The sequence below is a fragment of the Leptidea sinapis genome, chromosome Z (genome assembly GCF_905404315.1).
Source record: "Leptidea sinapis chromosome Z, ilLepSina1.1, whole genome shotgun sequence".
NCBI classification, from domain to species: Eukaryota; Metazoa; Arthropoda; class Insecta; order Lepidoptera; family Pieridae; genus Leptidea; species Leptidea sinapis.
The window spans coordinates 8,962,411-9,446,566 of record NC_066312.1 but is presented as its reverse complement, the minus strand read 5'-3'; the positions used below and the strand labels follow the sequence as shown (position 1 = coordinate 9,446,566).

The 484,156-nt window shown below is 34.4% G+C and overlaps 7 protein-coding genes and 1 long non-coding RNA gene across 12 annotated transcripts; 4 read left to right on the top strand and 4 right to left on the bottom strand.

Annotated features, from left to right (window-relative positions):
• Nucleotides 1-47,014: 47,014 nt before the first annotated feature.
• LOC126978370 (uncharacterized) lies at nt 47,015-322,318 on the bottom strand. Of its 3 annotated transcripts, XR_007732616.1 has the most exons (6): nt 322,068-322,318; nt 313,857-314,297; nt 313,447-313,589; nt 312,664-312,777; nt 309,008-311,413; nt 47,015-47,244 (listed from the first exon to the last, which is right to left on the bottom strand). XR_007732616.1 is itself a non-coding variant. In XM_050827131.1 (5 exons), the coding sequence occupies exons 2-5, from the start codon at nt 314,237-314,239 to the stop codon at nt 311,370-311,372; spliced, it is 684 nt and encodes a 227-aa protein (XP_050683088.1). In that variant the 5' UTR covers nt 314,240-314,297; nt 322,068-322,318; the 3' UTR covers nt 306,862-311,369. The 3 variants fall into 3 exon arrangements, 2 of the variants coding, with proteins under 2 accessions (XP_050683088.1, XP_050683089.1); XM_050827131.1 differs by lacking the exon at nt 47,015-47,244 and having other exon boundaries at nt 306,862-311,413; XM_050827132.1 differs by lacking the exon at nt 47,015-47,244 and having other exon boundaries at nt 306,862-310,425.
• On the bottom strand, nt 105,153-126,032 carry LOC126978347 (RING finger and SPRY domain-containing protein 1-like). Of its 2 annotated transcripts, none has more exons than XM_050827099.1 (10): nt 125,844-126,032; nt 125,034-125,215; nt 122,238-122,418; nt 118,319-118,489; nt 116,987-117,197; nt 116,453-116,712; nt 113,017-113,237; nt 112,603-112,747; nt 109,926-110,041; nt 105,153-109,208 (listed from the first exon to the last, which is right to left on the bottom strand). In XM_050827099.1, the coding sequence occupies exons 2-10, from the start codon at nt 125,210-125,212 to the stop codon at nt 109,121-109,123; spliced, it is 1,572 nt and encodes a 523-aa protein (XP_050683056.1). In that variant the 5' UTR covers nt 125,213-125,215; nt 125,844-126,032; the 3' UTR covers nt 105,153-109,120. The 2 variants fall into 2 exon arrangements, with proteins under 2 accessions (XP_050683056.1, XP_050683057.1); XM_050827100.1 differs by having other exon boundaries at nt 109,205-109,349.
• LOC126978335 (myb-like protein Q) lies at nt 151,089-300,249 on the top strand. Its single transcript, XM_050827075.1, has 17 exons — nt 151,089-151,663; nt 184,281-184,430; nt 222,545-222,607; nt 235,941-236,077; nt 245,828-245,997; nt 252,317-252,448; nt 261,148-261,268; nt 267,408-267,698; nt 268,471-268,663; nt 270,871-270,999; nt 273,416-273,650; nt 281,783-281,959; nt 289,369-289,565; nt 290,662-290,888; nt 294,947-295,033; nt 297,344-297,508; nt 298,810-300,249. The coding sequence occupies exons 1-16, from the start codon at nt 151,186-151,188 to the stop codon at nt 297,494-297,496; spliced, it is 2,940 nt and encodes a 979-aa protein (XP_050683032.1). The 5' UTR covers nt 151,089-151,185; the 3' UTR covers nt 297,497-297,508; nt 298,810-300,249.
• On the top strand, nt 282,878-284,366 carry LOC126978368 (serine protease snake-like). The gene has a single exon (XM_050827129.1). The coding sequence runs from the start codon at nt 282,916-282,918 to the stop codon at nt 283,846-283,848; it is 933 nt and encodes a 310-aa protein (XP_050683086.1). The 5' UTR covers nt 282,878-282,915; the 3' UTR covers nt 283,849-284,366.
• On the top strand, nt 305,466-306,407 carry LOC126978379 (uncharacterized). Its single transcript, XR_007732620.1, has 2 exons — nt 305,466-305,703; nt 305,835-306,407. It is a non-coding gene; the product is annotated as an uncharacterized LOC126978379 (long non-coding RNA).
• Nucleotides 322,319-327,107: 4,789 nt separating the features above from the next.
• Nucleotides 327,108-352,335, bottom strand: LOC126978349 (zinc finger CCCH domain-containing protein 13-like). The gene is made up of 10 exons (XM_050827101.1): nt 352,302-352,335; nt 346,642-346,722; nt 346,240-346,356; nt 345,578-346,087; nt 344,715-345,425; nt 337,103-337,222; nt 335,568-335,650; nt 333,479-335,415; nt 332,999-333,326; nt 327,108-331,024 (listed from the first exon to the last, which is right to left on the bottom strand). Exons 2-6 carry the CDS (start codon nt 346,697-346,699, stop codon nt 337,104-337,106), a joined length of 1,515 nt encoding a protein of 504 aa, XP_050683058.1. The 5' UTR covers nt 346,700-346,722; nt 352,302-352,335; the 3' UTR covers nt 327,108-331,024; nt 332,999-333,326; nt 333,479-335,415; nt 335,568-335,650; nt 337,103.
• A 10,050-nt stretch (nt 352,336-362,385) lies between these two features.
• On the bottom strand, nt 362,386-471,935 carry LOC126978332 (uncharacterized). The gene is made up of 89 exons (XM_050827066.1): nt 471,749-471,935; nt 471,492-471,615; nt 470,955-471,074; nt 469,771-469,948; nt 469,325-469,388; nt 467,462-467,646; nt 466,942-467,080; nt 463,970-464,169; nt 461,881-462,056; nt 460,055-460,237; nt 458,420-458,557; nt 457,748-457,884; nt 457,172-457,302; nt 455,487-455,703; nt 454,220-454,452; nt 453,758-453,889; nt 452,319-452,438; nt 451,697-451,754; nt 451,291-451,445; nt 450,874-450,947; nt 450,089-450,211; nt 449,107-449,306; nt 448,571-448,671; nt 446,198-446,469; nt 446,040-446,113; nt 445,219-445,243; nt 444,386-444,508; nt 443,214-443,338; nt 442,566-442,669; nt 440,423-440,606; nt 439,780-439,899; nt 439,398-439,461; nt 438,345-438,487; nt 434,970-435,075; nt 433,830-433,876; nt 432,636-432,756; nt 432,116-432,216; nt 431,437-431,607; nt 430,850-430,968; nt 429,823-429,973; nt 428,238-428,394; nt 427,160-427,279; nt 426,633-426,743; nt 426,199-426,343; nt 422,534-422,649; nt 422,054-422,135; nt 420,769-420,863; nt 419,047-419,165; nt 418,696-418,873; nt 418,117-418,250; nt 417,093-417,231; nt 415,644-415,767; nt 414,749-414,858; nt 413,133-413,317; nt 412,252-412,392; nt 411,297-411,489; nt 410,015-410,184; nt 408,826-408,902; nt 408,427-408,602; nt 407,615-407,727; nt 406,205-406,296; nt 403,977-404,107; nt 402,861-403,018; nt 401,817-401,942; nt 400,239-400,350; nt 398,358-398,534; nt 394,884-395,036; nt 393,398-393,499; nt 393,083-393,180; nt 391,883-392,075; nt 390,692-390,859; nt 389,229-389,379; nt 388,139-388,281; nt 387,267-387,347; nt 386,630-386,666; nt 385,038-385,141; nt 384,456-384,579; nt 382,602-382,688; nt 381,033-381,190; nt 379,696-379,927; nt 378,715-378,932; nt 378,017-378,152; nt 377,409-377,616; nt 373,755-373,825; nt 371,978-372,165; nt 370,993-371,163; nt 369,148-369,243; nt 368,621-368,689; nt 362,386-362,925 (listed from the first exon to the last, which is right to left on the bottom strand). The coding sequence occupies exons 3-89, from the start codon at nt 471,039-471,041 to the stop codon at nt 362,752-362,754; spliced, it is 11,724 nt and encodes a 3,907-aa protein (XP_050683023.1). The 5' UTR covers nt 471,042-471,074; nt 471,492-471,615; nt 471,749-471,935; the 3' UTR covers nt 362,386-362,751.
• Nucleotides 471,936-473,947: 2,012 nt separating this feature from the next.
• Nucleotides 473,948-483,815, top strand: LOC126978339 (speckle targeted PIP5K1A-regulated poly(A) polymerase-like). 2 transcript variants are annotated; one of them, XM_050827083.1, is made up of 5 exons: nt 473,948-474,175; nt 475,703-475,883; nt 478,599-478,841; nt 479,325-479,480; nt 480,698-483,815. In XM_050827083.1, the coding sequence occupies exons 2-5, from the start codon at nt 475,721-475,723 to the stop codon at nt 482,143-482,145; spliced, it is 2,010 nt and encodes a 669-aa protein (XP_050683040.1). In that variant the 5' UTR covers nt 473,948-474,175; nt 475,703-475,720; the 3' UTR covers nt 482,146-483,815. The 2 variants fall into 2 exon arrangements, with proteins under 2 accessions (XP_050683040.1, XP_050683039.1); XM_050827082.1 differs by having other exon boundaries at nt 475,694-475,883.
• The last annotated feature ends 341 nt before the right edge of the window (nt 483,816-484,156 follow it).

The window sequence follows — 484,156 nt, the reverse complement described above, 5'->3', positions numbered from 1 at the left end:
GAGTTGAATGCAGACTTCAGGAATGTGATAGTGCTGTGACCTATTTATAATTGATGACCATATTCATGAGTGTGTCGATAAATTTAAACAACGCTAACTGTACCATATTAAAAAACTCATACTGTAACAGCTGGTGTGTCCACACCATAGACATAAGATATTTTAAAATTCAATCAGTCAATTTACATGTTCAGAACTAACAGACTCGGGATATCATTCAACACCTTAGTCCATATTCCTTAACTTCTCACCATACGTTATCTGTGATAAATGTATGTTTAATCAGTCTCTTTATAATTGTGAATGAAATAAACGAAATGCTTTTCTTACTAGGATACAAACTAAAACGCTCTCTGTTATCCGGGTCTCAGTTTTTATAACGAACATGAAGCAGAATGCCTTTGCGTATGCAAGGGATCTCAACAATATAAATCAAACCCACGTCTGGTAGTCTGATAGTGATATTGACAGTCAAGTATTTAATTACGCAGACTAAACGTAGTAGGCAATGGTCTCGCAGACCGGAAGTTACTAATGTGACGATTTTGGATACGTGTGATAGATACAGAAAACTCGCGAGTTGAATGCTGTGTTGGTCTCGCAGACCATAAGTTACTAATTAATGTGAAGATTTTCGATACGTGTGATAGAAACAGATAACACGCGAGTTGAATGCAGAGTTCACGAATGTGATAGAGCTGTGACCTAATTATAAATGATGACCATAATAATCATGAGTGTGTCGATAAATTTATTGTTCTTCCTTTCTTTAACACACATGTCTTAAATATTTTTCGCCATTTCTCGTTCTTTTTCGAATGGAATTTGATGGACTCGGAGCAGTCATTATTAAAATCAATTAAATAACACGAGATCGCAACTTTAGTATTAATGCGATAACACGGTAAGCGACGACTACGACACAGCACTACACTATAGGCGCTCGAGGCGAGGCGTGCAGACAAGCGGGGGGAGATGTTCCCGCTCTTTACCCCAGGCCCTGACTGATTTCAACTCGCGCGCTTACTGTACCATATTAATACACTCACACGGTAAAAGGTGGTTTGTCCACACCATAGACATTAGGTATCTTAAAATCACTCAATTTACATGTTCAGAACCAACAGACTCGGGATATCATTCATCACCTTAGTTCTTATTCCTTAACTTGTCACTTTGTCATAATACTTTATCTGTGATTAATCTGTTTTATCAGTCTCTTTATAATTGTGAATGAAATAAACGAAATACTTTTCTTATTAGAATACGAAATAAAGACACCCTCTGCAAACCGGTTCTCAAAGTTTTCATAACGAACACTGAAGCAGAATGCCTTGTGCGTATACAAGGGATCCTACCAATACAAAGCAAACCCACGTCTGGTAGTCTGGTAGTGAAATTTATTGTCAAGTATTTAATCATGCAGAATAAACGTAGTAGGCAATTGTCTCGCAGACCGTAAGTTACTACTGTGACGATTTTGGATACGTGTGATAGATACAGATAACGCGCGAGTTGAATGCAGACTTCAGGAATGCGATAGTGCTATGACCTAATTATAGTTGATGACCATAATCATGAGTGTGTCGATAAATTTAAGCAATGCTTTAAGTGTACCATTTCAACCTAATAATCAAATCTTAGATTTTTGGTCTTCCTTTCATCAATACAACAATCTTAAACATTTTTCGCCATTTCTCGTTCTTTTTGGAACGGAATTTGATGGACTTGGAGAAGTTATTATTAAAATCAAATAACACGAGATCGCAAATTTAGTTTTAACGCGATAACACGGTAAGCGACGTCTATATATATACAGCACTACACTTGAGATGTTCCCGCTCTTTACCCCAGGCCTCGACTGATTTCAACTCGCGCGCTAACTGTACCATATTAAAATTCTCACACTGTAAAAGCTGGTTTATCCACACGATAGACATTAGATATCTTAAAATCACTCAATTTACATGTTCCGAACTAACAGACTCTGGATATCATTCAACACCTTAGTCCTTATTCCTAAACTTGTCATAATACGTTATATGTTATAAATCTATGTTTTATCACTCTTTTTATAATTGTGAATGAAATAAATGAAATACTTTTCTACTAGAATACGAACTGAGACGCCCTCTTTAATCCAGGCCTTTAAGTTTTTCATAACGAACACTAAAGCAGGATGCCTTGTGCGAATACAAGGGATCACATTGATATAAAGGTTACTCTCAGGTCTGGTAGTCTGATATTGAAATTGATAGCCAAGTATTTAATCATACAGAATGAACGTACCAAGGATTTTTCATCACGCTTACAAAGAAGCACCTTGCCTTCCCTGCGTATATTCCGTCAGAAAATACGGATTTTCTTCCTAGCAATATACCTACATAATTAATGTACTTATAATATTTCTAATACTTATAAATCATAACTAATAGTAATACTTATACAAGTAGTGTCGTTATTTCATAAAGCTAGCTAAAATACTAAATTTTAAAAGTTATTCAGGATTTTGTTACCGACCCACTTTCTTAGCGGCCCAGGTTCCCATTATATATACTAATACAAATTACAAAAATAATTATATAATATATTTTTTTTAAAGTTTACTACTAGGCATGAGTTATATAAAGTAATCGTCCAACAACGATTAGAAAACCAGCATCTGGCCTTAATTCTTCAATCCATTCAATATTAAAATAAAATATTAAAAAAGTTTTCAATGAAACGAAAAATTCTTTCGATTAATACTTGTCGTCACAATATACACGCGTCATCCAACACTCTTCAGATCATACTACCTCTACTTCTCTTAAGTTTACCTTATAGTAATAATAAATATGCACTCTGCGAGTATACTAATACTTTTTTTGTCTATAATATATCTTCATACATTTTCTAGAGGGAGGCAGATAGTGCCTAACAATTTTCCACAACTTACACATTTTACTGGTGAAGTCCCTTTGCCACTACGTACTATTGAAACTACGGGCGGTGTGGCAGCTTGGCACGTGACCGATTGTTATAAAATCTAAAATACTTGGCAGAAGAATTGAATATTTAAAATAAAGAGCACTTCAAAAATTTGACAGTTGTTTCATTTTATTCATAAACACTATTACATCACGTTAAGTAACAAACATTCATTGAACATACAGATGTTTGTATCTGCTGGGATTCGAACCCCATCACACAATTATCTGTGCTCTGCCCTTTTCCTATTTACCCTTTCTAGAGTACCATAGTGTCACGATTTAGCTCCATTTCTCTTGGCCTCTTATGTGCCCTACCCATTGCCATTTGATCTTCTGATTTTGGATGTTATGTCGATGGCCTTTGTCTTTTTTCTGCTGACTTGGGTTTTTATTCTGTCTGACCTTTTCACATTCAGCATACTTCTTTTCTGCATGGCAGGTTTCCAGTTTTCGTTGTATTTTGTTTTAAAGGCCATGCTTGGCTGCGATATATTAAAACAGGTAATACGCAGATGTTCAAAAGTTATTTCTTTACTTTAATTTAAAGAGTTTTGTCTTTCATAACTTCTCTCAGACTCCATAATTACTGGTCAATACAGGTGGCTAACAAATAGACCAGAGCAAGATCATAAATATGCGTAGGAGTGCTGCAGATAGAAAAAAACCCCCGAAGTATAATAGCATTTACTACTAGATGTAAAGTTGTGGGTATTATAATTCAAGGAAAAATAATGTAAATGCAGATACATACTATAGGTATAGTTAGTACGTGGTGAATTGGAAATAACAAATGTAGTGCCGATATTTAAAGCAAGTGATAAAAGTAAGCCGAGCAACTGTAGACCAATATCGATTTATACAGCTCTTTTTTAAATTATATAAAGAGTTGTCAATGTAAATCAAATGGTCAAATATTTAGAATCTAATGAGGTACTAGCTAAGAATCTGTATGGTTTACGCAGATCCACAGTGGATGCAGTAGTTGCCTAGCTAGTGTTGTGACTATATATGAATTATATGGTGATAGTAATTAGCGTGCATCAGCATGAGTTAAGTGCAGACTGCTCTAATTTGGTCCCAATCGTCTTGGAACTGTCTGATGGAATAGATCGTGGTTCACAGGTTGATGCTATTTGTACGGACTTCAGCAACGCCTTCGATAAAGAGAACGCTTCTTGTATCGTAAAGTTCGCTGCTCAAGTGGTTTGAGTCCTATTTATAGAATTAACTTGAGTGTTTTGTTGTTGACGGAAATACATAAATCTTGTTTTAACTGGTTTGCCCCTAGGTTCCAGGGTCTTTACATTCTTCCATATTTATAAATGATATTACAAATAACTTCATTGAAAGGTACTTAAGTTCACCGATGATCTCAAAATTTTTCGTTCAGTCAAACTCACTTCGACTGCACCTTAATTCAGATTTTTGAATGAGGTACACTATGAAGAAAGAAACACGTTTGTCGGTACGATTTTGGAAGAGAAGAGGAAGTGGAAGAAATTAAAGATTTAGGCATTATCATTGATAACAAGCTGAATTTCACTTCTCGTACAAAACACTGTGACACAAAAGCAGCACAGATTTTGAACCTTCATAAAAGATATAGCAAGGGTTTCAAATTCCCTCAAACTAAAATTTTACTCTACAACTCGCTAGTTCGCAGCCATCTCGAAACAGTTGTTGTGTGGTGTCCATTTTATGCAAACCAATCACACCGAATTAAAGGTATTCAGAGAGCAGAAGTAAAATACCACAATAGCTACATAATAGTCTCCTCACTATTAATATTTAAAAAAAAATGTAGTTTTATTACATCCGCACGCTCTGCACCCAAATAATCTCTAGATATTTATTTCTACTATTCCTGCTTATCAGGAAATGCTTAAAATATACAAAGGAACATTGTAATAGTCGCATATTATGATCTAGAACATGTGACATGTTATTCTACTCTATAGTCGATAAATTAGCATATATTCTGCTCTAGATTTACCCATATCTGAAATTAAACACAAAACCATGAAAATTTAATAAGCTTAGTAAATGCTTGAAAATTAGACATATTACTTAGCGAAAAACAAAAATATCCGTGTTATTATTTATTTTTAATATCGAGGAAACTTTTTTAATGACAATTTAAAATATTATTTTGACAGCGACACGCATCAACCTTAAAGTTTCTAAAAAGATCTGCACTAAAATATTTTTTCAAATAATTCCAAGTATTACTTACTTGCATATTATTGCACATAATACAGATGTTACACATACAAAATTTCCTGTTGTGCACCAATTGAAAAAGTCTAATAAAGTATCTAGGCGTGTTACTTGATGATAGGTTAACTTGGTCATACCATTGATACACTACTCAAGATAATAATGTCGCAAACGTCAGAAAATATGAGGATCCTTCTGTTACTTTTCACTGTTACTTTTGTGTTACAGTGATGCGCGCGCATCTTAAAATTTCACTCTCATCTCTTCATAACGCGCCTAAAGAAGTACAACTGCAAAATAGCATTAAATAAGCCGTGGGGATATATAACAGGTGTCTGTTAGGTCTTGTTGTTGTCAGTAGAGGGTGTCCTCTACTCAGAGTTTAACCGTCTTCAAATCAGGCAATTATTGATCTCCTCTATATTACTTAAATTCCACAAAACTGCAAAAAACAAGTACGAGTCTCTGATATGGCGCTAATATGGGATCCTCCAAGATATTTTCTTCTGGTGCTTGATGAAAATATTACTTCTATGGGCCTTACCTGCATAGTAAATTATATAAGCAAATTAGCAATTCTATAGATAATACGGAATGCAGTTGTAAAGATTTAATATTTGAATGGTTAAAAATCTTAAAATGTTTAATGTACAAAAGTAAAAATCGTAATATTAATTATTGTCCATATGTCATCCATTTTTCAAGCTTAATTTTATAGTGAAACTTCTTTAGAATCTTTGTTTGAAATCAAACCGGATGCAACGGAAAAAATGACAGGTAAGAGACACAAATACAAAAATGTGTAGGATGAAGCCGGCAAAGAATGAGACAGAAATATGCATACTATTGAAGTGAAAACTTCTCTATCATCGTTGTGATTTGAAAGTCGATGAAACGAAAAAGCGACAGTAAAAAGAGCAGTCACATCAATTCTTAATATTTAACATGTTAATGAGATACGAACCATAATACAATGTTTTGGTACCAGGCGATCATAGTTAAAGAAGAGATTGTCTTAAGTATGGCGCGAGTATACCTTAATATATTCTGACTCCAAGCGCACGACGTATTACTACATAGACACCAGGAGAACATATTATTATATAATATATTAGTGGTGGCAGAAACGTCTTTCATAGTGGTTGAAATCATGTGTCATTTTAGATGTGCAGTTTAGAGGTTCACATCACACCATGCAGGATTCACTTCTGACATGTGTACTTTGTACGCACGCAATGTTTTTTTTTTTACACTTTTATCGGAGGTGTGTATTTTAAGGTTAATTCCTATCGCTCGCCTATTTTTAAATGTGATTTAAAGTTTCTTCGATATAAAAAAAAGCGAATAAAACAGGTAATTTTGTTTACTTTCTTGTTTGTAACTCTAATATTAAAAGTAACACTTTTATGACAATCCGTAAAAATGTTCGTCCATCAGTCAAAGTTTCACTTCTATCGTGGTTTCATCACACAATATTTTATTTTTTAATTTTTAAACATAAAAGCTTAAGATTTAATTAGCATGGTAAGGCTAATTTTGATGATTTTGTGATATGTAGACATGGGAATATCAGAGCGGAATATATAATGTGACATTGTCTGACAGTATATAGGGGGGGTTTTAGCATTTCCTGTTAAGTGGCAATGCAGAACACTAACGGTTGTGTATGTGTAGAGTGTGTGGATTTACTAAAAGCTACATTTTCTTTAAATATTAATAATGAGGAGGTCATTTATGTAGATCAAGAAGAACGTTGGTCCCAAAACACTTCCCTGAGCAACACTATAACAGATGTAATTTGCTAAATTGCTAGTGTGTTTGCCTATACACACTCTTTGTTTTCAATTCTTAAGCCAAGAGTGGAACCAGTTTAAATCCAATCATCTTACCGTAAGCCTTTCAAGTGTTTAGAGAAGTATTGGTTGGGAAACAGTATCGGAAGCCATGGCTAGATCCAGGAACTAGCGCATTTACATTTAATATCAATGTTATAAGTCACAAAATCAGCTAAGCTAATTACTGCGTCCTCCGTGGATCTGCCACTAAATATTTGGGCAGTCTTGACATTGACTAGTTTTTCTATAACTTAAAAAAGAGCAGTAGAAAGAGATATTGGTCTATAGTTGCTCATTTGAGTTGTATCACCAGCTTTAAATATCGGCACAACAGTTCTTATTTAAATTTACCAGGTTTTTTTACCTATTGATATACTTAGATTACAATAAATAAGTGGTGCAGCTAAAACATATTTGGCTGCTTTTATAATATTGTTGCAAATATAAACGAGAAACGAAACCCGTAAAGGCTGTTATACTTGAGGGGTTTGTTCTATCTGCAGCACTTCCCTGCTGCATATATTTTTATGGCATAGGAGTAAACAAGAGCGTGTTATGATGATGTTAAGTGATCACCACCGTCCACATTCTCTTGCAACACCAGAGGAATCACCGGAGCGGCCTTTATTATCTTTTCTTGTTTTATTTGTTTACTAGCTGTTATTAGTCAGTGATTAGATGACCCTGAATACTAAACCAAAAGGTCCTAAATCTTAAGTAGGTACCAACGTCTGTATGTTGAATGAATGTTTAATTTATGTAACATTAGAGTGGTTATGAATGGCATGAAAAACAATAAATATATAATGGTTTATTATAAAATAATCAAAGTTGCATCGCAGTTATTTTATAAACAAAAGATGAAAATAAAACAACATATTTTTTTGTAAGAAATTATGTATTGTTCTACATTTCTCTTATAATTCACTTATTTTCATAATATTGGAGACGTCAATATAGTAGTACAACGGCATAACGAAACTTCTCGACTCGGTGGCGCACTTTGCCCAACCTGAAAAGTACAAAAATATGTTTATATACTACAAATATTATTAAAAGCTTTACCCCATAGACATTTTTTCAATAACTATAGCACTTACGAAACAAATAATAAAATAAAAACATATATATAATAAACATGTACATAATGGCGGCGTCTTGGATACATGAATACGGCCGCGCTTGACCATCCATAACTATACTTTATAGACGAAATTCATTTTTTGTTTTTATTGAGTAAATCAAATGCTAATTGACCAAATATCTTGAATTGATATAAAATTATTTCACAATTTGATTGCTGTTTTTACTTTTATCAAAATATATCGCTAATAGTGTTAAGTCGTTATATGGAATATTGGGATTATAAATGGACGCCCACGTGTAAGTATCTAAGTAGTTTACGTGGTAGTCGTTGACTGGTATTTTGTTCTCAAATTCACGAGTTTAAATTAAAAAACAAAACTATTTCTTCCAAAAAAAATAAGAAGCCTATGTCATTTCCTATAACATCTTAAAGTAAAAGTAAATGATTATAAATATATAGGTATTTGCAAGTCCATAATATGATTATAAGTACATTAATAAAAATAAACAAACAAAAAACAGTTAATAGTTACAGTTTGAGGGCGACATCGAGATCAGTTGAGTTGCAGGCTTGAGCGATAGGAAAGTCAACAAAGCTGGCTGTGATATGGTAGAGGGTATCATCTCACAACCACTTTGCTTGCTTACCCCACGCGTCTACTAGATCCAATTCAATCCACAATCACCCGCGGCCACAATGGCGCAATGATGCTTGTCGCTCATCAAAGCTGGCTGATAAAAATATACAGATAAAAACATACATATTATATAAATTTATGAAAAAGTAAATAAAATAATAATTAATCACATTATCTTATGATAATTTCCAAGTTAAATAAACAATAAATGAAGAACTCCTGCTTGCATTCTGAGCGAATACCTTGAGTTTGTTTTTGTAACCTTCAAAGTATACAATGTAACATAGCATTTAAACTTAAGATAAACACGTCCTCGATATTTATGTAAAATTCAATTAAAAAAACAGTATTAAGCCTAAATTGGCGAGCCAAACTTGATACCGTAATAAACTTCCTGCTTTAACTTTCAATAACCGATCTACAGAACTTATTTCTTCAATTCATTTGTGAAAGTGAATCTTATTAATGTTACAAATAAAAGTTTTCTATATTCTATGAACTTGGAATTAATGATTGACATATTGCTATGTAGGTTCACGATCGATTGAGGGAGTCTAGTGATCTTAAATTGTTTTATCACTAGATATTATAAAACTCCGCCGCGTATGTCTGCCTGTCTCTTTGCGATAAACTCAAAAACTACTGCACCAATAGCGTGGTTCTCGAGTAAGGTTTTAATATATAATATGTTAAGCTTTTAAATATTGTTATATAATTTGTCTATGTATATTATTTAATACATTAATGACTTTTGTTGGAGGTGTCGGAAAATATTAAGCCGTCTGGGAGCTTTCAACGAAAACGCTGTCAAACCCTTTGAGATATGTCAAAACAATGTATTGTGGAATTGTTTATCAGTCAGCAATGGCATATATATCTATCTCTGCAAAATAGCCTAATACTTAAAAAATTGGAGGTAAATAATGCGGTAATGTGAAAGATGTATAAACAAATGCGATATTAATCCTCAACATATTAAATGACTTAGATATTTTACTCTTTTACACAATATAATTGTTTGATACGATACGAACCTCCCCTCGTACGTTCTTGCATATGCAAGGAACGGTTGTTAAAGGGTATGATCATTAAGAAATACGTATTTGTTTCATTGTGAACTAATTAAATATGATAATAGTTTTCCGACGCCTTTGGACTACATTATTCCCGAATAACTAACATCATATTTTTTTTCTATTAACAGAACAGCGTTTGTCGGGTCAGCTAGGAATATAATACTTACAATATTACTTTAGGTAAGTAATCGTAGGTTGACTTGTAACTGAGAACTTTGAATAAATCACTCTGTACAGATTTTGTTACGAGAGTTGCTCTTCGCGACCAATCTTTTATACAATGAGATTGCTACAAAAAATAACCGCATAAGTGTTAGTTGGACTCGGCCACCGAGGGTTCCGTACATATTAATAGCTACCTACCTGTAGTTATAAAAAGTGAAAAGGTTATAAAAATTCATTCTTCGACAGAAGTCGAAATCTTAAATCATAAAAATAGTTAAAATCATGTGCCAACGGTTATCTTAATTAAAAATTTGCCGCTGCTTCTTGCAAAAAGACCCTATTTTTTTTCTTTTTTTTTATATGGAAAAAGGAGGACAAACGAGCGTAGTCAAGAGTCACCTGGTGTTAAGTGATCACCGCCTCCCACATTCTCTTGCAACACCAGAGATCACAGGAGCGTTGCCAGCCTTTAAGGAAGGTGTACGCGCCTTTTTTTGAAGATAACCATGTCGTGTCGTCCTGGAAACACCGCACAAAGAAGTTCATTTCACAGCTTTGTAGTAAGTGAAGGAAAGCGCTTTTATAATTTAATTACAAGTGTTCTAATAAAAAAAGAATCATCAAATTCAGTTCACCCAGTCAAAAGTTCTGATCTAACAAACATAAAAAATACAATTGAATTGAGAACCTCCTCCATTTTTGAAGTCGGTTTACAAAGTTAAATCAAAGCTTGTAATATTTGTTGGGTCAAAACATAAACTTATATAGCTAGAAGAATAAATTATAGTATAATAAAATGAATTATCTCAAATTAGGGTAGTTATAAGATTATTATTAAATACGTCTTATTTAGAAGTAAGTCTGGCAACGTTTAGTGAGGATTAAACGATATTACCCTACTTTTCGCAAGAATAAACATATTTGTAGTTAGTATAACAAGCATTATTATACTTCGCGTCCTTAAATCTATCAATATTTCAAAAATATTCACTTTTGTATTGTTTTATTAAATTCTTATTCATAACAGACTATTATTGTTTATGAACTGCGCTGTCAAGGCCACACTGACCGATGCCGTTCGACGCTTTGTTTACATAAAAAGAGCGGAAAGTATGGAGCCATGTATGCATACTTTCGTATCGCTGTAGCGGCCTTGTGTTTCACTCCGACGGGGATTGCCGGCAATTCGTGATCGGTCATCGGCGGGTATAGACGGCGACCGTAGGCGGCCGGACGCTGTCTTTTGTTTTGATTCAATTAATTGTTATTTATATTTAAAAGTTACGGTTTCGTTAATTGAATCGAGTTCAAGAGGTACGAGAGTTTTTCTATGGGGTTAATGCTAGGGGTGAGAACAGATATAAAAGTCACAGGTAAGTATTGAAATATCACCGGTTGTCACTGTGACAGGCATTCAAAAATCACAGTGACAAATGAAGAACTGTTACTCAAGGTATAGTAGTAGTACTTAGTATCGAGCATTATTTGAGTAGGTAACAGCTGTTACTGGACAAGTGATTAGGAGTGTTTTGCAGACCTGATTAATAATCGGAAAGCGCGAGGCCCGTCGCAAATTATTTCGAAGAGCGTTTGATCTATTATTTGTTCTCAAGTATAAAGTGGTAAAAAAATTATTAAATATTCAAGACGTTTATTTTCAATCCTACTTTACAATTATCTGGGTAAGTAAAAGTCTAGTAAATGATTATAGCCTGCTAGGCTTTGAAAGTACAAAATGAGACCAGAGATGAGACTTCCTATCAATTTAGCATAATTTTGATTAAGAAACCTACAATTGAAAACAGATTATACTACACAAACTAATATTTTTCAATACATATTTCAACGTTTGTATTTAATACTAAATATTTCATATTTTTAGAGATAGCTCATATTATTACTGTTTATTTATTATAAATAAATAAATAGAGAACCATGCGGTGTCGTGGGACAACGGATAGGAACAAAGTTCTTTATTATAAAAATATTAATTTTACTGATTTACTAAAAAAAAAATGGGCAGTTTCCACTGAATTCCACTCTCTAAGTGTGTGTATACTTATGTATTATTTATTCGTCGTGCTATGGAGACAAAAATAACAATATTATAAAAATTGTGAAATAAATTATTGAATATTAACGAATACGTCTGTATTGGCTTGAACTCTATGGATGAAGAAACCAAAATAATTAATTAATATCACAAACGTCAGAAGATTTCTGAAAACTTTTATTTTTAGATGTCGTTGTACGCGCGCAACGGAATAGTCAAAGAAATTTATCTTCAATAACATCAAAAAGGTATATAGTAATGTACATGTTTTTCTTTTGTGTCAAAGTAATTTTGCAGTTATAAACCTATTTAAATATGATTTAAATATTCGTTTATTGTATTATGGTTTGGTTTGGCCTTGTTACCAATGCTCTAAAGAAATAAAATAAACAATCAATGTAATTTGTCAGAAATGTGTCAAATGTCAATACGTTCCGGACGTTATTTTCCGGTTAGGGTACCCCTCCGCATCGTCCATAAGGAACTTCGTTCCAATAAAAAATAAACTGCACTAATTCGTTGCCTAGACTGACTTCCAAATCATTTTCTTATGCACTGACAATAACTTATAATTGGTGTTTTTTTCGGAATCTATTTTGCGTTCTTCATGCGGTTACCTAAGCCGATAGTGTGTTATCAATAAAGACAACAAACAACTCAATTTCAAGCTGTTTACCGGGTGTTTCTTTGTCAATACATATGTCAAGTGTAGGTACTAGAACCAATGATGTTCTATATAGAACGTCATTGACTAGGACCGTTAAAATCATAGTATTTTGTGTATCGCTTGGATTGCCTTGATGTCTGTTGCTGATTTTCATGACAGCCTAACAGCTTTTTTGCTTGTGCTTCAATATTTGAAAATGTAGATCTAGATATTTTAGATATTTTATACGCTACCCACCTATTTCGTTGTTAATGTATGTACCTAATTAGTAGTTGGTAGCTAATAGAACTTTATTTTAACTGGCATATTGTTTGTTACGATACTCGATGGAAATGTAATCCCTGGTTTATTTTTCAGCGATCATAAAAAAAATGCGGTGTTCCTTTTGCTAAATTTCAGAAAGATATTAATATTGATATTATATTATTTAATGTCCAAGTGTCCATTGCAGAGTTAAGGGATAGAATACTTACTATTAGTTTAAAACACGTATGATATCGTTCGTACCTGGAATTTAATCTTATTTGGATAACTGAAACTGAATATAGTTTATTTTATGTATCCCTGTTTATGCATTTGGTAATAATCTTACTATATCATTATTTCGAAATGGTTATGAAAAATTGAATTCAAGGAAATCTCTCTTAAAGTAATAAAATATTTTTTGTTATAACTACTATAACTCAATATAAATACCTACTCATTCTAGAAAATAAATAAGTTGATTATTAAATTAGATAATTTTAAATCGAATTTCAATTCTGCTACACATTTACACTAATTGCATAAACACAGGTCGGTTTTGGTACGGTTGGACCATCCGACGGTACGGAGGTCTCGCAGCTATTGGTCCGGCTTCGTACTTGGTACGGTCCGGACGTTAATAATAATTATTGTTTTATGCGATGTACAATGCGACATAACATTGAATATCGTCCGCTACTATACCGCGTCCGATGGTTCGGCTGTACCAAATCCGATCAAGTGCTTAGGCTGTAAGTGTCAGGTAAGACCGCTTGCATAAGACAGACTTTTTGTAGAGCTGTTTACCAGGCCCACTGAAATTATACAAATTCTGCAACTTTTTGTAGAACTTGGGCGCTTACCATAATATGAAATTCGATGTTTTTATACTCGAAGGAAATAGTCGGTTATCGAGTGTCTAACGTGGATTGTCTTGGAAGTTTCACGTTTTTATGACATCAAATAAATTCAGTATTTCACATTTTAATATGTTTCACTCAATGATTACGCTGAGTGATTTTAAACATGCGAGGCCCCTTTCACGTGGGGCCCGTAGCTGTTCTAGCTACATGGTTACTTCAGAACTTTTATTTAGTTAGTTATTATTTAGTAACAACTAGCATTTTGTATATTTCTTATATCACAGCTATCATGCAGTTTCAATAATATATATATATAAATAATAACTAAATTCGTATATTCGTTTATAATAAATATATAACTTTCATGCATTTAAAGTTACATATTATAAATTTCAATTAAATTCCTGTCTTTATTTCCAGTATCTACTTAATATTATATAATATTCGTCACAATTATTTTGTGCCTACGAGTAGAAAAAGACGGCTCAACGTTTTGTAAGAAAACCTACATATATAATTTGATAGTACCTACTGTATATTATATTTTCTGTGATCTTTATTTATACTATAATCTTTAATATTTTGTAGGTCTATAATAAGGGCAAACTTGAACTAAGTTACTACTCAAACTTTTTAAACTACTGGTTAGATTCACTGTTTAAGTATCAACAAATAAGTACTGTTACCGTATAATAAACAGAACTTTAGAAGTTACCAAGTGAGTATGTACCAGTAGGTACGTAGTAACGTAACCAAACCACGAAAAGTATACGCTTTCTTCCTTAAAGGCCGGCAACGCTCCTGTGATTCTTCTGGTGTTGTAAGAGAATGTGGGCGGCGGTGATCACTTATTACCAGGTGACTCGTACGCTCGTTTGTCCTCCTTTTCCATACAAAAAAAGCTACGAATCTTAGAATATTAACCAATATTGTAAGCTACGAATATATAACCACAGTATTAGTTTAAATATTGTAAGTATTAAAATTTTAAGTCACAATCACCGTCATACCTACAATTACATTTAGCCCTGAATAAATACCACTGGACAGGCTGTTTCATATGTTTGACAATAATATTTGAAGCGCCACTCGCGAGCGTCCGGAGAACTAATATTGACGTATAATAAAAATGGTTGCGAAGGAACGTACAATACTCTGAAGTATTTAGGCATTTTGAATTAACTTCATTCGTTTTCCGTGCTATTTATACATCAAGAATCAATGTTATAACGTACATACTTTTTGTAAATAGTTTACCCACCTTCTATCGATGTAGAGGTCAGTGAATTAACTCTATTTTAATATTTTTAAATATTCAAAATCACGACTGTCAACGTGTTTGAAACATTTTGCACTAGCCTAAGATGGTAAAAGTACTGGGCAAATGAGACTTAACATCTTATTTCTCAAGGTGAAGAGCGCAGCTGTAGTGCCGCTCAGAATTTTTGCAGATTTTCAAGAATCCTGAGCGCCACTGCATTGAAATGGGCAGGGCGTATCAATCACCATCACCTGAAATGCCTGCTTGTCTCGTCCCTTATGTTCATAAAAAAAGATGTCATTAACTAACTAAGATGTGATTTGTGCAATCATTATATCTTCTTCTTATTCTTCATCAGAATGTATGTTTGTATGTTCCCTAATAACTCCTAAACTATTCGACCGATCTCAATGAAATCTTTTGTAATAGATTCGTTGAAGCTCAAGGAAGGTTTACATATAATTTATATGGCAAAACAACGTTTGCCAGGTCAGCTAGTAAAAAATAAGTGAATAAGCAGTATTCATATTACATATGCCAAAACATACAAGAAAGTTGTGTTACCTTTATTAGTAACCCGTTATAAAAATAATCACTGTGCAGTTTCCTTATAATTATGCAATGTTATAAATGTGAACTTTTGTAAGTTCTGCTAGTTACTAATAGAATTCCTAAAATAATAATTTAAAATAATATTTAAGTATCTGGATAGCCCAGTCAGTATATAAGCACAGGATAGCCATCTAAATACTAACAACTTACAACAACAATTTCAAATATTTGTGTTAGCTACTAGTACGAGTATTAAATGTTTTCAATCTGTAGGAATCCTTCTATATACATTGAGATTATAATTGACGATAATTTATGAAGTGCTGGGCTGTGACATTTAAGTCGATTTGTAGTTTCATAGATGACGACACAGCCAGGTTTGATCAGTAAGTTTCCATTTTCTGCCACGGTACGAGCAATAATTCAAAGTGGTTGTTATTTTTCTTGAGCCTAGCCTGTCGATGCGTTTGTGGCGTGTTTTCGTCTTTATATTACAGGGAAATTAACGTGGTTGGTTAACGAGGACCAATATCTTAGTGTAGTGAACGAGGACCTTTCGTCAAAATGGTTTTAGATAGTCAATATTGTTCATAACACACGCACTTTTGACTAGATTAACTGCACGATAGAACGTCCATGTATATGAAGATCATAAGGGTGATGTGAATTGTTGAAAACTGAATAAATCGCATGTGACTCACAAAGTGGTTTTTGTATGTATGTTACTCATATTAAAGCCAGCTTTCATGAGCGACAAGCGTTATTGCGCCATCGCAGATAAAGCTGATTGTTGGATTGGATCTAATACAGAAGTAAGCAAGAGATAAGCAGACAAAGCGGTTGGGACGTGATATAATATATCGCGATGCGGGACTCCCTTAGCCTCTCAAGCTGACACGACTCCCGCGTTCCATTTTTTGGTTCTTCAATGGAGAAACATCATGCATTGTGAGATCAAACAATCCCGCTGGGCGTCCGGCTCTTGTTTCGCTTAAACTTGAGCGACTACGCGCGTCAATTCGAACACGTCCATACAAGTAAACTGACACAATCGGCGCGAACAACTTCCGTTATTCGCCTCAGTTTGAACAGAGCTTTACTAATAAGTATGTTTTGTTTATTTATATTAATGTAATATATTCACTGAACAAATAACACTTGTTGTATGTTGATATCACATTTATTTCACATATATTTACATATATTTCACATTTCTATAAACTTATGCTAGATACAAATCTTATAATTACGTAAGTAACTAGCTGACCTGACAGACCTTAGAATAATAACACACTTAGAACGTGAGTAGGCCCGAGCTAAATGAAGCAGTTTCAATGTTGTCTTTTATGACCACATTCGTTTCCCGCCGCGTCAGTGTCAATCTGTCAACTTCCAGGTCGGTTTTTTTAAACGTAGTTTTTTTTTTACTTTTTAGTGTCCAAATATATACCGAATTGCTCCGCTGGGATAGTTTTTTGTGTTTAATGATAGATATTGAAAAGAGGCTATAATTTACGACGCCACAAATGATGTTATAAGTATTCAAAGTAAAATAATCTTAATTCAATTAGGCTTAAACTAAGCGCTTTGAATAATCACTATAAATATTTCTTTTAAAGTACTGAATTTACCATATGTTTGGAAAAAGTTGAGCTTGTGAGAACATTAACAGCCACTCTTTTTAACCGACTTCAAAATAGGAGGAGGTTCTCAATACGTCAGTATGTTTTTGAAGTGAAACTTCTTTATCGACGTATGAGAGATGTCTCGATTTAAGGTTACGCGTAACTTTGTTTTTTAAATCAGAGATGGCCGCCGCGCATATATTATTTAAACAATATTGACATCGAATCCCAGGTTCCCGAAGGTGCAGAGAACGAATTTAGCATCATTTTTGAAATTCAAGATGGCTGCCGCGCAAATTAATGATTTCAACAATATGGATATCGTATCCGAGGTTCTCGAGGGTGCAGAGAACGAATTTGGGATAATTTTTTAAATCCAAGATGGCCGCCGCGCAAATTTATTATTTCAACAATATGGATATCGTATCCGAGGTTCTCGAGGGTGCAGAAAACGAATTTGGGATCATTTATTAAATCCAAGATGGCCTTGGTGAATTGACGCCATGGAATTTGGTGAATTTTTTAATACATTAAAAAAGAAATTCAACATTCATTTGTGTATTAAAAACATCATCTTCTTGAAGCTGATTATCACACTCACTTCCACTCCACACAATGCAGGCGGGTGAGCAATGCAAACCACTTTTTCTGCAGCCAGACTCAACCGCATCCTGTTTTGTAAGAGCAAAATATGATATTCGAAATGTTCATTGGTGATGCGGGTTGTGTCATTCTGATTGGTATTGGTATATACCATTTGTTGTAGGTACACGTAGGTAAATTCTTTTAATGTGTCCTTTTGCTGCATCCACTGTTGGAGGATCTTAATTGTACGCTCTTGTTTTTTGAAGCTAATGCCCTAAAACGCTTGTATCGCAGTTCTCTCATGCTTTAGGCAATTTTAGGACCAAACTGAATGATCGGACAGCCTGGGACTAGATTGTGATTATTTTATAGCGATAGAAATGACTGTACAATATTTTTATTGAAAAGAGCGCAAAAATGAATGCTGGGAGAGTTTCTTGCGCCGCTTCTTCTCTCTCAGAGCGCCATTTGTTTCCGAAGCAGTAGTAGTATCTAGTAGTTATTAGAAATGACATCAAAAAGAATTATAAAGGAATCAATTTTGAGAAAATTAATGCCTTTTATGCATTTTAACATAGTGAGACTACAATAAATATTTCCATTAAAAAGTATTTCTTCAGCTTGATCTTCAACCAAAACTTCAGCTACTGCACGTAATTTCTGATCACTTATAATTTTAATATAATTATATTTTCCTTTAATATAAAAAGCGGATGTAGTGTCACATCCAAAGTGTTTTTGGTCATATTTAGATATTTTAATAACATGGTTCTTGTCGAATAAATCTAATAAAGGTACAAATGTAAATTAAAATTATTATGAATTTTTTCTTTATATTTGTGTTTATATTGTATTATATTTGTGTTATTAAACTATGTGTTGCTTTAAAAAAATGAGTTCTTTAAAGCACATAAAAATCCAAGAGCCACGTGAAAGGTGGTTAAAACTGTTACAAATTCAACTCGCAAACCAGAGTTATCACAGGCTCTCCTTACAATAAAACAAAAACTCCTCATATTGCAATATGAGGATCATCGTGTAAGGTAATGCAGTTAATTAGCACTTAACACTTTGTGAGTTTAGCTAAAAATCTAGCAGCTAAGATTGTTCCCAATAACACAACAATGGAGGCACTAACAACCTCCACATAATCCGACTCCCTTGTTCTCCTTCTTTCTGGTGTTCTTAGTCGGACTTATTGACAAAATACATGTACTAATATGTGATTACTAAATTTAGATATTTTATCATAAAGAACACTATATAGATAATATTAATTGTCCTTTAAATCAGTAAAATCTGACCATTAATTTAAGAGATAGTAATGTACCGAAATTCCATGAAACGGGCTGCTGATTAGTCGAAAGTCCAAAGCGTACAGTACAGTAAATATAAATTCTAACTCTTAAATTCAATCTCCTTTTCTTTTGAAGGAAAAATTATCATAGTAATAAATAAAGGCAAAAATGGATTATTATAAAAAGTAAAAAGGTGGTATAATATATCTGGATGCACCTGGCGGTACTGGAAAGACATTTTTCATTAATTCATAGCTTAAAATATGCACTCGCCCATTATCAGGAATAGCAGCTACACTTGTGGATGGCCGACGAATAATACATTTTGCATTTAAATTACCTTTAAATATTGTTGGCTGTATTTTTGATGTGTCATTTCAAAATTGAAGACAGTATCAATACAGTGCAAAGCCATGATATGGGACGAAGGCTGGGAAAATGGCTCACCGACAGTCTTTAGAAGTACTAAATAGAACACTCCACGATCTACGAGATAATACGAGCTTAATGTGAGGTGTGTTGTTAACATTGTCAGAGGATTTTCGTCAAACGCTACCTGTCATTCCAAAATAATGAATGAAAGCAATGCCTACTTGAAGAAATCACACATACAGCAATATATATAAACAGTCAAGTAAACATTAAATATGAGAGCAAACATTTCAGGAGACAGGAACACAATTTTCCGAAAATCGGTGAAAATAGATGAAAATTGTGGCCAAATTGTACTGACAAAGAATTTTGCAATGTTGCTAAAACACCTGAAACCCATAAAAAAGGTGTAAATTAAAGAAAAATGACAATTGTACTAATTCAGAATTGTTATACGAAAGAGTTATTTTAGCAACGAGCTCAACAGAAATTCTTAACGAAATCAACAGCACTATTCAAGAAATTATTTCAGGGCAACAGAAAACTTAGGTGTCTGTCGAAAAATAACTAATGAAGATGAAGACGATAAATTCCCTACGGATTGTTAAAATTTTTGATAAATATACCAGGAATACCATTACACTGTCTTAATTTTAGTGTTGGTGCATCAATGGTTTTACTGATAATCTTAACTGTGTCGAAACTGTGTAATGGTACGAGACTCTGCATCAAAAAACTATCGAATAACATCATCGAGGCCATTATAATAACAGGTTAAGAAAAAGGACACACGGTATTTATACGAATACCTTTGCGAATACCAATTGCGAATACTTTTAATAACAACTGGATAACCTTTCAATTTGAAGCGATTAAAATTTCCAGTCAACTTGGCTTATATATGACCATCAATTAAGCACAGGGCTAAACGGAGAAACATGGTTTTCACACGGTCAATTGTATATCATACGCACACGAGTTGGATCTCCTCGATGATTATTCATTGATAGTCCGATTAATAAAAACAAAACAATAAAAGAAGATATATGATCGTTTTTAAAACTGTAAATATATATATGTTCAATAAAAGATGATTAATCACTTACACAAACATTGAAAATAAAAGATTTCGAATTTCTCTCTTATCATATACATGTGTTCTAAACTATTTTATGCACTTTTTGTAGGTTTTACATTTTTGTAAGATTCTATTATTTATGCCTCAACAATGAATACAAATTCAAATTCAAAAAACTTTATTCAAGGAGCTTTCTTCCACGTACTACAAAGCTGTGGAATGAGCTTCCTTGTGCTGTGTTTCCGGGACGATACGACATGGGTACCTTCAAAAAAGCGCGTACACCTTCCTTAAAGGCGGCAACGCTCCTGTGATTCCTCTGGTGTTGCAAGAGATTGTGGGCGGCGGTGATCACTTAACAACAGGTGACCCGTACGCTCGTTTGTCCTCCTATACCATAAAAAAAAATGTTAAACTCGCGTCAGGACACGTGACTTGATCGAAAATTTGTAAGACAGTCGTTGATATTATGGATTAAGGATTTATAATTGTAAATTAAAGTTCGGCTATTTCTACTTAATGATCATAATACATAAGGTCATTGGACCAGTGCTTGAATCATTGTGATTGCGAAGCCGAAACACCGCGAGTTCGAGGGATCGAATCTCAGCCGTGAAATATTTTTACAGTTTATTATGGATGCAAGTTGATTTCTCTGAGAGATAATCTTTTTTTCTTTGGCGTAACAAAATAAATCCTTAAAATTATATATTCGTCGTGCTATTCTACGTTTGAAGAAAGAACTATATTGTAAAAATCTTGAAATCAATTATTGAATATTAACGAATACGGCTGTATTGGCTTGAACCCTTTGCCTGTCCTAATAATGGACGAAGAAACCAAAAAAAAAAAATAATAAATGTCGCAAACGTCAGAAGATTCTGAAAACTTTTATTTTTAGATGTCGTTGCGCGCATTCAACGTTTAAAAGTCAAAGAAGTTTATCTTCAATAACATCAAGAAGGTACTGTAAAATTAATTTGTCAATGTAATTTTGCAGTTATGAACCTATTTAAATATGATTTAAATATTCGTTTGTTATATTTTGGTTTGATTTGGCCTTGTTAACAATGCTCTAAAAAATAAACAATCAATGTAATTTGTCAGAAATGTGTCAAATGTCAATAATTGTTACTTGTCAATTATTTATATATAAATAATAAACAGCAAGATATTGTCGCGTAGCAACGCTTCGACGTACGTGAAGGTAGTTACGTTCCCTACGTTTTTCCCCGGTTATGGTAACCCTCCGCATCATAAGGAACTTTGTTTAAAAAAACTAATCTAGTGTTAAATTAAGTTTATACTAAACCAACTTTGTGATATGAAACAAATATTCCGTCTATATTATTTTTTCCGTCAGTTAGCTCTTGCTTGCAATGGAATGCAATATTCCATTCCAATAAAATACCAGTTGTATCAAAAAGTGAAATAAAACATTTTCATGTGGACATAGAAATCTCCTTAATTGGAGTCAAAGTCAATAGATTTTTCCTGTGTAATCCGAATACACTCTTTTAAATTTGGTTTGCATGTGAATTGCTTTTTACACGGTATGTTAGTCATGTTATATGCAAAGCCCAGCCCAGAATGTAGCTATCAAACATCTTGTTATTGGAATGCTATAGAGTAGTTAATTAGTAAATAAAAATCAATATACGGTCAAACCGACATTGTTATACTACGTATGCAAATGTTTGCAGATAAACCAATGCATCATACTTAGAAAAACAGTAGATTTATAACTACTGCCATTATTGGACGAACCTGAGGTTTACTTAACGAAACACTCATTTCAATACGATGAATTGAAAACTCTATAGTAATTTGTATTCGAAAAGTAATTTGACAGGTAAAAAAACCCGGTAACAACTATAAATTGCATCTCTTATGGGTATTATAGTCTATAGATCTAAACTTAAAATAAGACAAAATACGACATGCACTCCAGGAGTGCTGGCAGAAGTGAAAACTTGAACATTAATGTTGGGCGCTTTTTAATTTTGGAATGGTTAGGGAATAATTTCCCACGAATTGCTTTATATATCAGTATAAAAGTACTAGCATTTTTGTTGTTAAATACAATATCCATTTATTGCGCTATCGTACACATACATGACAATATACTTTAAAAAAAATTAACACTTCAGAACTATTATAATTATTTTTACATCAAAAAGTTAATCTCTCGGAAAACAACTTTCATCATTTCAACGACTGCCTTACGGATTTTCGGTCAGGCCACGTGTCCTGACGCGAGTTTATTATTTTATACCTATCCCAAGAAAAGTGCTCAACGCTGCTTAAAAAGTTTTCACTTCAAAAACTTATAGTAACGATTTTGGTTGTTTGAAAAATAAAATAATAATGAAATAATTATAACGCTTTGTTCTACACGACATCTGTGAATAACTTTAATATTGAAATTTTAGACAACATCTGTGGACGTAATTTTTAAATTCTTTCTATAAATTTCACCGTATTAATCTTTTAATTATTTATCTGTAGACTGAACCATTATGAGCATGATTCTATTCCTCTTCACCACAGATGTTATTTAAGATTAACTTCAACGCGTTCCTGAGAAAGGAAAGATGTACAGATAGACAGACGTACAGAGAGCTGAAACCTAAAGTTAATAATTTGTTATAAAATATTTATTATATTATAAAATTGTTCTAATTGTATCATAATGTGAATATATTTTATAATATCATACTTAATTTGCTTAACTTGGCATTTTATAGGTAACGATAAATTTAACATTGTTAATGATTAAAGTTTATCCTAGTTCGCAATTTCTTCTTCACCGATTTCTATGTACAGGAAAATATTTAAAGGAAACTTTGATTTTATCCGTCCAAATAATTTTAATGATCAACTAATGGACAAGTAACTTCATAGAAAAGTGACAGTGAAAGCTTTGATTGATAATATAATTTCTTTTACAATAGAGCTTGAACTCTCTTTATTTTAAAATCTGTACGTCTTAAAGGGTATTTCTTAATTATTTTTAACTATAATTTATTAATTAAGTTCGCAAACAGCGGCGCCTTTTCTGCTCTCAAGTGGAGCAATGTAAAAGCATTCACGTGTTTCGGTCTGAAGGGCGCCGTAGCTAAGGAGTGGGCATCTTCTGTCTCAATCAATGACGTTCTATACATAAAGAACGTCATTGGTCTCAATGAAACATCCTGAGCGGTAAGGAAAATTCGTAAGACAGTCGTAGAAATATGGATGAAGGTTGATTTTCCTGAGAGATAAACTTTTAAATGTAAAATATTTGTAATAGTTCTGAAGTGTTAAATTATTTATATATTTATTGTTTATATATTTAGTGTTAAATTATTTATATAAATTGTAATTTTTGTGTACGATAGCGCAATAAATGAATATTGTATTTCACCACATAAATGCAAGTACTTTTATAATGTTAAATAAAGCAAATCGTGCGAAATTATTCCCTAACCATTACAAAATACTCAAAAATGCACAATGTTAATGTTCAAGTTTTCACTTCTGCCGGCACTCCTGGAGTGCATGCCGTATTTTTTTTGTTTGGTTCTCAACGTGGGAGTTGTTGATTTGCTTGTCTTGAATTCATCGGCAATTTCATTTTGAATTTTGAAGTTTATTTAATTTATATCAGTATTTTTGATAGTCAATATAACACGTAATAATGATTTTTGTAATTTAGAACTACGCTTGGGAATACCTTTTGAATGAGCTTGATTGCCGTTTCAGTAAACTGACAAAAATGGACGGTAAATGTGATACAGTCTATCGAATCATCAACATGGGTTTTGCCATTACCAAGGTCAATGAGTTATTTAGAATATATTTCTCCAGATCGATAATTTTTAAATTCGACACGCATATTCTTGTTTAAATTTATTATCTTTACGTATTTCCATAAAATGAAGGACTTTAAACATGCATTGGGTTCATCCGCTGGCGTTGACGGTGGAATCACTGGACTGATGGAATGTTTAACGGAAATCACCTGCTAATAAAATAATCGCTCCACCAAATCGGTTTCGCTTGTTTCGCATATCTATCATAGTTGCCTCCAAAGACTTAATTACTATGTGCCACCATGCATTCATCTCACACTATCAACTTACATTGCTCCAAAACCTTTGCCATAGCTGAGTTCTTCGAAAGGTTCGGAGTTTCAATATTCAACGGTAATTTTTATTTATATAGTTACTTATTATACTAACTTACTAATATAAATATAATTTACGTCAACTGTTTGACTCAAGTTTGATAATTTACATCAACTGTTTGACTCAAGTTTGACTGCTAGTTTTTATATGAAAAGAACAGTGTTTTTTTAACTATTTTGCACGTAACTTTTATTTTTATTTTATTAAAATCTTGTATCCATGTAACCTAAGTAACTTCAAAAAAAAATTAGCCGAATTGGTGGACCTATTCTCGAATTTTGCGGTTAGCAAAATTAATTTTTAACAATTTTGATTGTGTTTGCTACTAGAATTTAATGTTTTATTCTGTAAAAATCCTTTAATATACATTCTGTTAACTCACAATTTATTTAGATGTTAATGTGTGATAATGATTTATAGAAGGCAAAGGTGAAATGCTGGGTCTTGCCATCAAAGTCAGTTTGTGATAGATCACAACTATCCAAACCAACTTTGATGGACATGTCTCCATTTCTTTCACTCCAGTTCAACGTGGATGTTATGTTTTTCCAACCCAGTCTATCGGAGCAGTTGTGACGTCTCTTCGTCTTCAAATCACACCCACCTTGATGTGATTAGTTTACCGGGATCAATATCTTGTTGTAGTAACGTATGTAACTCGATGTCTATCAATACGTGGCCCTTTCGTTAGAATATTTGTGGATTATTATTATTGTTCATATCACAGCCACTTTTGGAAAGCTAGTACGCTATAGAACGTCCATTTTTATGAAGATTACCAGTATGGTATGATTTGTGAAAAACTGGATGTGTCACTTGTGTCTCATGAACATAATCACAGCCAGATGAGCGACAAGAGTCATCGCGCCATTGCAGTCGCAGCTGATTGTGGATTAGTTTGGATCTAAAGGGCATCTTAAGTGAGGGGTAAGCTGACAAAGTGGCTATGAAATGATATCTTTAACCATTTCATAACCAGATTTTGTTGCCTTTCCTATCGCAAAAACCTGCAACTCAACCGCTCACAGTGTGGCCGTACACCTTTAATTAAAATTGTATCGACTACATTCCCAACATTTTCTACAAACACAAGTTGTATGCTGCCATCTATTAACATGAATTTTCTTTTTATCAGATTTTTTTACGTTTTTATCTAATTTAGTTCTGGCTAAGTCCAACTGGACTTTCACTTAAGGATGTTTATTTTATAAGTAACATAGGCTACGTATTTTTTTTTATAATTTGATTTCATCATACATTTTATGAATTTGTAATCAAACAACGATGTACTCAGACTGCCACATAAACAACTCACACATGGGCAATCACTTATAATACCAGTAATTGAAAATATAGATTTAATATTTTATACTAGTGAAAATTTAATTAAATATATTCAAGCATTCATTTCTTACGATATTATTTTTTTAACAGTCTGATCGCTCAATTATCCTTTCCGTGGAAGCATTTAGAAAGTCATTTATGTTATTACACTGGCCTTCAAAAGTAAGTATCACACTTTTAATATTGGGATAACGTTTAAAGTTCACAAGATATACTTTCGAAATAAAAAGGACTCCAAAGAGAGTTTAATTTTGTACATAAAAACTTTATAGTCGGTAACCTTCTTTTAAGAATTGGCTGAAAAAAAACTTCAAAAACAAAACAACCATTCCTTTTTCAAAGTGGACGTTTCCGAATAACAATTTTACCATTCACATTTTTGTTTCTGTTTTAAATTTTTTTCAAGATCGATGGGTCTTGTTTTAAAAATTTATGCTAAAAAGCACATAACATTTATTTATCATGCCTCTTTCAGTTGAAGAATGTGCTAGGATCATGGCTTTTCTGGAACTAGGCATCAGTATGCGTCGCACTGCAAGAATGGTGGGTGTGACGGTACGAACGGTCCAGAAGGTAAAGCGAAGGTACGAAGAGACTGGACACTATATGAGGAGACCTTGTAACGGCAGACCCAGGTGTACCAGTGCCCGAGAAGATCGTTATATTATTTCCACTGTGTTAAGAAATCGCCACCAAAATGCAGTTGAAGTCCAGCAACAGCTACTTCAGACCCGGAGGGACTACATTAGTGACAGTATAGTGAGAAGAAGACTTGCTGAAGCAAATTTGAAATCCCGAAGACCAGCGAGTGGCCCAAGACTCGAGAGACAGCATCGAGTAGCGAGACTGCGATACGCCCGTGAACACATGCAGTGGAATGAAGAAGAATGGTCAAGAATTTTGTTTGCAGATGAGTCTCGATTCTCCCTTTACACTTCTGATGGAAGGCGAAGTGTTTACAGGCGACCTGGTGAGCGATACCTTCAAGCCTGCATCTCAGAAAGAGTCCAATACGGTGGAGGCAGTGTACATGTATGGGCTGGCATATCTTCAGAAGGTCGCACAGAGCTAGTAGTCATAGAAAATGGCACCCTGACTGGGCAAAGATATGCACAAGAGATTCTCAATGAGTATGCAGGGCCGTATTTAGCAAATATGGGTGATGGATCGATGTTGATGCATGATAATGCCCGGCCACACACGGCTCATATCGTACAAGAGTATATTCAGGAGGTCGGTATCAGCGTGATGGCTTGGCCATCAAGAAGTCCTGATCTCAACCCGATTGAACACGCCTGGGTTGAGCTTGCAAGGCTAGTCAGAAATCGCAGACCACCACCTACTACCCTCAGGGCACTAAAGCAGGCCCTGGTAGAAGAATGGGAGAATATTCTCCAACATCGGCTCCGAAACCTAGTGTTCAGTATGCCAAACCGGCTCGAAGCCGTAATCAGAGCTCGAGGAGGCAATACCAGTTATTAAAAATTAAATAACATGTAATACATTTTAGTTGAATTTTTTACACTAAACTAAAAATGTCTATGCCTATAAAATTTGCAACAAAAGGTTTTTAATCTTAAATCTCTTCCTTCTATAGTTAAGAAAAAAAAATAATTTGAAAAGTGTGATACTTACTTTTGCAGGCCAGTGTATTATTCTAAATTGGTTACACATTTGTTTTGTACATTTTCTGGGATCATGTTGTAAAAGCACAACATTCAGCTTACTCACAAATTATTCAGAAGCTGTGATGACTTATAGAAAGCGAAGATGAAGTGCTGGACCGTGCCATCAATGTCGGTTTGTACAACGTACCAGTCCGAGAGCTGGCACCAATTTTTGGGTAGCTATTTAAGGCAAACTGAAAACTTGTTCCATACCTCTCCTATTATACCCCAACTCAGAGCTGCAGAGGTTGCTGATTGGTAGGGGGGCGAAATCGACCCCTAAAGTGTCTCCATTTCTTTCAACGTTACGAACGAATTTTGTTTTACGGGGATGAATGAGTAGCGTACGTGTAACTTGACGTATTACAGTAATCCGTTGCCCTTTCGTTAAACTGGTTGTGGAATGTTATTATAGTTCATCCAACAGCCACTTTAAACGAGGCTGGCTGCGCGATTGAATATCCATGCTTATTTAAAACACCGGATGGAAGAATGGATCTCACAAATTGATTATTGTCATATCTATACAGACAGCTTTGATTTGCGACAAGTGACGTCGCACCATCGCAGTTGAAGCTGATTTTGGATTGGATTTGTTCTAATGGATACATCAAACTGGTTGTGAGATGATGATCTTCTACCATTTCGTTTCCAGCTTTGCTGACTTTTCTGTTGCTCAAGCCTGCAACTCAACTGCTCTCCCTGTTCACAAGAATGAATAAAAAAAATGTACTCTGTGCTCCTGTCAAATCAAACAACAAGAGAGGTGCGTTCATAACTCGTTATTATTACGAAAACACCTAAGCAAACCTATAATTTGTAATTCAAAGAACTATATATATTTATATTACTATTATTTAATAAGTACTAAAAGGCTTATTCGTTTATAATTTGACGCTATAAATCGCAATTTTAAAATGTATTTGTAGTAATTTGACCGAAAAAATCATTTTAGGTTTTGTAACGCAACGCATAGGTATGGTTTGAGTAAGAGAGACAAACTTATGCAACGACTGCAGAGCGTCATCTCTTTCTCACACCGCGGACCACAGACAATTTTATTTCATTCATTCTTCATAAGCGATTCAAACGCCATACAGTAAAAGGCACTTCATGGTACGAATTTTAGCGATTCAGTTTAGGTACCTAAACTGAACTGCATTGGAATTGAATCAGTAATTAAAAGTTGAGGGTAGGCCCTCAGATGGTGAAATAATTTTATTAGAATATAGTGATATATATGTATATAGCTGTTTGAAATCATAGACGATATAAACCATGTCTATATAAATACCAGCAATTGAAAACAAACTCAAAAAATCTTTGGTCATTACACTCGTTTGTCCCCCTTTTCCATAGAAAAGGGTTTAAGTTTTGTAAGCAATCCCAATACCATTAGTAAGATTGTCGTTTGTTAAAGACATTTCTCGGAAATGTACATTATGGATGCCTCGACTTATAAAAGGATATTAATTCATCATCCATTGATATTTGTTTGCAAAAAAAATCATAAAGAAAAATAAGCGTAAAGAGCACGTAGAGAAATATTTGCAGATGAATATAGATTAATTCTTAGAGCAAACATACAAAAGAATATATTATAATCTTCAAATAAGCCATGTTATTAAGCGTCTTCTTTATTTGCCCTACATACGCTATTTATTAAATAAATAACTTTTATTAAGGATGACTATTTCGAATATGTGTGTTTGTTTCTAGTATTTAAAGCTTATATTCTGTAACAAATCTTTAATATACATTCTGCATACTCACAATTTATTCAGATGTTTTTATGCGAAGATGAAATGCTAGGCCGTGCCTCAAAGTCGGTTTGATCACAACGTAACTATTCAAGCTTGCCTTGATGGACATGACTCCATTTCTTTCAACGTTACGAACTTCAACTTCTACGTGGGTGTGATGTTTCTCGAGCCTCGCCTGTCGAGGTGATTGTGCCATATTTTTGTTTTCATATTACATCCAATTTGATGCGTTCGTTTGACGGGAACTAAGAGCTAAGTGTATTCGTAGCGAACTCACCAGTACAATGTTTTTCACACACAAAATTCACTACTCATTTCAGTCACACCCATTTTTGAGGGAATAGGCCGGCAGATAATACTTCTATGTTTATGTAGATTACTAGGTGGACAACTGGATGTGTCGCATGTGTCTCAAGGAGTGGTTGTTGTATGTTGTAACTCATATATTAACCAGCTCGTTGAGTGACAAGCGTCATCGCGCCATCGTAGTCGCAGTTGATTGTGGATTGAATTGGAACAAATGGACACGTTGAGCGAGGGGTGAGCAAGCAAAGTGTCTGTAATATGATATCTTCTTTCTTATCACAGGAACTTTGTTAACTTTCCTGTTGCTCAAGCCTGCAGCTAAACTTCTCTCAGTGTCATCTTACATGTAATTTTAGCTTGTTTTTCGTCACCATTGTTTGTTTGTTTGTTTATATTTATGTTATTACAAAAAAAATCACTAGGTGTACAATGCATCATCTGTAAATTATATATTTTCTTTTTCAGAAATTTTGTAAAGTCCAACCGGATATTTTTACTGGACTTTCACTTACACATTTTATAAGAAGTAAGATAGGAAATAAATTTTACAATCTCAGTAGTGATATTAACATTAATTCTCCATCTGAAATTATTGTTGAAATAGTAGCGAACAAGGGTCAATTCGGTTCTGGCACTGGCCGCCCGCTGCCGCGGCACGCTACGCTCGGCTCGTGCGGTGTGGTCAACAGTCTAAATTTGTTTTTGGACCTACTAGTGAACAAGGGCTGATTCGGTTCTGGTATTCATTATTTATTTATTTATTTAATAAAACATTGAAGTAAATAAGTAAGTTAGTGGTAAGCTCGAGAGTACGTAGGTATATTTTGTTTTTGCATGTACGAAGAGTGACGAATATAGTCTATTGGTTTTGTTTATGATGTAACTTAATCACTTGCTCAGTCGTGATGAAATACACTCAGTAGGTAAGGAAGCTCTTAGTAAAAATATAATATTAAGAATGATGAATTTTGTTACGGATATTAAAACATTATTTTTATTATTTGTTTGAGTTCCCTTGGTGCTTCGTCATGATCGCTTAAATGCCACAAGCTTGTGGTAGCGACGGGGGCGGGTCTTTCCCTTCCCTAAGATCGAGGGAGGCGATGGATGGTCCATACGTTTTGCAAGTGAATTAATTCACTGCATAAAATGCTTAAAACTATCAAACTAATTAGACTTCAAAGTAAAAAAATATATTGTAAATACTTACTTTTTTCCCCAAAAAGCTTTTTAACGTCGATTCACCATACAGCGGCTTAATGGCGGTAAGTGACTACTTTCAAATTGAATAGTCAGTAGTGACGTACAGAATACACTAGACATTAGAATTTAACATCGCGGGAATTTTATCGCGCTTAGGTACACATAGTGCCAAGGTACAACAGGTTCCCCTACTCGCAATTTATTCATATGTTTGTATGAGATGATTCATAGAAGGCGAAGATGAAATGCTTGGCCGTGCCATCAAAGTCGGTTTATAATAGATCACAATGTAACTATTATAGACAGCAGCTTTGATGAGCATGTCTCCATTTCTTTCAACGATACGAACAATACATCAACGTCGATGTTATCTTTCTCTAGCCTAGCCAGTCGAACATGTCTTCGTCTTCATACTGTGGTCAATTTACCGTGATCAATTTTAGCTCGACGTCTTACAATAATCCGTGGCCCTTTCCTAAAAATGGCTGTTGTATGTTATTATAGTCATACAAGAGCTAATTTTGGCGAGGTGGTTACGCGATAAAGTATCCATGTTTATGAAGATTTCCGGATGGACAACTGGATGTGTCGTATGTGTCTCACGAGGTGGTTGTTGTGTGTTGTTACTCATATCTCAGCCAGCTCGCTGAGGTACAATCGTCATCACCTATTTGCAGTCGCAGCTGTTTGTGGATTTAATTGGAACTAACAGACACAAAGCGAGGGGTAAGCAGACAAACTGGTTGTGAGATGATATCTACTGATTTGCTGACTTATCTGTTGCTCAACCCTGGAACTTAACTCTACTGTCACTTTTTACCTAATTATAGTAATTTAAGTTTGATTTTCGTCTACATTGTTTTTTTATTGATATTTTATTATTTTAATGGTATGGACTACATTCAAAAATTTTTTTAGTCGTGTGATATGTGGCTGTCTATTAATTACAATAAATAATTTAATTAAATATATTTAAGCATCCTTAATGTAAATAGTGTAGTAATATTCGTTACTATATTATTTATTTTCAAATAGATGGATCGCTCATTACTCAATGTGTGGATACATTACTAAAGTCATATTCTTATTGTTATAAAAATAAAAAAATATCAAAAAGTAAAAAAACTTCTATTTGAATGGCTGAACACTTGTACTACACTGAAAGTAAAACTTTCTTAATATTATAACACTAAAATTTGCTACAGCACATACACCAAGTCACTATACATACACACACGCACACACACACACACACACACACACACACACACACACATAACCATCACCCACACTAAAGCCAGTTACTTTCCTTGTCTAATTAAATTTTCTTTATTTAATTAGGCTTCAGTATAATATATTTTTTTTGTATATCCTTTCCATCATAATAATCATGTGCTCAGGAGCCTGGTGACTTGTAGCATAGGTATCCATTACCTATTTCAAGCACTTGTCTCACGAATCAAACAATGTCTAAGTATCGATATTTATATGCTGTGTATACTATGTGACTATGAGAGAAAATAAATATATTTTGAATCGAATGTGACTTCGTGAATTGCCCAACAAAAGACTTGCTGTTTGTTATTTACTTGTTATTGTGAGCCATAGCTTGTGAAATTACAGTACTACTGAAACTCAGCTGCTCAGAATTATACAAAAATCTGGCACGAGAGTCTCGTGCCAGATTTTGGCGAGACAACACGTCCTGAGGATGCCTCGTGTAGAGGCGAAACACGTGTCGAATTGTTTTAAAGACAAATATTGGCGGAATTAACACTGAAGAAAACTTAAATAATTTGTATAATTATGGATTTCCGCAAAGTAACGCCTAATTCAATAAATTTTGCTCAGAATTGTAGTTTCATAAGCAGACCATTCATTCATCCCTTGTATACTTAAACAAAGTTATGTAATTAAGCGTCTTTATCTTTAATATTGTCACGAGAGTGGGTCAGGGATTAGAAAGTAATACAATATATCCAGCTTAAAGGAACGAGCCTTTATTTGCGTTCAATTCGTCGGTCTGCCGCTGTTCCTCTTCAGATGGCGGTGCCTTTAGCAGATCACAGCGCACTGAATACTTGTTGTTATCTTCTATATTCTCCTTACTGAATCACATTCCACTTTTCATACTTTGCACTACCTCTTCTTCTCTTCCTTCATTTCCTTTTCACTTTCGAGTCTGAACTAGAACTGCCGTAGGCCACGCTTAGTACGGCTTATATGCCCCGGGGTCTGCTCTATCGTCAAAATGAATAATATATTATAATTTAAATTGTACTAGAACTCTCGTCATAAACGTCGAAGCGTTGCTACGTGCTTATACTTTAATGACAATATGTGTCCTATGAGTAGGTATACGCGTTTTGTTAAGTATAATGCGCGCTGTACACACCCGGTGCGAAAGGCCGCGAATGCCACGGCATTCGGCCACGGTCTCACGAGACGCATGTGTGGATGGCTTCGCGCCTTCGCGATGGCATTCCATGGTGTTCCTCGGTGGATATCGGTATTTTGTCCCGCGACAAAGTAATTGCGCTTGGTTCACATTGCGTGAACGCGAACGTCGCGCGAGCGCATCTTCACTCGCACTATTTTCGCACTTTCGCATGACCATTCTTTTACAAGGCGCCTAACCATCCCAACATCTTGATTATATTAGGAAGGCATGTGAATACACTCCGCTTCACCAGAGTCTTAACCCATTAAGATGTCCCCAGCACTTAACGGTAGATATCACGATATCACCATCGTGAACGCGACACCCACACAAACACCGACACAGACGAACACACACCGCCTTCGCAGGCGTAGGCGCGGGTAACCGCAGCAAACCGCTGGCACTCGTCATCCTGACGATGGCCAGGCCCTCAAATTAGATACAACCAAGCACACACATTGTTTTGATACCCGACGAGACGTTAGTCCTCGTCCTGTAATCGTTTCACTCCTCTCACACTCGCACATGGACTGACTCACAGACTGACACACACCACATACACAAACACAAACACACTCCACAAACAGAAATAGACACAAACATACATGAACACAAACATTTACACTACTTACATACATACATTCTCACACACATACATACACACTTACATACATTATACAATACATCACCGCACTCGTCGGCGAGAGTGCTCTTCTAATTTTTTCATATTTCATATTAATTTTCTCTCCTTTCCACAAGCACACAGCCTGTCTGAGGTTCGAGTCTCCTTAGGAGACGCACCGCGACTATCGTTGCGTAGTCTTTGCGGCCTCCACGGCCCACGTCCTGTGTCGCTGTAAAAGCCTTCAGGGCTGACAGCATAGAGGTTTTTAGACGGTAGGGGGTGTCCGCGTAAGAGGGCGGGCGAGTCCAACATATGGGCCCCGTTTCGGGGTCTTCAATACGTAAATATATTTTTCTCCTCTACAAAAAAAAATTCGCACATTCGCAGTAGCATGCGGATCGTAGTGACGAGCGAACATGACTCGTGAGTGAGTTTAAAAATTAGTTTCGTAGAATAACGATCTTGAGTTAGCACTGCCTGAATGTTATCAGTAAGGTGCATGATGCTTAGATTTCTCATCTAAGCATCATAATTACCATTATGAATATGCCTCTAGCGGATCTGAAGAAAAAAAAATGACATTTATGGTTTGCATATGAAATCATGGATTCATTTCATGGAACAACCTGGTTCTGTCGCGAAAAATTTCTGTCATCCACCATCTTCCTTTTCCACTTCTTCTTTATTCGCTTTTTATTTTTAGCTTAGATTTCTCATCTAAGCATCATAAGTACCGTTATGAATATGCCTCTAGCGGATCTGAAGAAAAAAAAATGACATTTATGGTTTGCATATGAAATCATGGATTCATTTCATGGAACAACCTGGTTCTGTCGCGAAAAATTTCTGTCATCCACCATCTTCCTTTTCCACTTCTTCTTTATTCGCTTTTTATTTTTAATATTCATAGTTAGAAGACCGAACTGTTACATGTGCCAATGGTATCAACATACTATCCACAAAACTCATTCCTTTTAAGGGCATGCAGGTTTTATAATGACTTGAATGTTAGAGACTGTAGCATAGATATAGATTTATTTAATACAACGGTAACGAAATTAAAACACCAGCTCAGCAAAAATTTTTGCGAATAATATCGACAATAACGCCTTAATTTATATAACATAATAAGTTAAATTAGAATTTATATACATTTATTATTAAGTATAATATAGTGTAGACTGAAGAGTATATGACTAAGCAAAATAGTATTCAATAAATGTCAGCCTTTATTGAACACGTGCATGTAGATGCACGTCCGTTTATGTATTAAATTTTTATGTATAATAGATAACATTCTTAAATAAACTAACGAATCTTTCTTACGATGTCGCTAGATCAGATTTTCTCATCCTCGATTTGTTAATATTAATCTAGTAACCATTTATTATGTAATTAGCTAGTAAATATCTGCGAAAACTTGTAAATAGCCTTTTATGTAAATATTTTCCTAACTATTATTGTATTTAGCTGTAAGTTTTCCAATTACAATAAAATAAAATAAAATAATTGTGGCACGCTAGAGTGAACAGAGTCACTGCAGCAGCAACTTCTTTTTTCAATGGCGCGAACGTTATGGCGAACGAAACTGTGAACGTTACGTGTGTATAGGGCATATTTTTCGCGAAAAGTTCACACGTCTGTGGACTTTGGCCGCGATATGCGGGCGAATGTACAGCCCATTTAACACCTTTATATAGTATAAAATTTTCGAATACATATGTTTGTTTCTAGTATCCATTCAATGTTTATATGCAATTTTTAGATAGCGAAGATGTAGTTCTGGGCCGTGCCATCAAAGTAGTTTTATCATAGATAACAACGTAACTATTATAGCCAGCTTCAATGAGCATATCTCCATTTCTTTCAACGTTACGAACGCCATCAATGTAAATGTTATGGTTCTGAAATCTAGTCTGTCGAAGCGTTTGTCACGTGATGCGGTTGATTTACGGGAATTAATTTCTTAGATAAGCGTACGAGTAATTCGACTTCGTAAAATAATCCATGGCCCTTTCGTTAAAATGGTTGTTATATGTTATTAAATTACTTTGATGAGCATATCTGGATATTATGTTTCTCAAGCCTAGCCAATCAAAGCGTTTGCGACGTGTCTTCGTCTACTACTGCGTCTATTATGATGTGGTCACTTTACCGGGACCAATTTCTCAGAGTAGCATACAAGTAACTCGACGTCTTAAAATAATCCGTGGCCCTTTCGTTAAAATGGTTGTTGTGTGTTATTGCTTACACAACAGCCAATTCTAACGAGATAGGCTGCCCGATAGAATGTCCACGTTAATGAAGATTACCAGGTGGACAATTGGATGTGTCGCATGTGTCTCAAGGAGTGGTTGTTGTGTGTTGTTTCTCATACATCGCCCAGTTCGTTGAGCCACAAGCGTCATCACCTCTTTGCAGCTGTTTATGGATTTAATTGGAACTAACAGACACGTTAAGCGAGGGGTAACCAGACATAGTGGTTGTGGGATGATATCTATTTCTATTTCACATCTAGCTTTGCTGACTTTCCTGTCGCTCAAACCTGCATCTTTACTCGTGTCTAGTGGCACTTTTTACCTAATTATAGTAATTTTAGTTTCATTTTCGGCTAAATTATTTGTTTATTTATATTTATGTTGTTATAGTCGTATGGACTACATTCAAAATCAATACATAAACATACATTATAATTGTTATAAAAATAATATATTATGAAAAAGTTATAAACTTCAATTTGAATGGCTGAACACTTAAGACTACACTACAACTAAAATCTTTCTTAATATTATAAATCACACATAAAATCTAAACACACATACATACACACACACTAGCTTCAATTACTTTATTTATCTAATTATTTTTTCTTTATTTAATTATTAAGCTTCATTGTAATATGATGGCCATCAGCAGATCAGACTGCACCGAAGACTCGTTCTCTTCTATTTTCTCTAGATGGAATCACTTTCCAGTTTTAATACTTTACACTTTTTCTTCATCTCTTCCTTCGTTTCATTTTCACTTTCGAGTCTGAAGTAGAACTGGCGTAGACCACGCTAATTACGGCTTATATACCCCCGGGCCTGTTCTATTTTCAAAATGATTTTCTTCCAAAAGTACTATGAATTTGAAACATTTCGGAATAATCAATGTTTTTAACTTTAATAATTCTCGTAATGTACGTCGAAGCGTGGCTACGCGACAATATGTGTCCTAAATAAATGCGTTTTGTTAAATATAATGCGCGCTGTACACTTGCGGTGCGAATACCAAGATACGCGAGTGTATATGGCTTCGCGCCTTCGCGATTGTGCTTCGTGGTGTTCCTCGGTGGATGACGGTATTTTGTTCCACGACAAAGCATTCGCGCATCTACACTCGCACTGTTTTCGCAGTAGCATAAGGCTTGTAGTGACGAGCGAACGTGACTCATGAGTGGCGAAAAATTGGTGTTTCGTGGAAAAGCGATCTTGAGTAAGCACTGCTTGAATGTTATCAGTAAGGTGCATGATGCATAGATGAGGATAACTACCATTATGAATACGCCTTTAGCGGATATGAAGAAAATAAAAGGACATTTAGAAGCATATTTATGGTATGCATATGAAATCATTGATTCATTTCAGCGAACAACCTGATTGTGTCGCAATAAATTTCTGTCATCCACCATCTTCCTTTTTCCATGTCTTCTTTATTTGCTTTTTATTTTTAATATTCATATAATTGCAGCACGCTAGAGTGCACAGAGTCACGGCAGCAGCAACGTTGACGTCCATTTTCAACAATGGCGCGAACGTTATGGCGAACGAAACTGTGAACGTTACGAGTGTACAGGGCATATTTTTCGCGAAAAGTTCACACGTCTGTGGACTTTGGCCGCGATATGCGGGCGAATGTACAGCCCATTTAACACCTTTATATAGTATAAAATTTTCGAATACATATGTTTGTTTCTAGTATCTATTCAATGTTTATATGCAATTTATAGAAAGCGAAGATGCAGTACTGGGCCGCGCCATCAAAGTGGTTTTATCGTAGATCACAGATATCTATTACAGCCAGCTTCGATGAGCATATCTCCATTTCTTTCAAAGTTACGAACGTCATCAATGTAAATGTTATGGTTCTCAAGCCAAGCCTGAAGCGTTTGTGACGTGTCTTCATATTGCAGCCACTTTGATGCGGTCGATTTACGGGAATTATTTTTTCACAGATTAGCGTACGAGTAACTCGACTTCTTACAATAATCCGTGGCCCTTTCGCTTGAATGATTGTTGTATGTTATTATATTGCTCATATAACAGCCAGTTAGGCGAGGGAGTTGCGCGATAAAATATACACGAATATGAAGAAAGATTACCGGGTGGACAACTGGATGTGTCGCATGTGTCTCAAGGAGTGGTAGTTGTATGTTGTAACTCATAAAACTACCAGTTCGTTGAGTCACAAGCGTCATCGCGTCGTCGCAGTCGCAGCTGATTGTGGATCGAATTGGAACTAACGGACACGTTGAGCGAGAAGTAGGCAGACAAATAGATTGTCAGATGATATCTTCTGCCATTCGAAAGCCAGCTTTGTTAGAGTTCTCTATCGCTTAAACCTGCAAGGAAACTGCTCTCAATGTCGCCCTGGCTGTCCATTAGTGTCACTAGCCACTGGGCAATATACCTAGATAACAAATAAACCAAGGCAAGATCATAAATATGCAACGGGAGAAGTATTGCAGATACAACAATTACCTGAAGTACAACAGCCTTTACGGCCCATAAATCAGTTGAGTAGCAAATGAGGTGAGTAAGAAGTTATGTGTACAAAGGTGTATGTATATGTCTGTACTTATGTGAATTAAAAATAATTCTCAAGCATCAATTTAAGTAATTGAATAAGTTTTGGAGGATGGAGGTGGGCCCTTTCCACACGATACCCGCCCACCTACGCCCCACAGCATAATATGCATGCGCTATATTTTTCGTTTTGCCTTCACTAGCTATGGCACCCTGTAGCTAGTGGAGTTACTCAGCTAACGAGGCTTAAGGCTGCGAACTATTGAGCGTACTAAGACTTTGCTCAGAATCTACTTACGTTAAACTTATTTGAATGTAAGCTTACCATAATCTTTTATTTCGTTAATAATAATATTAAAAAAAATAACTAAGAATAATTTCGCACGAATTGCTTTATTTATCAGTATAAAAATACCATCTTGCATTTATCTAGTAAAATACAATATTCATTTATTGCGCTATCGTGCACAAAAATGACAATTCATATTAAAAAAAAAGTGTATCTCCCAAAAAAATCAACTTTTATCTCCCATTTCGACGGCTGTCTTACGAGTTTTCGATAAGGCCACGTGTCCTGACGCGAGTGAAACATTTTAGACCCATCCCAAGAAAAGTGATCAATGCCGCTAAATAAGTTTCAGTTAAAATTTTTAGTACAGAAAGTGTACCAAATTATAACAGTATCCAAAATTTATTTGATTATTAATTTTTTTCAGACTTTTCTTACGTAAAATTTAGCTGACTGTAAGCTTACCATACTCGTTTATTTTTTTAAGATTAGCATAATTTCAGCTGTCAGCTTCGAAGATACTTTAAGGTTTAGGTTTTTGGGGTACAGCAAATGTATGCAATAAAATGAAATTACAAATGTCGCACGAGTTGAATGCAGAGTTCGGGAGTGCGGTAGTTCTGTGACGTAATTATTATTGATAATTATGGTAATCATGATTGTATAAATACATTTATACAATGCTTCAGGTTTACCATTTTACATAGTATGGGTAGATTGCAAGGGTAAGATATGAAGGTTACATGATGATATATTAAAGTTGAGATTTTGATTACGAGTGTTATATCACGTTAGATAAAAAGCTTCAGTGGAGTCCACATATTACCCATCTAGCAGATAGACTCAGCTCTGAGTACACGAATGTTGCGACCGCTAGATTAGTGTACTTTAGTTATTTTCACAGCATCATGACGTACGGTATATTGCTATGGGGTCATGCTGCTGACATTGATATAGTGTTTGCACTGCAAAAGAGAGCTGTTCGTGCTATATATCAGCTTGGTTATAGACAGTCTCTCAAAGAAAAATTTAAAGAAATAAATATTATGACTGTTCATTGTCAGTACATTTATGAAAATTTAATATATGTTCACAAAAATCGTCACCTTTTTGCTCTTAATAGTGATTTTCATTATTATAACACTAGAAATAAGGGATTGCTTGTAAATAATTCTAGTAGGCTTCATAAGATACCTAATAGCTTTAAGGGTAAATGTATACACTTCTACAATAAAGTCCCAGCTACTGTTCAGGCATTATCTATAAATAAATTTAAATGTTTTATAAAAAAATGGCTCTGTCGTAAATCCTATTACTCCACTGCTGAATATCTAAATGATCGGACAGCCTGGGACTAGATTGTGATTATTTTATAGCGATAGAAATGACTGTATAATATTGTATATTTTTATTGAAAAGAGCGCAAAAAAAAGAATGCTGGGAGAGTTTCTTGCGCCGCTTCTTCTCTCTCAGAGTGCCACTTGTTTCCGAAGCGGTAGTAGTATCCAGCAGTATAAGAAATGACATCAAAAAGAATTCTAAAGGAATCAATTTTGAGAAAATAAACGCCTTTATGCCTTTTTATAATATAAGAGATATGTATTAAAGTTAATGTAATGTTTCTCAAGCCAATCCCATCGAAGCGTTTGTGACGTGTCTTCTCCTTCATATTACAGCCACTTTGATGCGGTCGAGTTACGGGGATTATTTTTGTACAGATTAGCGTACGACTAACTCGACTTCTTACAATAATCCGTGACACTTTCGCTAAAATGGTTGTTGTGTGTTATTATATTGCTCATTCAACAACCAATTTTGGTGAAATAGTTGCGCGATAAAATAAATATCCGTGGATATTTAATAAAAATTACCAGGTGGACAACTGGATGTGTCGCATGTATCTCAAGGAGTTGTATGTTGTAACTCATAGAATGGCCACCTCGTTGAGCCATAAGCGTCATCGCACCATCGCAGTCGCAGCTGATTGTGATCTTTGAGCGAGGAATAAGCAGATAAATTGATTGTTCGATGATATCTTCTACCATCTGACAGCCAGTTCTGTTTTTTTTTTCTCCATTGCTTAAGCCTGCAATGAAACTGCTCTCAATGTCGCCCCCGCTGTCCGTTCGGGTCACAAACCACTGGGTTACTACATAGTTAACAAATAAACCAAGGCAAGTTCATAAATACGCAACGGGAGGAGTGCTGCAGTTAGAACAATTGAATAGAAACAGAACCCTGAAGTACAACAGCGTTTACGGCCCATAGATCAGATGGGTAGCAAGTGAGGTGAGTTCTTAGGTTATGAGTATAAATGTGTACCTATTGATAATTGAAAAAGCTTTGGAGAATGGAAGTGGGCCCTTTCCACATGATGCCGCCAGCATAATATACAAGCACTATTTTGTTTCGGTTTCCTTTCACTTGCTACGGCACCCTATAGGTCGGCTCGCAATCCTGAGTGGCACTGCATTTCAATGATAAGGCGTTTCTTTTGCCATTAGATGAACGCAGATAGTTTCGTTACTATTTTTAGTATAAAATATAAAGCTCCAAAGCTACTACAAGATTTAGGTTCTTGAGGTCATAGCAAATGTATGCAATAAAATCAAAATACAGATATCGCACGAGTTGAATGCAGAGTTCGAGAGTGCAATATTTCTTTGACCTAATTATTATTGATGACCATAATCATGATTGTGTCGATAAAATACAATGATTTAAGTTTACCATTTTACACTAGGTTAAAATAATAACAGTAATATTCCAAATTTTTGTTCTGCCTTTCATCAAAACTCATTTCTAAAAACAATTTCACCCTTACTCATGCTAAATGATGAATAAAACTCGTTTTTTTCGAAACAAAATCAGATGGACTCGCATCAGTCATAATTAAAATCAAAAAAAGAATACGTGATCGCAACTTCAGTATTAACGCGAGTGACGACTGCGATTCAGCACAACACTGTAGAAGCGCGTGGCGACGCGTGCGGACAAGTGGGGGGAGATGCCCGCGCTCGTTACCCCAGGCCCCGGTTGCATTCAACTCGCGCGATACCTGTACATGTATAATATATTTTCTGGGATCTTGTTATAAAAACTTATACATCACTCAGCAAATGACCTACTGTTTGTTAGTTACTTGTTATTGTGCGCCATAGCTTGTGAAATGACAGTACTACTGAAACTCAGCTGCTCAGAATTTTGGTTTCTTAAGCAGACTATTCATCAATCCCTTGTTTACTTGAACAAAATCATGAAATTAGGCGTCTTCATTCTTAATATTGTCACAAGAGTGGGTCAGGGATTAGAAAGTAATACAAAACATCCAGCTTAAAGGAACAAGCCATTCCATCCACATTTATAAAGATTACCGAGTGGACAATTGGATGTGTCGCATGTGTCTCAAGGAGTGGTTGTTGTGTGTTGTAACTCATACAATACCCAGCTCATTGAGCCACAAGCGTCATCGCGCCATCGCAGTCACAGCTGATTGTGGATTGAATTGGAACTAACGGCCACGTTAAGCGAGGAGTAAGCAGACAAAGTGCTTGTGAGATGATATCTTCTGCCATCTGACAGCTAGCTCTATTAGATTTCTCAATAGCTTAAGTCTGACAGGAAACTGCTCTCAATGTCGCCCTAACTGTTCATTCGGGTCATATATTGTTAACAAATAAACCAAGGCAAGATCATAAATATGCAACGGGAGAAGTGCTGCAGATACAACAATTACCTGAAGTACAACATCCTTTACGGCCCATAAATCAGTTGGGTAGCAAGTGAGGTGACAAAGAAGTTATGTGTTCAAAGGTGTTTTGATGTATGTATGTCTCTTTTTAAGTTAATTAAAAATAATTAATTAAAAAGCTTACCATAATCGCTTATTTCGTTTTTATAATCATTCGACAGCTGAAACTATTCTGAGTTAAGCTCAGCGTAATCTTTGTTTTTTAAGTTTGTTTTAAGCTTGAGCTCGGCTAAGTTTTCTTTAGTAGAGTCTGAGCTAGGCCTATAGATCTCACTTTAGAGGTCGGCTGGCAATCCTGAGTGGCACTGCATTGCTATGATAAGGCGTTTCCCTTACCATCAGATGAACGCCTTGATACTTTCATTAATTTTTTTAGTATAAAATATAAAGCTCCGAAGCTACTTTAAGGTTAAGGTTTTTGAGATTAGCAAATGTATGCAATAAAATTAAATAACAGATATCGCACGAGTTGAATGCACAGTTCGAGAGTGCGATAGTTCTGTAATTTAATTATTATTGATGACCATAATCATGATTGCGTCGATAATATAATGCTTCAAGTTTACCACTTTACACTAGGTTAAAATAATAGCAACAATATTTGAAATTTTTGTTCTGCCTTTCATCAAAACTCATGTCTATAACATTTTTCGCCATTACTCGTACTTAGTGATGAATAAAACTCGTTTTTTTCGAAACGAAACCAGATGGACTCGCATGAGTCATTATTAAAATCAAAAAAAGAATACGTGATTTCAACTTTAGTATTAACGCGAGTGACGACTGCGACTCAGCACTACACTGTAGAAGCGCGCGGCGACGCGTGCGGACAAGTGGGGGGAGATGCCCGCGCTCCTTAACCCAGGCCCCGATTGCATTCAACTCGCGCGATAACTGTACATGTATAATATATCTTAAGAAAATTTATTTTGAATAGTAGTATATCTATAATATAATAGTAGTGTAATATATCTTAAGAAATTTTATTTGAATTATTAGTGTTTGAAACAATCACAAAATATGTCAAAACTAAATACACTATTGAGTTTTCTATGATTATTATGATGATGATTGAGTGCTTGCTACAAAGAAAATTCGAGCTGCTTTGGAAAAAAGCTTCGCTAAAATGCGTGCTTTGTATTTTTTTTTGTTTAAGAGGATGGTATGTTATCGCCGCAGTTCATAACTCTCTTATAACACCAGAAGAATCACAAGAATGTTGGTGACGTTATAAAGCGTTCAATGTACATAACATGAATTCGAAAATCGAAAACACATTGGTAGGTGGTGGACGAGGATCAAACCGAGGGTTACGTTGTGAAAGTAAACGTTTCAGCCTATTGCGACACTGACGCTTTTCATATTCGTATAATCCAATATATATAATTCTCGTGTCATGGTGTTAAAGATTGAACTCCTCCGAAACGGCTTGACCAATTCTCATGAAATTTTGAGTGCATATTGGGTAGGTCTGAGAATCGGACAGCATCTATTTTTCATCCCCCTAAATGTTAAGGGTGGTCCGCACGAATTTTTTTGACATTTTTTTTTTAAGTTTTTTTGATTATGAGTCAACATTAAAAATACATACAACTTCAAATTTTCACCCATCTACGATCAACAGTTACTTTTGTGTCGCGATTTTAATATCGGCAATATAACGTTTGCTGGGTCAGCTAGTCTATATATATAAAAATGAATTGCTGTTCGTTAGTCTCGCTAAAACTCGAGAACGGCTGGACCGATTTGGCTAATTTTGGTCCTGAATTATTTGTGGAAGTCCAGAGAAGGTTTAAAAGGTGAATGATGAAATAAATATGAAAATTCTCGAAATTAAATAAAAACAACAATTTTGCTTTTCCTTTGATGTGTTCAGAAATCAAATTGAAAGAATAGTTTAAAATGAATGTCGAATTAGAATTTATATCTTTCTAACATTCTCAGGAGGTAAAAAATAAACTTTATACAGAGCAACGTCTGTTAGGTGTAGCTAGTGTAATATAATATTGACACACTTTTACACAAATTATTTTGCCCCAAACTAGGCCTGTCTGGTACTATGGGTGCAATACAACCAATGATATTTAAAAGTATAGATAGGTTACCTAGACAACATTCGGTGTTTGTAAATGATACACAAACGCACACATGAATAATTTAACATTGCAATAGCACACTACATTACGATTCAAAGAAGCATAGTAAATGCAATAATGGCAAGCGAAAAAGAGATAAGTCTAATTTGCTAATTGCTTCGTATTTGAGTAACAAAAACACAGAATAATTCAACAGATATCATTTTCTACCGTACACCGTGATTTATGCCTCAAATACGATTCATTCATGAGTTCATGTAGTAAAAGTTATAAAGTAGTAAAACTACAGTGAAATTAGGTTAATAAAGTGTTATTAATTTTATAAAAAAAAATATTGATTTTAATATATAGCCATATTGATTATGTAAATTATTTGTACATAAAATAATAAAAAACATACAGACATATCAAAACAAAACCGAAATGTATTAACAATACGGGTTCCATTTTTACAATTTTACTAAAGACGGCTCCCAAAAAGTTTTAAGATTATAATTATTATTTTTTGTATCTTATATTATTTATGAATGTCTTTTTGTTGAGGGTTTCTAACAATAAGGTAATGGGAGAAGAAGAAAATGATCTATTGATTCTTCTGCAGTTAGCAAGGGATATACTGAAAGGGACAGAGTTACTGAAAAAACTCCTACGTAAACAAATAGCACTCATTGTCTACATCCGCTACCTACCCTAAAACTTGTTTTAGTAGTTTGATAGTTCAGCTACCTATATACGCACATGTTTATTAAAAATTATTACATTTCGTATTACATTCACTGCAACAACGACTTTTTTACATCATTTCCTAAAATATTCTACCTCGATCATCCCGCAACAGACAGCATCAATATATTGTCATTTCTGTACGTTAATCTGTGATCGGCTTGGGGGCGATCGGCGTTGTCATGGCGACATATTTATTTTGTTAGTTAAATAATGAAATCAAATAAAATGTTATAATTCATGATTTCTTAACTGTGGTATGTAATTCTATGAATTTTTTTCTACTTTCGTATTTAGTGCATCTTCCCATAACACAAGACGGCATTTTAATGTTGTACCTATGCGTGTGTACCGTTTTGGTATCGAGAGAGTGACTATGACCAAAGGAACCAATTGACTAAATTTGGGCGATTTATTTTCAGTGCACTAGTGACATGTCTACCTCTTTTAATACTATAATATATTTGAAGACAACAATATATTTAATACGTTATACTTACTTAAACATACATAAATACGTATCTGCATCATACATATATACATAAATCCATGACTCGGAAATAAACATTCATATTTATCATATAAATGTCTGCACCTACCGGGATTCTAACCCGGGACCTCTAGCTCAGTAGACAGGGTCACTAACCACTGGGATATAGGGGTTGTCAACCGACGTTGGCAACAGTGTGCAACAAATGTGTCTCAGTGTGTTATAGTGGATCATAAGAAAAGCAATCCAAGTACAATAGATTTTGGCGTCCCCCAAGGAAGTATATTAGGCCCCACGTTATTCCTTTTGTATATAAATGACATCAAAACTAAAGTATCCAGCTCTGACGTCATCTGTTATGCCGATGATACAGCTCTTTTATTTTACGGGAAAAACTGGGATACTGCACTACACACAGCGGAACAAGGAATGAGGAATATTGCAACTTGGCTACAAAATAATCTTCTCACTTTAAATCTCACTAAAACACAGTACATCTGTTTCCATAAAACGAAGACTTCATCCCCTTCCCACATTTTTGATATTAAAGTCCACACATGTCCTGTTGCTCTATCTGGCCCTTGCTCTTGCAATAGTATAAGTAGAACTACTCATATAAAATACTTAGGAGTCGTCATGGACGAAAACTTAAACTTTAAGCAACATCTTAATACAACAGCGAAAAGAGTTCGCAAGCTGATCTATATTTTTAAGAACTTACGCGCTTCAGCATCTTTAAATCTGCTAAAAACCATTTATTTTGCAATCGGTCAATCTGTATTATCTTATTGTATCACCGTTTGGGGAGGGGCGGCTACTTCACACATGATACTCTTAGAAAGAGCACAGAGAGCTGTCCTTAAAGTGATTTTTAAAAAACCTATTAGATATCCAACACATAAACTATATAAAGACTTAGAACTTCTTTCTGTCCGAGGTATATTTATCTTGCGTGTTATGACAAGCATGCATAAGGAGGTCTTGAATTTGCCTAATTATAAAAACCTACTAGATAGCCGTTCGTACAAGATTCCAACACCAATAATAAATACAACATTTGCAAGTAGATTTAGCCCATTCTTACATACATATATATACAACAAGGTAAATTTAAAATGTTCTTTTAAAAATTGCTCGGTCCATCAGGTCAAATTTAAAATACAGAGATGGTTACACACACTCACTTATGCAGACATGGAAGCTATTCTTAAAGTGATAGCTTAGCATTCATATAATGTTAATACTTTGTAACTTGATTAAGCAGATACTAACACTCACTCACACCCACCCTCACACACACACACACACACACACACACATACACACACACCCAGAGACACACACGTGTACACACACACATATACAGAGTGCACTTTTTGACCTTTCGGTTCATATTGTTAACCTTAGGATGTAAATTGGTTGCCTACAGGACAGGCTACGCCTAGTGTAGGGACCAAATATAATGTAATATTATGTGATAAAGTGTCTGTATATAATAAATAAATAAATAAAAATAAAAAATGTAACTATTCTGTGTGTAGGTATGCTTTGGATACGAGTACGTACGTACGTACAATAGTTTGTTTGGAGAACTATAAAAAAATAATGTCAATGCATATAACACTAAGTAATTTCATAATATGAATATAACCTACAATAAATTATAATTAAACGCATAATTGGGTATTCGTGTTCGTCTTTTTTTATGGAATAGGAGGACAAACGAGCGTACGGGTCACCTGGTGTTAAGTGATCACCGCCGTCCACATTCTCTAGCAACACCAGAGGAATCACAATAGCGTTGCCGGCCTTTAAGGTAGGTGTACGCGATTTGAAGGTCCCTATGTCGTATCCTCCCGGAAAAACCGCACAAGGAAGCTAATTCCACAGCTTATAGCTTTTCTTTTACAAAAATTACCGTATCATTAACATTAATAGAAAAACACACGCAAAATATATAAAATATATTAAAAAGTAAATTAAATGACAAAATAATCACAACATTATTTTAAAGCTTAGATAAAAAAAAAATATTCAGTCCTGCTTGCGTTCTTAGCGAATGCTTTATGCTCTTGTTTGTAAGTAACGGTTGAAGATTACAAAAAGTTTTACTTGTGTACATGACATGTCTCTAACAGATATATTAGATCGTTTGTGATCTTCTCTACATCCAGCCTAGTGAGCAGGCAGTCCGAGGTTCGAGTCTCCTTCCGAGACGCCCCGCGCCTATGAGCTACATTTTCAGCCTCCAAGACCCCCGCCCGGCTTCGCTGTAAAAGCCTTCAGGGCTATCAGCACAGAGGAGATTTTTAGTCGGTAGGGGGTTTTATACCCGAGACTGACATATGGGCCCCGTTTCGGGGTCTTCAATACGTAAATGTATTTTATATAACATTTAAATGTGAGACAAACACGCGCTCGATATATACGTATAATTCAATTTAAAAAAAAACAACCTAAGCTTGAAATGGCGAGCTGAACTATAACGCATTTCCTGCTTTAACTTTCATAACTAATCTGCGGAACTTATTTGTTCAATGATGAGGTTAGTGAGTTTTTATTCCTAATTTGATATTCTTATGAATGTGATTGATAGAGAAGCGTTTTTTATATTGAACTAAGGTTGAGATCAATAGAGCCTACTTAGACTTTACTTACGTAAAACTTAGCTCAGTGTAAGTGTGGCATTTGATCGCTGAAATTATACTAAGCATATGCTAAGATTGATCAATGCAATAGTCGAGTATGCGTTTAATCACACTCAACTAAGTCTTGCGTAAATAAAGTCTGAGCAATGTCTAAGTTCGCTCTCAGCCTTAGAAATGATGATTGACATATGGTTATCCAGATTCACGATCTATTGGCGTAGTTACATTATATAAGAGCTTACTTATTGAAATCGGTCATTAATTTCATTTCTAATTAGCTCTTAGGAATAAAATTAAACATTTTTCGATCGAAACTTAAAAACATCCCACAGAGCAACCATGTTTGCTTTTCCGCTTTAACTATAGAGGTATATAACAATACATTTAATATCACTTAAGGTAAGTAATAAATGAATAAATCGGTTGGTAGGCGATTTGTGACAGATGTTTTCTACGGTGAGATTTCTATAAAAATATCAAACATGATAAAATTACCTTATTTAAAATATGAAATTTAAAAAAGTGTGTATCTAGCTCATCAACAAAAGGATAAATATAGAAAAAAATCTTTAAAAGAAAATCGCATGGCGAATCTCGCACAATTTGTTTGTACACGCGGTTACCAAGAAGAGCTTATAGGCGTGATAATTGCTTTCGAGAGGCATAGGCAGAATGTTTAAATTACAAGAATTACTCCCTTAGCGTTAAAGATGTCAAACATTAATAACCTTAATAATTTAAATTAGTAATTAAAGATAACCTTAGCTAAGCCTTCAAAAAGTAAGAGTAATTCTTTTATGCCTGTCTTGCCAATAATAATGGTCCACCACCAGCACCGGTACCAGATGATCATCACAATATAGTTTCATCAACAATATAGTTTCAGCATTTGGTTTCGATCAAAAGCTTTCAGCTATCTTCATTGTATTTCTTGGTGCAAACGCTTGAATTGAAAGGAGAGTCGTTAGCGGTAAGTCTACATATAGCGAAAGCCTTCGCTCGAGTGTGGCACAAACCGCTTATAGATCATGAATAGAAACAATCTTGTACGTGTAGTTAACAGTTGCTATCACAATAGATAAATTTCGTAGCGGTGAAATAGGGTTGCATTGAATTGTTTTAAGCCGCTTTACCAAGCATAAACATAACCATGGAAGTAAGGAATGAAGTACGCTTCCGTACGTATTGCAGCAGACGCAATCCGTCCCGCTCCGGCGGCAATTGGAGGCAAAACGTGATCGGTCGTCGGCGGGCTTAGACGGCGACCGTAGACGGTCGGGCGCTGTCATTCGGTTTCTTTGATTGTTTGAAAAATATAAGTTAAAATTACGGTTTCGTTAAAACTCCTGTCCATCGTGTTCAACAGGTATGAGAAGTTTTTATGTTATATTATAAGATTATTATTCAAGTCTGTGTAATAAACCAGATCAATAAAAGCTGGATAAAATGCATTAAAAATAATCAAATATATGATATAATAATGAAAAATATGGTACTGAAAGAATACACTGAAATTTGGAACTTTATATGATATTTTTAAAGATTTATATATGCTTGGTAAAAATGAAAGTTCTATAAAAGCCCAGTTTTTCTTTTCATTCTTTACATTGTTGCAATTCGCAATTATAAGGTATTTTTAAATATTCATAACTAGCTGACCCGGCTTCGTACTGCCTCCATGGATAAATAAAAGACCTAAACTTTTGCATAAAATAAAGTTCATACAAACTGTATGTCTGAAATTTTATTATTATTTTCTAATAATTACACACGATGTTGCTTACTTACAAAAAAGAGTTTTCCTAAAATACTGGCTATTTATAAGGTTTCAATTTGATATTGACAGACACACAGAGTTATGATACAGTCTGTTAGTCAATTTCTTATAAACTTTCTTATAAACTATAGTTTTTGTTTAGTTTTGTGGTGCGATTAGATTCAGAAATTTTATTTTTTGACAAAAATCTACATACATCAAATTTGTTGTAAAATGTCAAATAAAATTGTTTGCGTTCAGAAATTTAATTTGTGACAAAACTTAAGATTTATCATTATTACTATATAAAAATAATCTGATAGATAGTTAACAACAGCAGTTATTCTACCTACTATAGTTACCTAAAATTAAGTTTATTTTCTAACTCCTGAGAAAGTTAGTAAGATAATAATTCTAATTAGTTATTCGTTTCAAACTATTATTTTAATTTGATTTCTGAACGACGAAGGCACATCAAAGGAAAATAAAATCGTTGTTTTTATTTAATTTCAAGCATTTTCATTTTTATTCACCTTTTAAATCTTCTCTGGACTTCCATAATTAATTTAAGGCCAGAATTAGCCAATTTGGTCCACCTGTTCTCGAGTTTTAGCGAGATTAACGAACAGCAATTCATTTTTATATAGTACTAGCTGACCCAGCAAACGTTGTATTGCCCTCATAGTTAACAGGTGTAGTTAATTCACTAAGTAAAGGTAGATAGAATAAAGTTCGTTTTTTACCTCCTGAGAAACAAATATTCTAATTATTAGTTACTAATTTTAACTATTCTTTTAATTTGATTTCTGAACGACGGGGGACATATCAAAGGAAAAACAAAGTTGTTGTTTTTATTTAATTTTATTCACCTTTTAAACCTTCCCTGGACTTCCACAAATAATTCAAGACCAAAATTAGCCAAATCGGTCCAGCCGTTCTCGAGTTTTAGCGAGACTAACGAACAGCAATTCATTTATATATATATATATATATATATATATATATAGATAATATATTATATAGATTACGACTGTCGATTTGGTTGAAACGTTTTGCAGTAGCCTAAGATATCATTAAGTGTCATGTTTACAGATTTTTCAGTGATTTAATAAACAGTTTTCATGTTACATATGCCAAATTATAATAGGAAACTGTTTTGTTTTACAAATGCGACGTTTTATGTATTAATTCCGACTTCATATTCGTTTTTAAACTATTATAGTTTAGTAATTATAATTTTATTTATTAAATTTAACTGTCAGACGCGTCAACCTCAATTCAGTTTTGATATTTCGATGGGGTTTCTTTGGTTATTATTTTATTAACCATTTTATCTAAATTTGCGTGTGCCAAGTATAATTTGCGAGCGACAAGTATACTTTTCGCACTCAAGCAACAGTTTCATTTACGAAGAAACTCACACGTAATTTTAAAATGGGCAAACGGCTCTTTCGCAACCGCAAAAGCGAGGGCCAAGATACTACTGTTACCGTATGAGTAATACAAATTTTTTAAACCTTTAATAAGTAACCCTTACAGAACTAATAATTATGCAGTTTACAATAAACTTTAACGAAAACGAATTAAGATCAACGAAATGTGTTGGTAAGATATGACATATCTACATGAAAGTATAGAGATTTGTGCCAAAAACTAAAAAAAAAAAAACTACCAAAATTAAACCGTCGTCATTTTTGATAACTACTTACAGAATTTATAAATAATATAAATATATTTTAACAGCAGAATAGCCCCGTTTCTAAGTACAGCAAAGCCATGTTTATATACAAACTAGAAACTCTCAATAAACAACTGCCTTAGTTTTTGAGACTTCAAACTCAAATTGAAATAATTTTATTCATAATAGGATTTTAAAATACATATTGTGCATCTTGAAGTACCATCGGTATCCATTTTCATTTAATACTACATTTTATTCTAAAACATTTTACTATCAAGTATTATATGAGATTGTATGTATATTATTCGATATTAGAGAATTGTATATACATTATAATGAATTATTTATTATATGTATAGAGCGCACTGTATCTCCAGAGTTAAAGGGACAAAGCTAAAAATCAGTGCTATTTCATAGCCACGGCCGTATCCGAAAATCCTAAATTGGTGAATATTAATTCAATAACTATTTCAATAACTACGGTCTTTTTCGGCTTGTTTTTTTGTACCTTTATCTATTAAATGTCTCATTATATAATTGTATAATTATATGAGTGTTTTGTGAAATAAATGTTTTTTTTTTTTCTTTTCTTTCATTCGAATGTATGCCTCAGACCTGAGAAGAACGAGCGCACGGAATTCAGCCGGCTTCTTCTTTGTTGTTTATTCTAATTCGTTTCAGTAAAATTTATTATTTCTCTAATGTGATCGCTCCATTCCTATTCTGTGGAACTATTATGAAAATTATTGGAACCCTTAAGATATTTTTTTTTTAAATTCGTGACACTTTTGTTTTGTATATTTTCTGGGATCACGTTTTAAAAACATCGCCCAACTAAAGACTAACGATTTAACTTGGTATAAAGTTATAACTGATGATAAACAAAGAAAATGCAAAATGTTTACAATATCGTTGACAACACTGTCAATACAATGATAATTCTGAAGTTTTCCGAATGACAAGCTGCCTTGCAAATAAACGCGGGAAACGTTATACGTCCGAACAAACCATTCGTAAGCAAAATGTCTATTTGTAAACATTTTACATATTCTTGGTTTATGCTTAGTTATAACTTTATGCTAATTTTATTAGTAAGGCCGTTAGTGTTTGTAAGTTACTTGTTTTTTATTGAGATTCTGTCTAGTGAAATCACTAGACTATTGACACACCATCAAAGGCAACGTCGTGCCGCTTCAAATTTTAAGTTTTTCAAATATCTTCATCATGAGTATCGCCTAGGATCAGGTGAATGTGTTATTTCGTCATCTCATAAAATAAATCAATTCTTATATATTGGAATATGCATGTGATCTAGCCCATTTTATACTTCCTATGAAGGCTTTAAGTTTTGTAAGCAATATATACGTTACGGGCAATTTGATAAGTCCGGGCAATATTAATAATGGCCGGTCTGTATTTATACTGCCCGACTCAATTGGAAAATGTGATTAAAACAGCATGATTATTCACTTTTCCCGGCCATTATGAATAATGCCCGCCCTATCATGGGCAAAGAAATAAAATAGGTGAACTGTAGTGTTTTTGTTTAAAAGATGAAATTAAACTCACAAAATTATCATGAAAAATTAACAAAAAATAAACTATTGAACATAGTAGTTAAAAAATAAACATTTAAAAATGTAATAACATCATTTGTTACCTACTTTTATTTTGACCAAAATATTACTTAAGAACAATAGTTTAAAAATTTGTAAACTGCGAAAAATCAACAAAAATATCTAATAATTAAGGAGTGTGCAAGAAAGTTATAAAGTTTAAAATTATTTACTCTTGCAAGATGAGCTTTTGCAACATTTGGAGTTGCAAAGATTGTTTGATTTCTTTCATTTACAACGTTTTAAGTTACTTCAAGTTACTATCAAATTATAAAAAGAATTCCTAGTGATACTCACTGCTCTAATACTTCTATTATTGTTATGATTGGGAGAAGAGGGAATTTAAATAAAAATGTTCTACAAAAATTATACAATGAGTTAAATACATAGTTTAAAAATAGAAAATCTTATAATATTCACACTGCCATTCATACAGGATTTGCCACAGGAAAACAAAGCAAGAGACAATTTAAATAACATGTTAACCCTATTGTCTCATTCAAATTATGTGACATATAATGGTAATTTATTATGTAGTTACATACACATAATTAACATTAATAATATAATTAATCATAAATGTAAAATATTGACATTTGATAGGTTACACCTATCTAATTTTTATAAAAGACACATAGCTAAATCGCTATCTTTTTATTTATTTTATAACACAGCCAATTATTTGGCAACCCGGTCCCCTGCTTCTATTGAGCAGTGTAATAGCTTGTTGGACTCTGCTCCTATTGAGCAAATTAATTATTTGATTAACACTGCTTCTATTGAGCAGTCTTATAGTTTAGTTTCTGGTTTGGAATATGTTCCAAATTATTTAAATTAGTCAATAAGACAATAGGGGACTCCTCTAGCAATATAAATACACAATGTACAAATAATAGTAAACATAATAATTGTGTAAAGTCATAAACCTGATGCACCAAAATATGCAAGGATTGTTAGGTAAAGAACTGGAACTGGAGTTACTAATGAACCATGAAAATATTGATATCTAATCTCTTACTGAACACTGGCTTAGAAAATATGAGCTCATTTTTAACTCCAGTGGTCATCGGGTGGCAAGTATGTTTAGTAGAGAAAATGCAACACGTGGCGGCTCTCTTATATACTTATAAGTAAATCATTTAAATTCAAAGACCGTAAAGATATTATGGGCCTCTCTGTTGAACGTACCATTGAAATAGCCTGTGCAGAGCTTGAGTGTGCCATTGTTGTAAGTATATACAGACCCTTTGTCGTATCCCCTCAATTCGAAAACACTCCTGTAACTGCAACAGCCTGTATTGGCATACTTGGCGTCGATATATCGAGCGACGTTCAGTTCCGTGGTCACTTGGAAGAGAAGGCCAAACTGGCCTCAAAAAAGCTTGGTGTACTCAGTAAGGCGAGACGGTACTTCACTAAAAGCCACCGCCTGCAACTTTATAAGGTGCAAATTCGGCCTCACATGGAGTATTGTTCTCACCTCTGGGCGGGTGCTCCCCAGTACCAGCTTCTTCCATTTGAACGCATACAACGAAGAGCTGCTCGAATCATCGACGATCAAGTCATCTCCGATCGGCTTGATTCTCTAGCATTGCGTAGAGATGTGGGTTCTCTCTGCATCTTCTACCGCATTTATCACGGGGGGTGCTCAGAGGAGCTGTTCGGGTTGATTCCAGCGGCTGAATTCCACCACCGGACATTACGTGCAAATTGCCATCCGCATCACGTAGACGTCTGGCATTCCACAACCGCGTGTTTTGTCCAAAATTTCTTGCCTCGCACAGCCACTTTGTGGAATCAACTACCGGCAGCGGTCTTCCCGAACAGATACGACTTAGGGACCTTCAAGAAAAAAGCATACTCCCACCTTAAAGGCCGGCAACGCATTTCTTGACACACCTGTTGTTGACGATTTCCATGGGCGGTTGCCTCACCTCTCACAATCCCGTGAGCCTCTTGCCCGTTTGCCCCCTCTATATAAAAAAAAAATGTTTTCCCTACCTAGCCTGTCGGAGCAGTCGTGACATGTCTTCGTCTTCACACCAGAGCCACTCGGATGTGTTCAGTTTACGGTGACCAATATCTCATTGTAGTAACGTCTGTAACTCAACAATCCGTGGCCCTTTCGTTAAAATGGTTGATGTATGTTATTTATCACATAGCAGCCACTTTTAACGAGAGAGGCTGTGCGATAGAATAACCATGTTTATTACAACACCTGGTGGTGTGAATTGTGGAAAACTGGATGTGTCGCATGATATTGACGAAGTGGTTGTGATGTGTTGGTACTCAGCAGCTTTGATGAGGCTTCTAACCGTGGTCCCACCGCTAGTACCCACTGTGGTTACCTGTGGATAGTGCTCAGAGGAGTTGTTCGGGTTGATTCCAGCGGCCGAATTCCACCACCAAACATTACGTGAAAGTACCATCTGCATCAAGTAGACGTCTGGCATTCCACAACCGCGCGTTTTGTCCGAAATTTCTTGCCTCGCACAGCCACTTTGTGGAATCAACTACCGGCAGCGGTCTTCTCGAACAGATACGACTTAGGGACCTTCAAAAAAAAAAGCATACTCCCACCTTAAAGGCCGGCAACGTACTCTTGACACACCTGTTGTTGCGGATGTCCATGGGAGGTTGCCTCACCTCTCCCCATCCCGTGAGCCTCTTGCCCGTTTGCCCCCTCTCATATAAAAAAAATATACAGACCCTCCGATGCATTATATGTGTTATTTGAGAGTGTATTGGAGGAGGTTCTATCAAAATTATCAGAATCTAAGAAATATATTATGATTTGTGGTGACTTTAATATTAACTTATTAGAAAAATCCACCGCAAGTATTAGATTCAAATCTTTGTTTAAATCATATAATTTATCAAATATTTTCTTAGAATCTACTAGAGTAACCAGCACCTCTAAAAGCTGTATTGATAATATTTTTACTAATTATAAACCTATTTCTCAATCAATAATAATTAGTAAACTGAGTTCAGACCACTTTGGTCAATTAGCCTCTTTTAATATTGAAGTAAACAAATGTACTTTAACTAAAAAGTTCATGTATATATCAGTACTCCAAATGAGATATATGGTAAGTTATCTAAAATAATTAAAACAGAGTTTGCTTCTATATTTACTTCAAAAACAGTCGGGTGGTCTCTTGTCATTTAACAACTGGGCAACAGCTGGTATTCATAGGAGCAGCCAACGGTTATATGAACTATATAGTGAGACATTATCATGTAATCATGATGTATCTTTCCTTGTATATAAGAAAAAATATTCAAAATTATTTAAGAAAATATATACTATTGTTAAGTCAATGCATATTAGAGAAATAATTAAAAATGCTTCAAATAAAATAAAAATGACTTGGAAAGTTATTAACTGGGAATCTGGAAGAGCGAAAGACTGCAATTTTGAATATAATCTAATAATAAACAATACAAAAATCCACTCTGAGCAGTAAATAGCTTCTGCTTTTGAGAAATTTTTTTCTGACATTCCAGTTTCCATCTCAAGCACCCTTGTCTCCTCCACCAGTGTTGCCGAGTCACTTCTTTTGGAAAATGTTAAGGAATGTAAATAAAATTTCAAATTCAGTGTTGTTAGCCCAGCAGAAATAATTAAAACTTTCAGATCCATAGAAATAAAAAAACTGCTGATATATGGGGCATATCTGTAAAAATAATAAGTTCTGTTATTGATGTCATAGCACCATATCTAGCACTAGTTTTTAATAGCTGTATTGAACATGGCGTGTTTCCTGACCTTCTGAAGTATAGTAAAATTACGCCAATATTTAAATCAGGACTCACTTCTAACCTGAATAACTATCGCCCTGTTTCAGTGTTGCCGACCCTAAGTAAAATTTTTGAAAAAAATATTTTAAGCCAAATGCTTACTCACTTTAACATTTATAAGTTACTTCATATAAAACAATTTGGCGTTACTAGGGGACGCTCGACTACGGATGCAGGTGTTGAACTCATCAGGAATATTTTTGAGGCGTGGGAGGGATGCACTTGGTATCTTCTGTGATTTATCTAAGGCTTTTGATTGTGTTCAACATTCAACACTGGTCAGGAAGCTATGTCACTATGGTATAAGAGGATCTGCACTCGATTTTCTGATCTGATATTTAAATAATAGGATTCAGAGGGTCGAGGTGAATGGCAGGAGATCTCATGGGACTGGTAGATTTTGACGTTCAATAAGTGATTTTAAATCCTATTTTGAATAAAAATATTTGAATTTGAATTTGACTCCTCTCGGTATGGGGGTACCACAAGGGTCTGTTCTTGGACCCTTCCTCTTTCTAATTTATATAAATGATCTACCTAACCTTGTAGGAAAAAAAACATAAGATGGTATTGTTTGCGGATGACACTTCACTTATATTCAAAGTGAAACGAAGCCAAGTTTTATATGACGAAGTAAACAATGCTCTATTTGACATCGTGTACTGGTTTAGCGCCAATAACTTATTGTTTAATAGTCATAAAACCAAATATATTAAATTCACCGCGCCAAATGTCAAAAATGTAAATGCGAATATTTTATTAAATTGAGAGGTGGTAAAACCATTGGAAGTTGCTGTATTTCTTGGCATTACTCTTGATTCCAAATTGCAGTGTGGCCCCCATATTGAAGGATTGGCGAATAGGCTTAGTTCTGCAGCATATGCGGTTAAGAAAATTAGACGGTTAACTGACAAAGATACGGCGAGATTAGTATACTTTAGTTATTTTCATAGTATTATGTCCTATGGTATATTGTTATGGGGCAGTGCGGCCGATATTAATACTATCTTTGTGCTGCAGAAGAGGGCTATTCGCGCGATTTATAACCTAGGTCCTAAAGAATCATTAAGAGAAAAAGTTAAAGAAATAAACATTTTGACTGTTGCTTCTCAATACATTTTTGATAATGTTCTGTATGTTCATAAGCACATTGAGGAATTTTCTAGAAACTGTGACATTCATAATGTTAACACGAGGAACAAACATAAACTTGTTATGCCTACTACTCGGTTGGGCCGAGTTTGTAAGTCTTTTGTTAGGCGACGTATATGCTTCTACAATATGATCCAAGAAAATGTACGAAACAAATGTGTTACGAAATTTAAAAGAATTGTTAAAAAACGTTTGTGTGGGAAAGGTTATTAAAGCATAAACGATTTTCTTAATGACACCACGGACTGGGAATAAAGCGATCACCCTCAGGCTCTTTAATTATAAATGTTTACTGTACGATATTACATTGCAATCCATATTTTATATTAAAAAAAAGCCCATTGAGTTTCTTGCGCCCATTCTTCTCAGGTCTGAGGCAGTCTCTTTTGAATGGGTGGTAATTTTTGACGTTCAATAAGTGATTTTGAATAAAAATATTTAAATTTGAATTTAAATTCACAGTCACCACTATAGTTACAATGCTGGATGGAAGCCTTGAGCCATCAAAATGACATTCTCTTCGAGCACAGTCTCGAAGAATTATATCAACTTTTGGAACATCGTCGATCGAAATGAACTTTTCTTTACACACAGTAAACTGATTTCTGGAGTACATTTGGTTTAATATACCGTGTATAGTTCCAAGTTTGTAAAGATTTTCTTTTTCGACAGATATAATTATAGCAAGTATATTACGACTATCCTTATCGGCCCGATCTAGATCTGGTATCCTTACTCGAACGCTTTGGCCTATTTCTGCAATAGGAAATATGCATTTGAACGCGCCAACATTTTATCACATTGCCTGGTCCAAGTGATAAATTCAAGCTATCTCAAACACTGACTTATTACATGGACCACGAGCCGTCGGGCATTATTAATAATGGCCGGTCCTTATTAATAATGCCCAGTTAATCACGTTGCCCGTAACATATATATATATAAAAGTTAGTAACTCTATCGTTTGTAATAAATTTCTCTATCATGAACATTACGGGGTTGTAAACTTCAAACATCATCACTGATTCGTTTGCAAAAAAAAGTATAAAGATAAATATTTTTACATGAATATAGATCCTTTCTCAGAGCATAAGTACACAATATATTACAACCTGCAAATGAACCATGTTATTAAGCGTAATTTTCCATTCTGTTGCCGATATAAAATGTTAAAAACCACGGACGAGTAAAAAAATAAGGACTCTGTGTCACCTAAGATAACAGTGAAGCATCAAAACAAGCCAGTTAACGTGTAAATACACAGCCCCACGCACACATTTACATTAAAATAAGCCGATCAGCCGTCATTATGATATCTGCCATCGTCTGTGACGGATCAGTTTACGTTGCAATAAATTATTTTAAAATGCTGCCGGGTATTGAGAAATTGTGTAAAAAGAATGCTAGGATACAATAAAAGTGTCAAAGAATTACCTTTCACAGATAGAACAGTTTTTATCACACTATTAAAAATAGAGTAATCCATTTATGGTGTTCTAAGTACATAAATCATTATGTGTTTCAAGATACAAATATTAAAGCTAACAGAACTGTCTTAACCAACATTTTTTAAAGTAGTGTGGAACACTACTTCAATACGAGTATCGTTCTCATCTTTGATCTGGTACATCCCAGTATCAGTACTAAACATTAAATCGAGTGCAACACAGAGCTACTTGAACTGTCGGGGATCCAGTACTCTGTCAAAATTTCCATCACTTGTGTATTAACTTAACAAACAAATCACCATAAAGCACTTGGTTATTTGTTCTTTATAAATGCACTTATTTGATACCACGTAAGTGACAAACAAACGGATTTAAAAATGAATTTTGTGTAGGTATTCTTAAAATAAGAAATGTTGCGTGAAATATACTACAAACAAAACATGGGCACAGGAATGAAACCCACAATCCTTACTTTCAAGGTGTTACTGTTTTTTATGTAATTTATTTATTTACTCATACTATGCCTGCGATATTTATTTTATTTTAGGAAACAATCTGACTAACAGAAATTAAAAAATCGGAGATAAAAGTAATGTGGCGGCTATATAATAAATAATATGACTAATAACGGGGCATAATTTGTATTATCTGCTATCCTTACTTGCATCTATCTGGTATCCCCCGTAAGCAGTTACGGGGGATACCAGATAGATGTGTGTGTGCAGACTTGCATTATATCAGTGGCGTGGAGTCCTTATTTATTTACTCGTCCGTGGTTAAATACGACACTTTTATTTAGTATAAAATTTCAAATTTGTCTCTTGGGTTCTAGTAGGTATTTATTTAATGTTTATATTCTGTGAAAAAATATAAATATACATCCTGTTTACTCACAATTAATTTCAACGTTAATGTCTGATGATAATTTACATAAGCTGAAGATGAAGTGCTGGGCCTTGCCATCAATGTCAGTTTGTGATAGATCACAACTATCCAAGCTGCCTTTGATGGACATGTCTCCATTTCTTTCAACGTTTCGAACAACAATTCAACTTGCATGTCATTTTAGGAGTGGTAGTGCCATGTTGGGTCCTCACGGACTCAACCGAATTGGGCCGGTACGCCAGGAGAAATACCACTCCCCCACTCGAAACCGGGGTGAAATAGCGGCTATGCCGCTGTGTTTCGTCCAGTGAGTGGGGTATCCGGAGGCCTACACCCCCCCTCCCAAATACAAATGGCAGCACGGACTAAAAATAGACTACTCCAGGACGGTACCAGGCTATGCAGCCCTGGAGAATCCGTCCCTGGCCGTCCACAATTAGGGCCTGTACCTAATAGTGGTTGCCCAGGCTGCCCCGCGTATTCTGGAGGGGGCAAATCTGCGCTGACTCGGGGCAAACAGAGCAGGAGGCTCAAACCACCCTCCACCACACTCGCTGTGGATTTTTGCAACATCAGGGGGCTTCGCTCAAATTTAAATGCCGTCCACTTTCACCTGGAGACGGCGAAGCCGGCCCTGCTCTTTTTAACCGAGACACAGATATCCTCCTTAGCTGATTCATCTTACCTCTCATACCCGGGGTATAATTTGGAACACTCCTTCATACCACGGGCTGGCGTGTGCGTTTACGTCAGGGAGGATGTCTGTTCTCGACGCCTGAGTTTTCTTGAAGGACAGGACCTATCCATCATCTGGCTGCGTGTAGACTGCGATGACCATCCGCGAATCTACGCATGTCTGTATAGGTTCCATAGCGGTAACGCAGAGACTGACCGGCTCCTCGAACACATCCAAATGGCTACAGATTCCGTGTTGGAGCAGATCCCCACTGCAGAGATCGTGTTTCTTGGCGATTTAAACGCCCACCACGCCAAATGGCTAGGCTCACGTACCACCGATCATGCAGGGAGATCTGTTCACGACTTCGCCTTAGCATATGGTCTGACGCAACTGGTTATTGCGCCAACGCGAATGTGCAAGATCATACACCTTCACTGTTGGACCTTCAGTTGACCTCACATCCAGACGGCTACCTAGTTTCCGTTGACCCTTTCTGGGATCGTCGGACCACTGTCTGATCCGGAGCACCGTACCGATCACGCGCCTAACACGGCCCCGATCGTTAGGCTGTCGCCGCGTGTGGCACTATAGGTCAGCAGAGTGGGACGAGATGCGGTGCTTTTTTGCATCCTACCCCCACGGGTAGACTGCCTCCACAGGCAGATCTGTTTTTCGCTGGGAGATCCAGATGCCACTGCTGACGCTGTTGCTGATGTGGTACTGCAAGGTATGGAACTCTTCATTCCATCCTCCTCAGTGCCTATCGGTGGCAGGTCCCGACCATGGTTTGACCGCTCCTGCAAAATGGCCTCTCGCCGAAAACAGGAGTGCTATCAGGCTTGGGTCAATGCGGTGGTATCTAAGGATGTGAATTCCAGCGAACTTAAAAAACACTTCAATCATGCCTCCAGGTCCTTCAAAAGAGTTATTTCTGACGCGAAGTCGAAGCACATTGGCAGAATTGGCGAGAGACTTGCACGCCTTCCCTCGGGAACTCGTGTGTTCTGGTCGCTCGCCAAGGCTGTCCAAGGAAAGCCATTCCACCACTGCACAGGGATGATGACTCGCTGGCCCATGACGCGAAAGAGAAAGCTGATCTCCTGGGCTCCCTCTTCGCATCCAACTCGACTCTGGATGACCAAGGTGCACCACCACCGCATATTCCGCGGTGCGAGTCATACATGCCGGGGGTAAAAATCCGGCATGGCGCCGTGCTTAAGGCGCTTCTCACCTTGGACATTCACAAATCGAGCGGGCCCGATGGCATTCCCCCAACAGTGCTGCAGACATGTACTCCGGAACTGGCGCCGGCCCTAACCCGTCTTTTCCGGCTCTCCTACTCATCAGGCGTAGTCCCGAAATTATGGAAGGCGGCTTTAGTGCACCCGATTCCTAAACAAGGAGTACGCTCAGATCCGTCCAACTACCGCCCCATTGCCATTACCTCCATTTTCTCCAAAGTAATGGAGTGAAGGCCTTCGATCGGGTGTGGCATAAAGCGCTTATAGCGAAACTGCCATCCTATGGGCTTCCCGAGAAATTGTGCAAATGGGTCACTAGCTTTTTGGCTGATCGGAGCATCAAGGTTGTTATCAACGGTGCATGCTCCGACTTAAAACCCATAAACGCTGGTGTCCCGCAAGGCTGCGTGCTATCCCCTACGCTGTTTCTTCTGCATATCAATGATATGCTGCAAATCAGCAATATTCATTGCTATGCGGACGACAGCACAGCTTCGTACACCGGCCGTGCCAACATGTCCCGGGATAGCGTCGATGAGAACAGGAACAAACTAGTGTCTGAAATCGAGACTATGCTTTGCAAAGTCTCGGAATGGGGCCGACAAAATTTAGTCCAATTCAACCCCAAGAAGACACAAGTTTGTGCGTTCACCACAAAAAAATCTCCCTTTGTCGTATCCCCTCGATTCGAAAACACTCCTCTAACAGTTCAGTTCCGTGGTCACTTGGAAGAGAAGGCCAAACTGGCCTCAAAAAAGCTTGGTGTACTCAGTAAGGCGAGACAGTACTTCACTAAGAGCCACCGCCTGCAACTTTATAAGGCGCAAATTCGGCCTCACATGGAGTACTCTCTGTTCTCACCTCTGGGCGGGTGCTCCCCAGTACCAGCTTCTTCCATTTGACCGCATACAACGAAGAGCGGCTCCAATCATCGACGATCAAGTCATCTCCGATCGGCTTGATTCTCTAGCATTGCGTAGAGATGTGGGTTCTCTCTGCATCTTCTACCGCATTTATCACGGGGAGTGCTCAGAGGAGCTGTTCGGATTGATTCCAGTGGCTGAATTCCACCACCGGACATTACGTGCAAAGTGCCATCCGCATCACGTAGACGTCTGGCATTCCACAACCGTGCGTTTTGTCCAAAATTTCTTGCCTCGCACAGCCACTTTGTGGAATCAACTACCGGCAGCGGTCTTCCCGAACAGATACGACTCAGGGACCTTCAAGAAAAAAGCATACTCCCACCTTAAAGGCCGGCAACGCATTTCTTGACACCTGTTGTTGCGGATGTCCATGGGCGGTTGCCTCACCTCTAACAATCCCGTGAGCCTCTTGCCCGTTTGCCCCCTCTCATATAAAAAAAAATGTTTTCCCTACCTAGCCTGTCGGAGCAGTCGTGACATGTCTTCGTCTTCACACCAGAGCCACTCGGATGTGTTCAGTTTACGGTGACCAATATCTCATTGTAGTAACGTCTGTAACTCAACAATCCGTGGCCCTTTCGTTAAAATGGTTGATGTATGTTATTTATCACATAGCAGCCACTTTTAACGAGAGAGGCTGCGCGATAGAATAACCATGTTTATTAACATCACCTGGTGGTGTGAATTGTGGAAAACTGGATGTGTCGCATGATATTGACGAAGTGGTTGTGATGTGTTGGTACTCATATCACAGCCAGCTTTGATGAGGCTTCTAACCGTGGTCCCACCGCTATTACCCACTGTGGTTACCTGTGGACTCTACAGGTAATTTTTTTCTCCAGTACTAAACATTTAACTATTTAATTTTAATTTTGAATATCTGCGGGTAATTTTGATTAACCGTTAGTCCCACTGCATTAGAGAAGTGACGCGAAGTAAAAAATATATAAAAGTGATTTTGTATATTCTTTTCTTATGATATTATAATTATGTATAATAATAATAATATAAGTCATGTCAAACAGTGGACGTCAACGAGCTGCTATATAATGAATTTATGGTAACATTATGTAGGTACAAATTCAATACCATTAGGAGAATGAAAATTTATAATTGTATTCAAGACTATTTATTTCTTACGGAGTTCACCACAACTTTTATAATGCAAGTCCAACCGTAATGTCAGCCGCAATGAGTTCCATTTGTTTTGCGCGTATTAAATTGTCGTTCTCTATTGCGAACCTTGTTCTCGGTCGAACGCGTGTGTTTTGATTTTGAAATTTGTCAATGTTTTCAATTAATTTAATAGCCTCAGGATATTGGTGTATTTTTCGTTTAAATCTTTATTGATATTACTGTGCCATGATTCGTACACATTATACGTCTGCAATTGAACCATGTTATTAAGAGTCTACTATAAGGTACCTATATAAGGAATTGTTAAATACGACACTTTTATTGAGTATGAAATTTTGAGTTTGTGATATGGTTTCTAGTGTTATATATTCTGTAAGAAATTGTAACTATTCAATTTATTCCGATTTTTATGTGTGATGATGATTACATAAGGTTAAGATGAAGTGCTGGGCCATGCCATCAAAGTCAGTTTGTCATAGATCATAACCTAACTATTGAAGCTGGTTTTGATCAGTATGTCTCCATTTCTTTCAACATTACGAAGAATACTTCAACGTGGCTGTTAAGTTTCTCGGCCCTTGCCTGTCGATGCATTTGTGGCGTCTTCGTCTTCATATTACAGCTACTTTGATGTGTTTGATTAACGGGGACCAATTTTTCAGAATAGCGTACGAGTTATTCGACTGCTTATATCAATCCGTGGCCCTTTCGTTAAAATGGTTGTTGTATGTTATTATTTTTCACACACTACCAGTTTTGACGAGAAAGGCTGCGCGATAGAATAAACATTTTTATTAGGATCACCGGAATGTATGAACTGTGGAAGATTGGTTGTGTCGCATGTGTCTGACCACAGAATAGGTAATAGACATCTCTTTAAACTGTTCTGTGTGTCTGACAAACACCCAGCTTGTTGAGCGACAAGGGTCATCGCGCCACCACAATCGCTACTGAATGTGGATTGAATTGGAGCTCATGGAAATATTACGCAAAGTGAAATGTGAATATAGATCCTTTCTTAGAGCATTAATACACAAGAATATATGTCTGCAAATGAGACATGTTATGAACCTATGAACTATAAGGTGTTGTGATATATGACATTTTTATTCAGTATACGAATTTGTTTTATGGTTGCTATTATTATTATATTGTGATGTTTATATGTGATGATGAAGTGCTGGGGCGTGCCATCAAAGTCAGTTTGTCATAGATCACAACGTATCTATCAAAGGTGGCTTTGACGTGCATGTCTCCATTTCTTTCAACGTTACGAAAAATACTTCAATGTGTTTGTTATGTTTCTCGAGCCAAGCTGGTGGCGTCCCTTCGTCTTAATATTACAGCTCCTTTGAGGTGTTTTGTTTCCTGGACCAATTACTAAGAGTAGCGTACCAGTAATTTGACGTCTTACGACAATCATGTTTATTAATATCACCGGGTGGTATGAACTGTGGAAGATTGGACGTGTCTCACGATGTGGTTGCTGTCTGTTGTTACATATATAACACCCAGTTTGTTCAGCGACAATGGTCATCGCGCCACCACAGTCGCTACTGATTGTGGATTGAATTGGAACTCATGGACATGTTAAGCAAAGGGTAACGTTATACAAATCAGAAATATTTGAAGATGAATATAGATCCTTTCTTAGAGCATAAATACACAAGAATATAAATCTGCAAATGAACCATGTTTATTTATTTATTAAGAAGCCAACGTGCATACAACTATCTTAATCTATAGATACATTTCAAAATTATTTTATAATGTTGTATACTCTTATAACGTTATTCAAAAAAATTGTTAAAAAACGTTTATGTTATAATGGTTATTATAACATAAATGACTTTCTTAATGATACCACAGAATGGGAATAGAGCGACCGCCCCTAGGCTGATAAATAATAAGTTTAATTGTACAATAATACTTTGTAAACATATTTTTTGATGAAAAAAAAAAAAGCCCGCTGAGTTTGTTGCGCCCATTCTTCTCAGGAGTGAGGCATTCGTTTTGGAATGCGTGGTAGTTTTTGACTTTCAATAAGTGAAATCACATTGTATTTGATTAAAAATATTTGAATTTGAATATTCAGCGTCTTCTTCTTTTGTGTTGCCGTTGTAAGGTATAGTGATATATGATATTTTTATTCAGTATACGAATTTGTTTTATGGTTGCTATTATTATTATATTCTGTAAGAAATTTTATACATACATATTATTCTGATGTTTATGTGTAATGATGATTTACACAAGGTGATGAAGTGCTGGGCCGTGCCATCAAAGTTAGTAACGTAACTATGAGAGCTGACTTTGATGCGTATGTCTCCATTTCTTTCAACGTTACGAACTATACTGCAAAGTGCTTATTATGTTTTTCGAGCCCAGCTTGTGGCGTCTCTTCGTCTTCATATTTAAGCTACTTTGATGTGTTTGGTTAGCGGGGATCAATTTCTCATTGGAGCGTTCGTGTACTTCGACTTGTTACAACAATCCGTAGCCCTTTCGTTAAAATGGTTGTTGTATGTTATTATTTTTGCATTCGAGCCAATTTTGACGAGAGAGGCTGCGCGATAGAATAACCATGTTTATTAATATCACCGGGTTGGATTTGTTTAAGACAGGACAGGACAAAGAAGATTTTTTCATTATTATAACACTAGAAATAAGGGATTGCTTGTAACTAATTCTAGTAGGCTTCATAAGATACATAATAGCTTTAAGGGTAAATGTATAGACTTCTATAATAAAGTCCCAGCCACTGTTCAGGCATTATCTATAAATAAATTGAAATGTTTTATAAAAAAATGGCTCTGTCGTAAATCCTATTACTCCACTGCTGAATATCTAAATGATCGGACAGCCTGGGACTAGATTATGATTTCTTTATAGCGATAGAAATGACTGTACAATATTGTATATTTTTATTGAAAAGAGCGCAAAAAAAAGAATGCTGGGAGAGTTACTTGCGCCGCTTCTTCTCTCTCAGAGAGCCATTTGTTTCCGAAGCAGTAGTAGTATATAGTAGTTATTAGAAATGACATCAAAAAGAATTCTAAAGGAATCAATTTTGAGACAATAAATGACTTTTATGCCTTTTTATGCCAGGATGTGTCGCATGTGTCTCACGAAGTGGTTGTTGCATGTAATAACTTATATAACACCCAGCTTTTTGAGCCACAAGCGTCATCAGGCCACCACAGTCACAGCTGATTATGGATTGAATTGGAACTCAAGGACATGTTAAGCGAGGGGTAAGCATGCAAAGTGGTTATGAGATGATATCTTCTACTATCTCACAGCCGGCTTTCTTGTCTTTTCTGTCGCTGCAAGCCTGCAAGTAAATTGTTCTCAAACCTTTCACCTGTCAATTAATATAATTTTAAAAATTAAGTAGTTATATGTTGCCATCTATTTTCATATATTTTGTTATTATCATAGTTTTTTGTATGTTTTGATACTTTGTATTTTTACACTGGTCTCTCACTTACAGGTGTTATCAAAAGTAACATAGGTATGTATTTTTGAGAATAGTAATAGTTTATTTTGAAATACGACAGACAGCAATATTAAAATCGGAATATTGAATATGAATTCAGTACCTACGTGCGTATTGTATTATTTTGTAATTGTAATTTTTACAAAAAGAAGTTCTTGAAATTTTTGGGTATACATTTGATGATGACATTTGATACGGATGATTTACAGAAGGTGAAGATGAAGTGCAGAGACGTGCCATCAAAGACGAGTAACTCGACGTCTTACAATAATCCGCGGCCTTTTCGATGTACTGGTTGATGTTTGTTATTATTGCTCACACAACAGCCAGTACTAACGAGAAAGGCTGCGCGATAAAATGTCCACATTTATTAAGTACACCGGCTGGTATGAATTGTGGAAGACTGCATTATACAACCAGCTTTGATGAGCCACAAGCGTCATCGCGTCATCGTAGTCGCAGCTGATTGTGAATTGAATTGGAACAAATGGACACGTCAAGCGAGGGATAAACAAGCAAAGTGGTTGTGATATGATATATTCTACTAAATCACTGCCGCTTTGTTGATTTTTTATTGCTTAAGCCGGCAAGTAAACTGCTATCACTGTCATCTTACACCTGTAAATTAATATAATTTTAAAAAATTCACTAATTATATGCTTGCAGGTCTATACTTGCAAATTTTCTTTTTAATAGAATTTTATATCTGTTCTGACTAATTCCAACTAGATTTTGGTAAAATATCCCAACATGTAACTAGATCTCGATGTGCAAACTGTTAACAACTCTACTTGGCATAAGCAACATCAAGAATTATCGGGGATTCTGCTTACATCAAGCTCCATGCCATCCGTGGCCCTTTAGTTAAAATGGTTGTTGTATGTTATTATTTTTCATATAGCCTCCACTTTTGACTAGAGAGGCTGCGCGATAGAATAACCATGTTTATTAATATCACCGGGTGGTATGAACTGTGGAAGATTGGACGTGTCTCACGATGTGGTTGCTGTCTGTCGTTACATATATAACACCCAGTTTGTTCAGCGACAATGGTCATCGCGCCACCACAGTCGCTACTGATTGTGGATTGAATTGGAACTCATGGACATGTTAAGGGAGGGGTAAGCAAGCAAAGTGGTTGTGAGGTAATATCTACTACTATCTCAGTGCGGACTTTGTTGTCTTTTCCATCGCTTAAGCCTCCAAGTAAACTGCAAGTAAATTGTTCTCAAGCCTCTCACCTGTACATTAATATAATTTTAAGAATAAAGTAGTTATATGATACCATCTATTATTATATATTTTATTATTATCATAATTTTTTGTATGTTTTTATACTTTGTATTTTTTGACTGGCTTTTCACTTACAGGTGGTATCAAAAGTAACATAGGTATGTATTTTTGAGAATAATAATAGTTTATTTTGAAATACGACAGACAGCAATATTAAATCAGAATATTGAATATGAATTCAGTACGTACGTGCGTACGTTATTTTTTTGTAATTGATATTTTTAGCTTTTACAAAAAGAAGTTCTTGAAATTTTACACACACATTTGATGATTTACAGAAAGTGAAGATGAAGTACAGAGACGTGCCATCAAAGACGAGTAACTCGACGTCTTACAATAATCCGCGGCCTTTTCGTTGGAATGGTTATTGTTTGTTATTATTGCTCACACAACAGCCAGTACTAACGAGAAAGGCTGCGCGATAAAATGTCCACGTTTATTAAGATCACCGGCTGGTATGAATTGTGGAAGACTGCATTATACAACCAGCTTTGATGAGCCACTCATGTACTCAACTCATGTACATGTTATTTTATTTTATTTTTATTTTATTTTATTTGGAAAACTCACAGTGTTACAATAACTTAATTACTAAATAATAGTGTGAACATTTTACACCATTTAATAGTTTTCGCATATTGTTTCTAATAACACATAGAGTAATATAGGTACATCTTTTTTATTTATTTTTTCTTATACAAGAAATTATTAAATAATAATTTAATCTTATTTCTTTCTTTTTTATATACATATTATATATAATATGTTAATAATTACATAGGTATTATATTTATTATGTTCAGAGAGAATTTCAACACTACGTTCAATTATGTTTATAGTAACAGTTAGGGAAACACATTAAACCAGTTTTTAGTAATTTTTGATCTGATAGAATTTGTGGATGAATTAAACAGGTCAAAATCAGGAAAGCCTTTAAGATTATTTATGCAGTGAGATGCTCTTGAGAAGAATGAGTTTTGTTTGTAATTTGACGCACAGTGGGGTATATGTAAATATTTAGGATGTCTTGCAGAGATTCTGGGAATATTTAAATTTATATTCGAGAGAAGATGGGGAGCGTCAATGTGACATTGTGCTATTTTTGTTAAGAATAGAATATCAGCTATTTTGCGTCTCTTGTGGAGTGGTAATATATGATATCTCCTGCATCTTGAATCATAATCATTGTCGTATGTCTTGCACTTATATTCAAGGTATTTAACAAATCTGCGTTGGATTGATTCTAATCTGTTAATATATATATCATACTGAGGGTTCCAAATTTGTGTACAATACTCGAGTATGCTACGAACATATGTACAATACAACGTTTTTATAACCTTGATACTTGAGAATTGGGAACAGGATCTCTTGATAAATCCTATACACTGGTTGGCCCTATTAGCGATGTTTTCAATGTGTTTATCATATGAAAGCTTAGAGTCGTGAATTACGCCTAGATCACGTATCTCATTTACAATTTTGAGTGGATGACCATTAAGTGAATATTGAAATTTAATAAAATTAGGCTTACGGGTAAATGTTATAGCGTAACATTTCGGAACGTTCAGGTCTAGTTTGTTGATGCTACAGTATTTTTCAAACCTGTGCATGTCTTGTTGTAATAAAAGACAGTCATCTACGTCACGAATTTGTTTAAATATTTTCATATCATCTGCGTATAGTAGGAATTTGGAATGTTGAAAACAAGCAGCGATATCGTTAATGAAGATATTAAACAACAATGGAGCCAACAAGGATCCTTGAGGGACCCCAGAGGGCACGAAGTTCCATTCTGATGAGTATCCGTTGAGAACCACAGCCTGTGATCTGTTCTCAATGTACGAGGTAAACCACCTATATAAATTACCATGAATTCCTGCCGAAAGAATTTTCTGGAGTAGTATTTTATGGTCAATTCGATCGAATGCCTTGCGAAAATCTGTGAATATAGAGTCTACTTGACCCCCAGAATCCATGTTAAATGTTGTGTAATTTAGGAATGATAGTAGATTAGACGTAGTTGAGCGATTTCTAATAAATCCATGCTGTTCGAGGATAAATAAGGTTGATACACTATTATAGACTTGGGTGTAGACTAATTTTTCAAAAACTTTAGCGAAAATGCATAACTTTGAAATTGGCCTGTAATTTTTAATGTCATTTCTGCTGCCATTTTTGTGTATGGGGGTGATAAATGCAGACTTCCAGATTTTCGGAACTACTCCTTCCCGTAATGAACGTTTGAATAATATAGTAAGAGGTTCCGTTAGTACATCTGCGCATTTTTGTATAAATAATGGGGGAATTCGATCAGGTCCTGCTCCGTTAGTAAGGTCTACAGATTTGAGTTGTTTATTAAGCTCATCTGGCATTATTTCTATTTCGCTTATTGAGAAACTAGAGTCTGGCTGAGTCCTGTTCTGATCGCTTTGGTTAGTAGTGGGTGAAAGAAACGTCGATTGAAAATAATCTGAGAAGAGACGACAAACTTCTTCTCCTGTGTCTGCCGATTGATATTCATAAAAGAGATGGGAGGGAGGAATGTTAGAATTGTTTTTTATAGATTTTGTGAATGACCAGAATAATTTGGGATTTTTTGTTATTGATTCCTCGCATCTTTCTATATAGGTTTTATAGCATTGGTCCTCTAGAACCTTCGCTCTTTTGCGCAGTATAGAAAATGTATTGTAATCAGATGTATTGCCGTAAGTATTGTATTTCTGAAGAAATTTGAATTTTTCTTTGAGGACCTTTTTTAGTGATGCGGTGTACCATGGTGGAAAGTTATTGGGCGAGTAAAATTTGTGAGGAATATATTTGTTTATAGTATCATATAGATTTTTGTAGAATACTTCTATTGCTTCTTCTATGAGATTGATTAGTAGATAGTCGTCCCAAGCCATTTTACCTAATATTAATTTGATATTATCGTAATCACCTTAATCATACATGTATTTCTGTCTTTTGTTTGTCTTTAGATGATTACGATTTTCTAAATTTAAGATTATTCTTAAAGATTTATGGTGGGAGTCCTCTGGTATTAAGGGGTCATCACAAGAAGAAACTGCAAGTAAGCATTACTTAGTACTAAATCTAGGACTCTGTTATTAATATTATGGCATAAGTTATATTGTATGAGGTTACATTCAGACATGGTATCAACAAATAATATCTGTGCTTGCCTTATTGTATTATTTTGTAATTGTAATTTTTACAAAAAGAAGTTCTTGAAATTTTTGCGTATACATTTGATGATGACATTTGATACAGATGACTTACAGCAGGTGAAGATGAAGTGCAGAGACGTGCCATCAAAGACGAGTAACTCGACGTCTTACAATAATCCGCGGCCTTTTCGTTGGAATGGTTATTGTTTGTTATTATTGCTCACACAACAGCCAGTACTAACGAGAAAGGCTGCGCGATAAAATGTCCACGTTTTTTAAGATCACCGGCTGGTATGAATTGTGGAAGACTGCATTATACAACCAGCTTGATGATTTTATATCTGTACTAATTCCAAGTAGATTTTGGTAAAATATCCCAACATGTAACTAGATCTCGATATGCAAACTGTTAACAACTCTACTTGGCATAAACAACAACAAGAATTACCAGGGATTCTGCTAACATCAAGCTCCTTGCCATCCGTGGCCCTTTAGTTAAAATGGTTGTTGTATGTTATTATTTTTCATACAGCCTCCACTTTTGACCAGAGAGGCTGCGCGATAGAATAACCATGTTTATTAATATCACCGGGTGGTATGAACTGTGGAAGATTGGACGTGTCTCACGAAGTGGTTGCTGTCTGTTGTTACATATAAAACACCCAGTTTGTTCAGCGACAATGGTCATCGCGCCACCACAGTCGCTACTGATTGTGGATTGAATTGGAACTCATGGACATGTTAAGGGAGGGGTAAGCAAGCAAAGTGGTTGTGAGGTAATATCTACTACTATCTCAGTGCCGGCTTTGTTGTCTTTTCCATCGCTTAAGCCTCCAAGTAAACTGCAAGTAAATTGTTCTCAAGCCTCTCACCTGTACATTTATATAATTTTAAGAATTAAGTAGTTATATGATACCATCTATTATTATATATTTTATTATTATCATAATTTTTTGTATGTTTTTATACTTTGTATTTTTTGACTGGCTTTTCACTTACAGGTGGTATCAAAAGTAACATAGGTATGTATTTTTGAGAATAATAATAGTTTATTTTGAAATACGACAGACAGCAATATTAAATCGGAATATTGAATATGAATTCAGTACCTACGTGCGTACGTTATTTTTTGTAATTGAAATTTTAAGCTTTTACAAAAAGAACTTCTTGAAATTTTTACACACACATTTGATGATGACATTTGATACGGATGATTTACAGAAGGTGAAGATGAAGTGCAGAGACGTGCCATCAAAGACGAGTAACTCGACGTCTTACAATAATCCGCGGCCTTTTCGATGTACTGGTTATTGTTTGTTATTATTACTCACACAACAGCCAGTACTAACGAGAAAGGCTGCGCGATAAAATGTCCACGTTTATGAAGATCACCGGCTGGTATGAATTGTGGAAGACTGCATTATACAACCAGCTTTGATGAGCCACAAGCGTCATCGCAGTCGCAGCTGATTGTGAATTGAATTGGAACAAATGGACACGTCAAGCGAGGGATAAACAAGCAAAGTAGTTGTGATATGATATCTTCTACTATATCACCGCAGCTTTGTTGATTTTTTTTATTGCTTAAGCCTGCAAGTAAACTGCTATCACTGTCATCCTACATCTGTAAATTAATGTAATTTAAAAAAATTCACTAATTATATGCTTGTCAATATATCTATACTTGTAAATTTTCCTTTTAATAGAATTTTTACACGCTTTTTTAGCTTCACTTGTATGTTTGTATATTGGTATGTTTGTAACTGACTTGTTTGGGCGCGATTTTGACCCACTTTAAACGGCTAGAAATTCGTTCAAACTTTGTACATTTATCGAGGACCGATGACATTACACTAATTTGATAAACTTTTTAAATTTTTTAATTGCAAAATATGATTTTTGTTAATTTATATAATTTTTAAATAAATGCATCACTAATAAGTGCAATCTAGTAATTTATTGTAAACTACAAAGGAATCGCGCGACATGTCAATACAGTTCTACAAAATTAAAGTATCTAATTGGTTTAGAAGAGAATAGATGGCGGTGAATTTATATTTCCATTATAAATTATTAATGCGTGATTTAACTGAGCTAATTATTATAAGAGCTAGTTCGGGGATCTCGGGCTAGCTTAATTAAGAGATCATTCAATATAACTAGAATATTTCTATTCGCAAATATTAAAATCCTTTCATTCAATCTAAAAAAATTAACTAAAAAATGAAAAATAAATAATAGTTTAAAAAAACTTAAGAACAAGCATTATATAAAATTCAACTAAAAAATAGAAACTAAATTTAAATTGAAAAAAGTGTAAGAAAATATTATATATTTCATTATAAAAAAAGCGTGGGTTGCTTTTTAAGATATTATTAAAATAATAATTATTCTACATCCCATGCTTTTTTTATAATGAAATATATAATATTTTCTTACACTATTTTCAATTTTAATTTATTTTCTATTTTTTAGTTGAATTTTATATAAAGCGTGTTCTTTAGTTTTTTTCAAACTATTATTTATATATCTGTTCTGACTAATTTCAACTAGATTTAATGACTAAACTTTCACTTACAGATGTTGTAAAAAGTAACAGAAGATATTTATTGGGCGATGTATATGCTTCTATAATATGATCTCAGAAAATGTACAAAACAAATGTGTAACGAAATTTAAAACAATGGTTAAAAATCGTCGGAAAGGTTACTATAGCATAAACGATTTACTTAATGACACCACAGACTGGAAATGAAGCGAACTCCCTCAGGCTCTTAAATTATAAATGAATATTGTACGATATCATATTGTAATCCATATTTTTATATATATAAAAAAAACCCGCTGAGTTTCTTGCGCCCGTTCTTGTAAGGTCTGAGGCAGTCTTTTTTGAATGTGTGGTATTTTTTGATATTCAAAAAGTGATTTTGAATCCTATTTTGAATAAAAAAAAATTAAGTTGAAATTTGAATTTGAATGATGCCAATTTGGTAAAATATTCCAACATGTAACTAGATCTCGATGTGCAAACTGTTATCAACATCTCTACTTGGCATAAACAACAACAAGAATTATCGGGGATTCTGCTTAGAAAGAATTTTCATGCCCTACCAGCGATTGCGTGAAGAGTAAACGTAAAATCTGCATAATTAAACACTTGAGTCTCCATTTCACTATCACATTAATACACGCGAAGGAGCTGGAAATTGTTGAGATCCTCATCTCTTCCCGTGATATATGATGTACAAGATGCAGAAATTCCACATCTCCAACTATCGCCAAAGTATCAAGCCGATCGGAAATGACGTGATCGTTGATGATTCGAGCTGCTCTTCGTTATATGCGGTCAAATTGAAAAAGGTAGTACAGGAGAGCGCCCGCACAGAGGTATGAATAGTTTCTATTAGGCCGAATTCGGCCGTTTCTGTTCTGTAGAAATTTACATATACTGTAATATATAGATGATTTACAGAAGGTTAAGATGAATTGCTGGGCCGTGCCATCAAAGTCAGTTTGTCATAGATCACAACGTAACTATAAATATACATAATACTATAATAGTTTTTGAGCCACAAGCGTCATCAGGCCATCACAGTCGCAGCTGATTGTGGATTGATTTGGAACTCCTGGACATGTTATGCGAGGGGTAAGCAAGTGGTTGTGAGACGATATCTTCTACTATCTCACAGCCGGCTTTCTTATCTTTTCTGTCGCTGCAAGCCTGCAAGTAAACTGCATGTAAATTGCTTTCAAACCTTTCACTTGTCAATTAATATAATTTTAAAAATTAAATAGTTATATGGTGCCATCTATTATTATATATTTTCTTATTATCACAGTTTTTTGTATGTTTTTATACTTTGTATTTTTTCACTGGTCTCTTTCTTTCACTTACAGGTATTATCAAAAGTAACATAGGTATGTATTTTTGAGAATAATAATAGTTTATTTTAAAATACGACAGACAGCAATATTAAAATCGGAATATTGAATATGAATTCAGTACCTACGTGCGTATTGTATTTTTTAGTAATTGTAATTTTTAACTTTTACAAAAAGAAGTACTTGAAATTTTTGCATATACATTTGATGATGACATTTGACACAGATGATTACAGAAAGTGAAGATGAAGTGCAGAGACGTGCCATCAAAGACGAGTAACTCGACGTCTTACAATAATCCGCGGCCTTTTCGTTGGAATGGTTATTGTTTGTTATTATTGCTCACACAACAGCCAGTACTAACGAGAAAGGCTGCGCGATAAAATATCCACGTTTATTAAGATCACCGGCTGGTATGAATTGTGGAAGACTGCATTATACAACAACCACAAGAGTCATCGCGCCATCGCAGTCGCAGCTGATTGTGAATTGATTTGGAACAAATGGACTCGTCAAGTGAGATAAAAACAAGCAAAGTGGTTGTGATATGATATATTCTACTATGTCATCGTCGCTTTGTTGATTTTTCTATTGCTTAAGCCTGCAAGTAAACTGCTCTCACTGTCATCTTACACCTGTAAATTCATGAAATTTTAAAAAATTCACTAATTATATGCTTGCAGGTCTATACTTGCAAATTTTCTTTTAAATAGAATTTTATATCTGTTCTGACTAATTTCAACTAGATTTTGGTAAAATATCCCAACATGTAACTAGATCTCGATGTGCAAACTATTAACAACTCTACTTGGCATAAACAACAACAAGAATTATCGGGGATTCTGCTTACATCAAGCTCCATGCCATCCGTGGCCCTTTAGTTAAAATGGGTGTTGTATGTTGTTATTTTTCATACAGCCTCCACTTTTGACCAGAGAGGCTGCGCGATAGAATAACCATGTTTATTAATATCACCGGGTGGTATGAACTGTGGAAGATTGGACGTGTCTCACGAAGTGGTTGCTGTCTGTTGTTACATATAAAATACCCAGTTTGTTCAGCGACAATGGTCATCGCGCCACCACGGTCGTTACTGATTGTGGATTGAATTGGAACTCATGTACATGTTATGCGAGGGATAAGCAAGCAAAGTGGTTGTGAGATGATATCTTCTACTATCTCACAGCCGGCTTTCTTGTCTTTTCTGTCGCTGCAAGCCTGCAAGTAAACTGCAAGTAAATTGTTCTCAAACCTTTCACCTGTCAATTAATATAATTTAAAAAATTAAGTAGTTATATGATGCCATCGATTTTCATATATTTTGTTATTATCATAGTTTTTTGTATGTTTTGATACTTTGTATTTTTACACTGGTCTCTCACTTACAGGTGTTATCAAAAGTAACATAGGTATGTATTTTTGAGAATAGTAATAGTTTATTTTGAAATACGACAGACAGCAATATTAAAATCGGAATATTGAATATGAATTCAGTACCTACGTGCGTATTGTATTATTTTGTAATTGTAATTTTTACAAAAAGAAGTTCTTGAAATTTTTGCGTATACATTTGATGATGACATTTGATACGGATGATTTACAGAAGGTGAAGATGAAGTGCAGAGACGTGCCATCAAAGACGAGTAACTCGACGTCTATCAATAATCCGCGTCCTTTTCGATGTACTGGTTGTTGTTTGTTATTATTGCTCACACAACGAGAAAGGCTGCGCGATAAAATGTCCACGTTTATTAAGATCACCGGCTGGTATGAATTGTGGAAGACTGCATTATACAACAACCACAAGAGTCATCGCGTCATCGCAGTCGCAGCTGATTGTGAATTGAATTGGAACAAATGGACACGTCAAGCGAGGGATAAACAAGCAAAGTAGTTGTGATATGATGTCTTCTACTATATAACCGCCGCTTTTTTGATTTTTTTATTGTTTAAGCCTGCAAGTAAACTGCTATCACTGTCATCCTACACCTGTAAATTAATGTAATTAAAAAAAATCACTAATTATATGCTTGTCAATATATCTATACTTGTAAATTTTCTTTTAAATAGAATTTTACACGCTTTTTTAGCTTCACTTGTATGTTTTTATATTGGTATGTTTGTAACCGACTTCTTTGGGCGCGATTTTGACCCACTTTAAACGACTTGATTTCGTTCAAACTTTGTACATTTATCGAGGACCGATGACACTACACTAGTTTGATAAACTTATTCAATTTTTTAATTGCAAAATATGCAATCTAGTAATTTATTGTAAACTACAAAGGAATCGCGCGACTTGTCAAGCCAGTTCCACAAAATTAAAGTATCTAATTCGTATAGAAGCGAATAGATGGCGGTGAATTTATATTTCCATTATAAATTATTAATGCGTGATTTAACTGAGCTAATTATTATAAGAGCTAGTTCAGGGATCTCGGGCTAGCTTAATTAAGAGATCATTCAATATAACTAAAATATTTCTATTCGCAAATATTAAAATCCCTTCATTCAATCTAAAAAAATTAACTAAAAAATGAAAAATAAATAATAGTTTAAAAAAAACTAAAGAACAAGCATTATATAAAATTCAACTAAAAAGTAGAAAATAAATTTAAATTGAAAAAAGTGTAAGAAAATATTATATATTTCATTATAAAAAAAGCGTGGGTTGCTTTTTAAGATATTATTAAAATAATAATTATTCTACATCCCATGCTTTTTTTATAATGAAATATAAAATATTTTCTTACACTATTTTCAATTTAAATTTATTTTCTATTTTTTATTTGAATTTTATATAAAGCGTGTTCTTTAGTTTTTTTCAAACTATTATTTATATATCTGTTCTGACTAATTTCAACTAGATTTAATGACTATACTTTCACTTACAGATGTTGTAAAAAGTAACAGAAGATATTTATTGGGCGATGTATATGCTTCTATAATATAATCTCAGAAAATGTACAAAACAAATGTGTAACGAAATTTAAAACAATGGTTAAAAATCGTCGGAAAGGTTACTATAGCATAAACGATTTACTTAATGACACCACAGACTGGAAATGAAGCGAACTCCCTCAGGCTCTTAAATTATAACTGTATATTGTACGATATCATATTGTAATCCATATTTTTATATATATATAAAAACTCGCTGAGTTTCTTGCGCCCGTTCTTGTGAGGTCTGAGGCAGTCTTTTTTGAATGTGTGGTATTTTTTGACGTTCAAAAAGTGATTTTGAATAAAAAAAAAATTAAGTTGAATTTTGAATTTGAATGATGCCAATTTGGTAAAATATTCCAACATGTAACTAGATCTCGATGTGCAAACTGTTATCAACATCTCTACTTGGCATAAACAACAACAAGAATTATCGGGGATTCTGCTTAGAAAGAATTTTCATGCCCTACCAGCGATTGCGTGAAGAGTAAACGTAAAATCTGCATAATTAAACACTTGAGTCTCCATTTCACTATCACATTAATACACGCGAAGGAGCTGGAAATTGTTGAGATCCTCATCTCTTCCCGTGATATATGATGTACAAGATGCAGAGATTCCACATCTCCAACTATCGCCAAAGTATCAAGCCGATCGGAAATGACGTGATCGTTGATGATTCGAGCTGCTCTTCGTTATATGCGGTCAAATTGAAAAAGGCATTACAGGAGAGCGCCCGCACAGAGGTATGAAGGTTAAGAGGTTTCTGTTCTGTAAGAAATTTACATATACTATAATATATAGATGATTTACAGAAGGTTAAGATGAATTGCTGGGCCGTGCCATCAAAGTCAGTTTGTCATAGATCACAACGTAACTATATATATATATAACACCCAGGTTTTTGAGCCACAGGCGTCATCAGGCCATCACAGTCGCAGCTGATTGTGGATTGATTTGGAACTCCTGGACATGTTATGCGAGGGGTAAGCAAGGGGTTGTGAGACGATATCTTCTACTATCTCATAGCCGGCTTTCTTGTCTTTTCTGTTGCTGCAAGCCTGCAAGTAAACTGCATGTAAATTGCTTTCAAACCTTTCACCTGTCAATTAATATAATTTTAAAAATTAAATAGTTATATGGTGCCATCTTTTATTATATATTTTCTTATTATCACAGTTTTTTGTATGTTTTTATACTTTGTATTTTTTCACTGGTCTCTTTCTTTCACTTACAGGTATTATCAAAAGTAACATAGGTATGTATTTTTGAGAATAATAATAGTTTATTTTAAAATACGACAGACAGCAATATTAAAATCGGAATATTGAATATGAATTCAGTACCTACGTGCGTATTGTATTTTATAGTAATTGTAATTTTTATCTTTTACATAAAGAAGTACTTGAAATTTTTGCATATACATTTGATGATGACATTTGACACAGATGATTACAGAAAGAGAAGATGAAGTGCAGAGACGTGCCATCAAAGACGAGTAACTCGTCGTCTTACAATAATCCGCGGCCTTTTCGTTGGAATGGTTATTGTTTGTTATTTTTGCTCACACAACAGCCAGTACTAACGAAAAAGGCTGCGCGATAAAATGTCCACGTTTATTAAGATCACCGGCTGGTATGAATTGTGGAAGACTGCATTATACAACAACCACAAGAGTCATCGCGCCATCGCAGTCGCAGCTGATTGTGAATTGATTTGGAACAAATGGACTCGTCAAGCGAGGGAAAAACAAGCAAAGTGGTTGTGATATGATATATTCTACTATGTCATCGTCGCTTTGTTGATTTTTCTATTGCTTAAGCCTGCAAGTAAACTGCTCTCACTGTCATCATACACCTGTAAATTAATGAAATTTTAAAAAATTCACTAATTATATGCTTGCAGGTATATAGTTGCAAATTTTCTTTTTAATAGAATTTTATAACTGTTCTGACTAATTCCCACTAGATTTTGGTAAAATATCCCAACATGTAACTAGATCTCGATGTGCAAACTATTAACAACTCTACTTGGCATAAGCAACAACAAGAATTATCGGGGATTCTGCTTACATCAAGCTCCATGCCATCCGTGGCCCTTTAGTTAAAATGGTTGTTGTATGTTATTATTTTTCATACAGCCTCCACTTTTGACCAGAGAGGCTGCGCGATAGAATAACCATGTTTATTAATATCACCGGGTGGTATGAACTTTGGAAGATTGGACGTGTCTCACGAAGTGGTTGCTGTCTGTTGTTACATATAAAACACATTGTTCATATTGTTCAGCGACAATGGTCATCGCGCCACCACAGTCGCTACTGATTGTGGATTGAAGTGGAACTCATGTACATGTTATGCGAGGGATAAGCAAGCAAAGTGGTTGTGAGATGATATCTTCTACTATCTCACAGCCGGCTTTCTTGTCTTTTCTGTCGCTGCAAGCCTGCAAACTGCAAGTAAATTGTTCTCAAACCTTTCACCTGTCAATTAATATAATTTAAAAAATTAAGTAGTTATATGATGCCATCTATTTTCATATATTTTGTTATTATCATAGTTTTTTGTATGTTTTGATACTTTGTATTTTTACACTGGTCTCTCACTTACAGGTGTTATCAAAAGTAACATAGGTATGTATTTTTGAGAATAGTAATATTTTATTTTGAAATACGACAGACAGCAATATTAAAATCGGAATATTGAATATGAATTCAGTACCTACGTGCGTATTGTATTATTTTGTAATTGTAATTTTTACAAAAAGAAGTTCTTGAAATTTTTGCGTATACATTTGATGATGACATTTGATACGGATGATTTACAGAAGGTGAAGATGAAGTGCAGAGACGTGCCATCAAAGACGAGTAACTCGACGTCTTACAATAATCCGCGGCCTTTTCGATGTACTGGTTATTGTTTGTTATTATTGCTCACACAACAGCCAGTACTAACGAGAAAGGCTGCGCGATAAAATGTCCACGTTTATTAAGATCACCGGCTGGTATGAATTGTGGAAGACTGCATTATACAACCAGTTTTGATGAGCCACAAGCGTCATCGCGTCATCGCAGTCGCAGCTGATTGTGAATTGAATTGGAACAAATGGACACGTCAAGCGAGGGATAAACAAGCAAAGTAGTTGTGATATGATGTCTTCTACTATATAACCGCCGCTTTGTTGATTTTTTTATTGCTTAAGCCTGCATGTAAACTGCTATCACTGTCATCCTACACCTGTAAATTAATGTAATTTAAAAAAAATCACTAATTTGTATGCTTGTCAATATATCTATACTTGTAAATTTTCTTTTTAATAGAATTTTTACACGCTTTATATTAGCTTCACTTGTATGTTTGTAACCGACTTCTTTGGGCACGATTTTGACCCACTTTAAACGGCTAGATTTCGTTCAAACTTTGTACATTTATCGATGACCGATGACATTACACTAATTTGATAAACTTATTCAATTTTTTAATTGCAAAATATGATTTTTGTTAATTTATATTATTTTTAAATAAATACATCAGTAATAAGCGCTAATCTAGTAATTTATTGTAAACTACAAAGGAAACGCGCGACATGTCAAGACAGTTCCACAAAATTAAAGTATCTAATAGAAGCGAATAGATGGCGGTGAATTTATATTTCCATTATAAATTATTAATGCGTGATTTAACTGAGCTAATTATTATAAGAGCTAGTTCGGGGATCTCAGGCTAGCTGAATTAAGTGATCATTGATTTTAGTTATATTGAATTATCATTCAATATAACTAAAATATTTTTATTCGCAAGTATTAAAATCCCTTCATTCAATCTAAAAAAATTAACTAAAAAATGAAAAATAAATAATAGTTTAAAAAAACACTAAAGAACAAGCATTATATAAAATTCAACTAAAAAATGGAAAATAAATTTAAATTGAAAAAAGTGTAAGAAAATATTATATATTTCATTATAAAAAAAGCGTGCGTTGCTTTTTAAGATATTATTAAAATAATAATTATTCTACATCCCATGCTTCTTTATAATGAAATATATAATATTTTCTTACACTATTTTCAATTTAAATTTATTTCCTATTTTTTAGTTGAATTTTATATAAAGCGTGTTCTTTAGTTTTTTTCAAACTATTATTTATATATCTATTCTGACTAATTTCAACTAGATTTAATGACTAAACTTTCACTTACAGATGTTGTAAAAAGTAACAGAAGATATTTATTGGGCGATGTATATGCTTCTATAATATGATCTCAGAAAATGTACAAAACAAATGTGTAACGAAATTTAAAACAATGGTTAAAAATCGTCGGAAAGGTTACTATAGCATAAACGATGTACTTAATGACACCACAGACTGGAAATGTAGCGAACTCCCTCAGGCTCTTAAATTATAAATGTATATTGTACGATATCATATTGTAATCCATATTTTTATATATATAAAAAGAAACCCGCTGAGTTTCTTGCGCCCGTTCTTGTAAGGTTCAGACCTTCAAAAAGGACTACCTCAGGGCAGTCTTTTTTGAATGTGTGGTATTTTTTGATGTTCAAAAAGTGATTTTGAATCCTATTTTGAATAAAAAAAAATTAAGTTGTTGTATTTAAGTTGAATATTGTACGATATCATATTGTAATCCATATTTTTACATATATAAAAAAAACCCGCTGAGTTTCTTGCGCCCGTTCTTGTTAGGTTCAGACGTTCAAAAAAGACTGCCTCAGGCAGGGCATGTATTTTTTGACGTTCAAAAAGTGATTTTGAATCCTATTTTGAACAAAAAAAATTTAAGTTGAAATTTGAATTTGAATGATGCCAATTTGGTAAAATATTCCAACATGTAACTAGATGTCGATGTGCAAACTGTTAACAACATCTCTACTTGGCATAAACAACAACAAGAATTATCGGGGATTCTGCTTAGAAAGAATTTTCATGCCCTACCAGCGATTGCGTGAAGAGTAAACGTAAAATCTGCATAATTAAACACTTGAGTCTCCATTTCACTATCACATTAATACACGCGAAGGAGCTGGAAATTGTTGAGATCCTCATCTCTTCCCGTGATATATGATGTACAAGATGCAGAGATTCCACATCTCCAACTATCGCCAAAGTATCAAGCCGATCGGAAATGACGTGATCGTTGATGATTCGAGCTGCTCTTCGTTATATGCGGTCAAATTGAAAAAGGCATTACAGGAGAGCGCCCGCACAGAGGTATGAAGGTTAAGAGGTTTCTGTTCTGTAAGAAATTTACATATACTATAATATATAGATGATTTACAGAAGGTTAAGATGAATTGCTGGGCCGTGCCATCAAAGTCAGTTTGTCATAGATCACAACGTAACTATATATATATATAACACCCAGGTTTTTGAGCCACAGGCGTCATCAGGCCATCACAGTCGCAGCTGATTGTGGATTGATTTGGAACTCCTGGACATGTTTTGCGAGGGGTAAGCAAGGGGTTGTGAGACGATATCTTCTACTATCTCATAGCCGGCTTTCTTGTCTTTTCTGTTGCTGCAAGCCTGCAAGTAAACTGCATGTAAATTGCTTTCAAACCTTTCACCTGTCAATTAATATAATTTTAAAAATTAAATAGTTATATGGTGCCATCTTTTATTATATATTTTCTTATTATCACAGTTTTTTGTATGTTTTTATACTTTGTATTTTTTCACTGGTCTCTTTCTTTCACTTACAGGTATTATCAAAAGTAACATAGGTATGTATTTTTGAGAATAATAATAGTTTATTTTAAAATACGACAGACAGCAATATTAAAATCGGAATATTGAATATGAATTCAGTACCTACGTGCGTATTGTATTTTATAGTAATTGTAATTTTTATCTTTTACATAAAGAAGTACTTGAAATTTTTGCATATACATTTGATGATGACATTTGACACAGATGATTACAGAAAGAGAAGATGAAGTGCAGAGACGTGCCATCAAAGACGAGTAACTCGTCGTCTTACAATAATCCGCGGCCTTTTCGTTGGAATGGTTATTGTTTGTTATTTTTGCTCACACAACAGCCAGTACTAACGAAAAAGGCTGCGCGATAAAATGTCCACGTTTATTAAGATCACCGGCTGGTATGAATTGTGGAAGACTGCATTATACAACAACCACAAGAGTCATCGCGCCATCGCAGTCGCAGCTGATTGTGAATTGATTTGGAACAAATGGACTCGTCAAGCGAGGGAAAAACAAGCAAAGTGGTTGTGATATGATATATTCTACTATGTCATCGTCGCTTTGTTGATTTTTCTATTGCTTAAGCCTGCAAGTAAACTGCTCTCACTGTCATCATACACCTGTAAATTAATGAAATTTTAAAAAATTCACTAATTATATGCTTGCAGGTATATAGTTGCAAATTTTCTTTTTAATAGAATTTTATAACTGTTCTGACTAATTCCCACTAGATTTTGGTAAAATATCCCAACATGTAACTAGATCTCGATGTGCAAACTATTAACAACTCTACTTGGCATAAGCAACAACAAGAATTATCGGGGATTCTGCTTACATCAAGCTCCATGCCATCCGTGGCCCTTTAGTTAAAATGGTTGTTGTATGTTATTATTTTTCATACAGCCTCCACTTTTGACCAGAGAGGCTGCGCGATAGAATAACCATGTTTATTAATATCACCGGGTGGTATGAACTTTGGAAGATTGGACGTGTCTCACGAAGTGGTTGCTGTCTGTTGTTACATATAAAACACATTGTTCATATTGTTCAGCGACAATGGTCATCGCGCCACCACAGTCGCTACTGATTGTGGATTGAAGTGGAACTCATGTACATGTTATGCGAGGGATAAGCAAGCAAAGTGGTTGTGAGATGATATCTTCTACTATCTCACAGCCGGCTTTCTTGTCTTTTCTGTCGCTGCAAGCCTGCAAACTGCAAGTAAATTGTTCTCAAACCTTTCACCTGTCAATTAATATAATTTAAAAAATTAAGTAGTTATATGATGCCATCTATTTTCATATATTTTGTTATTATCATAGTTTTTTGTATGTTTTGATACTTTGTATTTTTACACTGGTCTCTCACTTACAGGTGTTATCAAAAGTAACATAGGTATGTATTTTTGAGAATAGTAATATTTTATTTTGAAATACGACAGACAGCAATATTAAAATCGGAATATTGAATATGAATTCAGTACCTACGTGCGTATTGTATTATTTTGTAATTGTAATTTTTACAAAAAGAAGTTCTTGAAATTTTTGCGTATACATTTGATGATGACATTTGATACGGATGATTTACAGAAGGTGAAGATGAAGTGCAGAGACGTGCCATCAAAGACGAGTAACTCGACGTCTTACAATAATCCGCGGCCTTTTCGATGTACTGGTTATTGTTTGTTATTATTGCTCACACAACAGCCAGTACTAACGAGAAAGGCTGCGCGATAAAATGTCCACGTTTATTAAGATCACCGGCTGGTATGAATTGTGGAAGACTGCATTATACAACCAGTTTTGATGAGCCACAAGCGTCATCGCGTCATCGCAGTCGCAGCTGATTGTGAATTGAATTGGAACAAATGGACACGTCAAGCGAGGGATAAACAAGCAAAGTAGTTGTGATATGATGTCTTCTACTATATAACCGCCGCTTTGTTGATTTTTTTATTGCTTAAGCCTGCATGTAAACTGCTATCACTGTCATCCTACACCTGTAAATTAATGTAATTTAAAAAAAATCACTAATTTGTATGCTTGTCAATATATCTATACTTGTAAATTTTCTTTTTAATAGAATTTTTACACGCTTTATATTAGCTTCACTTGTATGTTTGTAACCGACTTCTTTGGGCACGATTTTGACCCACTTTAAACGGCTAGATTTCGTTCAAACTTTGTACATTTATCGATGACCGATGACATTACACTAATTTGATAAACTTATTCAATTTTTTAATTGCAAAATATGATTTTTGTTAATTTATATTATTTTTAAATAAATACATCAGTAATAAGCGCTAATCTAGTAATTTATTGTAAACTACAAAGGAAACGCGCGACATGTCAAGACAGTTCCACAAAATTAAAGTATCTAATAGAAGCGAATAGATGGCGGTGAATTTATATTTCCATTATAAATTATTAATGCGTGATTTAACTGAGCTAATTATTATAAGAGCTAGTTCGGGGATCTCAGGCTAGCTGAATTAAGTGATCATTGATTTTAGTTATATTGAATTATCATTCAATATAACTAAAATATTTTTATTCGCAAGTATTAAAATCCCTTCATTCAATCTAAAAAAATTAACTAAAAAATGAAAAATAAATAATAGTTTAAAAAAAAACTAAAGAACAAGCATTATATAAAATTCAACTAAAAAATAGAAAATAAATTTAAATTGAAAAAAGTGTAAGAAAATATTATATATTTCATTATAAAAAAAGCGTGCGTTGCTTTTTAAGATATTATTAAAATAATAATTATTCTACATCCCATGCTTCTTTATAATGAAATATATAATATTTTCTTACACTATTTTCAATTTAAATTTATTTCCTATTTTTTAGTTGAATTTTATATAAAGCGTGTTCTTTAGTTTTTTTCAAACTATTATTTATATATCTATTCTGACTAATTTCAACTAGATTTAATGACTAAACTTTCACTTACAGATGTTGTAAAAAGTAACAGAAGATATTTATTGGGCGATGTATATGCTTCTATAATATGATCTCAGAAAATGTACAAAACAAATGTGTAACGAAATTTAAAACAATGGTTAAAAATCGTCGGAAAGGTTACTATAGCATAAACGATGTACTTAATGACACCACAGACTGGAAATGTAGCGAACTCCCTCAGGCTCTTAAATTATAAATGTATATTGTACGATATCATATTGTAATCCATATTTTTATATATATAAAAAGAAACCCGCTGAGTTTCTTGCGCCCGTTCTTGTAAGGTTCAGACCTTCAAAAAGGACTACCTCAGGGCAGTCTTTTTTGAATGTGTGGTATTTTTTGATGTTCAAAAAGTGATTTTGAATCCTATTTTGAATAAAAAAAAATTAAGTTGTTGTATTTAAGTTGAATATTGTACGATATCATATTGTAATCCATATTTTTACATATATAAAAAAAACCCGCTGAGTTTCTTGCGCCCGTTCTTGTTAGGTTCAGACATTCAAAAAAGACTGCCTCAGGCAGGGCATGTATTTTTTGACGTTCAAAAAGTGATTTTGAATCCTATTTTGAATAAAAAAAATTTAAGTTGAAATTTGAATTTGAATGATGCCAATTTGGTAAAATATTCCAACATGTAACTAGATGTCGATGTGCAAACTGTTAACAACATCTCTACTTGGCATAAACAACAACAAGAATTATCGGGGATTCTGCTTAGAAAGAATTTTCATGCCCTACCAGCGATTGCGTGAAGAGTAAACGTAAAATCTGCATGATTAAACACTTGAGTCTCCATTTCACTATCACATTAATACACGCGAAGGAGCTGGAAATTGTTGAGATCCTCATCTCTTCCCGTGATATATGATGTACAAGATGCAGAAATTCCACATCTCCAACTATCGCCAAAGTATCAAGCCGATCGGAAATGACGTGATCGTTGATGATTCGAGCTGCTCTTCGTTATATGCGGTCAAATTGAAAAAGGCATTACAGGGGAGCGCCCGCACAGAGGTATGAATAGTTTCTATGAGGCCGAATTCGGCCGTTTCTATTCTGTAAGAAATTTACATATACTATAATATATAGATGATTTACAGAAGGTGAAGATGAATTGCTGGGCCGTGCCATCAATGTCAGTTTGTCATAGATCACAACGTAACTATATATATATATATATATATATATACATAATAATATATATAACACCCAGCTTTTTGAGCCACAAGCGTCATCAGGCCATCACAGTCGCAGCTGATTGTGGATTGATTTGGAACTCATGGACATGTTATGCGAGGGGTAAGCAAGTGGTTGTGAGACGATATCTTCTACTATCTCACAGCCGGCTTTCTTGTCTTTTCTGTCGCTGCAAGCCTGCAAGTAAACTGCAAGTAAATTGTTCTCAAACCTTTCACCTGTCAATTAATATAATTTAAAAAATTAAGTAGTTATATGATGCCATCGATTTTCATATATTTTGTTATTATCATAGTTTTTTGTATGTTTTGATACTTTGTATTTTTACACTGGTCTCTCACTTACAGGTGTTATCAAAAGTAACATAGGTATGTATTTTTGAGAATAGTAATAGTTTATTTTGAAATACGACAGACAGCAATATTAAAATCGGAATATTGAATATGAATTCAGTACCTACGTGCGTATTGTATTATTTTGTAATTGTAATTTTTACAAAAAGAAGTTCTTGAAATTTTTGCGTATACATTTGATGATGACATTTGATACGGATGATTTACAGAAGGTGAAGATGAAGTGCAGAGACGTGCCATCAAAGACGAGTAACTCGACGTCTTACAATAATCCGCGGCCTTTTCGATGTACTGGTTATTGTTTGTTATTATTGCTCACACAACAGCCAGTACTAACGAGAAAGGCTGCGCGATAAAATGTCCACGTTTATTAAGATCACCGGCTGGTATGAATTGTGGAAGACTGCATTATACAACCAGTTTTGATGAGCCACAAGCGTCATCGCGTCATCGCAGTCGCAGCTGATTGTGAATTGAATTGGAACAAATGGACACGTCAAGCGAGGGATAAACAAGCAAAGTAGTTGTGATATGATGTCTTCTACTATATAACCGCCGCTTTGTTGATTTTTTTATTGCTTAAGCCTGCAAGTAAACTGCTATCACTGTCATCCTACATCTGTAAATTAATGTAATTTAAAAAAAATCACTAATTTGTATGCTTGTCAATATATCTATACTCGTAAATTTTCTTTTTAATAGAATTTTTACACGCTTTATATTAGCTTCACTTGTATGTTTGTAACCGACTTCTTTGGGCACGATTTTGACCCACTTTAAACGGCTAGATTTCGTTCAAACTTTGTACATTTATCGATGACCGATGACTTTACACTAATTTGATAAACTTATTCAATTTTTTAATTGCAAAATATGATTTTTGTTAATTTATATTATTTTTAAATAAATACATCAGTAATAAGCGCTAATCTAGTAATTTATTGTAAACTACAAAGGAAACGCGCGACATGTCAAGACAGTTCCACAAAATTAAAGTATCTAATTCGTTTAGAAGCGAATAGATGGCGGTGAATTTATATTTCCATTATAAATTATTAATGCGTGATTTAACTGAGCTAATTATTATAAGAGCTAGTTCGGGGATCTCGGGCTAGCTGAATTAAGTGATCATTGATTTTAGTTATATTGAATTATCATTCAATATAACTAAAATATTTTTATTCGCAAGTATTAAAATCCCTTCATTCAATCTAAAAAAATTAACTAAAAAATGAAAAATAAATAATAGTTTAAAAAAACACTAAAGAACAAGCATTATATAAAATTCAACTAAAAAATAGAAAATAAATTTAAATTGAAAAAAGTGTAAGAAAATATTATATATTTCATTATAAAAAAAGCGTGCGTTGCTTTTTAAGATATTATTAAAATAATAATTATTCTACATCCCATGCTTCTTTATAATGAAATATATAATATTTTCTTACACTATTTTCAATTTAAATTTATTTCCTATTTTTTAGTTGAATTTTATATAAAGCGTGTTCTTTAGTTTTTTTCAAACTATTATTTATATATCTATTCTGACTAATTTCAACTAGATTTAATGACTAAACTTTCACTTACAGATGTTGTAAAATGTAACAGAAGATATTTATTGGGCGATGTATATGCTTCTATAATATGATCTCAGAAAATGTACAAAACAAATGTGTAACGAAATTTAAAACAATGGTTAAAAATCGTCGGAAAGGTTACTATAGCATAAACGATGTACTTAATGACACCACAGACTGGAAATGTAGCGAACTCCCTCAGGCTCTTAAATTATAAATGTATATTGTACGATATCATATTGTAATCCATATTTTTATATATATAAAAAGAAACCCGCTGAGTTTCTTGCGCCCGTTCTTGTAAGGTTCAGACCTTCAAAAAGGACTACCTCAGGGCAGTCTTTTTTGAATGTGTGGTATTTTTTGATGTTCAAAAAGTGATTTTGAATCCTATTTTGAATAAAAAAAAATTAAGTTGTTGTATTTAAGTTGAATATTGTACGATATCATATTGTAATCCATATTTTTACATATATAAAAAAAACCCGCTGAGTTTCTTGCGCCCGTTCTTGTTAGGTTCAGACATTCAAAAAAGACTGCCTCAGGCAGGGCATGTATTTTTTGACGTTCAAAAAGTGATTTTGAATCCTATTTTGAATAAAAAAAATTTAAGTTGAAATTTGAATTTGAATGATGCCAATTTGGTAAAATATTCCAACATGTAACTAGATGTCGATGTGCAAACTGTTAACAACATCTCTACTTGGCATAAACAACAACAAGAATTATCGGGGATTCTGCTTAGAAAGAATTTTCATGCCCTACCAGCGATTGCGTGAAGAGTAAACGTAAAATCTGCATAATTAAACACTTGAGTCTCCATTTCACTATCACATTAATACACGCGAAGGAGCTGGAAATTGTTGAGATCCTCATCTCTTCCCGTGATATATGATGTACAAGATGCAGAGATTCCACATCTCCAACTATCGCCAAAGTATCAAGCCGATCGGAAATGACGTGATCGTTGATGATTCGAGCTGCTCTTCGTTATATGCGGTCAAATTGAAAAAGGCATTACAGGAGAGCGCCCGCACAGAGGTATGAATAGTTTCTATTAGGCCGAATTCGGCCGTTTCTGTTCTGTAAGAAATTTACATATACTATAATATATAGATGATTTACAGAAGGTTAAGATGAATTGCTGGGCCGTGCCATCAAAGTCAGTTTGTCATAGATCACAACGTAACTATATATATATATATAACACCCAGGTTTTTGAGCCACAGGCGTCATCAGGCCATCACAGTCGCAGCTGATTGTGGATTGATTTGGAACTCATGGACATGTTATGCGAGGGGTAAGCAAGTGGTTGTGAGACGATATCTTCTACTATCTCACAGCCGGCTTTCTTGTCTTTTCTGTCGCTGCAAGCCTGCAAGTAAACTGCAAGTAAATTGTTCTCAAACCTTTCACCTGTCAATTAATATAATTTTAAAAATTAAGTAGTTATATGATGCCATCTATTTTCATATATTTTGTTATTATCATAGTTTTTTGTATGTTTTGATACTTTGTATTTTTACACTGGTCTCTCACTTACAGGTGTTATCAAAAGTAACATAGGTATGTATTTTTGAGAATAGTAATAGTTTATTTTGAAATACGACAGACAGCAATATTAAAATCGGAATATTGAATATGAATTCAGTACCTACGTGCGTATTGTATTATTTTGTAATTGTAATTTTTACAAAAAGAAGTTCTTGAAATTTTTGGGTATACATTTGATGATGACATTTGATACGGATGATTTACAGAAGGTGAAGATGAAGTGCAGAGACGTGCCATCAAAGACGAGTAACTCGACGTCTTACAATAATCCGCGGCCTTTTCGATGTACTGGTTGATGTTTGTTATTATTGCTCACACAACAGCCAGTACTAACGAGAAAGGCTGCGCGATAAAATGTCCACGTTTATTAAGATCACCGGCTGGTATGAATTGTGGAAGACTGCATTATACAACCAGCTTTGATGAGCCACAAGCGTCATCGCGTCATCGCAGTCGCAGCTGATTGTGAATTGAATTGGAACAAATGGACACGTCAAGCGAGGGATAAACAAGCAAAGTAGTTGTGATATGATATATTCTACTATATCACCGCAGCTTTGTTGATTTTTTTATTGCTTAAGCCTGCAAGTAAACTGCTATCACTGTCATCTTACACCTGTAAATTAATGTAATTTTAAAAAATTCCCTAATTATATGCTGTCGTCTATACTTGCAAATTTTCTTTTCAATAGAATTTTTATATCTGTTCTGATTAATTCCAACTAGATTTTGGTAAAATATCCCAACATGTTACTATATCTCGATGTGCAAACTGTTAACAACTCTACTTGGCATAAACAACAACAAGAATTATCGGGGATTCTGCTTACATCAAGCTCCATGCCATCCGTGGCCCTTTAGTTAAAATGGTTGTTGTATGTTATTATTTTTCATACAGCCTCCACTTTTGACCAGAGAGGCTGCGCGATAGAATAACCATGTTTATTAATATCACCGGGTGGTATGAACTGTGGAAGATTGGACATGTCTCACGAAGTGGTTGCTGTCTGTTGTTACATATAAAACACCCAGTTTGTTCAGCGACAATGGTCATCGCGCCACCACAGTCGCTACTGATTGTGGGTTGAATTGGAACTCACGGACATGTTAAGCGAGGGGTAAGCAGGCAAAGTGGTTGTGAGGGAATATCTACTACTATCTCAGAGCCGGCTCTTTTGTCTTTTCTATCGCTTAAGCCTGCAAGTAAACTTCAAGTAAATTGCTCTCAAGCCTTTCACCTGTAAATTAATATAATTCTAAGAATTAAGTAGTTATATGATACCATCTTTTATTATTGGACACGCTAAGCGAGGGATAAGGAAGCAAAGTGGATGTGATATGATTTCTTCTAATATATTACCGCCAGCCTGCAAGTAAACTGCACTTATCACTGTCATCTTACACCTGGAAATTAATGTATTATTAAAAATTCACTAATGCTGCCTTAATAATTATAAATTTTCTTTTTATCCGAATTTATATATCTTTTTTGGTTAATTTCGACTGGATTTTATAAATGAACTTTCACTTACAGATGTAGTAAAAAGTAACAGTATAAATTAATTTTTAAAGAAAATAGCATGTTTGAAATATTTACTCGTGAGGTTGAGATCATAATACGATTCAATGGTTGGACTACCACGTGAACTACTAACAAGACCATTTATAATACACCAATATTTAATATAACTACTTAATAATGTATGTACTAGGTATACATAGTGGGTGTCCTTTTCACAACAACAATATTACAATCGGAATATTGAATAAGAATTCAGTAGGTACCTACGTATTGTATTTGTTTGTAATTGTAATCACTAATCACGTTCGAGAAACTCGTACTAGCTATGTAATTCTCAGTTTGGAAAAGAAAAGTTCCAGTTTTCATATGACTATCAAGGTCACATGATCAGATCAATACATAGGATACAGTCATATAAGTACATATCAATTGAGACCTTGCAGGCCAGAAAGGACTTCACTCATCATACGTTGGAAGGTAGAAGGGGCGCTTTTCTTCCCAAACGGCATTCTTGTAAATTTAAAATGTATTTGTGCTTACACTAAGCCCTCAACATGTTCAAAGCCTATATTAAATACAAACTTATAGAAAAATCTTATTAAAAAAAATATTTGCATGATAAGAAAGCTTTGGTATGTATTGCCCTAAAGGATTTGAGCTAGTGGGGCTGTTTCACAATGTCCAAGTAAAGTTACGAATAGGCTTCTTGCTACTTATCTATCAGACTTAATAAAGACATCAATTGCGTTTCACAATATACAAATTATAAACTTGGTATACTTTGCGTAGAGACGTCGCTTCATTGTGTTTCTTCTACCGCATTTATTACGGGGAGTGTTCCGAAGAGCTGTTTAACCTGATTCCTGTTGCAAGAATTACACCTTCGCACGACACACCATAAGTTAGAATATCATTCCCACCATCTGGATGTGTGGCGGACCTCCATAGGAGGTTTTCAAGGAGGTTTCATCCACGTACTACAAAGCTGTGGAATGAGCTTCCTCCGACAACGCTCCTGTGATTCTTCTGGTGTTGCAACCGTTTAATTCATACAATATTATAATACTTTTGTGTATGCTTAAAATAACTAAATACTTAGTATGAATAGTTTTTTTAGTTATTATAATTTGGTTTTAAAACTCAATATCTTTATAAAAACGTGTACAATGTGTGCCTTTACAAGCAGGTAAGTCATGACGATAAGTCGTTAAAACAAAATAATTAATGTAGGTCATCTGTGATTATTATTTACTTTATATTTTAAAAATTAATCATTAATGTAAGAGATCTGTGATCTTTCGAGGCGAAACAGGAACAAATCAAAAAAGTTTATACGAAGTGTACCCTGTCACTGGTGGTGGGAGTGTGTACAACATTGTAAAAAATCAGTCACAAAGAAATACTCAAGAGTGACCAAAAGGTATAAACGCTTTTTGAAAATGCAAAAAAACATCGAGACCATGAAATCATAATCTGACAATTATGTGAAGTCCTACCCGGACCCTCTAATTATTGTTTTTTTTTTATGTGTGATTTTTAAAATAATGATTTATCATAATTTTCGAAGACTAATTAAAATCGGAAAAGTTTTCATAATCCTATTTGTCTCAAGGGTTGAGTATTTGTTTGATATTTTCTTCTTTAGTCCAAACTAGAATAAATATATGTTATTATGTAACAAAAATTTTAATAAATACTTGAATTAAAATATTATTAACCGACTTCAAAAAAGGAGGAGGTTCTCAATTCGTTGGTATTTTTTTTATGTTTGTTACCTCAAAACTTTCGACTGGGTGAACCGACTTTGATAATTCTTTTTTTATTTGAAAGCTGGTGCTTCCCGTGTGGTAGTTGTATTGTAGTTTGGACCAGATCTGACAATGGTATTCATGAGAAAAATCATAAAAGTCTTAAATTTGCTAATCATACGTATAACAAATTGGATGATAAATTTACGTATAACTCAATATCGCTTCAGCCGATTTCGATGATTCTTTCTTTATTGGAAAGGGTATACTTCAAAGATAGTTTGGTGAGAGTTTGGTTCTGATAACGGAATCCATGGCAAAGTAACGGAACTATTCAATTAAGCGCTTACATTCATTGCTGCATTGAAAAATGTTGTATATCTGCACATATCTAGACAAGTTGTTAGTTAATGTACTTCAAATTCACTCAAAATCAAAAAATAACAAATGTCTTTTTTTTTTTTTTTTTTTTTTGAGAGGAGGAAATACTGTTACGTATTTACGCCCCGGAACGGGGCGTAATATGTCGGACTCGAGTGTCCGCGTAAGCGGACGCCCCATACCGACTAAAACCTCCTCTGTGCTGTTAGCAGCCCTGGCTTTCACAGCGAAGTAGGACGTGGGCCGTGGAGGCCGCAAAGACTACGCAACAACAGTCGCGGGGCGTCTCCTAAGGAGACTCGAACCTCAGACCGGCTGTGTGCTTGTGGGAAGCAAATGTCGGTGTGAAAGATAGGCTTGTAACTACATACATAGTTATAGGTGAGATGTGCTTGAGTCGTGAGGAGGTGAGAGGCGAGAGCGGGTCGCGGCGGAAGGACACCGATTCCAAAAATTACAATAATCGTAACTAGAATTAGATTGCATAAAAATACGCAATTAGTTTTATACGTTTTAGTGCATATTATATCTATTGTTGTGGAATAGTGTTTTTGAAGTCGGTTTGCTTTTTTGTTATTTTATTTGGTATTTTTTTTATTATTTTTAACGTGATTACGCTATTAAATACAGTTAAGAAAGAAGCATGTCTCTTGAGCAACTATAAACGACTCTTGGGCAACCAAATTGTTCCCCGATTTAGGATAAACGTTAACGATTTTTTAATTGAAGTGATAGATAAATAGATACTCTAAATAAATGTATCAATAAGTTAATTTGTGCTTAATTTCAAACTTAATAACTGATTTAAATAAATAAAAAAATTGTGTATTTTTACTCATTTTTTGCTAGTCAGAAGTCAACAGTTGTCTAATATACATTACGTAGGTCACATAAAAAGTTTTCCGTAACTTAAAAAAACAACATGTTATAACCAAAATATTATGATTTTTGCTTTTTAAAATACTCTTCTTTACATTTTAAACATTAGTCATGCGATCGAACCATTTTTTAAAACAAGAGGAACACAGATCTGTAGGCATGTTTTCTACGTGCTGATTGAACGCTATCACTGCCTGTTCGGAATTGGCAAAGCGAAACCTCTCATCAAATCTTTGATTTTGGGGAAAATACAGAAATCACAGGGTGCTAGGTCGGGGCTATGTGCAGGATGGGTCACGAGTTCGGAAGCTAATAATAACTTAGTTTTGTTGGCCGTGTGTGATGAAGCGTTGTCATGATGTAGGAGAACGCGGCTTTTTGGTCGTCTTTCCCGAACTTTTTTGAACACCCTGGGTAAACAAATGGTAGAATACCACTCGGCATTAACACTCGTTTGATCTTAAAGTGGAATAGTGCAGATGGAACCCGTAGCTGAAAAATAAAATGCGATCATTTTTTTACCAACGTTTCTCGCCTGCCTCACTTTTGTTGGCCTGTTCTCATTACCAAACCTCCATTCACAAGATTGCTGTTTATTTTCGGGTTCAAAACAATAAATACACGTTTCGTCTCCTGTGACAGTGTCATAAACAGCATTAGAATGATGTGGTGGTACTTCATTAGCATCTGTGAGCACCATTCCACGCGAGCCCACGGACGGCAGTTGAAAGCCCTTCACGAAATTCGTCATGTAACGAAACCCGACCTCTCTCAAATTGTGAGTGCTCAAGCATCTCTCCCAAAAGCATTTTGAAGACGAGCGGCACAGTCTTGCGGAGAGAGATAACTTTTAAAATCATAAAAAAGTCATCGCTCTAAAATCTTTTCGACTTAATTGTATTTTAGTTGCGTACGTAGAACTTTGATGTGTGATAAAAAAGCTATTGACAAATGATTTCGCGACATTAATAAGAAGGTTGTAACGTTTCAAAAAATATAACATTCAAAATTCAAATACTTCGGATTAGCTAGAACTGCAAAACTTTTAGTGTGCCCCATGTATAATCACAAATAATTCGAAAATTCCAATGGACAGACTGATGGCATTAAGTTGAATAAAAATTTATTAAGTTTGAAACAACTTCTTTTCGTCTTTCTTTAAAGCAACATTCCGATCGTTAAAAAAATAATACTTTAGGTTGTTCAAGAGACACAATAAACACCTTATTTAGCATTTTAAATTAGAAGTCTGTTTTAAATAAAAAACAGTACACTGCTAATAGCGGAACCTAAAAATTGAAAAAACTAGATATATTTATTGTTATACCATCGGAATCCGAAAAATAATAACTTAATTTTGTTTCTAAACAATTCCTAGAATGACAAAAAAGAAGTTGATTAACCCTGAAAACATAAATGTCATTTCATTGACCAGATTGCATAAAGTGATTTTGATTTGATTTATTTTGATTCACGATAATAATACCATTTGAAATGTTGCAAACTTTCAGAGACACGTTTAATTGATTGCTTTGCCATATTTTCCATCACAATCGTTGCTAGGTAATAAGCTCTAGTCTGAGCTTCTACCCAACACGATTTATATCGCAGAAGCTTACGAGATTATTTTTATAACTGTTATATTATTGGCCCTAATTGGTACTCCAATAATATTTTACATTTCATAAGCCTTTAAGAGCATCATTGTATACAGAAATATTATGATACTTTCAGATTTTTCCCTTGTTAAATTTGTACTCAATAAAAATATTTAGTTTTTTTCTTATGAAAATAAGGGACGAGACGAGCAGGAAGTTCAGCTTATGGTAATTTGCCCATTAATTTCACTACGGTGCCTTTTAGACCGAAACACAGTTATGCTTGCTTAGTTGTTAGCGAATAAGAAATGCAGTTTGCTTTCGTATAGTTAGCGCTTATATATTATTAGCTCACCAGGCAGACGTTGTTCTGTTTATAATAAAAAAAAAAACTCTTGCGGGCGGAACTTCATAAACTCCGTTCATAGCTGAGCTCAACTCGGAAAATAAATTTCAAGTGTATCCGCCTTATGTTTTCAGCGATATCGTGATGAGTCAACACACAGGTGGAAATTTCGTATACATATCTTATTGTATCATTGGTGTGAAGTAACTGGTTAGACGAGTTAGGCTTATATTTTTTTATATTAGTCTTGCATTAAATATCTCCTTATATGTTAATTAAAATATTTTTTTGTCAGAATATAACTTTTACGCTATTCTCATATTAATTTTCTTTAATAAACGTGAGTTTTAAACATGACATTTAAAAAATACTTTTTACAGCGCCAAAGCGCATGCAATTAATAGTTTATTTTAAAATTAATACTGAAAAGTTAGCAAAACGTCAAAATTAATAAATAATATATAACTACGAATTATATTTTGTAAACTTGGACAAAATGGTCAATTTGTAAGAAGAGTTATGCATTAAATTATGTAGTTTAACTTTCTTTTTTGTTATTTGGTTGAGTTTTCGTGACAAGCTTCATCATACTCGCTTAAATGTCACTGCTTGTGGCGGCGACATGCGGCGGGTTATTCCCATCCCTAAAATATGGTCGAGCGATGGCTGACCCATGCGTCATGCTACCTGTGGCAGGATGATCCTGTTACTAGACACTTTGCTTCTTGTTTTTAAAATTAAACTTATTATATTTTTATAATCGCTAGTAAAATACCTTTATCTGCTGGATCACTTGGGGTTGTGTAGAGACGTCGCTTCATTGTGTGTCTTCCACCGCATTTATCACGGAGTGTTCCGAAGAGCTGTTTAACCTGATTCCTGGCGCCGAATTCCACCTTCGCACGACACGCCACAAGTATATCATCCCCACCATCTGGATGTGCGGCGGTCCTCCACAGTGCGCTTTTCAAGGAGCTTTCTTCCACGTACTACATACAAAGCTGTGGAACGAGCTTCCTTGTGCGGTGTTTCCGGGACGATACGACATGGGTACCTTTAAAAAAAGCGCGTACACCTTACTTAAAGGTTACGCTCCTGTGATTCCTCTGGTGTTGAATATGGGCGGTGATCACTTAACACCAGGTGACCCAAACGCTCCTATTCCATAAAAAAAAGCTCAACGTTTTCCAAAGTGGTGGTAACGTCATTATTAACGTGATAATTGTCATTACTTTGACCTACCTGTATATAAAAGCATATATATCTAATATAATATATCTAAATATTTTGAATGTTCTAGCTGGTCTAAGATATTACATTAGAAAGATGAAAGAGTGATGGTAAGCCTCCGAAACGTTTTCTACCCTCATCAGTCCTAGAATTATTAAGGCACAGACAACTAATTCTGATATATGTTACAAAACAATTGCAAATAAACTCTTATTTAACTACATTGTATTATTACATCCGCAATTGATGAGTTGTTGAAGTTAGGTAGGCAGGTAAGTAAATTAGGATTACTGCGTTTGTAATTATTATATTTACTATATTACCCTCAATTACAATATTATTTATATGGATACGAGTTTTTCAATATAGGAAATATTATTAGGTACCTTTGTACCTTGAAACATTTTTTTCAAGAACATTTTTGCACAGATACTAACAGAAGAGAAAGTTGCCAATACGCCCTGCCCATTACAATGCAGTGCCGCTCAGGATTCTTGAAAAGCCCAAAAATGCTTCAAAGCGGCACTTTACTTGCGCTCGTCACCTTGAGACATAAGAAGTTAAGTCTCATTTGCCTAGTAATTTCACTAGCTACGGCGCCCTTCAGACCGAAACACAGTAATGTTTACACATTACTGCTTTACGGCAGAAATAGGCGCCGTTGTGTTATCCATAATCTAGCCGGCATCCTGTGCAAAGGAGCCTCCCACGGGTAAAAGATAAGAATACAGTACGAATTAGAAACGTTTATCGTGTCATTTAAATAATTATGTGGTTTGTACAGACAAGGGACCGAATCATAATTTATTTTATGGGACTATCATAAGTACCAACGACATGAACATAATGACCGAGGATAGGACCAGCATCGGCCGGTATATGACTCAGACTTGGTGCATCTGAACTTGATAGAGCTTTCGACAATCGATGCGCAGTTGTTTATTTATAAATTGGCGACAATCACTTATCAAGTGTCCAAGGTTATTGCAATATGCGCATTATTATTTGAGTCAATTGCTGAGTTATTACTTTGTTGATTGCAAATATAATTATTTTGAGGATGGTCTTCTTTTTTGTCTGCAGTTTTTACCAGAATGAAGCTTCTTTGCACAGGAAGCCGGATAGATTATGGATACCAGAGCGTCTTTTTCTGCCGTGAAGCAGTAATGTGTAAGCATTATGTTACGTGTCAAGGCAACGAGCGAATTTTTAGGTTTTTCAAGAATCCTGAACGGCACTGCATTGCTCTGGGCAGGGCGGCGTATCAGTACCATCAGCTGAACGTCCTGCTCACCTTTTCCCTTATTGACAAAAAAAAGTTCACGTGGTGTAAATTCGGAGAAGTTTTGGGAATATTCCTAATTCCAGCAGCGACATAACCAATTTTATTAAGTAATGACTGTTTACAACTTGAGCGAATTTATATTTTAATTATGCCGATAGGTCCTATATCATACTCTATAAAGTGTTACGGATTAATGATTCAACTTTAAAATTTATTAAAACAACATGATAAAGAAGCCTTCCCTTCAAACTGTTTCACCTGATTCCTGCCTCCGAATTCCACCTTCGCACAACACACCACACATTAGGATGTCATCCCCACCATCTGGATGTGTGGCGGTCCTCCACTGCTGGAGGATCAAGCTGGGAAATGAGATTCCTTGTGCGATGTTTCCAAGACGTTACATCATGGGTACCTTCAAAAAACGCGCGTACACCTTCCTAAAAGCCCGGCAAAGCTCCTGTGATTCCTCTGGTTGAAAAAAAGTTGTGACATGATAGATATATGTAATGAGGGCGTTCTAATGATCTGTAGGTACTTGCATTTTCACTATTCGATACAAATGCAGGAAGTAATACCCGATCCCCACTATGTATAGCGATATCGTAAATCAGGGGGCTGTATATGTCATTCATTCTAGGTTTTGGTTATCAATAAATATGTAAATAGAAAATGTTAATAGTTATAGTTTAAAAAAATAATAAGTTGTGGAAAGACTAAATTTATATATATATATATATATATATATATATATTACAAAATACCCCGTAAAAAATATAATTAATTAACAAAGCCAAAAATTTTATCAACCCTAGTAAGCTGTCATGTCAGGGAACCAGATTATTAAACAGAAAGGCCTACGTACCTATTTTACCTAATAATTGTCTACTTTAATAGTTTTTTTTATTTTTCATTCATAAATGTTTGCTACCTCAATACAATCTACTAAAATAAAAAAAAACATAAATTTAAAACACACAAACTATAATTATATCCTACATATTATAAGTATAACATACAATAAAGCGAAACTGATAAAAATTTCAAAAAACATAAATATGTAGCACGTAAAGATAAGCTAAGGCTCTAATAGGCGCAGAGTGTCTAAAACTAGCCGTCGAAAACTACACAGACTTAGAAAAAATTTTTATATATACAGTTATTGATATTTGCTAAGTCATTATATGAACGAGATAATCTATTAACTGGTGCATTATGTGATGTCCACAAGCGAGAGGTTGGAACAAAGAAAGTCCTTACATTTCTAGTCCTACAAGGATTACAGTATAGAGAAAACCATAAATATATGTTTATTTTATTTTAGTTAACAAGTTATATGCATTTTCTTAAGTCGTGTTAGTAATATAAAATTATTTATTGTTTTATATAACTCTACATTTATTTAAGTTAAATATCACGCCATCATAGGTGTTTCCATTTAATTGACGTATATGTTAATAATGGTTTAATTATACTAGCGTTATTTTGTAATTATTAATACATGTATGTTGTATGGGAACCAATAAATAAATTAATGAACAAGGATTTCATTATACTCTGGTTATGTGAAGTGAAGAAATGGTTATGTAAAGGACAGGAAGTATTTTTCCGATTGCCAAACCGTTGCAACGGTTGTTGTTGGATATGGAACAGCATGTTGGATCGGTTTTCGCATCAGTAACACCGACGATGGTGCAAAATGCCACACAAGCCATATTATCCCGACGAGCGAGGTTGAGCAAGGCGGAGCCCACTTTGAGCCGTTTCTGTAAATTTAACCTTTATTATCAAAAAGTAAGTGATCGTTTAGGTTGATTCGTTAGTTGAGTTATTCTTTTAAAAAATTTGTCGTTCCGCGAATTAGGTAGAAATATATGTACCTTCTGCGCAGTTGGCTCTTTAATTTTATTGAAATAGGGTTTGCATTACAGGGAAAATATTTTTTTTTTTGTGGTGAATGGACTCGTTAGAAGGCCCCGTTTAACCTCCTTTCGTCTTTACGAGTAGTTTTGTAACATCCTGTATATACAAAATCAATCTAAATGTCAGAAACGGCTCCAACGGTTTTAATGAAATTAATTATACAGGGGGTTTCATATTATAATAAATAATTATAATTGGGTCCAAGCGAAAATACTACTGAAAAATTGCCGCTTGTGACAATCTCGACCTCGTCTTTTAATTCGAGCCCTCAACTCTCAAAAAACAGGCGACAAATCTTGTAATTCTCCAGACTTCAGATGCATACACAGCGGAACATGTGCCGTGTATAACGCATATATTGATTCTGTATTGCTCTGGGGTTCGTTATGGTGTCAGCAAATATTTTGCGTGACGTGTGCACGGCCAAAACCAATTTATAAATTTCAAAGCACCATTTAAATTCTGTCAAGTAACTCTCCCAATTGGCAGAAAATATTAATTTTAACGAGTGCTTAACTTAAACTTTGATAAGCTGTAAAATGTCAACTCATTTATTTCATATTCACGCTAACCCTGAACTCAACCTTGTCAATTTCGAAAACTACCCGCAGACCAAATATGGGAACTATGTATTGCGCATTTTTTATGACGAGATTGCGGGTAGAACAGTTGCATGAAGGGAGATAATTACCGCTTACCATTTACCACAGGAATCATTGGACTCATCATCACTCAGAGGAATAAAATAGGCTTGTCAATTTCATACTATCATAATAAACAAAATTAATTTGGACATAAAGTCTGTCGGATCTATTAGTAGCTAATAATTATGTGTTAGAAGTAACTAAATAAAAAACGGATGGTTTTGTTTATTTCATTTATTTTCTCACGTCTAAATACACCAATATAATGATTCATATTTTGTAACAAAGATATAACTACAAATAGATGATCATAGCTTTATTTCTAAGATTAACAATCAATATTAACTTCAGTTAAAGACCAAAACTTATGGTTTAATAGAAGTAGCTGTTACAAACTGTGTTGGACAGAATCAGTTACAGATATAATCTTATCTAAATAATAATAAAGAAAATAATGATAGTTATTTGTATAATAATTAAGGGTATCATCATTATTTCGTTGAGTAAACACATTACGTATGCTACACTGAGGTATATTTATAGTAAAGAATAGAATTGTGAACATCGTTGTACAAAAATAAATGCTTTTAATACAGATATTTAGGGAACACATGATTTGTTTAAAACGTTAAAATATCAACAGGGTATAATAGCACAGATGTGTGCGTTTTAAAAAAATATGTTTGCGACACAGACTAAGATAAGGGTCGAAAATGGAACCAAAGCTATCGTCTTGCAAAACACTATCCGCTTAGGTTATGTAAATGTTAAGAAATTGTATTATTAATTCCACGTTATTTTAACGAAATAATGTGATAAAATACAAAAATGAATTATTAATGAAAACTGAAACATGTTCCCAAGTGATGGTGCTTTATTAAAAGTACATAGGAAATTTGTTTGTATATTTGAACCAACAGTGAAACTTGGAGTTATTTAAAGCAATAACTACACTAACCATACGTTTAGAAATATACACTTTCATAAAGTTCAATTTTCTTTGATAAACTTCCGAGATTATTCTTTTGTATACGGCCAGTTAGAGCTGCTAAGATTAAAAAAATAAGTCCAGCCTGGAATTATATTACAGCAGTTCACTTTAGTAATCAAAATACTCTCTTTTTTACAATCATTGCAGTATTAAAAATATTTTAAATAGATTTTGTATTATGTACATATTTACTGATAAAATATATACATTTATTTTTTCGTAATAATAATTTTGTATTAACATATTATCAACTCAATCGGCAAAGTACGAAAAAACTGTTCTCTGAAGGTATATTTAGGGGCATTTCTTATCATAAATCAAAACTGCCATCCAAAAAAGAAATTGCCCTTTTGATTTTGGGTCATTTTAAGCAAATAGGAACGTGTCCCAGAAAGACTGATGATGAAGTCATGATTTCACAAGGAACTCTTAAGCAAATTTTTATTGTTAAAGTTAGTAAGCTCATTTTTTATCAGCGAGCTCAACAAGTAACAGCAATAATATGCCATTTTCTATTATAGTATTTTATAATAATTACATATATAAGGAAAAATATTTTTTTTATCTAGAATCACATTAAAAGAGAATTTATTACTAGACAGAGTAAGAGACTAGTAGACCTAATGACTAGTTTTAAAATGGAGTTGGTCTAAAGCAACTTTCTGGCGAATTACATACACTTAATGAAAAACTAAGAAATCAATATAAGAAAATAAAACAATTAAATCCAATTGATGTGATGAGAGAAAATGTAGTAGAAGAAAATAAGAACCCGACAGTCGCTTTCCCAGCGACTAATTGTATATTTTTCCTGATATATAAAACAAAAGAATCAAATTATTACTGTTATATGAAAGTTTACATTACTCTTACCAATTCTCCTAACTCGCACACTCATAGAGAGCCAATATTTCTATAGGTGTAATTTATTATACCTAGCAGTCTTTCCATACAATATATAACATACAATTGAAAATTTGTAAATTACACATTAACAACTCAAATTATGATGAGTACAATGAAATCTATATGTTAACAATGGTAAATAGTATTTGGGATTATTTTAGTAATTAATATTTCACATTTAGTCAAACATATATAATGTAGGCCTGTTTTGAACCTAGATTGTTCAAAATTTGATGACAGTGAAACGAGAAGTGATTATCATTAACATGATTACCTTAATATGATCTTATTATTAGAAGTTATAGTAGCAATAAATTGTTAAAAGCATACATTCACAATAATGACGTTTATTTCTTCTTTAATATCTAATAGGCCTGAAAGTTTTAAAATTTATCTTACATATCTATAAGAAATAAGTATAATAAAAATAAGATTAACCTAATCTACATTTAGAGCTGATGCAACATTTAAATTTTACGTACTCGTACACATGAAACAGTACAACGGTGGAAACATCTACCCGGCGCGATTTTTCCAATTAAATTTGACAAAAACCAAAAAGTATAAAAATCAGTCACTCTAGAAATTACAAAAACTTAAACACCTGCGATTCGTGCAGTCTGAAAGTATAACGAGATATGCAATATCTATTTTGAACAAATCCAAAAAATGTAGATATAAGAAAAAAATATTTTTTCTTTCAAATATAACTTATATAAATGTGAGTGTTCTTATATGTATCAAAAATATCAAACGCAGACCATAATTGGATTAATAGTAAAAGCTCTCAGTTATGTTAACATAATATTTATAACCAATACTTAATTTTAGCAGCACAAGTAAGGGCCAACAAACGCAATTTTATTTGGGTATACATAGCCTGTATTATTAAGCTGAACATCACAATCATAAAATATGTAAATACCCTTTATGTAGAGTTTGTATTAGTTTTATAACTTACTTTAATTATTTATAACAAATTAAAAGTTTATAGCTGAGCGGACACAACACTAATATAGGAATAAAACAAACAATCGAAAAATATTCGTGAATTATTAGTCTTAAGGATTGTATATAAAAGCTCTTTTATGTATTGTTTATTGAACACGAAAAAAATCTATAAACACAAATGATTTATATTGTGTTCTATAGATGAATGTATTAAATTTAGATTAACCTATTGATTAGTAAAAACTATAATAAAGAATATAAGTACTTAAAATAGTTAACGCTGTCGATCGACAAACAAAATGTATAAAAGAGCAGGTTCATATAAACATGACAGATTTGGCTTCGTCTTAATTAGCCATGACCGAACGATGACGTAACAAAGGTGTCCTAACAGATCACGGGATGCCTGCAGCACTTTCAACTCAACAGCGCCATTTTAACTTTAGAGTTTTTGCTATCATGTTGGGCAATATTGCTTTGAAAATTAGACCACATAAGTAATTTATAGATATCCAGAAATTAGCGCACTGAACTAACGAAGTATACGAACGAAGAAAACTTTAATGATTATTTCTCCGTGACCTACATAGAAAGATTTGGTTACATTTGTAATGGAATACATACCAATTAGGATACTCAAAAGAGATCGATGTATTTCATTACGTGATCGAACAATTAAAACCATAGTGCGATCGGTATTAAACATTGCCTTCGCTCGTGCGACGGCTTACAAGCAATCACTACGACACTTCCGAATAAATCTGTATGTTTGAACGAGAACACATCGTGTCGTACATTTGTGGCCAATTAGAAGGACGCCTAAAGATAGGCCGCGTTTAGATTGTTGTACAATAATTTTGACGAGATACGTAAATATGAATATAGACTACTAAAGACAGTTAACATCATACGTTTAAACATGCAGAGACTACTAATATCTAATGCTAATTATCTTTTATTCAGAAATGAAATTGAAATGAAGAAGATACTATTAATTAATCAACTTCTACGATATATTTTTCTCTTACACTATAAAGAAACATTGAACAATGAACTAACTAGGATATAATTGTTCAACATTGTTTAAATGCTTACAGTTAAGGAAACAATCCTACAACAATAATATGCACATACAGATTAATAGTTACCATTGAGGACGTTTTCTTCCTCGGTTGATTCGATCGATGAATTAGAAATGGATGCGACGTAGTCAGGGATGGATGACAGTGATGTTTTGGCGGGTGGGAATGTCTGGGCTTTTTGGATCGTTTGATCCTGACTGCTGCCTGGTTGGATATCCTCATCGCAGCTGCTACAAGAGGACATGGAAGCCTCATGTCAGATCTGTTCACGGCGCACATTTATAATCTCGCCACGGCACATTGGACAATCACGCAGCAGGGAAGTGCACAATGAACAGAAGCCTCTGAAAGAAAATACGGTGTAAGGTCCTAATTTCATCCGCATCCATGTAAGGTCCAAATTTCATCCGGCGTCTGAATACGTAATGCATGATTACGAATCCTTTGATTATCTCTTCTGTGCACAACTTTATTGTAAGTGCGAGCTGAAGTGAAAATTGGCATTCGTTTAAGTCATTATTACATTTTGATGCTTTTATTGAATAACATAATAAGTATAATCCTATTACATATGATACATAGTAACTATATTAAACAATTTGTTGTTTAATTATAATTTTAATAGCTTATGACTGCAAAGCCCATACGTTACCATTACTAACAAAAACAAAGCGCACAGCATAAAACAATGTAAAAAAGAGCTGCAGAGGTTAGAGCAAAATAAGAAAACATAAAAGCAAAAATACTTAAAAAATTTAAAAGCAAAAAAAGCGTTATGCATAACATTATTGTTCTTAATTTAAAACTAAAGTACTGTTTGGTAGTTGTTGTTTGTTGTGTAAAGAAGATGACACAGCGTCATGCCCTCTGGTGATCCATGAAGTAACTAACTTTAATAAGTGAGAGAAGTATAGTGACATGACAGCGGTCAGCGATCTCGCTTCGATGCGCCTAGATAAAAAACCTGATATTTTGAGTACTAAACGCGGTATTCCAAATATTATTTCATCTATCTATTCTGTTTTAAATAGATTAAACTATTAATGATATTCTTCAATCACCTGTGTCCACATGGCTCCAGAACACAACTAGCAGTATCATCATAGCACAGTGTGCAAGAATCCTCGTGAATGCTTGAATTGCGCATTTTTTCCAGATACACTCGCTTCGGTATAACCTGCAAAGTGAGATGCGAATTAAAAATATGACGACTAAGTTGACCAGAAACAGATCGACCCAGCATTTGCTTGCGGCGGCGTCGTATGCCCGGGTCGTCTCCTTTCCTCAAACATGTGCGAAGATAACGATGGGTGGTCCATGCGTCGACCCGCAAACGGGTGATGCTTGTGGTGCCAGGTCGACCTGTTATAAAACATTGTATTATGATGTGATTACTAATTAACCATGCATCCTTACACAAATATTGAATTCAAGCTCTAAAGGTTGATGCATCCAATATACGATAGTTTATATTTATTCAGTTTAGTCTTTATTATTTTTTATGAAATATGATATTTAGAACGCTTTTAACTATGAACACGTTTCATATTTGGGATGCATGAAACTGTTTTGTATATTACAGCCATTGTAAAATATTTAATTGATTGAAAATAATGGCCGTTCAGTTTGTTTATGTTATTCTCACGAGCTGTTTTAGTTCAGATTTGGTTATTTAAAAAAAAATCCATAGTGTCGATTCAAAAGCGCTTAGTTTAAGCCAAAAATTAAAAATTATTTGACTTTGATTTTGTTGAGCGGAAAGAAAATGCAGACCAGGTATTTAATTATTAATTTATTATAACTGCCTCTGTGCTGAGAATATAGTGTCAGTTTGAAGGTCCGGAAGCCAATTCGTCCGGGAATAGTAGCCGCTGCAGCAGTAGTTGAGTTCGGGAGCGAATCAGATGTAAAATATATGTTGACTAGGTGATTCGTGCGAATACTTCACACTAAATAATGTAGGTCACACTGAAATAATCTTACAAAACGTAAATGCAAATATAGATGACACATCCTTGAATTTTAATTATCCATTTTGTTTATAAACATTTTCAATTATCTTATTTGTAAATCGTAATTAATTTATTGTAAAGTAAATTGGATCAATTCTCTTCACAAAATATTGTTTCGTCGCGATGCTATTTGTAATCCACTTCTTATAATTTTAAATATATAATTTGAAATTTTTTTAATAACGCCAGTCACCTAACTCCCTTGCAGATGAAATTAAATAAAATTCGTTCTTAGCCGACCTCTACTCGGCGATTCCTACCAAACTTCAACTGGTCCTTATGGTTCCAGAGATATCGTGATGGTAAAGATGGTACATCACATTAATGGTGGAAATCTCATGTTTATATGTCGTAGTCATGAACATCGAGCCAAGGAGAAAATTCGGTATTTGTGTTAGCTCGGGTGTAATCAACGTGCGGTGCGAGTGCGGGCTAGATCGGGCGTCACGCGAGCGCCGAGCAGGCAGTCAGAGAAGAACTATTGAACGAGGTGGTTGTGTCGCACGCGCTTTACGGGAACATTACGTTCTTATTACATAATCTATTATAGATTTGAAGTAAAGTTAAAGCTTTATGAAGTGAAGCTGTCGTGTTTAATGCCTACAACAAAGATACTGACCACGTGACCGGTCTTCCCCAGTCATAGAGAAAACTATGACTTAAAAATAACGTATAAACTAAATGATGTAGTTAGTGGGCTTTAAAAGAACTAACACAAATGTGAAAGGCGTTTAAAAAGCACGCGTTTTCCTTGAAGATTGCACGTTTTATCGTACTGGAAACACCGCGCAAGTTTCTTGTATAGTTTGGTTTGATAGTATGAAGGAAAAGGTTACTTGAAAACCAAAAGGGAGCGTAACAAATACAAATGTGTGCACTGTGCATTGCACACCAGCCGCATAGGTATGGAGTATTTCTCTCATTTATGGTCTGGTGGAGTATATTAATAATACTTTATTTTTTTACCATTGGGAGTTACATTAACATAAACTGATGTGGTATCAATTTATATAGGGGCTATGAAACGAGGAGAAGAACTGATAAGAAACTCCCAACACATTTTTAAGTCATTACAGTTAAGCCTATCTAATTTATTAGTATACAATTTTAGGTGGCCTATGCAGAACCAGTCAAGAACCATTCATCATTATCCTCTTTATAATCTACTGTACTATAATAAGCCTTCTTAGTCAACGAAGCTATAATATGTTTCTTGAATTTGTGGGAGTGGGAGACTCCTTTGCACAGGATCCCGGCTAGATTATGGGTACCACAACGGCAAATATTTCTGCCGTAAAGCAGTAATATGTAAGCATTATTGAGTTTCGGTCTGAAGGGCGCCGTAGATAGTGAATTAATGGGAAAATGAGACTTAACGTCTTATGTCTCAAGGTGAAGAGCGCAGTTGTAGTGCCACTCAGAATTTTTAGAGGGGGTTTTCAATAATCCAGAGCGGCAATGCATTGTGATGGGCAGACCGTATCAATTACCATCAGCTGAACGTCCACTCGTCTCGTCTCTTATTTTCATAAAAAAAAATGTGCTCAGCGAGTTCTAGTATAGCTTGAATTATTGCAGGTTCCAAGTGTCGAGGATCCAGTACTATATCATCGGCTCGTCGATTCCTTAGCGTTGCGTCTCTAGACGTCATCGATTGTGGGTCGACGCTCTACAGGATAGTTTACTTTCTTTGCCTGAAATATCTGGCTTAATGTGTGTGTCTTACCTTTTTCTGGTCTTCGGCGAGTTCGCCAAAATCATTGAATGCGGCAAACAGCCTGTCGTCTGGTGGGTAACGGAATGGCTCCAGACCAAAGTTGAAGTGACACTGTTGGTAAGCCATGAAACTTGCCGCTGCGTAGAAACCGTATCTGAAAGTCGAACAGTTACAATTCAATGCATATTATTTAAAAATTATGGATCTTAGTAATATGCCCTTTCTCTTATGACTTAGTACTATGAAATTTAAAAAAAGTAGGTTTTTTCAAAACATAATAGAGAGTAGTCATTCCTTAATACAGTTATACATAAGGAGATTTGAATAGTTCATAAATTACAACATATTATAGTGCAATTAAATCAAATTTATAAATATGATTATTTTATTTTTAATATAATATATAAACTACTACTTAATTACCTATTGGTTTCGAAGATATCATTGTAAGCAGGGAGCCTGTTGCCATTCAGGGAGAAGATAACCTCCTTGGATGTGAGGTCTATCAGACAGCCGAGTATATCACCGGGTTGCCATGACTTCAGCAGTGGCGTTACGAATGTCGGTTTCGCGTTGTACCATACCAATCTGCGACAGCCGTCGTATGACAGAGAGTAGAGGTCATCACCGATGCCGAAACCCTCCTGATGACAAAATATATTCGGATCATGCGCATGATACCATATCTTGGACAGGAGTTCATTAAAAGAAAGGGCATTATTCACATCGTCAGCATTTGCGGCTTGCCTATTTAGCTCAAAAATTAGTGCCATCTGCAAATAATATCGTCTCACAGAATTTGTTTACATAGAAAGGCATGTATTTATAGAGTATGGATTGCATTTATATGAAATAAATGAAAATACAAGTTATACCCGTCCACAGAAGTATAGTAAAATTAATTATTTAATTAAAATCCCTATATTATAAAAGAGACATAATACCTTGAGCCCTGGTGCTCTGGAGGAGCGGCAATATAGCACACAAACGGCAAATCGGCTTTTATTTCTCTTTTCGCAAGCTCTTAACAATTACGGAAGAAATGAAAATTGATATCAAAAGTTCAATTAATCGATACAGTCAGTCACTTGAAACAATCGCGCAGCAGCAGCTATGAAAACCCCCAGACACCCACTTGGAATCCCTGAAACTCGGACGTAGTTCGGGCACATATTCCGGAAGCTCGCGGTAAACGGAATCAAAGACACTCAAAATGGTAAAGAAAATAAAGTCTAATACTAGTTTATCGATACTTTTTTTACACTTACTTACCAACAACCTAAAAAAGGCACTAGAAACTAGTATGTTTGTGTTATTCGAATGTTTTAATATTTTTAACAATTAATAATAAACTTTGTAAAAAAGAGTTTATTTATGCAAGTTCAAAACTTACGGAATTACTGTTTTCTGAGTGATTTCCTGAGCAGCGAACAGTTAAGTTGGTACGATTTTTGATAGGTTGCTTTAAAATTACGTAACATGTGAAACAAGTAGAAAATAGTTATTGTTTAGTTCTTCCTTATTCACAATCATTATCTCTAAACTACTCCATAACTCATACAAACAAAATTTCGAATCTGTTTAGCTTTAAGTATTTAGGGTATAGAATTTTTACAATAATCATTTCAGAACAATTTTAAATTAAACTCAAACAGCTTTTTTTATCGATTACATCACCCTTAAAGCAAGGTAATTATCGATAGAACATGTCCTTACCCTACGCCGTACGAAATTCGATCGTTGCCTTTGAATAGCGCCGCCGGCCGTCAAAGTCAGACCGCCTCAGTCCGCTCGCACGTGTAGGTATTATAGCCTTAATATATGGTCGGATTTGGTACGGCCAGACCATCGGACGCGGACCGGTACCGGACCATATTGTCCAACGCTCAAAATTAGTTCATTATCCATGTGTTTAGGCTATTAAATACGCGTGTTTTCTTTGAAGGCGGTGCTATTTAACTTTTGCGCGGAAAACTGGCAATGCCGCTTTGTGACCAATATTCAAGTTAATGAGTTTGAATCACTGACCTAGTGACCCAATTCTACAGTACGTTCAAATTTGCACAAAATTAAAAGACTACTTTTTGACAAAATTAATGCACGGATTTTTTTTGTATATGTCAGCAAATATGCTAACAAGTATGTACCTATATTTATTAATAATACTACTAATAATACTTACTGGTTTGTAAAGTAGTATTAATCAGCTTTAGATTTTTTTAAGTATCTTATGTATTTTAGAAATGGAAGTTTCACCCCCCACAAATAAAACTCGGGCAGACTTGCAGACTTACTTGCAATATCGTTTATAATTCGTATTAATATCTGCTATTTATTTCTCCATTTAATGTATTCCGAGAAGCTCGCAATCCTACTTTCGCAAAGATAATTGATATAAATAAAACACGGAAGTTAGTGTCGCGAGCATTAATATCATAATTAAAATTTTATTCGTATGACCGACGAAGTAAACAAAACTGGACATTCGTTTACAAGATTATATATTAACAATTCCCCATCACAATTGTATTTCATGAAAAAACAATTGAGGGAATTGTCTTTAATAAAATTCGATGCGAACACGTTTAGACCTATATCTGTTGCTTTCGCAACTACCCTCAGGAAGTGTTTGACTAATTGTCGCAACACACTTTTTACGGATTTACACTTCAAAGGTTAAAAGCAAGGTTCTAACGGACTCACTCTCGCACAATTCTAGCGGAAGTTTACTTGCAGGTGGAAACAGCCTTACAAGCAAAACTATTTGAAACCAGCGTTATCGATAACTGGGCTTTTATGTTTATGTGGAAATAGGGAGGGAACTCAATACAAAACAAGTTTAATTTTGTACCAAAAATTTATTGACGTTGCGGGATACAAACTCGTGCATCTGGAGTTACAACGTTCTTGAATCAATGTCGCTCTTTCTATGTAAAATGAGATGAGCAGGATCTTCAGCTAAGTGTAATTGATACGCCCTGCCCATTACAATGCAGTGCCGCTCGAGATTCTTAAGCAAACCAAAAATTCCGAGTGGTACTACAATTGCGCTCGTCACCTTGAGACATACGATGATAAGTCTTCAGACGAAACACAATAATGCACACATTACTGTTTCACGGCAGAAAAAGGCGCCGTTGTGGTACCCATAATCTACCATCCTATGGAAAGAAGCCCATTGGTAAATGCCCTTAGTTGCTTCTTACAGCCCTTGGGCCTGGGACTTCCCTATTCTTTTTATATCTCGGGCAAGCACAGGGCAGTGGCTGAGCAGGCTGCTAACTGTCAAGCCATCAATGGAGAGTAGACTAATATAACAAGATTTATGGAAGATGGGTAAATCTTTAGAGACATTCAAATCCCGCATCAAAAAGAATTACAAAGCAATAAATTTTGAAAAAAAATATAAAAAAAATATGCTTTTATGCCATTTGTTATTCGCATCACAAAATGGACAAAAATTGAACTCATATATCGTAGGTAACAATTGAGAAGTGAGGGAAATCACTTTAAAATATAATAAATATTAATAAATTGTTTTTAATATTTAATTAAACAACAATATTATTTGACAAATCAATAATAATAGGACAATTGATATAATTATTAAAATTTTGATTTGATTTATATGCAAATGGCGCTTGAGTTATTGCTTACTTACCACATATAATGAAACACAGGAATGAGGTTTAACAAAGAAAATAACTATTATTAAAAACTAGCCAAGCCCGCCTATGCTTCACTATGCTTATAACGTTTGCGCAAACCAGTAGTTAAATATATAATTAGTTAATCTTTGCCTTCGCAGAGCATTAGATATGAACAAACACACATTATTTAATTATTATAAATAACTTACGTCACTCAAAAAGTGGCTGTTCTTAGTAGCCCATCCAATTTGCATGACTCCCGGCGTCACAATCATAACTTCGTAGTACCAACAGCCATCATCAACTTGGAAGGTGCAACGAACACTCTCAAATGAAAACGAGTCACACCTTGCCTCCAAACCCTTGGGTGACAGTTTTAAGTACTCGCTCACATCGTGACTGTTTAACATTGCGTTTATATGAGACATATCTTGAATCTCATAAGACATCTTACGACCCTCGATCGGAACTGTAACAAAAAATATTAGTAAGTTTTCAAAATTGAAACAATTATTAATAAACAAAAATTAATTATTAATTCACGTACCTACAATAAAAAGACATTCATGTTTGTTTTTTAATTTAGTTAATAATATTATATTATGATTATTTTATTAGCATATTTACTATATTAAGGTCTAGTTACACGTACAATACGATTTGCGTGATAAATATCTATTTTTTAATACATATGGTTAGATTATCTTAAATACAGATGAAAAAATATAAGTATTAAAACTTACATAGATTGTCAAGAGCCCAGTTAGCGCAGAATCCAACCTGGCGCCATAAGTAATTCTCCGTAAAATTGCCATATTCCTCCAATTTCAACAGAGGATGTATTTTTTCACTCTCAAATTTTTTCTTTATAACGATTTTATTCTCCATTGTATGAGCGAACTTTTCAAGAGCAATCAACGAGTAGAGGCATAAGCCTGCTTCACGGGCCTCCACCTATTAACAAAAAAACAGATTTAATCTTAAAATTAAGCAAAATTACAATCATACAAATAAATTATTGAATACCTGCTGTTACCATTAAGTAAATCTTACGTACGATAATATTACGAATAAATTTGATACGTCAAATTTTTTATACTACACACAAACAAATGGAACATACCTGCAGATAGTTTCAAGGTGAAGTAAAAGTATTAAATTATGAATTTAATGTACATTTTTCTCAATTATCTGGCTTTACAATACAATATAGTTACTTAAACATATATATAAACATCCATGACTTGGAAACAAACATTCATATTTATCATATAAATGTAATAAATGTTTGCACCTGCCGGGATTCGAACCCGGTACCTCTAGCTCTGTATGTTGGGTCACTAACGAAATAACTAACAAATATATTATTGTTGCATTTAACTGATAACACTTTTCATAAAAACATTAACATAACAACAATATTATAATAAGGACATTGTGAGTGGTCTCACGTGTTTGTCCTACAAGTAAACAAGGCCCTTAAAATAATTGTATGCAATAATAAGATGGATGAATTTCATATAGCATTTTAGTTTATATACAACAAATTAAAAGGCAAAATAAGTATATTTTTATTAAATTTAATTGCTGAATCAATTGTGTGTGTGTGTGTGTGTGTGTGTGTGTGTGTATGTGTTACCCTACCGTCCTATATATATACCTTCAAAGGTGTGTATAGTTTTAAGTGGCTTAGGATTCTTAGGTGGTTCTGGAGAGGACAAGACATTACACTCTCGCCTTAGCAATGTGACGGCCTCAGACTCCAGTAGGATATGTGTAGCTTCTTCAAAATTATAATAAAGGATGAGGACGTTCAGCTGATGGTAATTACTACTACCCTGCCCATTACAATGCAGTGCCATTCAGGATTCTTGATAACCCAAAAATTCTGAGCGGCACTACAATGGCGCTCGCCACCTTGAGACATAAGATGTTAAGTCTCATTTTCCCAGTAATTTCACTAGCTACGGTGCCCTTCAGACCGAAACACAATAATACTTACACATTACTGCTTCACGGCAGAAAATGGTTTTCTCCAGTTAATAAATACTGATTGCAAAATATCTACAACTCACCAATAGACCAAATAAATATTCGAGTGTACTTTCTGACAGCATAGCAATGCTGTTAGGACCCACTAACTTCTCAGCAAGACATCCGAGAATCACACAAATATTCCTTTCACAGCTCACATGATATTTTCGTTCCCTTATTCTCTGAGCTGATAGCTGGAATATCTGTGACAACTGGAACGTACAGAAACATTGAATAAAAATAACGATAATAAACGCAATCAGAAGTTACTCCAAGTTTAAAATTACTTCTCCCTGTCATATAATTCTGTAGTGTCAAAGGTAAGATAAAGACGAAATATTTTTTTTACCTCTCCAGCACGAAAAGGGCGCTATTGCTACGTGAAAACAAGCGAGCGTGAGGCAAAGTTATTTAAATTTCGAACCCCACGTGACCACACATCCGGGAATTACTCCGCGTTAAACAAAATAAACAATGCGATGTGATTTAAAGTCAGCATTCGCAGCAAAAAATAACTTTGCTCACTTGTTGAACAAATAACTATTAAATTTGGAATAACTTTACTTCGCGTTTATTAATAACTAGTTAAATAGATAAATAATAAGGTAGACTACAATCTCATGTACCTCATACAACAATAGTGGTTTAAAGTATGTAATTGCCATTTCGGCGTACTGGCTACTTTGGATAAAAATAAAACCACATAGATGCTATATATAATTCATGATTTAACACGGAATTTTCACATGACAGCTAGAACTTTCTACTTATAGTTTAACTTTGACTAGAATGTTACTTTGAACCCCGAGGAAGATCAGAGAAAGGTAAATTATGATCGCACCAAACTACCAATGAGTTAGGTCATGATTTGAATTACCCTTTACATTGACCCACTTGCATCAAAACGGTAAAATAAAAAACCACACAAATGCAACCGAGGATTCCGTACAATATTTTCTTATGATTATTTACACGTGTATTTTTTTCAGGTTTTTTCCAATACTTTTAGTATAAGACGGTATTACTCGCGAAATTTTATAGTTCTAGGCAGCCTAGCGAAACTCTAAGAAAAAAGCGATTCACATTGATAGATTGATAGATCACGGCTATAATCGTGTCTAAAAACGTATGTTTTGTACGTTTTAAGCAACTGTTCGCTTTCAAACTTAGCCGGATTATACTTTGTCGCCAATCGCCATACTGTAACTAATACTATTTCAAACTACCTTCAAATCTCTACACATTTCATACTAAACTAAATCTCAATTACTTAGGCAGTCCAGACTCCCTCTTATTCGTTAGAGAGTAGTATATTCTTTGTAACGTTGTATTCACATCCTCTTTGGGTAAACATTGTAAAATCAATGAAGAAATAAAATTAATTCTTAGAAAAAGAGGATTTGTAGTTGTTGTAATTGTTTCTGTGTGTATTACCAATTGTATAAAGATAAAGGTTATAAAAACAACTGATCCGTATGGAATTGCAGTGAAAAACAGGTCTACGGAAAATACCTTATAATTTTGATTACCTTAAGTTACGAAATAATATTCGTTTTTTGCAGTATAAACGGGTGTATTTTACGTTAACTTAGAAGATATTTATCATAACTTCAAGAGGCTGTAACACTTGAGTATGCCAAACGTTATAATTTTACTCGATATCTCTTGACAGAGAGGTAGTCAGATAAAAAGACCCTACAGAGAGAAGCACGCGATGAAGTTTGGCTTACAATATTGAGCCAGAACAGAAATTAATGGAAATGGACGGAATAATGGAAGGCAGTGATGATGACTGTTGCTTCTCAATATATCCTTGATAATGTAATGTATGTTCATAGGCACATAAGTGAATTAGCTAGAAACTGTCATAACTATAATGTTAGCACCAGAAACAGACAAACTTATAATGCCTACTACTCGGCTAAGTCGAGTTAGTAAGTCTTTTGTAGTGCGATGTAAATGCTTTTACAACAAAATCCCAGAAAATGTTCAAAACAAAAGTATTGCGTTATTCAAAATAGTTGTTAAAAAACTTTTTCTTTTGACTTAGACTTTCTTAATGATACCAAAGATTGGGCATGGAGCGACCGCCCTCAGGCTGTTAAATAATAAGTTTAATTGTACAATATTACTTTTTAAACATATTTTTCGATGAAAAAAAAGCCCGCTGAGTTTGTTGCGCCCATTCTTCTCAGGTCTGAGGCATTCCATTTGGAATGGGTGGTAGTTTTTGACTTTCAATAAGTGATGTCCATCCTATTTTGAATAAAACTATTTGAATTTCAATATAAATAAGTAATAATGTTGCATGTCAGAACTAGTAGTAACTAGATAATTCCGCAATTATTTTATTACGCGTAGCAGCAGTAACATATACTCCTAACTAGGTATCAATGACATTAATACTGATCATTAATAACACACCAGTATCGCTTGTTATATTTAGGTCTCGTCCAGAAACTTTGTTGACTTTATCGCTCAGTTACAGAATGTAAATTATAAGTACTTGCATACAAGTTAAAATAGGTATCGAATATTCTTGAACAGTCTACGAACAACAAGTAAACATGTTTTTGTTTTCAACTCTGTTTATAAAACAACTTGGTATGTCAAGGGCAGGGTACCTTTGCGCCGCTAAGTACGTAGCGAGTTCTTTAACTCTCGTTCGCCGTAGGGTTCCCAACCACACCGTTAAAAACAGTATTTTTTTCTTTCACTCGTTAATACTTCTTACATTTCTATAAAGCACACTAAATACTATTTCAAGGCTCTGTAGTTCATATAACTCACTGGCCAAATCGCAGAACATTGATTTATTCATTCCGCTTGCTCAATATAAAAAGAAAATACTTAATTTACACACGTGACTTAGAAACTTTGTTTTCATATTTCAGTTTTATTTTTCTATTATATATTACAATATATATAGATTTTAGTTTTTAAATAGTTAAAATTACTGTCTTATAAACGTAGTAACAATTATGAATGCTGTGGTTTTTATAGGTGAATTAACTCTTATCCATATCATTATTATATTTTAAGTATAACCATGTAAAGAGTGTAATTTGTTAGTTGTCCAAATAAATAAATACTATTTTTATGTCCTGGTACGCCGGAATGTATACAACTTAGGGTATGCAAGCTAACATACCAGTCTTTCAGTCAACGGTTCTTGTTTTTGCACACATTGTGCAGGAAGCTCCAAGCAATATGTTTTAAAAAATTCAAAAAAAAAAAATCTCGTACAAAAACTTGGGAACCCTAGTTGGCTGTGAGCTTCGAAACAATCATAAGCGAATACCGCAATGGCCGACTCCATATTAAATGCCTTAATATTGCCCTAAAGCGAAGAGTGACAACTATTTGGTGGACACTTGAAACTGTAATTAATTATAACATGCTCAGATCTGGTCAAGTAATAACAGCAGATGTTTACTGTACTGAACTTTGAACAATTATGACGAAGATCGCAGAGAGATAACCCCGACTCGTTATGATAACGCAATACGGCTCCAGAAACCGTTTTAACTCTACAGGTTAACATACACTTACCCTACAACATACATTTAGATATGTTCTGGCGGATACCGAGAGTCAGATCTGTCCCAACTGGTAGTCACTAAGGAATTTATTGCTGTTAACATGATGCAACCACAAAAATGGCTAAGTGAAAGTCAAATGTCAATCTATATTTAATAAGGAATCTTTAGATCATTTACCAATGAAAACAGGCCAGGTTTTTTACTGTAGTGTATGTGACAAGCTACATCTTACACTCTTGATATGTTTATCATTTCGTATTAGGGTGTGTCCATTGCTCAAAAAAGATGTTAACTGAAATGTTTCGACCGTTTTCACAGCTATCAAAATCTATCTAGACATAGAAGATATAAGAAGGAATCTGAAAAAATACAATATGTTGTGGTTGGATGGCATTTTTTGAAATTTAAAATTTCCTACCTTCATTACAGTCTCTTTTGATGGTAATGGGCAGGCATCCAGCACAATAGAGATGGCAGTAGGTCCAAAGGGATCTTCTACCGGTATTACATTTACCATGGATGACATCATCTGAATCCATCCTTCTTCTTTATCGGCTATCATATGCAATTTCATGAGAGACACAGGAGATTCTTCCTCCCTAAAAGAACATTGTATTTTTCAAGATAATAGAAGTTATTTGAAGCTTTGTAATATTTGCCTGAAAATCTATATTATGCAAATCAATCACAACAATTTGTCAATCAGAAGATTACTCTAATTAAGTATCCTATTACACAATAGAGAACACAAATTAAGATTACTTGTTAATAATTCATTAATTAACAATTCGCAGTGTTTTGCACATCTTTAAGCTATCACATACATTAGCAAAGCTTTATCTTAAAATTAATTTGATCAAGTGTAAGTGAGGTGACCTGCACATGGTTCTGTACCATTATACAATTCCAAAGATATTAAACATGTGGGTATGATGAAAAAAAAATACCTACCTTACATACCCACTTTTATTATTTGTTAAAGCACCAATAGTTATACAGTATATAAATAAAAGACGAAATCAAAAGTATTTTTATTCATTTTAGTACAAATTTCAATTTTAGTTCCATTGGAACTATTTACCAGCAATTCGGCAAAATGAGATTAATGTGAAGTGGCATTATGAATCCCATTGCCACTATTTAAATGAAAATATTTACACTTTCATCATTTTATTATCTATGTAAAGTGATGCAACTAAATACTCAAAGACCATAACCTACTTGAGTAAGTAAAAAATCATCAATTGTTAGGTACAGTAGATGCATCAGTCTACACAGATTATACATAAATAAAGGTATAATTTGAGCATTACTTCAATATTATGAAGATATGTATCTACAAGGGGTGGCATTAATTAAATTGGTGATCAATTAGTGACCAATGTCATAAATTTTACCATAAAAAATGTAATTTTTATTCTGGTCATCATCAATTTGGTACATTTCTTCATTTGTTATAAATTGGCATTCCCTTAAGTTTTTAAAATGGAAATAGTCACAAGGTGCGAGTTCTCGTCTAAAAGGTGGTGATTGATAACTGTGAAGCTGCTGTTTGTTGGCTGTGATGACCACACTTTAAAGGCCACAAGGATCAGCATATTGAATTGCAAAATCCAAAAACCTTTGCTACATTTGTCCTTCCCTTCTCATAAATTTTTTCATGAGTTGATAAAGCATTCAGACTGTATTAGGCAGAAAGGCTATTATCAGAATCCCTTCACATCTTAAAAACTGATTGCATTTCATTTGCCTGCTGATAGCCGGACTTAAAATTAGATTGCATTGACTCTTGCTTGCTTTGGATGGAGAATTCCAGGCAGATCACTATTTGTTCTATTTTCACTATGATTAAAAATTATGGCAGCATTCCACTCGTGTTTGATTAGCAAACAGGGTAAATATTCCAAGCACCCAACTCGGTCCTCACCAAATATTAATAAATATTTCATGTACACATTCCTAACTGATTCAACTTATCTTTTTTTTTTATGGAATAGGAGGACAAACAAGCATACGGGTCACCTGTTGTTAAATGATCACAGCCGCCCACAATCTCTTGCAACACCAGAGGAATCACAGGAGCATTCCCAGCCTTTAAGGAAGGTGTACATATCTAGTATCTAGCTAGATTTGCCTATAGGCAAGTGTCAATTGCTTCATTAGTCATTCATTCATCAATTATCTGTAGTAACTGCAGTAATAGGCCTTCGGTATCTAAATTTCTTAGACCAATATTTTAAAATAAATTCTGATAAACATGAATCCTCAAACACTTTTGCCATGTGTTCCCTCCCATATCTAAATACAGGCTAAATAAATAAAAAGTTAAATACTTCTTTACTTAGGAATTTTAACACAGCATGATGCTTTATTTTCAACATTTTGCCAAATTCTAACCACATGATGAAAACAATGATGTGAGAAAGAGATGAGCTTGCAAGGCGGGCTTCGGCAAATATAGTGTCTGGTCCATTGCCACTTCTGCCACTGCCCTTCAGCCAAATGCGCTCATGGATACGCTTTCTCACCAACGACCTACACAACACCCGATGGATGAATGTCTCAAGCTGTAGACAGTCGAAGGTGGCGATACCTGCACTATCGCCCAAACGGACACGTAGCCTCAACAGACATGACATCCGTATATTGGTGGGCACCCTAACGGGTCACACATCACTAAACAAACACCTTTTCACAATCGGCGTAACGGACAGTCCTAAGTGCAGAGGTTGTCTGACCGAAGACGAAACAGTCGCTCACATAATCCTGGAATGTGGGGGGGTGGCCAACCAACGGGCAAAAACCTTAACCAATACGAGGTCGCTCCAAGAAGTCTGTGAACACCCCAGGAATGTTCTGAACTTCTGGAAGGAGCTGGGCTGGTTGGAGTTACCGGCCATTACTGCACGCAAAATGGACCCATGCTAGTGGTTTAATTGCAGAAACAGGAGCCCCTATACCATACCATACCATAACTGTCTCTCATGTTTCATGAGATAGTCTGATGACAGATAGAGAGATGGGCAGACAGCGGAGTTTTAGGAAACCATTCCATTTTAAACCTTTCGGTATGGTACAATTAAAAGCGTTTAACAGAGAATATAAATATGATTTCATATCAGCCACCCCAAGTACCAAAAATTAATAAATTTAAAATATTTAAGAAACTGCTACATGAAATTAATGCATTTCTATTGTGCATCAATATACTCACGTGTCCAATCTTGATGCCGCTATGCTTAATGTTTCAAGCACCAATTGATCCACCAGTGCTGAATCAACTTTTTGAGGGCCATGGTACTGTTCGTCAGACAGTGGCTCTGCTAACTGTACCGGAGGTGATGTATAGACAAATACATCTGGCACCTGACTTTTACAACAGCAATCTCCCATTTTCTAAAAATACCGACATTAAAGCTAACTTTTTATAAACTTTATTGTTAATGCAAAGATACTGTTATTTTATTATTTTCATAGGTGTGTAATATGTTAATAAAGTATTTTATGCCATACACTTTTATAAATAGTTGTTAAAAAAGTGCTCGATATAATTTATAATTAATATAGTACAGACTACTATCTACCCGCATAAATAGGGGTACTGGAAACCCAAGCGCTGGCAGCTACTTCAGTCAATAAGTCAGCAATGCGTTGCTATCCAACACAGTAATGCTGCCAGTATTCTTGGTACATGTCCCCGTAGTGACATTATTATAAATTTTGATTACAAATTTAATTTGTATAATTTATCCCACAAGTGAGGGATATCACTTTAAAATAACAAATTGATCATATATATAGAATAACGCATTGTTTTGATTAAATAAAAATAACTAGTACAATCGATAAAAAAAATATGATAAAAATCTCTAAAAATTAAATCAGAAACAGATTAAATTTATCGTATATCGAATAACATACCATTAGGTATTCATTTCTTAAAATAATAATGTTTTATAGTCGAACATATGCTACCAAATATAATTTAACAGGGTCTAAAATAAGGCGTAGAAAGGATACATACGATTATTCCAAGCACTTTTGAAAACAATTACACCATGTTAGAGAAATAGTAAATATATGATTATAACTTTTAGTTCGCAACTACCAATAACACTAATTTAATTTCTTAAACACTGTATACATAATGTAATATTCATCAATATTAATCACTAATCACAAATTATATCCCGGAATTCATGCCAACCATACTGCACACTTACACAGGAATAATGACATTGACAATTGACAGATGATATAGATTTGCTTTTTTTATTTTTTATTATTTCGTTCTTTCGAACAGGCTATAGCCAGAGGCCTTACTGCCTTATCTTTAGTATTTTCATTTCTTTGGTATTTATTATTTTCACTTTTTTGTTTTACAAAGAGTCCAATCAAGTTTTCTCATTTCATCTTATATAATTTCCATTTTCCTTTCCTAATTATGTATATTCGATAGCGAATATTTATAGTAGTTTCTTTCATCAAATCCAATCCAGTCTAGTCACCAGTTATTTTACCATTTCCGATAATGTATAATTCTCTAAAGAATATTTTCCATATTTTCCTTTTAGTTAGTCCAAATGCAGTAAGTAATATAGTCTCTAATAATTTCCCCCTTTTCTTAAAGTCAAATCCAGTGTAGTTTTCATAACTATTTAGAATAATACCTACCTATTTACATTATCTATTCAGTTCGTGAATTGCGCTATTACTAGTTGTATATGTTCATGTTATACGTATTTACAGAATTATATACAAATTTACAACGTATGTATCTACAAATTACAACGTATTTACAGTACTATATATAAATTTATACAAGGACATATAAGTTGAAGTGTCCTTTAAATCTGTTACTGAGAGCGGGATTATATTGGGTGCACCATACATTTCCAATAGCTCATCCATCAGCACATGGCGCTGTATGCCAAAGGACGAACAATCAAAAAAGAAGTGATCCATAGACTGATCTTGTTGCTTATTACAATGGTCACAAAAAGGAGAGGAGACAATGTTTTTGCGATGAAGGAGAAAATTCAATCGATAGTGACCAATTCGTGTAATTGTAGTATAGAACTTTCCGTGAGCGTAGTTCTTAAACCTACAAAACCAGGGTGTGCTATTAACAGGATTATCTAAAAAAGTATACGAATGAGCCTTATTTTCAACTTCTGTACAATTATACCAATATCTTCCCCAAAGAACAGTCATACGCTGTTTTCGATTACTTATTATATCTGTATATGGTATGTTAATATCTATCCTTGCAATCAGGATATAAGGATAGATCGGATATATTAACAATAGTTCTAGCTAGAAAATCAGCGCTTTAGTTTCCTGCTACTCCTATATGGTATGGAACCCAAACGAAATCCACTTTAATATCGATTAAACATAGTTCGAACCACAATTCCTTTATAGCAAAAATGAGGTAATTGATGCTAGCACTCATTTTGTTGTTTGACAAACTTTTTAACACTCATACTATCACTAACTATTACCCACTACTTATTAAGTTGATGTTGTTTCTTAATATGTTTTGAAGCAAAAAGAATAGCAACGGCTTCAGCAGTAAAAATACTGCCATATTTATTAATCTTTAAGCCAATTATACCCTTCCTAATTTCAGGATGGTAGATTGCAAAAGAAACACTATTATTGCTTTTTGCGCCTTCCGTATAAACAAATTAACAATTAGACCATTCTGACAATAATACACGAACCTCCTCTTTTGAAGTTAAATTTGGATCTATAACAACATAAATTGCAGAATATTTACATCGAAAAGAACCTGCATGGCAGGGAAGTATATCATTATTCCGAAAATGAAAGCAATAAGATTCTTAAGGAGATTGTTCGTCGGCAAGCTATAGAGCTTTAAAATAAATCTTTCTTTCAGATAACTAAATCTAATACACAAACGAGGAAGTTTGGCCCAATTTCCATAGCGGCTATGCGGCTAGTTTTAAGTGCACCTAATATTTTACGCATATTTTGTATTTTATCCAGACTATTAACAATTTTGCTGTCTGCGGCGAAACAATGAAAGCCATATTCAAAATGACTACGAATAAGCAATTTATACAAAATTAACAATATGTTAGGGTCCGCTCCCCACGAAGTTGCACACAAAGATTTTAATACATTATAAGCTTTATTCGCTTTAATTATAACACAATCTGCATATTTTTTCCAAGAAAGTTTTGGAGTGAATGTTACACCTAGAAATTTTATATCAGCGCCATCTATCGAAAACCGTTATGTTGTCGTATTACTCGACAGATTCAGTGTTGGATTTGGAAATACGAAATAGTAACTTAGATGGAGTGTCTGTGGTTCAACGCCATCTAAATCAAGCTAAGGAAACTAACGTACATTAGCCACAACACATCACAACATGGCAGTCAGGAAAATTTAATGCTAATTGTTGCCTTATTTGCAAGCAGACAAAGTCTGTTTTTAGAGGAGTAAAATACATTTACGTATTGAAGACCCCGAAACGGGGCCCATATGTCGGGCGTAAACACCCCCTACCGACTAAAAACCTCCTCTGTGCTGATAGCCCTGAAGGCTTTTACAGCGAAGCCGGGCGGGGGCCTTGGAGGCCGAAAATGTAGCTCACAGGCGCGGGGCGTCTCGGAAGGAGACTCGAACCTCGGACCGCCTGCTCACTAGGCTGGATGGAGAGAAGATCACTAACGATCTAATATATCTGTTAGTCCAGTGGACTCTAGGTTTGAAGAGATTTCGCACTCGCCGGCGAGTGCGGTGATATATGTATGTAAGTATGTGTGAGTGTATGTAAGTGTGTGACTATATGTGTGTAGTGTTATTGTAGGTGTGTGATTTGTGATGTGAGTGTGAGTGGTGTTAAACGATTACAGGACGAGGACTATCTCGTCGGGCTTCTATCAAAGTGTGTGAATCGTATAATATTAGGTTGTGGCCGCTGGAAATCGTCAAAGTGACTAGTGGCAGCGGTTTGATGTACACGGCCGCGCCTACGTCTTCGAGGGCACGCCGCCCTCGAAGACGTAGGTTGGTTTGGTGTCGGTGTTGGTGATGGTGTTGGTGTCGCGTTCGCGATCGCAGTGGATATGGATAGTGGTAATTGATCCGAGTGGCTCTATAATAAAGAGCCGTGTCGTCCGCGTATTGTGCGATTTGCACTTTCTGAGGCTTCGGGAGATCACTCGTGAAGAGTGAGAAGAGGGTCGGGGACAGAACTGAGCCCTGAGGCACTCCCGACCTGATGGGTCGGGGCGTGGATAACGTGCCTTCTACTCGATAGCGGGAGCTTTGATCAGTAAGGTAGGCTCGTATGATGCGCACAAGCCTGTCTGGCATACCCAGTTCATACAGCTTAAAGATTAAGCCGATATGCCATACCTTGTCGAAAGCTTTCGCGACACCGAGAAATACGGCCGCTGTAACTGTACGGTATTGGATTCGTTTGAGAATATACTCAGTGAGTCGATGGGCTTGTTGGGGACACGAGTGAGCAGTCCTGAAACCAAACTGATGGTCGGGTATCATGTTCTGCTCCGCGATATAATATTTGAGGCGCGCGAGAATCAGACGTTCGTATAGTTTACCTAAAGAGTTAATTAAACTAATGGGTCTATAACTACTGGGACAAGTTTTACGTTTACCAGGCTTGGGAATACCGATAACAATGGATTCCTTCCATTGTTCGGGGAACGCGCAATGTAATAGCAGTATTAAAAACGGTTACTAATAAATTAATGAGTGTGGGAGGCAGGATTTTAAGAACCCTGTTATTTATAGAGTCGGGCCCCGGGGCCTTTTTGGAGTGAAGCTCCCTAATAATTCCTTTCACCTCTATACTAGAGGTGGGTTGTATTGGCTCGCCTGATGGGCTAAGTGAGATGCGACGTTCAACTTCACAGTTTACTTCATTAACATGGGCTGGGTTGGTAAGTGCGTTCGGGGTGCACTGACTCTCGAGACTGTCGGCAAGGCACTCCGCCTTGTCCTCGTTGTCGAGGGCCGGCAGCAGTCCCGGTCTGTCCAAAGGAGGCATTACTGTAGGCGGTTCCTGTTTGAACGTGCGAGGCAGCTTCCAGAACGCCACGTGCGTCGGCTTCAGGTCCCAACGATCGCCGCGGAGTTCCGCAATCCGTTCCTTTACCACTCGCTGTAGATATCGGAGGTGACGCCTATTCTTGAGTGTTGGGTACCTATCATATGCTCTAGTGGCTGCGCTTCTCAGTGAGCAGCTCTCTGACTTCTGGTGGCAGTATTAGCCGATGCGGTTGTATTGTAGGCACCTGCCTGGTGCAGGCCTCCATCTTGTTGTGGATGTGAGATGTCACACAGGAGATAGCACTCTGGGTATCTCTACTTTGCGACCTTCATCACCCTCCGGGGAAGGTTGCATTGCCGAACGCTGCAGCGCCACAGCAATTGCCTGCAAAAACATTCATGGCGTTCAAATCTGTTTGCAGAAGCAGTGCGAAAAGATTTAGAATGGTGGCTAGTCAATGTAAGCCAGAAAACTCCAATTCGTCCAAAAAGGTTGCCAGTCAACTACGTAGTAACAGATGCCTCGGACATTCAATGGGGTGCTCTAGTAAACAACCACATGATCAAAGGTACCTGGAGCAAAACTCAAAGAAAGTGGCACTGCAACTTGAGAGAAATATATGCAGTCATCGCAGTCATCTCGTCAGAAGCTATAGCCCTTTAGAATTCAGTAATTATGTTGCAAACCGACAGCAAAACTGTAATTTCTACATAAAGAACGCAGGCGGAACAAAGTCAATGAAACTCCTAGAATTGACAAAAGAACTATTGGCACTGACAGATAGACAGAACGTTGTATTGCTCTCACATCACCTACCTGGACTATACACGGAAGCCGATCATCTCTCGCGCAACCGCGCCGGCTCAGAGTGGCATCTGCTGAGCGAGGCAACGGCAAGATTATTCATGTTGTGAGGCACTCCAAGAATAGACCTGTTTGCCACAAAAACGCTCACGTCGCGTCGGTATAAGTCTCGCTAGACTTATCAGACTCGAACGCTTGCTTTCACGACGCGTTCATCAGATATTGGAGATACGATCTAGCCTGGATCTTCCCTCCACTAGCCTTAATTCCACGAGTGCTACATCATCTCAACTCGTCCGAAGGACAGTTCATCATAATAGCACCCAAGTGGAAGAAACCCTTTTGGAGACCAGACCTAAAGAGCCACTGCTTTACACGTCCTGTAAAAATTCAGCAACTGAAAACATTTTTGGTAGATACAGTGACAGGCCGGCCTCCACCACAAATACAAAACCTACAGTTGGTAGCCTAGCTCATTTCGGCTGGGAAACTTTAACAGACCATTGGTCAACTTAAGAAAGACAGCTACTGTCTACGTGTTGGAGAGCAACTACTATTAAAACATATGCCCCCATATGGAACAAATGGTCACAGTGGTGCCGTCAAAATAATTTAGGTTTTCGTGATCCGGTAGCAGCAAATGTGGCTAGATATTTAGATAAACTCTATATTACAGACCGATGTATATTACAGACAGACGTGAAACGCTATCCTATATAAAAATTTCCTAAAATCCTTTAGTTAGGCACATAGTTACAGTCATATCTGTAGCTAGACCAACTAAACCTAAATTACCGATTTGGGATTGGGATTGAGAATCGTTATTCATTTTTTTTTAAGTAACAATCCTAATCTAGGTAATATATTTGATGTCTCCCGGCGTACTGCCACGATTCTTTTGCATACTTCAAGGCGTAGTGTACATGACTTGACGCTTTAACATTGTGGCCCTAAGCATTTAGTTGATTATGGAGATTCAATCACATAACACCCTGTTTTTGGCTCTAAAACAGATTCAGCGTCATACCGTCAATCAAGTTGGACGTTCCTGACTTCACCAGACCGAAATACAGATCCATTAGAAAATTATTGCAGATTTCAATGAATGTTAGGGGTTCTCTGACTAATTTGTTTATTACTACCAGAGAGCCTATCAAGCCAGCCTCTGCGGTGATTATAGGTGGCTGGGTGAGATGAACTCTATCTGAAGCTGGGATAGAGGCTTCGCCTGGTAGGTCAGCAGTATCGTCACTTAATTTTTTAGAAAAGTACTCTGTAACCGATAATCTTGCAAAAGCTAAATGGCGCCACGAAATGACTTAATAAATAAGAATGAAAAAATATCATTATCGAGAATTGGATTGCAGCGAAAATTGTACTCAGTCAGAAAAGTAGCTTTTTCAATATTTTTAGCTACCGATGAGTAAAACTTTCTGTGGATTGGTTGGGTGACATGTTTGATTATTTATTAAAATAGGTACGCACAAAAGTCGTCACCAAAAGGTCCTATTGCCTCAATAGATAATTTTAAATGTAATTACTTTACGAGTGATTTTGTTTTGCCACAAAATAATACAGACAAAATAGATCACATTGTTGCGTTTTTTTTTTATGGAATAGGAGGACAAACGAGCGTACGGGTCACCTGTTGTTAAGTGGTCACCGCCGCCCACAATCTCTTGCAACACCAGAGGAATCACAGGAGCGTTGCCGGCCTTTAAGGAAGGTGTACGCGCTTTTTTTGAAGGTACCCATGTCATATCGTCCCGGAAACACCGCACAAGGAAGCTCATTCCACAGCTTTGTAGTACGTGGAAGAAAGCTCCTTGAAAACCGCACTGTGGAGGACCGCCACACATCCAGATGGTGAGGATGATATCCTAACTTGTGGCGTGTCGTGCGAAGGTGGAATTCGGCGGCAGGAATCAGGTTAAACAGCTCTTCGGAACACTCCCCGTGATAAATGCGGTAGAAGACACACAATGAAGCGACGTCTCTACGCAACACCAAGTGATCCAGCCGTTCACAGAGCACTGGGTCCCCGACAATTCGAGCTGCTCTGCGTTGCACGCGGTCAATGGATCGAGCTGATACTGGGGTGCGCCAGACCAGAGATGACAGCAATACTCCTTGTGTGGCCGGACCTGCGCTTTGTAGAGCGCTAGTATGTGGGCCGGCTTGAAGTATTGCCGTGCTCTATTAATGACGCCCAGTTTCTTTGAAGCCAATTTGGCTTTGCCTTCAAGATGACCACGAAATTGGCAATCGCTCGAGATTTCGAGACCCAGTATTCCGATACTAGGCGAGGCTTTGAGGGAAGTGTTGTCGAAGAGCGGTGATACGACAAATGGGGTTTTTTGCAAGCCACCAGGAGATAGCAAACAGATCTCTCATAATGGACTTCGGACGTCAAACGGAACGCATAATATAAAAAATTTTCCTTCAACTAAATTTGTATTATGCTTCCAGTCTTAAGTCCCAGAAATGGCTTCCTGGTGCTAGGCCATTATGAGCCGAACAATGAGGAACATGGCGGCTTGTATCAAGTAGAAACTTTAATTGTGGGCGCTGTAGGCGTATTTCAGTTGAGGGCGCTGGCTCATCAAACTTAGCCCCCCAAAAAAAAATTTTTTTCTATTTTTGAATTTTCAATATCGCATATCGTTAGTTCGTAGTTTGTTCTTAATTGTTTGCTATAAATAATTGTTTGTTCTTTTGTTGTTTATTTAAAAACAATTAATTAAAAATGGGGGAAACGCCTACTATTTGGTTCTGGCATGTTTTAACTGGTCTAACATAACCTAACCTAACCAATTTTAATGAATTGCAAATTTAAAAAAATAAATAAATCGATAACAAACAAATGTTTATAGAGAACAATCAAGAACAAATAGCGAACTAACGATGTAATAAAAAAAAAATCTGGGGGGCTAACTTTCTTGAGCTGAGGGCGCTGTTGGCGCGTATTGGGAACGGAAATAGCAACATCTAGCGACCAGGCGAGGAAACGGAAGCGATGTATTCTCATAATGGACTTCGGACGTCTATGGAAGCATAATACAAATTTTATTTGAAGGTAAAATTTATATATTATCGAATCATTAATTATCATAACTGAAACTACAAAAATAGCTAATAGAAATTAAATCATAATAACTTTAAAAAATAATAGATATTATATTATAGAAATACAAAGCACACAATATGTTTATATATAAGTATATTGTTTGGTAATAACTCTCATAATATTAGAAATAAGGACCTAATTAAAAATATAGAAAAATTAATTAATATTTCCAATAACACAAAATCTAAAGTACATTTCCATACTCCTCGGATTTGACACAGGAGCAAAATAGAAAAATATTTAAATTAATTACAACTATGTATAATGCGACATTCCACAACAATGAAAATTTAATTTTATTTGACATAAATAAATTCATTAATTATAAACTGAAAATAACCTATGGTAACCTACACCTACCATTTAGAGTTAAGCGACAGCTGGCTACTTTAGTAGTTTATAGTCTTAGTCAACAAACTACTTCCTCTGTAGTATTATTTAATAAGCATGCCTCTATTGGGCAAAATTGTAAAATAATCGACATACAAGCCTCTATTGGGGAATGTATTAGTACTAATGTACAAAAATATAACAATGAAGATTTTTCTTCAATTAATTTAAATTAAGTTATTTGACAAGGGAGGACAACTCTTGCAATATCATACAAAATAGGCAACATTCACCAAATATCATAAATATTGCTTACCAGAATATACAAGGTATCTCAAGTAAATTAGAAATTGAACTGTTTTTGAGCTGCTGTAATATAGATATATTATGTATTACAGAACATTGGCGTAAGAGTCATCAGCTCCAGTTTAGTTTTACAGAACATAAAGTAGTCAGTTCGTTTTGTAGAAGTAGGGCAATACATGGAGGTTCCCTAATTATTATTAATAATAGATATTGTTAATCTCTCTATAGAACAACTAATTGAGATAGCTTGTATAGAACTAGAGCAATTTATTATTGTAAGTGTATACCGCCCCCCCACTGCATCATATGAACAATTCCAACATAGAATGGAGGAGATACTATCAAAATTTAGCAAACCAGCAAGTCAATTATAGTGTGTGGAGATTTTAATATAAACTTGCTTGAACCTTCGGCCAATTGTACTAGCCTTAAAAATTTATTTCAAAGTTTTAATTTGTTCAATGTATTTTGGGAACCTACTAGAATCACTTCTACAACAGCAATCTGTTTAGATAATATTTTTACAGATATACTATTACTAGTATACTCATAATTAATAATCTTCAGTCCGACCATAGTGGGCAACTTATAAAAGTAAATACAAGATTGGACAATGTCAGACCAAAAAAGGTGACGATTATACCAGTTACGGGTAGCCGTCTTGAGAGGTTCAGAAATAATTTGGTAAATACGATATCATTTTTACACTGTGGTGAAACTGCTAATTTTCACTATAACTTAGTCTTCAATTCCTTCTGTGAGGAATTTGACAGGATTTTTACTCCAGTAACGGTGACAGTAAGTAACAAACATTGTTTTAATGATTGGGCAACAATGGGTACAAAAGTCGTAAACGCATATATGACATTTATTATGAGAAGCATTACAATAATAGTGAAGAATTTAAAATATATGAAAAAAAATACTCCAAGCTCTTTAAAGTAGTTTGTCATGAAGCGAAAACACGTTTCATTGCAGATAAAAAGTAAAAGCGAATTGGAGTGTAATTAACAATGAAACTGGTAGATCGAATTGCCGTAACACCTCTATCTGTTTAAAAATTAATAATCGCGTTATAAATTCGCAAATAGAAATTGCAAATGAATTTGATAAATACTTCTTCGAAATCCCGATTGTCATGACCAAAGACCTTAACTCTTCGCCAAAAGCAGCATATGATATGCTTAAATTACACGTACCAGTACCTTCCACTGATTTGAAATTTAAGTATGTTACAGGTAGCGATATAATAAATATCTTCAAATTAATTAACCTAAGAAATACAAAAGACATATGGGGCCATTTGACTAATATTGTAAAATACATACTTGATATTATAGCACCTGAATAAGCAATAATATTTAATGAATGCATAGATGAGGGTGTGTTCCCTGATCTCATGAAATACAGCAAAGTTATACCTTTGTTTAAATCGGGCAGTTCTTTTGACATTGCTAATTTCAGACCTATTTCAGTGCTGCCTGTTTTTAGTAAAATTTTTGAAAAACTATTGCTTCAACAGCTACAAATGCATTTTTGTAAATTAATGAACAAAAATCAGTTTGGTTTCACTAGAGGCTTATCAACAATTAATGCGGGTACTAGACTTATTAAGCACATCTTTGACGCCTGGGAAGAGTCACAGGATGCATTGGGCATTTTTTGTGATTTGTCAAAAGCATTTGACTGCGTCCACCATGAAACTTTACTCCTAAAACTAAAACATTATAGAGTGAAAAATAGAGCCCTAAATCTGTTAAAATCATATTTAAGCGAAAGAGTGCAGATAGTCGATGTAAATGGTAAACGGTCTTCGGGTAAACCTGTGGGAATAGGTGTTCCACAGGGTTCTATTCTCGGTCCTTTTTTGTTTTATATATGTATTAACGATCTACCGTTTGTGGTAGATGATAGCCATGAGATTGTATTGTTTGCTGATGATACTTCACTTATTTTTAAAGTGAAGCGACGTGCGGATATTGATGACGAGGTAAGCAATGCACTCTCAAAGATAGTGCGTTGGTTTGTACAAATAGTGGTTGTTTACACCCGAACCCGACATATGGGCCCCGTTTCGGGGTCTTCAATACGTAAATGTATTTTACACATCTCGAAAAAAAAAAGTTAATAATGATTTTTCTTATGGTCAGGTACCTAACTATTAAAAATCTGTGATCAGCGCCATCTATCGTAAACCGTTATGTTGTCGTATAACTCGATAGACTCGTATATCGATAGATGAAAGTGACACTAGATGACGTTTAATCTAGTATTATTTGTTTTTAATTTGAACTTAGATGGGGTGTCTTTGGTTCAACGTCATCTAAATAAAGTTTAGGAAACTAACCTACATTAGCCTCAACACTTCTTTTTGCAAAATATAATAATTTTCAAAAGTAACGCAAGGTGGTCGACAGGAAAATACATTGCTAATTGTTGCCTTATTTGTTAGAATAGAAAGTCTAGTTTTACTTAAATGAGAAAAAATTTACTATCCGATTTGATGAGTAGATTTTACCATATTTATCTCATACCGAGCGCCATAAATAAAAAGATTCTTAAGGAGTAAACTCCAAAAAGTATAGGTCAGCATGGTTGTTACGCCTTCATATTTACAGTTCAAATAAATTTTCTATTAAATTAATTATCGACGATAGGTGAAAAAATTCAATAAATTAACAAAAATGTTATTTTGCAATTGAAAAATTGAATAATTTTATCAAATTAATATATTGTCATCGGTCCTCGATAAATCTACGAAGTTTGAACGATATCTGACCGTTTAAAGTGGGTCAAAACCGCTCCCAAATGAGTCGGTTACAAACAAACATACATACAGGTGAAGCTAATAAAAAGCGTGTAAAATGCTAGCTTTGGAGATCGATGTATCAGCTCATGAATTGATTAATATTAATTGATTGATACTTTCAACATAACACTTCACTCAACAAGAGAGTGGTTTGTTGTTGCAATAACTTGGTAAATCAATGAGATCAGTTAAAGAAAAAAACAAGAAAAGAGGCCAGAAAAAGAAAACGTAATACGAGTGTTCTTGATGCAAGAAGAGGATATATCATAGGCCTAATTATCTAGATTTGTCTTAGCTGGAAGCAACTTTATATAGACCGGTCTAATTACAGATACGTTAGGTAGCTACTGTAAATGCCCATCCAATAACTTTTTTTTTATGAAAATAAGGTACGCGACGAGCAGGACGTTCAGCTATTTTATACGCCCTATTCTTATGCCCTACCCATTACAATGTAGTGCCGCTCAGAATTCTTGAAAAACCCAAAAATTCTGAGCGGCACTGCAATTGCGCTCGTCACCTGGAGTTATAAGATGTTAAGTCTCATTTGCCCAGTGATTTCGCTACGGCGCCCTTCAGACCGAAACACCGTAATCTTTACACATTAATGCTTTACGGCAGAAATAGGCGCCGCTGTGGTACCCACAATCTAGCCGGCTCCCTGTGCAAAGAAGACTCCCACCAGTCATAACTATTGCCACCATATCCAAGTGTATCATTTGTAAAACCAAATTTTCAGTTGCTTAATATTCCAAGATTTTTATAAATCCCTTCAATACGATTATAAGCTGATATCTAGCAGCTTCTGTAATTATAAGTGGTAATAACGGTAGGATATCAACTTTATCTTGTTTAAAGGTAAATTAAACAAAATTTTAAACATTTTAAAATCCACCAAACTCGTGTGAAGTATAAAGTAGACGTATTCTACGTAATTTAGAATATTATCGTTATTTTTTACTTGCTGAACTGTACGCGCAGGTGACTTACTAAGAGAATATTACAGTAAACAATTCTATAGTTTGTGGAAAATACAATTATAACACATTCCAAAATTACATTTCGACATTCTGCGAATCATGTTGCCTTAAACCTTAACCACACTCAAATTCGAAACTAACAACCTGTTATAGAGATATTTCGCTTCCAATCGCAGTATATTCAGCGTAACTTGATTTTACGATTGTTTAAGTAATTATTCGAAGGACTCCGTTTCTGAGTGTGTTGTTATTGCATTACATTTATAGTTCTGTTACAATACATTTTCCCCAATTTAAGTGCATATTTTCGTTTTACAGTTAACATATTTATATATAATTATAACTTAGTTAGTAAAAGATTTTATCTCGGGAGATGAAGATAGCATGTCGCGTATTTTATAAGATGACTTAGGACTTGCAGCCTATAAGAGACGTACTGGTCATTTCTTAACTGATAATATAAGAATTAATAAGGTGGTAAAATCTAAACAACTAGCGAAGTAGTGTAGCGGTCCACATAGAAAAAAATTCTTTACGTTACGTTAAGCTTCCCAATTAGTCGACAGAGTGCAACGTGAGTACTATCCGACTTCAGTGATGGTTTGGTGGGTATTAGCTATGAAGAGATATTATATATATATATATATATATATTATTATATATTACTGAGCCATACTTTTGTGAAAAAAGTCTCAAAACTTTGGCCTTAATTGTATCAAGACACCATTATTGAGAAGGAGGTGAAGCCCCTTAACAACACTATGTTCAATAACCAAGAATTGTCCTTCCAGTAAGACTCGGCGCCGGGTCATAAAGCTCGGTCTATGCCGTTTTGGTTGGAAACGAACGTTTCAGACTTCATTAGAGCTGAAGACTGGCCGTCGTCTAGTCCCGATCTTAATCTGCTGGCTTATGAGTTATGATCAGTTTTAGAGAGTACGGCTTGCTCTAAACGCCATGATAATTTGGAGTACCTAAAACAACCGTACGATTGGCAGTGAAGAATTTTCCTATGGAACGAGTGCATGCAAAATTGATAACTGGCCTCAAAGTTTAAGTGACTGTATTGCAGCCACCAGGAGACCACTTAGAAAAAGCTGTTTATATTTTTAATTATTTTATATTTATGGATTAGGTATTTACAACAAAATAAAGCATATAATTATATTAACAATCTAAACATAATATTATCATTGCGTCAGCATAAGCATTTCTCTACTTTAAATATTTTAAAAACATAAACACATGGGACATAATATGATACCTAGGCCAAAAAAATATTTTTGGTTATTTTTCTGTTTGTCGGTTTGTTTGTGCGTTAGTGCACATTAAAAGGCAGATACAGAAAACTCGATTTAAAAGCAGTTTTCACTGATGTATTAAGGCATAATTCTTGTAAAAATTGTGAGTAACTTTTATTATGAGTGGAGGTATTTAGTGAGCTAATACACTGCTAAGGCACTGCTCGTAGTGGCATCGTGGGACAGGTAAGATATTATGTGCGTGGGATGCGATGGCTGGTCCATGCGTCATCCTGAACAGCTATTGTACGTACGTACGTAGCGTATATTTTTTTGTTGTTTGGTGTTACTTATTAGCGCCATCTTTACGTAGTACATTCTCTTGTGGTAACTTCGAATTTCCAAAATTCTGTTTATCGTGGTAAAACAGAACTTACATAATTCTTTTAATAAATTTGATGTAATAATCATAATTATTAAATACTTTCGTATGTTGAGTAGATGCTTAAACTGTGATTCTAAACTAATGCCTACAATATTAAAATTTGCCCTTCACAAATGATTTAACATTATAATAGAAATAAATATCATATATATATTATTCAGTACCCAGGTACGTTAGATTATTGAAGTGGTAACTATTATCAAATTACTCGTATTAAGGATTTTCTAACGAAGCGTTAAACCGTATTATACTGCTCGAAGGCACAAGATATCTGTGAATGAATACGAATACGAAAAATATCAGAAATAAAAATTATAAGTAGTTTAATATTTACTGTAAATAAAACGGTTTTATTTGTAATGTACTTTAATATTGTAGGTATTTACCTACATTTATGTTTTGGTTATTGAACAAGATACTTAACGTTTGTTATGTCTTCCTGAGAAGAATTGGGTTTAGGGACTATCTTTTTTTATGGAATAGGAGGACAAACGAGCGTACGGGTCACCTGGTGTTAAGAGATCACCGCCGCCCACATTCTCTTGCAACACCAGAGGAATCACAAGAGTGTTGCCGGCCTTTAAGGACGGTAAGTAACTTAAGTAGTAACTTTAAGTTCGCACTTTTTTTGAAGGTTGGGTACCATTTTAAGGTTCTCGTATCGTCCCGGAAACACCGCACAAGGAAGCTCATTACACAGCGTTGTAGAACGTGGAAGATTGCTCCATGAAAGCCGCACTGTGGAGGACCGCCACACATCCAGATGGTGGGGATGATATCCTAACATGTGGCTTGTCGTGCGAAGGTGGTATCTAGAGAGAGCGTCAAGCGCGGAATTTGATTCGTCCTTACGATAGTTTACGATAGTAATTTAATATTCATATTCTTCGAGTTTTTACCGCCTTGTTTGTAGTTTACTGCTGGAGTATTTGTTTTTAAAACCATTTTAACGGCCTATAGTCAGTCAGTCAGTTACAATTTGAAATTTATTGCCATAGTGGGACGTCGGATATGTTTTAAATGAAAATTGATTTATATTATATATATCCATTTTCATTTTTATTATAAGAGTAAGGGATAAGATGAGCAGGACGTTCAGCTGATGGTAATCGATACGCCCTGCCCATTAGAATGGAGTGCCGCTCAGGATTATTGAATAACCCAAAAATTCTGGGCTGCACTACAATTGCGCTCACTAATAAATAACTCGTCAATAATAATAATCTAATGGTATAAAAATAATTTAACGATATATAGTAACACATTATTCAAAAAAAAATAATAATTTTATTTTTTTAATTTTCTTGTTGTGATGTATCGAAAATCATATCATCAAGAAAATCAAACAGAATAATTTGTTACTGGGATTAACGTCTAGCATAAATAGATAAACATACCGACAGAATATTTTATTATGTGTATACCCACTGATAGTTCTAGTGAAGAAATACAGATGGCGCTTCAAAGTTTCTTGGTTGTTGCAAAAAACTTAAAAAAAATATAATGACAGACGAAAAAAACAATAAAACAAATTAATTTATCGAATCAAAAAACATATAGATGAGACATAATGCGATAACATGTAAAAAATTGTTTATTCTTTTAAAATAATCAATTATCGAACAAATAATAATGTTTGACAGAAGAATTATGAAAAACGACATACAAACGATTTGCTTAAAAAATAGTTTAAACAATTGTTTCAGCCGCCAGATTCACGGAAGTGCCTCACCTTATACCTCAAATTAATTGCCTGGTTTTCAACAGTAAATTGCTTAAAATATTGTTAGGTACTAATTTATTCGCTCCTGTTCATTTACACTTAGCTAGTATTCATCAGGCTCTGTCTGTTATTTGCTTCTCACCATAATCAGGAGCTAGCTTCACTCTATGAAACTCTCTTGTGTAGGATGACAAAATTTAAATACTTGGGCCAATGGGTCACTGAAAATGTAAATGATAATGTCGACATCGATTGGGAACGTAGGTCGCTGTGCGCTGTAACATGTCGGCTCGCAGGTTTGCACGGTGTACGAAATCAGCAAAGATTACACTTGTAAAGGTATATTGCCAATCTTTCCACACCTGCAGCCTGTGAGTTGACTACACGTGATGATCTACGTGTGCAATATAATAATGCGCTCAGGGTTCTGCTGGGGCTGCCGTGGCGTTGCAGTGCATCAGCGATGTTCGCAGAGGCGTCCAGTTATGGTTTCACAGGCATTATACGAAAAAGATGTGAATCTCTGCTCGTTCGAGTCCGCGACAGCACCAACACTATCCTGAGTGGTTTTGCAGATCGGTGGGAGGCCCCCCTTTTACAAGGAGGGATGTGGCATAACACCAATAATTAATAATTTTGATTTAACAACTATCATTAGTTTTTAAGTAAAACATTACTAACAGAGATATGGATCTGATCCGAAATGAATGTCTTATTATTTTTGTTATTATGTGACTAGGTGACACTTGCGAATAATCGAATACTTCGCAGATAGAAGTCTATTATACAAACCGGGGAACAATACGCGGGAGGAATAAAACAGTCTGACGCAGAACATTTCACATAATTTTATTAAATTTTATATAAAAAACTCACTAACAAACTCAATAACTAAAAAATAAAGTTGAAGCTCTAACAAATTCCATTGTTATCATCTGAGATACAAAACATCTTGGGAATTATCTGATAGAGGGTGAGATTAAAATATAATATTGCCGTGTTTTAAAAGCAAAGTAAAATAAAACAAAGCTTAGAAAAATATTATTAAGGGTAACAGTATTATAAGAAAGCTTAAAAAGATAATATTTTTCTAATTAGAGGAAATAAGCTAATTAATTTTTAATGTAACATCGACGATAAAAGAAACGATAAACAACGTTTGATAAAAAGTATTCCATACCTTTGTGCTTACTAACATTGCGGTGTTCAGTAATTCTCGCTACTAACTACTAACTCGCTAATCGAACAACAAAAAATCAGGTCACCATTTTAAGGATAGATTTCAATCATAGTATTCATAGAAATATGAAGTATTTATTTATATCTATAATAACCGTAGCAATGATTATTATTTATATATCTAATACAAAATCGACACATAAACCTTATGAATTTTTTTTTTCATTTATTATCAAATGTACCTTAATCTTAGAATATTAAGATCTTAATAGGATTGGCCAGAATATTATTATCATCTGAGTTTTTTTGTTCGCTCCGTCTAATCGGGAGCGAGTGGCGAGGGTTTAAAGAAAGCGTTGAAAGAGGATAATATGACTCAAACGAATATAATTATGAAAAAAGAGGAATGACAGCGCTCCTCGGTATTCAGGTGTTTTTTTTTATTGTGTGATATAAGCCTTAGCCACATAAAAGTTGATGAAAAATAAAGTAGATACATAATATATTATATTCACGAAATAGTTGAATATAACAATATACAGAAAACAATCTCTGTTTTCAAATAATTGTAACCATCCTTCTGTAATGCCTTGAAAATATTTTTTTTCGCGGCAGCCTGTGGCGACCATCTGACAAAATATTATATATCTATTTTTTTATTTTTACAGACCTAATTTCAACGATTCATTTGGCAATTGACGTTAAGTAGAAACTACTTACGATTATCTGTGTTTACACAGAGTTACTAATGAAAAATTAAAAGCTTCCACGTGTAAAAATAATACTTCTCTCATGTCACGATGTATGTATGTATGTTCATTCACAATACAGCCAGATCTTAAAATAGATTTAGGCGAAGGGTAAGCAGAAAAGACGCAAAGATGGTGTTTTTAGACATGTTATATGGTGAACATATACCGTTGGAGCTATGAACACTACTTTATCCTTTTATACGTCATAATCTTGTCTTATTTGTAGGTTGGGAATGTTGGTTATACCATTTTCCTTTACAGTCAAACAAGTTTTCCCGGGCAAGAGGCATTTGTTTAGTACGAAACTCAGAAGAGTTATTCTTATAGCTTGTAATTTTTAATTTTGTATCTAAATTAATACGCTATAAATGGATCAGTTAAAAATACATTTAAATTCAAATATTTTTTGTCAAAATAGGATAGGATAATATCACGCATTGAAAGTCAAAAACTACCACCCATTCCAAAAAGTGTGCCTCAAACCTGAGAACTAACAGTAACAGAAAGCCATTTACAAGTTTTTACATATATGATTCTAATGAATAAAAACAATATTTATTAGAGTATTTCGAGATTTTATATGCTATTACAGTACTTTTATTATAGTATAATAGTTTTAGTAATTATTTAAATATATAATAAATACATTATTATTGGTATTTTACACGTGGCTCAAGATAATGCAAGGAGTTTACATTTATAATGTATATAGAACAGTGGACAAGCATTCAGTCTAAGCATCGAATATCAAACCTCAATCTTCAGGTTATTGTTCACTAAGCCTTTCAATTAACTTCGACCGCAGCTGCAGTTAAACGAGCCACCATTCAGGTAAGTCTAGGTCCGTTCCGGAACCTGTTAGATTGAACGCAGATTAATTATAATCTGTCGAGAAGACAAGCGGCAGCTATGAGGACGATATTAATTTAAGTTAGAACGGCTTTGCTTATATGTTTGAATTTAGATAGCAAATATCTGGACGACCGAGCCTAGCTCGGATTTTTAAGTATGTACAAAACTTGAACAAAATAAAAAACTATTAGGATTATTATTATCTGGATTCGAACCGGGGTCTTCTGCTTTCCGGATCACCCAATGTCCCAACTGAACTTTTATAGTCTTGTATATAGTGGCGAAATTTACCTTTGTAATCTAATGTTTTTAATGTAATGTAGGTAATGTTTCTCATTAAAACAAGGACAAAACGATATTTTTGAAAATTGAAACCTAGCTGGATCGATTTATCGCCCCCGAATCCCCTGTATACTAAATTATAAGAAAATCTTTGGAGAAGTTTCCGAGATTCAGATTATATATATACATGAATTGCTCGTATAAAGATATAAGATTTAATGAAACTATTATATAGAATACAATATAAACCAACTACAAAAGATACCGACATGTTATTTTTAATAGTAAGACAAAAGACGTTTAGAGGCTAGTTGTAAAGCAAAGGAATTCTAATATTAGCATTGCGGTTGAGCTGGATAAAATAAACATTGTATATAAATTCAAAGATGTGCTAGAATTAAACTGAATGCATATAAATCTTTATTTTAGGTAGGTATACCTAAATTACTTATAACAAATAAAATAAAAATAGTTAAATCGAAGTGTATTTATGCGAATAAGATAATATTATAGAATTAGAATATAAAAGAGAGCTTATCCTTACCAAAAACTCATAAATAGATAGTTTGAAAAATCCAAATGTGCACGCACACCTCATAACACATCTGTCTTCAGCATTTTTGCTTACGCAATTTCTTATTATTGCATGTATCTATCTAGAACTAAGAATAAAAATAGAAAACATGGGAAATTTAAAAATCAATGAAAATACATAGAAAATTGACATAGCGGTGGTTTGTAAAATGATACTGAAATTCATTTATGATTTTTTTACAATAGTTGTTTTAAAAATTAACGTTAAAACGATAAAAAAATAACAGTTTTACTTTTCCTGTCAAGTTCAGTAGTTTTAGAACCCCGAAATATAGTCTCCCATCATTCTTTCAGTATACTGGCCTTGGTACCGTCTCTCAAATTCCATTATACCTTGATGCAAGCGTTTCCCTTGTTCCTCCGGATAAGCTTCCTACAAATACTTTAAATTTATCCAAATGAGAATTTAACATCTTTAAATACATTCTACATCCCATGATGGAAAATTCGTAATCATATCAGTGCTTTCCTACAAAGATTTCAGCTTTAATTTTCGATCTTGAAAGCTTTTGAAAAAACTCTTCAAATCATGATTTAGCTTTACTGGTTGTTTAATAAGACCTAATTTAATATGCAATGGTGGCAAACGGAGAGACTGATGGTAATTGATACGCCCTACCCATTACAATGCAGTGCCACTCAGGATTCCGAAAAACCCAAAAATTCTGAGCGGCAGTACAATTGCGTTCGTCACCTTGAGACAAGATGTTGTCTCATTTGCCCAGTAATGTCACTAGCTACAGCGCTATTCAGACCGAAACACAATAATGTTTACAAATTACTGCTTCACAAATAAAATGGATGCAATTTTTGGAAAAGTAGAGCAAGATAGCAATAGCTACTACACAGCTGAAGAATTGGGAATTAACCACAGTACAGTTTTAACCGATTTAAAAAAGCTAGGTACTAAAAAAAGGTTGATACCACACGAACTCACTCAAAGAATCTTAATGAACCGTATTACATTAATAACGTTAACCTAGCCTAATGAAACTCATTTGCGATAACCAGTGATAAAGAGTTGAGCAAAACAAGAACGTCCAAAGAAAAAGGTCGTGGTCAAAGATCGGACAGGCTTAGTGGACTGTAGGATAACCCGGGCTAACACGCAATATGGTGGAAACCGTCTGTGTGGTGAGATGAGATGGGCATTGTTTTTTAAGAGCTTCATGCTTCTAAAACCTTATTGTAAATTGTTATATCTAATAGATCTTTTTACATTTAATCTTGGTATATACAGATACGAAGTATATCTCATTGTGTTTTCTGTATCTATCCTGTTTTCATATACAGACTTACGACGTTAAGCATCTTGTCTTGTGATTAGATATCTGCCTTTTCGATATCTGCGAAAGATAAAGGTAATGTGATTAATTAAATAATATTTTGAATTGATTTTACTTTCCAGATATCATCAACCTGCGGAGAACGAGCACTCTAATTTAATCAGCTACCACATTTTCATCATTCGACGTATACTGCACAACATAATATTTACAATACTATGTTGGATGCAAATCGTTGTAACCGCGATGCTGTGGTTACCGATATACCACTTTCGTTATTAAAAAAGATCAACTGTGGTTTACTGTCACTTTTTAGGGTAAAAGTTCACTGTGACCGTGCAGATATTGATTAAACCTGTATAGTGTTACACTACAAACAATATAGCTGTTGCTTCAATGTGACTTTGGCTGCAATCATTCAAAAATTCATTTTTTTTTAATGAATGACGAGACGAGCAGAACGTTCAGTTGATGGTAACTGATACGCTTTGCCCATTCTAATGCATGATTCTTGAAAAACCCAAAAATTCTGAGCAGCACTACAAATGCGCCCGTCACCTTGAGACAAGATGTTAAGTCTCATTTGCCCAGTAATGTCACTAGCTACAGCGCCCTTCAGACCGAAACACAATAATGTTTCACATTACTGCAAATATATGCACCGTGGTGGTACCCATAATCTAGCCGGCATAAGCTAAAGGAGCCTCCCCCTGGTAAAATTCAACGACAATTGCTTAAATTTTCTGCGTTGTGATGCCGATTCTATGATGGCCTGCATCCATTGTAATTATTAGCACAAGCGGCGGCTGTAGGCTACTCACTCTATCGCCTGCCACTTTGTCACGTGCTACCCGACCTAAGTAACTTGAACAAGTTCATAAAAATAACATAATAAAAGTTTACCAAACCATACATTAGTTGGTTATGTAGCGTTCACTCATGCCTCGACTGTTTCAGGCATGCATTATACAATTTATTCGTTTTTACTTTTTATGAAATATTTCATGTCTAAAACGCTTTTAACTTTGAACACAATTCATATATTGGATGCAGCACCTTACAAACTACTTGTTTTGTGTATTACTGCCGTTGTAAAATACTCTGTTGATTGAAAAGAGTGGCCGTTGAGTTTCTTGTGTTCTTCTCACGAGCTCTACTTTTTCCAATCATATGGTAGATTCAGATAATTAAAAGTAATATTTATTTAAGCCTAATTGAATAAAGTTTATTTGACTTTCACTTTGACAGGCGGGCAATCTATTCTTATTAGTTACGTAGGTACCCAATGCAAAGGTCATTGTCCTGAAGTAATTTATCTTTACACACATTTATCTATTTGAAAACATATCATTTTACATTATCAAATCGATTGATTTTTCTCTTTTCATAAAACATAATATATCCTCGATTCAGTAGCTGACTCTACCTTACCCCTTAGATTTACCCTGATTTTTGATATATTGCTGGTGCCGTATTAAGACCGTACACCTTGTAGTATATATAAATACTAGCTGTTGCCCGCGATTTCGTACACGTGGTAATAGTTTTTTTTTTTATTCTTGAGGAAAATCTTTTATGTTCTAGAATAAAAAAATAACTCGTATGTTAATCCAGGATATAAGCAATTTTTTTGACATGATAACCATTTGGATTTCGTGTTTATATTATGTTCATCTATATACTCGTATATAAGAGATTCCAAGTACTCATCACGATATGTCCGGAAACATAAAGCCCAGAGACTTCAAAATTTGTTTGGAATATTCCTTTCGTCAAGTAGAGTTCAGCTTAGAATTTTACGAAATTTTAGGTGCGGTTGCGGGTGCGTTTACACAATATATTAGTACGGGAGGTGGCACTAGTGCGACAATTGACGCTCACTTTACTGATTTCTGAACATTAAACAACTGTTTGAAATAAAATTCATTCGGCATAAAATTTCTAGATAAATTGCAACCCGTATGGATCATTCAGAAATACGTTTTTATTTTATTTCGTTCAGTTGGTTAGATTTTCTATTAGACATTTTTTATTGTGAACAGAACAATGTCAGTGTAGCGGGTCTGCTAGTGATTAATAGTATTTCAACCGTAAGCTCTGCAAACTATAAGGAGATGGGCATTTTCCAAATAGGGACCGAATTAATCGATTAAATTACATAAAGGGAGGTAATAAAATCAGCCCTTAAGACATTGAATCTCGTCACTAGTTGTATAAAGTGATTTTTTTTATTAAAAAACTTGGCTTGAACTTGGAGATCTCATACAACTTGGCAACTCCTCTAAGGCTGAGATCTACAGAGCGTACTTAGACTCTGCTCAGACTTTGCTTACGTAGCACAATCTTTGATTTGGTATTTAGAGTAAAATAACAGCTGAGATTATGCTGAGTTGAGCTTTAAGCTTAGACAATAATTACTACATATTATACCGACATTATTCCAGATACTCTCTATAATTCAGAACTTCAGATAATTAAAGGATTATTTACATTTATTTAAATCTGAACCCCGCAATGTCCACTATTCCATGTCATTCTAGATTAAGTGGCTTCACCGATTCATGTATTATGCAGATATTTTAAAAAGTCGAACAATAGTTCGTCGAGTTAGTCGAGTGATGACGCAAGGAATCTTTGATCTATTTTCTGTTCGGTTTATAGTCTTAGTTCTTCCTAAGTCGTTGTTATGTTGGACTAGTGCGAGTTTAAGCTTAGCGCGCCCTCAAAGCCATGTATACAAATATGGACTTCAACTCTACCTACTACTCTACCTAGATAAGTCTGAGCAATATCTAAGTGCAATCTATACATTTCAGCCTAAGATCTGTATTCCAGAATATGATTGTGGCCATACGTAATGTTTGGTGAATTATAATTTTTAATGTCTTTATAATTGTGTATAAAATAGACAACAGTTCAAATTCAAATAATTTTATCTAAAATTGGATTTAAAATCATTTATTGAACGCAAATGAACGGGGAAACCAAGCGGGCTTATATTTTACCTTAATTAAGTTTTAATATATTATGTAGTTAGTATAATAAAATTTATAACTAAATAATCTGAGGGCGTTTCTGCAATTCCCACTCTGTGGTTTCATTAAGAAAATCATTTATGTTATAGTTAGTATTGATTGGACAAGGTTTTAACCACACAGACGTTTTTATTAATACTTTTGAATTTGGTAACACATTGGTTTTGTAGATTTTCTGAGATGATGTTGTAAAAGTCGCAATGTAAAAGATATTTTAACTCGACTTAACTGATTAGTTGTCACAATAAGTTTATGTTTGTTCCTTATTTTAACATTATGAATGTCGCAATGTCTAGCAAATTCGTTAATGTGTATATGAACATTAAGAAGTTTATCAAGAATATATTGAGATGCAACAGTCAAAGTTTCTTTAAGTTTTTCTCTTAATTATTCTCTAGGATACATTTTACATCTTTTGGCATTCATTAATTCTGTACATCTTTCTTTAATCACTTATACTCTCGCAAGTTTTATTCAATTCAAATATAAGGTTTTCCACAAACGAACATAGCATTAATATTGATAAAATCTCTATATTGGTTCGATGGGCTGTAAACTATACATTTGTCTCATTTACATTAATTGCCTTTTTTGTTCACTGACTACGATTTCGTTTTTCTTTTGCACATTACCATGCCAATAAATAATATGTAGGTAATAGTCAGTATTAGAATTAAATAAAGCTAGTAAATATTTCTAAAAAATTAATGACAAACTTTTAACCCTGTGTTTCCTGGCTCTACAAAACTTGCACTCCTGGGTTCGAGTCCCGGTAGGTGTAAATTATTAATGCAAAGTATAGATTTTAATAGATTTATGAATTTATATACGAATGTTTATTGTATTAAATATATTTTCGTCATGCATCAATAGTTTTTAAGTTTGGGGCTGTAAAATTTGTTTGAAATTTTATTTAATTATTTAGTAAATTTTACACCTTGAGAATTACCAATTTACTAAGTGGGTATTCATTCTGATTTTAATTTTTTTTAAATGCTTAATTATTTTTAATGTAACTAATATAATATAATAAAAAAGGACTAAATTTTCAGTGTAAAAACCAAAAAATAAATAAAAATATCCTTATATTCCATTAGCACTTAACGATGTTACAATTTGAAAAGGCCCTAATATAAAGGGTGATCTAGACTAGAGTAGAAAGTACAGTTGCCGCTTAGCGTTTACAAAGGAACAGTTTGCATATTCTAGTGCAGGAGTTGGTGCGGTGAGTGTTGGTGGTGATAGAGCGTGGCGTCGATTAACGTTTTCTTTGGTGAAGATGATTGAGTCGGCTTTCTTCGACGTGACGGTGGCAGCGGTTCGATCGATATACGGGCGCGGCGCTGCAGTCGTGCCCCACCATCTCTCGTGCTCATTCTACCACTCGTCGAGTCTGCACTCGGCACTCGGCACAAGGCTTGCTCACTGTACTACACTGAACAACCAATAGTCAGACATTCAGGCACGAGTCACGACGCGGCACGGGCGTCGCATTCCGCGAGTACCGACTACCGAGTACTCCGGCGATCGCTCGCGCCGAACGCACACGTGTCCTGTCAACGGAAGTCACGATGCGGGGCGATCGCGCCGCTCGCGACACCCGCCATAACAAAGATCATGATAACTTAAAATCATCACTTAAAAAGGGCACTAAATCTAAAAAACACCGAGTTGTGTTTGATGAAAGTGCAAATGAGTTTTTCGAAGCCGATTATATTATTGTTGTTCGGGATGAGTGCGGGTATTCTGATGAGGGTGAAGGCGATGAGTGCTCGGGTTGCGGCGCCTGTGAGCGCTTCCCGGAGCAGGAGTCTAGGGCACTTAGTCCCCCCGAGGGATACAAAGATATGGGACTGTTTAATAGAGATGGTACTTTACGTGAGCAAGCGTGGTGGGAAGCTGGTGACGTGGTCTTGGTGGGGGAGAGATCCGGCACGGTGTTTACTCCTCAGCACCTGCAGCTCTTGCGACGACTGCAGCGTGAACGAATGCTTCGCTCAGCTGTATGTTCAGACTGTGACGCGCAACCACCCATCCATCAGCCTCTCGGTGAGTCATACGTTTTCGCCCTTGACAAGGACAAATATAAGCGTCATAACAATTAAGAGGAATTTGCTAACACAAGTTGCGACCTTAAGCACCTTAAATAAAATGTAGTATCGCATCTAACAGAGATGTAATACTATATTTTATTTAATGATACATGCCATACTACAATTCAGATAATTTTATAGCACGATGCTAATGCGAGTTTCTTTAGTAACGCTCTGCGAATCTTTAGGCACAATAGTTTTAAATCTTGCGAAAACGTTTGCGGAGCGATACAGTGACTGTACACAATTTTAAAATAGAGCGCTTGCTTCTCCCGAAATTGTTCAGAGTCATCTTATTTAACGTCTTTATTACAATAAATGTTGTCAGCAGAAACATGTTATACAAACACTCCGCGCTATTCGAAGGCCAAGAGGAATACAAAAGACTGAAACAATGATTGTAACCTTCATGTCTCATGGTTATTGTAAAATATTTCATTACTTTGTGTAATTAATAACTCTGCATCGTAACAGATCCAAGTGTGATTGACCTGTCATCACACATATATTTAAATCAACCTATAAATAATAATAATTTTTTTATTAAAACACTAGCTCTGCCCGCGACATCGTTTACGTAAATTACACCCTATATAGGTATGAATGCTTCTTTTTAATGTTAAACAATTGAACAAGATATTCATCATATTATGATGTCAACAGTCATATTCATTTATATTCTCCGAGCACCGATTTTGATCAAATACACCGTAAATGTCGCTCCAGGCATTTGTGAATGTTTCATGAAGGTCTATCCAGTAGTAGAGATAGCGTACAAAATAACATACAGAGGAATTTTTTTTTGTGTTCAGCTACATACCCTTTATCACATAAAAACGGTTTTTTGAAAAAATATTTAATATACAGGTCGTCTCTACAATTTTACTATGAGCTAAATCGGCGTCTGATTAAAAAAATATGCAATAGATTCAAAGAAAGATTATTTCGTCATTCAAAATCAATTTTGCCTGCAAACAATATTTATTATGAGTCCATATTGATAGTTAAATCATAATCATCAAAAAATTATCAAAATCATCAAAATTTAAAAAAAATCTGCATTTGTTTTCGTTGCGAGTTAATATTCACAACCAGATTGGTTGTGAATATTTAATAATAGTGCAGATAAACTCAAACAAATGTAAAATGAAACACCAATATTGATATTCACACCTGAATTGAATTATTTCAGTAAGCCAATACAATATTCAACATTTCAATACTGCGCCGCATACATTCTCAAGTAATAATGCAAGTCAATACCCGACGCGTCTAGGAATCCAAATCAAAACACCGAGATATTTCAACATATACCACAGTGATTTTGTAAATCAATAACACATACCACTGTGGCATCAAAATTACACAAAATTGCATTCTACTCATTCATTTGTTATTCAATAACATATAATTGCAAAAGTAATGTAATTTCATCTTCATATTTTTAAATTAATATTAAAAACGCTGAAGTAACAATAAGTACATTTAAATAATATTTAACTTAATTACAACTTATTTTAGAAAGTTCGCAAACATGAAAATAATAAGCAAGATTCGATATTTTCATTTTTGAATTTGCTTTTGCTTCCAGGTTCGATTATTTAAAAAAGCGTTGATACGTAGAGTTGTATAAAGAAAAAAAAATCTCATATCATCGTCATCATCTCAAATCATTTCAATATAATTTCAAAAAGCATGCTGTTTTGTGGCCGTCTAAAAAAAAATACCTTTTAGTTTTTTTCAATAATAATAAACATTATGTATAGGGTATATTTATAATTGAAGTCAATAGTTCTACGAAAAAATCTCTATCTAAATAGATCTAGTAAGACTATTAATTAAGTACGGTCAAGTCCAATTATTTACGAATCAAGTGTGATTGGCTTAATTATAACGCGGAATACCATTAGAGTCTTTTAAACGGGAGATTATGGCAACAGTACTTCTCATATCAATTCCAAGAAGCCCAACAACAAGGATACATGGTTTGAAGAAATACCTATAATTGGCAAGATATTGTATTTGCGGTCTTCTTCTTGAGTTATGCTTGACCGAATGAGATTTTCTGTATATATATTTATTTATAAACGTTGAAAAATCACACACTTAGTGTAAAAGTAAACAGTAAGTATTGAAAAGTTCACTCGTTTACTAAAAGTCTGCATTTATAATAACTGAATTTTGGATGCAAAATAATAATAGTATATATGTTTTACCCTTTCAAGAGATTCGGATATAATTTCTGCTTTTAAATTATCTACTATCTATCTCGAAATAGACAGCCAGGTATAAGATTGTGATTATCTTATTGCAATGACATAAGTAGGTAGATAATGTACAATTATGTAGAATTTGGAAAGGCCGAAAAAATAATAATGGGATAGTTTCTTGCCCCATTACATCCCATTTGTGTCATATGATGTCAATAAAAAATTCAGGAAAAGGAATGCCTGTAATGCTAATAAAATCGAAATTGAACTTTTAATTACGGATTCCTGAGGCGACTAACGTAAAAATACAGGCGATGATAACGAAAATGAATAGAAAAATTAAAACGTAAACTTTCTACGTAAACTTTCAGTTGTGTAAAATATTGTTTGAAACCGAGAATAAAAGAAACTTTTCTGATTAAGCCGAATGCTAAAACATTCACTTTTCATAGCAGCGTATTTTGTAAGGCATCGAAAAGTAGGTAAAATGCCTGTTATTGTTTAGGTCAAGGTAACCGAGCGACTTGAAATGAATTAAGGTTTTAATTTATATTTCCACTAATAATATCTTCTAGCATTTTTTGAAGCGTTATAAAAACATTGCGAGATATTGCGCCTGCTTCTTTAATAAGATTAATGAAATATCAACTATATATATATATGTATATATTATATATATGGTGGTTACAGTATGAAATTGCCGATTTGTACTGAAGCATTGAAATACGTTATTTTTTTAATTTAACATATTTATTTAATCAAAATACCCATTAATGTCTATACATTGCTACCTACAATTTAATAAATATCCGAGTGATCCCGTATTATATATCCCCGTATTTTATTTATATTTATATCTCAAAAATAAATAAAAAATACGATAATATACAAAAATAAGTCTTCTATTTCGTTGACTGCAATAATTTATAATCTTGATGATACTCATTTAAATGCTTTCACGGTACCGCATTTTGTCCCTGCATTTAAAGTCTGTGATATCTTCGAAAATATTCATTTAAATTACATGCTGTAAAAGGCTAAATTGAGCTATATTAAATGTGCAATATATATAAGATACTTGGATAAGGATTAATAATGTATTGCTTAAAATAGTTTCGTAAATAAGCCGTTATTTCTCGTAAAAAGTAAAGGATAATAACTAGTTATTGTGGGTTATCTGTAAAAGATAGATATATACCATCACAGACTTTGGTGTAGACCTTTTTAAGGTGTACAATACTGTAGTACATTATTTTGATCTATCTCGTAGGGTTCAGCCAGCGTGTGCAATGTAAGCGCAAAAAATTGTGTTTATTTACGACATCACATTAAAAACCTCTAAAATTATCAGTTTTTCTCTACTATCTTATGCATGTATAATACATTCTTACATATCTTGAAGCATTCTATCTATTAAAAAAGACGGATCAAAATCTGTTGCGTAGTTTTAAGGATTTCACGCATCAACTTAATATTTGGAGGAACAATAAGAAGCTGTTATGAAAGAAAGTAGATCACTAGTCGGAGACTTCATACAAAACGTTATAAATAGTCCGATGTTGTAGAATTAAAAAAAAAATAGTTTAAGAAGGAAAACAAAAGTTCTTTTATTCTTAAAAAAAATATACACTCTTTTTAAACTTGAAATGTTACTCTCAGTATTAGCGATATAGCCATAAAGTGCTAGAAATACTAAGGTGAAACAGTTTCTTTTTTTTGCGCATTTAAAATTTACGTTAACGGTTTTACTGTATGGTAACCACGCCATTCATTACACTTTTGCAATATATATGTCAGAATAATGTAAATTTATCTTTTTTTTAATAATATCAGTGTGACTTTACTGAACGTAAAGCACAGAAATAGAAACTATTTGGAATATCCCTAAGCAACAACTTGCAATTTTCGATTTTTTGTTTTGAGATATTTTCCTTGTAGCAATATTTGTGGCAAGACATTGAAACAATATCATGTGCGATTATGACGGACATCGATATAATATCTAGCAACCTTGTAAATATAATATTGGAACTGTAATGTTGAATAAGCTTTAGCAGAAACAATTACTCAATTTAATACAATGCTCAATATATAATTTGCCACGTTTGTTAAATATATGGATTGTGGTTTTGTAACAAGTAAAACTGTGAATTCAAACTAAAATTCACAAAGCATGATTCAGTAAATATAAAAATTTGAATAAATATTTAATTTGATTTTTTTTCAAATACTTTAATTTTACAAGTTTATACATATGACTATTATATCGTCATTGCTAATGAATCGCCATACCTGTCAGAGACTGTATCGTGGGATCAGATAAAACTTGTCTATGTCAAAAAATAAAAATTTATAATTCACATTTACTTTTTTGTAAGTATTGTTATTATTTATCCCTTTACATTTACTTCCATATTTTAATTGAAATGATTTGTAAAACGACGAAGCTGTAAATATTGTGAAGTGTAAAGAGAAGTAGAAAGTGTAAAGAGTTGCAAGGAGTTTCTTAATACTTCTTCTAATTAAAGCTTGACCTTTTCCGAAAGGAAATTTAAATTTTAATGAATTATAATTTAAACGAAGAAATGTAAAATAAAAAATAAATACATGTGTGTGTAATTAACTCCTATCATTAAAACTCTTCCAACTGCCAATAACTGAATGCAAATTATCAGTCAAATTTATTTTATCTGAAGGACTACTCGGGTCGACTTAGTAAGACTTTTGTGGGGCGTTGAATATGCTTTTACAACAAGATCCCAGAAAATGTTCAAAGCAAATGTATTACGAAATTCACAAGAATTGTTTAAAAACGTGTGGTGAAGATAATATAAACGACTTTCTTATTTATACGACAGATTGGGAATGGAGCGACCACCCTCAGGCTATTATATAATAAATTTTATTGTACGATATTACATTTTAATCATATATTTATTAAAAAATGAAGCCCGCTGAGTATATTGAGCATATTTTATAGAATTGGTGGTAGTTTTTGACTTACAATAAGTGATAGTATATCCTATTATATTACATCCGTATGTTATGTTTTTTTTTAAATATATATATATATATATAAATCTATATAATATATATAAATTACGTGACACGTTGTTTGTCCGCGATGGACTCCTAAACTAATGAACGGATTTAAATGGGGATTACTTCATGGAGTGCAGTTTAGTCCAAATTGAGAGATAGGATAGTTTTTATTTCGATTGTGGACCCATAATTATTTTTATTTTCAAAATTTGTTTTGTATGCACATATTTTCTATGAGAGAATTTTATATAAATGACGCACGGTTTGACAGTTCCGCTGTGAAACAATTTCATTATAACAACAGGGAGCATTATTACGAAATAATTCTTGATGTTTTTAAATATTATTGGCAAATTCCTACAAAACTGTATTTTTTTTTATTATCTACAGAACAACGTCTGTCGGGTCAGCTAGTGTTTTATAGTATTATATAGACTTAAGATTTAAAATTACTAGTGTCAGTGACTTCTGTTATAAGGTGACCGTCACACAGAAGAACGTTCTTCACTTTGTTTATATGAAATACTTACAGTTTCAATGGCCTTTTACTTGACATAGCCCAAGGTTGTAGATGTAATTTTATAGCCAATTCTGTATTAAAAAGCAATCTCAAATTAGTTAGCAAAACTTGACATTTGGATGTCTATTCAGGATTTAATATTGCGTTTTTTTTAATCTTAAGATTTTATGACGATACGTCACTCGAACGGTTAGCTCAGTTGGCAGAGCACTGGCGCGGAACGCCAGAGGTCGTGGGCTCGAGTCCCGCATCGTTCATAAAATTTTGTGTTCAAATTTAATTTGTGTATTAATCCTAGAAGTGAGGGTTATCACTTTAAAAACAAAACAAAATCTTTTTGATCTCTTTCTTAATTCATCTATTGGTATTATACATTGGTATTTTTAGATTTATAATTGATATGAATAAATAATAATAATTTTTAATATTATTATAAACCTATTTAAATAGAGATTGAAACCTTTGGAACCGTCTAGATTGTACCACAACGGCGCCTATTTCTGCCGTGAAACATTAATGTGTAACATTACTGTATTTTGGTCTGAAAGGCGCCGTAGCTAGTGAGACTTAACATCTTAGGTGATGAGCGCAATTGTAGTGCCGCTCAGAATTTTTGTTTTTTTTTAATAATTCTAAGCGGCACTGCATTGTAATGAGCAGCGCGTATCAATTACCATCAGCTGAATGTCCTGCTCGTCTCGTCCCTTAATGTCATAAAAAACATGAAATGATAAATTTCACATTTATATTTCATCAAAAAAAAATTCTTGCAGATGCAATGTGTTCTGAAAAGTAGCTTGCACATCTCTAAACTATCAATATAAACACAAGCGGTAGAATGTCGTCGAAGGGATTTTATTTCAATATTTAAAGTTGGCACCTAATATGTATCACGAAGATTTGCAAAGATATAAAAATTCATAAATAAATAAATTATATTATTAACACCTTAAAATAGATTTATAACGGAAAACAAGTTGTTAAATAAGAAATGCCAAGTTCAATTCAATTAATTGATACAAAACGGGTAACGTGTTCGAGGTTGCTGAATCTTTAACCTTGATACATATTTAGTACTAATAGTTATGACGTAGGGCTGCTAATGCTTTATGTATGTAAAAAATACTTATTAAAATTTTTTAATAATGTAAAGAAATGTATCTTATGCTCATACAATCTTAATCTATACATCTATACATATAAATAAAATTGGAGTGTCTGTTTGTAATATTGAAATAACCGTTTTTTACTACATGTGTATGAATATATATACACCAAAATATATTTTTTTTACAATATTTGTCTGTCTGTTTGTTCCGGCTAATCTCTGAAATGGCTGGACTTATTTTGACGGGACTTTTATTGGCAGGTAGCTGATGTAATGCGGAGTAACAAAGGCTACGTTTATTTTAGAAAAATTCTTCTTCTTCGTGAAAGTACTGGGCAAATGAGACTTAACATCCTTATGTCTCAAGGTGCCGAGCGCAATTGTAGTGCCGCTCAAAATTATTGGGTTTCTTAAGAATCCTGAGCAGTACTGCATTGTAATGGGCACAGCGTATTACCATCAGCTGAACCTCCTTCTCGTCTCGTCCCTTATTGTCATACAAATGTTCTTAAATGAATACTCCAGTTAGAACTCTTTTAAATACATCCGATCCAATCTGAAGCTTGATGTTGATCGTTGATATACATGCCATGCCTTAAATCGATCCCTAAAGTTAGAGAGTGTCTCGATGAAATCGCTTCCTATCCCGATAAGCGGTTAAAAAGTAAAGAAATATCCTCTTCACTGATGGAAAAGTTTTCACAATGAAGAGCAGTACAACAAGTAAAGTGAACATTAAAGCAAACAAACTGAACGCTCATAGTTCCGAAGAAGCAGAAGCAGAAGTTCACAAGTGTTCGGAAAAGTGCAACAGTTTGGGTGTCGCGTAACAAAGAGTCACACGGCTTCATTTTAGTGAAAAAGGAGTGAAGAATTTAGTCCAAGGTTATAAAGAAACTGTTTTAGGTAGTGTTGTGAAGCCTCAGAACAATATGCTTTTTAAAATTTATGTTGGACTTTCCAAAACGAAGAATCACATGGACAGAAGACACGAATTACTCACGCCACAAATTAGGATATCATTCCCACAATGTGGATGTGTGGCGTTCCTCCAAAGTGCGGTTTTCAAGAAACATCCTTCCACGTACAAAAAAGCTGTGGAATGAGCTTCCTTGTGCGATGTTTCCGGGACGATTCGACGTGTGTGCCTTCAAAAAAAGCGTACACCTTCCGTAAAAGCCGGCAACTCTCCCGTGATTTTTATGTTGTTGCAAGAGAATGTGGGAACGCTCGTTTGTCCTCCTTCTCCATAAAAAAAGCTTGGCTGGAAGTAACAAAACATTCCAGACTTTATAAGACCTAAAAACTAGTCCTCGTCAGCGCCGATTTCAAAATATTAGAGTCTATTTTAGAAGACATGGCTTTTACTAAATATTCCATCAAAACGGTCGGTAAACTCATGATGAGACACATGAATTAATAAAGGGTTTTATTAAAGCCAAAGGTACTTATTTCAAAAATTATATTTATTTTTTGTTTAAGATTCCTAAAAAAATACGTATAAGATTTATTAAGATTACAATAAATAACATTAATAATAAAAATAAATTAGCAGTTGTAGGGACTGCCGATAGAAGTGAAAACTTAGAACTGCTCAAAACCAATTAAAATGTTTATTTAAATTTATTTTTTAAAACTTATATTCAATAATATATTAATCAAACAAAAATACTATTTCAACAATTAAAAAATACTATTACATTGAACTTTTCACTCAATCCATTCAATTTCACTTATAAAATATACTCAGCATGAATGTTACACAATACGTCAGCTGTATAGCTACAGATATACTGCTATAAGAATTTCGATGACATGAACTCACGAGATTTCACCCATCCAAAATGTGTCCGACTATATATATTTTTATTTTTTAATTATTTATTTATCGCGTGCACCAGTCATGAGCATGTCGGTGACCATAAGATGTTCTCCTATTAAAAGTGCCCAAAATGGCTAAAGAAGTTATGCACTTCAATAATGCATTTTTTTGCATAACTTGTGGCCGAGGTATACATATTATGACGGGATTTCTCCGGCAGATAGCTCAAAGGATTAACCTCGGTTTCTCTGCCAGATTTCTCCTTAAACGTACACTAACTACGTAAACTTAAACGTAACTTATACACATGCACAGTTCAATTTAGTTCAAATATTTTTTATTCAAAACCCCATATGAGAATAAACCCCATATAGAGTATACTGTAAGTCTATAATATTGCTTTTTCCCCAATGTAACCAAATTTAACCACTCTTAACGGAATTAACTCACACTTAAAATATTTTCCTGATTTCACACACAGCCCTACAGTCAACTATAACAAATAATTGTCTATTAACGCGTGCATTCTACAAACCGCTGGATAAAATATGGTGCTAATAATTCCAACAACAACATTACAAGTTTTTAAGGTCATTTTAATATGTTTAATTATAAGCTTATAACTAAAAAGTGGCTTAGTTAACATTATCGCTCATCTAAACGCTGAAAACAATACATAAAAAAAATGTCACTCAATTCTAACTAGCTTCTTTTCGTTGCCTTTATTACCACAGAACAGTCCTTAAAACAATTTGCTTTGCTAAAAATAGTAAATTTAAATCAAGGTTTTAAGATTATAGGTATCCAAAACACTCACCAAATATTTCAATTCCAATAACGATAGGACCAACGCATACTAATAGTAATCATTCGAGAGCTTTGTCATATTACACACAGATTATTCATATACTTTGACGCCAACTTTTGTTTTATAAATATTAATTGTTATTCAGCAAAATATTAATAATAAAAATCTATTTAAGATATAATCAATAATATTGATTATGATGAGGTGTCTTTTCCTGTTCTGTGGTATTTGGGTAATACGACAAAGGTACGAATGAAATGGAGGTATGAATATATTGTTATATACTTTCTCAACGGCCAGTTACAATATTTTTATTCCTCTGAATTCTTCTGGATCATGTGATTGGATGATGTATCATTTTTTCAACCTTTAACTGACAATGACAGCTGCCATGACTTTGTAAGTAAGTATATTATACTAAATGCAGTGTCGTTTTTGTTAAAGTTTTTAATGCACTCAATCTCAATATTCTAATTTTCAAGACTAACATCTTACATGTGTGTTAAATTCATTATATTCATTTATATAATACTAGATGACCCGACAGACGTTGTTCTGTGGATAATAAAAAAACATACTGTTTTATAGGAATTTGCCAATAATAATTTCAAAACATCAAGAATTATTTCGTAAAAAATGCTCCCTGTTGTTATAATCAAATTGTTTCAGAACGGAACTGTCAAACCGGGCGTCAATAAATTCTCTCACAGAAAATATGTCCATACAAAACAAATATTGGAAATAAAACTAATTATGGGTCCTAAATCGAAATAAAAACTATCCGATCTCTCAAGTTCGACTAATCTGCACTCCATGAAGAAATTTCCCATTTAAATCGTTCATTAGTTTAGGAGTTCATCGCGAACAAACAACGTGTCACGTAATTTATATATATTAAGATTATAAATGTTCCGCGCAGCTTACTAACATTATTACATTGCATAAAATTTCTGTAAAAACAAATATTAAGTTTGTTATCGGTAAACATAAAGAAATATTGAAGACCGTACCAATTTTGCAATTTCATATAACTACCTAAGTAACGAAAATTAAAAATCTCTTAATGATAATGAATTCCATATCATATCAATAAAATTCAAACGTATTTTAGACTAATTGAATGTTTGTACATATAACTTAAATCTATTTATAAAAATGTCTTTCCGTTGTTTTTGTTCCGGCCAATCTCTGAAGCGTCTTATCTGATTTTGACGGGACTCGCGAAGCTAATTGAATAGCAGCGATAGAATCAGAACTATCTATATATAGATTTCGCTTTGTCCACCCTAAATGCCTACGCCTCTAGGAATTAACCGCATCTGCCCATTCATGAGTGAGGTATACCAGAAGATTAATAGCTGAGCGACACTGTATTGCTCCACGATGGTAAGATAGTCAATAAAAGTAATTCTGCGCGAGTAAAAACTCCAGCAGATATTATTTAAAATTAAAAATATCCGTCTGAAATCCCTATTCCATACGACGAATACAAGTTAATTGCTTTCACAGTTTCTATGCACGGGGTTGTGTTGCACAAGATTTGATTAGGTCCGTCCGGAACGCGATATTATAGAGCCATTCGGAATTTAAACTCGATGCGTGCTTGTAATATTATGCTATGTAATATTTTAAAGCTGAAGAGTTTTTAATGAATAACTTCTGTGCACACATTGTGTCCATTGGAACGCAATATTATCTGATAGATATCAAATCAAAATCTTGTTAATTCATCAAGTATCAACTTTAAACGAACTGGATTGACGAAGCACTAAAATGCTACTAAATATTTTAAGCAAGTGATGAAACGACAATTTTAATTATACAAAAGAAAAATAGCGTGCGTACAAAGTGCACATGTCAGAAGTGAAACCTGCATTGTGCATGAACCTATAAACTACATATGATGTCCTGGTACATGTTGCTAGGATGACACATGATTTCAACCGCTATGAAAGACATTACTATCACCGCTACCATATTTATGTTCTCCTGGTATTTATGTAGTAATACGTCGTGCGCATGATGTCACAATATATTAAGGTATACTCGCGTCATACATAAGACAATCTCTTCTTCGACTATGATCGCCTGGTACCAAAACACTGTAAAATGCTTCCTATATATTTTACCACGTTAAATATTTTTTTTTATTTATGTTTCTCGCTTTTTCGTTTCATCGACTTTCAAATCACAAGGATGCTAAAGAAGTTCTCCCTTCAAAAACATCTTACAATACAAAACTTAGTTTTATTTTTTGCTAATACACCTTTTGTGTTCCTATGGACAAGTATGGCAGGTTGTGTTAGCCTAAAATTGGATCTTTCGTAAGATAGTGATAATTTAAATTTTTTCTGCTCAATTTTTGTATTTATGATGTAAATCTGTTGGTGAACTATTACATAAATAAATAAATTAAATATTTTCACTGTGGCACTCTACAACACAGGTAGCATTAAACGTTTGACGCAATCTTGTTGGAAGTCGCATTATAAAGGTTCACTTCAAAAACTCTGTATTCAATTACAGTTGTAGATACTCTGGGCACTCAAATTACCGTGGTATTTTTTTTTCTGAACAAGCGTTACATAGCGATAAGAGATCATTTTCATTCAATACCCACAAAATAAAGTACTAAGCATCCCTAAGGAAGTTTAGATATAAAAAAGTATTATTGTGACAGTTTCCGCCTATTTTAATTATGTCGTGTCAATCTATGTTAAAAAAGCTAAGGACTTAGCAGGCGGGTGCATATATTGTCACGAGAGTTGGTCAGGGATTGGAAAGTAATACACAGCTTAAAGGAACGAGCCTTTGTTTGCGTTTGCTTCCACGAGTTTGCACTTCGCCAGTCTGCCGCTGTTCCTCTTCGGATAGCGGTGCTTTGACCAGATAACACCATACCGAACTTTCAACTTTTCACTACTTCTTCTTTTCTCCCTTATTGTTCTAGAAATTTTAGTAAACACTTTTCTGCTGAGGTACGAGTGTTGTTGACGAATGCCTTGAAGTCTGACAACTCTCGTCATGTACGTCGAAGCGTTGCTATGCGACAAAACTTTCGTGTGGCCGCCTGGCGTCATGTGAAACAGTAAAGGTACAATCCTGATATCTACACTACCAATATGGTTTAAACCTTTACTATCAGGTACCTACACTTCTTATTTTCTTAACCACATTGATATTATAATTCTGAAAGTATTGAGACGTCTAAAACCTAAATGGATGACAATTGCCTGCTAACAATTGCCCGAATTATACATATCCAGTATTACTTGACCTGTGAAATATGAACAGTTCCAAAAAAATTGATTAGTATTGTATACATTTTGTATCAATATAGGTACTTTAATTTGAAAATTATTAAATTTAATACTTAATAACGCTTATTTAGAATAGTTGGCTGTTAAATGATCTTATTTCGTATGAAACACTGCGGGCTGAAAAGCAATCAACAATTATTAAATATTGAAATTTCCAATAGCAGGTTCTAAAATGCCGAGGTAATATTGAATTTATAAGCTCGCCAACACACGATTTCACAATCAAACACCAAAAATATTACAATATTAAATGTTTGATTAACAAGGGATGAATTTTGTTGACTTATAAATATAATTATTTTATTATTTAAATACGCAAAATAGTGTTATGTTTTATTATATTGAGCACTACTTTAAATCATAATATAGAGAGGCTTCTAAGCACTAGTATTATGAAGTTTGAAGGTATCGTAGGCACTTAAATCACAAGGCGACGAGTGCTTAGAATTTTGGGGGGGGGGGGGGCAAGTGAATGCCTTAATCGTGACGTCAGTACATATTATAAAGAAAATCATAATAGCACAGTAGACATAATAATAGCCAGCTTTTTAGTCTAGTCAACAAGTGCCTTTTGGATCAACTTTTTTCAGCAGTCTCCGAAAATTATGATTGAGGTGTCATTCGATTCGGAATGGCATCTAGATGGTTTAAAAAAAAAAGTAAGTTCCGCTTCCAAAAATTACAAATTATTAACAATTAACTAAAAAAAGGGGGTTTAGTTTTTTGAAAATATCTCATAAACTAATAAAGATTTTACAAATTTGAAAAACTACTCAGAAAAAGAGGGGGAAATTTCTACAGACTTGCTTACAGACAGAAATGCTTACAGACTGTGGTGTTGTTCTGTTTAAATCGAATTTTCAAAAAATATAACGGCTATACAACCTTCAAAAAATCCGCCAATATATACTTTCTGCAATATAAAAAATAATCTGCTTTACAATTCAAGGTTAGGCATTCAATTTAAATATTATATTGTGGTGTAAACGAAAAGTCTAAATGTGTATACATGTATACAAAGCGTATAAAAATAGCTTAGCTATAAAAGTTTGTTGAATGTGCGTATAAAATATCTTGTGGGAGTGCTGGGAAAACCATTAAAAGCCTCCCTTGTCGTCTGTCTCGCTTTTTCACACTTGCCTTGGATAGGGTTCGGTTTTTCCGTTCTCCATCTACCCGAACTCTACCCGCAATGTAATATAACAGTAAGTACTATTGATGTATCCCACATCTCGTTTTAAAAAGCGTATTTTAATTAATTTTTCACACGGTCACATGTTGTATTATCACTCTTGACAACACAAAGTTTTCAATGCACCTAATTATATATATTCTAAGTATACATACATACAAATACTTTACATTATTCGAACATTATGCATTTTATTACAGCTTTATATGAGAACAAGTGATTTTTTGCCTGTCTGTTCGTCCCTTTTAATATCCAAAACAGGAGAAGCAATTTGAATAGGGCTGCCTCAAGATCATATATATATTCGGAGTTACTCGCCTATTTTTTGAGTTTAGTTTCCACTCTAAAAGATCAGAACCATAAATGAAATCAAATAATATATATAGGGCCTAGACCTAGCTTAAGTAAGGAATATTTATATATTTTAGTAATTGTTTGTGCATGTATTTAACTGACAACGTCAAGCAAGAAGGGAAAAATTGTCGCCCAGGTACTTAAAACGGCCGGTGGCATTTCAATAGCAATATAAAATTTTATATCTTTAAAAACTTTTCAGAAAACTAGCAGTTTATATTTTCTGCTAAAAGGCAAACGTTTAAAATATATTGCAGCATATAAGCTCGAGTCAGACGCGAGGTAATCCCTTTTACACCGGTAAAGGTAGAAAGTAGCATAAAATCGCAGATGCTACGTTAGCGCCAATTTTATTCAATGTCGAATAAAATAAAGTGTTTTCTTGCAAAGATTTAGTAAAATATAAAATATTTATACAAATAAATTTGTAACCAAAATGTATGAACGATGCGGGATTCGAGCACGGGACCTCTCGGGTTTCATCCTCGATCGTACTCGAATGGTTAGCTCATTTGGAAAAAGCACTCGGACGGAACGTGAGAGGTCGCGGGTCGATTCCCTGATCATTAATTTTTGGTTACAAATTTAATTTGCATAATTAATCCCAGAAGTGAATATATAAATTTAAAAATAACAAATTGTTTAGAGAATAGATCTACCAGATGTAACTTTTAATCTAAAATATTAGGTAATAAAATGATACTTAAAACTCGTGCATAAGTATAATTTAGTACTTTTTTTGTAACGAGATAATTTATTTAAGTGTGTTTTAGCATTGTATATTTTTAATAATAAATAAAAGCCAAAACCTATCAGCTGAACATAATGAGAACAAGAGAAACTTTCGTGAGACATTATAAACCCAAACTAGAACTAGCTAGGGTGTTAATAGAAGCATTCATTCATAAATAATTAAGGAATTTGAAAATTATTTTATGCAGTACACGTACATACATTATGTTAATTTGAATTTTATCACTTGAAATACTTCAACAGCAAAGCAGAGATTCGCAATAATGACGTAATTATGTTTTGTAGATGAACATTAATTACATGATATAAAACATGGTCAAAGAAGAAGCGAGCCGTTTAACTCATCAAATTAAATACTGTATAACTTTTTTCCTTAATGACAGAGGAATGTTTTTCTATTTACGATTAATAAAATTTTTCACAGATACTATTACAAATTAAATAGATGCTTCTCCTATAGCTATGAAAAATTTGAAGTCGATTGCTTATAGAAATTGTTTTGCTCTATTTCCACAACCAAGCGAAGTCACACAATACTCATAGGCTTCTTAGTAATAAAAATTGTCAATTATTTAATGCCCAAGACATGTTGGCCTCTTTGTCATGGATAAAAATGCAATACAGTGGCTTACTTCTACGTTGATCATGTTTATATTGTGATTAATGTTTAGAATGTTCAAATAATGAGGTTGTATACATACAGACAAATCACATCGTAAAATAACGAAGCCGACATGTGGTACGGTCCACTAATTAGACCATAACAAGCGTCAAGTCTCACGTCTGATGAAATCCTTCAAATATGATGAATAAAGTTTGAAATATTTGATTTTAAATTTTTTTACACCTTTATTATTCATGAAACAAAAATAAAAAACGAACCCAATAATTGTTGTAAATGATAAACCAGAACGAGTGCTAGTTATTTTCGGCCGATGTTGAATTTTTTCGCACTAAAAGCAAAGGCATCAATGTTTTCAAAAATATTTCATGTAAATTTTATCCCGCTATTGATAAAACTCCACTCAACGTCGGGCGATGTGTCGAAATTATACTCACGTAAAATTTTAATTGATTGGCAGCAACGTGTCCATCTGAAATGCAAAATTGAATAACATGGGAATGAATAATAAAATAAACCACGATACGTCCTCTAATTGGACTTCAGACATCACTTTTTCACTTCATATTATTTAAGTCCTGAACACATGAAGTTCTATTATAATCTAGTTTAATTTGATAATGATTTAGTAAAAGGCATAAAGAGGCATAAAAGGCATTTATTTACTCAAAATTGATTCCTTTAGAATTCTTTTTGATGTCATTTCTAATAACTACTAGTAGTTAGTATCTAGATACTACTACCGCTTCGGACACAAATGGCGCTCTGAGAGAGAAGAAGCGGTGCAAGAAACTCTCCCAGCATTCTTTTTTTGCGCTCTTTTCAATAAAAATATACAATATTGTACAGTCATTTCTATCGCTATAAAATATTCACAATCTTTAGATATTTGATAGATTATAGATAGATAGATTTTATTTATTTAGATTATCATCAGTGGAGTAATAGGATTTACGACAGAGCCATTTTTTTATAAAACATTTAAATGTATTTATAGATAATGGCTGAACAGTGGCTGGGACTTTATTACAGAAGTGTATACATTTACCCTTAACGCTATTATGTATCTTATGAAGCCTACTAGAATTAGTTACAAGCAATCCCTTATTTCTAGTGTTATAATAATGAAAATCACTATTAAGAGCAAAAAGGTGACGATTTTTGTGAGTAGTATGTAGTATACTCTATTACCAATCAGTACGTTCGTCACCACTGTCATTAGGTTAATAATACTAAAGGATAATCCTTCTCAGAAACATTGAAATATTTCTGTATGTTCGTTGGAGTCTCCAGATTAAGATGCCTTGTTTACAATTCTTATAAATTCTCTGATTTGGCAATAGGGTACAGAAGGCGGTTCAATGACATCCGTGAGTAAAATTAACAAGGTCTTTAACAAACGTCCAAAATATATATACCAAAGAGTTTGTAAATACCAAACGACTGGATGTAGTTACTAAAAACTGTTATAAAATTATCACTTTCAATATTAAGCATAGCATTAAGTAAAGCGAAATAATGAATTTCAATAAAATTTAAAAGTACGAACGCTTTCTTCTGTTATTTTGGATAAAAGTATAATTCAAAGTTGTTTGTATTACCTGTCTTTACAAAACGGAAATTCCCCCGAGGTAGCTCTTTCAATTATTTTCTTGTCCCAATTTGTAAAATTTTCCCAACGTAAGACTTTTGTAAACGTAGGGCGTGGTAATACTTTTCAATTTAGTATAATATTATAAAACTCTAGTATATTGACAGAGAAAAGAGTAGCTGAACAAACATTAAAAAAAAACCGTAGCCATTACGCACGGTAGTATTGTCAATATAATATGACTGGACTAGGAAACACGACTATGACAGTTTTTTAAGAGAACGATGGGTACAGTCCACTCTTTTTGTTTTGATGTCCGACTTGAGGGTGTATAAAGTAGAAGTTCGATGAGCCTCAGTATAGAATAGAAGAACTAGCCCTGCAGTAATTCACTAAAAATTGGTTAAACCTGAAATTTTTTAAATAAAATAAATTAATAATAAGGTAATGAATACTTATATAATGTTCGAGTTGTTTTGGTATAATACAATTTGCGACCAATTCGTGTCTCTTTCATGTTTACATCTTAAATAATAAAATTTAACAATAATTTTATTTGACTGATGATTTACTGTTCATGATCATCCAAAGGTGAGATAATAACGTCATCAGGAATAAAACCTATAAGATATTTTGTGCATTTACATATTTTTTTATGTACTATAATTAAGACACAGTACAGAATACAGTAAGGATAGGTAAATTAGGTACACACAGGACACGTTAGGTATTTTTATTTACCGTACGAAATCGTGTAAAATGTTGACTGTCGTTGAAACCGGCTTTTGATCTCATCAGACCGAAAAACGTCTCCAAATTATCTTGGCTAACTTTACAAAACGGCAAAATTATTAAGTTTTCCGTTATAATCAAATCATTAAACATATTAATAGCACTTTGAAGACTAATAATAAATCCAGTAAAACCAGTTCTGCGACCAGACTGTACGATTAAATTACCATCTAACATCTTTAAATTTGATAAATATTCTTAACATTCTTTAGAAAATGTGTACCATTTTTGTATATTATCATTGGCTATTTAAATTATCAAAAGTCTCACCAATCATGATATTTATATCTACAGAAGAAGCTTCACGAAATTTATCAAATTTTACAATAAATTTGGAATATAGAAGTGCATTTGCTATCGATCTACTAATCTATTTAGTTAGTCTAACTTTCAAATGTTGTTTGCTGTAACAAACATGTGCTTGCATAATATGTTTAGTAAAGTATTTTCTAATATCTTAAATATCTATTATCATTATAATATTCATATTCAAATTTAATTTTACTGCCATTCTTATCCACTAATATTTTATAAGTAACCAGAGTACTTCGTATAAGTATAATCATGTGACCTGGATCATTAAAAAAAATAAAGCTGTATTTTAAAAGTAACATATGGCTTTAATGATATTGGTTTATGGTGACTATATTTATCCCACCTTTCCTTCGTTTGCTTTAAATTTGTTATCGGGCATTTTCGGGAAATCTTATAATTTAGGGATATCAATGTTTATACCTATATGACCCTACCGGATATGTGCGTTATTTAAAGTGTGTTTTATGCAAGTTTTTACCGCGATATCACTTCTTAAAGTTGAATTAATTTTTGTTATCCTTTTGAAGTTATAATTCTTCTAACTAATTAACTTCTGACTAATTCGATACCCTGACGTAAGCTGGTCAATAGACCATTTGTATCATACTTCAGCTACCAAGCCTATTGTAACTCATATTTCTACTGCATCACAACTAATATAAAGTATACAAACGTGAAATAAAAGAAGGAATAAGAAAAATTAAGGATTTTTGTGCTTTTACGCCAATTAAGTATAACTTGCGTGCGTACAAAAGCACACACACACTTATTTTATTTGACTTGTGTTTTGATAATACATAGACGTTTTATTAAGAGTTATAGATAAGAAGACATTGGTTGCGGTTTCATGTACACAGGTCATCTACAACATTATTAATTAACAAACACCAAAACAATGGCGTAAATTGTCATACTAACCGACTAGCAAAAACATGTTGCCTTTCATCTTATTTTCACTTAAAGATCAAAGCATTGAACACAAGTATCTTCATTCATTTAATTAACAGTGTGTTTAATATTTCTTCAAAACAAAACAAGTCTTATAACTATATCCTTAGAATAATAACGCTTAGAACGTGAGTAGGCCCAAGCGAAATGAAGCAGTTTCAATGTCGTCACATACGTTTCCCGCCGGTGTCAGTCTCATTCTGTCAACTTCCGGGAAAATGAGTGCGCGAAATTTAATTGAAAAATTACTAACTGCGCAGTGAAAGGGTGTCACCAAGCGTCTTATAATAAAGATTATGATAAGAAAATCACATTTAACCATCTAAATACTATTTCGCCAATTTCAATTTAAGCTAATACATTCGTCAAAACTATGTAACTTTAAAAAATATGTTGCCAGCTATGAAAGTACTATATACCCCAAGTTCCTCCGCTGTGATTTTTTTGTGTTTATTGGTAGATATTGAAAGGAGGCTATAATGTACAACGTTATGTATGATGTTATAAGTATTCAAATATAATCTTAATTCAATTAGGTTTAAACTAAGCGCTTAGAATAGTCACAATAAATATTTTTTTTAAATTACTGAATTTACCGTAGGTTTGGAAAAACTTGAGCTCGTGAGAACATTAACCGCCACTCTTTTTAAACGACCTCAAAAAAGGAGGAGGGTCTCAATACGTTGGTATGTTTTTGAAGTGAAACCTCTTTATCGACGTATGAGAGAAATGTTATAACAAATCGTCACGATTTCCGGTTACGCGCCATTTTATTTTTTTAAATCCAAGATGGCCGCCGCGCAAAATTATGATTTCAACAATATGGATGTCGTATCCGAGGTTTTCCAGGGTGCACAGAACGAACTTGGGATCATTTTTGAAATCCCAGGCCTTTAATAAAATAAGATAGGTCTTTAATAAAATACTAATTTATATATACATTCAATGGCATAAGGATAATTACAGAAGTATGAATAATATGGCTAGATTATTGTCGGCACTTTTATCAACTTTTTAAATTTTAAAAGTAGTTATAGTGGCATTACTAGTAGCTAGACGTATGGTATCGCTGACTAATTTGTTGATATTGATAGGTTCTATAAAACTGTAGATTTTTTTGTTTTATCATCAATAGTTTCCGCAGCGCATGCGATGACAAAATTTTTATCACTAATTTGTTCACACATTGGTTTATATTATTAAATTTTTATTAGGGATTCCATTTTTTTTTAAATGTAATATAAACTCTGTCGCTATGTGAAGATGTAGAAATCAGTTCAGTAGGTTTTGTCTTTTATTACAAACATATATAATTATATATTTTATTATAAACATACTTTATAATATTAGTTTAGATAGGAAATGTCGGGTGAAAACTATTACTTTAGTAAAATACCCGTTTATTTGTTTTGATGAATTAATTTACATGGTTTTAATTGAACTAAGTGTATGCACATGCTTATCTATTTTTGCAGTAAAATTAGACTGTATTAGTTTTAATAACATAGGTCATCTTGTACTCCTCAAAGACCTTTGTTCTGTCGAACACATACCTACAGATACATAAAAATAGTTTAAAAAAATGATGTTCTGATATAATATGTACCCAGCATAAATAGAACAGCACTAAAATACTATTTTAACTTACAATAAAACACAAAGTTTAAGTTGTAATATAAATTGCTTTTCGTAAGCCTTCTGAAGTAGGAAACGAATGTCGACATCTGATAATTGCTTTGGTAAACTCATTTCCCTCTCATCACTGTATGTTTCTTAACTAGACTGGTCTATATATACACTACATATCTGTTTATTTGAAAATGCATGTCTAGAAAGTACTGATAGTGTTCTTTATTTAAATTTTGGATATTTGCAATTATTAAATACAAGCGGGTGTCCGCGACTTTGTCTGCGTAGGTTTATTTTGTAAATCGATTTAAGCTACTGTTATATAGGCTCTACTGTATCTCTGTAAGACCGTTTAATTTGAGAGACTGAGGTAGTAGAGTTGCAGATACCAACTGCATCGAGAGCATTGAGGAGGCTTTAATGCTATTCTGGATATGGGAAGCTACAGAAGGCATTCGTTGGCCGAGTCAATGACATCATCTAACTAATAGTTATCCGGATAACACGCCCAAAAATTATCAAATTTAGACTAATGACAAACATATTGGTTGGTCCTCGATTGTCACCACCACAAAATAGTGCTATCTCGAATCAAATTAAATCAAATCAAAATCACTTTATTCATGTAGCTCACGGATGACACATATGAATATTAATAAAAAATTCTTATTAAATCTACTGCTACTTCGTGAAGTAGCAAGAAGCTCATGCCACTCTTTTAAATCAAAATTTACATTTTCATCGTTTTACAAATCATTTTAATTACATATTATATGTAAGGTGATGCAACAAACATACTCAAATGTCAAACAGTCAATTCTTTACACGAATAAGTCAAAAAGTAAATGTAAATTAATACAAAGCAAAGTTATTGAGTACAGAAGCTGCATCATCCGCACACGTTAATAAATAAAGGTATTTTAGCATTTTATAAGCGATTATATATATAATAAAATATAATAACCCCCTGCGCCTAAAGCACCCGTTCACGAGCATGACGCATGAAACGCCAACGCCTCCGTCAACCATATTTTAAGGAAGGGGACGACCCGTCCCATGTCACACCACAAGCAGTGTCATTCAAGCACTCTCTATAGTATCTATTTAGTTGTTTTACTGTTGAATATATTTAATCATTTTTTTAGATTTTTATATGACATTTTATTGTGACTAATATTATGATTATGAAAAAATATCCAAAAAGCTCCAAAATTCTTCTTCGTCTCCAAAATCGAACGATTCTACGCCAGTTATCTCTGGCTGTTGCTTCTCCGGCACATGTGTTGAGGGGAGTATTGGTTATGGCTTTGATCTGGTCTGTCCAGCGCATAACATCGTCTTGACCTACTGCCGTTACGTTAATCCCTATACCTTTGAAATCCCTATCGAAGTAAATTCCTAGTTAATTTTTATGTGTTAACAAAAAAAAATATTTTCTATATACAAATACCTGATTAGTTTGTGAAATTTGAGTAGCTTCCTGAATTAGTCATGAATAATTCCAACATCAAAATTGGAAATTTTTACTCGAGACAAATAAACATTCTTAGCAAAAGATATCAATGCGTAAATGACAAGTTAAAAACATGGTTTGAATATATCTAAAACTAATTCGTTAAAAAATATCACGATATAAAATCAGAATATTTATTACGCTGAATAAACCTTCCTATTTGTTCGTGTTATAAAATTGGGAGCTGCCGAATGCTTTTAGCTTAAACTAACACCAAATGCGTCGACCCATACCGAAAATATCGCATTGCATAAAATTGCCAATATCTTTCGAGTTATGAGATTTGTTTTGCATGATGATTGGTTTTTTTTTATCAATATTTTACTTCTCTATAATCTTCACTTATTAATGTTTAAGTTTCATCAAATTAGTATTACTTTAGCCATTTGTAACAAAGAGACGGTACTTATTTAAAAATCAGAAGTCTTTTTTTTATGACAATAAGGGACAAGACCAGCAGGACGTTCAGCTGATAGTAATTTATACGCCCTGCCCATTACAATGCAATGCTGATTAGAATTCTTGAAAACTCCAAAAACTCTGGGCGGCACTACAACTGCGTTCGTCACCTTAAGACATAAGTTGTCAAGTCTGATTTGCCCAGTAATTTCACTAGCTACCGCGCCCTTCAGACCGAAACATAGTAATATTTATACGATGTGGGCGTTTAATACCACAGCAAGAAAAAGACACTCTTAAAAACACACGTTATTATTATTAGCAACAAAATTTACAATCGTAAAAATAGGAACACTTCACAATTAACACAGCAATTACGATTACGTAGAACGTGATGTTCCTGGCATGCGCGTGCAACTCAACCACCTCGCTCGATAGTTCTTCTCTGACTGCGTGCTCAACTCTCGCCCGGCCCCCGTTCTCGCCCGCACTCGCTCCACATGCCGATTACCGACCCGAGCTAAGACTAACACCGAATCTTCTTCGTGCTCAACGTTATTGACTAAGACATAATACTCGTATAATATAGCATTAAATTGAAATAAAATTATGAAGAATAGTTAATCAGACTTCACAGGTTACTTACACTAGGAACCACAAGTAGTGCCTGTAAGTAGTCCCTCGATCATAATTACACCCCCTTCAACAAAAACTCAACCAAATAAGAAGAAAGAATATCAAATATTATATAAATATAGATATTGTTGTCAACTTAAATCAGTTACTAACGACACCTACGTGGTTAACTTACTGCAATGCAGATATTTTGCATAAAGTCTGCTTGGAAAATAAATTGAATTAGAACGGCGCGCGAACGATATCTATATTAGCATCATATTATGTATGTATGTTCTTTGTCAGACATGGGCATTGACAGAGCAACTAGCCAACAAAATTAAAATTTGTCAGAATGGATTAGAAAGAAGCACATTAGGAGTAAAAAGAAAGGATCGTGTGAAATTAAAAGCAATTAAAAAGAAGACAAATTTTAAGAATGCATACAAAACATTCAAACAATTAAAATGGAAATGGACAGGTCATATGATAAGAGAAAAGACAGAGAAATGGGCAAGACTAATAACTGAATGGCAACCACTAGATAGCAAAAGAAATAGAGGTAGACAGCCTATGAGATGGGAAGACGACATCAAGAAAATAGCGGGGCAACTATGGACTCGTATAGCAAAAGATAGGACAGAATGGAAATCTTTGGAGGAGGCCTATGTCGGAAGACAAGCTGTACCACAGTAAAAACCGTTTGCCGATAGCATTTAGAGGCACTTTTTTACTATTTTAGTACCTAGTATGTAAAATTTGTACAGTAATAAAGGCTTTTTTATTTTTATTTTATTTTATTATTTATTTTATTTATGTTTGTATCTTCATTATCTATATCATAGGTTCTCAACATGGGCGATAATGCCCCCTTGTGGGCGTTTGAGACTTTCGGGGGGGCTGTAGAAGACCCAGAGAAAATTAGGGGGCTTTGAGATGGCGCAGATGGGGCGTGGGTAGATTAAAAAATATAGTATAAAAAGGCAAAATAATACACGAAAATACTCTAGAAAAAAACATATTCTCAAAGTGGGTGGTGAGCAAAATAAGGTTGAGAAACTATGATCCATATGTAGCACATTGTAGACTTACTCTCACATATCAAGTTTATGGCACACATTTCTTTGGTATCCCCATAGAAATCTATATGAAGACTAAAGATGTCCCCTTAAAGGTCATCTATTCACCAACGGCGAGTACATTGTGATTTAGTATTAATCGGAAAGGCAGACGTCAACTAATGCGTAAACATGTGGTACATCAGTATACAGGGTGTAATTTTCAGTATACAGGTTGTAATTGTTAAGTGTGACCAATTATTGGCATTTATTCCGTAACTGTTATAGATATCAAAGAACTATTAGCTTATTATATTAACTTATAAAGATTAAAACTTTAAATTAATATTAACTTATAAAGATTAAAACCTAATCAGTAAAATGACTAAAAAATTAACTAATAATAATTATAATCACAATTTTTTATTCACAATTACTTGTTGAACGTCAAAAACTCCTACAAATTTTAAATAGACTGCCTCAGACCTTAGAAGAACGGGCGCAAGAAACTCAGCGGGCTTTTTTTTATAAAAATATGGATGACAATGTAATATTGTATAATAAATATCTATAATTAAAGAGCTTGAGGGTGTTCGCTTCATTCCCAGTCTCTGGTGTCATTAAGAAAATCGTTTATGTTACCTGTTACCTTTCCCACACAAACGTTTTTTACCAATTCTTATTCGTAACACATTTGTTTTGTACATTTTCTGGGATCATTATGATTGTCATAGTTTCTACCAAATTCCTCAAATTGCTTATGAACATATAGAATATTATCAAGAATGTATTGAGTAGCAACAGTCAAAATGTTTATTTCTTTAAATTTGTCTCTGAATGATTCTTGATTCAAATCAAACGAGAAGTATCCAAAATATTAGTAGAGAGGTTTTAGTTTACTTAAAATATATAAGGACAGGCTATGGCTGCGGGAACGATTCCACGGCAAGCAACTATACAAATAAAAATATTACACATACTTGGTGAATTTTTTTAACTAAACTGCTATATTTTTTAATAATTTATACATTCATATGGTGAGCAATGTGCTCACCATATGAATATTAAGCAAATAATATGAAACATAAATAATATAATATAAAAAGCAGTAATATGAACTTTAAGCGATTTATTCGTGTTGCCGTAATTATTCACACCATTACTGCACAAGTTGTTAAATAGGCAGAGAGTTCCAAGCGTACGCAGTAATGTAATGTAAGAACATAATTACAGTCGTCCCGCAAGAAATTATATATTATCTCGCTAGAACGTCAAGCCCCCTCCCGTTCCCCTTTCACCCCATCGCGTATGTCCTATTGTACCAGTACGGTTTGCAATTTTACTACCGTCAGGTACATGTCGTGATATTTTCGTGCTGTTACTGCTTTTTTTTGAAGTTTTTATTGTTAGGTTTTGACTGTTGTTATTAACAGTTCTGTAGCTTCTGTTGTTCTGTGTCGCTTTAATTGTACTGCCATAAAAATAAATATTTTTTTACACTACTCAGGTTCATTCATAGATTATTCATCATTATAATAATAATAGTCAGCATCTTAACACAACACCTTAACATCAATCTTTAATACTTATAAAAAAAATCGTTACATATTTAGGGATTTCAAGAATTCTGAACGGCAGTGTTACATTGTGCGCAAGGATTATCATCACTTCTTATTAAAATGCAGTCACGTCGGAGTTTCCACATTAATATGACTTGCATAGAAATAAGTTTTAACCACGTACTTTACAGGACGATAAAACTTTTGTAATAATATATGCTTCTATCCGTCCACTTTAAAATGGTACAGTTTACTCTCGAGTATTCGGAATATCGAGATAAATTTAAATATTCATTTTTTTTTGTAACCCTGACATCGTGTGAGAACGTGATAGTGTAACGTTAAGCCCTGCCCATTACAATGCAGTGCCGCTCAGGATTCTTGAAAAACCCCAAAAGTTCTGAGCGGCACTACAACTGCCCTCGTCACCTTGAGACATAATATGTTAAGTCTCATTTGCCCAGTAAAATCACAAGCTACGGCGCCCTTCAGAGCGAAACACAGTAATGCTTACACATTACTGCTTCACGGCAGACATAGGCTCCATTGTGGTACCCATAATCTAGTCGTCATCCTGTGCAAAGGAGCCTCGCACTGGTGAATTGGTTGAATGAACTTTTTATTTCTTATTTTAAATTATAAAGCGTTTGTGTATGCAATATGAAAATCGATTAACTATTTTCGAGTAAACAAACAAACAGATAAATGGACGGGATTACTACTTACTCAATTGCAAAATTACATTTAATATTCATTAAAAGCTTTCGGAGACTATCGTGGCTAAACTATGTTATTTACGTCTCGTCTCTCAGACTGAATCGATTTAAATCATCACATTTGCCCCAATTCAGTGTACATTAACGAGCATTTGTTTTAACTCAACTGAGTTTTGTGCATTTTATATCTCGACAAGGCTTCGACCCAGCCTATTTTTGTTTTAATTTGTTTTCATTAAAAGCGTGTCTAAACTTATAAAACAATTTTTGTGTTTTTTTTTGTTATTTGAGGCTTTTTGAGCAAGATGAAATTAATTTGCGTATTTTCGATTTTTTCACTGAATTCAGTTGAACTTTATTCGTTTACCGACTGCATTTGGCTGTTTCTAGTATATTATAGATATTGAATAAAAACCACGCAAACTTATTTTAACTTATCTCACAAAACGTATAAAGTTTAAATAATTTTTTATTCAGTACCTTTTCTTTGTAAATGCAACACAATAGATATTAAGTAATATAAAGAGTATAAGTATATTTCTTAAGACCTTTGTTAAATGTCTAGACTTCAGTAATAAATGCTGTTAAAGTAGAAAGTATTCTTTTAATTTTATCTCCGAGAAATTTCAAGAATTGAAACCTAAGATTGTTAGATATTTTTTTCCACGAACAAACCTTTTACAGGTTGAGGTAAACAGAACATTATGTTTAATTTACAGTACAGATTAAGTAGCGTTCATAAAACGTAATAAAAATTTAATATCCAATTCGAAAATATTTGAAAAAAGGACTAAATAGAAAAATAAAAATATTTTCCACAACATTTTTAAGTTATTGACTATTTTTTATTTTTTTTTATGAAAATACGGGACGAGTGAGCAGGACGTTCAGGTGCTCGTGATTGATACGCCCTGCCAATTACAATGCAGTGCGGCTCAGGATTCTCGAAAAACCCAGAAATTCTGAGCGGCACTACAATTGCGCTCGTCACCTTGAGACTTAAGATGTTGTCTCATTTTCCCAGTAATTTCACTAGCTACGGCGCCCTTCAGACCGAAATACAGTAATATTTACACATCACTGCTTCACGGTAGAAACAGGCGCTGTTGTGGTACTCATAATCTAGCCGGCATCCTGTGCAAAGGAGCCTTCCACTGGTCTTCCCCTTAAGGCGCTAATACATGCCATTGAACTTGGTCATAAAGCGAGGGTGAACCGGGTTATTTAAATAATGTTATTTTGAATTATATTAACGAAACCGAATTAGTATTAAACAAAATATTGACAAAGCACAGAATAATAATTAATTAATTAATATAAAAATACATAATTTAATTGTTTTTAAATATTATGAAATATAAAAAAAAATATTTCACTGCAGGCTCACTATCGGCAGCCTCTTTATATATATATATATATATATATATAAGAGAATATATATATATATATATATATATATATATATATATACAACTGCCAATTTATGAAGATATTTATACATTATATGTAGTATAAATTTATATAACTGTTCGTCATTGTATAACACTTATTAAAATAACATTAATTTATTAGTTTGTAGAGCTGCAAACCTTTTCTATTCACAGTTTCACGATTTACTTGCGGTGTCTGCGTCTGACAGATTAGTTTAATGGAAAATTCTACAACTAAGGAATATTTTGTAGCCTTTAGAAGTGAGCGGTAATATGTAAAGTTTACCTGCCCTCACAACACCTTTATATGAATCGCGGTGAATTGCTGTTGTTGAACGCCCGTGCGAGTATTACAAATAACCTAACAATGTAAACATTATACATATACAAAACTAAATAAATAGTGCATTCTATATATCTTAGGTTTTAATAAACCTGCGTTAATTACAAGGATAACCAGAAACGACTGCTTGTAGAGTGTTGCCATAAATATCGTAAAAAAATGTACAAAAAACAGCAGCAACCAAAAAATTATTTCAAAACAATATATAATTCACTAAAAGTAAAAACAATAATTTCTGATGGATGCCATTGTAAAAACAGGATCTTGACATGGGACCTCACGGAGAGCACCAACGTTCAAATAAGAAAAGATTCATCAAAATCAGTTCTGAATTGAGTATCTTCTCCTTTTTGAAGTCGGTTAAAAATAAAACGGAGGACAATAATTGGCTGTATATAATATTCTCGGCAATTGTAAACTTTATTAATTGAAAATAATGGCCGTTCCGTTTCTTGTATGTTCTTCTCACGAGCTCTACTTTTGCCCAACATATGGTAGATTCAGTAATTTATAATAAATATTTATAGAAAAGATTCAAAAGCGCTTATTTTCGGCCTTATTGAATAAAGTTGATTTGACTTTGACCTTGAAAGGTGTTTTTGAAGGCCACAACTATGGCTCTGATTGCACTTTGTGATTTTTTTCGTAAAAGTTAAGCTATATACATATATATACACACACATATATATATATATATCACTAATGAAGACTGCAACCACTGCATTTACAGAAACAGCACTACCCTATAAAATTGTCTTGAAATTCTAAAATGGAAAGTATTTTTAATTCTCGACCAAATTAAAATGCTTATAAAATTAATGCTTCATTTTTCATTATGAATGAAGTAGCGAAAAGTTGAAATTTAATATAAGGCTTAACGGGTCATCAAATAAATTTTTTTCCTTAATTTTAATTAAGGTTTTTAGTATCATGGGCTAAATAAAAATATAAAAAACTTGGCAGTTGTAGAGACTGCTGATAGCAAATTTTTGAATTAACATTAATCTGTTTTCACATCTATTGACACTCCGACCAACAATTATATACATGTATATACGTTTTTTTTTATTTTTCAAATATGTTACGGGCTGTATAAGATCATGACATATATAAATACCATTCAATTAAAATTAGAATTAAAATACAAATTTCATTTCACCTATAAGATATACACAGCACTAATGTTGCAGAATACGTCAGCTGTATAGGCTACAGATATACTGCTATAAGCACTTCAGTGACGCGAACTCTCGAGATTTTAACTATCTGAAAATTGTCTAACTATGTATCTATATTTATTTTTTTTTGTCGTGGGCATGTTGATAACTCGAACCCATTAGATTTTCCCCTACCAAAAAGTGCCCAAGTTTGCACTGCAAAAATTATATATCTAGTTATCGGCTATTTACATTTTAATGAATATTAATAACGAGTCCCGTAACACGGTTTATTGACTACATTATTCATAAGGCATTATTAATTTTAATGTTTCAACCATAATTATTATATTGCCTACTCATATTGGTTTCTCTATATGCGACTCCGCGAGCATAGATAATCCATCCATCTTAGAGGATGGGATAGTTTCTTGCTCCGTTTCTGATCCCTCAGAGCGCCATTTGTTTATATGCCTAGTTCGGCTTTGCCTAGTTTGAGTAAGATAAATTGTGTTAAAGTGTGTCAATATATTTATTCGATACGTCGTACGTAGTATACGAACCTTGGCCAGAAAGACCCATATCTTACTATAGATTATTGTTGAATTTTTAACTTTGGCTAGTACCAAATTTGTACGTTTGTATTGTTTGTTCTTTCTGTTTTGTTTTTATCTCTATTTGTATGAATAAAACTATCTAATACTGTATTGAGCTGTATAAATTTTAAGTATGTGTAACTGACACAAATTCAACTGTTTTACAAAATATTTATATACGATGAGTACATATGCACACGCAAATGGATTGCTAATTTATTTGAAATCGGTTGATCTTATGATGTCAATTGATGACTCCCAATGTAGGTTGAGGATATGAATGAATGAATGAAAGAAAATTCTTCATTGCACGTTACAATTAGTACATAATAGTTATGGAAGCACAATTAATTATGGTTATTCATTAATTACAATTAATTAAACACATTTATCGCTATTATTTGATCGTTTCCAAGTAACATGAAGGTATAGGAGATTTGTTTATAACTTCACATAACGCAATAAGTTAACATAAATAATATAATATATACCCACATAAACGTACATACAACTTTAATTTATACTGTACGAAATACGCGCAGAAGAGGAGCAATAAAAAAGAAGATAAAAGAACTTCCAAAATTATAAGTTAAAGTATATATTTATGTAATACTAAACATTTTCAATGGATGAATTGTATTAATAAATAGTTAATTATTAGGTTTTTGAATAAATTGAGCGTCTGAGCTTTTCTTATTTAAATAAGTTGAGCATTCCACAGTCTAATAACCACAAATACCTATGTTTCGTCATTTTAATTACAATATAGCCTTAGGCTACTAAGCATTTTAATTTTAACTTAATTTACTAAGGTCCCAGCCACTGTTCAGGCATTATCTAAAAATAAATTTAAATGTTTTATAAAATATGGCTCTGTCGTAAATCCTATTACTCCACTGCTGAATATCTAAATGATCGGACAGCCTGGGACTAGATTGTGATTATTTTATAGCGATAGAAATGATTGTACAATATTGTATATTCTTATTGAAAAGAGCGCAAAAAAAGAATGCTGGGAGAGTTTCTTGCGCCCCTTCTTCTCTCTCAGAGCGCCATTTGTTTCCGAAGCGGTAGTAGTATCTAGTAGTTATTAGAAATGACATCAAAAAGAATTCTGAAGGAATCAATTTTGAGAAAATAAATGCCTTACTATAGGGGAAGACACTATGTTCTTGTGTTCTTTAAACTTAGCACATGTTAGTTACACTATTCACTTCACTATATCAACCACAAATGAATTGAAAAAAAAAGATTGATCTCTGTAATGCAGGTTTATATATTTAATTAAATAAAATTAAAATTACTCTCAGGTATACGTGATTTAAAGTCAAAACAATAGATTTATCTACACTTTGAGCATTTCAAGCCTCAAATAAAGATGCAATTATTTTGCACGCTTTTTATTAGCTTCACCTGTATGTATGTTTGTAACTGACTCATTTGGGCGCCATTGTGACCCACTTTAAACGGCCAGATTTCGTTCAAACTCCGTAGATTTATTGAGGACCGATGGCTATATAGACCAGGGTCGATAATTATTGAAACCAAAAAAAAATACAGTAGGATGAAACCCATTGGTAAAGAACGAGAATATAACAAAAATTAAGGGAAAAATAAATTACGGGCGATCTGAGGTCGGGAAGTGGAAAAGCGGGGGTGTTTAGGGTAAAAAACGGTTTATCTTGATTTCCGGCAAAACTACAAGTCCTATGGCAAAAAGTTACTTAGCAAAGTTGTAGGTGATAAAGAGATCTACAACTTTTGTAATTACACTTTTTTCACATAACCTCAAAATTTAGGTGAAAAATTCAAAAAATCAAGTTTTTGGTTTTTTATTTATATCTTTATCAAAAAAATTTTTTTTTCTACGTAAACTGGTGAAAACTTACCTTATTATGTCCCAAATACACTGTAATTTATTTGATTTAAAATATTTATTTTTTCGCCTTATTTTAACTTAATATAAAAAAAGCACCCTTATTTTCAATCGAAATTTCTGACGTCAAAATATCAGCATTTTTCAAAAAGTTTGAGGGCTTTTTGTTCGTTGAAATATCTACTATCTGATGGTGTAAAAAAATATAAATTACAATTGTAAATGTTCGGAAAATTTAAGTCCAACAAAAGGCATATTTTATTATTTTATTTAATCTTGTTACAGAGTTAGAGTACTATTATGAAGACGAAGAGAGCAGTGATGCTGACCGCGATTACCGACCAGTGCCGTTGGCGCGTCGAACTGCCAAGCATATCGCAGCTGGAGAAGAGCGGCCCAGGATTAATTCAAGTCAACAAACCACACCAACTGACGGTATGATTATTTTAAAAGATTTTCGAATCTGTCATATATAGATAGACACTTTTTTTTATAAAAATAAGGGACGAGACGAGCAGGATGTTCAGCTCATGGTAATTGATACGCCCTAACCATTACAATGCAGTGCCGCTCAGGGTTCTTGAGAAACCCAAAAATTCTGAGTGGTACTACAATTATTGCCCTCTTTACCTTGAGACATAGGATGTTAAGTCTCATTTGCCCAGTAATTTCACTAGCTACGGCGCCCTTCAGACCGAAACACAATAAAGCTGACGTATGAATGAATGAATTAAATGAATGAATTCAAGCTCTTAAGGTTGATGCATCCAATGTTGGATAATGTATATTTATATAGTTTTTTTTTTAAATATTTGATATTCAATTGTTTTTAACTTTGAACATGATTTATCTGTTGGACGCAGCACCTTACGAGCTTATTTGTCATGTATGTTACAGCCATTGCAAAATACTCTATTGATTGAAATGTTTAAGTTTGTTGTATCTTCTTCTCACGCGCTCCACTTATTCCGAACATATGGTGGATTCAGTAATGTAAAAGAAATATTTATAGTCACCATTCAAAACCTCTTCCATTGAAACACCAGAGGAATAATTGTTGCCTGCATTTTAGGCATATAATCTCATTGGCCTGGAAACTTTGTACATGGAAGTTAAACTGCGAGGAAACATAACACGTCACGCAAAAGTTCCTCGCGATCTTAACGCTTCGCCTTGTACAGAGCTACTATTTTATAAAATTCTGATGCTGTAAAGTTTCAGTAGCTTAGACGTGTGGCATTTTATTTCTTGACACATAGAATCATTTTAAGTAACTTAAAAGTCTTAAAGTCAAAACACAACTTTTAAATGAAGTTATAACTTCCGTTACCAAAACAAGTTACGGAAGAAGAAGCAGTATCGGTAGTTCAATGGTTCTTTCATTTCCCAAGAAATCCGAATATGTATCTATTCACAATATCTGTACATACTTATATAATAATATCCGAACGAAAGAGCCTTGCTCGGATTTTTAAGAATGTACAATACTTGAACAAAAAAAAAGTAATAGGACATCTGGATTCGAACCGGGGTTTTCTGCTTTCCGGATCACCTAATGTCTAAATCACCGAATCTGAGCTATTATAGTTTTGTATATAGTGGCGAAATTTACCTATGTATTCTATTGTTATTGTAGCTGTTTCTAAACTACATTTTTTTTTAAATGAAACCTAGCTAGATCGATTTATCGCCCCCGAAATCCCCTGTATACCAAATTTTATGAAAATCGCTGTAGCCGTTTTCGATTCAGATTATATATATATAATCTTTCCTATATATATATATATATATATATATGACGAGGAAAGAACCTCTGTATTGTTTTTAAAAGGTGTGACGTCATTACTGTTGACATCACAATTGCTATCTTGCTGAAGATCACTCATTGGTTCTTCTAAAGAAAACTACACGAGAAGGTATTTTATTACTTTCGTTTATTCAACGGGCAGCGTTACGACGTCCCAGAGCGGTCCGTACCGTACGACAGCCCGAGCACGACTGACTCAAGTGCCTTTTTTTTTTTTGCGCCCAAGCAAGGGAATGGGCTACCCTCCGGGATAACGACGGGAGGGAGGTGGTGAATGCTAATGCATACCAATGCAGCCTAAGTCTGCGTTGGTTATGTGGGACTCACGTGCAAACCTAGGTGCCTACCCACTAAACACCACCTGCAGTTGGCTGCGGGCAGGTGCCATCTAAGCCTACATCGAAGGTGACCTTCTCTTGGGGAGAGAGAGGCGCACACTCAAGTGTCGACCGTGCGGCTGTATTTATAGGACCCGGCGCACGTGGTTATCCACGTGTTTTGAAATGCGGCCGTATTTATCGGGCTCGGTGCACGTGCACGTGTTTTCAATTCATGTTGTTTTTACAATAATTTCACCTCACAATGTAATTATGAACTAATTTTAACTAAAATTAGTTAAACTGAATTATTCTCGTTTTTATAATAGGTGTGTTGTAGTATTTGCGCAGATATATATATATAATCTGAATCAATCCAAAATATCTGTGTATCTATCTACGTACATATCTGCCCAACATATCTAAAGAAGTTTTCAATTTAAAAATGTTGTTTAGTGAAATAGGCGGGGATAATTTTTAGCACCTCAACGATGGCTGATAATTAATGTATAAGTTAGCATGATTAACGTTAACGAATTAAGAACATGCCAAACAATGTGAAATAGTTATAAGAGCTTATCTGATAACAAGCCTCTCTAACTACGTGATGTAATTAATGCAATCTGTATGACGTTCCCTAGGCTATTCCCACTAAAGCAATTACAGGTATTAAAACGTTTGATCTAACTCAGATAAATTCTATGCTATTAATTGGACGTATCTCTTCATTTATATGTATCAGATATGTTTTTAGCGTTAAAAGCATATATCAATCAAGCAATATAAACTATATCAAATGTCAAGAAAATTAAAAAAAGTTGAATTTTCACGTGACAGAAAAGTATTAATATATATACAAATGAAATCCGACAAACAATAGAAATCATAGAAGCATAAGACAATAACAGCACAAACTGAAGCCAAAATAAATAAGGTATTAACCTAAGAATTTTATAGTGTGAATATTCTAAGATGTTAATATTATGTTCTTCTAATTAACGGATTATTCCACTCTTGTGTACGATATAATTCAACAGTTAGAATAAGTGGAATAAATAATGTATGAAGGCGAGCACTTGATTTTGAGGACATTGAATGCGACTGAGACGTTAAGGTAGCGTTCGTAATAAACGTTTACGTTCGATGATTTTTTTTCGACTTTGAAAATCCGTCCTTCTTAAAGTCTTTCTATTATTCGGGTTAATAAGCAATGAAATTCATTACCAAGGTCACTTTCCATTGGTAATATACTTTTCAATATCGTTGCCGTAGACTCAGAGAGAACGCCGAACAAACTCACACACTTTATCTTTTTATAATAGTAGTATAGATGAGTGGAATAAAGTGTACGTTTCTATTAGTAACGCTGTAAATATTTACAATAGAAATGCTTTAATCCCGCCCTTCATCCGCGAGATTGAAGTTGACACAAAAAATTGTGAGATATATCATAAACAATAAAAATTGTATTGTTTGATCAGACAATAAGAATATATGTTGTTAGCTCCGTCGCGCAACTTGAGTTTACTTCTTACGAACGATTGTTAAGAAATAATGGAAAAAACGGGTGAATGAACGCATCTTTTGTAATACTGAAAGCAAAACGTGTGTACATTTATTTATTCCTGCTCTCTTTGTATTGTTCACGATATGATTACTATGTCATTTATAAATCGTATCTCGCTCTGATAGTGGAATGCATCAGCAATACAGTTGTATTTTTAAAATTGAATACGAGAAATTCCTCGTCCAATAACATGTGTTTTTTATGTATTGTTGCTGACTGTTTTTGAATTCTCTATTATTTCTCATATTTTCCAGTTATGTTATCTTTTTTCCTAGTGTGGGACATGTGAGTATTTATCTAGCACGGGGCACGATGAAACTATCAAAATAACATTCTGGGGATTTGAAATTTCCGCCCTAGTTTTACTTGACCAATTGGGTTATTCTTTTATAAAAAAATGAAGTTTGCATTGAAGACTAGTGTAGCGTGCGAGTTTTGGTAGATTTTTTTATAGTCCAAGCATTGGACTTTGGACTCCAAAGTTTAAAGCAGCTTAGAACAACATTTAGTTTTACTCAAAAACTATTGGTTTTGTATATTTCGTTTATCCGTAAATTGCATATGTCGGGCTTCTATTAATATAATTGCGTGCGTGTGCGTTAGCTATTCGGGGCACTATGAAACGGGGCACATTTAAACAGTGTTTAATTGTAATCTATCCCGTCCCCATAAGGACAATCCCAATCCGGGTAAGACACACAACTCACAAACTCCAAGCTCTGGGCATATTCGTGTTTTCCATTTCAAACCTACTATAATTGTGCAGCAGACTCATGGATGTATCACCACCCAGAACAAACCTTGACTATTTAAGAGGTTGCAAAAAAATTATGAGCGTGGCATTTGTCAAGTCAACGACACATTCTAATATTAAATTTTGATTCAGATGTTTTTACGGAATATGGTTTCTTCCAAAGTGAGGTGACAAATTGTCAAGAAAAGCCCTAACCAATTTCGCAACAAGTCGATGATCTTTCTACGTCTATCGACAATATAAATTCAATTTCTCAAGCGAAAACCGACATTAAAGGCTACTACGGTTGGCGTTCAAAGTCCAATTGGATGTAGAAATTTTTCAAAAGCACGATATCATAAGTTAGGTAAGAAAAGGAAGAAAGGCAAGAGCTCAGTGCTGATGGAGACGCCCGTGAAGACTGAAATAAGACCTTGCACGTCTAAGAGAAGAAAAGAAAAGCAAAAAAATTGTCCTAAGGCTTCTTAAGCCAAGAACGATATACGCTGAAGAATCATAATAAATTTTCTTTTCAAGCGATAACGATAACACCAAAAAATATCTAATAATTGAACTTGTTAAAGAAGATCGCTGTGAAAACACCCACGGTTCAAGACTTCAACTTAGTTCCTATTTCAGGAGAACAAATAAAGTTTTTCATAGGACCATAATAATCAACGGCTGATGAAAAAAATCTCTACGATATAAGACTTCTGCGACAAAACAGAGAAAGAACACAGAGAAGAAAAGACGACAGTTTTTATTTCCCTGTTGAACCTGAACTAATTTTAATTCTGTTTAAAAGACAACATAGAATTAATTTTACCCTCACCAGTCTCTACTCCGGTAAGACTAAACGACATGCTAATACTTACACATTTCGTTTATTTAAAGAAAAGATTTTTAAGTTTAAAAAAAAAATTTTTTGATGCATAAAAATGAATGTTTTATTCTGCCCGATATGTTTTATCGACCCCAGGAGGTGTTCTAATGTACAGACCTATGGTACAATGAAACAGCGGCAAGTTCTTCGCAAAAAAAAAAAAATAGAGTTAGGATTAACTTTTGATCTCGTTCCATGACGGATTTTTAGATGACTATCATTTCATTGCACCCCAATTGTCCTTCTATATGTTTCTAGTTAGATTATTAGGATTTTAGAAGTGAAAACTTCTTTAGCGGCGTTGAGCACTTGTGTTGGTATGGGTATAAAATGTTAAACTCGCATCAGGACACGTGGCCTATCGAAAATTCGTAATACAATCGTTGAAAATATGGACGAAAGTTGATTTTTATGAGAGATAAACTTTTTAATCTAAAATGAGTGTAATAGTTCTGAAGTGTTAAATTTTAAAAGTAATATAAATTTTCATTTTTGTGTACGATGGCGCAATAAATGAATATTGTATTTAAATGCTAGCACTTGCACTTTTATACTGATAAATAAAGCAATTCGTGCGAAATTATTCCCTAACCATTCCGAAGTATTCAAAAATACACATCGTTAATGTTCAAATGTTCGGCTCTTCGGTTTAATCCTTTAACTATTATAGTTGCGCTTAATCTAAGGCACAGTTCACATATTATGTACCAGTACGGAAACTACGCCTTGTTGACAAAATACTTACCTACACTTGCGTAAACTCCATTGAAGCAATAGGGTTGTCAGGTTATTTTTCTAACCGACTTTAAAAAAGGAGGACGTTCTCAATTCTACTGTATTTTTGGAACGAAGTTCCTTATGGGGCGTTACGGACCGTAAAAAAGTAAAAAGCGTAAGATTTTTATGTATAGCGTATGTATGATGGCTATACAGTGTCTTATGCAATATTATAGTCTACATGATGACTGTTATGTAATATTTAAAAAAAAAAACATTTTATTTAATGTTTTTCTTAAAAAAATCTTGATTAATTTTCGTTGAAATATTGACGGGAAACTTTGTGTGTGTTTTTAAACTTTGTCCATTGCAGTTTCACTTCTACCACGAACATGTCTAGACGGGGACTAATTATCGTTTTCGTAAGTGTCAATTATTAAGAACAATTAACATCTATTTCGGGATACAAGATGGTTTTTTTTATGGAATAGGAGGATAAACGAGCGTACGGGTCACCTATTGTTAAGTGATCACCGCCGCCCACAATCTCTTGCAACACCAGAGGAATCACAGGAGCATTGCCGGCCTTATATGACTTTTTAAATATAAATATATATATAGATTATAGGTAGGCAATGTTTCATTTTCTAGGGATTTTTGGGCAACTCTTCTTCAATTAGGTCCTATTGTCAATTTTATTTCATCTTCTCACCTTGTGTGCTGTCTTCCTCGTTTTCTTTAACCGTCTCTTGAGTACCATTCTGTAACCTGTTTGCTCCATTTCCCCACTTTATCTCGCATCATGTGCCCCGCCCATCTCCACTTTTGTTCCTTAGGTCAATGTTTTTAATCTTATCCGGTAGTTTATAACCGGCTATACTCAAGTTTCGCAATATGTCAGGCAAGGTATTATGCAGGTATTGAAACTTCTCGTTTTTATATACACACTTATGTCTTAATGACTTCATAATTTATTTTAAAGACCAGTATTTTTTTCAAGTCGTTGCGATCCTGAGCTTGATTTCTTTCGTCTTTTGAGCTTCCATAGGGATGACTTGGCCTAGGTATATGTAATCTTCCACATTTTATAGAAATTCGTTATTGATTTTTATATTAAATTTTGCGAAGTTAGTCATTATTTTAGTCTTGCTGGTGTTCATTTTTAATCCAACCTTCATGCTCTCTTCTTTCAAATCATTTATCATGTGCTCAACGATTTAGGGCACTCTGCAAGCAATACTAGGTCATCGGCAAATCTAAGATGGTTCAATTTTGATCTATTTATACTGCTGCCAGATTTGTCCCAGTTTAAATTGGGGAAGATATTTTCCAGAAATGCTGAAAACAATTTTGGGAATAAGGAGTCACCCTGTCTCACACCTTGTATGCAGAATTATTTTCCTAATGTTTCTAACAGAATTTTGACCCTCGGTATTCCTTGTTGATATAGTCTTTGCCATAATATATATTCGTGATTCAGGGTGTCTTTGGCATAATCTATAAAAGCTACATACTTAGATGTTATTAATGTATTCGTTGTATTTTTCTAATACCTGTTTGATCGTAAGGATATCATCAATAGTTGAAAACCCTTGCCTAAAACCTGCTTGTTCGGCTGATTGCTGTTCGTCTTGTCGTTTGTTAATTCTGTTGTTCTTTTATAAATAGCTTATTATTTTATATATTACGATGCGCATTTAAAAATGATTATTTTAATGAAAATTAATTCTATAGGAATGCACTTTAAGTTGACTCTCACCACGGAGCCCCTGGTTTGATTCTATATATACAAAACCCAAGAGTGTAACACTTTTCACTTTGTAACTACGAACAATGTGAAAAATGGCAGGCATGCGTTTACGTGCTATGAGATAATATGGTGAGACCCCTGTCCACTGCCCCTGTCACTGAAAATTTAATTCAGAAGGGGTGTGTGTGTGAAATTTGAATCTATTCCATCCAAGGCAGGTCAGCTACTTTATAACGGAAAATTTTACCTAAAAAAGTATTTGCATCTATACTACTATAAATACTGCAGGGTTTATTTAGTTTGTGTAAAAAACTTTATTGTCAATTTTATAATAAACTAGTTGATCCAACAGACGCTGTTCTGCTTCTAAACGGTTTATTTTTTACTTATTATTTTTTTAATTAAGTTAATTTTTATAAAAACTTAACAAATTATATGCTAAAAATTCCTTGAGAACCACGCTATCCATTGGTGAAAACAGTATGATAATCGGTGCAGTAGTTTTTGACTTTATCGCGATCAGACAGCCAGACAGACGCGGCGGAGGAGTTTGTTTTATAAAATGTAGTGATGATATCCTTTTTGCGACTCACCGACAACAATTCAATCTTAATAAAGTTGTGGTGTATATAGTAAGCTATATAATATGTCAAGTCTCTACCCGTGACTTCGGTTCTTCTCAAATTCGTGTCGCGTTCCCTCGGGAACTTTAAAAATTTCTCGGAAAGTGTTATACCTCCGGAACGGCTTGAGCGATCTTGTTGAAAATGATGAAATGAGAGCAAGAACATGTGATTACGAGAATGATAGGTTATATAATATGACTAGCTTCTTCTCGCGACTTTTTTCCGGATTAAATGTGTAAAGCGCTCCCTAGGTAACTTTAAAAAAATCATGATAGAATAGCCATATGTACTTGATGTGTGTGCAAATATTCATAATATTTGGTTGAGTTGATGTATTAAAACATTATTAATAATCTCACGTGCGTATTCATACTATTATAAATAGGTTTAAATCATTTGAATTCCTTTTTTCACTGTTATCGTTTATACGCTAATAACAATTAGCCTTGGTTCAATAACAAAAACTAGATGTGCCCCCTACTTATCACAAGAAATTTCAATACAGTCATATCATTTATTGCTTACTTAAAACCAATTTCACCTAAACCATTCAAGCCGTTCCTTAGATAGGAGATACAGAACGAGCCTTATATATTTACAAACAGCATAAACTTATAATATTTTATAAAGCGTGCTAGAGGGAGTAGAACATGTCCTAAGGACGCAGCATCATAGGAAAGGAAAGGGAATCAGTTGCTTATGCAATCAATTTTGATGGACAAGTCGTAAACACTCAGCCACACGTGGTCGCTACCGCTAGTATTATGAATATTAAACCACTAGTAAACGCGTAAATTGACAAATCAAATCTGGTTAGAGCACCGGCACGGAACGCCGGAGGTCGTTGGTTCGAGTCCAGCATCGTTCATAATATTTTGATTTTCAAATTTTATTTGTGTATTAATCCTAGAAGTGATGGTTATCACTTTAAAAACATAATAATTGTTTAGATTTACAAGAGCGACATCTCAAGTCAATTTCCTTTTATGCAAATATTGGGGTTGAGCAGGTTATCAACTGTAAAGTAGATCCTGTAGATGAAACCACATCCTGAGAGTTGAACAAAGCATACAAGATTTTATGACGACAAATTACTCGAACGGTTAGCTCAGTTGGTTAGAGCACTGGCACGGAACGCCAGATGTCGTAGGTTCGTGTCCCGCATCGTTCATAAAGTTTTGCTTTTCAAATTTATTTGTGTATTAATCAAAATTGGACACCCATTATCGGGCTATAAGGGCATCAATACGTAGTAGAATAACAGAGTCGGGATGGATCATCATCATCAGCCAGAAGACGTCCACTGCTGGACAAAGGCCTCCCCCAAAGATTTCAACGACTTTTAATTTCCACCCGCATGCCAAGCGTGGTGATTATGGCAAAAAACTCCCCAAAATATGACAGACGCAGACGTGGTCGCTAACTATGGGCCTTATGAGAAAGCTCGTGGTCGCTCAGAGGGCAATGGAGAGGGCTATGTTCGGAGTTTCCCAGCGAGATCAAATTAGAAATGAGGAGATCCGTAGGAGAAAGTAAGTTACCGACATAGTCCAAGTGATTGTGAAACTGAAGTGGCAGTGGGCAGAGCACATAATTCGACGGACAGATGGCCGTTGGAGCAGTAAAGTCCTCGAATGGCGACCACGTACCGGAAGACGCAGTGTTGGTAGGCCCCCCACAAGATGGACCGACGATCTGGATCAAGATTACTGGAATACGTTGGATGAGGGCAGCGCAGGATCCAACCCTTTCACGAGGATCGGCCTCGTGAAAGGGTTGGATTCATATGTATAAATTAGTATCAATAGATGTTGGTAAAACTTATGGTGAACATAAGTAAATAATTTTTATCGCCTCCAGCTCGACAATGTCTAATTCTTTGTCACAAAATGTAAATAGTACAGTCGTAACAGTCAATGTTACAGTTTAGTAATTAGCACCTTTCAAAATGTCGACGTAAAAAATATCGTAGAAACTCTCTAGGGAGTAAAATTGCTTAAATTTGCAACATTGAAATTCGTTTAAAAACTGTACGTGCGGGCATTGCAGGGAAGTTTAATTGAAAATTCAAAGTATTTTTAATTGCCTTGTCGTTTAATATCGAACAAGGCGTGCGAAATAGAACACAAAAACAACAAGAGAATTTTGTTTATATATACATATTTCACATTACATCTTATGTCTTAAAGTGCGAAGCGCAATTGATGTGCCGCTCAGAATTGTAATGGGCAGGGCGTATAAATTCCAATCAGCTGACCGTCCTGCTCGTCTCGTCCTTTATCTTCATTTAAAAAAGTGTGTGTGCTTATGTATGCACTCAAGCAGTTAACTTCTTTGGCGTAACAAAGCACAAATCCTTAAAATTATTTATTCGTCCTGCTATTCTACGTTTGTAGAAAGAACAATATTGTTAATATCTTGCAAAGGTGGCTTTGACAATTAATTATTAAATAACGAATACGGCTGTATCGGCTTGAACCCTTTGCCTGCCCTAATAATGGACGAAGAAACCTAAAAAAAACGAATGTCGCAAACGTCATAAAAGTTAGGAATCAACTTCACACTTCACTTTTGTGTTACAGTGTTACAGTTGTTTCATATCGCGCCTAAAGAAGTATAATTTCAAAAATTTCACGTTGCGTTGTGAATTTAAAAGACTCCTCTTCCGTGCAAAAATACTTCTGTTTATTTTCTCTATTCAATTGAGTATAGTCGATATCTCTCAGGTCGGTCTGAGGCATAGTTTTGGAATGGGTAGTAGTTTTTGACTTAAAATAAGTGATATCACATCATCCTATTTTGAATAAAAATATTTCAATTTGAATATCAATCAGCTGTTTTCCGCCTGCATTCCTTAAAACGATTTTAATAAATGGGCTCTAAGCCAACAAAACATAATTTAAAAAGGATTGTGTGTGTGTGGAATAATATTCCATTAAGGGTATAAAAATCACTTTATCAATCTTAATTTTATACTTGGAAAATTGGAATGATAATGGGAAATAGTAAAAACAAACAAAATAGCGTGGAGCACTGGCACAAATGAGTAATAGTCTATACACTACACGGTCATATGCCGCGAACTATAGGCGCCTCCCGACCGTCATGCGACATGCAACAGACAGACGAAAAAGTTTGAGACGATGTAATAAAAGTTTCACTCAAAAACTGAAACAAAAGTATTTTATTAAAAATGTTTGTAATTTATTTGTATTTTAATTTTAAGAAGCTTTTCGAAAGTTAATAAAAATATTGTAACCGAATATTGATATTAGCTGCGCTGTCCTGTAATGAAACTTTATTTATTGAATACAGCGTATCAGTATCGACTGAATATGTTCGTTACAATCCATGAATGCAATACCGGGGAATATGATCAAATAGAAAGATGATAACAGAATGTGAGCGTAATATTGAATTGCATTTTATTTTTATTTCTATCTATTTTACCTTTGGTCTCCTTTTTCGACAAATAGGTAAAATATTTTTCATATTTCAATTTATGTGTCGCTGTTATTATGAACGGGCTTCAACTAAGACTGGAGACAAATTTGAATGTTACCTTTGAATATTTTTTTTGTCTATTCATTCACAGTATTGAATATATTTATTAAAACGTATTGAAGATATTTATTAATTTTTAAAATTAAGTAAGATGTATCTCTATATATCTATTTTACTCTTGTTTTGATTTATTTATTTATTTTATTGAAGTGAAAACTTTTTAGCTTCATTCGGCAATTTTTGGTAGGGGAAAAAACTTACAGGTTCGCATCACCAAAATGCCCATGGCGCACTGAGCATTGTTGAAATAGTGTTTTTGGTTGATTAATATATTATTGTAAATAAGTTTTAAAAATAAATACAAATTAATAATTTTATTATTTTTAAACGTTATGAAATTTTAAATATAAAAATTCTAAAAATTCTAAGTTTTCACCTCTATCGGCAGTCTCTACAACTGCCAAGTTTTATTTAATATGTACACGCAACAGAATTACAATAAATACATAACTAACAAGAAAACTATCAGCTGAATATAAGATAGGCTGCAACTCCAGGAGGGTGTGTACACAGCATGTTATGCAACAATAAGTTACAATTAAAATACAATGATAATAGCGATCTTAAAATTAGCTTTAGGTAATGTAATATTATGAAAGAAAAAGAGTAAGAAAATATGTCTTTGAACAAATAGACGTGAATAATTATGGTATATCATTTTTGATAAATTGAAACTAATTAAGGTATTCATTTAAACTATACATTAATTTATAAACAGTAGAACTGTGAATGTCAGGTACTCCACTATTTTCGAGGAGCAGGGCATTGTATTGACGAAAAATTCTATGGATAGGATTGTGGAAGGACGCGTTATTACTACAGAACGGAATGGTAAAAGGGTATTCATGTCTTGAAGACCGATTGGGTACGCTTAGATGAATATCCGACAAGAGGGTAGAAATTGTGCTTTTGAATATTTTGAATAAGGTCGTCAGGCCATGCAATTTGCGACGACTCTCAAGACTCACTAACTTGAAGTAACATAGCCTTTCTTCGTATGTAGTTAGCTCCCTAATAAGACAAACCTAACCGTGAATACGCGAAGAAGACGTTTTTGAATAGACTCAAGTATATCAGTATGTATTATATTGAAGTGACCAAACAATGGAGTCGTACTCGAGTTGGCTTATGATTAGCGACATATAAAGTTACATTAATCTATTTGGTGACTTGAACTTTGTAGAATTTAGAATTACTTTTCATGACCTTTGCTTCATAGTAATAGTAATAGTAATAGTTGAAAGTAAATTTAGAGTCAAAAGCAACACCAATATCCCGTAAAAACAAACTTCCGCTCAAGTGGCATAGTATCATTTTTATAGTCAATCAAAATTGGGTTTTTAATATGAGTGAAAGATATAATGGAGCATTTTTTATACTCAGGCTCATGTTTTAGCACTACAGCAATCGAGTTGAGTATCAATATCCAACTAAAATAACTCACATTTTAAATTCGACTAAAGATTCTAAGTTCACCCGGAAAAAGCAGGGAAATATTTCTTAATCAGGTCATTAATATTTATAATAAACATCAATGGGCTGAGATAGGATCCCTGAGGGACGCCGAATATGATAGAGGCTGATGAGCCTCATGAGCAGAGTCCCTTTAAAGCCACTAAATGCAGACCCATAGTCTATAACCTACAGGCCAATATTCTTTGATTTACTCTATCAAAAGCCTTTTGGAAGTCACTATATTTTATTATTAGATTCATATATTGGATGCAGCGGCTGTTGAATTTCTTATAAGTTCTTCTCACGAGTTCAACTTTTTTGAACATATTAAATGTAAATTCAGTAATTTAAAAGAAATATTTGTAGTGAGGATTCAAAAGTGCTTAGCTTAAGCCTAATTGAATAAAGTTTACTTGAGTTTGACTATAGATAGAGTCAACTTGACCATGATCGTAGTATAGGTGTTAGTAAACTAGAGTCTAATATTTTGCGAAACTGGACAAGATTCTTATAGGCCTATAATTAGTACAGTTGCTAATGTCAATTGATTTGTGTATTGGTATACGCTTCTTTCCAAACACGAGGGATAACACCTTTTTGTATAGATTTGCAAGTAAATCAAGTAAAGAGGCTGTATCAGAGCCTCTGGGCTCTATGCTTAATAAAGTAATGAGGAATGCCATCTGGCCCCGCTCCTTTTTAAGACCCAATGCATTGAGTTTCTTTAAAATGTCTTCTTGGTGGCTGGGTCGTCCTTTTCACCAACAATACAATGTAAAGGTTCTCCTCTTGTTTCGAATTTCAAATATCCCACTATACCCAGGATGAACAAAGTTGGATACAGCAACGTATTATCAGGAAATACCACATACAACCTTATATATAAGTGTATTTTGGACCTTGCAAATTTATTTTGGATTTTCTTTATCATCTGCTTATATTTAATTTAATTCGGTGGGTATACAGCCGAATCATGGTCTAAATGACTCTTCACCGTAGCACGCAAGGTTATGCCCTCAGGTTAGTGAAACCACTTGACTGCCTCAATATAAAGCCTAGGTTATATGTTATATGTTCTCGAAATGTGAGATTATCAGTAAATTGTACCCCATCTATTACAATGAATCGCTTTTCAATGGCACGCAATTGACTTAGTGCTGGTGGTGGCGCGGGGCGCGCTTACGTAAAAATGTCAGCACCGAGCACTTTTTTACATTGAGGAGTAGCTTATTTTTCTCGCCCCATTCAACCACTGTATCTATATCTTACCAGGTTCTATCATATTATGATATGAGACGTCACTTATTACGCCTAGCAATTTGAGCTCGTCAGCAAACTAAAGGCAGGTAGATTCCTGAACCATCTCAGATAGACCATTTATCATGATCACAAACTGAAGGGGGCCTAAATTAGTCAGATCTTGTCCAGTACTAGTTCGAATAGCACCCGCCATATTCGACATACGGACGCCTGTCCCACGGTTAGCTAGCAAAAAACGTCAGCGCACGTGGCTTACATACCACGCCGGCCAGCTGCGCGAGCAAGATAACATTATCCAGTGTGTCGAACGCTTTTCAGCGTTCAAACTAGTTTAATTCAAAATATGCGAAAACTACCTGACCGCTAGCATCCACAACCGGCATCAACTTGGACATTAAATGCAGTAGGTTATCTGAAGCCCACGCCCGCGGCAAAAGCCATACTGTGCATCAGACAACTGTGTATATCTGACTCGAACACCTTGGCAGATATGCAGAGCAAACCTATCGGTCTATAGTCTTCCGGTTCGGAACTTCCTTGTCTCTTCGGAACCGGCACTACTCAAGTAACTTTCCAACAGTCCGGAAATATCGCAGTTGCAAGACTGCCATTAAATATGTGTTGCAAAGGTTTTTCTAATACAACACTAAATAAGCACCAGGAAGACATTATTTGGACTTTTATTTTCAGGTAAAATTTCTATTGTGTTCCGTTATACATCCTAAGTTTAATCATAAGAAATTTAGAGAGATATGTTGTCATTATAATAACTTGTATATATATGAACTTTTTAGGGTTTGGTGTATAACAAACTTAATCAATCAAAGACTCAAAGGTAATAAATAATATTATGATTTATACCCTATAAAATAAATAATAAATAAGTAAATCTAGCATATTTAAACGTAAGCACGGTGAAATGGCAAAAAACTTTCTTTTTATATACGATGTAATCTTTCCGGGAAAGTTTCACAAGCTGAAGCTATAACTGACATATATTCCAGAGAGGTACGGTATGACAAAAGATCTTCAAGGAAAAATTAAGGTAAGTACCTGACTACACTGGCTGGTGCAGAATGACGATATTACACTTTATTTTGCTTCCACCATAGCGATCAGTTGTTCCAAATTGGCGTATTAGTTTTAAGTGTGGATTCTCTCCAAGATATTGACAACTTGATTTTCCTCAGCTAATTGATAAGCCTCGAGCTTCCAATTGTAGATTGGGAACTTGAGCTGGAGGTATTTCCCTGTAACTGTGTCCACTAATGCTGTTCTCAGATCCCGAATTTTGATCGGATGGGCTAGGTCGCGACTCTTCAAGTCCGAAAGGGTTTCTTCCACTTAGGTGCTACAATTATGAACGTTCCCTTTGCCGTGTTAAGATGTTGTAACACCGGTGGAAGTACAGCTGGTGGAATATACCCAGGCGATGTCGTAGCTCCAAAATCTACTGAAATCGTTGTGAAAATAAGTGCTCGAGCTAACAAGCCTTGAGTACCATAACATGACACTACGTAAGCCTTGCGCAAACAGATCGATGACTGGAGTTCCCCACCGGCCGAATATGTGTTGGTTGCCTCGTCTGTTAGGTGCCACTCATGATATACATATGTACAGAAATTTCAGCAAACTACCTTATAATAAATAAAGAAAATAAAACAATTTTTTCAAAGGTATGCTTGATAATATCATATCTTTGGTAGTGTATATTTTTACCAGTGGGAGGCTCTTTTTCTCAAGATGCCGGCTAGATTATATCACAATTGCGCCGATTTCTGCAGTGAAGCAGTAATGTGTAAACATTCCTGTGTTTCGGTCAGAAGGGCGCCGTAGCTAGTGAAATTACTAGGCAAATGAGACGTAATATCTTGTGTCTCAAGGTGACAAGCGCAATTGTAGTGGGCAGGGCGTATCAATTACCATCAGCTGAACGTCCTGCTCGTGACGTCCCGTTTTTATATAAAAAAAAAACAACAATATCTAAAAATAAAAGTGGTACGCTTTGTTAAAAGTTGTACGCTTTTTTAAAAGTAGAACGAAAATCCGTTTAATTAATTGAAACTAAGATCGTAGAAAACTTAATTAAATATCTTCGCAATTATTTTTACCTGAGTTAATAATAAGTTTAAGTGGCGTCTCTTAATTAATTTGTTCTGACATGCTTTTATATCTTTGTTGTCGTACTCGTTTTAATTTGCCTGAATTTTCTTGATCATTTTTAATGCTAAGACGATAAACATTGGAAAGAATGTCTGTTTGTTTGATACGTTTGCTTATAAGCCTGAACCAATAATTATGAAATTTTTCGAGCACTTAGGGGTATCGCATCTACGAAAAAATGTTCAAACAATTTCTTTGTTCTTAGCTTTGGTAACATTAAGCAAGACACACGTAATTTTCTGTGACCTAACAATTACTTTTTATTATAAAGTAACTATCCTATCAAATTATTACACCTACAAATTATCTAAAAATGACATAACAATGGCATGAATAATATAATTTGATAGGAATTATATTTCAGATTCTTTTTGATAAATGTTTATATTATATATTAACACTTCCTCGCTTAGATAGATGCAGAAAACGAAATCGAAATATTAAAATATTTCTGCAATGTTATTCACATTTTCATTCATGTTTTCAAACATTCAGTGTTTGGAAATTCCACATAATCTTGTATACACGCCACAGTACTGTCGGTTTTATCATGTTACTGAATGAAACTTCACAATAATTTCAAACAAAAGTAATATGAAACACATTCGTGTGTAATTATTTGTTGGAAAATGGAGCTTTTCATTTATACAATCACTGACGATTTTCATTGTTATTATTCTAGGAGATATCACATATCATGAACCTTGTTGTGTTCATGATATGACTGCACGTGACTTCAATAGTAATTGTAATAAATTGGTACTCGTAATAATATTAAAACTTAAAACGTTAAATGTTTTTTTCTAACCAATTTTATAATTTTCATAAATTTTCTTGACGCAAAAAAGAGTTGTAATGGAATTTATTTTGAAAAAATAAATGACTTTTGTGTCTCAACGTAATTAAGCTCAATGCCACTCTTCCGTTTCCCACTTTTTGCTATTGCAGTGAAATACTTTCTGCTTTTTTTATAGTTATTAGAGATGATTAGATAGCTATGATTCACAAACTGACTGCATTGCATTTTTATTTAAAAAAAAAATAAAAAAAAAATTGTGTCACATAATATTTTAATTTTGGAAATTTTGAAAACTTCAATTATTGTTACTGTACATTTGATTCAGATTTATAAGAATATATCAACTAGCTGCACCTTTCTACGTTTCATCGTAGTTCATTCTAATAGTGATTTATTTTATTTATTATTGTTGTATAAACAGCTATCATTCAGATCACGTAGTAGTAATTAAAAAGAATTTCATGACACATTAGTCAATAAAGATTCGACTAATTTGTGAGAGCATTTAAGCATGGTTTATATCACCTACATAAAATATTTTCTTATCGCTATTATATAAAAATGAATTGCTGTTCGTTAGTGTCGCTAAAACTCGAGTACGGCCGGACCGATTTGGCTAATATTGGTCTTGAATTATTTGTGGAAGTCCAGGGAAGGTTTAAAAGGTGAATAAATATGAAAGTGTTCGGAATCAAATAAAAACAACAATTTTGTTATTCCTTTGATGTCCCCCGACGTTCAGAAATCAAATATAGAATACTTTAAAATGCAATGTTGCAACCGATAGCAATCGAATATAATAATAATTATTGTAGTACGATATATTTTATGTTCAATCTAATATTTGGTAGACATCTGAGAATCGGTCGTCATCTATTTTATACACCCCAAAAAATTAAATTATTAATTTTTTTGCTAGGTCAGCTAGTAGATTTATATAGAAAGTATATGAGTTTATCTTTGTAAGGAATGTATTTCAGATTAAAACGATAGCTCAACATTAACGTAAGCTTTTTAGTGAAACTACTTTATAGACGTTTGATAGAAAGTTTATAGCAATATCGTCATGATTTTCGGTTACGCGCCATGTTGTGTTGTTGAAGTGAAAACTTCTTAAGCGGCGTTGAGTACTTTTCTTGGGATGGTTATAAAATGTTAAACTCGCGTCAGGGCACGTGTCCTGATCGAAAATTCGTAAGACAGTCTTGAAATTGTGAATAAAAGATTTATACTTCTAACTGGTTATAGTTAGGCTATTTCATTGGACTACTTGTTAAATTGTTTATGTAATATTAATTTTCATTTGCGGCTATGATAGCGCAATAAGCGAATATGGTTTTTAACCACATAAATGCTAGTAGTTTTATAATGATAAATAAAACAATACGTGCGAAATTATTCCCTAACCATTCCAAAATATTCAAAAACGTACAACGTTAATGTTCAAGTTTTAACTTCTGCCGGCACTCTTTTTTTATCAAAGTTCAGTATGGTGACGTACAGAATAATATATAGTTTGAAAGTGATAAAATTATAAGACTTATTTGTATGCATGTTTATAATAATAAAATAGCTTTAATTTAAAACGGATTTTTTTTCCTTAAGCCGTTAAATCTATCCAATTTCTGTGAAGTTGTAAATAGTAGGAAAATAATATGTCATAAAGAAATTTCACTCTCAGTACTCTGGTACGCATATTCTTTTTTTACAAGAGGAAGCATATTCTATGACTTGACTAATGATTGATAAAGTGTCTGTAACTCTGAAAAAAGAACCTACACCTAAATAGGCTTTAGAAGTATTTTTAAATGCTTGTTAAGTTAAATTAGAAATAGAGAAAGACTCGTAGCTTGGATTACAGTAAATCTGCCATTAATTTATAATTTAAGTAAATTTGTCCTCGTTGCTTAGTAGCTTACATGAATACATTGATTATTGAAAGACAATATACAAACACCCGGATAAGATTTATAATAGCTCATGGACCGTGCAGAACTTGATCAGCGAGAGCGACGGATCAATATGAAAGCAATTATTTCAGAAAGTTGGAGTAGTAGTAATCTAGCTGTATCCCAACAATATGAATTTTGCTTCCAAAGTTTAGCCTGGGGAACTCAGATTGCTATTGTATAACTATATTCTAAGATTTCATCATTAATATCGTTAAAACAGCCTGAAACTCTCTATTCATAATATTTCATTATTTCGAGTCAATTTTGTTTAACCATAACAAATGTATGAAACACTTATTTCCCTAAAATGAATATCGGCCATTCACATAATATTTTCATACATTCATGCCGTGCGACGCGACGTCCCGGAAAAGTCTACATCCGTTAGTTTTTCGAATGACATTCGGCCTGAAACAAGAATTGAAAATTTATTATAGTTCCAAATGAAATACTATTTTTGAAGTTAAACTTCTTATGTCGTGTTAAGGAAAAATTATGATAGTGAATTTATACGATGCACACCGACACGCAAATTCGACACCCTGACGATAGCTGGTCAACTATCTAGTAACGCATACGTCTACTGAACCACAACCAACAGACTTAATTATAAAATAAATTACAATTTATTTTACAAGTTTTAAAATAATAATTTTTTTTTTAATATTTTTTAATTACACGTTATTTAACTAAATTATGCGGTATAATAATATTTTATTTGGTTGTATTTAATACCAAACGTAAAATAGCATGAGGAATAGATTATTGTTTAATACGTCAAAGACCAATAACTTCCTGCGTGCGTACATAAGTACATACAGACATACTTTTTTTCTATTGCATCGGACATTTATTTAGAGAGTCCGTTAGTTACATATTAATATTTAATTTTTAAAAATATCTTAATTCTATAAATACGATCTGTTTCCGTTAGCCTTGTTACAATATTTTATAGGGCGAGGCCCCAGAATCAAGCGGTTTTACTTTGCAATTAGATGACGCCGAGTCTTTTTTTTAACTCTGATGAAGTTAGACACTTTCGTTTCCAGCTATGCTTGTGTGGGTTTAACTTTATTACCTGTGCTGTCTTCTTCGAGCTTAACCAACTTCTCAAGAATTGAATCTTGATTATAGACTATTTTACGTATACAGCCGAAACTAAAAAAATCATCTAAATATTCATTAAATCATTTAAGTATTTAAACCTCACTATCTTATGGACATAATATAATTTTAATCTTGAATTTTTTGTGCGGTTTGCAAACGATGTCGTGGGCAAAAAATAGTATATTTAACAAGGGTAATAAATATATAGTCTTTGCTCTTGTAAGCTAATAATACCCCTGCGAAAATATAAATTTGAAGCAGTTCCATATTTACTATGATTTCATGACGCTGTTTTAAAATATACACTGGCCTGCAAAAGTAAGTATCACACTTTTCAAATTAAATTTTTTTCTTAACTATATATAGAAGGTAGAGATTTAAGATTAAAAACGTTTTGTTGCAAATTTTATAGGCTTTAATTCTTAGAAACTAAAATTATACATTAGTAACATTTTTAACTTAAAAAAGATAAAATAATGAAAATAGACATTTTCAGTTTAGTATAAAAAATACAACTAAATTGTATAACATGTTATTTAATTTTAAATAACTGGTATTGCCTCCTCGAGCTCTGATTACAGCTTCGAGCCGGTTTGGAATACTGAACACTAGGTTTCGGAGCCGATGTTGGGGAATATTCTCCCATTCTTCTACCAGGGCCTGCTTTAGTGCCATGAGTGAGGTACAGTAGGTGGTGGTCTGCGATTATATATATTATATATATAGCCTCCCAAGCTCATCCCAGGCGTGTACAATCGGGTCGAGATCAGGACTTCTTGATGGCCAAGCCATCACGCTGATACCGACCTCCTGAATATACTCTTGTACGATATGAGCCGTGTGTGGCCGGGCATTATCATGCATCAGCATCGATCCATCACCCATATTTGCTAAATACGGCCCTGCATACTCATTGAGAATCTCTTGAGCATATCTTTGCCCAGTGAGGGTGCCATTTTCTATGGCTACTAGCTCTGTACAACCTTCTGAAGATAGGCCAGCCCATACATGTACACTGCCTCCACCGTATTGGACTCTTTCTGAGATGCAGGCTTGAAGGTATCGCTCACCAGGTCGCCTGTAAACACTTCGCCTTCCATCAGAAGTGTAAAGGGAGAATCGAGACTCATCTGCAAACAAAATTCTTGACCATTCTTCTTCATCCCACTGCATGTGTTCACGGGCGTATCGCAGTCTCGCTACTCGATGCTGTCTCTCGAGTTTTGGATCACTCGCTGGTCTTCGGGGTTTCAAATTTGCTTCAGCAAGTCTTCTTCTCACTGTACTGTCACTAATGTAGTCCCTCCGGATCTGAAGTAGCTGTTGCTGGACTTCAACTGCATTTGGATGGCGATTTCTTAACGCAGTGGAAATAATATAGCGATCTTCTCGGGCACTGGTACACCTGGGTCTGCCATTACAAGGTCTCCTCAGATGGTGTCCAGTCTCTTTGTACCTTCGCTTTACCTTCTGGACCGTTCGTACCGTCACACACACCATTCTTGCAGTGCGACGCATACTGATGCCTAGTTCCAGAAAAGCCATGATCCTAGCACATTCTTCAACTGAAAGAGGCATGATAAATAAATGTTATGTGCTTTTTAGCATAAATTTTTAAAACAAGACCCATCGATCTTGAAAAAAATTTAAAACAGAAAGAAAAATGTGAATGGTAAAATTGTAATTCGGAAACGTCCACTTTGAAAAAGGAATGGTTTTGTTTTTGATGTTTTTTTTCAGCCAATTCTTAAAAGAAGGTTACCGACTATAAAGTTTTTATGTACAAAATTAAATTCTCTTTGGAGTCCTTTTTATTTCGAAAGTATATCTTGTGAACTTAAAACGTTATCCCAATTTTAAAAGTGTGATACTTACTTTTGAAGGCCAGTGTAGTTTAAAATGATTTTCAAATAGACAGGCGAGTTGTACACTAGTCATATTCGTCTTTAATAGTTTTTACTTTACGTAGTTGATATGTTACTATTAAATAATGGAGTTAAAATTAAGCCTTTTAAATTCCTGTATAAAATTCAAATGACAATGTTAGTATGTAACATTAAATTTATGTAATAGCTGTTTTTCGCAACTTCTTCCGCATAGTTGGTGTTTGTATGCTGCCACATGCATATATAAACATTCATATATCCCTCATCGTTAAGGCAGCGTTCGTAAGAAAGTACTTTGCAAATCCGACTACCACGAAAAATACTTTTATTTTTTCGGTTTCAAACTGCTGTGGTAAACACATTTTTATAATCTGCCAACTATGGAACTTCATCCCCCTTTTTTATCACCCCACACAGGTCTAAATTTAAAAAAACGCTAGAACAAATATTTATTTATTTTTTATCAAGTGCCTAAATACAAATTTTGATGGTGTTTTCTTCGATAATGACGGACTTTCAAACAAATTTCTTCCCCCTATTTCAACCCTGCCAAGCCTTTTATTCACGATAATAGGTAGCCTATATCCTTTCACAAGCTCTTGTCTATCTGTGTAATAAATTTTATCAAAATCGCTGTAGTGGTTTAGGCGTGAAAAAGTGACAAACAAATATTTATAATAGTAGGGATGACACTCAAAAATAGTGTGAATTTCTATTGATTATAGAATTTTTTAAATTGATTCATAGGATCCAGAAATTACTTCTATACACAAATTGTACCACACAAACTTTACCTCTTTAAAATATTAGTGTAGATATAAATAAATTTCCTCGTTGTTCTTGAAGATCACATTTATTTGTCGCTCTGACCGAACAAATAATATGTATTTTATAATTTCGTATTTATGCCGTATACAGAACTAATTCATTCTCTCCAATTATTACAGCTGAATTTAAATCAGTTTATAGTATTATCATTATCGACTCAGCTGTATGCCTATCAGCCAGACGAGCAGGTCGAAGACGTTTTCTTTTGGTTGGCAGCAAATATGTTTATTATAAACTAATCAGTTAGTATCACTCAAAGGAAGAAAGCCAGAAATGGATATCAGTGATGGTTCAAATCAAATTAAAAAACGAAGTCCATTTTACTAAATTTTCAATGAATCGCCGAATCTGGATTTGACAGACACTTTGGAAGTATTCCACGAAGTCAAATTAATTTCTTGATTAATTATTAAGTTTACGAGTATTGGAAACAAAGGTATTTTTATCAACTATTATATATCTAAGATAAGATTTCTGATTTTCTATATTAAAAATATTCGACATACGTAACTAAACAAAAAATTTAATTTAAAATTTTATGTGGATAGAGAGGTAACGAACACTACGGAAAGCTCACAATTAATGTTCTGTAAGAGGGCGGGGGTTTGGCGTACTTGGGGTTGCTGTAACCTTGACCTACCTATTTAGGTCAAAAAGGGACATGTTGCGTTCTACTCGGGATACAACCTTCAGTTATGCTTCCTTATTACTTAAACACAATATAATAAAAATAAATCATTTGTTAAAACCTCAAATTGTAGATACTGAAAGTTGATTCTGCAGTACACAAATATAACACTATTAACAATTGAACAAATATAATGAAACAGTATTTATTTACCCACATAGCTGTACGTGATACTTCATATATTGTTGTATTAAAAAGTACTTTTTGCTTTACGTGAGAGCGTTTCATTTTGGCAGTTTTCCAAGCGTCTCCGTCACCGACTTTCATCGACCAGCTAACGAAAGCTTCCGTCGCTACCCACCAATGTCCTAGTCAAGGATCGAATGAGAACTGTCACACGCTGAATATAGAGTTCTCATTCAAATGGCTATGTATTGCTCTATATCCCAGCTTTTGCTTTTGTCATTAGAACTATGCCACTATGCCTCGACAGACAAATTATCTCGGTGGTAGGTTTTAGACTCTGCGTTGTATACAGGTGATAAAGCCGTACCTCGACTTTAATTATTTTCTTTTATAATGAAACTTAATATGAATGTGCTTAAAATCACAAATGAAAACTTCATGAAGTCGCGGTTATAAATTCAAAAGAAATAAGTTAAAAATTTATGGATTAATTTTTGCCCACTACAGCATACTATAAAAGTATGTTTGTCGTGATGGTCGCTGTGATATGTTCATCCATGTTGATACTTCACCGGCGGGATCCCGCAATGGCCATGCCTTTGAAACTAAAACTTTTGCTGGCTGGTCAGCATATTACGAACGTCCGACATTTGCCCACGCTTTGATACGAAGTACATCAAGTCCAACGTCGTGGTGTACATACGTAAGCCACGTCATCGTCGTTTTGGTGCAAGCTAGATATTGTTGGAATTTTTGGTGTTGGAAGATGGCAACTCCTAACAAGCAGTAATAAACCTAAGCTGAAGCAATCTTTGGTACATGCCCAGTGTACCAAACACGATTGAAAACGTGTCCAGAAAAACTGTCATGCGAGCTCATTTCAGTTATGATATTATTATCTTTCTATATCAAAATTTAGTGTGACGTTGTTTGCAATTGCACAATAATCTCCTAAACTACTAAACCGATTTAAATCAATTGAGAGATAGGATAGATTTTATTTCGATAGTGCCTAGTCTTAATATTTTAATAATTAATATTTTAGTACCCATAATATTTTTATTTTAAATTTTATTTCAGTGACAATTGACAGTTCAGTTGACAGACAGAAATGATTACATATTGTAATGATTCAACTTCTCTAAATTTCATAATTAACAAAAAAGATTTTAAATTTTAGCGAATTACGATTGTAGCGAAGCGCACCGGATATACACATTATACCCTATTTTATGGGATGCCATTTAATTTGTAAACAAAAGTTATTTATTTATGTTTTTTTTTATTCAAATTGACTCCTAAAAGAATTTCGTATAGACCAATTTTGTGTATATTAAAATTAAGGCTTTATGAAATTTACAAATAAATATTTCTAGTTGGTCACTGTAAGATTATAATAGATATTACAAGTCAAGATAAATGATTGTTAGTAAATGTTGAAGTGTTTCTATACTGAAGGCACTTGTGAAACTTTCAGATGCTGCCTTGTGTGGTAAAATAAAAATAGCACAATGAAGAGTGCTCGGCATAGTGCCTATGTGGAAACTTTTGCTTATTCACTTTCTACTGTATCAAGCCGGAGGACGGAGCTATTAGAATGATGTTATAATTTAATAAGCTGCAACGTATTCTAAGTACATTAACTTGATACTTATTTGTCATCGCAAGTATACATTCAATTTAATCTGAAAATTCTATTAAAGGATTCATATCATCATTCAAATTGATTTCAAATATTCCTTAATTCATATATTCTTAGTAAACATACACGACCATGATGGACTATGGCGTTTTCATTTCTTGTGGCGGCGTCTAGAGGCCGGTCTTCATTGCTCTATTGATATGGCAAGGGATGTGATGTTAGGTCGCATGCATCATATTCATGAATGGCTTTGACTTTGTGGCTTGTTAATTGAGATTTGCTTTAGCCTTTGTTAATTGGGAACGTACACACTTGATCCAATAATAGTCTGCATCAGTGAAGCCAAAACCAGTGCTAAGTAATTAACGTTATCTGTTATTATAGTGTGACAACATTTCCGTGTATAAGGTTATAGAAGCATTCATACATGCATATGTACATGCCAGTCTTGCAAAGACGTAAGCAGATATTACGGATTATTATTAGCCATGATTCTGACACACTTGCCTGGCTTCTTGCTCTCTACTCTTACATCCCAGAACTGATAGTGGAATCTACGCTTAGGTCGACCTTTGCCAAAATTTCCATCCACTTTAGCTGTATCAGATTGTGCAATCAAACTTCTTTAATCTATCCACTGTACTATCTTCAACACAAGAACGAAAGATGTCTTATTATTATGGGTTTTATTTTCGAGGTCTAATTAGCTCAATTATAAATAAACATTTATTTTACAGGATTTGCATATATAAAATAATCACTGTATAAAAAAAGATAGCTTAGACTCTATTAATTCTATTCTTATCTTAATTCAAAGATAATACGTACCATCTTACTTTTGACAAATTAATAAACAGCTTTTTTTTTATCAATATTTTACTGTATCGGCCTTATTCACGTTCAATCGTTGTCGTTGTTGTAATAAAGATTAAACTTCGTGTCTCGCAAGCTTTTTAAAGCCATTGAAATTGACCGGGGGCCTAATTTTAATAGAGAAGTGTTGGGCTCTGTCACCTACTTGGAAACCCAATACGGTCGAGCACATTTCGGAATTATACCCGAAATGCTGAAGATATTAGTGGACATCGTGAGTACATTTTGTGCACCCGTAAATGCAAATATTTATTCACCGTCAACGCACCATGCGCTCCTTGACATGCCATGCCACGCACTAGGAGCACAAAATATTCGCAATTCTAGACGAGTCGTAACCGCGAACTCACAAACCCCACCCTGACGAAGGACTTCCGATTGATCCAAAACCAGCCGGTACCAAAACCAATTAATCGTGAGTTAAGCCAATATGGATACTCCCAGGTGTGGTCGCTAACTATGGGCCTTATGCGAAAGCTCATGGTCGCTCAGAGGGCAATGGAAAGGGGTATAGGCTAACTGTAAGGACACATTATTTACAATGTTTTCAACATTGTGCCTTTAACCATAACACTATCACTACTCAGGATAAGTTGACTAATAGTTATCGAGTTGGTTTTGATTAGGTACACACAAAATATCTATCAAAGTCACCTCGTATTTAGATTTACGTGTAACCGTCGTGATTTCCACGTCTCGAATATAGTATTGATATTACATTTCAATTTGCATGCGTTTACTGATTTGCTGCAATAATCTCGATGATATTCGGTGTATTACATGTATTTTGTATCAAGTTTACTTCTTACGTCATATGAGTGTTCAAATACGTGGTATATTATCGGCATAAACGGCTTGTTTGCTATAATTTTCACTCAAACGGCGCCTATTCCTGTAGGGCGACGTAACTATTGAAATTGCTGCAAATGCAAATGAGAATAAACACCTTGTCTCAAGGTGACGAGCGCAATTGTGGTGCCGATCAGAATTATCGGGTTTTTCAAGAATCTTGAGCGGCCCAGCATTGGAATGGGCAGGGCGTATCAATCACTTTAAGCTGAATATCCGGCTTTCGTCCTTTATTGTCATAAAAAAATCAAACACAGCCGAAAAAGCATCGATTTCTGAAATTTTTAATGACCATTCTGCTTGCATTGTGATTTATAATGTACGTTCACAATGGTATTTGATTTTTCTAATTTTTGTATTATTATATTATATTATTATTAGAATATTAGTGATTGAACAGTCCTCTAGTCGAGAAATTACTTGCTGCTTCTGATTTATCGTTGCCTCTTAGATTGTTCAACTTCGAGTCGCTTATTATAGATTAGGGGGATTCGCTATATTATGTTCTATCGATAGCATCATAGAGAAGGATTTTTAGGGAAACTTGCCAGCATTAAACGGATGGTCCACTTATCTTTCACTACAAAACCAATTCGATGACATTACATTACATTACTTAATTCTTCAATGAATCGAAAATACCTCGAGGATTTAGTTTATTCGGAACCCGGAACCATCTAAAATACATAGTTTGCAGTTTTTAGTAGATTATCTATACTTGAAGCAGCTTTGATGTGTACGTACAATTACAATTACATGTAGGTACACCTGCACGAATTAACTTGGCCCTCACTTTTGTATTATCTGTGGCTGCTTTACTTGCACCTTTTTGCTTGATAATACCTACTGTATCTTCTAAGATAAGCAAATTCTACGCTGCAAACATCCTCTCATAATTCTCACCTTTCTTTAGCTTTGGCACATTTCCCAAGAAATATGTGATGACGACCAGTTTCGTCAAAACAGTACACACAATATTGACAATCGTCTAGTCAAAATCTACGCTATTTCTACCTACATATTTATCTAATGAAATCTCTATATCTCACAAACAGTCTATTATAACAATGTTATTAATTAGAATACTCGTACGATTGTAGTGACAGATCTCGTTACATGTCTGTTTGATGTGACCAGTTGTTAGTAATCAATATTACTAACACAATCACTAGAGCAATAGGGCACACAACCTATACCTTCGTTTGAATCATTAATGTTCTTGCCTTTGTGAATATTATGCAATTACCCCATTCAAATCGAGCCATGCAATCAACAAATCAACTGAATACACGGGCTGTCTAGGGATGATATGATCTCTGGCAACAAACGGGCGTCTATCCTTGCATTATGTCGTATTTATCACTCTATCAATAATTCCAATGCAATCAATTCAACATGTTAATAATTGTGTTCATTTGAATTTATATGAGTTGAAAATGATTTCATTTGACAAAAATACTAGAATTAGAATAGCTGGTATCTTATAAGCGTAATCGTATATAAAATATATGAATTTAGAAAAAACCTGATTAATGGGTCTGTGTCAGGTCTTATTACATAATAAGTATTTATTAGGTTAGTAATAATAATAAACTAAACAACAAGAACAATATTGAAATAAAGAAGGTATTAAATAAATCAAAAGAATTCGAAAAACTGATATTTTGAAACTCACAGTAACTTCAATTTTATTTACATGAATAGAAGACTGCTTTAAGGGAATGTGCAAAACCACATTCTTGAAATGAAAACTTCTTTAGCGGCGTTGAGCATTTTTCTTGGTATAGCTATAAAATGTTAATCTCACGTAAGGACACGTGACCTGATCGAAAATTCGTACGACAGTCGTTGAAATTATGGATGAAAGTTGTTTTTCTGAGAGATTAACTTTTTAATGTAAAATAATTGTAATAGTTCTGAAGTATAAAATTTTTATGTTACATAAATTGCAAATGTTCGTACGATAGCGCAATAAATGAATATTGTATTTTTAACCACATTAATGTCAGTACTTTTATGCTGATACATAAAGCAATTCGCGCGAAATTATTCCCTAACCATTCCAAAATATTCAAAAATGCACACACAACGTTAATGTTCAAGCTTTCACTTCTGCCGACACCCGTATGATTGTCTAAATTATAGGTAACTATGTTTATTTTACAACCCTTGATTCTATTACACTTTCGCTTCGAAGTCTACATGCTTTTTTAAATTTTACACTTGCATGGGTTAGCTGTATGCGTCTTCTGTAAGCACGGTATTGCGAGCTTTGCGTAAACATTAACCTGGTGGTGCAGTTAAATAAAATCTCAGAATTCACGGACAGTTAGTTTTCTTTGATATTTAGAGACTTCCACATAATTTTATTTCAAATTAATAGAAGTCATATTAATTTATAAAAATAAATCTAAGCTGGAAAGCAAGGCTATCTATATATAAATCTATATTACTAGCGGTGTCAAATCTGTTGCTTGTACTATTTTATGTAATAATTATTATTGTTTTTCATTTAAAAAAAATTTCACAATTACTGGGCAAATGAGACTTAACATCTTATGTCTCAAGGTGACGAACGCAATCGTAGTGCCGCTCAGAGTTTTTGGGCTTTTCAAGAATCCTGAGCGGCACTGCATTGTTATGGACAGGGCGTATCAATTACCATCATCTGATCGTCCTGCTTGTCTCGTGCCGAATTTTCATAAAAAAATCTTATCGAGATTCGTGAATACTTTTTATATGTATGTTGTTATTCCAAATACTTTATTTATTATTAAAAAATTATAAATCGCACGTAAGCCTTTAAATGAATTGAAATCATCATTTTTACAAATATTAAGACCAATCTTTCGTTTCAAATAAAATAAGAAGAAAATACGCTTTTAATATTGTAGATACAAAGCCGAGATAACAAATCTATTACAATACAAATTGCCTTTCTCTCTGTAATTCGATAATAAGAGCCTTAATAAACGTTCAACGAAATGAAATATCACAATTCAAGAAATAAAATATACGCAGTTATTGAAGCCAATATATTTTATTGGCTTTTTGTTTTTACAGAACAGAGACTCATTGAAACCGCATTTACAGTTGCCAATAAATAAACTTTATTTTTCGCTTGACCTGTTAAATTTATGAAATGAGTTAATTAAACACACATTTTCAAGCACATCACACATCATTGCAAGAATCAACAAAGCATTAAGCTAGGGTAAACTCTACCTTAATAGGAAAGCTGATGAGATGCTTGCGACCAAAGAAAAGAATATTATGATATCGTTTGTCAATCTTGTTAAAACTCCAATTAATTTGGCAAGTTATCAAGTTTGCTCGACACTTCAACTATTCCAGTCTTCTATTGGATTTTACAGATTTTATCGGAACATTCATTTTCATTGACGCAAGGCTCCATTCATTGCAACCGTTGAAAATCGCTTTATCTATTGATATCTTTCTAACATTAATTTAATGCGATATATATGTAATATATATAGCGTAAGATCAAACATTAATTTAAAGTTAGTTTTATCAAAAAAACATGTACCTGAAGAATCGTGCAGTGGGAACTAGTACTAATAGATATACCAGCTGACACGACAGATGCTGTTCTGTAAAAAGAAAAGAAAAACCATGTAATTATTCGGGTATAAGGTAGCCTAAAGTCATCGGAAATATTGTGTACCTAAAATACGAAGACGTATTTCTGAATGATTTTATAAGATGTAGTAATAAAATTATAAACTTTAGTATCTATATATCTTATATAACCGCTTTATAATTGCCATATTATATAGTATGATACCATTAAGAGATAGACTTATGCCATCGCGACTTTTCTGTAGACCTGTATAATATACAAAATTCCACCATACATTACTTGGTTATATCTCAGACAGCGTTATTCATGGAAAAATCCATTAGTGAAAACAGCATGAAAATCGGTGCGGTAATTTTTCAGTTTATCGCGAACAGACAGACGGGGCGGAGGACTATTTATTATAATATTTAATGATACGACTATTATACGTGACACAATTTTATAATTAATGATGGCGATCTTTGTGATTGTTTTTTTATTTGTGCGTTGCTTAGCAACCTAAAATGTAACAAACTTTTATTGTTTTATAAAAATTATCGATTTAAGTTAAAGATATTTTAAAAATAAGTGAATATCGCTATGTATAATGACAATTGTCACAAAATTATTGATGTAGGATGCGTCCACTGGATGTAAGCAATGACATTCTATATACATATAAGCGTAATGCGTATAAGGACTTACTATTCGCAGTCTGATAGCGGAACGGCAAAAGTGTGCTTTAATACAATGTAAGCACACTATTCTCCTTAGTGGTGTGTCAAATACTGTCACTGTTCAAATCATACCTGAACTGAATAAATGTTTTACATTGCTGCTAATTGACCAAGAATATTTTAAACAACTGGAGTAAATGCGGCAATGTATATAGATAGCAGTCGAAACTTGGTATGGTGTAATAAGAGACATGTTCTATATTTCAGCTTTGTTTTATAAGACGTTATTATGTTCTACACGTTATTGGATGTAGGTATACGGTTTATCATTTTTTCGCTCGTATCGTAACCATAGCACAGTATGAGAAAACGACTCAGAAAGAAAAGAACGAAACACATTGACTGTCATTTCATGAGGCAAAGCCCCCATGTAACATATCCTATATGTAACTTGCTTACGGTCCAAAATGCTTTACTGACAGAATCTTCTTGTTCTTTTTTATGGATTAATTACCTTGCAGTGCCGCTCAGGATTCTTGAAAAACGCAAAAATTGTGAGCTGCACTACAATTGGGCTCGGCACTTTGAGACATTTATGTTTAGGTTTATTTACCTACTAATTTCACTACAATAATCCTTACACTTGCTGCACGGTAGAAAAAAGGCGCCGTCGTGGTACCCATATGGTAGCACATAATCTAGCGGAATCCTGTAAGAATCCCAAAGAAGCACTGGTAAATGCCCTTAGTCACCACTTACGACACCCTTGGCCCTGGGAATTCCCTGTTTTTTTTTTAAGTCCCGGGAAAGCACAGGGCCGTTACAGTTACCTATTGTTCTGTTCCGTAACAACGAGCAATAACCGACGCGTGATGTGGTTTTTGGTACAATTGTAATGCAAGTGGCATTGCATTGTAATAGGCAGGGCGCACATAACCATCAGCTGAACGTCCTGCTCGTCTCATCCCTTATTTTCATTAAAAAAAAAAACACACTAAAAATATCACCATATTTTCTACTGTTCGTTTCGTTTATTGAAGTCACAAGACTTCTAAAATAGTAATAGATTAAAGCTTTGTGTTAAAATCCATTGATAGATTTATAAAAATATGTTTGATTGTTAATACTTCATCGCGTTCAGACAGACAGATAGCTGCTGGGCACTCACAATATAACAGTATCATGTTATACGGATAAAATTAAATAAAAATACATCAATCCCTGGCAGGCTTTTAAAACATGCAAGTTGTTATGATTTACAAAATATAGTAAACTTTAATAAAATACATTCTGAGGGATGTTACACAATAATATTTACTTTGTTAAAATTAATTTAAACATTCAACATTAAAGGTGTTTCATTTAAAGGTGCGTTACAAAAATTATGTCAGGTTATTAAATAAAAATTATATGTCACAATATTTATTTTATTTATAAAATGTTAAAAGTTCAATTCAGTTGCGAAATTACAAGAGCCGGACGACGAATGACCACGTCAACAGAAGGTCTAATTCACCGCAGTAGATGTTGCACATTAATATTTCTATAACTGTGTTGCATCAACTAACTTTAGCAATAAACATGTTAAAGTACCGGTTAAGCAAAAAATGTGTGGCACCATTTGATAATTTTTAGATGAAGTCATAGCCGTAACCGTCCAATCTTCGCGGGTTAAAGCTATTGTTAATGTTAAGCAGCTAAATGGCGACCTGTCAAAAATTTCAAATACATATTCGATATTGAGTGGATATTTCACTTTTTAACTTTAACTTTCTCAAGTAATACGATGGTGCAGTACGTCAGGATGGTAAGTCAGCGCACGTTATCGTTAAATGTGATATAAACCTTAACTATAGCAGCTAATTTGATGCAACATCAAGTAAACAATCAACATAGTAAGAATCAATCAACTCAAACAAGAACCTTTACGGATCAATTAAAAGTTTATGCACAATTTATTTTGAGATCAATCGCCGTGAATGAGTAAACATGTGTGATGTGCCTCTCTTGTTGACAAGTTGCTTTATATAGATCAGTGCACAACAAACCGTGGCAACACTGCAGCCGCCATTACAGTTTATTAAGTCCATTGAGAATTTTTCGTAATATTAACTTCTTTGAGCACTTTATTTTATCGATATTGAATGAAATTGAGCTCTCACGCAAGGCAATGTAACTAGAGCCGTGGTACATGGTAACATATGGTCTTTATTTAATTGTAAGAAACCAGTACATTAGAATTAGATGAATTTGGCAAACTCTTGAAAACTGTGCAAAACTGCAAGACAGTATGTTACAATGAACAGCCAGCGAGCCAGATAACGCGCGAGTTGAATGCAGAATTCAGGAATGCGATAGTGCTGTGTCCTAATTATAATTGATGTCGATAATCATGTGTTGATAAATTTAAACAAAGATTACACTAAAAATTAATGAATTACAGTTAAAGTAATTTAAATTAATAAAATAAAATTTTCATCATTTTATGATTAAATCTCACATCTTCTCTTCAACATACTTGCCTAAAACAATTTTCGGCATTTCTCGTGCTTGACGATAAATAAAAAAATCGTTTCTTTTGGAACTGAACATGACCGGGCTCGGATCAGTCATTCATAAAAAAATACGGTTTGCACTCACACCGGCAAAAGTAAAAACGTTGTGCATTTTTAATATTTTGGAGTGATTAGTGAATAATTTCGCACGAATTCCTGCATTTATCAGAATAGAAGTACTAGCGGTTATTCATGTGGTTTAATACAATATTCATTTATTGCACTATCGTACATAAAAATGACAATTCATATTACATAAAAAGTTTAACAATTCAGAACTATTACAATTATTTTACAGTAGAAAGTTTATCCCTCAGAAAAATAAATTTTCATCCATATTATACTGTACAAATATTTAACGGCTGAGATTCGATTATTTGACGTGTTTCGGCTTTACGATCACAATAGTCCAAAGACCGCCCGAGCATTAAGTTGAAATAGCCGAATTATAATTAGTTAGAAGTACAAATCTTTTATCCATAATTTCTACGACTATCTTACGAACTTTAAATCAGGTCACGTGTCCTGACGCAACTTTAACATTTTATACCCTTCCCAACAAAAGTGCTCAACGCCGCTAAAGAATTTTATACTTCAAAAACACGAGATCGCAACTCAGTATTAACGTGATATTACGGTAAGCGTACGACAACTGACAAGGATGGCACAGCACTACACTGCAGGCGCGCGAGGTGAGGCGTGCGGACAACGGGGGGAGTTCCATCTCTTTACCTCAAGCCCGACTGCATTCAACTCGCGTATATGTCCTCTATCAATGCCGACATTTTCACTTAAATTTTCAGTGACCCAGTGGAACAAAAGTATTTAAATTTTGGCACCCTATAGAGGGGAGTTATCATAATTCATACATTGAAGTCATCTCATAGCACTAATGGATGGATTCAGCAGCACCATTTCATCTGCCTAGTGAATATTATTTATATAGAGTCCATAGTTTCTTAACCTTATTTTGCTCACCGCCCACTTTGAGACTATGTTTTTTTTTGGGTTTTTTCGTGTATTTCTTTGCCTTTTTAGGCTATATTTTTTAATCTACCCACGCCCCATCTTCGCCATCTCAATCCCCCTAATTTTCTCTGGGTCTTCTACTGCCCCCCCGAAAGTCTCTAACGCCCACAAGGGGGCGTTATTGCCCACGTTGAGAACCTATGGTATAGACCTTTGTCAATAAGATATCCTTAGCCTTGCGGAGTTCAACGATGAGTTGATTCAAATACAGAATATAGAAGTGAGGTTAGCTTAATCCTCCATGATTCACGCCACCTTCCAACCGATATACATCCGATAATTAATCTTTCCACCGTACACAGTTTCTTTGATTGCGATACCAATACTTAAATATTTATATAACCTCGTGTGGGAGAAATTATTCAGATTCTAACTAGTGCCACTAGACATCAACCAAACAAGATCGTCGATCGGGAGGACGTCTACCACTTTTATAAACTTTGTTTTCAGACCCTGTGTACGTTAGAAGGTTTCTTCTTTCGAAATACCTATCAGACTACCATACATTTATTCCAATAGAAAGCTAGCAGCAGTGACTAGCATCATCATTCTAAGCAAACATTCCCTAAGCTCTGAAGGAAAATCTATTAAACATAATATAGAATAATTCAATAGTTACTAGTTTGATCGCTGCCTTTTTCTCCCCATATTATTTTATTTGTAGAATAAGAAGTGTTTAATGATTTAGGTATTATCAAATTAAACATGCATTCAATTATCAAAGTTATGTGGTCTGACGAGTAAACATTATACAAAACAGTTTACTACTATGGATCTCGCTGCACTACTCGTAACACAATGGTCTAACCAGCGAAGTGTGCCGTTAGCTGCAGTGCTCTTAAGCGTAAAAGTATCCTCCGCTAACAATTCGATGTCAATACATGGGGCACACTAAAAGTTTTGCACTTCTAGCTAATCGGAACTATTTGAATTTCGAATGTTGCAACCTTCGTAGTAATAAAAAAATCAATTGGCGGGAAATAATTTGTCAATCAAAAGGGAATTAAGTCGAAAATATTTTAGAGCGATGATTTTTTTATGATTTTTAAAGTTCTCTCTCTCCGCAAGACTGTACCGCTCGTCTTCAAAATGCTTTTGGGAGAGAAGCACTTTGCTTAAGCACCATGAGGCGATGGTTTGCTGAATTTGAGAGAGGTTGGGTTTATTTACATGATGAATTTCGTGAAGCCTTCAACTGCTGTCAACAAAAATAATGTGGTTACTGTTAAGGAGCTACTTGAAGAAATTCCGCGGATTACCTATGACAATTCAGAAAATTTTGGTGAGAAAACGTGCTAATGAAGTGTGACCACGGACATTCTAATGCTGTTTATGACATTGTCACAGGAGACGAAACGCGGATTTATTGTTTTGAACCCAAAAAAAACAGCAATCTTGTGAATGGGTCTTTGAAAATGAGAACAAAAGTGAGGCAGGCGAGAAACGTTGGTAACACTCTTTTGATCTTCAAGTGGAATTATGCAGATGGGACCCGTAGCTGAGAAAAAAAATGCGATTATTTTTTTACAAACGTTCTCGCCTGCCTCACTTTTGTTGGCCTGTTCTCATTTTCAAACACCCATTCACAAGATTGCTGTTTCTTTTCGGGTTCAAATCAATAAATCCACGTTTCGTCTCGTGTGGCAATGTCATAAACAGCATTAGAATGTCCGTGGTCGTACTTCATTTGCATCTGTGTGCACCATTCCACGCAAGCCCGCTTCTGTTCTGCTATCAGTTCATGAGGGATCCAACGACAACAAAGTTTCCGAACTTTAAATTCTTCGTGTAAAATTTTATAAATTTGACTCATACCAATCTCCAGTAGTCCTCGAATTGTCTAATAAGTAATCCACGGTTTTTCTTCAACCTCTCAAATCCGACTTCTCTCAAATTCAACAAACCATCGCCTCACGGTGCTAAAGTAAGGTGCTTCTATCCCAAAAGCATTTTCAAGACGAGCGGCTCAGTCTTGCAGAGAGAGAGAGAACTTTTAAAATCATAAAAAATCGTCGCTCTAAAATCTTTTCGACTTAATTCCATTTTCGTAGCGGGCGTAGAACTTTGATGTGAAAAATCAAATACGAATATTTCTCCCGATATGTTCGAAATTCAAATAGTTCCGATTAGCTAAAAGTGCAAACGTTTATTACGTTTATTAAAAAAACACTTACCTGCATAATCGAACGATGGGATCTTCGAGTGCTATCCAAGTACATACAAAAGTTTTCCATTATTAATTAAAACTAGATAGTCAAGTCATTTCCTTTTCTATAAGTTTTACTAAAGTTTTGCTTTACCGGCAAACAACAATTTTGTTTTAGTTCATAGAGCTTCAACTTTTTACTGAACACTGAACAATTTCATAGAAAATATAAAAAGAAAATTCCCTTAGGGAATACTTGTAAATACAGCTACAGGGTCGGTGAAATAATTATCAGATAAACTTTTAGACTACGCTATCAGAAGGCTGTCTTGAGCTGTGTTCGATAATCTACTCATCTGGCCTTTTCAGACAAAATACTATTACTCTCAGGTGCGTGCATTGGTTTTCTAGCAAGGTTAGCACTATTGATACAAGTACCTAATAATATAATATTTAGAAATTTAAGTATTACATATAACGCGAAGAGGTTAACGATGTGATTTACTTTCGAGCCTCGATATCAATTTGCCATAAAGCACTTACACGATCGTATGAGTTAGCAAGCTAAAACTTATTGGGTGGGTGTTAAATAGAAATTTGATTGAAAAATAACGAAACGATTTAGGTTCTTATTAAGGTAGGCATGGCCTCATTGTACATATGGAGTGCACGCCCCTAAACATTCTCTTACTTATAAAGACTGCTAAGGTCTTAAGGTCTAAAAGTAGTCGTTGATACTAACTAAGTTATAAATTTTATGTCTTGCCTCTGTAGTTTTTGTGTTCATATTTAGAACGTTTTCCTTCCTATGTAATATTTATTTGATTTAAAAAGTGTACAAGCACTTGCAAATACTTTTAAAGTACTTTAAAAAATCTTACACTTGAATTAAAACAATACCAAATGAGCAAGCTAACTCGATATATTATAGTGTCACCTATTATTTTATTTATATTTGTTTTTGTTGCAGAATGCCCTCCAGACATATGCAACGAAGAAGTTCAAGCGGATTTAACGACGGCACCACTAACAAGTAAGCTTGTATTTTTCGTTATGTTATTTTGTTCCTTTTCGTTAACTTCGTCGTTTCTACAAATGAGCACAAATAAGTCACTGAAACTTTGAACATTTCAGTTTCAGATATTCTACGAGCTGCTTTTAACAATGCTATGATATCTTACAATTTTATATTTACTTTTTATGTTTGTTGTTTTTACAATTATAATATTTTTTACACCCATTTTGTTATTTTAGGCGCGTTGATTACCATTTGGGGGCTTTTTACTTACACGTCTGCGCTATCATTATCGGTTATGCAAAACTTATTTGGGTTAAGATGACTTGGTTATTTAAAGTTAGGCTTACATTTATTTTAAATTATTGTATAGAAATAAATAAGTATTTCGTATCGTTAATCTTCACTTAATAAGGTTTTCAATAATATCATGTGATCGTTACCACAGACTGCTTCTCAAGTACAGATTTGACAGAATATTATTGCTATAAATTAAGTTTAATGAGTTTGAACAGAAACTTCTTACTAATCGTCACTTTGTAGAAGTGAAACTTCTATAGAATCGTTGTTATTTGACACTAGATGAAACGAAAAAGCCAGATGATAGAGACACAAACAGGTAAAAATTTATAAGAGCGACATCTCAAGTCAATTTCCTAATATGCAAATATCGGGGTTGAGCAGCAGATGAAGCCACAGCCTGTGAGTTGAACAAAGCATACAAGATTTTATGACGATACGCCACTCGAACGATTAGCTCAGTTGGTTAGAGCCCTGGCACGGAACGCCAGAGATCCACATCGTTCATAAAAAAAATTGTATATTAAATTTTATTCGTGTAATAATCCTAGAAGTGAATGTTATCACTTTAAAAATATAACAAATTGTTTAGATTTACAAGAGCGACATCTCAAGTCAATTTCCTAATATGCAAATATTCGGGTTGAGCAGGTTATCAACTGTAAAGTAGATCCTGTAGATGAAGCCACAACCTGAAAGTTGAACAAAGCATACAAGATTTTTTGACGATACGTCTCTCCAACGGTTAGCTGAGTTTGTTAGAGTACTGGCACGAAACGCCAGAGGTCATGGGTTCGAGTCCCGCATCGTTCATAAAATTTTGTTATTCACATTTTGTTATTGATTGTATTATTAACACAGTTACCACAAATTAAGATATCATCCCCACCATCTGGATGTGTGGCGATCCTCCACAGTGCGGTTTTCAAGGAGCATTCTTCCACTTACTACAAACCGGTGGAATAAGCATCCATGTGCGGTGTTTCCAGGACGATACTATATGGGTACCTTCAAAAAAAGCGCGTACACCTTCCTTAAAGGCCGGCAACGCTTCTGTGATTCTTCTGGTGTTGCAGGAGAATATGGGGGGCGGTGATCACTTAACACTAAATGACCCGTACGCTCGTTTGTCCTCCTTTTCCATAAAAAAATATACCTTCGAAAATATGCGCCAAATGACAAGTGCAATGTATAGATATTTATGTGTGACTAGTAGACTGGTGTGATTAAAGTGACACTTAAACTTGTGGTCACCAATATCTCTAACAAAGTGCATGGAGAACTGGGGCATGTGTCCGACTTACACCCACCCTATAACTATGTTCGATACTGCTGCAGATAATGTCAAGATACATTTTGCTACAATATAATGTAGTGTATGTAGCTAGACTACAGCTTATTTATTTATTAGGTTTATACAATCACTTATGTGACGAATTCTCACAATCAAGTTACTGGTGTATACTGTATGTGCTTGCTACGTGACAACAATTATATTATTATTTTTTACACTCTTGCTTATTACTTACTTATACTTCTTACTCAATTACTAATAATTGCACAACTTGACTTATTCAACGTCCGTCTCCGACTAGACGCTCGATCAGAATGCCACCACTTTTTCAAAAGAATCGAATATATACCTTTCATTTTTCATGGACTACCCACATAACGGCATTACGAATCGAACAAATTACTAATATTGATTAAAACGTATAAATCAATTATAATCATAAATAATAAAAATAAACTTGATTTAACCGACTGATTTGTAAAACAATAATAAATTCATTACACTTTCAATAATACACATAAATATAAAAAGTAGAACTAAAAACTAGGAACTAAATGTAGTTGTGATAGTGATAGTGATAGTGAATAAGTTAAGAATTAAACAGTTTTTTTAGTTAATAAATGAGTAGGTTACATAGTTATACACAGTTACATTAATTTTCAGTACATACATATACAGATAAAATACACGTAAATAATTAATTTATTATTTCCTACACAAGGATGTGAGAAAACTGAATTTCTTAGTTAAGAGCCATCACGCCTAATATTAAAAGTTCAATAAAATTAGACATGTATAGTTTTTGAGAATATGTCAATGTCTAGTTTGTTTTCCATACTAAAGAAGCAAACACAGAGATTATTCACAACAGATTTTATTGTCTATGAAAATATTTACGGGTCATTTTATAATGTAATCAATTATTTTATGTAGTCACTATATATTATAAAACAAAGTCCTCTGCCACGTCTGTCTGTCTGTCTGTTCGCGATAAACTCAAAAACTATTGCACTGATTTTCACGCTCTTTACACCAATGGATAGGATGATAGCGTGGTTCTCGAGGAAGGTTTTAGTTTATTATTTGTTAAGCTTTTGTAAAGATTTCGATGGTAGGGTTATTTAGGGGATTGAGGAATTGGGGTATTTCAACGGAAGCGCTGTCTAAGCCCTTTGAGATATTATAACAAATTAATATATGGTGGAATTGTGTAACTTATATAGGTCTACATCCTATAGCCAATAGCCTACAGCGGCATATGTATCTATCTATATGTACGAGTATATATCTTCATGGCATCTTAATACTTTAAAAACGGTAGTTGAAGGGTATGATCATTCAGATATAGTTTTTTGTTTCATTTTTAACTAATTAAATTACAAATTTCCGATGGCTTTAGACTACATTATTCTTGAATACATAATTTTTTTTCTATTGACAGAAAAGCGTCTGTCGGGTCAGCTGTATAACAATAGTAATTATAAGAGCCGTTGATAAGTAAGAGAGAACCGTTTGAATTATAATGAAAAACATATTTTCGCTTATTAAGGTTTTCAATAATAATGTTTTTTCCATTATTATCCAGTATCTATAAATAAATTGTAGTATGTATAAATACTGATATAAAAGAAGCAAAAGTATGACAATGGAACCGAATGTTTTGCAATGTATGTCGAAGGAAGGGTTGTTGTAAAGAAAAGAGGGTAAAACAGAAATGGGCCATGTGTGGTTTGCCGCGGCCTAGAAGATTGCTTGCGGCGCAACAGTAGCCAGCCACTAACCCGCTTTCTAGCTACTCGTATTATGTCGTTTAGTTTTAAAGCTAGACACAAAATATTGTATTTTGTTTTAGACGTTATGTTATTATAAAATAATTGAGTTATGTGTGTACTAGGTAATATAAATGTTATAATATTATATATATAGTGTGTATTGTATTAGAATCATTATTTAGAAATCAATTAGTCATAGTGACTACATAAAATTAAAACTATCATTACGTGGAAGCGTACCAAGAATACTGGCAGCATTTTTGACGGTATGTTATATTTTTTTACTGCCTAACTGAAGTCACTGTGATTTTTTGTTGCAATCATACACTGATAGCGTATAGATAACCAGACAGCGTTATAATACGTGACCAAATTTGATTTATCAATATGTGCGCTAGCTTGTTATTTAATATTCATTAATGCTTAGCGTGGCGGACTGTTTACTACTTGTCAATCAAACTCGGTTATAGTTACAAAATATTACCATTTTTTTCTATCTTGCTCTATCTCCGTAGTTCTTTCTTGCGCACTTTTTTGTCTATGCGTTAAAGTTCCGTGTATAAAATATATGAACTATTTTGTAAAAAATTGTGTTTATATTAACTATTTCGTAGGTTAAAAATTACCAAAAAATACTGTTTTAAATATCAAAATATTTTTCAAATAGAAAACAATTTTTTGTAATAAACTTAAATAGGTACTCATAGCTAGTGATAATTTTATCTCGATATTGCATAATATCTTAATTTCCATTTTTTTTTTCAATTATCTCACTACATTTCTTCTTAGTTTTAAAGATAAATATAATAATAATAATAATTATATCATATAATTATTTTATTTTATGTTGATTTCAAATTATTTACAATCTCAGTTAACAGGAATCCTCCATAAAATCCAAACCGAGTAACAGATAATTATCGTTAGTAATATAAATTTAGCCAAATATTTTAGAAATTAATTAGAGAAAAAAATATAAACATAGAAATGTCTTGTTTACTATTATTGTTAATTGCCTTGTCTGTCCAAAAATGTATACGTTATACCAATAAATATGTACAGGGCGTCCCACGGCTATGTCTCATGGAGGGTAAGAAAGACCTTAAATATTGTAGATGTAACATTTTACGTAAAGACGACTTTAAGATAATTTTCATAAAAAAATCAGTATTCATCGATTTTTAAGTAAATGCCTGATTGAGCCCGCTACACGAGAAAAAAATACCCTGTAGCTTTATCATTCCGATCTAAAGGCTTCATGATAAGGGCATAATTTTTGCTACATAAGATTGCATCAGAAATAAAAGGAACATAATGATCTTTAACATCTTATATATAAAATTCTCGTGTCATGGTGTTAAACATTGAACTCCTCCGAAACGGCTTGACCGATTCTCATGAAATTTTGAGTGCATATTGGGCAGGTCTGAGAATCGGACAACATCTATTTTTCATCCCTCTAAATGTTAAGGGTGGTCCACACGAATTATATTTATTAATTTTTTTTAAATTGGTTAATTATGAGTCAGCATTAAAAAATACATACAACTTCAAATTTTCACCCATCTACGATCAACAGTTACTTTTGTATCGCGATTTTAATATCGGCAATACAACGTTTGCTGGGTCAGCTAGTTTGATATAAAATATTGTTTAGAAAAATGGAAAGCTGACATTGCCGTAAGGATATACAACAACTGACATTATCATGCATATACATTCACCATATTACAATAAAAACGCAAAGCATCTTAACATAATAGAACACATAATATGATTGTTTACATAGGAATAAACACAATTATAATTGTATGATGCTGCAATACGAGTATGTAACAAAATTCAAATATTTAGGTCTCAACATTGAAATAAACTTTAACTGGGCAATGCATAAATTGTAATAAATTGAGATTTGTACTAGGAAAATATTACCACTAAAAGAAAATATGAAATTTAGATACATTAAAAGTCGTATACTACGCGCTTGCAGACTAATTTTTAATTATGGTTTGGTAGTGTATGGGCGAACATTTATATCTTACACTAGTTGACCCGACAGACGTTGTTCTGTATATCTATACTAATATTATAAAGGGGAAAGATTTGATCGTTTGTTTGTTTGCATTGAATAGGCTCCGCAACTACTGAACCGATTTGAATAATTCTTTCACTTTTGGGAAGCTGCATTATCCCCGAGTGTTATAGGCTATATAATATTTTCAAAAAAATTAGGGATCCCTACTAAAAGTCCAGTAATGTAACCCAAGGTGTAAAAATACATACGCGAACGACGTCGCGGGGTATCAGTTAGTAATAAATAAAATAATCTAAACAATTTGTTATGTTTTAAAAGTGATAACCCTCACTTCAAGGATTAATACACAAAATATATTTGAAAAACAAAATTTTACGATCGATGCGGGATTCGAACCCACGACCTCCGGCGTACCGTGCCGGTGCTCTAAACCACTGAGCTAACCGTTTGAGTTTGTTATAACATTCTGTTTGATTTGTTCAACTCTCAGGTTGTGGCTTCATCTACAGGATCTACTTTACAGTTGATAACCTGCTCAACCCCAATATTTGCATATTAGGAAATTGACTTGAGATTTCGCTCTTGTAAATCTAAACAATTTGTTATGTTTCACCTTCTAAACCTTCCCTGGACTTCCACAAATAATTCAAGACCAAAATTAGCCAAATTGTTCCAGCCGTTCTCGAGTTTTAGCGAGACTAACGAACAGCAATTCTTTTTTATATATATATAGATTCGAGACATTAAGAATCTACGAATTTGGTTGATTAAATATTTAGTAACTAATTAAATAAATAAAGCATGCAAAAAAGAGAATCATAAGTTATTTTATATATATAAAATACTACCGATAGAACAGAAAGTCGAATATTTAATAGGCGTAGAATGCTATTAAAAGTATAAAGAGACTCTGTATAATAAATATAATACTTAAAGGGTTAGGGAAGAAAAGCTAATTAACAATAAAAAATATAAAATTATTACGATAAACGTACATATATATGGTACCCTATGTATTTAATAATATATACATATTAAGACAGACACCCAAGATAAAGATTGGATTACTTAAGAAATTAGGTAATAGGTATAGAAATATAATATATCATAATAATATAGTTATTCGCAGCTTACATTATTTTACTTTAATTTTAGAACCATTTTATGTTATGTTTGCACATGACTAGTTTATTAGTAGGTTATGTATAAAATCAATGACAGCATCTCACCGATAAACGTAACGTTTGGCGTGTAAATAAACGTAAGTTAAATGTAAGTAGATACATGTAAATAAAAATAAAAAAATGCTCAATTACCGGTACAATCAGGCAATTGTTTAAAAATCTATGGATTCAGTTTCAATTGTTTTTTAAATTCAAATTAAGTGTTCTTTCAGTAAAATATTACATCTACAATATTTAAGGATTTTCCCCTCCATGTGGCATAGCCGTGGGACGCCCTGTATGTATCTATTGTCTTATAATACATGTCAGAGAAGTTTAGTCACGTCCGCTGAAAGTTCGTCACGTATGACAGGGCCATAAGCAGCTACGTCGGCACATTGGGTATTCGTGGGGCCGTTAGTGTGTGGTAACGCTATTGAGCCGGTAATCCTCCCGTCGCCTTCACTCCACAGTATTATGAAGACTAATTAATATGCAATTCTATTCTTTATACTGTGGCTATTCACACACACCACAAATTTGCCAGTATCACGTTAAAGTAGACTACCAAACTTTGAGTATGTGTTTCCTAAGTTTAATCATGATCGGTGCTAAGATTAAACAAGGTCTTATTTTTTTATAAAATGTGAAACAGGTAGTAGTATCTAGTAGTTATTAGAAATGACATCAAAAAGAATTCTAAAGGAATCAATTTAGAGAAAATAAATGCCTTTTATGCTTTTTAACATATAATATACATGCTATTAGACTATAAAGGACACACACAGATAAAATTAATATAAGTTCTTAGTGATATTTGAAACTTAATCTTATTTGATTTAATTTTATGCTCGTCGAAAATGGCTTCATGTTATTTTATGTGCTGAATTTCTAGATTACAAATACACAGTCAGAATACCAGAATAATCTTTGGCGCCAACTGCGCTACCCCTCACTTATATAAAGAATATAATATAATAAATTCAATCCGTTAATTGACATTAACATTGAATACCATAACATTTTTCCAGATTAATTATCAGTAATCCACGGACTAGTAAAAAAATAAGGACTCCGTGTCACCTTACATAACAGTGTAGCACCAAAACAAGCCGATTTACGTGTAAATACATAGCCATACACACACTTACACTACTACAGGCCGATAGGCGGCCATTATGAGAATTGTCATCGTCTGTGACAGATTAGTTTGCGTCTCGATAAAATATTTTAAAAATCCGGCGTGCGTTGTGAAAAAGTGTAAAAACGATACTATATAAGTATTAAGTGTTATGAAAAAAATTGTGTAACTAGTATCCCCCTTAACACACTAGCATAACCGTGCTTCACTTCCTAATATCACGGCGCGGAGTCCTTCTTATTTTACTCGTACGTGCAGTAATCTAGTCAGCCAGTCCTAAGTGTAATAATCCACTTTGTCGTGTAATATATATTTTTATTTTTATTAAGTTTCCTTGTTTTATTATATATTTAGTTACGTTAGATTCAGATTTTTGTTAAATCTAGTTGTAATTTTAAATATAAAGTTAAACATTATATTGTTCCCCTAATATTTTTAAACAATTCTAAAATTATAAGTTTGTGATTTCAATTTCAATAAGATATTTCATACTCTTAAATTAGTTTTTTATATTTTTTTGTTTTTCTCTAGTTTTAATTGATTCCTGTTTTTAACTCACTTTTAGATTTATAAAGTAATGATAAGCTAAATTGGCATTGTAGTTGTACCTTTAAATGATTTTGCAAACCCTGTGCATGTGATGTAAATTGTAAATAGTTTAAGAAATATTATTTATGTAAAATCGCTGGTAGACCCAATAAATAAATAGATAATAATAATTCTTTCTAATTATAAATGCGAATATGAGTTTGTTTGAAACGCTTACACGCCGAAATTTTCCGTATCAATAAAAACGCTTCTTATGATCGTTAGGGAAATCAAATGAAAAATATTTAATTATTAATGAAACGCCATCTAGCTTTCCATCTTAAAATTAAATATACAGGTTAAAAATAAACTTTAACCTTCTGTTTTATTTTACTATTCAATTGAGTTTTGTATCAGCCGTTTACAAACTGTATTTTTATAATCATATTAAAAAAACGCTAAATTAACAAAAAAAAAACAATGAAAAAGTTAATGATTTTTTAGAGTTAACGTTTTGTTTCAATTCTATTTTTCACTATAATTTATATTTTTCTTCAACGCCATCTAGCGGTTTCAATAAAATAAAAATAAAAGAGGTTAGGTATCTCCTTCTATTTATTTTTTAATTGAATTGGGTGAACCAATCAACGGTAAAAAGCAGCTGTTTTTAGTTCAATTATGCTCTTTTGAACGCTTTATAATATAAAACACGCAATTACGTTTGAAAGCTTATGAATTAAATGGTTAGTTATTTTTTAATTCAATTTTATTGCTAGGTTTTTTTTTATTTTTCTGTCGGATCTAAGCATAGAGTAGGGATGGTTACTTACATAACTATTAGTTTTTGTGGTTAGATACTCAATATTTATTTTCAGAAGAGTATCGCAAAAATAAATCCAATTATCTAAGAATTAAACATGGGCAGCAGGAATATATTTAATAGAATTCAAAAATTTTAAAATGCTTTTACGGCTTGTAACGAATGAAAAATAACGAAAACATTATTAACGTTCGAAGGATTTTTATCATTTATAAGCATAGCCACAGGTAAAAGCTAGTATATTATAACTTACTTATTATGCAATAGATATGCCATATACTCACAGAACAACACAATTTATGCTTCTTGCTCTGGGCGACGCATACCAAAGAAATATTAAACTAGGGCGCCTTTGAGTAATTATGCTATGTACACGCTAATAACACTTCCGCTCCCTTTTAATATTATATATCTATAAAAAACACGAGGTCAAAAGAAATGTTTTTAGAAACTTTGACTGATTCTCTGTTTTTCTCGAAAACTACTTAACTTACTTAAATGTCATGTGTCCGTATGGTGTTGTTTCAAGATTCTCGTAGCATAGAAACAAGAAAGTCAGTCAGAAAGTCAGAAAGTTAGTCTCGTGCCAGAGTTTGGTGGGTCAACATCTCCTGAGGATGCTTCATGTAGAGGCGAAACATGTGTCGAATTGTTTGTAGACGAATATTGGCGGAATTAACACTCAAGAAAACTCAAAACATTTGTATAATTATGGATTTCTGCAAAATAATGCCTACTTCAATCAATTTTAAAACAAGAAAGCTGCCTGGACAAAGTCACTGATATAGTTTTCAATAACCTATCTATCCTTAGTCTAACTTACTAGACGTAGACAAATCTATCCTTTTACGCTTACTTACATTTCAATAACCTATTGACAGATAAGGTTGGACTATAACTATATTGGACATGACTATGGATAGATAAGATCTTGTTAATAAATAGTGACAGCAATGTATCCGTAAGTTAAACTAAGGGTAGATAGGTTATTGGAAACGGCCGTTATAGTCTGAGCACGTGATTTTATTGCATCCAATACCAGTGTTCAAACTCTATCGAGCACTCTTTCAGTCATACGTAGATCGCTCGTTTGACATTTTATTGGATTGGTATTTGAACTCTTTGTACGTAGGTCCGAATTAAAAAAGGCGGCTCAATACATAACCCGTGATTAAGCATGTTTTGTCTCCGTTATGAAAGTTATGAAGACAGTGACAAAACACGGATAATTTAATGAGATGCTTTTTGGAATAAAAGGCATAAAAGGCATTTATTTTCTCAGTATTGATTCCTTTAGAATTCTTTTTATGTCATTTCTAATAACTACTAGATACTACTACCGCTTCGGAAACAAGTGGCGCTCTGAGAGAGAAGAAGCGGCGCAAGAAACTCTCCCAGAATTCTTTTTTTGCGCTCTTTTCAATAAAAATATACAATATTTTACAGTCATTTCCATTGTTATAAAATAATCACAATCTAGTCCCAGGCTGTCCGATCATTTAGATATTCAGCAGTGGAGTAATAGGATTTACGACAGAGCCATTTTTTTATAAAACATTTAAATTTATTTATAGATAATTCCTGAACAGTGGCTGGGACTTTATTATAGAAGTGTATACATTTACCCTTAAAGCTATTATGTATCTTATGAAGCCTACTAGAATTAGTTACAAGCAATCCCTTATTTCTAGTGTTATAATAATGAAAATCAATCAATATGAACTGAATTGTTAAAGTTTATTGTGTTTGTATCGTTATGTGGAAGAAAATTACCTATAAAGAGGCAAAAAAGATAGATAAATGAAGTAAAAAATTCTCGCTGACTATCATGTCGTGCCTAAGGCAATTTTGTTCCGAATGAAGTTCCAATGTTGAAAAATTTCATTAGCACTACGTTCACAACGCGATTCGTAAGAGTGAACTCGTTGAGCAAATATTATTAACGAATATAATATCAAAGTAGGGCGAGACATTTACGGCAGCGACGTGGGGCAGTTAATTTATGATACTTTGACATTGATTAATTAGGCTTACCTGTGATAATTTATCAAAAGAAGAAATCACAAAGCAAAAATAGAAAAGAAACTGTTTATATAAGAGAGTTTTATGATCTTTCGTGTATTCAACATGCGGCCGCTCGCTACTTCGCCTGTGCATATAAGAATTTATTTTTGTTTGTTTCATTTTACACAATAATGCGTCACTTAATTTATTTTCAAAATAAAAGAAGCATTTATTGTTACTCCTTAAAATGAAGTTATCTACAAGGTAAGAGTCCGGTATAATTCGAGATTACACAGAACAAAAAGATACACGTATGCAAATATTTAGTCAGAGGCTCCTTTGCACCGGATGCCAGCCAGATTATGGGTACCATAACGGCGCCTATTTATGCCGTGAAGCAGTAATGTGTAAGCATTACTGTGTTTCGGTCTGAAGGGCGCCGTAGCTAGTGAAATTACTGGCCAAATGAGACTTGACATCTTATGTCTCAAGGTGACGAGCGCAGTTGTACTGCCGCTCAGAATTTTTGTATTTTTCAATAATCTTGAGCGGCACCGCATTGTAATGGGCAGGGCGTATGAATTCAGCTGAGGGACTTGCTCGTCTCAAAAAAATGCAATAGTATAGAAAATTTGCCTATTCATAATCATATTATGCTCATTTTATTAAACAAAATATTGTATTGTTATTTTCATATTACAAACAGGCATCTATTTTAATTTATATCAATCATGGCATTCTGTGTTTCATTTTGAAATGGTTTCTTTGAAATTAATTCTAAATATTTATTTGGAATGGTGATAATATAATAATGATAGGATGGTCCATACGATTAATATGTTGATCAGTCTTGTTTTTATCTCTGTTAAATACAAATTTAATTTATTAAATACAGATCTAAAGAGTGTTAATGCCAAGTGGTATTCTATCATTTGTTTACCCAGGGTATTAAAAAAAGTTCGCGTAAGACGACCAAAAAGCCGCCTTCTACTACATCATGACAATGCTTTTTCACACACGGCCATACTACATAACTAAGTTATTTATAGCTTCCAAAAAAGTACAACTCGTCACCCATCCTGCACATAGCCCTGACCTAGCACCCTCTGATTTATATATTTTCCCCAAAATCAAAGATTTGATGAGAGGGTTCACTTTTACAAATACCGAAGAGGCAGTGATAGAATTTAATCAGCACGTAGAAAACATGCCTTCAGATCTGTGGTCTTCCTGTTTTAAAATTGGTTCGATCGCATGAAAAAATGTTTAAAATGTAAAGGAGAGTATTTTGAAAAGCTATAAACAGAATATTTGGTTATAACATGTTTTTTTAAGTAACGGAACACTTTTCGTGTGACCTACGTACACATTAATAAAAAAAATTAGAAGTCTGAACTTATCTTATCTAAAAGACTTTGTTTTCGGCTTGTCTTCATTCTTTTTTTATAACCCTTGAGAGACATAAAACGCATTTATTTTTCTCAAAATGGATTCCCTTAGAACTCTCTTTGATGTCATTTCAAACACCAACACTAGCTAAAAGTCTAAGCGTTTGTATTATTAGTAGTTGATTTGATTTAATCACTAAACGATTCTCATTACTTCATGTTGTACACAGGCGGCGAAATAATCCGACCCCTAGGGTTCTCAACGGGGTTTGACAGGGTTGCTAGCAGAATACTTATCAAAGTAATTTCAATAATTTGTTGATATCTGTACCGGTTATTTCTATCCCCACATTATTTTATTTAAAGGACTTGGTACATGTTTTTGTTCCTCAACCCTTTAAATAATAAATATTACCTTTGTTTCTATTGGAGAAAATTTTCAATGATTCAAATATTTTAAAATTAAGAAATATGTTTTATTATGTACAGGAGGCTTTTGTCCTGCAATGGACGTCGTCCGGCTGAAACAAAATGGAAGAAATACAATTGCATATCTAGAATCTTCCAGAAATAAAATTGGCATAAAGTCATAACTAAAAATAAACCAAGAATATGCAAAATGTTTACAAATAGACATTTTGCTTATGATTGGTTTATTGGGACGTATAACGTAGTCCGCCTTGGTTTATTTTTAGTTATGACTTTATACCATATTTATTTCTGGAAGATTCTTAAATATGCAAATGTATTTCTTCCATTCCATTTCAGCGGGAAGACGTCCACTGCTGGACAAAAGCCTCCTGTATATAATAAAATGTATTTGTAATTTGTATGGCCATAGAGTTTAATCTTATAATTTGCAACACTGAGGATGGTCTCTACATTTCTTTCTTCTTCTGTTAATAGGCGAAGAAAGTGACTCGGGTGACATTGAAGGACGCCTTTCAAACGAGAGCTCACCGTTAAGGCAGCGCCGAGCTGGCATTCTAAAAGGTGGAAGACTCTGGAAGTCATTGGACAATGAAAAAGATTCAAATGAAACGGTAAGTCTATTTCTATGACCAAGTGTACATAAGTTTCATGTTTCCTATTATTTTTCAACTGTCGTAGCACATAATATAAAACAAATTTGTGAGTACTTTTAATAATATACCGGATATTTTATTCGTTAATGGAAAAGTCATTACAAATGGAATGGCAGACGATAGATTCGGATGTTGTTTTTGCCTCAAGAATGTATTTTTATGAGATTAGGAGGCCAATAATCGCCTATGGGTGAGATGTTATTTCCACCCATGCTCACTTGAGAGCAACACATGAGGCAACTTTTTTATGTCCAAAGAATATTTTTTGGGTTATTTTGATGTGACAATAATAAAATCTAACAACAATATCTTTAATGCTTTAAAGAGCAAGGTGCAAGATGGACGTACATTATAGTTGTAAAAGAATTTAGATTGAAATCTAAAACATATAAAATCCGCTGGTTTGTTATAATTTAAAAATCTCACTAGATTAGAACAAACTATCTAACTATCTATGTATATATAGGAGATTTCCTTCTACATATCGACTCGTCATTACATGTTTATTTTAGTAATAATATTATATTTATTTGCAAAAAACATAGTATTGAATGGTATTATAATATTATAATAATGTTTTGATAGCACTATTCCTAGCATGAAAATATTTAACTTAATACTTTTACTTTGGAACCATACGGCGTAGAGATTTAAAATTTGGTAGGTTAGATTTTATACTTTTTAAAGAGTATTTTTAAGCTATGCTTTAATAACTTTACTTTTTTTTGTACTAACAGCATCGAAAGTAACTAAAAGGCCCGTTATATATAAGAATATAAGTCCAGGTATATATATATATTTTATATAAGATTGGGCAAACGGGCAAGAGGCTCACGGGTTGGGGAGAGGTGAGGCAACCGCCCATGGATATTCGCAACAACAGGTGTGTCAAGAAATGCGTTGCCGGCCTTTAAGGCTTTTTTCTTAAAGGTTTCTAAGTCGTATCTCTTCGGGAAAACCGCAGCCGGTAATTGATTCCACAAAGTAGTGCGAGGCAAAAAATTTCTAACAAAACGCGCGGTTGTGGAATGCCAGACGTCTACGTGATGCGGGTGGTACTTTGCACGTAATGTCCGGTGGTGGAATTCAGCCGCTGGAATCAACCCGAACAGCTCTTTTTTTTATGGAATAGGGGGATAAACGAGCGTACGGGTCACCTGGTGTTAAGTGATCACCGCCGCCCACGTTCTCTTGCAACACCAGAGGAATCACAAGAGCGTTGCCGGCCTTTAAGGAAGGTGTACGCGCTTTTTTTGAAGGTACCCATGTCGTATCGTTCCGGAAACACCGAACAAGGAAGCCCATTCCACAGCGTTGTAGTACGCGGAAGAAAGCTCCTTGAAAACCGCACTGTGGAGGACCGCCACACATCCAGATGGTGGGGATGATATGTTAACTTAACGAGTCGTGCGAAGGTGGAATTCGGCGGCAGGAATCAGGTTAAACAGCTCTTCGGAACACTCCCCGTGATAAATGCGGTAGAAGACACACAATGAAGCGATGTCTGTACGCAACGCCAAGTGATCCAGCCGTTCGCAGAGCACTGGGTCCCCGACAATTCGAGCTGCTCTGCGTTGCACGCGGTCAAATGGATTGAGCTGTTACTGGGGTGCGCCAGACCAGAGATGACAGCAATACTCCATGTGTGGCCGGACCTGCGCTTTGTAGAGCGCTAGAATGTGGGCCGGCTTGAAGTATTGCCGTGCTCTATTCAGTATTCCGATACTAGACGAGGCTTTAAGGGAAGTGTTGAAGGGAAGTGTTGTTCGAAGAGTGGTGATACGACAAATGGGATTTTTTTAGTGGTAAACGCGCAAACTTGAGTCTTCTGGGGGTTGAATTGGACAAGGTTCAATTTACCCCATTAGGCGCCCTTCTCGAGAGAGGACTCGATAGAAGACACAAGTTTCTCCCGGCACTGGTCGACGATTTTCCGAGAGAGACCTGCATGGCCCATGTATACGGCATCACCAGTGCTGTCGTCTGCATAGCAATGTATGTTGGAGGTGTCCAACATATCATTGATATGCAGAAGAAACAGCGTGGGAGATAGTACACAGCCTTGGGGCACTCCAGCATTCACGGGCTTCGGGTTCGAGCAATATCCGGCGACAACGACCTGTATGCTGCGCCCAGTGAGGAAGCTGGAGGTCCACTTGCACAAGCTCTCGGGAAGCCCAAATGATGGAAGTTTTGAGAGGAGCGCCTTGTGCCATACACGATCAAAGGCATTCGCTTTATCCAGGCAAACTGCCAGGCCTTCCCCCTTTTTTTTCAATAGCCGCCGCCCATCTATGTGTTAGGTATACCAGAAGGTCTCCTACCGACCGACCATGGCGAAAGACGTACTGTCGGTCGTTGATCAACTGGTGACCCTCTAGATATACCAAGAGCTGGCGGCTGATTATGCTCTCCATGATTTTGGAGAGCAGAGAGGTAATAGCAATAGGCCTGTAGTTTGCCGGATCCGAACTGTCTCCTTTTTTTTTTGGATCGGATGGACAAGGGCTGACTTCCATGAGTCAGGGGCTACGCCTTTGGTATAAGAGTGTCGGAATAAACGCGTTAGCACCGGCGTCAACTCAAGGGCACACGTTCTAAGCACGATTGGAGAAATGCCCATCCGGCCCGCTCAACTTCCTGACGTCCAATGAAAACAGAGCTCGCCTAACAGTTTTCTGTCTGAACTGTACTTCAGGCATAGAGCTCTGACACCACGGGATGGTCGGCGGTGTTTTTCCGTTGCCGTCAAGAGACGAGTTGGAGGCAAAAAGAGCGCAAAGGAGATCAGCTTTCTCTTTTGCCGTTTGGGCCAGGGTGTCATTTCTCATATGCAAAGGCGTCAGGGACGGCTGGTTGAAGTTACCAAGCTTTCGACAACGACCAGAACTTGCGTGTTCCGGTCGGGTAAATGGAAAGCTGCTCGCCGATTTTGACGACGTGCTTCGATTTCGCACGGGCGATTTGCCGCTTAAAAAATCTGGAGGCACGGTTATATTTCCTCTTAAGAACTTTGCGGTTCGGATCCTTTGTACCCAGCGCCGCAACCCAAGTTTGATACACCTGTTTTTTGCAGTCAGATGCTGCTTTAACTGACGCATCGAACCAGGGCTGTGATCTGCCACCGGTCGGTACTACAGAGCTTGGTATAAAAATATCCATGCCCTGTAGTATCACATCGGCTACTGCAACGGCGCAGGCACTAGGACCGTCAGAAGGGAAACAAACCTTGCCCCAAGGGTAGGATGCAAAAAGGGAACGCATCCTATCCCAATCTGCTGACTTGTAGTGCCAAACGCAGCGGGTCGCTGGTGGTCTGCGACGTTGGCGTTGGATAGGCACTACACTCCTGACCAGGCAATGGTCGGACGTTCCGAGAGGGGCGTCGACAAAGACCTGATAACCATCGGGATGTGTAATTAGCAGAAGATCTAATAAGGGCGGCATGTGGCTATCCACATCCGGTAGCCGCGTTGGCGACTCAACCAATTGGGACAGACCATACGCCAATGCAAAATTATGCACAGATCGCCCTGCGCAGTCTGTGGTGCGTGATCCAAGCCATTCGGCATTGTGCCCGTTGAAATCACCCAAGACTACGATTTCAGCGGAGGGAATCTGTGCAAGCACGTCGTCAATTGCCGCTTGAACGCAGCCCATGAGATGATCGGTTTCTGCGTTACCACTATGGGACCTGTAGACACACGCATAGATGCGGACGCGGTCCTCTAAATCTACACGGAGCCAGAGAGTAGACAGGTCCCTACCCTCAAAATTGCCGAGACGGCGACAGCAGATATCCTCCCTAACGTACACACATACCCCGGCATGAGGCAAAAAAATGTGCTCAATTTTGTACCCGGGGTACGTGAAATATGACGTATCGCTAGGACGAGATATCTGCGTCTCCGTAAGGAAACACAAGGCCGGCTGCGCCGTCTCAAGGTGGTGGTGGACGGCGTTTAAATTGGAGTGAATTCCCCTGATATTACAAAAGTCCACGTTGAGCGTGGAGCGGGGTGCCGTGGTGTTACTGCCTCGTTTGTTCTCAGTCATGCGCGGTTCTGTGCCCTCCCCAGAATACGAAAAGCAGCCCGAGCGAGAGTGCTCAGGGAGGGATTCTCCGGCTCTGGTAGAGCCGGTACCCTCCTGGGGTAATTTCTTTTTCAAGACCACTCTCATATTTTGTTGGGGGGGGGGATGGCCTCCGGTCCTCGACACTAACCTATGCGAAACATAGCGGCACTAGGCCGCTACTTCACGCCGGTATTCTGTGCGAGTGTGGTAATTAACCCGGATGAGTCTGGCCCAATTATGCTGACGTCATAAGACGGCAGCGTGACTCTCCCACTTCTAAAAAGCCCTTAGTCGCCTCTTACGACACCTATGGGCCTGGGAATCCCCTATTCTTTTTACACCCCGGGGAAAGTACAGGGCTCTTCTGAGCACTCCCCGTGATAAATGCGGTAGAAGATCACCCACGCAGAGAGAACCCACATCTCTACGCAATGCAAAAGAATCAAGCCGATCGGAGATGACTTAATCGTCGATGATTCGAACCGCTCTTCATTGTACTCGTATGCGGTCAAATGGAAGAAGCTGGTACGGGGTCAAAGGTGAGAACAATACTCCATGTGAGGCCGAATTTGCGCCTTATAAAGTTGCAGGCGGTGGCTTTTAGTGAAGTACTGTCTCGATTTACTGAGTACACCAAGCTTTTAAGAGGCCAGATGAGTGTTTTATTGTTATCGGTCCTTCATCCGTCTGCGAAATTGTAGTAAATCTGATGTCTTGAAGTGGGTAAATTATGCTCAAAAATTCCCTTACATACATAGATATAGGTAAAGGTAATTTTACAGCGTATAAAATGTATGTAAATATAATAAAAGTGTAACTGATAGATTTCTGTAAATTAATCAACATAAAATTGATGCGGTATTCGCTACTGCATTGTAATTAAGCTTGGATTAACATTTGGTGTTTGCTTAATTTCATTCGCTTCAGTAATAAAACTATAGTTCAAATTAAATAATAAAAACAAAAATACTAATGCCAAATGATATGTTCAACTTAAGTAGAGGTTAAGAAGAAAGTGTCTGAGCATAAAAGTCATAATTGGTGTATCGAGTTGCGATATATTTGTGATATTTAAAAAAAGTGACTTAACGAACTGTCTTGCTTGTTTTGTCACGTCACGTCTTGCCCTGTTACAGGCACTGCGTGTGCACTCGATACGTCTGTAGCAAAACTCTACCTACGCGTCTATTAGGCAGAGTTTTCTTTTAGTTGTGTTTCGACCGCGCTTTGAATAGAACGCCACGCAATAATGGTGTTCAGTGAAAAACTGTCCAAATTATTAAACAAACTTAAAAACAATAAAAGTTGTATTTCAGGGAAGTGCACTTTTAAATTAACAAAATTGTGTTACTATGTTGACGTTTTTAATTATTTTGCTAAATAATTCAATTGCTAAAACAAAATGTTCTTGCCTCGTGCGAGCACTAGAATATGACTTTGAACCTTACTGACTGAAATAAGGTGTTAATTTGAATGAATGTTTAATGTCATGTATACGTGTATACAATGTATTTTAATTTAAGTCAATCGTCATATGTACTCATTTTTTTTTTAATATAAGAGTATATAACACGTGATGGGTAGCGGTGAAGCAACTGCTCATAGCAATGATTATGATTATTTTGTTTTTCCTTTCATTAATTAATTCATATTAATAAAAAAAACAATAACATCACCCTATTTCCTTACGATTATCGACTGATGAGTTTGATTTATGACCCACAATTAAAATGAAAACCAACTAGTATATATACATATAAAAATGCATGTCAAGTATGAGTGTATTTAAAAACAGGCGCATGTTGACAAACTCTTAACCTATTTTTATAAATAATCTGTTTCAAGAAGCTCTCTTGTTTAATATTAAATTTTAAGTTTTCAATTATCGCACTATGCAATGAAAAATTATCAAGAACTAACCGCTATATGCCTAAAGTTAGACAACATATAAATACAGTCCTTCGACCATTACGTCGGACTCTGTTACCTTGTACGTTTATATATAGCTAAGTACGTACGTTAAGATTAACCCCCTTATTCATAATGGTCCGCTAGCTTTAAACAGCCGCTAAGGAGTGTTTTTCCTCATTCTGACTTAGGTCAATAGAAGAAGACAGAGTGGGAATTAGTTAGCAGACTATTATGAATAAGGGGGTAAATGTCTAACTATATGTCTACTTCTACAAACATCTTACCCTTAAGACCTATTAAGATCGTTATTAACAGTTAGCTCTTTAGAGTTCTTTCTTCTTAAAATTGTTTAAAGAGTTAACTCTTTGCATCCATGTCTCTAAATAATAGGTAGTACATCACTTATATCATTATGGCTTTATTACTTGCTTTGATCGAGTATCGTATATGGTGCTTCGCTCGAAATATTCACATCATGCGCTTCTTCTTCATTCCTCAACTTCCTCATTGTGTGCAGCATGTGAGCCTTTATCGATGCTTATTGTTCGTACTCTATTCCAGTGAACTCTTGATTTACGCAATGATATGTGGTATCGACTACATTACTACTTTATTGTTACTTGAAGATTGCGTTAACCCAAAAAGCACCTTTTTGTCATACCACCACACTTTAACAATTACGATGATGACATTGAGCGCGAGCGAGCCCTTGCAGTCACAGGCGACATGCTCGCTCGACGATTTGCAAAATGCAGCAAGGATGTAAAAACCACACTATTCAAGGCGTATTGAGAGCAGCTAAGCAGAGAATAAGAGTCCAGTACAATGACGCGTTCAGGGCTCTTATGCGGCACCCGCGGTGCAGCAGGGCGTCGGGCATGTTCGTTGACGCTGGTGTCCCCGATTTAATCGCGATAATCCGGTCTCGTGTTGCCTCTTTCTGGCGGAGACTGCGACGTTCCGACAACAAAATACTCATGGCTGTCTCTGACGACATCAGGAATCCCGTGTTTTAATTCGCTGGGTCTCTGTCCACATGGCTAGAACCTAAGTAGACTACTCAAATATGTGCAATATAAAGTTTTAGTTACTCTAATTTTACTTTTAAGTTAGCACCCCTTTAGAGTGTCAAAATTTTAACTATGTATCTAATTATGCCTGAAATAAATGCCTTTCATTTATTTATATTTATTTAACAACACTCATCTTCAAACATCAATTTCACGGTCATCTAAGTAGGCAAACCCAAACACACACTCTAGCGTTATTTCTTAGCTCTCATGGTCAGTTATATTTCAGTGTCAGCTGCCAGCCATTTGACAACGCCTCGCATCCAACGTTTGATTGCAGGATCCAGTACCCTGTCAATTATTCAACTGTCCCAAGCAGCAGTTTTTATACCCAACAAACTAAACTGCCAATTTGCATGTGTCATAATCCTGTACAGTGTGCTTCTGAGGGAACTTTCTTCCTCTATAATTATTACAAGTATGCATAATAAAAGTATGCATCTATAAGTTTAACAACGCTTTTGTGATTCTGATAGTATTCAGAGAAGACGTGGGCGGCCGTGATAACTCACAATCAGTCTTAATTTAATAAAATAACGTCTTTGTTCGAACACGAATCCATTGCGAGGTTTAGAAACAGAATGTCTGATAAAGAATGGCTCGACGACTCGAACAGATTTGGAGTTGATTGAATTTTCATTGTGAACTTCAAAGCTTGTTTGTGTTTGCCTACGGAATATCGAGTTTCTGAAGTCTATAGCGAACTGTTACTGGCTACTATTTTGCAAACCATTGGGTGTATTTACAAACATAAAAACCTGTGTTAAATAAAACAACTTCGTGGATAACTGAAACTGCCATTGTAAATTTAGACAAAGGTATCTTAGTTAACTATGCGTCAAACTCCAAACTTACAATAGTGTTGTTGATCATTGAACTGAATGTGAAACGTATTTTAATAGGTGCTATATTTGTCCAGATCGTGCTTTTCTATCTGGCTTGTTCTGATAACATTAAAAAAGTTACATTTCAAAAACGAAACGAATTAGTAAAATGTTTGTTTGTTTGTTTTTCTTTCTGCCAAAATGGATGTATCTAATGAAGAAATTCGATATATTTTTTTTACGTTCCATTATGGGTAAACTGCAACGCAATACGTGAAAATTATTTATTACAGAGCAATCTATGGATAAAAGGACGAAAATTTTGAAAAAGTGAAGCAAGAGCTTTGATTTCAAAATAGTTTTCACTGACTTAAAAAAAGGCGAGATACACAAAAATGCTCGATATTAAAGTGGCACTCGAGATCACCGATTGAAACCTAATGAGACGTGTATTCTTTCACGATTCTTTCATCATCATTTCAAACGGGAGACGTCCACTATTGGACAAAGGTCTCCCCCAAAGATCGCCATGACGATAGGTCCTGCGCTGCCCTCATTGAAGTTAATGATAACTATTTATGAAAAGTGATTCACATATGACAAGAACGTCCGAATAATAAATAATCTTAGGTCAGTCAGACTTGATAAACTGTGAAAAAACCCGGGTTTACTTGATAAGTCGTTGCTGTGTATGGTGGGATTGGAAGGGCATTCTTCATTATGAGTTTTGACGATAATTTAACATTAACATATTTAGCCATAGACATCTACGACCTTACAAATAAACTTGGTATAAAGTTATACCTGATAATAAACCAAGAATATGAAATGTTAACTATATCACTGCCAACACGGTCAATACAATGATAATTCTGAAGTTTTCGGAATGTCAAGCAGCCTTGCGAATAATAAACTCGGGAAACGTTATACGTCCGAACAAACAAATCATATTCTTGGTATAAAATGCGGAGTAACTTTTACCTAACCCATCAAACAGCGTGGCGCAATAATGGCGACATTAAAATGAACACACGGGAAGAGCTATCTAACCTTGTTCGTATAAAAATAATTCTAAAATTTATAGTCAATAATTTAAATTTTGAAATTTTCAGACAAAGAAATTATATATTTAGGTAATAAAAAAAATCACCCTTACGTGGTCCCATAAGACGGCACGAAGAAGGGTCTAGGCCAGCGCACGGCTATGAGATTTCTTACATGTTGTTCCGAAATGATTTTGAGCCACTGAGCCAACCATTCGAGTGACGTATCGTCATAAAATCTTGTATGCTTTGTTCAACTCTCAGGTTGTGGCTTTATATACAAGATCTACTTTACAGTTGATAACCTGCTGAACCCCAATATTTGCATATAAAGAAATTGACTTGATGTGTCGCTCTTGCAAATGTTAACAATTTGTTATGTTTTTAAAGTGATAAGCCTCACTTCTAGGATTAATACACAAATAAAATTTGAAAACAAAATTTTATGAACGACTTCCAACTAAACTAACCGTTCGAGTGACGTTCTTTTCATATTGTATTTGTGTATTGATCCCAGAAGTGAGGGTTACCACTTTAAAAACATAAAAAATTGTTTGAATTATATATTCATTTATTTTTGATTTTTTTTTTATAATTTAGTATTGTATTTCTACCCGAGTGTTTATGTAATGTCGCCATTGCAGCGCCACGCTGTATTATATATATTCTATCTAAACGAACAACTGTTTATTAATTCTATACTTGTGAACGCTTTTATTAGTGTCGCGTGTATGAATTGAAGAAAATAATTTATAATGAATCCTTGAATTCGTTTTGTTGCAGACTGATGACCAAAGATCAACAACTGCTAGTGACGAGGATGGTTCGGTGACGCCGAGATCAGTTCGTTTTGTGGACCGGACGAGTGAAGTTGAAGAACAAAAGCAGAAGGCAGAGCCGGAGCCGACGAACATTACAGAAGAATTGAAGGACCAAACCGCATCAACAAACAGGTATCATAACATATTTTCAATTAACTTCAAAAACAGGAGAAGATTCCAAATGAGCCTGTATTTATTGTGTGGTTGTTACTTATTTCCCCGCAGTTCATGGAGCGATTTGAAAATGGCGTATAGTAAGGCCAACGAGACAATATAAACAATGTAAACAAAGTTTCAGGGCTCTGCCGCTAATTCCGTGGTTAGTTTGGCTTCCACCATCTCTTTCAATTCATTGTTATTCACCTGTGTGCTCACACATGGGCGGTCTTTCACGTGATTCATTCTTCAAATCAAAGTTTCCATCACGAAAGCGATTAAACCAAAATTGCACAGTGATTATTTACGGATATTAGCAGTCCCCTTTCCAAATGCAACATTGATATTGCGAGCTGATTCTGCTGCGTTAGTTCCGTGCCGTAATTTGTATTCAAAAATCACTTGAATTTTCGAAGTATCCATCTTTTTTGTCCAAGTTGAATAAAAAAAAAACAATGAAAGTTGATAATCGAATGTCGCACAATTTTTTAAAAGTCGAACTACATTGGTGTGTACCCACCATGTGAAAAAAGGTTCACTCAAAAATCTCAAACCATGAAGGTTCTATGTCAATTCGAAGTACCCATTACAATAAATCAGCAATTTCATACTTTAGCCCCTATAATATTCTTAATAATTTAATCACATAAGCGAATTTTCATAAAAAGGTGATAATCATGAGGTTAAAATTATGGCCAAACATAAACTTGCTATACCCACTACTCGGTTTAGTCGAGTAAGTATATGCTTTCAGAACATGAGTCCAGAAACTGTACAAATATGTTACGAAATTTAAAACAATCGAATATCAATAAGTGATCTAATAATCCTATTTTGAATGAAAATATATAACTAATGAATTTTGATTGGTCCTTTTAAAAAAATAAAATCTGGTATGAAATCAATGGGTAAATAACGAAACAGCACAAAATATACATACATATTGCTTTTTGGTTGTTCAACAACAAAGCAAATAGAGAAAGTATAATTTTTAAAAGTAAAGGTGTTATACACGAGGCTTAATAATTGATGGTAATAATTACTTGTTATTAAATGAAACCAATTTATTCCGTATCGACATTAACTTGGCCACAAATTAAAAAAGTTATTGAGAAAATATATTTTTTGCTTTTTAACTACCTTGAGTGTAAATATTTTTACTGACGTTGCGGAAGAGTCTTTTAAGAATTACTATAGTACAGTGCCGTAATGGATTAGTTACTAGTATTAGTTAATACCTGAGTGTCGTTTTAGCTTTTGATCCCAATCATCTAGAAACCCAAACTCACCGATTTTAAGCTCATCAAGACCTTTTCAACGTATATCATTATGGCGGATTCATACCTAGTGTGGTGGCTTTGGATATTCTACATAGATATTATATTTAAATTGAATATATAAAATTCATCATAATATTCTATTAAAAACTTTTGATACATTTATATAACTAATCTTTCCATTAATTTAGGTTACAACTAAAAACTTCACGACATTTGTTTTCACTTTATTCAATAATAAAAAACTGATTATTTTACATATTATCTCAAAGTATATTATGTAGCCCACCCACGCTTCGCCTATTTTTCATATAAATGAATTATCTTTATAATGAAACTGCCGTCAATAGAAGAGACGTGTTTTTCTTTCAATTTGCGGACAATGTAATGTAAACAGACCAGGCTTCACGAATTTCTCATTTTTTCGCGACTTATAAAATTTCTGTTCGCTTCAGAGCCATTGTTTCTTTACTATACACTTACCAACTGCATGAATTTATTTTTAGTTGCCAGTGGGATACTTGTTTGCACACGATGCCAACTAAGTCGGGACAACAGCGTCGTCTTTTAATTTAAGATACATTTCCAATAAGTCATCTTGAAGCTTATTATAAAATCTAACGCAATAGCCGATAACTTATCAGTTCAGTTTATTGTGTCTATAAAGTGGGATTTAAATTTTATTTTTCTTTATTGGCTTAAAAAGATAAGACTAGACTAATTGCAGTGAGATGGCCATTGTTTTTTTTGCCATTGTTTCATATTTATTGATTTGACGCAAATGAGCCAATATTGTTGGTAAGGTAACTTTAAACCATGCCGCTAATTACTGGGTAGTTTGGCTCGGATCGGCTTCCACCATATCTTTCAATTCATTGTTATTCACCTGTGTGGGCGGTTTCCCACGTGGTTCATTCTTCAAATCAAAGTTTCCATGACGAAAGCGTTTTAAACAAAATCGCACGGTGCGTTCATTAGCAGTCCCCTCTCCAAACGCAACTTTGATATTGTGAGCTGATTCTGCTGTGTTAGTTCCCAGCGTAATTCGTATTCAAAAATCACTCGAATCGAAGCTGCGGATGACAAACGAGCGTACAGGTCACCTGCTGCGAAGATCACTATCACATATCATAGATCATATCACACCAGGTTACCCGTATGCTCGTGATCACATCGCCGCCCACATTCTCTTGCAACACCAGAGGAAACACAGTAGCGTTGCCGGCCTTTAAGGAAGGTGTACGTTTTTTTTTTGAAGGAGCCCATGTCGTATCATCCTGTAAACACCGCACAAGGAAGCTAATTTCACAGCTTTGTAATACCTGAAAGAAAGTTTGTTGAAAACTTGAAAAGATGGTGCGGATGATATCCTTATTATGAGGGAGGAATTCGGCGACAGGAATCAGATGAAACAGCTCGTTGAAATAATCACTAAGTTCAATTCTGCCATTTTCATATTATTCTAGCCTAATGTATAAGATATATACACGCTATTAAGTATCTACTTATGCCTAGAAAACTTTTAATTTTAGACAGCTTAGAAAAACGAAATTACTGAAAATTGTGATTATCATTGCTATGCCTACTGCTTGTAAGCCTTTTGTTTAGACGTATGTGCTTTTAAAAAATTATACCAGAAATGTACAAAATACACCTATTGTGAAAAATTCAAAACAACTGTTTATAACGATAATATTTGGTAAAAGCTATTTTATGAACCTTGAAATTGCAGCGATTCACACCTGGGTGCTTCATGAAATAAATTTAATTGTTATTCAACTAAATCTTGAATATCTAAGAATTAATTAAGGCCCTGTGTCCGTTTTACAGGACTGAGGCCTGTACCTGAAATATAAATTTTCAAATAGGACTTTCGATTATTCATATATTCAATTATTAGTATTCTATCCAGTGATTCCTTGTATTTCAAATTATATTCACCCGTTCCTTATATGTATTTAAAATTGAAATTAATTTTTTACTTTCATTTAAATTGAACTCGTCAAAACTTGTAACAGCATGAAAGGATAATCTGATACTCATTAGTTGCGAATTAATGGATCGGCGAGTGCGAGACTGATATTTAAAAGATTACATAAAATATTTCGAGATATATTGAGCATGAATGTATTACGTAGTTCAGGAAAGCTGCCTCATTGCTAATGATTTTCATAACTTATTTAATGGTTAGTTTGACTGTGATTAGTAATACTCTTTTCATAATTAAATTTTAAATTCCTTAATTGCTTTATTTGTTGGTCATAATGTAAATCATATCCTCAAAATTGATTCCTAAAGAATACTTTTTGTCAGTTAAAACATTACTAGCGAGATTAATGATTTTTTATTGCTTTAATGTTTTCGCTAAGGAGCGCATTCTAATGGCGCAATTCTGTACTAGTTGCAATATAATTATGTCGCATGTGTGGTCTTTTGGAAAATGTAATGATTTTCATTTCATCATCATTATGAATAAAGGTCGAATTATAACTTTCAGTAAAAAATATTATTTAATTAAGATAAGTAATGGATAAAATGTGAGTTCACGTCATATATAAGAATCCTGAATCCAGCGCAATCCCGCGTCTTTGCCTCCGAAATTCGTTTGCATGGTAATCTGAAATTTACACAGTATTTTTAAATCATACTTTATAGTAACCAATTTTACTTCTAATATATTAATGAGCTATTCTAAAGATTGTCGTAATGAAATTATTAGTTGTTCCGGATACTAGAAAGACAAAGACATACAAGGAGAACACATTAAAATCAGTGCTGATATATTCTATTACCATAGATCTAATGTCAAAGGTATAATATATTATCTATGCTAATTATTAATAGACTATTAGTTAGCAGCTTCTTGTATCTTAACAATGCTAACTGATCCGACGGGTAGTTTTGAGTCCATATAATACAAATATTCAAAAAGTTTGTGGTCCCACGGTGGCCCTGATTCGATCCTCGCCCTCGACGTACCTATAACTTCTCAGTTTACGAATTCATATGAATGTTTATTCGACGCTCAATAACGTCAGCAATGTTTTTGTGATTCCACTGGTGTTACGAGAGAGTATAGATATTTAAGAGGGCTATTTGCCTTCTTGCCTTATTTATAACCTAGATCCTAAAGAATCATCAAGAGAAAATTCTTAAGAAAAATACGTTTTAATTGTTGCGTCTTAGTAATATACATACAAAGGCACACATGAGAATTTTCTAAGCACTGTGATAATCATAATTTTAATAGCAGGAACAAACATATAAGATTAAGTCGAGTCAGTAATAAGTCTTTTATTGGATAATGTATATAATGCTTTTTCCGTATCCAGTACTCAGATCGTCAACGTTTCCTGACTGTTATTTCACGATAATTTCGTGATTATAAAGCTATAAAACTATGAACTTGCACTTCCTCTGTCCACAATCCATAAAACAAGTAACGAGGATTTCATCATCAGGAATTCATCTATTACATCAGAACGATAACTTACAAGTATCAGTTTGTTGAGAAAAATATGGAGAAAAATTTATAAAGCAATACCGCATTCGAAAGACTACAGTACAACAAAGATATAAATAATAACAGAGTACAGTGTATTTAAAATCGAACGCATTGTTGCGAACAAATAAAATAAAAACCGATGCCGCAAAGATATCAGAAATAAGCAAAATAATTAAAGAAACGTTAGAAAAGATACACAAATTGAAAAAAAGAATCAAACCGTTTATAGAAAATACTGGGAGACTCAGGAAAACTATGAAAGAGTAAAACATAAAGAAATGTTCGAAGGAATTCTGAAAATTGAATGAAAGAAATGAATTTATATTTAATTTCGAATTTATTCCTCTAACTTAAAGAATTGGAATTTTGAATTAGTGGTGTGGTTGAAAACAGTGGTTGTACATAGTCCAATACAAAATTGACAGTATAAATAGAATCCTTTAGTTTTCTTTAGTTGTGTGTTTTAAAATTTATCTCTATTCAAATACCTCAGAATTTGCAATTAATGTCAAGGTTCTCGCTAACTGACGACGCCACTTCAGTAACTTGGAATGTGTCTGCTACTTAAAAATGTATTTGGTGTTAGTTTTTAACTCAACGTATGCAGTTTTTTTTTCAACTTATGTTAAGTGAGTTTTTGTAGAACAATCATTACATTATTGTGCCAAATGGGATTCCTGTCGCGATGGAAAGCGTCCTGATGCAATCACCCTAGTAGTTTAGGCACGGGGAAGGGTGTCGGATGCGACTTCCGTTGACTCTATGGCTCTTTCTCACGTTCAAGCTACTTCTGTTGGTGCTAGGGCTGCAGCTTCGTCTACCGAAGACAACAAACGTCGTAAACAAGTCGGTCTCAGAGAGTCTTACATCCTTGCGCCGTTTGGAACTGCTGAAAACGAGTGCGGATAGCTATTTCGGCCAACGGATTAGACTAGCTATATAAATGCTGCCAGTATTATTGGTACAATTCCTCGTAGCGACAGTTTTTCTACACGTTATCATATTAAGTATTGTAAATACAGTTATAAGAATTGCTTTGAATAAATTTTAGATTAAATATTATTACTATTTTAATACTCGTATGAGAAGAGCAATCATCTTTAGGAGGTGAAATTTTGGCATAATATTTTTTTTATACCCATTACAAGTTTATTAACTACTCCTCTTAATTTTTAATCACTAGGAGATAGAGAATAGAAACCACACCACTAATAGGTATATTTTATTATACAAATTTAATTTGAACCAAAATTAATGAACGATGCGGGTCTCGAACTCACGCCTCGCGGTTTCCTTCGAAACACTCTTACCAACTGAGCTAACAGTCTGAGTAACGCATCGCCGGAATTTTGGTGAGTATTATTCAACCCTCAGGTTGTGAATCCAACTATATTCTACAGGATCTACTTTTACAGTTTGTTATTATCGAATTCGCGTCCCGCATCCTTTTTTTGCTTAGTTTTGGTTACAAATTTAACTTGTATAAAATACATTTTATTTAATTTTTCAACAGGTTGGAGACGCCAACGGTAACATCAACGCCAAATACAACAAAGTCAAACTCTGCAGTTCAGCAGCTGTTTAACAGTAACAGACCACCACCACCAGCCATAGAACCACAACTGATCACATCAGAAACCTTACGGTAAGCGTAAAACTTAAATTTAAATATTTTTATTCAAAATAGGATAATCACTTATTGAAAGTCAAAAAGATTCAAAAGAGTATGGCTCAGAGCTGAGAAGAACGAGCGGAAGAAACACAGCGGGCTTCTTTTTATTATAAAAATGATTACATTGAAAAATCGTACAGTAAAATTTATTATTTAATAGTCTGAGGGCGGTCGCTCCATTCCCAATCTGCGGTATCATTAAGAAACACATTTATCTTATAGTATATCTTTACCACACAAACATTTAAAAAAAATTTTTTTGATTTTCGTAATACATTTGTTTTGAACCTTTTATGGGATCTTGTTGTAAAAGCAAGTACAACGCGCCACAAAAGACTAACTCGACTTAGCCGAGTAATAGGCATTATAAGTTTATGTTTGTTCCTGGTGTTAACATTATGACAATGACAGTTTCTCGCAAATTCACTTATGTACATACATAATATTATCAAGAATATATCTTTGTTTTGTTTGTTATTTTACTAATGCAGAATTATCTAAATATGGCCATTTAAATAACGCTAGGCTGTTTAATTGATAAGTAGATTAGAGAGAGCACCTCTTTATTAACCAATCACTATTGTTCGTTCATTAATATGTTTAATGAGAATTAGGCAAATAGCCGCCATATTTGCAAATATTGCGTTATAATGAGTTTAATAAAGCAAACGTGTTATAAAGGTAAAATGAATGCATAACATGTCATCTCTTGTGTAAATTTCAGTTTAAATTTGTGTAAATTTTATCTGTTTGTGGAAATTTTCGTTTATTTTACAGAATTTTGATGTTAAATATGATGGATGGATGGGTATAAAATATAAAACTCGCGTCACTACACCTGACCTGATCGAAAATTTGTAAGACAGTCGTTGAAATCATGGACGATTTTAAGTTATTATTCTATCTTTTCGTAAATATAATGACTAATATAACATGGGATTATTTGTACTACAAAGATAATCTTCGAAATCTGAATATATATAAAATCTGGTGAATCACTATCTTTTCGGAAAATGCCAACAACAACGTAGGAAAAACGGTATTGAAAGTCTGTCTCAGACATATGAATATCCTTTGTACTTGTAAAACGTTGAATTGAATGCATAGACGATACGAAAATGTTTTCTATCAACATCTGCAATGCAGTATGGAAAAAGAGCCCACTTTTAAAATTTACAATAATTTCATCCCAGTGGGCTGATGAGAACTCAGGAAAATATTCGTGCTACGGGGACCAAAAGCATACATGTTTGCTGATAGGGGAAATACCGAGTCGGTATCTGTTATGTTACCAGTTGTCTAACATAAATATATCTAATTAATTTGTTATTGTGATATGAGGCTTAAAATCAGTCAGCTGAGCACTAAACGCAACATGGTCAGGGCGTATAGCACGTGCTACGCTCGACCGACATCAGCGCTTACCGTCGGTGGAGAAACTAAATGCACCCTAAGAATGCAAGAGGCTAAACTTTTTACAAGATGGCTTCAAAAAATTATTTGGATAATATCGCAATAAAAAAATATAATTTTGATCAATTGTCTTTTTTGTGTGTTTTTTTTTTTATTTCAGAATAAACCCTAACCTAAGTTACACAAATAAAATTTGAAAAACAAAATTTTATGAACGATGCGGGATTCTAACCCACGACCTCCGGCGTTCCGTGCCGGTGCTCTAACCAACTGAGCTAACCGTTCGAGTACCGCCTCGTTATAAAATTCTGTTTGCTTTGTTCAACTCTCAGGTTGTGGCTTCATCTACAGGATCTACTTTACAGTTGATAACCTGCTCAACCCCAATATTTGCATATCAAGAAATTGACTTGAGATGTCGCTCTTGTAAATCTTAATAATATGTTATGTTTTTAAAGTGATAACCCTCATTTCTAGGATTATTACACAAATAAAATCATTCAATCAAATTTTATTTGTGTAATAATCCTAGAAGTGAGGGTTATCACTTTAAAAACATAACATATTCCTAACCTAAGTTACCTACCCTAACTTATATTAATAATAGGTTAGAATATAAATAAGCCAAAATAGAAGGTGATGTATTAAACTCAAATAAAAAGATCAACCGAGGCGCTAGAAAGAGTGCTATCTTTCAAAAAAATAATAAAAGAACAAAAGCCAGTTGAAATAGAGCTTATTAATACCATAAGGCTGAAGCCGGACCGTCACGGACTTTAACGGATTAATCTCAGAGAGTCACTCTGAAATTATTTGATAACGACGCAATTACTGAATTTCATTTTATAATGCTCCAACTGAATATAAATCCGTGCATTAACCCTAGAAAGTCGTATCAATAGCAAGCTAATGAATAATACCATACTCTGCAAACTTTGTCTAGTGCCGCTCAATCATATGAGTTTGTGGGGTCAGCACACCCTTCAGAATGAGACTTCTATAAAAATTCGTCTATAAGTTCAATGAGTTTTAAATACTTACTTTAAAATACAAATCTATTACGTTCCTTTAATTTTACAATTAAAATATTTTAAGAGCATTTTTTGTTGGAAACGAAATAAATCAACATAAAATAATGCATTAACTTGTACATGTTATCAAAAGTTAACTTAACATATGAAATTGAAAACTGAACTTACGTTGGTGGTGCGCGAATAATGGGGTACTCCGTGGTGACTAAATAAATAATCTTTTATATTGTTTCGATGAACTTAGTGTTTTTTTCCACTTTATTCAACCATACAGGGCTTTCTACGCTCTAATCTTATTGCGATCCTTCACAAAACGCAAAAAATACAGGTATCAGACCATTACGTGATAAAATAATAAAAATGATTGATTTTAATTCCAGTCTTACCAAAAACTATCTTTTATTAAGACATCTTGTAAAAAGTTTAGCCTCTTGCATTATTAAATCTGGAAGTCACACTCTCGATTCATCCAGTTATTCATAACAAATATAATGCCATTCCAGATAGTATAGCTACCTAGCTAATACCTATTTGAATATATTTTCACCTGTTATTCAAAGTTAAAATATCCCGTGTTAGCTAGTTGAAAATAAACTTGGTGTAGACAACTATAATGTAGCTTCGGCTTTCGTAAAACTCATTCGGCCTCTCTATCGTGTGTGAGCTTTTAGAATACGACAAACAAACGAGTATTTCAACATATAACAAATAACTGAAACTATTTAATTGAGTATTGTTGTAGCCTACCTTTATAATATTCGCTTTACTTACTTCATCAACTTAGATCTAACTCAGCCAATTATTATGAAACGCACAATGGTTCATTAGTATGAGAATTTATATCATTGTTTCGGAGCTTGTTAATTAGTTTTAGTAAGAGGAATTGATATTTGGATAGGTTACTCCACAGTAGATATTGTTTTTAACTCAACTCCATCTATTGAATTAGGCGTTACTTTTCGGAAATCCATAATTATACAAATGATTTAAGTTTTCTTTAGTGTTAATTCCGTAATAATAATATATACCCCGTTACAAGTGTCACAACTTAGTTTATAAACGCCTTATTTTTCGGAATTATTTAATCGATCTTTGCCATTACATATTCGACTGGACACGTTCGGAATTGTAATTGTAAAAATAATATTGTTTTTCCTAAATATTTTAGCTATTTTATCTGATATTGGACCAATATATGTCAAACTACCCACATATTTGGTATTTGATTGTGGTGAGACGGGATAAAGTTCTGAATTAATTAAATGTTTTTGTTTACTTTTAATTAATTTGTTCACTAACTGTTTTGTATAGCCGTTGGAAACCGCGATTTGGTATATTGAATTAAGTTCTTTCGCGAAGCTGTCACGGGACAGTGGGACTGACATTAATCTGTGAACATAGCAGCGGAAGGCCGCTAGTTTATGTTGTACAGGGTGGCAAGATGACGCGGGAATAGCAATATCTGTATATGACGGCTTTCTATAGATTTGGAATTCTAATTTATTATTTACTCTTGTTAATGTTATATCCAAAAAATCCGGAGATTGGTTTGATTCGAATTCCAATTTAAGCTTTATTTTTGGGTGGATCTTATTAATTTTATTAATGAAAAGACCGATTTAACGTTGGGTGCCTGTCCAGCAAATGAATGTCGTCAACGTATCGGTAATAAAACAGGATATGTGGGTCTCTCACCACGTAATTATACTCAAAATTATCCATAAATATTTCTACCATAATTGGACTTACTGGTGATCCCATTGCTAATCCTTCCTTTTGGCGATAGAATTGTTTCATACATAACCTAGTAATATTGAAGATGTCATCCTTTTCACCGGGATGTATTCTCTGTTTTTCAAACAGGTCATCAAGGATAATTAAACTTTGTTCATATGGAACATTGGTAAATAAACTATCTACATCGAGAGACAATAATTTGGCATTTGGTGGAAGGTTGGTATTTTTTACTTTATTTATCAAATCTAGACTATTTTTCAAACTATACTGAGGATTGTATAATGATTTGTTTTTTATTATAACATTAAGTTTTTTGCCAAGGTGGGGTACCGATATAAGAAACTACTGGACGGACAGGATTATTTTCTTTGTGAATTTTAGGTAAACCGAATAAGATGGGAGGTCGCGGGTTCATGAGAACTACGTATTTTAATTTACTTGGAGAAATAAATGACGTATTTTTGATGAACTCTTTTAATTCTGAAGTAAAGTTTTTAGTGGGGTCTGAGTTCAGACGTTCGAAATCGTCGGTTTGTATTATATCATTTACTTTCTGTACATAATCGTTTTGAAATATTGGCGGAATTAACACTAAAGAAAACTTAAATCATTTGTATCAACTCCATCTGTTGCACAAATAGATTCCTAATAATTTCCGATTTAAGTTAATCGTAACCGTAGAAAAGAACAAGGCGAAACTTTTTCCACTACACCTGTAAATTTGAGTTGAGTGCTCTTAAATATTGTGGAGCACATTCCAGGAAATTTAAAGTGTTATTGTAGATTATAGAAGAGATGAATCATCAGTAATTGTGGCTTCGGTTTACACTAAAATATGGCGCGAATTTACTTACTAACGGAAAATCAATGCCGTATTTCATTTTACCATAAACAAATAGGCCGAGATAGATTAACATCAGTTCAAAGCACATGTGTATGCCAGTCCCCAATACATATTTGCTTTGCTAAAAATAGTAAATTTAAATCAAGGTTACAAAATAATAGGTATCCAAAACACTCACCAAACATTTCAATTTCAACAACGATAAGACCAACGCGTACTAATAGAAATAATTCAAGTGCTTTATCATATTCTACATATATTTTGTCACATAGATTATGCATAGACTTTAACGTCACACTAAGCTTCTACCAAAAGCATTGCGTTTCGATAATTTATATTTCGCGCGTATTTATTAAGTTTTGTTTTATAAATATTTTTTATACAGCAAAACATTGATAAGAAATAACTATGACTAATAATCAATACCTAATAGTAAAGATTAAAAAAAAATTTTGAACCAAATATTATTTCATATTTCTTCTTATCCCTTTTCTATTTCCATGTACTCTATTCGTGTTTATAATAATAGAATAGTAAAAGTAGCTTTGCTTTATTTTTTATCACAGTTTCGATAAATCACAGAAAATAAGAACCGTGTTGCAAAATTGTAAAAAGCAACTTAAGCGGCTTAGGACTGCACGACAGTCTGCAGAGAACAGTGTATCAGTTTGGCTGTGGTTTCTAATTTAATTCGATACAATTAGTTACTTACATAGCTTATCATTTCCCTAAGAACATATTCTTCACAGCAATTAAACGATCAAGGCATTCCTAACAATCCCAACGTGTTAAATATGTTTTTATTTCAAGAGTCTTAATAACATTATAATATCTAGCATTTGCTTTGATTAAAGCGAGTGTTACACCTTAAAATAAATGTTACTAAAAACTTTTTAAAAGATTAAAACGCGGAGTTTCTACATTAGTTTTTGCGTATGGAATTACATTTATATTATTATTTACCCTTTATCAGTCCCCCTTCAAACGTGCTCTGAAAAGGTCACGAAACGTCGAATTAGCTAAAATATTAATAAAAATGTAATTAGTACGCAAAAACTAATATAAAAACACAGTTACAATTACACGCGTTTTAATCCTTTAAAAAGTGTTCTATTTAAACATTATTCTATGTTATTAAAATTATGAATTATGGTCGAACTACGACCTTTGGGTAGCCACTTGTGGTTATACAAATGGCCAATTACCATGGACATCGATATGTAGTTGTGAGACTGACCTCACTGCAATTCAGTTCTCGATCAAAGCCGTATTGTTCGAAGTTTAACCAGGCAAAAGCGAGCTCTATTGTGATTTAATCCTGAGCTTATTGATATAGCAGAAGTTAACAATGCAACTTTACATTCATGGCTCCCTGTTGTTTTATAGATGGATATCATACTGCAGCCTTTTTCAATACAGGCAGTTCAATATTACAAGAACTGACCTACAACTTGCAACAATATTGTCATACTAATGGACACGACAAAAGCATCTTTTTGATTATTATTTTGCTATGAAACATTTTTCAGTGAAGTGTTTGAGCATGAAATTAAAGATTACGCTTTTAATATGCTCTTTCTAGCTATTGAATTGTGGTATTATATAAATCTTCAATGATGAAACAATATATATACCTTTCTATAGATAGAAAAAAGGTGTTTGAAGTTTTTCTTTTCTTTTGTCTGTTCGTTTTTTGGTATTTATCTCAGAAAAGTCTTAACCATAAGTTTTTATAGGATTGTTGGGGCAACAATTAATGTTTGTATTATATCTGTACTAAAACAAAAAAGATACTTGAAACTATATATTTGTAACTTAGAAATTATTGAATTACTATCAGCAAATCAAATGAAATAATTGTGTTCTCTTCAATTTTCATGGAGCTACACTATAGCTCAAACAATCTAAGTAAAGGAGGTTTAACTTGTAATGTGATTACTCAGACGCCGAGACCCTTGAAGATCAAATATTATTGAACTGAGCGCTACATCCGCAGGCTACGACACCGAGTGTAGCTACGAGGCCGAGTGTAGCTACGAGACTGAGTGTAGCTACGAGACCGAGTTTAGCTATGAGACCGAGTGTACCTACGAGGGCGATCATTTCTAAGATTTGAGCTATTACTATATTCTTATTGAAGACTAGCTGACCCGGCAGACTTCGTACTGCCTCAATCGATAAATAAAATACCTAAACTTTTGTATAAAATAAACTTAATACAAACAAAAGGAATCCTTTTTTTTTAAACAAACAACTAAAAAAAATTCTCGGTACGAATGAAATATTATTGTGGGATATCCATAAGAGACAGACATATACCGTAGCGGAGTTTTCTGTAGACCTTTTCAATGTATACAATACATTATTTTGATAAATATCGTAGAGTTCAGCCTGTGTTTGCAATATAAGCGGAAAATATGTAATTATTTACGACATCACATTAAAAACCTCAAAAATAACAGTATCTCTCCACTTAAACCTTCAACTTCAATCACTCTATCTATTAAATAAAACCGCATCAAAATCCGTTGAGTAGTTTTAGAGATTTAAGCATACATAGGGATATAGGGACAGAGAAAGCGACTTTGTTTTATACTATATAGTGAAGCTGTGTCAATTCGTTTTTATATACAGGGAGAATATGGCAAGAGGCTCACGTGATTGGAAAGGGTAAAACAACCACCCTTGGACATCCACCAGGGATAAAGATGCGTTGACCATTAAGGTGGGACTATGCTCAAAGGTTGAAGGTCTCTAAGTCTCATCGGTTCTGGAAAACTGCAGTTGGTATTTAATTAGTATCAAAAAGTTTCACGCAAAAGATCAGAATGATACTACTGGAATTTCGCATTTTGACGTAATTTTATAGAGTATTTCGAATAGACCGAATACTTCTCTACGAAACGCCTAAGAATCATACCGATCAGAAATGACTTCATCGCCGATAATTCGACACAATCCTCGTTGTATGCCATCAAATGGAGAGATCTGGTACTGGGGAGTACCCGCCCAAAGGTGTAGTTGTACGCCATGTGAAGCCAAATTTGCGCAAGATACAGGATGTAGATTAAATTAAAGTACTTAGTAAACCAAGCATTTTAGAGGCCACCAGAGTTTGTCCTTTTCTTTCAAGAGACTTGTAACCGATCGTCGCTCGATATATCAACGCCCGATACCTCTAAGGTGATCTCGAATCGAGGAATACGACAAAGGAAGGCATCATAGCGTGAACTCACAAATTTTGTCAGCCCTATTCCGATACCTTGCATAACATAGTCTCTAGTTCAGAGACAAGTTTGTTCATTTTCTCGACGGCGCTATGTGTGGAGGTATGCCTCTTACACGGCTTACCCATTATTGTTTCACAGCAGAAAATAAAATAAAGATACTAAGGAAAGAAAACAAAAAAAATATAATACACTTCTTCTTTTTGCATAGGTACTCTCGTTTCTTACAAAACACAAATCCCATTTTATATGATATTATTTAGTAATTCATTCAGCTAACTTTCAAACTTGCGAAATGTATTACGAGTTTCTCTTTCATTATTAAAATACTTTCTTTTTATTTCAGAACGCGGTAAAATAATAATTTAATCCCTAAACAATGGTTTTTGCTTATTTTAAGTAAAGTCTTTGTTTACGCAGAGCGTGGGACGCTGGCGTTAGGCCAAAGTCTGAAGAAGCGGCTGTGAGACGCGTTGCTGAGAGAAACGCGCTTCGGTGCTCCCTTTTACGAAGTGAAGCAAGAAAAAAACAACAACCAAAGGTATTTTGTATTCTTACTTGACCAAGTCTTACAAATTTATTGCAGCTTTATGTGAACAGCTTTCTTAAAATGTGTGTAAATAATAATTTCCTTCAATGAATTCTCACCGTGACACATTGTTGTATTTTCTTAAATAATCCTTGTACCAGACGAAAAATTACTTGCTAACTAAATAATTCACACGACTTTTGACCTGTAAAGCAAACTCCACAATGAGATATTTATTACAGAATTTTTGACATCAACTGAATTTTTTTTTATATATACCCAGGAGATTTCTGTAGATAAATATGACAAGTGTTAGAAAATAAATCACTAAATTAGGATTTCCTCACTCATAATAGTTGTGTCATATTTTCATTTTAATTTTTTTCAATGCATCATGAACCCTATAAAGTAACATCGCACACATTATTGAGTCCTATACTGGGCAAGATGCCCACTAGTTTCTTTTTATAGTTTGACCATTAAATAATTTTAATCTCATAATTTTATCATCATAACAGAAATTTTATTTCATTGTCTTACATTTATTATATTCATGAGATTTTCTTCTCATGATTTAATTCTAATTTTGCCGTATATTCTAAGCATATTAATTCTCATTCATTCATAGTTCAAGTCTCTCATACATTCACAGTCGTATTTCCCTTTAGCTAGATAGGGAAAACACAGTTCATTATCTATGCGTATGCTTAGTTAACCACTGGGAATTATCAATTAGTCGTTTGATTAAATCTGAACTCCGCAATTAGCAAACACTACTAATAAACGATAAATACTTTCGAATGTCTCAAACGGAATGATTGCGGAATTTGTCAATATCTTTACTGTCTACGTAGTATGAGTACCTCTCACTTTTCATGCGATGGTACCATTGACTGAAAAATGAGCGTAGTTTTCTTCTGGAATCGGTTCGTTGACTTTTTCGGACGCAGCCACCACTTTTTCTGGGATTATAAAGAGAATTTATTTGGTTAAACTTATCACTCATTTCAGGCAATATTAAAAACATCAAGATCACATCAGGCTGTTAGTTGGATGACTTACCAATATCACATTTTTCACAAGAAAATATGTGATAGCTTGTCTTTCGGAGTTCATAATCTGCGAAATTGACGGGTGAAGTTCCTACTTTTTGGGCGCTTCTGAAGACTGTCTTGGAAGATAGCTATAAATTATGTCTATTTGACAACCAGTTAATGTCCATTTATCACCTAACATGGTTGCTTAACAGGTCTTTCCAAAGATGAATTCCAATCAAGTTATATATAATTTTCAAATTCCGGAGATATTCAGAAAAATAATTGGGTATTAATGAGGTTTATGCTCTCTAAATAAGATTGAATTTGTCATTAGTATTTGCCGTGAAAGGCTGTCTTTCACTAAATTTTATAATGAGTTTGCCTCGGCAACTTAAGTTATAAATATGGCACATGTAAGGCTTCGTTCCAAAATGCAATGAATGCTTTAATGACATGGTGAAGATTCTACTAGTATACTGGATATACAGCTTCAACAATCAGTTTTAAGGTTAAACTTTTATTACATCGCCTCAAATTTTTTCGTCCATCTATCGCATGTCGCATTACAGCCTACCGTGGAGATTAAGTTCAATCATTAATTTCAACTACTATTTACAAGTGTGGATAGCCGAGTAGTAAGCTTGATTTTATTGCATAATATTTTTATTGTTTGAATTGTTATGCTAATATTAATGTTATTTTGTAAAAAAGAGTTTCACTTGTATCGTGGTGTTATAAAACCACATAATTGCTTTCTTTCATAGAACTTTTATTCGAAATGTATCACTAGCGCTCAAGTTTAGATTTTTGTTATCGAATAGCTACTACCGCCCAACACTTACACACATTATTTATGAAACGCCTATCAAGTTACCGCTGAGATTCATAAATCGACGCTGACAAGTCCCTGATTTGTTGCCGCGTAGGAATTAATTAATTTAATATTCCGACCACGCCAAAAGTATACGAGTAAATAACTTCCAGACATGTGACATGGGGAAAATTGCAAAGTCCCAGCGAATACTTTCACCATTTGAACAACAGGTTCGACTAAATATTACATTTAATATTGTATATACTTCTCAACGTTTTATGCAGCTATCCGAATGTGGTGATGATAATATTTAATATGACGATGCAAAAACGTTTTTCAAACAATTTGAAGGTAATCTAAATTTAACTGCAAATTTATTTTGTTAATCTATTGTGAAGACGATAAAGTTCAACCGTAGTTTGATAGTTTTATATGTCTATAAAAAGTTTTTTTTTCTGCAGTTCTAGGAGAATTCCCTCGAATATCGAAGTTCATAAGATCAAAATTAAAACAATCTTATACTTTTGTATTTACTAACGAAACTAGTTTTTATTAGATAAAAAATAAGCCGTATAATCACTTAAAGCTTATTTTCTTTGTATCTTTAGGGCGTAAACACACAAAGCTTTCACTTTTCGTACATTAATAATTTATATATAGTATTTATAATAAATAAATAATGCTGAACTAGCAAACTTTGTATTGAAAAAAAATTTGGGTATGAGGAATACATTACGACCGACAACTAATATTGTGAGATAAAAGGCTTATTACTTTAGATACCTTAGTCTTTTGTATTAGTGTGCGTGCGTTGCTGAAAATAGAGGTTAGCTGATCGCTCCTTTTTTGTTCACGTATACTTGTACGTATGAATTATCTAAAATACTTACTTTAACATCTTCGGTGAGATGACAACGTAATTTCAGTGCTTTTTTCCATACCAGAAGAGAACAAAGTGCATAAAATTAATCAGTTAATAAATATTACGTGAGCAATATCAGAGGTAGCTAACTGTAACACATAAATAATTATAATAATATATACCCATTTACACACTTTTACACATTTTATCTTGCCCCAAAACTAGGCAGAGCCTGTACTATGGGTACAAGACACCGATATATTTATGCAATATACTTACTTAAACATAATATATATAAATACTTATAGTAATCCATAACTCGGAAACAAAGATCCATATTCATCATATAAATGTTTGCACATATCCGGATTCGTACCTAGATCTCCTGCTGAGTAGACAGTGTCTCTAACCCCTGGGCTATATGGGCCGTATAAAATAAAATTAGGGCATATTTTCGTAGCAGGGTCAAGGTTGAATTATACTTCGATGCACAATGTGGTACTTGTAATTATTCTGTGATATTATTAAATTTTTTTAATTAACCTCGACATGAATTATTTATACACTAATGACAAATATACAATAGAAATTGTTTAAGCTCAAAATTAGATCAATTAATTATTGGCAGCTTCGACAAAAGTAGCTAAACTTTAATAGATAATAACTTATATTATATAAGCTACTCTGTAATCGCTCAGAGTGGAACAAATTAATTTAAATTTTCCTCGTCAATTATGTATAATAATGAATAGAACTTAATAAGAAAACGACGGAGGCAATCTCTGTCATCCAATTAACTGAATCATGTTGAAGGTCGCCAATTAAATTATGAAAGCGATATAAGAGGTGTGAATATGTTGAAAATATATGAATATGCCAAAGAAACAAGAAGCTTACGTTGAAAGCATTAAGGCTGGAATTATTTTGTATTTTAATATGGATAAGAAAAAGTAACGAATTTCCATTTAAGAGTTGATGAATCTATGCCTTGCTTAGCAATATTATTTCGTTAGAATATGTTATTTTAAAAAGGTTTAGTATTATTTTACATTTTCTTTTATTAGTTAAATCTATATATACGTAAAGCAACAAACATTGTACCCCTTTTAGGACTCCATAGCCATATTGCAAAAACGGAACCGTTATGGATTCGTCATGTCTATCTGTCTGTCTGTCCGTCCGAATTTTGTCAGTAGATGTATTTTGTGAACCGCATTAAGATGTGCAGACAAAAATAGAAAAAAAAAACAAACTCTAAAATTCTTTTCAATCAAACCCATACGTGTGGAGTATCTATGGATAGGTCTATAAAATGATATTGAAGTTTGCAATATTATTATTTTCTAAACTGAATAAATTGCGCGAGAGACATTTCCAAAGTTGTAAAATGTGTCTTCCCCCTCCCCCCCCCCCCCCCCCGTGACTTATAAAATAAGAGAATAATAAAAAGAAGAAATTACCATGCAAACTTCAACTGAAAGTTGGTTTGAACGAGACTAGATCTCGTAGTAAGTAGTTTTTTAATACGTCATAAATCGAAAACCGCAACTTACGTTTCATACAATATCCTCAATTATAAAAAAAAAAATGTTACTTGCTGCTTCGTAACCCTTCATGGGCAAATCGTATTCACACTTGGCCGCTTTTTTAAAAAGATTGCGCGAACGGATGAACGTAGAATTTAATACTGTTACTGTCATATCAATAAACGCAATGTAAAGTTACTCCAAGTTTAAAATTACTTCTCCCTGTCATGTAATTCTATAGTGACAAATGATAAGATAAGAAAAATTAGGATAAGTATAAAAACAAACGGCCTTACGAATAAACTTGGCATAAAGTTATACTTTAGAATAAACCAAGCATTTACAAAATGTTGAATGTCGCTGACAACACTGTCAATACAATGATAATTCTAAGGTTTTCTGAATGTTCCGAAGCATCCTTGCAATTAAAGGCGGGAAACGTTATACGTTTAAATAAACTAACCGTTTATTCTCAGGTAAAACTTTATGCCAATTTTATTTATTATTCGACGACCCATATAGCCGAATGGTTAGTGACCCTGACTACTAAGCTACAAGTCCCGGGTTCGAATCCCGGTAGGTGCAATCATTTACACGATGAATATAGATGTTTGTTTCCGAGTCATGGATGTTTATATGTATTTATGTATGTTTAAGTAAGTATATTGTAATAAATATATCGGTGTCTTGTACCCATAATACAGGCTATGCCTAGTTTGGGGCAAGATAATTTGTGTAAAAGTGTGTCAATATTATTATATTATTATTATTATTTATAAGGCCGAAATAGTTAGGGAATGACGAATGAAATTTACTTAGCTCATAAGAAAAATTATAATATTAATTATTAAATTATTAATAATAATAACACAGTTAAAGTTTATACGGAGAAGATGTGCGCAAGCCTTTTTGTCTTTATAATTATATTAAATTAATTAAAATAAATATAAAACCCACTACTAACTGCCTGAATGACACACATACATTATAGAGGTATTTAGTCTTTGAAAAGTAAACCCTTATGAAATTCAATCTTAAAAAATAAATGAGATATGGTTGAATTTCGACCTTTTAGCGACCAGTAGTAATAATGTTGCAAATATTAAAACTTTTGCTAGTTTAAAAGTTACATACAGAAGTGAACAGTATGCTTTGATCTCAACAGTCGCGCTCTGCGAGTATGTGAATATAAGCGGCTTATTCGTGTTGTAAAGGTTATTTTAGTTAAAGTTTGTACGGAATAATATTTTCAACAAAGTTTATTTAAAATCAAATGTGTATTTAAACTATGAAGCTAAACTGAATGAATTTAAAATAGAATAGTTACTATGTGCGCTCTCAAATAAAATTTCCGTATGATGTATCGAATGAATCGAGCCCCTTCTTGATAAAAAAAAGATATTAATTGGATAGTAGTAAAGTCAAAGCCAAATAAATTTTATTCAATCAGGCTTGAACAAAGCGCTTTTGAATCGTCACGATGAATATTTCTTTGAAATTACTGAATCCACCGTATGTTCGGAAAAAGTAAACCCGTGAGAAGAACATACAAGAATCTCAACCGCAACTCTTTTCAATCAAATAGAGTATATTACAATGGTTGTAATATACATAATGAAAAAAGTTTGTATGATACTGCAATCATCTGCAATGCATATATGAATCAAGATTAAATAATATCAAATATTAAATAAAAATTAATAAACAATAAACTGTATATGTATAAATTATCGTATATTGGATGCATCAACCTTCAGAGCTTGAATTCATTGTTTGTGTAAGGATGCTTCGTGAACATGATGGCCGTAATTACTGTCATAATTATTAATCGCATCCAACAAATACAAGACGTAAAGTAACCTAGAATTTCAAAACAATTATTTGACATTATAATTTTGTGTTGCTCTAACAGCAAGAAGTAACTTCGCTAGCTGAACGGATACGTCTATTAACCTGTGATGTCGAGGATGAGCCTGAGGAACAGCACTCGTCACCAGCCGCGGCGAGTGTTGACAAGTTTTCGAACACGAGTGACAAATCGAATGACAAATCCAGCGAAAAATCGTTCAATGGTGTCGACAAGAATAATGAAAAGGCCTTCGGCAGTGGGTCCTCTAGTTCATCGTCCTCCACGCTCTCTGCTCCAGTGCTGACAAGACAACGGCCGCCTGACTTGGGAGATGTACATCAAGAACCACACAAGGTACCATTATAAGTTTAACAAATTTAATTTACATTTTACCATATACAGGCTGTTTCTTTAAGTGTGACCAGGCGTTTATTCCGTAACTATTATTGATATCAAAAAGCCTTAAACTGATATAGAAAGTACGTTACATAATTAGTAAAATGATATTAATTACTTTAAAAAGATCGTACGAAATCGTACAAACATTTTTATAATAATAATAGGTAAAATGATGGTTTTGCTGCTTCTAAACATGTACTAGGGATCCATAACATTGCAGAGAACTGTATTAACATAACTATTACTATTACGCCAACTCTCGCGGCAGCATTGCTTTTTCTTCTGATTAACATCAAAAATATCTATATTTAACAATATATATAAGGCCTAATAGTATGATAATCGCTATCCCTATATAAATACAAATCCGAATGGTTGATACTGATATAAAAGCATCCAAACAAAAGAGAAGTTTACTTAATATGTACATAAAAAAGAAGATAAACTTCTTTTTTTCTTTTTATTTTAACTACTTATACTTAGTACATATTGAATTTTATTTAAGTAATCGTCCATTGGTTATAGTTCAGTGGACTTATGAGTGACAAGAGACTTATGAACTATGATAAATGGTCTAGTTGACGATCTAGCTTTAGGGTGTCGAGTTTGGTATCGGTAGTTAGTTTTGTCCTAATGCGCCAATAGAAGTGTAATTTATCCGGTATTGTTATCACGAGTGTTTTTCTGAACATGTGATGTTATATGTATTGACATCATCCTCTTGCAGCCCCGACCGGAACCACGAAGGCAGTTTCTGTCAACTCTTGCCCCACTCACTGCGTGTGTTGGCAGCGCTGCTCATCATGAGGGATTTTACTACGTTGCTCCGGGAGACAGGACCTCAGCGACATCAGCAACTACACTGGATATTCAGGAAACCAATGAAGCACCAGCTCCTGATGTCGTCGCAGGTACACCAGGTAAGTAGATGAAACTGATATTTGTTTTTCTATAATAAACTTAAATTAAATTGATAAGATCTGTAATGTAATAGCTACTGCGCCTTTAAATCTGAAACACATAATAAGCCAGCATCCTGCGCAGAGAAGTCTCCCGTATATATATTTAAATACATAGTCTGACCATAAATACTAATTAAAAATAAAAATAAAATATTACATTTGAATTTGGAATCTGTCAATTAGTCGACAGAGTGCAACGTGGGCTATATTCGACTTCAGTGATGGTTCGGTGGGGTATTAGCTATAAAGGAGTGACTGATACCATACTTTTGTGAAAAAGGTATCAAAACATCGGCACGAGTATATCAAGATGCCATTCTTGAGATGTTAGTGAAGCCACTTAACAACACCATGTACAATAACCAAGAATGGTCCTTCCGGCAAGCGGGTCATAAAGCTCGGTATACGCAGTCTTGGTTAGAACCTAACGTTTCGGACTTCATCAGAGCTGGAGACTGGCCGTTGTCTAGTCCCGATCTTAATCCGCTGTATTATGATTTATGGTCTATGTTAGAGAGTACGGCTTGCTCTAAACGCCATTATAATTTGTATTGGAATGGAATGGAAAAAGTCCGTGCTCCTATTGATAACTGGCCCCAACGTTTAAAGGAATGTATTGCAGCCACATCAAATAAGCTTTTTATATTTTTTTTTTTATATTTATGTATAAAACTAACATATTAACAGTACCATGTCAATACATATTTGAAAACCTAATATTTGTGCATAAAAATATAGATCGTTTTAAAAAAAACAGTGACATTCATAATTGCAACACTAGAAATAAACAAAATCTTGCTCTGATTCACACAAGGCTAACGAAAATAGACAAATCATTCAGAGGACAATGTGTCCGTTTTTATAATAAAATCCCTGAAGAAATTTGCAAACTACAATTAAAAAAGTTTAAAATATTTGTTAAACAGAAACTTTGAAAAAAAGCTTATTATACAATTAAAGATTATATAACAGATAAAAGTGCATGGGATTAAAGCAATGTAAATAATTTTAAGGTCTGCATACTATTTTATTTTATAAGCAGTAGGACCGTATTATTCTATTATTTGTATATTTTCTTGACTTCAAAAAGTGATGCGGTTATCCTATTTTGAGAAATAAACTATTTGAATTTGAATTTGAATTTAACACACTGTAAAAGTAATAAATGTTATTTTGCAATAGAATTATTTTTCTTTGTTTCAGTATTTAAGGCAAGACTTATTTTAGACTTAGAAAACATTTTGTAACGTTTTTTGCTGTGTGGTTAGTTATATTCTATTATTTTTAATGTAAGTTAATTGAGACAAATAAAATATGTGTACGTACATTGATCGTTAACTTTACTATAACAATAGCGGCTCTAATGCCCCTTTTAACGTACCTTGGACCTTATACTTGTAATGACACAAATGTATGTAATGATATAAATTTAAATACTTTACAAAAATAAACTATATTTATTTTTTAACATCATATGCGAGTACATAGTGAACCATATGATAGCTGTTACACGCGACTTTGTCTGCATTTCCCAGTGTCTGCATGTACCATATTAATTTGTGTTCCAATGCTGCCACATGCATAATATAAAAAAGTTATCCCTCAACGTTTGGAAGAAACATTTACATCAGAGTGATTTTTTTTCTGACTTACCTACTTTGCAAATCCAGCTACCACGAAAAAGTATTTTCATGTTTCGGTTTAATATAGTCTATAACACTAACAAATAATTTGGCTTAATATTGGTCTCACAATTTTCAAAATCTGTTCAGTAGAGAGACCCCCTACAACCTCACAAATGTTACCTCTTTAATATCAGTACATATAACTTATATGTAATACCTTGCCATTTCTTATATGATATAAGAAATGGCAAAGTATTACGAAATTCAAAAGAATTGTTAAAAAATATGTATGTGGCAAAGGTTACTGTAATGATACCACGGATTGGGAATGGAACGACCGCCCTCAGGCTATTAAATAATAAATTTTATTTCACGATATTACATTATAACACTTTTTTTAATGAAAAAAAAAGAAGTCCGCTGAGTTTCTTGCGGCCGCACAGGTCTGAGGCATACTTTTTCGAATGGGTGGCAGTTTTTGACTTTTAATAAGTGATATTATATCCCATTTTGAATTTTGAAAAAATGTTTTTTGTTCAGGAGCGTCTGATAACGATGAAAGTTTAGCAGCGTTTGTTCGGGCCTCGGCTAGGCGTACAGAAAGAATTCGACAACGTTACGGGCAGGAGTCACAGCCTGTTAGCAGTGATGACGAACACGATGACTATGGTAAGATAACTCATGCTTAAACATTATAATATATATTACTAATACAATTATTAAACATATTTTTGACTATTAAAAGTATTTTTTATGGAAAAGTAGCACATACGAGCGTACGGGTCAACCTGGTGTTATGTGATCACCGCCGCCCACATTCTCTTGCAATACCAGCGAGATCAAAGGACCGCTTTTTTTGAAAATATTCATGTCGTATCGTTCCGGAATAACGGGTGTAACTCTAAGTTAATTTTAAAAATAAGTAAAAAAAAAAGATCTTGTCACCATACTATTTCGAATTAGTTTATTTTTAACTGTCCACTCCTAATCCTAAATATGTAAGTACTCTGTTTTCTTGATTTTATGCTATGATCAAAAAACGTATGTCTATGCTTATCGTTGTAAATATATCATTGTCTTGTAGATAATTTGTGTAATGGCGTGTCAATATTATTTTTATTATTTAATTTGTTATTTTGAAGTCTACGCAGACAAAGTTATGAGCAAAAGCTCGTATAAGCAAGACATTTATATTTCGGTTACTATAATCTCAGTCTTAATAAGCATTTACTGCGATCAATAACCGAAAATTTCTACGTAATAGGTGTGCTGTACTGTAAATTTCATCGGTTAATACACAATTGGGATTCTTGTCTGACACCAATACATACCTAATGAATAACCCGATATCCTGTATAACAACCGACGTATTCCTTGATGCGTTCACGATTGAATTAAATTGGACTAACAATACTTGAATACATGCATACTCACGTACTAATAGCCCTTTGTACAAAGTAAACACAGACGATGTACTTTGTGACCGACTCGTCTTCGCACAAGGGGTCAAAGGTCGGACTTACTGCGAAAATAGAGGAGACATTCCCGCGACAGATGGAGATAAAAAATAAGTTTTCTCTTTAATATATTCTTAAATTGATTTTGCTTCAAATATTAAAGCACAAAATATACGATGTAAAAGTGATATTATATTTTATGTAAGATATATAGTGTGTAATTTTCAAATGGTTTTTTAAATTAAAACTTTTTTAGACACGAGCTCTTCCAGCGTTTAAGGTGAGTGAACCGCTTTTTTTATGACATGTCGTATCGATCACGAAGTACTTTTTACTTTAGTTTGTTCTCGTAGAATTGAACTTGCGTTAGTAGATGCGTTTTTTTATGACAAAAAGGGCCGAGACGAGCATCAGCTTCAGCTGATAGTAATTGATACGCCCTGCCTATTACAAAGCAGTGCCGCTTAGGATTCTTAAAAAAATCCAATAATTCTGAGCGGCACTACAATTGCGCTCATCACCTTAAGACATAAAATGTTAAATCTCATTAGCCAAGTAATTTCACTATGTACGGTGTTTTTCAGAACGAAATACAATAATGCTTACTCATTACTGCTTCACGGCAGAAATAGGCTCCGTTGTGGTACCCATAACCTGGCCGGCATTCTGTGCAAAGGAGCCTCCCACTGTGTTTACATGCGTGTCGTGTAATGATGGGATTCAGTGGCAAGGATATGAATGAACTCACCGTGATAATTGCGGATTAACACGCACAATGAAGCGACGTCTACACGCAATGTCAAACGATATAAAAGCCTTACACAGATTACGAGATCCCGACAATTCGAGCACCTTGCGTTGCACACCATCAAATTGTTCGAGTAGATACTGGCTGCGGAATGAATGCCTCAGGCCTGAGAAGAATAGGCGCAAAAAACTCAGCGGGCTTTTTTTCATCAAAAAATATGTTTACAAAGTAATATTGTACAATTGAACTTATTATTTAATAGCCTGAGGGAGGTCGCTCCATTCCCAATCTGTGATATCATTGAGAAAGTGATTTATGTTATAGTAACCTTTACCACACAAACGTTTTAACAATTTTTTTGAATTCCATATGAGATCGGACCAATTGTCTTTGTAGGGAATTTAGCACTGTACTCCAGATCGCGAAATCATGCATTCCGATATAAGACATAGAATTAAGTGTACTGTTGTTGAAGATTGGTAATACGACAAATGGGATTTTCTTCGCGGTTCACATATATAAGCAGTTGAGTAAAGCAGTTTTAATTTTACCCCGTTTTGTGTATCTCAGGTGAACATAGGTAACATTCAAAATGATAGACATGGTCTCAGGTGAAGCTGATTAGAATATTCTGCGATAGTAATTAAAATTATCGACATAGTCTGAAGTAATATTCAATATTATAAGATAATAATATTCAAAGTTAAGGGACAGGTGTTCATAATATTTTTAAATCGGTTTAATTATGCGGTTTTCAAAGTGTAACATATAAACAGAAGAACTTTGACATTTCGTATATCCGGAAATTAATGTATTATTAAAATAATTGATACAAAATAGTAGTACATAATTGTATGTTAACGAAATGGATGGCTTCCAGGATTCCACCGACGACCAGCTGTTCGAGGAATAGCTGTGAAACAACAACTTGGTGCTTCAGATGATATACTGCAGCAGATGCAGACTGAACTTCAGCCTGCCTCCAGCTCAACACTCGCCCCAGTACCGGCACACGCTTGCCAACGTAATATAAATGCAAATTATGCTTGGCCCTATTATTCTGAAGCCAATCTCAACTCAAGGCCTCAGAGCAGAAGCAGTAGCAATACTAACTGGTAAGTCGATAGAATAAACAGTGTACATTGGTATTTTGCAATAATCTAATACACTAGCGGGCCAGAGAGACGTTGTTCTGTACACACGTCTTAAATTTTAAAAATCGGTCCAGCCGTTATGTTGAGTTCACTACCATACACATCGGCAGGAGAATAACATATGGACTGAATTGAGAATCTAAACCAATATCAAACTCACTGGAACACACAAAAAAATCATCCAAATCGGTCCAGCCGTTTTGGAGATAGTTCAATTGTTAATCTTAACAATCCTTGAATCCACTTGAACACACACAAAAAAATTCATTTGAATCGGTCTAGCCGTTTAGGAGGAGTTCACTGTCAACACACGTACAGAAGAATTATATATATGAAACATAAATGGCCTTACAAATATATAATATTTAACCTAGGTATAAAGTTATACCTGAGAATTATCCAAGAATAATCTATACATATAATTAAAATTGGAGTGTCTGTTTGTAATATTGAAATAACCGTTTTTTACTACATGTAAAAATGTAGTAAAAAACGGTTGACCGATTATGACGGGACTTTTATTGGCAGGTAGCTGATGTAATAAGGAGTAACTTAGGCTACGTTTATTTTAACAAAAATCTTTTATTTTAGAAAAATAAAGTAATGTTGCAATGTCTAAGAAACGGTCTAACTTTAAAAATAATTTATGTGGCAAAACAACGTTTGCCGGGTAAGCTGGTATAATATAAAATGTTGAATATATCGCTGACAATACTGTCAATACAATGCTAATTTTGAGATATTCCGAATGTCAAGCAGCCTTGCAAATAAACGCGGGAAACAAATAAAATCGTAAACAAAATGTGTATTTGTAAACATTTTGCAAATTCTTGGTATATTCCAATTTTATTTGTAAGGCTGAAAATATTTACATTCCCAACATTCCTCAATAACTGCCTGCGGTTATAACAAATATTTATTTAAAAACTAGCTGAAAGGAATGATGGTTTTCAGCGTGTAAAAATAGTGGTATTTTCGTGACTATTATAATAGTTTTGATAAATGTCTAAACAAATCATAGGGGTAAATTTAAATATAAATGAGAACTACCTTATAAAAACAAAGCGCTTGTTAAAAAATTTTGATTGCGAGATTGTTTTTAGACGCAAAACTGGTCTATTTTTTTTATGGAAAGAGAAGGACAAACGAGCGTACCTACCGGTCATCTGGTATTAAGTGTTAACACCAGAGGAACCACAGGAGCGTTACTGAGTACTTCCGTTCCTAAATAATGCTTTCTACGTGTATGCAAAGAATATATTATTATAGTACAATTAGTGTATAATATATTTTTCTTAGATTAATAATATACAAATAAAATTTTATGAACGATGCGGGGCTCGAACCCACGACCTCCGGCGTTGTGTGCCGTTGCTCTAACCAACTCTAAAATTTTTGTTTTTCTAATTTTATTTGTATATTAATCCTAGAAGTATGGGTTATCACTTTAAAAAAGATAACATATTGTTTAGATTTACAAGAGCGACATCTCAAGTCAATTTCCTAATATGCAAATATTGGGGTCGAGCAGGTTATCAACTGTAAAGTAGATCATGTAGATGAAGCCACAACCTGAGAGTTGAACAAAGCAAACAAGATTTTATAACGATACGTTACTGAACGGTTTGCTCAGTTGGTTAGAGTGGCACCGGCACGGTACGCCGGAGGTCGTGGGTTCGAGTCCCGCATCGTTCATAAAATTTTTGTTTTTCATTCACCACCAAATTTTTTGTCAAGACAAATCAAACGAGCTCAAACTTGATCGCATTATCTTGTTCAGTTTAGGAGTTCCTATTACCGTCTCGCAACTCCATCATCAACCAGGTATAGGGAATCATCATCTTGCAAGTATGCCAAATTTGAGCCCAATCGAATGTCTAAGCTAGTTCTAATATTACCTATTGTTCCTTGGATTATAAATTTAAGGTCGGATTTATTGCGATTTGTAATAGCGTTTTTTAAAGATATACCCCCTTATTCATAATAGTCTGCCAACTTAAAGCAATTCTCACTCTGTCTTCTTCTATTAACCTAAGTCAGAATGAGAAATAACACTCCTTAGCGGCTGTTTTAAGTTAGCGGACCATTATGAATAAGGCGGATAGAAGATAGATATAACGTAATGCAACGCTCTTGTATCCACTATGAATCCACTGTTGTTGCAAGAGAATGTGGGCGGCGGTGATCACTTAACACCAGGTGAACCGTACGTTTGTTTGTCCTCTATTCCATAAAAATCTATATTTACATAATATATTTGTAGTTAAAGGATGTTGAATTAATAAAACAACTTATTCGATGATACCATATTTATGTGAGTACCTATTTTTACTCGTATTATTAAAGTTTATATCAAACCAAACTTTAAGTTGTACCTACAAGCAATACAGACGTATTTTATATGTAATTACCCCAATATTTTTTTGTTTATGTCTTACACACTAAATAAGCTGACAGCTATTCTGCCCGTATTTTGTACATCATTCATTAAATGTCAAAAAATACCAACCATTCAAAACTACATGCCTCAGAAATGAAATGATCGGGCACAATAAACTTAGTGGGTTTCTTTTTTTAAATATAATTTCGTTAGAATAAAATTACTTAAATAGCCTGACGGCGATCGCTCCTATTCCAAGTTGTGTTATCTTTAAGAAAGTCTTTTATTTTCATTGTTATCCACGTTTTTAACATTTCTTTTGAATTTGTCAAGATATTTGTTTTGTACATTTACAGGGATCATACTATGAAAACACACCCAACGCCCAACAAAAGCGTTATTAATTCGGCTCTACAGAGTAGTATGTATAACGTGTTTATGTCTATCAGAGTCACTAGAAAAACTGCCTATGTACATAAAAAACATTTTCAAGAATATATTGAGAGGCATTACTTAAAATGCTTATTAATTCTTAAATTCTCTTTATCAAGATGAGAAATCATCTTTGTATAGATATGCTTATAGTTTCTTAAGCTCAATTATTTGCTTGGAACGCCATAGTTAATTTTCATCAAAAGTAGCTACAGCTCTCTCTATTAACTATGTGCCAATGAAACTCTCGCAAAATCGGAAACAATTTCGAGTATTAACCCAATCTATTTATGTCCATTGTGATAAATACAATTACAAATTTACTACACGAGCGTGGGTGAATGTAATTAATAAATATTGAATGGCTTAATGTAGTTTGTTATTTATGTACATGTACGATGGATATTGATCGACTTTATTGAGGATTATGTGTTCCCTTTAGGGACCCTGGAGTATAAAGACAGATTTTTGTGTCATCAAAATATAGACCCCATTGTTATCGGTAGTAGATCAGCCAAGCAATTTATATTTTTAATAATGTATCGATGATCAAGTTCTTTTAAGTTGAGGCCCTGGAAATCGTCTTAGGCTGAGGCAAGACATTGGAAAACCAGCGAGAAGAAGCATCTTTTCACATGGGTTGACTTAGGAAATATATCGAAATATATAAATGTGAAATAAAATAAATATGAAGTAGGAGTAATGTCACCTTGAATGGTGTTTTTTTATGCAACTGGGAGCATGTGCACTTGAGTTGATTTTGGTTCCGAAATGTTGAAAATTAGTCATTGTTCTATCAATGCTGTGACGTAATATCTGGATATCACAAGTCCATTGCTATTATTTTCCTATTGATATAATTTATAATGCATACATAAAAATAACCAATTACAACCGCTAAAAAGTCCCCAATCACCACTTGGATAAAATGAATAATATGACTTGAAAGTAAGTATATTGAAGTAAATATATTATTAAAAAGTGGGCTTTTGTTGAATAATTTGTAATAAGATCATTTAAAAAACAATTACGATGCTTGAAAATGGAACACTTTGTGAGTTGGTTACATTTTTGTTTGTGTGATTATCAATTGTTTTTACTTTGTGGCACCGTGAAACTTTCATAGCGACCTGCAATCAATTTTAGGCGAAAAAAATACTCGCCCTGATTTTTCACGAGTTTTGTTTTAGTTGATAAGAAAGTTGCAAATGACTTCATTTAGCACTCGGTGGCGAAGCTCAGTGTATTCGTGGTATTATGAATTCAGAGGAAGACGTGATCAATCTCTGTGATGATTTTCTTGGAGTTTATGCGGAGAATTTTGTTACTGAAACCAATATTGATGAACTAATTGGAAGTGATAAGGAAATACATATCGCCAGATTAGGACTGCTATGGTAAAAGTCAAGTGCAGAGGATTTTGACAAAAGTCAAGTGCAGATTTTGAATTTTCCCCTTGGATTTCGGAAGTTATGCACTTGAGGGATTCTATATTACTTAACAGATGACCAGAAACGACTGCTTATGGAGTTATGATGTAAAATGATTAATGAATATAAAATGTTGAAACATAAAGACTTCGAAGTGTTGCGTACGAAAAAGTTGAATAACTAACAAGAAAATTGTTGCGCCTTTTTTTGTCAAATCGGTACATTGTACTACGGTAATGCTTGAACACCAAAGGACAGTTACTGCAAATCGGTATTTCATCAAAGCTTGCAAAAATCATCTTCACTGCAAAATCGTCATTCATCACGATTCTTCTTGTCTTCATGTGTCTCCACATTCCGATAAGGTAATGAAAGAGTTTTTAAAGGCCTCAAATATAGAACGTGATTTTATTTATTTCCGAAAAATAAAGATATTAGAGCTCTACGATTTACAAGCCCAGAAGAGGCGATAAGCACATTTCAAGAGGCCATTCAAGATATCCTTCAGGAAGCTGTAAGAACTTTATACAACGGTTTCAAATAATGCAATCGTGTAGTAATAAATAATAAATCCTTTACATAATATATGTTATATGACATTCTTAAATACTGTAAGATATAGCTAAATGCCAAATACAGTGAGCAAACAGTTATAGAAACAACCACTATAGCAACGGATGTACCGTACCTTTTACAAGCATAGTGAATAAAAAGGTTTCAAAAAAGCAGAAATGCTTTTGAAACTGCTCGTAAATTGATTTGCTCTTTTTGAACGAAATTCGCTATAAAGTTTCGAGTGTCTGCGAGTGTCAATATTGGTGTCAATACTGTTTCCAATATTCTGCCAATTGCCACTCAATGAAGTCTTTTTGTAAAAATAAATCTAGGAATTTCTTGCTATTGGCCTACGTTTATTATTGAAATTCACTAGATGTTGCTTATTAGTAATTTCTCCTCTTTTGATTTTAAGTAATCTGTTACCAAATGAGGCAGGATTGTATTTTTTTATGGAAAAGGAGAACAATGGAGGGTACGGGTCACCTGTTGAGTAGTAATTACCGCCGCCCACATTCTCTAGCATTCACGCTTGAGGTTCACAGGAGCGTTGCCGGAATGGAAGGTGTACGAGCTTTTTTTGAAGGTCTTCATGTCATATCATCCCGAAAACACCTCACAAGGAAGTTCATTCTACAGCTTTGTAGTACGTGGAAGAAAGCTCCTTGAAAACCGCACAGTGGAGGACCGCAACAGATCCATATGGTGGGGATGATATCCTAACTTATGGCGTATCGTGCGAAAGCGGAATTCGTATGAATTTCTTCTACTCCGTCAGCCCGTGTAAAGTTTACTATTTACGGTGCCCATCAATACACTAACATCCTTATACAGTCGATCGTTTTTCTATCTATACTTATTTGTAATACTGTACTCGCAATCTTTTGATATAAGATTTTGTGTGAATTTGATATGAACTCTACCAGTGTCTGACAGTTTGTGCATAAAACTGTAGTATTCTGTAGCACGCGTTCTTGATGTGGTAACTGTTTACAGCAAGACAAGGATCCGCACTGTAGTGTTTTGAAAAGGATATACAACCATTACTCTTGAGTGTAGATACATTCAGAAGCATATCTTCAAGCTTGAAGAATCGGGGACCTGTCAAGGGACATGCAAATATCCATCGCCTTAATAAGTTTTTCATAACAACATATCCAGACCTTTTCTCGTGTCGTTCGTTGCACATGGAGAAGATGCTTACTAAACATCAGGTTATCTGTAAGCTCATTAGTCCAGCTCTTCCGTAAAACATCCAATTTCGCTCTCTTTTCAGCACCTACCATTGAAACTTAAGAGATCCCTGTTAGTTACAAAACTACAAAAATCTTTAGTATTTCAGGTCAAGGATTTTAAGGCCTAAGTCCATCATAGACTACAAAAAGTTCTTCAACAAGCGCAATATTAGGGTGGTTTTGGAAGATTTTCAAATTAAATTAACACAGACAATTTGCTATCACTAACTCTGTTTCTTCTCCTGTCTACGTTAGATATTCCTTAGATATATAGGGTAGGGTTAGTTGACACTGGCACTGAAACATTGTTGAAAATGTATTGAATTAGGCAGTATTTTTCGGAAATCCATAATTATCGAACTGTTGTGAGTATTCTTAAGTATTAATTCCGCTAATATTTGTTAGTCTATATGCAGAATAAACCTAAAGTCCAATGTCCGTAATCTTAGAATTAGAGGTTTCATTCATTCTCTTCCCCGCCCTCAACAGAAAGACCGAGTTAATAGTTTAATGTTTTAAATAAAACACTTTTAAAGGATTAAAACAGATCTAATTGTATGTATAGTGTATGAAAAAAAAATTTTTTTCATCTACAGTCTCCCTGAAAACGAGATCTGTAAAGGTCTTGAAACGTTGGATTAACTAAAATAAAAATGTAATTCTTACGCAAAAATCTAATGTTAAATTACAGTTACAATTACACGCGTTTTAATCCTTTAAAAGTGTTTTATTTAAATGTGTAACACTCGCGTTAGTCAAAGAAAATACTATTTTTATTTTTTATTCGGAAAACTAACAGGTTACACCAACACAGGTTTCACATATATTTATTATTAACAATAGCTATTTTATACAATAAAGTAAAATACAGTAGCTTAGAAGTAAAATACAACAGAGCTTCTATAATACTAGCTAAATCTTTTAATTAAATAGGGTTTCATTAACTACTAAAGAACATAAATTAAGGCCATGAACATAAAATAATATTAATAGTCCGAACATTAATTCAAAATTACATTAAAATTTATTAAACAAATATTTTGAAAGTAATAATTTAATAGTGTTAGACTTAGAATTAAATATATCAAACGTGTTGAAGTCAGGAAAGTCAATAAAATTGTTAAAATTACTTGCAGATTGTATAAAGAATGATTTATTTCTTATCCTTAGAGGAACTTTAAGGTTTACGAGTGAAAGGAGAATGGCCATATTATAATTTTTTTATGAAAATATAGGACGAGACGAACAGGACGTTCAGCTGATGGTAATTGATACGCCAATACAATGCAGTGCCGCTCAGGATTCTTGAAAAACCCAAAAATTCTGAGCGGTACTACAATTGCGCTCGTCATCTTGAGACATACGATGTTAAGTCTCATTTGGCCAGTAATTTCACTTGCTACGGCGCCCTTCAGACCGAAACACATGCCTACACATTACTGTTTCACGTTGGAAATAGGCGCAGTTGTGGTACCCATAAATCTAGCCGGGTTCCTGTGCAAAGGAGCCCCCCACTGGTGTGTGTGTTTCAAATATGTATTGTCAGATATTTATTATTATGAGTTATCTATGTGTTAATTCAGATAAGATCTGTTAGTCTACATACAGAATGCAACTAACGCTCGCTTGCACGGCTAGATTTAGGAATTAAATGCTTACTCCACCCACGTTCTCAACCAAACAACAGACCTCTAATGGCCATATATAAGTACTTATTACGACGTAAGTGTTCTAATAAATATCATTTATTGACAGATATTTACTAGTATTATTAAGTGTTAATAAATGAGATATGAAAAAATCTGCTTAAACCATCAAATAACTCATGACATTTTATGCCACCAATTAGAATTACACAAATAAAATTTGAAAACAAAATTTTATGAGCGATTCGGAACTCGAACCGACGACCTCTCGCGTTCTGTGTAAGTGCTCTTCCAACTGAGCTAACCGTTACTAGTGTATTAATCCTAGAACTAAGGGGTAACACTTTAAGAACATAACAATTTTCTTAGAATGAGAATTATTTTTCGTTCATAATTAATATTTTTGTATTCGTAGGTCATCAAAATCATCGGACTATGCATCATCTAGACAGTGCAGCAACACGCCCATACCCCAACAACACACAGAAGCGTGCTACTCTCATGCACAGAACATGGCTTCATATGTCCATTACCAGCAACATCGACAACAAGAGAATTTGTACAGAAACTGCGCTCTCTATGCTAACATTGGGTACGTAATTTAATGACCAAATGGTCTCAATTTCAATTATTTATGACATTTCAATCCACGTTCGGCCATATAATTGATATACAAGAAGGGTTTCCTGATATACAAGACTTAGAAGAAATTTTATTTAACATATTTAGGTTTCTAATAAATTCAAAAAAATATTTATTACCTTTGGTTTACAGTTTGAAATGTCAGCAAAACTATATTATTTTAAACTTATTTAAATACAAGTGCTAACCCGGCAATCGTTGTATTGCTATATAAAGTAAGCGCCCGCTCATTGTATTAATCGTCATTTGTGGCGAAATGTCATTGATTGAATTAATTATTTTGCGAATCTATAAGTCAACCAGATAAGTAACCAACAAACATATACTAAAACCTTTTTCAAAACACGCTGCATCTTATGGTATGAGTATTACTCCTATCGGTTCAGTAGTTTTCGCGGTATGGTTATACTGCTCTCGGAAGGAAAAACACATCTCTCCATTTATTAGTATAGATTCCAAACCTAAGTTAATGTAATTAAAAATGCACATGTATATATCTACGTACATACACAATATATGTACATACATATATACAGAGGTATCGGTGACAGAGTCACGAGTTCATTGTACGTACATTTATTTATACTTATTTTCACATGTATTATTGATGGAGGTTATATAATCCATTATTATAGATCTTTTAGTAATCGGTGTTAATTAATCATCGTTAGGAATTGCCCACACTGTAAATCAAATGTAATTAATCCTAAAAACAGAGAAGAATACGCATTGTTAGCAATAAACCATTCATAGGTTTCAAGCGTTTAATCAATTCGCCATATCTGATTAGTTTTGTGTGCAATATTACAGAATGTACTCGTGAGTGTGCGTGCCGCGTAGCCGATAGGTTCGTGTAGTTCGTTTTTGCTGTGTCTTTAGTCTACAAAATCTGAAACCGCAGATAAAATGAAATTATGGAAGATCATTACAAGATCGTGTTTTATACTCTGTGTACTACTCCCAACATCATTGTGCGTCGGAGAGCGAGCATTTGCAGCTTGTGTGAAATACGCCTCCTCTATGTTAGAGTGCCACAATATTCTGAATCCGTCACTTAGAGTAAGAGTACCTATTGACTTGCTGCTCTATCCTCATATGGTTTTGATTGGGTTCAAGAGTAATATATCTGACGATCCAGTCTGGAAGTGTGGTGGCACTTTGATAAGCGATAAATGGGTAGTGACCGCTGCACATTGTATGCAGGACCCTATGAACGGAAAAGCCGCTGTTCTAATGGTCGGCACAGCAACCTTTGAGTTTGATGAAGTCGAGGATCTGATACAACAACGAGGTATAGCTGAGATAGTAATACACCCAAAATACAATCCACCGCGTAAATATCACGACATCGCACTAATGAGAGCAAACCCAGCATTTATATTGAATAGAGATATTAGAATTGCATGTTTGCATCTAGACCATGAGCTTCCAAAGAAAAAATTGACAGCTATAGGTTTCGGGACGACCAGGTCTGGAGCGGCCCAAGGTAGTCAGACACTGATGAAGGTGGACGTTGACTTAGTGGATAGTAAAGTGTGCAATAGATCTATGAATATACTGATCAAAAGGGGGATAATAGAGCGAGGTATAACGAGGAATCAGCTCTGCGCGGGAGATTACGAGAATGGAGGGAAAGACACCTGTCAGGGGGATTCAGGTGGGCCTCTACAGTACATGGAGAATAGGATAGACTGTGTGAAGACGTTCCCACTGCATGTCCTTGTTGGTGTGACGTCATTCGGACGGGATTGCGGAAGGAAAATGGCACCGGGAGTGTATACTCGCGTCTCTGAGTATGTGGAGTGGATTGAAAATATCGTATGGCCTGCAATCTTGTGACGGTCAATAAAAGTGAGCTGGCGACTCAGTAAGTGTCATACACGATATTGCTGTGAGTGAAATGAGGTTGATGGTGACAAATATAGCAAGATAAAATAAAGGGATGTCAATGCTTAATTTATACATTTTAACTACACAAAAGAACCTACTTGAAAAAAAAAGGACAGAAAAAACTTCTCAATTAATCTAAAAATATATGTAATAATGGTAGATAAGTTATAGTTAATTAAAATAATAATCTACATTGAATTTGTGCTGAATTTAATAGTATCACACGTACAATTAGTAATAGTATTGTTGGCATCTTTAATCAAATCTTCAAGTACTGCGATTGAAACCTGTCATAAAAATACACGACAAGTATGGAAACAATACAAATGAATTTCAATTTCAATTTTCATTACTATTTGTTATTTATGAAACGAAAATGTTTTAATGTTTAATGTGTATATTACTAAAACAATATCCTGTAGATGTAGAGATTTTGGACGTTTGGTTAAATTTTACCTAAACACGGATGAAAGATTTTTGTAGTAATAACTTATTTAGGAACAATGTGCAATTTATTTTGTGGTTGTATTAGTGTGAATCGTTAGGTCAATTAATTTATAATAAATTACATATGAAGATGGTTAAGACTTTATGGTTATAGATAAAATAATTGTTGTGTTTCTTTTTATTTTGACGAGACGAGCCGGACGTTCAGTTGATGGTAATTGATACGCCCTGCCCATTACAATGCAGTGCCGCTCAGGATTCTTGAAAACCCCAAAAATTGTGAGTGGCACTACAACTGCGCTCGTCACCTTGGAGACATAAGATGTTAAGTCTCATTTGCCCAGTAATTTCACTAGCTACGGCGCCCTTCATACCGAAATACAGTAATGCACATTACTGCTTCACGACAGTAATAGGCGCCGTTGTGGTACCCATAATCTAGCCGGCATCGTGTGCAAAGGAGCCTCCCACTGGTATTAACAATGCCTTGGTGGAGTTTTTCCCTTCTATATTTATTATATATCACTAAATTTATTACTTCTAATATTATAAAGAGGAAAGATTTGATTGTTTGTCTGTTTGCATTGAATAGACTACGAAACTACTGAACCGATTTGAAAAATTATTTCGCTGTTGGTATGCTACACTATCCCCAGGTGACATATTATATACATAGGCTTTATTTTTCCAAAAAAAATAGGAATTCTTACTAAAACTCGAATTATGTAACCCAAGGGTTCAATAAAATACCCAAAATATTTTTTACATCGCGTGTGCTGCGTACACTATAATGATAGTATAAAATAATATACTAAGAATATACATATTACTTACACAAAGAGTCCCGACATCATATGTCATAAGTTTCCTTTTATTTTAAAATACCGCTAACTACGTGCTCAGTCCTGTGTATACGCGGACGAAGTCGCGGGGTATCAACTTGTTAATATTACAAAAATTAATTATTATTGTTTTAAGAAAATTTATTGAATTAGGCGTTACTTTGCGGAAGTCCATAATTATACAAATGATTTTGGCGAGACAATACGTCCTGAGGATGCCTCGAGTAGAGGCGAGACACGTGTCGAATTGTTTTAAGAACAAATATTGGCGGAATTAACACTAAAGAAAACTTAAATCATTTGTATATTATTGTTTTTATTTTATCGTTACAAGTTTTCACTTCTCTCGGTAGTCCTATTACTTGTTTTTTTTAATTTTTAATATCAAACTTTCGTATCGTTTTAATTCGATTGAAATCTATCTAGATTAATTGCAGCACTAAAATAATCATTCACTCGTCGCCCATGAAGCTCGTAAGAGGAAAACTGGAGCGCAATTAGAAGGCATTTTGCATTATAATGGGGCCCTACCACATACAAGACTCTGTTTAGTGACGTCATTGTACGTATATGTATATTACACGTCTCATATTATCTATATATGTATATTAAAATGAATTGCTGTTCGTTAGTCTCGCTAAAATTCGAGAACGGCTGGACCGATTCGGCTAATTTTGGTCTTGAATTCTTTGTGGAAGTTCACAGAAGGTTTAAAAGGTGATAAATATGAAAATGTTCGGAATTAAATAAAAGCAATAATTTTGTTTTTCCTTTGATGTGTCCCCCGTCCTCCAGAAATCAAATTGAAACAATAGTTTAAAATGAATAACTAAGTAATTAGAATCTTTGTATCTTTCTTACTTTTTCAGGAGGTAAAAGACAAATTAATTTCAGCCACCTATAGTCGGTAGATTAACTACAGTTGTTAACTATGATGGCAATACAACGTTTGCTGGGTCAGCTAGTGTATATTAAAAATTGTTGTATTTAAAAGTATATCCATAAAAATTTTTATAATATAATATAAAGTCTTTTATAATGGGACAGTATGGGGACAATCTTTCCTGAAGAAGTTAAAGGAAAACTGCCTCAGGAACCATTTTGATCTTTTTTGTTAAAACGATTTTGGCATAGTTACTTTCTTGGTCAAGCGCGAGTTGTACAAAAAAATCTTTTTAGTGAAATTATTTTAAGGCATTTCATTTAATAAAAAAAAAACTTGTACTGCAGAATTTGCTCAAATTTAATAAAATATTTTCTCATACTAAAAGCCATTTCTTGCAAAGTACCTAAACCACAGTCGATACTTACTAAGCAATTTGGTGTAACTAGCAAGTGTACTTAGACTTTGCTCAGACTTTACTTACGTAAAACTTTGCTGAGTGTAAGCTTAGCTTAATCTTTAATTTTATTTTAAAGTCATTTGACACCTGAAATTAAACTGAGCATAACCTAAGACAGCCCAATACAAAAGTCAAATTCGCGTTTCATCACATACAGCTAAGTTTTTTTTTATGATAATAATGGACGAGACGATCAGGACGTTCAGCTGATGGTAATTGATACAGCCTGCCCATTACAATGCAGTACCGTTCAGGATTCTTGAATAACTCAAAAATTCTGGGTGGCACTACGATTGCACTCGTCACCTTGAGACAAGTGAGTTAAGTCCTAAGCTACGGCGCCCTTCAGACCGAAACACAGTAATGCTTACAACGGCAGAAATAGGCGCCGTTGTGGTACCCATATTCTAGCCGGCATCCTGTGCAATGGAACCTCCCACTGGTGGTAAGTTTTAGATAAATAAAGTCTGAGTAAAGTCTAAGTACACTCCATAGATCTCATCCTTAGACCCGAACTCCGGCCACGAATTGCGTAGAATTTGAAGTCTTACTAAAGATCTAAAGTGCAAACGTAATTTAATATTTCAATATGAAAGAGAATCGACTAGGTTATTTTCTTCTAGACTAACCCGCTCAAAGTCACGCGTGGCGAGTGTAGGTACCTTTACATTCAGTTTTTGAAGTCAGTTTTTTATTTTTTACTTTTTCGTGTCTTTAATCAGGTAAACTATAAGATATAGTTGCTTTTTACTGTCATATATTAAATAGTAATATTTTTAAGTAGTTAGTATGGATAGTCTTACGAAAGGTGCCGCGTGCTTTAAAGAATATAGATCCAAAAAACGCTATTTCACGTTCTGGTTAGACACTGAAATATCGTGAAGAACGTTTGCTAGCTATGAAAGATAGGTACCCACTTATTGGGACACAATAGTAATAATAATATATAATATAATGAACCTAAATGAAAACTCCTTAGCTACACAAACATCGACTAAAACAATAATATTCATAAAATGAAAACTACTAGGCCAAACTATGTACATTTTTTATTGGACCAACATTCCGCATCAAACTAAAGAGAATCTTGAAAATCGGATCATATTCCTCTGCGTAATTAGTGTGCATACATAAAAGAAAATACTAATCGAATTGAGAACCTCTGACGTATGACGCTCCACCTAGGACAACATTGATAAATTATATTTGAGACAAGATGTTATCTTAGAAGAGAGAATTATTATAAAATCCCAGAAGCTGTGAGGTTAGTAATCCAGATCAGAAATATTGCTTTATTCAACTTAATGAAACGTATAGTATTTGTAGAGTCACGGTAGGTACTGTGGGCGACAAACATACATAATATGAATAAATAAGGTAACAAAGACTGCAGTAAGTGAAGCTGCGTTTTGATCACAAATCTTAAGGGAGCACAATAAACCTTCGCTGTTTGGAGTCCCTCGCTCTCTTCCTCACGATGGTTCAGAAATCCACACGGTGAATCCAAGAGATACAATTTATTTGGACTTTGTAATATACCTTCATCTGTCAAAGAAATTATATTGAGATATATATAAATGCTTACAAGATGATAATGCTATTAAAATCATACCAGTTTACATATAGACGTGCTTCCACATCAATGTGAATATATAGGTGGTCTTATGTAGAAGGCGATAAAGGCTAGTTTCGTCTTTGTATAGTTCGCTATTGTAACCCCGAACCAAAGATGTTGTTGTGTTTTCATAACATATTCACGTCAGTTATGTCTAAGTTTCAAATACCCAACGGCAGTACCCTACAGATGTACTGCTTTGACAAGGATCTTAATTGATGTTTTCCAGATTGCCGTCATTTTTATAATAAATACATCCATATCAATAAGAAAACTAATAAAACTACTAAATAATAGTTTAACATACTGTAAAATAACAGTTTTTACTAAATGCATATTTTATTAATAGTTCCTAACTTAAACAATGTGCTTATTTAAAAATGCTATTTTTATATTTATGTTTGCTGTGTATCTGTTTCCCCTTATCCGCAACAACTGACCCGATTATAACAGGCCTTATGCTGGCAGAAAACCAATGCTATAGGGAATAACTTTATTTAATCACCCAATAACCCTTGAAACTATTGTGTATTTTATAGAGCCTTCAAGAAATTGAAATAAGCAATTCCGTATTTCTGGTGTAGTAATTATGCATATCGATATGTGCAAAAGGGTTATGTATTCTTGTCACCGTTTATTCAATCATATTAATATTATAAATGTGAAAGTTTGTATGTCTGGATGTATGTTTGAACTTCTTTAACGCAAAAACTACTGAATGGATTTTGATGAAACTTAACAATAATAAAGCTTACACACCAGAATAACACATATGCTATTATTTATAATACTATCGCGTGAATTATACTTTATATGGCAAAACAACGTTTGCCGGGACAGCTAGTTCATAATAATAATGACTTTAACGGCCCAACAAATAAAATTGGCATAGAGTTATACTTAAGAATAAAACAAGAATATGCAAGAATTTACAAATAGACATTTTGCTTACGATTGGTTTATATGCAAGGCTGCTCGATATTCGGAAAACTTGACAGTGTTGTCAGCGATATAGTCGATATTCTGCATATTCTTGGTTTATTCTCAAGTATAACTTTATGCCAAGTTTGTTACTGTCTTTAACCAAACTGATATTATATGGCATGAACAGCTCTCTTCAGCAGCGGACTGTATTAATGTCAAGAGCATGACTCACAACAAAAGTTAGGGTTGTGAACACTCAGAATTTTAATTGCATATTTAGAAATTATTTATATTTCAGTTGTTCCGACAGTAGTCAAGAGTTGTACAGTTCACAAACGAGCTCGGAACAAACTTCCCCGGTACGTTCCGCATCACGATGCCGGCGACCGGAGTCTCCTCCACCGATTCGCAATCATCATCAGCTTCTCTACGTGCCGTATAGCGCACACTACAATTATCAGCAGGAGTATGCTCAGCAATGGGCAGCCAATGACTGTGAGTAAACTTTTATTCAAAATTTTTCACATTGTTTTTCACCGTTCGCTAGATCTCCAATGCGGTAGCCCTAAGTTGTTTGTGTTCAAATGGTTTATGCCTTTACCACACCAAAAGAAACGATACTCCAAATGCTATTTTTTTTATGAAAATAAGGGACGAGACGAGCAGAACGTTCAGCTGATGGTGATTTTTGAAAAACCCAAAAATTCTGAGTGGCACTACAGCTGCGCTTGTCACTTTGAGACATAAGATGTTAAGTCTCATTTGCTCAGTAATTTCACTAGCTACGACGCCCTTCAGTCCGAAACACAGTAATCTTTACACATTACTGCTTCACGGCAGAAATAGGCACCGTTGCGGTACCCCTAATCTTGCCGGCAGCCTGTGCAAAGGAGCCTCCCACTGGTAAATCCAAATGCTGCCAGCCCTGTAAATATTTAACTTATTTTATCGCCTCATAGTTCCACAAGTATGTAAGAAAGAAAGAGGTATGTAAGAAATCTCACTTATAATATTCTCTCCCGTCTCCCGCTGTCTCATTAAAATTTTATCCTACGCCGTTCCTATCATACTTCACATATTTTTTCATATAACTCTTAGCAAAATTTACTTCTAAGAGAAGGGTGTCTTGAGTGAACTCACTTACAGTATTTATAACTTCCAATTAAAAATATTATGAAACTTTTTAATTAACAGCATAATTATGATGGTTAGATTTTATGCTCTCAAAGAAGTGAACCTTGTGAGTTTGGATTAGTATCGATCTCTTTAAAAAAATTATATAAGGTCTAACTATGGATATTTACGGTTATCACAGCATGAAGCAATTTAGGTTTTTTGAATTGTCTGCCACAAGTTTAAGATACAAATCAATAATACGTGCATTAGAAGTTTTGGAAAATATATTTAGTGTTAAGCATTGTTTTGTTATTCATTTAGTTCAACAAACGCTAAAACAACAAGGTACATTGAAAATCGCCTATAACATAATATGATTTATGATATGAAAATATTAAAGGTTACGAATTTAACCTACTCTCTGTTTGTAGCGTAGGCGTACGTGTAGCTGATTAATATGTTTTTTGCTTCGCAGATAGCCGTATGCACTCATACTATCAGCAACAGCAAAGTCGAAGCGGTATGAGCACACCGCAGCCGCCTCAACAGCAACAGCATCAGCAACAACACCAACAACACCACCAACAACAACACCAACATCAACACCAGCAACAACACCAACAGCAACACCAACAACAGCAACAACATCAGCATCCTGTGCAGCCGCAACGAGCTCATTATACACACCCATTGCAAATACAGGTTTGTATTTTTTGGTATTATCTTTAGAGCCTACTCTATTTTTTTGTGTTAAATAATGTTGTATTTGTAAGATTTCATCAATAGAAAATTCCTTATTTTTAGGAATGTTTCGCATCATAATTATTGTTAGCAACTCAAAACTATACAAAATTTAAAACGAGTAACGAAGGTTAGGTTCTTAAGGAAGAACTAAGGATTTATGTGATTTAATAAGTAAATATAATATCTACAAAATATCTCTTTAGAAATGAACCATTTATTCATACCATAAGTATGGTAATATTCTTAAGAATGTTTAAAAAAAATTGTTGACACAATACATTGGGTATGTTCCGATATGCACTGCGAGCACTGCACAGTGCTATCACTGTAGAAAAATTCGTTCCGTTATGGACTGCCAGTATACTGCCGCAGTACCCTAGGGAAATATATGACGTCATAAATCGCCGACATATTCTACTGTGAGCACTGGCGTTTTCGAGGTAAGGTACTCGCAGTACTTTGATCACGTGATCATTCAAAACTTTTTTTTAACTTGACAGTACTCCAACAACAGTTTTTTTATGAACTAGAAAACTTTAATACACTCATTTGAATGCTGCGTCAAAAAATGCGACTGACAGTATACGGGATTGTGTTCTGTTTTAGACAGTAACCAGTATAACTCACTACAAAGGAACGGCTTCACAGTATACTAAATTGACGTCACACAGTACAGTGGTCGCAGTGCATATCGGAATATACCCATTATAAACATGTGGTGGTTGGTTTATCTTGTCATCCGGGAAATGCATTTATTGTTATAACAACTATAATATTAATCAATCATATTTATAGCTATATTTTTTTAAATTACCTTTATTTACAGTGTATGTATCTTGAAGCATCCCCTGTACTCGCGAAGTTTTTATATTTTTTCTTTCATTACTCTATTATATTTGTGCATTTTCTTGCGTAATAAAAAATTTGTGCGACGAAAAAGCTGTAAATATTGATTAAGGTTCAAATTAATTAACTGTCACTAAACAGTGAAAATAATTAGTGACAATATGTTTCTTGTTACTTATTTATTCATTTATTTCTTATTAACAAATTACATATTATAGGTAATAAAATTATTGTACACTTCTCATTAAAGCCCGACTTTTACGTGCTAAACTTTGACATTCATAAATGTTATTTTTTTACTTAAATGAATAAATAATCTTTTGCGTTTGAGTTTTAATTTTAGCTTGAGTGATTGTAGGTACTCCATTGTACGAAAAAAATCTCAAAACCATATTATCACTTAATCCCTTTGCAGTGCAGAAGCCTTTTTTGGCTACTGGCATAAGGGGCTATATATACCCCTCTTCCGTCGTTCCAAAATTATATCTATCCATTTAAATTATTTTTCAACAAAATCAAACAAGGACATGAAAATCAACAAATAATAAAAAATATATGTTATGTTTCCAAGTTTAGAATGTTTTAGTGTTGTAATAAATAGACATAAAACGTGATGTCACAAAATTTCACCCCTCCCTCCCCTTAACGTATGACGTAATTTATGGATGGCCAAGGGATGGCCACTAATAGTGCTGTATGGCTCTCTAGCTTTATATACACAGAACACAGAAAGAAAGTAGAAGTAGTATCGCATTATTATTATATTAATATATTAAAATTGCGTACCCAAAGTCATAAATTTAAACATAAACCGCTATTTTTTTCTATGGAATAGGAGGACAAACGAGCGTACGGGTCACCTGTTGTTAAGTGATCACCGCCGCCCACAATCTCTTGCAACACCAGAGGAATCACAGGAGCGTTGCCGGCCTTTAAGGAAGGTGTACGCGCTTTTGTTAATTAATTAATTTGTTAATTGCAGAAAACATCCTTAAAGTGAATGTTTCATCATATCACATGCTATATTTGACTGTCAAAATGAGAAAGAAAGTGACTGTATTTTAATGAAACTTTAAAGATAAGGATAAAAGGAGGGTCCATAGCTACTACGTAAGTCGGTACTGGCTAGGAGCCGATCTAAATCCTAGCCAACAGATATGTTTGAAGCGTTTAAGCAAAAACAATCATACATCGTGAACTTATAATGTCAAATAATTTCAAGGAGCATCCTTCTGCAACTAGCGGTATATCTCATTCGGACTTCTAATTGGCCTAGTCATCCAGTGCCAAAATAAAATACAGAATTCAAATAAATCTTAAAAGATATTATGTTTCTATTACGGTAAATTGATACTTGCGTATAAAGTCCATAAGACTGTGAAGAAGAGTACTTAAGATGTGCCAAACCAATGACGTTCTATACATAACCGTCATTGTGCCAAACATTACTCGCTTGCTGTGCTCCACCCCAGATGTCACCCAGTCTAGCTCCTCACAGAAACATAAACCTTATTAACGTATATATCAACGTATGCGTACATAAATTGCAAATCGCACGTAATATTTCATTGATATGCTTCAAATAACATAGTGGTTGCATTGGATATCGATAAAACAAAGTTGTGTAATTCCTAATTGATTTACATATTGACAGTAATTTAAGATTGTGATGAATTATAAGAAGGTTAAAATATATTTATTTAATAAAATTTATTGTATATTGTAATTGCAAGTAAAACGATTTGCACTGTTACTTTAATTATCTATTGTTTTTTTTTGTATATAGTTTCCATATTTTCATGTCTATTTATTGCGAGACGCGTTTAGTAACACTGGTTTCCAAGTTGGTGGCAGAGGCCAACTCTTGTCTTTATCAAACCCTGATGAAGGACTTCCAATCTCGCATGTTCTATATTAAATGCATAATCATGCAAATGATGCGCTTTAAAATTCTACACACGATATTTTTACCCTACTACAGATACTCCAGAGGATTACTATTTTTGACCAATATACTTACAGTATAATATAAATCCGTTCCGTATTTTAACGAAAGCGATGTGATATATATTTGATGATTCGATGCGTCTCAGAAATCCACGTGAAACAGTTTAACATTCCTTATATATTATACTTAGCCCAGACATTATTATATAAGAAATAAAAATGTATTTACGGTATTAAATACTTTTGATTTAAACAAAAATAAACTAAAACTATGAGTAGTAGTAGATATCCATTGCTTTCTCTAGAGTATTCAGAGTCTAGTACCACCGTGTTGCTTAGAAACTTAGTCCTTTAAAATTTACTAGTTTGTAGTCCAAATAGTCCAGATTTATTCTCCAATCTGGTCAAGCAATAACGACAGATGTCTACTGTGCCGAACTCCGAACAATGATAGCAAAACTAGCAGTGAAACAGCCCCGTCTCAAATTGATCTTCACCATAATTGCTCTATAATAAAGCGAGACTTCATACAGCACGGAAAACCATTTTAACTCTACAAGAACATTAATTAGAAACCTCCGTATTTGCCAGACCTTGCTCCAACGAACTAGGTACCATCTTTTTCGTGATTTAGACAATTTTCTATGTGATGAAAAGATTTTTTCTCAGGAGACTGTACAGAATGCTTTTACACAGTTTGTCGAATCCAGATCAACAGAGTTCTATCGCAAAGGCATAAATGACCATTCTTTCAGATGGCAGTAATGTATAGATTATCTTGGTAATTATTTTGATTAAATAAAGATGTTAATTAAAAAAAAATCAGTACAAATCGGCAATTTCAACTTTAGTCCCTAATATTTTAATTATGTATATAATATGTCCTATAGAAATAGTATGATTGACGTCAAATAAGACTATACTTAAATTATCGATATATCGTAATCGATATGGTTAATCTCTAGCTGACATGCTTCCGATCAAAAATATTTAATGCCCGCTCTATACTCGCGAGCGATTATTGCTATGAATTCCCGCTGCGTTTCGCGTCGTGAACTATGCGTTTAATCGTATCCCTCTACACTCGCAAATCTTTGGAGTCTCGTTCGCTTCTTCAAAGATAATGGACGATAACAACGCGATTGCTTCTGCTAATGTGACGCAATATGCTATCGCGTACTATAATTAATTAGCTTTATTTCATTATTACTATAATTTTTCAGACATTGTGTGCTGCACCAGCTCGGTACCGAACTGTGCCAGCCCCTCAACCTGGCGGAGGAAAACAAATGATTTGTTATTCAGAAAAGGTAAGCCCTAAGGTCGGTCGGCGCCGCTCACCATATGTAATAATTAATAATAATATTTTTGTGCGATGGACAATGCGACCATCGAATATGTATGTATGTATGTATCGGCCGAACCAAATCCGATCATGTATTTATAGCTATACTGAACGATCGATTTGTACTAAACAATTGATTTGTTATGCCTACTACTCGGTTGGTTCGTGTTAGTAAGACTTTTGTTGGGCGATGTATATGCTTCTATAATAAAATGTACAAAACAAATGTGTTACGAAATTTAAAAGAATTGTTAAGAAACGTTTGTGTGGGAATGGTTACTATAGCATAAACGATTTTCTTAATGACACCACGGACTTGAAATAAAGCCAAGACCCTCAGGCTCTTTAATTATAAATGTTTATTGTACGATTATCACATTGTTATCCATATTTTTATATAAAAAAAGCCCGCTGAGTTTCTTGCACCCATTCTTCTCAGGTATCAGGCAGTCTCTTTTGATGTGTGGTAGTTTTTGACGTTCAATAAGTGATTTTGAATCCTATTTTGAATGAAAATATTTGAATTTGTATGTTTATCGTCTTTATTTAAAAAAAAGCTCTAGTTAAAAAAATAACTTTTGAAAAGAATTTAAAATAAATGTGAGTCTTTTTAAATATAATTGCGGACAATAATATTATTTAGTTGATGTTTCATAGTACCGCGTTTGTCTTGCCCAATTTCAGGGGCTTGTTAAATGGAAAAATATATTAAATACGAGCAAATAATAACTTAGACTAGTTATAATTAGGTGCATTTGTCAAACAACCTTTCTATGACCAAGTTTTATATTATTAGTTTGGCACTAGGCACCTAGTCTTGCCATAAATATTGAAAAAATAATTTTCTATTGCATATAACATTTATTTCATTTACTGTGTGTTACTTTAATACATAAATATAATACGATTTAAAATGTAAAAATCTTATTTGAAGTGGTCTCCATTGGCTGCTATAAAGTCCTTTAAACGTTGAGGCCAGTTATCAATACAAAAGCACGCACACTTTCCAAAAAACCATAAATCATACTCCAGCGGATTAAGATAGGGACTAGACAACGCCCAGTCTTCTGCTCTGATGAAGTCCGAAATGTTCGTTTCCAACCAACACTGCGTAGACCGAGCTTTATGACCCGGCGCCGAGTCTTGCTGGAAGGACCATTCTTGGTTATGGTGTTAAGGGGCTTCACTACCTTCTCAAGAATAAAGAATGAAGAAGGTATCTCGATACACTTGTGCCGAAGTTTTGATACCCCACCAAACCATCACTGAAGTCGGATAGTGCACACGTTGCACTCTGTCGACTAATTGGGAAGCTTCCTTAGAGCTTCGACCATAAATACGGTCATTTTGTTTGTTAGAATGTTGTTCAATTGCAAAAAAATTCTCATCCGTAAACAAAAATTTTCTGTGACCTCCCTTTGCGTACCCGCTTTAGTACTTGATACAATTTACCACCCTATTATTTTTTAAGTTATCAGTTAAGAAATGACCAGTCTCTTATAGGCTGCAAGTCCTAAGTCATCTTTTAAAATACGCTATCTTCATCTCCCGAGATAAATCTTTTGCTTTCGGACAGGATTTCTTCCAATTCTTTCCCATACTGCTTTGTTCTCCTTTTTACGTACGAATACTGCGTGCAGGGCCAGATCTTTTTCTGTCACAAACAGAGGAGTTCTCATTGTAACTATTAATAGCCCGGTACACAAAAATTTTATAATACCAAGCGTATGGAGAGATTTTCGATTCTCTTTATCACCCCACTCCATTTTAATATCGCAAAATATTGTGCAATGCATTGGCGCCAAAATGAGAACACTCAATGAACAATCATATAAAAATAATAAATTCCAAATTAAAATGTAATATTTTGTTCATTTTTAATTGTAACACTATATTTTATGGCCACACTAAGTATATATATATCCCATAATAATTAATTTAAAATAGCAGATTTGGACATATTTTGGCACTTTGCATTGATTTCCAAAAATTAATTAAATACTCGTAATATCAATGGTCTTTGTGATAACAGTTGCTTTATTTTCTTAAGTTCTATAATAATATGTTTTTATATTTTGGTATACTTTATAATTAATATAGTAAGTAAACAAGGAAATTGTTTTTTTTTTTAAGATTGTCATTAAGTACTGAAGTAGTATTTTAATTAGTTGCATGTCGAGTTAGTCCGTAAATGGGGTACACCATGTTAGATAGTAATGGTTATTAAAGTGTAAATCTACCGTAAGGTAACACATTGTAATTTTTATATAAACAGGTGGCGCCACCTCTCTATCAGCCAGCTCCAGGCTCACCGTCACGAGCTGCTAGAGGAGCTCCCGAAGGCGCGCCTGCGGGATCGTCTGCTACCAACGCCACCTCACCCATGGCCGTCCCGCAGAATCCAGTTTACTATGCAATGAATGTGTGACGCGGGGACTAGGTAAATGTCACTCATCGTCAATATAGTCTCACAGTACCATGGACTTAGAATATACTACTGTATCGACGACGTGACAGCCCGGTATTGCGGGGATTGCTTTATTATGCCAATGCGTGCGTTAGCTAGTAGTTTAGAATTCAAAATACTAAAGAGCTAATGTCAAGACCATAGATCAATAATACGTCTAGATAGAAAATTGAGGTTTATCGTTAACCTCTATTTTGAACAACTCACGCACACTAACACAAAGTTATATACAAATCACGAGTGTAAGACATAGCTTGCCACGCACACTAAAGTAATAAACCCGGCCTGTTTTCATCGGCTGTCTAGCAGCAAGAGGCTTTATTTAGACGTATAGACTATCTAAGGTCAAGACTCGTTTCTGTTTACGACTTGTCAATCAAAATCGGTTACAGTTACAATATATTCGGTTACCTTTTCTATCTTGCTGTATCTCCGTTAGATATATTCTTCTTTCTTCCACGCTTTGTTTCTATATGCATAATATAACTCGTATGATAAATAGGTCTTAGCGCCGCGTTCGTAACTGTTTTTATGTCTATTTTATATAAATAGACATAAAACGCATTTATTTTCTCAAAATTGTATGTGTGTCTATTATACAATACTAGATACTACTGCCGCTTCTGAAACAAATGGTGCTCTGAGAGAGAAGAAGCGGCACAAGAAACTCTCCCAGCATTAATTTTTTTTCGCTCTTATTATTGAAATATACAATATTGTACTGTCATTGCTATTGCTATAAAATAATCATATATGTATATATTTATACAATAAATACAAAATGGTATTTTATTCTGTATTTATTATATAAAAAGCTTTAAGTTAAATCACTCACTTTTTATTTATATAATGACTGTAATTTTTATTGTAAATCGATGTTAAAGCGATTGTATTGGCAAGACAAAAAAAAGTCAAAATGCGTATAAAATTTTTCCCTAACCTATAATTTAATAACTGTTACAATGTATACTCTTGCCGGCTCAGGTAACTTTTACAATATAGAAATAATATAAAATTGCTTACACAAATAAAATTTATGAACGATGCGGGACTCGAACCCGAGAACTCTCGCGTTCCGCTTACTTCAACCGTTCGAGTGATGAATGACGTTGATAAATCTTGTATGCTTTGTTCAACTCTCAGGGTGTGGCTTGTGTGATTCAAATCCCGCAAAGTTCATAAATTTTATTTGTGTAATTAATCCCAGAAGTGAAGGGTTATCACTTAAAAATATTACAAATTACATTTATAAATGGCTTATTAAATTATTTCAGGTAAAAATATCTTTGACCCCTTCCGGTGAGGTCCGAATAAGTGTCCATCAGCATCATAGAGACAACAACGAGTATTAGATCTACCGCAGCAAAGGCAGTGATCAAATTGACAATTTAATGAAATACTCAATAAGTACATCGCTTATATCATCGTTAGAAAAATCATATTTTACCTATACGTGAATGATGAATGCATGATAAAAGTGAATACGTGAGGCCGTTATTTAAAATCAAATACGAAAACATACCAAAGATTTAATTTATATAACATCTGGAGATGTCGAAGATGTAATTATTTTATAAAAATAATAAATATTATATTACGAAATCGTGCTGTATATAATTGATTATACAGCTTGTAGAATGTATGTAATTTATAATACTGTCATTAGCATACAAGCTAAGCTTTTACGAAACGTCATTTCGTCAAAATAAAAATGTTAGTATGAGTAGAGTTTGTATGATTGTTGTAATTTATTTGTTATTTATTTATTACTTTAGTAGTAGGGTTTATATGTACTGCCATTATAGTAGTGAATTTATTGTAGATATACTTTGAATAGAATAATAAACAGAAGATAAGATTATTAGCGGTTAAATTATTGTTATGTGGAAATATAATGACACCAAAATATTAAGGTCCCGGTATAAATAAAATATCACCAATGACGTGCTATACATGTAGACATATCAGGTCGTTTATACGCAAAATATGGAACATACTACAAATTACATCATAAGAAGCTGCTGTATCTAAACATTGCTGCATTTACTCCAGTTGGTTAAACTATTATTTGTGAATAAGCGGCAATGTAAAACATTTAATCAGTTCAAGTTGCTTATGTTGAATTTAGAAACCGATTCGTACAGTAACATTTTATATATGTCTAAGGAGGAAAGTGTGCTTACATTGTCTTTATGCACACTTTTACCGTTCCGCTATTATGCTGCGAATGATATGTCCTTATTTGTGTATATTTCTCAAATAAGATGGACTGACCAAATTAAAGACTCGTTATCAAAATTATCTACGGTTATATGAGACGCGCCGGCGTAGACAGATCATCCGCTCCAGATGCGACCTTTATCCTCAGAAATGAGGACCCAAAACCCAGAGATAGAAATATATATGTATAGAACGTCATTGCCTCCATCAAATAGCACCATCTTTGGAGAATAAAAGAAACCCGCTTTGGTCTTTATACTTTCTTTGTTTACCTAATAGTAATATACTTATATACATTAAATTACAAAATGATAATAAACTTGCATAATCATAACAATACCGCATTACACGCCCAAATTGAAATGCCTTCTGTGCAACTACATTTGAATATATTCTAGTAAAAATGCAACTAACATTTCACTGCAAGATACAAAGTAAAACCCTTTAGATACAGGCGTTTTAGTCGAAAATGACTATAAGAGCCACTTATGCTAGATACTTTTCATGTCTAATTTTTACTTTGCGGTAATAACGATGATAAATAACAGTTACGTACAGAATTAAATCCTAGAATACAGAATTTGTCTAAATTTCAATGTCATTTTCAGTTCTAGTTCTGTTTCTCATTATCAAACGTCCATTATAGTTTAGGGTGGTTCTTATAATACGGGTCTTTCCAGCTCTGTAGGTACGGTGTGAGAGTGTCGGCTATAAGTCATTTGATTATCTTGTAAGGCCTAAGGATCGTTTATTTAACGTTTTCTATAGTTATATCGTTTCATTGTGATTTGCTCAGTTCAATATGAGATATTTTGTGCCAAAGTTTATGTGCAGTATTACTGTTATTGTCTAGTTAATTTTAGACCCAATTAGTGTTGGTCTGTATTATTGATATTTATTTTATATAATGACGTAATAATCCTATTATAGCTAATAAACAGTTACCATTGTTTACACTTATTTCACCAAGATTCATATGTATATTGTAGTTACGTATTGTATCACCGAAAAATTTGGATTAAAGTCCATTAATTAGTCCATAAAGTTAAAAAATTTATTACATCTGCCACCAACTTCGTGTTTTGTTTTGCATAAACCAGTCATGTTTTCTATATTGAAATTAATTTATAACACATTATTTTACCATAATCATCCAAAGAGGATGTAAATACTAGGTACGAATAAGAGGCGGGATTGCCTGAGTAAAAATTAAAATTCAGTTTAGTATGAAGCGTGCACTAATTTGATATAAGTTTGAAATAGTAGTAATCACAGAATATTGGCCACGAAGTATAATCCAGCTAAGTTTGAAAGCGAACTATTGCTAAAACGTAGTGAGTTTCACTATTTTACAAGATTATAGCCATTTTTCATGTTTCAAATAATCGAGTGAATCGCTTTTTTCTTAGAGAGTTTCACGAGGATGCAATCATCAATTATTATTATATAGTTTTTTAACGATTTGTTACTTCCATGAAAATTATAAATGTTTACTTTTAATTATTAGTAGGCTTTTAAAAGTTGTAAGGTCGTATAGGTTATATTAGTAGATATAACTTGGCATCGCTTACCTAAGTTTTAATGATAAGTTGAAAAGCTGTTGTTTAGTATTAAAATATTGTATCTAAGTTGTCCCTTTAATGTGATCCAATAAATATATTTGAAAGTTGTATATTAAGATTTAATAACGTTATAAACATCAAAGTTGCATTCGAAAACAATGAAAAAATCAAAAATATGTGTCAAATAATTATTGTGAATATTTTAAAAACACGTTAACCTTTTTATATTAGGTAATTACCTATATAAAAAGGCTATGTTTGTATGGAAAGGTAAATAAATGCTTCACACAAAATTGTAGCACCATGTAGTATATGGCTAATACACTGTATTAAAAAACATGTACGATAATTGACTCGGATATGAAGTAGAATGCGGAGACACCACTAAAAATAACTTAAAAAATTTAAACCTCTTAGATTAAATACTACAGTAAGAAGAACATTGCATATTAAATGGTTTCAAAAATATTAAAAAGGGTTCTCTTAAGACTTAGACTTTTAACCTTTGGGGACAAGTGAAAGAATATGAGTTCTGAAAAATTTGTGACACTTAGGATGAAATTAGAGCCTGGATCCTTACAATATTGGATACGATTAGGACTGACACGACGGTGTTACAACAATGTCGTGAAACGTTCCTCTAAATGTATCGGAGTTAGTGGCGGTCACATCAAGCAGAATCTGCGGTTGAGAGACGCTGAGCAAGGGGATATAATAATGAACTAAGTATTTAATAATGCAAAATTTTCATTGATGAATGAAAATGATGTGTGGGTGGGGAAAAATTAAAATTGCCGCAGGCAGAGGTGTCCTAACTTTTATAATTGGGTACGTTATTGCTCTTTTTTTTAAATGTTATAATTTCCTGATTATTCCTATTAAATAATGAACTGATGCGCCTTTTTCTGCCGTGAAGCCATAATGTGTATCTAAACATTGTGTTTCGGTCTGAAGGGCGCCGTAGCTAGTAGTTACTGGGCAAATGAGACTTAGCATCTTTTGTTTCAAGGCGACGAGCGCAATTGTAGTGTCTCTCAGAATTTTTGGGGTTTTTTTAAGTAAGTTTAAGTAATGACAGGGCGTATCAAATACCATCAGCTGAACGTCCTGCTCGTCTCGTCCCTTATTTTCATAAATAAAAACCATTGAACTGGTCTTTGATGAAACTAAAACTCTTTGAAAGAACCATTTAAATTAGCCATGTTTAAGTTGAATTGCCATGAGACGTACTTTTTCCATAAAATTATACATACATTCATCGCCTGATATAGAACAAAGATTTGTTAAAACCCTTGAATGAAGAAATTTTAAATGTATCTTTAAACATCTACTTTGATTTTCACCGAAATTAAATTAATGTGAACATGTGAACATTCTTTATACATGTTACAATTGAAAACCTTTAAAATTAGAAATATTCAAATAATTATCTAAGAATTTAGCTAGGAGTGGAAACCAAATCTTATATATGATTTGTAACTTTCGAAAAGTTGACATCAACTCCATAAGTAAATTATTAAATTAGATAAGTAAGAAATTTACCATACTGACCAATAGAAGTCTTCTGATATAGAATGAGTAAATAATATTAAATAATGAGGAAATAGAGGGTAGACAGGGAATTGATTAATATTCTCTCATAATTTACAAAACACAATAATGTTTTAATTAATATTTATAATTTCATATATGGTACCAATTTATTTTGCGAACACCAAATCATTTATAAAAACGTACAGTACGTATACGTACTTAAGTAAGAATGTTTAAAAACCTTCTTCAAATAATTATTGTGATTAATATTATGTACTTGCTTAAGCTAATTGTCGATGAGGACAGATATACATAAAGAATAATATATTATTAGTAAATGTTGAAAACGGTTTTATTGTTAAATTATTGTACTAATGTAGTAGACATTAATTAATAGGTACTTAATTATTATTTCTGTATGCAAAATATTTGAAATAAATTATAAGAATATAGCAAAATTATTTTATTTATTATCATTATCGAAACGACAGTTTGTCAATGCCAAAAAATTTAATTACTCTTGTGGTTTTTTAATTCACTTTTTATTTTTCTTTCTTCTCGTGTGAACATTCTGCTTTGTTCCATTAAATTTCCTTTTCCTACTTTAATCTCTGTCCATTTATCTTATATAAATATAGTTTTGCACTTCTAGCTAATCGGAACTATTTGAATTTCGAGTGTTATATTTTTTAATTGGCTGGAAATCATATTTTGTCAACTGTTTTTATCACGCATCAAAGTTCTACGTATGCATAGAAAATGGAATTAAATCCAAAAAAATTTGAGCGATGATTTTTTATGATTGTAAAACTTCTCTCTGTCCGCAAGACTGTGCCGTTCGTCTTCACAATGCTTTTGGGAGAGAAGCACCTTGCTTGAGCACCGTGAGGTGATGGTTTGCTGAATTTGAGAGAGGTCGGGTTTCTTTACATGGCGAATTTCGTGAAGGGCGGCCTTCAACTGCCGTCAACGAAAATAATTTTGCTACTGTTTAGCTGCTAATTGAAGAAAACCCACCGATTACCTGTAATGCAATTCGAGGACTATTGGGGATTGGTATGAGTCAAATTCAGAAAATTTTATACGAAGACTTAGAAGTTCGGAAACTTTGTTGTCGTTGGATCCCTAATCCTGATCCTAATGAACTGACAGCGGTGCAGAAGCGGGCTGGCGTGGAACGGTGCTCACCGATGCTAATGAAGTAAGAAATTTCACGGACATTCTAATGCTGTTTATGACATTGTCACAGGAGATGAAACTAGATTTATTGTTTAGAACCCGAAAAAAAACAGCAATCTTGTAAATGGGTGTTTGAAAATGAGAACAGACCAACAAAAGTGAGGCAGGCGAGAATCGTTGGTTAAATAATTATCGCATTTTTTTTTCTCGGCTACGGGTCCCATCTGCACAATTCCACATGAAGATCAAAAGACTGTTAATGCCGAGTTGTATTCCACCATTTGTTTACCCTGGGCGTTAAAAAAGTTCGCGAAACACGACCAAAAAGCCGCGTTCTCCTACATCATGACAACGTTTCTTCACACACAGCCAACAAAACTAAGTCATTTTTATTTTCCGAGAAAAGTACAAGTCCTCGACCATCCTGCGCATAGCCTCGACCTAGCACCCTGGGATTTCTGTATTTCCCCAAAATCAAAGATATGGCAAGAGGTTTCACTTTTACCAATTCCGAAAAGGCAGCTATAGCGTTCAATCAGCACGCAGAAAACATGCCTTCAGATCTGTGGTCCTCGTGTTTAAAAAAATGGTTCAATCGCATGAAATAATGCTTAAAATGTAAACGAACTTGCAAGAATTGGTGCTAAAAGCACTCAATTTAGCCCTGAACCCTTCTGTAGTGTCCCAAGGGGTCTTGTTGAATCAACCCTTAATAATCATGTTCACAAGAGTGCAATTAACTCTGGAGCAACGCTCAACTTAACCCATTCCAAAACCCTAATCCAAGCCTTCAACAAAAAGGCTGCGAATGAAGCACTAGGGCTAAGTAGAGAAAGCTTACGCATATTAACCAGGACATTAACGGGGCACTGCAGATTAAACAAACACCTCTCAACCTTTGGTGTCAGAGATTGCAGAGCATGTAGATTCTGTAATAGTGCAGATGAAACCCCGCTACACATTCTCTCTGAATGTGGTCCTTTAATGCGTAAACGTAGCATTTCTTTGGGAAGTCCAATTTTTCAACCATTTGAGATACGTCAGCTCACTGCAAAAGACATAATAAGATTCATGAAAAGAATCAATTTTAGCAGTGAGCTATAGTTAACAGTGGCTATCACAATAATCACATTGGTGAAACTCGTATATAGAATTTTAGCCAGTTTCAGTTTCCATAACAATATAAAATTAATTATTTACTATTTATTTACTTATATACTAAATATACCTGATCCTTTTCCAAATTCCCTTCAGATTCCCAAGCCAAAAAATAAATCCACTAGCACACTTTCTAACCTTTTTTCAAGGCTGACGCACAAACCGTCCAGGCCAAGAAATGGGCGTAAAAAAAACTATATGAATGTCATTTGTTACTGAAATTTACTTACTCAATACTCTGACCACTGAGTACTTTTACTTGAAATCTAAGCTTGAAAATCGAAATACACTATACAGATACAGTCGGAGCCGGCAACTGTCAATTAAGGCTTGTTATCATAACAAAGCAGTTAATGGTAGTGAAACATTTTCTTGGATTTATAGCGAAATGTCTAATTTTAGAGTTCCTCATTGTATTGGAGTGTTTTTGTAAAAAATATCAATACCTTGGCTAAAAGTACTTTGTCGAAATTTGCGCCGACAAAATATTCGAGGTTAAGTAGAGAACATTTCATTGTAAGTGACTATGAACATCAAAGCAGATGCATAAACGTACCGTTTAAATAAATATATACACTTTGGACACAGAGCGTAACGATCTAAATACTAAGTTCTCTTTTAATAACCGTATAACTTTTATTTTTCAGTTGTGGAACATCAACATATTAAATATGTGAATAAAACAGCAGTTCTTCTGTATTTTCTTGGAATAAAAAAATCCACGAAACAAGCAGGAGATAGATCAATTAGATTGGTAACTCCAATGTCCGGAAACATTTATTTCAAGACCAGCCATCAGTTTCCTCTTGGAGCGAAGAAGATATTTTACCTATTAGTGAAAAAAAGACATTTCTCATCAGGTCGAAATGAATACATTGCCAACTAATAATTCAAATGCAACTCAAACATGTTTAATTTTCTACAGAATAATAACAGGTGGATCACCCACCAAAGTAGTGTACCATTTCATCAAATAGTACAGTATTTCACATGGCCCATGATATGAAATATTGTTGGGGTAAGGTACTTGGCCTTTCAATAGAAGACCAAGAAAGCGAAGACTCCATATTTAAAAACTCATAGGTTTCACTAAAACTAATAAAATTCTCACCTCAAAGCTAGTCAATTATATTATGTTTAGAATCTAAAATGTTTTTCATATATTTCATGTTATGTAATTTCAGGGAATGTATTATGAATAAAAGAAAATAATAACAATGGTGTATTACTTTTATTTTGAAAACCTGTAATAATCAGAACTCAGAATAATATTTATTCAAAATTTCCTGAATGAAGTCATTTTTATGTAAATCACCCAATTTGCTGAGCATTTTTCATCATTCTCAAAAAGACAACACCTTTACATGTTGTCTTTTTGAATTGAAGGATATTATTATTTTCATCTATAAAATAAAGGACAGTTCTATTGATTATTTCTTGAAAGCAAGTGGCATATGGGCACTTAATTTCAATAAGTGATTTGGGGCCTAAAAGTACATTAGAGAGGATGCACCTAAATATTATGGCCTTTCTTTACTTATAAACAGGCTGCTGTGTACATCAAGATATTATAGTGATTTACATTGGTAATCTTTCCATTAATAATACCCTGTCTTGTTGCTGTGTGTTACAGGAAAAGGTGCTATAATTTATTGAAAAAAAAAACTACAAGTGTATGAGATACATTATTTAATGTTCCACAATATATCAAATGTATATAAAGATAATGAAGGAACCTTACATATAACACTAAAAAAAAGAGACACAAAAATCACACTACATTATACACACAATAGCTATTATAACTGGTTACATCCACAAATTATATTTTATCCCCCTTATTCATAATGGTCCGCTAACTTTAAACAGCCGCTTAGGAGTGTTTTTTCTCATTCTGACTTAGGTCAATAGAAGAAGACAGAGTGAGAATTAGCAATGCTTTAAGTTAGCAGACTATTATGAACAAGGGGGTAAATGTTTACATTTTATGTGTGACATTTTTTTATCTTGCTACATAATATGTTATACATATTTAAAACCATGATTATAATTACCTTATTTACATACTAAGTAAGAGTAGTCTTACGACCGTAAAGGTGAAAATAACTTTTAGGGGACCAAAATCCTTAAGTGTACTCATGTGAAGATTTACCATGTAATATTGCCTTGAAACACTGCGAAAAGCTCAATCCAAATTTTGAAACCAAATCAAATTGAATTGTGGTCAGCCAAATCAAATCAACACAACTGATTGATAATTCATTCATAATTGAGAGGATGATAATTCAGTTTGTAGAGTTCAAGTGTTTTTTTTAAGCTTATGAATATTTGAGATTATCGGAAGACTAAGACTTATACACTTAGTTTAATTTATATAAGAGCTGCTAAAAGTCTCTGTAATATTTTGAAAGTTAAGAACTTCCATATATGTGTAGTATAAATAATTATATATCACTCACGAGAAAGAGATTCCTATACTAAGGGAGCTTCGAGACTCATGGCTTTGGCCTGAACCTACCATCTGCAGCCTCGTAGGCGTCATTAATATTTGCAACTGATATCATGCCATCTAGTAGTACTATATAATCAAAGATCTCTTAATCTTATTTAAACAAACTAATCAAATTCATAATTACTTAACGCAAATAAAAAAAATAACAAAAAAGATATATATCCAGAGTCCTTTTTGAACAGACATAGTAAGGTACAAATTCGGTCAATAATAGTTCCATTATGAATAGGTAACTCATGGACAAATTTAGCGGAACGCATGAAAAAGGTTGATTTTCTTATTGTGCCACTAGGCAACAAGTATAAAGAAATCTTATAAGGAAAAAGGAGAAAGTTGTAGTATGTTCTTTTTTTCGAATTGAATTTATTATAATTATGTTATTAATGTGTATTTGCATATAGCGGAATTTTACCAACTTCGAATTTGTGTTTAATTTATTTTTACGTTTTACCTCGACTTCTACGAGAAAAAGCCACTCAAGTTGCTAGGGCTATTACTTTAAAATAACTCGCACACCTACCAAATTCGGAAACGTCAACAAGTGCACACCATTACTTGCTCACTCCAAGTTATTTAATTCATAAATAGTGTAAAGGGTTACCGTTCTTGTCAAAAACTTTTATTACCTTAATCTAAAGAAAGTTAGTAAACCAGTGGCATAAACAGAATTACAGAAAGTGTTCAAATAGTGCAACAATAAACAATATAATTTAAAAACTAAGTGTCGAAACCATTATAAACATTTGTTATATACCTACAAGTTTATTCGTCGCGTCGCGAGCTCGTCGTCGCCTTGTCGCTGACCTGTGTACCATGAAACTGTGATTTTCGAACAATAGCGACGATATTAAAGTCCACACATGTCCTGTTGCTCTATCTGGCCCTTGCTCTTGCAATAGTATTAGTAGAACTACTCATATAAAATACTTAGGAGTCGTCATGGACGAAAACTTAAACTTTAAGCAACATCTTAATACAACAGCGAAAAGAGTCCGCAAGATGATCTATATATTTAAGAACTTACGCGCTTCGGCATCTTTAAATCTGCTAAAAACCATTTATTTTGCAATCGGTCAATCTGTATTATCTTATTGTATCACCGTATGGGGAGGGGCGGCTACTTCACACATGATACTCTTAGAAAGAGCACAGAGAGCTGTCCTTAAAGTGATTTTTAAAAAACCTATTAGATATCCAACACATAAACTATATAAAGAGTTAGAACTTCTTTCTGTCCGAGGTATATTTATCTTGCGTGTTATGACAAGCATGCATAAGGAGGTCTTGAATTTGCCTAATTATAAAAACCTACAAGATAGCCGTTCGTACAAGATTCCAACACCAATAATAAATACAACATTTGCAGTAGATTTAGCCCATTCTTACATACATATATATACATTAAGGTAAATTTAAAATGTTCTATTAAAAATTGCTCGGTCCATCAGGTCAAATTTAAAATACAGAGATGGTTACACACACTCACTTATGCAGACATGGAAGCTATTCTTAAAGTGATAACTTAGCATTCATATAATGTTAATACTTTGTAACATGATTAATCAGATACTCACACTCACTCACACCCACCCTCACACACACATACACACACACCCAGAGACACACAGACATATACAGAGTGCACTTTTTGACCTTTCGGTTCATATTGTTAACCTTAGGATGTAAATTGGTTGCCTACAGGACATGCTACGCCAAGTGTAGGGACCAAATGTAATGTAATATTATATGATAAAGTGTCTGTATATAATAAATAAATATGCAGTGCAAACGTCCAAATCTGTGAGACACCGAGTTGTCAAGAGGTATCACACGGTAAAACTGGGAGATGACCGAAATTAGCCGAAATAAACTCAGTTTTCTGCGGGGAAGACGCAACGAAGCAACTATTCCATTCGGGTCGGGGGTCTCCACAATGGCCGTTTTGTAGGCGTCCACCGCTTCTTCAGGTGATGAAAATCTCTGACACGCAATTTATTCTTTATTTTAGGGAAAGTATAGAAATCATCAAGGCTTAGGTCGGGGCTGTACGGCTGATGGTCTAATAATTCTATGTTTTCTTGCTCTAAAAACTCTTTTGTTCTGTGCGCGGTGTGAGAACTCGCATTGTCGTGATGGAGGATGATACGGCGGTTCTCTTTACAGAGTTCAGAAACGACCTGTGGCAAACAAATGCTAGCATACCATTCTGCATTAACCGTTCTTTGTCCCTCAAGAGGAATAGTCGCAACATGGCCGGTTTTGGAGACAAACGTGGCCACAATTTTTTTTGCAACACTCCGTGAATGAACAATTTTTGTTGGCTTTAACCCATTTTCGAACACCCAAACTCGTGACTGATTTTTTGTTTCGGGTTCGTACGCGTATATCCAGGATTCGTCACCTGATACGATGTTGTATACAGCATTTGAGGATCCTGCGTGGAATCTTTCGAGAGTTCTGACGCACCAAGTAACGCGAGCCGCTTTTTGCTCTTCACAACACAAAACAACTTTTTTACACCTAATTGTTCATGGTAGATTATTTGTATTTAGTTGCCCGAATTTCGCGGTATGTCACATGTCGATCTTCCTCAATCAACTTACGCACAGCATCAACGCAGTGTCTGCAGTTTTTGGGCGACCTTGACGGGGATCATCACTGAGCTTGAAATTGAAGCTTGAGCTTCAATGAAATTGCAGACTCGTGCGCTAAAGACGCGATTCAGTCTGGAACATTAAAATTTAATTACTGTTTTCCTCGAGATCTACGCGCTATGTCTAAATACTTTCTGGCTGATTCATGGAATGCTTTATGGCAAATCACAAAGCAAACTAAAGGTAAATTCTATGGTTCTATCCAACCCTTTATCCCCTCTAAGCCCTGGTTCTTTCCACAAAAAAAAAAAAACAAAATAAACTTTTCACTTCTGTCATCATACGACTTCGCTTGGGATTTGTCTGTTCCCCAGTATTTTGGCCAAGATCCGGGTAAGGGACCATTCTATATGTGAATGTGGCCTTGAGGAAGGTACTCTTGAACATATTTTTTTCTATTGTGCTAAATTGTCAATTCCTTTATATGACCTTCTACCGAAGGATATCCCTCGCCCCATCAACATCCCTTTTCTTCTTACTTTATGCCATTCCCCTTTCATAAAGATTCTTTACAAATTTATCTCCCACAATAATATTAAATTGTAATTTCTATCCTCCATACTTTCTACGCTTCTATTAGGCACATATTCCTACTTACATTCACACATTTCTCACTTAAACTTAGATTAGATACTAACAAGGTAGTTAATATTGTTGTGTTATGGGTGTTTATTACTAACCGTACTAACTCTAGTTGCCTATTCTACAAAAAAACCACAGCTATATCAACCGATCATTTCCTTTTAAATCAGCTCTTTATATACTTCAAACATCTAAATTAAAATAAAAAATCTCTCCACCTTGACGTTGGCCGAATCGTCGACATTTAGTCGACGGAACCAGTTATAAAAAAAAAAAGTTTGACAAGACCGAGAATCTTTTTTTAAATAAATAATAATAAAATGGTATTCGATTTTTGAAACTAAGGAGTTTTCAATTAAAAAGATTTAATATGTCTATATCGGGATACTCTTGCTTCCTTTTTTTTGATGGCGTTCCCATTTCAGCCTTACGCTTCAACGCGCGGCTGATCTGGGTGTGGTTCGCTTTGATATACTACCTGAAACATTTATAATATACTTAATATAGCAACTCCTGTTTGAAAGACTAGCCAGCCCGAATAAGCTCACCTCACTATTAATTACCCACCAACAGCATAATTATACTTAAGTTGGGTTTAAATAAAAACTACAACATGATTGAACATCGTAATTTGTAAAAATAAATTCTAATATACAACGTGCTATCGCAATGTAAATTATAAGTATGGAGCTCGGCAATGATGTACGTTTTTGGGGCTCTATGTTAAATTAGTAACACCGAGTCCCATACTTCAAAAAAGCTCCTCAATTGGTCGGTGTGTTTTTTTTAATGTTTGTTACCTCAGAACTTTCGATTGGGTGAACCGATTTTGATAATTCTTTTTTTATTTGAAAGCCGGTGCTTCCCGTGTGGTCCATTTTTTGTTAGTTTACGAAAGGAAATCGATTTAGTGTTTTTTCGGATTTATTTCTAAATCCCGAGTGCGATCCAATGAAACTCAAAGATTCTTTGAGGCTCTTAAAAATGTCGTCAGCATTTATCAGACTTTTCAACTCTAAGAGCTCAAAATAACACAAATTATACTATTACGACCGCCGTTTTTTGATACAATACGAAAGCAAACGAGCGTACGGCAATGCCACTAGGAGAGAGTAAGCGCTTTTATTCATGTTATCCATGTCATATCGTCTTGGAAACACCGTGCAGGGAAGCCCATTCCACATTGTAATCACAAGTAAGCCCAGTGAGAACTGGTTTGTGACTGGTAATTCAAGTTTTGTCTAAGAGTCGTAATGTGGTTCCTTTTTAGTGATTGACACACACGTCTTTTGGGGTTTGATTGAACAATGGATGATAAAAAATTCTTTTCAGCATTATTCGAAGATTACCCAAACCGGATACCATTATGCCCGAAACATGCATTGTTATATTGATGATAGTATTAGAGATGCCAAACAAACCGTCGCAACATAGTGAGTACACCTAAGAAGACTACATCACCCAAATTAATATGTTACAGGAGTGATCGCTTACGCTTCTTTTCCATAAAACACAGCTTAAAGCAGCTTTCCAGAGTGAATTTACTCTATGCCGTTTTGTCACAGCACATAGCTGCAACTCAGATTATATCTCTTGACACTGTCCTGCTCAGATAATGCCGCTTAACAATAAAAAAGGCTAAAATCTCTTTCAATAAGTTATCCTAAAATGGTTATACCCGTCCTCCCCCCGCGTTCTGATAGTGAGATGGGAGAGAATGGTAGTTACCTGTTGCAGCACCAGCGCGAAGCTCGGATGCTTGCTGTGCAGTCACCGAATAATTATGAAGAAACGGCAATATGGAGCGTATGTATCTGTTACGGAGTGATTGCCATGAACGCTCTGAAATTTAAATTATAATGAAAATAAGCTATTAGTCGAGGGATTATGGAAAATATAAAATAATTTTAAAACAATCAGGGAAAGCTAAAAAATCTACTTAATTTTCAGTTTCAACTTCTTAAATTGGATCTCATAAAATAAGTAATTCTAAGAACAGAACAAATGTAAATCATATTTCGGATAGCAATTCCTCATTCAAAATAAAAGTTAGAGATAGAGGAACAATTCCTGATTTATGCCACGTTTATAGCATTAAGGCATTAAGAACAAATACATGAATTTAATTTAAAACAATTTTTTATGTTTTCAGAGTGATAGCCCTCACTTCTGTGAGTACTTACAGAAATAAAATTTTAAAACAAAATTTTATGCACGATGCGGGACTCGAATCCGCGACCTCTCGCGTTCCGTGCGCGCTCTTGCCAACTAAGCCAACCGTTCGAGTGAGGAATCGTTAATAAAATATTGTATGCTTTGTTTAACTCTCAGGTAAGTTCGTTCGCACAAAACGCGAGGTCGTAGGTTCGAGTCAAGCATCGTTTATAAAATTTTGTTTTCGAATTTCATTTTACTTCTCAGCCATTTCAAATTCATGTAAAAGTCATTTGGATTAGCTGATGAGGCTAAAATTAATGTTTATGGCAATGCAACTTAAAAATTTCTACTCACTTATGCCAGTAATTATAAGGTGATATGGCTCTATTTCTCTCCAAATGCTGTTCCCTTTTACAAGTTCGGCTTTTTGATGTTTCAGTATCCAATCTACAATTAACTGATCCTCCAGACGAGAGTAATCTGTACGCGTGCGCGATCTGAAACAGACAATATTCAATATTTTACACAACATTATCCTTCAACATGCATGCCAAAAAAAAATACATTATTTACTAAATGCCGAGTCTGACACATATTAAGTTACAAATTTCTGTGCATCAAATTTTAAATGGATAAATTCGCATGAAAAATCATATAAGTATATAACTTACATATTTATGTTATGCATAAAAATCAGCATTTATTTCATTCATGCATTGAAACATTACTAAAATTCAACAAAATCATTAAGAAAACAAACATACTGTCTTGATTTATTAGCTTGAGTTCCATAAGTTTTAACTTCTCTGTTTAAATGAAATGTTGTGTCCTTTTTATCTTTATTATTATTGTTAGTTCTCAAACTATAAATCTTATTCACAGAACACAATCCAATTCGTGACAAAAATTTGGTTTTATTAGCAATTTTTGAAAGATCATGTTTCAATATTTTCACAACAGGTGTAACTTTAAACAGTGCTTTAATTTTATAATTGATGTCCTTCTCAACCATCAATGGATCTATGTCAAATACATCTTTATACTTCCTGAGGAAACCTCTGACAATTTTATCTTTCTCCAGTGTTATAAATATTAAATCAATAATTTTCACATAAGTTTCACTACGATAACTTTTAGGCCTGCTCATTTTCAGATATGTGTAGTTATCCAGTGGTATATTTAGGTCTTGGTTTGGTTTCTTTGATCTGAAAAGGAAATATTTTCAATTCAATTACAACATCTCTTTGCTTTTAAATAAAATGTATAGCTATGTAGCTGAAAATATGTGCAAAATACAAATACAAAATATGGCTGAGTCCCTAAATATGATGTAGTGTAGAAGTAAAAAGTATGTATTAATATTATTTTATGAGTAATATGTAGAATGATAATATGATATCTATCTATATTTGAGATTGTAGTAACATTTTGGCTAACAGGTTTTTAGTTTCATCAGAATCTAGTTAAAGTAGTGAATAACATGATTACTAGTCATGTTATTATTTCTTGAAAGTTTAAGATGATAAAATAATTAAATTTAATATATAGTTTGCCTTATTGTATATAGTTGGACCTAGGCACTAGTAAAACTTCCTTATATAGGCAGTCCTTAAATGAGGTATTTTACAAACTTGCCACTTAAAAAGCGTCATTTTTAGAATTAGTCTCTGAACACATTCAAGTTGTAAAATGTGAGACTTAGCAGCTGCACCCTAAGTTCTAATGCAATATGAGATAACTGATTAAGCTAGGAATGTATAAATCTCTATACTTCATCAGGTACATTTCTTAAATTTTTGGAAATATTATGTTTGTTTTTTCTATTTATATGTTAGGAAATTCAAGTTTTTATCAATAGTGAATAACATGACTACTAGTCTTAAAACACCATAGTGATGCATTTAGAGGAAGTTTTCGCTACAATGCAACCAAATGCTGGAATAATCTTTAACCTCCTCTTCGTGAATTAGGAACCGCCTAAAATTTTCGTCGGAAATGTAAGTCACATTTCTTGGAACGACAAAAACAAGATCAGCTTTGGGGGCATTGGTGGTGAAAGTATAGGTTCTCCAGTATTATAGATATATTATGTTTGTTGATATAGGTTTCTTTTAACAGTAGTATTAGTATAAGTTTATTTAAAACATCAAAATATTTTATTATCGACTATTTTGTTTTGAATTTTATATGTCGAGCGCACTGTATCTCCAAAGTTAAACGGGCACTGCTGAAAATTAGTGCTGTGTCATAGCCACGGCCATGTCATACATAATCCTGAGTCGGGGACCCATTTCCTGCACTGCACAAGAACTCTCCAATATTAAATCTATTACTATTTAAATATGTTCTGTTTTCGGTTTGTTTTGTACTTTTATCATATTATATTAAGTGTATCCTGTGAGTGTTTTGTGAAATAAATGTTTTTCTTTCTTTCTTTCTTTAGTCATATATAATGCAATATGAGATAACCGATTAAGCTAGGGCTGTATAAACTAGCTTCAATACCTCATCGGGTACATTTCTTAAATTTTTGAAAATATTGTTTGATTTTTTCTATTTATATGTTAGGAAATTCAAGTTGTTATCAATCATAACAAGGTTTTTTAGTTTCATGAGAATCTAGTTAAAGTAGTGAATAACATGACTACTAGTCATATATAATGCAATATGAGATAACCGATTAAGCTGGGGATGTATAAACCAGCTTCAATACCTCATCGGGTACATTTCTTAAATTTTTGAAAATATAATGTTTGTTTTTTTCTATTTATGTTAGAAAATCTAAAAAATAAGATTTTATCAATAATAACAACAATATTAAAATATTGTCTTCATAATTTTAGAAAGAGTACATTGAGAGGTTACAATGATGTACAAAGTGTTTTAATTATCATTTCTCATAAAAAAAATTAATGTGTTTTGTTTTTGTGTTCATTTACTGCTGCGCGAAATTCCGCCAAAAAAATGTCCTATTGTGCAATGAAAGGGTATCACAAAGCTATTATAATAAAAATTATGATAAGAAACTCACATTTCACACCTAAATACTATTTCACAACTTTTAATTTAAGCTAATACGTTCGTCAAAATAGTTTTTTAAACAAAACAGACGCCATTAAAAATTTGTTGCCAGCTATAAAAGTACTATACACCCCGAGTTCCTCCGCTGGGATAGCTTTTTGTGTTTATTGGTAGATATTGATAGGAGACTATAATGTACGACGCCACATGATGTTATAAGTATTCATTCAAAGTCAAAGTCAAATAAACTAGGCGTTTTTTTTTATCATATTTCTTTTAAATTACTGAATTTACCATATGTTCGGATAAAGTTGAGCTCGTGAGAACATGCCACACTTTTTAACCGACTTCAAAAAAGTAGGAGGTTCTCAATACGTCAGTACGTTTTTGAAGTGAAACTTCTTTATCGACGTATGAGAGAAATTTTATAGCAAATCGTCAGGTTTTTAATTTTCGGTTACGCGCCATTTTTTTTAAAATCAAGATGGCCGACATGCAAAATCATGATTTCAACAATATGGATATCGAATCCGCGGTTCTCGAGGGTGCAGAGAACGAATTTGGCATCATTTTTGAAATGGCCGCCGCGCAAATTAACGATTGCAACGATTTTAGTTCCATGTGGCACAACAATTTCCGAAAGATGTTGACAAGCCAAGTTGTTTGGGATTAGGTTTATCATTATAACCACCACGCTTATGTATAGCCCCAAAATAATTTTTCACCGCGACCATCTTGGAATGAAAAAATGGTTCCAAATTCGTTCTGTGTACCCTAGAAAACCTCGGATATAGCTGCGAACAGCGCCTCTATCGACTCGATTTTGCGTTTCATCGAGTTTCAAAAAACAACGATTCTAAATAACTTCTATACTTGTACTTCAAAACTTGTTGTAACAATAATTAAATACGTGCTGTTTTTATTAAATTCTTAATTTATATTTTATTTCTTCTTTCCTATTACATATAATCTAGTATTTCTTACAATTTACTGATTTAGGGAAATGTCTATTCACTTGCAACATTATTGGGCTGTCTGTGTGCATATTTGAGAATGTAAGTACGTGACGCTCACCCACTCATTAATTACAATGTTACTTCTATATTGACAGAAACAATGAATGAAACAATCATTCTGAGCGTTATTATTCTAATGATAGTAAACAAACACGACCTTGAATGATATTCACTTATTTTCGGACAACCACACATTTTAGATTTGTTTTCATCGTTTATAACAATTTCAGTAACACACACGCAATGAATAACAATACTAAAAGCTATTAATTAATGTTTAAAATACATTATTTTTGCTAAACTTGAAAATAACAGAGCCAACTTTTACAGATAGCTTATGAACATAAGATTTGAACTTTGGTTAAAGAGATAGTACCTACATTTAGAATGAATTATCAAGAGTGGAAACTCAACTTTTATGAAAACTCCCAAAAGGTGATCTTTTCTAAGGAGTGCTATTCTAATGTCAGTTGTAAGGATACCTAAACTTTCTAGGGAACTCTTGCCCTTTCTGAAACCATACTGAGAGTTGGAAAGGAGATTATTGTTTTAACAAACCACTCAAGTATGTGTTTTATCATGATTTCAGAAACTTTTGCAAGAGCAGAAGAGAGGGCAATTTCATTCATTCATTTCAAAGTTCTTTATTAATAAATAATAATACAACGGAAATGTACAGCGATTTACGTTTGAACATTAAACATGAGAATGGCTAAACAACTTTGAGGCTAGGAAAAAGAAGGAACGGCTCTTAAAGTTTTTACAAACATAATAACATAAATCTCGTTAAGACAATGTATAACTGCTACAATTACTAAAATAAATTGCGACAATAACATCCAATACGCATTATTTGAAAATAATTACGCTTGTTACAATATATATTCACAAATCTAAAAGTTAGAGAGGGCAATTGGTCTATAGCTGGAGGCTTCAGATGGATTCTGACCTGGTTTAAGTATTGGAATAATTACCTGATTTTTCCAAGGTGGAGGGATGATGCCAACATCAAAAAGGTTATTTATTATATCTAGGTAATATTCCTTGGATGTAGTTGATGCATTTTTTATGAAGGAATAAGGGATTCCATCTGCACCAGGAGCAAAGTCAACTAGACCATCCAAAGCGAGAAGGAGTTCTGAGAACGAGAAGGAGTTCTGAGAACGAGAAGGGGGACTCTAAACTGTGAGTTGAGGCAAGAGGGCTTGGAGGGGATGGAAAATAGTCGAACTGAACATCCTTATTGGACATCCTATCTGAAAAGTAATCAAGCCATAAAGATGAATCCACACTCAAATCATGCTCTTGAGCACAATATGAGCCTCTAAATTTTTTAATTTGTTTCCAAACAATTGAGGTTGAAGTGCTTGGAGACAAATTCTGGCAAAAGTTAATCCATCCTTGTTTTTTCTTTTTCTTAAATAAATTTGTCGTTTTGGCAGCCATTTTTTTATAATGAATAAAGTTAGGAAGAGTCATGTTTTTACTGTAATTTTTTTGGGCTAATTTCCTTTCTTTAGTAGCAGCAATACATTCAGCATCCCACCAAGGAGTTGAAATTCTATTTAAAATAGGTTTATTATCAAATTCTATTATTGCTATTCTAATAAGGAAAGTTATCGTCAGCATATGTAATTATAGTGTTTGTTAATTTCATATAATTATCTACTACATTAACATGGTTGGTGACTGAGAACTCTGCAATTTTTTAAACCAAACAAGATGAATATTTGTGCCAATTTGCATCTAATAACTTATATTTAAGTTCTATGGGGGGGGGGGGGGGGGGGGGGGGATTACTCTGTCAGGAATAGAAATGATTATAGGAAAATGGTCACTACCATGTGAATTTTGTAAGATGTTCCAACAAAGGAGAGGAGCCAGACATGGAGAACATAATGTGAGGTCAACTGCACTTTTGGGATTTTGAGAAGGTGAAACCCTGCGGGTAGGAGAGCCATCATTGATAATGCAAAGATCACACTCATCAAATATGTCTAGCAGAGAAAAGGGCGAAATAATCAGTGTGGCTTGAACCCCATGAAGTGTGATGAGCATTAAAATCTCCCATTATTATAACAGGAGGGGGAATAGATGAAATTAAAAATAGGATATCAGCAATCATGGTTGAGTGACGTTGAGGCACATAAATTGAGACAAGGGAGGTGTTCATAACCTTTGCTGCAACAATATTTATACCTGGATGAGGACTAGGAAGGGTAATTGAGGAAAAGGGAAGGGTGCATCTTATTAATAAGGCACAACCCGCACCAACACTTTCTGCTCGATCATCTCTAAGGCATACATAGCCAGGGAACCTGAAGTGTGAACCAGGGACCAGCCATGTCTCAGAGATGGCAATGGCAGATGGAAGATATTTATTTATGAGGTTGATGGGCAACATTGGATGGTAAGCTTAGATTGGTTTTAGATATCAGAGATAGAATGATGGACAGGAGAGCCTCGAAGAGGTTGTCATCCTGTGCTGATGATGAAAAGTTGGGTTGATGGGATAGTGCAGAGTCATTCGGGAAGGATGAAGGAACATCGGCAATGATGGCCTGATGAGCAGCACCATCATAGGATTTACTTAAAATAGGTCTGGAGCCGGAAGGGAGTGTTACAGTTTTCCTGTAACTGACAATAGGAGAAATGGGTGGCTGAGCGGTATGAGTTGAGGAAAAGTTAAGAGATACAGAGGGATTGAGGAGAATTTCAGAATATGAATTTACTGATTTTGGGCAATGGTTTGCTGCCTCTTCATAAGATATATTTTCCTGAGAAATGATGGCTTTAATAGATTTTTGTCTATCATGTTCAGGACAAGCCTTGTTGGTGGCAAAATGTTGACCCCTACTTACCCCTAATTCACTCTACCTTCCTCAATTACTTTCCTATTGAGTCTGCGAGCCTTTAAAATTTTTCCACAACCAGTGGGAAGATCTACCGACTCCACAAACTCATTCATTGAATGGTCCACCGGGACTTGGCGGACTATACCCATCTTAGTGATATTATAGTTTGGAATTGTAGCTGTATATTTATTAGCTTCTAAAAGTGGGTTATCAAGAAAATTGTTGGCATCTTTAGCTGATTTAAATACTACCAAAATTTTATTTCTACCTACTTTTTTTATTCCGTCAGGGCAAATATTGGCTATTTTGTGTCTGTGGAGTAGCTGGCCGAATTTAATTGCCTTTATAATGAGACCTGGGGCAGGGTCTTCTTCCGTGCGGGAAACGTGGATTAAAAAAGGTCCTTTATCTAATAGTGTATACTGTTTGAAACCGATTATTAAAGATGGATCACTTTTTTTTTACATGCAGTATCCATGGGGACTCCACAAAAGAATTTATCTTACTTAAAACATCGTGATAATTTACAATATGATCTTTGTTCAAAACCTCATCAACTACCTGGTTATATTTGTTTGTTATTTTTACACTTTCACTAGCAATAGGAGCTAGGTTAGGTTTGCTTAAGTATGAGGGCACATTTAGAAAAATCACAGCACAGCACCATCAACAAATTTCAAACAGACGCATTGATAACACCCGCTGAAGTAACTTTTTTATGTTTTTATCACTTCACTGTCACTAAAGTGCTTTATGTACACCACAGAGGAGTCAGAAAGGGCTCCTCAATAAGGTTTTTTTTTCCGAGGTATCACCTTCAACGAGTGACTTTGTAATTCTTAATTTTTTGGAAAAGAAAAAGTAAAAAGTGTTCCTTGAATCTTTACAATCTTGTCATAATAGTTAAAGTTACATTCTGGTAAGCAGCTCAGGAGATCCTCAGCATATGTGTGGTAATAAAACAATAAAAAATAAACTTAGCTAGAGTATTTTGGAAGTTTAGAAAGTAAAATTTTCTTGATGGTTCTGCGGTTAATATGCCAAGTTGCATTACAACCATAAGCCATGTTTGCTTTATGCTAGTATAGTAAGTTAATGATTAAAACTTACCTTTTCTGTTTATTGGGAAGATGATACATCAAATCTAATATATGTAACTTAATTCAATTTCCAATTAATTTGTGTTTTTAGCCATACAAACGAAAGTAAGAGCACTGAGCAATATTAGAATAAAATGGTGCATAGGACCACTGTGTTGCTGCCAGTTCAGCACTCAGCATGGCTTGTGTTAACAAGAATAATCAGCAATAGCTTGGCATATGCAGCTACTAAGCTAGAGGTCCTGGGTTCGAATCCCGGTAGGTGCAAGCATTTATATGATGAATATGGATGTTTGTTTCCGAGTCATGGATGTTCAAATGCATTTATGTATGTTTATATGAATTTATGTACTTCTACTACTTTTCATTCACTGTATAAAAACCATTAAGTTCAGTTGTTCATTCATTGACAACTTGTATAGCCGAGTGGTTAGCGATACTACCTACTTTTAAACATTGACTTTAATATCTTGTTATTCTATTCTTTTCTTAATTTTGTTTACAATAATCTCTATTTATAATTGCAACAATCCAACTGTGATCCAGGGTTTAAATGTGGTATTCTAGATAATTTTACTCTAATTTTATTGCCAATGATAAGCTTTTGTAATGAATTTAGAATGGTGTTTAGTGCAGTATTCATTTCACTCTATAATTGAATTTAATTAAAATCTATGGCTGAAAAGAATCAAGACAGCTTGTAATAATGTGTATTTTAAGTAACCTAAGCAAGTGAACACCATAGCATTCAGAGACCCACATTAATCGCAATAGTCATTATTATTAAAGATATTAAAAGGTGAAAAGGTTCACAGACACTTTCTTTGGAGTTATCCAACTACAAAGTAACTGTCCAGTTAGGTTTTTTTACAACAATTTAATCGAACAACCTTTATTAGGTTGCTTAAGAATTAAAATAAATTTACTTAAATAACTTTTTACGTTTGCATTCAACATGTTAAACATTTCAATAAACAACTTACCTTCCGACCAAAACAGATTACCTTCTACGTATTTATATTACAAAAAAGTAAATGTAAAGCTTATTACACTGGAAATAGACACTATAGAACACTCAGGACAACAATAAGACTCCCGCCATTTACAATACTTGTTTACACATTTTCAAGACAACATTTATTCAATTATGTAGATAAAAGGTCATAGGAGGAACAAACAACACTAACAAAAACAAAAAAGTCAAACAAGTTTCTGCTGTAGATTTTTTTTTTCGTCTTCCCGTTTAATGGGAAAGGCAAAGACAGAGCCATGAAGCCAGCAACGCTTTTGAAGACAAAATATAGCAGTATTTATTTGGCATAAGCTGACGGCGGCTATTTTTGTTTAGCATACAAAGGGAACACTATTTTGTGAAATATTTCTAAAGGCTGAAGCCAAGTCTTTCTTCATTCACGTATTATGTTTTCGCAAGTCGCAAGTCCAGTATAGTGATAGATCACAATCACAATTTGATTGACTTAATAATTTTTATTTTAATCGAATAAATGTAATTTTATTCATACAAAACAAATGTTATAACTATATTTACAAGACTACATAAAACTATAATTACGTGGAAGTGTACGAAGAATGCTGGCAGCATTTTCGCGTTGAATAGCTAGGCCGATCCGTTGACCGAAATAGCTACCAGCGCTTGGGTTTCCCTAGCCTTATTGAGGCGCGAAGACAATACTTTGAACATTCTCCCCGCCTCTGGGGCCCATGGGCCAAGTGTCTAGACACCAAACGGCACAAAGATGTATGACTGACTGTGACCAACATATTTGCGACGCTTGCTGTCTTCGGCAGTCGAAGCAGCAGCCCCAGCACCAACTGACGTATCATGAGGAGCCAGAGTGTTGACGCAAATCACGTAACACACCAGCGCCCTTCCGCGTGCCCAAGCCACCAGCGTCATTCCATCAGGACGCTTGCCATTGCGGCGGGTAATACCATTTGGCTTAAAAGCTGCAAATGCCCTGCGGATGACTTCCTTAATACTGGCGTGAAGACTGATACTGCCTGGCGATTTTAGGTAGGCTAACCCTTGACGCCCAAGAGCATCTACCTGAACGGCACATCTACATTGATAATGTGGTTCATTCAGTTTTATACCAAGCCAGAGTGATACGCATATTGACAATGTCATATTGTCAAGTAGCGTTCCAATCGACGCAGAAGGCAAGGCTTGTAACCAATAGCTCGACTCATTCTGTGTCGATAATAATAAAATTAACACTATAATTAATCAAAATAAATTAATAATTTTAATTAACTAAAAATGTTAAAAACACAAACAGTAAATCTTACCTTTTGCCAAAAATTTTAGGTAGACGTGTGCGTAGGGGTTGGTAGCAATGATATTTAAAAGTATAGATAGGTTACCTAGACAACATTCAGTGTTTGTAAATGATACACAAACGCACACATGAATAATTTAGAAGTTGCAATAGCACACTACATTACGATTACACGTCAAAGAAGGATAGTAAATGCAATTATCGCAAGTGAAAAAGAGATAAGTCTAATTTGCTAATTGCTTCGTACGAGGGCGGCACTGATAATTTCGGGAATCAAGGAAGTGACACAACATTACTATTTAAAAATGTATTTATTGCTTTTCGAAGTATTCTCCGCCAAATTTGACACATTTTTCCAAACGATGGAACCAATCATTGAAGCAACCATTCCATTCGGAAGTTGGGGTCTCCAAAATGGCCGTTTTATAGGCGTCGACAGCTTCTTCAGGTGATGAAAATCTCTGACCACGCAATATATTCTTTATTTAAGGGAAAGTATAGAAATCATTAGGGCTTAGGTCGAGGCTGTACGGTCGATGGTCTAATAATTCTATGTTTTCTTGCTCTAAAAACTCTTTTGCTCTGTGCGCGGTGTGAGAACTCGCATTGTCGTGATGGAGGATGATACGGCGGTTGCAGTTCTCTTTACGGAGTTCAGAAACGACCTCTGGCAAACAAATGCTAGCATACCATTCTGCATTAACCGTTCTTTGTCCCTCAAGAGGATTAGTCGCAACATGGCCGGTTTTGGAGACAAACGTGGCCATTTTTTTGCAACACTCCGTGAACGAACAATTTTTGTTGGCTTTAACTCATTTTCGAACACCCAAACTCGTGACTGGTTTTTTATTTCGGGTTCGTACGCGTATATCCAGGATTCGTCACCTGATACGATGTTGTATACAGCATTTGAGGATCCTGCGTGGAATCTTTCGAGAGATCTGACGCACCAAGTAACGCGAGCCGCTTTTTGCCAAGTGATCACCACCACCCACATTCTCTTGCAACGCCATAGAAATTACAGGAGCGTTGCCGGCCTTTAAGGAAGGTGTACGCGCTCTTTTTGAAGGTACCTATGTCATATCATCCCGGAAACACCGCACAAGGAAGTTCATTCCACAGCTTTGCTGTACGTGGAAGAAAGCTCCTTGAAAACCGCACAGTGGAGGATCGCCAAACATCCAGATGGTAGGGATGATATCCTAACTTGTGGCGTGTAGTGTGAAGGTGGAATTCGGCGGCAGGAATCAGGTTAAACAGCTCTTTAGAACACTCCCCGTGATAAATGCGGTAGAAGATATACAATGAAGCGACGTTTCTATGCAACGCCCAGTGATCCCGCCGTTCACAGAGCACTGGGTCACCGACAATTCAAGCCGCTCTGCGTTCCACGCGGTCAAATGGATCGAGCTGGGGTGCGCCAGACCAGAGATGACAGCAATACTCCATGTGTGGCCGGACCTGCGCTTCGTACAGCGCTCGAAGACCGGCTTGAAGTATTGCCGTGCTCTATTCATAACGCCCAGCATCTTCGAAGCCAATTTGGCTTTGCCCTCAAGATGGCAACGAAATTGGCAATTGCTCGAGATTTCGAGACCCAGTATTCGAAGTGTTGTCGAAGAGCGGTGATACGACAAATGGGGTTTTTTTTGGTAGACAATTTCAAGGTTCTGGTCGACGATTACCCGAGACAGCCCTGCATGGCCCGTTTACACGGCATCACCAGTGCTGTCGTCTGCATAGCAATGTATGTTGGAGGTGTTCAACATATCATTATATGCAAATATTGGGGTTGAGCAGGTAATCATCTGTAAAGTAGATCCTGTAGATGAAGCCACAACCTGAGAGTTGAACAAAGTATCCAAGATTTTATGACGATACGTTACTCGAACGGTCAGCTCATTTGGGAGAGCACTGGCATAGAACGCCAGAGGTCGTAGATTCGAGTCCCGCGTCATTCATAAAATTTTGTTTTCAAATTTTATTTGTGTATTTATATTTCTTTAAAAATTGAGCCGATTGATATATGGCGCCGGATTCCAAAAGATTCTTTTTATTATTTTTGTTTGGATTAATTTTGTTTTGTTTTTGTACTCAGACTTAGTTAACCTCGCTTCGCTAAAATGTACGCCGCAGCGAAGCGTTACGATGAGCGACTGCGGCATCCTTATTTATTGTATTGTGTGTAGTGTCACTTTAACAAAATATTTAGTATCTCATTAATTATTATTAAGTTAATTTATTACCAGAATTAAGATACATACAAAGTAATTAAAGTTAATACAATATATTAACTGTTATAACTTGTAACACAATAAGCGATATCATCGCAGTTACCGTTGCACGCTCTAAGACTATTGTTTTTAGGTATTTGATAAGTTATTGTCTAAATAAAATATTTTTATTACAATGCGTGAAATTGTAATCTTTAATATTATTGTTAGATTTGGACTTTTCTTCTTGAAATATATATTTCTAATAGATGACAATGCTATCATTGTAAAGTAGAAATAAAACATAGTAAAAATATAACTTTTTAACTATGGAAAATAAATAAATCTCAAACAATAGCACGAATAATTATTTTATATTTTTATATATTTTTTATTTATTTCAAAAATATTTTTGTTTTATTTCCATATAAATCGAATAAGAACTACAAGTTACTACCTAATGCCACCAAAACCAATGTTATACCAATATACATACATTAGACGTTAAAAAATATAAATATTATTCGTTTTCGAACGAGAAAGTATAATGGAAACAAAAACTTCTTTGCACTCTGTACATTGCCCAAGCGACATTTGAAATAAAATGTACCCACCTAATAAAAATGCAAGTCATGAGACGCAAAAGTGCTTCAGTTAAATAGTCCTTAATCAATAGGATATTATAATTGATAATTGAAGCCAAATAATATCGATAAACTATTAATAGTATCGATATTTTCGATACACAGCAATATTATAAACTGGCCTTCAAAAGTAAGTATCACACTTTTAAAATTGGGATAACGTTTTAAGTTCACAAGATATACTTTCGAAATAAACAGGACTCCAAAGAGAATTTAATTTTGTACATAAAAACTTTATAGTCGGTAACCTTCTTTTAAGAATTGGCTGAAAAAAAACTTCAAAAACAAAATCATTCCTTTTTAAAGTGGACTTTTCCGAATTACAATCTTACCATTCACATTTTTCTTTGTTTTAAATTTTTTTCAAGATCTATGGGTCTTGTTTTAAAAATTTATGCTAAAAAGCACATAACATTTATTTATCATGCCTCTTTCAGTTGAAGAATGTGCTAGGATCATGGCTTTTCTGGAACTAGGCATCAGTATGCGTCGCACTGCAAGAATGGTGGGTGTGATGGTACGAACGGTCCAGAAGGTAAAGCGAAGGTACGAAGAGACTGGACACCATCTGAGGAGACCTTGTAATGGCAGACTCAGGTGTACCACTGCCCCAGAAGATCGTTATATTATTTCCACTGTGTTAAGAAATCGCCACCAAAATGCAGTTGAAGTCCAGCAACAGCTACTTCAGACCCGGAGAGACTACATTAGTGACAGTACAGTGAGAAGAAGACTTGCTGAAGCAAATTTGACTCACCCACACACAGCCCTGGAGGACTAAATCCCTCCAAAGAGATCCACACACACCAAGGGCGGGTAGTGTGTGCGTGTGTACTTCAAAGCCCCGAAAAAAATTAAGAGAAAAATAAAGATAATAAAATATTTTATTTGCAGCTAAAAAAATGTATAATTAACAAAAGTAAACTAATTAAAACAAAATATATTGTATATATATAGATACAAACAAAAGGGGTGAGTTACTAACTGAATATATTTTTCAAACAAACCTGAGAACTAACCTTTGTAAGCTCCAGATATCAAACTATTATAGACATTACTCTGGCAACAGATTCGGCGGCTGGCCTTATCGAGGGATGGCATGTATCGGACGAACCATCTTTCGCAGACCACCGACGCGCTTGTTTCCAAATATCAACAGAGTCAGCACTCCACTCGGTGGCGCACAAAATAGAAACGGCTATCACAACCAAAGCCTCCACACTGGCTGCCTGTATAGATATAGAAGGGGCCTTTGACAAGACTATGCACAACAGCATTAACCACGCTCTACGGAACCAGGTAGAACCAGTCATAAGGAACTGGATCACCGAACTAGTTAGCAAAAGGACGGTTCAGATAGTGGTGAATACTACAATGAGAGCCAAAGTGGTCAAAGGCTGCTCACCAAGGGGGTGTCCTTTCACCACTCCTGCGGAATATAGTATAGTTGATGGCCTCTTAAGGACGCTAAACGAAAGAGGATACACCACTATTGGTTATGCTGATGACCTAGCAATACTGATAAACGGAAGTTCTGAAAACATACTGTGTAAAGTAATGCGTTCAGCCCTCCAAATTGTAGAAGAATGGTGTGACGAACATCAACTGTCAGTAAATCCACAGAAGACAGAACTTATCCTTTTTACAAACAAGAGGAAATTACCGGATCTCCAACCACCAAAATTCTTTAACACCAAACTCTCTTTGTCAAATCAAGTGAAATATCTGGGCGTCCTTGATAACAAATTAAACTGGGCGAGTCACATCGAAACTAAAACAAAGAAGGCCTGTATTGCCTTCTACCAGTGCAAAAGGCTAATAGGCAAAAAATGGGGTATCAGCTCAAAGATAGTACTATGTCTATACACATCTGTCATCAGACCTTCCTTTACCCATGGATCAGTTGTATGGTGGCCCAGGACACAGCTGATAACAGTAAAATCGAAACTACAGAGTCTACAACGCTTAGCGACCGTAACGGCTACTGGATGCATGAAAACCACTCCATCATCCGCGCTTGAATACCTCTTGAATCTTAGACCTTTAGATCTTAGAGCCGTACAAGATGAGGCTAAGGCAACTGCCTTAAGACTAAGAGCAAACGGTCTATGGAAACAAAACACAGAAACTACTCTCTCCAGAGTCCTAAAAGAAATCTTGAAGGAAATATCACTTCTTGATGCATCCATGGACAGAACACTGTCCCACCATGTATTCGATCGAAGGTATGATATTCGACTCAATGCGGAAGCAAATGATAACTCTGGCATCAACTAAGTCAGAATATATACAGACGGATCCAAATCCATACACGGCACTGGAGCCGGAGTCTTCTCGGACGACCTAAATATAAAAATATCAACAACACTAGACAACCTAAACACAATATTTCAAGCAGAATGCATTGGAATCACTAGAGCAGCTCAGACGGTAGCAGCCAGAGACGTCAGAGACCGTAACATAAAGATAATCTCAGACAATGCATCCGTACTTCAGGCGCTGCAAAACAACACCATAACATCTGCCCTTATACTGGAATGCCATAACGCACTCCAATCCATCGCAAACCAGAACAGAGTCACTCTGCAATGGATTAAAGGACACAGTAACTCACTGGGCAATGATGCCGCAGATGAACTGGCCAAAAGGGGATTCGAAGCCGTAGCATATGGACCTGAGCCACTACTACCCATACCTCAGGCCCAAATTAAAAAATGGCTACGAGTAAAAACGGAACAATCCCACCTAATAGAATGGAGAAACAGCAAAGGTTGCAGGCAAACAAAGAATGCGGTTCCGGTGCCCCCAAAGAGGTTCACCCGCAACCTGATGAGACTACACAGGGACAATATACGCACAATTGTAGGTGTAGTCACCGGTCACTGTCCCTTGAACAAGCATCTGTCTATCATAGGTGTAACAGACGGGCTGTCTGTTGTTGTTCTTGTGCAGAGGATGCATGGAGGCGGAGGAAACGCCAGAACACGTGCTTATGGAAAGCAGCAGTGTGGCCGAACAACGGGCCAAATATTCCAATCACCAGCATCGCTTCCAGATGCCTGCAGAAACTTAAAAAGACTGCTAGACTTCTGGAATGATCTGGGCTGGTTGGAATAAGAAGACATTTTCTTTTTAAAAACAATGGCCCAATCAAGAGGCTAAGTGTTTAATTAGCCCAGGTAAACTAACTAACTATCTAATAATCTAAGTCTAATATAACTTAACGTCTATAATCATCTTTAAGTTGTTATTAAATATTATTTAACTAGATGTGAGTCCCCGCTTAGCTGGGTCATTTTTATTTTCACTTAATTTACTAAGTAGAGTAAAACTAAGAAAGTGTCTATTAGCACTATTCTTATTGTCTCTATTAAGGGGAAGCCACTATGTTCTTGTGTTTTTTACACTTAGCACGGCATGTTAGTTTCACTAAACACTGCACTATTATATTAGACTAGCGTTTCACTACACTAACTCAAAAGGTTTAGTTCTTTTGAGTCTTCTTTGTCTGAATTTGTATGTTTCTAGGTTTGGGGTTGTACCCCAAAGTTGAATACCATAAGACCACACTTGCATTTGGATCTGTTTATATTATAAGCTAATTATTGTTCACTGATATTTAATGAAGAGTGCTTTCCATGTAAGCAATACATATTCTTATAGCGTAATTCCAACTCCTCTCGTTTCTTTTTGACATGAGCTTTCCAGCGAAGCTTTGCGTCTAATGTCATGCCAAGGTATTATTTGGCTGTATTACTTTACTTTTAATGAAGACCGGGTTATAGTTAAATCTATTATATGTTAAATCTATATTAGTTGATTTGGCGCATTGTCTGATACGCCATTTTCTTGTCCAATCATATATAATGATTGGGGAATATATTTACGGCTGATTATACTTTACACACCACTTCTTCTCGCGAATGCCCTACAGCCATTACAGCTGTGTCATCTGCAAAAGTTGCAATGGTATTGTTTTCTAGCTCTGCGATATCACAGGTATATAATAAATAAAGGACCGGACCTAGGACAATTCCCTGTGTTACTCCAGCTTCTTAATTTACAGAATGCATCATCTTCTCTGACTCGAAATACTCAGTGAGTGAGATACGATTCTATAATACCTGCAACCTTCTTGGGAAGCCTATTTCTTCGTGTATGCATTAGTGCTTCATGCCAAACATTATCAAATGCTTGCGCGACATTTAAATATACTTTTTGTACAAACTTTCTTCTCTTCTAGTGCCTTTTCCATCATGGTGGACATCATGTTGAATGTCTTTCTCTAAAACCAAACTGATAATCGGGAACAAGTTTTCCCACTACTATAATAGGTTTCAAACGCTTGAAGAACAGTTTTTAAAAAGTTTGTTTTTTTTTTCTCTGAGATCATATTTGTAATAAGCACAGGATAATATGGTCTAGCGGACTTTTTTTTAATGTCTGGTTTATTTTTCCAGGCACATTGTTAAAGGTTTATAATAAATTTATTAACATTTAGGTCCAGGTCATCTGGGCATTTTAGTGGAATTTGAAAGTTCCCAGTTAGTACATCTATTTGTTAACTTCGGACTGTAATATAGACACATAATTTTGCATTTTGCGATATAGTAAAAATAGGAAATTTTCCTAATATTTTTATTTTCCATCTTTTGTAACTCTTAGGCTACTTCTGTAACTTGCACGATGTGGTACACCGTAGTGGATACTTTTTGGCTTTTCCTCCGGTCAATAATGTATGTATGCATTACTTTTTTTCTATTGTCTCACTGCTGTTTTTCTTCTGCAACAAAGAATTTAGTAAATTAATAAAATAAGGGAAAGCAAAAAGCGATGTTGTGAACTTAAACACGCGAAGAACAGAGGAAGAGTCACCTTACTCCTGCAACCCCCAATAGGTATACCCACAACACTGCTGCCACATGCAAATGATCAAAAGATAAAAACATCAAGGTATCAATCAAAAAATGAAATCAAATATAAAAAAAAATCAAAAAACAAAATTATTCTGCCTTGAAGCAATGTGTAGATTTAGTCTGAAGGGCGCTGTAGCTAGTGAAATTACTGGGCAAATGAGACTTAACATCTTATGTCTCAAGGTGACGAGCGCAATTGTAGCGCTCAGAATATTTGGGTTTCTCAAGAATCCTGAGCGGCACTGCATTGTAATGAGCAAGGCGTATCAATTCCTGCTAGTCTCGTCGCTTACAGTCATAAAAAAACCCCGGAGGCACCTACCCGCACTATCTTTATATTGTTCGTCAGAGTGGTCATGTCGTCCTTTTTATGGGCTAACAGTTCTCAAGTTCTAGGTACATACACTAACTAACTAAATCCGCTATAATCTAGATTGGCGCTGTAGGCCGAAATACAGGTTCTTCCTAGTTTTACTCCAGACGCAAGTTTTAACTTTTGCGTACACAGTGTTCATAACTATTATTTATAAATTATAATACGATAAGTGTTACAAAAAAAAATGTATTTGTTGCTGTTAACCTATTACGCCTGTTAGAATTTTTCGCGGAAGTACTTGCTAACTGCACTGTCGCTATGTTCCTTGAGAAGATTACAAAGCAAGCAGTTGTGCATATGTTCTGCAGCCTTTGCTAAAAAGTAAAGGAGCATCAATATTACATCAATTGACAATTTGGGAGAGAAAGCCGATTCACCCACAGATTACTTAGAAAAAGAAGAAGAGCCTTTAAACTTCCTTTGTGTAGGTGTACATAACTCACAGATTTATAAATTTACAATTCAGATTCAGAAGAAGAACTTGATTTATTAGCGGGTAATATTATTAATGTGATAGGCGGGCCTTTCCCCAGCATCAAGCGAGTGCCAGTCTGCTGATATAAACAAAGACGATATAAAGACTACGTAATAAGAGGAGTGTTAAGTAACCCGCCGCTTATGTAAAAATTGATATTATTTATACGTGCAGTCACTTGACATAAGTTTGAAATAGTAATTACAATATTATGGCGACGAAGTATAATCCGGCTAAGTTTGAAAGCAAATAGTTACTTATAACGTAGTGGATTTCGGCTATCTCTTTTCTTACAAGATTATAGCCATCAACTATCAAACTGTCAATGACTGCACGTTTCGTACAATCGAGAGAAATGGCTTTTTTCTTAGAGAGTTTCGCTCACAGAACAGAAAAAAGTAGGTTTCGCTAGCCTGGATTTAGAAAGTCGAACTAAGTTGTTACACATTTTTCTGCTGATAATACAAATTGTACCCACTATAATGGTATTGTATTACTTATTTTAAGAAAACAACTCTAACGATACTCTATTGGTTAAATATTACATTTTATCAGTCAGAATTCCATTCCAAAACATTTTATCTTACTCAAATCCAAAAACAAAACAGGTTATCCATAAACTTGACTCAGATCATTTAGGACATAGTTTGAGTAAAAAATTAAAATATGGAAATATAAAAATGATACCCGTAACTAAAAATAGATTAAAATTGATCAAGCGAGTGCAAGTCTGTAAATAACTGACGTAAAAAGTAGCATTCATTTGTTACACGCTCTTTCTTGTGGTCCGGCAGATTCATATTTTTAATATAACATTTTATCAGTCGCCATTTTCTGATGCTAATTCAAAGAAACATAGACCATCATCTGGTCACAGAATAGTACATTATAATTATGACTAACATAGATGTTACAATAATAATAATGCCACAATTTCGTTCGAACCCATTACAGATATAAAATAATATGAGAATTATTTGTCAAACTTACTTTCGTTGACTGGCAGTGCGATGATTTGTATATCCCATCTTTCGATAGTGTCCCGGCTGTCATTGGTGTCCCGGTTTTCATTAGTATTAAGGCTTTCATTAGTTTCCTCATCAGATATAATGCAATGATTTATATGTCCCGTCTTTCGATAGTGTCCCGGCTTTCACTAGTGTCCCGGCTTTCGTTAGGGTCACGGCTATCATTAGTGTCCCGGCTTTCATTAGAATCCCGGCTTTCATTAGTGTCCGGCTTTCATTAGTTTCCTCACCAGATATTAAAATACACTCATGTGGGATATGTATCTCGACATCTTCGGAACTCGAAGAGCCTACGAATTCAACAAATCACATTAAAAGAATTTTACAGCCTTTTCTGCTGGTTATGCAAATTTATATTGTATTTACCAAAATAATAATGCCACAATTTCCTACGAACCCATTACAGATATAAAATAACATGAGAATTAATTGTCAAACTTACTTTCGTTGACTGGCAGTGCGATGATTTGTATATCCCATCTTTCGATAGTGTCGCGGCTTTCATTAGTGTCACGGCTTTCATTAGTTTCCTCATCAGATATAATGCGATGATTTATATATCCCGTCTTTCGATAGTGTCCCGGCTGTCATTGGTGTCCCGGTTTTCATTAGTGTTAAGGCTTTCATTAGTTTCCTCATCAGATATAATGCGATAATGTATATGTCCCGTCTTTCGATAGTCTCCCGGCTTTCATTAGTATCCCGTCTTTCGATAGTGTCCCGGCTATCATTCGTGTCCCGGCTTTCATTAGTATCCCGGCTTTCATTAGTGTCCCGGCTTTCATTCTTTTCCTCATCAGATATAACAATAAACTCATGTGGGATACGTAACCTCGACAACTTCGGAACTCGAAGAGCATACGAATTCAGCAAATCACATTAAAGCATTTTACAGCCTTTTCTGCTGGTTATGCAAATTTATATTGTATTTACCAAAATAATAATGCCACTATTTCGTTCGAACCCATTACAGATATAAAATGAGAATTATTTGGCAAACTTACTTTCGTTGACGGGTAGTGCGATGATATGTATATCCCATCTTTCGATAGTGTCGCGGCTTTCATTGGTGTCCCGGCTATCATTAGTGTCACGGCTTTCATTAGAGTCACGGCGCTCATTAGTGTCCCGGCTTTCATTAGTATCCCGGCTTTCATTAGTGTCGCGGCTTTCATTAGTGTCACGGCTTTCATTAGTGTCACGGCTTTCATTAGTGTCACGGCTTTCATTAGTATCCCGGCTTTCATTAGTATCCCGGCTTTCATTAGTTTCCTCATCATACATAATGCGATGATTTATATATCCCGTCTTTCGATACTGTCCCAGCTTTCATTAGTGTCGCGGCTATCATTAGTGTCACGGCTTTCTTACTATCCCGGCTTTCATTAGTTTTCTCATCAGATATAATGCGATGATTCACATATCCCGTCTTTCTATAGTATCCCCGGCTTTCATTAGTGTCGCGGCTTTCATTAGTGTCCCGGCTTTCATTAGTGTCCCGGCTTTCATCAGTGTCCCGGCTTTCATTAGCGTCACGACTTTCATTAGTGTCCCGGCTTTCATTAGTATCTCGGCTTTCATTAGTGTCCTGGCTTTCATTAGTTTCCTCATCAGATATTATGCGATGATTTATATATCCTGTCTTTCGATAGTGTCCCGGCTTTCATTAGTGTCCAGGCTTTCATTAGTGTCCAGGCTTTCATAAGTGTCCCTGCTTTCATTAGTGTCCCGGCTATCATTAGTGTCCCGGCTATCATTAGTGTCCCGGCTTTCATTAGCGTCACGGCTTTCATTAGTGTCCCGGCTTTCATTAGTATCCCGGCTTTCATTAGTGTCACGGCTTTCATTAGTGTCCCGGCTTTCATTAGTATCCCGGCTTTCATTAGTGTCCCGGCTTTCGTTAGTTTACTCATCAGATATAATGCGATGATTTATATATCCCGGCTTTCATTAGTGTCTCGGCTTTCATTAGTATCCCGGCTTTCATTAGTGTCCTGGCTTTCATTAGTTTCCTCATCAGATATTATGCGATGATTTATATATCCTGTCTTTCGATAGTGTCCCGGCTTTCATTAGTGTCCAGGCTTTCATTAGTGTCCAAGCTTTCATTAGTGTCCCTGCTTTCATTAGTGTCCCGGCTATCATTAGTGTCCCGGCTAGCATTAGTGTCCCGGCTTTCATTAGCGTCACGGCTTTCATTAGTGTCGCATCTTTCATTAGTGTCCCGGCTATCATTAGTATCCCGGATTTCATTAGTGTCCCGGCTTTCATTAGTATCCCGGCTTTCATTAGTGTCCAGGGTTTCTTTAGTTTTCTCATCACATAAAACAATACAGTCATGTGGAATACGTATCTTCACAACTTCGGAACTCGATGAGCCTACGAATACAACAAACCAGATTTAAAGCATTTTACAGCCTTTACTGCTGCTTATGCAAATTTATATTGTATTTACCAAAATAATTATGCCACAATTTCGTACGAACCCACTAAAAATATAAAATAACATGAGAATAATTTGTCAATCTTACATTCAGTGCCTGGCAGTGGGGTGTTATGTACAGCAGGACATTCATTTGACTGCTCATCACATCCACAACAGGACTCGATGTGCCTACAAATTCAAAATATGATTATTTCAAAAAAAGGAAAAAATAAACAATGATTTTAAAAAAACCAAAAAGTGTAAAACTATTGTAGACACAAATTGAGAAGAACTTGATCATCGGACATTATTATTAATGTAATGTGCGGGCCATCTCCTAGCATCAAGCGAATGCTAGTCTGTAAATAACAGACGTAAAAAGTAGCATTTATTTGTTACACGCTCTTTATTATGGTCCTGCAAATTCATATTTTTCTACCTTAATGATAATGCAAAAAAAATGTTTAAAACTACTAAGTCTATTGTTGTCATGGGTGCTAATAGTTGGATGTGTATCTGATGGGTACACATGAGAAGATTTTGAAGTTGTCCGATGCGTAGCCAGAAATTAAAACAACCCTATTCAAGCGAAAAAAGTGCCAATAAAGTGTCACGAAAATGTCGGATGTTTTTATCCAAGAAGAGGGAGAGGGAGATTGAGAAAGGGCGAACGTATCATGAAGCACGTGGAACCATCAGTAAGTAGAACAACTTCGCTACTTGCGTTGTATCATGCAGGTTGAACGCGCGGCCGCGAATATGTATCTTCCCTACTACAGTTATATTGTACAGGTTCAGCGTGCGGCCGCGATAACGTAGGAAATCTTCCCCACTAGCTTTGTATCGTGCAGGTTTAGCGCGCGGATGCGAAAAAGTAGAACGTCTTCTCTCCTAGCGTTGTATCGTGCAGGTTAAGCGCGTGGCCGCGAGTAAGTAGAATATCTAATAATTTCTCATATTGACAAAAAATATTTGGTTTAGAAAACAGATTAGGATAATTGATATAAACGAGATTTAATAATTTAGTTTTTAAAAGTAGTTTTTTTACTGTTGCTCAAGTCAATAACCTAATACAATTCGTGAATGTCGTAATTATTATTTAAATGCCAAAATAAAAAAGATATTTTGCCATCAAAATTTGATGGGACGATTCACCGCTAAAAGTATCATTATTTTCCTGCTATCATTTTTGAATGTAAGATATACACAAAAAGACATGGTTGTAATTAATGTGGTTAAGTTAGAGACTTAAATTCGTAGAAAGTAGCAACTGAATCAATACTGTGGACCATCCCATAACGCTAGCTAAATGAACCAACACAATGTAGAGGGAGGGATTTGATATTGTTTAATTCAGCCTTAGTTAGTAATCTCTCTAGTAATCGATGTTTAAATAATAACTTGACTAGCGGGCATTATTGCTGATGTAATGGGGGGGGGGGGGGGGAGGGCATGGTAAGGGCAATATGTATTCCAATACTTACCCCTTCAACAGGTGAGTGCCCGTCCATAAATAACTGGTATAAAAAGTAACAACTAAGTTGGTTTTCCGCTGATGATATCAGATTCATAATATTGTACCTACTACAATAATTATGCCACAATTTCATTCGCACCTACTACAAATACAAATAAACTTACTTTAATCATCCGGGAGTGGAATATTGTATACATCGACACTATTGTCCATTTCGTCATCATCGGAAAGGACTATCAATTCGTGTGGGTAGACTATCTCCACAACATCGAAATCCGACGAGCCTTCAAATTCAAATAAACATTAAAAAAATCAAAACACACTGAGATGAAAGATAATTACCAAAAAATTTTAAACTATTGGAAGACAGAAATTCAGAAGAAGAACTTGATTTATTAGTGGGCAATATTATTAATGTGATAGGCGGGCCTTTCCCCAGCATCAAGCGAGTGCCAGTCTGCTGATATAAACAAAGACGATATAAATACTACGTAATAAGAGGAGTATTAAGTAACCCGCCGCTTATGTAAAAATTTATATTTAGTTATACGTGCAGTCACTTGACATAAGTTTGAAATAGTAATTACAATATTATGGCGACGAAGTATAATCCGACTAAGTTTGAAAGCAAATAGTTGCTTATAACGTAGTGGATTTCTTTCTCTTTTCTTACAAGCCATCATCTGTCAATCTGTCAATGACTGCACGTTTCATACAACAGAGTGAATCGATTTTTTCTTAGAGAGTTTCGCCCACAGAACAGAGAAAACTAGGTTTAGCTAGCCTGGACATAGAAAGTCGAACTAAATTGTTACAGCGTTTTCTGCTGATAATACAAATTCAAATTGTATCTACTATAATGGTATTGTATTACTTATTTAATATAAAACAACTCTAACCATACTTGCTTGGTTTAATATTAAGAATTTTATGCGTGGCCATCTTGTGATGCTAATACATAGAGACCATCATCTGATCACAGCAGATAACAGCTCAGGAAAGTTAGCCCCCCAGATTGTTTTTTTTTTTTTTTTATTTTATTACATAGTTAGTTCGCCATTTGTTCTCGATTGTTCTCTATAAACATTTGTTTGTTCTCGATTTTTTTTTTTAAATATGCAATTCATTAAAATTGGTTAGGTTAGGTTATGTAAGAACAGTTAAAACAACGCACGAGCTAAGCGTAGCGTGCCGCGGCAGCGGCCGGCGAGTGCCAGAACCAAATAGTAGGCGTTTCCTCCCATTTTTAATTAATTGTTTTTAAATAAACAACAAAAGAACAAACAATTATTTATAGCGAACAATTAAGAACAAACTACGAACTAACGATATGCGATATTGAAAATTCAAAAATAGAAAAAAAAAATTATTTGGGGGGCTAAGTTTGATGAGCCGCAGATAACAATGTAATTATGCCTAACACAGATATGTTACATCTCCCTCTATATTTTTATTTAAAGTAGGTATTAACCTAATACAAATTGTTTAAATTTATATAAAATAAATATTGCATTATGCTATTATTAATAATAATTCATGTCTGTAACGTAATCCATTAGATATGAGGGAGGTACATGTCTATTAAACCTTCTCAATTGAACTGGAGGAGTAGGATTCTTGACAGATTTTGATTGGACTGTTAATTGTTCAGGTGAGGAACTTGAGACCACATTTGTTGTCTGTTCATGCTGCCATTTACTGGATCCTATTACATATATTATAGTATATTTGATAGTTACTGATCGGGGATTTTCATTTATTTTTATAATGGTGGCTGGTTTCCATATATTGCTATGCTCATTTCCTTTAAATACTATCTTCTGTCCTTCCATAAATATGTCAGTCCTGAGACTTGCATGTTGGTCATAATACAGTATGGATTTTGCATTTATGAATTGCATGTCACATACTTGTTTTTGCATTTGCTGACGATACACAAAACATGAACGAAATCGGTGCACTATTTAGGTCAAAATGTAGACTTTTAATTTTGAGCGAATATCAACCCGCTGTAGATAGATAGATACATTCGGTCACTGGGTCAATAATTCAATTAACTTGAAAGTCTTGAATCTTTGCACATCAAAATGCGATGTTGCCATCCCGCGCGCTTCAAGTTCAAAGACGCTGGTTGTTTGTCGGACAGAACAGAACAGAAGCGATGTTGCCTTGTTTCTTTTTCGCTTCCGCGGTGACTCCAAACGCGTCGGTCCGTCCTAAAGCGAACGAATGCTAACGGGTAAGGCACAATCTATCGATAAATAGCTTCTTGAAAAGGGAATAATACCCAATACATTGAGCTATTTAACTTCAAATACTTAGCGCAATGGGTTTCTAGAAATATCATAAAAATCTTAAAACACTACGCACTAAGTATTTAAACTTTTTTTTGTTAAACAGAAAATAATAAAAAACGAAGGAGAAATAAACAATAACGATTTTAATGTCATGTAATACACAGCAATATAATTTTTAAAAACCGTACCAAGTTACCCGTTGCTATTCAGGATTTGTTTGAATTAACAAATGAGCGTACGGGACACCAGATGTTCTCTAACAACACCAAAGGAATCACAGGAGCCGTGCCGAGCTTCTAGAAAGGTGTACGGGCTTATTTTAAAGATATCCTAGATATGTCAAGGAAGACGGCACTGTAAGAGAATGTCAGACATCCTGATGGTGGACATATCTTAATTTATATCGAGTCGTGCGAAAGTGGAATTCGGCCACAGGAATCGAGTCAAGCAGTTGTTCGGAACACTCCCAGCAAGCGATCTAGCCGTTCACAGCGCACTGGGCCTCCGACAAGTCGAACAGCTTTGCGTTGCACGCGGTCAATAGGTTCGAGCGGGGTGCGTCGGACCAAAGAAGGCCAGCAATACAGGCAGTATGTGGTGTTTCTGCGCTTCTGGAGAGCTTTAGAATCTAGGACAGCTTGAAGTATTACGTGATCTATTAATGACCCCCAGCTTATTTGGCTTCCTCGACACCTTCTAGTTGACCTGTAGACATGACCTGACATGATCCTCAAAATCTACTCGCAGCCGGAGACTACACCCTACCCTCAAAATTGCCGAAATATATATTCACGCCGGTTTTTATTTGAGTGTGGAACTTAATCCGAAAGAGTCTGGCCCGATCGTACTGTCGTCATAGGACGACAGCATGACTCTCCCACATCAAAAAAAAAATTTGTTGTCACTCACAACTCACAAAATACTAGTATAGTATAGTTTGAAAAAGTTCATTAAATTTATAATTTATTAAAACATTCGAATAACACCAAAATAGTTGTATCCTAGCCTTGGGTAGGTATTTGGTAATGGTTGCTAAATAAGTGCAAAAAAGTATACTTTAATTGTGAGGTGGTTATTCCCTATTAGAGATTTTTTTTTTTGAATGTTCACCACTTCAGTCATCATTCATCAGTGTATCGCGAGTCTTCTTGGCGAATAGATTATGTGTTTGCCTTTCGAAGCAATCAAGCTGAAATGGACACTTACTACTACTTTATGTACATGTAGAAATTGTATTTTTAACTTTGTTAGTTGTTATTGTTTTTTACGGTGAATTTGACATTGATTTTTTCTTTGACGTTTACGTATACGGGTGAGTTTTTTGAAGATAAAATAAGATGCACAATATTAAATAATTTAAAGTTCAGTTAAGTTATACCGAAATAAAAAGTGTTCATAAGGTACCATAGTAAATTTCGCCGCAAATAATCAAACAAATCAAAGGAAAAGCCGACGATCCAGAGGTCAATGTACGTTGTCTATACAGTACTGTTTCCTCTTAGTACATTAATTTAAATATTTATTTTGTTTGAAAATTGTAGTTTTTCAATTTTAAAGTTTATAACTAATATTTTTATTTATTTCATAGGTATGCAATCTATACTGTATAATTTGTTCTTTATTGTATTTTCTGCTAATATATTTTTGATTTCAGGATGTAATTTTGGTTTTAACAATGTATTTTTGACTGGAAGTTTTGTGCGACATAATTTATTAAACAACAATTGAGTTGGTGATAGATTGAGACCAACAACTGGTGTATTTCTATATTTCTGTTTTTGTTTCATTCCCCTTTTTTAAGAATTTTTTGCAAATTGCTACTGCTCTATCAGCAGCACCATTACTTTGATGGTAATGAGGACTTGAATAAATGCTTAAATTGCCATTCTTTACTGAATTCTAAAAACGCCAATGAGATAAATGGCATATTATCTGAATATATTATTTCAGTTATACCATGTGTAGAAAAAATGGCCTTTATGATGGTAATTGTAGCCTCTACCTTTCGATGTCAGTATTCATGTTATTCTAATAGAATAACGTTTTAGCTCTTGATTTTGATTTGGTAATTCTAAAATGATATTCATGCAGTTTTATTAACATCAAATCATTTACTGACTTTGAAATATACAGTATATTGTTATAAAAATTAATTCATCTTCAAGAGAAATCATGCATGCATTTTTTTTAACTCTAATGGGACCTTGGAGTATGAAATTGGCCATACATTTCTATCGACTTAAAAAAGGAGGAGGTTCTCAATTCGTCGGTATGTTTTTTTTTATGTTTGTTACCTCAAAAATTTTTACTGGGTGAACCGATTTTGATAATTCTTTTTTTGTGGTCCCATTGTAATTTGGTCCAGATCTGACAATGGCATCCATGAGAAAATCATAAAAGTCTTAAATTTGCTATACATACGTGGAAAGCAAAGTGGATGATAAATTTACGAATAACTCAATATCGCGCCAACCGATTTCCATGATTCTTTTTTTATTGGAAAGGATATACTTCAAAGATAGTTTGGTGAGAGTTTGGTTAGGTTCTGATAACGGAATCCATGCCAAGAAACGGAACTCTTCAATTCTTAGGAGCTAATTAACGAAACTCGGCCGCATCTTTTTATGCTATCCGGATATTTAAGTCATCTACCATAACATAGTTATGGTCAAGTATTTGTCGTAGTCGAATATGATGTTCAATGAGACTCCTTAACGACTTACATTAAGGGTGCGATCTGTGGCAGAATTTCTAACTGTCTGTAATCAAAATTGCAAAGTGCTTACGTTCATTGCTGCATTGAATAATTTAGTATATCTGCACATATTTAGACAAATTGTTAGTTAGTGTACTTCAAATTCACTAAAAATCATAAAATAAAAAAAAATAACAATTATTGTAAATTTTGGAGTCGGTGTCATCTAAGATAGGTTTGTAACTACGAATATATAATATATATAAGAATTTTATTAAAACATGCAATTATTTTTATACTTTCTAGTGCATATTATATCTATTGTTTTGGAATAGTGTTTTTGAAGTCGGTTGTTTCATGAAATATAATTCAGTTTGATGCTATAGGACCTATATACAATTTTTGTTTAATTTGTCTCAATATGTCACCAGATACAATTACAGTATGTACTATTTCATTGAGATCACTGTCACAATCTTTATGTATAATTGCAGTGGAACAAGCTCTGCTTATTGCATCAGCAATATGCATTTGAGTGCCAGGTACATGTTTGAGAGTAATATCGTATGTATGTTATTATGTAGTTTTAACTTTATTCTTTGTAGTCTAGTTGATGGAATGTCACATAGAGATTTCTTTACAATTGAAATTAGAGGTAAATGATCTGTCTGTATGACAATTTGGTGTCCATATATAAATGTGTGAATTTTTTTTACAAGAACTGCTAAAAATTCCTGTTCTATCTGTCCAGAATTTATTTCAGTCTATGTTAAAGATTTTGAAGCATAATAGATTGGCTTGTTCCCTGTAAAAGCAAACATCCTATTCCACTTTTACTTGAGTCAGTCATCAGTCTGTATTTATTGTTATAGCTTTACTAGGGTCAAAAGTATATAAAACAGGGTGAGTAGAAAAAATTGTTTTGATTTTTTCAAAAGTGTCAGTATGTAATTTTGTCCATCAAATATAGTGTCTTTCTAATAAATCACTAAGTAATAGTAGTAAGATTGGGAATGTAGGATCGCTAATAGTTTACAAGACAAAGTAGTGCCTACCTGTAAATCATTTATATTTTTTGGAATATCATACTATTGGTTTTACACAATCTGTGTCTGCACGCACAGTACCACTTTGAATGATATGTCTCCAGTATTTCACTTGATTTAACATGTATTGAAATTTATTTTTATTAAACTTTATTTTATATTCCCTAGCTTTTTCGAACACCTTGGATAAATTGTATTAATCGGCTCCTCCGTTTCAGCAGAACAAAGTATGTCATCAATGTAATTTACAACATGTGCCAAAAAGAATATTTAAGGTCTAAAACTGAAAAGAACTTAGATATTTTTAACTTTGTAGACAAATATTCCACAGTAAATTTGTAGCAATAATCTTTAATTATTGCATTATTTAAATCATTTGGGTCAAGGCATATTCTAATACTAATACTTTTGTCAGGTTTTTCAATTATAACTAATCTGTTAACCCACTCAGAAGGCTCATTAACTTTGCTTATAATGCCTAACCCTCCAGTCTAATCAATTCTTCTTCCAGATTTGGTCTTAGCTTAAGGGGTTTTGAAATTGGAATAGTATCCTTTTTCAATTTTAAGTCATACTGCTTGCTAAACTTACAAATACCAGTGTATCACTATTTTGTTTTATTAAGTCATCTATGTTAAAATTATTATTTGTTATCACTGAAGCTATACGTTTGACATCAGCTACTGGATCGAATTTGAAATTAACTTTATTCTGACCTGGAACACTTCTTGGTACCATACTAATCAGTCCACTGATAACTTACAGGTCACACTTTCTATGTAATAATCTGAATCCAGTGAAATTGTTAGTTCATTAGTGCTTTTATTACTTCGGCACATAGGGGCAAAAATATTTTTTTGCCCCTATGTGCCTTTTTATTGCATTAAACACAATTTCTGGACCATGCAGGACACTGACCGTAAGGATGAGAGGTGAACATTTCTTCTTATTCATCTGATCTTTGTTTAAGGTTAATGCATGTACCTCGTTTATCTGAATTTCTTTTATATCTGAGTTGGTTAACTCAGCTACTCAGCATGCATCAATGACTTCTTCTAGTGATTGATCTCCTATTTTTATCACTTTTTTTTGACAATCAAGATCGCTTGATCCAAACACTAGCCTATCTCGCAGTGCCTCGTTATTGCCTTTAATAAATTCACAATCATTACACATTCGCTTTACATCAGTCGAGAAATTGTCAAAGCATTCTCCAGGTTTTTGACTACGATGGTAAACGATTTTTCTTTGTGTTAGAGAACTTTTATAAAATTTCTTGCACTTCTTTTAATGTATTATAGCCGTTTAATGCATCCTCACCGACTAGATTGAGAAATATCGCTCTTTCTGCCCTCAGTCGCTTCTGTCAATCTCGCAGCGTCCAAATATATATTGAAGGAAAGATATTTTTTTTTAAATTTTCACTTAATTGTCCATTTAATTATAACTTTCCAGGTAAATTATATCTTGTTGCCATGATTATAATTAACGACTGCGCCGTGTATTGTATTACTTATTTAAAATAAAACAACTCTAACCATACTTGCTTGGTTTAATATTACATTTTATCAGTCGCCATCTTCAGACGCTAATACATAGCAAGAAAACACTATCACCTGGTCACAGATTCCATTATAATTATGACTAACATAGATTTGTTACAATAATAATAATGCCACAGTTTCGTTCAATCCCACTACAGATATAAAATAACATGAGGATTATTTGTCAAACTTACGTTCATGATATGGCGGTGCGACAATTTCCATATCCCGGCTTTCATTAGTGTCCCGGATTTCATTAGAGTCCTGCCTTTCATTAGTGTCCTGGCTTTCATGAGTGTGTCGGCTTTCATTACTTGCCCGGATTTCATCAGAGGCCTGCATTTCATGAGTGTGTCGGCTTTCATTACTTGCCCGGATTTCATTAGAGGCCTGCATTTCATGAGTGTGTCGGCTTTCATTACTTGCCCAGATTTCATTAGAGGCCTGCCTTTCATGAGTGTGTCGGCTTTCATTACTTGCCCGGATTTCATTAGAGGCCTGCATTTCATGAGTGTGTCGGCTTTCATTACTTGCCCGGATTTCATTAGAGGCCTGCCTTTCATGAGTGTGTCGGCTTTCATTACTTGCCCGGATTTCATTAGAGTCCTGCCTTTCATAAGTGTCCTGGCTTTCATGAGTGTGTCGGCTTTCATTACTTGCCCGGATTTCATTTGAGGCCTGCCTTTCATGAGTGTGTCGGCTTTCATTACTTGCCCGGATTTCATTTGAGGCCTGCCTTTCATGAGTGTGTCGGCTTTCATTACTTGCCCGGATTTCATTAGAGGCCTGCCTTTCATGAGTGTGTCGGCTTTCATAAGTGTCCCGACTTTCATTACTTTCCTCATCAGATATTACTATGCACTCATGTGGGATACGTGTCTCCACAACGTCGGGACTTGAAGAGCCTACGAATTCAAAAAATCACATTAAAAGCATCATGCAGCGTTTTCTGCTGTTTATGTAAATTTATATTGTATTTACCAAAATAATTATTCCACAATTTCGTGCGAACCCACTACAGATATAAAATAACATGAGGATTATTTGTCAAACTTACGTTCATGATATGGCGGTGCGACAATTTCCATATCCCGGCTTTCATTAGTGTCCCGGATTTCATTAGAGGCCTGCATTTCATGAGTGTGTCGGCTTTCATTACTTGCCCAGATTTCAGAGTCCTGCCTTTCATTAGTGTCCTGCCTTTCATGAGTATGTCGGCTTTCATTACTTGCCCGGATTTCATTAGAGGCCTGCCTTTCATGAGTGTGTCGGCTTTCATTACTTGCCCGGATTTCATTAGAGTCCTGCCTTTCATTAGTGTCCTGGCTTTCATGAGTGTGTCGGCTTTCATTACTTGCCCGGATTTCATTAGAGTCCTGCCTTTCATTAGTGTCCTGGCTTTCATGAGTGTGTTGGCTTTCATTACTTGCCCGGATTTCATTAGAGGCCTGCCTTTCATGAGTGTGTCGGCTTTCATAAGTGTCCCGACTTTCATTACTTTCCTCATCAGATATTACTATGCACTCATGTGGGATACGTATCTCCACAACGTCGGGACTTGAAGAGCCTACGAATTCAACAAATCACATTAAAAGCATCATGCAGCGTTTTCTGCTGTTTATGCAAATTTATATTGTATTTACCAAAATAATTATTCCACAATTTCGTACGAACCCACTACAAATATAAAATAACATGAGAATAATTTGTCAAACTTACGTTCAGTGTCAGGCAGTGGGGTGCGTACTGCTGCGCGACTTTCGTTTGACTCTTCATCTGATATTGTAATACATACATGTGGAATACGTATCTCCACACCATCAGGACTCGATGAGCCTACAAGTTCAAAATATGATTATTTAAAAAAAAGTTAAAAAAAAACAATCATTTAAAAAAATCAAATAGTGTAAAACTATTGTAGACACAAATTCAGAAGAACTTGATCAGCGGACATTATTATTAATGTAATGTGCGGGCCATCCCCTAGCATCAAGTTAATGCTAGTCTTTAAATAACTGACGTAAAAAGTAGCATTTATTTGTTACACGCTCTTTCTTGTGGTCCTGCAAATTCATATTTTTCCTACCTTAATGATATGCAACAAATTTTGTTCAAACCTACTTGGCCTCTCGTTGTCATCGGTGCGAATGGTTGTATGTATATCTGATGGGTCACTCATTTGGAAATTGTCCAATTCGTAGCCTGAAATTGAAATAACCATTTTCAAAAGGTGCACACTTCGATGAAAGAAATTATGTGTAAATCTATTTCTAAACACAAATTCAGAAGAAGCATCATGGGATTGCTAGTCTGTATAACTGATACTGATATAAAAAGTAGAACTAAGTTGTAACAGCTTTTTCTGCTGATTATGCAAATACATATTTCCCCTACCATGATATTTATAATGCGACAATTTCGTTCAAACCTACTTTGAATGCGCGAGAGTTCATGAGTTGTATGTATAACGGACCTGTTTAGTATGTATGTTCGTAGGGGACGTCAATGATATATCTGTATGTCCACAATCTAATCGTCAGTCGTCGTCACTGTCGATGATCCTATGAATTAAATTAAATTATAAAAAATTTAAAGACACTGAAGGCAAGACGATGAAAAATATTTACTAAAAGTGAAAAAGTTTTGTAGACACATACTTCAAATAATACCTACGAATTTTAATTCTGGTGATAGATTTTCAAGTCATTAATGGGAGGGATATTGTTGGTTGGATTAGCAAATCAAATATGTAAAATAAAATAATCTCTTGTAAATGTGGGAAGCGAGTTTTCGTGTGTCTCTAGGGTATAAAAATGATTTTTTAAAATACTAAAATATGATTTTTTAAATCTTAATAGTAATCGAACACATCAAATTATAAATAAAATTATTTAATTTCTTCCACGTACAACAAAGCTGTGAAGTGAGCTTCCTTGTGCGAGAGAGGACAACGTACGCTCGTTTGTCCTCTCTTCCATGCAAAAAATCAATGAGAAGAGAACAATTATCTCCTTAATGTGTGCTTAGGTATACTGTTATGGTATATTATATTCAAGATACAAATTTTGATGTGAGTTTAATGAATAAGCAATTTTTTATTTAGTTTATAAATTTATTGTTTTTTACTTTAAAAATGTTACCTTAAAACAGAACTTTAACATTAATATGATTCTCGTTGAGATATTTAATAAGAGAAAAAATAAATTATTTGGATTTAAAAAATGTTCCCAAATTCGTTCACTGCACCCTCGAGAACCTCAGATACGATATCCATATTGTTGAAACCATAATTTTGCACGGCGGCCATCTTTGATTTAAAAAATGAACCCAAATTGAATCTCTGGTTCCTCGAGAACCTCGGATACGATATCCATATTGTTGAAATCATAATTTTGCACGGCGGCCATCTTGGATTTCGAAAATGATCCCAAAATCGTTCTCTGCACCCTCGAATATAGCTCTTAACGGCGCCTCTATCTTCTAGCTTTTCGTTTCATCGATTTTCAAAAAACAACGATTCTAAAGAACTTCTTTACTAACACTTCTAAGATTGTTGCAACAATAATTAAATACGTGATGTTTTTATTAAATTCTAAATTAATATTTTATTTCTTCTTTCTTATTACATATAATCTAGTATTTCTTACAATATACTGATTTAGGCAAATGTTTATTCAAATTCAAATATTTTTTTCAAAATAGGTTTCAAAATCACTTATTGAACGTCAAAAACTACAACCCATTCAAAAAAGACTACCTCGGACCTGAGAAGAATGGGCGCAAGAAACTCAGCGGGATTTATTTTTTTTTATATAAAAATATAGATTACAATGTGATATCGTACAATAAACATTTATAATTAAGGAGCCTGTGGGTGTTCGCTTCATTCCCAGTCCGTGGTGTCATTAAGGAAATGGTTTATGCTGTAGTAACCTTTCCACACAAACGTTTTTTAACAATTATTTAAATTTCGTAACACATTTGTTTTGTACATTTTCTGGGATCATACTGTAGAAGCATATACATCGCCTAACAGAAGACTTACTAACTCGACCCAACCGAGTAGTAGGCATAACAAGTTTATGTTTGTTCCTCGTGTTGACATTATGAATGTCACAGTTCCTAGAAAATTCCTCAATGTGCTTATGAACATACAGAACATTATCAAAAATATATTGAGAAGCAACAGTCAAAATGTTTATTTCTTTAAATTTTTCCTGGATTCTTTAGGACCTCTTTATTCACTCGCAACACTATTTGGCTGTCTGTGTGCGTGTTGGCGAATGTAAGTACGTGACGCTCACGTACACATTAATTATAATGTTAGGTACGTCTATATTGATAGGAACTATGAATGAAACTATCGTTCTAAGCTATATTCTATATTCTAAGCCCATAAAGTTTCACCGTGTGTATAATATACTCCTATCTATAATAAAATTATACAGTCGACGTTTGGTCATTGGCACAGCGATTGTGGGTAAAAAGAAGCTGAATTTAAAAAATACAGATTGAAAAAAATGTCCATCGGTCTGTCTTTTGTACACGCTAATCTCTGGAACTTCTGGACAGACTTTCACGACGCCTTCAGCGGAACTTGAAGCAACATTTGGGATGTAATTGAACAAAATAAGTGCGCCTAGGAAAAAATGTTGATAGTTTATTAACGGAGAAAGAGGTCGGGACAACATCACGCTAGGTGCAGATATAGTTTTTCGTTAATTACATACTACTTTTGTCTGCTAGAATCATTTACAGTTAGTTTCGCAGGTCAGATGAACTCCGCACAAAGCTACCCATTAAACACATCGTTGGGGATATTTTTAAAAATCAAGGAAGCCATGTTGAGTTGTGTTTGCAAATATTGCATTTTTTGTAATTTTATTACTCCATTCTATCTTAATTCGTTTTAAAAATAGACTATAACAAATAATATAGAATGAAATGCTTTATCGAAGGTATATAATGTAGGAAACAATTCATATTTGAATCTACTACACCTCACTGTTATTATTACTACAACTAATGACTGAAAAAGAAATTATTTTTTAAATTGAAAAATTTGATGACGCGAAGGGAAATAAAGAAAAAAGGAAATGAAGAAAGTAGGATCGGGAGAATGAATCGAGTAGTAGCTAGTGCAGTGGGCTTGGAGGATATGTAATATAATAATATGGTTGTATAAAGACTATACAGAGTGCGGTAAACACAAGTATAATTCGACAAATAACTTATTACTTTTTTACAATTAGTGAACAGTGTGCACTAGTTACAACGAGAACATTCGTCATTTGTATAAATACTTGGTTGGTATTGGTTTGACGAATCATTCAGTAACAGAGTGATAAGAGTTCTTAATCACTCTGTTACTGAATGACTCGTCAGTGTTATTCAATGATAATAGTTACCAACCAAGTATTTATACAAATAATGAATGTTCTCTATAAGTGTAGATCGGGAAGAACGAAGAGACAGGTTGTTTACAAAGGATCTAGATAGGTCAAGGTCTGTACTCCTTTTGCGAAAATGTCAATGTTTGTATTATTATTATATTACCCTTCACACAGGTGTGGCCTCTACTGCCACTAACAGAGCCCAAAGGCAAACAAGACCATCCACTTGGACATATAGGTATGTAGGCAATAGGCAAGGCTTAAAAGTAAACCTGGTTTGTCTGTAAGGCATGTCAACTATTTAAATGATTATCATTTAGCATTTCATATTTTCGGCTTTTTATGTTACCTTATTTTCTTATTTCAAAATGAGTAATTTCATTAAAATCAAAATAAAACAAATTAAAATCGACTTATTTTATTTTCTTGTATCAAATCCCTTTTACAACTGTTTACTATTGCAAAAGTAAGTACTTGAATATATCAAAAGTGCCTGATTGTTTGCAAAGGACTTTATAATTTATTTATCCATATAAATTGGATATGTCAAACATAATAACAAACTATGCTATGAGGTAAATACGAAAATAAATAGTATTTGTCCACATTAAAGTTGTGTTAGTCTACAAAACCTAATGGCAGTACACAAGGACGAAAAATCAGCACATCTGCATCATTTCTTAAATGTAAATAAAGTCTTCTATCAGGCAGGAGTCAACACTTATCCCTAATAAGCTATAGGTACCATTGTTGTTGTGTCATGTAGTCATAGGTAAATAATATCCTTTTTAAATGATTCAAGCACAATTAATTTCACAGAGTAAATGGTAAACTTATTGAAAACATTAGTAAAAATAAATTCATATCTTAAATGGTGAATAACTGACTGGGTGGAGTCTTTATTAAAACACATATAACATAAAGCCAGATATTTCCTTAAAATACAAATAACAAAATGTGTTTTAATAGACACAATAATTATTCCTTTAGGGTTTTTATATATTATATTAAAATTGATTATTTATTTACCTCATAAAAAGCATAAATAATAAAAAATTACAAATCTCTAGCATAACATATTATATATTTTGATCATCAATCAAATCATTGAAAAAACATAAAATAAATTTATATAAAGTGGAGGCACTTCCTGTTCCTGAATAAGATTGCAAGCTCCAATTTGAGTTGAAATGCTAAATAAATAAAACTGGGTTTTCACAAGTGTAACGTGAAATAGTTAGTGTGCTTCAGGCTCTTAAAAAATTATTCATATTTCAAACACCAAGGCAAATACTGGTATATATACAACACTGCACTGAATGTTTGCTACACAAAAGTCAAGATTAAAACAAATCTTGGCACACACCTTGAGTAAGTTGAAAATCACAAAATTTTAATTTTGCCTGTTGGAGCTAAACTTGCATTTCCAAGGTAATGGCCAAAGTATAAAATTGCTTATAGGATGAATCTGCAATAACATATTTTTTAAGATTTCAGCTGAATGAACACTTTCATGATATGATGAAGAAAACTTGGTTTTAATAAATTTAAATAAGATCATAAGATTATTTTATCATCTAGAAAGCAGATACTCACTTGAGAAAGTTATACCTGTTGGAGCTAAACTTATAATTCCATGGTTATTCAAAGGTAATGGGCCTAACTACAAAATTGTTTATAGGAAGAATCAATAACATATTTTTAAGACTGTCAGCTGAAAGAAAGTGGATGATGAAGATAAATTGGTTTTAATAAATTTAAATAAGATCAAAAGATTTTAGAATCCAATAAGCAGATACTCACTTCAGAAAGTTGTACCTGTTGGAGCTAAACTTGTAATTGCAAAGTCACTATTAATTATATTGCACTATTTTGGTTTTTTTTACTATACAAGTACCATCCAAGAACTAATCAGAGTCCACTAAAACAAAGAAAATCCTGCTTTATTATCACTATGTACACTTTGTGCTGTTTGCCACACACAAATAACAAACTCCTGACAAAATTTAATAGCTGATTGCTATGTGAACTATGGTGAACAGAGTGAAGTATGGAACTGAATATATATTTCTATAAGTGCTGAAGTGGCTCGTCATTTGCGATCGACCGATGTATGATTTGCCATTTGTAATGAAATGTCATTTTCTGAATTGTATTGCGAATATATAGGTATTTTAAATCGATTCTGAAATATAGATTCTGGGTAAGAAATAAACAACATATCATATGCATAACCTTCTTCGAAACACGCTGCATCTTATGGTATAAGTATTATTCCGATCGGTTCAGTAGTTTTTGCAGTATAGCCGAAAGAAAAACTGACTCTCCAGTCTTCATTTATTAGTAAGTATACATAGATAGTATTTTGTTAGATCGGAATTAACTCACCATTTAATTTAAAATCAAAAGCACTAACTCTTAACATTCCTTACACGTTTTTTATTTAATATCTATGTGCTACTGCTTCCAGCTCGATTATTTAAACCTATCGATTTATGTTAACATGATTGTGTCAATGAATGTTCACTGGGCAGCTGTCAAAAAAATGTTATCCATGAAGGCTTAAGCCGTTGGCCTAACTTCCCTTGCCATTTAACTAAGTGAACATGTTTGATATCTAATATATCTGTATATTTTGTGGATTATCTAATCTAGTCATTTAAATCCAATCGTTCAAAACGTTAAATAGCATTATATAACCATTCTATTATTCAAAAAAATAATACGAAAAAAAGGGTGATATGAAATTATAGCACATGTAACCTTCTTCTTTGCCTGGCCTTTTCCTATTTAATTTGGGGTCAGCCCTCCGCATCATGTGTCTCCAGGTGGCCCGGTCCTGGGTCTTCTCTTTGTTTCTTTGGGCTTCTTTGAGGTTCTTATTTACTACAGACATCCATTTGAGCCGGAGTCTACCTCGTCCTCGCGGTTTAGTTTCTATATCCAGCACTTTTCTGTTTTTATGGTTGGATGGATTGTCTCATCACCGCCACCGCCTGGTTAACGCAGACAGCTCTCCTGTAGTTTATCTGAGATTGTTCTCACTTTGAAGGTGCCTCTCGTTTCTGACTTGATCCAGCATCTGGCTGGATAAGAAACACACATGACGCTGCTTTTTGAGTGGCTAGCATTCGGCTCCGTTTGTCTCGGCTGCTCTGTAATCTCGTCCCTATTTGCGCAAGGGCATTCGGCTATCGCATAGCACATCGGATAGTTCTCTCCAATTCATTTTAATCCAATAAATTTATGCAGTGGGTGACATCAGTGTCTATTGACCCACCTTAATGATGTCCCATGTTTGGCTTGACCAACGCTTGACCGATAACTTTGGGCTTTTTGGCAGTTGCAGTATTTAGTAGATTTAAATAGGTTTCAGAAACAGGAAACTTTTTATTAAATACAATAAAACATCTCCATGCCTATCAATTTTAAAAACGAAGGATGAAAGTAAAATACGTTTCGCAGTTTAGCCTAAGAGTGTAGCAGAAGCAATACAATTTTTCAGAAATTAATGAATCTTTTAAATAAGTTGAGCCTACCCAAAAGCACAAAACTCTTCTTCTATAAGAACAAGCTCTTGTTGGTGGAGCGTCTATGCCAAGCGTTCGGGTCACCTGAGGTTAAGTGCTCACCGCCGCCCACATTATCTTGCAAGAGAAGATCACAGGAGCTTTGCGGGCTTATTAGAAAGGTGTGCTTACGCGCATTGTATGATATCCATGTCGAAAAGTCCCGCACACCACACCTATCACTCAAACCACCCTTCTCTATCCAATGCTGTCTCATTAACCTCCTAAAACGCCATGACATTTATCTTATTGTTGATGAATTCTTTTAAAGTTAAAAGGCAAATCCATTTGTATCATAGGGATGCGATGTATCAGCACTGTTCGTCCTACTGTTGAGCCAGTCAAAGGAATTTAACAAAAATAACTAAATTAAAACAAAAAATTAATTGGAAACTAATTACATAAAAAGTAAATATTATACAATAAGATATCGCTTAAGGGCAACATACGAAGCTTTTTGAAAATCAGAGAGACACAGCCAGTGTTAAAACTCAACTTTAAAGAAGAACCACAATCCTTGGTATTTGCTTCCATTGTGAGATCAAGTGAAGAATTAATCAAAAATGTGTACAATGATCTAACGAGAGCGCAGGAACTGGCTGATAAAAACAGGTTAATGATTGGAGATTTCAATGCAAAATTGGACAACCCAAATCTTATGATACATTGTAACAGACAAATATATAAAGAAATGCCAAATTTGAATACCTAATACAATATGCACTTGAGAAGAAGCTGGCAGTGGTGAATACATTTTTCAATAAGATAAGTTCTAGAAAATGGATATGATATCCCCAGATCATAAAATAAAAAACGAAATTGACTTCATACTAAGCCCCAACCCTAAGTCTATAACAAGCAGATAAGTTCTAATCAAAATAAGCTTACCATCTCACTACAGGATTCTGAGATGCTCTATAAAAATTCAAAGACCAAAACTAAGCAGAGGAACTTTCAAAACTATGCACAAAAAATTTAAGTCCACACATGAGAAAAACAATTAGATACAAAACCTAAAAGGGAACTTACGAAACTGGATAGCTTATGTCTCAAAGTGAGCGATTCAAAATAAAGTAACTACTTTCTTAGCGGAAAGTGAATCGTTTTGTTAATAACTTTTAAAAATGTGAAAACATACAGAAAAGGAAAATGGAAAATGGAAATTATGATATATGAGATGAGAATAATTTATTGGACTTTTTTTGTAAAACAAAATATTGTTAATAAATCCCGAAACTGAAAATACTAAAGACGAGGCAGTAATGCCTCTGGCTATAGCCTGTTCGCAAGAACGAATTTAAAAAAATGTAGGTACTCTATGCTCCTGTCAAATCAAACACGAATGGATGTGCGTTTATAACTCGTTTTAATCAGTTTAATTTTACAAAAACACCTAAGACCTAAGTAAACATTTTTTTGTAATTCCAAGAACTATATATATTACTATTACTTAATAAGCACTATATCTTTCTAGTGCTTATTAAGTAATGTAGTAATGTAAATAGTAGCTTAAAAGTTTATAATTTGACGCTACAAAGCGCAATAGATTTATAAAAAAGTGTCAAGTGGAAATAAAGCTGCAATAATAATAATAAGATATTGCCTATCCACCAAAAGGAATTACCTTAAAATACTACAAAATCAAAAACAATACCCTAAACAAAAATAAATACCTACTAGTTACAAAATCAAACATTAAGTACTTATATCTATTTAGATAAGGAAATTAAAAAAAATACGTTTAAAAAAACAACTTCAAAAACTGAAACATATAAAATAACTAAAAATTTAATTGATACACCTCTTATGCAAACCTTTACCTTTAATATTAATAAAAAGCTGTATGTATGTGCTATATATTCATAGCTTTGAAATTGGTGCCAAGCGCTAAACAATATAAAATAAGGCATTATAAAAAGCTTTCTTACTGTAATTCTAAATGTGTGTAATTAAGGATGTCTCGAGGCACTTGTCTCTCCACTTGGGTTGTTTTGTTTTGTTTTAGACGAAGCTATTTTAGATATTTGAGAGGGTCAAAGTGGCGATTGTAGGTACCTACTATTACATTTGGCTTGGCACCGACTTCGAAGGTATCAATATTTAGCATACAAAGAATAGTATTTTATTAAAATTAAAGGTAAAGGATTGCATAAGAGGAGTATTAAATTAAATTTTTTGTTATTTTATACTATTCAGATTTTGAAGTCAGATTTTTTATTCGGTCGGTTATATCATCCACGTAGACAAACATTTTCATAAAAAATGTTCATAAAATTAAAACTACTGGGCTGAACTATGTAAAAATTTTATGGGATCAAATGGCATCTATTCCGCATCAAACTAAAGAATTACGTAAATCGAATCATAAATCTCAGCGTAATCGGTATACATACATAAAAAGTACCGATCGACTTCAGAACCTCCTCCTTTTTGAAGTCGGTTAACAAAAAAAAACTAAACTTATGACTAACTTCTTCATCCAAACAGTATTATACCATGATATTTTGGTAAAACAAATTTATAAATTCGCTGAGCACAGCTGTTCCGTAGGGAGCCGACCACGCGTATAGGCTCCGCGGCTGCGGCATGGTCTCGCATTTCGCAGAGCTGTGACGAGGGCCACCGCCCTTCCTCCTTAGTACTTGATCATTATTTTGCGGCAATGTTATATTAAAACTGCGATATCTTAGGAGATGTCGCAGATGTAATAGATATCCATTGAAATCGAAGGTTGTAAAGGACAATATTGTTTAAAAATTATTTATTTGGATTCAAATTATTTATTCATTAGGATATCATCCCCACCATCTGGTTGTGTAACGGTGCTCCACAAGGAATTCAATTCAATTAACTTTTTTCGACGTACTAAAAAGCTGTGGAATGATCTTTTCCTGGACGATACGATGTGGGTACCTTCAAATCAAATGCGTACACCTTCCTTAAAGGCCGGCAGCGCTCATGTGATTGCTCTGGTGTTGTAAGAGAATATGGGCGGCGTATAAAAACCAAGTGAAATAATTTTATTTTAACATGAAGAACTCCTGGCTAAGCAATTGCTTAGCCATACACACAGACACCTTATAAAAACATCAAACGATGAGTCTCGACCTCTAGAGTTGAAGTTGCTACCCGCTCGTCATATAAAGAAAGGATACTATGGGTAGCGGTGATTAAACCGGCATAGGAATGAAGGTATTTTGATTGTAATTTTTTTCTATGAGTTTTTTTTATGAAAATCAGGGATAAGACGAGCAGGACGTTCAGCTGATGGTAATTGATACGCTCTGCCCATTACAATGCAGTGCCGCTCAGGATTCTTGAAACCCCAAAAATTCTGAGCGGCACTAGAACTGCGCTCGTCACCTTGAGACAAGATGTTAAGTCTCATTTGCCCAGTAATTTGACTAGCTACGGCGCCCTTCAGAGCGAAACACAGTAATGCTTACACATTACTTCTTCACGGCAGAAATAGGCGCCGTTGTGGTACCCATAATCTAGCCGGTATCCTATGCAAAGGAGCCTCCCACTGGTGATGAGTATAGGACAATCAATTGCACCAGATTTTGACCAAGTAATATAGCATAGGAACTACAAGATTTTTTTTATTATCCTCTATTCTACAATAAAGTTGTAGTGAGGATTCCACACTTGGGAACAATATACAATATTACTTCTTACTAGGGCACAGTAAGGTATTTTAAAAGCCGTAGCGCGAGTAAATTGAGGACCTTCTCATAGTAAAACATAGCATTTTTGACGCTCGTTGAATAATTAAATCGATGTGTTTATCGAAGATTAATTTACTGTCGTGCGGAACACTAAGATCACACGTACACATGAGTTTCTTACCAGAAGCTGACCTTTATTTAGATAAAGAAATTAACAATAATACCTAAGCTGAAAGTAATCCTATTCATCTAAACTATTATACGATAATTCTAGCCGTACCCGCCCCCTTTGCTGTGCGAATTTTAAAAGGAAGGAACGTTGGAATTGGAAAAATAAGTAGCCATAAACCATCTAGGATAATTTCGCATCGAACAGTGGTAGTTTCATGGCGATACGATCAGTGGTTTAGGCTTGAAAGAGCCTCAAACAAAGACCATTTTCATTATATGTATATATATTACATAAGATTTGGAAAAAATAAATTAAAAAAGTTGTTCGCTCAGCACAACCGTTCCGTTCTCGCAGAGCTAACTGGGGCCACCGCCCCTCCCCCTCGTGACTGACAAGAAATGAATGACAAATAAATAAATAAATAAATGAATGTCCGCCAGCCTTGCACATCATAAATGCACGCGCATACTTGACCATTATTTTGCTGCATTTACATAGTTATCTCCTAAGATAATAAATGATGTAAAGGGAAATTTTGTTTTCATTTAAACACTTGTAATGAATATCGTATTTATTTGGATAATGGTTAATATCATGTTTATAAAAACACTTTCGCAAATAATGCATTAATTTAGAACAAATTTAGTTAGCATAAAAAATGTTATCGTGAGCCAACCTTAAAAGATAGACATATGTAGTCGCACACTTTTTTTTTAGAACTTTTAAATCCAACAATTCTGTCATAGATGATTTTTGCGAAACTTGGACCGTTTACGCAGCGCACGCAGCGGAAGCTCTGAAAAGAAAGAAAAAAACCAGATTTAGAAACATTCTTCATTGGTGCAACGCTCCATATAACACTAAAATAATTTTTCAAATCGGTTGTTTCAAACAAATTTTTCCTCTTTGTAATATTAGTATAGATACGCACACATTATTACTCACTCGTTTCCTTTAACTCTTCTACCGCTACTTTATATTACTAGTATTTCAAAGACTCTGAAATGCGCTTATTGGAAAGTAATTTGATTACCACACCCTCTACCGTTAAAAAGTGAAATTAAAGGTGTACTCTTCGAGAAAGGTGTTAGGTTGCACACACGTAAACATCGCCAAAGAAACATTTATAATTTGAAGCCAATTAAATTGTGTTCTTTGTGATTACCTATATTGTGCGTGTTTTATCAACATTGGTTCTTATTCTATGGAAGGTTACGGGCACTTCCACTCATAGTATCTTCTATTCCGTGATCATAATTATCTGGATATGTAGCGTCACATAGCATACTATCAACATACATCTATTCGGTGGATTGATGTTCATTTCTAGGTTTTTTAAACTTACCCTCAACGGTAACTTTCTATTATGGGAATGAACTATTTGCGCAGGGCAGTCAGATTGAATAATTAGATACAAAATTTGTATAATATAGTTATGTAATCTTTCCAGTATGTATAGCAGATTATCTTATATACAAAAATAAAATAAAAAATACATACGAGTCACAGTATTTGTTCACCAGGGTTGTCTCTTGTAACATTAGAGGAATTACAACAGCGTCAATAGTTGTTAGTTTGTTGCGTTTTTCCACAGTGTAAAAAAACTAACAGTGGGCCGTCGCCTTCACGAAAAGCCACCGAATGGAGTAGGCCGCAGCACGTAGGGATGTCACAAGTTTCTTCTCATAATTTACTTAAAATAAATAACATTATTTAGTCAATTATTGAATTTCTTCATAGCAACAAATACAAAAAGGTATTTCGCAGAGACAAATTCAAATAGAGTTTTACAATGATTATATAATAAGGCCTTTGTCCAGAAGTGGACGTTTTCCGACTGAAATGATGATGAAGATTTAATGTAATATAATTAATGATAAATAAGAATTCCAATTACATATTATAAAACGGGCAAGTACTTCCAGTTCCTAGATTTGTTGGATTGAAATTTCTATTAATGACCTTAATTATAAAAAAAAAAACGAGGGTGCTTTAGACTAATCAATTGAAGTAAAGAAAAATATTCATTTATAAAATTGTCCAAGAACGAAATGAAACTACGAACGAATCGAGATGAAGGCTGAGACAGATATATAAAACTATTTTTTTTCAAAAAGATACATCTAATAAATTGTTATTTACAAACATAAAAAAAACATTTTACAAATAAAATTATTTCATCAAAATCATATTCCTAAAATATGTTAAAAAAGTATTTATTTTAAAAATATTAAAAAACATTATATTAAGAAAACACAGCATTGGTACTATGAACCATTGCTCGCAAATTAAAATAAAACTGTGTCAGCCTTCAAAATCGTGTCCCGAGCTAATAACTAATCCGAGCGTCCGCAGTTCGATCTCACCTACCCGCGTTTCACCCGCACAATTGCCCTGGAGACGGCTTCATCGGACGATTTTCTTTGAAGTATGATTAGTCGTATGTAATAATAATAAAACAATAAAAATAAAATAGTATGCTTTTTTTGAAAAACGTAGGAATTTCAAAATTATAAAAAAAAAAACAAATAATAATTTTGTTTCACACTATATCCCAAAAAGATATTGAGATTCGGTTTTGTAGGTATATTAAATCTATAAAGATGGCAATTTACGAAATTGCTTCTGGCAGCGTTGCATATTTTGACAGTGAGACTGATAATACCATAACTATAAATTGCACCAGAACAATGAGTCAATACTATTAATAAAAGTTCAAACGTTTTAAATTAATGTTTTACGACGTTTGAATTTTTATTATAAACCTTTTGGGGAAGGCTTCTGTGGACGCCTTACGAGCTAATAATGATGATGATAAAATTTATACTAATAATACACCAGTCCTTGATAAATAACCTAATTCGTTAAATTATATGTTATTTGTCAAATTAAACTTATCCTAAATATATTGACCAATTATTTCATTATTTCTATGAAGGAAGAAATTGAGGATTATGATCATGAATAGGTATTAATGAATTTAAGTAAACAATTTTATAGTAAATTAATTTATGTGATATATAAAATATTATTTTATTTATTGATTAAGTTTAACAAAATATATTTAAGTCGACAGAAAGATAATTGGAATTATAAATTTTAGACAATTTTAATGAATAACATTATAGTAATAACTTAATTCATGTAATATTAATTATGAAATTTATTTACATAATTCGGCTTAAGCGTAAGTAATTTTATTGTAAGTATATATAAACATATCGTTCACTCCGAAACACCATCACTGGAATGTAAAAATTTCCACAGTACACAAATGTAAATAAAAAGAAATTACAGTAAATGATCTGTCTAATATTTATAAGTTCAAATTACTCATATAATCTGAAATTTTAATTTATCATACCTGGTGACCGTTTTGCGCAGACAATGTAAAGGGTCAAATGGTTTGCTACTCTGCTGAAACGGTGACCATTGGAAAGACGACGGGTAAATTATTGGTAAGCGCGTTTTCACAAATATATTAAGCCTGGCTAAAAAACGGGTTTTTCGATCTCAAATTAAATATCTATAATAAAAATCGTTAAAGCTATTTCCGAGATACACCAATATAAAATATTAGGAGAACAAATAAAATTTTAACTCAATATTAATACGTTTGATTTGTAATAATTAAACAATTTTAAATTATAATCGTTTAAACTACAAACAGTTCTGGCATTCTTATTAATATTTTTATAAATAATTTATTCCAATGTGGAAAAAAGCAGTGCCATTTATCAATGACTGCCATTAATAATTTAAATACATATTTGAATGTAGCATTTTATCAACTAATTATACCTAAATCATAAATTTTTTCGCAGCGTATGAAGGAACAGTATATTTGGTATCATCAAAAACAGTTTGTCTTTTATATGTCGATCTTTATTTTTGTATATTGCGATTTACTTATAACGGACCTTTCTTAATTTTAGTTAGTTGTAATACTACGAACATAAAATTAAAGCCGGGTTTTTTCACTATTTGATTATCACTCGGACGCTACTCGGACGACACGTGATGCGAATTCTCTCGGATAGTTTTATTTATAATGCTATATATTATAATACGTACTATTGTAGGATCTTATTTGCATATAAGATAGCATTGTTATACTGATGACTGTAACGGTGGAAAAATAATCTATATAATTTGATGACGCTAATAAGAATGGCGGGAGGCTCCTTTGCACAGGATGCCGGCGAGATTATGGGTGCTACAAAAAATATTCTGCCGTGAAGCTGTAATGTGTAAGCATTATTGTGTTTCGGTCTGAAAAGCGCCGTTGTTAGTGAAATTACTAGGCAAATGAGACTTAACATCTTATCTCAAGGTGACGAGCGGAATTGTAGTGCCGCTCAGAATTTTGGGGGGGGGGGGGGTAAGAATCCCGAGCGGCACTACATTGTAATGGACAAGGCAATTACCATCAGCTGAACGTGTTGATCGTCTTGTCCCTTATTTTCATAAAAAAAAGAATCGACCAAAAGGGAGACATATCATGAATTGAAGGTAGAACGGTCGGCCTACGTTCTAATAGTTAATATGTTTTATATAACATAGAAGTAATATATATTATAATTGTATAAGTAATAAAACATACAAGAGAGAATACTTTTAATTTATTATGATTGGATTATGCTGTATTGCTTTTCAAATAGGTTATCTACTTTTAGTATTTTTGGTAGTAATTTTTCAATCAGATTTTTAATTAAATAAAAAAATGTTCGTTCTCATTCACTTCTATGCGGGATAAATATTATTTTGATTCCATATACAATTCGGATGTCTTTAAACCCGAATCCGAGTGTACAACTAGGTCCGAGGATACTCGAATAGTTAAAAACCCTGCTTAATGTGTATCTTGCGTGTGAAATTTTGATTTAATTACAAACACTGTAATGCACTTACTGTATAGCTAATACCGACCTAGGATACGAGAGCTTGTATGAAAGAAGTATGACAATAGAGGTCGTACATCAACCTTCCCCTCTGAGAGACGATGTTATTTATAATTTATTTTATATAATACTAGCTGACCCGACAGACGTTGTTCTGTAGATAATAAAAAAAAATACTGTTTTATAGGAATTTGCCAATAATATTTCAAAACATCAAGAATTATTTCGTAAAAAATGCTCCCTTTTGTAATAACGAAATTGTTTCACAGTGCAACTGTCAAACACTGACAATATGTCCATGCAAAACAAATATTGAAAATAAAAATAAAAATGGGTCCCAAATCGAAATAAAAACTATCCTCTCTCTCAAGTTGGGACTAAACACTGAAGTAATCCCCATTAAAATGCGTTCATTAGTTTAGGAGTCCATCGCGGACAAACAACGTGACACGTAATTTATATATATTAAGATTTATATTGTGAAACTATCAACAAAACACAGTCCCCGTATGTACTAAATAGCTGATATCATAGTAAGGCAAAATGCGCGGCGTTGTTGTGATGTATGGCGGAAGTTAGGGCGGCGTGGAGGGCATGTGAGAGCCCTAGCGCTGTCTGTAGCGTGAGCACCCGGACTTCGCCCTCAGCGCCGACACCCGCACCGGTAAACCGCGCCACTCGTGCCATCGCTGCCGCACTTATCTAAAACAAACACATTTCAAATTGCTTCTGGCAAGCTTCTCCAGACGACGTTTCGTTGGCTTTAAAAAAATATGACAAGGAAGACTATTTTTGGAGTGAAAACTTCTTTAGCCGCGTTGGGCATATTGCGGTATGGGAAAATCTATTGGGTTCGGGTCACCGACATGCTCATGACTGGCGCATGCGATAAATAAATATTTTTTCATGTTTTCAAAGTGATATCCCTCACTTCTAGGATTAATACACAAATAAAATTTGAAAACAAAATTTTATGAACGATGCGGGACTCGAACCCACGACTGTTCCATTGCTCTGCCAACTGAGCTAACCGTTCGAGTGACATATAGTCATAAACTTTTGTATGCTTAGTTTAACACTTTACAGTCGCAGTTTACAACTAAACAATGTTTAGATTTACAAGAGCGACATCTCAAGTGAATTTCCTAATATGCTAATTTGGGTTGAGCAGGTTATCAACTATAAAGTAGATCCTGCAGATGAAGCGACAACCTGAGAGTTGAACAAAGCATACAAGATTCTATAACGATACGTCACTCGAACGGTTAGCTCAGTTGGCAGAGCACTGGCACGGAACGCCAGAGGTCGTGGGTTCGAGTCCCGAACAGTTCATAAATTTTGTTTTCAAATATTATTTTTGGATAGATAAATAATTAAAATAAATAAATATGTATATAAATATACTAAGACACTTTTAGGATGCGGGAAATCTCGTAGTTCGCGTCACCGAAATGCTTATAGCAGTATATCTGCAACTATATTGTGCAACATTAGTGCTGTGTATATCTTTTAAGTGAAATTGAATGGATTTAGTGAAAAGTTCAATATGTATATACTGTGCATTGTTGAAATAGGTTTTTTTGTTTAGATTAATAATTCGTTGAAATAAGTTTTATAAATAAATAATTTAAGTGATTTTAAACATTATAAAATATAAATTTTTATACTAAAAGTTCTAAGTATTAACTTCTATGCCGATAGTGTCTACAACTGCCATTTTTTTTAAATACTGACACACTTTTAAACAAGCTATGTTGCTCCAAATTAGGCATAACCTGTGTAAGATAACGATATATTTAATACGGTATAGACACTTAAAAAATATAAGAACACATATAAACATCCATGACTCGGAAATAACTATTCATATTCATCATATAAATGTTAGCACCTACCGGCCTTGGATCCGGACCCTCAAGGCAGGTTCACTAACCACTGGGCAATATGGCTCGTCAATGCGATGGTTGATCTATATGGTATGAACCTCTTGGCTTCTATTGGCAAATGCGTGCTATTGTGCTACCGAAGTTTTAAAGTCTATTCTATGTTAATAGTGGTTTATTTACTACAAAAACGTTATAAAAGTGGAATAACTGTATTGTTTTACTTGAACAATTGTTATTGATGTGAAAAATAGTGATATTCTGACTAATTCTGTGAAAATAAGATCATAGGTTTTTATTTAATTTTTATCTACCCTCATTACAAAATTGGACTTGACATTGAAGATTGACGCGCCACACCTGTAAAAACTAAAGGTATATATAACAATATTTATTGATTTCCAAATGGGTCATCAATGTGAAGCGTGCAAGGGAAATATTATTCCTAGAGAGTTAATGTCTTGTGGAGATTGTAGTTTCAAATACCACTATAGCTGCTTAAATATTTCTCTGGACAATTTTAAAAAGCAGTCAAAAGATTATAAAGCGTCCTGGAAATGCCCTTCTTGCCGTTCGTCTGAACGCAAAGGAGACAACGCTAACACACCCGTGCGTTCACTTAAAAGCATTCAGCCTTTGCCGAGGATTGAGAAATCCGTACTTGAAGCCATCAATAGCCAAGTTAACATTGATGTACGGGATTCCATCTCAAACATACTGCGCAGTGAACTTGAGGAATTAAGGAGAGAGCTTTCAGAGTTACGAGACTTAAAGGAATCAATATCCTTTTTGCAAAGGAATACGACACTCTAAAAGCTGAACTCAAGTCGACATACGCCACAGTTTCTTCCCTAGATAAGGAAAATTCTATCCTAAAACTGACTGTCACTGACCTTTCGACTCGTATCGCTACAATAGAACAACACAATCGAGAAACCAATATTGAAATCTGTGGTTTACCTGAAAGTAAATCAGAAAATCTTGTGAACGTCTCAACACAAATTTTTAAAGTTGTTTCCTGCCCGCTTAAAGAATCCGATATCGTTGGAATATCTCGAGTCAGAAAGATAGACCCAAATAATACCCGACCTCGTTGTATAGTACTAAAACTAAGCAGCACTAAGCATCGTGATTAGTCATTGCTGCAGTAGCGAACTACAACAAAAATAATAAAGAAAACAAACTTAATTCCAAGAGTATTGGCTACGGGGGCCCGGTATCGGCTATCTATATATCTGAACACCTCTCACCATACTACAAGAAACTCCACTCGCAAACCCGAATACTCGCGCGTGAGCGAGGTTTTAAGTGGGTTTGGATAAGAAACGGAAGAATTTTTGTGAGAAAGAACGACACGTCACCCATTGTTCATATATCTTGTGAGGATTCTTTATCCAAATTAAATTAACTTGTATGGACTTGCATTGTAGGACCCTGAAACTCAATAATATATCAATTTACTACCAAAACTTTCGAGGAATAAGATCTAAGCTTGACGACCTCTATTTGAATAGCTTAGAATGTACATATGACGTGATTATTGCAATGGAAACATGGTTAAACGATTCTATTTTTGATGGCGAGATATTGAATTCCTATTACAATATATACAGACGTGACCGCAATAAAACGCAATCAAATCGTGAGGATGGCGGCGGGGTTTTGATAGCAGTTTCCAAATCAATACCATCATATAGGCAAATTTCTTGGGAAAGTGACAACGAGGACCTTTGGATTACATTGAAAGTTAAAACTGATACAAATTCAAGATTTATCAACATCTGTGGTGTATATTTACCGCCTCCCTTAACTTTACTACAATTGGATAACTTTCTCGACAGTGTTTCTAATGTTTTAAACTCTTCTAATAATAAAACTATTGTAGTTGGGGACTTTAATCTTAGCTTTTTGAAATGGTCTATGAGCACCGACTCCGAAACATATCCGCAATTAATTCCTTCTAACTATGATAGCAACATAGGTTACAGTTTTGTAGACTTCTTATCAGAAAATAATCTAATGCAAATTAACCACATTAAAAACTTTAACGATCGAATTCTTGACCTAATTCTCTGTAATTTTAAGGGGGGTAAAGTTAGTTGTCCAGAAGAACCTTTATCAAAAATTGATATACATCACCCACCTCTACTTATAAATTTTGATATAGTCTGCCACTCGAACCTAAAATCAGTTCCTTTCGCTACCTATAGCTTCCTAAAGGCAGACTATGATTACGTAATTACTGAATTAGACAAAGTAGACTGGCAAACTGAACTGGAGAATTGTGATAACACTAATACGATGGTGGATAAATTCTACAAATCTATTCAGAATATTATAGAAAAGACTGTACCTAAGTCGATTCATAAGAATTATAAATTTCCCATCTGGTTCTCTAAGCCCCTTAATCGTATGTTAAACGAAAAGGAAAAATTAAGAAAACGATTTAAAAAATATAAAAATCCAAGAGATCTGTTTGAATACAAAATTCTTAAAGACCGAGTTGATAAGCTAATGCCTACTTGTTACAAACAATACATTAGGGATATTAAGAGTGGTATTCATGGTAATCCTCGTAGATTTTGGTCATTTGTCAAAAATCGTAAGAGCTCTTCATCATCGCTTCCCAGCAAAATGAGTTACAATAATTTGACGGCTGACACAGGTGAAGATATAGTAAACCTATTCACTGGTTATTTCTCCTCCCTTTATCAAGGTATCCCTATTAATGTCTCTTATGATTGTGTAAATACAGCTCACGGGCACTCCACTTTGAGTAATATATATATATATATATATATATATATATATATATCAATGAACACGTGATTATTAAAACCCTTTTGTCTCTCGATCCTTCAAAGGGGGCTGGCCCAGACGGTATCCCACCAATATTCATAAAAAAATGTGCAAAACAACTAGCCCTTCCACTAAAAATTATATTTTCACATTCCTTATTAACATCTTCTTTTCCCACTAAGTGGAAATTAGCTAATGTCGTACCAATATTTAAGAAAGGAGATAAATCTGATGTTTCTAATTATTGCCCCATTTCTCTATTATCTATATTTCCGAAAGTCTTTGAAAGAATTATTTCTAACACTCAGCATGGTTTTGTTGGTGGCAAATCTACTCTGACAAATCTTATGAGTTTTGTTAATAACCTAAAGCGTCGACAGTGGTATTCAAACGGATGTCATTTACACGGATCTCAGTAGTGCGTTTGATAAAGTCGACCATAACCTACTCCTGACTAAGCTTTTCAACTACGGTATCTCTAGCCCCCTATTATCTTGGTAAGTCATACCTAAGTGGTAAGTTTCAAAGAGTCATCACGAATGGTTATACCTCCACGTGTTGTACTGTGTACTGTATGCTGATGATTTAAAGTTGTACAGATTAATTAGGTCGCATAATGATGGAGCGTTGTTACAAGAAGATCTTTACGCTGTTAGTTTAGGGTCAGAAGTAACAAAATGATCCTCAACGCTCATAAATGTGTTCATATTAAAATCACGTGGAAGAAAAATGTAATATCCACAACATATTTTGTTAATGACCTTGCCATCAATGAAGTAAATACTGCCAGAGATCTAGGAATTTTAATTGACACTAGACTTTCATTCAAACCACATATAGATGAAGTTGTTGTAAAGGCGACGAAAATGGTTGGGTTTATTAAGCGTATTTCAAAAGATTTTACACAGATTAATTCTGTCATGTGTTTATACAATGCATTTGTTCGGTCGCATTTGGAATATGCTTGTGTGATTTGGGACCCCTTTTACAAAATTCATGTTGATAGGTTGGAAAAAATACAACGGTCTTTTACTCGATTTCTGGTATACAAAGACACAAAACATAGCGGTTCATGTTTACCATACAGCCACAGGCTAAATATTTTTAAATTAAAATCTCTCGAAAATCGTCGTCGTATTCAAGATTTGCTATTTTTATTTAAATTATGTAATGGTATTGTTAGTGCCCCAGAAATATTACGACAAATTGATTTCAATATACCCCGCCCCGGTGCAAGGCTTATTAATCGTGAATTCTTTCATCTTGCTATTCCGAGAACTAATATTGGTCTTCACTCTGAGGAGATCATTTAATGAGCTCCTTAATAATAATTTTGACTCCATGGATATGTTTGGGATGTCGGTGCTACAATTTAAAAGACTTTGCAACAGTGTTATTTATAATAGTTTTTAATTATATATATGGTCTGTTCGCTTTACTCATATTCAACATAACAAATAATTTGTATTTTTAACATTTATTAATCTTTAAATTACTTTGCGTTTTTTGTACTAACATTATCTTTAATAATACAACAGAGCTGTACATACCTGTAAGAAAGCTATTCTGTTCATAATGTTCGTTTTATATTTTGCTTATTTTTGTTTAGTTTAGAATAGCTTGTTGGTGTGTCTATTACAAATAAATAAATAAATAAATAAACCTGTAAACCATAATCGTCTTCGCCAACACCTTTAGTACGATCTTTCAGTTACCTGATACTCATTGTCTTCGTCCACTGCTATTTCAGATAATCGCGAAGGTTTCCTTTGTGCTACTTGTAACTGGAACAAAATATTTACTTTAAAATACACCTAAACGTGCAATATTTCAGGATTATTACATTTACTATCTTATTTCTCATTTTATTAATTTAAAATTTCAACCACACGTAAACAACACTCTCACTTGAATAAAAATTAAATTGATAAATATCCTTGCTGAGGCCGAACCTGCAAGCTGTTACTCAAACCAAAACAGTTGGTTAGTAAATTTCGATTACCATTTAGTAGCACCACTCCACAATCTGGCTGTGAAGCGTTCGTCCATTGTGCATTGTCCATCCATCCACCTTTCTTCTACGTAGACGAAAACTCGGCAACGCTCGGGTCATTCCTCTGATGTTTCAAGTGAATATAGGCATCGGTGATTACTTACCAACAGGTGAACAGTACGCTTGTTTGCTCTCGAAACATTAACAAAATCTAGCGACTTTGAATTTCAATATGAAAGCATTCGTTACCTGTATAACATGTCCATTGTAGGGCGTGATAGAGCATGTCTTGAAGTCTATCATTTCGACAATACGTTCTGACTCCGGTTCCGCAATTACTAAAAACTATTGACAAATATAAAAATATTAGTTATCAATCAGTTCATCTTCTATACTTCTTCTTAAAAACATTATAAGAGATAACAAAAGATTCAGGCACTTATCTGAGCACCGATGCATAGAACAATCAACCAAAAGCGAATGGAGCTACAAAATAGATACGAGTTAGCAAGCAACTTGCCCTGTGCTTCCCCGAGGCATACAAAAAATAGGCACAAGGGTGGTATTTACCAGTGGGCTTCTTTGCACAGGATGCCGGATAAATTATGAGTACAACAGCGGCGCTACAAACTTTTTATTTATGGCGTGAAGCAGTAATATACAGTAAGCATTACTGTGTGTCGGTCTAAAGGGCGTCGTAGCTAGTGAAACTACTGGGCAAATGAGACTTATCATCTTATGTCTCAAGGTGACGAATTTTTGGGTTTTTCAATAATCCTGAGCAGCACTGTATTGTAATGGGCAGGGCGAATCATTTACCATCAGCTGAACGTACAACTCGTGTTGTCCCTTATTGTCATAAAAAAAAACTAGAAGCGAGTGTAGCTCTGATAGTTTTGTCACTGAACTACAACGAATGTACGGATGCATACTTGTTGACGGATTGCGAGTTGTTGGATATGTCCTACGTTAAGGCCGGACATTGACTGCCATACCTATAACACTAAGTATGCAGGTGTTAAAAGATTTTGCATTTCATATGACTGTATGAGCTCTATTATTCATAATCTTTCTCAGACCCCAGGATTTTCTATCTATTTGGGTACAGAGTAGTTTTGTATTATTAATTGTCGAAAGTAAATGTACTCTTTTGTAGAATCTAATTCAGCGCATATTTGGTACGTATATCTAGATTATGTAGAACGAACATTTAGTATAATAATGATAAAGGATATTTATAATAATTAAATGGAAATAACAATAGCATGTAAAAACTCCTAACCTGTATAATACTTTTATTTATTTGTATTTATACAAGCCTCAACATTTATAAGGGCGTTAAACATTTTTATAGATATTAGAGACCACCCAAGCAATACTACCGTTTCACAATTTTACAGATACCATTAGACTTCCGTCTGTTGGCGCTCTTTACGATACTGCTATCTCTTGTTATTGTAAACAGTTTCATTAATAGTAAACACAGACTTCCCTGCGAACTTTCTAACTTTTTTTCAACCCGTTCTTGCCCTTTTCCACAACAAAAAGGTAGCTTATGTCTTTTTCCAAGGTCTTGAACAATTTTGTTTCTAAAATAATCAAAATCTAATTTAGAGTTAAGCATGAAAGCGTATCTTTGTTTTGACTTTCATTCCTTACTCACCCCCACAACGATCGTAATTTCAAAAACGCCATAAGATGTATTTATTTATTTCTTATCAAGTGCCTAAATACAAAGTTTTCATCTACGGTAATGATGAATTTCCATACAAACTTTCACCCCACCTCCAATTTTAACCCCTCCAAGAATTTTTGTCTTATATTTATTATATTTCATCATAATCGGATCAAGTGATTAGGGCGTGATCGCGTAACAAAAAAACTTACATTCACATTTATAATGGCGTATTTTAAAAGAAAAGCGAAATAAATTAAATTTTATTCATCTTATTTCAAATACAATAAAAATAACCATAAACCATCTAGGATTAATTTTGCATCGAATGGTGGTGGTTTCATGTCGATACGATTTGTGGTTTAGGCGTGAAAGAGATAGATATAGCAGGGCTAAAGCAATTTATTTGTTTTATATACCTTATTGGTAAGCAAAAGATGCAGTTGCACATCGTCGAGTAGCACCTCGAAGCCAGCGAGCGTCATCAGCTCAGCAAGCCGGAAGGTCCAGCGCACGCAGTCACGTCGCCACCCCGGCGCTCCGCCTCCGACCACAGCCATTGCGGTCACGCTGTCCGGCAGCAAACGAGGCTATTCGAGGCAACAAACCGCTTATATAAATCTACATTATCGGCCGGGATAGAAAAACCAGTTCATTAAATGAATCATAAATCGTAAGCAGGAAATAAAAGATGCGAAATTTTATTTTCTACAATAATGGTTCTTATAATTTTTGCCCTAAAGTGCATTGTTTTCGAGATATTGGCCAAATACGTTTTTTTTTTTTTCAATAGCTCCACCTGGATCTGGCTGCATTTTGTGATTTCATGCTGAGTAAGTGACCGTAATAGGCTTTTAAAAAATTTTATCGTAAATTTAATGGGAGGTCAAATTCTATTTTTGATAGTCTACATGATTTAAATTTAAAACCACTTCTGATGAGTTTTTCTTGCTGACCGTACTTCCTGTCATTGTGTCAATTTATGTATTAATATGTGATGCCAAAACTTTAGATGTCTTTGTAATGATGTTCTCGTACACGGGGTACTGTAAGTTTAGGTGTAGTGGAATTTTTCACAGGTAAGATATACAGAAACTAAAACGAACAACATTGTAATATGTGTAAATAATCCAAGTAATATTATAAAGTTCCTCCACATTAGATATGTCGGCTGGCACACCCGCTACACGCATATACGTGTAAATAAATGCTTTTCAAATTTTATAATAAATAACGCAGACTATCTTTTTTTTTGGATGTAGAAAATATTAATGTGTGCTCTAAAATTCCCAGCTCAGACTATGCAGTACATTAAATTAACAATATTAATACTCTTTAAAATTACAGATAATCTATGACGTATATATTAATAAAAATTGTGAAGAGTTTAGATATGATATTGACCTTTAGCACCGGCTCCCAACCGGTTTGTGTAAGCAAGCCGTGACCCGCGTACGCTACTAAGTCAGCCGTGGCGCTTAGGGGCTTGGTTATGGCTCCGAGCAGGCCACGTCTTAAAGCTGTCGTACTGCTTTCACTTTCTCCTACTGCGACACCCACAAGAGGATGGTGAGCTAACCCGCCAACAGCACCTGAAAAATAACCAAAAGGCTTGCACCAAGAGAATATTGATGAAAGAAAATATAAAGATCAAACACGGACGAGTAAAAAGAAGGACTCCGCGCCGTGATATTAGCAAGTGAAGCAGCTTTATACTAGTGTGTGTGCAGTTACGGGGTATACCAGTTACACAATTTTTTCCTTAGATAATCATATTATATCATGTATATTATTGTTTTTCACATTTCACAGCGCACAACGGCATTTTCAAAATATTTTATTGCGACGCAAACTGATCTGTTACAGACGATGGCAAATCTCATAATGGCGGCCGATCGGCTTGTATTAGTGTAAGTGAATGCGTGGGGCTAGATATTAAAAAAATTATTATTAAAAATTTTATTATATTAAAAGGTGACAGGGAGTCCATAATTTTTTACTCGTCCGTGAGATCAAATAGAATATAATGAAATATTATCAATATCTGAAACGTAAACTTATGCATCATTAGCGGAATTCCAATTACCATTTGGTCAAAAAAAGGATTTGATCCACTATTAAATTTCTTACACATATAAGCAGCGAAATAACCTTAGACGTAGCATAATAACATATGATGGCGATGACATCATTATGAGACTGTTATTCAAGTGCCTGTTATAGCAGTTATCTACACCCATGTATGAGGAAAACAACAGAAAAATAAAATTGCTTTCTACAGAAAAAAAATTGCGTGTGTACAAAGTACACATGTCAGAAGTGAAACCTGCATTGTGCATGAACCTCTAAACTGCATATGAAGTCCTGGTACACGTTGCTAGGATGACACCTGATTACAACCGCTTTGAAAGACATTAGTTACACCGCTACCATATTTATGTTCTCCTGGTGTCTATGCAGTTATAAGTCGTGCGTATGACATAAGAATATATTAAGGTATACTTACTCGCGTCATACATAAAAATAAAATAGTATGCACATTTCGGTCTCATTCTTTGCCGGCTTCATCCTACACATTTTTGTATTTGTGTTTCTTACCTGTCGTTTTTCCGTTGCATCCGGTTTGAAATCACAACGATTCTAAAGAAGTTCACTTCAAAAATAAGTGTGTTTTGACAGCATTGCCCCGAACAAACACATATAGATATTTTTACTGATACTAATTATTTCAAACTAGCCGACCCGAGTCCCGACAGACTTTGTTCTGTTCAAAACTAGGCACTGTGCGATCTATTTTTACTACCAAACAACTGACAGTTATTTCAAATAACCCCAGTGTTATTTGAAATAACTGTCAGGCTATTTAGTTAACTCTAAGGTTACATTAAAAAAGCTTATAATAAAGGTAGTCGTTAAGTTTATTTTTATGTTTCTGTGCAATTTTCTTAAATGTAAAAAACCTTGTAGGAAGTATTATAAAATAATAAATAAAAAAGATGAATGAAATCGGTAAAGCCGTTCTCAAGTTATAAAGTGAGTAGGAGAAATAGGGGTTCATTTTTATATATATAGATATCAGTGATCAGAATTGGAAGTTGAGAAAACTCCTGTATTTGGTGTGGAGTTAACAACAAAATGTGTTCTACATTTGTCAACTATTTAATAAAAATCGTCATCTTACCCAGTATGTTAATGGCAAAGTTTGACACGCCAGCGACAAGTCCAGCCATAAAACTCGGAGGAGGTCGTCTTCTGCAATAATAAAAAAGTATTATATTTTGATAATGTCTTTTAGGTTTGTATTACTATAAATTAACCAGCATCAATTTTCGGATCAGACGTCTAACGAGCGTACAGCTTAGTTGATGTTAATTGATGGGCTCTACTGGGCAGAAATACGGCTGGTCACCGCGGGGTCAGTAGACCAAAACCCTCCAACAATAAGATACTTCCCCAATCTTAATAAACATAAAAATAAAGACAATCTAACCAACAAATATTATAAAAGCCACAACAAACTGTATATCGCTACTTTCAACGTAAGGTCACTTGTGAACGAGATACGAATAATAGAATTAGAACACGCAGTAGAAAATATTAAATGGGACATAATAGGTATCTGTGAAACAAGACGACAAGGTTATACGATTGAAGATCGAAAAGAATACCAACTGTATTGCTATGGAGAAACAAAAGGCAAAAACGGAGTAGGATTTATGGTTAAAAAGAGAACCAATATTCAGGTTGTAAACTTCATTGGAATATCCGAAAGAGCGGCAATAATTCAGGTAGATATTCATGGAAAGGTGTATTCGATAGCACAAGTATACGCACCCACCTCTAGCTCAACCGAACAAGAAATAGAAATATTTTATAAAGATCTAATAACAATTATTGAAAACAGCAAAAGAAACCTAATACTTTTAGGTGATATGAATGCGAAAATCGGATCACGTAGAGATGGAGAAGTGAACATAATGGGTGAATACGGATATGGCAAGCGAAACAAAAGAGGTGAAAGGTTTGTCCAATTTTGTCTTCAAAACAACCTGAAAATAGCGAACACAATGTTTGAGAAACCACATAAGCTACGATGGACATGGAGATCACCTGATAATACAGTTAAAAATGAGATAGATTTCATTGCTACAAACAAGCCGCAAATTATACTAAACTGCAATGTCATCAGTAACTTAAAACATCCAAGTGACCACCGCTTAGTAAGGATTACTACCAACATAAATGTTAGAAAGCAGTCAAGATGTAAATTCAATTCTAAACTTTCAAACAACTTTGACTGCAAAAACTACAGCTTACATCTTTCTAAATTCGAAGACACAGAGAGTACTTCAGTACAAACTTACTACGACAGTATTGAAAAAATGATTCGAGAGAGTGTGAAAATTACTTCACGCCCACAGAAAGTGCGAAATAGAAGGGAGGAAATAATGACACAAGAGGTAATGGAACTATATGAACGAAAACATATATTAAGGGAAAAAGAAAACAAAACAAAAGAAGAAAAACATGAACTAAGTAAAATACATAGAAGAATTAAAAAGAAAATAGAGAGAAATAGAAAAAAATGTAGATGTGGCATTATAGAAAATTATTTGAAAAAAACAGGAGCAGTCAAGAAGGCAAACAAGCATTTAAGTAATAACAAACAACTGATGAATCAATTACGGGCAGAAACAGGAGCAGTAGTCACAAATAGGAAATAATTAGTACAAGTTGCGACAAATTTCTTTAAAAAACTATACATGCCGACAGAATCTCCTGAGGAATATTTCGAATTGAAGCAAAATATATGCGAAGAAATTCCATTGGTCCTCGAAAGTGAAGTAGAAATGTCAATAAAAACGTTAAAACTGGATAAAAGCCCCGGACCAGATGGAATTACTAACGAGATGATCACTGCTGGAAAAGATACACTGATTAGGCCATTAACTAAGCTATTTAATCTTATTTTAATAACGAAAAAGATACTAAAACAATGGACAAGCACGGATATAGTACTACTATTCAAAAAAGGCGATTCAAAAGACATCTCCAATTATAGACCCATCAGCCTTAGTTCGTGTATATACAAATTATTTTCGAAAACAATATTAAGACGATTAACTAAAATATTGGACGAAAATCAGTCAGTGGAGCAGGCGGGATTTTTACAAAGTTTTTAGACCATATCAACACAGTGAAAATTATCATAGAGAAATACTGTGAATACAATATACCACTATACATATGCTTCATAGATTACAGCAAAGCTTTTGACTTAATCTCTCATAAATCAATTTGGAAAGCTCTGTCCATGCAAGGCATAAATACAAATTACATTGACATAGTCAAAGAGATATATGAAAAAAGTACTTCCAAAATTAAATAAGATACTCCAGGACCATCATTCAAAATAGGAAGAGGAGTAAAACAAGGAGACCCGTTATCACCGAAGCTTTTTACGTCTGTTTTAGAGGAAGTCTTCAGAGCACTAAACTGGGAAGATAAAGGGCTCCAACTTCACGGCAAAGTTCTCTCACACCTCAGGTTTGCAGATGATATTGTATTATTCTCAGAAGATGCAATAGAAATGCAATTTATGATAAACTCACTCTGCCGAGAAAGTAAGAAAGTGGGCCTCGAAATAAATCAAGACAAGACAAAAATAATGACTAACAGAGAACAGGTACCTATAAGTCTTAATGCAAAATTTATTGAATATGCTGACGATTACATTTACCTAGGGAATGTAATATCCTTCAAATCCTGCAATGAGAAAGAAATAGAACGTAGAACTAAAAGCACTTGGAATAAATACTGGTCGATGAAGGAAATTTTCAAATCAAATTTGCCAACGAAGCTTAAAACAAAAGCTATGGAGACCTGTTTAATGCCATGCCTCACTTACGCTTGTCAGACATGGCCTTCTAACCTATAGAAACTTAGAAAAAATTAAAGTTTGTCAGAGAGGAATTGAGAGAAGTTATATGGGGTTAAGAATAAGAGACAAAATTAAAAATGTCACAATAAGAAATAAAACAAAATCAAAAAATGTAGCCTTATCTTTTCTACGTTTAAAATGGAAATGGGCTGGACATATACAAAGAACAAAAGACAAAAAATGGTCCAAAGTAGTAACGAATTGGTACCCTATAAATAGGAAACGAAATCGAGGCAGGCCTAATAAGAGATGGAGCGATGAGATAGTAGAAACAGCAGGAAAGATGTGGACAAGAATTGCAAGAGACAGGAACAAGTGGAAGCGTTGCTGGCCTTTTAGAAAGGTACCAATGTTGCACTGTTTATAAATTTGTAGATACGTATTTTATTAGGGGGTCAAAAGCTTGAGAATCACGTCATGATTTAAGTAATCACCCCCTGTTTCAATTTTGTTACAGAAAATATCGTTTATATATATATATATATATAATCCCTTATAAAATGCTCACAGAATACCTTTATTTATTTACGGTGTGTGTGGATGATGCAGCTACTGTACTCAATAACTTTTCTTTTGTATTAATTTACTTTTTGACTTACTCGTGTAAGGCATTCACTATTTGACATTTGAGTATCTTTGTTGCATCATCTTACATATTATATTGTAATTGAAATAATTTGTAAAACAAAAAGTCGGTAAGTTTTGAAAATGTCGGTTCTGGTTTAAAAGAGTGGCAATGAGTTTCTTGCTACCTCTTTCTCATTAGCTCAACCCTTTACAAAGTAGCGGTAGATTCAGAAAGAAAAAAAAAACTTTTTTTTGACATTCATAAGTGTCAATTCCGTGAACTACATGAATAAAGTGATTTTGAATTTGGATTTGAGTTTGTCATACCTGGCAGCGGCGGCTCTAGAGGCATGTTCCTCGTCACCAGCTAGCAGGTCAAGGTTACGTGCGAGCGACCCAGCACAGCTGCACAGTGAGCGCAAGAGAGCCGCAGCCGCCGTGGATGCGATCCCGCGCACGCCACCGCTAGCCCCGCCGACACGGGCCGCGAGCGCTCCAGGGGCGCCCAATAACTCGAGCCCACCCACTACCCAACCTGTATCATTATTCACAGAAAATTTGAAAATCATTATTCTTATGAACGATGCGGGACTCGAACGACCTCTGGCGTTCCGTGCTAGTGCTCTAACAAGCTGAGCTAACCGTTCGAGTTACGTATCATTAAAGTTGAGTGGTTGTGGGTTTGGAGTACCGCAAAATTTTGTTTTTCGATTTTATTTATGTATTAATCTTAGAAGTGAGGGTTATCACTTAAAAAAAACATAACAAATTGTTTGTATCATTATTATACATACAACGATATAGTAAATTAAAATGAAAAAAAGTTTGAGAGAAAGGGCGAAAACTGTTTGCTATATATAATGGCTATTATCACTTGATAAGAAACTGTTATCAAGTGAAAAGGGTTAATAATAACGCACAAGAATACCACTAACCAGCTCCCAAGATGGCCGCCGACAGATAGTGTACAGTGAGAGCGTGCGTGAGCCGGCCCGTTGTTGTCATCATATCCTGCAACTGGAACGCGCTTAGCCGCAACGGACTTTGATCCAGAGCTATATACATTCGAACCTGTAAGTAAACATTTTATGAAATAGTAGAAGTAAAACAAAACTACGAGAATAAAGGAAGAATTAATAAGTGTTTAGTCAGTCAATCACTCACCAATATAACTTTATACAACGCAATATCTAGCTTATTTTTTATTTCAATAGTCGAATTTTTACAAATCCGTGGGTGCTTCCAAGACGATCCAGCATACATGTACCGTCAATTAAAACTCGTATAAATATTCGTCCTGTCCGTGTTGCAAGACCACGTGGACAACAACGGTGATCACTTACAATCCAACAACCTGATAATGTCCTCTCCCATAAATAAAACATACAATACACAAGTAACCTCAACTCATTTAGGATTTTTACGGCACACCCGCGCATTAGTAGTGTTATAATGGGCGTTAGACAAATGATTATTTTCCATAAAGTGAGCCCAAATATCGTGCGCTGACAACAGTATTTTCAATGGGGTTGACTGCGTTGACTATGTTCTACAGATTTCACATTCTAGAGTAAGTACATTTATACATAAGTAACATTTAAACTGTAATTAACTTATAGCACCATTCACTCACCGCTGTATGTAAGGTGAGTGTCAAATCTAACGGGTGTAAGTATAAGCGTCGCAAGCGGAGCGGTTTTTGTAAGTAAATCGTTTCCGCTTCTGTAACCGCTTCAGCGTCAGTCCGCGTAGGCGGCATGGCTAATCGGACCAACTCCACAATCGCAGTGACGTAAGCGTCCTCTACGTACAACGCCAATGGACCTATCTTAGCCTCCACTTCGGTCAGTTCTGTAAAAGAGCAGAAATCCGTGTTTACTCTGTTCACTATAATATCATAGTACATTAAATTTGTAACCAAAATTTAAAAAATGATGCGGTTCTCGAACCCGCGACCTCTCGGGTTCCGTCAGAGCGCTCTTTCCAACTGAGCAACCGTTCGAGTGACGCATGGGTCATAAATTTTGGTATATCTTGTTCAACTCTCAGGTTGGCTCCATCTACAGGATTTACTTTACAGTGGATAATCTGCTCAGCTTCAATAATTGCATATTAGGAAATTGACTTGAGATGTCGCTCTTTCAAATCTATTTGTTATTTAAAAAAATACAGAAGAAATACAGGGGGCTACTTTAAGTTTTGCTAAATTGCTAATATGAAAAGGGCCTGAGGCCACTTTACGAAAAAAAAAACAAAAGCTTAGTAAAAACTACATGAACAGCATGTTTGCACAGAACTTTTACAATATTCTCTCTGTAGATGCACCTATTTAATAAATAGATAAAACAATAAACGAATTTATGCCATATTTAACATTATTCAAATTATAATTTTAGGACTTAATATAGTCATACACTTAATAAATTCATTAGTTTTTGAGTATTATTTTATGTTATAAAATTGTTTTCACATTTTATAATAACGAATTATAAATTGCAAATACAACATTATAATATTAGAACTTATAATATCTATATAATGAAAAAATAGGTTGATCATTTGTTCCTTCTGTTATTATTTTGATTGTGAATGAACTAATCAGAAGTGTACTAACCAGAAAAAGTATTATTAGCCACCGTCCACCTATCACAGCAAGTTTTCACCATCAGTCTAGCCAGATCCTCACGTGGTTGGAACGCATCATCGGCAATGTTCCACAGCGGCGGCCATTGTTCCTCTTCAATGTCAGCGCGCGCGCACGCAACTACAGCGAAGTCGTATTGGCCGTCTTCGTACTGAGGATTGTCGACTTGAACGTCTCCTGCGGTTAATATCACTCTTGTCTTCTGCAATGGAAATTGCTCACCCGTAAATCACGGCTGTAACTTGGCAGTAATATTAATATTTAAAAAAATACTAAGAGATACGCTTTTAGAGAAAACCATACTGTAATATTTCAACGTTTTTGTACATCATTTTCAAAAAATAATTATTACCAATATTCGAAGAAAGCTCGCTCGCTCGTGAGTATCGTGAGTCCCTACTGTATAGCCACGCTGGCGTGGCCACCGCTTATTTTTACCTACACGGGGAGACAGGCCTGATAAAGGGTCTTGACAGACTGGTTTTTCTCTCTCAGAGCGCATTATTTCAGAGGTTAGTATCCGAAGACGTGGCAGTGATATAATTGACATCAAAAAGTTTTACGGGTCCTACCATCCGAATCGTAAAAGCCGAATCTAAACAAGAAACAACTATCTTTTGATGCTACTTTCGTTAACATTTACAATATATTATACAATAATTATTATTGTTTATAAGTTAATCTGGTAAATTTTTATCTGTCTGATCGCGCTTAATTTGTCGACTCTAGCTGAATTTAAGACAACGAACGTTTGGTAGCCGAGCGTGATAGCTCAGTGTCATTTAACGCTCACAAAAAAGTACTCTGACTCTAAGGAAATCTTCACTTAAATGAAACTGATGAAATCGTGAACAACATCATGCCACGGCCACACAATGGTTATATTTGAACCAATTGCGGTCAATACTCCAATATGTGGACCAGTCTTTGGACACAATGTGACCATTGTGTCCAATTATCGTCCTGTGTCCAACACTGAAGTCGGTTTTTAATCATGTTCAAAGATGGGGGTAATGAAAGGGGAGCGCGCGTATCACACTTTGGTTAGTTTTGTCATTCGTTGCAAGTTGCGGCTACTGTTCGTACGTGTTTCATGGTTTTCTTATACGTAGCAATTAATAAGCATTATGTACCTAAACCATACGCGTTAGCCGCTAGTGCAAATAATTTATTGTCTTTGTCTTGTTGTCTAATATTGGCTATTCTAAATTAAAGTAAAGCTTGGATGCAAAGTTGAATCCAATGTGTAGCCGCGGCATCAATGGAGACGTCACGGTTGGGCGTTTATTCGTCAATGGCTTCCTCACCCTAGCGTGATTTCGTAGGTCCGCTCGAACCGCTACTCTACGTAGATGTAAGCCGAGTATTGGCCGCACGTCCCAGCTGTTAGCCACGCTCACAGTTATACTGTCAATGACGCAAGCGATGCGATCGTTTTCCATCCATGCGTGTTGTTCCGACAAATCTAGAAAACATCAAATCATTATAAAAATACATCGAGCTTATGACACGCCTAGAACGTTCAAAACACACATTTTATAAAACTTTAACGTAGCCAGTAGCGATTTTTTTACGATGTTGTGATTTAAACAATTTGTTATTTTAAAATGTTATCATGTGATAAAGTGGACTCATACCTATATATTGGCCATGCAGACAATTCAACTGGGATAAGCGGACGCGGGGTACAGAATGCTTATTGGTCAGAAAATAATCGCAACTTTATACAAATTAAATTTGTAACCAAAATTTATGAACGATTTTGATCGAACCCAAACGTTCGAGTGACGCATAGGTCGTAAATTTTGGTATGTCTTGTTCAACTCTCAAGTTTTGGCTCCATCTACAGGATCTGCTTTACAGTTTATAACCTGCTGAACCCTAATAATTTCGATAAAGAAATTTACCTGAGATCACTCCTTCAAATCTAAACAATTTGCTATTTTAATTGATCCCCAGTGAAAATGTATTGAAGTAGGCGTTACTTTGCGGAAATCCATTTTGCGGAAATCCAAATGATTTGAGTTTTCTTTAGTGTTAATTCCGCCAATATTTGTCTTTAAACAATTCGACACGTGTTTCGCCTCTACACGAGGCATCCTCAGGACGAGTTGACTCGCCAAAATCTGGCACGAGACTCGTGTTCGAGTCCCGCATCGCTCAAAAATTTTGGTGATAAATTTATTTTGCGTAATGATGATATTTCTCACTTATGGAACTACCATAAGTGAGAAATATCACTTTAACAATAACAAATTGTCTATATATTCTTAGTTAGAGTATTCGTAAGCCTCTAACGGCCGTCCCCAATATACTATCTACAGATAGAGATAAATTACTACCTTCTACTGTCAGTAATTAGCTGTCAATAATCTGATGCTGTCCCTATATACCCGATAAGCCATTCTTATCGCCTTATATTGGGACGCGTGAATTGCAATTTCCATACAAACTTTATATCGCTGTTAAGCTATACGTCGTCCCATTGACAGACAGCGTGCACGGCTTATCCGTGATGAGTTACCGTCGATAAGTTTATTGGGACAGAACAGTCAACGATAGTTACAATTTTTATCTCAAGTAAGAGATAGACTGAATATTGGGAACGGCCGTAAGAGAGCAATAGAAATAATTGTATGTTGTCTCGGTGACAGTTCTACACTGCCACTCTGTCTATTTGTTTGTTTCGATGTTTTCAGGTCGATATAAAATGGGCAAGCCTTCAAAAAATCACTCATATTGCGAGAGAGTGCGGCGGTGATCACTTAGCCCCACGTTTGTCTTCTTTATCCTATATAATAATTAGCACAGTAAAGATATTAATGATCTTGTATAAATATTTATCCTAGTAAATAGGATAACAGAAAAGAAATTACCAGCATAATTCGCGCCTTGTAAATCCATAGAACTTTGACTGGGTTTTGCATCACCAGGCTTCAAACTTTCAGCTTCCTCCAATGATGCTATAGAACGTAAGACAACATTTTCAGGTTAATAAATCCATTCAAATAATTCCCCATTCACTACCAACACCAGCATCCATCGAAGGTCTTGCTTGCTGATAGCCACAGACGGCGTGGATGGACTAAGCTTATAATAATACAATATGGAGTTACATCCAAAAAATATCTTGAAGTGAAAACTTTTTGGTAGAGGAAAATCTTGTGGATTCGCCTCATTGACATGCTCATGACTGACGGACGCGATAAAATAAATAATAAAATATATGTATATAGTTAGACACATTTTGGATGGGTGAAATCTCGTGAGATCGCGTCACTGAAATCCTTATAGCAGTAGGCATATCTGTAGCTATACAGCTGATATATTGTGAAACAGTTGTGCTGTGTTTATACTGTGCATTGTTGAAATACTGTTTTTGTTTCATAATTAAATTTTTGAATATAAGTTATATAAATTAATTAAAATTTACAATTAATTTTTTAAAACTTTATGAAATTTCAAATTTTAATAGTAAAAGTTCTAAGTTTTCACTTATAATTATTATTTCAACAAGCAAGTCTCATTATGGATCCATATAATTATAACGAGTGAAAGAGAGAGATAAAGAGGGGGGATGTTTCATTCGATGTTATTTGTTGCAGGCAGACAAGACTTCAGGTACATTATCTTACAATACTTTATTTTTATGGAAGAAACGATCGTATCTGATGTTAAGTAATCTCCAGCGGCCACTTTCTTTTGCAACACTAGAGGAATCACGACATTGTAGCAGGCCTCGTAATAAGGTGTGCCTACGTATTTTTTACAGGTACCCATGTATTTACCCCGATAATAATAAAATAAACCATGCTCTATTAATCGCGCATAAGTATCAAGTTTGTCCATTAATCACAAAAAAACAATTTGTCGTATTACATCTCTTCGACAACACTCAATCAACAACACTAACCCCCTTATTCATAATAGTCTGCTAACTTAAAGCATTGCTAATTCACACTCTGTCATCTTCTATTGACCTAAGTCAGAATGAGAAAAAACACTCCTAAGCGGAACACTTTAAAGTTAGCGGAACATTATGAATAAGGGGGTTAGGCTCAGACTTTACTTATGTAAAACTTAGCTGTGTGTAAAGCTTAGAATATACCTTGATTTCCTTTTTATAGTCATTTGACAGCTGAATTATGCTGAGTTTAAGCTAGGACAATCAAGTTAGCGTTTTATCCACTCAGCAACGTTTTACGTAATACTGAGTAAATTGTAATTATGCTCTAAAGATCTCACGTAGTGTCGGAATAATGGGTCTCGATATCGCGGGCAGGGGTCTCTAATAAAGCAAGGTGGCCACATGAGTATTTATTGCTGTCATCTACATTCTGGTCTAGTCTAATCTGTGAACGGCTGATCATTTGGGATTGCGTAGAGACGTTTCTTTATTGTGTCTCCTCCTCCATTTATCACGTATTCAGAATATATGTATGATAAGCCATAAACTTGTTAAACATCCTCACCATGTATGGATGGATGTGTGTCTACAGAGAGCGGAACAGACATCTAATAAAGGAAAAATATTCGGATAACTCCACAATAATGATACTAAAACAATCACTTAACATCAATAACTCTCTGAGGTTATGAAATAGAATTTATTGGAAACCAAATAAATTTAGCCCCTTCATTACAGATTGTAAACTAATATATTTTATAATATCAACAATATATGTTGAATGCTGTTTCAAAATTTTTTATAGAAGAAGTAGTAGTATTACCGGCGATATCATGGTGGACAGCTGCTGATACATTCGCCAACGAAGAATCTCTTAAGACTTCCACTGTACCCCTCATTATCACCATTCCGCGCGGTGTAAAATCATGTCTTTCATTCTCTTTCTCCTGAAAAAATAGAGAAATTACGAAGTGAATCAATTTGTTTTTCTACTCAAATAAAAATACTCCTGGCATATTAATGTCCACAATTATATATGTCAGAGATTCGTTAGGATTAAGATCGGCCATCACGTTGTTTATAACCATCATGAACTTTGAAGTCGATCAGTGCACATAACCGGCGCACGCGCTAGCTTGAAGACGAGTGCGGCTTGACTTGACTAGTGGACAATAATCTTAACTTCTTACTTAACTTAAACTTAGCTTCAGTCATATCACACACATTGAGGTACGCATGAGCGCCACTAACGAATATGACATATATATATAGAATATGAATATCTTTGACAGATGAAGTTCAGCAACAATATAAAGAATAGTATAGAATCACACAGGCCATATTGCTTAATAATATTCTATATAATATTCTCCGGCATATTTTTACTTATTTAAAGATAGCTAACCTTATTTTCATCACTACTACGTTTTCGGAAGGTGAGCAGTATCGTGTCTTCGACTTCACTTTCATCAACTGAGTCCGATGATTCATTTCCTGATGGATACCGCACTGAAAATAAAAATAAATAAATAATATATGGTTGCAGTAATCCTAAACATACGTAATCTACTGCTTAAAGTATTCAAGGGGAGGGTATTATATGAAACCACCCTGAAGGGTTTGCAAGTTACATTAATATAAACTGGTGGTACAATGTGACCACTGCAAGGGCATAGCAACATTTAATAGGGCTTAAAAACAAAATAATTTTAGGAAATAACATTCACATACAATATAGGAAGTGTTTCATTCTATTACCATAACATTACAATATAAAAAAACACATGTGTGCAATTCACACGTAGTAGAAGTGAAACGTTCAACAATATTGGCTTCACGATAATGAGACGAATGCAAAATTTCGGATATATTACATAGATTTATTCAGACTCAGAGCTAACAATTTCGATAAATGATCCTAGATATTTATGGTAACTAAAGTATGAATTAAAACTTTGGTATAAATATGATCAATTTATCTTTGGAAGAGTGCGTCAATTACTGATACAGTGAGACTGTTGTACATTTTCAAATTAAATTTGGCGTCCAAAAATTGTGTCTCTATCGTCTCGCTTTTTCGTTTCACCGAGCTTCAAATCACAACGATTCTAAAGAAGTTTCACTTCGACAAGTTCTCACAATTATTATGGTTGGAAATTCGGTTAGATTTTAGAATTATTATACAGCTAAATATTTTTAGAGTAAATATTAAATAAACATAAAAAATAACCAAACATTTGAGAGATCACAACAGGGGCCTATTGCATAACATAATACAAGCTAATAGTATAAGTGGTTATGGTTGGAACTTGTTTATGTTGCATAATAAAGTTGCAGTAATAAACTTACAAGTGGTAAAATACCCGTAGAAAATATTAACTAATAGAATAAGTGAATTATACTACTTTCTGTTGTAATTTGAAGCTGAAAATACATATTATTAGAAAAAAAAGTTGTAACTATTTCTACGTTCCTAAGGGGCACCATATTATTTAGTATTCGTTAATCGATGTGTGTTATTATTGTTCATTAGTAGATGAAGAAGAAGATAAAATATTGCTCCTACAAATAATGCGTTTCGTATGACATCGATTAAAGCCGAGCGTATTCTTTAAGTAACTTTATATGACATTTAACAAAGTAGCAATAATGGTGCAGATACTCCCAGTCAACAACTGTGTTCTACGCTCCACACTTTCTGATAATACTAGCACCAATACTACTAGTTCTGATAAATATATTATGCAACAGAACACATTAATAGCACTATAAGTAACAGTATTGTATTATTACCAAAAAAATTGCTATGCAAATTAGTATAACATGTAAATCATTAGCTTGTAACTTGTATCATTTTCTAGTATTATTATTAAACTTATGCAATAGGCCCCTGATCAACGTTTTCAGTGCTTCAAATTTAAAATTATACATACACTAAGGAATTAAAACTTATCATAAATTCCATGATATTTACTCACATCTTAATTGTATACTTACATTTTTGTATGGGGCCCATTTGGAGTACTTCTTCACTCTAAAAAAAAAAAAACACCATTATATCTTTGAAAAATTTGTTTAAGACATTACAATTATCAACTGACAAACAGGCACCGGCAAGGCAAGCATTTCATATCTGGACCCGTATCATTGTTTAACAATATTGCCTCAAATCACATCGTCAGAAATAATGTATAGTAAAAGAAGTTTTTCCAGCAACCCCTGTTCCTCTTTTTTATAACCCAATCACAGCATACGTGGGCGTTCATAAGGTCGTATCCATTCTCAATCATTACCACAGTTTATTTATAAATTACATGATGTAACAAATACTAAGGGTCTAAATTCCATAAAAATCTATCAAAATTGTAGTCAGAAAATATTATTTATCACATACAAAGATATCTCATAATTTAAACCAGCTATTCGAGTACATATCGCCGTAGCTATTGTAGCCATGAAGTTACCGGGCTAACGCAAAACGTCAAGCGTAATTGCGATGCCTAGATAGTACAGAATTTCTGGGTTTATCAAGAATCCTAATCTGCACTATGGGCAGTGAAACACTAAAAGTAACTAACTGAAGTGAATACTCAGAAAAACAGATTACAAGTTATACCATAAAATAAACACTTACATTATCATCGTCCAACAACACTGTGTCCGAAGGTAACGGTCCGAGCAAACGACGCCGAATGTCGCTAGCTGATATATCATTCTGTAATATATACGTTACTTATCATTACCATTTACCAGTGGGAGGCTACTTTGCACAGGATGCCGGCTAGATTATGGGTACCACAATGGCGCCTATTTCTGACAAGAAGCAGTAATGTGTGAACATTATTGTGTTACGGTCTGAAGGGCGCCGTAGCTAGTGAAATTACAGGGCAAACGAGACTTAACATCTTACGTCTCAAGGTGACGAGCGCAATTGTAGTGCCGCAAAGAAATTTGGATTTTTCAATAATCATGAACGCCACTGTATTGTCATGGGCAGGGCGTATCAATTAGCTTTAGCTGAACATTCTGCTAGTCTCGTTCCTTTACTCGTTTCGACTTATTATTTCAAATAAATTAGCACATACAATGAAATCATTTCCGATAATGACACAATATTAGGTATACCTGAATAACAATTCAAATCAGCAATTAATAGCACATTTAAACACAATGAATTTAATTAATTGTCGTAGGTTATACACTTAGTAGGACTACTAATGTTATTTCTTTTTCTAATGTAATCATTTAGTGCGTAATTGTTTTAGTCCCAAATAAAATGTAGCCGATCCAATTTAAAAAAAAATGAGTATGAAGTATTATAATATTTATTTATATTATATATTATTAAGTAATTTATAACATTTTTTTTTTTCATTTTTATGAAGTCTTAATTTTTGGTTCTACCCATAGTTTAATAATTCAATTCAGTAGTCCCTAAGAATCTTGTTTTTTGAAAGTTGCTTATATCGAATTGCTTACTTAATTCGAATGAAACAGTAAGCTTACCTGATCGATGTCTAGAAATTCGATGAGCGTAGAATGAGGGTGTGTCCTAACGCGCACCTTGATGGTCATACCACCAGACATTTGCAGAAGCTGTTCACCATCAGTCACCACTATTGGCTGACACCACTCCGGGGGAATTTCCTCTGTAATGAACACATTATTATTCAATACACTAGCTATAGCAACTAAGCGTCTTATGGCGTCATTACTTTCCTAAAGTATGGTGAAGAAGGCAATATTTGGTCACAAAAGTTACTGTTGTTCATGGTCTTATCATGGAGAATCCTGCTTCCAAAAAAAGTTTCCAAGTGTTTTATACTAAAAAGTCTGAACTAAAGAAGTAACTCTCAGCACGGAGTTCCAGTTCAATCCTCGTCCGCTACGTACCAAACTTTTAATGATGATTCCTCTATCTCATACCATCAGTCAACCATGTATGTATGCCAGTTTGTCCTCCTTTGACATAAAAATGATATCGAAACACAAAATTACATTTGATAAAACAGTTTATGATTAGAATATATATTAAATATTCTCAATTTTTTTTTGAAAGCTCTAATCTCTCTTGTTTATATCTCTCTCTTGTTTGACCTGATTCTTGCCACCAAATTCCATTGGATATCATCCCCACCATCTGAATGTATGGCGTTCCTCCACAGTGCGGTATGCACTCAGCTTTTACGTAAAAGCAAACTGTAGGATTAGCTTAATTACTCGGAGTATCCAGGACAATACTAAAGGCCGGCAAATGTTATTTCTCTGGTGTTGTTGAGAATGTGGGTGATTGTTTCGCTTTCCCTATACTTCCACAAAAAAAGATAAAACTATTTTGAATATAAACCTCTTTCGAACTCAGACATCACGGTTAACCGTAGTTACAGTCACGTTGTCAGAAAATATTGTCGGTGTCCACGCTCCTTTCAAGATCACGCATTTGTTTCACAAAACGCACCATTAGAAGTATATTTTTTTCTTATATTTTAGAATTATATCTGTGCAAAATTTCTTATTCTTTTACAAAAACACAAATTATAAAAAAATTCGATATTTCAAATCAAAACTAAAATACATTATTCCATGTTTGACCCACCTCTGACAGTGGAGACCGTGAGAAGCGGTAGTGTGCGAGGCACGTCACAAGTGGGCGGGAATCTGCCACAGTGGGAGGGGCTAGTGTAATGTGTCAACGTTCCCTCTGCAACCACGCACCTCCAAAGAGCGCCTTCACATTCCTCGACCGCCTGGAAGTCCAACGATAACATATCTAAAACTATTTTGCCGATGTCCATGAGCAGAAGATATATAATTGTACATTATGTTACCGTAAGTCATGACATGTGCCCATTTAACCCTCTTATATACACGAAAAATATGTAAGTACTTTTATTTTAACGCGTTTCTTATTGAGCTATCGATGTAAATTATTATTTTTTTTTCAAATTCAAATATTCAAAATAGGATTTAAAATCACTTATTGAACGTCAAAACTACCACTCATTGAAAAATTTATTTTTCTAGTTCAGAGTAAACCTTCACAACAGGACATTTAAATAATCCGTTATATTCTATTTGTTACTATGTAGGTGGTGCTGCTATACCATGCTGGTGTAATAATTATGGCCGGAAATTCTTTACATACGGGCAGTATATGCAGAAATCGGGGATTGATATTCATCAATTTAGTTGTTTCGTGTCTGTCTGATGTGTAACTATTAATTTGAATAATTTATTCCGAGTTTAATTTTATGCCTTTAATTCGGATAATTTACAAAGTAGTCTTAAGTAACTGACTAGGTATCTACTGTGTCGGGTCAACGCCATCTGTTTGGCTTTTTTGGCAAATTCATATATTATTATTAGATTTTGCTTATTTTAAAAATATTTTTAAGTTTTAATGGTATTTTCCTAGTCTGAATGCTGCTTCTTTTTGTATCCATATATACTATTGCGTACTGAACACAATAACTCAAGACCTCCAGCAATGCCTAGGAATACCTAGGAATACTTAATAAAAAATATTCTGCAGTATAAATTTAAGATTGTAAACGATGTTAAGGAGAGTTAACTATACCTGTATATTTCCTCTGGTCGACAGTTCCTGAATGATGAGGTCCGTAGGTTCAGCCACGGTCAGGGATTTGCCCGTCCGATATTCATCAATTTAGTTGTTTCGTGTCTGTCTGATGTGTAACTATTAATTTGAATAATTTATTCCGAGTTTAATTTTATGCCTTTAATTCGGATAATTTACAAAGTAGTCTTAAGTAACTGACTAGGTATCTACTGTGTCGGGTCAACGCCATCTGTTTGGCTTTTTTGGCAAATTCATATATTATTATTAGATTTTGCTTATTTTAAAAATATTTTTAAGTTTTAATGGTATTTTCCTAGTCTGAATGCTGCTTCTTTTTGTATCCATATATACTATTGCGTACTGAACACAATAACTCAAGACCTCCAGCAATGCCTAGGAATACCTAAGAATACTTAATAAAAAATATTCTGCAGTATAAATTTAAGATTGTAAACGATGTTAAGGAGAGTTAACTATACCTGTATATTTCCTCTGGTCGACAGTTCCTGAATGATGAGGTCCGTAGGTTCAGCCACGGTCAGGGATTTGCCCGTCCTGTTGTGTATCACGTATTGCGGGCACGGGTCTTCAGCGATCGTAATTATACATCGGTCTTCGTGTATTTGTTGACATACGACTACTGGCACCTGGAAGGAACATCAGATGATTCATTGCCAGCTTTTAACTCAAGACTATTGAATTAGAGGACAGCTAATACAAACCTTGCTTAGCTCAGATCTAATGTGTAATAATTCCGAAATAGGTTATTAAGTTTCAAAAGGGAAATTATAACTATATTTTTAGGAAATAAGACCAAACGGGTTTTTTTATAAAAATTGACAAATTTTTAAACTACCAACTAAGAATTCACAAACGAGCAAACATCTAATTAATTAACTTTTAAATGAAATACATCAATTTGTTAAGCTTCCAAATAAGTAGTGTTGTTCCAAATAAATATTCCATACATAATAAATAATAGTAATATAAATAAATATAGTTCTTTGATTACAAATTAAATGTTTGCTTAGGTGTTTTCGTAAAAATAACGAGTTATGAACACACCTCCATTGATGTTTGATTTGACAGGACCACAGAGTACTATCCAGTTTAGGTTGAAATATTACCTCATATGGTACGAATGAATGAATGAACTAAATCAGTTTGCGATTTAATTGACATCATTGCGATTTAATCAATTGATATGACGTCAACTTAAATTAGATAGCTCTAATAACGTCGAGGTACGAAATAGCAAAGCGGTTCATTATAGGTTGCCAATTGAATCGCAATAAGAGTTTCATCCGGGCGCCGATTTGCAAATGAGCTGTCAACCGCCGCTCCACGGTATTTATAGCTACAGCTGTGACGTCACGAACTCAATCGCAATAAAAAAATAAAAATTTATCTGATAGATTCTCATAATATTATTAATAAAAATAAATATTTAACGATACTGATTATCAGAATATATTTTACATTGAATTAAAATACTTTAGACAATCACGTTTGATTTGCATGTTTAACCAATGAAAGGAATGATTCTATATTCAGCAAAAGTAGTCAAAATTTGTCATAAGCTATCAACGTTAGCGGTGGAGGTCTATCTAGTCTTCTTATCGAGCGCTCAAACCGAGAGGTGCTCTTAAAGTGTTGAAAGATTTACATACCGAAACATTGTACTCATTCCGCAACGCAATCGGTTTCCGTAGGGGAGGTTGACCGAGCCGGACCGGAACGGGTGTGTGAGCGGGACAGGTGCCAGCCGCCAGAGAGAGACAGAGAAACGTGCGCAACTCTTCGGCATGTCCGCCGCGCCACCGACCGACGACCCAGAATCGGCATAGCGGCACGCCCGCGTTACTGAAACCAATGTTAGTCTTTTCGAACTGAAAACTTCTATTGGGGATATAACAATTTCTTGGTGGATATTGAATGAGACTCGGCAACAGCGCTTGGCTTTATAACGCTCGTTTAGGTATGGTCGGCTCGGGTCGACTTAGTCTATCCGATCGAGAGACAGCAATTCTACGATTTCTGTTCTTTTTTTAGAGTAAGCTGTTCATCTCTGTGTGTCTGTCCGTGTGTATGTCCTATCATAAGCACTTTGGCTTACACGATGGAATTGGCTAATGGTCAGGCTATATTATGACTGGATTCTGCTCGCGACTGTGTAAATGTTCTCTATTGCTTCCCAAGGTGTATATTAAATATAGTGTTTTGATATATTTTGTACGCGTATAACAACCAGCCTAGTATCTCTATCCACAAAGAGTTAGTTATACGCTACTTATTGAAATCATAAGAAATAAATTTTAGCTTAATGGAAAATCAAAAAATTTAGAACTGCAGAAACATGTGATTACTTGAATGTTATATAGTTAATGGTATATTTAGTACATCAAGAGTAATTATAAGATATAAATAATGAATTATTTCAATTGGATTGCATCCATTGAACTATAGTCCATTGTTTACATTATTTTCATAATTCCATGTGAGAGTACGTTTGTTTGAGATTTTCCCGATCCAGGTTATGTTTGTCTGTCATTAAAACTGTAGTTATTCATATTGGACTATGAATAATAATAGTACAATACACGATTTTCTAACAAAAAAAGTTTTAAAAGTATATTTTGGGCCGTTTCTATCATTACATCCCTTCTTATAATCGAAACATTTTTTGAATCTATTCTAGTCTTATAGATAAAAAGTACACTTGATAATACAGAGAAAAGTTTTATTGGAGAAAATATAGGTACACTAGGAATGCGTGCGGCTTAACGCACGCAGTTATAAAGACCAAAATGTTTCCTTACAGTTTACTATAACAGGGTTTTTGACAATAAAGATATAAAAACTAAGCATACCTTTCTCCTTCACTTGATACTGGACGAACACATTTGTACATCTTTGGTCTCAATACTGTGTTGCTATCCATCTCTGTTGGTACAGCAATAGCTGAAACCTAAATAATACACGTAGAAAGTTAAATATCGTTACCAATACAAAACAAAAGATCAATTTCAATTATATTTCACAAATATCCGTATTAGTTTTAAAAATAGTAAGGAGAGTAATATAATAAGTCATATTGCCAATATTTCATGATCAATATTGGAATATTCAAGGGTTTTTTTTTAATAATGTGAGTTATTTCAATGAAGTAATAAGGAAATACTCACCAAAATGTCAGTGTTCAATCTATTGATGAGAACATACGTCGATGTTACGCCGAGTACGTTAATATTTTCTTTGATTTCGTAGTACAATGTAAGTAACGCCACCTGGTGACAAAATATGATACAGGTTTTCTACGCGATAAATAATATTAAAGAAACATATTTGATTCGTACATCCATTTAAGTTCTTATATTTTAACATCCAACTAATTACTTAACAACTTACATCCAATTACATACGTTGACTAAATACAATCAAAAAAATATTTTTACATATTTCATTACAATATTTGATAAAAATCACTTTATTAAAGAATAATAGTTATACCTAAACGTACATCGAGATCTCAATTGAATTTGTGAAAAATGAATCTCACAAACTCATAGATTTAATAGACAAAACTTCACCAGCCTAGCGAAACTCTCTAAGAAAAAAGGGATTCACGCGATTGTATGAAACGTGCTGTCATTTATAGATTGACAGATGACGGATATAATCTTGTAAAGATAGCCGAAATCCACCACGTTTTTAGCAACTGTTCGCTTTCAAACTTAGCCGGATCATACTCCATCGCCAATTGCCGTACTGTAATTACTATTTCAAACTTATGTCAAATAACTGCACGTTTCAATTTTCCTCGTCCTCTAGGCCTCTTATAACGTCGTATTCTCAACCTCTTTGTTCATGTTCATGTCATATTCAGGTGTACGACGTTACTCTAACACGCTCTCCTTATGCCTATAGACATTAAAAATTGAATAAAAAATATAGTCCGACATTTCGTTACCTTTGCAGATCAATGTTCTCAGTGGGATTGAGGTTAACAGCAGCTAAGAAGGTTTATATCATTTTTGTTACTCAGAAGTTTACCGCCAATTATTATTGCCTTGGAGTTTCCCTTGTCTAAATCGGCTTAGGTATATAAAGAATGTAAATATTCTAAATTAATTAAATTGCTTATCATAATTGTGTTATATTCGCGTCAATTTAAGAAAATATCACAAGCAATTGCTTGTTTGACAATTTGTTATTTTAAAGTGATACTCGTATCTCTCACTTCTGGGATTAATGAGACAAATTAAATTTATTAACGATGCGGGACTCGTACTCGCGACCGTTCACGACGCTCAGGTTCCGTCCGAGCGCTATTATCAACTGAGCCAACCGTTCGACTATATCTTCTTTAAAACAATTTGTTATGTTATAACTTTATAACCCTCACTTCTGGGATTAATTACACAAATAAAATTTGAAAATAAAATTTTATGGACGATGCGGGGCTCGAACCCTCGACCTCTCGAGCCAACCGTTCGAGTGACGTATCGTTGATAAAATCATGTATGCTTTGTTCAACTCTCAGGTTGTGTCTTCATCTACAGGATCTACTTTAAGTTGATAACCCTAATATTTGCATATTAGGAAAATGACTTGAGATGTCGCTCTTTCAAATCTAAACAATTTGTTATTTTAAAGCTTGTTTGCTCAAACCTTTTGGTTGCAGTGAATGGCTGCGGCGCAGGCTCTGTCTAATGTGACACGACCCCGCGTCCCGGTGTCGTAACGTCCCACATGCTCACACACCTCCAGCTGACCACTCACAAATGTTTCGCGTCCCATCTCAACAGACATGAAGAATGGTTTCTGTAATGGAAGTGAAAACTTCTGTTTCACACTGCTCACAATTTTTTTCGTAGGTAGTAGGTTAGGTACGTCACACTTATTCACCTCAAGAGCGTGATGAGGTGACAGGCTCTATCGGGTGAACTCGGGAGCACCGAGTATACCCGAGCGATAAAGATACAGTCAGCTCCTCTTTGCTGTGTTTAGTATATTCAAAAAATACATAATAATTGTCATTATTTATTTATTTTTTATTTTTGGTACGTAATAATAATTGTTATTTTAACAATTATTTGATATACATCGTGATGTAGTGTGTTTTTAGTTTTTTATGGTGCTAATATTTATAATAGAAAAAAAAGCCTAATTATTGTTATTTTTTATTATTTTACTTATAACAAACGCTTTGTAGAAAACGAAAATAAAAAAATTGTTTATAAATTATACATAGTAACTTAAATTTTTGACTTGTTTCTTAAATATAATACATAATATTATTAACTATAAATATATATACATAGGTATATTACGATTATACGATTGTCAATGAAGTAATCACTTCTGCCGTGCGGTTATAAGCACACACATTTTGCGTCATGTTTAAAAAAAAATGTTAAAATGTCCCAAACTAGATAATTTGATAGAGATTCAGATACTAAATACTTTCTTATCAGGATTTAATTAAATTGTTTACAATATAAAATATCGCAAACAAACTGTAAGAGGGGTTACAAAATATAGTTTTTGTGTTTTTATTCTATTTAAACTCACCATTAAAACGTCAGAGATTTTCAATAACTTAACTGAATTCAGGCCTTTACAACGTTGACAGATTCGGATGATTATTTGAGTTTCGTTGGGATAGATACTGCTTGAGTAAAATAACCATCAGAAAAAACCTATACATACATTCAATAAGGCACTAAATAGCTCATGTTTATAATAACTATTGCAATAGAGACCAAAATAAGAGACCGCGACAGCTAGGCATAGCATAACAAAAATACAGTAGTAAAATCATAAAAGTATTATTATAAATATGCCGAAAACCCTGAGCGAAAGCCGGAAGAAGCTCGTGTAACTAACACTTGACCATTGACAAACAGGACTTTACTTTTGAGAGACAAGACAAGATTGCGAGAATGTCAAGAAAGCGCTTTAAAGAATTTGGCATTTTAAATTTACGAATGAACCAGATTATATCTAACGGCAGCACCATTATTCAGACTCAGAAGTGAAAAGTTCGCATACTATGCCTGAATGTGAGAACATTTTTTAAAACAGGTAGCATACATTTATATAGAAAACATAGAATAGCTATATATGTATATATAGAAGCTAGTCGTCATAAACTGAGCATGGCAATACTTCAAGCCGGCCCACATACAAGCGTGTGTGTATGTATGTTGACCTAAATTTGAGAACCGCTAGCCTAATTCAAATGAAACTTTGCACACGTATAAAAGTCGACATGACCACTCCGACGAAAACAGTTATGTTAGTGCCGGACAGGTGGTGCTGGTGGCGTTGATTTTTATTTCTTAAACCACAGTTCGCATCGTCACGAAATTTTGTAAACATGCAAATGGCAGCATTGAAGCACCAACTATACACCAGTATCAGCTCAAATCATTTGACCACGTGCGTGTGGGGGAAACAGTGCTCTGTGAACGGCTCGATCACCTGGCGTTACGTAGACGTCGCTTCATTGTGAGTATTCAAATGCGTCTATCACGGGGAGTGTTTCCTGGACGATTCGACATGGGTATCTACCTTCAAAAAAAGCACATACATCTTCCTTAAACACACTTATAGAATGCGTCGGAATTGCTGCAGTCTACGGTGTTCAAGGTCCCCGATTTCATGAGATCGTTTATCAAATCGGAGTGTTTCCTCAGGTGTTGCAAGAGTATGTGGGCGGCGGTGATCACTTACACCAGGTGACCTGTACGCTAGTTTGTCCTCCTTCTTCATAAATTTAACTAATATGGTTACAATGGCAAATGCAGATTAAGTCGCGGGTAACAGCCAGCAAGTAGTAAAATTGTGTTTAACTTTTTTTTAGCATTCAATTTGTTTTTTATTCGTTGACGTAATTTAACGTTTTGTCTGTTACTTTATACGCTATAGACATACTGTAAAATTTATTATTGAATTGAGAGCAATCAGTTGAGTCCTATTGATTTTTTACAAAATATTGTGCAGCTTTCCAGATTGGTGTAGAAATGATGAAAATGTATTTGTTAAATAGTCAAAAAATGTTTTTACATCAGCTATAATATATTAGACAATTGACAGACGGGCAGCGCATATTAAAGTAAAATTATACATCTGAATATGATAATAACACGAGGTCAATTTGGTATTTGGGGTGCAGCAAATCAAAAATGTTAAATTTCGCAACTTAATAATTACCACACGAGACAGACAATATAAAAGATCAAGCAACATCAAGAGCAAATCCAACTTAAATAACTCTTTGGTAGATTGGTAGGTGAATACCCTTCACTCATTCTGACAACACCACGACTGACAACAACGAGCCGTTCACAGGTTAATGAAGCAGTGTCATTTTGATTTGGAACTGATACTGAAGTGAACCATACCAGAGATACCACATATACTACTTCAAAAATTCAATTAAACATGTACCTAAACAGTATTTATTGAATAATCACAAACCGACCATCGGCCTAATGGTAAGTGATTCCCGCAGTCAAGGTAATAGAGTATAACAATCAATGTGAAGGCTCCTTTGCACAGGATGCCAGCTACATTATGGGTACCATAACGGCACCTATTTCTGCCGTGAAGCAATAATATGTAAGCATTATCGTGTTCTGAAGGGCGCCGTAGCTAGTGAAATTACTCGGCAAATGAGACTTTACATCTTGTCTCAAGGTGACGAGCGCATTTGTAGTGCTATTCAGGATTTTTGGGTTTTTCAAGAATCCTGAGCGGCACCGCATTGTAATGGGCACGGCGTATCAATTACCAAGCAGTTGAACGCCCTGCTCTTCTCGTGCCTTATAATCATAAAAAAAAAAACAAAATAAAAGTCAAAAAAGACATAGCAGATAATGAAAAAATTTCGCTACGGGCACCATACGCGTCAACGTGTCATTATAGCTTCACCACTCTTGGTGTAAATTCTAAATTATTGAACAGAAACAAAAATAAAACAAAGAGAATAGCATGTTTACATTTATACACATCTACCAAGTCGCATACAAGCATCACATTTGTTATATAGAAAGCTTCAGAATAATTTGAAATTACACAACAACAGAAGGATGCAATGGCAATGATCGTAAATATCAATTTGATAAAAATATTACTCACCTTAAGTATGACAGAGGGAGGACACATAGCAACACCCGGCTCGAGTTTGCAAAGAGGTGCCGCGTCGTAGGAGCGCAGAGTTATCGCTATCGGGGACGCATTCGCGAACAGAACCGCGGGGCAGAGTTGTAGCTCAAGAGAACAGCCCCCACCGGCACGCACTGCGTTGTAACTCACCTGTTATTACATAGTAATTATTAAACATCATATGCATACCTACCTGATATGATAAAATAAATTCATGATGTTTTGACAAATGGAGAGCGTTGTTCTCGAGGAAGGTTTAAGTATATAATTTGTTAAGTTTTTGGAGTTAACTGCTTAAGAATCGATTCTCATATAAGGCGCCCGGTATGAGAAAAATATGGAGAGTAAAACCTACTCATCAAATGGGATAGTAACGTTTTTGGTGCGCATCATTTCTCGCGCAACTTTCACTTTTCAGGTGGCGTTATACGGATAGCAAACATCATTTTTCTTTTCTTGTATTTTGAAGCTTTATTATATTATTGAAATTGATTTATTATTATACTTTCAAAAAGTTATGTGAAAATACTATAAATTATGGAAGAAAGCGGTGCAAATAATAGTGCCGGAAAATCTAATAAGCACGTGGGTACTCAGTAAGTTACAATTCATACATTAATATGACATGTATTGTATATATAAACTTGTGTGCTTTGTATTTATTAAATATTAGCTGACCTGGCAAACGTTGTTTTGCCATAATTATAAATTATATATTATGTAAACCTTCATTGAGCTTCAACGAATCTATTACAAAAGATTTCATTCAGATCGGTCGAATAGTTTATGAGTTATTAGGGAACATACAAACATACATTCTCTTTTATATATATACATAGATTGAATTATCAATATAGTTCGTACGAATTTATATGAGCTATATAATTAAATATTTCATTTAATATGGAGAGTATATATAGCGCATTTCACGCCAAATAGACAATTTTTAACCTAACCTATTATTTATGATTTATTTTCTATTAATTAAATTTTAAAATTCTAAAAATAAATCTAATAATTATAATTTATTTGGCTTCATCTGTATGTCTGTTTGAAACCGACTCCATTGGACTTGATTTTGTTTAGCACCTTTTCAAAGACAATCGTTCTTGAGGAGTGAACTCCAGTCGTGTGTCGGAGCTGACACATACACTTTTTTTTTGTTTATATATTTGTATAAATTAAAGATATTTTGGTGGTGTCCGTAAAAAATAGCCGTCTGGAAGCTTTCAACGAAAACGCTTTCTAGGCTCTTTGAGATATAACAAAATAATGTATGGTGGAATTGTGTATCTTATATAGGTCTACAAAAACGTCCGCAATGGCATATAAGTATTTCTTTAGGATAACATACTATATACATTTACTTGTACGTTACAAAATTGCCAATAATAAAGCGGTAATGTAAAAGCTGTTTACACAAATACGACATTAATCCTAATCATTTATTGCCACAAAATATTATAAATTTGAAATACGTTCTTCTTTCATTTACACATTATTACCGAATACTCATATATTTTTTTTTTCTTTTGACACAACAGCTCACTCGACGTCAGCTAGTTATTAATAAATTTAAATTTATAATACGATTAAAGTTAATCGACATCTTAGATATTACATTATATATTAAATAAAATGAAGTATCTGTTTGTAATATCAAAAAAATATTATTATACCGCATAATTTAGTAATCAGCTTCACCCAGCTAACGCCAGGGTGTCGAATTTCCGTGACTGTGCGCGCGCATTGTAAAAATTCACTCTGATAATGTTTCTCTAATGCGCCAAAAGAAGTATAATTTCATCAGTTTTCATAAACTCGCCAGGTACGTCATTCATAATGTATACTCACATTGACATCACACCTGGGTTGTAGGAGCGCCGGTTGCCAGGTTCCAGTCCAGTGATTCGTTACGATAGAGTATGGCCACGTTGGTTTCGCTTCTCTGGCGGATCGAGTAAACCTAGTGCAATAAAGTGCATGTTAAGAACTGTGGGAGGTTCCTTTGGCCACAGGATGCCGGCTAGATTATTCATATACCACAACGGCGCCTATTTCTGCCGTGAAGCAGTAATTTGTCAGCATTACCGTGCTTCGGTCTGAAGGGCGACGTAGCTAGTGAAATTACTGGGCAAATGAGCCTTAATACCTTACGTCACAAGGAGACGAGCGCAATTGTAGTGCCGCTGAATTTTTTTTGTGATTTTCAAGAATCCTTAGCGGTACTGCATTGTAATGGGCAGGGCGTATCAATCACCATCAGGTGAAAGTCCTGCTCGTCTCGTCCCTTATTGTCAATAATTAGCTGTCAATAATCGGAAGCTTTCCTAGTATACGCGATAAGTCATTCTTATCGCCTTATATTGGGACGCGTGAATTGCAATTTTCATACAAACTTTTATCGCTGGTAAGCTATACGTCCACCCATTGAAGACAGCGTGTACGGATAAGGTGAGGTACCGTCGATAAGTTTATTTTGACAGAAAAGTCAACGATAGTTATGATCTTTATCTCAAGTAGGCCACAACAGGAAATAGACTGAATATTGGGAACGGCCATTTAAGAGTCCTGTCAACGTATTTTTGTCACAGCAATTGCAATTAAATTACTTTTTATGGTTCACTTTGTTGAGCGCAGTAGCTATTGAAATCTCTGAACTAAGCCAATAAACATCTTGAGCTTAATTTAAGAATTTTATTTGACTTTGTATTTATGTCTAGTATCAAGGAGAAGTCATTGACAGTTGAAACACAGTTAATGCTAGTTTACCTGTCTTTGCTACCGTTTTTTAAATAATGTTATTAAGAAACATATTTTAAACTTATATTATTATTAAAATTGTTGTAATATTTAAGAAAATAAACGTATTTTTCTGCATGGAAAAGGGGGACACATAGTACGTACGGGTCACCTAGTGTTAAGTGATCACCACCTACATTCTCTTGCAACACCAGAGGAATCACAGGAGCCGGCCTTTGAAGAAGGTGTACGCGCTTTTTTTGAAGGTACCTATGTCGTATCGTCTTGGAAACACCGCACAAGAAGGCTCATTCCACAGCTTTGTAGTAAGTTGAAAAAAGCTCCTTGAAAACACGGAACACTCCCCGTGATAAATGCGGTAGAAGACACACAATGAAGCGACGTCTCTGGCGTTGCGCCAAGTGATCCAGCCGTTCACATAGTATAATTAAATAAATATATTTATTATATTTCAAATAATTAAACTAATAATTAAAAACAAAATCACGGTGCCACCTACACTTTCCTAATGTGGCATTGCGTATCACTAGGTATATATATCTTGCTCGTCTCGTCACTTCTTATACAATATACCAATTTGACCAAAAACAATTTGGTTTCGAATATTACATAACTACGCGATGACAAGACGCATCGTTCTTCCATAGATAACAAAACAAAGTTAAATACCATTTAGTCACGATGTCTAGCAACTCGTCGACACTCGCCAGTGCTGGGGATTTCTCGAACACGGACTTCTCAGTGACGCTGTAATGTAGCGGCACTGCCTCACGTGTTACTGGACACTCGATGTTACTGAACACAAATTATAATTACTGTACGATACAGTATAAATCAAATCAAAATCACTTTATTCGTGTACGTCAAAAAGAAATGTCATTTATAAATGTTAAAAGTTTTTTTGCTTTTTACATTGACCAGCACTTCGGAAAAGGTTGAGCGCAAATGAGAAGAAGTGGAAAGAAAATCATTGCCACTCTTTTAAATCAACATTCAAATAAACAGTAGATGCATCAAAACACACATACTGTAAATAAATGCGAGATTTGTAATAGCACTTATTAATATTATAAAGAATGTACAATTTTTGAGACCTATGATTAAATAACTTTTGTGTACGAGTGTTTCATCTTTGAACTTGTATCGCATAGCGCGATTTAAAACTAGAGCTATACAAATTTAATCTACACCAAAACTTATGGACAAACCTGCTCAACCCCAATTCAATTGCATATTAGGAAATTGACTTGAGATGTCGCTCTTGCAAATCTGAACAATGTGAGAGATGAACAAGACATACTCGGACGGAACCCGAGAAGCGCGGGTTCGTCCATAAATTTTGGTTCGAATTGTATATTTAATCCAAGAAGTGAGGAACATCACTAAACATTTACAATATGTTTAAAAATATTGTTATTAATTACCAGCAACCTACCGACATTCTCTAAGAAAAATATGATTCACTCGATTTTATGAAACGTGCAGTCATTGATAGATTGAGAGATGACGACTATAATCCGAAATCCACTACGTTTAAAGAAACTGTTCGCTTTCTAGCATAGCCGGGTTATACTTCGACGCCAATTGCCATACTGTTATTACTACTATTTCAAACTTATGAAAACCACTGCATACTCATACTAAACTAAATTTCAAATTTTACTCAGGCAGTCTCGCCTTATATTACGTAGTATTTACATCCTGTTTGATTACCAGTATCGGAAGGTGAGTGTGTGCCTAGCAGATGTGGTGCCAGCCGCTATCAGATGAGTGCTAGTTCCGCGACCAGGCGCTGTCTCTAGTATTGCAATAGGCTGCGATTCTTCGTTCGTCCCCGAGTGACTTATACCTGCATCTGTTAATATTTGGACCTGTCGAACACATTTTATTCATTATACATATGTAAATACGTTATACATAAAAATTGATTATTATTATTATTAACTCTTTCTCATCCTCGGCCCATACTTTTTCATCAAGAATACCAACAAGCAACCACAGGAGCACAATTGGGTGTGCGCGCTGCACTCAATTCCACAATTTAGTTGTACACGCTGGAAATTTTCTAGAAAACCTCGCTGTATTCGGATACAGCGAGGTTCTCACCATCTTGATGTTGGGGTTCGGACCCCAACATCAAGATGGTGAGGTTTGTACCTAAGTTTATCACTTGTAGTGCGACTGTAGATTTCAGCAGAATCAGGCCAAACAGATGTTCAGAATACTCTATGCAAGATTAGACCTGGGATGAGAGACGACCATCCAGATGAATGGGGATATGGAAATTTTGACAACATTATATTGGGTTCACGAGAAGATCATCCCGACAAATGTGAGTGACAATTATCTTCGACCGCGTCTCAGATCTAACTTGAAGAACTTTCCCAATACTCTGTGCATTATAAATTTGTGCAGTTAATCTATATTCATTCACCCTCTACACACTTACTAAGCCGCTTTAAACTTATTTTATCAGTAATGAGATTTGCACTTCCGGGTGGTATGTGATCAGCCACGCCCATTACACATTAATTGTGGTTTTTTTGCAATGGCTATTATAGTCCGACAACTACCCCGACCCCTCCACCGTCTGACAAACCGTGGGATGGTCGCGCACGAATTTGTGGGGCTATATCAGCAGCATTTAATTTATGCGGATAGTCATATAAAACAAAACTACCCAAGGCGTAATGTATTGTACTGTCACCGCGGTATTCACAACCTTAAACCCAGAACATAAGAAAACAAATGCCCCGTATTTCGCGGCAGAACAGGTGTTCTTTGCCATTATATAGCCACTAATTTAGTTTTAAAACTATGCAAACTTACGTCAACGTCTAGCGGTAAATGCGACGTTAGTATATAAAACGGCCATATTGCAGCGACGATACGCCCGTCATTTTTGCCACGTATGACGCGGCACCACACCGATATGTATGGCACTGCGCCGTTACTCGGAACTGAAACATGTTATGATGGTAATAATATTTTTAATAATAATAAAATGATGTCGAATATTCTCGATAAGGTTATTGGTATAATTTAGTCGTAATAATGCTTAATATCATAATATAAGAATAGTTCGTGTAATAATTTCCAAAAATATCGTCGTCATGTAATTCTTAATATATACGAGCAATAAATTACATTAGTCTGTATAATTATTCGAAGTTATTTTTCTATGGGTTGAATTGAACATTATACACTTAATCCATTCCGCGATATTCTCAAGAGAGGACACGAAAAGTATAACTACGTGTCATTTGGTAAAATTATCATACATTTTATACAATACTAACTGAACTGACAGATGCTGTTCTGTCAGTAGAAAGAAAATTATGTACGTATTCGGCAATAATGTAGTCTGCCATCAAAAAAATTTAATCAAAGTTAATCAGTTTAAAATAGAACAAAAAACGTATTTAATAATAAAATGATAAGGATTAATATTGTAATTGTGTAAACAGCTTTTACAACCCCGTTTTATAACACGGTCTAGTAAAAAAATAAAGACTCCGTGTCACCTTACATAACAGTGTAGCACCAAAACAAGCCGATTAACGTGTAAATACATAGCCCCACGCACACACTTACACTACTACAGGCCGATAGGCGGCCATTACGAGAATTGTCATCGTCTGTGACAAATCAGTTTGCGTCTCAATAAATTATTGTAAAAATGCCGTTGTGCGTTGTGAAACAGTGCAAAAACGATACTTTATAAGTATTTGTGGCCACATATGTTTTATCATTGCTAATTTTTTAAAGTATTAAAATGGATATGGGATGTTATCGTTAAGAGATAGACACATGCCCTTGTGGAGTATTCTGTTAGACCTATATAAGGTACACAATTCCACCATACATTATTTTTTTACATTTTTTTGACAGCATTTTCGTTGAAAGCTCGGCTTATTTTTTCCGACACCTCCAACATATATATATAGTTATAACTTATATACTTAAACCTTCCTCGAGAACCACGCTATCCACTGGTGAAAATAACATGAAAATTGGTGCCGTAGTTATTGAGTTTATCGCGAACAGATAGAGAGACGCGTTAGAGGACTTTGTTTTATTATAATATGTAGTGATATTTAGTATAGGCACCTTGGAACATATGCATTCACTGTGCTTTACTGTAAAATCTATTAAGAAGCAAGTGGCCTAATTACCATAAGTTTTATTCAAATTCAAAATTTATTTTGTTTGTACAAACACATTTACAATCACATACTGTACTCTCTCACTCACTCTCTCACTCTCTCCGTTATCTATCTGTATATATAAAAATGAATAGCTGTTCGTTAGTCTCGCTAAAACTCGAGAACGGCTAGACCAATTTGGCTAATTTGGGTCTTGAATTATTTATGGAAGTCCAGAGAAGGTTGAAAAGGTGAATAAATATGAAAATGTTCGGAATTAAATAAAAACAAAAATTTTGGTTTCTTTTGATGTGTCCCCCATCGTTCAGAAATCAAATTGAAAGAATAAGTTAAAATGAATAACTAATTTGAATCTTTACATCTTTATTTCTTTCTCAGGAGGTAAAAAAGAAACTAAATTTTAGCTTAACTATAGTTTGTATATTAACTGCAGTTGTTAACTATCTATCATATTATTTTGTTATGATTCAGTATTGAAAAATAGATACAACTTCAAATTTTTACCCTTCTACGATCTACAACTATTTTTGTATCGCGAATTTTATATTATTCTGTTCCATCCACAGAAATAGGGTTGCAAGATGGCAATCGAATATAATAATTATTATTGTACGATACATTGTATGTACGATTTAATATATGGTAAATCTGAGAATCGGTCGTCATCTATTTTTTATACCACAAAAATTTTAACAATTGATTTTTTTCTTATTACTTTATATGGCAATACAACGTTTGCTGGGTCAGCTAGTTATAAATAAAACCAGTTATCTATCCGGCCTGGCAGCCCAGGCGATCGCACGCGATATTAGTCATTGATTTGTGGATCACATAAACATGGGAGTTGGGACTCATGTACAATAATTATTGTTTTATAATATAAACTTTTACCTTTAACTAGCCAAGGGACGTTTTCTTTTCGGCACTCTCTTAGTGGGATATCACCAGACCAACCAGATTCCTGCTGCGATGATATTTTAACCCTACAAAATTTAATCATAAGAAATCTAACACAATAAAATATAAAAAATCACTAAAGCTAAACTAATAGCATTGATTGTGTGATACTATTACTTCTGTGCGAGTCGACAACATCTTTGTCTATTTTTTTTATAATAAGGGACGAGACGAGCAGAACGTTCAGCTGATGGTACTTGATGCGTCCTGCCCATTACAATGCAGTGCTGCTCAAGATTATTGAAAAACATAAATTTTCTGAGCTGCACTACAACTGCGCTCGTCATCTTGAACATAAGTTGCCAACTCACATTTTCCCAGTAATTTCACTAGCGACGGCGCCCTTCAGACCAAAACACATAATTGCTTATAGAGCAAGAGCCCGAGGACCCCAGACCTACGTTATTTTATAAAAGCTGAAAGTTTGTCAGCGCATGCTCCCACGACAGGTAAGAACGATGGACCATTACGGAGTTTGGGTTACAGTGGCTTTGGCAGGTAAACGGTACTAAAGGTGTGTAAAATACCTAATGAATGTTATCAAAATTTACATAGACTATCAGTTATATACGTCTGCGCCAAAAAGTTAATTTGCATAAGTCATTCTAACCACGAATCTCTTCTTACGATTTACAATGTTTGTCTGACGCGGGGTGGGAACTATCAAAACTGTCTGGCTAATGAGGAAACATCATCTACTTATTACCCATGTTTTATACATAAAAACCAGCTTTTATACTATGACGTAAGTAAAATTATAATTTCATGAATATATGGGGTGTCTGGCGAGGGGTTGCCACGATGTTAAGTGTCTGGCAATGAATAACGTGATTTTTAGTAATATTCTGTACTACCGAAAAATCGCACTGTAATATTTGATGTATTTAGATCGGTATTTTACACACCTTAAGTACTGTTTACCTGCCAAAGCCACTGTAACCCAAACTCGATAATTGTCCATCGTTCTTACCTGTGTTGTTGGGAGCATGCGCTGACAATTATCAGCTTTTATAAAATAACGTAGGTCTGGGATCCACGGGCTCTTAAGACCATTACACATTACTGCTTCACGGTAGAAATAGGCCCCGCTCTCCTCGAGCCTCCCACTGGCGCCTATTTGCCCTTTCTTGGCTTAAGCCTCCTCCATACATTTCCAATCTCTTCTGTTTATGAAAAAAAAGAAGCCCGCTGAGTTTCTTGCGCCAATTGTTCTCAGATCTGGAGCATACTTTATCGAATGAGTGGTAGTTTTAGACTTTCAATAAGTCATGCCACATCCTTTTCTGAATAAGAATATTTGTATTTGAATTTTTGTTTAAGTTTGAATAATAAAATCATTATTACTTGAGTATTGAATCGCTTTCCGGATAGCTCAGCACGCCCATACCAATAGTCTCAGGATGCAGGTCGCCGGAGCTAGTTGTCTGCCATATATCACCAGAACGACGCGACCGCACCTAACAATTTGGATCTGTTATTAACATTCTACACCCATGCTTTAAATCCTCTATTAAAGATTCTAAAATAGTCAGCTTATTGCCAACATTAAAACACCCAATGTCATAATAACCATTACATCATGCAATCGAGTGTTGTAATGAAATTCAGTACAACATTATATCATCCGGTTTTCATAATAACACTCCTTTGAATGATATTATGGTTACTGGGACTGGCTTTTTTAATGTTAGCAGTAAGCTAACTGTTTTAGAATCTTTTATAGAGGATCTATTATATATTATGGGTATAGATAAAATCTTGTATGCAACTGTTGATAATTAGGTATTAAAACACTCATGTGATACTATTATAACCCACATTCGTGTTTTAATACCCCTACTAATACACAACAGTTGCATAAAAGTAGCTATAACGTAACATATTACATAATACGAAAAGTTTAATAAGATTAATTTATATCAACAATAGTTCTAAAATGGTCAGAACTTAAAAATAAAATCTTTTGTAATGTCAACATACATGTATATATTTTTATATTTCATTAATTTTTTTACGCGACAACTTACCTATATGACTTTATCTTCACGCCGTACGAATAGCCTCAACTACGCCCTTTAACATGAGATTTTTTTTTTCCTTACATAAGATAACTATCCGCCGCGTTGGACAGACTATAAAATGGGTACTATACTAACTTTATATATAAGCGGTAGTCTCGTAGCATTGATCAACTGTAGTCCGGTGGACAGGTACATGTTCCGCGTCGGTCCGCTGTGGTGAACCCTCACGTGTAAGTATGGACCTTCATACTGCACAAGCTTTTCAGAGTTCTCCAATTTAACCCGACACTTGCCTTCTTTGAATGGTATGCCTGGAGAAACAACGAGAGTAAATCGCTGGCCAATATCTATAATAACCACTGGTCGGACAAGGGTCGAAATGCGCCCATAATTTCCTTTTGGATTTATATAAAATGAACAAACTTGTAATTGTTTAGTAAATAGTTTGTTCTTATGTTTATGATTCAAATATAATTAATCAGTTTATAATAATAAAACTACGTGTGTTCGAATTGAAAAACAAACGGTACATACTCATCGACCAATGCCAATCAGCCGCTGGTCCTGCTTTGGCAAAACGTATTCTTTTCGGTGCTGTTGGTGACCGCCACCTGTGAAAATAACAATCTTTTTTTTAATGAAAATAAGGGACGAGACGAGAAGGACGTTCAGCTGATGGTAATTGATACGCCTTACCCATTACGGCACTACAGTTGCGCTCGTCACCTTGAGGCATTAGATGATATGTTCATTTCCCAATAATTTCACTAGCTACGGCGGCCTTCAGATCGAAACACAGTAATGTTTACACATTACTGAAAAGAAATAGGCGCCGTTGTGGTACCCATAATCTAGCCGGCTTCCTGTGCAAAGGTGCTACCCACTAGTGTGTGAAATCTATAAATCCCACTCCCACAGTGAATTGTATCATGTAACAAGCGGCCACTTGATTTTAATAAACACAGTCTATGTTTCTTCTAATATCACGTCATTACTGAAAGTCCTGGATAAATGATTTAAACTTTTGAACAAGAACAAACAACAACGTAAGGTTAAAAGCTGAACTATTTTGGCAATATGTTGCGTTAAGGTACACGAAAAGTGACCACAATCTGTCTAACAGACAATAAACTCTCAAAATATCACAATCTGATTTGTCGGTTGGTCCTTTGTGTTTCTTTTTCAAGTGATAACTTTTTAGGGGAGGGTCAACTAGTTCGTATCATAACGCGTTACGACGCTAGTTTGTCTCTAGTTCTGTTTGGCGCCTTTCTCTCACATATAAGGCAGCAGTAGGCAGGCTCCTCCTCTCTCACTCTAACCAATTGTTACTTTTATAAGATTAAATAATAATACTAATAATGTATGTACATGCAAAAAAATTTAATGTACATATTCAAGAATTGTAACTAACGAATAAAATATATTTTATAATCAATAAAACTTTACCTTACATTATCATATTAATATACATAAAAATTTAACAAATTACCTAAGCTTTTCTCAAAATAAAACAATTTCAATATTAAATAGTTCAACTTAGATTAGTTTATGTGATCACATCTGTCGGGCGTTTCTATTATCCGTTCTCTTACACCGCCAAACACATAAAATAATGAAAAAATTTGTCAATCCGTTTCCGAGTTAAGTGAGACTAATGAACAGCTAAGTTTCATGAAGTTACTCTGTTATAATTATTTAAAAGTTTATATTGAAGATGTACCTGTAAGACAAGCTCACCCCTGGCCCTAGGGGTACAACTTCATCCGTACCCTGTTGACCAACACGTAGTGCGATTTCACTTTCGTTGTGAATCCACAGCGAAACACGCCCTTGCAACTTCTCCATTACTGAGCAATTACTCATCTCCGGGCACTTTGTCTTATTAATATTCTGTGTAAGGAAAAAGGCGATATATTGATGCGTTAAGTTGCATTTATATGAACTCTTTTGTCAACTCTGCATGTATAAAACAAAAAATTTTTGGTATTAGCAAATTATAACGCGGTTTTAGGTTATCTGTCTGTATTCAACATACAGTTTAATATTATTTAAAATTCTGATTTTATTTTGTCCGTCAATCTATCCGGAACCTGCATTCAATACGTCAATCTTAATTTCCAAATCCAAATATTATAGAAAACGCATACACATATGTGTCATATACAATCAAATTTGGTATATGTATAAAATAGTATATTTCTCTACGAGTGAGGAAAGCCTGTCATTGCAAAGAGTTCTGACAAATGTCTACCCAACCCGAGGCGCAGCCGAAGGTGAGGGTTGACAGTCGGAACAAGTTGCAATGACGGTTTCGCACGTGTACTGAACAACTATTTTTAATACAGTTGCGAAAAAACTGTAACCGCTGTTGCCACCAACCGTAAAATAATATAAGCAGAGATTTTTTTTGTTTTCTTCACCCATTCTGGGCAGGCAAAGGGAACTATGCCCATACAGCCAAGTCTTCAGTAGATTTTTTCATTGATATGAAATGAAAATGAAATTAAATGAGATGAAATGAAATGAAACCAAACCTAACTCATTGAATCAAACCATTAAATCTGATATTAAACAAATTAGTAGCTTCTTTTTAGAAATAATTGCATGAATCATAAAAACTTCTATTAATTTTTTTTAGACATTATTTTCACAGTTGGGAAAGAGAACGCACGAGTTGGGAAAAGGTAAAGAAAAACCTCGAGTAGTTGCAATATGCCACTTTTAGAGGAACTGTATTAAAAAAAAATTCGGCGTCCCACAGATATAATGAAAAATAGATTACCAAAAATAAGATTGCGAATAAATATTGAAATCAGCCGATAATGTTATGACTATATTTTATCTATGATGGTTGTCATATGTATCTTTGTAGAACTAGTCACTTATTAAAAATTTATGAACTCTTTCTTCATAAAATTTTATGCTATATATCTCGTAGTTAAATTGGAAGGAATAAGATGAAACTAATGTGGATTTTTTAATCTAAGTAAAGAAATAATTACCTCATCGTAACTCCGTTTCCAGTCGTCAGCTAAAGACCTTAGTGTGTATATTCTGGGGACGTGGGTAGCGAGACGTACATCGCCGATGCGTATACGTAATTTGCTCGGTTGGCTCACATACAAAGCGCCTTGAATACGAAACTCATCGACGAATTGCACCATAGTACCAGTAGCGGAGTCTATTACGTCGCATCTACAAAGAAATTAAAATTAACGTCATGTGTTACGCTGCCAATTGCTTTTTTTATGTACAATCCGATAGGAGCATCAGATTAATAAAGAATTTTCAACCATTAGACAAATAAAATTTGAAAACAAATTTTATAAACGATGCCGGACTCGAACCCGCACCTCTCGCGTTCCGTTCGAGTGCACTTCCAACTGTGCCAACCTATGAGTGACGTATTGTTGATAAAATCTTGTATGCTTTGTTCTACTCCTAGCCGACTTATACATAATCATGACGTCGGCATATTGAATTGAACTGTTATTATGTCCCTTTCCATCAAACGCCGACAAGACGGAAAGGGACAAAACACTTTGATATCTAAAATAGGTTTAATAAGCGAGTGGTATTATTATGTATAACGCTTTAACGGCCGTTCCCTATATACAGTCTATCTCTGGTTGTTGCCTACTTGAGATAAAAATGGTAAATGTAAACCTAAAATCGTTGACTTTTCTGTCCCAATAAACTTATCGACGGTAACTCAGCTTATTCGTACATGCTGTCTGTAAATGGGACGACGTATAGCTTACTAGCGATAGAAGTTTGTATGGAAATTTCAATTCACGCGTCCCAATATAAGGCGATAAGAATGACTTATCAGGATATTGGGCCAGCTTCAGATTACTGACAGCTAATTACTGACAGTATAAAGTAGTAATTTTTCTCAATCTGTATATAGTATATTGGGAACGGCCGTAAGCCTATTAGTATTTATATTATACTCACGATAGTTTAGAGTCGTAGTTAACCTTAGGCTTAGCCGCGCCTATAAAATGCACGGCTGTATCCGTGAGTCGCATTGTAAGCGTGCGATGACTGCGGCACAGTGGTCGCGATACGTAGTAACCTTCTAGTTTGCTCATATCACTGCAAATATCGTACAATTCGTATGTTTTATTATTATAGAAGAGAAGGACATAGCGAATAAATAATATGATAATAAGTGATTACTGCCGCCCATACACTCACTTGGGACACCCGACGAATCACAAGACGTGTTCATCCTTTTATGCGGTTGTACGGCCATTTTTGAAAGCACCAATTTCATATCACCTTGGAAATAATGCGCAAGGAATTTCATTCATCAATTTCGGAAGCCAAGAAGTCCAATCAAATCTTATATAAAAAAGGATTTTTTTACCTAGAGTATGCTTAATTAAATGCGAATTTGTGTGCTTAACTTGCTTAGCAACTTTTAGTTAAGAACCACCAATTGGTACTCGAATTATAAAATACCTAAATTGATCAAGATGCGTTTAACAAGAGAACATAAATAAAAAAATTAAATTTTGGTTTTGAATGGACATCAAGTTAAGAGTAAATTTTTTTCAGATCACAGCCAAATATCAATCACTTACGTCTTTTGATTTTTTTTTTATAATTATAATATTATTATATAAGAAAAAAGTGTCACTTTAAAGCACAGCTTTAAGTGATTTGTACAAGTCACGTATACAATGCATTTAAAGGGATCAAGTATATTACACTGTTTCTCCTCAAATATTAAAATATGTCCACCTTCATATATATCAAATAGTATTCCAGGCTTATAAACTATACACATTTTGCGATTAACTTTGGTAAAGAGGAATAATTGTGTAATTTACCTCGTAAGCTTTGGTAGAGCGTTATGCACGTTGATATCTAAGTTCACTAGACGCACGCCGACGCGTAGGCGGGGCAAGGAACGCGGCGCAAAGTACGAGTCCACACGCAACGCGGCCGACAGTTGCTCGGCAGATATTGGACAAGACTTGCTGTAGTAATCTTGCTGCGGTGGCATTTCGAAAACCTGCGTATGTAAAGGTAAGTTTTTTATGGCCCAAACTATTGAATATTGCCCACGGTTAAAGTCACCAAGGCATCTAGTAACTTGGTATTGTATCTGCCTATCTTTGGTATTGGAACGAGTGGCCGTTGAGTGTCTTGTATGTTCTTCTTGCGAACTCAAATTTTTTCGAACATATCGTAGATTCAATACTCCAAATTACCGAAATAAGCCTAATTTTAATAAAGTTAAATTGACTTTGACTTTGAATATTTCCGTCGGCGGCTGTTCTTTATTCTTTCAATCACGTGACACATTTGCCCACTTGGCCACTCCAATATAAAAATAAATAAATAAGAAAGATGGCTTATTCCTTCATTTCACAACACTGCAGAAAAAAGTTCCCTATTCAAAGCATTTGGTCCTCAATTATGTTAAGTTTAACTCATTTTTGATGATGATAATAAATTGATGATGGATATAACTAATTTGGTTTTCTTTTATGGAAAATAAGGATAAACAGACATACATTCGGACCACCTGACGGTGTATGCTGCGGTCTATATTATCTTATAACACCAGAGAAATCAAACGAGCGTTCACGACGTTATAAAGTCACGAATAAAATTGAAAACGAATTTGAAAACCAAAAATACATTGGTAAATGGCGGGCAAAGACCGAACCGGGGGTCTATATTGTGGTGATAAAGTGGTGAGAGTTAATGGGTATCTATTGCGCCACCAATGCTTTCTTCAATCAATTTCTGAAAATTCACCTATTTCAATTAGTGACTTTATCACTGGATTATTAGATTTACAGATGTATTTTATTTAAGTAAACTTTTTGGAATCATTTACATCCTGCAGTTTTCCCGAACCGATGCGACTTAGGCTGAGATCTAGATATATAGTGTACTTAGACTTTGCTCAGACTTTACCTACGTAAAACTTAGCTGAGTGTAAGCTAAGTCTAGTTACGTGATTTGGTTTATATAGTCATTTCACAGCTGAAATTATTCTGAGCTTAAACTTACACAACCCAATGCAATAGTCGCGTTTTACCACACTCAGCTAAGTTTTACGTAAGTAAAGCCTAAGTACGCTCTATAGATCTCAGCCTTAGTCTTCAGCCAAGCTTAGAAGCTTAAAGGTAACCTTCAAGTTCGGAGTTCCTTCAACTTGAAGGCTGGCAACGTTTCACCTGACCAATGGTGTTGCAGATACCCAGTGCCTCACTACTTCCCATCACATGGGCCACGTCTGTCCCCTCTTATATGAAAACAATTCCTATATTCCACAATTAAAAAATATGAAGAATTAATAATATCTTAAAACGAACTATATTAATTTTATAACTATTGTTCGTAATGAAAATTTAGATAGGTATTAGGAAGTGCCACCACGCTCCGCTGGCACTACCATTGTATTAGTATTTGAAAAATAAATTTAACTTACAAATGGATCCCGTTTGGGCATAAACATACTGGCGTTGAACTCGAATGGTACTGTTTTTATTTGACTATGCAAGCATATTCTGACACGCCACATAAAAGCGAATGCAGCATCTGAAATTGTAATAAACAATGGTATATAAAATTTCATGTCAATAATATTCTACTGATCTAATTAAAACTATCATTGATGACAAGATGAGAGCTATAAATTTTGAATTTTGCAATATCATATGATAAGGCCTCATAGGATCTTTACGAGTGCGAGGCTCCTTTGCACAGAACGCCGGCTAGATTATCGGTACTACAACGGCGCCTATTTCTGCCGTGAAGCAGTAATATGTAAACATTACTGTGTTTTGGTCTGAACGGCACCGTAGCTAGTGAAATTACTGGGCAAATGAGACTTAACATCTCGTCTCAAGGTGAAGAGCGCAATTGTATTGCCGCTCAAAATTATTGGGCTTTTCAAGAATCCGGAGCGGCACTGCATTGAGCGGCAATGAATAAATTCTCAAATTGAGTATATTTTATGTATACCTCAAATACATATGAATATAATTGGATGTACTTTGCATAGCTATTCATCACTCTTTACTACTTTTTAACTTATTGTGCGTCAACTTTTCTCAAGATATATATTTAAAACCAAAGAACTTCTTTAATATGAAAACTTATGTGTACTAGTCTAATATACACCTACATTTATTTTTATATTTTGATCCGGTTCCGGAACCGACGAGCATGTATGAAGAGTTATGAATGTAGTGGAAGCGCGTGATGTTTGTAAGTATAGAAGCGAGTGGCGTTCTGTTGACACTACCTACCCCTACGGGAAAAGAGCGTGTATGCATTGTGTGAGTGTGTGTGTATTTTGAGCATTCTTGTTATTGACCTACCCGAGGGATCCGTGTTTAGCTTTAGTTCTCTTTCCTCCATGGTCGGCATTTTGAAGAATGTGTGTGTCTCCCAGCGATGTAGCATTGAATTATACAATTCCAACACACATTCCGTTTCTTTTTCCTGTAAAAACGAACTAACGAATTAAATTGTAATATGTATCATTATACAAAATGATTAATATTAGACAAGTCCTAAAGAGAAGCCAATCTAAGGTATTCAAAGAAATTCCAACCTAGCTGTAGAATGAGCTTCCTAGTGCGGTGTTTCCAAGTCGATACGACAAGGGGACCTTCAAAAAAAGCGCGTGCACTTTTCTTAAATTTCCTATGGTTTCTCTGGTGTTGCAAGAGCTACTTATTTTTGTATAAATCTAAATATAATCAACTATTTTATACTTATATATATTTATACTAGTCTTGCCATAAATACTGAAACAAAGAAAATAATTTTTTTCTATTGCAAATAACATTTATTACTTTTACAGTGTGTTAGTTTAATACATAAATATAAAACAAATTAAAATATAAAAAGCTTATTTGAAGTGGTCTCCATTGTCTGCAATACTGTCCTTTAAACGTTGAGGCCAGCTATCAATAGAAGCACGCACTCTTTCCATGGGAAAATTTTTCAAACTCCAAATTATCATGGCATTTAGAGCAAGCCGTACCCTCTAAAGCTGACCATAAATCATAATCCACCGGCTTAAGATCGGGACAACAATTATACACAACAACCAGTCTTCAGCTCTGATGAAGTCCAAAACGTTTATTTCCAACAAAGACTGCGTATACCGAGCATTATGACCCGGCGAATTCTTGGTCATTGAACATGGTGTTGTTAATGGGCTCCACTAACTTCTCAAGATTGGTATCTTGATACACTTGAGGCGATGTTTTGATACGTTGTGCACTAAAGTCCTAAGTAATCTTTTAAAATACGCGATATGATTCTGGGTGCTATTTTCATCTCCCGAGATAAAATATTTTGCTTTCAGACAGGATTTCTTCGAATGCTCTCCCTTATTGCTTTGACCACCTTTTTGCACGAACACTTCGTGGATGGCTAGATCTTTTTCTGTTACAAACAGAGGAGGTCACATTGTTCCTATGCCCGGTACACAAAAATTTTATTAAGTATACCAAGTGTATGGAGAGTTCTAAAAATAGCATATGGCTCCATACCTACTTTGTGTAATGCAATCACAACAATTCGATTCCCTTTATAACCCCACTCCATTTTAATATCGCAAAATATTGCACAATGTATTGGCGCCAAAATGAGAAAACTCAATGAACAATCATACAAAAATGACAGATTCCAGATTAAAATGTAAAATTATGTTTATATTTAATTGTAATAGTATTTATGGCCTGCCTAAGTATAAATAAGTTAGTAAATAAAGACGTGGTAATATGACACTATATTAGATGTTATAATAATCTTACCATTCCCGGTATTGGGTACGCTATGAGACGGGTAATTGCCCTCGGGTGCGGATATCGCCAAGACACAGAATCGCTGTAAATCGTCACTTGATACGCCATTGGTAGTTGTTCAGCCGACACTATCTTAAATGCACCACTCCTATTGAAAACATCAACGGTAAGTCATAATCTATAAATTTAGGAAGGAAATTTATTCCACGTACTACAAAGCTGTGGAATGAGCTTCCTTGTGCGGTGTATTTATTTAAAGTTTTAGATTTATTATTTATGATTGAGGTTTAGTAAAGTAGTTTTATTCATGTGTTCATATAATGTCACCATTGTAGCCCTACGCTATATAAAAAATGCAGTTGTAGAGACTGTCGACAGAAGTAAAAACTTAGTTAAAAATATATTTAAAAACAATTAACTCATTAATGTCAATTTATTCTTAAAACTTGTATTCAATTATATACCTATTAATCAAACGAAAACAGTATTTCAACAATGCATAGTATTTACATTAATCTTTTCACTAAATTCATTCTAATTTAGTTATAAGACATATACAGGATTAATATTGCACAATACGCCAGCTGTATAGCAACAGATATACTGCTATAACCATTTTGGTGACGCGAACTCACGAGAATTCACACATCCAAAAGTGTCAAACTATGTATATACACAGTCGCGAACAAAAGTTTGGAATCAATTAGGTACTTTAAATTAGTTCCGCTCGATCTTGCTAACTAAATAAATTTTTAAATATCATAAAAATGACACCATTGTAAAGGTTCAACTCTCAACTTTCAACTGATACCGAATTAATTAAAATCAAACCAGTATTTAAGAAGCTATCCCGGATTAAACGAAGGACTAACGACGTAACTTTTGCTCGCGACTGTATATATATATATATATATTATCTTCCCCTACCAAGAAGGCTAAATGCAGGGTTGAAAAACGTAAGTTACACTCATGACACTCGGTTCGATCGATCGAGCAAAATAGCATACTAGTTTGATAATGCTGTATTTCTCACCTGAGATCGTCCTTGTAGTAATTTTGGTCAATGTTCTGCTTTGAATTAAAAGCTTCGCTCAAGTTGAATGTCATAGCTACTTTCGCCATAAGCTCATCACTGCTCAAACTTCCGTCCAGTGAATTGTCGGGTACCTTCACACATATATATAATCTATTATGATTGTTTCCGAGTCATGGATGTTTAAATGTATTTATGTATGTTTATATGAATTTCTGTATGTTTAAGTAAGTATATTGTATTAAATATATCGTTGTCTTGTAACCCATAACACACATAATTTGTGTAAAAAGTGTGTCAATATTATATTATTATGCCCAACTTAAGAGCCAATCAAATTGGTGGTAAATTATGATGATGAATGATTTAATTCAAATCTCTGTTTATTTTTTTCAACAAAACTGCGATTGTTTTATATAATATCGATCATCTTTTAATTAATATGCCATTTACTTCAGCATATTATACTGTCAATAGTGAAAGTTATAGCATCTTAGCTTTAGACGTAATATGTTAGTGATAAACACACAATACACTACAACACATTATACGGGGTCGGGTTATAAGACAAATAATCACCTGAGTGGGTTCAAATATTTCTTTCAGCGTGTCCCTTATATCAGCGACGACACTCAAGTCTTGCGGCCGTAAGTCTAGAATCACTCGGTCAATGTCCATTGCGATACGAAGCCTGGGTTCGTGCGTGCATAGTATCTCAACTCGACGATGCGATTCCCAGTTCGCTTCAAATGTCCCTCTGACAAATGTCAAATCATTTAGAAATTAGCAGAGTATAAAGTTGAGGTCTAATCGGCAATAGTGGCAGATAGGATAAAGCTTCAGATCGATTAAATAAAAAAAAAATCATACGGGTTACATGTCGACAATATTCAGTAATTCAGGAGTGTATATTCAAATTAAAAATCTCACCCCAGACATATCGGATGCAGCACTACGTGTCTTGTATCAGTGGAAGGACCGGCGGTAATTACCAACGCTTCTATCAGCACTCTACTAATAAGCCTATCCGGTTTGCTAGCGCACGCCATCTGTTAACAAAATACAAAAACTTATATTGTGAACTCAGTTTGTAGGGCCGTGCTGTTGTAAAGCCCCTGCGGAATGCAACAGCGACGAAACTTTATCGTATTGAGGTATGCGTGACGTCAGTAAAGTGTCTGCCTGAACCTGACTCACTATGACGTCATGAAGATGGTGCCTTGTCCCATTTTTATCGCACGAATGTATATGCTATTTAGAAAGCAACAAAGTTCACTTTAATCGGACCCAGTATATAATCCACTTAAATTTATTATTACGAATTATTAGTCTTCAGAATGATAACCTTAGGTACGGCAAGAACCATATCAACTATGCATTTTTTTAAAGAAATATTGACGAATTATATACCCCATGATATTTACATTTCACCTCATGGTAACTTTTGCAAGAGATAAAAAGCGGTCCCAGTAGGCGGAATAAATTTCAAGACTAGGCGAAAAGTGTGAGATTTAATTGACGAACCGTCAATTAATACAAGATATCGTATATTGCGCAACACACGGTATTTCATCACCGCGGTGAGACTAGGCTGCTCATTCAGTGATTGTGTGGGGATATCCTGAATTCGTTTCTTAAAGGTTAGGTGTATATTTCCAAAAGAATTTAAGGTTATTTTTAAAGATGATTCGACATTGTCAATATACTTTTTATAGTAATCGGAGAGTAGCAATTCTATGCAAAAAGGGCGAACTCCAGATAATCGCGTAGCGATTGGTAAATGTGCTTATCAAACTTCTTGAGAGCCAGACTGGAAACCTTGGCGATACATGACTTTTAAGGAGCACGTGACATTCTGTTATATTATTGATATTGATATAGAAATTATCAACTGCATCTTCAGGAGCTAAAGAATTTAGTTCAGAGAGCCAACATTATATATTGCTTCGTTAATAATATCATAGCTTTTAATAATTTCTTTTTAATTTAGATTTGACAGGCATAGAAGCTGTTTTCTTTATTGATCAAAATATATGCGGGGGTGGATGGTTAGATACAATATTAAGTAACGGATAGTCTGAAATACTGAATGTGCAATTTAAAATATTAAATAATAGTTCTATAGCAGAGTTACTCGTCTTGTACTATATAAGTCTGTATGTGTCGAATGGCTTTGCAAGGCTACATGCTTTACCTCTATCCTTTGATTTTTAGAGCTTTTTAGTCACTTTGTAAAAGTGGAATCCTGGTGACCAGTACAGGTATTTTATTACCACAGGCACCAATGATCAACGAAGTAACTTTTGTATCCCCTGTATTTTTTAAGCTTTCGTAAAGTAATTTTGGTTGTTGGTGAGAAAATAAAGTTAATATAACATATTTCATATCATAACTAGCAAAACGCCTTCTGAACTCAATTAGAACCAACATAATAATAATGATAGGGTCATCTTTATTCTTATCCCTAGTCGTCGTAGGGACCAACTGTCCCTTTAACAAACATTAGTGTGTATTAAGCGTATGATATGCGTGTCTGAGGTCTTTCAACATGAGCGAATTCTCGGAACAATGAGATCGCTACAAGAAGCATGTGAGTAATTTCCTCTTTAACATTACTTTAACCGTGTATAACGATAATGATTGAAACAAAACCTGTGCTTGAAGTCGTTCCCAACCACCAGCGCCTTCTTCACTTCTAACGCCCATCTGGCTTGTCTGTATTATTATGCTCTCTATATTGTTGCGAACTGTAATTAAAAATTTCATTTTACATAGTATATTAAAAAAATAATAGAATATACAGTTAGAAATGTACACAGAAATTACATTATCAAAGTGTATTAGTGGGCTTCACCTTTTATTTTTAAATGACTGTTCTAATGAATAATAGGTTAACTACGTTTTGAGCGCATATAAGGCCGTTTTTCCTATACCTGTCTAAAATTTAAATCATCCCACTGATTTCAATACATGTTGCTACAGACATACAGAAAGATAAGAGAAAACACGTTGTCAGTTTGTCTCTTTGTAGACAATATGTCAAGTTTATTGCTCGAAGTATGGTTTATATCCATGGAGAAATATCTGCGTACAATAAAATGGGGACATAAAAGAAGATCAAGCATCGTTGTCATACAAAAATAATTCAATTAGCGACGACTCAATGCTTATACTTAAACATTGAGTTTAGAACATCTTATTTTTGTAACTTTATATATTAAAAACAAGTTCTGTCTTTTGATGGAACGAAAAGATGAAACAGACGTATCAACGACGAATCTTTGTAATCCTTAACTAATAGGGACCTTAAATGCAAAAAACTAGTAACAATCCCTAAACTTTAGAGTTGTGAAATGCGTTTTACTCTTCGCGAAAATAATTATGATTTCATATCTGCGGCACATTGATGTTATAGACTACGGTCGAGTGGGCCATATGCTTGTTCAATAAAAGCGGAAGGCCATAAACATAAAGGAACAGTGTCAGTGAAATAATAACACTACGCAAGCCATGTTTTGTCATAACATAGTGATCTCATGGATGCAGTTTTGCTTAAAAATAAGTTTATTGCGTTTTATCTCACTAGTTATTTTAAGTAAAACACAGGGAGATTTCTACACAAATTATATTATATTATATGAAACAATAAGATTAATTATTAACTTAACACGAGACATCAGAATTCAGATTAACAACCGCGTAATATTTTCAAAGATCATGCATGGACAAGGTGACAGCTCTAACCATAGATTAAACAAAAAAGACAAAAATTCATAGAGTAAATAATAAAGTCTGTATTTAGGATACAGATTTAAAACTACTTATTTAAATTAATAAGTTAAGTGTCATTTGAGTCGCACTGTAGAACTACATTAACAATATATCGTATTGTTCAATAAGTTGTGACAAGAAGATTTAAGTAATAATAAACACGTACCCATACATCTGCGTAACTTGTACGACGCAGGTAAACTCGGATCAACGTCATTCTTGGATTCCCGTGGAACATATTTTTCAATCTAGACACAAAAGTTAATAATTTTATATAAAGTTTAAAAAGATAAATAAACGACAATTGCCTATAATTATGTCGAATGTTGTATTTGAATTGCTAGATGTTAAAACGCTATTATACTCGGGGAAAAAAAATCCGCTATTATTCCATGTGCACACTTGTGGCTTATTTAAACATTAAACGCGAATATTAAATATGAATAAATGAGAAAGCGCCACCACAAAAAACCATGTATACCAGTATCAAAAACCATAAAAAGAATAGAAACCTTAGCATTCACGAACCAGGAGACCTCAAATACGTTGCATCCAAAACCAGATGCGTACGTCAACGGTATGTCTTTATTTCAGTTAAACAATTATTAAAAATTTATAACAAATCTGCTTAGTTAAAGCTACTTACCAGACTCATTACGCCTTTAATTCTCTTTAGTTTATCAGTAGACAGCTCGAGTAGCACTGGCCTCTCAATGTCAAGCTGGATACTCCCCCTTGCAGCATGGCCGCTAACATAACTACCTACAAATTCATATGTCAATCACTACAAGAATTAGTACTTTACCTCTACAAATATATCTACGTTGCAACGTCGCTTTTATCCGTCTGTCTTTCCCCTAAAGTTTCTATATTTTTAGCGTATTTTTTCTAAACTGTGTGTCCTTATCCAAACATTTTTTAAGAAAATGAAGGACGTTCAGCTGATGGTAATTAAGGTAAGTAATACGCCCTGCCCATTACAGTGCAGTGCCGCTCAGTATTCTTGACAATAATTTGATTTGACAATAATTTTAATTGACCACAATAATTCTGAGCGGCACTACAACTACGCTCGTCACCTTGAGACATAAGATGTTAAATCTCAATTGCCCAGTAATTTCACTAGCTACGGCGCCCTTCAGACCGTAACACAGTAATGCTTACACATTACTGTTTCATGGCGCCGTTGTAGTACCCATAATCTAGCCAGCATCCTGTCCAAAGGAGATAGATTCCCACTGATATAGAATTAAGTGACGTAGTTGTGTTTACGTTCATTTGTGTCTTATATGCACTTAAGTAAATAAATAAAACATATACTAATAAACTCTATGTTTTAATAAGCGAAATTCCTTTTTAAATGGATTGCACTTAAAGCTTGTAGTGTAAATAAAGTTTTATTTGATTGAATAACAAGTTTACAACATTGCGTAACATAACATGCGTTTTTACATAAGCTCTAATCTTAGATCCACTGCATTGATTAATTAAGGACGTCTACGCAGTTCTGAGTATAACCGTTCAGTTATTATTTAAAAAAAAAGCTAACTGTCGTTTATCATTACGGAGATGTATAGTAAAAAAAATAAAAAAAAAAACAACTGCCTTCAAAAACACTGTTCCAAAACAATAGATATAATGTGCGTTAAAAGTATAAAAACAATTGCGTATTTTTATATAATCTAATTAATTGTTACTTTTGGAATCGGTGTCCTTCCGCCGCAACCCGCTCTCGCCTCTCGCCTCCTCACGACTCAAGCACATCTCACCTATAACTATGTATGTAGTAACAAACCCATCTTGGATGACACCGACTCCAAAAATTACAATAATCGTAACTAGAATAACATTAATTAATTAGATTGTATAAAAACACGCAATTATTTTTATACTTTATAGTGCACATTACATCTATTGTTTTGGAATAGTGTTTTTGAAGGCGGTTAATTTTTTGTTATTTTTTTTTTATTTTAGTATACTAACTAACAATTTGTCTAAATATGTGTAAATATACAACATTTTTCAATGCAGCAATGAACGTAAGTACTTTGCAATTTGATTACAGACAGCGTTCCGTTACTTTGTCATGGATTCCGTAATCAGAACCTAACCAAACTCTCACTAAATTATCTTTGAAGTATATGCTTTCCAATAAAAAAGAATCATCGAAATCGGTTGGCGCGATATTAAATTATTCGTAAATTTATCATCCACTTTGCTATACGTATGTATAGCAAAATTTAAGACTTATGGTTTTCTCATGGATTCCACTGTCAGATCTGGACCAAATTACAATGGGACCACTTGGGCACCAGCTTTCAAATAAAAAAAGAATTATCAAAATCAGTTCACCCAGTCGAAAGTTTATAGGTTACATAAAAAAAAGATACCGACGAATTGAGATACTCCTCCTTTTTTGAAGTCGGTTAATAACAAGATTATATGAAGCAGGTAAATATGCAATCCATCTCTACATATTACAACTTAAAACCTTTTAATTTATTTTTTATTTATTTATATTTGTACCGCTCTTATTCTGTCCGACACTGATCATTTCAAACATTTCAAAGGTTTATTAAAAAGGTTTTATTAAAGGTATCAGTTTTAAAATATTCGTATATCGTACTATCGATAGGTATACCAACACATCTGTCGATGACCATAACTGTGGGAACTAATTAAAAAAACTAAAAATCACGCTTTATATAAAATTCAACTCAAAAATAGAAAACAAATTTTAACAAATTTAAATTGAAAATAGTGAAAAAAAATATATTTCTAATCTAATATATAAAATTCTCGTGTCATGGTGTTAAACATTGAACTCCTCCGAAGCGGCTTGATTCTCATGAAATTTTGAGTGCATATTGGGTAGATCTGAGAATCGGACAACATCTATTTTTCATTCCCCTAAATGTTAAGGGTGGTCAACATGAATTTTTTTTTTAATTTTTTTGACATTTTTTTTTTAATTTGTTTGATTATGAGTCAGCATTAAAAAAGACATACAACTTCAAATTTTCACCCATCTACGATCAACAGTTACTTTTGTATCGCGGTTTTAATCTCGGCAATACAACGTTTGCTGGGTCAGCCAGTTTTATTATAAAGACGTGGGGTGTAGAAGAATTATTATTTTAATAATATCTTTAAAAGCACCCCACGCTTTTTTATAGTGAAATATATTTTTTTCGCTATTTTTAATTTAAATTTATTAAAATTTATTTTCTATTTCTAGTTTTGAATTGTATATAAATCATGTTTTTAATTTTTTTTAAACTATTATTAATTTTACATTTTTTAGTAATTTGTTTTAGATTGAATGAAGGGATTTTAATATTTTAGTTATATTGAACGATCACTTAATTTAGCTAGCCGGAGATCACCGAACTAGCTCTAATAATAATTAGCTCAGTTAAATCACGCATTAATAATTTATAATGGAAACATTACTTAAACAGCGCCATCCTTTCATAAATAAAAACATTACTTCATCATTACACAATCATTTGTATACGCGTACGTTCCATGATATCATTTCATAATTGCCTTAAGAGTTTATTAAAATGCTGCTAGATGGCGTGAAATACAAATTCACCGCCATCTATTCGCTTCTAAACGAATTAAATACTATAATTTTGTGGAACTATCTTGACATGTCGGGCGGTTCCGTTTTAGTTTACAATAAATTACTAGATGGCGCTTATTAAAAATATATAAATTGGCAAAATACTTATTTTGCAAATTGAATAATGGAATAATCTTATCAAATTAGTGTATTGTCATGAGTTCTCGATAAATCTACAAAGTTTGAATGAAATCTGGCAGTCTTAAAGCGTGTAAAGAAGCTGTAAATACTGTTAAAGACAGAAAATATGCCGAAATTCTATTGGGTTAACAAGAAAATTTATTTATACTCTTTTCCGTATCATCCATGGAGAACTGAAGCTTGGTCTCTATCACTTTTAATTAAATAGAGTGGCTCGATGTAAATGCTTGATGTCCTTCGAGACAGCGTCAGAATATAAATTTATATATTTACCATAGGGCGTGACAATAACATTCTGCTTATTGCACTTGTTAAAAGTCATGAAGCTGCATCAGTTCGTAAAGGGGCTTTCAGGTCGAGTATGTTGTTATTTGCAAATATCAGAAAGCTTTTGGATTGATCTGTAATTTTGCATATCGGATTGGTTTTCCACGGAAACGGTAAACGGTTACTTATTTTTAGAGAGCAGTCACTTGATGGTTATGTGACCACTCCTGCCGACGCTCTGTTGCAACGCAAGTGATGTAAAATAATCTCTTTACCTGGTATTTGTTCGGCCCTTAGTGTCGCCAAAGCCGGAGGTATATCCGTTTCTGGATCAGATAAACCTTGAGCAGTGCGCAATAGCGTTTCATTGCATGCTTCATCGCTTGTGCCAAAACCCACCCATAAATTGAACAATGAAACCTGCAAATACACCTTAAGTATTATATCTTTAGGCTTACCAACGATGACATTCTATACACATACAGTATGGATTGCATGCCTATGAAATAAATAAAAATATAAGTAACACTAGCCTACAGAACTATCGCAAAATAAATATTTTATTAAAAACTTTAAATTGAAAAAGTGACATTTTCATACAAAATAAATATTTAAATAAATGTACTAAGGACCTATGGATCATCAACGTTTATCATTCAACTGTTTAGTTACGTTACTTTTTAAAATTTAAATACTACTTATATTGTACCTGCAAGTTTTTATGAATCTTTCTTCGCCAATAATATAAGTTCGGTTGATGTAGTGTCACGTTGATTAGAGGAATAATCCCTTCAATTTTACGTGTCAGTGGATGGTCGCTCTGAAACAACAAAAATAACATCAGATCAGTTTTAAATAAAAATATAAGCTGTATAATATTTAAGGTACACTAAAGCAATGTAACAATAATAATAATAAAATAGTAATTTTAGTTAAGATTGTTTGTAGATCTATGGGTTTAACCCTGAACCTGAAAATAAATGATCTATTATTATTATTATAAATATTATACATACCATAACATAAAACTTAATTTTTATTAATAAAATTATTGTACCAACTAATCTCAAAAACGGCTGGCCCGTTAAAGGTACTCAAGGTCACACAACTGAAGTGAATAGTTCGTATAATATAATACAACTAGCTCACCGCGACATTCGTACTGTCGACTCGAGCTTACCTGAACGAGAGGACACAGTTCTGACATTTGACTATAAGGTATAATGTAGTACTTACTGTAAAGTGAGTTCTCTGTTTAACCATGTCCTCGTGTCTTGTCGTCTCAGTGAGACTTTGGCCCGACGATACCGAAGTGTTGCCGTGGCTTTTTTTAGGCTTCGCTTCGTCTATTATCACCTGAAAAATATATTTAAAATATTGTTAGACACAAAGTGCGGAAACGTCATCGAAGGGATGACAGGAGGCGTAATGGTGAAGTGATGACAGATGTCATCTTGGAAGCAGTGGGGCCCGTCGGCGAGTCCATATAAGCCCGTGCGCGCTTCATTTAAGAGAATTTCGTGTAGTGTGTACTAATGTAAGGGGAACCCCTGCCCGTTTGGAAAGTCAACCCATTATTGTAAATTAGATTGTTATCTGTTAAAATTATTAATTACGTTCACCCCTAACTTTACATTTAACTGATTTTTTTTGTCACTGATTTTGTTAAAATTGTCTAGTCGTTATTGTGTTTTTCTATTTCAATTTCACCTCAGGTGTCTGAGAATATTGTTTCTTTATAGCGTAACCAATGAGTACCGTAGCATATTACCTATTACATTCATAGCAAATCAAAAGCAAGTGCAAGAATAAGTATCACACACAGGATTTGCACTTGTCCGCTATTATTCCTTTACATACAGTTAATACACTATTCACATAATAACAGATCAATTATAGATATCAAAATATAAGTTTATATACTAAAATTTTGAACATCTCTGAAAAACATAGAAGTTTTATTCGATCTCTATTCTAATATTTGTCAAAATGACTTTTAGGTCGAAATGAAATGTCAATTTGTAAGCAAATTAGACAAATGTTGCTCGTTAAGTAAGATATCGAACGATATGATAATTGGAGCCGACTCTAGTTTGTCCCTGAATTAAAAAAAAACTAAAAGCGGCCAGAAATCTTTTCATAACGGGTTAAACGGACTTAAAGAGGACACCAAAAGTGATCTAGCAAGGTTTCATATTGCAAAATCAAAATAACTGTACATAATTTAAATAAACTACTATAAGTGGCTAATAAAAAGAAAAATAGGCTCTCAATGGTTCTCGAACATATGCCTATCAATGTACATAAAACTAACCTTGATCGCTGGTTCATCAGCTTCCTTGTTCTGCGGTTGGGTAACTGCGGGTGGACGAAGTGCCGTCACTTCGGGGGAACCATCGTCACTGACGTACAAAGATATCTTTATCACGCCCATCGTCACGAAGATCTCCATGTATTCTGATGGCTTCATGCTGCAAATATGTATTTTGAGTTAAACAGTAATAATGATGGATGACCGTTTAGTAAGTTAGCTAGAGTTAAGGGCTCCTTCATAGATCTTGGTATTAAATTTTACAATAAAATACCAGACAATATACTAGGATTAACTGAGCACAAATTCAACAAATATATTAAAGTTTGTTTGAAAAAGAAGGCTTATATAGTGGAGGTTAATGATGCGTGGTTCTTGTCTGGTTCTGTGCAAGCCACCTCAAATTGCATAACATTATATTAAATAGGATAATTTGTTATATGATTTACAAGATGGACTGGGAGTTTCTTATCAGTTCTTCTTCCCATGTCATAGCGCCTTAACTGATGTAGTTACATGACGTTAACCAACGGTTGTTATATGTTATGTTACTGTCACTCCCTATGCTGAATAAACATATTTTTATTTTTATTTTAAACTTCATTAAAATATTTAGTAATAATCAACTTATGTATATTTAAGGGTTTTGCTTTCAATTATTTAGTATTCATTAAAGTTTGTTAACTTTCAATGCAATTGTTTTTTATGGTATACTTCAAAATATGTCCCATTATAATAAAAGTTCACAATTGAGGATATAATCTATACGAAATTGAGTGTACTCGCAAAATATACATTTTTTGTATTATCGATAACAAATCAGTCATTTAAATACGGAAGGTGAACTGGAAGAACCACTTGGTGAAGTGGAAAACGCTGAAAGCCATTGATAGTGGTTTAATTATTCAGGTTTAAATTTTGTGCCATATCTAGTGGTGTAAATTATTTAGGTTAAATTCCCGTGGCAGACCTTCTTACTTGAATGTTGCTTGTGTGTGTGGTAGTATCATGGCACAGGTAACGCAACGTTATTCAGTAAACAATAGTATTTTCATAAAAAAACACTAAATTATTTCGACGGAATGGATGGCTGTTTCATAAAAGATGCAAAAGAAATAGTGTTGCTTGGAGTGATCGGTCAAAATTATCACCGTCTCTGCTAATTAGTGATAAAATTTCTTAAGACAATTTTATTAAAAAAATATTTATTTGTTCAATAAATACCTTCATTTTTTGTGTGTACATACTACGCTTCTTTCTTCTTTTTGGTTCAGTTTCTCAAGTAAGTCAAAACGTCCGAACTATCAATTATATTACCTTGAATATGTTATATTCAAAATGATGTAAAAGACTTTAAATTTAATTATGATAATTTAAGAGAGAGTTTCTTGCTACTTTTTCTCATTAAAGCTCAATCTTTCGGATGTTAAGTCGTAAATTGAAAAATTCATAACTTTGACACTCATAATTGTCAAAGTTATTTACATAAATTTTGATTTTGAAAAAAAAAATATTATTTCTATTAATAATATCTATTTGAAGTCTTAGGTGTCTTTTGTCTGATATGTGATAATTGTTATGTACTCACTTGTAATTAGGTAATGCAATGGAGACAGACTTCTTGGCTTGTGCCGAAGTTTCGGGATAATTCAATTTGAACGTTGACTGGGAGGTAGCCGTGTCGACTCCAGAGTCTGCGTTGACTGTACTCTTTGTTTCCGGACTAGTTCTTAATATTTCTGAAATAATATTCAAACTTGTATAACCGTCTTTGTTGTTTTTTTTACCTGAAGATCTCTTTGAATTTGGAATAAACTTGTAGTCACTGGTTACACATAGTCACATGTATTTTTACGAATGCAAATTAACAGATGATTAGATACTATTTAGATTAAAATTGCATTCTTAATGGAATAAAATCATGTCTTGGTGTGTTATAGCTTAAATCACGAAAATTATGACATTACTTGAGAAATTGAAATCCCGACCTAGCTTAGTTCTTTTGCTCCTGGAGCTAATATTATTTGCTAAGGTACCCACTATCATACCTTTTTAGAATCTGCACATACTAGACATGTTTTTAAGATAATGGGCAGCTATAGCACCATACTTTTTTTTTTCACAATCAAGGGTCAAAACTACAAGTAATTACAAAAAAACGGAAAAAAATTACTTAAAATGATAGTTTTAATAATAATTTTACGATACCAACGGCTATAAATGTAATTAAATTTAATAAAACAAGTCTTTAGGAGTACGATGCCAAAAAAATACACAAAAATACCTAATTTTAAAGAAATGGCAACCGATTGAATGATCAAAGGAGCAAAAATTTAGAAAATAACTAAAAGTATGCATCATTTTTACACTGTTGGTAAAACTGACGTAAAAATTAGATTTTATTGTAGCCTGACATCGGGGTTACCCCCACTTATCGGATTATCCATTATTTACGACAGACCCTGTATAAACATTTTCCTCCATTCCTTCTTTTATGGTTAACATATCTGTTTAGAACTATACCGCCTTATGTTATCATAGTGTTTGTCCGCGTAGTATTTGTATACTTAGTGCTCGTGTACGGATCATTCTAGAGCAGAGTTAAATACACTCACCTTCCACTATGACGGCATCGCTATCCGACTGAGACGAGTCCAGACTTTGTTGATCCACAAACATCGACGAGTAGGGACAAGTCACAGCCTCTTCAACCAACATCATGGAGTTCCCCTCCCTGATTTAAAGATTAAAGAAATATTAAGAACAAAAACATGTACACTTTTTGTCTCATTAATAAACGCAGGGTAAAGTTAATCCAAGTTACAAATTACTTCTCCCTGTCATATAATTCTGAAGTGACAAATGTAAGCTAAGGACAAATAGTTTTAAAACTTGAAATAACTTTACTTCGCTTATATTAATAACAAAGTTTACGTCTGAATTTATATTGTGTAAGCAGCGAGGTGACAAAAAAACGTAACTAAAAGAGCGTTCCTAAAGAATATTCCGATAGAAGTTATACATAAATTATGTCACACGAATTTCATGATATGAAATTGGGCCACAGGGGCCTAACCCTCAAAGTGTGACATTATATTAATGATGGCCCCTTAAATGCTTTTATGCTTTTCATTTAATATTTGAAAATTATTATATTTCAAATCATTGAGAGAAATCAACATAGTAAAATGCGATAAGTGACCTGTACTGTAACGCATTGTTGATCTTGTCGATAACACGCAAGGCCACCTGGAGTGTATTCAAGCTCAGCTCGATCGCGCAGTCGGAAACCAGGTTGACCTCCACGGCGGGGCCGTACACGAGCGCCCCGCTACAGAACAATGCCGGTGCCAGCACGTAACTTAAATCTACCCTGAAACAATTCGTTTTGTCTGTTAAGTCTAAATACATTTTATATTAGTTTTTGCATTTTATCTCTGGTACCGTAAAAAAAACATGAAGAATGGACAACAAAAACAAGTATCCAAATGTTTTGAGTTTTCTTTAGTGTTAATTCCGCCAATATTCGTCTTCAAGCAATTCGACTCGTGTTCCGCTTCCAAACGAGGCATTCTCAGGAGATGTTGACTCGCCAAACTCTGGCACGAGACTCAGTCACTGTCGGTGAAACACGTGTCGAATTGTTTGAAGACGAATATTGGCGGAATTAACTCAAGAAAACTCAAAACGTTTGGATAATAATTATGGATTCTAATCTAAATAATTAATTAATTCACGTTTCCTCGAGCATTCTTGTATATTATATAGTTTTCAAGCATGTTAATAATTATTCCTAGAAGTTAGTTTATAAAAGGATCTACCTTAGATCAATAAATGTATTTTTTTCAACAATTAGCACTTCGAAAAGATATATTACTTACGAATGTAAGACAGGCGTAATGGTCGGTGATATGACTGGTTGACTCCATTTGAAAGCTGGATTCTCACCACTCGTGCTTCGAAGCATTTCAGATTCAACGGTCTAAAATAACAATAATAATCAATGTCAAATACATACATACACACGCATCGCCACACACACAATCACACCTTATTATTGTTATGTAGGTACCTACTTAATGATTATAGATATCGAAGAGCAGGATCCTCTGACACAGGTTTTGTCACCTTAGAGAAGGTCCCAACCATGTAATTAGGTACTTATAATTAATTATTACTTTTGGTACCAATAAAGAAAAATGAATTTGAATTTCGAACAAAATGTATTCTAAGTATCTTTTTACTAAAATCAATATTTTAGTTTTATCAGGCAGTGCTATTTTATTGGTTTTTTAAACTGGCGATTATTTAAAAAGTTCGTTTCCTCAGTGAAAATGAATTTGACAAAAAACTTCGAATACTAAAGCTTTTCTACAACAGCTGACATTCAAAACTGTTTACCAATTGTTTGAAACTTGTAGAACGGACGGCGAGATTCTGCATAAGCACCTCATATTGTCGTCCTTCTAACCCAGGATTAAGAGCTGCCCATGTGCTCTCTGTTGCAGACTTTATCGTGCGCCTGTTTAAAAATAATACACATAATATGTTAAATGGTGAAATTTCAATGTGTATGTAATACGCACACGCAAATTATCTTATTACATTTTTAGATCAAATTAAACAGAGAATATTAATTTAAAAGATATTTATTTACTAACACATACCCTTACATGTACAATACATATAAACACGTAGGTTATGCCTAACGTCTGATAAGCGTGATGATGCAATTTCAAGTTATTTTAAAGAGGGACTTTTTAAGCAAGGTTTTAATTTAACTTTTGAATCTTGCGTTTAATTCACGCGGGATTAGTGTTAGTGAAACGAAGATGCTCATCAAAAACTGCATAATAGTGCACTATCTATGTAAGGAGTATCCAAGTGACTCCTTAAATAAAAATAGCGGTGTGCGTAAATACCACACGACAGAAGGGTAAACAAGACGACGATATACGAAGCATAACAATGTTCACCGAGCAAGTGTCAACTTTACCCGAGTACCGTTACATTACCGAGCGTGACGGCTTAATCTCATTCTAATCCCAAAAAAATAATAAAGATAAAGCTGTTTAGGAAAAGACAAGCTATGATGCACAGCCATTTATTCACACTATTTACACATCGACATTGGTTATGTCTTACGCGCATGCCGGGAACTCCACGTTTTTATTACGTTAATGTTAAACGTTTACGTAATTGCTGTGTTTGTGATGAAAGAAATAAATAAATATATGTATTTGTAACAAACACAATATTTACATAATATAATAGAAAAAACATACATGCAAAACAAACTACAACTTGGGAGTGTTTGTTGCAAATTAGCGCACGCCTTTCTAATTATTACACTTCTTACACGTCATATCTTCGTTAGCAGGTAAGTACTTTCTACGTTACCCTTACCTTGAAGACCTACTTCTATTGTAACCTTTGTTGCTGATTATTATACTATGTGTATGTAAGTCTGTGTTTTACTTGGTGGCTCACAACAATGGCCAACAACGAGGATCCTGACCATGTGAAAGGCTTCGCCCTGTCAAATATATGTAAATGTGTAATGAAATGAGGCACAAATTGACATTTTTGATTTACCTGCAAATGGGATTCTCCGGATGAGGATTGACAGTCACTTTGCCAACCTGGAAAAAATGATTATTTTCGTTTAAAAAGTAAACAAACAATAGTTTGGAGAATTTGGTTAGTCCAGGTCCGTAGAGTTTTACCGCAAAGGCATAAATGACCTTTAAGTAAGATGGCAGAGTAAAGATAACTTTACCTAATAACAACCCGTTTTAATTTATCAGTACAAAACGGCAATTTCATACCCTGGTATTATAAATTGTCTGGGCATAAGATTTGTTACACATATAAAAGCATTTATTGTTTAACGACATAATATTAATAAGCTTATAGATATTTATTTATTGAACTTTCAACAATGAATAAATAAGAAATATATTCGAATGCCAAGAAACTATGGATTTTCGTACTGTTGCCATGGAAAATTTTTCATTGCTTGTTCTAAAAAGAAAGAGCAAGTCATATTTTCTAAAACTGACCATAATTTAAAGACCAAGGGGTTAAGATTTGGGCGAGAAGAGAGTCTTCAGCTCTTATAAAGTCCGGTTCCAGGTTAGCTTGGGTAGTTCGAAGCTTTCGAGCTACCAGCATAGGGGGTCATGTTTCAGGGTCATCTAAATACGTTAAGTAATTTTCCTTCTCCTAAAAAAAAATTTAGCAGGTGCAGAGTAATACCAGAAAGTCCAAAGTACATATTTTAAAAAGCGTATTGCTAAAAGTTTTCACAACACAATCTTAGTAACTCTTGTGATAATTAGAGCATTCATGTTGTTAATTTGTAGTTATCATGTGTAGGTGTGCTATAACATGGTTTGTCATGCTCACTGAATGGCATAGCTTGCGGCGGCGTCGAGTGCCGGGTCGTCTACTTCCTACAAATGTGTGCGAAGGGAACGATGGCTGGTCCATTCGTCAACTCGTGAACGGGTGCTGCTTGTGGTGCTAGGTCGACCTGTTATTGTTAATAAATCATTGTATTTACTAAATGTGACAGTTATCACGATCATCGTGTTCCCGAAGCATCCTTACATAAACAATGAATTCAGCAGCTGAAAACAGAAAAAAAAACAGCTCTAAAGGTTGATGCATATTTATTACTTTTTATGAAATAATTTATATTATTCAAACACGATTCACACAAAAAATACTCACAGAAAATATAAACGTGTCATCTAAATTGCTTTCGATGTTGTCTGTGATGAGTAGGCGTAGTCCACCCGCACTCACGTAGCAAAACGGCCACAACCATGGACTTGCCCTGGAAATAGTAGCAATATTACTAACTGAATGTGCAGTATTTATCCGGTATAGTACTGCCACCACATGTATTTCTGCCAAAACCAGGGTACATTTCTACTGTTATATTCCGGTTAACCTTGTCTACATATATTAGGTCCTTACATATGAAATTGGCGTTTTGTATGGGAGGAACAAAAAGTCGAATATTTTTAAGTATAATATATTTAATTAATCAAAGTATGAACCATTGTTTTCTATGCACTTTTGCCATCTCATACGTAGTTCATTGATCCCTTTACTAAAAAAAACCAGTCGGACGGGAATCAATAAAATCTGTGAAGGCGATTTGGACTGCCCCATCAGAGTTAAATTTTTTCCCTTGCAAGAAGTTGTCCAAATTTCGAAAAAAATGGTAATCTGTTGGAGCAAGGTCCGGGGAGTACGGAGGATGTCTTAGACATTCCAATTGAAGCTCTTCTAATTTGGTAGCCGTCTGTTGTGCAGTGTGTGGTCTAGCGTTGTCGTGAAGTAGCAGTGGCGTGGAGCGATTGACCAGCCTAGGTTGTTTAGCCGCTAGCTTTTCCATCATGGTTTGCAATTGCTGACAATAGACATCAGCCGTAATAGTCTGGCCAGATTTGAGAAAACTGCAATGAACAATACCGCCACTAGTCCACCAAACGCTTACAAGTAACTTTTTTTGGGTTAATTTTCGCTTGGGGCAGGATTTGGCTGGCTGGCCAGGATCCAACCATTGCGCTGAGCGCTTCCGATTATCGTAAAGAATCCATTTTTCATCACAGGTAATGATTCGGTTTAAAATACCTTCATTATTGTGCCGGTTCAGTAATGTAACGCAGCAGTCGACGCGCGTTTGCCGGTTTGCTTCAGTCAATTCGTGAGGTACCCACCTTTCAAGCTTTTTAATCTTCCCAATTTGCTTCAAGTGAATTAAAACAGTTTTATCACTAACACCGCAGCCTGCAGCTAACTCGGACGTGGTTTGCGATGGATCCGCTTCCACAATAGCCTTCAATACTTCATTATCAACTTGGGTCTCAGGCCGTCCACGGGGCTTGTTCTGCAGGTCGAAATTTCCAGAACGAAAACGTTGTAACCAAAAACGAACTGTGTTTTCTTTTGCAACATGACCGCCATACACATCATTCACCCTTCGAGTCGTTTCCGCAGCACTAGTGCCACGGCGGAACTCGTACTCGTAAATAATGCGATACTTTAAGTTTTCCATATTGTAAAATGAGTGACGCAAACAGAAAAAATAGAAGAAAAAAACAAATGAATGACGGTCATCGAAGCACAAATACATGAGTAAATAGGTGTACAAATTTGAATTTCCTTACCAAAGAGGAGAACATCGTAATTAAAGTGGCCAGTACGAAATTCGCCAATTTCATATTTAAGGACCTAATATATGACGGCGATTAAGGTCTCCCTTCTGTTTCATTCACACGTCATGTTATACAGCTTTACTTCACCATAATTTGGAAGAGCCCTTTTTTTTACCAGTGGTAGGCTATTTTGCACAGGAAGCCCGCTAGATTATGGGTACCACAGTGGGGCCTATTTCTGCCGTGAAGCAGTAATGTGTAAACATTACTGTGTTTCGGTCTGAAGGGCGCCACAGCTAGTGAAATTATTGGCCAAATGAGACTGAACATCTTCTGTATCAAGGTGACGAGCGCAATTGGAGTGCCGCTCAGAATTTTTGGGTTTTTCAAGAATCCTGAGCGACACAGCATTGTAATGGGAAGGGCGTATCAATTACCATCAGCTGAACGTTCTTCTCATCTCGTCCCTTATTTTTATTAAAAAAAAGCCCTTAAAGGTGTGAGACATAACGGCCATAGCCATAGACTTCCTCTGGAAATAGTAGCAATATAACTGACTGTATGTGCAGTGTTTACCCGGTATAGTACTGCCACCACACGTATTTCTGCCGGGGTACATTTATACTGTGGTATTACGGGTTAACCTTGTCTTTATCCAAATAATGACGGCGATAAGTCTCATTTCTGTTTCATTCACATATGCTAGATGAGTTTATTTCACGAGCGTTCGGAAGAGCTTTGAAAGGAATGGGACAAGATCTGAAGATATACAAGGTCTTAGATTGTTTTGTAATTCGAAACGATTGTTATACTACTATCGTGGACCACCTGTTCTGTCCCATTATATACCCACTGTCCTAGTAGATTTTTTAATGACCCACTTGTTTATGACATGAGTTTTCAACTCTGAGTGATGAGCAAAAGTGACAAAATCAGGCTGATCCTTCAAATCCACATCTACAATATTCCATTATAGAACTGACGTTCCTAGCCCCAATGGAATTGTTTTTAATTAGCTACAACAAAACTAAAACTATCTTCAAGTATTTTAAAATAATTTAAAAAATGATATACCTACTGTTTAAAAAAATATCATTAAAAATATTAACATGGGCACAACATTATTTTGAAATAAATACATCGCTCATGTATAAACATGAGTAACTATAAAGCAACCAGAATTTTAATGAAACAAAAAACAATCCCTTACTTTCTGTACTTGAATGAGATTAATTAAAATTAAAAATATATCTATGAGACAATTGAAATATCAAAGGCCCTTGTTAGGGACATATGATCTGATAGCGATAACAGGGCATAGGGCTTCCAAATAGAATGTAGCAACATTAACTCTGATACTTAAGCTTTAATTTCTGCTCGAAGGAAGAAAAAGCTATTTAAAATTGTTTACAACGCAGAAGAAGCAGGAGAAATTTATGTGGCATGTTCCTCGATGGTATTCTAATGTATTATTTGAGTAAACGTTATTTTCATATCGAAAAAGGAGGACAAATGAGCGTACGGGTCACCTGGTGTTAAGTGATCAACGCCGCCCACATTCTCTTGCAACACTTGGAATATTGTAACTTGAGAACAGAACTAATAAGAATGCACAGTGGAGGACCGCCACACATCCAGATGGTGGGGATGATATCCTAACTTGTGGCGTGTCGTGCGAAGGAGGAATTCGGCGGCAGGAATCAGAATTTTAGGAACACTCCTCGTAATAAATGCGATAGAACACGCACAATGAAGCGTCGTCTCTACGCAACACCAGGTGATCCAGCCGTTCATAGAGCACTGGGTCCCCGACAATTGGAGCTGTTTGACTCTATTGATCTATTCTCTGAAATTGATTGTGTGTTGCACGCGGTCAAATGGATGGAGCGATGTATTACTTCTGTGATAAATCATCTTACGCAATCTTCTGTGTAAATACCTGCGTGCCTCATACTTCAAGGGACAGGACGATTTAGGCGACAAATCTCGAACTAAGCTCACGATCTGTTCCAGCACTTCAGGTTGTATAGCTGCTTCCAATGGCGCTACTGTCGCGTAAATCTCCCACACGCTGTCCTCTTTCTGTCAATAGTATATTCTATTACTTTATTTACATTACCACAATATTTCAATAATACAAAACAAACAAATAAACCAAATACATAAACTGTATGTCACATATTGGTGACATTTTAGCATTATGCTGACTACTAGCGCAAACAGCACTGGAAGACCACCAAATAACTTTGTAATTTTGAAAATGAAAATTTGTGAGAAAAGTCACAGTTTTTAAGTACTTTTATCATACATGCGTAATGCTATTTATGTGCTACACTTTCTTTTAGCGGTAGTGAGTGCATTCCGTAATGGCCGCGACGTATTTTTCAGCATTAGATTAAAATTATAAATAATAAAGACACATTCTCGGAAGTCGGAAAATTGTTATTCAAAACTTCTCGTCAAGGTTCGAAATGTCTAAAATATTAATATTTTTTTGAGTTATTAACGAAAATCAAAATGCCATCCTTTTCTATCATAATTTGTTAATAACAATTGTATTTTTTATGTATATCTATCAACATCGGTGATACTATTTTTACGTCATTAAAATCGACTAAATTATATATATTATAATTAAAATTTTTATCACTCATTTCATTCATTATTTTTAGGCCTTTTATCAAGAATCAAAGTAACAAAAACCGTGTTATTTTTGAACTTGTTGACTAGCTAAAAATCCCGTAAGAATTCACTGTGCATCAATGAGTTGTCATTACGATGGATTACAATTAATATGCTATCTGTACTATAGCCCAATCGGTAGGTTAGCAGTTTTCTTCGCATGAGCCAGGTTGATTTATAAGCAGATCCTTAAGAAATGATATTTATATAAAGAATTAATAAAGAATTAGTATTTAATTAGACTATAGCTTTATCGTAATAAATTTTAACTTCTTTGATTATATAAACATAAACAATTCATAATACTTACTGCATTCTGTTCAATTAATTTCGGGTCTATTTCTTCCTTCCAACTTTCAGGTAGATTGGATATTCTGCAAAAAGATTTACATAATAATATAAGATTAACTAGAGAAATAGAGCGAGAGAATGTTTTCCTACTCGGTCTTCTACCAGATTGAATATCATAAATAAAAATGTTAAATAAGAATGAAAATTTTAGATTCTTGTGTCATTTTAAACGGAAGGTTTTGGAAATAAACATTGGTGCCATAACATAACGTACATTTGTCACGTGCTGGAAACTAGTCTGACCTCCGTTTAACAAACGAACCTCTTCATAATAAGGTACGAGATAATATACGAGAATAGTGACGTTTAGCTAATTGACTGTGCGTGCAAGTAATACTTACTGCGCTTGAGTCACTGTTACTGCAAGGAAATTGTTTTCCTCCATGGCGTTGGTAGGTTCACCTACTTCTAACACACGACCGTCTAGGACGCCCGCTTTCCAATCGTCACTTCCGTGAATTCTGAAATATACATGATTATAAAAGACAACTGCGTTTTGTAGCTTGCATTGTTAAACAATAATGATATTGGAAAAAATCACAGAACAAAACAGAGCGCTGGTTTAGGGAAATAAATATAAAGTAGATAAATAAGATAATTAATATAATTGGGATATCATCCGCACCATCTGGATGTTTGGTGGTCCTTCACAGTGCGGTTTTTCAAGGAACTTTCTTCCATGTACTACAAAGCTGTGAGATGAGCTTCCTTGTGCGGTGTTTTCGGGACGATATGACATTGGTACTTTAAAAAAAAACACGTACACCTTAAAGGCCGGCAACGCTCCTGTGATTCTTTTGGTATTGCAAGAGAATGTGGGCGGCGGTCATCACTTAACACCAGGTGACCCTAAGCTCGTTTATTCTTCTTTTACATAAAAAAGTAGAACCTTCAAATTCTTTATTTTATTTCCTTCAATAATTTATAAAAGAGGCATAACCTAGTTTAAGATTAACAAAGCCACCTAGAACTACTCAAACTAACCTTTCGTAATGTCGCACGGACCCGCAGGCAATCTTAATCTTCAACTGATTGTAGTGCTGTTGTAGATCTAGGCTGGCGATGACGTCTTCCGTGTCGAAGGCCAATTTGGTGCAAGGCGAGGCAACCACGAGGGATACCCTGCTTATTACCCATTGGCACCAGAAGAACGTTTTGACTTTAATAGCTGATGACAAAAAAATGTCTTTAATAATCATATACCTTAAATAAAAGGACTGGATAAGCGTGAGTCAATATTATAACAATATCATTTAGGTATACATATAGGTCGTATAGGTAAGGTGGCTATGGTAGGCTGGACGATGGACCGACGATCTGGTGAAGATCGCCGGAATAGGTTGGATGAGGGCAGCGCAGAACCGATCTTTTGGGAAGACCTTTGTCCAGCAGTAGACGTCATCCGGCTGAAATTATATATTTTTTTAATGAAACTAATGGACGAGACGAGCAGGACCGCTCAGGATTCTTAAAAAACCCAAAAATTCTGAGCGGCATTACAAATGCGCTCGTCACCTTGAGACATAAGATGTTAAGTCTCATTTGACCAGTAATTTCAATAGCTACGGCGCATTTCAGACCGAAACACAGTAGTAATATTTACATATTACTGCTTCATGGCAGAAATAGGCGCCGTTGTGGCCAATAATCTAGGCGGCATCCTGTGCAAAGGAGCCTCGCACTGGTAAATAGGTTGGATGAAGGCAGCGCAGAACCGATCTTTGGATACCAGCAGTGGACGTCATCCGGCTGAAATGCTAATAATGATTAGCTAAGGGTGCATCGTCGGCATTATTTATATCTACATATTTCCAACTATTCTCTTTTCTATGACTGCGTAAAATATTTCTGTAATTTGTCAAAAATCAGTCTCATCAATCATTATTGTAATTCAAATCACACAAAAAATCTGCATATATGTAGCCTGTTATTGCTACTGGAATACAGCACAAAATTTGAGTTGAGGCAAATGAGTAATTATCTACGGAAGGCATAACTACCTAAAATTAGTGCATTATTGGGTAGAATAATTATAATGTGTTCAATTTTGGCAACATAATGCAAAATAAAGTAAGAGTCCCGTATTTTTCTCCAGATATCCATGTCATACTGGCTAGGTAAAACCACCAAAGGATGTCCGTTCCACAATTTTGAAATACATGGAATATTATAACTTGAGAACGGAACTAAAAAGAACGCTATCCTGTTCAAAGTCAAAGTTTTTATTTGCATAAACATGTTAGATTGATGTTACATAAATATTATAAAGTACATGTTTGCCACATTTATGACGTGCAAATTTTATAAAATACATTTCTAAATCATTAGTAACAATAATATCAATTTAACAAAAGATTATATAATATATAGTCAAGTTTTTAGTTGAAAATATTAATCTAATGAATATAAGCAGTTTCTACTACGGTATATTTTCAATTTAGATGAGAAATTCCTATTTGACGATACCTCTCTTATTATTTTTGGGATGTGATTATAGATTTTTATGCACATACAAAAGAGTTTCTCTGTTGTGACGGTATTTGGCATTCAAGGCTTAATAGTTAGTAGTCAGTATTCAAAACTTAGGATGATATAGAGCTTACTTAGACTTTACTCATGGAAAACTGAGCTGAGTGTGATAAAACGCAAACATGATTTTTGCACTGGGCTGTCTAAACTTAAGCTCAGGATAATTTATCAAATGAAAATTAATATTCTAATATACATAATTTATACAGTTATCAAATAACTATAAAAACTAAATTAAAGATTATACTAAACTTACACTCAGCTATGTTCTACGTGAGTAAAGTCTAAGTAAGCTCTATATCATCCTAAGTACGCTCTACAGATCTCACTCTTACGGCCGTTTTCAATAACCTATAAACAGATAGCATTGGAGTATAACTAATAATATAATATAACTATGGATAGATAAGATCTTCTCATTAAACGGTGTTAGCAATACATATATCCGTACCTAGAGATACGTTATTGAAAACGGCCGTTGGTTCTCTGTACAGTTTGCACCTTTAGTAACAATACAAAACTTGTACATTAGAATAAGTTATCTTTAGTTAATAAATTTAATTTTTATCATTATTGCTCACATAAAAAAAACACTTACGTTCTCTCGCACGGTGCGCTTCGAATATGCTGATAAGTTGTTCCGACCTATGCTCACTCGTATCTTCGGAAAGACTTCGCTGTTCATCTTGTTCAGATACCGATCTGCATTAAATGTATATATTTCACCAAACTATATAAATATTTTGTAAAAAAGATAATTTATTGCAAATATGAGTTATAGAGTCACAAGTCAATTTGGTATACGTAATTAAAATAGATATTGAACAAGGCTTATGTATCACAAAAATGTTGAATTACTATGTGTACTGCATGAAAGCTGTGTTTTTCCCGAAAAAAAAAACTACGTTTTACATAAGAAAAAGAAAGATTTTTTTATGACAATAAGAGTCAAGACGAGCTTGGCGTTCAGCTGATGCTAATTGATACGCCCTGTCCATTACAATACCGTGCCTTTCAGGATTCTAGAAAAATCAAAAAATTCTGAGAGGCACTACAATTGCTACAATCTCCTTGAGACATAAGATGTTAAGACTCGTTTGCCCAGTAATTTCACTAGCTACGGCGTCGGTCAGACCGAAACTTACACATTACTACTTCACGGCAGAAAAAGACGCCGTTGTGGTACCTATAATCTAACTGGCATCCTGTGCAAAGGAGCCTCCCACTGGTAAATAAAAATAATTACCGTATTAGCGCTCTTTGTGCAATGCCGATCGATGAGCAGCTTTGTTTCGGATATTGCATTGGTGTTCTTGTCAGTATGGCTCCCAAGTGAGTAAAACAATGAATGGCAACAGCTACGGCGTGAACCTACAAAACGGTGATATAATTATGTATACAAGAATTCAGTGTTATAAAAGTGGGCATTTACTTATATTTCAAATTCAAAATCTTAACCTTTTCCATTACGCTGAGATCATTTACCCTTGGGTCATTTTATAATAAAAATCAACACCTAATATGCCTTTTTGTTAAGTCGCGGAATTTTAAAACATACTCAATGATGACAGTAGGTAATATTTTATCCATCCTGAGCAGGACAGGCTGTTCTATATGATTTGACAGCTAATTTTTTGTGCCTATTTGAAGCGCCACTCGAGAGCGTCCAGAACTAATTTTGACGTATAATACAAATGGCTGAGACGGAAGGTACAATACTCTGAAGTATTTTTGCATTTTGAATAAATTTCGTTCGATTTTCGTGTTATTTATACTTTAAGATTCAACGTAATAAAGTACACAATTTTTTGTTGTAAATAGTTTATCGATGTTTGCTGAGGTTGCCATCACTAGTTTTAGCACCGCAGACTCTCGCTCATGGCCAACAGCGCCAAAATGGCGAATATCAAACTGGCACAAAAGCACTTTCACAGCCGTCAGTCCAGTGGTATATAGTCAGTGATCCCGAAACAAGATCTATTAGCAAATTTGACAGTATTGCATGAAATCGTGAAGAATATGCTGAATATGTAATAAAATATGAACATGAAATAATTGTGTGGCCAGATTACACATCAAATGAAATCAAAACAAATTACACATCAAATGAAAATGATCAAAGAATATAAATTAATTTTCTAAGTAACGTTTTTTGGGGAACCAAATTGATTGACCGTCCTGTGAAATTGACAAGCGTGTTTGTTGACTTTTTATTTTAGTTAACCCGACGTTTAATATTAAAAGTTTCATTAGTCTTTCAGAAAAAGGGGGCAGGGGGGTAAATCTGACTGTACGCAGACGATCGTTAGATATCCGTTCGTTTGTCATTTGAGTCTCAATGTATATATACAAAATAAAGTACCCAGCGCGGCTTAAGAAGTCGTCCTTTGATAAAATATAATAATAGTCATCGTGTACCTGATCGTGGTCTAGTCTAACAATAACCGGTGGGGTGTCCGCATGAAGGTTGACTCCAAATGAGACTATGGGGCCGCTCCTACTTGTCTGTGCGTGCTGCGCCTCGGCTGGTTCGACTTTTGGCTGAAAAATAAAACTTTAATGAATAAATCTCTCCGATAATGCTCTTCTCAGTGCCTCGAGAGTTAAAGGGATACTGGGTCTCAAATGTTATAATTAATAAAGCTTGATTGGCTTAACAATCGTGTCATCAAAAGACCACGGCAAACCCACACGCTTCCGAACTTAAAAATCTACTTCTCCGTTAATGTAATGGAAATTAAACTTACTATACCCTAGAACGACGAGGTTAATTAGAAAAATTGAAAATACATCATAGGTTACATTATAAGCCCAGCTTGAATAAGTATTAAAGTAAAATGATGTAAAGAATCACTGTTCTAGAAATTGGTTTTCACTAAGGGGTAGGCAGAAGCAACAGAACGCCACTTGCTTCTATTCTTACAATCCTCTAGCGCGTCCTCTATATTAATTACTCTTTTCATACATGCTCGCCGGACGCTTCGTAGCTTTCATTCCAATATATATTACGTGTGTGTGTGTGTATGCTTGTGTGTTTGTGTATGTGAGTGTGTGTGTGCGTGCATGTATGTGTGTATGTGTGTGTGTGTGTGTGTGTGTGTGTGTGTGTGTGTGTGTGTGTGTGTGTGTGTGTGTGTGTGTGTGTGTGCGTGTGGGCGTGCGTGCGTGTGTGTGTGTTTGAAAAACGAAAGAGCCTGTAGGAATTAAAAATTTGAGATATAATATATACTCAATTGACTATTAAAACTTACCTCTGGACTTGGGGATTTCTTCCGACTGGAAAAGAAAAAGGAAATATATTATTACCTGCCTGACAATAAAAACCTATATATGTACGCATATATTATTATCAACAAAGTGGCCACTAGGGAACTGGTAATTAGTCCGACTTTGACCATCAACAGCCAACGTTTGGTCTTAATCGATCGTAAGAGATAAGAGATCGTAAGTCTCTTTCTACTTCTTCTTCATGACACTATTGGCAGAGTGGTCGTGGTCATCACTAAGTGAGCTCTATTGGGGCACATGTGATTCACCCCTCGAACTTATATTTGGACAAACACGATTTCGTATTGGTATATATATAAAAACCATTATTCTTGTTGGCATTGTCCTTTAGTAGTCGAGGGCTTAGCGGGCGACATTATGGTAAAATGCGAACACAAAACAATGTTAAACAGTTTGTACTATTTTGATTGAGATTGTACAATATTGTGTCACTTTACTTAGAAAAAAGAAAAGTAAGACCGAGCAGCGAGTTCAAGTCACCGATCTTACGTTTATCTTACTTCTCCGCTCTCTAAAAACCTATCCAATATACTCTCAGCAATTGTCCAGCTCGATCAGCCATTGAACTCCGAAAAGAAATGTCCGCGTCCCCTATACAATCAAAGATGGCATCTTGACCTCGTTCAAGGCACGTGCCCTGCTCTAATTGGTACTGTACGTTATGCACACAAACAACAATCTACACGACATATAGTTTCCTCCTACTCCCTTCCTCCTCTGGAACCATAAGCCGTAAAGACTTGAAATTTGGTAGAAATTACCGTAATAATTGAACCACACGTACCTTAAAGGTCCTCGTACAAATTCTTTTAACGATGATGGCTTGAAATTAAATCCTCCAGTAAAATACTTAGTTTTCTGCAAATAAAAGTCAAACATCAGAGGGAGACCACATCATTCAAAATATTTCACTTGAGAGGAAATTTTACTAAATGAACTTACATCGTCCTCTTTACTTTCATCATCACGTTTCTTCGCCTGGGGTTTCTTAGGCATAGTAATCTGCAGGGATTTGGTGACTATTGACAATGTTAAGCTGGTTGCTAGAATTTCGAGTACAGTTCTTGGCATTGGTACTCGGGACGCCTGCAGCTGAGACTTGAGCGCACCCATGTACTTGTCACGTCCAGAACGTTCGGTGCCCGCGCGAACTTCCAATGTGTAGCAGGATAAGTCCGCGATACGCATCTTCCACGGAAATGATTCTTCAATTGCTTTAGAAAGGTCATAAAATCAGTAAGGATATCCATAAGATAGTTAATGTATAGGATAAATAAAGGTAAAGAAAGAATAAATTAATAATTAATAATTCAGGTAATGAATCCTGAATGGCACTGCATTATAATGGGCATCAGTTACCATCAGCTGAACGTTCTGCTCATCTCGTCCCTTGTTACAAATAATGATAGTTTAAAAAATAAAAAACACGCTTTTAATTTTTTTGTTTAATTTACATACTTCAATTAAACTATTATTTATTTTTATTTTTTTTTTTTTAGATTGAATGAAGGGATTTTAATATTTGCGTATAAACTAAAATGAATGAATGAACTAAAATATAGTTATATTGAAAGATCACTTAATTCAGCCAGCTGGAGATCACCGCACTAGCTCCTATAATAATTAGCTAATATATTACTAGTCACTCATCACGATATCTCTGGAACCATTAAAGCTAAAGACTTGAAATTTTGTAGGAATATTCTTAACACCGAGAGGTAAGAACGGATTTTCCAAAATTCCATCCGCAAGAGTTTTTTTTATTATGAACAGAACAACGTCTGTCGGGTCAGCTAGTAATTTATAATGGAAATAGATTGCTTAAACAGCGCCATCTTATCGTAAATAAGAACATTACTTCATCATTACAGAGTCATTTGTATACGCGTACGTTCCATGATATCATTTCATAATTGCCTTAAGAGTTTATTAAAATGCTGCTAGTTGGCGTGAAATACAAATTCACCGCCATCTATTCGCTTCTAAACGAATTAGACACTATAATTTTGTTGTACTGTCTTGACATGTCGCGCGATTCCTTTGTAGTTTACAATAAATTACTAGATGGCGCTTATTAGTAATTTATTTATTTAAAAATTACATAAATTGACAAAAATCTTATTTTGCAAATTGAATAATGGAAATATCTTATCAAATTAGTGCATTGTCATCGGTCCTCGATAAATCTACAAAGTTTGAATGAAATCTGACCGTTTAAACTGGGTCAAAATCGCGTCTTAAGGAGTCAGTTACAAAACATACATACAAAAAAAACATACAAACATACAAGTGAAGCTAATATAAAGCGTGTAAAAAAGTTTAAAAAGCGTTTGATTCCTTGATCAGATCGAGTATCTAACCATAATATATTTATTTTTGCTGTATACTTTCCGATTTAAGTCAATTTCTCCCTACAGAAAAAGACAACAAAGTATACTTTTTTTTTAAACTGTTAAAACAGTGCAAATCGTTCTTGAAAGACCAATCAGTAGAAGCTTGGACGTCACTATGCAACAAATGCGTAATACGGAAGAAAATTAATTTGCAAATTTATAACAACAAAATGAAATATTTTTGTTTTCTTAAGTTCTTATAGTTATAAAAAAATCGTGTAATTTTGAATTTAAGATTGGCTATACTACAATGTGATACTACATAAGAAGCAACATTCTACTAGCTACACATAGATACGCGTTAGGAACGTATAGTACCAGTTACGACTTCGAATTTGATGTGATGAAAATTAACGGCATTGCACTGCTGCAATAAAAAATTCAGGAAATAACATGATTATTTAATAGGATTTGTAATAATAATTTACTTAGGGATAATCCTAATAATGTATATAAAATGACATTCCAATAATAATTTGATGAAAAAAACATATTAAATGTGTCTAAAATTTAAATTAAAATAGAATAATATAAAAAAAATAGAATAGCCATATATTTTACTTACTATAAAAGCTAGCATTCATCCTAAATTATAAATAGAAGAGAAAGCTATTAATTTCCGAATTAAAGTTTGGTTAAATCCTTTAAAAGGTAACCGGTGTCTTTGGGCAGCAGCACAAATGCTGAACTTAATATAATATATCATAATATAAAAGCATATCGTGAGTGACATTAGAATCTGTCATTAAATTCGTAAAGCGCTTCCTCGGAAACTCTAGGAAATATTCAGGATGGAATGTAACCTAGATATGCCATTTAGTACGGCTGAAACCGTTGCCTGAAATTTCACGATGATTGGTAGAATTAAAATTAAATTAAAAATATAACTAGGATTTTTAAACAAGTATAAGGTTTCGCTTACGTTCGTCTTTTTTCGGAGTGAGGAAAGTGGGTCCATCGTGACGTATTTCTTGCCAAATGTGTGTCATTGCTGAATTTGTATGCATTGACCATCGGGCGAGACTGAAAACAAATACAAAACATTTAAATAAAACACTTTCCAAGGGTTAAAACGCGTGTAATTGTAACTGTTTTTACATTAGATTTTTGTGTAAAAGTTACATTTTTATTTTAGTTAACACCTTTCCAGATCTTTTTTTTTTAGGGGGACTGATAAAACACACAAAATGAAAGATTATCCCCCTTATTCATAATAGTCTGCTAACTTAAAGCATTGCTAATTCTCACTATGTCTTCTTCTATTGACCTAAGTCAGAATGAGAAAAAACACTCCTTAGCGGCTGTTTAATGTTAGCGGACCATTATGAATAAGGGGGTGGTTTAAACTAAAATTTTGAAAGAGGGTAAATAAAGAAATTGCTAGAATTTTATGTTGAAGTAAATGAATAATCGAGCTTCAAGTCTACCTCATTTCCATCGAAGGCAATAGACAGTTACCTGATAGCGAACACTCTTTGCGCGGCGAGTGCGTGCCGCTCCATTGCGTCTCGTATAGTCTCGCACTCCACTGCGCATGCGCTCGTCTCCGTAATGTAGACCAACGTGAGACCGATCTCGGCTGTTATCAGCACGCGCTTCAATCGATCGTATAAGCCCATTAGCCGCTCACTATTCAACCATCCGCTGAACGGAGTACTCTACAATCAAATAAATAAGTTCTTAGTAAAAACATTTTAATCAAACATCAGAAAGCTAATCAACTACACGCGAACACAATTCTCAATCATTTTTCACAAATTTTAACCATTCACGATTCATTTCGAATATCTCTTGTAAACGAAGATTTTCTCTCAGCCCGCGTCTGTCGTTACACTCGTGACCCTTAAATCTGTATGTAACTTTTGTTATCAACCGTTTCAATTCCACCACCAGTGGGAGGTTTATCCTTTGCACCGGATGCCGGCTAGATTATTGGTTCCACAACGGCGCCTATTTCGGCCATGAATCAGTAATGTGTAAGCATTACTATGTTTCGGTTTGAAGGGCGCCGTAGCTAGTGAAAATACACAAAAATAGATCGAAGCGGCCGCGATTCAAGCAACAGGAATCAAGAGATGAGTTCTAGCCTTTCAGTTATAGCTCTAAACTTGAAGGTTCCTAAGTAGCATCAACCTGAACAACTCCTCTAAGCCCTACCCGATATATGCAGTACGAGTACAAGATGATTTGATATTCCCAACCACATACAAATTAATCTGTAATCACGCACAAAGGTGATTTACTAATGCAATGTAGCCAGTACGCCAAAATGGCACATTCATAAATATGTCCCGCATTTAGAAGCAAAAATAACGCGTATTGTCAACACTAGACGATATATTATTGCATAACGAGATGCTGCCACTCTCATGCGATAGAACTTCCCTGTGTAACTTAGACGTAAAATAAGAGTTGTGCTAAGTATTAAAAAAGAACACACTTGCAACTCAGGTGCCGGCATGCTCTGTTTTCTTTCACTCCTCTCGCTACTGGACTCGACACTTCGCGTCCTCACGTGCACCTCAGCTCCCGAGCCTGTCTTACTGCCTCGACCACTCGACGACTGCAAGGTAAAAATAAATCATCAAGTAGCATCTAGTACCTTCGATATTGCTGGAAGCACACGTTGTTGTATAGAGCAGAATGATAGTAATATTGGACATTTGAAAATGTCCAATACATATTTTCTATGAGATAATTTATTGACGCACGGTTTCACAGTTCTGCTATGAAACAATTTGATTTGTAACGAGCATTTTTTACGAAATAATTCTTCAAGTTATGAAATTTTATTTATTAAGTACAGAACAACATAATATGTCGTCTTTATTTAAAAAAAAATACCATAAGGCGTAGACAAAGATAATGCATTGAGGTCAAACCTGTGGTGTCTACAGTGTGTATTATTTATTCATATTTTGTTTTGTAAATTATGTTTTTTATTATTATTATTTGATAAATTAAAAAAACAATAGCGTAAGTTTTCATAGTAACTGACAAACAAAGACGATAAATTTCGTTTTATCTTATCTTAACATGGCGAGATAGATTAAAGTTTACGCTGAAGAAGAAGCGGGCACAGCAAGTAATTATATAAGACTAGAGTTTATTTCACAAAGTTTTCAATGAGCAATGAAATTAATAAAGTTTTTCTCTTTGTTTAAGTCAAAAATATCTAATTACGATTGTTGACATATATTTTGAAATTCTCAAAACTATACATACTGGTGGCGTTGTGCGCCTTCGGAAAAGATACTGCGACGATGACATTTTCATACATGGTGATTGACAGTTTAAATCTGGAAATATAAATTAAAATAAAAGCGTGCTCAGCGTTTAACAAATAAATACGTAAATAATAAGTAAAACATGACAATTATTGGTGTCCTTTTATACATGTAATATAACATTTTGTATAACTTAAAAATTTATTGTAATTTGCTGGAATATGAAACTTCAACTTTGAACTTGCATATTGAATTTCTGTCGGTTAGGTAGTGTACAATGTAATGTTTAATTACTTTTTCTATAATACATCAATAAATTTAATATCGCTGTTATTATCATATCATCGATACGAAACGATGGTGGACTCACTAACATCCGGTTTATAATAGAATATTTCTTAACATAAATGCTTACCTGTACTTAAAGGTTTCAATTTTGGCCTATATGCGAGCCAAGTCACAAACAAAGGATCTATAGATAAAGCTGATGGCTCTATCCAAATTCCAAGATAGTCTATTGAATTTTCATCTGGCGCCGCACACCACTGAAACGCCGTACGTAAATAAGGACTAAAAACAACAAAACAATATTAATAAAGTGCATTCAGTATGTATTCGTATTAGTATGAATGCAATCCTGTACATGCAAACATAATCAATTACTTTGAGGGAAAAATAAAAAAAATAATAACTAAAACTGAAGATATGCTTAGTGGTTGTTATCATAGCAGTCGGAATGTAATACTAGTCTATTTAAAAGGCAGTACTCACTAACAAGAAAAACACCTAATGATATAAAAATTATAATTAAGAAAACTTACGTGGTGGTTGGTGATTCTGGGCCAGATAATAGCCAAGCCTGTTTAACCTGCTCGTCACCTTTAAAATAAGTTTTATAAAATAAGCAAATTGCTAAATTTAAATTGGCATTATTAACCTAGTTCGATGCGTCAGATAAAGCAGCAGCTGACTGCAAAAAAGAGGTGCATCGAACCTGGGTTGTGGCGCTGGGCACAAAGGATCCGAACTGAAAAGTTCTAAAGAGGAAATACAACCGTGGCTCCTGATTCTTTAAGCAGCATTTCGCTCGTGATAAATCGGAGCACGTCGTCAAAATCGGCTAGCAACTTTCCAGTTACCCGAGTGGAACACGCAAGTTTTGGTCGTTGTCGAAAGCTGTTCTCTAATCGGTCCACTAGGTGGCGCTTTTGATTCAAATTCGGAATACAGATGTCGGATACCACCAGGCTTCAAAATTACCCTACAAGATGTTGCATTATGTTTCTTAATGATCCACCAGGTGGCGCTTTTAGTTTAGTTCATGTTGAACCCTGAAGGTCTTTTAGTTCTATATTTAATTACCAAATAAAGAAGAATGTATGAAGAAAAATGAATGAAGATAGCAGTTTTAGCTTTATGCTACATGAAACATGTAAAACTTACTTGTTGCTTGCAGAACAGTAGCTTTAGCTGAATGCAATGACATTATGTGAGTGTTGATATTTTTGGTCAAGTATCCACGAACGGAGAAATATTCTAAGGTCACGTCGACTGCGACGGATTCTAAAAATAACCATACAATGTATTATTCTGATTATTGTGGAGTTTTGGTGATACTTTTGACGATTATAACTTATTGGGCTATATTTTACCAGGACACCACGGGGGCGTCACCAGTCGCCGCTACCAACAAAATATATACAGCTCCACTCTATAGAGCTCTAGTCACTCATCTGGTGTCCAACCAATGTAGTAACAGAATATTACTGGTCGCGACACCACTAATACTATAGAGACGCCATATATGGCGTCTCACTCACTCGGCCGCCAGTGACGCTCCCACCTCATTGCGTGCAACACGTGTACACTGTTGTGTTTTGTTTTTAATTGCGTTTGTTAATAGCAAAAGATGGATAATTACGACACAGAATTCAAATTATTATCGAAATTCAAAGTAGATCATCAATTTAGGATAATTCCTCATCACATCATTCCGAAAGAGATTTAAAATGTAATCCTTAGGCTAAATAAGGATGAACCCTGTTTCTTTTTTCTGTAAAACTTTATTTTCTCACTTATTTACAGCAGTAGTGCTATCTCTTCGAGGTACATTTTGATACCGTCTCAGTGTGGTGTCGTGACTCTGGCGTCTAGTTTGCTATCTTACGGAAATCCCGGTGCAAACTTGCTGAAAGGTTATCGCTCGTGCTAAATAATAATTTAAATAAAAACCAATATCTTGAATCCATACTAAACTAGATATGTTTAGTTAGGCGTCGGACTTTAGGACAGACAGTACCAAGTAAATTTTTAAGAAACTAATTCAATTAATATATTTTAAACACACTTGCTCGTAAGGTGAGCCTCATAACATCATCATAATATTACACACTAGTGCATAACAGAATCATCCCTAAGTTAAGTTAGTACGTAGCTGCAAATTATATGACAACAAATGAGAGCAGAGCATTAATTACAATTTCACCGGGTAATATAGTTTTTTTTTTTGAATTAACATAGAGGTTTTACGCTGTATAACCATTTAAATTTTTGGGATAAATAAATGTGTCGAAGTATGACGAAAGAAATGTTATTATTATTCAATAAAATATGTGCATTTTATCACTAAAATAACTTTGAAGTAGGCTGTAAAGCTATAATATGTAATCAATCACCTTACATTTGATGCTTGCAAAAAAAACTTTCATCACACGTCATTTTCAACTACTTTTTCCTCACAAGTTTGTTGAAAAGTGTGCTCACTAGACACTCGGCTGATTTACGCCCTCGCCTATCGCTCGGGCTGCAACCCACAGCCTCCTACGCAATGGGCAACTTTGCTCACTTGTATCATAATAAACTATTATATAATTACGGCACACCTTCGTCGTGCAAAGCGTCATCTACCAACGTAGTGTACCACAGAGGCTGAGAAACTTGCTCAGTGAATAAAGAAACCAAAACTTGCAATGCTGCTTGCGATCGCGCTGAAGAACCACATATATTTGCCTCATCTGTAAGCAAACCACATATCTCCTGTCATCACATCAACCGTCAAATAAATAAATATTAGATTATAATTGTATATGCTACCAGTTCTGAGCAGTAAGATATTTTTCTACATAGTTGAATGTTTGTTCATTGATATTTATTCCTGTAGGTCCCGCCAATAATATTAGAATAAGATATTGAAGTTGCGCAAATATTAAATAATAATTAATATACAGTGACAAGTTAGTTATATGACTATTCTACTAAGTTTACAAACGAAGGAATATTCTTGACCGAAAAATCAATGTTCCTACGTAAGATATACAAAAGCAAACAAAATTGATTCTGCTTACTAATTTTGAGACTGTAGCTTAAGTTGACGTTATCGTGTCTCTTAAAATAATCCTTGTGCAGCAGCGAATGCACGACGAATTTTAAATCGGCGCGGGCAAACGGTTTATGGCGATCTTCATCGGGGGCGGATATTTTCGCTTGCAGAGATGAAAAGGTGCCTGACACATGCAAACGGGACCCCTGCGATAGTGGCCCGTTATCATCTGGCATTTGACATGCGGCCGAACAAACCCTGTCAAATACAAAATTAATTATTTCAAAGTGTCCTATCCTCTTTTTTTAATGAAAAAGGAGGACAAAAAGGGTACGGGTCACCTGGTGTTAAGTGATCACCGCTTTCCACATACCCTCGCAACATCCGAGGAATCACAGGCGTGTTGCCGGCCTTTAAGGAAGGGGTACGCGCTTTTTTCGAAGGTACCCATGTCGTATTGTCCCGGAAACACCGCACAAGGAAGCTCATTTCACAGCTTTGTTACTAAGGCCCTTATACCAGAACGATACTCAGTGATCTGTTCAGTAATTGAGATTGAGAAATCCTTAAGCATTATAATATTATGAGCACTCTCAGTTAAGGATTTAGTATTCTCGGTGGTCGATATAACAGCACTTTTCGCATGCTCATTGATCGTTTTATTTCATACTGCGTCATTTAATTTAAAGGTGCTTTTTTATGACTTCATAATATTTTATGATAAGAATTTTTATTTCTTATATAGCTTAAACTACTTTTGTCATTATTTGAGAATTATAGTCCCTGCCTAACTCTGCGAAAATTGGTCGATAGAATACCTATATTTCTTTGGGTTCCATTTTATATATGTATATATGTTTCTTTGAATTTTCAGTGGTCAATTCATTCAAGTCTAATACGTATTAGTATTTATATATTTGTATTATTGTAATTGAAACAGGTTTCCAAAACTATCACGAACTATGACGAACGCAATTATAGTGCCGCTCATAATTTTTCGGTTTTTCAAGAATTCCTAGCGGCACTGCATTGTAATGGGCAGTGCGTATCAATTACCATCAGCTGAACGCCCTGCTGTCATAAAAAAAAGAACATATACCTCATTGTTCTATTTAACACCCATGCCATTTTGACCCTGGCTATGAGAAACAATATGAGAAAAAATAAATTTAATTACTACTACTACCTTAATGCTCGTCTCGTCTCTTATTTTCATTAAAAAAAATACAAAGCTGTGTTGCCAGATAAAGTGGTAAAATCTCCTATAAAAAAATACAAATAATGCATCATACCTATGTGGGTAAAGAGGGCTAGCCAGATTAATGATGCCCTTAGGAAGTTCCACAACCAACAAAACACTGGGCTTGGCTGGTTTCTCGTTGACGCTATGGTCCCACGGTAGGAATCTAATACGAACATTGGTAACTTCAACAAAAATACGACGTTGTGGTAAGTTCTCTGACAAGGCGTCGCATTCTTCCACTGTAAGAACCCGCACTGGAAAATCTTCTGCAAAAATGAACATTACACCTGTTGTAGACCAACAATAGTAGTTCTATGGTCTAATGGCAATACAACATACGTCTTTGTTGTAGGGCATCAAATAAAGTTACGCTGGAATATTTTTATTACATTAAATAATCGTTTTAATTATTAAACAATATGCTTCCATATCCCTTACTGTTAGCTTACCTTTGATCTCTTATAAGAATAAAGTTTATTTTTATGAAAATACGGGATAAGACGAGCAGGACTTTCAGCTGATGGTAATTGATACCCCCGGCCCATTACAATACAGTGCCACTCAGGATCCTTGAAAAACCCAAAAATTCTGAGTGGCACTGCAATTGCGCTCGTCACCTTGAGACATAAGATGTTAAGTCTCATTTGCCCAGTAATTTCACTAGCTACGGCGTCCTTCAGACCGAAATACAGTAATGCTTACACATTACTGCTTCAGGGCAGAAGTAGGCGCCGTTGTGGTACCCATAATCTAGCCGACATCCTGTGTAAATGAGCCTCCCACTGGTACTTAGCTTTTGATTTGCCTGTAATCTGACATAAGTAGTTTATGAAAGATCCTACGCTGCTCAGTTGCCCCTGATATGTTTTAAGAACTATGGATTATCGAGTTCGCAACCGTTAAGCTGTACTCATACACTCCTATTCTCAATCTAAATCTTAATTTATTAATAGAGTTAAGAAATCTATAAAGTACTAACTCACAAACTCTCTTATTTACCGTAAACAATAGATATAATATATTGGGTAAAAGTACATGTCACATGGCCCTCAAGTAAGCGCTCACTCGATGAATCCCGTTTTGAAAAAAATAATTGTGTTCACCTTGAAGTAACCACTATACACACACAATAAAATATAATCAAGCAGTTTTAATCTGTTGTTTCTGTTTTTGTATTTTTTATTTTTTTTTATGTTATTTTTTTAGTCCTCAGCCCTTATAACCCTTTCTTTTAAATTAAGTAAGTCAACTATTTGGTGCTATTTCAACTTTATCATACACATTGACCAACAAAGAATTGAGGAATTACATATTTAATTGACTATATGCACTTTAATTTCTTAGAATTTCACATTACCTATGTATGATCTTTTAATTGACTAGAATTTTAACTTACTTATGCAGCACACGTATCTCTTATCTTTATGTTAAACACGATTATAATTTGCTAATTATAGCATAAAAAATTATTTCTGTTCCACGTCATTCTTATACGTATTTTAGTTTTTAATATACCTTATTCAGTATAAAATATAACATTTCAACAGCATTTTTTAGATTATATATTCACAGTTGAGGGATTTTTATTGTGACTTAACTTTTATAACAAAATAAGTTGTCACGGATGAAGAACATTTATCAAGGCATATCTAATGAAACATTTAATAATTTTATTATGCTTTAAGAAACAAGAACAAATATGTGTAAACTTTGAAAAAACATCAGCATTTTTACCTTCCGTTGGAGCAGGCATTACTTCATTTAATATTTTTTTTATTGCATTCAGACGATGCAATAGTCCTGTACTTAAAGTGAATGTCATTGGCGCTATGATGACTTTTACAGTATTGTCTTCCACCCAATCACTGAAAATATTTATAAAGTATTATAATATAGTCATTTTTTATCAATGTATGACAATATAATGTCAATGTATGATAATGTTTTGTCAATGTATGATACGGGGATATTTGTTATACATATATATACCAAGACTATTGGAGGTCGAGTTTTTTTTTAACTTCACGCAATGCGATGTGCTATTCGCGAAATAAACGTATATTTTACTTTGGCAAAATATAGAAAAAATATGCATTAATATAAATATTATTTTTTATTCGTCAGCAAGCAAAGCAAGCTAGTTGCTGTTGAGCCAATGTCCCTCAGTATAATTGTGATACACTCGCGGTAGATGCGTGGCACTTCCATTATTTTCTATTCCGTGGTGGTGAAGCCCTATATACAACAGCGTACATCTTCCAGCTGAAATAACGATTTATTTTACTTTAGCCTTAATACGTTAAATAATACCTGTACTGAAAATCCTCGGGTGGATTGTCGTATGGATTTTCGAGTGCATTAGAGGGTGTTCTATCGTGATTGTACTCGGCGTATAGAACTGGCGCCATTGATGTCCAAAACATATCGAGCTCGTCACCTCCCCTTCTCTGTCAATAAAACGAAAAATGTTCTAATCGTTCACCTAGGGAAAAATTTTTGCTGTTCCATTTGATCGACTTGCATGTATGTACCGATTCTTTCAAATTATTTCACCTATAAAAAGCTACAATATCCTTCATAAAATTTATCATACTACAATAATTGTATTCGATTGCCATCGTGTAACCCTATTGGGGATGGAACAGAATAATAAAAAAACAGGGTTTTTTACAATTACAAAAAAAACAATTACATTGATTTTTACATTTTCTTAAAAAATACGTAATCAACTAACAGTAGTAAATGTGTGGTTTGATCGTAGAAGGGTGAAAATTTGAAGTTGTATGTATTTTTTAAGCTTTATCATAATAAAACAAAAAAATTTTAAAAAATATAATAATAAATTATTTAGGGGTGGATCCTACGATTCTCCGACCTACCCGATATGCACACACCCCTTCATACAAATCGGTTCAGCCATTTCGGAGGAGTCTGGTCATAAACACTACGACACGGTAATTTTATATAATATATCATACTCACAGCAGAATCGGCCGGTTCGCTCATTTGTTCATCAGCAACCACACCCAATTCTATCTTGTTCTCATCAAGGTCTTGGTCATTCCACGTCCATTGCCCCTCATCACTACCGGTGTTGCTGAGATAAACAGTTGGTTCCTCCTTCGCGACGAATAAAAATAATAGTCAAGTTTATTATATGTACAGTCGATACTATGAGCACATGAGTTCCAAGATTAGTGGCGATCGGATTTAAATTTTCATTTGACCTCTATAATTAGTTATGACTGTCTATAACGAACCGTCGTTTCAGCCTAACCGTTGGCTATGAAACGGTATATTGCACAAAATCAGTCAGTTTCTTTTAATATTTCATATTGGTTGCTCGTTTCTCCGATCACTGTTTTCACAATCAGATTATCAATAACTTTTAGAAACCAGGAGATGATATAGATTTGATGATAAATGATAAAGTAGTTTTGACGTCTTCGCAATATATTAGGTGTTAAATATCCATCTTTCTTCTCCGAGCTGAATAAAAAAAAACAACTGAAAGTCGACAATCGAATGTTGAACGTTTTTTGAAAGAAGATTTCACTCAATAATCTCAAATGTAGGTTATGTTCGAAGTAATTCCAAGTACCTATTACAATAAAACCGCAATTTTATACTTTAACCCCTATTACTATTGTTTGAATCACATCCTGAGACTATCAGTCTTTACAAAACGTAGGCTAAAATTAATTCTGAGTTTAAAACTGATTTTATGCATGGTCTAATTTAATTGTCATTACAAAACCAGTTTTAAGGCTAAACCATCGATCGTCTTCGGTACTGAGGCTAAACCACTGAGACACCTCAGTTTTACGATCTTCTAACTCTGTGACATACGTTATACTTAATAAAATTTAGTTTGAGGTTAACGTTGATGATTGAATTGTGTGAAAATTCTACTAAAATATTTAAAAAAATAACATGTAAGATGTACAGACTTTCTCTCCAGAACTTCAATTTACATCTCATTTTTCTTTTAATATTACAGGTTAGGAAACAAAATGCAACGCATGGGTTCTGTCGGGTTCTGTTCGAAGTAAACAACTATTGATTTCGTCTACTCCAAATCCAACTAATGCGCAAAAATTTTAGGGAACCAAAATGCAACGCATGGGTCCTGTCGGGAGTAAACAACTACACATATCCGCTGCTCTTCCGAACCCAACTAATGCGCAAAAATTTAATGGAACAAAATGGAAAGGAAACAAATTGCAACGCATGGGTTCTGTCAGGAGTCGGAGTAAACAACTACACATATCCGCTGCTCTTCCGAACCCAACTAATGCGCAAAAATTTAATGGAACAAAATGGAAAGGAAACAAAATGCAACGCATGGGTTCTGTCAGGAGTCGGAGTAAACAACTACACATATCCGCTGCTCTTCTGAACCCAACTAATGCGCAAAAATTTCATGAACAAAATGGGAAGGAAACAAAATGCAACGCATGGGTTCTGTGAGGAGTCGGAGTAAACAACTACACATATCCGCTGCTCTTCCGAATCGAAATCATGCTCAAAAAAGGGCAGTGCATCCAGAGCAGATTGAAGCAACCCCGGACCTAAGTAAGGAAAATTGAATAAATAAATAAATAAGTGCATACTTACTGCATTCATATCACTATGGCCGCAGACACAGCGTCCGCGTGACGTCAGAGCAATCCGCCTTGCTCCTAACTTCACTCTGATCAAAGTGGGCACACAAAGTGAGCTTCTGATAACTACATCAGCAGCGGATAGTTCAATTATACCGCGCGCCCGTTTACGGCTACTACTCTCCATTTCCATTACCTAAAAATAAAGTCATTATATTAAACATTATTTATTTATTTATATATTTAGAAACAAACAGTCACATACATATTTAGGTTTACAAAGAGATTTTTGTACTAAATTAGACCTACAGTTTCATTAAAATTAATATTTTATGACAATTAAGACTAAAGTACAGCAGAGAAAAATAATTTATTTTTAGTATTTAAATTAATTTAGTAAAAAAAATGTTAATTTTATGCTTATTTACAAAATAATAAAAATGTTATTGTTAAGTAGTTATAATCGTTCAAATCTCACTTTTTCTTAGCACAGTTAGAACATTCTTTTTAAAACTGGACAAGGTTTCTTTAAAAATATCTAAATCAGCAAGTTTTCCATTAATAAGTCGACATGTCCGCCTGATATAACTATTTCCAGCATAGCATGTCCTACTTATTTTTAACTACGAACAAGGGTTTACTTCGACAAGTACATATGATTCTTTTAGGGACTTGAAAACTAAGTTTATTAATTAATGAAAAGGAACTATACGAAAGTATGCCAGTTTGCTTATTTAATATATTATTTTTGACTATTTGATTTAAAATACTTGCAAAGCTATAGCGGGTTCTATTCGGCAATAAACGCTCCTCAAATAACTACATGTTTTATACTCAATTATTCTGAAAATCGTATATTTCAGCAACGTGTGAGTATTTAAGTGCCTTAGAGCCGAAGTAGATACTCAGAAATATTAACACATATAAAGTCTAACAATAATGATATCAATAATATTTTCAATCGATATCTGTGTATTAAAGACTCAAGTATACATCCCTACTCAGTGATAAATATGAACGTTATTATGGTACAGTTAGTTAAACTCCTATTATGTTAATTTCAATACTTACTGATTACTTATTGAATGTTTCGCGGAATTAAAATAAATAACCAACACGATAAATGAGGTGCGACACGGCTAACATCTCTACCTCCAAAGAAAAAATTGTTAACTTTTGTGTCGTCTACTCGTACTGGTGGCAAAAATTTCTGTAGTTACCTTGTCAAAATTCGTGAACAAATTTCCGAAATCGAGTTTCCGTTTGGCGGTAACAAGAACAACGCTTGATACCACTATTCATTCGCTCTCAGGATGTACTCAGCTGAGAACATTAGTTGCAACAAAAATGTGTCCATTAAGTGGACGAACGAATCAGTCGACACGTAAATTGATTAATATCACACACAAAAAAATGAGAATAAGGGTTGAGGGTTAATTACAAAAATAAAAATTTGAAAAAGGATATATTTAAAACTATCAATTATGCTACGGCATAGTGCTTCACGACATTGATTTATATATACTTAAACGAAGATAAAAAGATGTCTATCTTTAATCTACTTGAACAAGTCATCTTTTCTCAAAGTATTTTATATCTCAATCCCACAATGTACTTTTCTTCCTTTGACGCTTCGTCGTACCCAATATAAAATGCTTCGCTTAAAATTGTAAATAATCCGGCTGCCTGCATAATATCAAAGACATTTTGCGCAAAGATTTTGCCAACAATATTGGTGGACACAATTAATTGTCTACTAGTGTTTTCTCAAATTGTAGGCGATTGATTTGTTTAAATGTTGTAATATGATCTCGAATTGTATTATAATATATTAAGAACCTTATAAACAAGTGACATATGTTCGAAAAAAGCAGAGAAAGTGATAGGTATTGGGGCTGCTGGAGTGGAGGTCTCTTCGAAACCATCTCGATCGATCCACGTCGGCATCCATGACCATGCCCATTCAGACCAAGTCTCCAGTCGAGCTGGCTCTACTGAATTCGATGATACAGCATCTAAAACAAATATATTTTTAGCAGCAATAAATATTTTTGTAATTTTTGCGTTTTTATTGTTAGAACGTAGAAAAATGTTAACAACGAGGAACAATTAATATTAAAACTTAGCTCTTATTAGTTTGGCATTAAAAAGCCATTTATTACTTTTTAATGAATTCCATGGTGCAACAAATGGTGCTCCGAGAGAAAAGAAACAATTAATTGATTTTATTGTTCAAATTCTTAACATGATAATTAAACATAATTGTTAATACAAAAAAAAATTTAAACAGTGTCTAACTATTAAAACGACGTCTTGATGGATTTTTTTCTATTACAAAACAGCTTGTGTTTAATTAAAATGTCGTTTAGCAATCCAATCACAGAGTTGGCGTTGTGTTCTTTTATTCTCACGCAATCTATTTAAGCAAATAACATATAAACTAAATATTTTGAGTTAAAGAGTTTTTATAAAAGAAACCACGCATCCTGTTAGAAATTTTTCATATGAATATAATAATCTATCCTTTAGACACGCCTAAGACAAGCTTTGGCTCATGTTTAAATACATTGATTCCAAGTAACTAACTATTGGAATTATTACGAATATTTTATTATATTTTAATTCAAAATTTCTTTTGATCATTACAACAAGTAATGTTTCTTACATTTTCTGCATTGTATTTAAACAGTTTTAATATGACGTACAAAATCACACGATAAAACTTAGATTATAGTAGAAATTTATTTCTTATTGGTGCACTGAGGTGATGCCGACAGAATTTTTAAGAAATGCCGAGAGGCATACATTTAGGTAAACTATTTGATGTAGTTTTACATTAAGCGACTTTATTCTTACACCTTATAATAAAATGTATACAAGAATCTTCAATGTGTAGCTAAATCATTTAATTTAATTAAGCAATTTTGAGTATTTTTTTTTGAATAAGAGAAAACTACATACAATCTAAGGATAGTTCTGAAATTAACACAAAGTTGATCCTTTTGCTCTTGATATTTATTTTTCAATCGTAATAGCGCCAAATGCAAAATATAAAAAATTATGTCTTTAAAATCGCTCACCACTGGTATATTGGAATCACTTGTGATTCTCATTATGTCACGTGCGATTGTTTCTATTTGGACGAATTAACGACTTTTATGATATTTTAAGTTCTTTACATCCAAATAAATATAATTTAAAAGTTAAGGGGGCTTACTGTATTAAAAGAAAAAACCCCAATGGGGTAGTAAAATAGGACAATTATTCAATTAACTAACTACCAAACAGAATTGCGAATAAAAGTTGGGGATATTGTGAGTCACCAAAGGCGTGAAGCATACTTTTTTTTTATGGAATAGGAGGACAAACGAGCGTACGGATCACCTGGTGTTAAGTGATCACCGCCGCCCACATTCTCTTGCAACACCAGAGGAATCACAAGAGCGTTGCCGGCATTTAAGGAAGCTGTACGCGCTTTTTTTGAAGGTACCCATGTCGTAGCGTCCCGGAAACACCGCACAAGGAAGCTCATTCCACAGGGTTTTAGCACGCGGAAGAAAGCTCCTTGAAAACCGCACTGTGGAGGACCGCCACACATCCAGATGGTGGGGATGATACCCTAACTTGTGGCGTGTCGTGCGAAGGTGGAATACCCTTGTACACTTGTTTGAAAAACATTGACGCTATGCACTCTATGTTGCTTTTTACTAGCAATTTAGGACATTTAATGCGGTGAGGACGACAGAAATAGTGTCTAGCCTGATGTTCACCGCAAGAAAATAACTTTACGATTACTAGATTTTTTAACCTTCTGTAATATAGTTATTTCCGTTATCACCCCATTGCACCTTAAGACATTATTTCGAAAAGTAACATGTTATAAAAGAAACTCATGTAATTAGATACAAAATTATTTGTGTATGCTTACGTATGGACGAATTTTGTGAGCTTGACTGTTTGGGCATGGGCGACGGTGTATTAATATCTTGCGGAGGCCTCTCTTTCAACAGTCTTAGTAGTAACAGCAGTTGTTCACTAGTAACTCCCCAAGCTAACCGACTACAGCGAAGCTGAACAGTCAAGCTTCTAGCGCGTCTTTTGTTAGCTGATATTAGACGAGTCAACACTCTGCAATAAATGATGAGATTATGAAATATCTATTTTCCGATAAAAACTCCAGATGTTTTTGGTTTTTATTTCACATTGCCTTATTAATAAACGCAATGTAAAGTTACTCCAAGTTTAAAATAACTTCTCCGTGTCAGTTAGTTCTGTAGTGACAAAGGTAAGATAAAGACTATCGGCCTTACAAATATACTTCGAATATACTTATAGCTGAGAACAAACCAAGAATATGCAAAATGTTGACATTTTGCTGCTCGAACAATGACAATGTATAGAACATACATACAGACATGTATGTTCTATACATGCACCTCATACAAAATCAAACCCGAATTATGGCACATGCCACAAATTATACCATAATAACTTTCGACTGCTATCTCCATACATTTCTGCGTTTACCCCAGTTGTTTAAAATACCGCATTTATCACGGGGAGTGTTCCGAAGAGCTGTTTAACCTGATTCCTGCCGCCGAATTCACTCACCATCTGGATGTGTGGCGGTCCTCCACAGTGCGGTTTTCAAGGAGCTTTCTTCCACGTGCTACAAACCTGTGGAATGAGCTTCCTTGTGCGGTGTTTCCGGGACGATACGACATGGGTACCTTCAAAAAAAGCGCGTACACCTTCCTTAAAGGCCGCCAACGCTCCTGTGATTCCTCAGGTGTTGCAAGAGATTGTGGGCGGCGGTGATCACTTAACAACGGGTGACCCGTACGCTCGTTTGTCCTCCTATTCCATAAAAAAAAATATTGGTCAATAGGCAGCAATGTAAACAATATTTCAGTTTCACAGTTACAGTGACTTCAGGAGTAGCAGTTAGGTATTTTTTTGAAATCCAGACAAAAACGTGGGTTGCTATAAGTTTTACGTTCGTCAGTTTGTCCCATTTTCCGATCAAGATCTGTTCAGTCGCAGGTTTTTTACGTTTTTAGTCAAAAATAACAGTCATATTATAAAGGGGAAAGTGTGTATGTTTATTTATTGGCTTGAGTTTATATTTGTTACTTCTTTACGTTCTCATGGGATTTGTATTTAATAGGTTAAGGTAAGGTTTAATGTGAGAAACTAATGCTCAAATATAATAGTTTTATTTACATAAAATAATTAGTTAAACTGGTAATTTAAATGTTGAGTTCCTTGAATTATATTAAATTTGTCTTTTAGACTTAGATATCTTTTCCAGGGTATCATAGTACATCAGGGTACATAAAAAACATACCGACGAATTGAGAACCTCCACCTTTTTGAAGTCGGTTAAAAAGAGCGACTCTATTGTTTTCATTTCTGACTGTGTTCTTTCATCGGTCTCATTCTGAGAAGCGGGTCTTGTCTGGGGACTTGTCAATAATCAATAACATATTAAATGAAAAAATATTCGTTTTATTAAATTACTTAAGCGTTTTGCATATCAATGTTATATAAATAAAATAAGCTTACCGATGATAAGTCATGCCATATTTTTTTTGAGTCGTTAATGTATTATTTAAGCACTTTTTATAGCACACTTGCTTGTTGTAACAGGCTTGTTGATTGATATACGACTAAATTGAAAAGTGTGCTTACATTGACTTTAAGCACACTTTTGCCGTATATTTAATTTATTTACAATATAAGTGTAATACATATAATGCAGATTATATTATAATAAGATATAAAAGGCATCACATACTTCCATTACAAATAAGACATCAAATAGCTGATACTGTTATTTCTCTAAGTTACTTCACTCTAACATATATTCTTCTAAATTAACATCACAAATTGGTATCAAAGCGCCCAATAACTACACCAGGACAAAATGTACTATATACGTTCCTCATTGCAGTACTAATTACAGACAACATTCATATTTTATAAGATGTCCACAAGCAATAAATCAGATATCAGTAGACTTGTTTGATTTTGATATATTCAATACGTCACCAAACGCGTTAAGAGGTACATTGACGAGGCGTTGGATGAGTGTGTGTTCTCTTGATTGCTGAATACCTGAATACTATAATATCCATTCAGTTTATCTTCGTGTTTTATATCTATATACTTTTATTGTATTAATTCTTGATTTTTTTTGTGTTTTTGTTCATTATTTGTAACACGCTTATAGTCGAAAACTGTAATGGTAAATATATGTATATCTACTTTTTTTAACCTATGTCATGTAATACTGTTTGTTTTCCTAACAAAATAAATAAAATATGTACAGAACGTCATTTTGCTCGAACTTTGAACGTTTCCCGGGTTTATTTGCAAGGCTGCGTGACATTCGGAAAACTTTATAATTATCCTTGTATTGACAGTGTTATCAGTGCTACAGACAACATTTTGTATATCCTTGGTTAATTCTCAGGTATAACTTTATACCTAGTTTATTTGTAAGGCCGATAAAGCTTTTAATTTGGAATAACTTTACTTCGCCTTTATTAATAACACGGTTTAAGTATATTAGTAGTAGTTTTATTAATACAATATAAATTATCAGCTCGATCAAAATGATCTCCATTGGCCTCAACTCAATCCTTTAAACGTTGAGAGCGGTTATGGATTGAAACACACTTTCTACATGAGATTTACTTAAATTATCACAGTGTTTTCTATATGACCCGCTGCTAAGTGTTACTCAACGACCATTCTTAATTATAGAAAATTTTGATACAAGAGAATTTAGAGGAAAATCGAATCTCTCCAATACTCAAATTTTAAACAATTCCCAAGCCAGGTTGCACTATAATGAATTGCACCAGAATGCAAGCTTACTTAAAAAGAGATTCAAACCTCAGATCAAGTTGACATCTATAGAGTAGGGGCTCTTGATAAAATCGTATTTTTCCATCGGAGTCGCTTTTATCCAGACATAGTGTTAAATCATCTAGTCGTATCAGGCGCCTTATTATTGGATCATTTTGATCAATGTCTGTAATTACAACAACAAACCGTTGAAAGTAGAAAACAAAAGTAAATTTGGTTTTCTATTTTAATTTCAAATTTAACTCTTTTTGCAGAGTTCGGCGAGTCAACATCTCCCGAGAATGCCTCGTGAAGAGGAGAATATTTGAAGCAGTAATTTACGTTGCGGATTAGCCCAGTCATTCGTTCGGGGTTCAGCCAATTCTTCGGTGGAAGACGCGTAAAAATCCCCTACCTCTAGCCGTGCGGTTGGGCTAACTAGGCTCACAGTAACAAATATTAGCGGAAATACCATTCAAGGTAACTGATAACATTTAAAAAATTTTAAATTTCCGCTAAATAACGACTAATTCAATAAAAAAAAAGTTCTAATTTACACAAAACATACCAGCAAATGTAGGCTGCCAGTCAGCTCCCACACTGTCCACAGAGAGTCTCTTTACATTCAATGATAATACAATATCGTCATGGACATACTTGACTATCAGAGAGTGAATCCGAATTGATATATTACTAACAATCCTTCGAACTAATGCTTGCATGTAACCAGGCGGTGCTTCAACAACTTGAGATCTGGAAATAGTTTTAACAGACAGTTGTATGCTTGTTTTATGCCATTATTATATTTATTTATAATCCTTTAGAAATGCTAGCTCGGCACGATATAAAGAAAATGTTCTTTGCTTGAGGCTGTTTCAAGCCTAAACCAATGATCGTATCGAAATGAAACTACCACCATTCGATACCAAATTTATCCTAGATGGTTTATGGCTACTCGTTGTTGTCTTGTACGTGTTATTCTAAAAAAAAGATATAACATTGACAGATGAAACAATATATAATATAATATTTGAATGTCGTAATAATAATTTATATTTAACTTAGATATCCGGTAACAATTTTTTTGAGGTGTTAATCTATTTATGTTACACTTTCTAGTTGCCTAGTAAGGCGATTGATTAAGGAAAAGATTAAAAGTCAAATACTACCATCACCAATCCCAAAAAGTATGCCTCAGATCTGAGAAGAACGGGCGAAACAAACTAAGCGGGCTTCTTTTTTTTATAATAAAAAATAAGACCACAATATAATATCGACCAATTAAAATTATTCTTTAATAGCCTTAGGGCGGTCGCTCCATTCCCAATCAGTGGTATCATTTAGAAAGTCATTTATGTAATAATAACCTTTACTTATACGTTTTTTAACAATTTGTTTTGAAGAATTTGTTCTGGGATCTTGTTGTAAAAGCATATACATCGCCCCACGAAATACTTACTCACTCGACTTAGCCAAGTAATAGGCATTATAAGTTTATATCTGTTCCTGGTATTAACATTCTATTCTTCTCTATTCACTTATGTCAAAAGACTTACTAACTCGACTTAGCCGAGTACTAGACATGAAAAGTTTGTCTGTTCCTGGTGGGAACATTATGGTTATGACAGTTTCTAGTAAATTCACTTATGTGCAACATCATCAAGAATATATTGAGAAGCCACAGCCAAGCTATTAATTTCTTTAAGTTTTGCTCTTAATGATTCTTTGGGACCTCGGTTATAAATAGAACAAATAGCCCTCTTCAGCAGCACAATGATTGTATTAAAATTGGCAGAGTTGCCCCATAGCAAGATGCCATAGTACATAATACTATGGAAATAACTAAAGTATACTAGTCGCGCCGTATCTATGTCAGTTAATTGTCTAATATTTTTAACCGCATATACTGCAGAACAAAGTCTGTTCGCCAATCCTTAAATAAGGGGGCCCCATTGTAATTTGTTATCCAGAGTAATGACAAGAAATATAGCAAATTCCATCAGTTTTATCACTTCTCTGTATAACACAACACTTGCATCTACATTTCTGACATTTGGTACGGTAAATTTTATATATTTCGTTTTCTTGCTATTTAATATTAGGTTATTAGGCTAAACCAGTACACTATGTTAGATAGAATATCATTTACTTCGTTATACATAACTTGATTTCTTTTCACTTTGACTATCCGTGAAGTATCATCAGCAAACAATACTACCTTATGTTATTTTACTATAAGATTAGGAAGATCATTTAAATCGATAAGGTCCAAGAATAGAATCCTGTGAGAGGAGTCCCAGTAATGAAAATAAACAATGACAGATTTTAACAATGAGACACTAGCTGTGAACAGCCAAACATGAAATTTTACTCACACCTTGGGTTGGAAAGGACTGAAGACCAAAGGATTAAAATAGAATATTTAACTCACCTATGTGCTTCTAATGGTGGACTCTCATCTGCTGTAGGTGGCGGATGGAGGCCCAATATACATTCTAAAAACAACCATATACAGCTGTTGTTAATCATTTTTACATATATCCCGTTTTCATAATTATAGTGATAAGTATAACATTAAGGTCTTAAGTGAGAAATATTTAAGGTATAACATCACTGAGTCCTCAGCATAAAATTTCGAATAGGTGGTAGTTTTTGATGTAGAATAAATGATTTTTAAATCCTAGGTCCAATGATTCATGAATGAAAAATACCATCTCAGTAATCTTCCCTATTATACATCTATCTAACAAACTACCTTTACTTCAAGAAGCTGACTGTAAGTTGAAATCGTTCACAAAGTTCTTTTAATAATGAGAAATTTGTTAATTTAGAACATCATTTAATATTTAAAATTAATAAATAATAAGGGCTACCAACCTATAGTATTGATTGTAACTACAATAGGTTCTGACATAATTTTTGTCCATGGCACTTGTATAAGTAGTTCATGTATCCGACCTGAGACAAGTGTGAATGGTATTGATACTTCTTGCTGCAGAACATCAGCTTTTAAAACCAGGTTGTGTAGAGTAACTCCACCAGCCCATAATGACACCTATAAAAGAATATTCTACTAGAATCATATAATATACCCACATTAGGTGCACATTTGCTTTACTAGAAATAAAATAACACATTACACATAGTTCAAAACCTAACTTATAAATGCATGCACTAAACTACATTATAATATTTCAAGTTTCATTGACTATTACTGCGATGGTGGCCATACTTCTCTGTATGTGTGTGAGTCTATGAATGTATGTTAACCTCTTATAAATTTTGAATGGCTCGAGCCATATCTTCGCGGTTGGCGCCATTGTAAAGGGCTAGACCAAGAATAGATTTCGACCGGTAGTAAATCTCAAAAAAATTTTGTATGTAAATTTTTTTTCATATGTAGTTTTATGGAATATATTTTTAACAGCTTTACCAATCAATTCCAAAAACTAAAAACCACATTGATCACCTCTAAACCGGTCAAAATAGGTTGATTTGTTTGTGAGTTATTGTTGACAGATTAAAACAGAAAAAAGTAGTTTTTCGGAATTACTTCGTCAAATACCGCCAACTGCGTGAAAATCAGTTAATTCATTCAAAAGTTATTGCCATATGAAAATTAATAAAATAGGGTTTTTTTTTTTACTTTTAGCAGACTTTTTTAAAACATGCAACAGCTAAATCTTTGAGCTCGTAGAGTTCAAAATTACACATTATATATAAATTATATTTTTGAGATCGAAGATCTCAAAATCGTCATAAGTACAATTTGAGGTTGGAATTACTGGAGAGTTGCAGGGATTACAAACCAATCTTCAAAATCATGGAAAGAAACTGAGCATCTTGAAGGTCCCTAAGTCGTATTGGTTCAGGAAAACCACAGCAGTTAATTAATTACACAACAGGGCTATGTGAGTGAGAAGTTTTTCATATAATGTGTGTTAGTGTCTGTTTTTTTATTGACAGTGTGGAATAAATATAATTATTACATTTAACACCTACGAGTCATTTGGCAATGTAAAATTATTGAATTGTGTCAGAACTGTTGGATTATATTATACCTGAGCATCAGCTGGTTTGAAATCTCTCACATACTTATCAACATAACTGAGAAGTATAGGTGTAACATATGACTCAATGTTAAACATCTTTATCTACAATGACTATCGTTTTATGCTGCTCTGAAACAAGGAAAAAATTATTAAAGTTTACATCACACCAATATAAAATTTATTGCATTAAATTTAATAACAAACTTTATAATACATTAAGATACATTTCGCACAGGTTCGTTTTATTTAGCCGTCACAGATGGATTGAAGTACTTAAGATCACTAGATTCCAGTCAAATCTATTTTATCTTTTAAATGTTTATTTAAAGTTTAGGTTTCACACAAAAACATCAGGAAAATTCAATTAAACAGAAATTAAAAGAAATTATATTATGGAAAAAATATGCCTAACACTAAAGGTATATTATAAATAAAAACACTACTAATGGCCCCAGTTACTAAAAATAATAACAATAACAAAACGACAACATGTAATCCCAAATAATAAGTATATATATGAAAAACGACTATAGGTATGATACGTACCTGATTGTATTTGATTATTTACACTATACAGACTAATCATTTCATTTTTATTTTTAGTTTTTTTTCACAACCTTATAGTTTAGAAATTAAAAGATTATAAAAATGTTGGAATAGGTACTGAAAGCTGAAATGAAAATAAAAGTTAAACTATTATATTGTAAATACAATTTTTTTTTTCTCAATTAACAGGACCGTCAGAGTTCAAGCCCATAAACTATACAGCCATTAGAAAAAACTAAAACCATAAAACTGACTACCTTCTTCATAGTTTATTGCTTGACCATGGACGCTAGTCTGTTGACAGGATATGATCTATCAACGGATTTAGGGTATATTCCGATATGCACTGCGAGCACTACACAGTGCCATCACTGTAGAAAAATTCATTCCGTTATGGACTGCCAGTATACTGCCGCAGTACCCTAGTGATATATATATGACGTCATAAATCGCCACAATAGTCTTCTGTGAGCACTGGCGTTTTCGAGGTAAGGTACTCGCAGTACTTTGATCACGTGATCAGTAAAAACCACTCGAGTGCCTAACGTTTTATAAACAATACCTACAGTTTAATCCCAAATATTTTTAATTTGACATTACCCCAACAACAGTTATTTTTTAATGAACTAGAAAACTTTAATACACTCATTTGAATGCTGCGGGCTTGCGTTCCGTTTTAAACAGTAACCAGTATAACTGGATATAAAGGAACGGCTTCACAGTATACAAAATTGACGTCAGACTGTACAGTGGTCGCAGTGCATATCGGAATATACCCTTAATCTGTACCGCCAATCGCCACTTGTAAGTTACCAAAGGACTGACAGATATACAATATAGTATTTAAAAGAAAATATAAGATACAACGAGCATGCGCCTGCGACTTTGCCTGCGTATATGTCTATATATTTTTCCAATTAGCTTTTTTTATCGAAGAGGAGGTCAAACGTGCGTACGGGTCACCTGATGTTAAGTGATCACTGCTACCCACGTTATTTTGCAACACCAGAGGAATCACAGGAGCGTTACCGAACTTCAAGGAAGAAAGTTCCTTGTAAACCGCACTATGGAGGACCGCGACACATCCAGATGGTGAGGATGATGTCCTTATTTGGAGCGTGCCGTGCAAAGGTAGAATCGGCGGCAGGAATCAGGTGAAACAGTTCTTAGGAACACTCCCGTGATTTATACCTACTGATAAATAAAGCAATTCGAGGGTAATTATTCCCCAAACATTCCAAAATATTCAAAAATGCACTATTGCAATATTATTCAAATGTTCACTTCTGCCGGCACTCCCGGAGTGCAACCCGTATTTTTTTAAATGGTAATCGCGCAAACTTAAGTCTTCCACGGCTTAAATTGGAGAAGGTTTATTTGACCCCATTCAGCGTACTATCAAAAGACTGAAGTTTCTTCCGGTACTGGTCGACGATTTCCCGAGAGACGGGCATGCCGTGTTTACGGCATCACTCGTCGCCTGCAAAGCATTGTATGTTGGAGGTGTCCAACATATTCTTCACATGCAGAAGAAGCAGGCTAAGAGATAGCACACAGCCTTGGGGCACTCCAGCGTTTACGGACTTCGACAACGGCCTGTATGCTGCACCCAGTGAGCCCAAATCATAGAAGTTTTGAGTGAAGCACCTTGTGCCATATCCGATCGAAGGCCTTCGCTATATCCAGGCTAACTACCAGGCCTTCTGCCTTGCTTTCGTGGTAGGTATACCAGAAGATCGCCTGACCATGGAAAATTTTTGGAGCAGGGAGATATAGCAATAGGCGTGTACTTTGCCAGATCCGAACTATCTCTTTAGTTTTTGATCGGGAGGACTGACTTCCATGAGTCAGGGATTGAGTATGAGTGCCGGAATGAACGCGTTAGCCTCTGCGTCAAGACAGGAGCACACGTTCTAAGAACGATAGGAGAAATGCCATCCGACCCGGTCGATTTCTTTACGTCCAACGAAAACAGAGCTCGCCAAACACTTTTCATGCGTCAACTTGACATCCTGAATCCATAACATAATGGATATAATCTGTTAATAATACAAGATTGATATTAATAGCTATTTTCTCCATCTAGCCAAGAAAGTAGGCGGTCCGAGGTTAGAGTCTCCTTCCTAGGCTAGAAATTAGTCCCCGGCCGGCATCGCTGGAGAAGCTTTTGAGCCACCAAGTACCAGCATAGAGGAGGCTTTTTGTCGGTAGGATGTATAGGTAAGACACCGGCGCCAGGCATATGGGCCCTGTTTCAGGAAATAAATATTTAAATGTATTTTCCTCCTCTCGAAAAATATTAGAGTTAAAATGGAAAGCATTACAATTGAACGTTGTAGTTCCGTCGTAGTGTCTCAAATAAAATGTACTCCGTGACAACTTCTTGAAGTTTGGAAATTTTGGAGGAAAGGTTAACAGGCTTATCTTCAGTGTTTTTAAAACATTAGGTACTGAATTTGCATTATTTGCAACGCAGTTCACAAGTTTTGCACAAGACCTAAATAGTAATATATTCTCTGTGAATACTTATTAGGTACCTACTGAATCTGAATTCTGAATCGATAACAAGGTTATACTGAAGGTTGTACTTGTATATTTGAACTTGTGGCTTTGTTTGGGCGGTCAGTGTTCACACTTAGTGGATTTGATAAGGTGCGAAAAAGATGATTACAGGAGAATCTAAGGTTCGTATTTGAAACTTTAGTATAAAAGTAGCAATGTACAGTACCTCAAATTTGTGTGTCTTTAAAATTAACATATTTGAGACTGTTGTTAGGGCATTTTGAAAATTTTTGTGAAGATATAAATATACTTGATGATAGATCAACCGAAATAGATACGCAAAAATATGAAAAACGATTATAATAATTACATACTGTCGCTGCCTTGCGCTTTTTTTGCAGTTTAATATGACATGGGTACCTTCTTACAATAATATCATGCACGGGCCTCGAAAAAGGCCGGGAATGCCACTATAGTTCCACTTCCTATGGCGTTGCAAGATGTAGAAAATATGTGCAGTGGTGATCATTTACTATCAGGTGCCCGAAATACGTGCGTTTTTGAGTAAAAAAAGAAAAAAGTAATATAAAATTTGTTCTTCTGTCTGCCTATGGTTTCTATAATATTAACAAGAATTAATTTTTGCCAGCAAGTTTGGAGTTATTCAAATCACTTTAAATAATTACTTGATTTAAGTATAGGTAGAAAATATAAAGGGTAAAAAAACTTAATTTGCTTAATTATCTTATATCTTTAAAAGAGAAATTCTTGTAAGTATATATATAATCAGAACCTCGGAAATGGTTCCAATAATTTTTCATAAAATTGAGTATACAGGGGATTTCGGGGTGATGAATCAATCTAGAATTATAATTAGAAACAGCAAAAGTAACATTAGAATACAATGGTAAATTTCCCCACTATAGACTATAATAGCTCATATGGTACATTAGATTTTTTTTAGATTTGAAATTTCTTTATTATCATAATTATTACAGTTGTATGTTTCCAGTGCACATTAAAACCTAGAAATGCCAGAAGTAACACACTTTTCAACAGATATCACCTGTATTACAAAAACTTTTTACAAGAAATTAAAATTAAAAATACTTAATTTATGTATACTTCATTATTATAAATAACAAACTTTTAACTTAATTAAATATATACTTCAGTAATAGTTGTCATTGCATATTAAGTAATTAAAAAAATAGAGCCTGTGAGAGAAACATTTAAGAAATTCATTTGGCACTAAATTTTCACTTAAAGTATTTAACATTCTTCAAAAAAAATTTAGTTACTAAAGGCAACCAATGTACAAAATATCATATTCAATGTTTAATGTGTCTGAAATATCAAATATTCTATTCTTTGATCATTTATATGTCTAGATAGTCTATAGCAGCTGTGACAATGATGAAATAAATGAGTTTTAAACTAACCTCATGAGTTTTAAAACCCCGAGTGTAAGTCAGAGCCGAGTGAGAGACTTGTCACACACACTAAACTAATATTCCTGACCTGTTTTTATCAGTTGTTTAACAGCAAGAGACTATCATTTAAATTAAATTATGTAAGATTACTATTATGTGTTATATTATACCAGGTATGGCATAATATGTTGATCCAACTGTAGTTCTCAAAAAATGATTATAGATCTTTTTATAAGACTTTTAGCCTTTTATTAACCAAAAGATCAGTTTTAATAGGAAACTCATTAATCAAGCATGGAAGTAACAAGGCAAGTTGGACCATCAAACCAAGGAGATGCTACATCACCACCAGCAGAAGCACATGTCTATAGCACAAGACATTTTACAAATTCAAATAGAGGAAAAAAACCTAAAGACAACCTTTCTGTAGCTGATACATTGAAAGTTTATGTCACAGGTAATTCACATAGCAGTAGTAATTAAATTTAATATTTCTCATATTGTTTCTCATAGCCAGGGGCAAAATGGCATGGGTGATAAAGGGAACAATGATGACGTGATTATAATTAGGTATTAAATGTTCGTAAAGGTAGAAAATCATAATATTACTTCTTGCATACATTTGGGTCCGGTTTAATGAATTTTGAGAAATGGGTTTCAAATATGCTTGTGTTTTGCTCAGCAATTGATTGTACATACTGTTTTGATCTGCTAAAAAACTTCAGAACTGAAACTATTTATTATTATAACCAACACAAACACCTTTCCGCACATACTCCCATAACAATTGGGAACTGTAACCCCTAAGTTGTTGATGAGCCTGTCTACCTCGGACAAACAATCCAGTTAGGCAGGTCCAATTTCGCGAAAGGGGTCACTTGTGGAATCTAACTAGGATGGGCAGCATTCTGGCAGCGCTGTAAAATCATCTTGTCCCAAACACCATGAAGACGAATGTTTTCAACCAGTGTGTGTTGCCAGTGATGACTTATGGTACTCCAACATGGTCGCTAACTGCAAATATTACATACCTACACATAAATATTAAAGTTTAACTGTGTATTATAAGAACTAATTACTATAAGATAAACAACAAAACTTATTTAATTACTTAAAGGGCAGAACTAAAATATTACATAAAAATCATAATTTTTTATTGAACAGCAAGTTATAATCTAGTTAATTTTATTCTAATATTATATTATAGTAAGGAAAGAAATAAAAGAGGCAATTATTTTATTTTAATTTATTATAAAGGCAAGGATCAACCTACACAGTATCTCAAATACCAGTATGAAATGAGATTTTTACAATATCATGATTTAATTTAATAATTATAATAATTAAAGCTTTAGTTTATAAGATTACCATACAATACAAATAATATAATAACTAATGAAAAGGTGTTTTTCTCCTATGGAAACCTAGAATCCGACAGTGTGTAAGCCTCCTCCATTTCAGTACCTGCTATCTTTGTCTCCTGTTACCTCAAACTTGTTCTTTCCAATACCAGCCGCAATATTGTCTTTTAGGTGTTTTTGATTTATCAAAGACCTGTTAGGGTCTGTGCAACTTTGATGCCCAAACTGTCCACCTGGCCTGCCTATTTCCATTTTAGTGACAGAGCATGTTGAAGAGTAAACGGAACCCTTATAGATTCATCATGTCTGTGTATCTGTCCGAGTATGTCACAGCCACTTTTTTCCAAAAGTATAAGAACTATACTGTTGAAACTTGGCAAATAGATGTATTCTCTTACCGCATTAACATTTTCACACAACAATAGAAAAAAAAACAATAAACTTTGGGGGTTCCTACTTAGAAGTGAAAATTAAAATTTTATTTCATCAAACCCATCTATGGATAGGTCTATCAAAATTATATTGAGGTTTCTAATATAATTTTTTCTAAACTGAATAGTTTGCGTGACACTGCCAAAATGGTATATTATGTTTTTTTTTTTTTCTTTTTTCTATGGAATAGGAGGACAAACGAGCGTACGGGTCACCTGGTGTTAAGTGATCACCGCCGCCCACATTCTCTTGCAACACCAGAGGAATCACAAGAGCGTTGCCGGCCTTTAAGGAAGGTGTACGCGCTTTTTTTGAAGGTACCCATGTCGTATCGTCCCGGAAACACCGCACAAGGAAGCTCATTCCACAGCTTTGTAGTACGAGGGAGAAAGCTTCTTGAAAACCGCACTGTGGAGGACCGCCACACATCCAGATGGTGGGGATGATATCCTAACTTGTGGCGTGTCGTGATAAGGTGAAATTCGGCGGCAGGAATCAGGTTAAACAGCTCTTCGGAACTTATTTGTTGCTACGGAACAATATGACTTGCATTTTCATTTATTTCATATAGATATAATGCAATCCATACTGTATAGAGGATGGCCTACTTTTTTGCTTTCATCACTTAGAGTTTGCATCATATCCTCAATTTGTGTTGCAGAGCTAACAAGCAGGCAGGGCAATGTTGTTGTCAAATCTTAGCTGGCTTAAAGGCTTATTTTGGATCCAAATACCTTTTTTCTTCCAGTCAAAAAAAACTTAATATTATGTCAACACACACTTGACACTTTTACCAGTGGGAGGATCCTTAGCACAGGATGCCGGCTACATTATGGGTACCACAACGGCGCCTATTACTGTCGAGAAGCATAAATGTTTTTCGGTCGGAAGGGTGCTGTAGCTAGTGAAATTACTTGGCAAATGAGACATTACATTGTATGTCTCAAGGTGACGAGAGCAGTTTGTTGCTCAGAATTTTTGGGTATTTCCTAAGAATCCTGAGTGGCACTGCATTGAAATCGGCAGGGCGCATCAATTACCATCAGCTGAACGTTCTTCTCGTCTCGACCCTTATTTTCATACAAAAAAGTCGCTTCCATAAAAAAACCAAACATTTATCATCATCACTCAATGACGATCATATGGGTCGAAGCCAAACGGTAGGCTGGCATGGAATGGCAGGTCCATTCGTAGCCTACCTAAGCTATTGGTCCCAAGTGCGAATCCTGCTCCAAACATTTATATGATGAATATGAATGTTATTTGCTTCCAAGTCATGGATGTTTATTTGTAGTAATGTATGTTATATTAAGTATATATATAGTTAATATGTTTATTTATAAAGTAACAATATAATTACTTAAGCTTTTTATTCACAGGATTTCCAAGGAATACAAAAATAAGTGATATTAAGAATGCCTTCTCATCATATGGCAAGGTCAAAGTCCCATTTTATGGGCCAATATTTGCTGTAGTGGCTTTTGATGATCCTGAAAAAACAAAAGATGCAATATTACAGTCTCTCAAACATAACATACTAGGAATGCCATTAAAAATTCGTCCATTTCTTAGTAATCAAAATGTAGACGCAAAGAGAAATTCGGAAGCAAGCAAAATCAAAGGTAAGTTTTTAACTGCATTGCAAGTCAATGTTGCTACAACATTTATTATACTGTCACTTATGTAAATATTTTATATTTAATAATCAACTCAATTTCGAAAATTTAAGCTTGAATAATAAGTGTCAAGCCTTATCAGTGTGGTGCGGTTGCAAATGATTGACCAGACATAACTTTTCTCCAGACAAATCTTTTCACTCTTGGTCAGCAAAGTACCTCCTAGTACAATAACTTATAGTGTTATAAAAATTTGGAATTCACTTCAATGTTATTGTTCAAAAAAATTAAACATTTTATGAAGAAAAGAGTTACAATAACACGCCAAACAATTTTTTTTCATTATGTTCTACTTGAAATTTCATACCTACTCAAAATATAAGTTGTGTGCAAGTACAAACCAAAATTTTTGTTGATGTGTAATATTGTGGATCATCCATCCAACAATTAAATCCAACTCTTCATGCCATTGTTTCTTCTTTTATATAGGTGAAGGAATTGAACCTAGTGAACTCAATTTGACTGGAGACTTTAAATCACAGTTGGTCACACTAGTATCTACAGTGATAATCTCAGAGAACAAATTGAATAATCTGTCAAACCTCTATAAAGATCTGGAAAATGTGCTTGGCACATATTGGCAGGGTATGTATTTCCAACATATTCTTGACTTTGAATATTATTCAACATATCACCTGATTTAAATCAACAACATTAATAAAAATATATTTTGTTAATGTACCATCGACAAAATTGTTTCATGACCCACTGCTTATAATTCTCTAAAATTCATAAAAATAGTTAGATTTTATTCGCTATTGTGCATGTCGCACTAAGGGCACTTTGAATAATATGAATAAACATGTGTCATTACTGATCAAAGATCAATACAACTATAACCTTAAAGCTTTTATGATTTGAATTTTCTTCATAATCCTAACTCTTCACTACAAAAAATTGAAAGCAAATGTTTAAAAATAAATTGGCATGATGACTATTAGATGTCAAGGAGTAGTCAAATAGAAAACAATTCCAATAAATATCTTAAATAAGAAAATCATATAATGGCCAGTTTAGCAGAACAAAAAGATCGGATTATAGTGCTCAGTGAGCAAGGCTATGGTATACGGCAAAAAAGTCACGAGACCTTAATGTAATTCGGACCACAGTAAGAACCTGTATCAGGCAGCATGCTGAAGAGTCTTGAAGACAGACGACTATAATCATGAACCTACAAAGAACAGAAATGTAACACCAATATGAAGAACACGTCTTTGCTCCTACCCGGTATTTTGCATTACGTTAAAACTTTTGTCCACAAATAATAAAGAATAATTTGCTTTGCATTACAAATATTATGCTATGAAGGTATTACATTTATCACGGGGAGTGTTCCGAAGAGCTGTTTTGACCTGATTCCTGCCACCGAATTTCACCACCATCTAGATGTGTGGCAGTCCTGCACAGGTTTTCAAGGAACTATCTTCCACGTACTACAAAGCTGTGGAATGAGCTTCCTTGTGCAGTGTTTCCGGAACAATTCCACATGGGTACCTTCAAAATGAGCGAGGAACCTTCCTTAAAGGCCGGCAACGCCCCTGTGAATGCACCAGGTGACCCGTACGTTCGTTTGTCCTCCTTTGCCATAAAAAAGTAACAAAAATAACACTATAAAAATAGTGTTATACATATATGTATATAATTAATATAAACTGTATCATGATCATCAGCTAAAATAGTGTTCCCTCTAATAGTCATATCTATTAAAAGCAAAGTGTGTTTAAATTTCCTGATTTCAAGTTAAATTGTCAAATACAGTTTATACATTGAGCCTTTATTAATATTGAGATGTTCTATTATAGGTTGCAAGGCGATAGCTTTCGGCTCTACTGCAACAGGCCTTGGAATCATAAGTAGCGACGCGGATTGTTTTATCGAACTACCAGAACATTATAAATCTGAAAATAATGTTTATGTGAACAGAGCGAAGAAAATTCTCATGGAGTACCCCAATATATTCACACATATCAAAGCTATTCCACATGCCCATATACCCATAGTGAAGCTCTTCCACATTCCAACAAATACAAACTGTGATCTATCTTTTAAAACTCCCCTGGGCTGCAATAATAGCAAACTGGTTGCTTTTTTGCTTAAAACCGATGAAAGGCTCATACCCGTTATGATAATGATTAAATACTGGGCACATACTCATGAATTGTCCGGCTCTGGGAGGCTCACTAATTACGCGCTTACAATGCTTTTTATATTCTACCTACAACAAGCACCTTCAGTACTCCCATCCGTGGAATTCCTCCAACGCGATTCTGCTAATGAAGTTATAGTAGATGGATGGAATGCAGGTTTCTTGAAGGATGAAAATGCATACAAATCATATAATAATAACACTCTAAATAGTTACGACATGATTGGTGGATTCTTTGACTTCTATGCTAACTTTAACTTCAAGGAAGATGTAGTCTGCCCATTTTTAGGATATACTATAAAAAAAAAACTTTTTATGCATGTTGACGAACTTCCGGATGAAATGTACCGATACAAAAATAATGTTACAGAAAATAACGTGTTGCCATTCAAATACCAGACACCTATATGTATTCAGGATCCATTTCAATTATGCCACAATGTGGCTTCGGTAATTGGGTATAGGAAGGCTGAAGAGATAAAAGCCTTTTTTGTTTTCGCGGCCGAAGCCTATAACGATCAAAAGTCAGTTGACGGGGTGGATTTTTTAAAGTCAGTGCTTCTAAAGAAACCACCGGTCCAACGAAAAAAAAAGTCATTGAATAATAATTATCATATGATTAAGTTCTTTGATGGTGTTTTTGAAAAAATAGAAATCCCTGATTGGATATCAGTAGTCCAAGATTTTGCTTTGGTGTTCTTTGAACAAGTATGTAACATAAAACTAACGAAAACAGTTGTAAATGACACAGTTACTGGTGATGCAGCAACTAGCTCTAAAGATACACAATCGTATAAATATAAGGGGACAATTACCAACGCCTTCTGGAAACAGAAACAATTTAATGAAATCTACAAAAGCTCAGATGACAATGATGTTAAAAAGCAAATCTGTATTACAAAGGAAATTATGAAGACTGATGAACAGTTTAATAATATTGACATGAACGTGAGAATGTGCTATGAAAAGGATTTGAAAACAGCCACGTTCCATTTCCGTTTATTGAGTGGGGACATAGAAGCATTTAAAGAATTTGGAAAGTTTGTTGGGGATATATTGATGGAATGGTTATTAGAAATGTTAAAGCCTCATTTCCGAAAATAGGAAGAGAGTACATCGTCATTATTATAAAAACTTCTACAGACCAACCAAAAATTCAACAGTCAGTGATACCTATGTATCTACCTATATAATTAGCTATGTCGTAATGTTACATTTATGATCTCATACTCTTTAAGTTAGTTTTGGTTTTTGAAAGCTTCAGCAGGAATTTTCTGTTTTTGGCGACATGTATGATTTCTTTCCTGGCGATTCGCCATTATGATGGTGTAGTTGTAGGTATTCAGCATTTTGGTAGAGGCCTTAGTCTCAAGTGATTAGATTCAAAGATAGTCTCGAGATATTCATTCAGGAGATGCTTCTCGAGGCTATTTGTTCTTATCAGGGCAAGGTATATATATATATTAGATAGAGCTAACGGGTAGCTCAGTATTTGTGTAATAATCCTAGAAGTGAGGGTTTTCACTTTAAAAATATATAAAATTGTTTAGATTTCCAAGAGCGACTGAGCGTTGAGCAGGTTATCAACTGTAAAGTAGATCCTGTATATGAAGCCACAACCTGAGAGTCGAACAAAGCATACAAGATTGTATGACGATACGTCACTCAAACGGTTAGCTCAGTTGGTTACAGCACTGGCATGGAACGCCACACAATCCCGCATTGTTCATAAAATTTTGTTTTTCAAATTTTATTTGTGTATTAATCCTAGAAGTGAGGGTTATCACTTTAAAAACATAACAACTTCCTTGGGTATTATTTTTCAACTTCTATATCGTTAAGTGCAGAGCTATTGGATCTTTTGTGACTGAACTTCGGCACTATGAAGTGTTTCAATTTATTACTTTAATTAATTAAGATACCCTTTATTTTTCTACAAATCAACTTAATTTTATAGAATAAGAAAATTACTACATAATATAATTAGCAGATAAGATAAATGATGATTTACGAATGGAAGTCCCTTATTTTTCATTGTTATTTTTGCCCTCTGATTGACTTCTCCTCTGGTTTCTATGTTTAATCTCAATCCTAAATTGACGATCCGAGATTAAAGATGTTTTCGAGTCATGTATGTTTAAGTAAGTACATTGTATTAAATATATCTTTGTCTTGCAACCAATAACACAGGCTATATATGCCTAATTTGGGGTAAGATAATTTGCGTAAAATGTGTGTCAATATTATTATTATTAATGAATTTCTTCCTTCAATAACGTTTTGATTACCAAACGTTATTGAAAGAAGTTAAGTACGTAAGTTAGAAAGTTATCACATATAAGTGTGAAAGTTATCACGTATTTATTCGTAAAATTAGCTTGGTATGTCTTTTATTACGTATCAAAATCCATAAGTCTTAAATCCTACCGCGTTTGTGCATTGACTACTTTGAAATACTTATTATAATATGCACTGGTTTCTTAAAATGCACATACAAACTTTGTGTCAGCGTAAATCTTTTTTTAATATCTGTGCAAAATACTTCAAAGTGCTCTCTGAGTGTTCAATCAATGTCGTCATGACTCACATCACTAGGGCAAAGGGACATTCTACTAATTGGGTGTATAGAGTGGGGGACTTAGTGCCACAAATTGCACCCTTGTTAGGAACTATCTTCCATTTGTGAACTATGTACTAAACCTTTTATGATTTCTTTTTTTTTTGTAAAGAATAGTGTTTATACTTTTTTTGTCTTAATAAAGTTTTTGAATAAAGCTGTTTTTCAATTGTTAGAATTGTTTCCACAACTGTATAAATAGTGATGCTTCTTCCAATATGAACCCAGCTATATACCGCTCAATCTGCTTACTAACACCTCCCTACGATTTAGCACGTACAGTCGAAATAATAATTCGAGATCAAAAATCTAAGCAATCAAGGAAGAAAGTGCTTTGGAAAAGGCACTGTAAGGGAATGCATGACATCCTGATGGTGGAGATGATATCTTAATTTGTGGCGAATTGTGCGAAAGTGCAATTCGGCGACAGGAATCAGGTCAAGCAGTTATTCGGAAAACTCCCAGCAATGCCAAATGATCTAGCCGTTAACAGAGCAC

Excerpts from the sequence above, each read along its gene's own strand:
- LOC126978347 (XM_050827099.1), bottom strand. The coding sequence starts at position 125,212 with ATGGGAGATTGCTGTTGTAAAAGTCAGGTGCCAGATGTATTTGTCTAT. Across the intron at positions 122,419-125,033 it reads GCGGCATCAAGATTGGACAC|GGAGGAAGAATCTCCTGTGT; the intron begins GTGAGTATATTG and ends ATGTTCTTTTAG. Across the intron at positions 112,748-113,016 it reads GATATCTTCGAAACCAATAG|ATACGGTTTCTACGCAGCGG; the intron begins GTAATTAAGTAG and ends TTCGACTTTCAG.
- LOC126978370 (XM_050827131.1), bottom strand. The coding sequence starts at position 314,239 with ATGAGCAGGCCTAAAAGTTATCGTAGTGAAACTTATGTGAAAATTATT. Across the intron at positions 313,590-313,856 it reads CAAGCTAATAAATCAAGACA|ATCGCGCACGCGTACAGATT; the intron begins GTATGTTTGTTT and ends TGTCTGTTTCAG. Across the intron at positions 312,778-313,446 it reads CCTTATAATTACTGGCATAA|AGCGTTCATGGCAATCACTC; the intron begins GTGAGTAGAAAT and ends TTTAAATTTCAG.
- LOC126978335 (XM_050827075.1), top strand. The coding sequence starts at position 151,186 with ATGCGGGGCGATCGCGCCGCTCGCGACACCCGCCATAACAAAGATCAT. Across the intron at positions 245,998-252,316 it reads CAAACCGCATCAACAAACAG|GTTGGAGACGCCAACGGTAA; the intron begins GTATCATAACAT and ends ATTTTTCAACAG. Across the intron at positions 268,664-270,870 it reads TGTCGTCGCAGGTACACCAG|GAGCGTCTGATAACGATGAA; the intron begins GTAAGTAGATGA and ends TTTTTTGTTCAG.
- LOC126978332 (XM_050827066.1), bottom strand. The coding sequence starts at position 471,041 with ATGTTTAACATTGAGTCATATGTTACACCTATACTTCTCAGTTATGTT. Across the intron at positions 450,948-451,290 it reads ATTGAAACCTTTAAGTACAG|ATTTAAACTGTCAATCACCA; the intron begins GTAAGCATTTAT and ends TTATATTTCCAG. Across the intron at positions 433,877-434,969 it reads ATGACACGTTTATATTTTCT|GTTGGCAAAGTGACTGTCAA; the intron begins GTGAGTATTTTT and ends CATTTTTTCCAG.
- LOC126978349 (XM_050827101.1), bottom strand. The coding sequence starts at position 346,699 with ATGAGTGACCCATCAGATATACATACAACCATTCGCACCGATGACAAC. Across the intron at positions 345,426-345,577 it reads CGCACCGCCATATCATGAAC|GCTCTTCAAGTCCCGACGTT; the intron begins GTAAGTTTGACA and ends TTGAATTCGTAG. Across the intron at positions 337,223-344,714 it reads CGCACCGCCATATCATGAAC|GCTCGTCGGATTTCGATGTT; the intron begins GTAAGTTTGACA and ends TTGAATTTGAAG.
- LOC126978368 (XM_050827129.1), top strand. The coding sequence starts at position 282,916 with ATGAAATTATGGAAGATCATTACAAGATCGTGTTTTATACTCTGTGTA.
- LOC126978339 (XM_050827083.1), top strand. The coding sequence starts at position 475,721 with ATGGAAGTAACAAGGCAAGTTGGACCATCAAACCAAGGAGATGCTACA. Across the intron at positions 478,842-479,324 it reads GGAAGCAAGCAAAATCAAAG|GTGAAGGAATTGAACCTAGT; the intron begins GTAAGTTTTTAA and ends TCTTTTATATAG. Across the intron at positions 479,481-480,697 it reads GCTTGGCACATATTGGCAGG|GTTGCAAGGCGATAGCTTTC; the intron begins GTATGTATTTCC and ends GTTCTATTATAG.